This window comes from Chamaea fasciata, unplaced genomic scaffold, assembly GCF_029207755.1.
Source record: "Chamaea fasciata isolate MVZ Bird 193981 ecotype frontalis unplaced genomic scaffold, bChaFas1.0.hap1 SCAF_6, whole genome shotgun sequence".
In the NCBI taxonomy this organism is placed as follows: Eukaryota; Metazoa; Chordata; class Aves; order Passeriformes; family Sylviidae; genus Chamaea; species Chamaea fasciata.
In genome coordinates this window covers 11,328,933-11,816,519 of record NW_027094091.1, presented here as the reverse complement: position 1 = coordinate 11,816,519, position 487,587 = coordinate 11,328,933, and the positions used below count along the sequence as shown (strand labels likewise).

At 39.6% G+C, this 487,587-nt stretch overlaps 7 protein-coding genes and 1 long non-coding RNA gene across 20 annotated transcripts; 6 read left to right on the top strand and 2 right to left on the bottom strand.

Moving 5' to 3' along the window:
• Positions 1 to 8,082: 8,082 nt before the first annotated feature.
• Positions 8,083 to 202,237, bottom strand: PPP2R2C (protein phosphatase 2 regulatory subunit Bgamma). 7 transcript variants are annotated; one of them, XM_066185421.1, is made up of 10 exons: positions 202,139 to 202,237; positions 201,866 to 201,946; positions 63,384 to 63,481; positions 62,624 to 62,789; positions 58,277 to 58,389; positions 56,033 to 56,210; positions 38,059 to 38,223; positions 25,726 to 25,895; positions 21,021 to 21,112; positions 8,083 to 10,949 (listed from the first exon to the last, which is right to left on the bottom strand). In XM_066185421.1, the coding sequence occupies exons 1-10, from the start codon at positions 202,152 to 202,154 to the stop codon at positions 10,658 to 10,660; spliced, it is 1,371 nt and encodes a 456-aa protein (XP_066041518.1). In that variant the 5' UTR covers positions 202,155 to 202,237; the 3' UTR covers positions 8,083 to 10,657. The 7 variants fall into 7 exon arrangements, with proteins under 7 accessions (XP_066041518.1, XP_066041522.1, XP_066041524.1 ...); XM_066185425.1 differs by lacking the exons at positions 201,866 to 201,946; positions 202,139 to 202,237 and adding exons at positions 104,479 to 104,629; positions 106,086 to 106,204; XM_066185427.1 differs by lacking the exons at positions 201,866 to 201,946; positions 202,139 to 202,237 and adding an exon at positions 176,827 to 176,866.
• A 3,139-nt stretch (positions 202,238 to 205,376) lies between these two features.
• MAN2B2 (mannosidase alpha class 2B member 2) lies at positions 205,377 to 234,144 on the top strand. Of its 2 annotated transcripts, none has more exons than XM_066185420.1 (19): positions 205,377 to 205,529; positions 207,912 to 208,058; positions 211,650 to 211,755; positions 214,150 to 214,322; positions 215,571 to 215,686; positions 216,712 to 216,889; positions 218,130 to 218,328; positions 220,793 to 220,983; positions 221,831 to 222,017; positions 222,878 to 223,011; positions 225,064 to 225,320; positions 227,250 to 227,441; positions 229,175 to 229,427; positions 229,533 to 229,643; positions 230,564 to 230,756; positions 231,429 to 231,578; positions 231,945 to 232,057; positions 232,908 to 233,025; positions 233,912 to 234,144. In XM_066185420.1, the coding sequence occupies exons 1-19, from the start codon at positions 205,398 to 205,400 to the stop codon at positions 234,004 to 234,006; spliced, it is 3,045 nt and encodes a 1,014-aa protein (XP_066041517.1). In that variant the 5' UTR covers positions 205,377 to 205,397; the 3' UTR covers positions 234,007 to 234,144. The 2 variants fall into 2 exon arrangements, with proteins under 2 accessions (XP_066041517.1, XP_066041516.1); XM_066185419.1 differs by having other exon boundaries at positions 205,378 to 205,529; positions 231,426 to 231,578.
• A 21,447-nt stretch (positions 234,145 to 255,591) lies between these two features.
• S100P (S100 calcium binding protein P) lies at positions 255,592 to 260,816 on the top strand. The gene is made up of 2 exons (XM_066184931.1): positions 255,592 to 255,799; positions 260,050 to 260,816. Exons 1-2 carry the CDS (start codon positions 255,662 to 255,664, stop codon positions 260,197 to 260,199), a joined length of 288 nt encoding a protein of 95 aa, XP_066041028.1. The 5' UTR covers positions 255,592 to 255,661; the 3' UTR covers positions 260,200 to 260,816.
• A 29,114-nt stretch (positions 260,817 to 289,930) lies between these two features.
• On the top strand, positions 289,931 to 297,353 carry LOC136290534 (uncharacterized). 2 transcript variants are annotated; one of them, XR_010721186.1, is made up of 5 exons: positions 289,931 to 290,054; positions 290,965 to 291,180; positions 295,545 to 295,732; positions 295,817 to 295,930; positions 296,981 to 297,353. It is a non-coding gene; the product is annotated as an uncharacterized lncRNA (long non-coding RNA). The 2 variants fall into 2 exon arrangements; XR_010721185.1 differs by having other exon boundaries at positions 295,545 to 295,930.
• A 29,989-nt stretch (positions 297,354 to 327,342) lies between these two features.
• KIAA0232 (KIAA0232 ortholog) lies at positions 327,343 to 375,791 on the top strand. 5 transcript variants are annotated; one of them, XM_066185418.1, is made up of 9 exons: positions 327,343 to 327,760; positions 342,801 to 342,938; positions 355,940 to 356,006; positions 357,366 to 357,447; positions 358,708 to 362,008; positions 369,673 to 369,754; positions 372,045 to 372,142; positions 373,119 to 373,263; positions 374,065 to 375,791. In XM_066185418.1, the coding sequence occupies exons 1-9, from the start codon at positions 327,530 to 327,532 to the stop codon at positions 374,160 to 374,162; spliced, it is 4,242 nt and encodes a 1,413-aa protein (XP_066041515.1). In that variant the 5' UTR covers positions 327,343 to 327,529; the 3' UTR covers positions 374,163 to 375,791. The 5 variants fall into 5 exon arrangements, with proteins under 5 accessions (XP_066041515.1, XP_066041511.1, XP_066041512.1 ...); XM_066185414.1 differs by lacking the exon at positions 374,065 to 375,791 and having other exon boundaries at positions 373,119 to 374,039; XM_066185415.1 differs by lacking the exons at positions 373,119 to 373,263; positions 374,065 to 375,791 and adding an exon at positions 372,959 to 373,111.
• Positions 375,792 to 382,835: 7,044 nt separating this feature from the next.
• Positions 382,836 to 445,656, top strand: TBC1D14 (TBC1 domain family member 14). Its single transcript, XM_066185412.1, has 14 exons — positions 382,836 to 382,942; positions 388,357 to 389,092; positions 401,832 to 401,952; positions 416,577 to 416,695; positions 419,296 to 419,378; positions 421,389 to 421,506; positions 423,049 to 423,155; positions 424,008 to 424,088; positions 425,526 to 425,620; positions 426,634 to 426,705; positions 427,990 to 428,118; positions 431,064 to 431,173; positions 440,840 to 441,098; positions 442,335 to 445,656. Exons 1-14 carry the CDS (start codon positions 382,900 to 382,902, stop codon positions 442,398 to 442,400), a joined length of 2,139 nt encoding a protein of 712 aa, XP_066041509.1. The 5' UTR covers positions 382,836 to 382,899; the 3' UTR covers positions 442,401 to 445,656.
• Positions 445,657 to 447,364: 1,708 nt separating this feature from the next.
• TADA2B (transcriptional adaptor 2B) lies at positions 447,365 to 452,418 on the top strand. The gene is made up of 2 exons (XM_066185410.1): positions 447,365 to 447,634; positions 448,905 to 452,418. Exons 1-2 carry the CDS (start codon positions 447,365 to 447,367, stop codon positions 449,895 to 449,897), a joined length of 1,263 nt encoding a protein of 420 aa, XP_066041507.1. The 3' UTR covers positions 449,898 to 452,418.
• Positions 452,419 to 454,463: 2,045 nt separating this feature from the next.
• Positions 454,464 to 460,895, bottom strand: GRPEL1 (GrpE like 1, mitochondrial). Its single transcript, XM_066185411.1, has 4 exons — positions 460,786 to 460,895; positions 459,762 to 459,930; positions 458,197 to 458,278; positions 454,464 to 455,688 (listed from the first exon to the last, which is right to left on the bottom strand). The coding sequence occupies exons 1-4, from the start codon at positions 460,854 to 460,856 to the stop codon at positions 455,342 to 455,344; spliced, it is 669 nt and encodes a 222-aa protein (XP_066041508.1). The 5' UTR covers positions 460,857 to 460,895; the 3' UTR covers positions 454,464 to 455,341.
• Between the last annotated feature and the right edge of the window lie 26,692 nt (positions 460,896 to 487,587).

Genomic DNA, 487,587 nt, shown 5'->3' with positions numbered 1-487,587 from the left:
AAGGCACGGGGCAACCGCTCCACAGCTCATGTCATACCCGCTCTATTTCCAGTTGAGTTCCTGTGGTGTTGCCAGCACATTTGATTTTATTCACACTCATGTCAGCTGATATTTCTCTTAACCCTGTTCATGAATCTTATAATTACCTGTTGGCGTACATTTTAGAAAAATTAAGTTTTATGAAAAAATGGTTTGGTATGGGCTAAAATCTAAACTTCACTTAAAATCCTTTCATTTCACTGCCAGGTTTGTAGCTTCATTTGGTTGGCATTTTGTTTGTTATGAGGTTGAATTAGTTGGTGTTAGTGACATCTGCCTTGGCTTTACAGAGACGTCAGAGAATGATGTACAAAGGTAATTACCAATTCACGTTTCTAGTATTAATTATTGGCAGAGATTTAGTTCTCATCTGTAGTTTGATGTCAGGTGCCAGAAGCATCACGGTGCATCACCCAATTGTTGCTGAGTTATACTTCTTCAGTATGTTCTTTAAGAAGCAGGAAAGCCCAGACCGAGGGCACCCAGGAGGTTGTGTCCTCACGCAGGGGCATTAACCTCCAGAGAGAGCACATCTCTGCCTGGAACCTCGCTGTACTGGTTTGCTTCGTCTCTTCAGGACTTTTTGCAAGAAGATGTCGCCGCTAGTTTGGCAGAGGGCAGGCGTCCCCTGGCTGCAGAGAGCAGGTGTCCCCAGCGGGCAGACACCTCACCTGGCGCATTGCCTCCCGTGCCATCAGGTGGCACTCTAGGCTCACGCTGCGCTTTGCTCCCTCTGCCACTGTCTCCAGAGGGCACCGGCAAGGAACAAAAGAATCAGGGTCTGGTTTTACTCCATTTCGAAGAGGAAATGAAGTTAGAAAAAAAAAAAAAAAACCTCTTATGAAAAATAGATAACCATTTGTGAAGCCGATTCTCTGCCGGATACAAGCGAAGTTAAGCAAATGCCAAACAAAGGCATCATTGTGGAGTGTGCCTGCAATCCAAGACTATGAAAAGGAAGGAAAAAGATCTATTTTTCTGTGTGATAAAAAACTGCACAATGATAAATGAATAGCATATGAAACAGTGCATGGGAAACTTATGAAAAGTGCAGCTAGTTGATTTGCAGCTCAGCAGGTTTTGAGAATATTCCTGTCTCTAAGATCTTATAAAATAAGCCTGTCGGAATCAGTCTGCACTGTCTGGTTCTGTAGTAAAGAGAGTAGTGACAAAACACAGCCCTGATGGTGCTGCTGGTGGAAACCTTTTTTTTTCCCTGCATCTTCACGTCTCAGATGCAAAAAAAAACAAACAAACAAACAAAAAAAAACCCACCAAAAAACCACAACCAAACAAACAAAAAAACAACACAAAAACCCACAAAACCAAAAAAAATCACAGTTTATCAGAGCTTAAACCTTTTTATTAACTCTCTGTTATCTGCACAACAAGAAACAGAGAAAATCTGTGGCAGAGTTTAATAAAAACTGAGGTAGATGTCATGCTGATTTAAGGGAAATTCTAACTGCAACTCTTGCTTGACATACCCATGGACTATAGTTAAGACAAGGATTTGGGAATGTAGAAAACTTGTGGCAAGATCACACACCAGGTAAAGGCCAATAAGAAAAACTCTGCAATACTGATTTTTCATCTTTTACAAATCAAATAGATAGGTAACAGCAGGTTGCTAGAGACGTTTTGTTCTGGTTTTGTAGATGGCAGGATTTTTGTTCAATAATAGGAAGTTTGGCAACAGAAAGGGCCCTGTAAACGTTGCTGTTAACCATGGGAGACAGCAGTGCCTGACAGCAGGAGCTGTGTCATGCTAAATTAGAAAGGGCTTGAACCAAGCCCACAGAGCCTGTAATATCCCAGGAATCAGTGTGTGTCGATCTCAGCATGGCCTGTCTTTATCTGAAATAATTTTGTCACTTTAAAGAGCAAGGCATTTCAACAAAGCAACTCCTCTGAAGTTCCTTTCCCGTTCCTCCCTCCCTATTCATCGCTGGTGACAGCAGAGATGTTTCCACGACAACAAGCCATGCTGTTGCCTCAGGTGACAAACTATAACTTCAATAAACAATCACTGAAAATAGCTTCAAACAATTAATTAGGTAATGGTAATGTTGTTTTAATAGGGCTTAGATGCTTTGGAAGCAGTCTACAGACCAAGTTCTGATCAAGAATTTGTCTAGAATCAAAGCCAAATCTGCCATCTGAAGGTCAGGATGGATATCACTGTCTGAATACTCTAAGAACCATCTTTTTAAAAAAATTCTTCAAGATCAAAATACATTCAATCCTGAAGATGCAATGCAAAACATTTCAGGGGTTTTTTGTTTGTTTGTTTTGTTTTTCGTTGGGTTTGGGGTTTTTGCTGGTGTTGTTTCGGTTTGGGTTTTTTGTTTGATTGGTTTTTGTTTGTTTTGTTTTGCTTCTAATTTTAATTTCCTTCAAAACAAGTACTGGCAGGAATTTACCAACTTGCTCACTGAAGGCAGTCCATGGCTGACACACTCCCCATGCGTGCCCTTGCACCAGTGTGACAGACAGATGGTGAGCCCAGCAATTGGTTTTGCAATAAATGGATTTTTCAGTTTTCTCTTTACAGAAGATGCTTTCCTAGAGTTATAAATGGATGATTAATAAATCTCTCCTAATACTGCTTCTAGTAACAGTTCAATTGATCTTTAATGGTTGTTTAAAAAGTGAATCTCCATGGAGTGCTTCAATCCTACAGCCTGAAGTTTCTCTAGCCCAGGGCAGCTCTTCTGTCTAAGCTTAGACGTACACAGTCTTTAAGTGCAGATGGAAACACTGAGTATACGCCTGTGCCTTATATCACAGTCCTCATTAGCATGGGCCCTCTTTGGGGCTGGTAGCTGCCCTGCCAGAATTTCTTTTTTGCTTTATTTAAGATAGTAAGTTTCTCCAGAATAGTGCATCTATGAAGCAAGAGCGAGAAAGACAAGGGCCGCCACCTTTCCCGTCCCATCAAGTTTGTGGGCTGTGCAAAGACCTGCCTTTGCACTGCCAGATGTGCTCCTACTCCCCTCAGAGGCTGATCATGCGTTGTGCTTCTGGGTTAAGTCCAACATTTCTGTGCAAAGTATTTTCAGTTTGCGTGTGAAGGATTCTGCACCGCTCCTACTCTGTCTTCCTCTGAGGCAGCTCCCTTTGGAGGGATTAACAACATCCTTGGAGCTCCCTTGCAGGACCATGGGGTTCATGCCTGTGTGTCATCACACAGCTGGGATTGGGCCATTGAGAACAATGTGGAATGGAACAGAATGTGCCCTAAATACTGGCAAGAAACTTTTTGAGGCAAAAAATGGTGAATTGTCTAAACTGACTTTTGCAGATGCCCTGCTGTTTTTGTTCTAACTATGCCAGGTCAAGGATGAAATCCAGGTTTGCTGGATTAGCAGGCATGGTAAGGAGACCTTGAAACAGCTGTTGTATGAGGTGTCAACATAAAGCAGAGAGAGGCCTGACTCCAGTTGTACAAATCCTTGGAAGAAAAGAACTGAGGCAAACATTTATCCGAGGACTGATAATTAAGGTACTACTCAGCAAGGGAAAAGATGGGAATTCTAAGCAGGGTATTCATCCTGCATCACAGCAACTCTTGTGAAATGATCACAGCCCTATGCCTATTTTCCATTTGTTTTCATTGTGGGACTCCTTTATTTCCCCTTGGAAAGTTTAGAAGATCTTATTTTGGTCCTACGGGCATAAGATCAAGATACAAAACCTCAGGGTTTCTCTGCAAAAAGATGCCCTATTTTTCCTTCCTGCAGGAGAGCAGAGGATTTGGGTGTGGGCCATGACCCGTGGCATGGGAATGCCATGCATTTGTGCAGGGAAGGGAGGAGGTTCAACCAGGTGCCTTTGGCAGGTGGATGTGCATAGGGCAGTTGCGTCCCTCATGGGGAACTGCTGCATAGGCTCTGTGTCTTGTGTGCAACAGCTGCTTCTTTGTGGTGGGTTTTATAATTGAAGGTTTAAACAGTTAAACTGCTTTCTTAATGCATCTGTGGTTGCTAAGATACAACCTCTTCAATTCCGTAGATCTTCCACTTGAAATACAGCACACTGGCAAAAGGGGCTTTCCCCTCTGACAGCCCAGGAGAGGGGGAGCCGGCAGGGCACTTACCCTTGTGCTGGTGAGAAACTGCTCCTGCAGCCACCCGAGGGGGCTGGGTTTGGTCCACTGGTGGGAATAACTGGTGGGTTTTACTGGCTTCTGGACACTGTATGTGGCTGAAGGAGGAGGCTGAAGGGGGAATGTGGGGAGTCACAGGATGTGGTAGAAGAAAAAGCACAGAGAGAACAGGCAGGACAACAGGCTAGGAGAGTGTGTGAGGTAAGACTGGGGACTGACTCTGCAGAGGAAGCAAGGGAAATCTTTCTGTCCCCCTCTTTAGATAGCCTCAGGCTTCAATTGTCCTTCTCAAGCAAGGATCATCTTCTCTGCTCTTTGATAATGAAGAGTAGATCTCAGGAGAGTGTGGTTTTGGGACAGGTTTGACAAGACCTTGGGGGTAAATTGTGCAGGGATAGATTTCTTGCAGTTCTAGAAAGTGATTAGAAGATACAACATTTAAAAGTAGCACTAGACGCCTCAAAATTCATTAGCAATATTACAATATTGCTACAATATAAGCAGCTCAAAATAGCCAAATATTTTAAAAGGAAGCCTTACAAAATATGTGAAGGAAGATGTTATAAGATAGTGCAGCTCATCTCTCATTTCATGCTAAAGTAAGTCTTTACCTGTGAGGGTTGCAGAGAGAATATTTTGAACATATTGACAGAGCTCAATTGATGCAGTAACATCTCTCTGCGTTTGCAGATCAATAGCTGTGAGAAATAGAGAGTGCAGCTGTTCATCCTGGAAAGGTGTCAGCGGAGATGTCAGAGGGTAGTAATTGAACCTGCAATGTTCTCCTCCCCACCTTTTCCACAAGTCCAAGATGTGCAGAAATTTTCTGTGAGCATGACCTCCTGTATTACAACTAGATCACAATTATAGGATCTCTCCTATCTGTGGTAAACTTCTGCTTCTTTCTGCACCTTCCCACTAAAGTGAGGAGGAGCCTGGTCCAGAGCACCATGCAGAGCTGCTAGAGGTGTTCAAGCCTCACCAAAGGGAAATGAGAACCTGCCAGAGCTGGGGTGTTAGCAGGAACTATCGACAGTGGGGTATCACTCTGGGGTCTCGCTTGGGCAGCATTTATATTACAGGTATAGAATGGAGGAATAACAAGCTATTTTCTCCCAGTCTGACACCCAAATCCCAATTTCGGTTACTTTTTTTTTTTTTAATAATTTACAGCTATTTCTCCCCCCCCCCCCCCCCCCCCCGCCCTCAGATTGTTTTTCCTGTTTAACAAATGATGATGAAACCAAAGAAGTGATGGGGTTTCTGGAGTTCTCTGTGCAAAATACTCTTCTCCTTGATGCACAGTCATAGTGCCATATATAGTGCCATATTCACATACCTATTGCCAGCTGAGGAATTTGCTCCTGTATTTAAAGTTGATCTGCTTAGATCAGGCTATTGCATGGGACGTGCATGTTAGTATGATTAGTACAAGTTTTAAAACAAGGAGTGGCTGTCCAGGAAACCATCCTGCATACTTTGATTGAGTCACTGCTGTAGGATTTATTTGTTTGAGCAGCCATGTTAGAGAAACAACGGATAGCGTTGTCATGATACTAGAAATAACTGCTTAATGGAATTGTTGGTTTAAAGATCTTGTCCAACTCAATGGCTGCCTTAATTGGCAAATGAAAAGACAAGTAATCAGCTGTACCCTGCCTGGCAGACCCATACTCATGGTAGTTTTCAGAGCTGAGGGAACTGAGGAGTTTACACAGTCAAGTGCTCCACATAAATTGCTTTGTATCATGGGCCAGAATTGAGATCTACAACTGCCTGAAGAGTTGTGTTCACTTTCACAAGAGTAAAAGTTTGATCCTCATCCAACTTGAGAGAGAAAGAGAATAAAATTTCACCTCTAAGAAATGCTTTTTCGTGGTGCACTCTGAGAACAAGCCTTTTCAGAGCTGGCCTGTACAAAATTTCCAGACCATTTAATGGTTTCACAAAACCTAAGAAACATACCCCAGCCCTATAAAATTCGGCCCATTCCAGTAATCCTGGTTCTGCCACATGAGCGAAGTAAGTGACTTTATGCTCTAATTTTAGACTCAATACAATTTGCTGGCAAGTCTGCAAATGGAAAAAAATTCTTTTGGGAGCGGGAACAAATTGGTAATAACGTTACTGAAAATTGGATATAAAGGCAAACAATCCTTCTACTTGCCCTCTCATTGGGGCAACCAAAGGCTCCAAAAGACAACGCAGGACAACTTCCTGGCTGCAAACAGCAGAAGCAGATGGCTCATGCCAGTACCTCCCCCACGCCAGAAAGGGTTAAATTGCCTTATGTAGCTACTAAGTATACGTGTGAAAATTTCAAAAGCATGCGAGTGAGCCATCTGGCTCCTGCTCCTACTGGGTATTTGGGGATGAAAAGGGAAACTGGAAAGGTAAACAGTGTATTGCTTGATGTGTTGATTTTCAGCTGAGATTTGTCTCTTCAGTGCCTAGCCATATTTGTCCATCTAAATGAGTGGGATTGACTGTGTCTTCCCAAAAAGGGGTGAAAAAAATTAGCATGGAAGCTCTGGGAGAGCTGTGCAAAGCCACACTCTGCCTCATGTAACAGCTGAGGCAAATTTATTCTGGTCTGTATCCAGAAAAAGGCCTCAGCCTCTTTCTCAGTGCCTAACTCACGTGTAAGAATGGCAGGAGGCTTCTCACTCCACCACTCCCTGTGGTGGGAGAAAGCAGGGTGCTGCTCTGCTGGTAGCACTCTGGTTTGTCACCTGGAGCAGTATTTGTCTCATTCGGGAGGCCGGGCTGGCCGCATCCCTGACGCTCTCCTATGGTTGGCAGGTCTCACACCTGGCCAGTGATGACACTGTGAAAAATACACCAAGATTATTTTTTTTTTATTTTATAACTTTAGCCAATTTTTAGAGAATCACAGGATGAACTACGTTGGAAACCTAGTTACCTTTGATATCATCAAGTCCAACCTATGTTCACCTTTGCCGCGGGGGAAGGGAATTAGTTTCTTTTCAGGGCATTGTTTCACCAGGAGAAGGCCTGATGAGGTTAACATCTCAACAGACTGAGAGTTACCCAAAAAATACCCCAAAAGATAACGACCATCAGCAGAACATCAACGGCCACCAGCAAACATCAAAAAAACATCTACCTGAGATGCTGCCCCCAACATGGTTGCAGCCCCCTGGTCCAGAAAAGACTGGTAAGGAAAACAGGGAGTGAGGACCTAATTAACATCAGAGGTGAAGAAATCCAGATCCAGTAGGAAACCAAATACTACGGACTAACTTGGAGCCAATGAACTTTGAACCAATGAATCTCTATGCGTCTTGACTGTATAAAGTCTGTGAAAAACCTGGTAAAATTTATGAATAATGGAATGATTTTCTCTGCACACCTGGGCTATGTGTGAATGAAATGATTTCTGTTGCACATCCTGGCTGGAACATCATCTTGGCCAGAAATAAAGTAATGCCTTGATTTTCTAACACTAAAAACGTTGTTGGAGGGCTTTTGTTTTTCCCACAGTTTTGGTGACAGCACCAATGCCATATTTTTACCTGTGACTTTGTGTGTCAGTTCACACAGCGCATCTCTGATTCCATCTGTAGGAGACGGAGACTCAAGCCTCCTGAAGTCCTGGCTGGGCTATGAGCAAAAGAAAAAGCTGGTCCTGGGACTGAACCTAAAGCATGTCTCCAGCTCTGCTGTTGCTGCCCACACTCTTCATCATAGAACACCCTAATCCCACTCATGGCATGTGGTCCCTCCTCCACCTGCTACAACACTTGAGGTTCCCACAGTAGCTTGCCCTCCGAGTCCTGATCACTGTGACTCTTCCTCCTCTGTAAAAGGAGCTAAAACACTCTTTCTTGCCTAGCTTAAAAATAAGCTGTACCTTGAAGTCATCTATTTATGCCTTTTTTTTGGTTGTTGTAGTTTTATTGAAAAAGCTGGTATTAACATATTTATATTTTTATTCAACAACATTTAGCTAATTTGTGCAACACAAGAAATGCAGCCATGAACAACAGCTTTCAAAACAATCAGATTTACCAACTTTACCACCACTTACTCTACACCACTGAAAGCTCAAACTAAAAAGAGAAAGAAAGTTGGAAACGTTCACAATGACTATGTTAACTTTCCATACATTCAAGAAACCAGGAAACCGATCTGTAACAGAGATGTCAAAGACAGGAACGGAATACTGGTCTTTGAAAGGTTTCTATTTATTTCCTCTGTAATTACTTCATGGTATTTTGGTTGGGTATTTAATTAGTTTTATAAAGCTCCAAAGATATATTTATTTAATTTTAAGATGTCCTTTTTGGTACCCAAAGCTGTAACAGAGTAAGGTACTTCAAATTAAAAACAAAAAATGGTTGCATTAAGATCTGCTTTATAATAAGTTATCTATAGAATCTTACTTGAGAAGGTTAAAAGCTAAATATATGTTTTACAGTATCTCTAGCTGTAAATGCCAATAAGAGCTGATAGCTTTTTTTTTTTCTTTTCTTTTTTTTCTTTTTTTTTTTTTTACTTTTTGAGATGCAAAGATTAATGGAGGGGGCCAAAAGTCAAAGAAATTGTATGACACCCTTGAAGCAGTAGTTTGGCATTAACAAGTTCTCTATACAGTTTACCACACTCTTAAACCTTTTTACAAGGAAAAAGAAAAGGAAAAGGCAATTTTGTTAAATTTCGTTAGAATAAATATGTACATATACTGTCCATGCCTGCTACAGCATACAGTATTTTATAAACAAACATTCTTTGTTCCCTTTAAAATCACCCTACACATTTCATACCGCATGTGTTTAGTGTGGCTGGAAACTGGTGCACATGTGTTTGTGCTTCTACACACAAAATATACAGCATTGATCTAGAAAACTTCAAACAGACGGATTTCAGGTGTGGTGTTGAGATGTCATATAAAAGCTCTAGACTTTGTTTTTTTATTTCCTGTAAGCAGATTTTCACCCACCCTTCCCCCAAACCAAAATACAAAAGCATGCAGATCCCTTCATCAGTACATTCTCCACTTACCAAGAAATCAGTGCATAATGGCTTAAAGACTTTTTTCTCTTTTTTCTGAGGATATTTTATATGGGCAGAATAACAGGTCATGTGAGTTGTGCTCTTTTATTCATGGTTAGAGTAGGAATCCTTTGGGATATTGAATTTTCTGTCAGAGCTATTAAGGGTGCAGCAGGACTTTCTTTTCCTGGATTGAGAGGACTTCCTGCACCATTCCTGTACCCTGCATGCCCTACTTTGTATGTACTTTCCTTTTCCATTTATGTCACTCATCATTACAGAGCAGAGACAGATCTAACAGCATTTCTATGGAGGAAGGTTTTGTTAGGTTTGGATTTTCCAAATTTTCATGTTTCTCCAGGATTAATTTTGTCTCCCAGAAGCGGCCTCATTCAAAAGCGTTAAAATTCACTGAGCGGTGCTGCCTCTCACAGTACCATTCTTTTCACAGTTACAGATACCAGGCACTGCCTGTATTCCCCAAAGTCCAGGATTAACATAACCACTCTGCAAACAACAAACAAGGGACTTTATCAAGTGTCTAGCAGGGATGTAACTTTGTTCCCACTCAAGTTGGTTGCTGCCTTCAAAGAGAGCACTTCTAGCCAAGGTTTCCAGAACTCCAACCCCAAATGGTAGCACGGGTTTATGTGTGAATTGCTAGGCTGTGTCTGATCAGCCAGTCCCTCCAGAGTTGCAATGGCACATGTTTTAATAGTTCTCACACAATGAAGATACTACTTGCTGTTTTAAACAGAGCAAAGAGAACCATGGAATATAAACTTCTTTATATAAGCTGGCTGAGTAACTATACCAGTCTGTCACTTACTCACTTGGGAAGGTGAAGCACAAAGCAATGGGATAAATAAATAAATAAATAAATAAATAAATAAATATGAGGGTTTTGTAAAGAAGGGAATGGGATGGGTGAGCTGGGGCAGCTTTTCACCAGCAGGGATTCTGCTTCCACCTCTAACTCTCATGAGGTCCCTCCAATGCACCACATGCTCTAAAGGGATGCGGCTATTCATTCTTTCAAACAGGCTTGGATTAATTGAAAGACAGAAAAGCAGCACTGGAAAAAAATCAAGAGATTGAGGCAAAAAGCTCTGACAATGTGGTGAATGCTGTGCACTGCAAAAGCAGGAAGGGCACAAGAACACCACAGTCCTGCAAACCACTGACACCCTCGAAAGGATGGACAGGAGTTGAGGAGCCTCAGCCGTCCTCAGGAACACTCCTAAACTGAATAAATACCCCTGTTTGTTTAAAGGAACCGATACAGACCACAGTACTGGATTTGCACTCGTGCCTTTTACTCATACAGTTGCAGTGATGGAAAATAATTGGCTTGCCACCAATAATGATACAGGCTGAGGGATGAAAGGATGCAACCTACAAATCCCACCACAGAAGCCACAATTTTTGTGAAGATCACATCCTTCTACAACTCTCAAGAGGCTGGTTTGTAAATATAGAGGGATATTGATAAATCTAGTGCATTTCTGAGTTCACTTTATCCTGAAATATGTACAGATTGTTTGTCGCTGCTATAGCAATGATGTTCTCGGTTGGGTGCCATGCTGTGTGCAAGATCTTCTTAGTAAAGTCCAAACTGTCAACACTGATGTCATCTTTCCTCCGTTTGCCTCCAACGCAGACTCTCCGGGGCTTAAGAATGGCTCGTGGTTTACTGCTCTCCCGGGAGGCCTCCAAGGTGACATCCCGCTTGGTGTTGCGGTCAAACATTCGAAAAAAGTTGTTATATGCACCTGTCATTATCACACTGCAGAGAGAGAGAGAGCGACAACAAAGGCAGTTGAACAGCAGCTTGTGCAAAGCCTACCGACATGACTGGATCAGGACAGCCGAGTTTGACCTTAGAGTTGGCTGTCTTCTGGTTTCAGATGGGAAAGAGTAAGGAACATAAAGGGGTTTTCCCAGTACTCCCCAGAATGAAGAGTTTTCTTCTACCTCTGCCTTACCCTCCCATATTATTCAATTAAAATTACAGCTATCTCAAATAATGTCTGCTCCCTGAGACATCATGAGAATCACATCACAAGATAATGAAAGCAACATGTTTTAATAAGTTATTTTTCATTACCATCCAGCTTTTTATGAGTGCTTAAGGATCATACATTTCAGGCTCTTTCCCTTTCTCTGGAACTTTACCTTTAATGACAGCTGAGTTTTACCATGATTCCAGAAACAGTCTAAAAGATTCCCACATATTTCAAATATTTTGATACAACAACAGTAAGGTTTAGTACATACTGATATATTTTAAAGAGTATTTTGAAGAAGAGTGTTTTGAAAGGTTCTGAAAAATCACACTGAATTTGCATATGTAAATTCTTTCCAGATGAAACTCTTTTCCTTGCTGAAGCCATAGATCTTGCAAGTCCAGATATCATTAAAATTCGTATCTACTGTGCTTGTTAAAAACAAACACACTAGTGTCAGGATTCTGGCATCTCTTACATGAAGTTTGCATGAAATATCAAGTCAGGATATATTTCTGGGTCTGGGAGGAAGGGACAGAAAATATACCTTGATTTGTATAAAAATTACCTCATTTATCAGCTAGCGGTTTGAAATAATAGATTGCCAGTTGCCTCATTCCCCTAGTCCCTAGGGGAGGATATTTTGTCACTAACTTTAATGAATTCAGGATTTCATCCATGGCCCTCAGGTTATTGGATTAGCATAATCATGGGTTTCAGAGCCTTGTTTGAAAGCCCATCCCCTGTGAACTTTTTCCATATGTGAAACCAGGGCCATTCTCTACTCTCCTATCTCAGCCCCAAACAGCGTGGTTTTGTACTGGATTTCCATTCCGTAAGAGGGTATCCACCCCAAATGGTCACATCTCCACAGAAAAAGCCGTACAGTTTTAAGACTCGGGCAATCAGTAACTATTTGCCTTTCTAATAGAGCCCAAAAGAACATATTTGACATGTGTGGCATTAATAAACAAACCTCCATCTCAAATGACAGCTACTTTCACACTTTGCTGTTATGGGGGGGGGGGTGGAATCTGTGTTGAGCAGCAGACTGGCCAGGGAAACACGGAGCATATGGGAGAATATGGGAGAACTCACAGGCATGAGCCATACTCTCCACCAAACAAACACTCTCCAGCTGATTAGATTAGATGCTCCTGGTTTCAGGAGTGCCTTACAGTGTGTGCACAGCCTCCAGCCAGAGCTGCCTTGATCTCATTTGGGGTCATTAGGAGTGACTGTAATACAAATGAATGATACACTGGAAAAGCACGACTGTGAGCTGTGCCCCTCACTGCTGTGACTACAGCTGGGGGCAGCGCAGGCTCCAGAGCCACTGCAGGGTAACTGGAGTGGGTGAGCTGCATTTGTACACTGAGAATCACCCAGCTCCAGCCTGCTTCCATGTCTGCTGACTGCATACTGCAGTCTGATGGCAGCTGATCCCACACCGAGCTCTGTGCAGCTCCTCAAGTGCCAAAGGGAGCTGCTGCAAACCAGCCAGCATAGCACAGAAAGCCAGCACATGCTGCCCTCGGCAAGAGCTCACCTACAGCCTTCATCTCATGAGATGAGAGGGGCAGCTCCCTGGAGATCTGCAGGGAGCTCGCTGCCGGGGGGATGCACAGGCGCACTTGTCCACACACAGCCCCATCCAGCCCTGGCAGGGAGCTCCTTGCTGCTCTCCAGCCACAGGACCCACCCCTGGGTGCCTGCAGAGCGGTCTCTCCTTCTTTCTACACCCGCAAAAGGCCTGGCGCAATCCTGCCTAGCAAGGCACAAGTTAACAACCTCACAAGCTCAGTGTGACAGCTTGATAAAATGTATCCCAGAAGCTGCAGAAAGCCTATTGATCAAGATTAGTGCCCATTTCAGAAATTGAATCAACAGCAGTAAATCAAACGTTTCATTCCTTCGAAATCACCATGTCTTGTCATTACAGCTCCGGCTGTAATGGGTATTTGCAACATGAAAAAGTCGAGGGTATTTCATATCTCAGCACTAACACACACAATTTGTGATGCAAACAGTCCATCTGTATATTTTCCCCCAGGCAAAATTTTGAAACAGGTTCATAACGCTGGGGCACCCCTGTGCCACGGGCTGCAGAGCTGTGGCTCCCAGGGGAAAGAGGAGCATCCCCCCGATGGCAATGGGAACAGTCAGAGAAGCAGCTTTCATGCTGGCAGAGTACCAGTGCACCAAATGCAGAGAGAGGTGTTTGTTAAGGGTCTTATTTTAGAAGGTTTTGCTTGCAGTAAAACTGCCTTTACAGTCCATTTGCTTTTTAATTTCTTGAACTCTTGCATATTTTTAGAAGTCTGCTTTCTTCAGTTGGATTTACTGCAGTTATTTTTTTAACATATGTAGATGACTACTTTTCATGCTGGCCCTATTTTTCTGCAGTTTAATGGCTCAGTAAAAAACAGCATTATGTAAATGAGAAACTGCCCATTCTTGTTCAAGGTCACAAACACAGATGGATTATAACCTTACCTGCTGCTTAAAGTAATAAAAGAGAGTGAAAACTAGATGTAAGCCTGCAATTTTTTCCTGTTCAGGAAAATACAATGTACAGTAATGGAGTCAATGTGGTAAGGAGATTTTTTTTAAAGTAGTAGAATATAAATTGTAGCTCAATGTAGGAAGAGTCTGTTCTGTACTCCCAGACACTGCTCTGCACAGCAGTGTTATGGCAAGGGCTTGCACAAAACCCTTGCAGGAAAGGCTGGTTCAAGAAACCAAAGTACCTCATTCAAAACAGCCCACACTACTTCACAGGTGTGTATGGCAGCAGCCCAGAAAAGCTCTGTCTAACCACCTCTAATTTTCTTTAAAAGGCAGGCTTACATGTTGTGCTACGTAAGGTCACAGGTACCATTATCTCCACCATGCAGAGGTATTCAGGACGCAGAACACGCTCCAGTGCACCCTGAGGAGCAGTGTACTGATAGCTCAGGCTGGAGCAAAGCTGCAGCCTGACTGCACCAGCTCAAAACACCACAGTTACAGCAGCACGATTACAAAAAAAAAAAAAAAACAACCAAACCAATAAAACAACACCACACCCCACCTCCTCCCAAATAAACCCCCCAAACCAAACAAACAAAAAGCAGGGGAAAACCCCAACGGCTGCAGCACGACTACTACCACGTACACTTCACCCGCATTTCACTCTGCAGCCCAGCCAGGGCTCTGGAAGGAGAGACAACACCCCATACCTGCAGGGCCCTGAATGCATTCACACAACCCCACGTTAACCCTCCTGTGCTGTCCCAGGTAGGGAATGTTGTCCTCTCAGCATGGGGCTGCTCTGCAGAGCACCTGGAGTATTCTCTGCTCCCTCTGTTTGATCTGTTCCAAGCAACGTCCTGGCAATTCTTCAGGTATATGTGTTTGGAGTGACAACACAAAATGCTACAGATTCCTTCTGTGTGCACTGACTGGGCATACTTACTTATCAATGATGCCATCTGAGGCATCTCATTGCCAAACTTCAGTCCTCACTGGGGCCCAGTCTTACCCCTCCATTGTTTTTTTTTTTTGTTTGTTTGGTTGGTTTTTTTAACCAAGAATAACAAATGTATTTTTACAGAATTTAAAAGGGGAAAGGGGAAACTCCACTGCAGAGCAATCCCTACTTTTATTGACTTTTAACTCCCTTCCCTAGTCACCATTCTGTTTTCTTTTTCTCCTTCCTCCCCTCTGATTCTGCCTATACACATTTTCCAGATAGGTCTCCCTTTCCCCCTTTTTTCATTCTCCCCTCTTTCATTTCCATCTATCCTGCTCTATAACTTAATAAAAAGAAAACCCTTATCTGCTTCTGTCTTCCTTTTCCCACCTCTTTCAAATTTTTGTTTCACTTCTGTAAGTCTCATTGCTCATCCTTCCTTGGTTATCTCCCCCTACCCTCCAGTCTTGAAGAAAACTTGCTTGGCTGCCCGGGTGTTTTGACTTGCATCCTTGACTTCTTTGGGCTGAAGGCTGGGGAAACAGCAAATCCCCAAGAACCAAAGCTCATTTGGGCAGGAGCGGTATTTCCCAAATTAGCAGATCATTAACTGTACATCTCCCATTCAGTTCAGGCTTCTTCACCCTGCGCCACGTTGATCTGGTAGACAGCAATAATTCAGGTAGGGCTGTTTTTTCTAAAAGTAAATTTTCAATCTGTAAAATTGTCTGAAATAAAGGATTTGAGAGAAAGAAGTTCTTCTTGTTCGCATTGTATAATACTCAAAAGGAGCAGATGTTTACCTATGGATAATGATTTTATTAAATATGACCCCAGCATTGTACCACTGATGTTTAATTTAGGGCCAGAGTTTTAGGGTCTACAGAAGCAACCTCTCAACTACTGATGGTTTCAGCATCTGTAATTATACTTTTGAGCATCTGAGTCTCGATATTTTGGTTTTGGTAGTGACTTTGTTAAATGAAATGTTTCAGTATGGAATTTTCCTGGCTAAAAAAGTTTTGCTTCTCTTGGGTGGTCAACAAATTCTCTACTCCACCAACTTCAAAGGCATCTGAATAGGATTTTCACCATTTCACCAACCTGCAATGAGATATTCCACAGTATTTTTTAGGCAATGTGATTTCATCAAACTTGTCAGTCACTAAGAATTGGCATATCTCTGTATTTCTCTGATTTGTTATTCCCCTACTTCAAGCCAACCTCTTATATGTTATCCATATTGCAGCCATCCTTGCACACAAGAGCCTTCATCAAAATCATTCCGCTCAGCTTCTTTTCTGGATGTTAGGGATTGCCCTGAAGATTTGGGGTATCAACTGGAATTAAGTTGATACCCCAACTTAAAAACCAAACCATGACTTACTCCACATTGCTTTGTGTTGTTTTTCTTGTTTAGAGTTTTTTGTTTGTTTTTGTGGGGTTTAACTCTTTGATAATTTTTGGGCCAACTCTGCCCCAAATTAGTCTTCCCAGATGCAGAGTAGTTTTTATTCACCTGCAGATTTCTACTGTCTGGAGAAATTCAGCTTGTTTCATAGTTCCCTTCTTTCAATGTTGCTCACGAGGCCATGGAAGCCATGGGATGGTGTGACAGGACTAAGAGCAGGGCTGGGCAGGGCTTCAAGGACCCACACACACCTTGCTTAAGAGTGACAGAAAAACTAAACCAGCCCAGCAGCCCTGCCCCTCAGTGCAGAGGTGGCAGAAGAACATCATTCCCCGGGGCAAGAGGCAGGGCTTGGACTCAGCAGGTGTGAGGGGAGGAGACTCAGAGGGCAGCTTCCACCAGAGCCTGCCTCCACACTTGCAAATCTCAGCAAAGATGTCCCTCAGGCACCCAGCATGAAAAGGAACCTTTTCTTTGACCTGAAACTGTCTCCCAATTATATTTTGAGCCCCTAAATTTTCAGTATTTCATAGCCATGTGTACCAGTGCAGAAGAGAACATCTGCAGCCTCCTAGGATTAACGTGTAAGGTCCACCAGATCTGGTTTCATGACAAGCCCACCCAACAAAAGAAAGGGTTGATTCTGGAAAAACTTTTAAACAACATTTTCCGTAGGAATAAAAAGAGAGATTTATTAGAGCAAAGGGAAAGGAGGAAGCACTGTTGCAAGCAATGAGGAACTCCTGAAACACTGGGAAATTTTCCTGTATGCTGTGCTATGTAAATGCACTGTGCAGTATGTGCTGCACGCACTGACTGCCCATCACAAAAAAGGAATTTATTTAAACCTGGGGAGGAGGATGCTAGAAAAACCTGAGATGTGGGATTCAGGTTTGTGGCACCCTCTTACAGCTGGCTGGCGTAAGACTGGGAATAAGAACAAGGGATCCCCAAGTACTTCCAACCTAATATTTGACATGCCAAGCTTTGAGAACAAAATGATGTCTTCTAGCACGCCAGCATGGAGTGTGCTGCCAGACAGGAATAGACTCTTAACATCTCATCCAATGGGATCTGCCAACTCCTCCCGATTAGAGTGAAGGCTGAAGGATATTCAGGGGGATGAATGACAGCTTAGTAGGAAAGGGCTGACTGAACAGTTGTATGTGACTTCACTCATTTCCTTGCAGCATATCACTTATCATGATGGTATTTAGAAGTCTCCCTGGCAGGGGTCCCATACACCCATTCATCTGAAATCTCAAAAAAAAATAGTTAACTAAGGTATTCACTTCCCATCATGTAGAATTAGGTTTTGTTTGGGGTTTTTTCTGGCTTCTTTACCTCACAAAAAGCTACAAAAGTGCTTATTTTTTAAGGTAAAACTGAAAGCTGTTGACAGTGGGAAGAAAACAGTGTCCTCCAGGTCATTATTAAAAGATTTGACTTTGGATGTGAATGAAAGAGAAGAGTTAAATTAAATTGCTGTATAAGTAGACCTCACCTATTCTATATGGTCATGTAATGATGTATATACTATAAAGATAGCATGATTTTTGTGTAATACACTCAACTACAGATAATACATGTTCATCTGGATGAATTAGTGTGAGACCCCTGCTTGGCTCCCTCCCCTGACCACTGTTGCCAAAGTACATAGTGATTAATGTGCCCTTCAGCAAATGAGATCGGCTCTGTCTGATTGTATTAGTTCCTGTTCACTGGAGTAACTGAGCATCAATCACGTTCTAATCAGAGCTCACGTATGCTGATTATTTTTGTGAACAGCCACACCATCAGGTTCTATCATAGCCTAGATTAGCTTCTTAGTAATGGCAAAATTTAATAAAAAGAATTTTCACCTAAATAATAAACACACTTCCTGTCACGACAAATTGTCATTATAGCTTTGAAGTCTGCAAAAGATAAAAACAATATGTTTAGATCTGCAGTTATTACTGTTATGCAGATGGATTATTAATCTAAGTACTGCAGCATCTCTTTGGAGTACAATTGTCAATATGCAATTTTTACCTTTAGTAATAGTCCTTTTTTAAAAATTGCATACTGAAAGACTCAAATTAAGTGACCTTACTGATCCAAATGATCTGTTTTTTAAGAGGTACTGATACCTAAAAGTTATTTAAATTATGATCCTCCAATAAAAAAATAGTCTGGTAATGTATAGCAACACTTGTCATATTCATAAAGCAAGGAGCTCAGAGGAGTGAATCAAAAGATGAACATCGGTTCTGATACATCTGACTCCTAAAAAGAAATAACTAAATTAAAGAGAGCCCTTTTCTTTTGTCAAATATTTCCAGCTCCTCTACTTGAGAGTTTCCTACAATCAAGAGCAGCACATTGTGTTTAGTGACGGGTTTGGTAATTGTGCATGACTAATAATGCCTCAATGTCTGGGCAGTACAATAAATGAAGCCCTCACAATCTAATGTTCCCACTTAATAATTACTCCCTGCATTGATCTTTCTGATCTGTCAAGTAGGAATGAAAATATTACACTCACTTTAAACCCTGATATTGAACAAGAATTCCATTACTACCAGGCAACTATCCAGAGAGTGGTCTTACCACACTAATTGAGGACAGCAGCACTTCATCTGGCCAGGGGAGAGAGACTCTAGACCTGGGAGTAAGTGGCCACCCATCCTATAAAATACGCTAGGAATTCCCACCAAGGATAAGCAAAACAATTTGAAAATACCTGAAAAGTCCTGGAGCTTTTTGAAAGTTTCCCAAAATCTACATGATTTGAATGCACTGTTGTCCTGCGTCAGACTTAGGCAGGAATCAGCACTGTCTGTTTTCCAATAAATGCTTTAAATTTTGTATTTCTAGTAGGGCCAAACTAAAGCCATAACCACACTGAGAAAACCCTCTGCTAAAACAACCATTCATGCATTGGTTTGGGAGTTTCAGAGAAAAGCCCCAAAACCTGGATCTTCCACTAAACTTTCTGAGAGTCATTCCCAATCTTTGGCCATACCAAAGCCACAACAGCTGTGCCCAAGTTGCAATGACAGCAATCTGGGAAGTATTTTGGTCAGTGTGGACAATCTGTGCAATTTCAAATGGCCAGCAGTTGGTATCACAGAGGATACTCAATGCTGAGCTAATTCTTGTCAAAAAACACATCACTCTGGCATGCAGGCAACAGAGATAATGGAATATATATATGTATTTTCATTTGCACAATGAATGACACAAGGTAAAAGTTTCATTTTTTTTGCAAAGACAGAATCTTTCCATTGGTCAGGTAGAGGAACTGAGCAAAGGAAAGTAGTCCAAAGAGAAGGTGCCCCTTACCCAGTGTACAGCAAAACACTTGATCTGCATTTGTGGAACACAGGACTAGAAGAGACTTTGTACTGCATTTCCAAGTTCAGACTCGTAATTTTAACCAATGTTCCATATAACTGCTTTCACAAATTTCCTGAGCACCACCATCAGAACAGCTGGGTTTCTTGTATCTCCACCACTCAGGATGGGAAGACAGCTTGTCACTGTTTGGACAGGTATGAACTACCTCTAATTTCCAGGTTATAACTACCTGTTGACTCTCAACACCCGCTTGCTATTGTTTCATTATCACTCACATTTATTTTAACTAGAATCTCTTCCTCCCTATGTAGGCCTCCTTGGTATACTTACTACAAGCAATTAAAATCTTGGCTTCTCTTTTGCTAAGCTTATGAAAACGAAAGTCCTGGCCTCTCTTCTTTAGAGCAGCTGTCCATCTGCTTGATTAGTTCATTCACCTTGGAGATGAGGGACAGGAAATGTGTAAATGCAGTTCCAAGGTCTTTGAATAAAAGCCCAACATAATGTCACCACTACTCCCTTCTCTGCTGGACAGCCTAGTCTTGCCCATTTAAGGGTCATATTTGTCTTTCACAGATGTCTCAGACTGCCTGTTTCACAGTCCTTGCCCACTCCAGGGTGGGTAGACCTGCTTCAATACAATGAGACAGACTGTTTTCCCAAATGAGAGGCTGAGCTGAAGGAGAGGTTCTAGGCTCAGTGCCAAACTTCTGCCTCTTGGCTCCTAACTCTGCTGAACCAGGAGTCACTGCGTGTCACTCAGTATTGGTTCCTGTGCTCTCTTCACATGCATTTTGTAGACTGCTAATCCCTTCCAAAGTCACCTAGCATATGAATGACCCTGGGATTTGTTTCCAACTGATAAGATGAAGGTTTGTGCTCTTTTTTTTAACTAAAATCCTCACCTTGCATTATACTCTTGGATTTTAGCCATTTTTATTAACCCAGTCCTTTTGGCTGCTCAGCTATTCCTGTGCCATATTCCTACTCCACAAAGTACTGCCACCATTTGCCAGCATTAGGGCATTAGCCCGCTCCATCCTTGCTCCCACTCTGACTTGTGCCAGTATTTCTCATTAAAATGTTCAACAAATATTATGTCCAAGATAAAAACAAGAACCTCTCCATCAGTGCATAGGGAAAGGGACTGCTCTGATGGAGGGAGGTGTCAGAAGTGCCATTTGGCAGCAGTTTGTAGAGAGTCAGTGGGTGCCTGTGATGGTCCTTCCTCACACCCATTTCCAGTAAGTGAACTGAATTTCTGAGACAGCTCATGTGCAAATACAGGACCATGTAGGTTTCCTTTGTGTGTTGGTGGGATTGTGTGAGTTGGCATCATTCTTTTTAGCTTTTGCAGCCTATGATTTTTTGCAGCTTATTATTTGGGTGAAAATGGATATAATTTGAAGGGTTTCTCCCCTAAGGCACAAACCAAGGTTATTAAGGCATACATCATGTCCAAGGCAGTCAGAAACATAACTGCACAAACATGCAAACATCTTCTATCAACCCAAACACTGGCATGTGATTCTGTACATTGATGTGGAAAATAACCATGTGTAACTACTTTCAGATTGCTCCCCATTATATGGGAGGTCTTCTGCTACATGAGGACAGTGGTGGACAAAAGCATGGATTGATTACCTGTCTGATCCATTCCATGCACATTCAAACTTGTCAAAGATGCAGTCGTTTTCATAGAGGGAACATAACTTGCTTCTAAGGTAATCATGGACCTGTTTTAAAGAAAATAACTGTCATTCTTGAAATCAAAGAAAATATGAAACTCCACAACCCGACCTTCATTTTCTGCATTATCTCCCACATTCACTTTCAAAATAAGCTGCATAGATTGGTAGCTCTGCAGAAGATACCATGTTTAAACTCCAAAGTAGCTAACTGTACTTTTCCACAGCCCAATTAACCAGGTGCTACAGTTACTGTTGCAGGAAGGCAGGAAACATACTTCCCTCAGCAGGCTTCAGACCACCCCTCTTCAACATATTTGTTTCCTGCTTGGGTGATTTTCTCAGTGCTAGCCTAATTCTCAGAGACATTTCACCAGCTGATACCCTAGATGTGCTAATTAATGTGCAAGAAATCTAATTTAAATAGTAACAAAAATGCCATATTCCAAGATAAGTGGACTCTTACTTACGGCAGAATGAACTTGGCTCTATTAAAAGAACCTTTATGGTATTACATTTCTTTTAGTAAGCCATTTTAGAAGCCAAATACAGCACAAGGTTGTAGTTGCACAGGCTGCAAATGAAAACACTAATTTAGCCCAAGGATTTCTCCTATTTGGCTGAGAATTAAAAAAAAATTTGCAAATTCTCACAACCAGAAAAGTGGGACTACCTAGCAGATCTCTCTCCTCTAGGCCACACATCTCTGCTGAACAAGGATTATCATGAAGAGATCTCATGCAAACTGTTTCAGTCTTTTGCTTTATTTGATTACTTTTTCTTCTGGATGATTTGGTTTATTCCATAAGGAAATAATAAGGTAAAAAATCCCTGCCTAGAAAAATTCACTAATGCACTTCCACTCCGATATTTTCTTCTAGCTATTGTACAAAGTGTAAAACAAAGATGTGTAGGTGACCTCCTGGGGAAACACAAATCCAGTGGTCCAGGGGTATAATTTAGCTCTGCCATGCTGAGGTTACAGGTTCTTACAAGTCGAGTGAAATTGTTCTTGCTCATGGATGCTCAGCATCCTCCTCTGGCCTGATGGCACAAACATTTCTTCTAGTAAAATATCTTCTATCAAGACCAGATGAGAGACAATGACCTTTCACTTAAATTTTCTTTAAACTGACACATTTTTGACAGTCAAACTGTACAGTACCCAAAGAATACTTGTAATGTAAAATTATTAAGGATTATAAATTTTAGTTATGGATCAATTTTCATTAATAAATAAACACTGAACTGTTCATTAGAGATAATGTCTTATACAGCAATTAATTGGTAAATGGCAGAGAGAGCATTCCACAATTAAACACATTTACCATCACAGTGAGCAACAGTTCAGGACACTTTCACAACTGATGCAGTTTCCTACACTCTCTGTAATTAAATCTGTTCCCTCTCTCTTTACTCAAGACCTTTTTATGCTAACAGTGTAATTTGTTACAGAATTGGAGTTCTTTCCTTTGTCATGTCTGTGAGTTCCCAATACTTGGAAGAATTTAAAAGGTTGAGTAAGGCAGAAGGAAGTAGATCACATTTGCCTCCCTAAATGTCATTTCTAGGTCTTTCTCTTGTTACCATTTCCAGCAGCCATCTGTCATGACCACTGTCATGTACACACCCTTTGGAAAGTATGTCCAAGTCCACAGCTTGGGGCTGTGCCTTTCTATCAGCTTTGTCAAAAAGGATTTTGCAATTCCTCTCTCAGATGTCTTACCTTGTCAAGACTGTCAGACTCACCCTACTGTCTTGGACAACCACCTTGTTCTTTATGTGGACCTTTTGATCACCACATTTGAGCACATTCAGACCCTCAGAGAGACTGTGAAAAACTAACCGGAAGAAATACTTTCATTGTTTGCATATTCATAGGCCTCTACCATCTGAGGGTAAAATTAGATTTGCCTTGTCTGTTACATCTTGTTCTTACCACAAATCCATAGTACTTGAAAGCAAACCAAATTCATTCCTCACTAATTACCAAGGACCCTTTTTTCACTGCAACGTTTTAGGTCTGACCCTCATGGAATTATCTAACAACTCTGTGCTCCAGACTAACACAGCAACACAGCTACTCAGGGACCTGTTCCATTGGGACTGAATAGACACAACCAAGAATTGTACTGGTAAGTGACACATGGGTCCAAATCCCTATGCTACAGGCCCTGCATAAAGTGGATCAAGCTATTACCAGCTACAAGTGTGCTCACCCAGCTGCTCCTAAGGCTTTTGCTGGGGTAATTCACCTGGCAGCATCAGAAGAGTAACCTGTTAGGCTGCCTTGCATCATTTGAGCACTGGCCATTCCACTGCACTGCTCTTCTAGTGCTGTCCAGTGACCATGCTCTGCCCTTTTTTCTTTTGTGTGAAACAAACAGGAGAAAATGGTGTTGAAACATTGTCAGCAGATAACGTGTTCAGCAGGGCTGCAACACCTGCTCTGTGCAATAGCTTTCTTTGAGCCACAGCATTGACATGAAAAAGAACCGGTATGAGGAATTCATTTTTGATCATTGGGTTTTTAATATTAAAATCGTAAGCTGATAATGAGGCAGTACAGTTATGGACTCTGCTCTTTATTACAACTCTGTGTGAAATCGCCTGTTGTGACCCTCACTATTGCAGCTAGGCAATATATTAAGTGCCTACCATGCAGTGGATGAAATGAGAAATTCAATCTCTCAATGAATTTTAATCCTTTAATGATGTATTGTCATCATAATTAGGTGGATACATAACTAAAAATGTTAGGTTTATTTGTTGCTTTCCAATGATCTACCTCAAACAATATTTTGAGAAATTGCCAAGTTTATATATGAGATTTAGGTTCGTGTGAGAGAGATACCTCTGAGACAAATTATTTAAGGGAGTAATTTAAACCACTTCTTCATAGGACAGAATTCTCTACTCTCTGCAGCTTAAAAACATGAAAGGTTCTCAAAGCAGTTGGATCACATGAATGTGGTACTGGCTTCCCAAGGCTCCTAGCTCTAGATTCTTCTTTATTCAACTGCAATGCCCAGCAACACATCTGTATATTCTTTACACGGCACTGGATAAATATTTGAAAAGAAAAGGCAATCTAAAGATTTAAGAACACTGCTGTATTTTGCTATGTTTTAAAAATATTATATAAGGGGTTTTGTTGTTGTGGGTCTTAGGGTTTTTTTCCTATAAACTTCTGACTGCAATTATCAGTACTCATTTTACCCCATCTCAGCATGAAGAAATACAACTTTTTAATTGGCCCTACTGTTGGGTGCCAGACTGATTTAAAAGTGGCCAGCTTGTTTCACAGCTGTCTACATGAGAAAATAAAAGCAGGTGTCAAAATCAAGACAAACAGGTTGGCTTGACCAGCTATTCCTCCCCAGGGACAAGGTTGCCTACTAAATTAGCATAGGTATAAAGTAATATATTACCTAAGTTCCCAAAAACCGAGATTCTGTTATATAAAACAGTCTCACCCTTACCCTCCCACTCCATTTTCACAGCATATCAACATTTCTAACACATTCAGCATTTAAAGCACTGCCATTTTAAGAGCAAACCCAATTCTGTAGTCCTAAAGATAAACAGGCTCAGACTTTCCAATATTAGCACATTGAGCAGTGAACACTATCCACCAAAATGTAATGGATAAATTGAAAAACACTAGGGCCCACTCTGTCTACTAAATGCTAGCTAAAAAATACTGGAAAATTTTGTTTGTTTTGACAAGAAATGCTACCAAATTCTCATCATATTTTTTTAAAACCAATCTTAATTATAGTTACAATGAACTACTGTATCCCACCTGCCATTATTTAGACACAGAAAAGAAGGGACAGATCCAGCACTGTCACAGGATTGTCTCCCAGTAAGCAGCACAAGACAGATGAATGGCATTTTTCTGACTTTGCATACACTTTTTTTTTTAATGTAAATTAACAGGTTTTTTTCTTACTGCATTTTCATAACAAGCAGTTTCTGTGTCACAGACATACTTTCCTTCTTCAAGCCAGAGTCAAAAAATGTAAGCTCAGCCCTCTATTGCCAAGCATAACAGATGTCAGAGTACGAACTTGGCGCTGGCTGGAGCCACTGGCATTTTGTCTGGATAATAACTCAATGAATTCAGGCAACCAGGTGTGTCTGGCATTTGTGAGCTGCTGTGTCAGTGGTGATGCCAGGGTTTAACATGGAGCACTTCTAGAACTAGGCACAAGGGAGAAACACACAGATCAAGTTGTAAAAAGTAGTTCTGAAATGACAAAGGTGTAAACTCTCAGCAGTCCCACCAGGACCAGAGTGCTAAGCATCACACAAAATCTTTTCCTCCATTCCTTTTAAACGTTAGTAGTGAAATACATCATTTGAAAGCAGATGCCAAAGGGAAGAGATGATTTCTCTTGTCAGAATAATCATTTCTTTCAAGAGCCCAATCCACAGGGAGTGCTACCTTGACTCCCAGGCTTTATACTTCCTTACTAATGCTGCAATTGCCCTTTTCCTGGAATAAGGATGCCACTGTGAGGATTTTAACCACCCTAATTAATTCTCTTAGCCTGCTGCTTCCCAGAGAAGGTTATGAGAAGTTTACAGAAACATCCAGTTTTAGAACACTGAGATCCTTTTATAATGTTGCAATTTAAGATGTAGGAGATTCCTACCTGGTACGTTTCTACAGGCTTTGTTTCCATGTTCAGATCCCAAACCTTGACAGTGAGGTAATCTCTTGTAAGCATGTATCTACCACTGTGACTGAATTTGACATCTGACACTGAAGAGATAATTTCTGAAAAAAATGATCTGTTACTGGGGTCTTCTGGTTCTTCATAAACTGTTCAAAGAAAAAGAAGCAAGAGACAGAAATCAGGATTGTATTAAAAAATGCTCTGTTGAACAATCTGAAGTGTGCATTTCTTGTAAAACATGCTGTTCAATCTACCAAGGAACATGATATAGAATTAACTGTATATCCAGCACTTAATTTATTCTTTTAACTTTATATAAAAATACAAACTGTAAGCTTTAAATATTACAATAATTAATGTAATAGTTATGTCAGAGCATGACTTTGGGAAATTGTGCAAATACACTGGTTAGTTGATGACAGGTACCCATAGCAAGGCATTTCAAGCCTTCATCCTTTCTGGGGTCTGCATACCCAAAATCCAGGTGTCCCTGTCACACGAGAGGCATGTACATGTGATACCACAACAGCCCTGGCATCCCTGGGAGAGGTGGCTACTCAAAGCCTGCCCTGCTTGCCAGAACCAGCTGGCCTGGCTGCAGGCTACTCACTGGTTGAGTCAGAAGGCATCCAAGACTAAGGATGAGAATTTTAAAAAGCTACTGCAAATTGAAATTATCTCTTCCTGAGAGGTGAGCATAAAATAAACAGGGGTTTACCATGTGGATGCATGAACTACGTACTTGGTGTGCAACTGCTGACAGTTCTGGAAAGCACTGAACTCCCTGAAAGTGACGGTCAGCAGTTCTGTGTGATCTGACAAGGCAGCAGGTCATGAAATATTGCTTACACGATGTTCATATGTGAAAATCCAGCTCTTGTACCTACGAGATTGGTCATCCCTGTTCAACTGTACATAAGAATGATACTGGATGACTTTACCCCTACCTTAGGCATGCCTAGAGCAATTCTGCTGCCTTTCTGCAGATACCTGTGGGCCTGTGATCCAACTGACCTCTATGATGGACTTCAGTAGAAAGTCAGGCTTTCAGGGTCTTTTAACTCTCACACAATCGTAGGACCTATTCTTAGAATATTCTTTGAAAACTGGCAAATTAGTGAATTTCATTTTCAAGTTTCAAAAGCAGGTGCAGAAAAGCCATGTGAGGAAACATGAAAGCATGCTGAAAGTAGAAAAACTTTTTACTGTCAGCCAAAATGAAGTTTTTTGAATAGTCCACTGGAACATTTCTTTCACAATTATTTTATCCACGACTATGATTCAGACTGTTGGAAGCAACAAGGTTAGTTTCCATTAAGTGAAATAATGTTCTACTGAAAGTTAAGGGTGAGTACGTGGGTGAAGTATGTGGGGTAATGCAAAAAATGATGGGCAATTTTCTTTGGGGGTGGGCAGTGGAATGCAGCCAGGCATGCACATGAGAATAAGGTCTATATTTAAACATGCACCACACATCTGAATGGTAATGAACTACTTCAAAAAGAGCAAAAAACTTTTCAGATAGACTGTAAATGAACAACTTTAAATAACTCTTCAAAATTTTGCCTAGACATTCTGCAAAGCAGGTATTTTGTAATTATCCTGTCAGATTTTCAAGAGAAGTCTGATGAGCACAAAGCAATTATCATTTCTCATACCTCTTCCCTTTAATCTGTCCAAACTATAGACTTGGTTGGCAGGAATTTCATCCTCCTAATTATGATGCGAAACTGCTATTAAAACCAGGAAAGAAAAAAACAAAACCCACTCTAACTGATCTACACCTTCATTTATAGCTCAGATACATTGTCTCGGCTCTGCGTGGCTCACCCAACTCCCAGCGATTAGGCGTGATATTTGTACCTGAATAATCTGCATTTTGTTAATTGAGGAGATTAAACCACTTCGTTCTTTATCTGCCCCATTTATTACTTTTCTATGCTTACTGTATTAAGTATTAGAAAGACTTGGATTAATTAACTGTGGAAGTAACAGAGGTATGAAAGTCTCATATCACTACAGAAAGAAAGATAGCAGTAGAAATTTTAATCATAGCAATTCTTTGGAGATATTTCTTCTAGTCAGCATAACCAACACAGGAAAATTGTGACAGGAAATTAAGGAGCAGCTCCCAGTGAAAAGAAGAGAAAGCTTAGCAACTACTAGCATCTGCCTGAACAACCAGCACAGGGCATTAGCCTCAGGAAATGAAGGTGAGAGAGAGTGTTCTTGGGACTTGGCTATTTCTGGTTTAGCATCAACATAAGGTTATGCACATACTGCAAAAAAAGCACAATCTTCCTTTGGTTTGCCTAATACAGGTAAAGTAATTGGAGACAGAACAGCCGTGGAGGGATAGCTTTGTGACTTGGACTTCAGTTCAGGCAAGCAATTCAAATTCAGCCCAAGCTGATAGGAAAAAACCACGGGTCTAGCCCATGTTTTCCAAAATACATTTTCTGTTTATTACTGTTAGGATTTATCTTTAGGAGGCTGCTCTTGCTCCCAGGAGCAGTCAGTACCTGAAACATGAGATTTCAAATCTAGCTTACTTCTCTGTATCTAAATCTTGTTAGATCTGAACTTTACTGATATTTGATTACAGGTTCTGTAATATATATTCTTTAATTAATTTCATCATTAATTTCTTAATAACAAACACCTGCCATATAAAAGGGTATTTAACTTTCATTAAATCAAGAACTATTGTTCTTGATAATGGTCACAGTGCTCATTACAAGAAAGAAACAGAGTTACCTGTCTAGCTACCTAATGAACATAGGAGTCACAAATGAAGTGATGTGCTGAGTTCTGATGTGACACTTGCTCAGACTTAAATGTTACTTTGATGACAGGATTCTGGCATAGAGAAATATCATGGGATTACAGAGGAAAGCAGAGCATATCTCTGAGCCTGCCAGGAAGACACTGTTCCTGCCCCTTATGCCACCAGCAGATACATGGGTAAACTGGGAAGTCAGCTTAGGGAAATAAAAATGCTCAATTCCTTTCTGCACAGCTTCCTGCTCACAAGTTCAAACCCACAGTAGCTCCTCATAGAAGCCCAGACTTTGTAGGGAAGGATGGGTTTGTTAAAAGATACTCGCCAGAGCACTGTTTTCCTGAATCTTGAAGAAAATCTGTAGCATGAAAATATGCTGGTTTTTTCTTAAAAGGAAGTGCCATCTGCTGAAAAACAAACTCTTACCCTCATAAAAGTATTCTTGTTTCCTTGTGAATTTCTCCGTCTAATGCAGAATGGAGACTTTCCTTTTCCAGTGGATAGGACAGGCATATCTAATGTGTGCACTTATCATGCAGAAATATATACGGATATCTAAAGTTTAAAAAAATAAACCAGCCAGGAAAAGCAAGAGTGGGTGGAAAGGTCCATGTCACAGCTTCTCTCCCACACACTGGCCAAAAAAAAAGCAGATGCCTTGGGCAGTAGCCAAAAGAAGTGCGGTGCACTAACTAACACCTTGTGGCTGTCATCGGCACTCTGGGGGTCACAGGTGCTGTCACCACAACTTACCATTAATATGGGCCTGCATCCACACACCTGAAACTGCTATTTATTGGAAAAGACACTTCCAACAAAGAAATAAAAATCCAACCCAAAATAATCTTCACGTTCAATTCTAAACAAGTAGCTGGGCAGAGCTTTAATCATTGCAGGGTGCAAATTCTGGCATATGTGAACTTTAAAAAATATTAAAAATAATGCTAAAATTGACTTATATGGTGGGTGCAGTGTCACAATCTGATAGAGTATTCAAAATCTTGTATTCCTCCTGGAATCACCACAGGATGGAATACTTGAAGAAGAACAGAAATCTGCTCCACAGATTTTGTAAAAAATTCCATCAGAGGATAAAATTATAAACAGCTTTAAAGACTCATTCCCTCTAGCAGAAAAAAACACTGTTTTCTTTCTACTTAGGAACAAAAAATAACTTATTAAAGCATTTTAAAAGAGGATACTGTTTATAGTTTTATCTTGTCCTGAAAACAACTGATTTTATAGCCTTTGTTGTTACTTAGATTTGAATAATTGGAAATACAACACCATGAAATAATTCTCTTCCTCCCTCCAAAGACAGCTAATAGATAGAGAAAATCATCCAGGCCCTGTTCAAGGGTCACAGCTACAAAGGGATGAAAACAGCTTTAGCAACAGTGGAAACAGAGGCAGTGTGGTTACTGAGACGGAGATGACCGTGGAGACCAGGGCCAAGAAAGTTGGTGGAACATAATAGGGATTTTTTTTTTTTTTCATTTTTGGTATACAAGCAAATAAAAATTCTGCAGCTAGACTGAATTAAGAATTTATTACAGATAAACCTCTGGGTTACACTGGTACACAAACAACAGGTGAATTTCAACTGGACCTGGAAATACAGGTGATGGATCAGGTAATCGCTCAATGGGCTTTAATTGCACAAATACTGAAAATGGGTTCAGTCCCAGGCCAAATAATTTATCATTCAAACTAAATCCCTATGTAATTCCAGATCCCAAATGAAAATGGCTGCAATACCTGATTAGAACATACTGGAAAGCAGTACTTTAAAATCTATGGGATTTCACTGGTCTTGACAGACTAGCCACAGGAACAAAAGGAGCAAGAACAAATATGCTTTCCTAATAGACAATAAATAAAAGATTTTAACCAAAATAACAAATTATTTAACTATAATCTAATTTAGATGGCAAATCAGCACTATTGCCAGGTCAGCTGTGATTTGCTCCATCACATATAGTTCATCATTTAGCATGAAAAAACTAAATCAAATTTCACTTGAACTTCTATGAAAATACTAATATTGTTTTAGTTTTTTTAAGTACATGACATTTGTTACTAATGTTCAACACAGAAAGCACTTTCTTTTGGTACTGTTTAATTCAAGAAATGCTACATCTTGAGCTAAGCATAATGCTGGGCTTATCTCTAATGTGGCAGAGATCTCAAGAAGACATAAAAACGGGCAATAAAAATGACCAGAGGTACCAAATTACTTCCATGCAAGAAATGGCTAAATAGACTGAGGTCTCTCAACCTAGGAAAGACTGAGGGGGTCGTGATTAGGAGTGGCATGGAAAGGATGAATAGGGAGTGGCAGCTCACTTTGTACACTGTCTCTTCCAATCCACAAGTAGGGGTCACCACTTGAAACTAGGACAGGGTAAGCAGAGAGAAGATGATCCCTCATACAATACCTAATTTAGCTACTAAAGACTTTACTGAAAGATATTGTGAATGGAACAAAATACACACAGGTTCAAAAGCAACTGCACAACTTCAAGGAAATAAAAACCCCCACACATCCATTTCAGTATTATTGAATGTGGTAAGTTCACTTCCACTAAGGTCCCTGAACATCAAGTTTCCAGCTGCAAATTGCAGAGGGTAAAGATTACACATCTGGTGTGTTTCTAAATTTTCTGTTGATATAGCTACTGTCTATATCAAAGCCAGAACACTGGCCTGCAAGGACTTCTGGTCTGCCCAGGTGTGGTCATTTTTATGCACTGTTTAAAGTCCATTTTAGGATTCAGTACAAAAGAGTCCCTGAGTTCATTCTAAGTGAATCAAGCCCAACTGCAAGCTTCCATTGAAATTCATGGTCTCTTTATACCTTTTAGCTTCATTATTCATGATAATAATTTGATTTGCCATTATTATTTACTCTATCTTTCACTATCTCTGAATGCTTTATTGTTTTGTATTACGCCAATCCACTCACACATTCATCTCCCTTGGAAATTCTCTTTCAATAAAATATTCTGCTAATGTGACAATCTTGCCTTCTCGGTCTACACTGATTAATATGGTTATACATGAGAGGGAGTTTTTGAATCTGCTTTCATAAGCATCTGAAATATGATTATTTTGTGAGACACATTTGTTTAACATTTTACATTACCACAGCCTGTAGCTGTTTATTCTGCTTTAAACTAAGAAGAGGTATATTTTTATATTTCAGTTTTCTACTTGCTTTTATATAATTCAGAGGGCACCTCTCTGTGCCCTGGTCACTTACACATCTCATTTTCCTTCTTTTACTCAAAGCAAATTTCTGACCCTACCTCCACACCACGAGGCTGAAATTTCACCTACCATACAGCATTCCTTTATCCAATGACCCAGTATTAAAACCAGGCTTCTCATCAATACCTCTAGAGAGCGTGGCTTTTAAAAGTGGAGCCTCAAATCAATATTTAAGAATCTGTTTTACCATCTGCACTGAGTTGCTGCAGCTTGTGACAAACCCCAAGGGAGGGTGCATTAGTGCTGAAAGGCAAAGCCAGATCAATAGCTAAAGATCAGTGGGTGGGAGCTTCACTACAGAGTTGCTTAGATTAATATAACTTTGCCAGTGAGTTTGTTAATAAAGAGAAATGGTGCTAAAGAGAGAAAAGAAATTGAAAACACACAAAGCCAATCTAGAAGATCAAACCTCTTTAAAGCTCTGTCTCACAAAGACTTATGTGCATGTTTAATGCCATGTGTTGTGAGCAATCCCAAGGAGTTAATGGGACATAAAACTACTACTGCTCTACAGTCAAACTGATGTGTAAGTCTTTCTGATCTTGATATATAAGATTAGTGATAAGTGGGTTCTTTCTCCCTCAGTGAAATAAGATCTTGAAAGCCGGTTTCATGAGACATTAAAAAGCAGTATTTGTTGCTATTAAAAAAATTAAGCAAACAAGACAGGAATTTTAATAGACTGAATAATTAAATCAATCTTACAGCAATTATTTGCTTTTTCTCTGTGTGGTTCGGGGAGAGGGGTTAATGAAACACCTCTTCAATCATAAATCATTCACCATTGCTTCAGGCTTTTCTCTTTCCTCCTAGTATTTGATAGCTAGAAGTATAAAAATCAGGTTTTTTCTTCCTCAGATTTAATATTAACATATCTTGCACAACTGGAGGAAATGCTATATAGACATAATTGTATTTCTGTAGAAACATCTTTGAATTTTCATTAGCCATTTTTTAAATGTCTTTATTATACATTCATCCAAACTGAGCAGAATGGAAGCTTTGGAGCTCATGCTAAAGGCAATCTGTCACCAAATTTCGGTGGGATTCCTGCACAAGGAAGAATCCGTTCCAGGATCAAGTTTAGCATGCATGAAATTGTCGTAAGAGACCTTTAGTGACAGTCATAATTACAAAATTGTCAGGATACAGGCACATTTCTTCATTGGGGATATAAAATCAGCAATGCATATTTGCCTTTGTAGTGTATGCTTAAAAATAAATCCAGAATGAGGATAAGAAGAACAAGCCTTCATTAAGCACGGGGTTGAATCATTTCAGAAGCACAGATAAGTTTCACTCCTGTCACATGAAACCTTGCAGATTTTGCCTGAAGTGGACATCACTTTGACAGGACCCTCTCTGTGCCTAAAGGGAGAGTGATGACTGTCTCTCTCTCACAGATGATACCCTGACATGAGACCAGATGCAGAAATAAAAAGTGTATTTTAGATGCAAAGCTCACACAGAAGAAAAACAAGTTGTCTCTTTTTCAGTCAGACAATAAGCATCATTCATTTGGAAAGGTCAATATTAATTAGCAAATCCAGCAGGGAGAGTCTGTCACAGGCTTTTTTGTGCATCTGGTTGTTCTCTGTTGCAAATGAAAGATAATCCATATTCAGTCAGAGGTCTGAAAGGTGTCTTGTCTCTGAAATTCCAACCTGCCTTAAACAACTGGTAAATATAATTAATTTAATTTTTAAAATTCAACATGTTTAAGTAGATTATCCTTGATTTGTGTCTTGGCTGCTTCCACAATTCTGAATTCTTTAAAATTAAAGGTAATCTCAAAAAAGCCCAGCAGATAACCCAATTGAGTTACATGCCTGACTGACAGGACAGTGGCATTTATCCTTGGGGAAAGGCTGGCATTTCTTTCAGGCCTGGATTTCAAACAAAAATGTGGAACAGAACTCAGCGGAAAAACCACCCCCCTCATCTTTGGGTGGCATCTCTGAGTCACAAACCAAACCTGGAATCCACCCTGCACTGCTCCAAAAACCAGTTTGTACTTCTAAGATCCTGATTGTCCAACCCATGGGATTGGGATGCACCAGCTGTGATGCTTTGCTCCATTCAGGGAGAGTCCAGGGAAGGTTGTTGGGATTGTCTGTCACCTACAAATGCTTCCTTGGTCAAGGGAAGAGGGCTCTAAACAGCTCCTGCTACAGACCCAGAGGACATGAGCAGTCTGTCTGGAGGACAGAAAGCACCAACTCATGGTGACAGAGGCTAATGCTATAAAACCCCCAAATTTATGCTTTTAAGATCACCGTGGCACACAGTGCAACAAACTTGAAACTGCAGCTCCTCTTTCCTTGAAGTATTTTGCTGTAAACTTTGCACCTGGGTAATGGATAATTAGAAATAGGGTTTTGATCTACAAATACATATTGAGAAATGAATACTAAAAAACCCTTAAAGCAACATACAGAATTTAAATAAATTACTACAGCTTCTGAAGCATGCAATGACTTTAAGATGTTAAGGCTATTACGTGAAATATCAATAAGAGTTATACTCTTGAGTGGCTTAAATTTCCATATTGAATAACTATACAATTTATATTTACCATTTAATAATCATTTTAATAATTCTGATGAACTACTGAAAAAACATTTTTTTCTGACTTCACATACTCAAGCTCAGTTTTCTTCAGCTGACTGCTTTATTGTATGATCTGTTGAAACAGCCATATGTATCCATCTAGCCTACAAGCTGTTTGGAAGAATGATATTAACTCCATGCACATTTACAAGGATCTCTGAACATAGTATTAGCAATTAAAAAAACCAAATTAGCAACTACCTGTTAATTGCACAAATGCTGCTGTAAGTATATTTTCAGTCAGGACAAAATTACTGCAATTGTAGCCCTACGCTTGTCTTTCTTGTCACCCTTGCATAAAGATTTATGGAGTTTGAGGTGAGGTTTATTCTTTTATTTCTTCAGTGTTCCCAGCTGACTGCTCTAACAGATACTTTTGCTGCTGACACAGATTTCCATATACTGCCTTTTTTCTACACTGCACTGCCATGCATGTTGCCTGATGACATCTCAAAGGCAATCTTTGGGTGCTTTGACAAGTACACCATTTAGGTGAAAGATTCCATATTATTTAAATTAATTCCCTACTTGTTGCTGCTTGAGTCTGACTTTAATAAATGTTTTTAATCTTTCCATATAACACTGTGGACTGCTAGAACACCTTCCTCAGTCCCACTCCTCCAATATTCTAAACAAGCAGGGACATTCATCTCTTTGGCACCTCCTCTCCAGAACATTTTTGATGACATTCTCTGCCACTACTTGCAAAGTCTGATAATAACATGGAACAGCATTATGAACCTGTCCTATGGTTACAGAGTGGTGTTTCCCTGACACACTTTTGCAATGGCTACATAAGATTTTTCTTGTGATCCTCACTCAGCACCGCACAATCTATTACAGGGCTGTTACAAGAAGCAGCTTCAGATAGTTTATAAGAGACACATCACATTTTATCATAGCTTATCAGTATCTCAATGACCATTTAAAATTCAGCTACTGACCTGATATTCTTCCAATAGCTTATAAATAGATTTGGTGGTCTGAGATAATTTTTCTAAGGGACAGATATCCCCATTACAACTCATCACACAAACTGGCATCTTGCTATTAAATCTCAGCATAGGCATCAAGGATGAGTTCATATGGAAGTAGTCTCATCTTGTCCATGTCAAAGCCATGAGGATTTATAAGGGAAACCTTGTAATGCTGCTGTCACTAATGCTGAGAAGAGAGATTCTGCCACTAAGCTTAGAACACCAGAAATCTTCGCGACATTATAATTTATTAACATCCTGTGTTGGTTAACTTACACTACAGATATTAATATGCAATTTATTTTTACAGTATGGCTCAGTAATTATTCATGGCACTCTCTAAACCTGTGCAAATGGAAGGGCTCTTCCCCCAAGAGCTGCATTGGACTTTATGAGAGCTACAGAGATTTGAATAACTAAGGGCAAACAGAGTAAATGCAAAAGTTCCCAAGGTATGCTCATTATCCAGGTATTTTATACATAAAAATATGTACATCCATTACAATCTTGGAAGAGCATCTGAATTACAGCAGGCAGTGATACTAGACTGTGCCGGGAAATCAGGGATGCATGGCACAACATGCGAGTTTACAGTGACTCCAGTTGTGGTGTTTTGCTTGAAAAGTGAAGTCAGCTATGGGGAAACACTGAAAGACAGGGCAAGCTAGGAGAGCAGGGTACTGATTGTGCATATACACCAGTTTTAAATTTAGCAACTGTAAAGAGAAATCAGATGCACAGTCAAGGTACCAGAGAGACAATCATGCAAATATAACTTGATTTTGCAGACTGTTGTTGATATATCATTTTAGGCTGCTATGGGCTGTACATAATTCACATTGCTTGTTTTTGAGAGCTATACTGAAACCACTCCAAGCAGCAGTACATGGACCTACTCCTTTCAACACTTTGGAAATTCTACCCTTGCTGTATCACTTTTGTACTGTACACACTCAGATTCTCAATGAGCTTGACTTGACTTCAGTGCAGCAATGCTACATTAAATGACTATTTTCTAACTCATAGATCTGGAAAATGGGGTTTAATCAATGACCATTAGACCTTGCGCTCCCTTCTGGCATAAAATGCCTTCTTCCATCCAGCACTGCTGTATTGTGGCTTTAATAAGTTCTGATTGGCATTTGGCATTGAGTTACAGGGGCATGGAGGCCTTATTAGCAGGAAAAAATGGAAGTATTACAGAACAAAACAATTAAGTGGGACAGGATAACTCACGGCATTGTGTCAGACTGTCATGCTTACATTTCACTTCATGGTATTGAATTCTGTCTCCAAGTACAAGGAGATACAACTAATAAAGGCAAAACACTTCTCTGCTTGGGAAGTTGTCCTCGAAGTTTATTTTTTATAATTGGACACCACATCCTAAGGAGTTCTGAGCATGTGCATTTCTCCTTGCAGTCAAAAAGCCTAGTCATAGGCTTTTTACTAAATTCCCTTCAGTTTGAAAAATAGCAAATGTATGAAATCTGTGCAAAACTTATGTCTCATTTAAATCTTCACATGCCTTTTCCTCCCCTCTTGCCCCTATGAATAAGATCAGCCTATCTCAAACAGGTTCAAGTAGGCACTGAATGGCATAAAACCTCTTATGTGCTCTGGTACTAAAAGAATTTTTCCTAAATTTCCTTCCAATGTTTCAGCATCACAAAAGAAACTGATGACCCAATTCTGGGAGATGGAGGTGTCCTGGGAGAGCCCTTGTCCTGAAGGTGACTAAAGCAGAGCCACCACAGTTCATTCATGATGTTCTCAGCTTCTCAGCACGCACCCACATGATGCCTTTGTCCGGGCATTGTCAGTCTCAGAAGATTAGGAACAAACAGGCAGCTTACACAAGGCAAAGTGCCCAGGGTTGCCAGATTACTGGTGGGAAGAACCACGGTCTGTCTCCTCTAGACCATAAAGAGCTCATAGTAAGACAATACAAACATGCATTTTTCTTCAACTTTTACTTTGAGAACAAAGATAATCACATATTTTAAATTTTTACCTCCTTCTTCTTATATACATTTCAGATGTGAACTATCATGATTTGGTGGTTCATCTCAAAATTTCACAGAATACATGGAATCATGTAGGACTGATGACAACTTCTATACCAACACAATTTTCGTTTCTTCCCCTCCTCCCCCCTCACTCGATTACTTATTGCATTTCCTCTGAGTCTGTTCAGACATAATATTGAAAAAATACATTTGGGAAATGCTGGACTACATTTTTAGGAAGGATACTGAGATTTCCTAATCCAGAAAACAGATTCAAAATTTGAAGGCCATCTGACAATCAAAATTTACTTGCTGCAGCATTCAGAACAGTACCTGCGTACTCAAACCAGCATGCTCATCTACTTAAATACTCCCTCATCCTCTTTGATTTGTTAGGAACCCTCTCTCTTTTCACCAGAGTTCTGGGTTCTTCTCTGATCCCTGGAATAAGAACGGTATGGGCAACCGGCCCCAGACACGACTGTTACCAAGTTCATAGCTAATACTTGCACAGGTGAAAAAAAATTCTTCCTTTTGCTGTTTTCTTTTCAAATGTGCCTGCAAGTGAGAAACTAATGCACTGGGGAATGCACCATCTGTGTGCTGTCTGTGAATAGTAAGACTTTAATGACATCTGGGGCTCCATGGAGCAAGGACTTACGCTTGGAATGTTTGTCACAGAGAGCCGATGCCCTCATGTCACAGAGTCTCAGGGATCCTTTGCTGCTGCTGTAGACAAAGAGGTTGCAGTGGTGGGGATGGAACTCAGAGGCTGTAATCACTTCTGTCAGGTCCTCCATATTGGCTGGCTTTATATCTACAATGTCTGAATGGAAGTTTCATCAAGGAAAATGCAGTTGTCAGCAGGTAAACCATGACTCATCCGTGAAGGAAGCATGCAAATGTACACAGATATAATGCCTTTAAAGATATACTCATTTGTTTGTCAGTAGTCAGTTTTAAATCTCCATACCTGGCCCACTTACACCAAACCCAAGGATCAATGTGAAACTCAAAGTCTGCATGGTTTTACTGCAGATGCCATTAGCAGGTCACCATCTATTCATGCTGTGCAAAGACATCAAAGAAACAGTGTTGCAGGGACACAGAATTCTCACTTCAATTCTTCATTGAAATTAACAGAGAGCAGGTAGCTGTATCTCCTGCACTTGCTATTGAAACCACTGCTCTATCCCAGATAATGCTGACTGAGAGGGAACAATGCACAGCTCAGATCTGCTCACTCCACTAACGATCACTGGCTTTTATGATTATGCAACTTGAGCTAAAAATACGTGTAGCATAAGGTAAAAGACTCAAAAAAAAAAAAAAAGGTACCTTTTTCTGCAAAGGCGTATGTGGCAAATACACGAAGAAGTATTTAGGCAAATAATTTTGGGTGAATGTATACAAATGCATTTTCCTTTAAAACAATTGCGCACAGTATAAGGTTTGCTATTTGGATATTACAAAGAAGTAACTGAAATGGCATTCTTAAGTTTTTATGCCCACTATGATGATGCTCACTACTGAAATCAGTGTCAATTTCTGTGACTGAGAATCATTTAAGTGAACATCATCCGGAACAAAAATATATCAAATATCTAGTTTCCCAATCACAAACTTGTCAGCTGGATCACCAAGGATTACCCACATGAAGTGTAACTCACATGGTGACTCTCCAACACTTAGATCTCCACTCGTCCACATTACCTGCCTTAAAACCCAGGACCCACACTGAGCCCGTGTTTGGAGGAGAAGGCCAGTCTGTGAAAGATTGCTTACAAAGAAAAGAATGAAAGTAAGAGTCCCATGAGGGGCTGGAAGAAAGCAATAGATACACAAGCATAAAATGAAAGAAGGATATATATGTAAAGCAGTACATTTAAATAAGATTTTAAATTAAATAGGGCATTTTCACATGGCCCTCAGCAATCTGCTACAGATAAGCCATCCAAATGTTAACAAATCCTTCAAACAAGACGAGTAACATTACCCTATTTTACTGATGAGTTTGTGCGAGAAGGAATAAAGGATTTGCATAAGATCATATGGGAAATGCATGTCAGAACAAACCCAGATCTACTGAGTCCCAGTGCAGTGCCCTAAACACAAACCATCTCAGTGCCTGGATTCCCTGAACATAAAATTTGAATCAGCTGACGTTCAAAATTTAAGCATCTCAGTGGATAAGATAAATGAGGAAATCTGTTTTATTGATGGTGAGAGAAATCATATATCATGGTACTAAGCCAGTTTCTGTTCCCACTGTGACCACTTCCCAAATGGAAGACCAATCAAAGACCTTTGATTGATTTCTGTGGGAATGGGATATAGTCTATCATCACCTTTACACTCCATACTTTGATCTTTCCCAGAAAAATACAGATCTGGAGCACTACAGTGAAATAGTACAAAAGATTCAGAGATAATTATCTTGATGACTGTGCATACATCACACTGTTGCGGCTCTGGGTTTTTTCCTTTTTTTTCCCCACGTGGTTTAGAAAGGAAAATATCAGCAAAACTATTAATATCTTGTGACATTTAGTAACAACTGGGAATGAATTAATGTTGCATTTTAACTGCATTCCTACTTACTTGTACTATCACATTTGCATCCATCTCTAATACTCCATTATGATTAATAAAAGTGCAATAAATGCTAAGATGTAGAAACATTGATTTACCTCTTTTATAAAGCATCACTAGATAAGCATGAAAATCAACAGGAAGAAAAAAACCAAACCTTTATTCAGTTATGTGTATTTGGTGAATTTGTCTCAAGAAACACCTTTAAGTAAAAGCAATTGCTTTCAGGGATTGAATTGCTTTGTGGAGTTCAGAGAAATTACGATTACTCAATAGAAGAATTTCACCTCTCAGCAGAGGGATGAATAATTGCTGAGTGATGAGAAAGATATAAAATATAAATGGAGTATATGAAACAGTCATGGTAAGTATCATTTTTCTGGATGCTGAAGACACTATTGATGAATTTCCTTTCATTGTGTGAAGTGAATAAACCTATGCCGAATAATGAAATTAAATATTCCATCCTCCTGCCAGAAAAGCAGAAAATACTTGAAACATACTGCATTTCCAGACGTGATCTAAATCTCCACTGAGAGAGAACTCATTTGCCTACCTAGGATCATAGCAAAAATGAAAATTCATCATTTCACTAGATTTAGAAAAATTAAACCAGTAACACTGTATTGAAGTAAACAACCAAGGGACTAGAGAGTTGCAGATGAAATTTACCCCAAATGCATTTGTAATAATAAATGGAAAAACAGCCTTTGTTTTGACAGCTACAGAATCCAATATATCAAAAGAAGAATATGTCACACAAAAGAACATTATCCTCCTCTCATGATTTTTGCCATCTATTTGAAAACAATCAAGTACAGCTTGACATGTGATGTGTGGGAACTGTATTTAAACTAGCATGACATGGTAAGGGCAAGCATCTCCCAAGAGACATTTCTCATTTCTATTTTTCTATCTTCCCTTTGTGTCTTTTATGCCTTTTAAGCACAGCATTGCATGGCAGGAAAAAATAATAGAATTTAAAAAACTGGACCAGACAGTGTGCTTCAGAAATAGAGCCTTCGGTGAACTTGAAAAGCACAAAACAGAGGGAATCTGGCAGAAACTGATTAAATGAAAATTCCACTTCTAAAGAGAAAACCATGGTAATGGCACAAATCCATAGTTGTGTCCTACACTACTGCCTTCCTCTGCAATCAGATCTTGTGGAGGGCACTGTCCTTCTCCCCCACTGCACTCACCTCTGAAATACCAGTCACATTTGACTCTTGTTGTACCACATGTGAAATGCTTCATTTTCAGAGTATGGAAAAAACACCTAGGATCAAAGGCATCTAAGACAGAAAGAACAGAGTTCAGTTCACCATTGGCAGTGTACCAGGATATAATTCTTTTGTCCTATAAAAGTCAGTGCTTCTGTGCCTTAACAGGGTAGAAATTTCCCCTACGAAAATGAAAAATATGTTCTTATTGCTTTGACTCCTACACACGCTTGACAAGAACAAGGCCTTTTGATCCCTGGTAGATAGTTGTACCAAGGGAAGGTTGAACATGCACCTTGCCAGTGATGGGCTAGAATACATTGGCAGTCTTTTAATACATTAACAATAAAAGAAGGAATAGAAGATATATTCTTGCTTGCAAAAAATAGAACAGGTCCTTCCCCCTTAACTATTTGCTGTCTTACATACCAGGCCTGTCCTCCACTACTTGGCTCCATGAAAGAGGATAAAGCTATGAAGAGGCCAGCAGACTTTATAGATGCTCTCCACAGCAAAATGGAAATAAAAGGTCGAGTACACTTGGCAACTACAATGGTGAATGATGATGTTCTCACAGTTAGGTTAGTAGAGCTACAAGACCAGGAAAGGCAATTTTGAAAAAGGCAACAAAGATACTCCAAGGCAACATAACCTTAACTTCGGCTGAATATCTACGTTGTCTTCCCCAAATTATTCAAGAACAGAAGAATAACAAAGGAGAGTGAGCAGGGCAGAGCCTGGCTGTGAGGAGGCTTTAGGGAAAGATCTGAGGAAGTGGTGAGGGGGAGAGAAGAAAAATTCTGAGAGGAAAGAGCATAAGGAAAGGCATGATTAACAACCTGCAATGATATGCAGTGTGAGGAATGTGATCTGAGTACACAATTCAGTTACATGGTATGTTTAGCTCTAATCCAATATTGTGTGCTGCTGTTGTGCAGCTGATAGCAAAATGAGGATAACAGGAGGAAGAAAATTTGTTCCATTGCCTCTGGGCCACTGATCTAACAGAAATATTCCCCTCTGGGAGAAGTCACTCTAGAAAGTTCCTTTTATTGCAGGGTACAAAGTTGACCCTCACCTTGATCCAAAATTCATATTAATCAGACTTCTCCTCTTGATCAGCTAGAATATAAATGAGCATGCCTGCTTTATGCTCATGCCAAAACATGTATAATGAGAACGTGGAAAATACACAGGGTTCCTGCTGAGGAAAAAAGGTCCCAGAATAAGTTTCCTTATATGATAATGGAAACACAGCAGCCTCCTCAAAACAGATTGAATGCCCTTTGAAGTGAACAGTATGCATAAAGAAACAGTTGCTTCGTCTTCCTGAAACCATCAAGGAATTCTACAAGAAACTGAATTTTGTAGAGAACAAATTTGTAGCTCACATGCTATGGCATATAAAGGATTGAATCTTCTATCATTATTTTGGAATAATTTTTAAATGACTTGTGGGTTCACTGCAAGAAAGAAATAGTATTTATGGTCAGAAGAAGGCTCGAGAAAAAAAATTACTTGCCCCCTCCCCCCTTTATTCAACTGCAATGGAGGAGGAGGAGAAGAGGCTTTCTTTAGAAAGCCAGACAAAATTTTCCATAGTAACTTCACAAGAAAAATTAAACTCTCATCTTTCTTATTTCAATATATGCTGATATGACACTTCATTTTTATCCCTGCGTGGGACTTTGGTTTTTGCAAATTTAAGCACTTTCAAAAAATAACCTTCAGCATTACATATCTTACCAAACCTGGCTGTTCCCTATGTTTTCCACAGAGGTTTGTTCAGGTTACTAATTTGGTCTGCATCTCACACCTACATTTCAGCCTAGACCTAGAAAGATTCACTGACTAGTAGGTGAAATCAATAGCAATTCATGGAAGCTGCCAGGGCTTCAGTTTAGAGTAATTGATTACTGTGGTCCTGCTGAGGCTCTACAGTTTTAATATACGCATTTCTCTGAGTGGTTTTCCCTGTTAGTCATTTAGTGCACACTATTTTCATTACAAGGAGGGAACTGTGATGCCTACAAACCAAGCTCTACCAGTTTTACACTTCCTACATGATGGTTATATCATTCCTACACCATGTGACGGGTAAGAAAATTAATTCCAAATGGCTTCAGTTTTCATCTAGGCTGGGTACATAAGGCCTCAGTGTGCTTGACAACATCATGATGTGACTACATCAACCTTATTATCAATGAAAGAAGCAAGCCCTAACTTCTCAATAACCTTCAACTCCTTTCCTCCCATTTCTTATATATATATATGAAACTCTATGTTTTCACTTTTGAATGACAATTCTGCAATAGGCATAACTTGACAGTATGGACAGCATTGGACAGGGTCCAGCTTCTCATGATCTGTATTTCAGGCCTGCTGTCCAAGAGTCAAGGGGTCCTGAAATGAACTGTCAATAGGTTAATAGATGTGACCTTTTCTTCAAATTCCAGTGTTTTACCTTAGGCAAAGTGAGTATTTATATTCCAAGTACTCCTAATAGCCACAGTGTCAATGTTTTCTATTGCACAGCATTTGCCCAGTGCTCCACTAAAAGCATGTACTATATGAATTTTATTTGAAGTCCAGAGAGTTGCACTTAAATTTTCTGTATCATTTGACTCTTCTGGGCCACAAAAGCAGGAACTGCGTAAGTGTGTGCTTGTCCCAGCTGCCTTGAACCTAATACCTGTTAATACAAGGTATTGATCCATACTAAGTTGTACAGTGTCTGCCCAAATCTATATTTAACTCCATGGTATTTATAACAGTGATTCTTCAGACATCATACTGGAGTTTGGAACTTTGGCAACAGTCTAACAGTGGTGGTGATTTGCTGAAAATACCAATCTAATTGACTTGATTTTGATTGGAAATAAAATTTCTTTGTCAAAGGCTTTCTGGCAGTGCCATTACAATAGTACAAATGCTTCTGTAGTTTTCCTCGTATCAGGATTATGAGATAGAGTGAAAACCACTATGGGGCCTGTTAGCTCTGTGTGGAAGGCCAAACCATAGCCAATTACATTAGGCGCTATGCAAACACAAAGGAATTGTTCACAATATAAAGAAGACGTACAAAGAGCATACAAAGAAGAGATTAAGTAATGTTAACACAGTTCTGTGGACTTCTGAGGTGTCTTAAGTCAAGGATTACAGGCTAAGATAGATGACAAAGAGCTGTTAGTGGAAGAAGCAAAGTCATGGTCATAGCTAAAAGGCTGCAGTAGCAATAAACTTTCCATCTCTTCAGCTAGAACTAGCCACAAAAGAGAATTTGGCCATGTTGGCCAAACAAGAGGTTGAGATCTAGCCCATTCAGAGACAGAATGATATATTCAGTATATCGTCCTGTATTATTGGCTGTGCACTTTTATACAGTGTGGGTAATAAGGGCTCTGCATGCTGGAATGATGTTCCTTGGGCAATGGCCTTCCATTTATCCTCAGCATACCAGTGTCAGTACAAGCTGGCACAAGTCTCCTCACAGTCCAGTATTTAATGCTCCAGTCACAGTCACGCCTGATTTTGCTCTCTATTTCTTCTAACATCATAACACAACACATGAGGAGCCCAAAGGTGAACACTCAGACCCTTCCTATATGTTTAGGAACCAAGATGTTACTGATTTATCTGGCAATCATAGAAACCAGAGTGCCTCAGTATGATGGAACAAGAGTTGTTCAAGAATGTAACCTAAACATCAAACTTCTGGGCCAAAGCTGAAACTTCTGGAATTTCTGTCTCAAGTTTCATTTGGAACTGGAGATACATGGCAAGAAATTCAAAGTAGTATTAGAAACATTTTCCATTCATTAGGTTTGAAAGCAAAATAGAGTCAGCATCAGTGCTAATGTTTTACAGAAAATGAAACTGAGGCAGGAAGTGGCAAAGGATTGACAAAGGTTAATTTAAGAGCCAGCATGACTGGATTCTGATGTAGTGGCCTCTCTCCTCCCTACCTGCAGCTCTCCAGTCATGGGAGTATTCACTAGGTTCTCTTCTTGATTAATTGGTTTTGAGAAGTTGTTATTACTATTCTCATAATTACATTTGTCTTTTGCAACTTTCTCCCAGAATGCATACTGGTCTAAAGACTCATTCCGAATTTGAGAGATCTCATTCTGATTTTTGCAACATCAGAATTACTTTGCATTCCTATTATCTGGGTGGGATAAAAAGAAACAGCAGCAAGAAAACCCTGAACCTCCATCACACAAATATTACTTGAAAAAAGAATCAACATCTTTTATATGTACTTAGTAAAATTTTAGGAAATTGCTTTCACTGCCATAAATTCAGTAAACATCAGACTTTGCTGTGTGCAAGTTGCAGAAAAACAACTCTTCTATATAAGAGAAACTGCCTATGAAGTAGCTGCAACATTTGACTAAGTGCTGAGAGCAGAGAATTGTAGAGTAGCACTGCTAGGGAGGAAACCATTTTAAATGGTGCAGATCACATCCAAACTTCATCACAGATAGGCCTGCTCAAACACATTGCAATCAATGATTTACTTAGAGAATAATGAATTTAGAAGTAGATACTGGAAAACTTTAATTTATTTAGGAACAGATTGTTTGGCTTGTTTTTTTTTAATGGAATGCCCACATTTTCAGCTGTACACACAGTCACATGCCTGCTTTAGCAACAACTACATGCAAATTCAAATTTTCAAGAGCAAAGGCATCATTATCTGCATACACACAGCTGAAAGAAAAGTTAAGTGGATGAATCAACAGAGGAAGACCTGAATTTGTAAATGTACACCTGGAGTCACTCAGTCATTGAAAGATTGCAAAGTCATATTTAGTTCATATATTTGCATATGAATTGATTATGATTTGTCTGAAACTACTGTGGCACACTTAATGTTACACTTGGAACACAAATACCAGAAAAGCCTCAGGTACACATAAATTATTAATAGAGGAGCCCTATTAAGTCCCCCAGCTGAGCTTCTCTTAGGCAGTGCTGTTCTATGTAGTATTGTTAAGTGGCATCATGTACTACATACTGGCAAAGGTTCCAAGAAAAGAGTGATTCAAAATTAATAAGGCAAGGAAAATTCATAAACAAAAGCAATAAAACCTCTTAGTTGACAAACCTTTCCTAAAATACATTAGATGCTTAACAGAAAACTGAGAGGAATCTATTTAGCTTGCTGAATAGAGTCCCAGGTAATACCGAGAAATATGACATAAAAAATTGCCCAAACTCCACCTTAAAAATAGCCAGGTATTTTTTCCCACATAACTTGGAATTAAGAAATAAAATGTCTTTTTTTTTTCCTTTCTCTTTTTTTCCTCATTTATTTTGTGAATAACCTACATGATAACACATAATTCCTATCAAAAAATTTCTTCCAGGTAATTACTAAAATCCCATGCATATGAGGAAGATCTGTCTCTTAAATAAAAGCAGACAGAAATTCCAGCTGGAGGGTATAGATTCTTTAGAGCATTTTGGTGGCTATTTTTCTTTCACAATATGCAACTTATTCTTTCATATACATTTGAGAAACCCCAAATACAGTAGTATTTGCACTGCACTAGGCTGAGTAATTCCATATTTTTATTGATTTTTCAATTCAAGTCACAAATGATACATTTTTGCAAACTTTAGCTAGCTAGAAGTGTCTTCCAGAGAATAAAGCTCTCCCCCCTCCCTGCATGCTTGTTACGGAATGAGTGAAAGAAAACTATCTTCAAAAATAGCCAGATATTTCTGAAAAATATCTGCTTTAAAACACTAATAAAACTTACATTCAAATCACCTATACATATTACATAAGATACCTGAATAAAATCTAGTGCCAAGACTTACTATCTGGTTGCTTAATTCACTTGAAAGAATTTTGAAAAATGCCTATCAGCATGCAGTGACAACAGTCAAAATAGACGTTCTTAAAACTGGTGCTATAACTCTGTGGAAGTTAATATGGCCTTTATTTACAGAGCATTTGTATTCCAAAGGTGCAAACTACTGCAATTTCACGTGCAGTCCTTACCAGTGTGTATTATGACAACACAAAATAAAGTAATGTGTGCATTAATGAGAGTGTCCCAGCTCTTTTAATAGTGAGAAAAGCTTCCAGGATCTCAGGCTCTGACAGCTCACACAGAACACACAGGTACAGACTTCAAGCTTGACACAATACCTGAGATGACCACGTGAGCATTTTTGTGACATCTGTCTTTGTATGAGTACTTCTCAAGCTAAAGATTTTTTAGCTAATGAGCAAAGCAAGTTATATTTTCTTCTTTTTTTATGTTAATACTCTGAGAAAGATTGTGCTTTGCAAGGTTGATTTCAAGTCCAAACTCGCATGGGAATTAGAATAATTAGACTCATTTAAGAGAATTCTCGCCTCTGGCAGAGTTGATTAAATTATTTATACATTATCTTTTCATATAATTGTACCTAAAACTGTGTAAATGGGGTTTTTTTGTCTAACTTTCAATAAATTCATAATATATCTTTTTCAAGTTGGATACACCGACTGCACCTGTGACAACAGAGAATGGCTCATTTTCAAAATGCTTCAATGAGAAATTAATCCGGAGAGAAACAGAAGCATGCAATTTAAAAGCTTCCACAATGACAACACACTGATTAAAACTCATCAGCTGAAGAAATAAAATTAGTAAGACAATAAATCTTGGACTGAATCCTGTTACCCATTTCCACAGGAATAACTTCATTGACTGCAGTCACATTACTCTAAAATATGAGTGCAGCTTAGATGAGGATCAGTCATGACATGACCCTTTATCTGTAATTTAATATATTCTTTGACATAGTTCCCAAGTCCCTCTCTGCTAAGGATCCCAGATTCTGGATAACACCTGAAATTACTTTGGTGAAAACGGAAATATGGTGGTTGCTGGTAACATTCATTTCAGCTCTATTAAGTGCACTTTCTCTCTTCCATATCAATGAATTTGAGGAAGGTTGAGATAACGATATTTTAAAGGGCACTCCTGATACAAAATAATAACTTGTTTGCTACTGCGACTATTAAATGGGAAAGCAATTGGCTCTATGGAGATACATTTGCACCTATTGTAAAATTTTAACTATGTCCTAGAGCTGCATTGTCTAGATCGCTCTACAAACACATGAATTCAGTGAAATCTCAGTTGTGATCTTTAATGCACTGTTAAGGAATCCTGAAATGGTTTTTACAGGGTCAGGATTTCACACTATTCTTTATCATTTGCTACAATCCCAGTAATTTTTATTTTTTTTTACAATTCACTATACATTTTCAAAAAGCAAGAGTATTTTTATTTTAAAGCCTCAGGCTATGTTTTTCCTTACCTCTGCAAAAATGAAATCATAGGTATGGGTGTCTATCTGGGGACAACTGCGTTAGAGAAGACAGAGGGCCGGATAAAGAAATCCATTAAAAGAATAACGTAATCACATACTTCAAGTAGTGTGTGGACAGGAGTGATAAGTAAGAAAATTATGTATTCTGATTAACAAATTAATATTTCTATTAAACAATAAATCTACAGTGCAGTAATTATCCCAAGGCTATAGCTTCGCTCAAACCACCTTGAATTAACTTCTTTAAAAGTAACTGCAGAAAAAGGAAGAGACTGGTCATTGCCAAGTATACCTCAGCTGTAATTAGTTTTTCACAGCCAAATTCAACTTTTCCAATTTATTTATTTTGGAGGATGACTAGATAGGGAATATTTCCATAACATTATCCCATGCCCTGATGACACTGGTGTCACACTCCAGCCATACACTGTTGGCTTTCGCAGCAATACACATTTCAGCTGCATGGCCAGGAGGATTTCACTCAGAGATTCAATGCCAAGACACTGCTTAACTAGCTCTGATATTGCTCCTTTGGCTATCAGTCATGCTCTGTCATCCAATTCTCTCTGACTGGCTGACAGTCAAATTCCTAAGATAGGAGTCAATTTAAGGTAATCAGAATAGTTAAAAGCAATTGTTTCTGACAGGGATCACAAAGTGTCCTCTGGCAAGAAGCAAAACCAAATGAAGTATTGGAAGACCCCTTCTGCAGGTTTAGTCATGGTTTTCAGAGCTCTCTAAATCTGCATTTATAGATGCTTAAGAGGTCTCCTAAAAGATACTGAGACTTCTCAGTACTTCTTGAAAACAAATAATCTGTAAGGTCTTTATAGTGCCCACTCACACAGCCTTACTGCTGGAATTATTATCTAGTATTTGAATTACACAGCTAGTTATAAAGACTGCAATTTGCACAAGCTCACATACATACAACTGTTCTTACTCTGAAAAGCTTAAAAGCTGTACTCAATTAAGATATTCTAAATAATGATGACCACATCAGAAATAATATTGTATCTGAATTGGATGTAGTTTTACCTAAACAGAAGTGGAAGACAACTCAGTGCTTTTTTTGAGGCTCTATCTATGTTAGTGCCTACTAAAGTCATTTTAGCGGTCCTAGAAATGCAGTTCTCTCTTGGCACTTTGCACTGGGGACACACAGAATTTTTCTTACAAATGAGTCTATGGAGAGTTCATGAAAGGCTCAGTTTACTACTGGGATTCTATGCAGCTCAGAGAAGATGACAACTTACAGTTACACATACTATTTACCTATTACCATTACCTATTTACTAATTTAATCCCTTGACTGACATTAAAAATATTTCTTGTGTGATTTTAATAGAAGAATCCCGACTGCATTTTTCCTAACACGCAGCCAAAAACACACACCAAGGACATGCCTGGAAGGACCTGGACAAGCTCAAGAAGTGGGCCCAAGAGGATCTGATGAGGTTTAACAGTATCAAGTACAAGGTGCTGCACCTGGTTCAGGGCAGGCCCTGGTATGGGCTGGGGGTTATGGGATCAAGAGCAGCCCTGCCCAGAAGGACTTGGGGATGCTGGTGAGTGAGAGACTGGGTTCACTCACAGCCCAGACACCCACCATGCCCTGGACTGCACCCAATGCAGTGTGGGCAGCGGGCCAAGGGAGGGGATTTTGCCCCTCTACTCCACTCTGGTGAGACTCCACCTGGAGTGCTGTGTCTAGTTCTGGAGATGATCTGAATTGCTTATACTTTCTGCTTGCTTAATTAAAAGAATCCTTCCAGAAATAAGGGGCTATTTTTCATGATTTCAAGAATTCCCTTAAGTACCCTTAACACCATCATATCTATACAGCACTTTGCTGTGGTCCCATCAGCAGCACTTTATGGAGCTTTATGTTGGAGTTTGTTCCTATCCTAAGCCTCCATACATGATTTATAGTCTATTACCCCTCATAAATACCTTTCTTGACACAGAAATAATAAACATTAGGAATAAAACCTATATAAGAAGTACAGCACCTGCTGCTAATCTACTAATTACATCTTAGCAAAAGTTATTACCAAACCGCACCAGTGTAAATGATCCTCAAGTTACCAGGTGATTTGGTATCTGTAGTTTCACAGGCAATTTCAAAATGATTTATTTTTAATAAGCTGAAAAGATCTCAAAACCCAAAAGTTAAAAGGCAAAGTGAATGGAACTTGTCTTTTTGCAGAGCTTTGACAATCAAATCACTTTAAAACAACCTGAAATAGATCGTGAATTGTTGCTAAATGGGTAACAATGAATTTCCCTCTACTGAAAAAACATTCCATTGCTTCAGGTAAGAGTAACATGACTGGAAAATTCTTGGGAAAGACAAGGGTCTACAAGGCTTAAGGACTACAAGTCAGATACAAAAATCTTTGGGTTTGCCACTGTCAGCTCTTAGTAGAAGACCCTTTTACTAGACAGACAGTATTCCGTTCTGAAAACGTGGAGTCTAGCAAAGGAATTCCATCAACCTGGAATCTAATCAGCTCATTGAAACAGCTTTTCCCCCCCTCAGTTGTTCACATAGGAGTGTTTTAATGAGAAAGGCAAAGCAAACATGTCTCAAGAGTTAGAATAAAAGAGCTCTCCAAACCATGGGATCAGTGTACATGACACTTCTGCAATCCTCAAATTTACAGACCTGATTTTAGCTTTGCAGGCATCTTCATCCTTCTTTACCAGAGAGACACAAGGCATGTGGGAGAGGGAGAGACTCTAGGAAGTAAAGAACTAAAGAACACAAATTTGAGGAAAAGCTACTCAAATGTTGCTCACAGCAACTCAGCTGGAATATGACTCCATGGTAGAATATTCACCTTTTAAATACCTGGTAGAGATTGACACACTCTTCTTGACAGAATAGGAAATGCTAACATGGATTACACAGAGCTCTCAAAAGAGAAATAAGGTCTGCCATCTCTCAAACAGAAGGTGTGTTCTGTAGGAAAACAGTGCTGTGGGTGGGGGTGGCAGCAGTTTCTCACACAGCACAGACATGCTTTTGAGAGCACAGAAAATGCATCCTTGTGCACACAGCTTGTGCACAGTCACACTGGCCCAGGCACTTTTATACAACAAACAGCCTTATCTCACTCAAGGGTACAAACTTCCTCCACAAATAACAAGACAATACTGCAGATCTGCTTTCAGTTTAGCTTTCACATACTAACACTGAGTATACTGAGCACTCTGTATTTGCTCTATATACGCACTACATACACATGCACAGTGGGCTGCCACAAACTTGGTCTCCATCACTGTACCATGTTATTTTGGATTCTTCCATTTTTTCCCTGTTGTTTATTTCTTAAGTAAATTCATTTTCCCAAGATATGGTGCCTAACAAACTGACTATCCAAGATATGCCTCAAATACCAGAATACATTAGACTACAAGAAGGCCCTATGGTGATTTGCTAATTAGCTTAACCCTTTTGGGACACAGAAGAAGGAATTTTTTATTAAAGCAGGATAACCCTGGACTATATTGATCTGACTGAGAAATGAGTATTTTAGTCAAGATGAGTCTCAAGATGAGCACATGCTGGAAACAGCGATGTTGTTTCCATAGCAATGCCACGACAGCCTCTAGAGTGAAATAGTGTGCTACCAGGAAATGAAGGGAGTTCAAGTGCTATGAGCTACACAGTTCTGTGAGCAATCCAAATACATTCTCATAAAGAATATTTAGTGCAGCTAGATAGTCCAAAGATTGCTGCTAATGGCAAGTAAGCCTTATCAGTATGCTCCTGGCAGTCCTTTTTCCTCATTCACCTCACCCAAGATGACTATCTAAAGGCTTAAACTATGGGCAACACTGCTAAACCATTTCAGACCAAACACTAACAAATACAGCAACCCTTACCTTACTTCTTTTCCAGTGCAGAATATCATCCATAATTAAGGTCACTGACTCTTGCTCTCCAGAACACAACCAACCACATTAAACCTTTAACTGAAAAATCCCACCGTGTGCAACTATTTACCAAGCTAACCTTCCTCCTTCCTTTTCTCTCACCTCCACCTCTCTCCCTTGCCTCCTCCTGCCCAAACAATACTGAGCAGATCTGATTGCAAGTGGGAAGCAATGTATAGAAGTCCTGCATACTCCTCATTAAAATTTACATAGACATAGCATAAACTCACTTGTCTGCTTTTCACCCTAGTTAGTGCTTACACTAATACAAAAGGCAAACCAGAAAAGCACTAGTTGTATTTTATCTGCCTAAGACCTTACCTAAGGTAAATATTCTGGTCAAATTCTGCAAAGCTGATTTAAAATATTTTCCCAAAGACTACAGAAAGAGAATTAATTTAAGATCTCCATTGCTCTGTATTTTCAAAGAAATGAAAAATTATCAGTGATTTGTAAAACTGCTAAAACGATGGTTATAACCAAACTGTTGGAAATTAAATTTTACAGGGCAAAGTACTTGTAAAGTAGGCAAACACACTGCTGCTGATTCAGTCTTTCTCCAGCATTTCCCATGCAGTTTGTAAAGATGTTCAGACATGAAGAGAATGTCCAGAAACTCTACCACTGTATTTGTTGTTTGTGTCAGTGTCACAACCAGCCTCTTGGGTAAACAGATTGTAGGTCATTATATGTAGCAGTGCTGCCTCTGAGGGAAAAGAGAAAGACAAATACTCATCCCTGCCAGATCCCTCATTAATAAAATCCACTTCAAACAAAAATGTTTTCTATTTATTGTTTTAAACATGCATTTCAAGCAATCAACCCTTGAATGTAAAACAGCAAGATGCTTAATTTCCCTTTTGCATTCAGTAAAAAGATGCGAAACAAGCATTTTTAAAACAGCCTCAGCCTCTTCCTGCCTATCCCCATAAATGTGTTACAGAAGGCACCAAGCCCAGCAACATTCATTTATAATTTAAACTGTTTGCTTGGCAGAATTTTTTCACCTTAATATGTCTAGTCTTAATTGCAACTGGCACACACACTGATCTTACCAGAAACTCATCTACTTCCAGGAGATTTTTATGTAAGTTGCTTTTCTGTGGGACAGAAATGCAGTTTCAGGGACAGATGTTTCTACCCAGGGAAAAACACATCCCTGCAATTTTACAAGATGTACAGGGCTTTATATGGACAGAAAGATACCTGTCAGGAGACTGATGCAAGTTTTACTTACTCATCCCCTTCTTTCAGTTATCATGGCCTCCTATTTAATTCCCCAACATGAGCAATATTCTGTAACTATCTCACCTCTTCCTGGAATACCTATGTCAAAATTTCTGTCTATCAAAGAATAGGTAAAAGTAATCTGCCTGATGGCCTGTTTTAGACAGCCGAGTACAGACAGGTACAGGTAATAATGTCTGAAATAGCAGTGGGTATAGCCTCTTTAACTCAGCCTACTCTCCTGAATACATCCAGGTATCCAGCCACAAAAGCCAACCTGCTGCCACCATGGGCACCTTAGCAGGAACGTTTTGCCTCTAGAATTGATTATCCTGTTACCTAGTGTCATCTCCCATCACTGCCTGAACTCTCTCATGACAATGCTCACAGATTTTCATTCAAGTGTAAAAGAAGCAGCAATATCTGTATCCCAATCCAAGACAGAAATCCAAGTATCCCAAAGCCTCTGTCTCAGACACAGGAAAAGCTTCCTAGCCTAAAACTCAGAAACACACTCCTAATTTCCCTCTCACCATCATTCTCAGAACATACTCAGAAAATTAGTGTGTCATTATAAACTTTATCATGATTTAAGAGCTAAATCAATGAATCAAACAGAAACCTTCAAACACATTTTATCAGTAAATACTCCACCACAGGAGTGGGCTAATGCTTAAAACAGAGTCCACACAGCTATTCATTTATGGCTGATATTTCTGTCAGTAAGCTCTTAGTTAGGCAAATGACACTAAAAATTCACGTTGTCCTCATGAACTACAATACCAACTATTTACTTGGTTTTTGAAACTTTTCAGGAACATTTGTCTTGGCAATCCATGGATTATGAAATAGCTTTAATACAATAAAAGGAATTGCCAAAGGCAAAGCCTTATCTTGCATAAGCATTCTGGAATGTGATCTGGTGATCATACACAGGTGTAAAGAGATTGCTGTGCTTGGTCTGACCCACTGGTTTGCCTTAGAAGAGGACAGACAGTAGAGGAGAACAAACAGTAGAGTCACTTGTAAAAGTGTCCAGGACAGAGAGAAGTCCGGAGGGTGAAGCCGCTGTGAGGAAGACACTGTCAGAGTCACACTGCTACTCCAAATAGGTGTGCTGCCAAATAATCTTGATCTATCTTACTAAAGAATGGAAGGTCAGTTGCTTGGATATCAAAGCAGACATTGCTGGAGTTTGAAATACCACATGTAAGTTGTTCCTAAATAAACAGTCATATTAAAGAGGGCCCCTTTTAAGCTTGCTTAACCTACGCAGGTGAAGGACAGAAAAACAGTATGATTTTGGAAACAAATTGAGGAGATATTCACTACAATCCCCAGGGTAAGGGTACTTGTCACTTGGCCCTGCAAAAGTAATTCTTTAAGAACAATAAGTGTTGTTTGATTTAAACATCATTGTTTCCTGCAACATTAGCAAACTTATGGGATAAGTTTCAAAGACGACCTGGCCCACAAAGGAAGAAATACAATCACCAGAGACAGAGAGAACACCCCATCACATTGGTGCCTTCTCTCAGGAAATCTACCCCAACAGGACAACTTCACTTTCACATCTAATAGGCCCTCACATAAACCCACAGAGACATATTCTTCTAACTCCTTTTGATACACTCAAAAAGAAACTGTCAAAGGAACACAACATTCTGACCCCATAACCTATTTCTCTTCTTTCTCTTCTTACCAGTCTATTTATGTTCTGCAAAACACAGAGAATCACTTTTCTTGGCTACATTTTCTTTTGCTCCCCCTTCAAGGCATCCTGTTGTAGTGCAAGGGGCAGCCTCACAGATGGCCAGAGCGACTCCACAATGGAGTTTTCAGGATAAAACCAGCACTTGAAACATCAATGCCTGCATTAATCACAGACACAACGCACCCAAAGCAGCTGAGCCTCACCCCCAAACTGTGCACATCTCAGGCATTATGGTTCTGGGAAGCAGGATGATGGAGAATGAGGAGCAGCGGCAGGGTAAGGACTGACCTTGCAGCAAAACAAGGTATAGTATCTCATCATGAAATGTCTTCAGTATATAACAGTACAGAGTATTCTAGTCAGGTGGATAGTTACCATTCAGCTGGCATCTGTTTCCTATTTAAATGTCTTTAACCAACACCATTATTTTTCAGATAAAATTCCCTGATTTTTCAATCTCTTAGCTGTCACTTACAGTACATCAGCATTTTTGGTAAGTAAAGGTATATTTTAAAACCCGCAGAAAAATATTTCAAAATAGCTCTGTAAAGCCCTACTAATAACATGAACACTGAGCAAGGAATCACAATAAAGGATACTGAAGCTCCTATCTGTGATAGCTAAATGCCAGAGGTTAATCCTGAGATCATCCGCTGACATGTACGTCTCACAGTCACTGTTGACGGATATTGAGTTGACATGATAGGTGTGACCATTAGCAAAGATTCTCCTGGGAGTGACTTCTACCATCAAATCCATGGGTTTCAATACAGGCACCTGCCAAAAAAAAAAACAACCAAAAAAAAACAAAACCAAAAACCACAAACCAGAAGGAGAGTAAGACTTAAATACTGTTTTGCTAGCATGATGAGAATTCCAATAGAGAGAAAGCATTCAAAGATCGTGATATTATAAAACTTCTTGACAGTGTGCACAAGCTGAACATCCCCATGGATTAACTGCTGGGCAAGGCCTCCCTTGCCAAGGAGGAAGGGACAGACAAGAGAGGCAGGCAAAACAGTGGAAAGCCTGGGCTGTGGGAAGGGAGAGACAGTCAGCTGCCACAGAACAGGTCAGTCCCACTGCACAGCTACTGTCCCTCATGTGTGGGAGGCTCTGGCAAGGAGTGAAGCACTCATATTTTGCTTTTGCTAAAGGGTTTGCCATTAGCTGTAAATCACTTCACTGTATTTGTTTTGCTACTTGATGCTTCTCTTTCAAAAAACCCAAGTGGTGAAAAGGCTGTAGTCTCAGAGAAACATAATAAACAAAGGCTTGCAAAACAAAGCCAACATGACATACTGTACATGACATACATACACATGTACCCCTGAAAAGTCAATATCACAGATTATCATTTGTCAATGTGCCCTCATTATTTCCCAGTGTGTCACTTCAAAGTCATGCTTCAATAAATAGACACTCAATTTATACCCTACCAATAAAGCATTAAACACTGCAAAGCTGTGGTCCATGACTGGGACTATTCAATGTTGTTGAACATGCATCAGAAACAATCTATCATACATCAATTTACAAGGTAGTTTAAAGAGGAACACTGAGTAATTAAACATTTGAGTTTCACTTTCTACTAAAGGAACAAAACTCAACCTTTGAATTACAGAATCACAGAATATGTCAAGTGGGAAGGAACCCACAAGGATCACAGAGCTCAACTCCCACCCCGAACAGCACCATCACCAAGAGTCACACCACGTGCCTGAGCGCAGTGTCCAAATGTTTCTTGAACTCTGCCAGAATTCATACAGAATAGATAAATATACCATTAATGTAGTCATATTTACACTGTGGAAGCTTTTTCTCCCAACAGACAATACTGGCTTGCTTTGTTTTCACTAATAAAGACATATAGTGTTTATGCAACACAGCCTTCCAGTTCTAATCTTTAGCCACTGCCTTTGCCAAAACACCTGGAGGGAATTCAGCCAAAAAAGTCATTAACAAACGGACGACAGGTCTGCTCTCCAAGAAAAAAGTGATAGGAGAAAAGGAAATGGCTCTAAATTGCACTGGGAAGGTTTTTATATTATAATTGGATTAAATTGGTTATTATATTATAATTGGATATTAGGAAAGATTTGTTCATCGAAATTTCTGTCAACCACTGGAAGGGGATACCCAGGAAACTGGCTGAGTCAGCACATCTGAAGGTATTTAAAGAATTTAAAGTGGCACCTGGGGACATGGTTTATTGAATATGGCAGTGCTGGATTCATGGTTGGACTTGATGATCTTAATGGTCTTTTCCAAACTAAACAATTCTATGATCACATATGCTTATATGAGCTCCATGACCGCATCTTTTCAGCACTGCAGCATCTCAGGTTTACCAGAGCAGAGAGTACTGCAAATCCCACTCTTAAAATAATTCTTTTATAAAACTGAAAAAGGAATGAAACTGAAATTTGATGTACTGTCTTTAACACAGTTGCTTGGAATGTGGCAAGAACCTGTTCAAAATTAATTACAAGTAAAATGCTTGTAAAAAAGTAAAATTTTCTTATTGTGACTTAATGTGCTTTCATAAAAGGTTCTTTAACCTTTCATGAAAGCACATTAAGTCACAATAAGAAAATTTTATCAGGAAAAATAATACCAACATGAACTCTCAAAAATACTTACTTTGGTCAGTATATCTTAACACGTTTGTGACTTGAAAGTATGTAGCAGATTCAAGTTATACAGTTATTTGTCAGCTACAACTTCAGTTAGAATGATCACAGAAATGCTTAGCATTAGGTACATATTTAAATACTTTACTGACTTAGCACTACCTTTTCCATGCAGAAACAACTGAATTTTGGACATGGACAGAAGCTTACCTGCAGTGATGTTACTGTAGAAAGATCTTTAAGCTTTCCTTCTTCATCTTTTAAGTTGTACCCCTCTGGTCTCTTATCTCTTTCAGTAATTTTCCACAATTTGATTGTTTTATCTTTAAAAGAAAAGACATGCAACTGTCAGGTAAGGAATTCTGAACGCAGTTACTCACCTTTCACAATATATCCCTTAAAGAAATTTTTACACCTTGGATTAGACAAGTCCTGTGCTGAAACAGTCTGGGTCACTTCATTCTGCGCATCCAGAAAATGTTGCCAACAGAAAAAACACTCATAAAGCACATCCCAGATCTTGAGACCAAGTCAGGGGTTCCTGGCAGCTCACAGACTGTGTGGAGCATGTACAGAACATGTTGCTGATGTCTCCAACCTGGCAGTTTGCAGGTGGAACAAACCCAAACTACTCAATGATCACTGCTGAATCTCAGTTTTACAATTTGACTTGGCAAGGAAATGACCTCAGTATTAACACCAGTTTGGCATTAATGCCAGTTTGCTAGGTTACTCATAAGCAGCACAAGAACAGCATGGAATACACAGCCAGACCCATGACCCCTTCCTGGCCCACTGTGGGAATGGGCAGTGGTGCATTGGTGTAACATCAGGAGCTCCTGCAAATGAAAGGCTGTGTAAAAAACAAGGCATCTCTCCCTCCTAATGGGAAGCAGCTGAGAAACAACTGAGGAAAAAGAAAAAAAAAAACCTAACTAAACTAAGAGAAATGTGTTGTGATGACAAGAGAGATGAGTAAGGAGAAAAATGTATTAATCTTGCAAGGAATGGAATAAAATCTGGACCCTTCCTTTCTCATGATGGGTGAAGCACATAATGAGAGAGGAATGAGGTCTCTCAGTTAGCAAAAAGCCTCTGAAACCAACAAACACATTTTAAACATTTCCCACTGCATTTGTCTTCGGGGATTTCTGTACAAGCTGAAGGTCCAGACTTCCTAATGCTGATTGTCCACTCCCACTGGGGTTGTGCTCCTAACCTGCCAACCCTAATGCTTCCTAGACTGAAAAATCAATGCCAACTCCTCTGCAAAAGGTTTGTCCCTGAGATTCTAATGGTTGTTTTACTCATCTGCTTGTGCAAGAGCAAAAGTCTTTCCAAAGCTTCTGCCCTTCAGCTCCAGCACAGATTTATTAACTTCAGTTTCTGCATCACTTCTGATTTCATCCCACTTTCTTCCTTTACCTTGCTTTCCCTGAGTACATAGCCAAGCATAATAATCTCCCCAGTGTGAGTGCTCCAAACACTACTTTCAAATGCTAGTACAAATCACTTTAAAGTCAGGATATACAAAAAAATTTAATTGATTTACATTTCTATAGCAACTTTGAACTTCGAACTTTCTATGTTTCAAAATCAATTCTTCTATTACTCATTTTTTTACTATTACGTATCTCTTAATGATATTGCTATGCTAATACACAAGCAAAAAAAATCACAATACAATTACAGTCAATCTACAGAACAAAAGGTTAGTTCAATCTGTAACTAAAAAGCTCCTTTTAAATATTCAATAAATTTCATTTGTATTGTATATCATGTTAATTAATTACTAGAAATACACATAGGTCATGTCATGCCCTTGGATATTTTATTACATGTAAATAGTGCATTCCTGCTGATCTAGTAAAAAATTAAATACAGCAACTGTAAGATGAATGATAAGAAAAAACCCACAATTTTCCATTGCTATTAACAGATGTACCTACTTCCTGACTGAAAACTGTTTTGTTAGCAGGTAATAATGTATTGTTTTTATTCTCCTTTATCCACCTCTGGACTTTAAATACTCCTTAGAAGTTTTAAGTATGCTTATATTTTGCAAAATATAGAAAAAATAGAAATATCTCTGTGAGGTTAAGCATTCAGCCTCAAGGGTGTTTTGAAGTTAAAATAAATCAGTGTCTGGTAAGCAGTCTGAAATCCTCAGATGAAAGAATCTGTATGGGCCAAATTCTGATCTACTCTATGCAGCTCACACTGAGAGTGGCCCAAATATATTCTGGTACAGAAGATACCCATGAATCATAATAGGTTATTATTATACTACAAAATCAGTTTGCACATTTTACAGTGCAAAACTACAATTTTGTTAACTGCAAGCACTGTAAATCCACAGTGGGATTTGAAAGCCTTGGTGATTTCCTTCTGTCTCCATTAATAAAGATGCCACAATCAAAGCTTAGCTGATAACTTGTTGATAACGTGAACTGGAAAGGAGCCAAGATCACCTCTGAGAGAGGTGACCTGAGCAGAAACAACTTCAGACAAAAGTCCTCCTTAGAATGACAGAAACAGATTTGGGCAGGTGCAGACCTGCCAAACCTCATATACTGAGGGTTAGATTCAGACCAACTCTCCCCTCATGTTCCTGAACAGCAGGACGCTCCCTCCAGCACATTCAGTGGGCACTGTCCACCTGAACACATGAAAAGAATGCTGTTTCACAGTTCTCATTTTTCAGCAAAAAGCCACACATTAGATCCTAAATTACCAGAGAGCAACTATCAAAAACTGCATTAAAATAGCAGGCTCGGAATTTAATAAACAAAAAACAGAACTCAAGATATTTCTACAATCTGTCCAATATTAGCATGTGTGGCAGGTGGTGCCTTCAAGTTAGGAAACATATTATTATCCTTTTTTATAGGCATGGAACTGATATACATTGTCAAAGGCTTCTCTCAGGTAATCTGTGAGACAGTGAATAATTCAATGTGGGCTGTCTGTACCCTGAAGTTAAAACCATCTTTAAGAATATGCCAGGAGGTGAGTCTTGAGACTTCAACCCTGCTGTGCCAGAAGCTAGGAATCCTCCTTGGCACACGCAAAAGTTTTGCAATTCCAAGCCAAAATCCAAAGCTTGTGCCAGTGGAACCATTTCCTCACCCTGAAGAGGTCTGCTGAGATGCTCCAAAACTAAGAGGAAGAAACAGAGGCCAAAGTATTTTTCCAGGTCCTAGGCTTGCTCACTCTTGGTTGAAACTGAATTAACCACAGCAGCACTAGGACTGACTACTTCTTCATTTCTCCTCTCTCATGACAGTATGAACCAGAAAACTCATGTAATGGTCTATTAGCTATAACTGTAAAAGCAGAAAATCTGAGGACTTGGCTGTATTCCTCTGTGTTTCAAAAAACAAACTTCAAAATGAAAAGGGAGAGGTTTACTTTCAATAATCTGCTTTTGTATCACACACCCGGAAGAAGATGTTCTTAGTTTTCTGAAGAAGGTGAGGGATATTTTGACCAAGGGAGAAGAGTAGAAATAAACTCCCAAACTTTATAAAGTGACTAATCATTAAACTAGCATACATCACCTGTCTGCAACAGGTATGTTTCATTTCAAATAAGCAACAGTGACCCAAAAAGTCAAAGGCGACTTTAAGTAAAACAAACTACAAAATACTAAAAAATTACCATCTATTTTGAATTAAGGTAAACATTATTTAATGCTATATATTTTAATGCAAAGCAATCACTTTGTGATTGTGTCAGTTCCCAAAGATGAGATTACCCTATTTTTTATCAGCAACTCCCAATGACACTCAAACTTCTAGAACAAAAAAAAATTATTTTCTGATTACCATTAGATCTAAAATTTAAACCCAGGTATTTTGTCTCATGCATCATCTGCAATAATAAAGTTTGTGGGTGCCTAAATGCTGCCTAAATGACACCTGTGCACGTTAGGTTACATTCAGATTTTTCCCCTTATTTCATATCTGAATATCCCCTCCTGGTAATAACACTGCCTTCCTTCATCCATAGGCCTTAGGCATGTTAGAAATAGGAAGTAACATCAATATCCCAGTAATGGGAAGACCTCCTGTCTTCCTAAAATTTGTGAACCTTTTTAAAACTTAAATAAACTATTCTGATGATAATGAATAAAAATAAAATAAAATAATCTCTCTCACCTACCTTCATTTACACATCTACAAATAATAAAAGTTATGACAAATAAGCAGAAAAAATTCTAAATTTCCCATGAAACACAAGCTGCTGAGCAAGGTGATGCCTTTGTCACAAGATCTGTTTCAGGACAGCACTGCATATTAATAGAAAAACAGACAGCACTTTAAATGTCCATGAATAGTCAACTGGGAAAACCTCATGTTTCCACAAATAAAATGTAATACAAACAACAAATATCAGAGGCAGTATGACAGTTTTGGTAAACTCTGAAAGGGGAAATTACTAAAACAGCAGATTAAAATGAGCAAATATATACCATCATATATACCATCAGTACTAAAACACATAGAGCAAATACTGCAAATCCAGATATGTCCTGCATATTCTCATCAATCTCACCATTTGTTGATAATAGTGAGTGAGCTGCATTTTGCTGTGGTAACCACTTGATCTTGTTTATTTTTTCTTCTATCTCCAAGCTCTTCAAATAATCAAATTCAGGTTCATGGCTCTGGAAAGTGCTGTAAACATTGTACTCCCCCTGATTGTAAGGCTCATTTTTACTCTGTGGAGAATAAGAACAGAAATGTTGTTTGTGATAGCAATATATCTTCATCTCTTAGGAAAGGTGTATAAGCAGCCTTATAAATATAAAAATATTGAAAATTTAATTTAATTTCTTATTTAAAACATGATATTGACAGATTTGTTTCAGCAAGAATGAAATTTCCTGTGAGTATTGAAACACTTAGTATCAGATTTTTAGAAGAAATGTCAGATTTTCAGGAAAGACTTGTACAAAAGACACTGCAGATCGATGGAATTTACAAGTGGAACATAAAGGCAAGTGAAGGTATTGTTTTAAATGGAATGGGATTCCGTAATCAGGCAAAAGCTATAAAACAAGGCAGAGTAAAACAAAAATAACCTGCTTTTTTCTCATATCATAATTTTGGAGCTTGGAAGCATTTGTATTTGAGACAGCAAACACATGAGTTAAAAATCCTTACCCTTTTTCACTTCCTCTCTAAACAGGTGACACTCTGTTTTACTGAATCTTGAGATTATAAACAAGTTCATTAATTCAATTCAAAAAAAGTATTAAAAATTAAGCCAGGTTTTATCAAGCTATTAAGGACTACATAGGTAACCCACATACCTCAGGTTCCCTTTGGAATATAACAACTCGACCCCCCTTGTCACCAGTAGCCAGCAGTTCTCCAGTGTGGTTGAACTCAACTGTTGAAATAATATCAGCTGGAGGAAGAAAGAGAAAAAAGGCAGATTTTAGACTGCTGCTACAACACGAAGTCACTAGAAATATCAGGCACCCCACAAAAAATGCAACAAATGAGGGATTTGAAGGAATACAGATGAATTCACTAATGCAAACGGGCCGCATGCCATTACACTCTAATGAAACAAGTGCAAACATTAAAGAGGCAAATTTGTGTTTCCAGCACATCTGCAGTTTGGGGGAGGATAAGCTCTCTGGAGAGGTTATGCTTCAAGAAGAGCCATCTTGGGTGGCTACAAAGCTTTTTTTCAGTTCTGGCAAAGAACAAAAGTGGCCTCCTGCTATATGCTCTAGCAAGGACCAATATAACATCAGTTCTCTTGCATGTATTATTTATTCTACAATCTTTCTAGTGATTTTAACATAACCCTCTAGCACTAGATTTCTCAAATACGCATTTGAGTCAAAAGTGCAACAAAGTACGTGCAGCCTGTCCTACCACTGAGGAATGAAGGCAAAACCAGAACTGTTCACTGTGCAGTGCTGGCAAGAGCCCATTCTAATCACTGTTTTCAGAAAATCGTTTCAGCACCATAAAAATGTGTCATCAGAAGACAAAAAGAATCTAAGTCTCTCTTTTCCTGATTTTCAACAACTGCCTCTCCCTAAGCAATTTCATCAGTTTAAACAAGAAACCTCATCAAAACCTGAGGCCAGTCTTGAGCACAAATTACTACAGACCAGGATGAGAGGGAGAAAGAGGCTCCAGGAGCTGAAGAACTGGTTCTTCTGCTTGAATGACAGTACACGCTAGAATCATAATCTGCAGTTAATCCTACACTATTAGCATAATTTGAATTAAAATGCCTAGTGCAATAGTAAATTAAGAAACCATCATATATACAATCACAAGCAAATGCAGGGTATTACTCAGAGATTGCATGAGTGAATCCTCTATAATGATCAGTATTCACTCATCAGAAACATGGGCCAGATTTTAGAAGCGTCAGTTGTTAGGACCTCCCCTTTAGGCATAAAAAGCTGCAGTTCCCAAACATGTTCATCATCCATCAGTTTATAGTGAGAACAATGAAGTGACAGTGGGCTAAGCTCTTTTGAAAACCTAGCCCCAAATGAGTTCACAGAAATTCAAAGGAATTGAAATAACAAGTGGATGTACCATTCACTTGATACATTTTATGAATTGAAAACATCTGTTCCTATTATTCTTTTAATAAACTAGCAGTTTGGTGTTAGAAAGCTTCTGTTGCCAGTAGCTCTCATCAGCAACACAGCCACCCAAAAGCCAGATTCTTACTCAAACATTATAAACTATTTACCATCAAAAAAAAGAAAACTTTGCTCCAATCACAGTAAAGAAAAATATCTTTTCATTTTTTAAACAAATTTTCACCACCAAATTCTTCTAAGTCAAAGCAACATATCTCCATTTTTTTCCTCCACTACTCCAAATATAAAGGAGGAAAGGGGAATCATAAATGGATGTGTAGACTTTGAGAAAAATGGCACATGAAGACTTAGAGTACTTTGGGTCTGAACCCAAAGCTACTCAAAGGTAATGGCATTTGATTTTTATGTGGACTTCCACAGACTACACATTTCATAGGTAATAACTACAAAAGCCTGAGACTTACCAAAGTATAGGAAAAGGACAGAGACTCTGGTTATGTTTCATGATGCTCTGGGGTTTGTAATGGGTTGAGTTTGATACCAAAAAAAATTTTTTTTTCTAAAATCTAAAAATCTAATCAAATTTTCTGTCATGTAATGCTCATTCAGACTGCTTTCAATGGAAGAACACTTCTTGGCTATTTTCTCCTTACCCTGCAGAATTCACACTGATAGTAGGTGTGGTCACCTGCTTATAAAATTGATAGCTGCATAATTTTACTCATTCAAAGCTGTATCTCACCCCAATCACACAGGCACAGCTGCAGAAGCCTCATACTGATACACCTTCCAAACTGTGCCTTATCTTAAGTGTACAATGGGCAAGAAGGGCAAATACAAAGGGAGGAATGTAGTATTAAAATATGTGTGTATGTCTGTGTATGGGTCATGCACACGAGACCTTCAGAACAGGTCACAAAAGAATAAGATAAAGTAACTGCAAAAGGAATGAATGGCATTTGGACATATATGTGTGGATACACTTGCTATTGGCCTGGAATAATTCCACAACATCACAAAATACTCTTCTTTACAGTGACAGTGGTCATAAAATAAACCGCACTTTACAGAGGGTACCTGTCATTGCCCAGTGAAGTCCACAGTATTTGCACAGCTTTCAATAATAACTGAACCAGGACAGTAATAAAAGCACCCTGCATTTTCTTATCATATTACATTTGCCATTAAAATATCATGCACAGTTAAATTATTATTGTTCAAAGAAAAGGACTGTGGGCAGTGTGCAAAAATGTTGTTCTGAGGCAAAACTCTCACCCCCTCCCAAGGTGTTTCTTCCAGATACATCTCTCCTTTCTATTCGAAAAACTAATCCTGAGCTGGAAACTACCTATCATTTTTAAATTAACTTGTTCTGAAAAAGAGCTGATCCAATATTATGACCTTACAGGCTATGTAGCCTGTTGGTAAAAAATATCCTTGAATTGGAAAATCAGTTTTATTGATCCTGTAAATAACAGCTGAAAAGAACAGCTATCTGTCCCCTGCACAGACACCACCACCCCACCACCCCCCAAACATATCCAGCATGTCTGTTCAGCAGGTGAACATCAGTCATGCTGTTTTCTTACAAAGGGTTAGCCAGGCTGGCTCTTCCTAAAACAGAGGAGGTAAGGACAGAATCAATTAACAAAGCTCTTCATACTCTTCTGCAGGACATTTCCCCACGTATTTATTAATGTTATAGCAACAACAGCCACTACTGTCCCAACCCTACAGATTCTTCCACTGCAGAGTGGCCCCCTGAGCACACAGAGCAATTAATTCCCAGATTTCAGCCTCTCCAGGATATATAAATGCACCACAATAGAAAAGCTGATGAATTTGCATGTACAGTAAGCCCTTGGCAAGGGATGGCAGAGATGAAAGACTTCTTCCAGCCTTCTCCTCCACTACACCTTCCATATCTCTGCTGGCAGTGCCAAGCTTTGCACTGACGATTAGGATTATCAGAGACAGAGATAATTTACCTATTAAGAATAATTATGGGTAACCTCAATGCCAAACGTTTACAATCAAACTCTAAATCCCATCCTTTAGAGAACATTAATCTTCCTATCCCAATTTTAAATTTTCCATTTTGTCTGTGTAGAAATGTATATAAACTTGGATTTTAAAGTCAAGATATTCAATATTTTTTCTCAATATACAGATGCTGACTGTGAAAAGCAGACCCAAAACTTTCAAAAGATGAAAATACTCCAGGGGCATAAACACCTGATTATCTGATTCACATCCAGCCACTGCAAATTGTCCCAGTGTGTAAAATGCCTTACAGACTTGAATCCTGACACTTATTTTACATATTCACAGAAAGATATCACACTACTTTACAGCTTAAACTGACAACAAGTTTTTCCTGATCGTGCCTGTGAAGTATTTAATTTACTGACTCCTAGTGACCCCTGCCCTTTCATACCTCACTAATTCCTCTGCAGATTCACAATTTATGCTCCTTAAATGTTCTTAATGGCTATGCTGTTAATGGCTGTTGCCTAACTAGATATATTCAGGTTTTGTGAGATCCAAGTCCAGCACTGTACATCTGGCACATCAAGGAAAATCAAGCTGATTGTACTGTTCTTTCCACAACTTCATGAGTATTGTTCCAGCACAGATGCAGGCAAAGGAACCCCCCAGCAGCCCTCCCTCAGGTTGAGTACAGCGATGAAACAAAGGTTGGTACATGTAGCCGAAGTTAATTTTGGCCTTTCTTTCACACCATTACATACTTTCCTATGTTCACCTCCTAGCCTCGCACAGCTTGATTTAAAGGAATAAGCTATTAAAAGCTATACAGAACATTAACAGGTATGAATACCTCTATTATAAATTAGAAAAGCTTTATACATATATATTCAGTCTTCCTATCATTTTGGGGCACTCAAGTATAATAGCATGCAATTTTCCACCTAATATGCACTCAGTGAAGCTAAGTGTGGACATACTTACACATCCTCATACGGTCTCTTGGTCAGGAACTTCAAGCAACTCTAAGAAAACCTCAACTGTAATGTCTTTTCATGGGTTATTTTTACTAAAAATTTCTACCTTTCTGGAACCTTTAATCTGAAGACAGTGTTGTTGGGTTTTTGGGGGTTTTTTGTGGGTTTTTTGTTTGTTTGTTTTTGGGTTTGGGGTTTCTTGTTTGTTTTTGTTTTGGTTTTGGTTTTTTTGCTTCAGAAGATAAGAAAAACAAATAAAATTTTGTAATTATTTCATCCAGCACACAAATGCAGCTTTTTGAACAGCACAGCAAGTTTCGAGGGCAATCATCATGCAGCAGTACAGGGAAAAGAAGATCAGAGAATATAATCTTCAACTGAATTTCAGTGTAATCCTGATAGAGAATTAAAGGATTTGGAATGGGCCAGAACACTGGAATTAACAACAGTACTCTTCTCTAAAAAAAGCTGTGAAATCCTACCAGCTAGAACAGGTCAGAACTTCTCATTAGCATCACACCCACCGCAGTCAGCACAGCAACGCTGCCAGCCTGAGCTGACTGAATCAACATCTGGGTCAGGTTTTTGTTGTGTGTGTTCCCAGTGGCTAGCAGGCAAGCTTGTAGTCTACGTTATTTCACCCAAGTTCTGACCTGGCCTAACCTTGGTTTGTGAAATCCAATAAGATCACAGCACAATCTGGCATGGCTGCAAGCAATGTTCAAGTCATACTGATACAGAAGTCCCTGAGGAGCATAATCTGGAAGAAACAACAAAGAAGCTTGCAACAAAGAGAACCATAAAACAAAAGGACAAATGGCAAATAAAAGAGGAGCAGTATTACAGTATCTCGAATGAAGGGAAGGCCAATACAAAGAGCTGTGCTGTCAGAATTTAATCTAGACTAAGAAAGAAAAAAAGTAGGGAAACTAAAAAGCCTGCTACCTTTTTAAAGCTGTAGTTTCAAAGGTTTTCTTCAACAGCTAGAAAATAAAGTATGCAAAACCTCAAATGAATGAAGGCCTTCTTTTCTGAAATAGCTGGCAGGGAGATCATTGAGAAGTGAAAAATTTCCTGCTTGAAGTAGCAGTCTCTGTAAAGTGCATTCATTCTGGACCACAGCAGTATTATTCACCATCTTGGATCCAGGGATTGTAGGAGATCAGGACATCCTCAAAATTCAAGCAAACAATGCAAACTCTCCCATACCACACCATCCACCTTGCGTGGGTCAGATACTTAACAGCCATAACCAACACAGCAGAAAGCAAACTCCACTCTTGGGCAGACAAGACACACCATCATAGAATCACAATCATCATGGCTGGAAGAGACCTTTAAGATCATCAAATCTAACCATCAACCCAGCACTATCACTGTAACCCCTAAACCACATGACAAGATACAGGTTCCTTGACCTTACACACAAACTGCCTGATCACCTCTCCAAGGCACCAAAACAACAAAAACAACACAGGTTATGTGCACAAGCTGGGTGGCCAGATGAGGAAAATAAGAAAAAGGAGAGCACAACGATGCATGAGATGGCAAGGGAAGGAGAGAGCACACAAATATTAAAAAGAGCATGAGGAAGGCTGCAAAAGAGTGCACCTGAGAAACTACATGAACACATGAGAGCTTGAGAAAGCACGAAAGAGTACAAAGAGATGCTATGACAGAAAAGAAGTAGTTAGAAAAGAAGGATCTATCCTCCCCTTCACCCCTAGGATTGTTTTTCATCTTGGTGAATCTTTAATTTTGCTTTTTCCCCTCATTTATTATGGCTTTAAAGTCTGATGAGTTTGTGCTGAAAAGTGGCAAATGTTTGCTCAATGTTAGATGTAGGGACATTGCAAAACACAACAGGAAGCTGATTTTAGCCAAGGCAAACTTTGAACACAGATGCTGCTATCAGTGGAAAACCTTCAGGGATCACTGAAACCTGGGATCAATTCAAATGAAATCCAGAGATGGGTGTCCACTACACTTCGGGTAGTTATTTCGTTAACTACCACCTTGCCTAGCTTCTTTGCTAACACAGGCAAACACACCAAAGGCAAAAACTAAACAGCCCCATTTAATCTTGTCATGCAAGTACAAGGTTTATCAGGTTAAATATCACCTTTCTTCCTGAACACAACCTCTTCCTGACATGAAATCCAAAACCATACAGCTGAATGCTGAACAGGTCTTGAAAGGCTCCTTGAAACATGACTTCAGCTAGCAATACAAAATAAAACTTTAAAAACCCCAAAGAATGGAAACAACAAATTTTTCTTACTTCAAATCGTGGCAAACACTGTGCTAATCTTTTGCTTTTCTTCATCCTCAAACTCCAACTTTTGGATTTTAGAAATGCTACACATACACACCTTGGTGGCCTGCAGCAGGCTTAGGTGACCATGAGGCCAGTATGAGACTGCTGAGTTTCACAAGTCCATGCATCCCAATCCTCAGGGACCAAGGAAAACACCTTCCCATGCAGAACATCTGAATATATGTTCAATGCTCACTCAAAGAGAAAATTCACTTGAAACAGAACCTAAAAAACCAAGCCCAAAGTCTTTAGCCCCTCTGCGAGTGCTTATGACCAGTGTGATTTACTCTTTCTAGCCTGGAGATTTAATAGAGTTGGGTTTTTCCTCCACTATTTTTGTATGCGTTTATTTTAAGAGCCTAGAAATTTTTTTCAACAGCTTTTTAATCACATGCTAATTTCTAGCTGTATTTCTGAAATTAGAAAAATCAACTATTAGAGCACAGTCAATGTAGAAAAGAACTGCTTACAGGACAAATATGTAAAGTAGATTATCTAGGTTCAGTGTTCTGTGCTAAAACAACACCTTATACTGAATACAAGACACTGAGATTCAGTATTTCATAAACTGACCCTCCCACATATGTATTCTTCATTCAAAAGCTCAAAGCCCTTATTTCAGAGGTTCTGAAAAACCCATCTCCCACCTGCAGAGTTTAAGGCCTCCAGGAAAAGAGGCCCAAGAGACTTGACCTTCTGCCCACTGAGGTAAATGCAAAGTTACCCACCACTCAAGTAGTAAATAAGGTCAAGGAACATTTGTCAGTAGTAGCATAGCTGAAAATTAGGACACATTTCTCAAAAATTTGGCTACAGTTATCACAGGCCTCAGTGTCTTCATGCCCAAGGTGACCTGCTTAGATCAGCAAGGTTGCAAAGGCAGAGTGGCTGATTAACATTATTAATATTATCCTTGCTGAAGTCACCAGGTGCACCACTTTGTGCCTTCCTAATCTGAAACACAGAGTGGACTGATAAAAAGCTTCCCACGATTCCTTTTAACAGCTATTTAGGGCCTCCCAGCAGCGGCAGGCACTGCACCCCTGCAGTCCCTGAGCATCCTCTCGGTGCTGTGAGCCTGCAGCCCTCCCTGAGCACTAGCAGGCGATGCAGGGGCTGCTCCAGCCCTGCTTCCAGCAGGCACCTCAGCCACTGGGGATGGCCAAACAGGGGAACGCCGAGACCTCCATGCTCTTCAGCCTGAAAAAAAAAGGGCTAGAAAGCCTTTCGCTCTCAGTAAATCTAAGCCATTACTGCTTGTATCTATTCTTACAGGCAAAGCTTAAAACTAAGAAAACACTGCAGATCAGTATCTATTTTAGCATAAAGATATGCACAGAGAGCTTCTAAATTTCGCATTCCCTCAAATCTTCTTCACAGCTTACACTGTGTAACACATGCTAGTCATTTACTCTTCTGAGATTTCGGGGGGCGGGGGCAGGTTAAAAAAAAAAGGGAAAAACAAAATTGCAGCCAGATCTTTCCTTCTTTCTTTCTTTCTTTGCTGACAGATGAGACCCTCGTCTAAGCAAAGAAGTCAGTAACAGGCTTGAAACACTCTGCTTGATAAACATGCACATATTTAGAAAATGTGCCAGTCCGCTCCTCTTACCAACCCATGCTGAAGGACAAAAGAGAAAAAATTGCCACGGGCATCACATCATGCATTTATAATTCCTAGAGAGGGCTTCAAACTGGTACCCAGAGAAGGAAGCCTGCCTGAGCTGGGAGCTGCTGCTCAGCTCCATGTTACTTCCCACCGAGGAGCTGCACAGCCTGGCTGCCAGCTACAGACAAATTAGAAATGGTGCTGCCAAGTGTTGGAAATGCTAGGCAACCGGGTTTTATGGAGAGCACAGAAAGACCTTGAACCTCGCCCTTCATTTCAGAGCAGATATAAGCCAAGTATGGAAAGTGCACAAATCACTAATATACACTAATTTAACTTTTATTATCACAAGTGATTATGCTTGTGCATAATAATTGCAATGATCTACAATAAGAAAACATCAAGTTTTGTTAAAAGCCTATTCTAAAACAAGGACCAAAAAAAAAATCCCACACATATTTAGAATTTTAAAGGAGAATAATTAATTTAAAATATATCAAAAACTAATGAAAAATCATCAAAAATTTAAAATATAATTCTCAATAACCAGATTCAATATGAATGTTATTTCCATATATTACATACGAACTTCAATAGAATTTCACTGCCAGCTGGTTCTGAACTTTTCGTCCCTCCCCTCCTTAACTGAGCAATTAAATTCCAGAAGCAAAGCTCTCAGTAATTCTGTCACAGCAGTTCTCATGTTCAAAGCACTTTCTGGGCATTAAACTCCACAGCAACCCAAGGAAGTCAGCAAAGAAATGTCAGCATTCCTATTTTACACAAAAGAAAAAAATGAAACAGATCTTCCAGAGTTTTTATCCAAGATCAGAGAACCAGTTTTGATTATACACATACTAGGGGACAGATAATCCATGCTGTGGCTTAGCAAAACATTTCTGTTTAATAAAGCCCTTAATCACTTGTCTAGAGACTTAAATGTTCCTATATTCAGCTCAAATGAGTGTGCATGTTGCTAAATGAATATACAGATGGAGCCCCAACAAACAAAGCCTCACAACAGCATGCACCCAGGGAGAGAAAGCCCAGTGAGCAGGCTTTTGGGTGAAGTGAGGGGCCTATAATCTTAAAAATCCTGAAGAGCTGGAGCTAGAAACTGGACTAGAGCCAGAGTCTTTAAGCACAGAGTGACAACAAGGGAGGCAGAGACACAACAGCCCTATCTGTGCTAGCAAATGAAGAGTTCTAGGATGTTCCTGGGTTTTGCAGGGCTACGATTCACACTGTCAAACTGATAAAGAGAGGACCTTGAGAGGCTTTTGGCTGTAATAAATTTCTCTCCACCAAACACCACCATGGCGTGGCTCAGAGGCTACAAGGCAGGGCCACTTCCCAACAGGCAGCACACACATGGCCACCATGGTTTGCAAGCTGCAGAATTGTCACCCTCATGGGCAAGGTCCTTCTCTGTGCCAGCTGGTCCCAGGGCTCCCAAACATCCAGTTTGCCCAGGCAGATGTGAGCACAGCTCATGGGAATCAGTGTGGCACAGTAACACACAGTAACATTCACACTCTGTTAGATTATATTATATTAAGATTTCCTACTGCAAATGGCAGAGGCTGGGGTTTCCCAGCATACAGGGGGCTCTGGAGCCTGTAGAACAAGCACAAGGAAAACAAACTGTGTTTGCTTTTCTCAGTCATAACCCAAGGGGGTGGATGGCACTGTTTAAATCTTCTCATCAGAGATTCTGACTACAGCATCCAAATAAACTATATTCAAATACCATGAACAACAGACAGCTCCAACTCACACATCACTAGACATCTCCTCTGTGATTCCCAGCAGTGGACCAGCAAACTAAGGTCACACACAGGGCTTGCTGCCTGTCATGGGAGCTCCATGCCAAGCCATGTAGATACTCATCTAACATTAGCATCTGTTTGCTTGGCAGGCTCCAAAGGCAATTCAGCTGACAACTCTGAATTTGCCTCTGGGTCTGTCACAAGATCATATAACTCTGGGACTTCTGGGAATGCTTAATACTTCTTTGATGAAGATCATGCATATCATAATATATTAGCTCCACTCTAAGCATCCCTTGAAATCAGTGTTTGTGACCTCTCAGAATTATTCAGGTTGTGTGGCTGGTTTAAGTGTGTAAACTAAAGCCAAGTTCAAAACTCATGCAAGTAGCCCTTGTTTGCATCAAGATCTCTTCAGCAAGTTTACATTATGATCCCAAGGAGGTAAAAATCAGATTTTTCAGTGTTAATATGGGTTGCTGTTACTGATGGAACACCAAAGTCTGCCCCCAAGCCTGTCTAAAATGAACAGGATAACTGTATCAGCTTTACTATCACTCTATTGCTTCAAGGTTTGATATGCATGTGAAAATGATACTAAAAAAGCCTTGCACAACTTTACATTGGTCTAAAAGCTTGTTTCATAAGATTCAGCTCATAAAAGGCCAAAGTCTTAACCTTTTACCTATCTACATATACACATAAATACACACACATGTATGTATCCAACTGAATAAATGTGAAGAAAGTAGAAGCATGCTAAATCACCCTATTTTGTCAGGAAACAGATGAACTCTTGGTCCTGAAACACTGAATGCCAGACAGCTGCAGTGTGAAAACCAAATGTTAAATTTGCTCTCAAGTTTAAAGGCATTGTATTTCTATAATTACTCATTAAAAAAAAATTACTTAAAGAGGAGAAGACACTAAAAATCAATGCACCTTTCCCCAGTCTGTGCCTGATAAAGAAACTTCAAAAACCACTAACAGCCTTAGGAAAAAAACATCCTGTTTTGGGATATTCCCAATGGACATCAATTACATTTTAGGACTAGAGCAGCAAATATTATAGATGCTATGGACAATGTCTAAAACAGGAACGACTTGCTGGTCAGGCAGTTTCTGGGGTTTTTTTTTCTTCTGAATGCAGCAGCATGCAGGGAACCCAGTCATTATGAAAAACAGCCCTAAAAGCTCTTTCTAGTCTAATAATGCAATATTACAAGTGGGAAATCAGACCATTCCCACTGTGTTTACAGCTGGGGAATAGAGACTTCAAAGCTTCAAACCTATGTTTTAACAGTAAGCAAAATCAGTCCTTCTTCACCAAAAGGTTAAATGCAAAATGCCATTTTTTCATCCTATTGCTAAAACTGAAAAGTCAGAACCAAAATCATCTGGAAAAATAAACATCACTAATCAGATTTCTGTCTCCTGTACAAAAACAGATCTAGAGGAATTTCCTTAGGAGGCTCCCCAGATCAGGGGGGCATCAAAGCAAATGGTGGTGGTTCACAAATCTGCAGGCACCTTCCCCAAGGCCATGCCTCCTGAGGCCATATTGCTTGAGAATTGCTAATTTGCAGCCCAAACAGATAACATTTACACACCTAAGCCCTTGACAGAAGTTCAAGGCTTCCAAACTCCCCTAATATCCTTGAAGCTGTGCCTTGCAATCATCACTGGTTGTTAAAATGCAGTCCACAGTAATTATTGCTGTGCTCTCAAGGCAGAGCAGCCTTTGCTGCAATACAGCAGTTCTGAGACATGAGGCCAGCTGAAGCCTCAAGTCTATTTTAATCCCACTATAATTATAAATTATGGATATGTAGTTGAGATGCTTCTGAATTTTTGTTTGCATGAGGATGTATTTATGCATTGCAGAGGAACACTGCAGAGGAATATCTGAGCTTGAACTGACTGAACTGGAATCAGAGCCATTGTAACAACAGCACAATGCTGTGCCCAAGACATTGCTGCTGTCAGGACTCACTGCCCTGTTCAGAGCTAACAACAAAACAGACCTTTTCACCATCCTCCATTAAGCAATGTTGACATATCCATTAAATACAGAATGAAGAGAAAAGGTGTTGACAGGTTTCTCCAAGGCAAAACAGAGGAGAAACACACTGGTTAGTTGTTCAAAGGACCGTGATCTGGGAAAAGTACCATTACCCGAGTCAGAACCATAGAGCAGATGCTGGAAAATTTGCCAAAGACTGGTTGAGTGGAGAGAGACATTGTCTTACCCATGCCTGCACCCGCGTGCAGCTGCCATCAGGCCTCATGCTGCAGTGAAGAGGACAGCTGCAGACCCTGGCACCATTGCTTAACCCTGGAAGGAGCTGGCTTTCTACAACAATATTTTTATTTTATGTTGCTATCCCTTAGTGATGCAATATTTATAAGTAACAAAAACTCCTCTTTTTACTTCAGTAAATCAATGCACTTTTCCAGGAATACCACCTCCGATCAAACACCTAATTTTTTTAGTTAAATAGCCTTCTATGCACTTGTATAATTAGCAATTAATTCTTTGGAGAAAGAGGTTTGCCTCTACACATGCTCTGCACTAACTGGAAAGTCCACTGTAAAGCAGTACCATATTGAGTAGCTTGTAGGGATTAAGTACATTTTCCACAAACAATAAGGAGGATTTCTGTAATCGGCCTTGCAGAGGGATCCAGATAGATTGGAGCATTGTGCTATGATGAACGGGATGGAATTTCTAACGTCAAAATGTCAGATTGTGCACGAAGGACAGAGTAACACCAGGCACAATAATAAATGGGGAGAGGAGCAGCTGGAGATCAGCCCCGAGGAAGGATCTGGGGGTGCTGGCCAACAGCATCTCAGTGAGAGCCAGCAGTGTGCCCTGGCACCCCGAGGGCAAACCCCACCCTGGGTGCCTCAAACACAGCACAACCAGCCGCTCAGAACAGGTGACTCTCCTGCTGTGCTCAGCGCTGGGGTGGCCTCAGCCGGAGTGCTGAGTGCTGGGCAGTTTGAGAGGATGTTCAGGTTTCTGAATGCATCCAGAGGAGGGTAACAAAGCTGGTGAAAGGGCTGGAAGGAATGTCCTGTGAGGAGTGCTGAGGACTCTGGATTTCTCTAGTTTGTAGGAAAGAAGGCTGAGGGGTGGCCTCGTTGCTGTCTGCAGCTTCCTGAGAAGTGGAGAGAGAAGTGCTGATCCCTTCTCCCTGGTATCCTGTGACAGGCCATATGGAAATGGATCAAAGCTGCATCTGGGCAGGCTCAGACTGGACAAAAGGGAAAATTTGTTGACTGAGTGGGCAAATTTCAGAACAGGCTTCCCAGAGAGGTGGTAGATGCCGCAAGCAGCTCTTCTCAGTGTTTAAGAGGCAATGCCCTTAACAACATTGTCTAACTTTTGGTCAGCCTGAATCAGTCAGGCAGTTGGACTACATGGTCACTGCGGATCCCTTCCAACTTACGGAGTGTACTCTATTTTAATTATTTCCCTGTGGTCTTCTCCAGATCACAGCTGTCATGTACTTTTATTCCCCAAACACTAAAAAGAACATAGACATGAAGACAGAGATGTATCACATTATCATTCACAGATAAAAAACAAAGATGGAAGAAAGAAAATTATTTCCTCGGGATGCCGTCATTCAGACAGGATCAAGTCACCCTCCTAAATATTAGTCTGATGACTCAGAATACACAACAAATTATTGTCTGTAGCTGTTCAGGAGAGTGTTCTTGAACCTCCTCAATCTTCAAAGTGTGGACTTACATTATGAGAGTGAACTTCAATTGAAATCAACAGGAAATCGTTTAAATAATGCGTCACACCAAATTTTGAATGTGTTTCCTGAACATTCAGAAACGATGTTGACTGCATGCAATGGAAAAATATAAATTTTACCTTAAAAAAATATCATGGGTCCTGCCTCAGAGTCTTATGAAGAGAACTAGCTATTATTTCATTCTTCCATGCTTAGAATGGAGGCCTGAAGAAAGCAGCCAAGGCCTGAAAATTCTATACATCTGTCTCTATTCTTAAGTCCTATAAACTCCCAGATTACTTAGGGAAAAAAATCCTTACAAAAAGACATGAGAAAATACAGGGACACTACTTGAGGCTAAATTAACACATCAGAGGGAAGTACTTACCAGAGTTTTAAAAGCACAATCCAACCCTCCCTAAAAAAGCTGCAGAACCTGACCTGTACCCAAGTACACTCATACAGGGAAGCTGAAACAGGCAGCAGAGCTTCTTTTTCCAGTAATTTTGCACATAATTTTGAGCTCCTTTCAATAAAAGAGACCCTTTTATCTGCCCACTTCCATCGTACTGCTGATTGTGTACCCTAGGAAACTGTCTGCAATAAACATCCAACTATCAAGTAGTCAATAAAATATTCCTTTCTCAGAAACTAGACAAATGACAATCATTATCTTAAAGGCCCTATTATGAGAAAAGAAATTTATTGTTGCACTAATGTTTCTCCTGATGATGTGAGATAAAGAGTCTTTCAAAAGCTGTCAGAGTAGTACCAGGCCTGTTGGAGCTAAAAGCATACTGATAGCTTCAGAAAGTCAGAATCAAATCATACAAAAATCTGTATTTTTCTGGTAAAGGAACGCAGGACACTGTGAAGCACATAGAAAAATTTCCAACTCTGGATTTTTTTTTTCGTAGTAACTGACAAGATTTACTAGCCAGCTGGTAAAATAATGAAAGAAAGAGGCCAGCAAAACTATACAAAGCTAAGAGAAACTGCCATGTACTAATTAGAAGCAATGTGCAGCCTGATGATACTTTATAGACTTCAATTAACATACTCTGCAGGAAGGAGCTTTCAAACATCTGTATGATGATTATTCTCCACTGGGATGTCATTTACAGTGCAAAGTATTAAAAACAGGGCCAAAAAATCAATTATAATCTTTGTAAATGAGCATACTCTTTATCTAAGGGATTTGAACTTGTATGTGGAAATTTGCTTTAAACGGAGAGACAGAATCTGATTTGACAATGAAAAACAGCAAACCGCCCTGCCCTCTGATTTGCACAAAATTAAACTTAAGTATCATTAAGATAACAATTTGTATATAAAGTGCTAGAACAAAATATTATTTGAAGTCAAGCCTAACAAAGCAATGACTAACCCCATGCCAAATTCAAAGGGAGACTTTCATGATAAAAGTTTTTAGGTAAACATCCAGAAATAAAATCCATTGATCAAGATTACTTGGGTGATTAAAAATATGTACACACTAGACAGGAAGACACAAACATGCAAAAGTAATAGGGAGAGTAGAAAGCAACCAATACCCAGTGAAAATGCTGTTTCAACTAGTCCCTATTTAATACATTAGAACTGAGAATTAAGGATTTTGGCCTATAATCAAAGGAAGACGAAATAATGTGGAAAAACATAAATTACCAGACAAAAAAAAAAAAAAAGAAAAAAGATTTACCACAGTAAAATAAAAAGGAAAAAATTCACAAATAAAAAAAGGTTGTTTGAATGGACTGAAGAGTTTTTTTCTCATTTACTGATTTTCAGACATGTTGTTTATCACAGAGAATGTGTTTAGAAGGTATGTGAAAGTAATGCTGAGTTTCATTCAAGAGCAATGACCAACTACAGAAAATGGCCAGAAAATTTACCAGCCATTTTACCAGAGTTTTTAATCATGGTTGAAAATCTGGCAACGTTAACCTGACTTTGCAGATCACTGATGACCAAGCACCGTGAGCATTTTGTACAGGAAGTAAGATGAATATAACTACTCTCTTGGAGGCAAAACTTATTTGTCTTTGTAGGGGCAGATTAATGACCTACAAACATACGGCCATACTTCAAAAATATACGAAAGCATGAACTAATGGAGAGTGCAGACATTTGCTGAGTAATGCCAAAAGCATGCCATCCCTGTGCTCTAAAGATTGTCTCCTCATTATTAAGGAGGTACTAACCTAAGGTGTTTCATCTGACCTTTAAAACCCTAAGCAACCTGCAAATCTAGCCAAGAGACCAGGTTTTCTGTGTTCTTTACCCCTCTTTCCTTTTTCCTTTTGCTTTTACAGCAATGATTAGAGAGAAGCTGTCAGTCCCCCTCAGCCATCGTGTCATTTGGTCAGACAGGACCTGGACCTATTAAACCCTCATTCAAACTTCCCAGCTCATTTCTCCCGGTGGGTACCTGGGGAGAAACTAAAAGGATACCCTGGAAGAGTTGTTTTATGAAGCTACCTCTCTGTTTTGTAGTAGGTTACCTGGCAGATGAGCAATTTTAAAATGCTAGTGGGATTTTTATGGTTAAGGCAGTTCAGAACAGGATGAGATGCCAATCAGCTGTGTATAATCAAAGATAAGAGGATGGAGGATGCTGTCACGATGCCTGGGCCTCTTCATTGACATGGAACATCATGGTTGTCACTGGTGCTCTGGAAAAAGGAACTGCACAACCTATTTAATATTATGTGCTCTGCAGAATTAAAATGAAGTCTGAATTTCACAAGAAAATTCAAGATAACTAGGTTAATGCAAGATGTCTGCAGCAGAATTTCAGCTGCACAGCAGTCTCAAGCTATTTTGAGCAGCAGCAACTACTTAAGTAGAATCAGCAAGAGGCCACATTCCCTATTGTTTGGGAATAACAAAGCTGGAACACCTCTAACAGGCTACCTAGGGATTACTTCAGCTAAATGCAGCTTTGTTATCAAAAAAGAAAAGATTTTTTTTCAGCCTGACAGCACCATAAAAACTCTTGTTCATAGTGAATGACACATGAACAGAGACGGGTGTTTATAATTTTCTGCTGGTTAAAGACTCATTCTTGCTCCCATTGAACTAAATGAGGCAAAACTGCCATTGATTTCAATCAGATTGTCAGTAGACCTTAAAGATACTAACCATCAGCACTTATTAATATGGAATTATCAGCAGAAAACATATTGACTAGTTGATCTAAATACTTTATCTTCATTCATCAAAACACTTAATCCAAATGAACAGAGACAGAAAACTGAACCCAGACCAAAGGTCAGGCTGAACTTACAAATTGCAATGAGTGCTGATGCACACTACCAGCAGCAGCAGCATAATGTGAATTGTATCCAATCAAACCAATGGACAGAATATTAAATGGCAAACACCCAGCACACACACACCCCCACACACCCACCTTGCTTTCCCAGCAGTTCAAATTCTGCCTCAATCACAAACATCCTCCACCTTTTCACATAAAACATGAAAAAAACACATTAAAAATTCATAAAACTGTCTCCTTATTTGCTGAAGCTTTTAATTATAAAAGCCAAAAATCAACTTTCGTCACTATAAATACTACAGTTCTCATAAAAAGCTCTTAAACTCCACTGATATTATTTTAACTATAGAGAAATAATTGATGTACTATAAAGGAGAAAAATAGTGTTAAAAAAATCTGAATTTAATTATATGAATGGTATTCTGTATACACTTAATTGCATAGCAGTAACACAACCACTTTCATTACTCTTTATAGCTTCAGATGCCCATTAGCACAATCCCCAAGGTTCCTTATGAATAATTAGATTAGAAAAGGGGGACTCTGATGAAACGCAATAGGATGCAATGCTTATGAAACAGCACATCTTGAATCCAGATGCTGACATGACAACATCATGAAGAGCTAATTTGCACATCCAAATTAATACCATCATGATGATAATATAAAAGAAAGATATGCATATGAAATGAGCTACAGAAAATAATGTCAAAAAGAATTGAGGTACTTTTATTACAAAAATACATCTTTTTGACATTTTACCTCAGTTGGAAAGGTGTAAATAGATGAAATGTCATATTCGTGAGCTCAGAGATACTTAGACTTACTAGAATGTAATCCACTATTTGGCAACACATGGGCAAGCTGTTTAATAAATAGTTATACCCATCAAACATGTGCAGCACTCACATAAACAGGTGAATAAATTTCATTAAATTCGATAACACATCTGTTTCCATTTGATCCACTGAATGTTTTTGTATTGTTTGGTGCTTCTTAGGTGTATACCATCACCTTAATCAGCAGTGATAAAATTTTGAAGGATCTCTGCATGGGGCCAAAAAGATAGAAACAAAGAGGGTTTAAAAATATTTTAAAGAGAGTCAGATATTTCTGCAGCTGTCCTCAGTTGGATGTCTGTGTGTTTACATGTCCAAATGGTTAAGAAAGATCTCCCTGAAATACACTTAACAGAAAATAATGGCATTTCTGTAGAAAGGCAAATAGGTCCACTTCCACTTCTGTGTCTCTGCTTCATGTACAGATTGAAACACAAGTCCAGGGTACAAGGCAGCCATTTACTACTCAGACACTAATGTCAAAGACAGCTCCTCTCTCCACATTTTACAGCTTGTAATGTACATGGATCCTGTTTGCCCTATGCACTTGAGAATGTGTTCTGGCAAGGCCAGCACACAGCTTTTAAGAAAAGGTCACATCAAGATGATGGGATCTCTTTAGAGTGAAGAAACATTATCGTAAACTTAGAAGAAATTATAACATTGCTGAAAAATATGGCAGAAACGGAGGGATAAAAGTAGATGGATGGGACACAAGTAAGAGGCATAAAACCGGAGACATCACAGGTATGATAAAACAACAATTTGAAACATAATGACTAGAAACTGATGCAAGGGTAAGGAAAACCTCACTAGATCAAAAAACATACACGAGGCTAATAATAACAGTGTTCTTCGCTAAGCATTTAGGAATCTACTACAAAGTATCACTGAAACAAGATCAATAGGATTCAAGTGATATATATACTCGTGCACTTATCCACAAAAAAATACGACACTAATGACAATAACTGAAAATAACTTAAGACAAAACTTTACTAATTGACAGGCATATAAAAGAGAAAGGTATATCAAGAAAAAAAATTAAAAGAACCCAAACCAATCAACAAACCCAAAACAATTCCATAGCTTCACAGCAATCATGTCAACACTGTGGAAAAGTAAACATTTTTCTGGACAAATCGTAGACATTTATAACAGGATAGTAACAGAGGAAGAACAGCAAATCTTTCCACTTTGTATTTGTGTAGTTATGAGGAAGAATGCATTATTTTTGTACATAATATTACACATACTACATGCACAACAAAAATTACAGGTACTTCATTATTCATTCTCACAAAACACTTCCTTTTAAAAGTAATCTGAAGTACCAGCTTCTTCATTACCACATCCCTACAGTGTTTGCTTACTGAGATTGATCCAACACTGTTTAAATCACTAGGAGTTCCTTCCAGGGACTTCAAGGCAAACAGTATCAGGACCAAAATCTATGAGTAGAATACGTTAACGAAACCAAAAATCAAATAACCAGCAAGACAGAGAGGCAACATGCAGTGAGGAAACGTTTGTCAGGCATAAGTGAAAGCTTCTATTGGTATATGAAGGCATTTTCATGAGCTCTTGCCACTGTAACCCTGATACTTCCTGTATTTATCTGCCCTTTTTTGTTACCCCTTGCTGTGCACTGTGTAAGTTACAAAATTCTGATGGCATGTTCATTTTAATCACCTATAAGGCATCATACACTCCTGTGGCACCGAAGTGAATAAATAACATGAGGCCTTTTATTTTGAGAACACACAACTAAGTGCTCTTAGTCACGATGTCTGTTCAACTCATCAAAACAAAACCTCAAATCAATGCAGTCCTTCGTTTGGATGGCAAAACACTAAAAAGTACATATATTTTAAAAACTCCTATGCGTCATCCTAAAGCTGTTGACAGTCTCCAAAAGCATGAATTCACCAAACACCATGTCTAAAGCCAGAGCTGGCATACTGGTTTGTTCCCCTCACAGTGTGCCTGCCACAGTTCGTGCTTTGCGGCAGCACTGAGACCCATCTCTGGACTTACATGGTGCAAATGGATGACATTTTAGTTCCTTTTTTCCCCTCATCTGCTTTCCTATATTTCTGCATTTTCTGCACAAAGGTTGGAAGTTCTGCCCCAAAACATGCTATTCCTGAAACACTGTCAGATGATTTAGGATGGTTTTGGCAGACACTGATTTCTAAGTACATCAGCCTAGGTCTGTGCAGTAATTTATATGCTGCTAAGATCTAATTATGACCATGTACAATTTCATACATGCTTTATTGCTAATTTTTCCTGTGGAATGGCCTATCATGAAATGTATGATACAATATTAGACTTCATTATATCAGGAAATACACACAGTCTATCAAAGACCTAAAGAACACATATACTAACTCAGGATGTCATCTCAAAACAGAACACCAATTCCTGGCATGAGAAAATTTAGGCAGGCAGTTCCTATGAAATATTTTAATATTTACTTTACTAGACATCAAAAAATTATTATAGTTAACAAAGGGTAAAATAGTTCTGGAACCGGCCCTAAGCTTTTCAGTGTTTTCAGACTGCAGTCAGAGAACTGATGACAGATCACAACCACCCTGGCAGCTGCCATGGCTTGGCAGAGCTGGGACACCACATGGCATGGATGTAACATGTATTAAAATAGTAGTTCTAAACATAAATGTTTTAAAGATACTTAAACATATTAGTAGGACAACCATAGGACAACAGAAGGTTGGGTTTACTATTTATTACCTCCACAATATCCCTGCTGTATTCTCTTCTCACATTAGTCCAACAAATTTGCAGAAAAACATTTATGCAGGTTTTTTTTTAATATAAAGAAATTACGTACAGATAAGATTTGCAATAAAGCTCATCATTTATCCCTCCTTGGTAGTCTCTTTATTACCCTCATTAATATTGCTTTTCTGTCTACAGACCTGTGCCTCCAAGTGCTTTCCCAGTTTCTCTCACCTGAATAGGACTGTGGGACTTATCTCAAGGGTAATATTAACTTATGTTCATGCATTTCCGAGATTTTCACGTACTCGTGCAGTCGCTGACTTTCAGAGATCATAACTGGACCTTTAACTCTCCTTCTCTGGGAATCAACTAAGAGCATAATTTGCCTGGACTTGTGATAACACTTCAGTCTATTTAAGTGCATTCACAGTGCTCGGTAGCATAAATTGTTATTAAAAGAAACCCTTGGGAATCTATATGATTAAACTTTCACTGAAGGCCCCATATCTTCACAGCCACCTAGATTTTATACTTGCCTAAACACCATGCACATTAATGAGAGATATGTATTGAAGACTGTATCTTTAGGTTGTCATAATATCCTGCTCTGAAATAAATATGAATGAACTCTAATTTAAAAAGTACCCAAACAAAAAATAAACTACTAGCAGTGGGGAAAGAGAATTACTGTTTCCCCCTGTTTAAAGCAAAAAAACCCCAACAACGACAAAGTAAGAAAAAGCATATAAGAAGAGCCATCTCACAGGTCTTTATCTAGATGTGGAATCTGAGATATAAAAAAGTGCCAGTTGATGAATTACAAGCTTAATTACATCTAGGATAAGACATATTAGAACCCAAAGGAAATATGATTTGCTGAATGTCAGCATGCTCAGATGCCCACCAGTGAGCAGTCCCTCCTCTATTCCAGGGTTTCAGTGAAGACAACATACATGTCAACCACAGCAGAAGAAACACAATCTAATGAAACTGTGTGTAAGCTGTAATTACACTGTCTCAGTGAATGGCACTTGGGGTATTGCGAACAGATTGTACATGTTACTTCACACAGGGCCTAATGAAGCGTTCCCTGTTCTACAAACTTCACCTCTTGATTTAATTAACCTTCATACCTACACATGCACTACCTACCAATCATAAATGTTGGAAACCCCTTAAATCAACTGCGGTGCTTTTGAGCTACATTAGGAAAGTAACAGAGGTTCGGTTTGTGTTCAGTTTGGCAGCTCAAAAGTGAACAGCAAGGAAATTTTAAGGTTCTTGGAAAATAAAAACTCACACGGTGAATTTGGCCCTAAATCACCACTCCTAAACATAACATCTAATCCTTTAAATGAAATTGCAATGAAGCAGAATTGATTCATTCACAACAATAAAAAGCAACTAATATTTTACTACAAGAAAAATAAACATGAAAATAATCTAGGAGAACCAACTTCATAGAAGACCTCTAGTTATTAAAACGTGTTCTGTTTTGCAGAACCAATTAGATGGCTAACTCACATCTTAGGTTTGTAGGCATGAGTTTGCCCAATACAAACACACAAATATATAAAACTACATCATTTTCACCGACCCTTAAAAATGGAAAGAACACTCATCATTTTTGTCCCACATTAAAAAATCATCTCACAGACCACAGCAGTTAATCTTTTAGAAGTTTAGGACAGAGCAGGCTGCCTACAGCCACCCTCCAGGCCTCCCATTAGCCTTCATCTTCCATCTTCATGTTTGCCAGATCAGAATTTTCCTCCTTTACAAATTCCTGCTCAGACTTGAGCACTCAACGACAGATCTCTACAAATGCAAAGGGAAGCACTGTCTGTTCTCCTGGCAGGAACAAACCCAAGGAGGGAAGTCAGCAAAGCCTCATTTTCTCTTCTAACAAAGGGCAGCATTTTCTGCTGCCCTGTATTTTGAAAGAACAAAGAGAAAGAATTGCACCTCAGAGAGGCACCTCAATGACAGAGGAGCTACCAGGGCTGCTCCTGGCAGGCAGGGCTCAGATGAGTTTCCTTCAGGAAGACTTGGTAGCTGTGCAAACGACAAAGAAAAATGGACACACTTTCTCTGCTTCCCTTCCCCCAGGATTAAAGTTTGCATAAGATACTTAATATTTTACTTCATTAAAAAAATCAAGTTGAAATTACTTAATGTACAAATCAGAAAAACACTCAGAATTGATTTAGAAAATAAAGGCTGCATTGGAGAAATATTAGTAAATTCTACACAACAACAAAGAGCAAGTGAAATCTGCAGAGATAATTTATGTGACTCTCCAAAGTCATTTTAATAGTACCTCTCATAAAAAATTAATCTGTGAAAGTTAGCAAGCATGAAGCAGAGGAGGAGAACCAGTGGGCAGGATAGAAGTTGGCTGAAGAATAAAGGAGAAAGTTTGTAAGGCACAGAAAATGAGGACTCGTCTTGTATTTTGAAACTGAATCTTCTGTTTTTATATCCACTTCTTAAGACCTACATTACAAGCAAAAAGAAGCACAAAGACCTCCCTAAAAGCCTATAAAGCAACTGGATTGCTGCTTTAAAAAGAACAAAACCAAAACAACCCACAAGAAAGCAGAAAAAATCTCAACAAAATGCAACAGCATTTATGGTTACATTCGTCACTCCAGAAGAGAGATTTCAAGGAGGGAGCAGAAACCTGTGTAATAGAGGCCATAAAGCAGGGTTTTAAATTAACTGAGAATTCAGCCAACCTTGACAACTTAAACAGAAGGTACCAGCTCTGTCCTTTTCCTTCAGTGGAGCTATGCTATTCATGAGAATATCAACCAATGTCAATTTCATTTTGGCATAAAGGATAATAACTGTATTTATGATATATCCCTCCAAGGCAGCATGTGAGATCACTCAAGAAAGCTAAAATATACCATAATACATGAAAATATTTACTATATTTTAAACCTGTACTTACGACTTTTCACTTCAGTAGAAAATGTGAAGCTCGTGTAAAGTAATATTATGTTTTGCCTTGTACTATTTTATTGAATAACTAAATAAAGAAGTATGTTGCTCAATAATGTAACAAGAGGAGTAGCTAAGCACACTTGCTTCCCCCCTACACTGCAGCTACTTACTCAAAGGCCTTTCTTCACCTCTGTTATTCTCTCCCTGACTCAGTTCTAGGGCCCTGGCTGCATGGTAGTAATTTGAACTTCAAGGTACCAAGATGGAAAAATATTGTAATGCCACACTCCAGTGAGGCGAGTAAAACAGAGCATGACAAACAACTGCAGTTGGTGTGAAATGGTTGGGAGAGCATTTGACAGAGGACAGACTTAGAGCTGCTGTGGTGGTAGCACAGATCCTGTTGGCAGATTGTCCATTACTACCAGGCTGGGGTCTCAGTTGACAGCAGAGATGCTGAAAGTCCCAAGTGAGCTTTGCCTCTCACCTAGTAGAAAGCTAAATTAGAACCAACACCTTCAAACTCCCCTGGTTTAAGCCTGAAACTACAGGCTCTCAGTTTTCAAGGTGCTTCATCACAGGCAGAGTATGCACTTGACTCCTGCCATTTTCTTCCCCTCTTGTACAGCATTACCAAACAAGGCGGACACTCACAAGTCACCTCCTCAGAGAGCTCAGCACAGGTTCAGGAATTCACTAAGAATCTGAACACATCTATAGCTAAGGGTGCTCCACAGGTTCACTCAGAGTCTGAGTCTACAGCAACCAGAATTAAGTCAGAACTGGGTGACTTTAAGCCAAGGTACTTATGACTTGCATACTGAAGCACTCTGTGACACTGTGTTTCAAATCAGAAGCTGTATCACGTGTTTTTAGAAACCTCTACATGCCATGTGGTACAGGCATTCCCTTTTTTTTTTTTTTTTTTTTTTTTTTTTTTTTTTTTTTTTTTGAGGTTTAAACAGCCAACACTGGCCCATTAACTGTGTACACACCAAAGAGGACTAAAAAGCGATACGTTACTGAGGACTTAGCAATACTGGAAATCACAGGGCATCAGGTCAATCTTTTGGGGCTGCCTCCTTGCATTTTTTTATCTTCTTTGTGCAACTGACTCACAAACTCCTCTCACAGTACCTCAGTGAAAGTCACTGCTACCCAAATGAGAAGGCAAGGCTGCTGCTGCTACTGTGCGCACTGAGACTCTTCAGATATTCACAACTCAAAGGGCAGTATGAGCAGCCTGGGTGCCGTGGCAGAGGTTGCCACAGAATCCTTCACTGCTGTAGTCTACACTAACACAACTATGAATAGTCCTGGACGACCTAAAAAAATCAAGGAAACAGAAAACATGGTGAAAAGCATTTTTGTTTAAACTGTTATTTCCAGCATTCAAAAAGTAGCTTTTATAAACCTCAACATGGAGTTTCCTTACAGTGATCCCTCTCCCATCTGGAACAGTGAAAGAGTAACACATAGGGTATAATCCTGGATTTCCATGAATTTTGAATGAAAAGGTAGAGAACTAAGATCATGGCAATTTTAACACCCTCAGATTCTGGTAACTGCAAGGAGCTGTTCAGGGAAGACCATAGTGTTTGTTAACATAAAAGTAGGGAAGTTTTAAGCAGGGACAGTGGCCCTACTTCTTGAAAAACAAAACTCTAGATGCCAGAATTCAGGTAGCACAAAAAAAAAAAAAAAAGAACACAGGCTTCTGGGTTTATAATCAGACTGCTTTTCAAAGTCCAAAGCTGTGAACTAATTTATTGCCCCAGTTCACTTGTACTTCCTGCTATGGCAAAACTTAAAGCCAGTACAGCTGATATCTGGCTTTTCAGGAAGGGCTTTTCACAGACCTAAGTCAAATGCCATTTGGAACCCTAACCAATACTATTACAGATCTTACCCAATAATTAAATCTAGATTCCCCCTTGCTGTTGCTGGCAACAACCAGATGTAATAGAAACAACAGGTGTTTTGGTTTTCCTGGGACTCTAAAAAATTAGGGGTCAGTGAATGAGTCTTCGATTTCTTGTGTACCACAAAAATAAACCTTGATCTGTAAAATCCAAAGCTGTATTATTTACACTGCTTCAGATTGCAGTTGAATGCAGGCTTTTTACTCTGGTCTCTCTGGTCTTCAATTTCAGCATACAGTGCAGAGCAGAATAAAGCCACAGACTTGGAAAAGCTATTTATAGTGCACATGCCCCAAGGGGATATAGCTAATAACTAATTCATTTCACATCGCACATTTGAATGCAATATGAAAACTTCCCAGTTTCTTATCAGCACAGGAGATAAGACCTCACTGTGGCTCTCTTTAAAATAATTAAGGATTCTTTACCAAAACATTTTAATCAAACTACATCTCCACAGCAGTCTTTTTCTTTCGCTTCCTTATAGCTATTGTATTAGGAGGTCCATACCTATTAGGTTTTGATACAAGCACTGATAAAAGTTTTGATAAAATGATGCTCATTTTCCTAGATAACATATTTATTTATCAAATAGTTTTCCACAAGCTGGATTAAAATTCAATATATTACTGGTCATATCAGTAGGAAACAAATGAAAAAATCTGCTGAAGAATTCAGTGAGCTATTTAACTGTCATATCTGCATACGATGAGGTTTTGGATTGGGCTAGTTTTTTGCTGTAGAGAAAACAGATCAGCTAAGTATTATTCCATGGAACAGATTGCTGAATATTTTATTACAAATGATTAAGAATTAAACAACAGACAGGGAAGATAAGGATTTGTAGTACTTGAGAGACATCAATAAGCACATTGAGCTTCTGTTCTGCTGCAAGTGCAGGAGAAACAAAGCAGCAAGCTGACACAATTCTCAGTGTAATGACGGCCTTCTTGTTTCTCCATATCCACAATTTTTGTTTTCTTTTGCTTTTCTTCCACATACTGACACCAGGTGTTAGAACAGCTTGACTCAAGGAGAGTGTCCCAAGAACAGTGTGGTTTCAGCCAGTTCTGGTGCCAAGAAGGTCTCAGAGATAAGCCAGCAGGGGAGGCTGCGAGGAGCCCCAGCTGGTGCTCCACAGGAGCTACTATTGCCATGGGACTCTCATAACTCTCAGAGAAGAGTAAGGGCCCTTGGAAACAAAAAAGAATTTAAAAAGTCCAAAAAAACTCCACGAATACCACAGACTATCCTATGGCTCAGATGCAGCAATGACCCACTATTTAACCTGGGCCTTCTGTTACTTCTTAATTAAAGGCAAGTTCTTATTAACAGGTTTTATGCTTAAATTAGAATTAATGGATATATAGAACAAAGTGAACGAACTCCACCAATTTGTAATTCAGTGCCCCTAAGGCACCTAATTTTTACTGAGGAGGATGACAACATCCCAATTTTACCACAGCAGAAGCAGCATGAAAATTGTTTGGAACTCACAGTAAATAGACTGTAACTAGATATTGCGAGTTTACACAGCCTTTTACTGATGCTGTAGGATCAGTGAAAATGCTGGCAAACAACACTGAGGAATACATGCATAGACATCCTAATGATTTAAACATAACTGCCTTTCTGCTCAGCAGTCTTAACAGAAACAAAAGTAGTTACCTTGCACATGTAATTCTTGTTTGCAAATTTATCAGGCATGAAGGCCAATGGGTAAAACTTAAATAAGCATGTTCTAAATCTCTAATAAAATTTAACAGAAAGAATGCAGATTTCCTTCAACAATCCTTTTAGGGTTGTTTTTTTTTTCCTTTCAGCAGAATATTCTGATAGCATTAGAAAGTACAGCTCAGTGAGCCCTGAACACCCATTTCCAGAATCTGACCTTTTATAGAAAGGATACACTACTTCATCTGTGTGCATTGATTTTATTAGGAAATTGACAGAAGCTGACTTGAGATTTTTTCAATTTTAGATTGAGAGAGGGCTTCTGGTTTGCTGGTTTTTTTATTGTTGTTGTTCTGTTTTCACTTCTGTTCTTTGTTCATTTGACTATGTTTACTTTATTACAAGTTTATTGATCATATGCTTTAGTCTCAATCTCTGTTAATATTCAGAAAAGAAATATGTCCTCATTACAATCAAGCAACAATATATTAACTATGATAAGTAAGCAAGGTAAATTATACTGGCAAATATCCGACACAAAAAGTTGCAAAGTGTAGTTATAAGAGGGCTTAAAAATAGCTGCTATGCAAAATAGCATCAGCTGCTCAGTTTCTCATATTTTAGCCTGAGCTAGGGCATGTTCAGACTACCTGCAACACAAAAAAATGCAGACTCTACACAACTCCAGAAGGCAGAAATCAGCTTAGTTCCTTAGATCTCTAAATATATTAAGGGGACATCAGATTTTGAAACCAATTGTCACTTTAAAAATTTTGCTTATACAGTATTTAAAGCTTTGAAGAGAACAAGTGCTATCTAGTCATCCTGTTAATTCTTTAATTGTGACTTCTCCCATCAAGTAAGTGGCAGATAACTTTTTTATATGCTAATATTTAAACTAATTTTTATAAATTGCTGCCCCAATTTAAGCTTTCTAATGGCTTCATTACATCAATAGGTGAAGAAATGCAACCCTAACAGAAAACACTAAAATAAAATATAATAATATAATTTAATATAAATAATACTGAATTGGATATAAGCTTTTCTGTGTTTTCTTCAAAGGTCAGAATTATCTACTTTCTCTAGGAAATTCCAAGTATTTAACTTCTAATTTATAAAACAAAGGAGCAGTGCAAAGAATGTAAACTGCCAGAAATGTAAATTCATTAGTTATCAAATCTGTACATTTCAATGGCAAAAACCACAGCACTGCAGATAAGAGACATGTGACAGCACATTGGGTTTTTGGAATCTTTAAATGCATAGTATAACACTGAGTCAGCACCTTCTCTGTAACACAGGGAAGTGAAGATGTCTTTCTGAAAGAGCAAGAAGAGAGGGCTCAGCAGTGATCTCCTCCTGAAGTGTATTGATAACCACAGCCCTGCAAGGGAACGTGGTCACCGATCACGCTGATGATCTCCTGGTGATGTGGCAACACAGGATGCTGATGTGCCAGTCCATCACCTTGCCAGGAGCAGCTCGAGCAGCACTGAACAGCAGCACAGGGAGCATGTGCTCAGCGGTATTACTGTGCTGAGTGTATGTAAAGCTCCCATCAGTGAGCTGCTGCTCAAGAACCAGCCCCTGAGCTGCCATCCATGGTTGTTCTGCTTCCACGTGGGCACAGAGGGAGAGAAAATGAACCACTACAAAAGCAAACACCATGAAACACTGTATTATATTCACTGCTTGTACAGAGCAAGGCAGAATAACAGCAACAAAAAATTAAACTCCTTTACACTTTAAGGTCTCGTCTCCATGTGTGCTTATTGCATCAGTACAGCCAATCCTCTCCCAAAGCAACCTAGACATTTCTTCCATCAAACACCTGAAATTTGCATCCTCTCCTGTTTAAATATCTCCCACCATATTTATTGACACTGAAACACTGGAACTAATAACATGATGTGTATATCATCACGTTTTAACTCCAGCTGGAGCATCCTGAGTTTCATTTTAAAAACTCAGTTATATATGAAGATCTTTCAAATAAAGGGAAACCTTATGGATCAAACTCTGAAAAACAATCATAGAATAAACTTGCCATTGATACTTTTCAACACACCTTTCTATAATTAATTCATTTAGCGACTACTGAGCTAACGTAAAATCAGTCTGTGATTATACAGCCAAATGCAGAAGCAGGTGACAAAAAACGAGCAAATTTCCAACTTTTCACTGCTTAACTTAACTTCATTAAACACGTTTTCCATTTAACAGTAGCAATGTCCCTGGGTCTCAGGTATTTCTAAATTTTGCAATTGGTGACTATTAAAACTCTCACTTATTAGTTGGATTTTAAAACCATCTTCAGCATTTCACCACTGCTGTAGTACTACCTAAGCTGACAGAAATTCTTCATGCTCTAGTCTTGGTGCAATGCATGATTAAGGAGAACATAAGCCACCCTCCCTTCTCTCAGTTATCAGGGGCTGGAGGATAGCCTGTCCACATCTGACACATCTAGACCAGGCATTCAACTCCAGAGCCTCATGCCAAAGCATACAGTTAGCTTCCAGTTTCTTGCCAACTCCCAGATATTTCCAATGTAGTGCCCTTTTTCCCTTAAGAAGGAACCTTTCTCAAGGCCTTTTCTGTTCTGAAATTATTTTATTGACAGTCAGAAATTTCCTAAGGATTGCAAATAAAGACAGAAGCATTATATTTTCTAACTTAAACCCACTGTAAAATACCATCAGAATTTCCTAGAACTGAGAAAATTAATTTACCTCACTCATGTTATAATGGAAGGGGTCTCGGCCCACAACAAGAGGGTTGGAACTAGATGATCTTTAGGGTCCCTTCCAATCCATTCTGTGATTCTATGATTCAAATGTTTTGACTGGCCCAGATGTTGAATAGATAGATATAAAATAGATATAAAGACTTATCACAATAACCTGGCAGTGGACAAAATAAGGAAGCATTTGACACAGATGACTACTGCATTTCATCATAGACTGCATCACAACCCAGCAAAAAAAAATCTAGTCATCTTCCTGTCCACTAATGATACACACAGAAAATTTATCAATTATCTGTGTGCCAAAGCATGACCTGTTGCTGTCAGTTGAAAAGATAAGCAGATTCTTCAATTATGTCCTGTATTGTACAAATTAAACAGGAAAACTATTGAAAGCTTTCATTAACCTCCCAGAAAGTACATGCCTTTCAAAACAATTGCAATCAAAAGAAAAATTATCTATAGATCAATTTTGCAAGGCTGAACACCTGAGGCACCCACCCATTCTTTAAATCTAACATTCTTTTGCCAGACAACAGAACACAGACATTATACAGCGAATTCCAAGCCGTATGTAACTCATAACTTCAGTGTGACCTTTCACTGTGATCAGCTGATGGTTCAGTCTGTGGTTGGGAGGGGACCTCCCCCAGCAAGACATAGACAATCACAGTGGGCCAAATGCACCAGCCAATCTGATCAAGGGCTCACTGGAGAATCCAGGCTCTCTCTCAAGTACTTAATGCACTAGGAAGAAGCCACTGGAAGGACTTTATCTCTGGGCAAGATAAGGATAAAGCTCAGCATTCGAAGGTGGAGGCAGTGAACAGCTGCAGCCCAACAAGGAGCACAAAACAACCAGGAAAATACACACAGAAAGCATCCCCCCTGTTTTTGGGCAAAAGCAAAGACAGCTTTGAATTCTCCCAACTCAATATCTAAACTATCTAAAAAATTGAAACTGTAACATGCTGTGCAACTGGATTAATATTCAACCAATGTCATGCTCAGAGAAGACATTTAACACCCTCCCTTAATCAGTCTTAATTTTTAGGTGTTATGGACAATCCAAATAGAGGAATATACTCTATTGGATATCAAAGTCTTAAAATGTGAACTAACAGTACCACCCCCAAACCAGCTTTAAATTGGTAACATTCTATATTATGAAAATCATGTCCCTGTAGTGCAGGAAAGACACAGGTAGGAGATAAGAGTATTTTCCCATTTAAAACAAAAAAGCAAAGAGAAGTTCTGACTTCAGAAAGCAGCCAGTTGGCACTGAGATTTCTTGCTCATTCCAACAGCTAGCCGAGATACCAGAGCAGATATAGAAACCTAATTATTAACTATCATTTAGAGTAGTACTTACTGATTTATTTTTTCCTTTGGATAATACAAATATTATTTTATACTGAAAATTTATGCTTTGTTGGAACACAGTCTGTTTTCATTTTCGACTGTTGAGCATACAAACTAAAATGATACTGTGTGTCAAAAAGGAAATTTTGATTTACGTTTGAACTTTTCCACAGGTAGCAAGCTCAAATAAAGTTGTGCTACCAACAATCCCAATGTTTTGCCACTGAAGGCAAGTTTATGAATCTCAGGAGAGGCTAAGTTTCCCACCAAGCTGCAGACTCGTAAGGAGCTGTCAACATCAAATGCCAGAGCCAGGCCAGAAGTCTCTTTAATTAATTTTTTTTTTAGAGCACTGGTGAAAAGATAGTCCACAAGAGTGGGGACAGATTGTAGTGTCACAACTACCCAAAAAGCAACAGAATCAAGAGTCAAATGACATCAAAAACGGTTAGTATACATGACTGTACCTTGGTCTATCATTTGGAAGATATAATTTATCAGTGCAAGCAGTGCAGCTTGTCTACTATATTTAGGGCTAAACCCAGATGGATTCAGTCAAGGAAATCTGAGGATTCTAGATGCCACCAGAGTCGCCTTGCGCACAAGCTTCCTTATAGCTTTCCCTAAAAAACAAAGAAATTCAAGACAAAAATGGTGAAAACTTTCCTCATCTAATGATAATTTTTCAAGCAGGAACAAAACTGCTGACCCTGTAAGCAAGCAAGCAAGCACCTTGTTCTCCCAATCACGTTCAATAGTAGAAAAGTACTTCCTCAGTGGACATTCCCAGACTTACAAAAGCGAGCTACAAACTGTGGCCCAGATCTTTCAAACTCTTATATTCACCTGCATCAGTGCAATTAGCTGAGATTCAAGAGAGTTTCCTCTCTCATTCTCATAATCCCAAAGAAGTAGAAACCGACTTTAGAATTACCAGCCCTGATCTAAGTCACTGAAATAATTAAGTACCTTGAAAATTCCTTAATGTGAAACCCATTGTACAGCTGTTGAAAGGATTCAACTCAGATTAATCAATTTACCCTCCATCAACAGTTCAACAGAATGCCTGTTGAAGCAGTTTTAAGAAGAATTAGCTGCTTCAGTCAATAAAATTTAAAATGGAGCCCACAAAATCTCTCTACAGGATCCAGAGAACAGGTGCTCTTTCCCTTTTAAAGGCAGGATCTTTCTAATGAGAAAGAAAAAAGTGGTAAGGAAAAAAAAATCACACAAGCATATAAATAAAATGCTCTATTTCATAGAAATAAACTGTATTTCCACCATCTGAATATAAGGAGAGGAAATCAAAGAACTGAATTTTATATTAATATTGGTATTCAAACCAAAGCAGTCTGAAGTAGCAGCTTCATTCCAGGTCTGTATAACATCAAAGAGAAAAACTCTGGACCCATGAAGAAGTATCTTCTCCATTTTAATTTGCATTTTTCATCTTTCAAAAGCCTTTCTTTTCTAGGAGTTACATCAGAAAGGAAATACATGCAAGCACTGAGCAGGAAAAAAAGATTATTTATTATACATTCCAGGTTGATTTCTATGGTTATTTACACATGCTTATATTCAAATTTCCAGATCTCTCAAATTCAGAAAGATGAAGTACTGTATCAAAGCAGTTCTTTTTATTAAGGCATTATGTGAATCTGGTCCAGACAGCAGCAATCCATTCAAGTTAGTTACTCAGGTGTGTATTTGCATGCACCACACTCCCATGAGAGAGTTTTCTTTCTACTTATATTTGCACTTTTCAAAGCAGTACTTTTAATAAATCGTGAATCTGAATCAAGCCCACAGTATCCAAAGTATTTCCTTTGGTGGAAACGAGGCAAGTTCTCTGGGAATGTAGACATCACACCTCTAATACATAATTTCCAAAATTAGTGTAGGTGCAATGCTTACACCAGCAAGGGACTGGTGTCCATGACCACTTGCAGATTCAGTTTCAGCAGTGCAGAACTATCAGCCTGTCTCTGCAACACATGAACTGTCAGCAAAGCAACACGGAGCAAGCCATGGCTTTGGGTTCAGAGCACACAGTATTCTTTATATAACCAAATTTAAGGACACTTCCCATCTCTCACATTGGACGTCCTTTGAAAATCAGAGATCTGCAAAATGAAATCCCACTTCTTATGACTTGCCTCACAAGCAGGGTGGCAAGTGGACATGAGGAATTATTAGCCAAGGGCAATTTCAAAGTGAAGCCATACAGGAATATACATGTACTTTAAGGATGACCCAAAAACCAACCAAAATTAATACCTTGCATAAATGTTCTTGAAAAAGTAATGCAAGGGACACTACAGAAACTGCTTTCAATAGCTTGAATATTCTTGTCTGCGTTCTGGCTTAATAATTTTAGATGCTCAACACTTTTTAAATTATATATTTTTCTTGAATCAAAACCAAATTAAGTTATTTCTAGATCATCTATGCCACCACTGGAGGAACTAATATAACTATTTATTTACAGCAAACAATTATACAAGAACTCTGGCAAGTCATATTCCTATTATTTCTCTGGAAGCCATTTGTTGAGGTTTTCCACATTTAGATTTCAAACCATCATCCCTTAATAAAGCCACTATATCCCTGATACCAAGTAAAAATCCAGACCAGGGACAATAACTGTCACTTAAATATTGGCAGTGTGCTTATGAACATTTTGATTCCATAATCACCTTCAGGACATCTTCCCTGGTGTTTTAACACTCAGAATGATTACAAGCTAGCCTTGCTTTCCATTAGGGCCCTCCATGCATTTTAAATGCATGCCACCAAAAGGCTATGTCCAAGAAAAAATGAACTCTCATTCTTTGCTCTCACTCCTATAACTACAAACTTATTAAAAGCCAAAAAAATCAATATAAATGTCCCTTGTTTATTAGAATGCAAAAGTATCTGCCATATTTTAATGCTATAATGCCATAATGACTGCTGGTCATTTGAATTTTTATTGCAACTTAACATATAGTTCTTTAAAGTAAGTTAAAAATTAATAATAAACCAGAAAAAGCTCACATAACAATGAAAATCTCAACTGAAAATATCAGATGATAAAATATCAGTGAACTCACTCTGTCACTAAAATCACATTTGTAAAAAGAGAGCATGATTAAAAACCATCTCCTGGATGTGTGGTTTTTATGTATTCATGCATCCAATGGCAACAAACAAATGTGAAACACCAAGTGTTAAATTTGAGCACCCAGATCCATAAACTCAAAATACATTTTCTGATCCACCCAGACCTTTCTAGGGTTTTCGCTTCACTCAAAAACCTTAGGAGATTGTCCCAGGAATATTTTTTTTTAAGCACAGACTTGACATAAAGAAAAATAATAACAGACCTAAAAAGACTTTAGCCTATTTAGTTACACAGTCAATGGGAACAATCTATGTTCTACTTATAGGATAGAGGAATCCCAGTGCAATAAATTAATACTTACTCCATATTATAAGAAAAGAAGAGTTTTACTCTTCCTTTTAGTTTGCTGTGACACAATTGGTTTAAGCTCTACTGGTTTTCAGTTTGTTTTGTTTTTTAGTACTGTCTTGGGGAGTTGGATTTTTCATGGTTTATTGAGCTGATGCAAATCTTCATCTTGATCTCTTGCAAAGTCATGTACCACACGCTTACAAACCTGTGTTTCCTGAACATCATTATAGCTTTACCATTCTGGTGGCTGCACAATGAGATTTACCTGGGTGTCCAGTGGCAGTGAGGAATTCAAACACTGAAATTGAGCTATTACAGATGTCTACCAGCTCCTGGTCTCTACCAGCATCATTTAAAGCCTCTCCAAGATTCAATTTCATCAGTTAGTTATTATTCTTGGTCAAACCCCCGGTAACTAGGAGGTGGTTTTGTTCACAGCAAGAGCATAGATATCATTATTCAGTGCCAGCATTTCACTCCACAGTGGGACATTATTACCTGCATACAGAAATGAAGGGGTAGCATGTAAGGCTCTGGGAGAGAAACAAAAGCTCTCATGACACTTCTGGGAGGAAAAGGCAAAGGCCTCTTCAAAATATCCTGCTATCCACAGGGAAAGGACTATGCCCCTCTATTGTACAGAGCACACGGGGGGAAAAAAAAACATTCCTAGAAGAAATATCTTCTGTCTAGTCATTTCCATGTTCAAAACTGTGTTTCCACATACTCATCAGGTCTACTGTCTACATCTTGATGGACTTTTAGTATATAGCACTGTCTTTTGCAAATGTCATTTCTAAACTGAAATCCAAATGTTTCATTTTTGGTATAGGCATGAGTTCAGCACAAAGTTGCTTTGTATAAAACAAGCTCTGTCTTTATTTGTCCTGCTAATACAACAGCAGCCTGGGTGGGCAGGAGAACTACCTTACCTTCAAGCCACGAAGCTTAAAACCTTCAGAAGACCAGCAAAAGTGCACCTTCCTTTTCTGAGTAGTTCAATTATCAGAGTACCTCTCCCTCTAGCTTGTCTTTCTTTTATCCTTGTAGCACTGCCAGCTACATGTCAGCATCATCAGAACTTGAAGATCCTTATAGATTATCTAGCAGTAGTCCAGAATTTTCTGATTAGCCAAACAGCAGCACTAAAATTGAACAGACAAGCAGCAGTCTGGTAATCCTCGATGAGCAAATAATACCCTGTCAGAAACATACTACCATTTAGTAACACAATGAAAAACAATCAAACGTGGATACAGAATTTTAAAAACTAATTTTTTTTAGCTATGAATTACTGATACCCTTGGTGATAAAACAATATAGAGAAATTAGTTCAGTCATTCAGTATTTACCATCATCCTGAAAAAGTGCCTTTTACCACCATACTAGCATTTAGTTACACATGACAATATATACCACACACATAGATTGTGATATTTTCTTCAAATTCAAATTCTGCCATTCTCTCAACCTCTCCAGAGTCTTCAAGCCAAAAATACCTGCTCCTTTGATACAGCTCTAGCCTATGTGACCAATTTCTTATTCTGGGCTGAATCATTACAAAAGCCAGTTGATTGGTTAAAAATAAAAAAAGAATGCTGAATACCATAGCAACTGGCTTGCAGCCTTGCTTACATGCAGGAGGGAATTTTTTACTTGAACAAGAGCTACAAGTGAAAACACCAGGCCAAAATCAGATCTGGCATAATATCAACAATGCAATAGAAACACAGAAATTACTTGAAGCCTCCCCAGTCTCCTCCCTGTAGTATCTTCCGTGCAGCAGCAAATCTTCAGGTTCTTATTAAAATACAGTTCAAACAGAAAATTAAAACATGTGTCATGGTATTGATTCTACATATACATCAATATGTGGCAGAATCTTTGCCAGAACAAATAGGATTAAATGGTGAAAAATCAAGTAATGGAAGCAGAACAATAATAGAGCTTGATCTCCAGTTTTAATTAATGGTCATATCACTCCATACTTTAAAGGATTAAAAGTTTCTGAAGGAACATTTCTAAATACAGATAATTTTAGTGATTTAGGGATCACTTTTAGGAACATATCATAGTCAATGTCAATACCCTCTAAGAATTGCATCAAATCCATAAGGAATACATTTGAAGCAGCATATTGCTCTGGAATTACTGCAAGAGTATGTGTTCAGGGCGAGGTTTTGGCAGGGGGTTGCCTCTGTGGGTAGAGACCAGAAGCTGCCCTATGTTGAACAGACCCACTGCTGTCCCAAGCTGAGCCCACAAGTGACACTGGAGGCACCTCTGTGATAACATATTTAGGAAAGGGTAAAAAACCTGTTTGGCAGCTGTGAGAGAGAAATGAGAAAACATGAGAGAATCAGCCCTGCAGATGCCAAGGTCACTGAAGAAGGAAGGGGCACGGGTTCTGCAGGCACCAGAGCAGAAATCCCACTGCAGCTAATAGAGAAGACCATGACAATGCAGGTTGTCCTCCTGCAGCCAATGGAAGACCACAGTGGAGCAAATATCCACCCTGCAGCACATGGAGAACACCAAACCAGAGCATGAGGAGATGCCCCAAATGAAACAGCAGCCCATGGAGGGCCCAGGTTGGAGCAGGTTCCTGACAGGAGCCATGGCCCATGCAGGAAGCCCACACAGAAGCAGATTTTCAGGCAAAAACTGTAGCCTGTAGGAGCAGTACATTCCTGATGGACTGTACCCCATGGAAAGGATTCATACTAAAGCAGTGGAGAAGGACCTGTGTTGGAAAAGTTAATGAGGGACTGTATGCCTTGAGTGGGATCTCATGGTGGAGCATGGGAAAAGCATAAGGAGAAGGAGCAGCAGAGATGGAATGTCATAGACTGAGAGTAACTCATTCCCCATTCCCGGTGCTCTGTTCAGGAGTGGCGGAGGGTGGCAGGAAATATAGGAAGGAAAGAGGGAAGTAAAGCGTGGGAAAAGAGAGGGGTGAGGGGAAAGTGGGTTTAGGTTTGATTTTCTTTTTTAAATCAGTAAATTTCTGTATTTTTAATTTGTAAAAAATTAATCTTTCTCTAGTCATGTTTTGCCTGTGACAGTAATTGGTGAGGGATGTCCCGTCCTTATCCTTTCATCTGACTTTCTTTCCTTGTGTTGCTGCAGATGGGGAGTGAGAGAGCAGCTTGCTGGGCATCTGGCAGCCAGCCAAGGTCACTCCACTACAGAGTTCTTGCATTTGGGGAAAAGAATAAATTTCTCCTCAGCAACTTAAGCTATGAAGTCTTTGCTTTGAAGTAGAAGTAACCATCTGTTCTAGGTCAGCTCTAATAGGTATTTACTGCATTGTACAGTGAAGAATCACAGCCCTGTTTCTTCTTCAACCACATTTAGGGTGGCTTTACTCAAGAGATTCTATTTGCCAGCATCAAAAGATGCTCACTGAGTTTGGCTTTAGAGGCCAGTGGATATGTCAGCTTGTTCCTCTTTGTGCATCACTTAAGAGATATTCAACACCTCCTATGAAGTATTATCAAGTGAAAAAAAGATACAATACCCACAGCACTGCTTTTAATATTACGGCTAATTTTTAAACCAAGTCAGAGTTAAGTCCATAACTGCACAGTATCAAATTGATTTACTTGCTCTACAAACATAATTTCTGAGCTTTTACTGGCATTATGAAGTGTCACAAGCTAGCCACATCTATGAAAATCCATGTACCTTTCTGCCATTAAAATGAGAGGAAGAGCCTTACTTTGGGTTCCTGAAAACAGTGGCCTTGTTTTCTATCAAGGAAATAATGAACTGTGGGGTATTATACTTCTTAATATGTTTTCTGTACCTGACAATGGCCAAAAAATGTTTAAGGTCTTTTGACCCCCAAACTCATGCAGTCTTACAGGAACTTTATAACTCCTATATACAGGAACTCGATAAACTCCTACATCAGAGACCACAGACCTCAAATTAACAAGATATACTTTGGTTTTGGGAGGTGATTCCATCATACTGGTAAATTGTTTGACATGTTCTGTACATGTTGAAAATGGGCATGTTTCTGTTTTGTCTCAGATCTCTGAAGTATCATAATTCAGCCCAATTTTAAACATACATCTGTGCTTGATATGCACATATCTCTAGACATATATTATAAATGCAGACATATACAGATATATATGTATAAGATGAATATAGGCTTTGTTGAACTCTCTCAGAAAGCATGCATGCCCTTTATCTTCCAAAAGATGCTTACTTTATTTCAAAGTCACACTTTTATTTACTTCACATTCCACAAAACAGTGAAAAAACTGCTCATTTGGCTCCACAAACAGTAGATGTCAAAAGCAGAAATAAGTAAAAACAGGACAAAGAGAGCCCAAGAAACTTAGCACAGCTACATTCAGAGTTTTAGTTTCCCTTGACTTTAAAATGTGTGAGTTTCCAATACCTCCCCTGCTCATCAGATAAGAATGCTTGATGGGCTGATTATCACAAAGTGATCACTCTTTTCATACTTTTAGAACAGGATTTTATTTACCTTTGTTTTGTTTACAAGGGATGAAGCAAGGAATTTTTTTTTTCACTTGAGCTGCTACCCAGGAATTCACCTGCTTTATGAAAAAATATGAAATAGTCCTCTGTGGTTACTATTACTCATGCAAGCACACTTTTTCTATACATAAATGTACAGCTCCTGGAAGTATGGCCCTAGCAAGATTAGATTTTGTTCTCATGCCAGTATTCTATTCAACTTATGTCAATGACAATCTATTCTGTTCCCTCAAACTGTAAATTTCTCTCAAGAGTTTACAATCTTAAGTCAGAATCCAGAATGCAGAGGACAAGCCAGAAGAAAGGTTATTTATTCTGCATACTTAAATGTACATACTCACTCTTATAAGTTACAAAAATGTGGATCAAGGGCAGTAACTTATAAAAAAAAGGTCAAACTCAAGGAGGACTGGAATACAAAACTATCAGTGACGTCAGCTCTGAAACAATTCCTCCATACTCAAATTGGCAGGAAATCCATGACAAAGATGCAGCAGAGCTCCAGTGACTGAAGAACACAATGATAAGGCCTGAACTAGTGCTCAAGAGTAACCATCAGAACAATGGCTCCAGCTGTTTCCAAAACTTTGGGAGAGGGCAGCACAAATGGCTCAGGAAGTCGAAGACAATGCTGAGATTCTGTTACTCTTCATTTGCCTAGCAGAAAGGCATAATTTGAGCCTAAATACTTTCATTGTTCTTATTACAATTTATTATGACAAGATTATTATTATGATGAAATAATTATTTAATGGTATTATCAGAAATTTTAAAGCTAACTTGAACCACCAGTTTCTTTATTTAAAAAAAAAAAAGTAAACTGTTTAGAAATACATATTTGCGTGTCAGGCCAACTGATGGGTGTCTGGAAGCAACTCATTCATGTGAAGGAAACTCGGTGGTAACACTGTGGAAACTGCTCCTCCTATTAAACAGTACTGCTGATTCATCAAGGGCACAGGAAAAAGTTACAGAACTCTTAAACGCAAAAGAAGGCATCTTAGCACAAGCACAGTACACTCATACAAAAAATAATCTCCATGATTACAATTCAGTTACAGAAAAACATCTAAACCATTAAACAGATGTGCAGCATGCCAAGTCTTATGTTATTACAACCTTTTAATGTAGAGTCTCATTCTTTCCTGTAACATTTAGATTTCTGAGTTCAACAGTGAGTTGACCAAGGCAGTTCAAGGTGTTCTGCAAACTAAAGATGTTTGCTTGGTTAGTCTCAGAAGAAGCTGTGTTAAACCAGGAATTTAAAACAGACAAGTCTATCCAAACACCTTGTCAAAGACCCCCTGCATTATACACAAAATCAGCAGCCCTGCAGAAATATGTAATATCACTCTCTCTGATAAGTTTTTCACCCTACTATGAAAATTATAAACCACGGCAATGAAGTGAGATAATCTGCCAAAGGACACCTGTAGAATTAGTAGCTAAATAAGAAAAAAAAGACTATTTTAAATTAGTGAAAAGGTCTACATCTACACATAGGGCACTAGTATAGAAGACAGTTAGTATCACTTCATTCAGTTTTCTGTAGTCCAGTTAAAAAATACAAATGAAACAGTGTGCACAACAGTTAGTGCAGGAGATACAGAAAAAGGAGAAACAAAGAAAGAGAAAAAAGGCTTTACTTTTATTGTAGGTATTTAGGGTTTGTATTATCTCTGGGACATCTCAGACTAAATAACAACACTCACAACAGGCACTGTCTATATGTAGCACTTCCTCAAAGACATAGCTGTTTCCAACAATTTTTATTCAAAGCTTGTAAAGTGAAAAAATACAATCAATGAAATGAAGACATCTTTATCACATTTGCTTTTTGTAAATTCCGAGGTCCATTGTCATGAGGGATTCCTGAAACCAGCCATCTGGGATGAAAACAAAAATAAGTGACAGGCATCCCTACCTCCCAGTCCATCTCCAGAATCAACCTCACAGATGCTCTCCCCTTCCATACTGTCTTTAGGATGCAGCAGAAAGCAAGCTCTTCCTTGAGTGATTTGCTCAGGCTCCAGAAGGAAACTGAATCCACCCACTCTGCAGCCAGCAGGTGATATCTTTCAAATAAAAACATAAAAACAAAGCTATTAAGCCACCTCTGGTATACAACAGATTCATTTAATTTCTCCCTTAAATACGCAACTTTTAAAGACCGCGTGTCTTTAAAGTTAGTTCTACATCCAACATTGCAGCTCCTTAAATCAATACAGTCTCTTCACTGGGTATCTGAGCTCCTTTCCCCTTGTAAATTCCATGGTGACTCACAGTTCAAACTCTCCACCCAATATAAAGAGGTTACATCAGTCCAAACTGCAGGACTCCATTAAGGTGGAATGCTCAGCACAGATTCATGTCCATTCACATGGCCTGACAGGACTAGGAGCTGAATATATGTGGATCTACATGATCAGCTCTTCTCTGGAGCACTGTGAGTATTGTTAAACTCAATTACATGCAGTTTGCAACTAACTACACAGACTGAAAACACACAGTTCATGTGGGTTCTCTTTCTTACAACTCCTAGGGTTATTTTAAGTATAGGTAGAGAGACAGCATCTCAGTTTAGCAATGGATTTGATTTGCAGATAAGCATAAAGAAGGAAAGTGTAAAGATGGGTATAGACAAAAGAATAAACCCACTTCATGTTTCATTTAGGAGAAGGACAATAAGGGAGCAAAATTTATTTCTCTTAAATTGAGCCTAAATAGCTGATTGTTTTGTTATTACTGTTCTGTGTAGCTAGTTTTTACCAGCATCTTCTCTTTCTGAATAAAAGAGAAATAACTGTCAATTAATTGAAATAAGTACTAAGGAGTCAGGAAACATCCTCACACTGGTGCCTTTGAGAGGCAAAAACAGACAAAAAGCTATCAGAACAGCATGGAGTTACTAGATTAGTTTTGCAGCAAGTGGAGAACTGTGTCAGGATGTGTGAGATACTCATGATCTAGACAGAAAAGCAAGAATGAGCTCCAACACTCATCTAAGTGTAAGATTTGCAGTATGATCATTTTTAAAACAAAGGGAAATAGAAACCAGAATGCATCTGAAAAGAGCTGTCTGCCACAAATGAACTCAAGACAGGCCAAGAACATAAAACACAATGAGAGAACAATGATCAAGTATATGAATGATGTGATACATAAAACTGTTCAGGTATCATTAGTAACTTTGAGTTAGCCATGCAGCAATGTATTAGCTGTTTCCGTGCCAGTTTCAAATGAGCAAATGAAAACTAATTTCTATTTGCAAGTCTGTGGACTTCTCTTTTGCTTTTCCGGGTCACTAGGAAAGCATCCAAACTATCCCATGGGACTGTGTCTTATTGAAGGTGCGGAAAAGGGAAAAAAAAAATTCTATTAACATAAATTTCCCTGCATTCCACACGAATTCCCTTCTTCAACTTTCTATCACAAGAAAACAATAAATACTATAAAGAAATCTGTATTCAGACATCAGGTAAAACAAAATCAATTGTTCAAGTCATTTTGGTGATAAAAAGAAGAGCATACCTAAAAGTCTCACACCAGATGAACTCTATTTCTTCAGCTTCTTCAAGAATCTCTCTCAGCATCTGCATGTTTTTGTTGATTTTCCGCTGGTTGAGCCAGTGTAGGTGTATGCCATGTAACAGAACATGCATGGCACTGTAAAACACTGAGCAGAATTCCAATGGAGTGAAAATTGTAGCACAGCCATCTTACGCAGCTGATGCCTCTTCTTAAACTTTAATCAGCAGATGAAAGTGTTCTTCTAAACCCACTTGCATGTTTTCAGAAAGTGGGCTACTGCAGCTTGCCAAAAAGCAGAGACTCAGAAAGGATCCACCATAATTCTGATTTTTAGTGATGAAGTATCCGTTGCAAAAATTTGGTTAAAAAAAATCCTTACATTAGAAATATTTAAATACTTACCAAATAAATAAATGTGATACAAGAGTAATAGTATCAAGCTCTGGCTGAGTATTTACATCTGAAATATGTATGGTCCAAATGCTGATTTAGGATACTCAGAAGAACATTAACAATCATAGTTCCTGTTTATAAAAGCAAATGCCCTCAAGCAATGAATATTGGATTCCCATGATCAAAGTTCTACTGTCAATGTCACAGGATTTTACTACTTTTTCTAGACAAATAGGTCTGATGAACAATTAACCATAATTTTGAAAAGTCAACCACAGCCCTTCAAAAGTAAGAACTTTTCTTGTAAGTTTGCTTTTGGAAAAGTCACCTTATTCTGCTCAGGTCTGGGTTTTTACGATGAATGCTACAGTCCTCCTTCACAGTAATACAGAAACATGTTTGTATAAAACAACTGGCCAAACGACATTGTGCACCACCTAGAAACTAAAAATTACATTTTTACCTCAGCCTTATGCCTGCATATGTGGAGAAAAATAACCTGTGTCCAGCATAAATGCCTACTCCTACAACTACTTAGATACAGCTGTTGCACAACCTAATGTGTTCACTTGTCTGTAAACAAAAATGTGTGTCCTTATGAAAAACCCATCAAGGGTCCTATACTGATTAACTAAATGAAATCCGCATGCCTTTATTAAAACCTGTAGCTGTAGAAAGGACTAAATTTCAAGACAGTCAATACATACGTGTTGATTACTAAAATTAAATATCAGCATTGAAAAATACAAGCATTTCAGTGCAAGATTACTAGGACAGTAACTGGAACCAAAGTCTCTGCTGCCTCGTTAGAGAATTACCATTATTATTCTTATAAACTGAGATTAAAAAAAGATAAACAGAAGAAAACCTGGTTTTAGATCATTTATTATTTTGTATACATTTCATTGTGAAACAAATGAATTGTTCTTTATTACATGCTTGCTGTCTCTTCCCACTTGGCATCTGCACTGATATTGATTTTAATAGCATTTCACTCATAGCTGAACCTTTGGGGGGTCAGGGGGGAGGCACTGTTAGTAGATATGAAACCCCCTATTGTTCTGTTCTCTGGCTATGAAAACTTTTAATTAAAAACTGAAAGCAAAAGCATGCAACAGCACTGAAATCTAGAGCTGCTCAAATGTAATCACAGCAATGGAGTAACCACAGAGGTGAAATTCTTTGTAAAGAACTGCTTCATGCTTGCCTGTGTGTTTATCCCTTATACAACAGAGAGAAAAACCTGAAATGTTTCAAGTCAGCCCTTCCACAAAGGAAAAAATTCCACAGTCGAAAGGCAGAGAAGCACATAAGAATGAGGTATGTGTGAAGTTGTTTTAAAACAGGATACAGCATCAATTTTGATACTTTAAAATTAGAGAGCATTTGAAACCTACGTTACAGGACTCCTTTGGTCACGTAGTTTCATTGTTTGGAAGTTTCTTGATCATCCTGCTCATTCAAGTCCTTCTCCCTACTAAGATCATACACTATGTCCCATTTTCCACCATCAAAACAGAAAAAAGCCACATGCAACCCAACCATCAGTTGGTGCTGTCATCTGGTCCTTGATGAAAATTCTATCATGAGAGGGGAAAAAAAAACCCCAAAAAAAAACCCCAAACAAAACAATGAACATGTTTACTTGAGTCTTAGGGAAGTCTTAGGCAAGATATTTCTGGTGTTGAGTGAACTCAACACAGGAGGGTCAGGAAGTCTCTCCACAAGACCAGTTGCTCATAGCTTCTACCTCAATGTTCTTCAAAACACCATCCAAGTCAGAGCAAGGCAGTGAGTGGCAGAAAGACATAGTCAGGAATGTTTAACTACTTGCATGACTTATATTTTTCTCTCAGAGTGGTTAAAAAAGCCCCAGCGCTGTTTTAAGCCAAGCCAAGGGGTTATGTCGCCAAGCAGATGTCCAGAAGAAAGAGCAATAGATAATTACTGTCATTAGTCCCCTTGTTCAGACCAGAGCCTGGCTCCAAGTGCTGTACAGTGGGGTGCCGAGAAATTGCATATGCATCCAAGAAAGCCCAATCAAATGTAAATGACTGCAGTCCCTTGATCTTTCTGAAATGATGTGGTTTGCCCTCCAGCTGCAGATATTGGATTTTGCAGCATTAATCCCCACTAATGTAACGTAATATTACCACGGGAGTATATGTACATTTTGATAACAACATATGAAGAAGCACAAATTGTGTTACAAAAATCAGAGTATGATAAGAATATTTATATTTGCGCACGTTAAACCTTCAGGGAACTTGACAAGTTTAATTCTCCAATTAAAGCCAGAAAGAGCACAGTTTTCCACATTTCAAATCAAGTGCTGAGATAACAAACATGCCAGAATTAAAATGCAAAGGGAAGACTCAAGTTACAGAATCACAGAATCTTTGAGCGGTATGGATTGGAAGGGACCTTGAAGACCATCTAGTTCCAACTACTTGCCATGGCCAGGGATACCTTCTACTAGACCAGGTTGCTCAGGGCCCTATCCCTGTCTTTGAATGCTTCCAAGGAATAAGGCAACCACAACTTCTAGGGGCAACCTGTTTTAGTGTCTCACTACCCCCACAGAGAATAATTTCTTCCTAATATTCAACCTGAACCTTCCCTCTATCCTTTTAAGGCCATTACCCCTTGTCCTGTCAGTATATAGCATTGCTAGAAGGCCCCCTCCAGCTCCCTTGCAACCCCCTTCATGTACTGGAAGGACACAGTGAGGTTACCCCAGAACCTTCTTTTTTCCAGGCTGCACAACCTCAATTTTCTCAGCCTCTCCTCACAGGAGAGGTGCTCCAGCCCCCTGATCATCTTTGGGTGCCTAAGTCACCACAGTAGCACACTTCCTTGCTAACTCAAAGACCCCGGTAGTCTCAAATACATGTTGAGGTGCACCTTTTCAAACAGAATTTTTTCACAACAGATTCCTACATAAGCCCAAACTTCTAAGCTGCCACTAGACAAATGTTTCTCAGGTGTACACAGTCAACTCCTGCCCACAAAACCCAGAGGGTGGTGACACAGCTGCTTCTGAAAAGGTTATGTTTCTCAAAGTTTACAATCAAATGGATCTACAATGAATTATCAGTGACTTCTCTTTAGTAGCCCTGTGTCTCTGCAGGCAGCCAACCTCACACAAGGAATCCTACTAAGCTAGTTATTTTTGCTTTCTCTTCATTTCACTCATTTGTTGTAGGAATTTATTCAAAGTTAATGAATCAGTCCAAAATTCTTCATACATATTTCAGTGTTTTTTTAAAAAAGAGATCTACATTTTAGAAATAGGCATAAATCTTGTATTCAGTCAGGCACGACCATGCTTGAGTTGTCCTGCAGTAATACACTAACAACAAGCCTCTCTGACTACCAGACTTGATAATCATAATTCCTTCCTAACAAGGCTTTCAGTGAGACTTCATTATTCTGAGAAAGTCTGAGTTGAATTGATTCACAGTATTTCACCACAAACCTGCATTTTTAAGGTATCTCCATATGGAAATCTCAATGAAGTCAAAAGGAAGTTTGTTATAGACATGGGCATTTAAAAAACTGACAAAATCCTCACTTTCCAATACATTAAAATAAGCTGCCACTCAAAATTGTGCAAAATATGGTCAAGTGCTAAGCAGTTTGCTGGGAACAGCCATGAAAGGAGATCTGAGTATTTTAATCCTGCAAAATACAGCTCAGGGAGGGAATCAAGATCATAAGCAACAGATGAATTTCACAACTTCATTCTTCAAAAATATCCATCTGAACTGGCAAGAGGAGTGATTTCTGAGGTACTTCACTTCTACAACATTTTCCTAAATAAAGTTTATATTTCAAATCCTTACCTGTTTTACTCACCAAACTGTTTTATGCTCCCATCACACATTATTTTGCTTTCCAACTACTTTTCTTTACATACACATAGTGACCACTGTGAGAAAGTTACTTCATGCCCTAATGTGCAAAAGGGTTGGCAATTCAGCCATTGTTTTAGCAGAACAGAGTATCACAAAACCTTTGCCACACTACTCCCTTGTGGGTCAGTGCCATAAGGTACAGTGTGGGCTGTGCACTGCAAAACAATTCCCATCAAGCTAAAACAATATTCTCTGTTATCCTAGAAAAATGATCTTGCTCGTATGACACGTGCAGAAACAGCAGAGGCCAAGCTAGTATTTTTCAAAGCCACCTGATGATGTTGATAGTGATGTGGAAACAAACTACACATTATAGTTTCTGTTCTAGGCATACAGATTCAGTAACAGAGGGCAAGATATTGTATCAGAAATACTTTCTTTAAAGATGTGTCTAAGAAGCCAATTTCTCCAACTTGAGATTTACTACATAGTCAGTAGGAATCTATGTATTGCTGCCAAGATTCATGAAAGAGTGAATTTGACATTTACACAAATTGATTTCTGCATACAGTTAAGCTCTACTGCTGTTACCAACACAAAAGCAAAACCCAACGTGACAACCCACAAAGAAAACCATAAAAACACCCCCAGAACACATCTCCTTGATAAGGTAAATTTTCAGTTCAGTTCAGTCTAAATATAGTCTTCAGTTTAAAAAAATCATCTGCTTCACATTAGAGACGATGCTAATAAAACAGCGGGATTTTTCTATTTCTCGTAGGACTGCCTGTTTCCAAAAAAGAGAAGCTATATTTTATTTTGAAACCTACATTCCTACTGCAATTAGCAATGGCTGTAGAGGCATACAGTAAAAAAAGACTAATCAAGATACTGATCAAAACATGATTTGATGGGAACTATACAGGAAATCTGAATTTAAAAAATAAAGTCATAACAAGAAAGAACAAGTGAAATAAAAAATCCACTGTTTTTATTATTAACATAGTTTTACTTAGCAGTTTGCAGCACAAAACCAATTTGCCTTCCTTAAGTTTTAGCTGAAGGTCTAAATGAAGCATGCAATACATGCAGAGTATCTTCTCGTTTGTTTTAACATTAATTTCAAGACAGTGTTGAAAAGCTGAATTTATACGCAGCTGTAGTTTCCATAACCAACCAAGAGAAATTTAGTTTGTATGCTAGAGCAACTGTGGAAATCAATTCTTAATCTATGACCTTGCTTACCACAGCTTGAAGCCTTGCAATAAATAAATGCCTTGAGCCACACATAAGAAACATCTGGTGAATCAGAGACAAATAACACAAATCTATATGTGTATATATAGTATTATAAAGGTCATATAAAATACAATACAGGCTTTTTTTCTTGCTCTAACATAATAATGTGTGAAAGGCAAGACCTGGTAATTGTCTGCATTAATATCCAGGTGGTGAACAGTCACTAGAACCCATTTTCTTTTCAAATTACAATGTTCATCCTTTTAGACAACTTCCTGTAGCCCATTTTTTTTTTTAGTTTGGAAAATGCTAGAAAGCTCAGAAATCTCTCAAAAGATCTATTTTCTTTGTCCTAGCATACGAGAAGTCTTCCTTTAAATCACATTTAAGCTTCCTTGTGAACATTGTGCAGTGTTTCATCACTAACAACAGGAAAACAAATGCCAAAGCCCATGTGTTAACCTGCACTTAGTCGCAATTACCCTCTTTTATAAGCTGAATCTCTCAAATCTTTACTCCATATGTTATTATTTATTTCTCACTGGAATACATGCTAAAAGAAAACAGAACCTACAGGAATGCCTCCTTATAAATATTGCATCATTAAAATCACAAAAAAATCCTGTAAACAAATCTGTACCTCCTTGAAAACACACCTTCCATTCTTGATGTATTTGACTGAATGTAGATTTTAAAATCAAGTAGTACAAAATAGCACTAGTTCAGCTAATTTCTCTCTCTTGATTGTCTCCCTCCTGAAACACTGAAATTCAAATGTGACTGTGACTGACAGTCCTTTTGAGATTAGCATGGCATTATTAGTTTGCACAGCAGGTGACCAAAGTAACTGCTGGAAAGGTTTCCCTTATTTTAACCCTAAAGGATGTAATCTAATATGAAAAGAAAGAATTTGGAGGCTCACAATTACCCTTGAATTGGAATTGTACAAAGAAACCAAAGCATAAAGAAGACATGTTTTCTTTAAGTAAGAGTTGCAGTTAAGGTAGATCATTAGGTGCTTTCTAATGTTACATTTTCACAGATCCTGCAACACTTGATATTCAGAAGAAAAGCTAGGCTTACACTGAAATTACCAGGCTCAGCCGACTTCATTCCACCTGTGAGCAAAGGCACACCTAAATAAGATCCACAAAACAACTCAGGAGACTTTTGAACTTCAATTTATGGACTTATTCCAATCTAAGGCCAAGTTTTACAAATATGATGTCAAGCACATATTGGTCAGAACTGATGCCTGGAAACAGAGAAACTTTTCAGAGGAAAACAATTGTTTTTATACTGAAAAATAAGACGTGATTAACCCTACCCCAGCAGAGACTACTCTTACCAACAGCGAAGAAGAGCAGGAGGAAGTACAATCCCATGCATGCTTTTCTCAAAAGCGCTGATTTTCCCTTGGCAATGACCTTTTTAATACCTAGCTAGACTGAAGCCCCCCAGGTAACAGAGGTATTCTGCAGATATGAAAGCACGTTCAGTTCTCAACTTCCCAAATATTTTGTGCACGACACTAACCAGAGCTCTCCGCAGCGGTGTGTGGGAATGGGCACTGTCAGCAGGGCTGCTGCAGAAGTGGGGAAGCCCACAGAGGCTTCCTGGGCAGCCCCTCACTAAGCTGAGACCCTCAGCACCAGTTACTCCCAATGGTCGACCCCGCTCCACCTGCTGTGTCCTATCAGGCATTTGAAACTAGTTTGCAGGGTACAGTCTTTAAAGGCAGGTTGTTCTAACTGCAGGAGAGTCGCTTGGTGTATTAATTTGCATTGGCAGAAACTACTTTTTCACTAACAAAGCAACAAATTTACATTACAATGTGGAGCTGTTTATAACCAATGACCCTTACACAACAAGTTAAGATTTGATATTTGTGAAACAAAGCAAAGAAATCACTGGTGGCTTTGTATCAGCATAAATGACTAATTACTTTAATCAGGAGGTTCAAAAGATAATGAACTTGATTTATTATAAACATGGGGGCTTGCCCTCATATAAAAATTACTTGCTCTGCAGTTCAGGACACATATTGATTTATGGCACTACTTCCAATTCCCTTATTTTTAAATTTAAATAATAGGTGAAAATGAATTAAAAGCAAACTGGAAAAACACACATTCCCAATATAATTTTACTCAATTCCACAGCAATTTTCATATGTTATGTATACCCCAGTATTTCACGAACAGTAAAAATACAAAACAATTTGGAAAATCATGCAGTGAGTAAAAGATTCATTTGGTCAAGATTACAGAAAGAGTGAATATTTTTGGCTTTCTCCTATATGACCCCTCATTATTTAGTGATACCTGACATCTGTTGCTGAGACCAGCTGAACTCAATTCAAATCTGGTTTAGCTAGGAATAACTGAGAGTCATAAAAAATCTCTGAGGATAGATTATGAATCAATTATGGCTTAGAATTCCATCAGAGAGAGAGAGAGGGAGAGAGATTGAGTCTGCCTGGAATGTGGTAGTAGACAAGAAAATAACATCTTTGCAGAAAAGCCACTTTGGAGAGCACTTTACTCTGTCCTGACCCCTGCATCACCAGTCCTTTACCTCACCAAAGGGCCATTTGTGGACAGAGAGAGCACTTAAGGCATGTCAGGTCCCCATGACAAGGCTTACAGATTTACTGCATTACATCTGAACTACACAACACTGACACATTTTACTGTACATATCAAATAAACAAAGGTGACTGTCATGAATTTTCTCTTTCTGCATATTTATGTTGTAGATTTTTGAGGAACCTTCAGCTGCATTTCTATAGATTTTGCTGAAATGTTTTCACAGCTCACTCGTAACCAGCAAAGTTCTCTGGTTTAAGTTTTTTGGAGTAATCACTGGAGTGCCAAGGTATTCAAGGACACTGTCACACAACTGAGTATGAGTACAGCTCCTCAGTTATTATAGAGATAATTGCATAATAACTATTTGCAGAAAATAATGATGAAGGGCAACATGAGAATATTTTCAGTGTGAAGAATGTTTTCAGAGACTGGGTGATGGGCTCGATCTACGTTCCACTCTGGTGTTCAGCTAAAACAAACCATATTCCTCAGGGCACTGCAACAAATGGATTACCATGAAATAAAGACAGTTGGCAGCCAGGTTCCTATTGCAGCTGCTTCTTGTGCTGACCAGTCGTCATGACCTCATGTTCCCCCTGTTTTAATATATCTCACACTCTTTCTTGTCTCATACTTAACACTACATTCCTCTGGGCAGAAACCATCTCCCTCTGTGTTTAAGGAACCAGCTGCACCTAGTGACTCAGTGCTATCACAGTTTAAATAACAAGAAAGATATGTATCTAATACTGATTTAGAGCAGAGCTGAACAACACATTTAATGAAATCTCTGCATTATCAAAGTCCATGGACATTTTTATTCTTGAGGTTAGGGTTTTTCGTGGTTGATACAAAGAAGGAAGAACCTTTTTCAAAGAAAAAAGCTTTAGTTACCCATCTGTTCTGACACCTTGCAATTATTAACACAACCACATCAAAAGTGAGTAAGAGTAGCATTTTCACTGGCAATTCTGTCAAATAATCTCTTATTTATGCCCAGCATTTCTTCCAAGACTGGTCAGAGAGAGAGGAAGTCCCAGAATTCAGACTGGAATTCTGCCATTTGAAGGATACCCATCACAAGATGACTAAAAGATACCTGCTTTGGTCCATGAGGGGCACACAGGGGACTGAGTTCTGCTATATTCTGTAGCCACTCACTGATGACCAGATACCAAACCACACTTCCACAAAGCTGCAGAAAACCACCTGCTACTGCAGTAATTACAACACAGACCAGAAGGAATGGGATACATACCAACGGAACACATAGTTTCATCAGTCTTGGGCAGCCCAGTTAGGACTGATAGCCTGTGGGAAGTCTGGGAGATGCTTATCCAATGTCACACTACAATCATGGTTGTCTGGAACTGCATACATAATTTTTAAGGACCATTGATTAAGATAATTTATTTTCTTTGTTGGATTTTTAACTCATATAAATGCCTTACAAATAAAAGTGCCCTCATTCTATGAAGTGAACCATCTGGAGTCCTTTTTTCTTTTAATCCACAGCGTTAGAGGTCAGGCGGAGAACAAGTGTTCAGGGGAAGATTTGGAACAACTAAAAAGGAATGAGAAATATGAATTCAAAAAGAATGAATACGAAAGAGGAATTCTCATCTGCAAAATGAAGTTCCATTATTTTACACAAAAAAAAACCCCATTAATTATCAAACGCATATTTGCTTGTTAAACCTGGATTAATGCACTTATTTGGGCAGGGGTAATTTTCTTCACAGTGGCTATTATGGGGCTGTCTTTTGGATTTGTGCTGAACACAGGGTTGACAACATAGAAATGTTTTTGTTATTGCTGAGCAGAGCTTACCAGAGCTAGGGCCTTTTCTGCTTTTGGTATATGGCCAGGCTGGCAAGGACATGGGGGGTGCATGGGAGGAGACACAGCCAGGACAGGTGACCCAAACTGACCAAAGGGATATCCCAGACCCTGTGACATCATGCTCAGTACATAAAGTGGTGGGGGGGGGAAGGAGGAAGGAGGGTACATTGGGAGTGATTATGTTCGTCTTCCCAAATCAGTGTTACACACGATGGGCCCTGCTCTCCTGGAGATGGCTGAACACCTGCCTGCCCATGGGAAGCAGTGAATTAATTCTTTGTTTTGCTTCATTTGTGTGCACAGCTTTTGCTTTCCCTACTAAACTGTCTTTATCTCATCCCATGAGTTTTCCAGCTTTTACTCTTTGAATTCTTTCCCGGATCCTGCCGGTGGGGGAGTGAGCAAGCAGCTGCCTGGGGTTTGGCTGCCAGAGGGGGTGAAACCACAACAGCTCTATTCAGAACTATTATAGCAGTGAGAGTGATGCTATAGAGCAACATTTACTGGCATCCTGAAGATCGTCCCAACCTCCAAAACTGTCTTAATTGTGCTTTTTTCAGAAGGAAAACTTTTGAACAAAAAATTTATGTAAAGCTTATATTTTAAAAGGTACTTCTATGATTGCAGTATTAAGACTGGAAACACTCTCCCAAGCATTTATTTTGTAACAATCATTCAATTTCATATTTGGTTATGTATGACAACTCTCATGGGGAGCTAAACACTCTGCTCTGCCGCTACTGTGATTTCTGAGACAAAAAAGTACGAAATAACTTTGAAAATGATAGATCAGGTTCACTGGCAGGCTTGTTCTGCTGAGCTCAGCAAGAGGGGAAGGCTGCCTGGTATCAGTCACTCCTAGGGGCTATTCTGACTTGCACTTGCTGGCAAAAGTCCTTCAAGGACCATCTGCCAGCAAGAACGGGGGGGCGGGGCAGGGGGGGAATCATTCATGTGCACACTCAGGTACTGCCAAGTCCTTCTCTATCCTCAAAAACTTCAAACAGTAGAAGCTACAACAAGCAATATTTAAGATGTCAGTATGCCAGTTTTTTTCTTCTGTGGAGTCCTCAAAATAGAAGCAATTCACTAGAAGAGACAGAGAGGCTACACAGAAAAAGAAGAAAACTGAACAGATAAAAGAATTTATCTTTTATAAATTTATCTTTTATAAATATCTTCAAAATATTATGCTTGCCATCACAGAACCATGGTCAGCATTATCAAGCACTGCAGGGTAACTATACTGAAAAGATACATCCCAAAAGGCTCATTGGAAAGACGGGGACACATCAAATACACACAACAGATGTTTGCACACTAAGCTCATATCCTCAAAATTGCTGATACAGCTTTATTTATTTAACTTATTACTATAAAAACACATAGCAATCCCAAGGCATTCAAAATAAAAGTGCATAGCAGAGCCGCTTATGTTCCAATAAGAGAACATTCTGTTTCCCTCAATCAGATTTAAAGAGGGAGATCAAAGAGAAAACACTGAAAATTAAATACAAAACCTTATTCTGATTTGAGGAAAAAGAAATCATATACTACAAATACATACATATCCTTTACATATATGTACATATATACATATTGCAAAATTAGAGATTAATTGGCTTAGCCTGTCCTGTTCTGTGTATCCCTTCCACGCTCCCAGTTTTATTTTTCTGTAAATGCACCCTTAAAGGCATCAGCTTGTATAGAAGGCAACAGCTGTTCAGCTCTTGGCATGATTAGGATTTTCTCCCTCTATGGTACTGGACAAAGAGTATGGTGATTGTAAGTGAGCACACTCTACAGTTTTACTTTTAAAACCCTTCTCTTCCTTCCCACCATGCATCTGTCTCTATCCCACTATTCACCACATACTTTTAAGTGACATCTAACACTTAGATTATACTTGGTCTTACACACAGCCCATGGAAACCTTCACTCGAAATTAGCAAAACGAACTTCAGTGAAATGTTTTGTTTCATACCACAGTGCTCTCTGCCCTCTAGCACAGTACCAGATCTTATAAAATAGCGAGCAACAACAGAAGCTTCACCCTATCATCAAATCTTCTGTTCAGGTTATATGTTTACTTAGCTCATGGAACAAAAGAAAGAAAGAAAGAAAAAGACATACTTGGCTGTCCAGATGAAGCACAGTGTAACTGGCGACTCACACTGTCTGTAGACAATGTAAAACAAGTTCCTCTTCTGCAAGGAAAATTCTAAGCTAACCTGTAAGCCCCAGTCAGGCAAGAAGTAGATCTCCTTGCTGACACCTTGTTTATAAATCTCTCCAGGATGGAAGAAGCTTTATGTTTGTTTTACGATGGCTTTTCCTGATTTGTTTGTATCAGACACTCCCACACTCCCATTTCCACGCAGTTCTACAGCCAAGTGCCTGAAACACCACTTCAGCTGTTTCTTTTGCACACCGATACTACAAAACTGATCCTGTGAACAGAGAAGATGTTTTCTGTATCTAACACTAACACAGTAGCATTTTCTTCATTCCTGTCCTGCTCCTGTGAAGGGAAGTCAGGGGCAGGATCAATGTGTGGAATAGATCTCAATGACACAGCCTCATCTCTAGGCAGTTTCAGCACACAGACTCTAAGTAACAAAGCTAATAGCATCAGCAAAATAGTATAAATATTAGAAAGAAAAATACCATCATTAGAAAGGTACTAAAAAATAATGATCTCTATCAGTGTGAAACCAGCAGCACCACAGATTAAAAATGTTATTACTTGCAGGTAAGGCTCAACTCAATTGGCTTCCCAGCTTCCTTTAGTTTGTGAAGTGCTCAGCTCAAAATCAGCATGAGCTCTGCTCAGAACTTGCGTCAGATTCCACTCCAAGTTACAAGAAAACAAACACTTGCACTATCTCCAGCAAAGGATATTACTCCACACAAGAATCCCTATATACTTAATAACAGGTTCAAGAGTAGAAGCAGCAAGTTCACAGTGCACTTGTCACAGTCCCCGCACTGTCAGCTGTAAAACCAGGAAAGGCAGAGCATACAGCATACAGGCCATAACATCAGTTTTCTTCTGCACAAGCACTTAGCCAAGAGGATATTTTTTAGGGAGGGAGATGCAGAAGAAAGCAGGGGAAGGGAAGGAAGCATCAGCATTAATCTAGCAGTACCCACCCTACAGGGCCCCCAAAGGTCCCCCAGCATCGTCTGCACCACTGGGGACCGCACAACAGCCACCAGGCAGGAGTGGGGAAACACTGAATCAATTACTTCCAAGCTGACCTTCAAACGGCTCCCAACCATTCAGAACTTGGCAGTCCAACCTCAATTAAAAGAAACAAAAAACAATAGCTACCCAAAATCCTAAGAGAAACACAACTTCAAAAACCTATTTAAAATTAAAGTTTCCTTTCCAATTACACATCAATTCTTCTGAATGTTTTTTCATAGTTCTGGAGGTTAGAGAATACTGTCCCATTGGGCTCTCCCTGACATAAACAGGCAGCCTTTACTCCAGCATTCTTACAAAATTAAGTATTTTAGAACAGAGACTCCTTCCTCACAAACCAACAATGTTGGTGTAAACACTAGGGAAAAAAAATCTCAGAATTAAAAAAAATATTTTAAAAAAGCAATTGCTATGCAGAATAAACATAATTCTTAAGTTATCTTCACTGCTTCCATCATAAAGAACAAATCAACCTCTCCCAGCCTGGTCACAAACTGCCAGAATACATTTTTTCATTCTCTCCTACTTTATTTTCATATTAAGCTCTTTTTCTTTTGACAAACCACAGAGCAATATAAATGGGACAAGGTCATTCAGAACTTAACACTCAGATAGGATCTGATAGATTGTTACAGCAAAACCTCTAAATTCCAGCTAACAACTCAGCTTGTAAGTTCAAATCAATTTCCTGGGATTTTAATCACTGGGGTTTTTCTCATTACGGATTAATAAAAATTAAGGGATTGATTAAAATGTAAGTGCTATTTAAGATGCATCTGTCCTTTAAAACAAATTAAGTTTGTTATTTCCTGAAGCATGTTCTTAAGTATTTTTCATAAAAGAACACATTTCCTAATTTGCTTCATTTCCCTGTAAGAGCTTAGAGTATTTGATCAAGCAAAAGAAAACACACAAAAATCCACAGCCTCCTGGCACAATAGCCATTAAAGTGCAGGAGAAACTCACTATTAAGTCCAAATGCACAGTAGATGAGCCTAAGAAAGAAACTGCAAACAGTATTTAAGTGCAAGGAAACCTTCCTTTTGCCCCAAAAAATCTCATCATTCTAGAGTCTCAGTATTTATTCTGCTAATTTTTCATTTGCTGCATCCTAAAGTAGAAAAAACTTACAGAAAATTTAGATTTTATCAGCCTCAATGCTCTTGAGCTGTTACGTCTCATCAGGCTTCCTAGAAATTGAAGAATGACAAAAACAAAAACCATGGGGCTTTGTAGCTGATCTCATAGTTTGACTTTGTGAAAACTCTGCTCATTCGTGAGTCATGATTTTATGGAATGCAGAGAATGATGGTTACCTGTGTTGTCATTATGATAATCAGATGGCATTCTCATAAGCTCCTGAAAGAGGATTTACATTCTGTATCACCTTTTCATTTACTGTCTGCATAATCTCATCCTCTGTAAGCGGCATTTTTTTTTTTTGATTGAACTGTTTTCAACATCTGAGTTCAAATATTCTGCTACAAGATTAAAAGTGACACTCTCAAAAGCAATTTCAGTAGGCTTAAATTTTCCAGGCACTCAAAAGAAAATAACTAAATGGGTGAAATAGTTATTGAGGGACTTGGGGCAGTATTTGCTTGTTTTTTCTTTGCACAGAGTCTGCTATAAATACATATTACTGGCATCATTGGAACATCCAAAGACGTACGGAGGGTTGGCTTTATGTGTGCACAGAAAAATTTATTCCCTGCCCTGTAAGAGCTCATGGAAACGGTTTGGCAACGAGTTCCGTGTGTGCAACACTTCAACACTTTTACAGATGCCATAGTATTGCTGTAGAATACTAAACAAATTTAAAACCAAGCATTTTTCATGCACTTTCTTCTACAGCTCGTCATAGCTAATGGTATCTTGCCACAATCTCCTGTATTAAAACTGTGAACCTAAAGACTAATGGATGGTAAAAACTTAGTCTTTCCTGAAACCTAGAGAGACAAGGGACAAATTCCTTCCTACAGCCCCAATAAATCTGAACAGTAACATGATAGAAGCCTAAGATAACTAAGTGATAAGTTTGTGAAACCAGTCGCACAGCCTGATAACTGAGCAATGAGATTTCATTTCTGATAGCTCTGGTACTTTAGTCTCCCTTTTACTTACACATGCCAGTGGCATAAAGCTTTGATTAGAAGACATTTCCTTCTGCTGCATCTCAGTAATTTACTTTTAGATGTCCATTGCTGACACATGGGACATTTCTAGGTGCCTCAAATAAACACTTCCTTTTAACCAATCTAAGATTACACGGCTCCTTCCAGATCATCACAGACAGACCAATGTACCTCACCCTAACTCCAAACCTGCTAGGGAAATGCTTTTCAAAATGTATCTCCAGAAGACTGGGAATAAGCAAACCCTTCTGGATCTATTATAAACACAGATCTGTATTATTTTCACAGACAAAAAGTAAAAAAAAGGAACAACATTTTAGCATGGGGGGTTCCCAACTGTGCAAAGACCACACATCATTCAATGTGAACCTAAAAGTTTTCTTATTCCTTGTTTGCAGCCTCTGTTTCTGATACTTGACCCAAAATTCCGACTAAGTCCCTTAAACTCCGTTTTCTAGTGATTAGTGAAAAAAATGGGTTTCTAAATAGAGCCTGAAGCCTCAAGCCAATTAACTGTATCTTCAGGAAAATATTTATATACACTCTTGAAAGACTGGTTTAATCTTCCTTTACTCCCAGGCCCTGGGCAGAAATTCTGCAAGGCTGTACAATCACTAGGATATAACTGGAGGTAAACACAACTTGATAAAGTGGAAGCTCTTAAGACAGGGATCTGTAACTATGAATGTAATGCAAAGCCTCTTGTCATGTAAGCAGTCACAGTAGAAACAACAGATTTGTATAAGTTAGGGCTCCAGGATCAAGGAGCTCTGGACGCTCTGGGCCATATGCTGGTTCACAAGTGTGCTACTTTAGATCACCACTATTCAATGCAAATATGCAGAAAAAATCAGACTCTGTATTAATTAGTATTCACAGAAAGCAGATGCAGAGACAGAAAGATGAGCGTGGTATGAATAAATACTGTGGGAAGAAAACAATCTCCAGAACCCTTTTTTTGTGTTTGTACTGAAAATGTATTTTTGTATTTGAATTTAAAATAAAGTCTGTTATAAAAAATATTTAATTGTGACAAGGTATATAATTATCTTCAAAGGTTTACATGCAAGAGAAGGAGGTTTGAGCTGAAATTCTGGACTTCGGTGTGTGGGAGGCCAACTCTGGACCTCACTACAGCTTTGTCAAGATCAGAGGGAGACTAGCACTCTGCACTGCATTCAAAAGAGCCGGAAAAAATCAAATCCACATGATTTATTGGCACCATACAAATATTAAATAAGGTGACTTATTAGCAAATGTCCTAATGCTGTGTATTCTCATGACAAGGATTCTCAAAATGCTTTCCATTTTATGGATCAGTCTCAAATGTCTTCTCAACAGGACTTTGTCATTAATTTTAATTATGAACACAAGTCCATAGCCCATGCTACCTGACAAAGTTTTAAAAGAAATTAAAAGTCAGGAACAGTTTTAGCTGTATATCGAATGAATAATATCCTGATTCATATGCGTTAAAGTTAAAAAATTAAGAAATCCCTTCAGGAAGTCTATTTTGACTATGACAATTAACTCTTCTTACTCTATGATCTCATGGAAGGAAACAGGCAGGAACAATGCCCAATTCATACAATTATTGAATTGTACTATGGTCTCTTGTTATCACACCTGTTTAGAAAGACCATAGAAACAGAGATAAACAGACTTAAGGGCCTCAACTACAAATGACAATCAAGGTATTACAAATCCTTCACATAGCATTTGAAACTAGAAAAGTAATTCACCATGACCTAACATTCTTGCTAAGCCTTTGTTTCCCACTTTGTCAGATTTATTTCTTGGTTAAGAGATGTAAATTTGGCTGAAAACAGAATACTTCTCATTGTATTTGAAGTATGTAGGGCTTAAGTAACTCCAGGAATGCATAGGAGAATTAATTTGCCAAACTGGTAAGCACTCTTTATTGTTGCTCTGAAAACTTGTATCAGTCATTAATTCCTCTCACATAATTTATCACATATTTCTGGTTTGGATGACTATTATCTATAGTAACTGCAATACATACTCTTTATTTTCATACAGCGTAGAATGTTGCATGTCTAGCTTTAGATAGGCAGATTTCATTAATTGTAAAATAATCTAAAAAGAACATTAGTTTACCAGCTTAATTGATGTTAATATCTAAATTACATAGTAATTATGAAAAGAGAAATGGTTAAGATATGGCTTTGCAACACAAACCTAATCGTTCATTTAGATACTGGAAACCAACATACACTTTCTTATCAATTTCTGGTGCATTTCAAAGCATGCCTCCTGGTCTAGTGCCCTACAGCTCCTCTTGCACACATGCCTGCCACCAGTAACTGCTTTTCTGTACCACATTTACAACCAGGCTGCATTCAGTTATTCACATGCCATTTTGGAGACGTGTACATAAAGCATTGACAAAGTCTTTAACAACAAAACAGTGCAAAAAGAAAAAAAACGTACAGGTGCCATCCAACCACACAGAAATATCAAAATGTGACAACAGTCAAGCAGAATAATGCAAGTCAATGAATCCAGCCCACGCTGCTTTATGATACATAAACTGATTATCTGTTAAAGACTGGTGGTTCACTCAAGACAAGGAGACAAGGGGCCAGCCTCCATCCAACAGCCTGTCCTGCAGGAACCACTGCCCTGCAGCAGTCTCTGCACAGACAGAGACTCTTCCACCCACTCACCTCCAGAAGTGACTTCTTCAGAACTGGGCTGAGGAACATTGTCAGGACAGTGTGGGGAAGCTTGCATTGCTGCTGCCCTTGCTATACCTGTCCTGTGGAGAAATAGAGCACTTAATTTCCAGGGCTGTCAGACAGCACCTTCCACATTAAAAGTGACGGAAAAAGAAATTAATTTGAAAATGCCTGATTTGAGAGAGTACATTTTGGGGTGTGGTGAAGAACCCCTGGTTCCTACAGAAGTATTTGGATTACTTTCACATCTTCCATGGAGCTCCGTTTGCAGCAAGCTGGATTCTTTGGTTCATGAGCTGATGATGCCCTTGCCAGTTACCTATGTAGAATGCTGAGATATGGTCATTGAGAACCAACATAACGAGACAGCCTAAATAAAATAATTAAGAAAATCATATTTAAAATAAACTCTGACATGAACAAATAATCATCGAGTAGCTCTCTGTTCTACCTCATTTTCAAAATAGCAGTTTTCTGCTCTTTATACATTTCCTTTACAGAAACCATTACTATATTAATTACCTAATAGAGGAACAGTTATTTTGCCTCTCCTGTCCAACCCGTTCCATAGAGGCAGTTTATGTCACTTCCACATAAATCTACATAGGATTACACAAGAATCTATTCTAACTAAGGCCTTTTTCCTTTTTAAAGGAAGAAAGGAAACTTTCCACAGTTCTCCTGGTTTCCAGCTGGGGTAACAGTTTTCAGCCACCAGTTTTTAGTATGACACATTCAAATGATTCGTATATCCCAAAGTGCAGTCCATTAGAGAGACAGAGACAAAAATAACTCTATCTGAAACACATGAATAAATCATTCTTTTGAGCGTGGTGATGAATGCAATGTTTTTCAATTTCCAAACCAACTCTCCAAAGCCCTGCTAAAACAAGTGTGTTTGTTCCAAAAGTGATCTCTGTATCTTTCAGGAGCACCGTGATGGGTGTTTTTGAGGAAATGTCAAGTTTAGACACTGAGGACTGGAAGGTAGCTAATGACCAAACACTTTATTCTGGTACGAGTGTGCACTGAATACTGATGTTCACAGGCAGGAACAATTTCTAATAATTAACTGGAAAAATATCAGCCTTCATTGCATTTGCTTTACTTTGGTCAACAGCAGTGTTAAATCTTGCAAGTCAACTGAAAGACAAGACAAAGCCCATACATGTGAGATTTATACATAATTCAGAACTGCTGAAAAGAATGGAAAGCAAGACAAGAAAAACATGATAATTATACGGCAGAACAACTCTACTAAGGAAAAAAAATCTAACCCAAAAAACCCACACAAACTTGTATTGCATCTATTACCTCAGCTGAAGAGTAAATGCAGGGGTAAACAGAATTGCTCACTTCTTGTTTGGGCAAAACAGACTCATGCATCCATCACTTCCTAAACAAAATGCTGTACAGCTGTTTTCTTCATTTTTTTTTTTTATTTTTTTTTATTTGCAACTGCATATTGTTTTTCTCTAAAGTTCCCAGTTTCCAATATACTAACCCCTTCAAAGCAATGAAATAGTTTGTGTCTCTCAGAATCTATTAATTGGAGTATAATTATAGCTGTCTAGGAGCTATGACTATAAACAGATTTTGCCAAAATGTTTGAAAGAAATCTCCAAGAGAAATAATAACAATTGGTCACATATATAGTAGCATATTTAATAAATCCAGTATATCTAAATATAAAATAAGATACAGCAGGTTGGTTCAAATAAATAGAACTGATTAATTCTGTTCTAAGCACTAGAGATCGATGTCCTGTTCACCTTCTAAAAGAGTGATTGTTCTCAGCATTAACAGAGTGATTATTCTCAGCATTAACAGGAATTTTAGTAAATCTGCTCCTTTTCTTCATGTGACAAAAACAATGAATATCAGAAAGAAGCAAAATGAAAATAAGCTGACAACTTTAGGTTTATGTGTTGCCTAAAGCCCTCTCAGAGTCCCCAAAAGGTCATGACACATGAATAATCTAGATATTACAGTAATAATGCATTGATAGTACTGATCAGATCTCCAGAGGAAAGAATTCATACACTTTGAAATACTTGGCAGTATCTTCTAAGAATCATTGAAAGGACTAGAACTTCTAATACATTTACTCTTACTGAAATGCAAACTGGTGAATGATAAAACTGTGGGGAGGGGAACCTCTACAATCGAAAGCAAGAGCTGAATTGGTCTCAGTGTGGATTTTTGTTTCTTTACCTTAGTAATCTACAAAGATATCCATGCCATAGTTTTCACACTTTGAGGGTACCACACATTTATTTCAAAAACAAACCTTAAGTGTTCAAAAACAAACACCTTATGCATTAAATGCTTCAAAGAGCCTTTCCTTTGCTTACATCATCCTGATTTTCTCTCCACAAATTACTGCTGTCCAGCCTCCTACAGTCTGCATTGACCTATGTACACCAAGCACTTCAAGAGGCACTTGAACCATATGGGCTACTTCTAATCACTTTCACTATCTGGAAGAGTAATACATGGAATAAAAAAAGAAAACAACTTTGTCCCAAGGAAGATACATTACAGAGACTAGTCCAATTCAAACAGAAAGCTCTTCCATAAGAGAAAGCACATGCTATTTTTAGGAGGAATATGCATCCTGCCACCAAATCCAAGCTAGAATACCTCTTCTCCCTCCTCGTTTAAATCTTATGTACAATCTATTGTGCATATAAGAACTCTAATACAACTCCCAGACTGACGTATCATCTCCGCCAGAAACTTTCCTGTGAGTCCTATAGAAATCACTGGTTTTTCTTCAGTTCATCTTCTCTTTGAAAAAAATTTTAAAAAGCCACCTTTAAGTCTTCACGACTTGGAAAAAGAAAAGGTGAGCAGAATGTTGCCTGGGCCTTTACATGAATGAATATATCCATCTATGGCTGCAGCAGTGGAATCCCAAGGGGCGACATTCAGGTGTACTTGAACATAACGTTTTCCATTCCCTGCAGGTGTGAGAGGACTGTAGTCCCACCTGGGCCTCTCCAACCAACCTACAGCTGATGAAGTAAAAAAAAACTTTCTGTGCCTACAGCTGAGTCATGTCAGTCATCACTGTTACAGAGCCCATACTTAAATCCCAGCATCCAGAAATTATACTGCTGGTACCTGAATTTAATCCACAGTCTCCACAGAAAAAGGAAAATGGCAGTTTCAATATACTACATGGTATGATTTTGCTAAGAACCTATGATTTTTTTTTAATGCAAGCTAAAAAGAATATTGATTTTTTTCAAGTCCACTGTGCACTAAATATAATTTTCCACCATTGCTATTTGAGATATCAGATAAAAATGCCATCTTTCTTACTAAGAAAAGAATCAACAAGACTTTCTTGAAGCAGAAATGCCTAAAGCTATTTGGTATATTTCAAACAATCTTGGCAGCTGGTGGTAGACAAAAATGTAATGGTAGCTGAATCATGAAAAAACACACAGAAAATTCACTCTGGTGACAGCCAAGCTGTATGTTCACCGTGCATCGTGGAGTGCAAGACATATAAAACAATCTAAAATATTCACAGTGATAACTAACATTAAAAATTCAGTGCTTCACCTCCAAGTTACAAACTAAGGGAAGGCAAGAAATGGGGAAAAAAAAAATCTATATGGACTCTGAGTAACTTCAGGAGGTTCAGCAAGAAAGGCAAAATTCTGCACTTGGAGCAGAAGAACTCCACATATCTGGCTGAAAAGCAACTGTCAGGAGAGGATCTGTGGTCGCCCTGGACGCTAGGACAAATACAAGCCAACAGTGGCTTGACAGCAGCAAACCACAGGCTGGCCCAGCACTAGGAAGAAAAAGGCCAGAAGAAAGGGGAATCACACTCCACTCACCCTTGATGGGGCTACATGTTGAACAGTGCTACATGTTGATCAGTGAGCAAGAGTTCAATGCTCTTCCACAAGTGACTGAACCAGATTATGACAAAGTTGACCACTTTTTAAAGACTGATTAACTGAAGCCAGTAATTCTGCATGTGGCACACAATTCTTCTTCCAAAAAATGCAACTGTGCAAATTCTTCAGCCACTTTTTTCCTTTACAATGGGTTAATCTTTCAGGTTTGTCCTCAACTAAAGAAAGACTCCTCATCAGCTTAAGTGTTTACCTAAATATTCTGCACACAGCTCAAACCCCCCCCCGTGTCATTCTGACTCTATGAACTTTCTGGAACCTGTATAAGCATAATTTAGGAAGACAATATGAACCTAACAAATTACCACAAACCCAAATGGGCAAATGAAGGGAAAAAATTACTGTTTTCTTACGGCATACATTTTTAAGGTTCTGGTAGACGCAACCCTACAAAGTATCTGTAACAAAGAAAAATTATTTAAGGGCTAAAAGTATGTTACTGACATTCATGAAATATCCAGTAATTTTTTTTCAAGAGATTTAATTATACCTTTCATACTACTCATGCATTAAAAGATCTTCTGGTTAGCATTAATTTGAATTCTATTGCCACATAAATTAATACAAGTTAGACACATTTATCAGCCCTTTAAATAACAAAGTGATGTGTCCAGGCAGCATATTCTTGAAAAGGAGAAAAAGACATACAATTAAAACCTGAACTGCAATTACTTTACATTTCAGAAAGTTAAAAAGTAGCCTGGAGCAAATTACCTCTTAGAGAAAATCTGGAGAGCAGTTTTGCTTCAAGCAAAGACTTAACAGTATTTAAAAGAAAACAATATGCAGCATGAGTAAATCATATAGCAGACAAAAAAGTCAAAGAAAAATAAATGCGTTGTACTCAAGTTAGTATAAATCTGAATGCATTAAGCTCCTAAGGAAACTTGCAAAGACAGTATTAAGGTCACAGTACTCAACCGGGTAATTCTAACCCTGATTTTAACCTTAAATTTAATAAATCATATTATGCATGAGAATTTCCAAGTAGATTTCCTAACTCATTATGCAAATGAACAAAATGATAACTCTAAATAGCTATAGCAGCTACAGAAAATTTGTTCCTTTGGTTCAAGGACAGCATATGGTTTACTGATGAACAGAATTGCAGTAAACCCTAATAAAACTAACAAATCCACATAATTTTAGCTCCCAGAAATTTTTGTGCTAAACTGCAGAATGTAGTTACATTTTCTGACAGTAGTAGGAAAATCTAAGCTTTGTAGATTCTAACAATTCTAAATATGGTAGATGGAGTTCAGCCACATTTTCATCTTTACCTACTGCTGTCCTAAAGAACAAAGACAGCAATGGTATTGAATCTCTGAAGATTTAGCGCACTTGAAATTTCCAGAAAGCTTTTTGGTGAGCACTGAGATAAACTCTTCAAAAGCAGGCTCTTCCAGTACCAGGGGTTATGAACTACATCCCCACACTAAACAATGCAGTAGTGAAGAAAAAAGCAACTAAGGTTACGGTAGAAAGCAGTTAGGACAAATAGATTAAGAGATTAGGATAGATGAATAGACATATAGATGCAGAATGGACGTAGAGGTGAGAGACTGGAGCAGGTTGTCCAGAGCAGCTGTGTATCTTCCTTGAAAGCATTCAAGGCCAGCTTGGATGGGGCTTTGAGCAACCTGGTCTAGCACAAGGTATCTTTAAGGTCTTTTCCAACCCAAGCCATTGTATAATTCTGTAAGATGTAAATCATGACTCAAAGCACAAAAAAATATGTGGTTTGTATACATATTTTTTTTTCTGGACTTACAACATGTACATAGAGAATAGCCATGCACCTGGATCCAATCCTGCTCCAGCCAGTGGCAGGCTCTCAACAGACTTCATTAGATATTACACCACACAAAGGCTGTTAACAACTTGTCAGGATTTAAAAGATGACGTTGTTGCTGTGTAATATAAACATGTACAGTAACCTTGGTGTCCTAACAAACCCTAGGCAGTGCATTTCAGTTTTATAAAACTTACCAGAGTAAAAAAATAAAATGAAACTAAAATAAAAATTTCTTTTATTCAGTCACTACCATTTCTGTAGCAGAATGGCATGAGAGATTGAAGTGTTAATGGTCAGTGACCCAAACAATCAGTCATTGGTGTTAGCAGTGGGTGCTTCGCTGAGGTTGGCTTTGCAAGGTCACAGCCCAGGTGCCGAGGGGCTGAGCACACACCAGCAGAGGCTACAACCTGGGGTTTGAGCCATGTGAGGGAGAAGGCAGGTAAGAATCAGACCCTGCAGAGGTGGGATAGTGCTTTTTATCACCCTTAGAAAACAGGCTCAGTTGTACAATTTCTCCCTGGGGAAGGACAAGGCATTCACACACAGGCCTGAAGGTTTTCATCCCTTCTGATGGGGCACAACCAGCTCAACCACACTGGTATGAGAGGCAGCTGTCATGTCTTAGAAGGTGTCACAAACCATCAAAGACCTTCAGAGTGTCCCCTGACAAATTTTTGGGCCTTCCCAAAATTCCTCACCAGAGGACTGCACACCATCCACAGTGTTACATCAGACAATGTAAAACTGACCCGCCCAGTAAGGGAGAAGGTGCCTGACATAAACCTGAACATTTATTAACATTGAACTCGGTGCTTTGGGGACTTCTCCCACTCTCAACTGATCAAGATGGAGATCATCACTTCCACCAACAGACACCAAATAACATCAATCAAGTCTCCTTTCTAGATGAGTGGTGATATCTTTCCTCTCCATTATCTGTTATCCTTTTCTTCTCATTCTTTCTTTCCCTTATGTATTTTCTGAAGGGGTATCTTTATACTTTTGTACTGTTATATTACTACAGATAGATAAAAACCAAAATTGCTACATGCCTCCTCTTTCCTATTTCTAAAATAATCCCTACATAAATATGTTTTTATATATATAGTCATTCAGTGTCATTTCATTCTAATCTGCCACAAGAGATCTATTAACAAGAACCTCAGCCACCCTCGCCTTCAGGGGTGAGTCAAATACATATATATATATATATATATATATTTAACAAGTAACAAAGAGAAAACTCCATCAGCCTTTCCCCTATGATAACACGGTAGAATCCTGACCCCCATCCTTTAACCAGGTCTGTAGATACCAACATATTTAACTGGGACCTTAACCAAGAAGGCTGTCAGACCTCCCCCAACAACTCCTTTTCAGTAAAATGGTGCAGAAGAAGGGACTCTTCAAATTTAAAAAAGACCTTCCCCCTGCACCTGAGGGTCATCTACAGATCAATTAATCAGGTCCAAGATGATTTTGAGTCACATCTGTGTCCTTTAATGACAGTAAAAGTGGTACCAAGGGACACTTCCAGTCTTGCCCTTACAAGATTCAATGGATATACATACAGATAGGAGAAAGAATTTGGCAAAGAGTGCCAAATGAGTTGTGGTTTTGACTGGACTTCTTTTGTGATTTGTTTTTTGGTTGTTTTTGTTTTTTTAATAAAGATTCCTGGAACTCATTCAGTAGCAAGTACTGGAGATAAAAGCCAAGTATCACTACAATCAATCCAAGCAGCAAATGGAAAGGGAATAATTGTAGTGAAGGAAGGAATTCTGTGTCCCTATTTCTCTCCCCAGCAGTGCTTGGATCTACATATTCTTCATGTCTCTGAAGTCTGAGCAGGGAGTATTACTTCCAGAGAGAGAAATTCTGAGAATTTAAAGCTTTAGGGTCCTGCTTGAACAGAGATGGAACAGTTGCCTTCTGGCAGGAATTAAAGCTGGCATGGAAATTTTACAAAAGGAATTAAAAGATGCTCTGGAAAGTGGCCAAAAGGAAATCAAAGGAACTTTAGCAGTATGAAGACACATACCAGAAGCACATGAAAAGGAACTTCAAGACAGACCATTAGGTTTAAGAGTTAAGGTTACCCATCTGTTCTGGGTAGAAGGCTGTGTAAACCAGGAGAAAATTTTAATTATTCCTGTGAGATATTTAGTCCAAAAGTATTCATTCTCTCTTACATAATTTCCAGTCTTGACCACATGTCAGATGTCTAGGGGAACAGATTTATTTTAGATTCAGCCCAAATTCTGAACTATAAGAACTGATCAACGTAGCCTTCTTCCAGTTCTTCAAGTGCGATATGTTACTGGATCTGAGAACCAGACTGGGGAAAAAAGACTATCTGATAGCCAGTCTGACAGCTATCTGTGAGTTAAAAGACTTAAATACAGATAAACTATAGCTCATGCTTTACATCACATTTATTGTTGTAAATATCTAATACAGGCATGAGCAATCAGTTATTTTACAGAAACACAACATAAAAAGTGGACAGTTTCCATGGAAATCATCTGGGTAGCCCCAGAGCTGAAGAGACAAGCTTTGGGGACTTTGATTTGTAGAAATGTTAAAGGGAACTGTTGGACTACTGCTTTTAAGAACTATTACGATGAACAGGTGTTTCACCCCATGTGCTACTATTGAACTCTGCCAATAAACTCTGTTCATCCTTCCATCAATAGAAGCGGGTTTTGAAAAATAAAACTGAAAAAAGGAAAAACTTTCTGTGCTTCATCAGAAGGCTTCTCAGTAGGACACAAAAAAGGAACAGAAAAAAAAAAACCTCTTTACATAAACTCACAAGAACCACCCCTTACAAGCTAAAACACAAGACTTTAACAGGTTCCTTGTTTAAGATGTTTAAACTAGTGAAGTTAGCGTTTTCATGTGACAAAAATTGTGCTCAAGTTTGCTTGAACTGCGCAGCAGCTTTCCTAGTGTCAGGTTCCACCTGTAATGCCATGTCCTAGTTAAAATGTTTAGGTATCTCTTGCTGTCACATGTAGTCAAATCTCATCTAGCTACTTGTATTTATTTTAAACTTGCAGGTATTAACACTATTTCCCCAATATGTCTTGCCTTGCAAAATCCTGCAGGGTTTCACTTACACAATAAAATCTCAGATTTTGGAGTCACAATTTCTGGACTGCAGTGCAAAACCACCAAAGGCAAAGAATAGGAAACTCTGGTAAGCTCCTTTATTCCTTTCTTCAATTTCAATTATTTTGGATTCTATTATTGTGTTAGAGTATGTCTGTGGCCATATGCACAAATTTCTCAATGAAGATTTTTGGATCAAAGGCGACTTAGCAAGAGGGACATTAAGGGCTTTGAAATATTTGCAACATTTCATAAAAGGAGACTGCCAAACTGAGTAGTTTTTCAAGAAAACTGTGTAAATTCAACTGCTCACAATAAAATGACTGAGTTCCGTCATTAAAATGTAAAATACAGGAATAGCTTCCTGAGCTAACTTCAATATAGCTACATCCATCAAGTCTCATCTGTAATAACCAGGCTGGTGTTTGCTCTGTGGAGTCCAAATTGCTAATTCTTCCCATTTACAACTCCCTGGCTTTCAGGAACAAAAATAATTTTCTGTCTAAATATACTTACACTTAACAATCAGAAATGAATCCCTCTGCAAACAACTCTCCACACTGGCAATCGCCTTTGTTAGTAATTATTTATAGTGCAGAAGCATCAAAGCTTTCTTCTTTCACATTTAACATTACTACTATTGATACCATTTCCCAGGTACATCCAGGATAGCTGTCAGACATTTTTCCAATATACTTACAGTTTGTATTTTCTCCCTTCCTTCGAATGTGCATAAATACTGCAAAAGCCTTATAACAAGGCGGTTTTGAAGGAGCACAGCAGCAAGCTTCATCACCCGGACCAAACTGGTGCACACCGAGCAGGTCACAGGGAGCAGCAATGGGACTCTGATGAGAGGTGACAACTTTGCACCAGCACTGCCCATAGTCCCCTGTGCTCTCAGGAGTGGGCAGCTGCGGTGGTTCCCTCCCTGCCAGCAAGGGACAAATGTAAGCCAGGCCAAGTTTGCTGGCATTTTCTGAAGAAGCCTGTGTTGGTGGGCTAATCAGAGCCTCTTCCACTCCGCTCTGATACTTCCCATGTGATGGGAGTGGCTCCAACACCAATAGGAAAGATGGGCATTCCAGACTACAGATTCCTCTGGAGAATGGGCAATTTGCTGACAATAATGGCATCCATGTCAATTTCAAACCAAATGCCCAATTTTAAACGCCCTGAAATTATTTTGAAGGTATGAAAAAGTAAAATATATTTTCAATATAACAATTTTAAACAAAAAGCTGGGGAAAATAAACACAAGAAAGAGTTGGTTGTTAGCACTCTACACAAATCACATTCAGCAGTAATTTCTGCACCACAGTTCAAAGTTAAGGCAACAAAAACCCTTTACTTGGATGTCATGTGAATTCTTGCAGCTAGGAAATCTTGAAGTTTCAACATAATTGGGTGATTTACAATATCATAACTGCTAGCAGATGCAACTTACTTGTTTTAAAACTAGCACCTGTTGTAACATTTACATAGTAACACAGAAGGCCTGGGCTCTAGTTTCCTCCTTTCTTCTGAAATGCAATTGGAAGCACAGAAATGTCTACTCTATCCAAGTAAGGACATACTTAACCATGGAAAATAAAATCCATGTTCAAGGAAACAGTTTTCCAGAAAGCTGCAGCTCATCACCACCACAGAGGAAAATCAGAAATTCAAGGGTACTGCTTCTCACACCATGGTGTAAGTAAAGTTTTGCTCCAGCCACAGGCAAGTCTCACTCCCCTGACCACTGCTGTCACACATAGATCAAAACAGTCTGTGAATCACATGGGACTCAAAGGACAGTGCCCTACATACCACCTCTTACTGTCTCCCAATGCTGAAACTTCTCTATAGTCATTCCAGGACTTCTAGATTCACATTTCAAGCATAGCAGCTGAGAGGAATACAAACAAACCAGAAACAAGCAGTAGCAGTCATCCACAAAACTTCTCTGAGTGTAGCATACACTTGTGTTACAAGTGCACACAACATGCACAAAACTATATTCATATCGTACCTGAGCAATGAGAATAACCATCATCCATATGACTTTACTTGACTCTTAGTAGGGCATTCCAGGAAATTCTGTAAGATGTAATAATTCACACCTACCTATTTCAAAGAGACTGCATATGTGAATTCTGCTTTGAGCTTCACTGCTGATTAAAGAGAATATACTTGACCTAAATCTTCCATTCAAAAGAAGACTACAGAATACACATCTGACTTCATCTTGTACTGGTTATTCCCATATCACAGATCTGCATGCAGCAATAAAAGATAGCAAATCAAGCAGGGTGTCAAATTAACATGTAGCATGACAAAGAGTCCCATGTGCTACCTTGGCAGACAATTCACGCCTACACTCACCAGTCCACTGTGCCTATTTGTTGACTTTTTCTAATTTATTATTAGTATTGAATTTATTAGTTGAAATTTTCTTTTTATCACAGCACAATGTAGAAATAAAGACATTCAATCAGAAATTATTTATTAAATAATAACAGATCCTGCTTTACAGCTATACACTTGTTAAAAACCTCATGCTAGGTTCTATCATAAATTGAAAATAACATGTTTTGTTGACTGGATGAAAGTTTAGAAATAAATTATTGATAATTGGTGAGCAGCTCATTGCTTGAAAAATATTTTTAGTTTCTATTTGAAATGTTCTTTTAACACCTTCAAATAAGGAGAAATAGTATGGAGTAATTAAAAACTGAGACAAGGAAATAAACAATCATTTACTTTAAATTCAACTCTGATAATCTTTATTTCTACTAGAAACTAGCCCAGAAACTGGTAGAGCATGTTATGGCTGTCTTTAATGCAAACAGTACTACCACAGGCAGCATTAACCTCAGAATTTACACAAATCATGTTATTTTGTAACAGTCACTATTTACAGTCACTGACTATTTGCAACACCTGAGTCACACAAACAACAAAAGCACTGCAAACAGGAAGATGTATGGCAACAGTAACTAAGTTCTAATCAGACATGAGTCAAACTAGAGAATAATAAACCAACTCTCAGTCTTTTACTTTCTTCTGTGTTCTAAGTTAAACACATAAACGTCATTATAACACAGATGTTTGCATCCTTTTTTTCTCTTTTTTTAACGGATGGATCATTGAATATGAAAGAAACAAACACTGCAATATTTAACACTAAAGATCCCAAATCCGGTCATATTAATAATTCACAAAAGTCACTGAACTGCACAGCATGTCGTGCTGAGATTTTATTAGGAACCAAATCTCTTAATGTACATTTTTATTATTTGTCTTTCACTGGCAAAACACAGTCTACTTTTATGTGCATTAAAGCAATAATAAAAACAGGAACAAGACCTTTACAGCAAGGTAAGACTCCTGAGAAAAGGAACTCCTTTACCATATATAGGCTGCTTTGCTCAGTGGGGCTTTTGTTCTTGGTAAAGCATTGGGAAACTTTCACCAGGAACCAGTAAAATAGACCACATTCATGACTAAGGGCAAACTTAGCATTAACCTAAGAACTATGGAAATAGTTGGTCAGGAAGTGCCTCAACACGGCTAGAAGCATATTTAAAACCCTTTCTTGTTTAAAATATCCCAAAAGTCCCCATAATAATTTTATCTAATTTTCTGAGATTATTACCTTTCCCCGGCCACAGGGAAATTACCCTGAAATTACACTGAGATTATCCAGTGAATACTTTGTGTTCTCTTAGCATACCATCCTTGGGACAAAGCCTTGCTATGGTGATTAAATAAATCACCGTGGATGGAAAGTTTCAAGGATACAACTAGTAATGATGTTGTAACACAATGTAAACAGTAAGGATGGACTACCTTTTTATGGCTGTAATAGAAGATAGTCAGCTCTTCTTCATTATAAAACATTCAGTGTTATTGTATAGTGTTTCACATTTTAAACTGATGCAAGAGCAACATCTACCATTCTCTAAATTCACCATTTAAATATATGATGTATTGCTGAAATGCCTGAGGTTTACATGTAAAACATATAGAAAACATACTGCTAAGTACAGTTATCATAATGATACACACACTAAATAAACAGCTCCCATGGTGAACAATGACACTGACTCTACCTGCACAATGTTGTTTAGTTTTATATCATTCAATACTTTTTTTGTCAGTTTCAATTAGAAAAAAATCTGGCAGAGACAGCCAGCTTGCATGGATCATATTTCTATGCCCGTGTTTTATCTTACACACACATTGCACAGTTCATGTCCCGAACTTCTGTTTTTAAGGCTTCTATGTAGCTCAATCTATTACATATCACAGTTATACAGTTAAATATACTATAAACATTTCTGTTTATAATGTTTCTAGTCTGCTGGCACCTGAAAAAGCTCCAGATTGGTACAAGCATGTTCCTTTTCAGCTCCTTGTTGTCACTGCCATGGAAGGAGCTCGGCTTTAGCTAATATTCTCGATGGTTCTTTTATTTTGTTAATACATCTTATTCACTTCTCCAGGACCTCTAGCACTATACAGCAACAAAATACATTCATTATTTAGATAGTGAGTGCAAGATCATCTGCTGATTACATATGCATGCAAAGAGAGCCAAGGTTGCCATCAGTCCCCAAGGGCAACCCACCAAAACCACTGATCCAGCATCAGAGATTTATTCCTCTGCAAACAGGAAGATTGCAGCCCAGCCTAATCACACTTGGTAAAGCTTTAAAGGGTACATGTGACACTGGTGATTAACTGTCATGTGGAGAACATGACATTAAATGAAGATCCAAACCAAGTTAACTCCATGCCTTTGAAACACGTCCTGCAGCTCAGAGTGGCTTGAAGTGCCCTTTAGGATGATCTAACAACCAGTCCTTAAAACTAACCTTGTCCATGAAGAGGCAGGTCTTTTGAGGAGGGGCAGTAACAAGTTAACACTAACATGCTCCTGTTCTTTGGGAATTCTGGGAACAGCAAAATCCAACAGTATTTTGAGCCTTATAAGTGTAGTATAAATGGAATACTTTGAATGTGCAGCTGGTACTGCATCACGACAAACGCTGCTGACAGTGTAATTCACTCTGGCTGTATCTATGCTGCCTTTTCTGGGCCTGTGGGAGTGAATTGCTGGCCCAGGTCACCCGTACAGGCATTGCCTTCAATACCTGTGCTGAGCAGATCCAAGCTTTAAGCAGTACCAATGTTTGATTTTCCTGGATGCTGAACACCACATCCAGCTGCAGGTCTGAGTGAGTGAGCAAACTGCAGCACAAGGCAGTGTGACAGCAACACTCCAGCCCTGCCTCCATGCCTTCACCCAACTAAGCTGCATGAATAAAGATTACAAAGCCAGCAACATCACTTGGATGGAATAAACCTTATTAATCCAAATCTTCAAGGCTACCCACAACACTCATCTGAATATCACTGTGAATAAAAGAACCAAATCCATGCACAGAAAGACACAACTATATCCTGTTTAACAAGGGGCAGAGTTATGCTTTTACAAGGTTTACCCCTATTCACACTCAACTTGAAGAAAAAAATAAATAATACAAGTAACTAGACTAAGAATGAGCAATAATTTCCATGGTAATTCTAAAACTGTTTCTAAATGAGCTGTGTAAAAAGATTTAAATCATCAATATTCACAACATAAATCCTGAATTGCTGGAGGTTGAGAGGAAGAGTTACCTTTAGTACTTTTCTTTAAAAGGAAAAATTAGTGAACTAGACTTACTAATGGTGAGCCTGAGCCAGCAGAGTGGTACTTGTTTGCTATATTCATCCAACTAATACCTCAGGTATTAAGGTCTAATTCAAATTATATTTGAGATTCATATTTTATGAAAGAAAAGCTCATAAATAAATTTCTTTTTGGCAGATGAAAATTGATAATTTTCTCTAATTCTGATTACTGAAGAAGAGAGATACTGACTTCTTTAGTTAAGGCAAAAAAATGCCCCAAAATAAGTTTTTGTTATCTGCAAAGGACTTTTCTTTAAAATCATTAAGAAAAGAAGGGTTCCTTTATCATCTATAATAAACATTTCACATGGTTATGATTCAATATGTTTTACACTGTACTGCTAATTCTCATTATTCTTCAAATATCATATTTGAGGACATTAATACACCATTAACACGATTAACTTTTTCACAGAAGTTAATCCATATGGAACCAAATGGCACAGTTTGGCCATGTAAATGACTAGATAGTGCAGGTCACCTTCTGCCCCACTGCCCCAGTGGAACTCTGCTGGCTCCACTTGCCTTTGTAAGCCTAGTCCAAGGGAAGAACCTGTCTCTCCAGAAACTGGAAGTATAAACAACTTTTTATTCCTTCCCAAAACAAAGATATTCCATAAAAAGGCAGGGATCAATTCATATGCTAGACTTGTCTGCATGCAACCTGCAATATGCCTTCATCTGCCTGAGAAGGATTTCTCCAAATAAATTAGGGATCATGCAGATGAAACACATCCTTTAACACAGTTTGGCAAGAATAGTGAATTTTGTTCATTATTTCTGTTAATTGTGAAATCAGTAAAATACAGAGTAACTGAATTAACCAGGCAGTTAAGTAAGAGAGCGGCACCATTGAGTCCTGCAACTTTTTGTCCCTACCAGGAATACAGCAACCATACCAGGCAATTCACTGTTCCAAATCAGACCTTGTGGGGCTGATCCCAAAGCCCTGAGTGAGCCAAGTGTATCAGCAGACCTGTCAGTTTTACCATTAATCTTAAGCACAGGTAACACCAAGGGAACTCCAGGACTGAAGGACATCCTCTGCCCGCTAAAGCACAGAAGCCTCTTTTATCCCCCTTCCCCCAACCCACAATTTTCTTGCCCTCTCCCCAACAGACTCTGTCTGTACAGTAATGAAGGATCATGTTTCTCCCATCCAACCCATCTTCTCTTCCCGTGCCTCTCCTCTCTCCTCAGTGCTCCTACAGTTGCTGTGGAAATAACACATTTTACTGACCCAACACCTCCTGGGCAGCTGGTTCCCACAGCTGTGGTGCAAAAGGCAATTAAGATAAAACACAGCTCCGCAATGAATCACAAGCCTGAATAGATCTCAGAGGTCATCTAGTCCATTCCTCTGCCCCACGGGAGGCTCAGCTATCCCCATGTCATTTCTTACAGACATCTATGTCACCTGCTTTTAAAAACTTCAGAGATAAAAATTACACAAGCTCCCTAGGCAATATATCCCAGTGTTTCACCACCTTTGCAAAGAAGTTCAATCTTGCCTCACAGCTCACATTTTCTGAGCCTCAGATCTTTTTTCTCTCTTTCTTTACAAGTCTTACCAGACCTTTTCTATTTTCCTCACACAAACAACTCAAAGCAGTTTGCTTCAAAAACTACTTTTGAAAGTGATCATTGAAAAATTTACTGCACATTGCAGCTGGAATTAAATCACCTTTTTCCATTGTGGAACCATAACACAATTTTAAAGACTTTAAATTACAAAATTATTCATGTTCTGCTTGTTTCAATGCCATATTATAGTTGTGTATATGCAACAGGAGAAACCAGGTTGTCACTGTTGTCATATGTGTGTCTCTAATGCCTATTACCAGAAACAAAGTAACAACAAATCAAAAAATTGTTGAGATTTAAAAACCAATTTTCCATATTCAAGGTAAAGCCACATTTGTTACAGATAATCCCAATGTTAGAAAATAATCACCTATCAAAGAGATGAAATTTGACTTTGCTCAAGCAAGCAGTTTTGTTAGGAACACATTCAGTCCACTAGCAAGAGCAGAGCAAATCAGATTTGGTTCACAGCTCCCCTATACCCTGAATTCGTATGTCATCTGACTGTTAGGGCTTCTTTAAATCACTGAAAAAGTAAAACAGGAAGGGAAGTAAAGCCAGGCTACAGTTAACCCACATATTCATGATTTTTGCTGGCTTTACTTTCCTCAGTGAATAGTTAGAGGAAGAAAGTACATATAAGAGTTAGAAATACCTCCTTTAGTAAATCAATTTAGTCTGCTGCATGGAATAGAAAGGACAGAGGACACCACTTACCAAGATTTTAATACTCTGAAAACGAGATAAAATTTTGGTTATTCACAAACAACAATGAATTGGTTACTTCTCTAATACACTGGACACAACATAAAGCATTTCTTCATTTTAAACAATGGATTATGAAAGCCAAAGAAAAACTTGGATTGGACCCCAAGGAAGTATAACAAGGTAACACATTATTGCCTTTCTATTGTTGCTACATACTGCAGTTAACATGTCACAGGACCAAATACAAGGCCTGTGAAAGGAATACAGGCCTTTAGAGATGAGAAAGTTCTTTCATGGACCCAAATCTTTAAACAAAAAAATACAAAATCCCACAGAAGAACAAACAAAGCACACTTTAAGCATCAGTTTAACTAATGTATTCATTATGCATTTTAAACAAAGTGTATCAATGAGAAATTAAAATTTGTGATGCTTCTCTTTGAGCTGAAGGTCTCCTTGGAAAAATTTCACAGATAAATCCATTCCCTCGTGATTTCCAAGATCTTCTAAAAGGTGTGGCAATGTCAGATATAACAGATGTGAAGAATTCTATTACGCCTGACAAACTCTGCATTCCCAACAAGAATTACACTAGTCTGAGATGAAAAACTAACATTTTGCTACTGAAGATTTCAAGAACAGATGCCAACCTATTTCATGATGACTTCTGATCACAGGAAAAATATAATACAGGTCAGCACTGATATTCAAATTGTATTTTGACCCATTTCGGAAAAGCCCCTGCGTGTCCAATGAGAGAAGAACATCCAGTCCTTATGATCCAAGTATCAAGTGAAGATAAAATGTGAGACAAATCTAACACTTGCCCCAGCAGTGTTACAAAAAATACTAAAAATCTCCATCTAATTTTTAGAACACTTATGATACATAAGAGGGGGGAATATGGATTTGCAAAATCCACACGGAATTATTTTCCTCAGATTAGCAAACAGAGAGACTTGAAAATTCAATTTCAACATAGCTGCACATCTGAAATTCACCATGTATCAGGAACACTGCAGTAATTATACTGTGCATTTTGCAGAATCCAAGGCATGAATTTACAAATTCAAACAAAGTTTCTTCAAACAGGTGACCACATTCAAAACATGAATCATCATTCTGAAGAAAAAATTAACCAAAACTTCAAAACAAATTTGAAAATGCACCGAAAGATGAACCAGAGTACAAAGAATGTCCTAGAGGCAAGATCAGCAAGCAATTACACCAGTCACTACCAACAGTTACAGTACACAGCATTTTCAATTTTTCTTCAGAAAAATCTGCCTTGTGATCCCGGTATGACAAAATCATCCCAATGATTTCTCCAATCTGAAACAATTCAAATCATCAACAATCAAGAGAGCATCAGCTGATCACGTTTCAGGATGCAGCACGGGAGGATTAAGTGACTGAGCATTGATCAAATGACGACAGAATCTGGAGACTGTGTCTCAAGGAGTGTTGCTTGACCCTGATGTTAAGTATGTTCATATTATATAAGCCTACACTGAGTTTCTGTTTCTTCTGCTGCAAAGTGCTGTTGAAACTACACACACAAATACATTTGCAAAGTCAAGCACCTACAAATAAATTTCTCACGTTCAATCAATCTTAAAATGGCCTACTCTTAAAACAACTTTCTGGCAAGGAAATACAGACCAGTACCTGACCCAACCATTTCACGATCTCAAGTTAAAGTCTCTCAGCATTTAATGTATGTCACCTGCAGGAAAATTCCTTTTTATGTAAGAACCTGCAAGTCACTGAATGATTTAAAATGAAGGTGCCTTTTCTTTTCTCATGTACCTTGCACAGACACAGGGGATGGAAAGAAGGCAGCAGCATTTCAAAAGATGATGCCTACATATCCCTTCTAAATGCCTTCTAAATGTGTACAGTTCTCTAGGGAGCAATCAACTGAGCAATGTCTGTAATGCTCAGGATATAATTACCAAAATGAGATGCATAACCTTTATTACACCAGCAAACAGTTAACTTTACAGATTATTTCTCTTACTTTGGTGCTCTCAAACCTTTCTCTTTTTTTTTTCTAAGTAATCAAGTGCTTCCAATCCTCTACATTGCAGCTACTGTGCATTCAATGCCAGGTGCTGCACACCTCACAAACAGAAACTCAGCACAATGCCAGACCTTCTCCAGCCCGTGTAGTTTCACATACTGCTGTATCATGACAGAATGTCTTTGGGATTTAGCAAATTCAGACAGATTCTCTTGCTACATCCCACAGAAAAACGCCTTGAAATTCCCCCTGTTAAAAAAAAGACAAAAATGAACAGCCTACATCTCCAAACATGACAGTGCATTCCTGGCACAGACTATGCAATGCAAGTAGAGAAAAATGACAGTATTTATGTTACCTTCAGTCACATAGTTGTGGTCTCGCAGAAAGCTGTGGTTAATTTTCCGTGTGTCCGTGTCCTCGCCCATTTACAGCAGGATTACTCAGCATGCCTATCCGCAGTGGACTGATAGCATCAGCAGAGGTCGTCACAAGAGCACCATCCATGCTGCCACTGCCTAGCAGAGGCGGGGAACACACCGGGCCACTGAGCACAGCATAATGAGAGCTATTGAGGCAGCAGAGACTGGGGGGGGCGGGGGGCGCGAATAACGAGGGGGAAGGAAAAAAAAAGAAAAAGAAAAAAAAAAAAAAAAAAAAAAAAAAAGGAAAAAAAGAGAAGGTAAGAATAGCGGGAGAAAGAAGCCGGAGGGAGAAACGGCTCCGAGAAATTACGGATGCAGAAAGCCAGTAGGGAGCTTGCGTGAAGGGAATAGAGGCACTTCTCCCACAGTTAAAGAATAGCCCGGCGGTGTCGGCAGGTACTCCGGGCAGGGCCGGCGCGGCGGGGCCGGGCTGCGGCGGGAGCCGCCCGGAGCGCAGCGCAGCGCAGCGCAGCGGAGCGGAGCGGGCCGGGCCGCCGCTGCCGCTCGCCTCTGCTGCATCAGCGCTGGCCCCTCCCCGCCCGCCGCCCGCGGCCCAACCGCACCGCATCTGCATGGAGCAAAGTGAAAAATGACACTGCAGGTAATTATTTCAGCTCCTCTGCCGGGGAGATGGGCAAGGAGAAAAACTGAGGGAGGGGATGAGGGAGAAGAAACTTCAAGGTGATTAAACGCGTTTGCATCGACACGTACTGCACACGAACACGCGGCCAGGATTTTGTGCTAGTCGTGGTGTCATCTGCAGCAAAAGCAACAGTCGTTCAATGCCAGCCTCTATAAATATTACCGAAATTGCCAAATGTCTGCCTGTGCAAAAGGATTCGTCAGAGGCAAGGCAACCGTTCAGAGGACGTAAGACAAAATAACTGTTCTTTATCTTTTTTACCCTCGGTTTCGTAGATAAATGTAAAATTACAAAGTATTTAAAAACAACCTCTCTGGTTTCCCTGTACAGGAAAGAAAAGCTGGACAAAGGGAACGTTCGCGGGTCATTGGTTTTCTTAAACCTGCTACTCTTTCAGTTCATTATCCCATCATCTTGGAAAAGTAGTGTTGAAGTATGTATACTCAGAAATATGAAAATAAGTAGAAGAGGAAAATTACTCACTTGCTTTATAAAATAAAGCACTTGCTCTTTAGTCCAAATGCCTAATGATTTATATTACAGCAAAATTCTTTCAACTGAACAGACAAGCAGTTTCCTTTAGCTTTTTGTGTCTATTCAAGAAACCACAAACTGTTTGCTGCAGAAAGTATGTATTCAGAAAAGGTAAGCACTACGGAAAGTCTTAATATTTGAATAGAAAACAAATGGCTGTATACCAAACCACTACTACAGCATGATAAGGGAGTCCACAACCACAGAATCAATTGAGGAGAGAGAATCTTGTGCTTTAGGCCCTGGAATTGAACATGGAAAGTACAATTTGGTTGTCAGCATTACTACAGCATTTTGTGTACCACTGGATGAATTTTTATCAATTTTTTGTGTTTTTCTTTTTTTCTAATGAACTAGGACATACAGTTCTTGAAGGAAAATTCAAGTACCCTGCTATTCCTATGAACTGGCATGGGACTTTGAAAAAAGTAGAGGACTATGTAAAAACCTGCTCAGGGATACATATCTAATTTCAGTATGAAGCAAGGCTGGGAGGGAAAGAAGAACAGCAATAGAATCACCTTCTTCTCATTGATAGAACAAAATAAAACAGAACCATCTCCAGCTTGACAAGTAAATATTGTAAAATTTTCACATTTGAGCAAGTGGGAAAGTAAGAGAAGTTATTCACTACTTGAACCTGCACAGAATACATTTTACATGTATGTGGTTTTTGGGGGTGACTGGAAATGCTATTTCTGCACTGACAGCATCAGTTACTACTGTGGTGGTACTGGCAGCCCTCCAGTATCTGCCCTATTCTCTCTAGAAAACAGTAAGGAGACCTTGCAAATACTGATACTTAGTTTGGATAAAATGGTTCTAATCTGTGTGATGGAGCAGGTTTATTTTGCCCTTCCCTGACATATTATGTTCTCACCTTGGATCTTTCCAGAGACAAAAGGGTCTATGAGCATAACACACTGCACACGAAATCCCAACTCCACCGGAGTCCTTGGCAAAGAGTACCACAAACAGCGAGTTTACTGTCAACTATTTAACACAACAGTTACACCAGTCTGGGTCAAGAAGGCACCTCCCTTCAGCATCCGTGCAAACTGCCTGGCCTTACAAAAGTCTGTCCAGATCTTTGTAAAGCCTTCCTGCCCTCCACCAAATCAAAAACTCCAGTGGCGACCAGCTGCCAGCAAGATATAACTCCATTTACCATCACTCCCTGGGCTCAGTCATCCAGCCACTTTTTACCCAGCTAAGAACACACCCATTCAAGCAAAGAGCTGCCAGTTTCTCCAGGAGAATGTTTTGCAAATTGTGTCAAAGGCTTTACTAAAGTTCATGTAGGCAACATCCACAGCCTTTCCCTCATCCACTAAGAGGGTCACTTCACCACAGAATGAGATGGACTGGGTCATGCAGGAACTGCCTTTTATGAATCTGTGCAGGCTGGGTGTGATCCCCTAATTGTCCTTTATGTGCTGCATGATGTTGCTCAGGATGATCTGCCCCATGACCTTCCTTGGTCACTGGGGTCAACCTGACAGGCCTCTAGTTCCCTGGATCCTCCTTCCAACCCATTTGATAGATGAGCTTCACATTTGCTGACCTCCAGTCAGTTGGGACCCACTCCTCCCTGTTACCCAGGGCTGCTGGGAAATGATGGAAGGTGTCTCAGTGAGCACTTCCACCAGCTCCCTCAGTCCCCTCAGCTGGATCCCATCCAGCCCCATGAACTTGTGTGTGTCCAAGTGGTATAGCAGGTCCCTGATCATTTCCCCATGGATTATGGGGGCTTCATTCTGCTCCCCATCCTTGTCTTCCAGCTCAAGGGACTGGGTACCACAAAACAACTGGCCTTACTATTAAAGACTGAGGCAAAGAAGGCATTAAATACTTCATCTATTTCCTCCTTCTTTGTCACTTGTTTCCCCGTGCATCCAATACAGAATGGAGGTTCTCCTTAGCCTTCCTTTTGTTCCTGATGTATTGGAGAGTGTGGATTCCCCTGTGAAGGTAACACTGAGAAGCTATTACTGTGATGACTTCTAAAACTGAAAGAAATGTCACCTTGCTGGGCATTTGATCCCAAAAACAAGCAGCACATTTGAGTAGGAACAACTACATAGGAACAGCTTCTATCTGCAAATACACAGAAAATGAACATGTGTTCTGTCCTTTCTGAGAAAAAAGATCATATGGAAAACTTATTATTGAAAAGAAATAGATAATAAATTATGCAAATGATGAGTACAATCACAAAAAGTCCCACTGACAGTCTGTAAAAAAACCCACTGGAACCATTTTCTTTGTAAGTACCTCTACATTTATGTGACCAAATTGGTTGTGCAAATTCTGCCCTTCTTATTGTTCCTGCTTTTCCATGTAAACTCACCAATAACTGTCCTTTATTTGTCCTCAATCAGTTCAAACTTTACAATTTTCTATGGTCTCTCATTTAGAGCCTACACTGGTTGGTTATTAGGTGTAATTTAAGCAGTTAGAAATGTTTTCATTTTTCCTAGGAGCAAAGAGGTAATTTTTTTTGTGAAGTCAAAATTTTAACTCCCATCCAGACATAATTTTCTCCACTCACCATTAGAGAGGTTCATGGACAACTTCCGTAGGCATCACATCTGGGTCAAATCACACTTATCCTGTTCTTATGTTTAAGTTAAAAAGAATCTCATAAGAAGGAACAGAATGAGGAGGAAGCCTTTAACAAAAACCCTAGACAATATTCCCAGTGTGCATGCAAATGCTTTCCCTAAGATTATGAGCCAAATCCTTACTGTGTGGCAAATATTAGCACTCCACTGACTTAAGTAGGTCAGTTCACATGAGAAAGATTAGCAAAACTCTGCTCTAAATTTGTAGCACAATGCAAATTTGTGAGCCAACATTTGCAGATAACTAGCTATGCCATTTTAAAATGCTACTTATTATCAATCTCATCTATAACCTACTTAATTTGATCTGGTCAAATACCCAGGGAGAAGATGGTGAGGAAGGAAGCTTTAATCAAAAGTATATCAGTTATTTGGACTTTCATAGTAGTTCACAATCCTACTTATAAAACAACCCTCTAATTGCACTGAATACAATACAAACAGAGAAATGAAAGTGTCCTGTCTTAAAGAATTTACAAGTAAACTATAAAATAGAAGAGCTACATACAGATCAGCAGCGACATTAAGGTAAACAGTGAGTTAGTAATGAGGATGGAGTGCTGGTTTAGAGCTTTCTTCAAAAGAAGGTCATTAGAGACCATGAAGAGAAGAAATAAACTGGATTCAAGAGGTTGAAAATTAACTGCATAAGAAGAATAAAACAAGCTTAGACATAAAAGGAGGAGAACTGGCCAGGAGGTCAAGGAGGAAAGTAAAAGGCAAGAGCAGGCATGACACAGATGCCAATACAGACTGTGGGTGTCAGTAAAAGAAGAGTTAAAAGTAGCAAAACAAACAAAAAATGGATCTGTGCCAGGAGAAGAAAAATCTCATAGGACAGGGAAAGAAAATATTTTAAAAGAGGAATAAAGGAATAAACCTACATTTCCCTTTGTCATAGTTTTGGGCGGAAGAATCAGAGAAAGGGGAAGGTAGAAGAGAAAAACAAAACAAAAAAATCAACAAATCAACCAACCAACCAACCAACCACAAAAAAAAAAAAAAAGAAAAAAAGAAAAAAAAAAAAAAAGCCAGAAATGGAATCCAGAGGCAGCCAGTATCCCAACGAAGGAATCAAAACCTATTTATGATACAAATGGAACTGAAAATGTAAGGATTAGTAACAGTGTAGTCTAACAGTAAGGAATTGAAGAAGATGAGAACAAATCTCTGGCTGAATGACTGTTGATCGTGTTTGCTCATCACATTTACAGCAGGAAGCTCTGCAGCAGAAGAGAGGGAGGAATTACGCATTAGAAAGCAAGTTTGTCTTGAAGGTAACTGTGTAATCCTGTTTATAAACACCTGTTGAATACACGGCCATCCTGTTTTGCTACTGCAGAACATTTATGTTCTTTTCTTAAACACATTTTCCTGAAGAGCCTCTGTTTAGCTGTGTCAGACACTAAAAGCATAGCCTTTAATAATTAAAAACCTCAATATCTGAAATAGGACATGATCAGGTACTTCAAGTCTCCATTTCACCCCCGAATTCATCACTCCATCTGAATTAGAATAATTAAGCTTGAACTGCAATTGAAAGAAAGAGTAGTGGAATACTTAAGTGTTTTCTTTGTCCAACTAAACTTTTCATATACAGATCATCCTATACTTCATTTAGTAAGATACAGTGGCTTTAAATGAAATGAAACTGAATTTTCAATTGGCACAGAACTTTAACTATTTGTAAAGAACAAAAGATTTAAAGACTGTGATGGTAAAAAAAACAAAACCCTTAGAAGTTGCACAAATTTCACCAAAAGCAGACTGTCTTAAAATACTACCTTAATTTAATGTCTGTGACATCAGAGGAGGGTTTTAAGAGCTTTGACAACATTTGTTTCTAACCATATCCTAGTACCAGCAAACTCTGCAAAACAGTGCAAAGTTTCTTCAACTGAAATAAGGTATCACATATGATTAGTCATCTTCAGAAAAAACACAACAAAATATTTAGCCAACCCTTGACAATCATAGCTCATTGCATCTGAATTTGCTTACCAACAAAAAATGTTTATAGGCCAGATATTGTCTCCCTTTTACATATGTAGAGAGATGTAAAATGCCCTGCCACTGATTTCTCCAGTTAATTGGCAAATTAGTTTTGCTGTTCATTTATTTATTCATGATGCCCACAAAAGTAAGATTATATAGTACAGTCATACTTCTGTTCAAAATACTTCCATTTAAAAGGACAAAGCAACAAGAAATTACAATGGGATAAAAAGCTATTGCCCTAGTCTTCCTCCAGCTCTACTCAGTTTGACAGAGAAGGACTCAGAGCTCTCAGCCAGGCATGACAGCAAATTCACTCCCTTGAGTTTGTGTAGTTTTTCTTCACAAGTCCTTCTGAAGTCATTTCTGTATTTGGTTAATAGCCGATACAAAATACATTATATATACTAACATGCAGTTCCTTTTTTGATTATTTCTGACAGCTAAACAAGAGCAAATAGATACTGCCAAAAGCTAACATAAAAAGCAATAGAAGAAAAATTATATCAATCACAGCTCTCAAGTAAAAATTTTTTTGGTCTTATTTTAACACCTCATAAGTAATCATTTAGAATCTTTACATTTACAGCATTTAATTCATATTTTGCTCCAGTCTTCAGTTACATTTAATATTTAAATTATGATGCAGCCCAACAATTTTGAAAAACACTAGTGGCTGCTATCACAATTGGAAAAATATGTCATTATTCAAATAGGGGAAATTTCTTCAACACACTACCTTTTGCTGTGTTAAAACTAAAAATAACACCTGCCCAGAAGAAGTCATTTATTTTCAGCCTACATACTCCAGGCACAGAGTAAAACTAATGCCTCCCAGCAGCTGGTGGTTCTGGAAAGCAAGCAATTAAAAGTTATCATTGAGTAATTGAAATTACAGAAGCCAATTTCTGTTCAATGTCATTCACCCTCTCTGTTCAGGTGAACATTGCATAAGGACCCTGGGCTGAGTCTGTGCCACTTTAAGGTTTGCAGAAAGCCAGAGCGAGGGATGAACTTAATATACGCCACACTCACAGTTTTTCACAGAAGAGCCAGCAGTTTTGCTCTTTTTTTTTTGTGATGTGCTGATGAGAGTGGTGAAACTAATCAATATGAAAAGCTCTGGGCTCGATTTAATGATTTTTACTAAATGAGAGAATGCAACCAGGGTATTTGGACATAAGGGTTCTTGCAAGAAGGCTCCCTGAAGCATGCCCTGAGCTATGACTGCCCTAGTGCCCCCAGGATGCCCCTCTGTTCCTCTCTGGGGTCACTGCATCATTCTGGCTGCCACGGAGGTTTCCCCATCCTACCAGAGCAGCTGCACACCATGACCCTCTCTGTGTTCCATAATGATGTGTTCATCCAGTCTGGCAACCTACACTGGGCACTGCTTTCAGGTGTTCACTATGAAGAAAGGAAGAATTTGGAAACATGAACAGTTCCCTATTGGCTGGCCTGAATCAGGCCAGAGCAAGCCCACTGCCAAAGAGCTGGAGCTGTGCTAGAAACAACAACTTTGCCTGGTCCCTTTGGGGTTTAAAATCACATCTAAAACAAGTCCTGCAACCTATCAGCTAGTGAGCTCAAAGAAGCAGGTAACAAGAGCATGAACAAATTCCATGAGTGAGTTCTGCACACTCTAGGGCCAAGTTTTAATTTGGCAAATTTCAGAATACTGTAACAGATTTCAGTGGGATCTACGTTTAGCAAGAGATGGAAAGCAAGGCTGCAGAATCATAGGGGAAGGAAAAGCAGAAAGAACAGACAAGATGCCAAAAGGAAATGCTGGAAGTTTTCCCAGAACTTACTAATTTGAAGGCTAAGTCTATTTAATGACTGCAGCAGGAATGGGAAGAGTGGTCTAAGGGAAAGAGCACAGGATGAAGAGTAAAAGACCAAGCACTAATTCCATCTGTGAGGCTTTAGCCGCGTCATTTATCTTCCTTATTCTTTCTCACTCTTCTACTGCCTTGCCTATTTAAACCAAAAATTACAAGAGCATAAACACTGTCTTTTCTACTGCAGTCATCACATGGATTCTGATGCAGGACCCTTGGGCAATGCTGATACTTATGAGACACTGTTCCTAGCTAAAGAAGCTCATCTGTTTCTAAAAAAAGCTTCTGTGTCCCCTTAAAGACAATGCAGATTATTTATTCCACTGCAAACAACACCACAGTAAAAGAAAAAGAAAACACATGAGAAGCGTTCAAAATGAGTTTCGCATAGAAAACGTCTCAGTGACAGGGCCTATCACTGTGCCAAGTAAGCCAGGGATCCTGGTGGACAAGGAAAACAGAGCCTGAGGAAGAAAGTAGGCTTGGGGACAAGTGTTGAAACAAATGCTTTCAAATTAGCCTTTAACTTTCTACAGAGGTTACTCTGCTCACAGGTTTCTCAAATTGAAATGCTCATACAAATATAAATATATTCCAAACAAGAAATAATATGTTTAGGTTTGGTATAATTCGGTTACGTGCAATTATACCAAACCTAAAGCCTAATACTAAGTTTGCTAATTTAGTTTTAGAAATACTTTATACAGGTATTAATTAACTCAAATACAGCATCACTTGCACGTTGCCTCGTACCTAATGTATGAGACAGCATATACTTTGGTACTGCTGTTTGGTGTGCATGGGTCACTCTCTCTCTAAGGGCACACCCTATGACAGCATCCTCTCTCCAAATTACCCAACAACTTCAGTAAAGCTCACTACCATGTTCTCCTGCTGTGCAGGGGAGAAAAAGTGTGTAAATATATGTCTCTGCATGCAAGTCTTTAAAATCATGCTGCATATAGTTTATTCAAACTAAAATTTTTGTGTTATACCCTTTCTTCCTCGCAGAAAGCAGAAAATCTACCCACACTACAAAAAAATACCAATTTCTATAGCAGAAGTAGATCCTAAGAAGGATGGTTAAAGTTCTGCTGGAAAGGGCTGGAAATCTTGAAGGAAATGTTTCAGTGGCTGTTCATGATGAACAGATCACAGGCATCAGAGCACACAGCACTAGAGGCTGCTGATGGGGACTGTCACAACAGTGGAGCCTCAGGACAGAGCTTTGTGCTGCCTCCCCAGCAAGTCACCCAGCACACTGTCAGAAATGCTCTCCAGACAAGACCCATCACTGCACAGCTAGGGGAGGCTGCAATTATAAAACTAACTTCATACCCTAAGACAAGATGATCCACATCTCAAATAACTTCTGTAGGTGTCAGGCTCTGGAGTGGGACATAAAGCCTGCTGAGACTGAAAAGCCTGGAAAGAGACTAGATAAGACCTACACATATATACATGGTGCGAAATAATTATAAAGTTGTCATTTGAAGGGATTAGAGAATCCAAAGAAATGTTGCTTAAAACACAGATCAGAAAGAGGCCTGATAAAGGAATTTATAGCAGGGATACAGGCACTGTCAGAACTTCTTTCCACTGTGCAGACATATTTATATGCATATCTGTCCAAGAAAGGACCGGGAAGAGAGGAAGAAAAGCAACTAAGAACAGTTCCAAACCCATGCTAAGGGTCATATTCATCCTTCCTGAATGGCAATGGACCAAAACACACATTTCAGCAGTACCCTGGTGTGGCATCTGGTTGGTCAGGCTCCAACATAGTCACACCACAGAGAAAGGAAAACACTTTCTAACAGAGCTTCCAAAACTCAGCATTCTGAAAGGATTAAGCTGATAAGATACAGAAATCTTGAGAGATGGAGCTTGAACAACTTCAACAGCAAAAATAATCGAGAGGTAAGAGATCAAAGCAAATAGAAAGAAACAAACTTTCCACACAAAATCAAGTGAGGAAACAGGAAATTCTTTTAAAAAATACAGCCTATCATAAAATATCAGAAACTGACTGAGAATTTGTAACACCTCTGAAATATTTGTTAGGAACTATAGTGAAAAGACAAGGAGTAATTGCAGGTGCAATTTGGTGCAAATTGAAAAGGGAGCAAATTGAAAGAGGAGAAATTTAAGTCAGATATTAGAAAGAATTTTTTTACTGTGAGGTTGGTTAAGCATTGGAACAGGTTTCCCAGGGAGACTGTCACTGGCCCACCCCTGGGAGTGTTCAAGGCCAGGTTGGACAAGGCCTTGAGCAACCTGGTCTGGTGGGAGGTGTCCCTGCCCATGGGTGTTTGGACTATGATCTGCAAGGCCCATTCCAACCCCTTAACATTCTATGATTCTATGATTTTTCAGACTTAAAAAAATAATTAAAAATCAAATCAAACTAGCAGATTATATTCACTCTCACATTAAAATGCAAACCACAGGCACTCTTCCTAACATTTTGCTAATTCAGACCTCAAAATGTTTCAGGTAATAATAATTCAGGAACAATTCCTGCACATGGCAAGTCTATTAAGTAAAATCAACATACAGGATCATTTATTACTGGTTTTGAATTCTATACGCAGTAATACAAAGATGTCAGTTTGAAGGGAACTTGGCCCAAAAGACTGTTATTCACAGGACCACAGAATAATGACATGGCAATCTGACAGGACATTCAACTTGACTCCTTCCTTTCACCAGTGTAATGAATTAATTCAGATAGGTATAATGAAAGCAGCTTTTTCTCCAGCATTACCTTACACCACAAAGAGTAGTTGCATATTTCTGTGTTCTCCAATAACTAAGGTGCCATGTAAATCCAGCCATCTGAAGCACCTGCAGATTCCCAGCCATCCTGGGTTTGCCACAGAGGCAAACAAAAAAGCAAAACCAAAAACTGTTCTAGAAAATGATAGAGTGCTGGATTTTTTTATTGTACATAATATTTACTGCTATATTGCTAAAACAGCCTCAAGAGAGAGGGAAAAAAGCTAGTTATGTCAATATAAACAATGATTTTGCTGTTAGCCTTTCCTCCGGATCATCCCAATATTTAAACTACTGTACCATCAGATGTACAATAACAAATGCTGCACCTGCTGTAAGAGCTGAAATAATACTTGGTTGGCAAAACAAAAGCTAAAAATAAATTCAAGCTATTTAAAATGGGAATAAAATACCAACCCACAGGAAACAAACTCATAAGCATTCAATGGTGTGAGAAAAAAAAAAGTCATTTGTATGCAGAAATGTAGAAAGCAAGCTAGTACTGAATGACATTAAAAGTTTGCAAGACACGTTAAACCCAGAATTTTGAGGAGTATGAAATCCCATACTACATTGCAGTAAACAGCAAATGCACCTAAAGGTTCTGTTCCACTTCTGGCCACCCTAATACCAACAGCAGCAACCAAAATTCAGAAAAACAGAGGTGATCTGACATTGGAATTTGAGAATTCGTAAGTAAACAGTGACTGAGTAGACTGCTGCAGGAATCAGTTGAAAGGAATGGAAGCACAAACATCAAATGCACTTATTTTTATTTGGCTCAAGACACAGTAAATGCAAATTAAATTATAGGAAAACTTACAAGGGAGAGTACAAGAGGAAAGCTATTAATTGATTTAGCAACTTAATGAAGGACTAAGCACCTACAAATTAAGTGCTGCAATGAAAACAACAGCAGTGCCTGCCCCCAAGGAGAATTTGGAAACGTGGGGTAAAGTGCTTTGCCTACCCAGTGTGGAAACCTCCCAGTCAGGAGAACCAGCACGCAGGAACACAAATGTTCAAACATTCTTTCCAGAGCTTAGAGATCTCAAATAAGGTCACAAAGGAGACATGCTTGCTGATATAAGATCTAGACCCTGAGTATGAATAAAGTCCTAATAGGGGGTGACACTGAGTATTCTTCCCTGAAAAAAATGGGAGACAGTCCTACCTTATTCTATAATTGTGTACTGCTAACTCATATGGGAATACAGTATCATTTCCTTTAGTACAAGAGAAAAAAAAAAATCTGGGTATGGACATTTACCATATTTCTGGCTTAACTGGCCCCAGACATTAGTAAAAAATTTATTATTTGTAGAACTAGAAATTATCCCAAGTAAAATGAGCACATCTGTGTCTTTGTGATGGAGATGCTCACCCTGGCCTGGAAATCTGAAATTTTTCAGCCAAACCTGAGGTCAGTTTCAAGTTTTTGCACTGACAATTACTTTATCTAACAGGAAAACAGTCACCTGAAGAGGATCCGGAACCACAATCGCATGCATCAGTGTGTAAGAGAAAATTAAAATTGGCAAAGGGGAAAACACGAGCCCTCACCAGAGGCCAAAGTGCCCCAGCATAACCTGCTGTTGGAGAAGAAAGGTCTGCTAGGCAAAACCAAGACCCAGTGCCTCACTAGCCACTTGAACAACAAAGAAGGGGGCGGGGGGTGGCCACTAATAGTACAATTTTTGCTAAACTCTGCAAATTTATATTTAACCTTACTTACAGCTAGACAGGGATTAACACAGTTGCTGAGCAAGCATAAATGCTGGGCCTTAGCACATCTGTAGTCTGTAAGAGAATGAACTAATTTCAACTAATGAACTGCTGAGCCAGCGCAATGCAAAGACCAAAGCATGGGAAAGGTAATGCAATAATGTATGCTTAAGACAATTATAAATCAAAGAAAAGAGAATGATGTCTCTAAGCTTCACGGAGCAACTACCTGGGGAGGCATGAAGAAAACTATCTCTGAGACACAATACCTAAGTGCACAGTGACCAGAGTGGAACAAAAGCAGTAAAACCAGTGAGTAGTCTGGGGAAGTGAGCTGCGGTTATGGCAATTGGGCAGGAATAAAGGCAAATTCAAAAGTCAACATGGTGAGCACAGCAGAAGAGGATAAACACTGCAGACCCCAGCAGCAGAAAACTGACCTTTTGTAGAGATATCAAGGTTTTTCTCTGAACAACCTTGATACACCAGGAGGGATGTCCTCGATCCCTCATCCCTCATGCCATGAGCGCAGGCTGTAAGAGATGGGGGCGTTGGTGTATCTTATGGGCTGGGAGGGCATGAACACCTTAAAGTCAAAGTGTCTACTATAATCACAAAATTAGAGACTCACAGAATGGTTAAGGTTTGAAGGGAGCACTGAAGGTCACCTGGTCCAACTTCCCTACTCAAGCAGCGTCCCCAAGAGCACATTACTTGGGATTGCATCCAGACACTTTTGAGTGTCTCCAGAAGAGATGAAATTACACGTGCTAATGACTATAGGCTGTTCCTCATACCCACTGTCATTTATGTAATCTCTTTAGTTACAGAATCCTCTGTCAACACCCCCACTGCCATTCTTACCTCATCATAACCTGCCTCATGGTCTGATTGCTGACACTGCTTGTGATCCTGACTTGTTCTGATTATCCCATAGCTAAGTGCCACTGATTCTTAGTTCTCATTTCTTTGTTTTGCCCATAAACACTGTCGACCTGTATAGGCTTTTAAAAAATCCTCTCTCGCTGTAAAAAGAGTCTTCTTCCTTGCCAGATAATGCTGCTGCACAGCCCCTCCATCAAAGTTAACCCGCATTAACGCAGTGTCAAAAACATAACAAAAAGGAAATGAAGTTAGATTTTCTGTTAGGCTAAATGTATGCATGCAAGAAATACTCTAAGCTTGGCTTGAGTTTTCAGGGTAATTTCTTAGTTTCAGAAACTTGGTGGAGAAATGGGAACAACATGGTAAATTTAGTCATTTCCACAAAGTGGCACCCTATGAGCTTGACTACATATATTCAAGTATATTTAAACATATAGCTAAGCACTGTTTAGTATCTAACCATAAATCTCATCCTTACATCAGTTAAGTCCTTTTATAAATTTTAACATGCAGCTATATTATCAAAAAATTCTTTCAAATAAGATGTGGCAGAAACATCTGGCAGTATGCAATTTGCATAGTTCTATTTAAAGAAATTTAATCTATAGATTTCCTCAGTAGCACTCTTAGAAGTATAATTTCTCTAACTCCTTGGGACAGTAATTAAGAGTGACTTCTTAATTATTCAATTAATCTATAATAAACCAGGAAGATTTATCTTTTATTTGTGCCAATGATGGGAGCTTTTCAAGTTCACCAGAAAGCACATGAAAAGACCAGTAATTTTATACAGTATCGTTTCACAGGAAGAACAGTAAACTATTTGTTCTATAACAACACTTTGTTAGAGGCAATGCTCAAAAATAAACAAGCAGGTCAATGTATTTCAACAATAGTTGAAATAATAACAAAGGGATAAAAAGATAACAAAAAACCCTGCAATTCTTCATTGCATTTAACCAGCCAATTCTCCCTCTGACGCTCCAACATCTCACACAGCTTTTGTGAATGTGGTAAATTTGCCCCAACCTCCACTGTGCAGCTGAGTTGTCGTACAGCTTGTTGGTGTGAGCAAACATCAGCACTGCTGGGTCCTGTAAGACAGCTCTGGCTAGCACAGGCAGCAGGGCTGGCTCAGGGCTTTCCCACCATCCATTCCCAGCACTGAGGACTCACATGAGCTACTAGAGGATGAACAGTCGCTCTCTTCCCTTCCTCAGCTTTGGGTGTTCCTGAACCAGAACAATTCTTTCAACTTCAAGACAATTTTGCTTGTTTCTCTCTCACAATACCATCAAAACTCTTGGAAACTTTTACAGTCACAAATATGAAAAATACTTGTTGCCACAGCAATTCTTCAAAATTCTGTTCCTGCCACCACTAGTAAAGGTTCTGCCATTAACAAGAGCCTAACTCACCTCTTCTACATTTCATGGCCAAGAGCCAATGCTATTGCATTGCCTATATTCCGTTTGGAAAAAAAAAATCCAATTAGAATGGATTCCTGACAAGCTAGACTCTGACCTTTAGTTTTGACTTTGGCTGCCTTTTGTTTGTTTGTGAGGCCCTATAATTGTTTACACACAATATAAATTGAATCTGTGGCATGTGAAATCCAGCCTTTGCAGCCTCTGTAGGTAACCTAGGGTTAGAGGTTAAAAAACATTGACATTATGACAAATTGCTGTAATTTGAGGAATAATCTGAAATCCTGCTGGGACACAATTGAGCCTACGAGCCTAGTTGTTAATGATAATAAAAGCTGACACAGTAAAAATGATAAAATTAAAGAGAACACCCAGTAATATAAGTACCTCCAGCATATGACATTGACGATCCAGTTAAGGGAGCCAGTAAAAATATCACTGGTAACTTAATGCTCCATTTCCAGTTAGAGAACTCTCCACTCATTTGTGGAAATGATTTTGTATTTTCTGCTTACAAGCTATCTGTTTTTCATAATTTTCAGAACATGCAGTTTTCATAATATCTGCAGTAATGCAAGGTCGTAATTCCACTTTCTGATTAGTTTCTGTCTATGTACAAGCAGATAAAACCTGTATTTTTCATATAGTACACCCATGATACCTTTCTCTGTCTCTCTGTCATATCATAAACCAGCTGGCAACATAAAATATAAATTGGCTAGCTATAAGAACAGATGAATCATTAATTACTTATTCTGTATCAAAATAAGAGAGACCAATTTTACAGTATCAAATGGCAAGCGTAGCTGCTAATTAAAATTATATTTTAAAAAAATCCCCAAAGTCAATGAGTATTATTTAAGATTGGGTTTAAAACAATCTTTAAAGGTCATCTGGTACCTCCTATATCTATATTACTGTTTTAAAATATTACCATTTCTCAAAATTTAGAAACATCAGTACTGAATTTTGCTCTGGCTTTGATTCTGTATTTTCATTCTCCAGAAATACTTATATATTATGAGTGAGTGCATTCCATTACAAGAATCTTAAGGCTTTTATTCTCTCATACTAAATTGTACCTTTCACAGGTCTCACATTTCAGATTATTATTCTCAGCTTCACAAGATAAAGGAATAGTGTCTTCTCACAAATACAACTGACAAGACATAAAATATATGCTGCTAATGTGAAAAACCCACAAAAATCCCAAAACTAAAGCTAACCAGATTCTGACATTGCTTTCTTCTGATTATACAACTGTCTAGGAGTCAAGAGTTTTCCCTGAGAAATTGACTGTATGATGAAGAAAAAAAAGGAATACAAAAATGGACAAGGTAGACTGACAAAACCTGAGGAACCACTTGGATTTGTTTCAGAAGTGCAAGACTGAGATCCATTCTTTGGACTGGATGCTGTGATAAAGTCTAAAACACTGACACTTGGCTTGCTTCCAAACCTCTTCCAGCTTAATCCCTAAAATAAACACTCAAACCTGAAGACTGAAAGGTTAAAAAAATGCTATGTCTTTATTCATAATTAGCTGCCAACTGCCACTCTTTGTTATAATATACAAAATGAATGCAATTAATCTGCCTTTTAATGGCAAAGTGCATTTACAATTATTTTCAGGGGTCTTTTTAACATCACTAAAAGCCATGCATGAGGATCCAAAGCTGCACATACAGCTTTGTAATCTTCATGCAGTGGATTTTGAAGATAACTCCTGTTACACAGAATATCTGGTGCCTTTTGGCACACTTTCATGTTGCCTGGCACGTAGGTGTTCAAAGTTTTATATTGCTGCAAAATAAAACATTCTGAAATTGCTACATTTTTGTAAGCTATTTATCTTTTTCTCATATAACCTTATTTCTCATAAGATACTGTATTTTCTGTACTCCTCTCCATATCCAGCAGCTTCACACTGACACCTGCCAAAGGGAGCACCAGGGACAGGCCAATCAATTTTCTTCTTAGTAGGATTTTCTTTTGTTGGTGTGGGAGCCTTATCAAAGGAAACAGCTTTCAAGAGCCCATCTACAGAACAGAAAGGGGAAATACTGCCCAACTGAAAATAATGTGCAAATTAGGTTTTCATTCAGAGCGCACTATTTAACCACTTCACAACTGATAAGGAAAAACAGCATGAAACCCTTCACTGGTGTGAAGCACATCGAAGCAACAGTTCTAAGACAACTTCAAAAGCCTTGGCCTTGAAGGGTCCCTAGGATAAGTTGACTGACCTGATAATTTCTTCACCCAAAGTGCTGTCACTAATATCTGTGTTGCTTTGTAGGATTCTGTCAAGTTCTGCAGACTCTTCATAAAGGTCTCCAGATCACACAGTTTAAAAGTTACAAATAATGAAGTAATATTCAAAGCAGAGTATTTCCTGTCAAATAAGATTTTCAGAAAAACTTCTACACCTAAATGTTGCAAACATTCAAAGTGTAATCAAACAAACAACTAATTAGTATGAGAACTGAGAGTGCCCTAAACACTCTTGTCTATGGGAAACAGCCCTAATTATTTGGTTTGTCAAAAAAGAATTTTTAAAATTTTGATTTTAATTTTTGGTAAGAATTAAATATTCTAAGTATAAATGTATTTTCAAAGGGTACTATAACAAAGCAACTGTAATTATACAGAACTGATGAGTCCTTCGTCCTACTTTTTACACCAGATTTTTTATCCAGGCTTTTATCCTTTCTTGATCACAACCAAGCAGCATGATCACAAACAAATCAAGGCTCCACACCATGGACTGATCCCTTTACTAATTTCCCAAGGACCTTTTCAGATTTCACAAAGGACTCCCTCTTGAAGCAGGCTGATTTTATAGGAACTTTTGCACGGATTGTGCAAGATTGGGGCCCTTCTTGCTTTGTTCTTGTACAAACAAGCATCCACTTTGGCACACTTGGCATTAACCCCATATTTCTAAAATTCAAGTGTTTTTCTGAGCCCATGCCCAGCCCTAGAAGAGAACAAAAGATGGAATAAAACTACAAAAGCTGCATAGCTTCTTATTTTGACAGTATCATTTTGAAAATTCTTATATATCATAAAGTGTCAAATTTGCAATTTTACTTCCTGAAAAAACAACAGACAAAAACTGCAGTAAACCCTGAAACACCAACTATGCACAATTCGACTATGCTACACATGCTAAAAGAGAATATCGGGTACAAAAATTAAAGAACTTTTCCCAAGATCTTTCTTGTTTAAGAGAAGCCTGGATGTGGCACTTCATGTCATAGTCTAGTTGACAAGGTGGATTTAGGTCATCGGTTGAACTTGATGATCTCAAAGGTCTTTTCAAACCTAGTTAAATCTGTGATTCTTTGATTCTTTTAGGCACTGAATCGCAACCTATGACGAAAGACATAAATTCTAGTAGAGTTGCACAGCATTTCTACAGAGACTTACAGGAACAAGTCTTAAAAATAAGACTAAAAATAGACAACAAAAATATGTAATAAAAGGTCTCATATATATCTTTATATATTTACCATGGACACATTGAGCTATCTAAAGAAGAAGTTGAGCTTTGCCATATGAACAAATGCTCTCAGATAGAGTCTTTCCAGCTTTCAAATACAATTCCAGATACTAGTGATTAGAGAAATATGTACATTGAAGAAAATATATAATATTATAACTTATATAAATACATAAATATATGTATGTCATTATGACAAAAAAATAAAATATATTTTAAAGCTTGTTAAAAGTTGCAGAAGGAACAGCTGACTGTATCTAGTAGTTTCCAAAGACAATTTAGAATGAATAATGGAAACCTCTTTCTTAGTAAGACTACTTAGGTATTCTAGTGTTCATTGCTAGGATAAAGATAAATTTAGATTTTATAACTAACTCAATAACACATTTTAACGGGGATTTAGAGTTTCCCCTGGGAACTTCAAGAATGAAAAAGAAGCCAGAGCAAACCATGACATGGTTGCACAGCTATAAAATGTTAACAGCCAAACAGAAGAAGTAAAGTTTTTTCCCTTCTTAAAGCAAGCACCATAGTTTAAGAAAGTCATTGCCTCTAGGTTTCCCAGTTAGTCTAAGGACTCATGCCTTTGTAAGCAGCTTCTGCAGTTATTAATTTCAGTAAGACACTTTGCATGAAGACATTTTAAAGGGCAAAAGATGCAGAACTTAATATTAAATAAAGATAAAACATAAATTAATATTGCAAGGACAGACAGGACATTGACCTTACTAATACTATTTATATAGCATCTTTAATTAACTGAGTATATTTAGAACACACTCTTTTATCTGTAAAACACGTGTTTCAAATCAGCTACACTTTTGGAAGATTATGGAGAATTCATTAGAACAGCACCAAGAATACTAAACATTAAATGGAATGTTATCTTGAAGTAGCATTTAAGCTAGGTATATAAAATTGCACATTACATAACTGGACATATTGTAGAAAAATCTGAGTATTTACTACATGCACAGATTTGGGAGCTGCCTTTCATGTCACATCAACTAAAAAATAGCTATAGTAATATTACTTGGACATGCTGTTGTCGGGAGAAAGCAGGAAGAACAGAACCTCATTTAACTGTCATGACTAAAAACACTTTCATGCAATTTTTAAATTGACGGTGCAGTTATAGATGTATTTCTCACTTTCATATCAAGTTGGTGAGGCCTTTGTTTCTCATTTTTAAAAATACAGTGAACATCACATAAACTTTTGTTGGGATTACAGGACATGACCTATTTTGAAAATGCACCTTGCTTTCTACTGAAAATGTGTATTATCTAACACAATACAAATAGGTCAGTGCTTCTGTTCTAGTTCTTTTTGTCATAGCTAAAACCAGTACAGACTAAAATTAATACACACAGCAGATAAAGAAAATAGAAGTTATTACCATAGCAATACTCAAGAGATACAATTAGGTCACAAAAACTGTGGGAAAAAGAACAGAAGCACCACTTCAAAATCAATAGGCACTATGAAAGGATGAGTTTAGCAAAAACAATTATGCATTAAGCAAATAACCACTACAAAAAGAAAGGAAAAGGTGTTCAGCAGAGGTTCAAAAATACAAAACCAGTAATTCACATCACCATAATATTACCAAAGCATAAGGTGGTATGCCAGCAAGCCTTGAAATTTTAAGCAGAAAATAATTTCAGCAGAAAATCAGTAACTTATGTTCATAAAATTTCAGTAACAGAAAGGTAAGGGACTGACGAAGTAGTTTACACTTAAATCCGCAAGTGTAACTCAAATCCCATTTCCTTCTAAAGTTACAACATGCTCAGTGTAAGGCACAAAATGTTCTTCATCATATTTATGATGCAGCACAAGTCAAAGAGCAAAGTTTTGCCACAGTTCTCAGTTTTCTTGTAGTCACAACTGATGATCTGAAAAAAAATCAAAAATCAACAATTGCAGTTAGAAGCCAGAATTACTGGTGCTACAATTGGTATCATGTAGAAAGCTAGAACAGGAATGGTGAAAGCCATGGGATGTCCATTCTGTTCCTCACGGAAATTCCTCTGGCTTCTTGTGCTGGCACGTTCCCCCTCCTACCTCCTTCCTCACTTCTCCAGCTCCAGACACACCCTCTGTTTTAAACAGCCAATATATCAAACATATAAATTAACATTATAAAACCTCCTTACCTTACAGTTTTATGTAAAAAACATGCAAAAAGAAGAAAATACCTATACCACTACTTGAATAGAGCCAATATGTGGCAATTATTTAATATGCATTGTATAGGTTACATTCTCATTCCACAGTCATTCTTTGTTTGTGTCTTTCAGAAGATCAGCCCTAAGGGACAAGGGCACAATATTTGTATGCTTTGCACCAACATTTATGCACCACCATTCTCTCACATAAAACTGCTTGGAATGACAAAGTTTCCAGTTCTGTAAGGGCAATGTCAATGAGATGCAGATTCAGAAACTACTTTTCATTTACAGGAGTTTCTTTTTTAAACAGCTGTTGTTCCATTTACGAAAGTGAGACTGAATATATCTGAGCATGAAGAAGAGTGAATATTCAACACTTGCAAAAGCATATATTATTTGGAACTGCAAATAAGAGCATCAAAACAGCAGTTGGTGCTCAAAGATTCCTCTATGTCAGTATCCTGACAGGAACAGCAGTCTCAGGAAGAATATATGGCACAGGGGCAGCATAGAAAAGCCTTTTCTGGGGTCCAGCAATTTCTGAGGTAGGTCAGGGACTACCTCAGAATACAGCTTTTGGATTTCTGCCAGTATCTCCCAGACCTTTCTTCCATGAATGAATCCAATTGTTCTTAAGCATATGAAAACTATGGATGTCCCTGTGGCAGGAATGTTCCACAAAGTGTTGTGTCAGGGCATTTTTAATAGTGTATAGGGATGCTTCTGCATGAGCAATTATAGCCCAACTTACATAAATTTTAATCAGAAAATAGAAAATCTGGGGTTGCATTTTTTTGAAATTAAATGCTTTCTAGCTAGACTATATCAGAGTTTAATGTAGTGCTATTTAAATGCAAGATCAGTTAGGGCTTTTAAGTCTAAATATAATAGCATGTTGCAACTTTTGGTAAGAAATGGCAGCATTTGGAACAGTTGCTGGTGACTAACATGAACAGCTTGCCTCATACAGAAGCATGATATGAACATCAGCATCCTTCCATTGTGCCTGTGGATCAGAAATGGAGACAGTCTAGTGCCTTACTCCAATTAAAGCCGACTGGTTCCCATCCACACTGCTGTGAACGAGCACCTTTCAGATCAGCTCATTTCACGTCCACATTGCACAGCACCTGGCTTGTAACTCTTCTGGGCTCTATATGGTGCCTCAAGATGCAATGGCTGTTGTTCTGCTGGGTTTGGTTTGGGTTTTTTTTCAGTTCAAAGTGATTAAAATTATGGAAAAGCTGTGCTGCACAACCCCAGAATCAGAGCATGATGCCAAAGGCACATGCATAGAAGTAGGTCAGGTTAGGGCATACAAAGATGCAAGTACTGCTGTGGCAGAGCTCAAGCACAGACAAGGTTGGCACAGTTCACGTCTATACTGCCCAGAGCAGATCCTGAATACACTACACCTCTTGTGCCTGGGTTTTCTCAGCAAGGGAACTACTTCAAAAGGAAGCGCAGGAGCTAAATTATCACATCAAGTGAGCAAAGTGTGGGGTCAAGACAAGCTGGCACCATGGAGACAACTGTGGCTTTGTCTACATTGCTAAGCTAGAGACAGAGCATGGGGCTGGGTGCTGGCATGCAATTTATGTCCTATTAAGCTGTTACAAGAGCTCCCTGAACAGCTTTTGTCTCTGTCAGCTAGAGCTCTCCTACAGTGTCTGGGAAAGGATTGAGGACAGCACAGGCCAAGCACCATACCAGTGGGTAGTTCAGATGTATCATGCAACTTTGCTCTGGAGAGGGAAAAAAGTTTAGCCATTAAGATGCAAATTTTTATGTTTCGTGGCTTTAGAGCCAAAGCGGAAATCCTGGTCCCTTTTATTTCCTAGTACTGTCTCTTTATCACAGCTCCATCTGCATTCTTAGCTCAGCATGACCTAGGAGCTCAAGGCAAGATCATTCCACTTCTAACACCTTCTTTCCTTTCACAGAAGTAAGGTCAAAGCATATACACACATTGGTAATAGCTTAGTTAAAAGTAAAGAAACTCAAGACCTTCATTGTCTCTACTAGGTTAATGACTTAATTATATGAGGAAAAACCCCCGTTATGCTTCAGTAGAGAGCACTGTAAAATTCTGCTTTCTCTGGCTTTGAACTCCTGCCCTAAGACACCTCTCAAACTCAGAACACATTTTATTGTACATAAAAAAGGCAACAAGTGAAAAACAAGAAGTTCATACCTTTCGTTATGCATAGATGTCCAGAATATTAAGTTTTCAGTAGTTGCAAAGATCTTGTGAGTAGAGGCTCATTAAGGAAAATGCTGTACCTAACAGAAAGCAGGTCTGGTTTCCCAGTGACAACAAAATTGTAGTAAAGAATGGATTCTACACTACTTGCAGTTAATCAAAAATATCCTGTTTTGAACAAAACTGAATCAGTTATCAGTAAATCAGTGAATAAGTAATCTCTAGATATTAAAGGAACTTTACTTTCCAGGCAAATTCATATAGACTTTGCTTTTAATTAAAAAAAAACCCAAAAAACTCACTGCTTTTAAATTCATCCCTAACCTCTGGTTGGTCTTTGCTTATTTGATTGTTATTATTTTTCTCTTTTTTGCCATGACACTAACCAAAGGCTTGCTCGGATTGATGTTTGAACTTAAATTTTCTGAAGCATAAATAACATTAGCATTTACCAAACCCAGTTATATTCAAAAGTCATAATAAAAGACACAAGAAAAGTAATGATAAAAATAGACAGACCAAAGAATTCAAATGAACAGGCTCAGTATCCTGAAAAAATGTCACACTGGATACTAATCCTGGATTTTGATCAATGCAACATATCAAAACAATACAGAAAATTTACTGTGTGATTAATCTTTGAAGGTATACCACATTATTAAGAAACTTTCTCCTAATAGAGTGGAGAAATAGAAATATGTTTTCTTGTGTTTTAGCACATACAAAAGGCCAAATGAGACCTCTTCTTTCAACAGAGAAATTACCTACTGTGCTATTTGAAACCAAATCCTGAATAGTTTCAGAAAACAACCATCAGATTAAAGTCTGAAAATACAGGCCTGTAAAACTTAAGAATAGAAAAACTTGATGAAGAAGTATCTCTACTTTGAAAACTTACTGTCTTGCAGCACACTTTATTTTGAATTAGTTGTAAAAGTTAAAAAAAATAAAGGAGGCAGGAATACAAGTAAAAAATTAAAACCGTTATAAATCAAAGAAAAGTAGCACAAATATTCATAAAGAAACATATCCAGATCTGGTCCTGACTGTTGAATACCAACAGTATTTGAGAGCTGGCAACTGTTACGTAATCTGGAAAATTCACAAGCTCAGACCAGCTGTTGACTAAACCAGCTTGTAAATCACACACAAATCATCTGAAGAGTGGGTATCTCTCAACTCCACCCAGAGCAGAAAAGCCAGAGACTGAAAGGGTAAGCAGAGCGACTAGGCATGTAAACTGTACAAACCTCCAAAGACACAGCCATATATCTAGTCATATCAACTAAGGAAATCTATACTGTTTTAATTGCAGCTGTTCTGGGCAACCTGTTAATGTAACCTGGTCTCAGGTCAAGCCATTTTCCAGAATTATTTCCCCCACTATAACACATAGGTTGAGGTAAGCAGAATGGCAAAGGACAGTTGCAAGTTCCTGCAAAAAGCTTTAATTGGAGTCTGTTATCTGAGGTGAACTCCTATCCAGCATAGAAATATAGTGGTAAAAATAGCAGTGAACAAGGCAGGAAGCTATTCAACTCTATTACTGAAGATGAAAATCTCCTCTGCTATTACAGAGGAGAAACAAAATCACAAAGACCTCTGTTTTGTTATGCAAAACAACAGACTACTACCTTTGCCTTATTTTTTTATGGTATCTGCAAAACTTACACCATTTCACTATGGTTTTTTAAATACAGATACAATTTCAGGGATGTTTTTATTTTAACCATTTATCAAAACGGAAGTTCATTAACAAATACTTTCCATAATGTCTCCTCTGTATCAGGTACTGTCCAGACATTTACTACTGACTAACTTTTTTAACCATTTTGGTACTGATCTTTTCAACAGGAAGAACTGTGGGGAGCTGGAAGAGGAAGGAGAGAAATGGCTGATGAAAGACTCATTGGGGAAAAAAAGATGATAGAGATGTAAAGGACATGAATTACAATTCCAGAGTTTCAATTTACTAAAAAAATTTTTAAATTAAAGCTCACACAGATAAAGAAAAAAATAATATAAATTGTACCCAGTGCAAACTCTGCAGCTTGGTTCTACAAGCGTAAAAATGTTACAATTGGAATAAAATTAATCACTTCTTAATTTGACTTCTGAAGGCTAAAACTGAAGCTAAGTTCATTTAAAAATTAGTAACAGCAACAAAATGTTTCTGCAGAAAACCTCTCATTTCCTTTGATGCTCCCTGTCCATGACCTCTCCAAAGAACAAGAGCGCGTGAAACACAGGAGCCTCCTGCTTCACTTTGTCTGCCAGTGTTGGTGAAACAAATACCAGGCAGGGAACGGCTCCATTCTCATCAGCCTCAACTCAACATTAGAGAGACTCGTATGTCCATGCACAGGCGGAATACTCAATATCTATTTCCAGTCAGCTCAGCTCTTCAGGTTCAGGCTTGCCTTTAGCAACCTCACTACTTACCCCCTCTCCCACCAGCACCACTCCTTAGGGCTGATGGCACAAATTACTATGCTAATGCTTACAGTAAGAGCAGTGAACATGGCTTCCCTCCAAAACAGCAAGAGGGAAGATTATAAAGTCGTAATTTCTGATTGTCTCATAAAATAACTGCCCAGGCATCCTGTGCTCCATCTGGCCTGTGGTTATCAATCTGTGATACGCCACCCCACAGCAGGGACTCAGGCTGTGAGGGAGGTGCCGTGTCAGATGAAAGCAGGCAGACTGACTTCCTACCTGTGCAGGGCAGTAAGAATGAAACTGTGCTGCTAATGGTTTTGTGAAATTCTTTGAACAGAGACAACTACATCTGAACTAAAAGGAAGAAAATTAATGCAATTTCAGTTACTTAAAATGACTTCAGAATATTTAAAAGCTGTATTCCTTGCAAGATTAACCTGAATTACTTTATATTATTTTGTTGTTCTGATTAAATCTCCATTCAACACTATAGGTGAAGCCAGATCCTGTAATATTAGCTCTCATCATTTTATATCGCTCTCAGCTTTCAAACATGTTGCACACCAACATTTTTGTTTTATAAAGACCTTTTGTGACTCAGTATGTCTCATGTTGCCTTGGTTAAATTCTTCATGCTTCTTTTCAGCTGGCACAGTAGATTCATAGCTGCTGTTTGTTTCATTATACAGGCTGAAGCCCTGCAGTCTGGGCTTTTGTTTTGTAATCACCAAATCAGGAGAATGAGAGGACAGATTTCATTATGAATATCAGAAAAATACTTTAATTTGTGCTTTCAAAGCTAAATAGGCCATAAAAAATAAAGACCCCAGTTAGTCCCCATTTCCTCCAGAACCTTCTAATTAATTTTCCATAATAAAAGGAAGGTTACCGATGGGGTAATTGGCAAAAACTTTACTGCTGAAAGACAGAGTGGTCTATTATGCCCTCAGAAAACACACCTTGCATGACCCCTTATGAAGAAAAAAAAAAAAAAAAGACATCTATGAACAACCAATACTTCCTTTTAATTGGAGTTTTCTATGTAATGCTGCCTTGCTCATCTTGGTTTTGCATTTTTAAGCTTCTGAAAACATCAAGGTTTCTAATAAGCAATATAGAAGCTGGTCAGCGTTTGCCTGAGCTCTGAATTCAATGTTTTCAGCCAGGCATTGAAGCTCATTCACAGCAACACTCACATTTTGTTTCGATTTTTTCCAGAGATTCTAAACTGAGGCCTCAGAAAAAATAAAAATAAGAAGTCTAATTACAGCTTTAAAAATCTTGGCCAAGAGGACTCTGAAAACTAGCTGGACTAGATGTATCTAATATCTGTAATGGGTATGCACATGGAAGGTGCTTCCTAAAAGGGGAACCTTCCTAAAAGGGCACAAGACACTGGAAAATGTGGCTAACCATGGCTAACTGTAATTCTTCAGATTCTGTAAAGATCAGTGGAAGAAAGATACAGACTGATGAGCTTCAGAGGTTCTGAGATTCATAACCAAGCCCCCAGATGACTGGGCCTGACCTCCTGAACACATCACACAATTCCTGGCCGAGTAAACTGAACTGGGCAGGGTGGCAGGTTAATGTGTCCCTTCAGCTTCCAGTGTCTTTACACTGTTCTTCCATTTAATCTTTCAATAAATTGAGTTTTCATTTCCAGTTACTCAAAGAAGCAAACCATCCATCATTCACGTTCCAATTACAAAATACTTTTGTTGTTGTTTCACCATTAAAATTGTCATAGATTAGCTATGTTTAGATTTATGTCTGTGTCAGCTTAGGCACCTGATTCTACTGAAGCTACTTGATAGACAGTCCCTCATTTTTTCATATTTTATGCCCTATCATCACATTTAATTCCATTTTACGAAACTAAAACTCTTCCCCATCCGCACTGATTTAAAGACTTTATTGAAGGTTTTTTGGTCATTTTAAGGAGAGGTAGTTGACCTTGTCTTATTCAGTTAGGCTATTTCTTGAAACCAAATATGTCTGCTAAAACATCATCTTACATTTTTAAAGTTCTATGTCAACTTCTTTCAGCCAGAAATTGTGCAAACCTCTTTATTTTCATATAAATAACTAAAAATTCATTTATTTTAAAATACCATTTTGCTATCTTCATCCTCAAGGTCATGATGCTATTAGCTGCTAGTCCTGTAAGTATTACAACTTAATTTATTGCCTTGCAAATAGTTCCAAAAAGCTTTCATACAGACAATAAAAAATTATGCGAGCAACTTCAACAGAAGAATTTATGATCTTTTCCCATCTGTAAAGGAAAAGGTTTCAAGCAGATAAGGATAATTTGATCATCTTATTTGTACAGGTTTTTTAATCTTTTAAGAGTGCAGGCTGAATCTACATATTGCCAAAAAATCAAATACATTTACAGCACTCTGTGTTGTTATAAAATATTTCAAGGAGCAGGATGAACTTTCAATTCATAATCAGGGAAACATCTTTAGATCTCAACCCAAAACCCATCCTTGAATTCTAAAACCTACATGGTCTCACACTGGGGAGGTTCTGAAAGGTTTCAAGAGGCCCCTAGAACATTGTTGAGAACTCCAATGAATAAAGAAGAGCTGAAACACCTGAAATCTATCCTGTATAATGGTGACTTTTAGCACTGGTATTTTATTAGTGCCTGGAGATTCATGCGACAGACCAGAGCCTTGTGTGATAGGCACCACACAAAAGCAGCTCTGTAAATTCTCCATAAATTTATCCTTTAATCTCATTAAAATGATAGTCCAGTCCAGTCACTATTGCTGAGTAAAGGTTTGAAACGGAAGTTGGTTTTTCCAGTTCTGACAGGGAAACATGCAGTGTCTATGCTGCACCCTGGCAGCTCCAACCTGTCAGCAGACCTAGGAGAAAACTAGTAAATTCCTGGAAAACACAGCTAGATGATAATCAACAGTAAAACAGACCATAAGAGCCTGAGATTGGTTCCACAGGCCAAACTCTGAGAAGGAAATCAAATAGAAGATGAGATGTTTACAGATAAACTGATCTATGCAGAAGATTAGATTAAAGGAATATTCTACTCACAACACAGTGCTCTGCAAACAAACTAGTTTAGATACTGCAAGCAGTACAGAGTAGTCTGCTCCAAACAGTACCTTGATGGAAGAGGAAAACAAAGCCAAAGCAGACTAAAATGGCTCTCTTCTCCTACAGGACTCAGTTCTCCCTGCAGGTCACAGTCCTGCACCACGCAGCCAAACCTTAGATGTGCCCATGCTGTTTTACATTTAACAAATCCTTACCAAAGAAGGGGCACAAGTAACAGCAAATACATTCATGAGTCATCTGCAGTGTTCAGAGGGGGTGTCACCAGGAAGGACTTGGTTTCCTATATCACAGCATCTTGTCTGAGGACAGGAACCACTGCTGGGGAGAGGCAGAACCCACCTAACCTGGACCAGAGAGAACATATTTGCACACAGGCTCACTAAATCCACTGCTTTGCGGTTGGGTTTTTCTCTAGGAAATAGAGACCAAGGCCATGAGCAAGCGAGAAACACCTTTCACTGCTGTGGGTAGGGATGTCCTAATGTCCTACAGATTTCCTGACCAAGGAAGTGGAGGCGTAGCCATGTAGAGTCCTGCTGAAAGGACAACACAGCACTACCCTGGCAGTGCAGGTTGTGGCACTGCATTGGTGACAATTTCCTAACACAAACACTGAAGGGGCTCGCTAGCAGTAATGCTGTGTAAGCTGCCACTCACAAATAGAGATAAACTGGTTGGTGATCCTTCTCCACTGGCCTGGGACTTCAAGATGACTGGCTAGACGACTTGGAAAAAGGCTGGAAAGTTAAGCAGCAGGGTAAGGAGGGATTTTAGAACTGGAGACTGAGGTTTATTCAAGGGAACAGCTGAGTAAAATCCCAGGAGAACAGGCACAGGGAAAGCCTGATTTCTGAGAATTCAAGCAGGAGGAGGGCCCTGTGGAAAGTTCCAGCAGTATGCCCACTTGGCTTAGGAAGAGGCTTTTTGATGAGCTAAAATTTAAAAAGGAAAAGGAAGATGAAAACCAGAACAGGCAAAAAAGAAAGAGTACAAAAACACTGTTCAGAAACTTGGGCACAAAACAAGGGAGACCAGAGTCCACCAGAAGACAGGTTTAGGAAGGGACGTTTCAGGAATGTAGGGAACCCATGAGTGTGACAGCTGTAAAAGGAACTTCAGAAAACATGTGGGTGACAGATGGGGGAGAGAACGCAGTGACAGACAACAAGAGAAAGACTCAATGTCTTTTTTTGTCCCCATCTTTACACAAAAAGCTTCTGCACATAGCAGCACACTACATGTGGGAGGCTGGATCATGTAATGTGTACATCCCTTCAAACTACCTTCATGGGACTAAATCAGTAGTCAAATAACAAAAAATACCGCAGAACTTAGGTTCAAGAAAGGATTTATTGTGTGCCTCCCTGTTTGTCTTATAATGACTCTCCATATTTGAAGCTACATATATCATTTAAAGAAATATTCTTGGGGGATTTGAAATGTAATTTACTTGTTCCAATTACAGCTGCATATTGAGTGGGAGCAGGTCATTCTGAAACAGTTTAGAGTTTGATATTCTCTGCAAATTACAACCAGAGAAACAGAGACTGTCTCATCAATCAAGACAAAACTGAAGAGACATGTTTCCAGTAGATTTTAACTGCTCATAAGTGCTGATAATTTTATCCTGTTGGACTCCTACTGCCCTACAACAGTGCTGTGAAGGACAATCAAGCAAGCTAGAGAGAATGGGGGAAACTAGGTTGATAGAACTGTTTCCGTAATCTGTAGAGGTCATCTACCCTCCCCACCAAAGCATCTGAAACACCTCCCTCTAGTGTGTTTCCAGGTCCTTTGTCATGTCAGGTGATGTTTGCTGTCTTATCCTCTCCCCTGGGTAAGCAATGTTTCAGGAGAAAATTGTTTTTAACACTTACGCAGTTATCTGTGACTGTAAGTATTCTTTATGTAAGGAAAACCAAGCAAAAATAATTTAGGAATAAAAGGTACTTTCATTGTCTTTAGAGAGAATAATACCAATAATAACAACTTTTACTCTGTTTTTTTAAGCGAGAAATCATAAAACATTCTCATGCTACAGAAAACATGAGATTACCTAAAATTATCTTTTTAACTCCTCATGGTTGCCAAGATATCACATGTATAAGAACTTAAGTACAATATACTTGTCTCTGTTCTCACCTAAACTGAACCCTGGAAAAGGCCTCATCCTTTCCCTCAAAATAGTCCTGCAATAGTTGTTTCACATGATCTTGAACAGAATGGTGAGCACCACAGCTGACAACACTGTTCCTTTAGCTTGACAGTTACTTTCTAAAATTAACCTTTCATACTTAGTTACTTAGTCTTCCTACAGTCCAATTATGAAAGCATTTCTTATTGAGCACAGTATTAACCTATAAATATTAATGAAATCATAAGCCTTGTCTATTGAGCATGGTATTGATCTGTTATTCTTCTGATCATCATTTAAATCTATATAAAAAAATATAAACTCTCAGTTAAACAGTCAAAATCATGCAAAAACTCCTGCACCTCTTTTATAAACTGGGGAACATAGGAGCAAGAAAATAAGTAATACGGGATTATATTGGGAAAAATTTCTTCACCAAAGGGTTGTGAAGGACTGGAGCAGGCTGGTTGAGTCACCGTCCCTGGAGGTATTTTAAAGATGAACAGATGTGATGCTGGGGACATGGTTTAGTGGTGGATTTGGAAGTGTTAATATTTGGACTCTATGATCTTAAGGCTCTAGCCTAAATGATTATATAATTTTTTTTTTAATTTACCTTCAAGGGAAAATGTATACCTGCTATAGCTCAGAACTAAATTCTATAAAGAAGAAACCGTTTTGGAGATGGAACTTATTTTTCCACTTGGATTTAGAGTTTTATTTGATATTTCGCACTCCTTTTTTATTTCTTTCAGTTACTAAGCTGGATAAAGTTCTTAACACTGTAATAGTCATTTCAATATTTTCAGTTTCTTAAAGAAGTATGCACACTTAGAATCTCACATTGGACTAAATAAATAAAAGCAAGCAAACATACATAATTAGATCTGTGAATAAATCAAATAAACACAGACAACAGTGAAAACATCTGTTCCCAAGTAGCCAAAATGACCTGGTATCCAAATAAAGATGAGATTTCTGCTTCTATGAACATTATACAAACTCTGAGACAGCTGTGAAAAACAGTCCTACAGAAACCTACATTCAAACTGGCTAAAAATTGACCTTTTTCCCCTCAGAGCAAAAAAAAGAAGAAATCAACCCTCCATGACCCAAAAACCAAGTCTTGGTTGCAAAACCCCGTCCTAGTGAACCTCTGCGAATCTCAGCAGACCATCAGGTCTCAGCTTCCTCTGGACTTTACCACGTAACACTGTGAACGCAGGATACAGCAAACACTGTAAACTGCCAAGGCATATAGTTTTTCATTGTGGAGTAATGAAAATCACATCCTAAAATCAGCAAGAGAACAGGAACATTTGATGACTTACTACTCAAAGGGATACCGTTGTTAATGTGGGAATTTTTTTACTTTTTTGAACTTTGGTGTCAAAAAAACAGAGATAGGTCTTTCAAGTGTTCAAAAAAAATTACATCTCAGCACACTCTAATTCCTCATGAAATTATAAAAGTGCAAAAATCACCGCAGATATAGCTTTAAAGAATGGCTGCAGCAAAATACAGTTATGACCAAAGCATAGATATAAATCAGAGGCAAAATGAGAATAGAGGAGTCTCGTCCTCTTTTCCTTATCCAGCTTCCCAGCATGGCCACACAGCACTAGAGCACCTGAGTAAAAACTGATTCACATGACAGAGGGCAGAACTGATGCAAAAACCTTCTTATGTGGTACCTCAGTTCAGAGCCTCTGTGTGGAAGAAGGCTTCATAACCCCAGAGATCTAATCAGGGACCAACTCAGACAAACAAACAAAGAGAAACATCTAACAACATATTTTCAACAAGCCTTGTTTTTCTCATCCATTGAATTATCTTTCACGTGTTTTGATGCTTAAAAGCCATGAGGCTCTCAGTACAGTGGCTGAGTCAAAGTGAACAGCCAAGAAGCAGCCAAGAGCTCCATGACCACTGAAGGGCACAGAAACAGTCACCACTCCAAAGAATGGAAGCAGAACTACACAAAGCTATGGAAGATTAACAGGATTTTCTCCACAACTAATTAGAAAACATCTAGGACTTCCAGCAACGTGAATGTTTGTCCTTAGTAAATGTCGCTATAGGACACGGAAAGAATGACATGCACACAGTCAGGTCGTCAGGGCAAAAAGAGGGAAGTTTATTTTTTACTTCAATTTATATAGATTTTGGACAATGAGCAGGGATTGGAGGATGAGGTTGCCACCTCTCCAACCCCACTGGTCAAACTAGAAGTCCATCAATTGCCCCTCCTCAAGAGAAGAATGATAAACAAAAAGGACAGTTTACATTAACATCACTTTGTTTACATAAAAATCTGTGAGAAACTCCACTACAAAAATGCAAACATCAGAAGGCTGAAAAAGATCAGGGCGACAAGTAAATACTTAGAGAAGGCCAGGATATGAGGGGACTTTGTTGTGTGCACAGTCTGAGACAGAAAGGCAAAGGGAAGATCAGAGTGAGATCATTCCCCTCATTGACAGCACAGCTGATAGTGCCAGCTTCCCACAGCCCCCTGGAATGGAAGGAGCACAGCATTTGCAGCCAACAAAGCTGATTTTATGGTGTTACACTGCAAGAGTCACAGACAGAACCTGATCAGCACTGAAGTTCTTCCTGGGGCTATCAACTCATGGGCCCAGCACAGAAATATCTTCTAAAGACATTCAGAGTGCAGTACCAATGCCCTGAAATCAACTGCATCTCCTGCCTTTGCTGATAAGGTGATCCACAGTCACTACCTAATTGGGCATAAAGGTTCCTTACATAGGGCATCACTCATCAACAAATTCTCTTGCTACCTGTTTGAATATTAGAAGCTACAGGAAATGTTAGGGCCTTTTCCCTCCTTCCTAGTGCTAAATCCTCATGATTTAAAAAAGCAATCATGACAATATTTCATTTTGATTACACAAAGAGTTCCTGCAGAATGAAGAATTACTGATTATATTTAAATGACATAGAATTGAACAGAGGAATACCAAATAAACACATTAAAAAGAACATATTAACTATTTTCCACCAAATTAGATTTTATTTATAGCTACCAGCTCTTCTTTGACTATTAATAGAATTACAACCATAATGTCACCAGCTGCCAAACTGAAACAGAAATCTCTCTAGTGTCTCTCTGTGTCAGGCCACTTCATCACTGTGATAGTGGATTTTTTCCTTCTTTTGACTTGATAAAAAATTTTTAGTTTGCCATAATTGTTTCAAAACCTATTATTCTTTTATGTTGAAACACACAGGAGCATTTTATCTCTACCATGAAGAATTACTGATAGTTCCTTTAAAACCTTGAATGTATTTCCAAAAAACAGCAGTATCTACGAGAGGACAGACACAGCTGGAAAGTGATTTTTCATATGTCATTTACAACAACTTTGACTTGTGATAAATGCAATATCAATCAAAATATTAATAACCATATTTTATATATAAATCATCTGAATAAAACAGTAAATTTACTTACCATATGTGGCACACAGAGATTTCATTTTCCTTCATAAATAGGTCACAATCTAAATCCTGAAACAAAAAAAGCCTAGCAAAAACACAAAAATCTTTACTTTTTATGTGAAAGAAATTACCAATGCAAACATTTCCTAATGCAAAACAACAAGTGCTCTATATATCTAAATTTTTCCATGATCTATTGGAGAATAACTGAGACTTCCCTTAATATCTACGAGGTCAATTCTTTATCAACTAAAGATTCAACTCAGAGAACAAAGGTCTTGCGAATTCAGTGAAACCACACCCTTAGATGGGAGATCTTAACATTTTTATTTAATACTTGTTCTGAGAGAATAACTCACAGCTTCAACTTGACAACTTAACTAGGCATTGCAGAACATTTTAAGACATATGCTTTCTCCAAAGGGATCATGGTACAAGTTAATTTTAAAGTAGTTTAAAAGCTAAATTAGGGCTTTAGAAAAAGCAGAGGTTTGATGTATTGTATCAATACACTTATCACAAGTCTAAATCCTGCGCTGTATTTAAAAAGACAGCATTTGCACACTTAGCTAAATGGAAAGAACTCATATTATGAAATGCAGCTATAAAAATAACACCTGCTTTACTCATTCTTCCTTGAGGATCTGGTTAGATTAACACATATGTAATACTTATGATTTATTCATTGGTTTCTGAGTAGAAACATAAAGTAGCTAGACTGAACTATAAAAAACAGGTTAGTATAATTTCTCCTTTTATCACACTTGAGGAATAGCAATATGAGCGCTGTCAAATTGTACATGGTTTTTTTGTCTTGTTTTAGAACAGCTAATTTAAGCACATGATTCAGTTATCACAGCACTGATACATTAGGCCAGGAAAATATGGCCAACACTACTTTACAAAATCTCGATTCACAGATTCTAAAATTCAAATGCAGAACTGTAAGGTCTAAATACAAACTAACAAACAATTATAGAAACACAACAGGAAGCTTGATCTTCTCTAAGCACACATTCTTTAAACAGTTAATTTAAAAACAACATTTAGGAGTCTGATGATTAACACCTAATGCACTGAAGTAGTTAATATGAGGAAAACAGCACAGTTCTCTCTTAATACCCTACTGGCTCACTTTATAGCTTTAATATCAGCTAGACCAGGAAAACTTTGATAAATCCTGACAGATGTTTCATTTATGTGGTATTTCTAAAATTTTCATACTATAATGCATGGAATTGGAACCTTAAGTGAAAGGCTTCTGCAATAGTAATGAGACTGGTAAAGGCATTTTCCACGAAATAAGAATCACCCCATACCTCAGTAAGTTGCTTTAAGGCAAGGGCAAAGGGCTTCAGTGCACAGTAATTAAATATCTCATTGATTTAATGAGTATTTGGTAAAGGAAAAAAAAAAAAGTAAATCAGTACTCATTTGTGGAAGCACTCAGGTGGTGGGCAAAAGCCTCCAAGGACTTTTATGACCTTCCTAGCAAAGACATGATGGTTTCAGCAGATAGTCAGAGGTACCTAGCAGAGGCACCAGGGTTGCTTTAGCTTTTTTTGGAAGATGATAATTTGTAGTTCCATGCTCTCTTGACTGAGATCTGACAGATTTTCCAAATAAACATGTATGATCTACAGCCTAGGTTATTTTACAAATTGGCCTCAAACATATTCAAAAATCACATGAAATTCTCCCACAGTCTTCAACGTGAACCTATTTTGTATATGTGTTCCAAATTTCAACTCAATCTCCATGGAACTAAAAATCATTTAAATTAAGTATTACTAGAACAACATTTCAAATAAACTTCATGATCACAACAGAGGTTTTTGAATTACATTTTTAACTTTCCAAGCACATAAGAGCAATGGGATGGAGAAGAGTAGGCAATCATAATGCAGCCAGGCTGTGTCCACAAGGATGTGGTGTGCAATAAATAGAAACTGAGTGTGGCAACTGGGGACTGTCCATCACTATTTACACACTGTACCAGTTGGCATTACAGCAGAAGAAATTTTTAAGAATGGATTTTAAATTCTGCGGTATTCTTAATTTATGAAGCACAAACCTGGGTTTCTCCTTTTATGGATGAAAACTGTTAATTCAAGTAAAAGATCACTGAATGTTAACAACAGGTGTTGAATCAGGCTCAGCCATCCAGGATGTGCAATTATACTGAACAGATGTGCATGGAATAAAAAAAGATAAAAGCATCTTGATACATCAAAAAATATGTCCTTACATCTAGGTATTCAAAGTAAATGAGCCAAATCCTTTAAATTTTTACTCAAGCAAATTACTAGTAAAGCCAACAACAGTTTGCTCATCAAGGTCCTTAGTTATAAAATTTAAAACTTACAGGAGGACTACTGTTCCCCACAGAGGCCCCCTCATAAAATTAAGATCCCTATTTCTTACTGAAAGTAGAAAGTAAAAAGGAGTTAGGGGCATAAAAGCTGTCTTCACAAAGAGATAATTATTCCCCAGTTCTGCCAAAAATTATTCATTTAATGCTGCAATCACTGTGAGGAAATCCACAGTTCATGTTATGAAGCAGGCCAGACTTAATTGTTAAAATCACATTCTTTTCTTGATCATCAGTGTCTAGAGTGCTTGATGCTGTGACATCAAAGCAACAAGTGACCTTTGCCAATAGAAGCTTTCATAAATGAAATAAAAAGAATAAACATCTCAAATATTAAACATTTTTACACAATCTTAATATTGTCTTAATATTAGAGATCAGATAGATCAATTGCACACCATCTCTCATCAAAAAGTCCAGCTATAATCTTTAATTTATCAAAGGTCACTCACTGCACATATCTTAAAAATGTCAGCAAGACTTTATATAGAAGAATCAGAGTAACTGGTATTTCCTAAATATGTGTTTTCTGTAGAACAAAATGGCAACGACAGTGTGTGGGGTTTTTTGTTTTTATTTTATTTTTCTGAAAGTTACTGAATATCTCCCTGCAACAGTGAGTTACTATAATTTCATGCTGTTTTTTCAACTTGTCTAACAAAAAACATCAACTTTCAAGCAGTGACTATTTCCAGGTACACTCAGTACAATGTTTCCAACTCTTTAATTTTATATGCATCTCCCCTAGGTAGACTAACAAGTATTTTCCTAAGTTATATATATGAAATCTAAATTAGACAAAATCAAAATTGTAAAATAGGTTTCTCTTCTTCTCGTACTCTACATTTTTTCTACAGTTATAGCACATTTTCTAAATTTTCCCCATGAATATCCCTATGAAAAAAATGCAATCAATACAGTAAAATACTGCATGTCTAGTCAAACTACAAGAGACAGAACCAAGAGAAAAAAGTAAAAGACTGTACAATTAAATATATATTCAGAAGATTACTATGCTGTATAAAAGGAATGAAAAAAAGCAACAAAAAAGCATTTCACAAATTAGTGTAAGACTTGGGTAATGCCTCCAGAGTTTATTGCTATAAAGACTGTTCGCCCTGAGAGAGGAAGTGCTTTGTCTTCTACATGGGGAAAAATGTACACATCCACAAAGGGCTGGGGTTTTTTTCAACATCTTCATCTGCCTGATCTCTGATGAGTCTGTCAGACATTTCAGTACCAAGGCAAGGCACGGTGAGTGCAATAAACAAGCAGACCTAAAAGACTCTTCAAGCTAGACATAGTTAGAGTTTTCCCTAAAGAATAAAGGGTTCACCTTCTTCTTACCAGCATAAAAGGCATACCCTTTTATTCGGTGGAAAACCAAGAAAAGCTGAAGGCAAATGCCACTTCTTTAAACAAACAAAACGCTGTACAGTTGCAGAGGTGTACAGTAAACATAAAAAAAGCTTTAGGAAGGGCTGTGTTATTTCTTTTTAAAATCAGTTACTGTTTTGAATCTACTAAAGGCTATTCCTGGTAGTCAAAACACCATGATAGTGAATACAGACAATTGCCCTTGAAATCCAGTGTACTCAGAAACATCTTAAGCCCTGAGTTTTTGCATAAAATCTAATGTATTTACATACTATATTTATATATCTCTACTTTATATACAGTACTATATTTACACAGTATCAGGTTGAAAGGGAAAATTTAAATAATATCAGAATATTGCTCATTAAAGTTACAATTAGGCTAGACTTTGCTGCACATGATTCCATCAGGAATTTGAATCACACTGAACAACTGGAGGTGATTGGTGGTGGGTTAGCGCAACTGCTTCACATCTTTGCAGGTCCATGTGCACAAAGCCCACCTCACCTGGCCACAGCTATCACTGACAGACAAGAACTAAACTCTGCCTCTGACTAGATCCAAAGACTGACCGGACTTCACAGAGCTGGATGAATTTTTGTGAGTGTAACCTGCATTTATTACGTATGTTTTTAATCACCGTATCTTCCTGCCAAGAAGTCCTGTCTTCAAAAAAAGTTTAAATATTATTATGGTAAGTTAAAATATATAATAATTTCAGCCTGAGGTCAACAGTTTCCATCTTCTGTAAGACCTGTAGCACTGAAAATGTACTTCCATAGCTCTTGGAATAAAGAAAAGAAACTATGTTGATTGTTGTGCAGAATCAGGCATTCAAGAAAATATAACATACTCTACATGACATCATGGAAAAAAGAAGTGGCTATAGGCACAGTTCTAACTATCTTAAATAAAGAATGAAGAAGATGGAGAAATAAAAAAAATAAAAAGGTAAGGTTCTAGAAAAATATTTACATAATTCAGAAGAGAAATGCCTTGAGGAATACTAAAATGTAACATATGTGAACAAAAAAACAAATGCTGTATCAAAAGGTATTTGTAGAAGATCAAACTTTTTGCTGATGAAGACATTGTAAAAATGACATTTTAATTACCTGTTTATATCTACAGGACTGGAATAATAACTGGTTTAAATCCTGCACATCTGTTGCTGTATTTTCTCGGTATTTCAAGAACACAGACTTTAACCTTACCCCATACTGGCCACTTACCAGTTAGATTTTCCTTCTATACATGGCATATTGTTACTTTGCTAAAAGCCAAATTACTGGACCTGATCTGAGAAAAAAAATCCCACACAAGTTGAGCAACTGCATCAGAGTGGGGTGGCAAAGGGGACCAGCACAACAACACAGTTTGTCCAAGCAAGCATGGCCTGCACTGCAGAACTGCTTGTGCCACATCACGCTCCAGCCATCCCAGCTCTTTTCCCATCAGCACATCTCATAATTAAATACGTTATATGCCTGTCACGTTAGAAATCATCAGAGCTGTAGCAGTCAGAATTCCCGTTTGAGTAACGTAAATCATCATAACGCAACCTAAGCCCCTCTCTACAATCAGCAGCACAAACAGCCCCTCCACAGTGTTCACACACTGACCTCTGAGACTTCAGGCAGTGCTGACTGTCCACTGACAGGTCTGCAAATATGGTATGACAGACTCAACCATAAAATTACGACAAATAACCCTTCTGATTTTATTACTCGTCATCTACTTCATGTATTAAAAAAAAAAAAAAATCCTGAGCAAATCTCCTCTGGGAGGATTTGAGAAGCTGTGATTTAACAGACATTTCAGGATTTTCAGAAAAGAGAGCTATCTATGTTCTATAACCCCAAATCCCACCCGAAAGAGGGGAACAAAGCCAGCAGCTACGACTTCATGGTTTCAAGCAATACTTTACAACTGCTCCCTGTAGAAAAACAGCTATCACCTCGTCAGCAAAAACTGATATGAAAAGTCAGATTTCTGCTCCTCCTGAAGTCAGTGACAGTTTTACTGTAGCATTCTGTAGGTTCTAAATTGAGTCCCATTAGGATAGAATTCATTTTTTAATGATTTTCTCCCATTTTTTCGAAGAGCAAAGTAACTTCATTTTAAAATATTAATTATTGTCACCTGCAGACAATTACAGTAGAACCTTGTGACTTTGTAACAATGATTACTTGATGAGGTTTTCTGAATTAAGCAAGTTAACCAACTGAAAAAATACAACAGGAAAGCAACACAAATTGTCTAAGTTTAGTTAAAATTGTTCATACTACTTCATAATGTATTAGTCAATCTGATACGTTGCATCTTAGTTTTCAGATCCTTCACTTGCATTCCTGGTTGTATTAAGCATCATTACTGCAAAATGATAGCTAATGCTAGGAATACAAAGGAAGAGTGACAACCTTCTGAACCCAGCAATAAGTTTTTATTTCTCATCTAAATCCACAGATTTGTTGCTCACATCATTTTAATTTTGCAGTCAGTTAGAACTCCAAAGCCACAAGGCTGTCACAGCAGCTAAACTTTCACAAATTTGATTTTTAAACTTTAAGTATTACATATAATTATTTTATATATATATTATTATTATCAAATATAGTTTACTAGTGAAATATGGTTTCTGAATTTGACTTTATTTTTCACAACAACTGCTATAAGGCTAATACGCTATAAAATTATTATAGAACATAATTATATTTGAAATCTGTGAAAATTATATACCTTTCATTTATTTTTCTTTTATTGCAACTTGTAAGTATTTATCCAAAACCTCCAGTCCCTTTCATTTTCATTTTCTACGTTCATACAGTTGTTTTTCTACACTTGTACATACCCTTGAAGCAACTAAAGGCAATTGGAAAAAAAGTTAAGATGCTAAAACAGTGTTTTTTTAATTAGCAAGAGACTATGTGAGAAGATGCTGTAATTACTTCAACTTATTTCCTTAAAGTACTCTTTTTCATGCTAAATATTTCTGTAAAACAAGTCATTTTCATCCAAAACTATTTTTTATTTCTATAGTTATGTGAAGTCTTTCTTTCTCCCTCATACACACAATTCTTAAAAAGTAATTTGCCAGCAGCACAAATGCAAATAACCAGAAACTAAAAATGTTTCAGTAGTATGTTGATGATCCAGTATGATGACTGCTACATGCTGGGATCATCAAGCTTTGAACCTTACTTTATGCAAGACACAAAAAGGATATAACTCAGTTAATGTCATACCTGTAGTTGTCTTTGTTTTCTCCATACCACTCATTATGTTGCCCAATTCCCTAGATTTTCTATAGTTTATACTTTTCTGTACAGGATTTTCACTGACTGAGTGTAAGAGTGCCAACTCAGCAATTCAGCATCCCAACCTAAATACCTAAAAACTAAAACCACATGATTCGGGGCAACACATTTTAAAGTGCACTGCTTCTCACCTTGCACAAAAGGTCACTAGAGGGAAAGAGATTCCAGCTCTCCAGAATGCTAACAACATGTCTTCCAATTTTTGCAATAGATCAGGTATGGCTTATAGAAGAGTATTCTGCATTTCACTACGCTGATTCACCTGCTCAACCTGGTGAAAATTAAACCAACATCATAATATAATTATTATACTACAATGCATACATGTCTGGCATTTAAATTAGGCTGCATGGGCAATTGCCCACTTGATATGGCAATTCTGAAGTCTTTCTCAGAAGGTTTTCAAAGGTAAAAAAATTCCAAGTTCTTAAAAAAAGGAAACATATTCCATTAGATGGCAGGAAATCTAACACCTTCAGAGATCTTCTGTAACTTTGCAATCATAAGGGCTACTGGAAAATTCCCTGTTTCTTGAAACAGGCAGGTCACTGTTTGCTTTAGAAACTCATCAGTCTGTGCTTTTAATGAAGAGCTGGTCCAAAAGTACATACCAAGAACTCACCTGGTGGAGCATGGCTTCACTCCCAGTGCCAGCAAAGATGCCATGCAGCCTCCTAGCACCAGAAGTGAAGCAGTTTTCAAGTAAGCTGTGTTACTCTCTAGGCCTTGCAGGAGGCTCATCTCCACGTTTCTCCTCTGCTCCTTGTAATGCCTCTTCCCATGTTTTCACCTCATTCCCAGTCTCTGTTCAGACAGCCTCAGCATGTAAATGTGATGACCAAGTACTACCAGTGTCCTCCACACACTCAGAGTTCTGATTTCCTTTACACCTGTGTTCCACAGTGCCAGTCCATCCCTCCATCCCATCCATCTTGATGGCCAGTACCTGCTCTGTGTCAAATCAAACAGCGATTCTTCCTCTACTCAGCCCCTTTCCAGCAGGCAGAGAGAATGCAATCCAAAGAAGAGAACAGAAAGTTGTAAGACTTCAATACAAAAAAAATCTGTGATTCCAATCAGACCAGAACTGCAATTACAGAAAGGTCAATTCAGTTCTGCATCTGGGAAAATTCCCTGTGTGCTGAGCTGACAGAAGGGGAGGGGGGGGGGAGGGGGGGCGTGTAATTCTATCTACCCACTTCTACCAATACTTACATGAGATTATTTAAACAATCATTCTTCTGAGGCTTATAAATTGGTCAAAGAAAAGTGGGTATACACAGGAACAAAGACACTCCTGAATATAGTCAAATTGATTATATCCACCTTGTCAATTGGAAGTTCCTCCTTCAAAGAATGCAAGTACTAGAGCTTTTTCAAAGGGAGGTTGATGGAATTCTTTCTTTTTTTAATGGGCAAAAGGATACCAAGAATTTTCTTGTGAGGCTTAGGGTGAAAGCTAAGTTGGCAGTCTAAACTAGATTTGTCTGTGAAAAATCAGCCTGTAGCCAATCCAGGAAAAAAATATTGTTAGCCTTAATGGTTAGGAGTTGGTCAAAGTTGGAAACTGGAAATACAATCCTGAAAAAGGGACTTTATTACCTTAAATAACAGAGAATAGTCAACTTCTATCAGAGTTAACAAATATAATTCAAACATCTTTATTAATTTTGACAGGATGTCAAAAGAAAAGTTTGCAGATAAATGTAAAATACTGAAAATTCTTTAAAAATTAAACTGATTTTTTTTTTTAAATTGTCTCTTTCCAGCTCACTGTAATTGACAAAAATACCTATTTTCAAATGAAGAGACAGGACAAAAATCTTTAACATATGAGACTGTATGTTCTACATACCAACCCTCCATCTACTAAGAGTGACTAGCATACTTAACGTCAAATCCTATCTCATACCTAACAGCCTATGATGCATGCAGATGGTTTTAATCCCACCAAGGAAACATTCTCCTCCATTGAGAACTGTGAGGTGACATGGCTATCGACTTTCATCAAAGTCCTATGTTCTACTAGGAAATCCATGTCTCTGGGGACACATGCACACAGAGGCAGTTATATACTGGAGGAAAATACATGCATAAGCAGAGTGTTGGAATGCATTTCCCACACCCAGCAAGTATTTTCCATATAGGGAGAAGTTTAAGACTCACCCCTTAAGGTAAAGAACCCAGAAACTTCGATACCCTTCTGACAGTAATTGGCTCAGGGCCAAGAGGTAAGCATCTTTTGGACCTTGTCACAGTTCTTCAAACCCAGTATCTCTTTCTATTAACTGCAAGCCAGGTTTTCCCTCCTAAAACATTCAGTATTTAGGAAGAAGCACAAAAGAAGTAAAGAGCTTTTTGGAGTGTTGTAGCAGGGTGTCTGAGGTTTTCTCAGATACCTGTGCTTGGCTTATCATTTTTTTTCTGTAACATTTGTTATTTATTAAGCCTTTTGCTTTACAAAACACCTCTGAAAAGCAGTCTCACTGAAATTAATATTGTTCACTTCTCTGCAAAGGCTGGACCCTCAGAGACTGATATATTAACAGGTAGTTAATAAGAGTATGGCCACGTGCTAATCTGTATCAGCAGAGTTACACCAACTTTCTCCCCTGATGGCAGTAAATGTTGAAACTATGACCTTGTTCCCAACACGAGGCACTTTGGCCACTACACAGAAAGCAGTTTCCCATATAGGCATTTTCGTCCCACAGGACCCCCATCACCTCAAAACAAAAAGAGCTTGTCATTATTACCAGCAATCCCTGGCAGTATTGACTGTACATTTCCCTGGGCCTGTCCACACAGTGGTGATTAATTGTATAAAATAACTACATCAAGTCAGCCAGCAACAGTTATTGATCAACTTGTAATGAACACAAATGTAAGCTTAGTGTTTTCTAGACCCTTTGTCTATTTATGTATTTCTATTTACTACAAATAGATCAATTTCAAGTGGAATACTTTGCTGTTTTCCAGTTATCTCCAATCATCCCTTTGCAGTTCTTAGTTTCCACTGAAGTTTGCCATTATTTATTTCATTTCAAATACTAAAACCACAACTACTACATGTAAGAGGACAGAGAGAAGAAAACAAAACCATCCTTGTAACTATTCATTCTTCAGGGAAGTCCCAAAATATTAGCTATATACACTGGAAAAAGAAATGTCGTAAGGGTGTTGATGGAAGCTAATGACCACAACACAATTCTTATCTAAAACCTACAACCAAAGTATTCACACCTTCTTGTTTCAGCAGGACATAGAGCCTTATTAATCAAATTTTATCCAGGACTCCACTCAAACATCAGGACACTACCTGCTCCTTGAAGAATTGCCGTAATTCACAATTCCCAGTCCCCTTTCTCATTTCACAGAATTCAGGCACAGTGAAATGACTGTGGAAAGACTAGACCAGCTCTTGATCAAATGGCAGCCAGAATTTAATTAATCTTCATGTGTTTACCTAGTAAGAAACTGTTGAGCCACTGTGAATGTTCTAACTTTCAGATGGAGTTCAAATTTCAGGCTATAAATTCTTATACAAGAAAACATGCACTTCATATACACTAACAACTTTATTTTAGACAGCTATACAGTAATATGTGTGCAGTTCTTAACCAGCTTTTGAACACAATGAAATGGAACAAAAAAGCTTTGGGAAGGCAGTGGGCTGCAGAATGAATTCCCCCAACCCTGACTTTGAGGTAGGCAGTGATGGTCCCTATAGGACTCTGCCGAGCAGAGATAACAGGCACTGTCAAAACAGGTTTCCTAGAGCAGATTGCCTAACAATCTGGGAAGGGCAGGATCCAAAGATTTCCCAAGGAGAACATTTTCACATCCAATCAGTCTTTCAGCTCTGCCCAGACTGTCCATAAAAAGGCTCATATAGCAGGCTAAGATGTGATGGAGGGATGAAAAAATCAGTCTGGTAGAAATTAGATGAAGTCTAAATTAATTTTTTTGTAGTTTACTGAAGAGAAACTCCTATCATGAACCTTCCTTATCTTATGTCATTTCCCTTTTTTTCTTTTATTTTAAATGACTGTTTTAAATTTTAAATATAGTTATGCTGTGATTTTTTTTTCCAAATAAATTATGAGGTATTAGCATATGCCACAGTCAAAGGGAATTTTTTTTTAAATAATCATGAATACTCAATCCAGCCTACAGATATAATAATCACCCATGGGAATGAGACTTAATATACCAATCTTCAAAAATCATGGTCTCTCTCTCTCCTGACTGAGGCCATATCTGAAAGGCTAAGAAAGTTCATATAGGTATTTCAGCCAATCAACTTCTGGAAATCCTGCAGATGTTATTTACAAACATCTGCTGTGCTCATTAAGTACTATAATTGAAATATTTACATTTTTCTAAATAAAAATATAAATTCAAAACAAGGATATCTCCACCTCTTCAATAAACATGATAATAACTTAACATGTCTAAGATGACCAAATCAGCAGACATAGCTGGCAAACAAAGAAACCAGAAGTACCCTGTGAGGCACTGAAAAGAAATATATTCCATAAGTTTGGGGATATTTTATAATGGAAGCTTAAGTGACGGATGAAGTAGAATACCAAGAAGCATGGCTACATGCAGATAAATATCTGCTTTATTTATCCTTGGTAGGCAAACAAGTAGAGCCCATTAGCTGCAGGTTTAGTAATAGGGATAAACAAAGAGAAAAAACAGAATTAGATAAGGAAGTTTTCAGATTATATTTCACATTCAATATTATTCCTTTAAAAATAAAAGTCAACAGAAAGACAGAGATAGTAATACAATCAATTGTACATTACAAGAAAGCAAAAAGATACACTAATCCAAATGGCCTCTTTTCCATTTTTTCATTCCTGCACTGACTCTAATACTAAGAGATATAAAATGTGAATGTAAATACCTCTAGAAATTTAAATTTATGGCTGTCCTAGCAACCGTGTCTCATAAACTTGCATGCATGCAGTATTCTGCATGGTATTTGGTGTGAGCTTTTGTGCTTTCACAGCAACAAGGTTGAATTATGGTTGCTGTGGGAACTATATCTTTGAATTTCTTGACTTGTGCTCTCGTACCAACTCAAATGTTACATTTACATAGGTAAGCATTTGCTGGCTTTCTCCACGAAAAGGAGCCCACGTGAATGGTTACATACTTAAGTATTCTCACCAAAGAAACAACACAGCTCCATGTCTGGGGAAGTACAGAGCTCCAATCACTGTCACACTGCATTCACAAGAAGTAAAATAGAGGCATGTAAAACCTGGGAGTCAAACGTGGCAAGGTACCTATAGAAACGGTAATATGTGATTATGTCACTGAGAGTTTGGGGTTTGCCATCCTCCTTTATTTGTTCAGCTTTTTAACCATGGGGTTTGAATACATGCTTTCTTTCAACCATTAGATGACACAGAGCGAGAGAAAAAGAGAAAGAGAGATATACAGATGTCAGATGCTTTGGAGCTTCTCTGTGAGTGTGAGCAAGTGTGAGGGGGTCAGTATTGCCAGGTCAGCATTGGCCAACCCCAGTCAGCACAGGCATTGCTCCGGGTACTTTCTGAACTTACAGCAAAAGCAAGCAATGACTGCACAAGTCTACATTGATGTGTAATATAGGTCACAAGCTGCTCTAGAAACTCACCTCAGCATAGGGGGGGAGAGAGGGAGAGACAGATCTTACAGCTGATAGACATATTCTCTAGCAGAGGTGATTTGTCTCCTAGTAGAATCAAGAAGCCTAAACTTTGAGGCCTGTTTTCTTGACATGAAATATTCTATTCCCCATGGATAATACTATTCCCTCCAGAACACATTTTATGATTTGACATCATCATGAAAAGAGAGTCAAGGCCTTCAAGAAAGCTCTGTGCATTTTTGGAATTATCGCTGAATTATGCCTCTAAAATCATCAGCCTAGGAATCAGAAATACTAATTTAATATTGCAATATTCTTAAATTGAAATAAATTTCAATGCACAGTTGTACTTCCAGAAGTCAACACAGGTATCATGCTTTAAGGAAGATTTTTGATTAATATGTAGGAGTATGAGGAGAGGGAGAAATCAAAAAGCAACATAATGTCACAGATCCTGAGGCATGGTGGCACCTTTCTGAAGAAACACCAAAGCACAGCTACACTCCCAATGCACTCAGCAGACTCTCAAGGTCTCTCTAGCTTTCACTTAAGAAAGGTGGATGTGCCACTAGGGCAAGTATTCTTGGGGAGAAAAAACTCAACCCAGAAAAAGCAATCAAAGTGAAATATGGCTGTGACGCCCTGGTTTAGAATAGAGAAATCAGCACACACTGAAAGTAACAGCCTGCCAAGATCAAGGAAAAAAAAAACAAACAAAAAAAACCAAACAAACCAAAAAAAACTACATGAAAAATTTCAAGGGAAAAAATCCACAATTTTAAGATGTAGTGCATGAAAAATAAGAATTCTTCTTACTTTAAATTTATTGTATCTACTTTGTATATCATTACAAAGGACACCAAGTTAGTGCTTCTTGCATATAAATGAAATCTGAAGCGTGGGTTATTCCCACAATAAACAATCAATTTCAAAGCAGAGTTTACAATGTTACCACAGGAACTTATTAGAGAAACTTCAAAAATAAGAGTTATCTGACAAACAAAACCACATATTGAGGAAAACTAGTCTGTATTAAAAACTTCAAATATCATGAAGATTACTCAGTAAGACAGATTTAACAAGAAACTACCAAGTCTTGCAAGGACAACAATTCTGCTTTGCATCTTTGAGTCTAGTCATAACATAGAAGTTTATTCTGGATATAAAGAGAAGGAATATTAAATATAATTTGCATCTCCCAAAGAAATTGTGGGTTGTTTTCATTTCAGGATCTCAAGATCACTAAATATGGTAATTAGTTATAGTAGTTGTGTGAAGTGGAAAGGCACATCACTAACAATGCAACCATGCTGAATAGTTTTACAACTCACTTTTGAATGACACATGCCCTCTCTATGAATAGAATGTCAAATCAACAGCTCCTGTTAGTGTCTAGACATAATTGTCTCTGAATTGAATACATCAGTGTTAACTGCAATGCCAAAATGGTCCCAACTAAAATAATGGAACTGTCTCTTGCACCGTACTCTGCATATTTTGTAAAAATTACACAATACAATAGGTGGAGAAAGATTTATGAGGTTAACATTTTGCATATTCCTGCAATCAGCCCAACTGTCAACTCTATTCACTGTGATGTGAGCCACTATAAAATGTGCTTGCAAATAAACATAAGCAGAACATCTGGGGAATGCATGCATTCTGAGAAGAAACTGTATTTGATGGAAGACTTAAAAACTTACAAATAGGCCATCAGTTTTTTGAACATACAAATATTTTTAATTATTATTGTATATTTCAGTTGTTATAGCCATGTGCAAAATATTATGTATAAAGAAACCCAGTATTTATTTTCTTACTTATTCTGAAGCCTCCTGGAGAAAAAGTCAAACACATCTATACTGATCTCATATAATTTTCTTTTGATTTTTATATGAACCTTGCATAGACATCATAAAAAAGTGTATGCGTGTACATTTGTAAGCATGTAGAAAATATAGGAATTCTAAAACTATTTTGCAAAATAACTAAAATTAAGCCACAGAGTTCTTCATGTTGGCACATTCAGATATTAGAATGTTGTGCACAACTTCACAATGTAATGTCTAAATTGTCTAACAGAGCAGCTTGCGTGTGTAATCTGAAAGCCACATTCATACCACATAGAGGTATGAATGGAATCCAGTGGTACCTTCTACAAAAGCAGTCATATTTATAGATTTACTAATTGGAAATATGAAGTAAATCAACAGCAGGATACTACCACATGCAAGAATATTTGAGGTCAATAACAAATGAAATGCTACATTCTCACCCTTCGCTGGAACCACAAGGGCTTTTACTACCCCATACTTATCCCCAGAAAGAGAATCACAGGCTCGTTTTGGTTGGAAGACACCCTTAAGATCATCCATTCCCACTACTAACACTGCACTGCCAAGTCCTCCACTAAACCACATCTTGACATGGCACATCTAGATATCTTTCAGACATCTTCAGGGATGGTGACTCCACCACTGCCCTTGCAGCCTGTCCCAATGCCTGAACACCCTTTCAGTGAAGAAACTTTTCCTAATATCCAATCTAAACCTCCTCTGGTGCAACTTGAGGCCATTTTGCTTGTCCTGTTACTTGGCAGAAGAGACCAACCCCACCTCTCTACAATCTCCTCTGAGGTGGTTGTAGAGAGCCATAAGGTCCACCCTGAGCCTCCTTTTCTCCGGACTAAACAACTCCTGTTCCCTCAGCCCCCCTCCACAAGACTTGTGCGCCAGATCCTTCATTAGTTTCATTGACCTTCTCTGGACAATGTTCCAGCACCTCAAAATTTGCACAAAATATGTAAGGTGATCACTCTAAAACATATAATCAACACAGTGCTGCATTCACTCTCCTTCATGAGAAACAAATAGAAGCTTCCTAATACTGAGTATCCTCTTAAGCTTTTAATGACAAAAAGACACAAGGAATATATTCGGCAGTTGAAAAAAAGCCTCACGTGTTTCTCAGTACTCCTTACCTCATGAAACAAGGTCACATCACTGTATCAGTTTTGAACACAAAATGACTAACAATGAATCTGAAGGTACAGTAGCTTTGATAAGATCAATCATTACAGCAAGTAGCAATCTAGGGTTCTACCAACCAATATCAGAGCCTAGGTTAAATTATACACTTGAAAATATGCTCAGGAAGGCTGGTCTCCTTCCTGACCATAAGTACAAGCTTTAACAAGTACATGTTTTAATGCCTTCTCCCAGTACCTCATTATTCTTTAGTTTTATAGCCCACAAATTATAGATAGACTCAGTATAAATTGCTCTGGAGTGCTAAAGAAAAAAAAGAATGAGAAAGCACATTAGAAGCACATTGTAGTCTGCACATTAGTTTTGCTATTTTACATATATATAGCTATTTTCAAAACAGCAGCTGTATGTTCTTACTGTGAGAGAAGAGCCACTCCTTACACAGAAAAAAATACTACAATGACTCAGACGCCACCTCTGACTCACATGAAGTTGCACTGAGGAAGGCCAGCCACCACAAAGTTCTTCCTGCATGCTACAGAAAACGTCTATTAAAAATCCACGGTGAGGTAGTCAAAAACATCTACATTTAAAAAGACTCTTTAGATTAAGTAAAAGTGACTGCATTCATCATGTCAACCAAAGGTTTTAGCATGGTAATTAACGCAGACCATTTAAAAACATACACTGAACTGATACCAAAAACTGAAGGAAAATAAAGCACTAAGTCTCTAATGCTATCCTTAGAAATCAGCAAACTATGAACTGAGTGACCAAAAAAGCATCACATGAAACCCCTGGAGTCAGTCTTAAAATTGAAAAAAGAAAAAGAAAGAAATCCCATTGTGCAGTGCCGAAAAGAGACTTTGCTAAGTTCATAACTGCTAGAAATTTATGTGGCAGCTCCCTCTTCTGGAGCACCAAACCCTGACAATTCAGCTGAGATGGCAAGACATAGAATCTGACTAGTAAATAACACCTTTTCACTGTTGTTGGATTTTGTCATGTACCATTAGGCAATCATACACAGACTTCTGAGCTATTGCCCATTATTTTGAATGAGTTTATATTCAAGTAGCATGCTTACGAAGGAAAGGTAGTTGAAAATACCTGAATAGTTTGAAATACCTTTGGAATTTTCTCATCAGACAATAAAAACATGAAAGAAAAAAAACTATATTGACTTCTGCTTTCAATCTCTCAGCATTTTACTAAAAAAATGCGTTTTACAGAAAATAACTGATCAACAAGAATATTACAATTCAACCTGCGTGGCCTGCAATATGACTTCTGAATCCATATTTCCAGAAGTAAAGCTTCTGGGTTGCAATTCTGGGTTGAAACAGAAGAATCTGATCTTGAAATTTCTTTCAGCTGTGACAGGTTCATACAAAAAAAAAAAAATCCTTGCACAGTAGAAAAAACTTCTCTGTGCATCAGCTCTTCAACCACTCTGCAAGACAGCTTGGGCAATTTCTACACATATTTCTACACTGAAATTGGAAAAAACGGAAAATTGGTACTCTCTGTCCCCACATAAAATTAATCTCCATAATGGAACCCTAGCTTTCTGACTTGACCTATAATTGAAGAGGAGGCTTTGTGAAGACCTGGTGATTTTTCTGCATCTCAGCTGGAACCACAGGCAAATCTATACTCTCTAAATTGTCCATCGCTATTCAAGCTGAATGACAATGTTTGACTTAAATATAAAAATTACTCTAAATGGCAAATTTATGGCCCAAATCATTGTTTACTTCATCAGCCTAACTACTGATAATGAAAATCATTACCTGAAATAAATTATTGAGTTTTTAATAAGGAAGAGGGTGCATAAAAGATACCCCTGTTAAATTCTGGACCAGGTAACTCAAAAGCATGATGCTTGACTTGCTTATAATTGCATAATCAGGCCCACAACAGTGTGATTTCATCTTTCACGACATATGTATGCTGAGTGCCTCATAAAGTATATGGCAAACTGAAATACCAAGGAAATTTTGATCATTCAAGCATGGATAAAACTAAAATTGCCAGGAGTTACTTGGACAGAACTGGAAGGATCATATAAAATGGAAAGCCTTATGGATCTGGAAAGAGTGAGAGAGAGGGAAAAGAGCTAAGATTTGCTATGGAGGCACCTGCTGCAAATGGCAGACTTTCACTGACACAGAGGAGAGACATCTTTGTCAAACTGTGCAACAGTCAGTGGACTGAGGCCACCCGCAATACCCTTTGTGGAGGGAAGAGTTACAGAGAACAAAGGAAAAATAAAACCAACAGAAACTAGAAAATCCAACTGAGTATGTAAAGGGGCAGACTGTAAAGCAGTGCCCCACTAGACCCGCTGTTTACAAGCAGAGAAGGGTTGGTGAGAGATTTGGGGGTCAGAGGCCATCTTGGGTACAGTGACCATGAAATGATAAAAAAGTTTTTGATTCTTGGTGAAATAAGGAAGATGATCACCAAACTTCTAGCCAGCAGGACCAGAGCAGTGACTGACTCCCTGTACTCAGGTTGCACCCCTGTACTGGTGAGGCCAGACCTCGAGTTCTGTCTCCCATTCTGGGTCCCTCACTGCAAGAAAGACATTGAGGTGCTGAAGTGAGTCCAGAGAAGAGCAACAGAGCTGGTTAAGCATCTGGAGAGTAAATCTTAGGAGGAGTGGCTGGGGAAGCTGAGTGTGTTTAGTCTGGAGAAAAGGAAGCTCAGGAGGGACCTTACCACTCTCAAAAACTACCTGAAAGGAGGTTGCAGCCAGGTGGGGTCAGTCTCTTCGCCTAGGTAACAAGTGACAGGACAAGAGGAGATGGCCCCAAGATACACCAGGGGAGGTCCAGACTGGACATCAAGAAGAATTTCTTCACTGAAAGAGTGGTATGGGTTCCTCAGAGAAGTGGTGGCATCACCATCACTGCCAGTATTCAAGAAAGGACTGGAAGTGGAATTTAGTGCTATGGTTTAGCTAACATGGTTGTGTTTGGTCAAAGGTTGGATTCAACAATCATAGAGGTCATTTTTAACCTAAATGAGGCTGCAACTCTATGACCTGAAAGCAAGAAGGAAAGTGGCCGAAGACCACATTCTGGTAACTGAGATGATGAAGGCTGCAACTTACAGCATTTAAGATCTAGAGAATTAAAGAAGTACAGAATGTTGGAACAGCATATGAAGTCCTTGAAAAAGGAAAATCTAAAAACCTGGCAAAAAAGAAAAGCTTAGTCTGTTTTTCAAGCTTAATCCAAACAGCAATACCACTTTTCAGGTTACTGGAAAGGAGCTAATGTCTTCAGTCAGACATTTGCAAAATAAAACAATCAGCAAGTATTTATTTCATGGTCAAATAACATTTAATGACTCTTATGAGAAAACACACTCTAGCACTCATATTAAGTTCCAATGGAAATACTATGTAGGCAAGGATTTATGTATCATTGTAATTAAATCATCTTAATGTACTTTGAAAAATTACTGTATTTCATAAATTCAAACCAGCCCTTAATCAAAACACCAAAATAGGAAACAACAAATAAAAAAATGTAAATAAGTCACTCACCTTTTCCTCTTCCTAGCAAGCACATGTACATTCCACTATTTTATTGTCAGTTTTTTATAATAATCTACAGAAATAGCTGAATTAATGATTTTTACAAAACCCATGCCATGTATAAACCACATATAAAATATCACAAATGGACTAGGTAGAAAAGAATCCCTAGAAGTAAAGTTATCATAAATACAATTTCAATATATCCTAACCCTTCCTCTTTGCCTATCACGTTGAACTTTTCATATTGAAACTTAAAGTCAGATTGTGCAGCAACAACTAGAAGTATAATCAAATACCCACATTTTCTTGGAATGAGTCATTTACTGGGTCTGGTCTTACACAAGCACATTCAACATTATAATGAGAGTAAATTATGATGACACCACTTCAAACAGAAGCCCTTTCCCTGTACTGCAGCAGCACTCTGACATCAATGATAGTTAACCAACTAAATACCAATATAAGTCAGTGCAAAATAAAGGATGGATGAAATACAGGGACTTGCTGAATGTATAAAGAGGGATGTGTGAGGTAGGACTGGAAAAACTGTATTGTTCACATACATGGCATCGGAGGGGCTATCAGGATACACACAAGCTCTGCAACATGCTTTACAGGACTGTATGCAAGCTGGCAGCATCCTGAGCTGTTTAAGACTGGACATGGCACTTTGTGCCACATTCTGCTTGACATGGGGATGTTTAGTCATAGGTTGCACTCAATTTCAGAGGTTTTTTCCAACCTAATCGATACTGTGATTCTGTAAATGTGCACTGGGGTGAGGCAAGGGGAGTAAAAATCCCTTCTAAGCATTTTAACTTCCTTTGAAAAAACAGAATTGTTGTGGTCTGCAGAAAAATCACAGTTCACCTCACTACATCTCACAGTCATCAGTCACAGCCAGCAGGGTTTCACAAGAAGGAAATCCTGCTTAGCAAATCTGATTTTCTTTTATGATAAAGTAACCCACCTAGGTGATCAAGGACAGCCAGCTGATGTCTTCTTTTTGGATTTCAGTAAAGCTTTCAATACTGTCTCTCACAGGATCCTTCTGGACAAAATACCCAGCACACACCTGGATAAACACATCACGAGATGGCTGAGCAACTGGCTCATGGGTGGAGCATGATGGGGGGACATCAGACTGGACACCTGTCACTAGTGGGCTTCCACAGGGCTCCATCCTCAGCCTTGTGCTCTTCAACATCTTCATAAATGACTTGGACACGGGACTGGAAGGGATACTGAGCAAGTTTGCAGATGATACAAAACTGGGAAGAGCTGCTGAGTGTGTTGAAGGCAGGGTGGCCCTGTGGAGCCACCTCAACAAATGAGAGGGCTGGGCAATCACCAACCATGTGAAGGGAACAGGGGAAAGTGTCAGACTTTGCACCTGGGATGGGGCAACTCTGAATGTATGGACAGACTGATATGCTGGAGAGCAGCAACATGGAAAGGGACCTCAGGGTCCTGGTCAACAGAAAGCTGAACATGAATCAGCCCTGCCCTGGCAGCCAGGAGGGCCAAGCATGTCCTGTGGGGCATCAGGCACAGAATCACCAGCCAGGCCAGGAATGGGATTGTCCTGCTCTGCTGTGCACTGGAGAGGCCTCACCTCAAGTGCTGGGGGCGGTTTGAGGCACTGCAATGTAAGAAAGCTACTAGAAAGCATCCAAAGGAGGGCGGTGAAGATCGTGAAGGGCCTCTAGGGGAAGCCATATGAGGAGTGGCTGAGGTCATTTGGTCTGTTCAGCCTGGGCAAAAGGAGACTGAGGGAAGACCTCATTGCAATTACAACTTCCTCGTAAGGGGAAGAGGAGAGCAGACACTGATCATTGCTCTGTGGTGACAGTGACAGGACCCAAGGGAATGGCCTGAAGTTGTGTCAGGGGAGGTTTAAGTTGGATATTAGAAAAAGGTTCTTCATCCAGATGGTGTTTGGGCAATCGAACAGGCTCCACAGGACAGTGCTCCAAGCCTGACGGAGTTCAAGAAGAGTTTGGACAACGCTCCCAAGCACATAGTGTGATTCTTGGGGGTGTTGCTGTGCAGGGACAGGAGTTGGACTCAGTGATCCCTGCATGTCCCTTCCTTCCAACTTGGCATATTCTGTGATTCTGTGATCTCCAAACTGGACAACTGGAAGCCCAGTTCTGTAAACTACACTATCCAACTAAGATGGAAATACAACATCCATTCACAGCAATGATCCTTTGAAAGAAATCTTGACAAACTGTGAAGTGCTAAGAAAAGGACTGCTACCATGCCTTTTTGTAAAAGACTAAGGAAAAATGACTTATTTGGTTCCGCCACAAAAGGACTGGGGTGTGAAAGCATCTACAGATGAGACTTACTATTTAATTAGACCTTGCTAATGAACACATGACTCACAAGAACATTACTTTAGTTGTAAGCTTGTGTAATCACATTGCTTTCTATGGAATTGGTGAAATAATGGGAAAGACCATATTGAACCAAATCCAGACTTACTGTCTTTGATTGAAAACTACAGTAAACGAAAAGCTATTGGAGATAAACCTGACAGTGATTAAACTCATATTAATCAGTTCACAAGTCTTCTAGTTCCTTGAAATGGTTCACTGTTCGATTGTACTTTCACAACAAAACAGCAGATTACCCATCTTCTCAATAAATCTCACTTCAAATTACTCATAAATGAAAGAGAAAGTTACAGCAGCATAAGGTAAGTAATAGGACGGTTCGCATTGCAATTCACAAGGCTAACAGATGCTAACGGTGCTTTCAACCATTCAAGAGCACAAAGTTACAAAATAGATGAAAATTTACACTGTAAACCAATCTCAAGTCTTTGATGAGGTAACTTTAAGAGTGAAACCCAAAATTATGATTTTTCACTGAAACTTTTCATCAAACATATATAATCATTCATATCTAGAACAACATAATGCCAGCTTAGAATTCACAGCCTAAAATATTTCAAATATGCTTTAACTTACACAGTTTCCATGAAGTTAAAGTGATTTGGAACGCAAAGCAAAGGCTCTAGATTAAGCAATCCTACAAACAGTTCAATAGATCACTGGACACAGAGCAAATGATTTGACTTTTCAGAAGTCCCATGTTGCTATCTGCTTAATACTTGACATTCACCATCTAAAAAATCACATCCTTAACTTTTAGATTTCATTCTTGAAGCCTGTAAATGGATACACTAACACTGTTCTTCATACAGCTTTTGTGAGACTGCACTTACTGTTAGCAAAGTGCTTTGAGATCTTTAGCATGAATAAAACATATTTTGCACTTAGACGTTAATTATAGAAGTAGCAATATTTGAAATAGGATTTTGTTTCAAGGCAGCAAGACTAAATCAAACATGATTATCTTGGCTTTGATTGTGATAGTTCACTTACTATGCTCTATTTTCCTCGCATTTGAAATATGCAATTTTGCTTTTCTGTTATGTAAATGAATGTTTTTCATCTAACACATCTATTTTTGGAAAAAGAATAATTTTTTTCCTAGGCTAGGACAGAAATATTGCAGAACACAATTCTGAAGTCTAATTGACAGAGTACTGCAAGGTCAATGCAACCATTCAATAGCAAAAGTAGCAAGAGATGCCCAGAAGACTAACCAAACTTATAACACTAATAAGCAAATGTTTATACACACAGATATCTATCTAGATATATAAATCACACTATAATATTTAATATAGGTAAACTAGTCCTTTTGTCCATCAGTTAGGTGATCCTAATCAATGCAGCTGCAATTAAAAGTCGTGGGCTTTCTGAAAAGTAAAAAGAACTGGGGTAAAAAGAGAAAAGAAAGTCTGTGATGCAAGTCATAGAAACAATCCATTTTAATTAAAGATTCTGTCTAGCTCTGTGTAATTTTATTTCCTTTACCTCAGCAAAGGAAAAGGTTTGGACTTTATCCAAAAACACTGTCAAGCGAAAGAGGTCAAGTCACCTGCCACCATGGACTTTTCTTTGAACTATTTATCACTTCTGCAAAGTGCGCTGATTATATTGCTGTGTGTGTTCCTAGATATAAGTGGCATTAATAGCCAGCATGTACTCTGGAAAAGGCATATCACATTTACATACAATATTATTAACATAAACAGGGTTTACCAGCTGCAGATGACTGATTCTACAGTCTGTGTGATCAAATTACATTGCTTCAGCTTGTTTCCTGGTCTCTGAATTTCACATATTTCAATACTGAGTAAAGAGAAAACATGTAAGATTCCTATTTAAGTTGTGGAATAAAATTGGGAATCCAAAAAGTGGCAGCATTAAAGAGAACCGAAGTCAGGGTTAGCAACGTAATTTAATAGAACATGCCCTGTAAAAAGAGATGACCCAATAAATCAAAGCAGTAAAACACCTGTTGAGAAAAAAACATTATCATCTCAAAGCACTGCTGAAGCACTGGTATTTACCCAGACAAATGAGGTTAAGAAGCATATTCTACTCATTCAGATCTTTAAATGACAGTAAATGCCAACCTAAAGCTCATTTTCAGCATTCTGTGATGCCTAAGGAATGCTGTCACTCACTCATTACACTCCCTCACACGGATATAATTTCCACCCCCATCTATCGTCATCACATCTGGTTTGGTATGCAGTTTCACCAAAAAAAATCACGTAGGCAAAAAAATCCCAACATCTTTTGATAAATGCTTTAGTATGCAATTGTGTGTAATTACACACACTATTAAGTACACCTTGAAATACAAACAACCATGGAATAATTGGAAAGAAAAACTTAGTCCAAAACCTTGATCAAGTTATAGCTTATTATTAGTACATTGAGGTTTAAATCATTTCTCCAAACAGCAAAAAACAATACATAACACAAAACTTCAAATCCCAAAGGATCACAGATAACAGCTGAAGAGACACCAAACAGGTAATCTTCCTGCCTGCCCCAAGGCAAGCTCTGTAGCTTTATCTCTTCAATATATGTTTGTGAAACAAACATTAAATATCTCAAATGAGTGGGTTTTCACTATCTACCTAATTCCTATATTCCAGTGCTCCCCTGTTGAAAAGCTTTCCTTAATGTTGAATCTGAAGCCAATCTATTACAGTGTGCCACCTTCTTCAGTATTGGAAAGTTTTTCAGTCTAACTCAACTTCTGATGCATTTTAAATCTTTACAAAGAGTAAACACACTCTTCGTAGAAGTACATAACACCAGCAGACCAAAAACATCCAGATGAGGCCTTAGTTCCACTTAACTCATTGACAACAGATGCTGGAAGGTGCTCATGGGCACTGCATACTACACACCTGGCATCCTGGAAAACACAGGTTCGCACCTAAGTTAAAATACTCTGCATGTTCAAAACCATACAGCATTTGAATACAGTGGACAGACTTTCCTGCCCTGAGACCCAAAGACTTCTGATCACAGAACATTCATAAATGAAACTTTCCAGGTGACTTCTTTCTTTGAAGTTAAGGAGTGAAAAAAGGCCAGAAAACTTTCCAGCCCACCTTGCACCAGCACCCACTGACGCCAAGGCCAAAAGGACTCATGCCACCTAAGCTGCTACAGGCAAACCAAACTTTTCCCCCCAAAAAAAGAAAAAGTCAAAACAAAGCCAGCCAAGACACTTTCACAAGGCCTGGAACATGCAAACCACCAGCAGATACCCCTTTGCCAGCCCACTTCCACACCTGCCCTTGTGCACCGCTGGGGCGGCTGCCAGGGTCTCTCTCCCACCAGCGAGCCCCGTTTCTCCACACGCTCCGGGCTGGGACGGCGGGCGAGGGGATGCGCCTCCTCAGCATTCGTGTACTCACCTTCAGAGACCTCGAACTCGGTTGCTCCATTGAGCTGGTAAAGGCACCAGTCAGCCGCGCTCTCGCCTGGGGGACCGCCGGCTGGGCAGGAGGAAAGGCACAGTCAGGCGGGCACGGGGCCAGCGGGGGCACAGGGCTGAGGAAGGGACAAGGGAAAGTGGCGGCGGCGGGGAGAGGCAGAGAGTGGGGAGGAGAGATGGAGGGGGCTGAGAAGGGAACGGAGGGATGAGAGGGGACAGCGAGCGCCGGGGGAAGGAGAGCGTTTCCAGATACCCTGTTTTTGGGACATGGGTGTTGCCCTCCGGAATGCGCCCACTGCTCTGAACTGGTCTTTGCTTTGCTCCCAGCGCCCGTGGCTCGGGGCGCCTCCTCCTTCTCCCAGCGGAGCGGGCGCCGGCAGCCGCCGCTGCCTCGGGGTGCTCGGGGAGCCGGGGGAGGGAGGACGGGAAGAAGGGAAGGCTCCGCCCGGAGCTCCCGGCGGAGGCGGCGCAGCCTCGCCAGGACCCGCCGCGCCCGGCAGCGCCGGCCCCGCCAGGTGCGAGAGAGCCCGGGTCCCGCAGAGGGGCTGGGCGCCCCGGCCACGGCGGCTTTGGCGGGATGTGACGCCCCAGACTGGCCTTGCCCCGGCCAGGAGAGCCCTCCCTGCTCCGCGTCCCGTGTCCGTGTGAGCTCCCCGTCTGGTGCCGCCTGTGCCTGCGGTTCGGGCAGCCTGGCGAGCATGGGCGCGCACCCCGGCTGCCCCCGAAGCCTGGACGCACGTCCCTGGGGGGGAGAGGGCACTGGCACCCACCGCCAGTGGCCCTAGTGCCGCTCCTGCCTCGCCACGGCTGCGTTCCCCCCACAGCATTCACCTCAGTTCTCTTGCCGTCCCTAGGCTATCCCACTTGGGCTGTCTTACTCATTAAGGCTACAAATGCCACAAAAACTGTGGGGGTATATACGCAAGGCAAGGCTGGAGGGGGGTTTTCATCTGGTCCACGAGCCCCTGTGGACACACAAACCGTCTTTACAGCATCACAAAGAGGTTAGTAAGAAAGCAAAACTGTTACCAAGTAAGTCTGAAGGGCTCTGTGCAGTGACCTTTGCCTTTTCCAGTGGGAAATGGTTAGGGAAATGGCAAATTATAAAACACTGAAACAGTCTGCTAGAGCAAATATATGTTAACAATGCCTTTATTCTTAGAGACTTCCACCTCAAAAAACATGTCAGGAGGGAAATGTAAAGGTACATTAATTGTTCTGTTCACCAGGTGACTTTCTTGAAACCTAATTTAAGACAATTGTGACTGCTTAGCTTGGGGTTGGCAGCATCCTGCCTACAGCTCCTGTCTTATCAAGGTAACAGTGTCAGAGGCCCACGTATGGCACAGTTTGTGTCAAAAAGAACAGCCACACTTTGTATAGGCAAATGAGAAAAGATTAAGAAGGAACAGAGGAAGACTATAATCAAATCATACTATGAGATTAGGAGCCAACAAGAGGATAAAGTACTGACATAGGCACCTGTCATGGCACAATTACACTGGCCCCTCCATTTTTTTTGCTATTTGTGAAATGGTATGTAAATGGCAGGGAAGAATTGTTTTTGGCATAAATTCCCCTGACATTCCTACATTTACCCCTTTCTTGCAACAAGTAGAGACCCTCCTGATACCTTCAGGTGTGTAAACAGTGCACGGTTTGATTAACTTTTTCCTAATAAAAGTATTCTGTTTAAATATTTACATTCTTCTCCATCCAAGACAGTGGCGCTCTGTGGTGTTTGTGAAAGAATAAGGAGGACAATTACAGTTCCTGAAGGAAATAGGTTTAAAATGGGAGTAACATTCAGCAAATGTTCCCAGTTACTTTTAGAAACAAAGCAAAACACTGATACTTAAGCCTTCCTGGGAACTTCACCTAAATATAAAGATAATAATGCCTTCTGAGGTAAAAACACCAGTTTGTTTAGACAGTGTGTGTATATATATCCCCAAGCCATATGTTTGCCGAATGTACACTAGCATTCTTGGAACTGAAAAGGTTTATGCTGCTGATTTGAGGGGGAAAAAAGGTACTGTGTTAAAGTAAAGCTTCATCCAGCTGCCCATAGTGGTACTAACTTCCCCTAAAAATTACCTATAGGCCTTGATTGCTCTTCATGACAATGTATTATCAAAAATAAAACTAATCTTAACATTGCAGTGTTGGCCCCTTCTTTTGCAGAAAACTCTAAACCATATGAATTAGCAAACAAAGGCCCTGTTCTGCGAGAATCTATTCATATTAGATTTAAGTTTTATGGAATGTGGCCATTTTATTGTGTGCAACTCATTACTGATTTACATATAGTATTTTTTCATTCTAGATTTCAATCATTTACACCCTTTATATGTTTAAAAAATCACCAATTTTGATATATAAAGCAGCACTTTTTTTTTTTCTTTCTACAATGAGAAGATCAATACAAATTGTGTTTATGGTTTGTGGTCCTTTTTTACTGGTGTCTTGAATATTGAGGTGGGTTAATTTGCAGCCAGGAGCCAGCTAGTCCAGAATGAATAAATCTTTCACTTTTATGAAAATGTGCAGACGGACACTACTGAGCTATTTGTGATGTCAGTCACAGAGGGGTGACTGGTTTGACTAGGTTCAGGACCTAGTAATGCTAAATCCACACCAAACTTGAAGGTGGGAGCAGTTATCCTCCTTCATGTGATGTTCTTTACTTTTGTACTGTTGGAAATGAGCGAGGACTTTGATATGGTATTTTGTGTCATTTCAGAATTGTAATGTTGTTAAAAGCATGTGATTTGGTCAAACTAAAACTTAAGTAAAGTAGTTGATTTATACTATAATGTATGTCTTTTAAAGAATCAACGTTTTTAGAAATAGTTTAATCTGTTTTGGCTTTCAATATAACAATGATTTAATAGGTAGAAACTGGTGCAGCTGCTTAAAAAAACTTCCGAGGAGACTGGACTATATTATACGATAATATTTTTGAGTTTGGGGTTGGATTTTTTCCCTTTTCACTTGGACTTTATGCAGACAGAAGCGTTTACCTTTTCAGTTCTCAGCACAGAGTGCACCTGTGCCTAGCAGCAATTAAACAAGTGACAAAACCAATTTCAATGGGATCAGAAGGTCAACCACATAAAATTTAATCCTTCTTCAATTTCAAAACTTCAGAGATGCAGACAATAATAGCATACCACAAAATAAAGTACTCGAGCTCAATTCAAAGAAATTTTATACAAACAAAAAATATTTATAGGTGTCCAAGATGCAAAACTCAGCCTCTCCCTGAGCAGCCCAGTGTTATCGGAAAACCAGCTCCGGAACTGCCGGCGAGAGCCACTCGGGGGCTGCGGTTTCCGCCCTTCAGCGGCGATCCGCAGCGCCGCTCGGAGCCGAGGCGGAGTCACCCCTCGGCCCTCGGGGCCCTCCCGCCGGAGGGGAGACTCCCGCCGCTTCTCCGATTTATCATTTCATTCCGCACGGGGAGGCGGTGCCGCGGGACGCGGAAGTGCGGCGGGAGCGCCGCAGCCGCCATGGCTCGGCCGGGCATCATGCTGCTGCAGCTGCTGCCGCTCCTCGCCCTCCTCCCGCGGGCCGGCGGCGAGCTGCGGGCCTTCGTGGTCGCCCACAGCCACATGGACGTCGGCTGGGTGTACACGGTGCAGGTCGGCGGGGGCGCAGCGTGGGTGGGGCGGGCTCGCTGCGGCCGGGGCTGGGCCGCAGGCAGGGCTGAGCCGCAGGCAGGGCTGAGCCGCAGGCAGGGCTGAGCCGCAGGCAGGGCTGAGCCGCAGGCAGGGCTGAGCCGCAGGCAGGGCTGGGCCGCAGGCAGGGCGGCACGGGGCCGGGCGCTGCCGGGGCTGTGGCGGCTCCCGGCCGAACTCCCTGCGGAGAAACGCGCAAAGCCTTGGCCGCTGCAGCTCTTGTCCTGAGTCTGGCCTGGTGTGTCCTCCATGCCCTGGTGTTGGGGATGCTCCTTTGGAGGAGGCATGGTTAGCCTAGGAGCCGTGCCCTTGAACTGTGGGTTTCTGTGTGCCTGTGTTCAGCAGGATGCTCCTGATGGATTTTTTTTGTTTTGTTTTTAAAGGAAAGCCTTAATTCTGTTTGATGGGGCCTTTGAATGTGTGGCAGATTTTCATGGTCTTTATGTTTATCTTGTTACAAAGCCAAAACCCCAGGAAAACCTTCTGTCATTTTTCTTAAGAGAGAAGAGCAGAGCAGGATCCCAGGTTCTCAATGGCTGGAGTGGGGTTGGAGCCTAGTGCCTCTGAAGTATAGTAGCAAACTAATTTTTGCTAAATACATGACATGCAGAGCAAAATAAATCAGGTGGGGCATGCTACCTTTTACATTTGTTAGTCAAAATCCTATATCCTCAATCCTTCTTCATTAGTATGAATTATTTTGATTTGTGTGTGAAAGATGCTGTGGATACTTCACTCACTAGAGTGAAATGGCATTAGGCCTAACTAACTAAAAAGAGCCAGTGGCTCACCCAGTATCTCTGCTGTGCATGTATTTTGTCTCCCCTTTTTAGGAAAGATTAATGAATTTCTCCTTTAATACTTCAAGCTCATACTCAGAAATTGCGTAAGAGAAGGCAAAACTAAAACTTCAAATCCTTAGTTAAAATTTCACGTTGTTTTAAGTATCTAATAGTCTTGGTTTCAAAAAACCCTTATGAACCAATGGGAACATAATTGAGGAAGAAATTAATTAGATAAACCAGCAGTATTTTAAGCCATTGCACCTACACTCAAATGTTTTCATTTTTCTAGTGGCATGAGCATTTTTATAATGGTGGCTGGATTTCTGTTGTGGAAAGCAAGGGGCTAGGAAAAGTTAATTTCTGATTTGGATTACCTCAGCTCCTTCTTTCAAATGGCAATTTTCATGTAGGAAATCTACCTAAACTGAAACTCTGCATTCATGTTTTACATATCAGGCCCATTAGTTTTTCAGTGGGCAGAGATCTTAGTGTCAACCACTTTAAAGTGTACATTTCTTAAAGTGTACACACACTTTAAAGTGGTGTGTGTTCTTAAGTACCAGTAGTTTAGGTAGATAAGTGTTATGGTTAGTGTAAAATAACTGTCTAATAACATGTAGATAACTTTGTTGCAAGGAAAGACAGACATCTCAGGAAATCCTAGGATGTTGGCTGTTGTCTTTAGACATTCTCTATCACTCTAAAATTATGTAAAAGAAGACTGCATCTGGGCAACAAAAGTTGTTCGGGTCGAGGTAAATGTACTAAAACTATCTCTTTGTGTGCACAACTTCAAAATTAACATGGTGTTGTTAATTTGGTACCATATCATAGCCTATAACAGTGTGGTAGATTATTTGATGGGTAAAGCTGTCATATTTGCATTGCTATAGAAGTCCATAGACCTCATATTGGAATAGAGGTGTTTTTAGAAGCAAGAAAGGGGAGGTGCACGAAATCTCACACTTTCACTGATGTTTCTGTGTCAACAGTTGAACTCATTCTAAGATTCTTTTACCAGCCTGGTTTTCCTCTATCCTAAAACATCAAGCAAAATAGAGTTATTTTTCATAATAGTATAATTTTCAGTAGATGTATCACTGCACTGTACTGGTAATGCACAGCAAAAAGTCATACTCCCTCTGAAGAAGCAATTCTGGTAATTCAGGCCATCAAAAGAAGAGCAGGAATGGGAGAATGAAGTGTGCATGCAGGGTCTTTAACTGTGTTGTTGCAAAATATTATCATTCGTGGCATCAGCGATTTAAGGTGAGCAATGAGGAACCAGTTGTTCCCAGTGTGTCTGAGAGAAAGCCTGTATTGGTGCTGCTCTTGGGAGAAGTGCACCTTGATCTAGTCAGGTCCCCAGTCAGGAGGTTGTTTTCTGAAGCAGAAGGGCCAAAGGCTGTATGTAGTCAGAATTCGATCTTTCTGAGGGTACAAAGGAAGTGGGCAACAAATGTAAAGTTTTTAATATCTCTCTCTTCAAGCCCAATGAGTGTTTAAAACAGCCCTTTTATTTTAGGTAAAACAGAGTTTATTTACTTTTTTTTTCTTTCAGGAAAGCATGCACGCTTACGCAGCAAATGTCTACACTACTGTTATAGAAGAGCTAATGAAAGGAAAACAGCGCAAATTTATTGCGGTGGAGCAGGAATTCTTTCGACTCTGGTGGGATATGGTAGCCACAGATACACAGAAGCAGCAGGTAAATTGCACTAGAGCCATGCTTCCTGCTAACAAAGAATTCACATTCTTTTTGGGGACAAACAGGGGCAAAGTACTTCACTATTTGCTTTTTACCCAGGTCTAGTATAAGCTCCCTCTGAATCTAGTACTTAAAGAACTCTAAAGGCAGTTGCAAGAGGTTAAACCGCAGCTATAGATTAGAGCAGTAGGAGGTAGTAACCTTTGCACTGAAGATTTTTTACACTTTACAGTTCTTGTTTCATTGGTAACTGACTTATCTGGGGGCATGCTACTTTAAGATGTGGGTGAACCTGAAACAGGCTGCACCAATATCTGTTAAAACATCTGACACCTAACACTGCTCACAAGAAGGAACTTTTTGTTCTTTCCAGTTAAGTACTGCTCAAAACCATGCCACTTTTAGACAAAGATAATACAGCAAAGCAGTGACTATACGTTCAATGGCAGTGGTGTTTTTTTAGTAACGTCAATGTGAAGTTTTATTTGTCACTTCTTCTTTCCTCTGACATGAAACAAACATGCTGATTCAAAGACTGGACTGATAGGCCAGCAGCTGGTTGTTTATTTTGGATCCTAAAACCAAAGGGTGTACAGGTGTTGCTTCCCATGGGTGGAAATTCTTACTCAGCTCTGAGTTCTTACTCAGAACTCCATGGTCTGTTTTATTACCGGGGTTCAAACAACAGTTCTTTACGTTTCAGTTTGTTGAAAGTTCTAGATGCTTGAGGCATCATGTAGAAAACACACCTCTTGTCTCGTGTTTGGTTTTCTTAGCATAGTCCTTCACTGAATTCTGAATCTTTTGTTATGTTCCGTATCAAATAACAGCCTGTGCACGGCTGATCTTTGCATGAAAGATTTTGCTGGGTTTAGGCAGTTTGCAGTTTTTGTGGGGGCACTCTGCCCATGCTCACCTGTTGTAGGACAATTTTCTGGTAAATTCATTAAATTAGAAAACTGTACTGTAAGTGGGGGAGAAAATAGCATAGGAACTGCTTTGTAGAAGGACAGGAAAGTCCTCCAGCTTTCAAAGGTGAGTTGATCTTATTTCAAATATGTTCTGCTGCTGTAACCCAAACATAAAGTCAAGGCCCATGTTTCTAGTATCTAATCCTGCTATTATGTGGAATCCAGAAGAATACTGTGTATCACATTTGACCTTCATGGGCAAAATTTAGTACCTATGATTCAGGCTTTAGTTTCCTAGCTTAATTATTTGTAATTGTTGCTTTTATAGTTAGTTGCACATATAGTTAGTTCTCTAGTTACTTTATAATTTCTTCTCTCAAAATTAAAATGGTTAAAACTAAATTGCTCTTAAATCTGTGTGTCTAACTTTGAAACTCTAATTTGCAGATAAATGATACGTTTTTAATATTAGCAAATTGCAAATATTGGTCCCTGAAATTAGGTCACTCTGGTTACTGCCCTGCTTTTTCCACTTGAACTCTAGCATTAATGATTTTCTGTGGTATAGGCACTGTGGTTTTAATTTTCCTTTTTTTTTCTTTTTCATCATTTAGTGGTTTACTTAGAATACAGGATTTAATTATTCTAGTTTTTGTTTTGCAGTGTCTTCTTTTATTGGAACTGTAGCATGAAAAACTAGTAAAAAGTACAGCCTGGGTACAGAAGCTGGTTTTTCAGTTCTGACAAGAAAATATGTAAGAGTGAAATGTACTGCAACAGTATTCAGCCAGATGGGAACCTTGTAGTTCTTAGTACATGTTACTTCCACAGAACTTTCTTGTGTGAACCATTTCTACCCCCTTAGCATGGGTTGATGTCTGGATGCTTTAACTAGGGGAAAAAAAAGATGTGTAGCCACTTCTGTCTGGTTTATAGGTGTGAGCTGATGGGTTGTATGGTCTCAAGGATCACAGATCTGTTCTAACACCATAGCATCCTGCTGCTTATAGTACTACTGCATCTGTTTCCTCCATTCCTCCTTCCTTTGCCCCCTTCTGATCAGAAAAAGTGTTTGTCTTTACAGATACTGTTTTCTTTTCTTTTTTGGGGGAGGAGGAAGATTGGCTATTTCTTAAATTACTTGAATTATTTTTCTTGTGTTTCCAGCCTTGCAGTGATTCCACAAAACTTATATAAAAAAAAATCATTTCTGTTGCCCCAAGTTTGGATCAGAGGTATATTTTGGACATCCATCCAAATGGGGAATAATAATCACAGATTCTTTTCATGTAGGTCAGGGCCAGTTCTGTGCTGACACCAGATATCAGTTATCTTGTCTCCCAGCATGCTAATCAGTCACCACAGTCGGCTGGAACTAATTTAGGAATGCTGAGCCCTGAAGCGTTTTCGCAACATTGTGAAGGAGAGAAATGATTATAATCAAAATTGACAATCTGGCATCCTATCTGAGTAGACACTGAAGGTTCCTGGGAAAATAAACATAATAGCTCTAAAAATGGCATCCTACATGACAGATTAAAAAAAAAAAAAGTTGAGGATTAAAATACGCATTTGCATAAACTTTACTTATTGGAAGTTTGAGATATCTCTGAATTTCTGAAGTAACTAAAATAAAACCAGAAGACTCCTAACACTTTTGGAAAGAGACATAGACTATTCCTTCCTCCCTTCAAACACCACCCCGCACTTCATCCAGCATTTGCTGAAGTCTGTACTTGTCAGCGTACCTGTTGTTTCTAGGAGCTGAAATTAAACTCCTTCCCCAACCCAAGGGAAAAAAAAAAAAAAAACAAAAAAACCAACCCTTCCCCCCCAAAAAAGCCACCAAAAGTTGAGCAGGTTGTAATATAGTGACATTTTTTGAACAAGGAAAAAGACCAGAAATTAAGGTTAGCCATGGGTTATTCAGGCAGGCAAACCTGTGGAATAACTATTTCTTAATAAAGCATTCTGTCAGTCACAAGTTGAGCAACTTGTCTGTGCCCCAAAGGCAAGATAGATACATACGGAGTAGAGGAAGATGTTTGTGGCCACGATGTGATGGCGCAGTCTGTCGCTCTCCTGGATCCCACAGATCTAGTTTTCAGCTAAAACCCTGGGAGCCTGAATATTACTGCTTGCCTGGGGCTTCATTGCTGCTTGCAAGGAAATGCATATTGCTCCCTCATCCAGCCACCAAATGCCTTCCCTAAGCCAAGCTGGATGCAGCAGGAGGAAGATTTTGGGAGAAGCATTAATATCTTCTGTTTTAATCCTCCAGCTCTAGCTGCCTTGAGGCAGGATTACAGGCTGCTGCCAGTGCAATGGCTGGTGTTCAGACAGTATAAAAAGGCACATTAACAGCACTACTGAGGAACACCAAAAGGTCAATGTCTACCTGGCAGTGCATCCTTTGTTCCTGTTACCTGGTTTCAGTGCAAGCTGAATAAATCAATGCACTTTGCAGCACATTGAAATACCTTTTTTCGCTGTAATTCTCTTTTAGATAGCCTTGGTACAGTCAGCCTTTTATCTCACTTTTACCTCACTTTTTGTCCTAGGTGCTTTCTTGGCAAATGTCGTGTCTGGGTAGTGTGCTGTGATATCAAATGAATTTGCAGCCTTTTTGGATAAGACTGAAATGATGCTTATGTTCTGTGTCTTAATTTCAATATCATAGGTCCATCAGTTGCTTCAAGAGGGACGACTGGAATTTGTCATTGGAGGGCAAGTGATGCATGATGAAGCTGTGACACTAATTGATGATCAAATTTTACAGTTGACGGGTATGCATATTTGCATTTAACTTCTCTTTTTCATTGTTACGACCTTGGAGGTTTTGTTTGGTTTTCATTTTTCCACCCCAAAATTGCTATTATTTTCTGACTTCTTAAGAACTAATTAAAGCATTTCTTATTTTTCTACTGCTGGTGTGTTATTCATTTAAAAGTCATTGCTTAAAAACACCTGTTAGCTTTGACGTGAGAGTTCTGCAGCAGGCACAAAGGTTGCCAAAAGCTGGTTTGTCAGGTATAAACTTGTTTGGAGCAAAGGCCTTTGGTACACGTGTGTTTGAGAGCTTAAGTTCCTGGGAAGATAGTTATGGTGAAATTGAGGGTATGAAACACTCTTCAAGAAAACACCTGGTAGCAATTCAGAGTTTGGGGAAGTTGTATTGTTTAGGCAAGGTCTTCTGCAGGATGGGGGCCAGTGGATGGCCACTGAGGTCGACTGAAATTAGTTGAAAGACTTCCTTGATGAAGAAACCCCTATTTGTAGTCATTATCGTCTTCTGTTAGAAAGAGGTGCATATTTCCAAGAGATGTGCTACTTGCCATTTTAATCTTCTAACTTTTGCATCTAACATTTGTATGTTACACCTGTCCATCTGGTGGTTTAAAGAGTCTTTTGGTACATAGGGTTTTTTGCATTGGTTAATGCAAACAGAAGCAGGATAGCTGATGCCACCACTGTGCCAGAGATGTTTTATGCCCACGAGGGCACAGCAGGGAGGGGATGTGTCAGCACAGCTGATGGAAACTCTGCCTGTTCCAGGGCTACGCTCTGGGCAGCTTTCTACATGGGACAGTAAAGGGACAGAAAACGATTCTATTATTTCCTGCATCTGACTGCACAGCACCACTGGCCTTGTTTCTTTCTTGTCAGTGTTTGTAGGGAGCACAGGATTAGCAGCTGCTTCTGTACCTCAGTACACTCTTGCCAAGAGGAGGAGAGGACATGAACTTTTTTTTTCTCTCATCCGACTCCTGTGTTTAAAGGTTGCTTTATGGGCTTGGAACACTGAGCCTAGGACTTCCCCAAATAAAACACTAAAATGATTGAAGAATCCTTTTGTTAAACACAAACACAACTTTTCTATTCTTTTGAGTTAACAAAAAAAGACATTATTTCTAATTTATAATTTTGTTCTCTGCAAACATAACCTTTAAAAATAAGAATTTTCAAATTTGGTAATTTATTCATCAGGAACAAAAGTGTTAATGTATTTTAAAATTCTCATTTGTTTTTCCTGAAAGCATGCTGCTCCATTTGAGTACATACGAAGAAAAGGGATTGTGTGGAGTTGAAGTTGAGAAGACAAAGCCAGTGCAGACATTTGGAGTCTAGATTTCATGTCTTCTCTTGTCTGTCCAGAATCCCAGTGTTTTGGAGGAGCCTAGAAAACTCTGCTTCAAATATGCCTCCATCAGAATACTTAAACACGTTGTGAATATTTTAGCTAGGGAAGACATTAACCATGGGAAAGACGAAGTGAAAAGGGGTCTTGCAGCGTCTCTTATTCAAATGTGATACAAAAATTTGAAATGCAGTTGTTCAAACCAGGGAAGATAGGATTGTATTTTCAAATGGTTTGAGCATAATTCTGTAACTATGAAATAATGATCTGCAATTTTCTTTGGTTCCCCCTTTTTTCCCCTTCCCCCCCCCCTTTTCCCCCTTTTTTTTAATGATGACTATCCTAGTGCAATATACCTGATTTCCAAATAAAATCTACTAGTTTCCTGATTGTTTTACTTCATTTCATATGATTTTTCTGGGTTCATGCTATTGTCTGGGCTTTTCTAGTTTGGGGGTTACTTTTTTCAAAGCTCATTTCTGTATTAATAACTTTAGTAACTACATTAGTAACATTAGTTGTTAATAACATCTTGTATCATGTTCACTACTAACCTTTGGTTCTTTTCTTTTCATATGACTGGTAATGATATTCACACTAGTTTTGTTTAGAGGATGGCTTGCTTCCCTGTCCCTTTGTCATTAATATGAGACTGAAATTTTCTGAGAATGGGTTTTATGATTTGAGCGAACTTAAACTAAACCCCAGTTTAGTTTGTTGTTTTCATGCATACTCCAACCTGGCTATTTGCCTTAACCTAATCTGTACCTATACACTTTTTTTGAGACTGATCTCTAATCATAATTCCTTTTTGTTATTTATCTTTTATAATGTTAATAAGTTATACTTGGCATAACAGTATAAACATTGTTAGTATGAAGCTTTTTGCTGTGAATGATTAAATTCCCAAAACTTTGAATGCTTTGGGAAACAGCAACAAGAAGCTATCCTTAAAATACATACCTGTAACACAATATGCCTATTAAACTTATGAAAATAACTTCTAGAAGTGTTCCTAACCTTAACAAATTTTGCTTTGCAGAAGGTCATGGATTTTTGTATGAAACTTTTGGCTTCAGGCCTCAGTTTTCTTGGCATGTTGATCCTTTTGGAGCTTCAGCTACAACACCAACTCTTTTTGCTCTGGCTGGTTTCAATGCTCATCTTATTTCTCGTATTGACTATGATCTGAAGGCTGACATGCAGAAAAACAAGGTAAAAAAAAAACCTTTAGGAATGAAACCATTGCTGGCCTCTACTTACAGTAATCTAAACCATGACATAAAGATAAGAATGTCTGTCATCTGTGCAAGAAAATGTAGCTATTGTTTAAATAGGACATGCTGATTGCATATGGTAATGGTGAAACATATTAAATCTGGGTTATATGGTCAATTAATGTCTTCATGACTTCTGGTCAGTGATAAAATGTAGTCTGGCCTGAAGAAGACACAAAATGTGGGCAAATGAGCAAGTCTAAATGGACACTGAATAAGAGTGTTCAAAGCAGAGACATCTAGGAGTTCCAGCTTTCCCTGAGAAAATCTTGTATCTGTTGGGTTTTATGTGAGTAGTTTTAAAGTCTAACCTTTGGGCACAGTGTTGTCAGACTTGGAACTTTTATTTGTGCCTGTAAAATTAATGATACTAGGTCAGTTAAAGTGGCAGCTAGTCATGGTTTTGCTGAATTCAGGTTTTCTTTCATGTTCTGTCTTCTCTTGCACAGTGTCTCATACACAGTCAATGCTTTTCAATCACTGTGTTGAATCCTGATCTGTCATCAGTTTTACTCACTACATTATGTGAAAATAAGGGGCTTTCAGCACTGTATTCTGGGCACTAGGCAATTCTGCGAATCTTGGGTAAAACTCAAGTGTCTCTGAAGAAAACAGAATTCATGTTGAATTTAGTGAAGCCTGGACCTACCACCTTGTGTTTGCAGTGATTTGCAGTACTTCCTTTCTGTTGAAATCTTTTATGAGCTTTTGAAAATCTTTGCCCAGCTAGTTGGGTTTTTTTTCTGGCCCTTAACAGTCTGAAGTTTTCCAAAACAGTAAAATTTAAACATTAACATCAGTTCAACGTTGATTCCCACTGACTACAGTGCAGTCAGACTACTTCTGGATCTTTTCTAGCTTATACCTGTTCAGCTTCCATTGAAACAACTGAGGTATAATGGCTGTGATAAGCCAGGCTTATCTCTGGATTTTAGTATGCTGGCAGTGTGCTGCCTCCTCTCCTTCTGCATCAGTTCTAATGGAAAGAGGCACTGATGTGGCCCCCTGTATATAGTGTGTGAACTTGCCTGGGGTACCATTGGCATTGGATCTTCAGAAAAAGCACTTAAAAGTATTAAAAGTGGTGGAAGGAAAGATGGGAACTCTGAAGTCTTAAGTTGTTAATGATGTATGTCTGTGAATGTCATCAAGGCTAATGGTTTCTTACCTTTTTTTTGTTTTCCAGAAGCTTCAGTTTGTATGGCAGGGCTCTCCTTCCTTATCTGAAAGACAGGAGATCTTCACCCATGTTATGGATCAGTACAGCTACTGTACTCCATCACAATTACCTTTTTCAAACAGGTCCAAAGATTTCCCAAATATGCAGAGATGTTGTTCACTTCTGACTGTTTATATTACTGAGGTTTAAGCACTTTCTTTGACTGCTTTCATTCAAAAGTATCCTGCTGCTTTCTCCTGACCTGTGGTAGCTCAAGATGTCTAGACTCTGTAGGTCTGAGTAAGGGTTATTAAGGACCCCCAGCTTTCCACCATAACAAATGAAGTTTGCTCAATACCTAACAACTGAATTCTCAAAAGTGACACATAGTACTGACAGTCATTAAAAATACCTCTAAATATTGACAGATTTGTTTTCTTACATCAGAAGGCTTGAAACACAGGTGTGGCTTTCATCTACTGATAATACAGTGATGGACTTAAATGTCAGTCCTTTTTAAAAAAGTAGAATAAAAATGTGAAACAAATTAATTACTGCAAACAGAAAATATCCAAAGCAGGACTGGGTCTTTTTTCTCTGCCTGAAAGTAAAGATTTAAAAGCTTCAGGAAGCTCAGTGGGGACTTGGCTATTGCTAATCGATTTTCTATGGGAAATTTTCAGCATTATCCTGAGCTGAGACTGTGTATATTGTCCTTGTATAAACTAAAGCAACAAAAAATTGCCATTTATTTTGTGAAGAAATTTGAGAACTTTGGAAAACTTTATTTCGCTTACTGGCTTACCCAGTAAAATGCTCTTTGAAAATCAAGTCTACTTGGGGGAACATTCTCATTGTTACAAAGCTTGCTGGTTTGTCCTATGATTTCTTTGTTCTATGCCAGCAAGCAGCCGGGACTTGAAAAATTGCACAGTTGAAAGTGCCCAGTTGAAAAGTGTTGAAAGAAAACTGGAGACTTTTCCCACTACCTCCATCCCCAAATAAATATTTAAACCTAAATACTAGCAATGAATACAAGCAGATTTTTTTTTTTTGCCTCTTATTCTCTGGGTGTGTACATTTCATACCAGCACATTTTGATGTATTTTTCCCTTTTGAGTGAATTCTGTTTACAGCTTACTGCTTTCTGCTTCCTGCTTCTACTTAGGTCAGGATTTTTTTGGAATGGATTTGCAACTTTCCCAGATCCACCAAAAGATGGTGTTTATCCAAACATGAGTCTCCCTGTTACAGATGCTAACCTCCACCTGTATGCACAAACCATGGTGACAAACATTAAGGAGAGAGCAGCCTGGTTCCAGACAGGGGAAGTGTTGTGGCCGTGGGTAAGTGCCTGGTCAGTGTTTGCTTTAGAAGGGACAGGTACACTCCAGAGGGTAAGTGGATGGTACTTGCTGCAGTAGGTGCTGCAGAAATGCTGGTGCAAACCACGTGACATGAAGTGTTTCTCTATAATTGTGGTCCAAATGACTGACTAGTAATGATATTTAAAATTTCCTTGTATAGCCTGCCAGTTGTCTGTCAAGTCTTCCACCCTACTCAATACAGAAAAAGTGACAAAACTTTAAAGATAACTCTTGCATAACCAGGTATTGCAATATTGCTTCCTTTTTTCACCCCTTGTTTTTGTCTATTTAAATGATGTCCTTTTTTAACGGCTTAGCCCAGCATAACTCTGCATTAACAAAAATTACAGCATTATAGGAAAATGTATGACACTTAGGTAGACATGGTCTTTTCTAACAGATGTGTAGTAATTTTCCTACACTGTATTCCTATATTTGTATTTTAGCTAGAACCATAAGCAAGCAGATCCCAGCTTGGTCATCCAAAGACACTCTTCATCAATATGCTGTGTTAATTACATCCTATGTGTACATATCGCACTGATGTGCTCTTGCTGTTTTCAAGTCCCTAGGAAAGAATAATTTTGCCTAAACTGAGTGTACAGTCTGGTTTCTAATTTTGATGGATGCTGTAGGTCTTACAATTACAATATTAAAGGATTATGTGTTTTCTTTATGGGCTATTTCACCACAATTTCTGTTGTTACAAAGAAAAACTTTTTCTGACTAATGCAGCTTTGAGTCACTGATTTGTTTTTCTCCCGGGTTTATGACACTTGCTTATATTGAATTTATTATTTTTGTAAGGAGTGAGAAGATAATATAGAGAATATAACACTCTGTAGTTGTGCTACAGTGAAAATTGTCCTGGAATAGGGGAGAAGTTTTGAATAGTACAAATATATCTAGCATCTAGATCCAAACCCACAGTTTTGCAGTAATGTAAGAAAACTACTGGGTTTCTGTGCTTGTGATAATACTATGTAAAGAAGTAGAATATATGATTCTAAAACTCTGTGCTTTTTCATGTTTTTTTTCATGATTACAGACAATCTCAGCAAGTAACCCTGCCCAGTCTGCATAGTTTTGTAACTAATGTCAGTTATATGAGCAGTCACAATCAAAAGAAATACCCCTGGAACATAGACTAGTGTTAAAAATGATCCTCCTTAATTATGTGACCCGAAGTCATTGGGTTGTTCTGTGTTTGGAATTTCAGGGCTGTGACAAGCAGTTCTTTAATGCATCTGTTCAGTACTCTAACATGGACCTATTGGTGGATTATATTAACAAGCATTCTGCTGAGTTTGGAGTGACTGTCCAGTATGCCACTGTCAGGGATTACTTCCAAGCAGTTTATAGCAGGAATCTTACATGGGAAATTCGGGACTCTCAAGACTTTCTTCCATATTCAACAGGTAAATAAGTTCATAGCTGCCTAATGTCTGCCTGAAATGTACATATGTAAAAATTTAATAAGGGAAACTGAATAATAAAGAAGAAAAATGCCTTCCTATGAGATTTGTTCACTCTATGAGGTGTCATCAACAGACAAGTTGATCTCGACTTAATTGAGTGAAAAAGATGGGTGTGTGGCCAAATAGAAAAATGTCCCAATTTTACTGTTTAAAAGAACTGGATTATGCATGGCTTAAACCAGAGATGGAAAATGTGATGTGATCTCTGAATGTCTGGAGAAGCTACAGGTAACCAAGGGACCAAGGCAGTCTGAGAGCTCTTGGAGTAGTTCTGTGTTACTGCAGTGGAATGGGGGTTCCCAAAGTCAAACAGTCAGTGTTGAGGATTTGGTGTCCACATAAGTAATTGCAGGAAATATATAACCTGGTCGTATAGACTTGAATGCCCATTGATGCTTGTTCCATGCATGAGGAATCCAGTTTGTGAGCTCCAAATCCAATCTTTTATATAAAGCAAAGCATGCTAGGTACGGATGACCTGATCCAAACAAAATACTAATGTAGATGATGCCCTAAAGACTCCTGTAGGAGAAAATCTTGCTTTTTTCATTAAAGAAAACAGTTTGAAATTCTGGGGCTGGAAAGAATTCTCTTACAACTGAAGTCTAAACAAGTAAAAATACCATCAGTATTTCTGAAATTTTGTAATACAGTGTTACCAAAGTTCTTTGCAGCTCTTTCTTATTTGCTTGCATTTTACATGCTGCTCTAACAGCTTTTTAAGCAGAGCTGAAAAGTACTAGAAAAATACCAAAAAATCATGTCATACCCAACATCCCTTTAATTATTTTCCCCAATAAATTTATTCTTTTAGACCTCATATGGAGGTATGCAGAGAGAAGACACAGGCAACTTCTCAGTTTCTAAACTCATTAATTTATTTTGCCTGGTTTATTCTTAAAATACCATTAATTTCATTAAAACACCTTTCTGTATAATTGTAGCTACCACTGCTTCATCACATTTTTTGGCTGTGTACGTACATTTCAGACTATTCTCTAATGTGTCTGTTAACTTTTCAATGAATAAAAATAACCATTTCTTCCTGTGAATCATGGCATGGACTGATCCCTGCCTCCCTCACCTCCCTCTAGGGATCATGTCATACCTAACAACTTGCTGATAAAAGCATTGCCAGTTCTAACTGCTAATATCCTTTTACATCTGGGCTCTTTCCTTTATCTTTTGGCATAATTTACCTGCAGGATTCAATTGCTGTTAGCTTGCATAATAGCAGCACCTTCAGTGTTCCAGGTGGGTGCCCACACAGAGATGTAGTTTTTTCCCCAAATGACTTTCTGTGCCTTGCAATTGCAGTATAGATTTGAGTGCACTTTCTCCCACATGCTGTTTTCCCTCTTGATGATTAATCCTCTCTTATTCTTGCTATGCCCTTTTTTTGTGAGTCACTTATTGGGCTCAGTGTCACTTATGACATATGGAAACTCAAGTTTTAAGTCCCAGATAAGTATTTCCTTCTACTCTGCATTCATTGTACTGGGCTGATATGGATTTGTGGTTCTTCTGCTTGTAAATGGAATGGAATTCCATTGTAAAATGGAATTAATCCTGTTGAAACTTCCAGCACCTTTCAGGTCAAAAATAATTTGTCCTGAAGTTTTTTGAGCAAAAGATCCTGTTTTCTAATCGTTGCCTTGGATCTTGGACTGACAGGAGGTTATTGCAGTTGCATACATGCTCTTTGGAAAACACTTTCTGCAACTTCTTTCTGGAAAACCTATTTATCACTAGTGTATTTTAAAAGAAATTGCCCCCAAACAAAGAAAACACTAAGGAGAGATTTGAAGGTTTTAAAAAGGAGTAGTTGTTTTCCTATTTCACTCTGTGGGATACTAAAACATTAACACAAACAGAATGTTGAAATGCTTTCCAGTAACCACTTGAGGGCATCTTTTGATGTAGTTTGTGCTGCGGTAGTTTGGAGTCATCACTTCACTGTTTCTACTCCATTTTGAAGAAATTAAATTTAAGCCAAATCCCTTTGACTTAGAGGTTGAAATGTAGAGTGTGTGTATCAAGCAATTACCAAAGGTTATAATCTATTGTATTGACAACTAATGATAATATATGCTTCAGTGAAACTTTAAAAATTCTTTTATACAGATCCACAAGGAAGAAATTTCCATAAACACAGGTTGACTTGGTTGGTACTCTCTTTGTAGCAAACTTGCATGTTACTAGGCCTTGTAGGAGAGATGGTAGTTTTTCAAAATGCATGTTCCAGGCTGACTTTCTTTGTAGACTTTGTGACCTTTCTGCTTGATGGCTGCTGTATAAATCCCCAGTAGGATTCATGTAAGAAGCTGAACTGTAGTAGTAGAATAGTAGTAGAATAAATGAAGTGGTATTTTGATTTTGTTTTGATGTGTTCCACTTTAAACAGAGCCATTCCAAGCATGGACTGGGTTTTATACTTCTCGGAGCACATTGAAAGGAATTGCAAGGAGAGCAAGTTCACTGCTTTATGCTGGAGAATCCTTTTTCACACAGTATGTCTGGAAACACCCAGAAGGTTCTATTTGCAAATATAAAGCCTTAAAGCAACTTCAGAGTCTAAGATGGGCAGTTTCAGAGGTAAAGTTTGATATATTTTCTACTTTGAATGAAAATGTTTATTTTCCAAATGAAAAGTTTGCATAAGCATTTCAGCTGGAGTGTCTCAAAGTTGCTTTTATATTTTTGGAAATAACTTTCCCCTTTTACCAAGTCATAAGTAAAAATAAAGCAAATTTTCAAAAAACTGTCCTGAAACACGACTTCAGCCCCTTGACCATGCATTCAAGACATAGTTACTGGAAAATGTTTTCTTCAACAAGTGAAAGAGTATGTGGTTTCAAACTTTGCATATGAAATTCCTTTTCTTAGCATTAGCTTTTTAATTTACAAAATCGTTCCTAAAAATAAATAAAAACCAAACAAAAATGGAAGTAATTGAAAACTGCTGATAATCTCTACTTCTGCAAATTAGAAGAGGAAGGACAGATGTGTTTCTTCAAAGTTCAGCAGCTAAGTGATTAGCCTTGTATCATTAACCATTTGCAGTCCTCAGTGCTTTTGCTGTCAATAATTATTTTGTCTGCTAAGGTAATGACCAGATCTAAGCAGGAAATGGAAAACCTGTCTTGTTTCAGTATATTTACTGCACTCGTGGTTTTGGTAACTTGTTTGGTTTTTTCCTCTAAGGGTGCAACTTTAGTATATTAAAAGAGGAATATGCATGGGGGAAATCTGTATGCATCTTGTCTTTGACCATTTCATGCAGTATGTAAGAATTCACAGTAGGCAAAATGTGAATCTGAATATAGCTGTCATCCCTTATTATTTTAAGTTGTGTGTCAGTTTAGTTGACTGTTATGTTAATACAAATGCAAACCTGAAGTTGTCATCCTGTTGCACCTTTCAAATTATTTTTAATTATAAGGTCCAGCACCATGATGGTATAACAGGCACAGAGTCTCCCAAGGTGAAGGACATGTACCTGAAAAACTTGATGTATGGAATGCTCAACGTAAAGAAGCTAATGGCTTCCATAATCTTTGATATCAACAATGCAAAGAAGAATGGAGAGGTCTATTCTTCTGTTTACACTAAAGGCTCAGGAAAACCAGGTACTTTTTTGCACAGCTTTTCCAATTTTCGAGCTACCTTATGAAAGCTATCAGGTTTTCCTCCAAAACAATCAACATATTATGTGCATCTAAGTTCTGTGAACCATGGGTAGAAAATCCTGTTTGCCTTATGAGACCCTGGATTTCTCAGCTGATGTCAGACAGAACTCTGATTCAGTGCATGTATTAGACCTGGCTGTCAGATTCAGACCTCAAATGTAAAACAAGGCGAGGAAGAGGTACTGATCAGAGTAGTCACTAAACTAACTTCACCCTGCAACAGAGCATTACATGATACGGAGCACAGTCAGAGTCAAGAAATATTCTTGCTACAATGTACTGCCAGCTTATGTAAAAAATGTAAAAGGATTTTAAATAAGTTTATTCTAAAGACTGTACACTCCCTTTTATCTTTACTTTGGAAACTTTTTAAACTGTCAGATGTAAGCAGTGCCGTGGGCTGTGCAACAGACCGATTTGGATTTTCACAGGGCTGTTTTTAAATTGGGCTTCTCATTTCATCTTCTGTATAACTCCGATAAAGTTAATACTGCATGACAATGAGTTGCAAGCAGCTTATCTTCACTAAATGCATTCACATTCAACTCAGGTGTCATTTTCTGAATGCATGGTCTTTTTTGATTGGTCAGAGAATAGAAGAATAAAACAGAAGAGGTTTCTGTGAAGGACTTTAAAATGTTTTCCTTTTTTCTATCATGAAGTTTTACTGCAGGAATTTTTGTTAAAATTTTGTAAGATAGTTGTACCTAGACTGATTTCTTTTTAGATACTTTTTAATACCACATTTTAAAAATACATAATGTAGTGACTGGCAGTTTTGTTTTTTTGCATACCCAAAGGTGCTACAGATGTTGACCTGTATGTTGTTGTCTATAACCCACTGGCATGGAACATCACTACCTTTGTCACAGTTTCTGTCAGCAGTGAGGCAATGAGTGTATATGATGAACTGGGATATTCTGTGCCAGCACAGGTACTTCAACTTTTTTTCTTTCTGTTACTTTTCTCTCACTTGTCAGTTTTCACTGACTGGATTCTACCTCCTGTTGAAGTGGGATTTTCCTGCTTGTCCTTCAAGGATTGTTTTTACTTGCCTGTTATCTCAACAGAGATATTTTTTTTTACTGTCCAAAAGGACTTGCTGCGCTTGTAGTGTGTTTGGTCTGTCCTTTGCATGTCTGCTGTGTGTGACCTGATGCTTCTTACCTTATTTTTCCTTCTCTAGAAAAACAGTTTCAAATAAATCCTTTAATGTTGAAGCACTGCCTTACAATTGACAGCCCTGTTTGTACAATTGAGAGATTGCCTTGGGGAGGGAGAAGAAGAGAATTAAGAAATGTAGGTCTTAGAAACTGGTGTCAGTCAGCTGCCATTTGATGGCCCATTCTGTCTTTGCCATGCTCCAAGACACAGCCAGCTGTTCCCTGGGAGGGAGGAAAGTGTCCTCGAGTGAAAGCTAGCACTAGCCTTTCTCAGGAGCATCTGCTGTACAGAATGCATCATCATCAGTGGCTTGATAAACCCCAGAATGCTTCCTGCACATACGGCCTGAAGAGGCCTGATGCAATTCCAGATGCTCCCTTCTGTTCCTGAGATGCTAGTTAGCTCAGCCAATTCTGCCAGCTGCACAGTTTCTGTGACCTGTGGCTTATGACTGTGACCATGCATGAAGGCACATTGTAGTCAGGTAGTGATGCACAGCAGCTATTCCTTGTTCCTGTTCATGTACATGGGATGGCATAAGATTTATGCCTTTATCTGGATACCATCAGTCTCTTTGGGTTGGCTCATGGTCGTGCTTGTCTGTCAGTCACCTCCCAGAAGCCATTCTGTCTGAATTACTTCAGTCATGTAAGATACAAAGACAAGATTGGCATTTATTCAAGGCATTTATTCAGGATTTAGGATGCCCTAAAGGCAAGCTGCCCTTATTTTAAAAAGGCAAAACTCTCCGTACCAAGTTGATCTGTATTCTCTGTTGCTAGAAGTTACTCTTAATTGCATGTGGATAGTCACTTGAGGTTAAGTAAAATCTCTTTAGTGATTATGACAAGGTGGTTTGGGGTCGTTTAATTCCAGTGTGCACAATTCAAAAGTGCATTCACATTACACACTCCTTCCTTTTGTGAGATACAAAACTTTAGCTCAGGATACTGGTGTGAATATGTGGCTGAGAGGGATTGAAGCTTTGGCAAGCCCTGCTGCCTTCTGCACCACATGCCACGAGTGTCATGAAGGGAGGAAATGGGAGTAGGCTCTGTTGATGCCACTGTTGCTGGATTGTCTGTGGTGTAACTGGACATATGTCAGTCCACAGTGTGAAGGTACAGACAGCTTGCTTGAATTGCTTGTTAGTCATAACTAGCCTCTTTTTCCGTAGAATCTGTTCAGTATCTATCTAGTCCCGTTTTCTTTCTCCAGATCAAAAGTAGTACTAAAGTATGTAACGTTAATGGGCAGGATACATGTAATTGAAAGATGATTAAAAACTGTTGTTTAAGGTGTTTCAGCATTACATAACACTGGTGTTCTGTTTATGGTTCAAAAGGATTTAACATGCTTCTACCTTCTTTCCATGTGCCTTCCCTAAGGTGAAGGGTGCATGTTGGTGCTTCCTCCTATTGTCATGAGTTTTCTTTTTTTGCACTAGTCGTGTCTCCGGTGTTTCAGTCTCTTTTCTGTCATTTGATTGATCAATGTAACATATGATTATATCTGCTCACATAGACACTTTGCAGTGTGATCTTAAATCTAAGATTTCATGTTCACATTAAAATAACCCTTTTAATTTGCTTAGTGACTTTCCTTCACGAGAAAGGCTCAGCTTAATCCAAGTTCACCAGGCTTCCAATTAAAAGCAGCATGGATCTACATTATAATTCATAATTATAAGAATGGCCTGTTTAGAAACTTATTATTAAAGTAGAAGCTAATTTTTATAATTTGGGTCTTACAACACATGAAGGTAATTGCCTTGCTAATTAATTTTCCGTAATGAAGCATTTTTGTGTATGCTAATGTACAGGTTCAAAGCTCTGTGGAATCCCAGTCCACCTATGATCTGTATATTCTAGTTGCAATAAGTGGTCTGAGCTACAGAAAATACAGTATTAAACCCATGGATGGTAAACAGTCTGCATTTATTGGGAGCTCAATCAAGTACAAGCGCAGAGACTTAACTCGTGCAGATCAGCAAAGTCGACGGTTGTTTCCTGTGGTTAACAACTGCTACCAGATCGTGTTTGACCAAAACACAAACCTGATGCACAGCATTACAGACAGGTGAGATTGCCTGCTTGTTTCAATAATGTTTCAGATTTTGTAAAACACCTCATAAAAATGAGTCCAAGGACTGTATTGTGTGTCTTAATTCCAAGACTCAACAGAATGTTCTTTATGGTCTTTGAAATTTTTCACATGCCCTCCTTTTTACAGGACACTTCAACACTAGCACAGGCATGATTCTAGTTCTGTGATGTTGCCCTGTTTAACTTTGCAGTTGGTCTGAGATGACGTATCACAGTAATAACTAATGTATCAGCAGAGTTTTAGTGTACTTTAGAAGGAAAGAGAGTTATGAATGTGCATTTTTATTAAAAGTTACTAAGTAAGCATTGTGGCTACACAGTGAGCCTTAAGTGATAAAGTAAGAGCTTACTTATACGAAGTGGTGTTTTGCAGGTCCCATATCACTCTTTCTGTGGTAGAGAGCAACAAAACTGTTTAAAAGGAAACTTTTAACTAAGGATTTCCATTTAATCAGGTACATAAAATGGATGAACTGTCAAGATTTAGGTGAGATTTGAGGTTTTCAGATGGTCTCTCTCAGCTGATGAGAATTGGCCCTTTCTTCAGCTTCAGTACAGTTGTGCTGCATTTTGCCTGCTCAGGATTCAGATTGTCACCTATTATATACTGATGGAATATTTGACCCCTTTGACACTGGCATGGTGATGGTTAGATCTCTTTCACCTTTGAGATTTTGTTCATAATTCTGCCTTCTAGAGCAAGAACTTGTTATCCAGTATTGTTAAAACCAGCTTTGAAAGTATAGCTGGACCTTAACTAAGAGCTCTTGGATTAAGTATTCTCTCGGAGTGCCTCCAGATCATAACTGTCTCCAGATTCTATGAGAAATGTAGTGCAGAAGAACAAAAATCTAAATTTAGATTCCAGTTTTCTCCATCCTGTTCTGGCAGGCAGCATGAACTGTAATTCAGCATGTAGGGAAAATGAGATACTCATCACTTTCTTCACAAGACTTCAGACAAGCTCAAAATGCTTGAGTTTCAGAAAGTTTGCAGTGGGATAATGGGAAAGAATGAGGCCTCACAGGTGAGAATGGGAGGAAAGATTGAAAAAAAATTGGGGTCTTCAACTGGGAAGCCTTTTACATTCAACTGCAACAGTTAGATCCTGCCCCTGCACTAAAAGTGCCTCATAAGAGAAGTAGTAGAAAACGCTTGGTTATTTTCCTCAGTTATTACAAATTGTGGGTTGCTGTATTAACACAAAATAAAATGTTTGGCAGTATAAATTTATATGCTAGATGAAGTGATTTTTCCTGTTTTCACAGCAAGTTGCTAAAGGCAGAGAGGTAACTGAGAGCAGCATCTTAAATTGCCTTCATATGACTTTCTAAAAACTGATAATAAGTCATGAATAGCTAAACTGTAAGCTTCAGTGGAGAGAGGAGGAGATGCAGTAGGTAGTGAGTGATTGTAAATGTCGCTACCCTGTTGATTTTATTGTTACTGGTGTTAAACATGGAAACTTGCATCATGCTGATTTTACCTAGCTACAAAGTTAAATGAACCTAATTCATTAGCACAGTGCAGTCTACCTCATTCTTGTGAAATGGGTGGTTTTAATCCTGTAACAACTCTGACATCAAAACAATGATATATATGTATATAAATGATGTTTAATCTTAAGATGCTTCTTGTCTACAAAGAAAGGAAATTACATAGAAATTTCATTTGCTTACAAATTGACATATATATTTAATTTAAGGCCTTTAATTTAAAACTTTAATTCAAAACTTTAATTCTTTGCTGTGCTTACTCAGTGTCACAAAATCAATCCACTGTGAAGAAACAGTTTTTTGTCCTTTAATTTCCAGCCTCATTCCTGTTGCTTTCAGCTTTGCATTTGTCATGTAGAAAATGTGTTTGTAAGTTATATAATTTTGGCTCTTCTGTGGATTCTCAGGGAAACTAACCGGACTGTCCAGTTCACCCAGGAGTTCCTTGAGTACCATGTAAATGGAGACACAAAGAAAGGACCCATTTCAGATAACTACTTATTTGCTCCAGATGCTTCAGCTGTTCCAGCATCCAAAGCAGTGGGGTTGGAAGTGATGTCTGGAAGCTTGGTGACTGAGATACGGCAGTATTTCTACAGGTACACCACCACTACAGCTTCACTTCACTGGAATGTGTAGATATGTATGAGGTTACTTCTGTACAGTTATCCTAAACTCTGTGTATTTGTACTGTTTAGGGTTTAGACAGAAGAAGTACCATAATCTGCTGAATGTACTGCTGAGGAAGCATCTCCTGTAAATCATAGAATCATAGAATTGTTGGTGTTAGAAGGACTGTAAAGATCCAGTTCCAAACCCCCTGCAGGGACACCTTCCACTAGACCAGGTTGCTCAAAGCCCCATCCAGCCTTCAGGGCCAGAGCCAGAGCCTTTTGCACCTCCAGGGATGGAGCATCCACAGTTTCTCTGCAACAGTGTCTCACTACCCTCAGAGAAAGGAATTTCTTCCTAACATCTTATCTAAACCTACTCTTTTCTGGTTTAAAGCCATTTCCACTTGTCCTATCAATACATGCCCTTGTCAAAATTACCTCTCCAGCTCTCTTGTAAGTTCTCTTCAGGTACTGGAAGGCTGCTCTAAGGTCTCTCCAGGGCCTTCTCTTTTCCAGGCTGTACAATCTTAAACTGTCTTCATAGGAGAGATGCTTCTTCCCTCTGATCATCTTTGTGGCCCTCCTCTGGACTCCTTCCAACAGGTCCTTGTGCTTCCCATGCTGAGGGCCCCAGAGCTGGATGCAGAGCTGTGGCTGGGGTCACATGAAGGGGAAGCAGAGGGGCAGAATGGCCCCCCTTGACCTGCTGGCTGTGCTGCTCTGGAGGCAGCCCAGGGCATGTTTGGGTTTCTGGGCTGTGAGAGCACATTTGCCAGCTCATGTTGAGTTTCTTCTTAACCAACATCCCCAATTCCTTCTCTTCAGGGCTGCTTTCCAGCCTTTCTCTGCTCAGCCTGTGTTTGTGCTTGGGATTGCCCTGGCACAGGTGCAGGACCTTGCACTTGGTCTTGTTGCACTTCATGAGGTTCACTTCTGAAGCAAATACTGCTGCAGGAGGGAGGGAGGGAGGGACGTGGAGATTGTTTAGGGTGATCCTCTGTGATACATTTTTTAGTGCAACTTTTCTTGAGAAAATGTTTCTATACAACTCAATGAATATTGCAGCTAATATCTTACATGGATGGAAATTGGAAATAATGATACATTTTCTTAACTGTGAATATCTATTTGAAAGAAAATTAGAGAAAGGAGAAATTAGTCTTTTATAAGGTCACGCTGCCCCCTGATGAATTAACTACTTTTCTGTGTTAAAGTTGTATCAGTCTATAAACTCTTCACCCTCTTTTAAATCTGGTTGTTTGGTTGAAGTCTTTTGCTTTACATGGCCTTGCTCAAGGATTGTAGTTGAGAAGGACTTTTGGAAGGTAGTGTAGAATTCTTGCATCAAAGTTCATATCACCCAGATTGAAAAAATGCATGTATTTTGTACAATGTAAATATGTTGCTTAGGGAGTCATAATAATTTTTGTATTTGTTAATTTGTTAATTTTGAGAAAAACAGAACCTTTGTAATCAAATGGAGAATCCTCCTGACACTTGTAATGTGAAGGAAACTTACAGGATATCACTTACTTGGGTTGAATATCTGTATATTTGAAAGTTAAGTTGAAATTAAAAATAATGGTACATGAAATAAACAGGAAATGGTCAAGAAAGCTGTCTGTGTAGGATGGTATCATGAGTACCTTGCAAGTTTTGTCATAACCAGTTGAGTGCTCCACTTCATAAACTCTGCATCCTTCCTCTCATTTTTATAGCAATGTTACTTCTCAGGACTACATATATGCAGTGTACACCAGGCTATATTCAGTACCAGAAGGCTACGATGGGAAGCTGCTTTGCCATAGGATAGAGCAAGAATACAGTGCTGGGCCTTTGGAATTGAACCGTGAAGCAGTTCTAAGAACAAGCACAGATTTGAACACCAAACAACTTCTCTACACTGACAACAATGGATATCAGATGCAGAAAAGACCATTCAAAGCATACGTGAATAACACAGTGGCTCGGGTAGGCACAGAGGTGTAATCGAAAGTCAGTTGTGTCTTACCTTTGTTCTCTGTTACTGTTCCCTGGGTTAACCTTATCTCTGCATGGTTTGCTGTGTGTTTACAGAACTATTACCCTATGGTGCAGACTGCCTACATTGAAGATGATACCACAAGGCTGATGCTGCTTGCAGAAAGAGCTCATGGTGTATCAAGTCAAGGGAATGGACAAGTCGAGGTAAAGTATAAATTTTTATTTCTTTTTCAAAGTGAGCATAACTTCATGACTGCAGATAATACAAGTAAAGCCTGGTGGCTGATTCCTGTTGTGACATTTACCTTTCTGTCTTGGTTTGGGAAGACAGGTGTCTGCCAGGTAATAAAAAAAACCAACTGCAGTTTCCTTTGGGATGGAGAGTGTAAACCCCCCCCCTCCCTCCTCCCCTCTTTTTTTTCTTTTTCAATTATAAATTACAATCAGAGGCTCTTAGGCAAAGATTTGGGAAATAGGAATAGCAGTTCTTTACTAGTATATGTTACAAAGCAAACAAACACAAAAAACCCCCACCAAACAACTACAGCATTAATAACAAACGAAAACAGTACCAAGAACCTTGAGGGCTTTGTTTCACAAAACCCAGGGCAGTTTGGTTTCGGTGTCCCTGCAGGATCCTCAGAGCACCAAGCTGAAACAGTGGAAAGTCCCGGGCTGGTAGCTGGGATGGCAGGGTGTCCCGGCAGGCAGGGGCAGGATGTCCCGGCAGCGCAGGGGGTGCAGGGTCACGCTGCAGCAAGAGGAGCAGCGCCGAAGAAGCAGAAGGCGAGGCAGGGCTGGCCCAGCTCCCGCGGGTGGCAGAGAAAACTCAGGATTCAGGCCGAACTGGTGATAGTAGATTTCCCAGGACTGGATCCCTTTGGCCACAGTGAAACTCTTCCAGCCAGCAACAGCCGTTCTCTCCCGCTGGAAAAAGAAGAGCCCACAGCTGCCTCAAGCTCTGTCTTTTACCTGCATTATTTCTCCCTTCCACCTTTGTCCACCTCTTTGTTTCGGTTAAGTACTCTCAAGTATCCAACACTTGATCTCCTTGGTAACTTATGGGGAAAAAATTCTTTAGAGAAAGAAGGAACAAACCTAACCCCCAACACTTCCCAATACAGGTGATGCTACACAGGAGACTATGGAACAACCTTCAGTGGAACCTGAATAACAATCTCACTTTGAATGACTCTTCAGTGGTTCGCCCTGTAATTTGGCTTATTTTGGGAAGCAAGGCTGTCACCAATACTTTGTATCGGACAAATGGACTGGCATTAGAGCATAGGCCAGTAGTGATGTTTGGAGCATTATCAGGTAATCATTCAGATTCCTATGCTGTCTTTACCATCTGAATGGCTTGTTTATGTTGCTTTGATTTATGCTCCTGAGTTTTTAAACGCAGACTTCAAGCCTCCTGTGGGCCAAAGTTAGTATATAGTGAATTAGGAGGCAGATTTAGAGCCTGCTAATTACTTTGCATTAATTTCGAACACTGATGTTGTCCAAGTATATGAAATGTTCCTCTTGTTATATAATTATCTCTACTTTCAGAGGACAATAAATTTTAAAGCATCTAATGAGACAAAATGTTCACACAGGGAATTAGTGCAAAGTAGGTAGTGCACCATATATCAGCCTCCTGGATGCTGAGTCCTTAATGACCATTTTTGAGTCATCCTTTTAAAAATATTTGTTCACCTTATCAACTAAAACTGAAGCCTGGCAGTGAAATAGCAATTTCAAGCTGCAGTGAAATTACAGTTTTATGGAAAGCTCTGATACACTTTTCTAGCAGTTAAAATCATGCTGCTTTCTGCTTTGTATCTTGGAAGGCCTTGGAGGAGAAAGCAAATCATCTGCTTTGCCTCTGGTTTGGCAGAATAAGCAGAAAGTAAGCAGAAAGCCTTTACCCTTCAACAGTGCCCTGGCCAGGCTTGTGTGTGATGGATGTTTAGTGTTTGTTTTGTTTTATTTTGCATGGAGGAGATAAACCAAAGCTACCCAGAGGACTTCAGCAGAATCCAGTCTGTGATTTGCCTGTTACTGTGCCACCTAATCTTCATCTCCAGACTCTGAGCATTCCAGGGTGGAGGTACAGCTCTGATCATGCAGAGCAGGTCCGCAGCATCCGCATGGGTAGGTGCCTTCAGAAAGGTGGCCGCATGTTGCACTTAAATAAGCTGGTTTTCTTTTCTTCTCTCTTCTGTGGCTAGTACTTTTATTTATTCAAAGCATTAAATTCCTCAGTCAAGGAAGCTAATTGTGCTGTATTATTTCTCTGCCCAAGTGGTAAAGTATTTCTACTGCATGAGTTTGTCATGCCTATTAGTGACATTCCTGACAATGTGGGAGCTGAGTGTTTCCTGATGTCAGTCCTCTTGCAAATTTTAAAAAATAGGAACTAAGTTCAAATGATGAGAGTTTGAAGTTTAAAAAAAAAGCTTAAACCTTGAGTTTAATTTTAAAGTAAGAAAATATATGCATTTCAATTTTTTTTTGAAGGTAAACAGAAGCAAGGTGATGCAGATTTCAGTCGTGTCCTGCTAAGAATTAGACACTTGTATGAAGTTGGAGAGGATCCTGTGCTGTCTCAGCCTGTGATGGTAGATCTACAGGTAAATCTAACCCTTCAAGACAGAATTCCAAGTGATGTATTTTTACTCCAGAGAGAAATGGTTCTGGAATGACACATCCTGTGTACTATAAAGTACACAAAAGATGGATACAGAAGTATTAGTAGAACTTTACTTCAGAGGGAAGTGAGCCTTTTTTTTTACCTGGCTTTGCAACACAGAAGCCATGACTTCAGATGAAGCGGCATAGGCACAGCATGAAGATCTACTAAATATGGGTAGGACTGGTTCTGCTGAGCTCTTGGTAGTGTAACACTTCCTGCAGTACCTTAACCAGTGCAGAGAGTAGGATTCTGTTTTGTTGTTTCTTTAGTTATTGAAAATTGTACCTATACTTAAAGAAATGTGCATAGGATTAAAGGAAAGCATTTTTTTCTCTACAGTTTATTTCTATGAGTTGCTCAAACTTTGTCACTTCCCTCATGTACTCACTTTTTTTCATTTTCATGTTTATTTGATCTTTCCAGTGGCAGTAGATTACTTTAAACTCCATGGCAGGGAGTATATTATTTTGATTGTCATGACAGAAACATGGGGAGCAATGTGTAGGATTCTCTGTTTCCATAAAAAGGGGACTGTGAATTTCAGCCCTTTTAATAGACTGTGAACTACAATGCAGAGGAAGCTTTCAGCACCTCAGCTTCTTAGTTTGAGGCCTGGTGAATCTGTATTTGCCCTTGTGTTGCATGACCTTGCAGATTTTTCAAGTGTCTGCTCTGATTAACAGGCTGGAGTTGAAAATTCTATCTAGCCTTGCTGTGCCCTAGGCTAGTGAGTTGATACTATTGCCTGTAAACTCTTGTTTGATACCTGGTATTCTCTTTACTCACAGTCCTTGCTAAAGGGATTGGGGTCAGTGATGGCAGTGGAAGAGCGATCCCTCACAGGCACCTGGGATGTGAACACTTTGGAGCGGTGGAAATGGAAGACTGCACAATATCCAGGCAAAAGTAAGTGGGATAAGGTGGTTGGTGTCCATATTGTTGTTGATTCTTGAAGCTTGATGATTGGTCTAGTTAAAAATCTTTTTGAAAATTGCAAGATTAGAAATGTATTATTGTTTTGTATGACAGACTTGGTACCTGTCACAGCCTGCAGGTAGGAACTTTTAGCTAAAATTCCCTGCAAGTACCAAGCTGTTGTATTTATCTGATAGCTTGTTTTGCCTAGAAGTGTTAAAAAGCTTGGAATCTTTCTGGAGTTTTCTTTGGCCAGATAAAAGTGGCTACTTTTTGAATTCACACTTGTGAATTCAGATTGATTTTGTCAGATGCTGATGAGTTGTGTTTAAGTTTAAGCCTATGCTGCAGAAAAACACACAGCTGCAGTTAAAAATCTCTGCTGTAATCAGCTTAAAGGACTCTGCGGATATGATTCAAGTTAGGGCTGACACTCAGATCCAATGCTGTGAGTGGCCTCATTTTATTTGATACAGTTAGTTGCTTGGACAATGTCCTTACTGTCACTTACATACACATTGTGCCTTGTAAAAAGTTTGCAGAGGTTTTGGAATGGGCTAGGTGAGAGTTTAGAGCTCTATTTGACCTGCAGTTCAGAGCTTGTTTCCTCTTTATTCATGATGAAGAAAAGGTGCATGACTGGGGAGTCACTGCACGTTTTTTGTGTGAGTCAGTGTGTGAAAAGATGAGAAGTTGATGTATATTTTAATATTATGAATGGGTGCATCTTAGGCTCTATACTGCTTAGAGTTTTAGGGGGGGGAATCTGCTCAAACACTAGCTTTTAGGGAAGGGATGAGTTAAAACTGTGATAGAATAACATGTCCATTTGAGTAGAGATGCTTTCATAAATTGCCAATGCTTTTGTGTTTTACAGGATTCCTCAACAGCACAGAGACCTCAGAAGACTTTATAGTAACTGTTCACCCAAAGGAAATAAGGACTTTCTTTGTATACTTTCAGGTTCAATAATGTTTCATGACTTATTTCAGGTGAATATGTAATATCCTTGAAGTTTTGTTTCAAGATACAAGTGATGATCTTGAAAAATATCCTACTGCTGTTAATGAAAGAAAAATTAATTTTGGAATAAACTTTGAATTTAATTGAGTTCTTGGTCTGAGCTGTGGATGTTCTTCTTGGTTAATTATTTACAACTTTTCTTTTCTGAAACTTGTTCAATACAAGAAAGACCTGTGTTGCAGAGTGAGCATATTGGACATTTTTTTACATGCTATTGATGGTTTTAAAGTGACGCTTCTATGACACTTCACTGTGGACCACTAACAAAATCATATTAATCCTACAGTCTGGAATTGTCTTTCTAATTAATAGTGCTGCCAAGAGTCTTCTCTTATGGTTTTTGTTGTTAGAGGAGATGAGTTCCAAATCACAGAATAGTGATTGGTCTAGTGGTGTTCCGTTCCTGCATGCAAGGAGAGAAATGCCTGCTGTGTTTCAGTTCCTTTGTCTTCTGGGCAACAGCTGCAAGGTTTCTGCTTTGCTATAAACTGAAATGAAATGTACTGTTTGTATTTCTTTGCCCCAAGTTCATTTAAATTGTGTCTCTTTAAGGTTCAGAACTGATGAACTTTGCCTGACAGAATCCTGGTCCTGGATGTGTGTCTTGTGGTCAGGGTAAACTGAAGCCAGTTTACAACAGAATTTGTCTTGTCTCATGGCCAGTAACTGACTCATCATGCAACCTGAAGGAGGAACACTGTTCTTGTGATGCTGTGAACCTTCTTACTTAGGCTCAGAGAATGTGCACAGTGGTGGCAGGAAATGTTCCAATAGCAGCAAGTCGAAGTTAACTATGTGGTACTGTGTGGAGAGGTTAAACTGCAGTGTGGGCAAATTCTAAGCAGATCTGCAGAAGGAAACTTGCATAGTGACTAACTTTCCCAAGAGCTGGAATGGATTTTTGTCAAACAAAAAAGCTGTGTTTTTTCTATTTTTGTTCTTGGCTCTGACAATGTGGACGTGTAGAATCTTACTCTGTTCTCATGCCGTTGGGCATCTCTATTTATTTTGCTTATTCACCAGGAAAATGCCCATAGCTGAGATGAGAATCAAGTTGGTCACTTCACTGCCGTAGTAATAATGAATTTTACTTGGTGCAACACTGTACAAAGCTGTATTTCTGATGAGTGAAACATAAAACTGAAAGAGGAAATAGAGAGGTTTAGAAGAGAATAGGTGCATATTCAGCCTGTTAATAGTCCCAGATCTAGAATCATGTAAAAATGACATTTTACTGTGGTAATTGTTCTAATTTACTTTGGCTGTTTAGCAATAATTTTCTCCACAAGGAGACACTGTTCAAGGGCAAAGGAAAAAGAGTGAAAAAGGCCTTCCAGAATACCTATTGAGAAATGGTTATGCTGAAGACCTGCACTGGTGGTCCAACTTTTCTGTGCAGACAGCCTGTTTTTCATCTCATTGAAATCACTGCAGAAACTGTCACATTCAGTTATTGGATGAAGAAAGGTTGTTTCGTATTTTGTGATGGTTTTTTTTTCATCCTTGGCTGTAAATATTTAGCGATGTGCCAATCAAACCTGTCCTACGAGTGAAAGCCATTTTCCTGCAGCATTAAGCCAGAAGGGGAAGCACATAAACACAGTTACTGTGATGCAGTACAGCATGATGACAGCTGGTTTTCATTTTGTTTTGTGTATGTATTTGGGAAAAGAAATGTGTTCAGCTATGTAATTTTCCTTTCTTCTACATCTTCCTTCATTCCCTGCTTGGTTCTACTGTGGAATATAATGCATGGGTTACACAGGGATATGATTGCAATTCATATTTTTGTGACTGAAGTGGTGCCTGCTAATACAAGTGATGGTAACAGCAAGTCACGTTGATAGATTATAAAAATTGAACTGTCCCTTCAGTGAGCAATTGAAAGTCAGTCCTGGCCAAGCAGCTGCTACCACCGGGCACTGCTTTCCCAGGTGGCAGATCAAACTAGGCCTACAAAAACCGTCTTATACAGGATAATATAAGCAGGAATACCTCATTACCAGCTGATTTATCTGTTTGAGGGGGGTTCTGTTTTGATTAGTGGAAGCTTTCTGATTTAAAGGAAAAAAAATAACATTAAAAGGAATATTTTATCCGGAGTTATTTCAATGCAATTGGCCATCAGGGAATAATTTGCCTGAGTCAAATCTTGTATTGCACCGGAGGCATCCCAGACTGTGGTCTGTAAAAAGCATGGCATTCCTGCTAGAAGAAAATGTCATTCCTTATTTTGTATGTTCTTTTTTCCTGAAAAGTCTCAGCCTAAGCAAATGGAAGCCTGTAGGCATTCAAATCTCAGTAGAGGGACCTGTTTACTAATGATCCTTTTTCTTCCCTCACATATATGAATCTAGTGAGGAGGAATACTGCATTGCTACATAAAAAATTGATAGAAATCAAGCCACTCAAACACGACTTCAAACCATACATCAGACAGGACCTGCAAAAGAAAGAGGGTTGATGTAATGTTACAACCAGAGGACGAAGTCACACGTGGGCAGCATGTTTGTGCTGTGGTAGGCCTTGGTGTTAGTTTCAGTTCCACACACATTCTCCTCTGTGTTGTTATCTATGAGTAAATTTTCCCAGCTGACAGTTACACCTCAAAAAATCTGCTGTCTCATTAATACTTGTATTACAAGCTCTCAAACAAGTCTGACATATAGGTAGGGAGAAGGAAAAAGGTTTAGATCCTCTTCGTTTAAAAGTTTCAGGTAATTTTCAGTGTATCTCAGCTGGTGCTCTTTGAAAGTGAAAGAGAAAAGTTTTGGGAAGAGAGATTTGTGGAAAGTGTTTGGAAGAGACTGACTCTGACTGCACTGAGCAGCTGCTCTGCAATCATCTCCAGCACACAGGTAAATTCACACATTTAGAGAATCCAAATTCATCAATGCAGTTTCCAAGGTTGAGTATGATTGAGTTGCAGAAAGATCCCATTAATATTTAATTTCTTTTTGTTGTAGATGCTTTCCTGACCCACATAGTTATTTTGTGTGCTAAACTTCTCCTGGCAGCAAAGGTCACTTAAAATTTTTTGACACCATATTTTTCCACCCACTCAGTAGTGCTGCGATGAGAGTTTGTGTTGTAAAATGGTACAGAGAAATTACCAGGGCTAAAAATAAACCTTTCAGCCAACCCCTTTTTTTGTGTGCTAGTTCATTTCATCTCTGACAGTAGATGATTTGGACTAGAACCAAAGTATCTCTCAGAGTAAATACAAGCTGCTATGAGCACTATGGAAAAAGCTTCACCTAGTTTCTAGACAAATTATTCTGCATGTTGGAGCTGCCAGCTGCACAACTCCACTAAATTCACAAATGCAGTTATTTAAATGCAAAAAAACCCCTTTTTCTTTTGGATTTACACATGCATCTTTGTGTATGTAAATTTTTTGTGCAATCAACATCTTTGATCAGTATTGCTGAAGCATGAATGCGAGCAGAATCATTTACATAATGAAATAATATCCTTAAATATAAATTATTTGCTTTAATAAATCCTTTTATTCATTTGAATTTAAAGGTATTTGTTACGTCCTCACTAGTTCTAAAAGATGATAAACAAGTCAGCTGGATACTATCAGAAATGGGGCTAGCCTGCAGCATTTCGTGACATTTATCTTTGCTATCTTCTTCCTTTTAATTTTACATGGCAATCTAAATAACACTGAAACTATGTCTGTAAGGTGGATACAGAGAAGCAGATGAGCTGGTGCACTGTGCTTTTGTTACCAATAACTGGAAAGGAACAGTGCCTTAGGCTCTAAATGTGGCTGTCATCATTACAAAATGTTGTTCAGTTGTTTCTGGGCACCTGCCCAGTGCTGCTAAAACTTGATGTTAGTTCTGGGAAAATAGTGACTGACAGATTATTAATCAAGTTCTTAATGTAACTGATTGATATTCTCAGCATGTTCTATTTGATTTTTTTTTTTTTTTTTTTAATTTCTGTCATTGCAATTTTGACATTATCCAACTGAACATGTTTGTGGGACAATTTTTTCTGGCCTGGTAACTTTGCATTTGAAACATGGAATAAGATGGGTAAGTTAAGAAATGCAAATGTTTTGTCTTCCAGGGAATGTCTCTGGCAAGGCCATATAAGTTTTTCTGGTTTGGAGCCAAAAATCAATACTGCAGAATATTAAGCAGCATACAGTTACCTACGTTTGCAGAAATTTTTTTAATAGTTGATGGCAAGTAAGTTTTACCCTTAACTTGATGAGGTAAGCGTAAACCATTTTCTTTTAAGCCATGTTTATAATCTTCCTGAAATAAGCTTTAATTAATGTACGTGACACTGATATTGCATTAATGCAGCTGTACCCATAGAGGTGATGGTTGATGCATTGCATGCACAGCATGCACATGTCCCCTCTGGTGTTGCAGGATGCTGGGGCCACTTTGAGTGTGATCATGGAACTCAGCCTTGCTCTACTGCTCCTGCCAGTGGAGCTCTGCTGCTGTTAAGGCAAAAGTACAAAAGTACTTCTCACAGTAGGGAAAAATTTAGCCAACATTTCAGCAAGGGGGCAATGAAACAAATGATAAAGAAAGATAGGAGCAATACTTGACTTCAGTGTAACCCACGTGCAGTCATTGCCTCTGCCTTTGGATAAGATCCATCTGCTTGGCTGGAAGAGGCTGCTGACAAGCATGTGCACAGCAGCTGAAGAAACCTCACCTTTATAAAGTGCTATTAAATTAAGTATGTTAGAAGGACAATGGCAAATGCAAATGAAACCGCATGAAAAAAACAGATCTTTGTGTCACACCAGAAAAGAGGCTAATCTAGGTTGAACAGCAAGCAGTTACAACACAGTTTAAATTTTAAAGAAGAAATTACTTAATTTCAAATAGGATGGCTGAGTTCTGAAACAGCAATTTCACAGAGTGTAAGGGAAAATTGGGTTGCATCATAACCACATCAGGGGAGAGGATGTTAAGTTGCTAATTTGACATGCTTTCATTTGATGTTTTGCTGATCTTCAGCGAAGGCAGCCTGATGCAAATGCCCATAATTCTCCAGGATGATCATAATTTCAATGAAACTTCTTTTGACCGTGTGTTTTGGCTGCTAAGGTAAGTATTGCTTGTTTTGTTTTGTTTTTAGTTAGTTGCCTGTAATTCTTGAGCTGGATTTTAAAAAAACTTACGGTATTTTCACCTCAAATACACGGAGAATATTGACTATTTTTTCATAATGCTGAAAGCAAGATTAAAAAGCATGAGAAATCAAAAAGCATTTTCACAAAGAAATTGTTGTAGGCAAAGCATAGAGGAACAAGTGGAACACTTCAGCACCCAAAATGATGTTAGGTTAATGGATGCACCATCTTTTTAGGACTTCTGACTTGAATATTTATTTTGACAAATACTGAATGTAGAATTTTAAAATATTAAGGAGGATTTATTCTAGATCATATAGGTACTGAAATACAAAACAGATAAAGATTCATGATTCTTATTCAATACAAATCACAGTGGATAATGCTGAAGGCATTCCACATGAGTTAAAAAATTAGCAAAAGGATTTTTTCAGTTATATTTTTCAGAAAAACAGTGAAGTTATTAGATGGAAATGTAGCAGAGTCAATAGCACAACTGCATTTTAAACAACAAACTGAACAAACTGAAAAACTGAAATTAGTGTTTATTTCTTTAACTTGAACAGCTTCTAGGTTCTACATCAATTTTTCCCTTTTTTTTTCTGCTGCTTATATTACCCCTGTCCTGTCCATATTGTTTTATACAAGTTTTTAAGTGTTGCATTGTAAAGATGGAGGTGCCTGACTCCTTTACATATGATGAACTTGTGGCTTTTGTGGCTTTTTCTATGGACAAAATAGAAAAATTTATTTGCATCTTTTTGATAAAACTGATCAGATGCCATTTTAGGGTGAGATATGAAGAAAAAAGGCCTAATTAGTTATGTCTTGCTGGGAAATGTGCCTGACTGATGAACAGAATAAAATTTAGAAGAAAATCATGCAGTTTGCTCTTATTATTAGTTCTTCAGTTTAATGTTATAAATGATGGAAAAAGGAAATTATAATTCTTCATACAGAATATGAAACTAACTGTCTCAGCAATTATGGGAATAGATTTTATAGGATTAGCACTTTTGTAATGAGCATCAATGCCTTTAGAATGTAAAAAGAGTAATCTGATACCCACACAGTGGTTTCACTAGAAGAAAATATTTTGTGCATATATTGCACAATGTCTCGTGTATCAATCACTTTGCATGCTGAAAGTGAGAGAAAAATGTATTGAAAGCCGGAAGGAATAAAACGTTTGATTTCTTCTGATACCATCTAAGTCAGCCTTTTCTGAAAAGCCAGACAAGAGACCCGATGAGAGAACAGGGATCCGTGTGGCTTCGCTTCTTAAATGAAGGAGGTGAATTTGATGTTATAAACAATTTTTCAGTGAGTACTTAATGGGGAAGTTGAAACCAAATGAAAAAACCCACCTCTAAATTGCTGTACATTTGCCATTCATTAGAAGCAGTGCTGGACAAGAACTCCTACATGGGGACAAAAATTGCAGTGTCTTTTTCTTTAACCTTGATGAGTTTTTCACTATGGACTAATGAATCATCCTGAATTACTCCTTTTGATCATTCTTTATCTGACAGAGAGTGTTTAATATGCTTCAGACTCAATCTCTTTTTATAAAGCTTTTTCTTGAAAATAAAAAATATGTTTATCAGCAAGTATGCAGAAAATCTTCATTTATTGCATACAAACAATGATGGAGGACTTTACCACATCAGATTAAAAGTTTACTTTAGCCAGAAAGCAATTGCCATCATTCAAGAGAAAAGTGACTAGTAAGCTTGAAAATTAATGTCATAATGATTTTACGGTATTAATTGTTATTTTAAATGTTTGTTTTAATATTTAAACACTTCTTTAATGTTTAAATTATTTGTTTTAAATACAGCTTTAATGACATCTCTTTTTTTGCTTTACGTCTTAAATCTATGTGTATTTCTCCATTAGCTACAGGTCCCAATAATTTAAGAGTCATCCAAACACCAACAAATTTAAATCTATCGGTTGGAGACTACACTGAAATCACCTGTATTTGGGAAAAGCTATTGAGAGGCGTAGAACAAGCCTGTATTTTGTTAATAAAGTGAACATCACTAAAAGTATATAGTCAAAACATCTCTATTCATCCAACATCACCCCTGAAAACAAGGATGTGCTGGTCTTCAAATCTGCCAGTGTAAATGGCACTGGATTTCACTACTGTGAGATAATTGTTAAAATGCCTTTCTTTAAGAAACTACATGGAAATGGGACAGCCGTGATTGTTGAAGAGAAAGGTAGGCTAGCATGAACATGTGTGTGCCATTTCACTTGTCATCATAAAGCTTCTTCAGTTTGAACTACGTTATGCATTTCCTGCTTCTCCCACCTTCCTCCCTCAACACTTTGCGTCTCAGTATGAAAAGGACAAACACAAAGAGGGCCTGAAAAACTTTTAATGACAATTGCCTTAAAATCTCTGCCTTAACATCTCCTGTGTAGTGGGGGTTTTTTCCTCCATAAGGATTTGCTAATAGGAATTATTATCTGAGGTTTATAAAAAGGCTGTGCATGAGCTGTGTGTTTCACACATGACCCAACCATGGTTCCTTCTCAGAGGAGGATGGATATGAGACACTGAGTGAGTCTGCTGTGTGGTTACAGGGGGCTGCAGTGATGGTTACTCTGCTCAGTAATCTGTAACCTTTACTAACCATTTTTTATTACAAGTTCTTAATAAAAAGTAAGAAATAAATCAATGTGTATGATAGAGCAGTATGGGCCCTATATGGATTTGTGTCCATGTACCTCTTGCAGCTAATTCTTTTGTAGGTGCTGTGTCTCCCTGTTTTACCAAATTCATATGCTAATTTTTACGGGGGAGCAATTTAAGGTCCCAATTCTGAGTTAAACATTGAAAATCATGAATGCAATTAGTATTCACACAATTAAAATTCTCAGCAATAGTAGTGAGATCTGTTTTATATTAAATGATCAATATTAATTTAATATAATTTATCAAAATTATCAATATAATGTTGAGACACCCAGAAGACAATTTACCTCACTTCTGCTATACAACTAACTCGACATTATGCACCAGTTCTGGGCGATGGTGAGTATCAGCTCTCTTTATACCTCTCAAATGCAGAGAGAGACTAGGAGACTAGCTATGATTAGACCTTTAGCATTTTCAAACATCACTCGCTGACTGATCAAGTCAGGAAGCCTTTCCTATCATACGGTACACTGCAGTTTTGGACAATATTTTATACTATGGGTCAGCTGGTCCAAAGGGAAGCACAAAAATTATCAAAGATTTAGGAAGTATCAGTGCCAGAGAATCAGTGAAGTATTGTTCAAAACGGTGGGAAATGAATGTAGATGATTTTAACTCTTTAACAGTCTTTTAATGTCCTAAAATGAGTTAGGGAATCAGAAAAGACTTGTGTTACATCCTGGGAGGAGGGGGAATGTCAATCTGCAGGAGCTGTAGGAGGTACTGACATTCCTGTTCATCAGGCATGCACCCCTTGGGAATGGGAAAGTGACCTTGCACCTGACTGACTCTTGAAATAATTTTTAATTTTACCTGCCTTTTGTTTTCCTGTGATGTTGTTCTTTTATTTTATTTCTCACCAGTACATCACTTTATTTAAAATACATAATTGCAGAAGCTCACTCACTGGAAAGGGGACATTGAAAACATGGGGAATCCTACCTTTTTTAGTGGCAGTGGGAAGCTTGTATCTTTACTACAAAAATAAACAGCACTCTGCCCTATCTGGTGAGTTACAATATTTCTATTAGCACATGTAAGTTTCATGTTTGGTTTGAGATGGCTGGAGAGGTGCCCTTGAGAGGTATTTCAGTGTATAACTTTGCTCACCTGGTCCTGGTCTGCTGAGGCATCTCGAGCTGACAGGGGGCATCAGAGGCACAGCTTGGAGTTCAGGCGAGTGTTCTTGCAGCCACTTGTTTTCATTATTTATCTTTTAAGGAGAGTCATCACTTGAACTGAAGATCTTGACCTGGCTAGGGTATTCAGGGATGCCAGTTCTGATAATTTCTTCCTGATTTCTGACTGAAAGTGAGGAGCCAGAACTTAGCTCTGCATCATAGTTTCTTACTCCTCGCAGTGACAACTGGAAGTGACATCTGAAAGACTCAGCCTTGAACACAAAGTTCTGGTTTTTTCTAGTTGTGATTTCTTTTTAATTAATTATTAATTTGTGTTGGTAGGGGGTTTTGGAGGGCAGTGTTGTTTGTTCATTTGGGTTTTTGTTGTTGGGTTTGGGTTGTTTTCTCCAAATCTAGAACTTTAAGAGTGGAAGAAGTCATAGAGAATTAATGGTGAGTGACAAGGGTGCAGGACAAATACAAACGTAGGGCAGCTGTGGGCAGAGGGCTCAGATCAGTGAGATAATCTAAAGCAGCTTCTTAAGTAACTGTTTGGGTTATTTTCAACTTATTTCATTTACAGGCATGAGCAGGAGCAGATGCTCAAGGGGGAAGAGCTTCACGGGAGAAATGAATCCACCAGGGAAGTGGCTGAGGAAAACTCAGTGAAATTCTGCTGAATGGTTAAGAGGTTTATCAAAAGACTCTTCATATGAGAGGATTTTCAAAATGAAGCACTGGGGAGTGGACTGTACAGGAAGCACACAACAACCTGCTGCTCCTAGGACAGCATCCTCCTACGCATGAAAAGGGTTTAAAGCACAGAAAACACACTCAGAAACAAGAGGGATATTTCTGTAGTAGCAAAGTATTGAAATCTGTTGTTACATTTAATAACACTCACAAATTGTTTGGAGAAGAGGGCAGCAAGAAGTGGAGAATGTCAATATAGAGATGACTGAGTGAAAGAAAGAAGCAAAGGGTAAGTTTAAAATGGCAATGAAGTCCCTTTCTGTGTAACTGTGTACCAAGCTCAGGGGGCTTGGACCAGCTTCAGCACATAGGGCCTTTAGAGGAGGCAACACTTCCTGAGAGCAGGTAGCAGATTTCTGGGAAGCTCCTTTTTCCTGGCAATTATTCATCTTTTAATTACATTAAAACATAAAGTAGGCAAGGGAAAGAAGCCCTAATTTAACCCTTGCATAGGCAGGCACAGTTTCCATTGCAATCAGCTGCACAGGCTTGGGCAAGTCACACAGAAGTGATGAAAAATGCTCACGCCTGGTCACAACTGCAGTTACTGAGCTTACAGATTACCAGGTTCTCCTGTAAGAGAACCTGGCTGCAACCTGGGTTTGGTCACATTGGTACTGTGGTCATGGCAAAAGAAAATATAAGTATGCAGGTAACAGTAGTATCTATAACAGAAACAGTAATATCAATCTATTATTGAGGAATAGTCATTGCTCTAAGAAAAAGAAAATACCTGGGAAAATTCATTCCCTGTAAGTAGATTGCCACTGAAGCTGAGACTTGCTTTTACTGGAGATACCATGGCAGAAAATTACAAGAATACAAGGTATAATGGGGTCTGGTCATAGTTCTTATTATTAGCTATGAAGGGATTACTCTTCTGCTTGTTAATAGTTAATGAAGATGTAGGAAAACGAGGTTGAGAATGAGAAAACAAGCATCTTTGGGGGTGCTGAGTAAAAAGTTCATTAGTAGCCACTTACTGCTCAGAATTTGTGTGGATAAGACTACTCCAAAGGATGTGTGAATGCAATTATAATCTTTTACAGCTGCTTTATAATTTAGCAGCTACCAGCCACGGTGATGTGTCATGACGTAAGTTTAGTATTTTCCTTCATGTAACAGACCTTTTTGCTTTTTTAGGAACAGCAGAAAGAGTGGTTTCATGTTGTCATCTTTTTAAATGTTCAAGCATAATTGGATGTTATAAATCATTCAAGAGATTCAGTAGGTTAGTAAAGCCAGTACACACAACCTGTATGGACACCATATTTCAGACAACTTAAGCCAGTAGTGATGAGCAAATATTATGGTGTCTCTGGAATTGCACTTGCTGACTTTCAACTGTACTGCAGAATATAATCACCTTAATTTAAATGTTTTTTTCTGGTAGGGAAAAAGTCTCTCCTTACTAGGGAAAAACTAGTCTCACACTGGTTTTTAACATAACTTGCACTTTTCTTTTTAAGTTTGGAATTTTGGTGAATATTCTGGGTGGGTTTGGGCATCATTTCTAGAACAGTGAACGTGAAAGTTCTATCCACCTCTGCAAGGCTATTTACAGTCTCATGCTTTTTTAATAGTTCTTGGCGTTGTAAAGGCTATCCTGTAACACAGAAATTGAATCAAGCCGTGGATTTTATTCTCACCTGCACTATATGTCACAGGAACACTGAGCAATTAGGTCAGGTGAAAACACATAGCTCAAGTACCCAAGGTAACTTAACCTGGGAGTGAACATCCTCGTGGCAAAGCTGTGCTTTTAGTATGTAGCACTTGTCTCTGTCGAATCATCCCGTGTTTCCTCAGCTGAGATGCTCAGGGAGGGTTTCCCAGACAATTCTGCCAGCTGCAGGGGGATTTGGCCTTTGAGGGAATTCCTGGTGCAGTTGATGATTTTTTCATCAAGTTCTGCAGGTTCGAGCCAAAAATCTAAGCATTTTTGGAGCATTAATACAAATTTCAAGCTCATGGTAGCATGCATAATGCTCACTCTTGATTGGGGGGTTCTGGTTGTTCAAATTCACAGAGTAGTGATACAGATTAGTTGGCCATCCTTACCATGTCTCCTGTTTGACATTTGTGTGGCAGGTACCTCTCTGTGCTGAATATGTGCATCAGAACACAGACAGCATCCCCCCCACGCCCCCCCAGCAGAGTGTAAGTAAGAAGACAAAAAGCTACTTCTTCATGAATTCCACTCATTTATTCGTTTATGCCATCTCAGCTTGAGAATTTGATTTTATATGTCTGTGGGAACGTGTCTTTGTGTACATTTCAGGCAGATCTTTAATTCTCATGTTTTGCAAAAGGACTTACCTATGTATGTTGAGGAATAGGATGACTTTAGTACTGTCCAGAAGAGCACCTGAATACCACAGCAGTGTGCTAGTTTACTGCATCAAAAGAGCATTCATCCAGAGGGAAGAGAATGATGAAGTTTTTTGGAAATACTAGAGTTAAAAGATCAGGGGATAAAAAAGTTTTCCATTTCAGATTTCACAGAATCTGATCTACACTGCAACTTCACATCCTTAGTATTCTGAAAAAGTCTTTTGTGCCTGCTGCCTAACTAAGAGAATTGAATCTGAGCATAGGAAGGCTTTGCCTTTCAACATTAGTACTGAGATATTCTTTTCCTTTGTAATTGTAACTTCATGGCCTGTGTTTCTTTGTGTTTCCTGGGCCTGTGCTGTGTCACGGGTAAAAGTTCATTTTATATCTACTTTATGGGTAAAACTCTTGACTGGCATTTTCTTTGCTTTTTAAGGCTGTGTCTACGCTTTATGAATCACTTGAATTTTTTTGCAATGAATCAAGAGGAAAAGATGACAAATCCACTGCGACTATTGTATCCAATGGAGCAGATGAGCAAATCCCACAAACTAGGGCAGCTGAAAAGTCTAGAATGAGACAAGGATCTGCCATCTACTTTGACATTCAGAACTAAACAAAATATGGCTAAATAACTGTGAAACTGAATAATATGATAATTTGCTGCTGCAAGATGGATTACATGTTTCCTGTCAAAAGCTGTCAGTGGGACAATATACAAGAAAAACAGTTGGTTCTAAGCAGTTTTTGAATGTTTTGTCACTAACAAAACATTCTAAGGGGTCTCTGAATTTGGAGGATATGTCGTATGGACGACTATCTTCAGCTCTTCCTCTGGTGTCCAAAAATACTGTGTTACCATGCTTTGAAAAAACCTTCGGGACTGAACAACATTCTCCAACAAAAGCATTTCTTCAGGAAGCCCATATATGAATAGGAGATGGTAGAGGGAAAAATGCATGGAGTCTGCAACTGTCATCAATGCTGACCACATTAAAGACAGAGAGGAATGCCAGTGTTGGGGGTTGGGTTTGTTCCTTCTTTCTCTGGAGAATTTTTTCCCCACGGGTTGCCAAGAGGACCAGGTGTTGGATACTTGAGAGTGCTTGGCTGAAACAAAGAGATAGACAAAAGGTGGAAGGGAAAGATAACGCAAGTAAAAGACACAACTTGAGGCAGCTGCGTGCTTTTCTGCTTCCAGCGTTCGGGAGACACGTGTCGGCCGCTCCTCGAAGATCTCAGCCGCCGCAAAGCCCGCCGAGCAGAAGCTGCGCCGCTTTTCTGCCTCGCCTTCGAGCTGCTTCGACGCTGCTCCTCTTGCTGCAGCGTGACCCTGCACCCCCTGCGCTGCCGGGACATCCTGCCCCTGCCTGCCGGGACACCCTGCCATCCCAGCTACCAGCCCAGAACTTTTCCACTGTTCCAGCTTGGTGCTCTGAAGATCCTGCAAAGACACCGAAACCAAACTGCCCTGGGTTTTGTGAAACAAAGCCCTCAAAGTTCTTAGTACTGTTGTCGTTTGTCATTAATGCTGTAGTTGTTTGGTGGGGGGGGAGTTTTTTTTGTGTTTGTTTGCTTTGTATTACATACTAGTAAAAAACTACTATTCCTATTTCCCAAATCTTTGCCAAAGAGCCTCTGATTGTAATTTTACCTAGCAGATACCTGTCTTCCTAAACCAAGACAGCCAGAAAGGATTATATTCCCATGGAAAAGGAGTGTTAGTGTTAATTCATTCACAAACTAGGAATAGTCTTCTAGAGAAAGAAGTCTCCTATGAACAATGAAATACTAGGTTTAAATGAAGGTATATGTAGAGATAGATAGATAGATAGATAGATAGATAGATAGATAGATAGATATAGATATAAAATATATAATTACTGTCTAACTGGTTGAAGAGGGCTGCTTGGAGGAGATGGGGTGGTAATGCTTCTTCCACTTTTGCCAGCTTTCAAACTTTTTAAAAAATCACTGATGAAAAACCAGAGTTGAAAGAATTAAGGAGAACCTGGTTTCCAAGGTCAGAATAGAGGTGAAGAGATTTGATAGCAAAGCCAATGGCAGTTATCCAAGGGCTGCTGACTGCTAAGAGTGGATATGTGAAATGTGAATGTGTTTATGTACCGGGGTTATGTCATCTTCTGTTAATGTTTTTTTCAGAGCTTAGCTGGAGGTTAGAACATTTTGCCATCAGTGTAGGTAGAAACAACTTCACTGCTCGAGATTTTTGTCCAGCTTGTACCTGGGCAGTGCAATAAACACAAATGAGCTTTCCCAGAGTCCTTAAAAAACTGTTTGTGTAGTCTAACTATGTGACTGGCTTGCTATTAAATAGTGCTAATGAAATCTTTGTGGGCATACAGCACGGCTCATGGTGTGGTTCTGTCTATGCTGTATTGACTGCAGTTCACAAAGCTGCCTCTCAAATTACTGTAACTCAGCTGTGTCTCTGTGCTGTGGATCCTCTTTCCTGGGTTGTTCTGTAACCTGCCCCGAATTCCCTACTGCAATAACTATGCTGCTGTCTCAACTAGACTGTAATCAATGCTCTGTGATTGTCTTGTATGAGAGAAACTATTATAATACATCTCAGGGTATTTATGTGTAAATTTAATAAAGCAAAAGAATATTTATTCTTGAAGTTCAGGTATTTTAAAATCCTGGTGGGCTTTGTCCTGAAACTCACTATTACAGATCCATTTCCTTTACTGAATGGTGAAACTCTGTCATGTGCCACATTCCTTTAAGGAATCAGAGATGGGGCTGCTCTGGATTCCCCCAAAGCCTGTAACTTTGTTTGCTAAACAAGAAAGTCATAATCTGTAAAATGGTGACCTTCAGCCCAAGTCCCTGTTCAAGGAAGCTCTCCGTTATGCATCAGAGCTGTAAGTGGGTGCAGTAAATTTCGGTCTTTCTGTGTACTGCTGCTTACTTCTCTGTTTAATAACAGTGAGATGTACAGTGTTCAGGAAAATGTTTAAGAAAACCACAGCTTAATGGTCTCCAAATCCTATTTTCATTACATTTTGATTAAATGTGGTTCCTAACAGCAAAAAGTGCTGCCTTCTTAACAGCTGCTCGCATTTTGTATGTTAACATGGTCATTTCCAACATCTGGCAGTAGAAGACTACACCCAATTTATCGTGACCTATTTTTATCTGTGGCTGACAGTGATGGCTATGAGCCAGCAGAGTATTTTTAGAGCTCCAGCTTTTGACACCTCGGCCTCAAATATATTAACTTCTCTGTTTCTGTGCCACTTGGGAAGTAATAAATCCTTCTGTGTTTTAATTCTTCTTGGCTGTTTTGTTAGCTTTAAAACAAAAGAACACTCTGTAATTAACCCCAGGTCATGTTCTAACATGCAGTATGATCTCAGTTTTAACTGTCTATTTAACTGATGAGAATATAATGAAGGCATCTGTCTAATAATAGAACTTGAAGAGAGTCCTGGGCTCTTGCTTTTAGCCATTTTATTGGTTATTCCCTTTGCAACAAGCTGCTGAAAAATGATGATTCCATTCCCTTTAATTTATGTCCGAAGTCCTGTGTTAAGCACAGTCTGAAACACGCTGATTTAGGGGCAAGTCTGGCACAATTAATTCAAAAGCCTTGTGTGTGTCTGTGATTTTAATGTTTCACCAATGTACTTGGCTTTGTCATAGGCCTACAAATGAAGCTCCCTCTCTATTTCTGTCACTCTTCTGACCCTGGTTTGGAGAGCTACTACAGTCAGCTTGAGCCTGAACTCTCTCTCTTCCCAATCCATTGCAAAACCATGCAAGGAGTCACATCTTATTTACCTAGCACTTAAATAGCTACTCTCAGTGACTGAGTACGGTCTGGCTTGATCTGCACATTTTCTTCCAAGCCCTGGACTGGGGTTCTTTCCTCCCATGGTATCCATGGAAGAAGACTCTGGAGCAGGTATTCTGGGCCCCACTACACCAAGGACCCCCAGTGGCAGGCAGGATGATGATGTGTCCCAATGAAGGCATTTGCAGAGCAGCCCTGTTTGTGTGTGGTGCTGTGACGGATGTTCCTTTGCCTGCTAACAGGGCTGTCAGAACAGCAACCATGTTGTGGGTTAACCCTGTCTGGCAACTGAGCTCTGCGCAGCCACCCTCACTCCAGCCTCCCCTGCATGGTTACAACAGGGCAGCTGTAAAGGCATTTTTATTATCATTGTTTTTTACTAAGTGCTCTTTTGTCAGTACTTTGTAAACAGGAAACTGCAAATACAACTGACAAACAAATACGCAGATCGAAAGAACGTGAAACAATTTCTCTACCCAAGAGAAAGGGCAGGTGATTGTGTGTCAATGTTTCTTGTTTTCTGCATAACGTGAAATGCTGAGATGGGAGGAAAGACTTTTATGAACATTCAAATAAAACTGCTTTGGTTAAGTTGCTGTGGTCTGGTGCTGCATGCTGATCATTTTTAATTTTCCTATTGTTTCCTATTTCCTATTTGTTGAAAGCCTTCTCTTTTTCTGGTAAGTGAAGCCTGAAGTTAAATGATCTGTTACAAAAGCAGGCTCTAGTTCCATCTCCCACCCCTGCTTCCAGTATTTCTGAGCCCAGCGTTTCTTACCCAGTTAGCCGTGACAGAAAAAGCTCCACTCCTTATCAGTTGCACTCTGTGATTGCTTTCAGGAAACTGAAACCAGCCAGCTCTGTAAAATGTGTGTGCCTGGGGAACTTCCACTCCATCAATTTGCCTTGTAAATCTTCCTGGTGGCATCTATGGATATCACCTCACTTTACACACAGTTCTGGAATAGTAGGTCAGTGCTACCTATATCCTCAGTGTGCACCTAAATTAATATTTCAAAATAAATTTTAAAAAAGGTTTTTTTAAAAAGGGGAATGCATAGGCATTTCTTTGATGTGTTTCCTGCATGGACACTCAACACTAAACAACTTTCTATTAGAGATTCCCTCCTGTCAGAAAATTTTTTTTGTACTATGAAGGAAAAAATGTATTGCTTAATTCATTCTTAAGCATGACAGCTTAACAGAGCTAAAATATTCCTCCCTGCATACAGAAGTCTCTTGAGAGCTTTCTTGGAATTGACTTACTCATTTTTGCATGTTGAACCTCTCTACAACAAATAGGGACTTCTTTTAAAAGTTTTACTCAGTTGTTTTAAGTATTACAAAACAACCATCCCCCCTCATAGCTCTTTCTGACCCTTTCTGATTTTTAATTTCCTTTTTTTTCCCCTTTTTCTTTTCCTCTTTGATCTTCTTTTCCTTTCTCTTTTCTTCTTTTCCCCCTATTTTTTCTGACCATGCCATAGACCAACTTTTTACTATGCTCACCCCAGCTCAGCAGGATTGGCTGCTCGCTGACTGGGATTTTACATAAGTGTTAAAAGTAGAGCAAATGACACTTGGGATGCTGGTGTGAGACTGGCTGAGGAATCATGGATTTAGAAACTACAGCACTTGTGTGGACAACATTCAGTTACCTTAGGGTGTGACCTCTTTTGCTGTCATTGCAACTAAAAATAAAAAGTATTCTTGGAAGACTTAATATCAAGAACCTTAAAACTGAAGTATAAGAGAACCCTGCAAAGGATGGCATCAAGGAAATTATTCAAACAAGGAGTGGAAACTAGATAGAAGTATTTACCCTGCAAATGTTAATTTATTGGCTGTAAATATATTCATTGATTTTACAGTCTAATGTGGGTATGTCTCATGCACTAATAAATGTGTTTGATTAGAGTCAATATGCACTGCTGAAAGTGTGTTTCCCATGGCACAGCTTTGCCAGATGACAGTGTTATTGCTCCAACTCTCAACTCAGGAAATCACAGCCAGTTAGCTGACCCTAATCTTACCCATTTTACCTGCCTTTAAACTTCACTGAAATGGTATGTGAGCTCATGAATTGCATTTTTGAAATACATTTTAAGGATATTCTGAGAAGTAAATTATAGTAAAACAATGAAAACCAGTCTGTCTATAATTAACAGAACCGCACCCTGTGCTTGTACAAACTCCTCTTCTGCCTGTGCCCCATCAGTCCCTGTTTAGTCTGATGGGTTTTTTTTGCAAAGCAATGTAGTAATTCCATTCTTTGCTCAATAGATGTAAATGAATTCACCATGTATTGCAGAAATGAAATGACCTTTAAAAACTGTTAACCAGACTTACAGAAAATTTTGAGTAGCAGTACAAAGTAAAGGAAGTATGTTGATACTTGAAATTCAACAGACTATCCAGGACACTGGAAAATTCAGGGATTTTATCTCAATGTGGAAAATGAAATGTTTGTTTATTGTTCAGATGTTACTCTCTTGCTAAGAGAAAAATAAATTGCTTTTCACACTGCTGCCAAGAAACAAGAAAAATAACAAGTTCATAATTTCAGGTTATGTTTTCTTCCCCCTGTGCTTCTTCCACACAGACATATAACAGATTTGTGGAAATTCTCAAAAAGTCCTTCTCATGTAGCTTCCTTGTATTCCTTTAGGAATACGATAAGCTGTAGGGGATGAAAAGCTCTAGTAGAAGTTTACCATTTCAGCCATCCCATTTCAACTATTCATCTGGCTGTGACACCAATGGACCTTTACAGTAGAACTGATAAATCTATTTCTTCAGACTTTTCCAAAACAGACACTGCTTCAAAGAATATGCAATAAAATTTATTCTCTAAGGGAATATCAGCACACAAATCTCATGTAAGTCTGAATATCTGACCAAATGTCATAAAATTGGGTACACCTGAATGGGTTTTGAAGATTATGCATGTGACAGTCCACATTAGTCTCACATTTATAATTTAAACTTTTGTCCAAGTTAGGGACGGCAAGACCTTATTCTGTATAAACACTCAGTAAATGTTCATCCAAACTGTTGCCTATATCATTCTTCAAGGAAAGAAACCTGAAAGAAGCAACTAATGAAAATTATTTACATTATAATTATGATACAAAATTTAAACAAGCACACAGAAATGTCTTCTCTCACTGGGAAGCTGGACAGATGGGTTGGCACCAAAACGCTGCCAGCTGTCCTAGGTGGGCCTTCTATTTGTACTCTGCTTTGGTTTTGCAAACAACTGTAATAATCCGTGCTGTGTGTACAAAGCTGCTATCTTAAATGACAAACAAATCATAAGAAAATATTTAAACAGTACAGAGAGTGTGAATTGAAAACTCCGAGCAGTGCTGATGTGTGTGCACACGCATGAATACAGATAAAATACACATCAAAAATAAAGAAACCCAGCCAGGCAGCACTACCGTGGTGACCTTTCTGTTAGTAGAAATTCAAGCTCTGTGGTTTATTCTGCTTTTTAGCACTTTTGCAGCCGTATAATCAAAAGCTGTGAGTCACCTATGTTGGCAGAGGAAAATGTGTAGCACCTTTTCTTGGTGTTCTACCACGTTGGGTGGTAGAGTTGTGGACATACTGACACATCCTATTGACTGAAGCTGATCTCTCTCTCCCCCCTTTTGGGAACACTTTTTTCCTTCTGTATAGCTAACACTGATCTTCATGACTCAAAGTCATAAAAATGCATTAAATAAACACTTTTTTTTTTTCCTTTAGAGGGAAGAATAAATTTTTCTTTATTGGCCATGTTTAATATTCATGTTACAGATACATGTCAAAAAAGGACAAAGAAAAGTTCCTGGCACTTGACATACCAGTGACTGCCACAGTGTATGTGTGTGCAAAGACCAGATCATGTTCATAGCTGACAAGGGCCAGTTGTTTGCTCTGTTCTTGTTTATTCTTCTAAAGAAACCCCACAGGTTTTGACACGCACTGTAATGTAAAAATTTCAAACTTTACCTAAAACCCTTATCCCTGTAATGCAAATCAGTCGCAACTATGTCATAAGGTTGAAGTCAAGAACAAATAATTCTCATGAACTCTTTGAATAGAGCATACAGCCTGAGCTGCTGCTGTGATTTTTTGGGAAATGCAAAATCACCTGTTGAAAAATGTAAGATGGAAAACCTTAGAGGTTTTGTTTCAGAACGGTTCTAGATTTCTACATACATGAGATGGGTAGTCTTGCTCTGAGATATTGTCAACGTTAGAAGACAGATTTTGCCTGGGGAACAGTGGCTATAGACCTTTGGAAGAAAGGAGTTTAATTTTTAAAGTTGTGCTAAATTAAAAACCAACCCTTATTAATTTGCCTGTAGCATATTATGAGTGGAAAGTTATCAGCAAGAATCTTCAAGGATGTCCAAAGACATCCAAACACAGATTTAATTTTGGGAATGCATCGTCAGAGTCTTCTACAGAGAACACTGCACCCTGGGGTCCATCAGCATTATTCATGCATGATGCCCCAGTTTTGATAGGTTTCCCCAAACAATTTTCTCAGAGTGTGTCCACTCTGCACACCCTAGATGTCACTCACCTCAAATGAGCTCCTCCAGGTCTGGTGTTGTCATCTGGAGTTGGCAGAGACCAAGTTACCCTGTGCTTGGCCAGAAATCAGAACTTGTTCAAAACTCAGCATGGGTGTACCTGATGAGGTTCCACCAGCTGGGCTCCCACTGTCCAGGTGCCACCCAGCTGCCACCCGGCTCCCAGCACAGACCCTCAAACAGCTCTGCTCTGTGTAGGTGTGAGTCCAGCCAGTTTGGTGATGGGGGACCTCGGTTCACAAGCAAACCACAAAGTTCATCAAAGGCCAGAGAGTGACACAGGACTTGAAAGTGACCTTTTGCTTTCAGCACAAGTCATTTTATTGCAAAATTTGTACCACCTAAAGTAAATAGCGAGTTATTTTACGGCAGATGAAGATGGATTTTGATACTGGCTGCTTGCTCCAGTATCAGATGTATTGCTTCAGATATCTCTACCTGAGCAAGTTCTCTGTGGAGCAGCTCTGCAAGGCTCCCTTTGCCAGCCCTGGACAGATGCAGGGCTTCCTTTGCTGGCCATGGAGAGATGCTGGTTTGTCAGACCTGTTTGAGACATCCACTGTGGACTGAGCACAAGCCCAGGACTATGTTAGCTATCTGCCTCGCAGATCTCTACTCTTGATCCAGAGAATCCCACCTCAAGTGTGTGCCAGTGATTTGTGCTTTGTAACAAGGTCCTCAGTGTGGCAGAGAGCGCAGTCCAAGCTGCTGCCCCTCACAATCCCTAACTATGGTGGTGACGGAGAGGTGATATGCTCGTTTTCCTCCTGAGCAGGCTGATACTGCACCAAAACTGGCCCGCCAAACCTCTGCTCCTACAGGGATATCTGAAAGAACAGATCTTGAGCAAACAGCCAATAACAAAATCTGATTTTGGTTTGTTAGTCACGCTGTGTACCTTGAAGGAGAGGCTGGTTTCTACTGGCAAGCACTGGTTCTACCAGTCACGCCAAGACAATAGATCTTTAGTTTTGAAAAGGTGTTGGCACAGAGGTGTATACTCCAGATGGAGGTGTTTGCTAATGGATAACTGTCCCCTGGGTGTGTAGCCACTGATTGGAGGGGACAAATGCATAAAGAACCCCAGAAGCAGAGCAGGCTCCATCCTCCAAGAGAGCCCTGAGTCTGTGCCTGTCCAGGAGAAAGCCAAGCTCCAGAGGCAGCATGTCTCAGCTGGAAACTGCCATGGGAATGACCATTGCTGTCTTTGACCAGTATGCAAGGACTGATGGCAACAGGCAAACCCTCAGCAAAGCAGAACTAAAGGCTCTGCTGGAAAAGGAACTCCCAAATTTCCTGGCGGTAAGAGAACAGCGCGGCACCGTTTCTGTGTAGCAGGTGCAAGAGCAGCCTGCAGAAACAGTTTTTAGTACATTTTTAGGGAAATTACATCCAAAAATATGCAACGATTTGTAGGAAAATATGAAATTTAAAAAAGGTTTTGCACAAACTGTGTAAAACTGGTTTTAATATGCAGGGCCATTCCCTGTTTGGTAAATTCATCACTTGAGTTATCAGGACAATGGGTTTGAAATAGATTGAGTTTCAACTTCAGAATTCACTTTCTTCTGTTTATCCCTGGATTTATCATCTCATTTCATGTCACAACTTCTGTGAAGGTAGTTGTGCTGTCAGCAATTCAGGATCTTGATTGCAGATGGGGAATCTCTCCAAATATTTATACATTAACCTTCTCTAGGTATTTATACTACATACTCAGTATGCTCATCAAGATGATGCATAAACCAGAACAAAAGATGAATTCAGAGCAAACTGTCTGGCATTTGTCTTTAACAGCAAAAGAAAGACCTGGATATATATTGTACATACATAGATTTGTATGTAATCATAAAGTACATTTCAGTAGGTATTCAAAGTACTTAATATGTTCTAGTAAAAACTTTAACAGCCAGGGAGACAATTTAAATTGTTTTTTGTTTGTTTTTAATTTGTTTCCCTTCACTAAAAATCCAGAAAACATTTTTAAATGCATTGTTCCTTCCAACTGAAGAAATGTTTCCCTATTTACTGTTTTGTTAGTGTTCTTAATGGCAAAAGTCTAGAACCACATGCTCCTTGTGTGGCTCTCATTTTTTGTATCCAGCCTAGTTCAGTTTTATAACAACTATTTCAGGGCAGTGCGGGAAGGGCACTTGATACAATTCAGTATCTTTCCATGCCAGCTATATGAATTGACCATATGAAATCCACGTCTGCTGGAGTTATGTCTCACTAATTAAAAAGATGCAATATTCAGAATAAGGACCTGAGTGGCTCAGGGCGATTATATTCCAATGTTTCTCAGAAATCTGTGTAAGACAGATAAGTGCTGGTGACCTAACAGCATCACAGAAGGGTCCTGCTCCTGGGCATGGAGCTGTGTGGTACCAACACCACTTTCTTGTAAAGAGAAACTGAACCAACAACAAAACCACAATTCTATGACAGCATGGAAATCCCCCAGACACTAAACATCTGGTCTAAAGAAGGCTGGGGAGCCACTGCAGTAGGCAGCTATCAGATGGGATGATGCTCAGAGGTCTGTCCTGACTGTGGCCTGACACCACTTTTTCTAGTTCCCACAGCCGCTCTTAAAGGTTCTACCTATTTCCTGCAACTGGTGGAAAAACTGGAATTTTCCAGGAAGATAATTAGCTAATTGTCCTTTTATATTCCATCTCCATCTCCCTTTCCTGGTTTACCTCTTCTAGGAAAAAACAAACAAACAAAAATCAACACATTTTTTTATGCCACTATTTTAAATAAATTTAACCCAAAGGTTCCTTGTTCCTGTCTTGCCAGACTGATAACTGCAAGAAAAAAAAACTGAGAACATAAGTCTGACTTCGAAAAAAAGTTCTACCTGCATTTTCCTGCCATTTGTATCAGCATATTTTCATTTTCAAGGAATTCTAGGGAACGATGTTTTCTAATTTCTCATGTATACTTTTGGCCTTAGAATTGGTTATAGTTGCCACAGATCACAGCTGCCTGGAAAGGTCTTGAATCAATCAGGCATAAATACCACAGGACTGAAGGATTTGACTCAGTTATAAAGAGTTTCCAAAAAACAACTCCCATTTTTTCATCTCAGAAGTAATTCAGATGCTACAACTAGTTCATATAGTTTACTAAATAATTTGAAATAGTCACTTAAAAAATTAAACCAATGTAATTTACAAAGTGAAAATGAATTAAACCTTCAAGACACATTCATCAGTCAAATCTATGGAAATTGTTCATTTTTTACTGATTTTAAAAGCTCTGCATTTGAAGCAAAACATTAAATTACAGAATGAGAAATTTTGTAAATTAGAACATGATCAAAAATTGCCTTCAGATTTAAATTTAGGTAGTAATCTTTTTAAATTGGTGGACATTTTCCAAAAGTTTCTATAATTTCTTTCGAGTATTGTATCAGATTTTTTTATCTTCTACAAAAGCCACATGCGTGTTTCCTAGATTTAACAGGTCTGTACTGCCATCTCCTGTTTAATGTTAAAATTGCAGCTTTGAAAAATCCCTGTAGATTATCGGAGCCAAAAAAAAGCCCTCCCGTAAGCTTCTTTTCTTTTTAATATATTTTGGCAAAATGAAAAAAAAATCAAACAAATAACCATTTTTAAATTTGATGATGCATGGCTTAAAATCAGCCTTGAGATGTAGTGGTTCACAGAATCAGAGAAGCACAGAATATGCTGTGTTGGAAAGGACTCACAAAGATCATTGAGCGAAACCTCCAGCCCTACACAGAACATCCCCAAAAGTCATACCGTGTGCCCAAGAGCATTGTCCCAATGCTGCTTGAGCTCTGTCAGGTTTGGTGCTGTGACCCCTTCCCTGGGGAGCCTGTTCCAGTGCCCAAACGCACCCTGGGTGAAGAGCCTTTTCCTGATATCCAACCTAAATCTCCCCTGTAACAACTTCAGGCCATTCCCTTGGTTCCTGTCACTGTCACCACAGAGCAGAGACCAGTGTCCGCTCTCGTCTTCCCCTCACGAGGAAGTTACAGACTGCAATGAGGTTTCCCCTCAGTCTCCTCCAGGCTGAACAGACCAAGTGAACTCAGCCTTTCCTCACATGGCTTCCCCTCAAGGCCCTTCACCACCTTCATTGCCCTCCCTTGGACACTCTATAACAGTTCACTATGTTTCTTATATTGTGGTCTCCCAAACTACCCTCAGCACTCGAGGTGAGGGCTCCCCAGGGCAGAGCAGGACAATCCCCTCCCTGGCCTGGCTGGTGATGCTGTTCCTGATGCCCCCCAGGACAGGGCTGGCCCTCCTGGCTGCCAAGGCACTGCTGACTCACGTTCAACTTGTCATTGACCAAGAGCCCCAGGTCCCTTTCCATGATGCTGCTCTCCAGCATCTCACTCCCCAGTATGTCTGTACATCCAGGATTGCCCTATCCCAGGTGCAGAATCCAGCACTTTCCCCTGTTCCCTTCACATGGTTGGTGATTGCCCAGCCCTCTCATTTGTTGAGGTGTCTCCACAGGGCCTCCCTGCCTTCAACACACTCAACAGCTCTTCCCAGTTTTGTATCATCTGCAAACTTGCTCAGTATCCCTTCCAGTCCCGTGTCCAAGTCGTTTATGAAGATGTTGAAGAGCACAAGGCTGAGGATGGAGCCCTGTGGAAGCCCACTAGTGACAGGTGCCCAGTCTGATGTCCCTCTATCATGCTCCACCCATGAGCCAGTTGCTCAGCCATTCCGTGATGTGTTTATCCAGGTGTGTGCTGGATGTTTTGTCCAAAAGAATCCTGTGAGAGACAGTATTGAAAGCTTTACTGAAATCCAAAAAGAAGACATCAGCTGGCTGCCCTTGATCAGCTAGGTGGGTTACTTTGTCATAAAAGGAAATCAGGTTTGATATGCAGGACTTTCCTCTCATGAAGCCATGCTGGCTGTGACTGATGATGACGTTCAGTCATTCCATCAGAATAATGGCAACTTAGAAGAATAATGACAACTTAGAAAAAGATTTGCTGTGTTAACTCAAGCTCAGCATCCCGCAGGCTTCAAGAGCCACTTTCCCAGCCACCAGCTCCTGTGAGCAGCTTCTGCTGAGCCATAAGGCCAGTGGCAGCACTCAAAGCACTTTTGAGGCTGTTTGCTTATTTTCTGGGGTGGAAGTATTCAATGAAGCTTAATTTTGACATTTGCCACAGGAAAGCATCTTGCAAAACTGCAAACTGCCTGAGCTGCAGCTGAGCCTTTCCAGGGGAATGGATGGGGAACTCGCGGCATTTAATTCATCTGGGTAGTACCCTCAGGGCTTTGTGCTACACAGCTTTAATGGTGATAAATGCTGTTTAAATGTAGCAAACATGCCTTTTTGTGACAGTGCATGACTGCAGCTCTCAGGTGTAATAAACCCCAGAGCACATGCTTTTGGTACTCGTTGCTGCTGTGCAGACAGTGGGAACACACAGGACCTTACCAAGTGCCCAGAGCCCAACCAAGGACCTTGTTCAGAGAAGTTGCTGCATTGGGGTTGTGCATCCTCTCACCTCAACCTGCTCTTTTTTTTTTTTTTTTTTTTTGTAGTCTGGGAAGGACAAGAATGCTATTGATAAAGTCTTCAAGAACCTGGATGAAAATGGAGATTCCCAAGTGGACTTCAAAGAATTTGTCATCTTTGTGGCAGCTCTGACTTGCTGCTGTCACAAATATTTTGAGCAGAATGCAGCCAAATAGCTGTCAAATTACTCACATAAGCTGTCTTTGCATGTGCTCCATATGCTAGTGATATGGATCCCTTCACTCCTTCCATGTACTGCCGTGAGTTTGCAAGCATGCTGGACTGTAAAAATAAACCCTACTTACTGAGCTTACTCCCTATCCTGAATGTTAATTTCTTCTCATTTGTGGAACAGCCTGGGTTTAATGACTCCCACTATCTCACACTGAGTAGCTTCTCCCTTTCTCTGGTTTTAAAATTCTTTTCTTAGCCAAAAGGTTCAATATGCATCCCAGTGCAGAAGCTGCACAAGAATAAGGGTTGCTGGAGCCATGAATCAGCTGGAGGCTGTTTTTATACATCAGCATCTCTGGGATGCATCCCAAACCCACACGTGCCATCATAGCTGTACAGGACAGGCTTCACTGGTCCTACCTTTGAGCCTGTTTCATACCCTCAGCTGTGTGGTTGTTGCAGGGCTGCCTAGTAGGTCCTTTCTTCATTAAAACAACAAAACAACCCCAAACAACTTTTCTGGGTTTTTTCAGCATGGAGGATTCTGTGCAGTTTTGTGGGCTAGTGAGCCATCTCATCCAGATCACATAGATTTATTTTCTATGACACCACAAGACTTTTGTACCAATATATTGATATTACTTTAAAATAAATTTGAATATCCTCTCAAATAGTGTGCCATCATATTTTTCCCTAAAGCAAAAATGGCAGCAACTGTTGCTTCCTTACCTGAAAAATGTCTCTGTGGGGAAGTAGAAGAATTTGCTTTCAGAGGAGCAGGCAACAGACATCAGCTGAACTCTGCAACTGAAGCAAGACTGTATACAGAATCAAATCCATATTTCAAAGCACTTTTCCAGTGAGAATCCCAACACAATCTGCAAAAACATTAAATTCAGTTCCTTTATCTACAGAACAGTACTGCTCAGTGATATTCTTATGCCAGAAGCCAAATATTTCCCTGTCCTACTGTATGTGCAAATGTGCTGTGTAGGTAGAGGTGCCACAAGTCCCTCTGGAGCCCCTGAAAGATCATGCAGCACAGCAAAAGCAGGAACAGGGGCTCGGTTTCACTGTGTTTCCTGAGTCTGAAGTTATGCCACAGGTTTGACCTATTCATAACCCTATACAAACATACATTGTTTAGGTGCATTCATGTTTTGGGGAGCTCAGTGGGAAAATTTGGTTTTATTAGATTATTTCAGCATGTTTTAACCATTACAGTTTTTGTTTCATCTAGCTTGCTGTGGTGCTGGGTGGCTGGAGACGAATGCAACACATCCATTACACATGCAGAAGTACCATTACCTGTCTTACTGACAACAGTAATATTTTTCTCCATTACCTGAGCAAGAAAACTATTCATCACCAAAATGCGCAAAAGTCTTCCCAGTCCAGGGATCCCAAATTAGCCTTTTCTTCAGAGACAGCTCCATATTATTGCCATTTTTCAAGATACCTTTACAGCTCTAATCCAGCATGGCTCTGCCCTGTGGCTGCCGTCCGTGCCATTTGCAAGGACCAATTCCACTATCACATCCCTCACTATTTTGTCAAGGCTATAAATGAGTGAAATGTTCTGCTTGTTGCAAAGCAAGCTAATTCTAAATACAGAGTCCAAAAATTTCCCATATTGCACAATTAGCTAGCTGGTGGTATCATTTTCAGACCAGAAATCTTAGTGATACATATCACAAATTGATTGGTATATCCTAATTTTTAAGAACGTGTTTTTACTTTTACAAGTTTAGCATTAACATCTAGTGTTCTGCATTGCTTCAGAATATCCAGCCTCACTGAACTTTTTAATTTTTACCACTATGTGGCACTAAATGCAGCCTTTTTGTTGCTCAATGAACCAACAAATTTTGTTGCTCAAAAGTCCATGTATCGTTATTGAGATAGAATGGAAAGAATTAGTGTTAAGATTAGGGAAAAAATCAGAAGAGCTCATTACGTCTTTTTATGTCAATAAAATGGCAATTTTATGTCTGGACAAATACTGTATGACCCATCAAGGTCATTTTACAGATTGCAGTGGAAGCAGCAGGAGCTGAGGGCCAGGCAGAGGCTCCATCTCTTGAGCTTTTGGAAGGGTCCAGCCCAACCTCACCCTTGTGAATGGGTTTCCCCTTAATTGTAAATTGCAAACCCCCTGTCAATTTCTTGCTGCGTAGTTCTCCATAGCATTGAAATTGCTTTTAAAACATAGCTCTTAAAGAGAATGTTGGTGAAAAAGCTCTACCTCCCTTGAGAGCCAAGGGAGTCACCTTGTTACTCAATTTTATCTATCAGATCTTTAAAAACACATAACTGAGCAGTGACAGCTGTGACATAGTCCACATTTCATTCTTATTTCGCAAACTTCCTTCCCCTAGTCCAACATCTGCACCATTTCACTCACCCATTAATGCCATTTTGTCCATTTTCCTGCAAATCTGTAGGTTTTTTTCACTGCTGGAGGACTGCTCACAGTCCTGGTCACAGCAGCCCAAAGCTGCTTTGTAACTGTTCCACCTCCCAAAGGGGTTCTGGCTGACCATGATGAGCTCAAGCACCTTTGTGTCCTTGAGGGAGCACCAGGGCTGCCCCTCATTGTTCTCATTGTTGCTGCCGCCCTCAACTCCCAAACCTCTTACATTTGTAGTGATCCCTTGGTCCCACATGAGGGGTCACCTGGAGAGCTCAAGGCCCATGCCCAGAAGTACACAGATGCTGTGTGCTGCTTTGCTAGCCCAAGGGAGCTGTGCATGTTCAGAGCTGCATGAAAAGGGGGAAGAAAGGGGTTCAGGGCTTTTTTGTCTTTTTCCCTACAGGTTTTCCAAAAGCTGTAACTCTGTGATGAATATTCATTTCAATGTAGTACTGAAAACTCAACTTGATGACATCTCAGAGAGAAAATGATCCAGGAATAAAAGAAATTAACATATAGCTCCCACCTTACCATAGAACAAAAGTGACTTTTCAGAATATATTATTTAACCTAAAAGCATCTGAACAAAGTCACTTTAGTACCTTTCAATCCACTAATTTTCTTTCCAAGTATTATTAATTTTCACCATGAACCTTCAGTTTACCCAGAATATACTGTGTATTTCCTTCTCTCAGTAAACTTTTGAAACTCTCAAAGTTCAAGCAACAGAGAGGGTAGACCTGGTTTTCTACCTGCCATTTAATTTCAACTTTTAGGCCTCAATGTCTTATGTACGATGAAATCATTTAAGAAACGGTATAGACAGCTGTAGGGGAAAGGAAAAGAACATAAAAGGCAGCTTGGAATATGTAAGCTAACAGTTGTGGCTTGTGCACATTTGACTTAGCTATCTTAAAGGAAATATATATATATATATATATATATATATAAGAAAATATATGACCAGCAAGTGACAATACAGGAAATCATCATTTGTGATGAGTTACAAATTAAGCAAGTCTTAAAGGCAGAGTTGAGATAGCCAGCTAAGCAGCAAATCAGCCAACAGGTATTTTTATAATACAGAAAAAATATAAATTTAAATTAACATCAGATCAATTCTATAGATCAAAATATTCCAGTATCTGTAGTTACCATTTTGAAATCTAGTGGGCTACTGTCAACACTCTTCAATTTTTAAAATGACATACTGAAATCTGATTTCTGAGTGTGTATACAGGAGAAAACAGGCATAATATTACCTAACCCTCAAGTCACTCATGGCCACTTATGCTGCAGTTTTGGCTGGGAATATTCCTTGTTATTTTACCTTTAAGTTCATTGAGGCTCATTGAAAAGAATAATTCACCCACTCCAGTACACTGATTATCTCCCCAGTAATCCCAGCTTGGGGCTGAAAACAGAAAGATTTCTTTCCACAAACCCTCTGAGCATCCTACACTAGCAATGTGCACTTTCAACACTTGACCTGGAGTGTCAAGATCAAGCTTTTTACCAAACACATTTTAGCTGCTGCTTTCCTTACAGAAGGCGGGCAGGGGAGGAGGAGGAGTTGTTACCTGTCTTTTATGTAACAGTCTCACTGTGAAACGCTCCTCTAAGAACTGGGAAATTGTGTTCAAACCTTTCCTGGAGTGAAACCCACCCACGCCAGCTGCGTGCACCAAATAGCAGGAGGCCCAGGGCACCTGATACTGACTCCCTCCATCATGGCAGAGGCTCGTGGGGCTGAGGAGGCCTGAAAAGGGGGGCATGAGAAGCTGCACGTCTCTCTAGCCTGGTAGATGGAGTGGTTTGCCAGTCCTGAAGGTGTCTGTGTCCCAGAGATACAGTAAGGGCACATTCTGTATTTTAGTCATTTAATACAGACTATTTAGTACAAAACACACAGTTGGCATAATTGAAAAGATGTTTCTTGTCAGGTGAGTTCCCAAACCACTGAACAGTAGAAGTTAGAAGTATGGTCACTTCTCTGGTCCCCTCTCTTGGACAACGTTCTCTGCAACAGGCTGAAAAGGTGCCAGCAGAGGATAAGAGGAAGAATCTCCTCCATCCTTTTCTCTTTCCCCTTTTCCTTCTCCTCCTCCTCCTCCTTCCTACCATCATCTTCTTCCCTGAGGGAGCGACTCCTCCTCCTGCCCTGTGAAACAGCAGGTGATGCTCAGCCCACCACCAGCAGAGTGAAAATCCTGCTGGCATATCTCCCCTGCCTTAACCACTCAGCAGCACTCAGAGAAGCTTTTAAATAAATACTTTAAAAAGCTGACTCCTGCTCAGGTACCTGGAGGGAAGGATTGTGGTCTGTATTTTGCTAAAAAAGGTTCACAGCTGCAGCCCAGGAGAGGCTCAGAACCTGCCTGGCCTCCTCTGGGCCATGCCCTATTGACTGTGTCACAAAGCTCCCCAGCAGATGTGCCCATGCTGTTGGGTCCCTTGCTGAGGTACCTCTCCCACGTGCTGGGAGCAGAGCCTTGGGGCTTAACACAGGTTTCTGCTCAGATCCACCCACCTTGAAATTAGTCATTCCAGCAGCTAATCGACTATGCTTCTGTTGAGCTTTTACAGGCCATTTTCTTCCCCAAATTCTATTCTTTTTCCTTTGTAGTCAATAATTTTTTCTCAATCCTGTACCAGCCTCTAAACCTCTGGGTCACAACTCCATTCTGGAAGCTGTTCATTATCTGAAAGGAGAGGAAATTCCATTTTTTAAGGATACAGCTCTGCTACTCTCCAGCAGGTGATCGATAGATGCATACACTATATTATACTGCAGGACTAGACACCAGAATATTTTATAAATGGGTTTCAGTTTGTCTTTTAAACCTTTCCATTGTATCCAAATAAATGTACTGATTTTCTTTTCTTCCTTATTTCATAACTTTCTATTTAGATGCAATTGCCAATAGTATTCTCTTTTGTTTCATGACAAGAAGAAGTAGGTCTCTGTAGTATTAGGTAACTATTGACTGTTGCCTTCAGAAAGAACAAAAGGTTCCTGGAAAGAAAAAGATAAGAAAGCTGACAAAGGTCTGCTGTAAGAGCCAAAAACTTCCTTTCCACGAGGAAAGTACATGAACACAGAGAAGCAACCTGAGGTCCCTCCTACAGTTTTAGCCATGCTACCTAAAAGGGTTTAAACCTGATGAAGGCTTGAAAACACAGGACTGTGGGTTTGTTTAGGAAGCGTTTTAATGTTCAAGTATTTATTTCCCTTAGCCTGCAAAATCCTTGTTGTAGTGATTATAACTCCTTTCCTTCTCCTCATTGCCAAACCCTATTCTGTAATTTAAGTTTGTTCTGCTTAGACCAAGTAGTTTCAGATGGAGATGTTCTGGAAGTCACCAATAAATCACAAAAGTAAATTTTGTGCTCCTGAATTAACTTCCTCACCGGTACTGACCTCAGTCTCCCCATACTCTCTGTGAGATTTCCTATTTGTCAGTGACAAGTTAATACGTTTACAAAACTGAGCAGTAAAATCTGCAGAACAGGCAGAAGGTCTAAGACCCAGTGCCCTCTGTGGCTCTTTCTGCAGGTGCTAAGAGGGCTGTCTGAAATTAATATTTAATTTTCCATGAGAAAACCAACTTCTTCCTTCCTACCACTGACTTCCCAAATGAAAAGGACGAGAAAAAGGGAAAACCCAGAGTTGCAGCTGTAGGGGAAGTGGAAAGGATCTAAAATAAATAAAAGTCACAGATAAGGCAGGGATGATGCTAGGCTTGTCTTGGAGGGCTCTGTAGTTGGAGGTAAACATGAGTGCCTTGCCGAAGGCTCAGCCTGGGACTCAGCCTGAGACTAGGGCCAGGAGAAAGGGGAAGTCCAGGCTGCAGTTTTAGCAGGGTACTGGAAAGCACCTTCCAGAACTAACCCGGGGCTGCTGCTTGAGTACTTGGTCTGAACATGCAGCTGGGCGCCCAGCCATGTGCCACCTTCCAAATTCACAGAGGGGCTGAAAGACGCATTCCTCCGGCCGGTAGTGTCGTCAGCCATCACCTCGGGGGTTGGCTCTTTTTAGTCTGGCTTTGGCAGGGGTAAGTGCAATTCCTGCAAACCCAGGCACCGGATCTTTCGCCGGGAGGTTCTGTGGGCTCTCCCTCGTGCTGAGGCAGCGGCAGGTCCCGGCTGCCAGCCTGTCCCTGCTGACAGACTGCCGGCACATCGCCTCAGCTCCGCCGCCTGGAGAGGCAGGGAGCACCACAACGGGCTGCAGAAAGCCAAGGCAGCAGAGTGGGGTGAGGCAGACCTGCAGGACAGGACACTTCCCCTACATCGTTTATTCATGCTTTCCTTCTTTTTTTGCCTTCCTATTTTCTTCCAGCCCTAATATGAAGGAGCCTTTCAGCAGAAAGCCACTCTGTGGTTTATTCTGTAAATTACAAACCAAAGCATTTCTGTCCTGCAAAGTCCCCCAAAGACAAGTAAATGAGCTGTCCTCTCCTCCACAGAGGCGGCTGCTATTTTGGCTCACAGTCCAGCCTGCACAACGTAGTCCTTTCTGGGGAGTCCCACCCTGCTGCACGGCAGCTCAGTCTTTCAGCCCTCAGAGAATGAGCACATTAGGAGCTGAATATAAGCAATGTGTGATTCCAATTTGCTCAGGCTATGCCCAATTACTTTATTAATGGACTGGTTTGCAGCAGGGTTCAGATAAAACAAAGCTGTGCTTTAGGCTGGGTTTTGCAGCCTTCTCAGTTTTAGAGCAATAAAAGTGAAGCAATGTTAACCTTCTTTCTGGGGGACATTGTCTACGGAAGCATGAGCTAAGGATCTCTATGGGCAGCCTGTCCTCTGCAGAGCTCAGTGCTAATGACAGCAGAAGGACAAATAATTTTTTTTTTCCTGATGCCTTTAATTAAAAAAGGATGGCTCTTCGAGAGACAGTTCAACAGTACCAATTAGCTGTTTAATCTTTATTTTAGGAAGTATGGTGCCAAGCAAGTCCAGGGTCCATTTGGCTCTGTCTCCTCCTGCAATTATGCTTTTGGATAAAGTTCTCCACAGGAATGTTTTAGGTAATCAGGAAAGCTGGGGAAAGGTTTTTAGAGAGATCCAGGGAAGCTCTGGACCAGTTCTCTGAGGATTAGGAAGAGAGTTGCTGACAGCAACATGCAGGTAGTGATAACCACGTGCTTCAGAAAAAGCTGTGAGGCTGCCAGCCCTGGACAGGAAGGGGAGACAAGAATCACCCCCAACACCCACCTCACATACGAGGTCTGAGTCCAGGCAGGATGACAATAAGAGGAGGTAGGTTTACATAGGTTTCTATTATTGCAAAGCATGATTTTGGCCACATTAATACTTTGTCTCTCAGAGATGAGAGCATCTCTGGGCTTTCACATTAACTGGGCTTGGAAATGTTTCCTGGTAGAATCAGCGCAGGCAGAGCCGTCTCCTATGGACCAGTAGGAGACACAGAACTGTAGAGTCACAGACATTCTGGGAGGCTGCTGTCCCGAGAAATGATGTCCAGGGCCTGCTCTAAACTGGCCCCATGCCTGGACTGAGACTCAGCAGTGCTGTCACATCTGGAACTCCAGGAGCTCACCTATAATCCAAAGGTTTTAATAGTAGCTGCTGCACTCTCTAGATGCTGGTATGACTTCACCCTTTCTCCTAAATCTACCTGTTCTTGGAAAGAATAATCTGCAAATTAAAATAAACCAATTATTAGTATATTTTACCATCCTGTGGAGTCTATATTGTATTTTGGAGTTTTTAGAAGTTTTTTTAGATTTCAAATTTTTAAAGATAAAAAAAAAATCAGATTCTTTTAAAGACTTGGGCTTCATATAGTGTTACAAAACAAGTTAAAAATAAAAATTTTTTGAAAACTTTTTTTTTATCTCTGAAAATGTATGTAGTACTGAAGCACATCTAGAAAAGAACATGAAAACGAAAACAGACATCCAGGCCTGGTAAATGTGTCACAATTTATAGCCACATGATCTTTCCAAACAGCATCAAAAGTCAGCTGTACTTGGACCAGAAATGGTGACCCACCTCCTGCCTGGCTACAGGAATGCTGATATCTGGTCATCAAACTTTGGACCTTGGCATAAAGACGTGGGGATTAAGATTTTTGGTTGGAAAAGCCCTTAATGTGATTTGAAAAAAAGAAGTGCTGGATCCCTAAATCCAGTGGATAGCAGAGAGTACTAAGTTTCACAGTTAGTCAACAATATGGGATGATAGAAGACAATTCATGATGACACACAAAAGAGCCTTAAATCCTTTGCTACAGGACATGGTTTGTTCTCTGTTTGCATAGTGCCTTTGTTTCAAAGTACAAGTGAAGGATAGCAGTAGTGAAACAGAAAGCAATACTTGACAATGAAGGCAAACAAGTCATCAGCTCTGGACCTCAAGTGAGAACAATAGATTGGGCTTACAGAGGAAAAGAAAAGATAAAGACAGTGGGAGAAGCAGCATAAAATGAAGGAAATATATTCCTATGACTGTCTTTAGAGTTGAAATTGTGAATGATAAGGAAATATGTTTTTGCTGCATCTCCTTGAGGGAAGAAGCCAAGACTGTGTCTACCTTTCTTTTAAACCTCTTCTAGTGTTCTGCTTTGCTCACAATGGTGCCTAAGTCTGCAATACCCCACTGAAATGGATGCTGCAAGTTTTGAGTTATCTAGAGTCTGCCTACCTTGCACTGATTTATCTGACCTTCTGAGAAGCATTGCAGTTCTTGGAAAAATCATTTTAGCTTTGTTTTTGTCCCTCAAACAGACAAATTGCCCAAGCCCTTTGCCCTCCTTTACCACAAAGAGATTCTGCCTCACGCTTGTCATTATCCACCCTCCACTATGAGAGTTGGAACCCCTGTTCTCCCCTCTGTGCTCTCCCACGTGCCATCTAGTGCTTATCTGCCTCTGCAGGGCTGGGACAGTCTCAGCTGGGCTGGGAATCGCAGCAGCCCCAGGAAGACAGCAGAAGATGATGTGGGAAAACCAAAAAGTACTCTTCTAGAGAGCGTGGGGAAGGGATGGATGTAGCAGGGGGCAGGGAGGGGGCTGTGGAGAAATCACCTCTCAGGGCATTAAACCAAGCCTGAAGTTACTCTTCCAGTGCCGGAAGGATCCAAACACTTCATTGTTATCCAAATAAAACCAGATGTATTAATTTTCATAGGCCATGGGTAAAAAAATGCTGTGAACAGTCAGCAGCTGAAGGACTGCCAGTGGTGGCTGTGTTGTCCTGCAATCATTTCTAGCCTGATGCACTGGACAGGAGCAGACTCTGTCTTCCCAGTCCAGTCTGGGAAATCTTGAAAGTAAACATCTTGGGACACATGGAAAAATTTGAGGCCTGGAGATAAGTGAAGGTTCTGCAAAAGACAGGCAATGTTAGCAGACACATCACAAGAAGGCTTTGACCTTCTAAAAACCTAGGAATTAAAATTATAATTAACAGCTGTGGCAACAGGTTTTGTCTCCACTTAATATGATCCCTTCAACCAAAGCCTGAGCCTTCGTTTTCTTCCCAGACTGGCTTCTGCAAGAGCAAAGACTATTTGATCCAACAGGCTGGCCACTGACCTACATAGAGCAGCAAAGCTCAATGAAATAAAAGGAAAAAGCCAAACTTCCTCTATAAAAATAATCTAAATTTAGAAAAAATTTAGATGCTGATATAGCTGTGTGACTCCAGAGGTTGCAGAGCCTAAAGCTGGTGGTTTAATCTGTACCTGGTTCTTGGTAGATCCTGTTCTGCTGCTGATTTTCCAGCTAAAAAAATCCCTATTTAAGGAGTTACGAGTTCTGAGTGGCACAGACATAGATGGAGGCACAAAGAAACCATATTTCTTAATATGTAACAGTTTCTAAACATAGTATTTTATATTAATTTAAAGAGATTTGCTCTGATTTATGCTTGGTGCCCGGCTCAAAGGAGGTTCAAATTCCTGATCTAGGTCCCGGGGCAGCATGGCAAGATAAGTAAAAACTGTTATAATATCTCTCATTATGTCTCTAGTTGCTTACAAGTCTTCTAACAGTTTTCAGAGCTGGGATTTTCCAAACTTCTCAGTGTTGGTCTAATTCCAACATTGTTGCTTCCAGTGATTGAAGTATTCATTCAAAATAGATCCCAATATGAATATATAATTTGGGATGTGGAAGTAAATTTATTTCTATCCTCATGGAGTAATATTTTGATGCTTAAATCACATTAAGTCAATCTTCTGTCATCCCTCATATAATTTATCCAGGTAGAACCTATGTTCATCTTGCTCTTGTTGAAAGTGATTCAAGTTTGATGACCAAGGCACATAGTTAATTTTATAATTTCTTAATTTGTATCAGGAGATTTTAGAAATGTAACTCATATCTCAGCAAAAAAAAAAGCCCTTACATGTGACATGTTATTGGCCACCCATTTTGTGATCAAACACATACAGCAAGATTAGTTATCATCTGTAGCTCAGCTGTTATTTTTACTGGTTTTTCAAAGCCCTGGGGAGGATTTTGTAAAGCTATTTAGCCTGAAGGAAGGGATTTAAGAGGTTTCTCCCCATGAAACATCTGTTGCAAATGTACTTTCTAATATTTGGAACAGAATGTTAAAATTAATCAGAAAGGGCAGAAGTCTCTTCCCTGACCAGCAGCTGTGCTCTCTGCTGAGCCATGCCACTGATTCTTTCCCAACCCAAACCAGAAGCTGCTGCCAGCACTATGGACCACAGGACTTCATTGAATGCTGTGGCTTCCAGTGCCTTGATGGGATACTCCACCTTTTTCTCAAGCTTTCCTCCCTTTGGTCAATTAACAAGAAGATAGGACTTGAAGAGACTGTTATAGCCAGAAAGTCCAACCACCCACGAGCTCCTTCCCTTCCTGCCCTAATTCCCAGACTCTACACTCATGTGATTTTGGTATATGCACTTGCACACATTGTTTTTTGGGTGGTTTTTTTTGTTTTTTGTTTGTTTGTTTGTTTGTTTGTTTGCTTTTTTGGTGTTTTTTTTCCCAAACACCTGCTGGAACAGTGTGTAGTCATGCCTACTTTGGGCAATAGCTGATTATTTTCCCAAATAGAGCCCATCATCTAGAATCCTCCTGAGTGATGTGTGTGATTTTAAAACCAAAACAAAAGACTAGAGAACTAAACAAACTTGGGTACTAGCAGTTCTGATACTGATGTGGCCCAAAAGCTGTCGTCTGTACATTTCTTCTCCTCACACAGGGCTCTCTCAGGCCCACTTATCTCAGCCCCAGAATAAAGCCTGTACTCCAGGGGCAAGGATTTTTTTTTTCTCTAGTAGTAGATAGGACTAGACTCTGCTGTGCTTTTACTGCTCATAGTACTGCTTTTATAGAAAGCAATGGAGGGGGAAAGGAAATATCTGGTAATAAGCAGGCATATTCACTACAGAGCAGTATATACTGAGCAAACTCCAGTGCTAAAAGAAGTTGGATAAAAACAAATTCTCAGGCATTCTCCTGGTTCATGCAGAGATTTCCAGAGGAATTGAGGATACTCAACTTAGTGCTTTCATTCACTACGCAGTTTAAGAAAGCAGTCTGGGATTTTTTTTTTTTCTGTGTAAGTGGGGAAAGAATTACAAACTCATGTTTATAAATGCTGGGCTTAGTAAACTGTAGCCTCAGGATGGGGGGGGATGGCTTACTGATACCATGACAGCAGTATCCTAGTCAGAGCCATAAGTGACACTGATCACCCTGCATTTCTGTCCTCAGTTCACCCAGACAAGCTATGGACCCCTTAAAAACATGATATCCTGCTGCTGCTGCTGCTGGTGCCTCATCAAACACAAGAACAGGAGGAGCACAGCTATGGAGGCTGCAGAACACTCGGCAGGACATACCTGTCCTTGTCACTCCATGCCCCCAGCTCAGAGGAAAGGCACTGAAGTGTGTCATTCCCTGAGCCAAGCTCACCTGCTGCAGGTGTGCTGCTGCCAAGAGATGGGAGTGCAACAACAGTGTTGAAGCAGTGGGGGTGCACATACAATGCTTGTGGTAAGAAATAACAAAGCAAGGATACTAAGGCAACAAACCCTAAACCTGGATGCTTGGGCACCTCCCAGGAGGACCCTGGACCTACACTCTGTAGTCATCTGGGAATGGAAGAGGTTTATTCTTCCATTCCCAGAGCCAGGTTGTGCTAACAGAAAGCAGAACAGACATTTTTAAAGGACTTGTTTCAGGCTGATGTATGAAAGAGACAGAGAGAGAATTTCCAGCGCTGGGCATGAGGAAGAGTCATAAATAAGGAGGCAAACAGTAAAGCTCCAGCAAATGCCTGTACCTATAACTACAAATACCAACTCAAAGATTAATTGGTATAGGTAGACCAGCCAAGCTTTTCTGCTATGACATGGGCTTTAAAAAGTCCTTAGGCACATCTCCTGTTTGAAGTTGTACCAGAAATCCTGGTGAAGACATCCTGAAATCTGAGAGGATACAATAACCAGGATTTCATTCCAAGACAACGAGGAAGGGACAACCAGTCTTTTCCCATCACTCATAGGCACAGGCCATGCTGTCGAAATTTGGGAGTCCACCTTCAGAGTCTTTTCAGACCTTGTGGTTGACAATAAAAAAATAGTGAAACATGTGAGTTCTAGCCTACTAAAAACTGGAGCAAATCCAGACCAATGTCACAACAGGTCATAACCCATCCTGTAAATAACCACTGAAAACCTGGGCTGCATTAAAACTGGTGATATGTGACTAAAAAAAGCTCTCATTCTCCTCAGACTATGTGCCCACAACCAGGTGACATGCTGCCCCCTCCCTGGGGATGGCTGGGACACAGCAGTTGACTTGGCAACTGCTGCTGTAATAAAATACTTTCCCTCTTGATCAGAAAACAATAAAAACATAGTGACAAAATGCGCATGGCATTTTTTTCTCATGCAATAAATCTGCTTTTATATTTAAAGAATGTGCTTTTTCTCCTGGGAGGACACAACTATGTCATGTTTCTCTCCTCAGAATATGCTATAGCAGCCCAATTTCTGCGTAAAGGGATGATGCAGAAATGCAAAAGAGGGGATTTTTGCAGGTTGCTGCTGTTTGAGGCACAGGATGTGTTCAAGGGACATCCATGGGCTTTGCTGAGGATTCTGCAAGGAACAAGTCTATATAGAGCTTGCAGACTCAGCTGGCTAACGCAGGAGAGAGGTCTGCCCAAGCCTTCCCGACCCTGGGAGGACTGCCGATGTCCCCCACTCTAACACAATTCTGAGCATAGCCCGAGGCAGGTGAAAGCACTTACTGGAGCTGTAAGAACCCTACAGAATATGTACAGCAGTTGTGACCTTCTCTTAGAACCTTTTGACTCAAGACATTCAGATAATAGCTTCTGTTGAGGGGTGGGTGTATGAGAAAGGCGTTAAAGCAATTTCCAGGAACATCCTGCCTTAAAGGGGCCCTGCCTGGCTTTGGGAAACATGGAGCTGTTCCCTGACAGGGTAACTAGAAATAACTGCAATCTTACATGGCATCTGCAGCCAAGTCTCAAACAGAGAAGGCAAATACCTTGCCCCAAATATATTCTTGGCTTTTCTATGTAATAGGGATATCTATTAACTAATTATCAGCCAGGGTTATACAGCCTTCCCAAGTACAGCAGAATCAGGTTATGCTGTGTGCATGGTGGCTGCCTCCTTTTTCTAATTTTTTTTTTGCAAAATAAAGGCATGCTGTGAGGCAAACCTCTGAAACACATTTAATTAGATAAGCTGAATCTGCAGTGTAGAATTTGGAAACTGTCCTGGTTCAGGATGGATAATTCAGTAATCTGGCTGGGTGATAGTGGACTCTGCTGATTTGTGTGTGAATCAGCTTAGTGATTTTTTGGCTTCCCCCTCTTTCCCAGTAATTCATTTGACCACCTCTTCTCCCCTCTACAGGTCGTGGGGTTTTTCATATTGCCATTCCTCTGCCCTGAAACAAACACACACACACACACACACACACACACACACACACACACACACACACACACAGAGGAGCAGAGAAGTGAAGGTGAACAGATGAACCTCCACAATATTATAATATGGAACTCAGGGTGCTTGTGGTCCTTGCCCAGATAACTGCACCCAAACTATGAACTGCTCATAGGTTGAAGTAAATTCACAATGATCCCAGCCACCATTATTTAACATTGTCTGAGAAGTGTTGGGAGTGTGTCAAGTCCACTTCATGCCCATTTTTGGGGCCAGAGGCAAAACCCCATGGGGCAGAGGGCAGTGGGGAAGGGGCAAAGCTCCCAGTAAGTACAGTGGTGCCTTCTGCTGCTGGAGGCAGGAGGGAGACTGGGACCTGGGGGGAATGTCTTCAGTGGAGGACAGAAAGCTTCAATTCTTGAGGCTGCACAGCAAATTAAGAAGAGGAGTCATTGCCTGGCATTTTCTCTCTCAACAGCAAACTGCTGGCCAGCTGCTGTGAAAGGAAACTCATCAATTTGCTTTCAGTGTCATCTGGAGATCTAAAATAATTCTTAGGTAGCTAGAAAATATTTGGACTCAACTGACTGCAGTAGTGCTGGAACCCCATGGAAAAATATGGTGAGGAAGGCGGAGACAGGGCTGAAAATGCAAGAGATATGCTGTGTTTGCACAGCAGGCTCCTGGTCCCTGGGCAGCCTGTCATCACTCCCTGCTGCTCACAGAGCAGGTACTCGATGTGTGCCTGCAGGATACAACAGAACAACACATCTGTGCTCCAGAGGATGCTTCAACTTCACTTCCCTATGAGCAGGGATGGAGGTATGTCTGACAAATGAAGAATTTTTAAATGATAGATCATGTGAAGGTTGATTTCAGAAGGCTTTGTGTGCTTAGCTGGGTTATTATGTGTGTAATAAGGTGCAGGCAGTGGTTGAAACATTTCCTGCAGCCCTCTCCTCCCCTGTGTGAGTTCCCTGGTACTCACCAACACATTTGCTTTCTCAGTATAATCAGCCTTACTGTGAGGAGTGCTTATTTTCATCTGCTTCCCTGATGAAGTTTTGCAAGGCTGTGAAAGCAGACTATCTCTGAGACATCTAAGACTCGATTCCTTTAGGTTGAAAATTTTGGGGTTCCATTTTGGGAAAACAGTTGTGATATAGCTCCATTGCAGATCTTTTTAAAAACTCGAGTCCTGATGTCTCTTTCAATTAATCACACTTTCCAATGAAGATTATTTAATATGTCAGAATTAAACAAAAGTGCTCATATATCATGCAGATGCAAATATATTACCTGTTCAACTTCAATGGCATTCAAATCTCATGAAATTCCTTTGCTGGTAGCTGGATGAATTAGCTGAGAACGTTCTTCATAAGTGTAGCTCTTCAAATTAGAGCTAAACCCATTGTTTTTGGTAACAGGGCAGCAAGTAAGCCTGTGCTTTACCACTTTGAATAAAAGAACAAGAAGTAACAGCATTTTCTTTTTCCAAGATTCCCCATTGAGTGTTTTTCACAACCAATATATTTTCTTCCTTCAAGGTAAATATATTGCTCTTTTTCCGGTTGAAAAATGAAGCCAAAGAATCTATAATAATCTCATAATTTTAAGCTGAAAAAAGCCACCTGTGCTCTAAGAAGCTAACAAGAGTAAATGGCTGACCAGCATCAAGGTTTCCACTCTGATTTGACTCTTGTTGTGTGTCTGCTGTCCAGGAGATTCCTGAACTACAAAGGCCAGAGTCAAAGTGCTGCCTTTATACTGCACAAGAGCACTTCAGCTCGAAGCAGGTTTAGCTGTGGGCACATACCAACTCTGTTTCTTCTAACAAAGATCTCCCCATTTGTCTCCTCAGCACATACCAAGAGCTTTTCTGCAAAACTATCACTGCTGGTCCTGCATTCAATGTTCACATCTGTGCAAGACAAAGAAAGAAACTGAGGAAGTCTCAAGCCAAATTAAATGGCATAGACTCCAGGTACTGTAAGAATATGGTGAGACCGGAATAATCTAATTTACAGTTAACAAACCAAATTCTGGCAAATTTCAATCAAATCTGATACACAGCTCCAGAAGTCAATGAGAACTGAGATAGAGATGAACAAGCAGACAAAAGGTTCCCTACAGAACCAGGAAAAAAATCACCCAAGGACTGCTTTGACCTGTTAGGCCACAGCTTGGAAAACATATACCACTCATACGAAAATTCCCAAAAGGGCAGGAAAGGCTTCTTTAGCAGGTGGAAAGTCATGCTGACACGCTGCCCTATGTGCATGTCTTATTGCATGCACAAATCTTTTCCAAAACACACCTTCCAGCTATGTTCCTGTTTCTTTGTGGGACAGATACTTGGCTAAAGCAGTATCTTTTGCATGAAAGTCCTATTCTCACCCCACTGAACTTACCAAGGCTTAGAATTCCAAAGTGTGTAGGGGTAAAGGCAGCCCAAGACTTGCCATGGAAATTTTTCTCCTTTGGAGACAGCCGACTGTACAGACAAAATGGTCTTGCTACACACAAAAAGTGTGACTTATAAAACAAAAATTTAGGATTTTTACAGGTCATACAAGGCAGGTATTAAAAACAAATGAAATATTATTGAACAGGTTTTTATATTTCTTAAATCCTTCCCACAATCTCTTCTGAACCAAGACCAGTCTAAAAGCATAAGGCCCAAAATATATTTCCCTTTAAGTGCAAAAGAAAATTGTTCTATCACATCTGATGTAAACATGAAATGCAGGGCAGCATGTTGTCCTACAAATATTCAGGCACAAGCATCTCATTTACACTAAGATTCTGCTCAGTGTCTCAAGGCTGCACCTCTAGCAGTGGCGTATTCACTGGGTTGGAATAGTTTAGCAAGATTTTGAGAAATCACAGAGCTTTTAAGGAATATCAGCAAACCTATATAGTGGTAAAGGTTGTGTGGCACAAAGAGGCGACTGTGGAATTCAGTCTTCAGAGGACCATTCTGGCCAGATTTAAAGGACAATCTATAAGAGACCTAAGACCCATCAGAGTGAAATTAAAACATATGTACTTGAAAGGAATGAAGAGCATAGTTAATTTAAAGAAATGCACATTCAAGCCTGATACCTTAAAAAAAAGGATACTAAGTTCTCTGTTAAGAAGTACAAAAAAGCCTTAGTCAGAGGAAGCCCTGATGCCTTGGGATGGCTGACCTGGAACAGAGACTGCACAGAGCTAGAGAATAAAATAGATATTTATTGAAGGCCCTTTAAGGGTACACCCTGGGCAGGACAAGAGTCTGGCCAGGGACACGCCCAAGATGGACTTAAAGTGGTCACAAAATGGATGACCAGTCACGAGGTCTCACACTTTCATAAGTTTTGGTCCATTTGCATATTGGGGTTTAATTGTCCAATTACAGCTTCAGGTTGTGAGGTCTCATCCTTCCTGTTTCTCTCTTCAATCCACTGTTGTTTATGCTGCTGGGCCTGAAAGTTGTGCTTGTTGTCCTTGGTCTTCAGCAGAAAAGGATTTGTTTTGTCTACCTACTCTGTGAAGAGAGCTTATTGGCACTTAATATGAGGCTCAGAACTGCACCCCTAGGCAGCACAGAATCTGAAAAACATGAAAGCTAAAACTTAAGGCATCATTTCCCCCCTTTAGAGGCTTGACAAGGCCTTTTCCTTGTCAAGTCTCTATTCTAAATATCTACTAATAATAGGTACTCAATAACAAATAAGTGTCTAACAATAGTAAACAACTAACAATAGTAAACATCTAACAATAGCTAAATATCTAATAACAGTAAACATCAAATAACAGTAAACATCTGACAACAGCAAATATTTAATAATAGATAAATGTCAAGCAATAATAATAAAAAATAAACAGTAATAAACATCTAACAGTAGTAATGTCTTGTACAGTTGGGGATCATGCAAAGAAGAATGATTACTGTGAACAGTTCTTTAGGTACAGTGGAGAAATCGCTTAAAGCATGTTTTTGTCTGCATCAGTCTCGGTTTTTACAGTTGTTTCAGGAGCAGAAGCTTACTTAACTCTGGAGAAGTGAACCCAGGGTTCTTTGCCAGTAATTTCAACTGTGGTGAAGGTGGTCAGTGGAACTTGGAATGGTCCTCTCCACCTGGCTTGTAGAGGATCAGTGTCCCACCATTTAACATAGACCCAGTCTCCAGGCTGGAAGGGATGTGTGGGTGTGTCCAGTCCTATGGGTCTGGATAGCACAATCTATGCCTGGAACTTCTGCAAAGTGGAACCTAAAGCCATTAGATATCTCTGCAAATCAAGTTTCCCCTTCATGTGAATTTCACCTGGGATCTGATAAGGTCTGCCATACAGTATTTCACAGGGCCTGATGTTATCCCTCTGCCTTGGTTGTATGCAGATTCTCAGTAAAGCTATAGGCAAGGCCTGAACCCATGCCATGGATGCTTGCTGACAAATTTTGCTAATTTGTGTTTTGAGAGTCCCAGTCATACGTTCAACTTTACCACTTGCTTAGGGTCTATAAGGTGTAGGTAGATCCCAAGCAATTCCCAAAATCCAGCTAACTTCTTTAACCACTGTTGCAACAGTGTGGTCCCCTATCTGATGACATCCCCAAGGGAACCCTGAACCTTGGAATTATATGATGGAGCAAAACTTTCACCACTTCCTCGACTGTGTTAGTGCCACAGGGGTAAGCCTCTGGCCATCCACTGAACGTGTTAACTAACACCAGAATGTACCGGTATCCATCTTTGCATGGTAACTCCACAAAATCTATTTGCCAGTAATCTCCAGGAAGATCCCCTGCTTTTGTCACTTCTAATACAACTCTTTTCCGTGTGTCAGGGTTGTTTTCACAGCAGACTTCACATTTGCTCACTACTGATTATATGAAGTCAGTCATTCCCTTTCCTATTACTACCTTTTTTAACTGTTTCAGAAGATTTTCAACCCTGAAATGTGTGTTTTCATGTTCTTTGAGCTAGCTCCTGAAGGATCAGGGGTGGGACTACAGCCTGATTTGCTGGTATAACAGCCCACCCACTTTCTGTGATCTCAGCTGTAAGAAACTTGATTAGTTTGTGATCTGTTGGGTCATTTTGGGGTGTACCCCAAAAAATCACTCTTTTTGTGGAATTATTGTGAATACCTTTTTCTGCAATCCCCCTTGCTGCTTTATCAGCAAAGTGATTTCCCAATTCTGGAGTGGTTTTCCCTTTTTTGGTGACCTCTACAATGCATGATAGCTACTTCTGCAGGTTTTTTAATGCTCTCTAAGAGGGCGAGTATTTGTTCAGCATGTTTAATTAGATTACCTGGAGCGTTCAGAAGTTCTCTCTCCTTCCCGATGGCTCCATGGGCATGGACAACACTAACTGCATATTTAGAGTCAGTTCATATATTTACCTTCATTCCTTTGCTCAGGTCTAGGGCTCTTGTCAGTGCAATCAGTTTGGCTTTCTGTGATGACACATCTGCTTCTGTGATGACCTACAAAGGCAGGGCTTTTGCCTCGGTCACCTTATCCTCCATGGTTACTGCATAGCCTGTCATCCTTTTGCCATTTTTCATAAAGCTGCTCCCATCTGTAAAAAGCTCCCAATCTGGATTTTCCAGGGGCACGTCTTCTGGGTCAGATCAACTGGAATAGACCTCTTCAATTGCCTGTAAACAGTCATGTTCAGGCTCATTGTCAATTAAGGTGGAGCACAAAAACATGGCAGAGTTAACAACAGAAGTTGTTTTCAGGGTGACATCATCCTGTTCTAATAACAATGCTTGATATTTAAGCATTCGGTTACCAGATAGCCAATGTCCCCCCTTTTGTTCCAGTACAGTTGCTATGGCGTGGGGTACATACACTACAATGTGTCGCCCAAGGGTGAATTTTTGAGCTTCCTGGATCAGGAGGACAGTGGCTGTCACAGCCTTCAGGCACCCTGGCCAGCCTTGGGCAACATAGTCTAGCTGTTTGGAAAAGTAGGCCACAGCCCTCTGTTGGTTCCTGAGGTGCTGGGTTAGTACACCCAAAGCCATATTCAGTCTCTCATTATAAAAAGTTCAAAAGTCCCAGTGTTGGAGCTGAAATTAGAGAGTGTTCCAGCTTGTTTAAAAGCTGCTCTAGTGTTTTCAGTCCATATGATAATTCCTTTTTCAGCTCTTTTTAATGCTCCATATAGGGGTTTTACCAGCAGTCCATAATTTGCTATCCACAAACGACACCAACCTACCATTCCCAGGAAAGCTTGCATCTCACTCACAGTATGGGGCTCTGGGAGTTGACAGATGGCTTCTTTCCATTCTTTGCTGAGCTGTAAGTGTCCACGCAAAAAATCTCAAGCCCCAAGTAAACTACTGCTTCTTCGGCAATCTGTGATTTGTCTTTAGAAACTTTGTACCCACTCAGTCCCAAGAGGTTTAATAAACTTATGGAAAGTCATATCCAGTCATGTCTGGTTCTGGCTGCAATCAGGATGTCATCCACGTATTGAAGAATAACTCCTTCTGGCTTCTGTCTTCTCCAGCCCTCTAATTCCTTTGCTAGCTGGTTTCCAAATATTGTTGGGGTGTTCTTAAAACCTTGGGGTAAAACTGTCCAAGTGAGCTGAGTTTTCCCCCCTGTCTCGGGATTTTCCCACTCAAAAGCAAAAAGCTCTTGGCTGTTTTTATGCACAGGAATGCAGAAAAAGGCATCCTTCAGGTCTACAACAGTAAACCACCCTAATTCATCTGTCAGTGCGGTCAAAAGGGTGTAGGGACTGGCTACCACTGGGTGTATGTCCTCCGTAATTTTGTTAATTTCTCTTAAATCTTGTACTAATTGATAACTCTTACCATCTGCTTTCTTAACAGCTAAATTTGGGGTGTTGAATTTGGATTCACACTGCACTAATAAACCATGTTGCAGGAATTTTTCAATTACAGATGCCAATCCCTTACATTTCAAAGAGTATTTCAAAGAGTATTGTTTTTGCCTTACTGGTGTGGCTCCTGGTTTAAGTGCAATACTCACTGGTTCTGCTCATTTGGATCTTCCTGGGATATCACTGGCCCACACTATTGGATTTACCACATTTTCAAGCTCTGCAGGAATTTCACCACATCATTCCTGTATAAAAAGTGCAGCAACTTGGACAAATTTAGATCCAGGAATTACAACTTGTACACTCTTCTCCTTTTAAAATTTAATTTCTGCTTCCAATTTCTCTAGCAAGTTCCTCCCCAGAAATGGTTTAGGGGAGTTAGGCATATAGAGGAATTGATGGGTTACCCAGTGCTTCCCCAGCTTAAGTTTTAAACGTTGGAAGAAAGGCCATGGTTTGGTCACCCCGGTCACCCCAACAGCATCTACAGTATTATGAGTCAGTTTCCCTTCTAAGGTATTTAACACAGAATAAGCAACTCCAATGTCTAACAGAAATCCAATGTCCTGTTTCCCCAGCTTAGCTACAACCAAAGGTTCTGTCAGGGAAGAAACCTTCGGTACCCAACAATCAGAACTTGAGCCACCTTAGGTTTGCTCTACTGGGAGCTGGGGAACTGAGGATTTTTCTTTCAATGCTGGACAGTCATTCTTCCAACGTCCTCACTTCTTGCAGTAGGCACACTGGTCCTTCTCTGTAGGGGAAGTTTTCTTGGAGGACTTTTTTCGAGTTGCTTTCTTACTAGGTTGAGACTGAACTTTTTCAGTTGGGCCTCTGCCTCGAAGCACCTTCCAGGCAACCTCTAGCAGTTTATCTATGTCTCGAACTCCCTCTATCTTTTGCAGCTTTCTCCTTATATCATTTGAAGCTTCACCCATAAACAAAAGTGCTAGATGTGCTTTGCCATCGGTTGATTCTGGATCTAAATCTGTGTATTTGATGGCAGGTTCTCTTAGCCTGTTTAAAAAATCAGTGGGTGATTCATCATAATTTTGCTTTACTTCATAAATCTTTGACCAATTTATAGCCTTAGGGACACCATGTTTTAACCCATATACCACCAGGCTTTGATAACCTCACATGTTTTAACCTCATCATATGTTTTGGTATATTTAGATCCCATCCTGGGTTTTCAAGGGGAAATATCTGTGGGACAGCGCCTTGAAGCAATCCATTTGCAATGCTCGCCTCAGCTGATGTTGTGATGGCCTTATTGACCGTTCTTCTCTCAGTAGGGTCAAGTAATGCGTCTAACATAGAGGTCAAATCAGCCCAGTCAGGGTTTTGTGAATTAATTGCCTGCTCTACTAATGTTGCTACTTTATCTGGGTTCTCTTTATATTTCCCCACAGTAGTTTTCCATTGTTCTAACTCAATTAGGGAGTATGGAACTTTCACATACATTGGCCTCTGGTTGCCAACTGCTTGCTGTAATGGGGCTTGTAAAACTGGTTCTTTTTCTCTTTTTGGCCTGGTACGTTTGGCAATCGGGCTACGTTCCCTGATGGCTCGTCTTGCTATCTTTCCCCTCCTCCGCCTGTTTAGGGTAGCAATGATCTGATCAATCTCATCCTCCTCCTCAGAGCTGTCTGACTCAGTTGTCTCTGTTGTAGCATATAACCTGCTTTGCCTAGTCCTAATCACGGGAAGGGCCATACAGGTCCGCTGGTCCCGGGCAGTGTACCTGTGCACATTGATGACATCATCTGACACAGCTCCCTGGAGTTTGGGGCTGCCATGGAAACTCACAGGCCTGAGAGCAGAGGAAGAATCACAACCCCCATGCTCGGATGGTGGTGGCATTGGCCTAGCTGGGGATGGCACAGGGAGCGGGAGGACCGGCCCAACCGGGGGTGGCAGTGGCCCCACCGCTCTGACCGGGGGCTGTGGTGGGAGCAGGGGGGCCAGCCCGATTGGGGGTGGTGGAGGGGGTTGCCAAAGCCCTCCCCCGCCACCTGCTGCGACAACAGCGGTGATGGTGCCAGTGGTGGCGGGACCTGGGGTGGAGGGGCCAGCAGAGCCACTGGGGGTGGCACCGGCACAGGTGGGACCTGGGGTGGAGGGGCCAGCAGAGCCACTGGGGGTGACACCGGCACAGGTGGGACCTGGGGTGGAGGGGCCAGCAGAGCCACTGAGGGTGGCACCGGCACAGGTGGGACCTGGGGTGGAGGGGCCAGCAGAGCCACTGGGGGTGGCACCGGCACAGGTGGGACCTGGGGTGGAGGGGCCAGCAGAGCCACTGGGGTGGCACCGGCACAGGCGGGACCTGGGGTGGAGGGGCCAGCAGAGCCACTGGGGTGGCACCGGCACAGGTGGGACCTGGGGTGGAGGGGCCAGCAGAGCCACTGGGGGTGGCACCGGCACAAGTGGGACCTGGGGTGGAGGGGCCAGCAGAGCCACTGGGGGTGGCACTGGCACAAGTGGGACCTGGGGTGGAGGGGCCAGCAGAGCCACTGGGGTGGCACCGGCACAGGCGGGACCTGGGGTGGAGGGGCCAGCAGAGCCACTGGGGGTGGCACCGGCACAGGTGGGATCTGGGGTGGAGGGGTGCTGCCCAGACCCAGGCTTGGGCTTGCCTTCAAATCAGGGGCAATGAGGTCTACCTCCTCCTTGTTTTTACATTCACTATCCCATATCAACTTATCCTTTTTACTTTTCCCCTGTTTTTTCTTTAAGATCAGTACATGCTCCTTTTTCTCTTGCTCTTGGCGACAAGCCAACACCATAAAGAGCCTAGTATATTCTAGCTCATCAAAATATTGGTCTTTGCGTATGTGGGAGATTAAACTTGATATTAACTTCTTATCAAGACTCCCAAATTCAGGCCACATCTCATCGTTATCTAGTTCATAAATTGGCCAGATCTTTTCTGAGAGTCTAATAAGTTTGTATTTAGAAAACCACGAATCGCCCCCAGTTAAGTCAGCCCAGTTTTTCAATACTAATGGCAGGGGACTATCTCTCGGGATATTATTATTACAGTATTCACAAGAAAATATACACCCCATATTTCAACAGTTACAAGTAAGAAAGTAACCAGGGAGAGAAAGAGAGAGAGAGCAAGAAAGGGATGGGATTCCAACCCCCACCCTTTGAAGCTGCAGTGCGGGGACTCACTCCCTGCGCCACTGCCGGCCTCAGGCCAACAGCACTGCAGTCTAACCCCACTTTCAGAGTGCTTTCAGTCCTCTCTTACTACCAGCAGGGTGGACAGAGAGCACTCTGCCTGATCCTAGGGCCCTCCCACTCTAACACCTAACTCAGGAGCTAAACAAAATACTCCTTTATTCAATTACTCACACGTATGTCAGGTCCATAGATTTTTGGATTCTTGGGCTCTGATACCTTCTGGGCCACAGCTGGGGCCACTCCACCTCGGAGTGCCAGCAGGAGTGGGGCTGGCAGGAGCTGGGTGTTCCTCTGGTCCAGCGGGGTTTTTCAGATGCCCCACTGTCCCTTCGTGGACACCAGAAACTGATGCCTCGGGAAGGCTGACCTGAAAGAGAGACTGAACAGAGCCAGATAATAAAGCAGATATTTAATGAAGGGCCTTTAAGGGTGCACCCTGGGCAGGATGAGAGCCTGGCCAGGGACAGGCCCAAGGTGGATTTAAATGGATGACCAGTCACGAGGTCTCACACTTTCATAAGTTTTGGTCCATTTGCATAATTGTCCAACTACAGCTTCAGGTTGTGAGGTCTCATCCTTCTTGTTTCTCTCTTCAGCCCACTGTTGTTTATGCTGCTGGGCCTGAAAGTTGTGCTTGTTGTCCTTGGTCTTCAGCAGAAAAGGATTTGTTTTGTCTACCTACTCTGTGAAGAGAGCTTATTGGCACTTAATATGAGGCTCAGAACTACACCCCTAGGCAGCACAGAATCTGAAAAACATGAAAGCTAAAACTTAAGGCATCAGCCCAAAGTAGTGTGTTTTTAGTAGTTGGATGATTACTATGAGCTTCCACAATAGGACATAATGATATTGAAAAGTTTCCAAGTTTTTCCTAATATATTCGGATAGGGTTTAGAAGGAATTATTTATTTTTTAAAGCATCTAATGAAGAAACAGAGCTGCTGGTCAAGGTGACAATCAGCCCCAGGTGTGTGACACTTTGTTTGGGTACTGTACCAATATAACTTTAAGATTACAGCCAAGGTTAAAGTCTACTGTCCAGGCAGACTGTCAGATTAGCCCCATTCCTGAGCAGGTTTGCCTTTCTCTTTTATCTCTCAGGTTTCACTACCTTCTGCCTTTCTCCATCTGCTCAGATGAATTATCAAAGCATATTTTTGCTGAGCAGAAAACCCCATCACAGTGCAGCATGGACAGATTTTCAAAAGAACTCAGTCTTGGTTTTGATGAACAAAGAGGCTGAAGCCTGATAGTCCATGCATAGTCCACCAGATACTCCTGGAGATTCACCAACAGGTTTAATTTCTCTGAAAAGCCTCTGAGGTTTTACTTTCTAAACTCAGGCTCCATCACTGTCCCCTCTCTGTCTCCACACCCTCCTCCGCACCTTCCTGCTGCCTCCTTGCCCTGAGCTTCTTGCTGACATCTGCCACATTGCCTTGTCCCACACCTCTCCCGCCCCCACCGGGATCTCCTGCAGCCAGGGCTGGAGCCAAGCCAGGCAGTCTTGGTGGAGTTTATCAGCTCAGGTTCTGCCAGCAGCACGTCTTGAATCCCTCTGGGGCTGGCGTTCCCTGCCACCAAGGCGTGCTTCTGCTGACTGAAGCAGCGCAGGCACTGAGGGAGAGGCGGCACTGAGGAGCCTTAGTGTCACCCAGAGCCTGCGGGGACCCGCAGCACTGTCCCCTTCAGCCACGCCCTGCTGCACCAGGAGCCTGTGTGCAAATGACTGTCTGTGCATCGCGGAGATCTGCCTGCCCAAAACAATACCTTTGGTTTGCAGTGGGTACGAGGCTGCTGCTGCTCCCGGGCTGATGAGGACTCACCCTCAGCAGGGCCAATTAGTCTGAGGAGGATGGGGGGTTAATTCGGTTGCAGCACTGGCTTGTTTTCTAGTTGTGACCTTGTTTGCCTCTAATTTGGGTACCTTTGCATGATGTCACTCTACATCCTCAGACCTGGCAGCATCCATACTACTTCAGAAATGCCACTTAGTCCTCTAGCTCGCATGAGCTTTGTCATGCTCAACAGAGCTCTACATAAATGCATTTTAAACATCAGGCACAGCACACTTCTCAGGTGTTTCAGGAATCCAGCCCACACAGCCATTTAATGCCAACCTGGGAATGGCTAATTGCTGCTTCATGCAAAACCTGGACTGACATTTTTTGCTGTATCTATCACAAAAGGAAATAAAATGCAGCATAAAATACAATAATCTAATTAAAATTCTAGTGATCACCACACTACTAATTCTCATGAGGAGGGGACAGCTAGAATGGGCATCCAGAAGGCTAAAAATCCAGAGGAAAATCTGAGTTTAGTAACAAGTCCTGAGAACGGATTATATTTATTTGAAGATTGAAATCCTGTTCTGTCTCCCTCACTTGCTCATGAGGGAGGAAACTAACACTTAAAAGTTGTTTATAAAGCCTTCAAGAAAACATTTTAAATGAGGTGACTGTCTCCAGTTTTACTTTCAAAATAAATTCCCTTACACAGAGCTCAAAGTTACAAGGCTCAAGGCAGTGGTATCAAAAGATTTTAGTAGGCCTTTCCCATAAAGACATAACTTAAACCAAGAAAGAGTTAAAATTTCAAGAAATCATGTGAAAATTTCTCTTTATTGCAATAACCTGAATTATTGTACCATACCCATATTTTAATTTTACCTACTCATCGAGGTTGAAATATCATGTTATTGCCATAATTTTCCAAGTAGCAACTGTATTGCTAAAGACATTTAAAAAAAGAAAAAAAAAAGAAAAAAGAAATTTCCTGATTAGTAGAAGCAGTGTAGCAGGAGCAAAAAAAAAAAAAAAAAAAAAAAAAGTTCAGTATCTTTGAGGTACAGACAGAACCAAATTTCTGCAAAATTGTCTCTTTGATCTGCCAGAAAATTGAGCCTGTAATTATGTTTTAGATCTTTGTAGAGACTTGGTATTTATATAGTTGTTATCCAGTTCCTTAGATGTCTGTTAATGTGCCATTTTTTGAGTTTTCATAATTTTCATGTATAGATGATTCATTTTCAGCAGCAGTAAAGGAATCTTGAAAATGTTCATCTCTTTTTTCTGCACATTTTTGCAAATCCGGTCATAGCTCGGCATGGATGGGAGTTTGTAACCAAGCATTTTCAGGCTGCATATTTACAGAAACAGCTCTGCGCCAGCGCGAAGTAACCACGGAAAGCTGTGACAGGCTTCATACTCCAGCAGCACTGTAAGGAGATATTGGAAACAAGCTGCTGTTCGGAATAACTCCGTTAAATAGCAAATACAGATGTCGTGGTTGCGCAGGGTGCGGGGCGGGGGGGCCGGCAGCGTGGGGAGGCGTGATTAGCCAGGGCCCCCGGCAGGGACCGGGTTATCGCCGGCGAGGACTCCTGCCAGGTCACGGGGCAGTATTTCCCTGAAGTGCACAAGCTGCAGGAGTTTAGCCATAATAAAACAGGATAAAGCATGTTTTTGTAAACACGGAAAGGACGCAGGCTAGCGCTGCGAAAACAGCTGCGAAAACTGTCGGTGTTTTGTAGCCTGACTTTATCAGCTTCAACGCTTTAGATATTTAAATCTTCATAGAACATTTGAACAGGGATCAGAGGCCACGAGTAGAAATTTAAGATCTGATTGGGGGGAAAATATTTTCAAGGGAATATGGTGTTTGGGATTTTGTTTACGCAAAATCTGGAACAAACAGAAGGAATTGAGGGGGAAAGAGGAAGTAAACTTTTTTATCAGACACATTTTCCCACAGAATGAGCAGTGAAGCACAGACATTCGTTTCAATTAGTGCAATATCCAGTTTAGGGAAGCACATGAATATCACAGGGGGAGTTTCAGAATTAAATGTCAGGATCTCTCAGACCTGGATTCTGCACAGAGAAACCAAAAGGAAAACCTCAGGCACTGCTGGCACTTCCAAGATTGCATCAATAACTGTGTTGCTTCACTCATCGCGTACTTGCTGCAGGGTGGTATTTTTGTCTAGTTATAATGCTGCAGCACACTGATAACTCACTGGGAAAGTGCGTGGGGCTTCACTGTGTAGTTTCCTCTGTGCTTGGGCTGATCTTCCAGCTTGAGCCCTACCAGGTGCCTTGGCAGGGCTCTGGGTAGCCTGGGTAGCTCTGTTTCAGACTGTGTCAATGCTTTTTTTTTTTTTTTTTTTTTTTTAATGAAAGGGTTTCCCCATTTTATCCTTAATTCCTGCTCAAATTTTAGAGATTTGTCAACAAATAAAAAAGTTGCATGTGGACACCTAAATGTTTAATCCAGCTCTGTGCCTACTGCTAGATGACTTGGGCATTACTCATATACTCTTGTACAGCTCAGAAAACTTGTGCTTGCAGTCCTTGCAGGACTAGGACCATACTTCATGAGTTAAGAACAGCTCTCCATGCTCAGCCATGTTTGGCCTTGGCATGTTGCGTTTGACAAGGCCAGCTGTACTCGTCAGGGTCTGGGTGTCTAATCAAGCAGAAAGAGCAAGTAGCTATCTCTGGCGGCCTCCCCCATTCCCCAGCAGAACACATTTTTCCAGAGCCACTGATATCCTTGCAGCAAATCTTAGAGACTTTACAGTCTTACAGACTGATGACTAGTGCCCCCAGGAGCTACTGCAATGCTCCTACTTAATTTGGTAGTAATAGTTACAGTAGCACAAACTGATAACATTTACAGAGGATCTTTCTGTAAATTACTTGTATTTACAGAAAAAAAAAATCCATTAATATTTCCTTTTTACCCAACATTCCATTCTGTCAATACATGTGCTCCTGCATTTGTATAAAAATATTCTCAAGATACTCATGCCCAAATATAATTTAAAAATGCACAAATATCTTTATAGATGTACAAGTGAGTTACACTCAATATACTCTGTCAGAGAAATGCACTGAATAAATACCTGTTTTAAATTGCCCATTCAGCCCACACACAGTCCAATAACTATGTTGTGCAGTGGGAAGGTCCCCTCCACTACTTTCAGTTGAAGTACACAAAGCTCAATTTAGCAATTAGATAAAAAGGTTCAGCTAGTTTCTAATTTCCACATGTTCGAGCACATGACTCAATTAGCAGAAACATTTTGTGGATTAGCTTTTGCAAGCCCTGCTAGAGGGGCCTCATGTTCTGAGCCTTGCTGGAACTGCCCACAGATGAGCTAATGCACAGGTGAAACCTGCACAGCACCGTGCTGCTCACTGGAAACACTCTGCATGTGGGGGTAGGGTCTCTTCTATTAACTCCAAATGTTTTCAACATCTCAAAATTATTTCTTTGATAGAGGGCAGTAAAAAAGGTAAGAAGGGCTGTCCCTTTGACCCACAGTGTAGTGCTCTACAGCAGCAGGCAGTAGCCTCGGGTGGTTTTTATGCCCAGGATTAACAGGGATTGGGAACGATGCCGAAGCAGCATGCTGAATGAAGGGTTGGAAATCGCTTTGCAGGGCAATTTTTCTGGTAAGATAAAAACAACGATGATTTCCAAATGCAAACAAACATCCTAATGCCCTATTTTCAGAATTTGTTTATTTAATCTTAATTTTTGTGCAGTAAATGGTGCAGCTAAAACTTTGTTTGGGGGATCTGACAATGCTGTGTTTCAAGGCAAAGAGGTTTGGCTGCAAGCGGCAAAATTATCAGAAATTTTGGGAGAAGTGAATGCAAATAAGTTTGTTAGACTTTGACGGCAAATAAGAGAGAAAGGACATATTTTCAATCAGAGACACGATATTATGCCCCTTTTTCCTTGTTAGGGAAAGAGTGAAGCATTTCTGTCTATGTTGAACTTGCTTCTGGTAGCTGTGGATACAGTTACTTTAAAATATGCATTATTTTTAAAAATCTGTACCTTCCAACTATATATTGAACTTCAACAACAACAACAACAAAGAAGAATCTCTTGGACCCATTCTCAGTCAGATGGATTTCTACCTCTGGCTTTATTTTTCCCCTTATGCTCATTTTGGCCATATGAAAAATTCGGTATTAGGGAAGGTGAAACATTTTTTTTGCTGCCAAATCTTTCCCTCATAAAAGCATCATGCCCCCTTTTTCCTCAACCTTGACTCTGTGCTTTTTGTCCATTTCCTCTCCACAGTGTCCACGCATCATAAAAGTGAAAATTCTCTTTCCCCTGGGTTTCTAATAATTATCTCTTATTTGTTTCTACAAATTTTCTTCTAGTCCCTCTTAAGAAAATTGCCAATGCTCTACAAAATGCATACTAAATAATAAAGAATGATTATTGCAGCCATATCTGTAAGCACACTCATGAATTATTATTTAAGTTTGATTGTGAATGAAGATTTACGCTTAAACTTGCCTCAGATATATACATGTATTGAGAATACCAGTATATCTGTTACAGACCAAAATGTCTCCAAGTTTTCTGGGACAAGAGAAAAAAACCCTGCCTTGATTTGCACTATAACAGTCCCAAGAATGTGACTACGGAATAAAAGTGCTTTCTTCTTTTCCTCTAACTGAAGGACAAATTCACATAGTTCATCATGCTGAGCTAATATATTTATGGTCCAAAGAGTTCTCCTCACTCCCAGACTTCAGGCTTACAGTGGAATCCAAGGTATGTAACGATGATATGAACATGATATACTTTACTGTAACCTGTGCTTCAGGCAGCTGTTAGTGCCAGTCTAGCTTTCTGTAGTCTTCAGCCAAAGGAAAGTTGTCTGCAGCATATGCACAGCTCCAGTCCCCAGCAGACACCCTGTGAAGTCAATGGCATGCTGAAGTAGACACCACAGAAGCAAACAGGCATTTGTGGAAACTCAAGTCTCAGATGTTAACATCTATTTGGGATTATTTCCCTGCCTAAGAAAGAAATTAATTTCCTTCCTGCCAAATTATAATTGTGACAGTGTCTCAATTCTCACACAAAGACCCAGAGACACATTCTACTAAACTTCATGGAAATGCTGGGAGAAATGGTCCCACACCAAAGACATAAGAGTCAAAGGCAGCAAAAACATAAAAACACAGAAAGGAGAAACCAAGAACTTCAGTGGGAGGGGAAACAGAGATACACTGACCTCTTCACTCTGCTGAGCAGATCAAGAACAGAAGCATTTGAACTCAGGCTGTTGTCTCCTAGTCTAGTCTTCTATTGTATGCTGCTGTTCCTCACAGTCTTGGTCAGGAGGGACATGCCTTACTGTTTGAATATTGCCCCGAATAATCTCTTTTAAGTTGTTTTTGATATGCAGACCCTTATATACCCCTAGTATTCTAAGTAAGTTTACAGGTGACATTAAATTGGGAAGAGCTGTTGACTCCTTCAAAGGCAGAGAGACCCTGCAGAGAGACCTCAACAAATAAGAGGACTGAGCAATCACCAACCATATGAACAGAACAAGAAAAAGTTCTGGATTCTGCACCTGGGATGGGGCAGCTCTGAATAGACAGACAGCCTGTGGAATGAGAGCCTGCAAAGCAGCACCATGGAAAGGGACCTGGGGGTGCTGGTCAAGAGGAAAAAAGTTGAAGAAAGTTGAACAAGAGTCAGCAGTGCCCTGGCAGCCAGGAAGGACATCCCTATCCTGGGGGGCATCAGGCACAGCATCTCCAACCAGGCCAGGGTGGGAACTCTCTGGCTCTGCTCTGCACTGGGGCAGTCTCACCTCAAGTTCTGGGGGAAGTTTTGGGCGCCACAATAAAAGGAAGACATTAAACTATTATAGAATGTCCAAAGAAGGGCAATGAAGATGGTGGAGGGCCTTGAGGGGAAGCCATGTGAGGAGTGGCTCAGTTCACTTGGTCTGGTCAGCCTGGAGAAGAGAAGCCTGAGGGGAGACCTCATTGCAGTTACAGCTTCTTCTTGAGAGGAAGAGGAGCAGACACTGATCTCTTCTCTATGGTGACAATGACAGGAACCCAGGGAACGGCCTGAAGTTTTGTCAGGGGAGGTTTAGGTTGGATATTAGAAAAAAGTTCATAATTCAGAGCACAGTTGGGCACTGGAATAGGCTTCCCACGGAAGTGGTCACAGCACCAAACCTGACAGAGTTCAAGAAGCTTCTGGAAAACATTCTCAGGCACATGGCGTAACTCCTAGGGAGAGTGCTTTGAAGGGCCAAGAGTTGGACTGGATGATCCTGGTGTGGGACCCTTTCAGTTTGGGATATTCTAGCATTTTATGATCCCAAATTTTCATCCCCAGTTTATGCAAGTCATGTGTTGCTTTATTAAAAGGGAGAACACTATATTTGTGAGTGAAAACGCTTTCAGTAGCATTCAGGTCAACATTATCCTACTCCCTTAGTTTATGAACATACTACGGTTATGTACATGATGTGGACCAAAATTGTGCACAGTGAGCTCTGCAGCATCTGTTAGTGGTTCTGGTCCTGAACTGTCAAGGAAGGGAATCAATCAATCTTGTTGCTTGTTCTTGGACTCCTGCTCTCTTTGATCTGGAAAAAAACAAGAACATGATCAATTCTGAAGTTTAAACATTCAGAAAACTAAGTAGTGTGGAAGGATTGCTTAGTTTTATTTACATACAACATTTCTCCTATGACATCCTCATGGGATGTTTATTTTTGTGCAGCAGAATGACATTGCTCTACCTATATGTGCTCTTTTTCCCTTCTTAAAATATTTTTATACTGAACTACTGTTGGTGAGCAGTTTTCATGTTCAGATTACTAATTTTAATTTAGTAGCATTAAATTATGTTTATCAGTACATAAATGTAACTCAGCTATGAAAATAGCAGGTGAAGTATTATCAAAGGCTTCATTAACCTCATCACATACACTTACAGCTTCTCCCTATACTCTTATTTATGTGCATACATTAGTGAAAATAATGGCAACTTGTATTGATTCTACTGTGGATTAGATTTTAATTATTACAGTTCATAGAACAAAGACATCATTAAGTTCATGCAATGCACAACTGCTGTAGCGTAACTTTACCTTCTTCGCAAAATCTGCAAATCCAGTTCCCTGGAAACGTGACTAGTTTTAATCACAATGCCAAAATATAGAACTGTGATCATAATTCAGGTGCTGAACACCAAATACATCTTCAGTGTGGGGGTCTCAACAACTTTTTGGAGTGGAGGGGCATCAACCGTGCTTGCAAAGAGGTGAACCTGAGGTATGGTTGCAGCTATCACTACATCTGAATTTCTCAATTAGAGAGCCAGCTATTGAGGCTGCATTTGCATGTGCACAGTGACAGGCAGGCTTTGTGGACAAGTGAAGATAAGAAGTAGGTACAAAGTTTACAGCTGATCAATGCGGACAGCACAGACACGCTATTTATCTTCCCAAAGCTCCTTGCAAAGGGCTCAAGGCACCTTCAAGGGCATTTCCTCTTACAAGAGAGAAAGTGAGTTCCTCTGTGGCTAAACTCCTTAGTGATCTACGAAGGATTAGTCATAGGGTGAAACAAGAAGAGCCAAAGTTGAGGAATTGATTTTTGGCTGAGAGAAGCACTCAAAAACACTATAGATTTTGTAGTATCAGGCAAAACTGATTTCTTGGATTCAGTGATGCACTGAAAGGGTGTAGACAGGAAAAGATGACAGCAAGACCACAGAGCAAAAACAGAGAGTAGGAACTGGCTGCATGTTAAGAAGAGATGGAAAAGAAGGCAGAAAAATATTAATGTAAATTTTCTTTCCATAAAATCCACATACTCTACAATTTTTTTCAATTAACCTACAATTTCCATGAAGGGTATCTGTTCATTCCAGTAATAAATCTACTCCACAGTTTCTAGATCCCATTATTTAATGAGATTTTGTAACATTGTAATTTAATTACTTCCACATCTGATCATTTGCATGTTTCTACTGAAGTATTTGTCTGTGTGTCATTCTGACCACTACATCCATCACAAAACACACTTTGGAGTAAATGTAACAGTGGGGGTTTGCTTGCCAAAGCTTTTTAAAAATTGAAATGAAATTCCAAACCAGGACCAACCTGCATGTGTACCATCATAAGACTATTTTAGTATCTTTCAAACATATTTGCAAAGAGCAAAATTAACCATTTGAGCATGCTGATCAAGGCATTGATTCTGCAAATACTTACTACCAGGCTTAATCCCTTTGAAAGCATGGGGACTATTCACGGTCAGAAAAGCTGTGCCTGTGAGTAAACATTTGCCTCTCTCAGCCCTTGAAAGCGATTGTAGGCAGTATTTTTCTTCTGGATGGACAGTACTCTCTTGTTGGCAGCCCACAAGTATGAAATGACATATACTATAATTGTGAAAATTATACAGGACTGCCCCTAATAATAGTGTGCAGACAGCAATTGGCTCGGCAGCGAGAGAGAAGCGCTTAGTCATTCTGTGAGAGGCAGGCAGGAAATGTCGAGATGAACTGTCGTAATTAGACACGTGTTATTAGTATTTATTAAAGCACAACTAGTTACACTGGTTGTGCATATTCTGTAGGCAGACCTTGTGCAAACCCGAGTAATCTAGCCTTAGCTGTGCAATATAGACCTTGTTTACAATAGAGAGTTGTACTGAGCTAACTACATTAGTAGAGTTAGAGCTGTACATCTCCAGTTTAGGAGCTGTATAGGAATAGCTTATTTTTCCTTAGCAGAAGGAAAACCAGTGGCAGTGTAAAACACCTTCATTCCAGTATAAGCATACGTCATTTTAAACAGTGTAATTAAATGGGATGTAAAAATTCATGCAGCTGAGATAACACAATTAATTTGGTATATGATGTATGAAGAGACAAGGCTCTCTATTTCACAAATAAATTTCAATGGATGAATCTCATTCCTCTTGCATGTGAGAAGGAGGAGAAGTGAAAATAGCCAGTGTTTACGATACAACGTTTTTGTCTGAGCAACTTGTGACCTAACCAGCATTTGCAAACTCAGTGAAATGCAATGTATTCATTTGGTGGCTGCCTGTAAAAGTACTTGAATCACTCTAAACTGATTCTTTGCATAGGAATGAAGAGGGAATCGCTACGGCTGATGGAGAGAAGCTGCTCATTTAAGAAAACAGTAGAAGATCACAGAGGGATAAATGTTTCTGGCAGCATAAATTTTACTATAATGTTCCAGTTTCTCATCTTGAAAATCGAAGGGATTTTCCTTCCATTTTTTCTTCCATTTTCATTCTTCCAGTCAGATAAGGTAATGCCTATATATGAACAAGCAAAGTTCTGTGCTACGGCAAAAGCTGGTTAATACTCTCTGAAGAAGATTTCTGTTTCCCAGTGATCACTGATGAGCACCATGGTGCTGGTGGACAGATGGCAGAACCATGCAGCAGAGAATGGGCTTCTGCTTGGGCCCCTGCTTCTGGCCTGCTGTAAAACCTCTCCCTGTAAGGTAAACCACCTTCTCTCTCTGTGTCTCAGTTTTCTCCTTTACAAAATGAGAAAAAGTCAATTTGCAAAGCAATTTGCGAAATAACAATGGCAAACAACTGCTCTGTATTAGTTGGGTGAAATTCTAGCTTCTATACCTTCTTTTCTTGTGCAAGAGCCACCATTATAGACAGAAACTTCAGTTTTGCTTATTAGATAATTTACTAATCATGGATCTAAATCTGAATTGAGATTTCAAGTGAAGCTCAAAGCTTCAAATTATTGAATGTGGTTTTTCAGCTTCATGTTAAATAAATGCAAATTTTCATACAGACTATTTCAATAAAACACATTATGTTCCTATTTCTGATATTGAGTATCAAAATGAAGACAATAAATCTGCTCAGCAATGCTACCTCTTTTTGAAGATTCCCCTCACTATGTATTTACAGAGAAATTGATCCAAACACTACCATTAGGTTGAATCACTGAGTAACCTTGTTTCTGACACTATAACCAGATATATTACATGAAAGTAATGAAATGAATGCATCATGTACTGGGTGTCTCCTAAGAAAGATATACTGAAAGTTAGGACAGCAAAAATATCACACAAATATGGGATCTAACAAACTAAGCAAGGATTTGGAGCCCATTGTTCCTTGCTGTATCTTACTAGTAAACTTACTACAATTACATCGACAACAACAAAAAAGTTTTGATTTGCATAATTACCTGTAATGTGGCACATCTTTTTCATAAACTCTAGAATATGTAAATAAAACTATTTACAAGTCAAAATAGTTTCAGGATGAGAAATTATATACAGTCATGGACTAGTTTGGGTTGGAAGGGACCCTTGAAGTTCATCTAGCCCAACCCTCCTGCAGTGAACAGGGACATCTTACATTAGACCAGCTTGCCCAGAGCCCCATCCAGCCTGACCTTGAATGTTTCCAGGGATGGGGCATCCACTGCATTGCTGAGCAACCTGTCCCAGTGTTTCACCACCCTAACCATAAAAAACTCCTCCCTTACAACTAGTCTGAATCCCTCCTCCTTTAATTTCAAGACAACAGGTCCATGGCTTTCTTCTGCTGACGATCCCAAGCAGGATGCAGTACTTAAGGTGGAGTCTTATCAGAGTGGAGAGTACAGGGGCAGAATCAGCTCCCTTTACTTGTTGCCCACACTGCTCTGGATGCAGCCCAGGATACTTTCTAAGCTCCAAGCACACACTGCCAGCTCATGCCCAAATTTTCATCCCAGCACCCCCAAGTTCTTCTCCACAGGGATTCTCTCAAACCATTCATCCCCCAGCCCATAACGATACCAGGGGTTGCCCCAAAGCAGGTGCAGGACCTTGCACTTGACCATGTTGAACTTCATGAGATTGCCATGTGCCCACTTCTTGAGCTTGTCCAGGTCCCTCTTGCTTAATTGAAATTGTCTCTATTTTGTTTTTACTGTTGTCTCTAATTTGTATATACTGGCTAAATATATGCACATTGATCACACATTTTATATTTGAAATATTTGTTTGGGTTTTTTTTTGTTGATATAGCACAGAAAATAATCTAAAACATTTAGACATTCCTTGTCAATTTATTGAATCTATTTAATAATGGACCACTCTCTTATTTTTTTTCATTTTCTGTGTTCTTGGTAAGTGCAAGAAATTCTCTTTATACGTCATCAAATCTATTCATTATAATAATACATTATTTTCTGTAATATAGAAAGTTGCTTGGTATGGAAGTGGTTCATTACGCAATTCCTGGTAAATGTCTCCAATATTTAAAGGTATGATTCTGAACACTGGTGACCCAGACCCCACTGGCTTTATCAGTATGAATTGTTGTTGAGCTGTTTGCCAGGATGCACAGTGTGAAATAAGTTAATAGCTTTTGTTTTACTAGTAGTCTTTTGGCTATTATCCCAGCATCTTCTGGTCATTCCAAAACGATGGGTTTGAAGCAATTCTCCAATTCTCAGTTCAATTAAAGTCAGAGGCAGGTTCTGATGTACTCCCTTCTCTTATTAAGCCCTAATTCTGCCCAGGTTTGTATGAAAAATGGATTTGTAAACATGCATGTATGGATGACAAGAGCAGTCTAGGAGCTAAACAAGTTGTGTTCTTCCTGTCCTTTAGTTGTAAATTGTCTATATTTCTGCCTCTAACTCAGGAAACCGCTTTAACCTGTGATTAAATCCCAGTGAAATCAAGACTTCGGCACACAGTTAAGGCTCAGCCTACACTTCAGTGCTTAAAGGGGCAGTTTAATAACATGCATTCCTGAAAGAATATTTATCATGGTAAACCATTATTTCCCTGTGATTGGAAAAGACCAAAAGAAATCTTTTGGTGGCAATCCACCAAAAGAAATCTATGAGATCATGAGACACTTGAAAATATATTAACACTGAGACAGCTTAAATATTCAATTTTTGTGAGGTCTGACGTAGTAAGTTTGGTAGCTCCACCCTTTCCATACCCTGCAGGTGACTCCTGGCATTATCTCAGTCCTCCACAACCCCCACTCCCTTATCATGCACCTTCAAGAATTCAGTTGATCTCTTGAAACATGCATGGAAATGATGTACACTTATACTGAGAAATGCAGGGACGTACCATTCACCACTCTTTGCTGAAAAACCTGTATTCATAGACATGAATATATAGTAGTGTGTATATTTATTGTTTTCTGCTTCCACTTTTATGCACCTCTGCAAGAAACTTTGCAACACCTTTAGTATTTTCTTCTTTTTAGGGAAATTAGGACTTTGTGTATATTAACCAAATAAACATAGATTAATCTCTGTGTAGCACCGTATCTGACATCTTTCTGAACTGCAAATTGGCTGCATCAATATTATTCTGTGCTTTCTAGAAGTCCTCAGCTAAGCTGTCAGCATGCTAAAAGTGGGAGACTATTAGAACATTTTATATATATTATATCCTGTCAAAATGTGGCAGAGCTCATATGGTCCTTCCACAGAGACCTTTCAGGTATAGGGATTTACAGGGTGCATTCTGATCTGACAGAACCAAATTTACCACATTGTTTAATGCTACCTAAGTATTTTAATGAATGCTTAATCTTCAGAAGTGGGTTTTCCAATATTATATAAATGGAAATATTCTGTGGTGGATACTTGTGAAGTCCCATATATTGCAGGTGTGCAAATGAGTCTCTTGATTATCTTATGACATAGAAAAGGGACTGAAACTGAAAGAAACAACCCTAGTGCAAGATGAAAGGAGTACTCACAGTTGTGTGTGATAAAACCTTCCCAAAGAGATAAATTATGAAACTTATTTTTTTCATTTGCATTATATTAATGCTATCTTCTTACCAAGACATTCAGCCACTACAAACAGCAACTAATACTGTCTGCAACTATTATACACTACCATGGGTGTTGTTCCAGCCAAATACAGCCCACAAGACAATTCCTGTCACACCACCTTTACCATCTTGTACAATCTTGGACTGGAGATGAAAGGAAATTACTAACTCAGGACGTGCACGAATCTCAGCAGAAGCTGCTGCTCCCACATTAAGGAAAGATTTGCCATCACTTGGCGAGGAGACACTGGCATATTTGTCCAGCAGCCTAAGGGTTTAAAAAGTGGAGAATGCAGGAGCATGAACCTCCATAAATCTTTTCATCTTCTAGGAATGGGTTGCTGCCTCAGTAATATTACCACAAGACCCTGTCTCTAGAGGGTTCTGCCACTGTTCCAGTGAGTGCAGAAATGTTTTGGTACAGCCTCTCTATTCATCCCTGGGTAGTCTGGGAGCCTGGTAAGATCAATGGAAAGACAGAGCTTTTACCAGCAGAACAGCACCATATCGTCCACTGTGCCAATGATGACATACTCCTGACAGGTGGTAAATCATGTCAATCTCTATAGCTGCCATAATGTTTCCATTGTGACTATATCTATGCATCTATTTATGGTGATGGTTTATCTTGCAGATTTTACATATGATGTATTAAAACATGGTTCAGAGTAATCCAAATGCAATTAAGCAAGTAACTGTAAAAGCCAAAATTAGGATACAGAGAACAATGTATTTCAAATTAAGTGGGAACAAGATTACTTGTTAGCTGAAAATAATGGGCACCTTCAGTGCCTTACATGTACACAAATGATAGGTGTGCCAAAGGAATATGATCTCAGCTGACATTACAAAATCTATCACTCTGAAAAATAAGAGCAGTGCACTGGAGAATCTAATCATTATGGAATTAAAAGAAAATCCCCCCTAAATCCACATCACAAGCAAAGAAGAATGTTGATTTAACATACAACTGCATAAACTCAAAACCTGCCTGCCCCCAGTGAGACATGACTCAGGTGAAACCCTGAAATGGGGTAGTAAACAATTAAAATGTTCTCTGTATCTACAGTTAAAAAAAAAAATCATGGAAGCTTGTTATCATCTGTATATCTGTATCATAAGTGTACATAAATCTGTGCAAAGCAGAATAGTTAATGAAAACAATCACACACTCCAAATTCGAGATCAATCTCAGAAAAAATATAAGCACTTACCACTGTCTTTGGACAACACCAACAGCAGCAGTGAAACCGGCAGTTATTAAATTTCAGCTGAGCTATTGCTAGGATTTTCTTTGTAAAACAAACGAGGCAGTACTTTTAATGTACATTGGAAGTACTTTCTACTACTAGCTCATGTAACAGTTTCCAGTACTCCCTTGCCACAAATAATGACAAGCAGTGACTGTCTAGAAAAGTCAGTTAACAAGTTTGCTGAAAAGAAATTGCAGCTGAATACCTCACTTTCACTGCATGATACATTACCAGGCAGTTGGTGGTAAATCTATGAAACAAGGAACATGGTATATAGTATCATATATATGGATAATTTCATTCACAGAAGGCAAACTGCACAAACACACAGAAAATGAATCAAATATCTAAAGGAGTTGAATCCAACCTACAGGAATTTACTCCCTCATTTAAAATTGGGTGATAGTAAGCAGGGAAACTGCCTTCTTTACTTTTCCAAATGTGCATGTATTGAAGATGAGAGGGCAAAAAGCATGTTTCAGTTAAAAAGGGCCTATTTCTGCTCATCGGTCTTCCTGTCAGTTTTGTAATAGCTGCAGTCTGCATGGTGTCTAAAATCCAAGAGAACCATTCAGGTCACCTAATCTCCATGGAAGAGCTTAAAATTTACTAGAGTCTCCATATCAGGCTTCAAAATTTTCTATACAGACCCCCCCCCACCTCGATACTTAAAAGTATCCCAAACTCAACTCTTAAAGCTGTAATTGAGAAAGAAATGCCTAACAGTTCATCCCCAGAGAGGCCATTCCCACACCTAGCATCCATGACTAGCTCTGAATTTAGCACAAATTCTATTTAGTACTCCCAGCTGACATTAGCACTCTTATCCAGCATGTGGAGTGAGCTCTTCCAGAAGACAGCTCTAAGCAGCAGCGTAGAGAATAGCTTGGGATGAGGTTCACATCTCTGTCCTTTCAACTTTCAGTAACTCGCTCATGAGATAGAGACAGTATTCACAGTTTGCACTGCAGAACTGGGTAAACTGCATACATATAAATGGAAACAGAGTTTGAATCCCAAGACTTTAAGACTTGTCATTTCAAAGGAGGATCTTCAGCAACAAGATAAAGGGAGCTGGGGTCTGGTTTTACATTCTTCTTTGTTCTGTCTTTCCTTTCTGAACAATAACCTAGCTGCAACAAGAGGGATGCAGAGTAGCCTGTATCCTTGGGCATTCTACCATTTGCTCATTCCTTGGGAAAATCAGAATCCATGGGTTCAGCTCACTCTAGACTGAAAAGGTCCTGGACCTAGAAAAAACATTTCTGTATTCCAGGATAAATGCCCAAATCAACAGGTAGCTTTGCACAGGACTACATAGTATTTAACTGTTAGCACAACTGGCCAACAACAGCTGCCAAGCATCATCAGGAGGGAGCACAAGCCAAGAACCATCCCTGATAGGAAACCTGGATGGAGCCACACTGGCTTCAAGGAGTGGGAAGAAAGAGCAGTCATGTGGATGTGAAGTGGGAGCCTCTCATGGCTCCCACTTACTTGTAAAAATTGTCTTGGTGTCAAGAGTTCGTTCTGGCAAAGTCAAACCTGCTGACTCTTCAGATGGTTTTCAAAAATGTTTTGCACTGATGAGCTCTAAGCAGTGCTCCGTTTCAGCATGTGGGAGTGCTGGATCAGCTGGCAGACGTAGGCAGTCAGAGCAGAGAAGCTGGTGCCTCACACAGGTGCCCTGAATTCCTTTTTACAGGGCCTCATAGTTTCTCATTGACTATGGAAGAAATGTTGTCCTAATATTTTTTGCCACAGCAATACTTTAGTTCCAAACACAGAAGTCACTTTTATGCACTACAGTGAAGCACGGAATTTTCATCTTGTTTTTCAAGGATATGATTTCCTCCTACCTGGAAAAGTTCAAAGTCAAATACTGTTCACTGTACAGAAGCACATGGATCTATGAAAGTATGCTCCCAGAAATAAAAATCTATGAAATCAAAACATTGCAATAAGCCAGAAAGCAATGCCCTTGGCTATCAATTCTTATTCAACGCCATGAATATTAACCTTTACATTTAGGAGGAAAATATTTATTCTGAGAAATAAACTATTCTCTTATTTAATGTTACTGCATTCATTTTACCCCTTTAACAAGTAATGTTCAAGCAATCCATCTTGTAGGATTATACTTCCATCTGTGATCTGTGCTTGTGGCCCAATCCTGCCATCTAATATTCTCCTCTGATGTACTACCCTGCATAGCTTAATTAGCTCAGTCTTTAGTGCCTCCTCCCTATGTAATGTGAACATAGCATGGCCTGCAGTCAGCCTCAGAGAATAAAAAACTACTTTCTAAGAGGAATGACCCTTACAAATGAATGCTCTACACCTGGAAAATCTGGCTGGGTTTAGGCATTTAAATGTTCCTTTATTTCATGACCTCTTCAACTGCCAAAATATGTGGGGGTGTTCTAACACCAAGACAGCAAATTTTGTTCAGCCAGTTAAAGCTATGCCTGCTTTTTTGTTTCTTCACAGTTGATATTGAAATAGTATCAAACTCAAAAGACAACGCTATTTTAACAACAAAAAAATCCTGATGAAACCAGAAAATAAGTAGTTTTCATCTCAGCAGTGATAACTCTCTTGAGAGAAAACACTTTTTTAGCATAAACACATAAACTGGTCTTAGAAAATGAGGTAATTTTCTTCCCATTAACAAGTTTCAATGAGTAACTCTTTAAATGAGCATCTAATCTAATTCAGTTAGAATTACAAGCCAAAATATCATGAAATATACTTTTGAGAGCATATCAGTCTAGTTGAAAAATATTGAAATATTAGCTTCTTCTTGACAGAAAAAAATACCCGCTTCTTCTCTCGTGCTGCTCAAATGGTTTCTATTTCAGGCTGACAGCCCTGTAGTCAATCACACCAGCTAGAAATCTCTTCCTAGAGCAGCTACAGCTTTGGAAATGCAGATACTAGAGCTCTGCATGTACTGCCAATTTTTATTTTTTTCCCCTAATATCAAAATAGTAGTATAATTGATTGGGATTCAATACCTGTTTTTTAAACGCTGCTTTTGTCAAACTTGACTTTTGCTTCTATTCTATATGGACTCTTTGTAATGGCTACTGGTATCAATCAATCACTCTTAACAGTCCTCTGATATCTATGGAATTCGTTCTTTCTAATGGCAGCACTTTCCAGTCCATCAGTTCTATCAGAAAGCAGCAATGGCCCTTTTGTCTTTTGCTCCCACACAGATAAAACAGTTTACACACATAAAAAAAATCAACATTTTTATTATTAAGAGCAACAACAATAATCTTAATACAGTCTGTAAGTCATGTTTACAGATTCCTTCACTCTCAAGTCCCAGCTTTCAAATCAAGTTTTGAGGGTATTTTTTTGGTTTTTTAGGCATCTGAAAACATGAAAACTTTTGGCCTTGCAGTTTTTTACTACGGGATCAGGTAAGAAAACTTTTTGATCAGTCAAAACATAATGTCAAAGTGCCAGGACAATAAGCCATTAATACAGAAAGGAATACTTTTCTATTACCAGGGTCTGCAACAGAATATCTTGTTAAGAAAATGCTAAGGAAAAGAATAATACCTTCAGTGCAATTGCTTTAAGAACTCAATAAAATTTCAAGTGCTTCTTTCACCTTTCATTTTATATAGATCATTAATAAAGATGGTAGTACATTCATTCCAAAACCTGTGGCCATATCGTCAGCTATGACAATACATTCAACTCTGTTTTCAGCAGTTTTACTGACTGAGAACACAACCAATACCTGAAAAAAAAAAAAAAAAGGTGGAATTAGTGTAGAACAATATTGTATCTCCGATGAGCAATGCAAAGATTGGATGCTGATGCTGCAGGCTACTCAAGGATGCTTAATTGCATTCATGAACTATTTGTAAGACAGTGAGCTGCCAAAACCTCACACATTTCCAACATGGTTATTCTGGAATGGCTGTAGTGTATAGGAAAAAACAGATGTCATAATGTGTTTCATCTAGTTTAAAACTTAACATGTAATTAACTTAATAGCTTGACAATAGCTGATGTGGCAACAAATATAATGCAATTAAATTCATACCTCATTGTGACATCAAATTCTTCTACATATGCATTACAAAAAAAAAAATTTTGAGACATTGGTATATTTAATGGTGACGAACTGTCCTTAAAATGCAATTGCATGTAATACTTGCTTTGTATTTCATCACTTGTGAAAATGATTTCATTTTTGTAACACTGTACTTCCTGTAGTCCTTTCGTTATGCCACAAATGAAAGCTATTCCTTGATGTATGGTTTCAAATACTGTATATAGGTACTTGGACCTTTACATTCATTATGTAGTGTAACGTTTTCATTTTTTAATCTTTTTGTACTGCTTGGCTGTTTTTCTAAACTGTTGCAGACAATTATCAGGGTTCTTTATCATTTTCTCTGAGTATTTTTTACGATAGACCTCAGGTGGTCTGTTTTATGCAGACAGCATCATGTTGAGACAGAGTCCTGTTCATGTATTACTTTGGGCTGCTCAAAGGTTTCTTAAGGTATTATTAGGGTTTCCTCAATCGTTAGTGCTGCAGGATGAAAAAGTGTAAGAGTAACACTGAAGCAGAATAATTAAAAGAAAAAAAAGTAGAGTCCTAAAGAAATACCAACACCGAGCCCAGATACTTGTTACAGAACAGCACTGCCTGACCTGCAGTTTCTGTGACAGTTTCCTCCATGCAGTTTGTGTTCAAAGAAAACAAAAATACATTTTGAGGTTATAGTGATCAAGTAGCATTAAGCAGAAAATAAATTTACTTTGAATTATGTAATTGATTTTTCAAGTGACTCAGATCTTCCAAGCTCACCACGCTAGTGTGTTCTTGTTAAAGAACCTCTTTGAGAGAAGTCTAAAAGGAAAAGGGTTGAACTGTGGCCTAATGAAAGCCCCACTAAAATTTAATGTCACATTCCATTCACTGTAGTAGATGAGGTCCTTGATGCTGACAACAGAGTGGTCCTCTGATCCTGTGGGTATGTAGACCTTGGTTTTTCACTGCACAGGGATATTATTAGGAAAGAGGGATCAGTAAAAAGGAATCTGAAACCTGATCTAGTGCTGAGGAATGCCTTTTGAATGTGTCATTTGAACCGAGTTATTACTTCTGGGAGGTGTGAATGTCTTTGCTCAAAACCTGAAATGGACCCTGAAAAGAAGTAAAAAAAGTTAGGTAACCCTTCATGGAATTAAGAGAAGTAGTTTCAAAGAGATAATTATAATTTTGAATCTGTGCATCAAGATTTCAAATAAAACTCATCATGAGTCTGTTGGATATTCCCTGTTTCAGTTTATATTGACACCAATCCATTTTCTAGATTTTAAGAATACATTATGAATTTATGTGTATATTTAGATCCTGCACGCTTAGGTGATATTTTAAGTTCTTAAACTATACATCCCCTCACGAATTGTACTATATCTCCATTTCTAAAATGCTGAATGGGCAGATTGTTTTTATCAAGCATTTCATTTGAACAGTTTATGAACTGTGAACAAGATGATTGTCTAATGATTGCTTATCATGACTTTCAAAGTTAACTGATACATAATCCCTGCTCAGGGAAAATCAGGGGATTTTTATTGCAGCTACAAGGAAACTTTAGGGAATATTATAAACTGACTGATTTTAAGGAAGTAAGAGGAATGGGTGACAATAAAATGACTACAAGCTGTGGCTACGTAATACTAAACTACTGTGCAATTTCTCGTCAGGAGGTAACTTAAAGGAAAAAATACTATATGATGAAATGGATACATTTTTAGAAGTTTATTAGAGACCTTTTCAGTGGGAATCACAATGAAAAAGGGAAATGGTGCTACTTGCTGAGGCTGACAGCTAAAGGCACAAGCCCATCAGTCACACAGTTGTGGTTTAGCATTCTTTTCAACACACATCATTTAGCCTTCATTTTCCAAACAAGTGCTGTCACCTACAATGCACACCCACATAGTTGTTCTCACAGGGTGCAGGTTGTCACACAGAGGCAATAAACAGGGTCTCCATAGAAAACTTCCATCTTTCATAGCACTTCAGAAAGGAAAAACCACTGATTGCAGTTCATGTGCTCTATCCCTATGGGTTTTTGTAGGAAAAGTTCATTAGCTGCTTTGCATGCCAAGGGACCAGCTGTCCTTCAGCACATGGAGCAACTCTGATTGACCAGGGGGACAAGTGGGAAATAAGCTCACAGCAGTGCCAGCACGGCATATGGTCATGTACCAGCTGTTTCTAAAATGCTTGCCAAATGGAGATCAGAACTGGGTTGGTTGTTAGGAAAATAAAAGCCAACAAAAACCAACAAACAAACAAAAAAGTTCCACTGTCAGGATTCCTGAGATCTGACCATAAAACCAGAACTGTCAATTTGAAATGTCACACAGCAACTACGTGAATATTCAGAATAATCTGTCATTGGCCTCCAAGCTCTGACTTGCTCCATTAGGAGAACACCAGTGTTCTGAGCATCTGTTCGTTCTACAGAGCTTTCAAAGAAAAAGATGTTTAGAAAGGGGGAAATAGAGTAAGTGGATTCCTATCGATGATTTACATTACTAATACATTGAAGATATGTGCAGAAGACTATAGAGATTTAAATAGGTGCCAATTGTTACTACAGACAAATCCCAGGTGCCCCATATTTTAGTATATTTTATTCTACCTTGAAAAGAGGAATTCAAATTCTGAGCTCCTGAACAAAAGGAGATTTGATTGTGATTGGCGCGAGTTGTGTTACAGTGGTGTTGAAATGCTTCTGATAAACCCGGGAATGACTCAGCAGAAAACAGTCAGCAGGATTTTCTCCCCAAAGCTTTTCAGTTTCAGCTTTTCATAACAAGGAAATAAATCGAACAGTAATTAAATGGTTCAGAGAACAATTCTGTTATTTTATCACACAGTTTAAAGCATTACTTTTTCTTTAGATTTTCCCCAAAATACTCCTGCAAGGTTTGGAGAAAGTAACTGATTAACTGTATGTTCATCTGACATCAATTACTGCCTCAGCAGCATTTAAGAGAATGCTGGTAGTTCATGTAGCTACACAGTCCTGCATACTCAACTTTTGGCTAGCCTAAATCAGATTTATGACTAAATTAGGCGCTAAGGATGTTCAAAATTGGCAAACCCCAGCTAAAACAAAAATAAATATAATGTTGCTCTGCATCAGGAAATGAGTATACAGGCTGGGAGGCAGTGTTTGCATTCATGTTTCTTATGAGATGTATTTTTTACATACAGACTTAACTTACTGAAAGGCCTAAATGGGACTACATCCAGTACTGGGGGATCATGTTTTCAAAGGCAATCTTGGTTCCAGCGACTGAAGATGTGCACAAAAGCAGCAGTGTGAGCCAGCATAGATGACATACTGTATTTTGGAACTCTAGGAGCCACACGTTGAGCAGTGAACAAAAGGAAGAAAACCTCAGGATTACACAGACAGAAGACTTACTTTGACATCTTACATAATATTGACTTTCCTTAGGCCCATATGTATTCATGTATTTGAGGAACGTGGGGTGGTAGTGTATACCTGAAAAGGGCATCATTATTTTCCCAATTAAGCAGCTTAGTGAGTACTTTGGTGTGTCTTGTCATATTTTCAGCCTTACAGTGGCCTATTTTCACCCATCTACTATGCTAAAAATGCTGCCCTTTCATTACTCAACGGTTGTGTAAACAGTTGTGATTAAACCGGCATTTAATCAATTGGAACAAAATCTCTGCGGCTCCCGAGGAGCTCACCTACTAGACCCGACTTTCAATGGCAACAATCTTCCAACAGACGACTTCCCTTCCAGACGGGCTTTCATTGCGCAGTAAAATAAACTTTTATTTGCTAACCTTGCCCTCGGAGCCGTTCAGCATTTCAAAAGGACCTCACATGACAAACACCGCTACGCTCCATCATTATCCCCCGCTCCCGCCCTCGCATTCCTGCGCCGGCCCTGCCTGGCCGTTCCCCTGCCGAGGGGCGCGGGTGGCTCCGGCCGCCGGCTCTCCCTGAGCGCCGCTCCCGCCGCCCGCCCGGTGCCTTCCGAGCGCCTCGCCCGCCACCTCCCTCCTCAGGCGGCCAGCGCGGCGCTCTCCGAGCGGGCGGGAGGCTGTACAACCAGGGCAAAGGACACTTCCCCTCCTCCCCCCGCCCTTCCTGCGCCGCGGCCCTGACATGAAGGCGGCTCGCCGGAGCGCGGGCCCTACGGACGACGACAGAGATAGGGAGCGGGATGGGTACGGGACGGAGCGGACCGTTCCCGCCGTCCCTCGTACCCCGCCCACCGGCGCGATGCTCGCAAGCCCCTTCCCACCCGCCCGGCGTAGCCCCACGGCTCCGGGATCAGGGATCCGGGCCGCCCTCTGGGCGGAGGGATACGGGGCGGAGCCGGCGGCGCGGTCCGCCGGGGCGCTGAGTCCCGTTGCCGGGTGACGGAGCGGCCGGCCCGGCCCCCTCCCTCCCTCCTTCCCTCCCCGTGGCGCTGGAACCGCCGCCGCCGCCGGTTTACGTAACGCCTCCCGGGGCAGGTCCCGGCTCCGTCCCGCCCGCCTCACTCGGGGACGGCAGCACCGGGACGGAGTCCGCCGCCTCCTCCGGCTGCCAGAGGCCCCAGGGCCCCGCTCTGCGCCGCCACGGCAGGTAAATGCCCGCCGCGGGCCCGGGGGAGCAGAGGGAGGGGCAGGGCTGAAGGGAGGGAGGGAGACTGGCAGCCGCCCTGCCCGTGGAACGGGAGGACGGAGCCGGGAGGCGGCGGCGGGCGCCCTTCCCCTCCCCCGCTTCCTTCCCGCCGCTGTGTTGGGACAGGCGGGCTGGACCCCCGGCAGCCGCGGGCCGGCGGCGCGGGGCCCGGCCGGGAAGGCCCGCGCATCCCTGTCCTCTCCGCTAACAGCCCGGGAAGAGGAGGAGTTGCGGGGCCGGGCCTGGTCCCTCCGCGAGGACGGTTGCCCGGGACCGCGCGTCCCGCTCCTGTGCTGCGCCTGGCGCAGCGCGGCGGGAGCGTGCCGGGGGGCGCGGGAGGAAGGGGCCGGGGAGGGGGGTGACAGGAGCGCCGGGGGCCGGGCGGGGGGCGGCTGCCGGCCGGCGGCGGGCAGGGCTCGGGGGCGGGGCCGGGGGCCCCGGTCAGAGCGCTGCCCGGGAGGGGGGCTGAGCCCTCCCTGGCTGCCGCCGACTCCGCGCTCTTCCATCCCGGCGGGACCCGGCGCCAGGTGAGCGGCTTGCGCCGCGGCCGGGAGGGAGGCGCCAGCCTGGAGCGGGAGCTGCGGCGCGGTGCCCTCGGGCCGGGTCACGCCCGGGACCAGAGGAGGAGAAGGAGGGAGGGGAAGGCGGCACCCGGCAGCCACCCGCCGCGGGTGCCGGCCCGCGCCGGTGTCACCCGGCGCCAGCAGATGGGAAAGCGGAGGATGCGGCGGTTCGGGTCGGAGTAGGGAGATCCCGATCCGGGCGGCGCCTCGGCTGCCCCGCCTGACCCCGAGGTTGAGGTGACGGGATTGTGCCGCTGCCGGGCCCGGCCCGTGCTCACGCCGTGACCTTTCATCCTGTGCGAACGTTCAGAGCGCAGCAGCGGCCGCGCACCGTGGAGGGGGAGCTGGGGCCCGGCTGGGGCCGATGGAAACCGCTCCGGCTGAGCCGCGGCGTTACAGTGCTGCCCCGGGGGCCGACCTGGCGGGGCTCGCGCTTCTTTTTTTTTTTTTTTTTTTTTTTTTTTTTTTTTTTTTTTTTTTCTCCTTCCCCTTCTCCTTCCAGCAGCATTGTCCTTTAGGGCCTATTGAAGGCAAAAGGCGGATAGGAAGGCTAGGGCTGCTGCTGTTTGAGGAGGCGGAGCTGGGCTGATGGGAGACTGACGGGAGGCGCATCCTATGGGCGCTGGGAGCCGGGCGCCGCTGGGGCGGGACCGCCGGCCGCGGCCTCTCGCGGGCGATGGGCGGGGTGGGGGACAAGGTTTGGCGAAGGTTACAGCTGAATGCAGAAGTGACACAAACTGACACTTCGCTCCGGCAAACTCGTTTCTATCTTCTCCTCGTGTCGTCTCGATTAAAAGTATACACGTATTGAGTCGTCTTATGAAACTTTGAGAAAAGCGAAAGTGCGGTGCTTTTTTTTTCTGTCTTGCCTTTGTTTTAATTACTCATTGCAGTACCTGATACTGATCTGAAGGGTGAAAATAGTATGATTTGCTTGTCCTTCCTTTCAAATAAAACGCATTCCTGTATTCTGATGTTTTCTGTGTGTAAGTGATTTGTAATTTATAAGCTTGGGATCAGAGGCCTCTGTGCTATGTGTAGTTGCTTTTCCTCATTCAAACCCTTTAAAATGGTTATGGTTTCTGTTGTACACCATATATTTCTTCTGTGTTCCTGGAATGAAGTGCGAATCGCTGATCGACTTTGGTTTCTTAGCTGTCAGAAGTGAACTCGTGATGATTCAGTAGATAATTGTGTAAAACTGAGTACTTCACTGCAGTGCTTAAACCCTAGGTATTGCAAGCTCCTCACAATCCATGGGAGTCTGTAACTGACATTTTTCTTCATTATTTAAGACCAAACTCTGCCTTATAAAAGTAAATAACATGGAACTTGATTGTTACTTGACATGTAACTGTACAGATTTTATTTTGTACTAATCCTCCATCTGCTGTTTCTTGTTAGTATGGATATGCTTAAATGGTAGTGTACAATCATTCTCTTCCAGTCAATCAAGCATATCGGATAGGTATCAAAATCTTCTCTTTTCATCTTTGAGATATAAGAGGGGATGAATAAATGAGTTGAATAAAATAGGTGATTTGAATAAAATGAGTTCATAATGTTATTTATTTTCAAAGACTTGACAATTAGAGGGGAGATCCTGAGACAGGCCACTAAAAGCCTCAGCAGCGTATATCCCCTGCATGTTCTGCTTGACAGATATTAACACATGTACAGTAACAGAACTTTATCTGTTTGGGGCACCATTGGGATTAAGATCCTTGTAGTCCACAGACTGTGCAAATTTGGATTGGTTATGTGACCCTCCAGCTTTTCTGCTCGTGAGCAGTGGAATTGGAAGGAAAGTAAGGGTCAAAGAGATCTGTATGTGACCCAAGAAGAAAAAATGGAGGCCTTGAACTTCTCTTACCCTATTATGCCTGTTTCATGGGCATATTCCAGCATTCCCCACTGCTTTTGTTGTTGCTGTTTGCTATTCTTTCAAGTAAGAGAAATTCCATAGGGGTAAAATGATGTCAGCATTTTCCTTTGCTCCTTTGCTGTGCATTCTGGCAGGAATAGGGTCAGAGGAAGATCTAGATACTTCTCAAAATTCATTATTTGTCCATCTTGAACATCTTATTTCTAGGCTAATAGGGGGAATGAAGCAACCAAGAGGTTGAACAGGTGAATTTTCTTGAGGGATTTTACTGGGTTTTAGGCATAGTGTTATAGAGTCAGAATAGACGCTTTATATACTTAGCTAGAATCCTAGCAAAATTGTATCTCAGTTTGCTGCTTCTTTAAGCAATAACTATAAGTAACAATTTAGTACTTTTTAATAGGATAGGCAGCAATGTCTGGTAAAGCAGGAAGTGGTGAAGGCGCTAAGACTTAGAATTCCTGTGGAGTTGGAGAGGTAGCAGGAAATATTCCCATTATCTGCATTGCTAATGGAGATTGGAATACAAATTATCTTGTAGAAGCTATTTAATATGTTCTGTTTATTGGGATAGTCTGTTTTTAGGATATTCTTCTGTCTCGTGAAACAGAGATTGGAATCCTTCATTTTTGTCCAAAAAAAGTGACAGGCTGGTTGGATAATTTGTAAATGTGATTGCAGAAATGAGTTGTGTTGTCCATCCCCATAGTCCCGCCCCAAGAATTTTTCCAACTAGAGTCAATTGCATGATGCAAAATAAAAATGTTCAAATGAGTATTGGTGCGCTTACTTACATTTCAAAACACGGACAAAAGGAAAATTGTCTGATTGGAAGGGAAATGATGTTTTTTTAATTAATTTGGAAGTAATTTACCAGATTTTTCTAGTCAGAAGTACCATGTAACTGTGGGACTGTCAGAATGTTTTAGTAGAAAAAGATCTAGATGAGCTAGTTATAATATTTTTACAAAAAAATCTTGCCCTACTTTCTTGAAAGTTGGTTGGGTACATTTTTAATGGATGTTAAGAGATTGGATGTCTATTTTATTGGCCCCGCAGAGGTGGTTGAGGGTAGGGGGAAGGGTTGAGTAGCTTAAACATTCAGTACAAAGATTATTCTTTTACAGACATCTTACTAGCAGCTATTTCTGTAGCTTTATTAGAAGCTACTGAGTATTTTAAATTTTTAATCATCTACTTCCTTTATAATAGCATGTGCAGGGTGTTTGGATCTACCTGCATAATACGATACATTGTCTTGTTTCTGCATCTAAATTCTGTTCATAACTTTGATACCAAAGAGGACATACGGAACCTGTCTTTCCAAGAGATTTATTTCTGAGGCAGTAGTGTGGAAATTTAAATAATGAAGTATTTAAATTAAATTTTCACTCTTGTGATACTACATGTAATAGTTTAATTATAATAGTGTGGAAATTTAACTTATGAGGTATTTAAATTCATTTTTTTCAGTTCTGATATAACATGTAATAGTTTAATTATATCCTGCTAAGTCTGTGCTCAGACTTGGTGTAGTGATTTTCATTTTTAATATAATTTGGGGAATGTTAAAATTTCTGGGTTCTGCTATATCGAGGAAGAAATTTCAAATATGCAGTCCATGCTAATGTTACTTGTGTCTGTAGCTTTCTAGGCCTTATTCTAGAAAGATTGCATGTGAAAATATATACTCTGTGCAAAAAAGTTTGTTTATAAATAGAAATAAATTGTAACGGGGATTAAATCTGAATAATTTTGTGAGGTGTTTCCATCTTTTAAAAATTTTACTCTAGTTGCTATTAACAAAGGAACAAGGTCTGCTGGATAAAGTGCTGGGCTAGGATTGAGAAAAGAGACCTGCATGCAGTTTTCTATCAGCTGTACCACTGAGTGAATTCAAGTGAAATTTCATTTTCATGTGGTTGTGTTGAAGGTGCTGTATGGAGAGGAGTAGCTGTTATCCCTTTTTTAGGTTGTTAAATTGTATGAGTTTGTTTTTATGGTGTGGTTAGATGGACTAGCTTGGTTGTAGAAAAATTCTGGAGGGAGACATGGTTGTGCTGCCAGTGAGATTTTGCATATATAAACTGTGGAAAGAAGTACAGAGAGAGATAAGGGAGTAAGAGACTGGGAGTAGCTGAAGGCCAGAAAAAATAAAGCAACCTGTCATAAGATGGTACAGCTTTAACATCAGAGCAGCAGAGCGGAGTTGCAAGATCCGTATCGTCTGCAGGGTTATTCCAGGTAGTGTTAGTGTAGTCAGGACTTAGATTGAGATAATAATCATCAACAGTAGAATTGGAAAACATGCTGAAACATACACAGATTGATTCAAGAAGTTATTTTGTTCATTTAGCATGTGTCATATGTACTTTTAAAGAAAACGAAGTGTTTTATTAGCCTAAAGGAAAAGGTCTGCTTGAAGAATCACTAATGAAGAAATCAGTAATGCATATTGCTGTCACTAGATGAGTAATTAATTCTCACTAGATCCTTGTGACACTGTAATATGTTATTGTGAACTTGACACAAATTTGAAGACTGTGGATGTGCAACTTCAAAAAAATTGCATTGTGTTTAGGACACTGGAATATCCTGAAAGACATGGGGCCAGCTTCCAGTTATTTGTTGGGTTCATATAGTTACTTTTAAAAGTACAGGAGAAACTTTTACTGTTTCATTGTATCGATTCTGCTCTTTGAAGATTTTGAGCTACTTACTGTTACTAATTAGCTAAAGGCTGCTGTTCAGTGAATTCCTCTTCTGGTTCTGTTTTCTGGGGTAAAAGTTCACTCCTGTGCATATTCAACTCTTGCATTTGACAGTGAAACTGAATTACCTTTAGCAATTTTTGTTTTATTGATGTTTTTGTAAGAGTTTTGTTGGAAGTCATGTTGAATTGTGTGAGGTGACACAAAAGTTTTAAAATGTCTGTAAGTTCAGATATAGTTTATCAAATGTAGATGATTTTTTCACCATCCTCTCTGAACTGAATATCTTAGTGACTTCAGAGGAGCCTCAGAGTTCCAGTTTTTAGTAACTTTGTTCTTGAATTGTGAAAGAAATGCCTTGGTTAGCAGTATAGTAACTTCCTTGAAGAGAATTAATGTAATGCTGACCTGCTCTTTTTAAAGGGGTTTTCTGGTTGCATTTTAGTAAAATGACCTTTTCAGCTGTTATCTGAAGTATCAAGCAGAAAATATATTATTTTAAGAGCAATGTTAAACTGTCTTACCTATTCAGTTAGTAATTTTTTTTTTAAATAAGTAGTGTTTTTAAACAATATACTTAATCATAAGAGTGAAGATAGGATAGCAAATATCACCACTGTTTTTATGGAAGAAGACAGCCTGGCAGCCTTACAATGTAAACTGAACGATAAATGCCTATGCAAATTCATTCAGATGCTAAAATATAAATTATTTCATGTTGACTTGCTGTTCTCTTCAAAATTGCAGAGTATCCTACTTTGGTTCTCAATTTCATAAATAGATAAAAGTTAATTTAATAATATTTTGGAATAAAAATTAGAGGTGGTAGAGTGGCAGGGGATGAGTATTTGAAACTCTTTCCTTTGTAGGTCTACCATATTTTATATGCTGTGAAGTCAGTATCTTTGCTGGTTAAGTTATAGAGCTTGCAAATTCAGCTTCTCAGAACTCTGTGTTTGCTGAGCCTCCTGTGGCTGACATGTCTTGTAAGTTTTTACACACCTATTAATGAAAAAATTGTCTGTATATGACTTCCAACTTCATTTATAGTAACTCTTTTTTATTAAAATAACGGTTGAAAAGGCTATATAGTTAGGTGAAGTTATATTTGTTTTCAAACTCTTTATGAGGCTATTTAAAGCTTTTCAGCAAGACAGTAATTAACTCCCTGAGCTGCAGACCAAGTGTAGAAAACATCAATAGTAAGTATTCAGAAAAGACCTTCATACAAATTAAAGAAATTAATAAACCAGAGTAAAATATATAGTGTGGTCTTTAACTAGTTAGATGTTTATATACAGCTGGATGATTAACCTTGGAAGTATAAATAGCAGGACAAATACCGTAACCTTTAAATGAACACTGGTGGTGGGATTTTCGGCGTTCATAATTCATTCTCTTCCTTGTCTGACTGAAAGATGCAGTGTATGCCTAAGAGTAACTCATATATTAATTGAAATTAATCTTGTATGGTTGCACTACAAGAGTGCCCACTGGATTCTTGCTGATATGAAGAGCACTGAATATTTTGTCAGGGTGGTCCCACAGGTGGCCTGAGGGATGGTTCCACCTGGTGGCTGCCTTTGCCTGGGAGGAACCTGCAGCACTTGTTGGGGTACATGGGTGGGTCCTGTGTCTACTGACTGAGGTGTTCAGAGCTGGGGGCATGTCTGTTTTAATGCACACACATGTAACTTGGTGCACGGGCCTCCAAGCATTAGCATCCCACTTGGGAATGGGGTTCAAAAAACAGGCAAGTACCTGTTGGTAGCAGATAGTTTGAACTGCTCTAAAAGTTGAGTAAATAAAGGACATCAGGGGGTCAGGAAAGAAAATGATCAAATAGTCAAGAGCATATTACATTACAGTTTTTACATTACTTGACTGCATCCTGTATTGTGTTTTTAAGTCCTTCATATATTCTAGGTGATACTAAGGCCAGTAAATGTAGTGAGACACAAGTAGTAGAGAGCTTACAGAGTTTACCTGCCAAAAATCCTGAAGATAAATCTTTCGGTGAGCTCAAAATATGCGCATCTGTGTGATCACAGTTCTATTTGGTTTTATTGTCTGTTAACTTCGTTTATATTTTCCTAAATCTGAATAAGTGTTATTGAAGTATGATGATGGTAATCAATGATGTGTGGTCTGTTGCTTGCAACATAGTAAAAGATACTGCTTTTGATAAATCGGGTCCATGTGAAGATTCTTAGGGGACTGAACAGAAAAGACTGTAGCTGTCTCCTCCTTGAAGTTGCATCTAGGAAAGTATATCTCCCCTGGATCTCTCAGGCCCAGTAGCAGCCCATCCAGGCAATCCCTGTGTAATAGACTTGAGGTAAACAAGGGAGAGCACGATGTGTGGCTCTGGCATTGCTCTGGTACACTGATACGATCTGCAAGTTTAAACTGAAAAACTTAAATCATACCACTCTCTTCAGTAGTAAAAGAAACGTGGCAGAAAGGTGTGATAGCTGATGTTAGTGGTGCTGAAATTACACTGATGGTTGGAGGGTAAAGTATGAGGTGAGGCAATGCCTCAGTGTTTCTGAAGTCTACACGTGCTGCTTTCTGCACTACCACACGTTCTCCTGGGTTCTCCACACTTGGGTGATCCATCCTATTCTCGGTTAGTTGCAGTGCAACACCTGTCTCTCTTAGCAAATCTAAAGGAACCAGTAATTTCTTTGTCATCACCAGGCTACTGTTTGAGACTGAATCTGCTGAATGTTACAAGTACAGGGTATGGTTGCATGGGTGCCTAGTGAATTTCTGTAAAAATATTGGAAGTAAATATCATACCTGTTGAAGTACCTGGATTGGCTTCCACACTTCATCTTTCTAGGAGTAATCATCTGAAAGACTTGGGTTTGAATTAGCTAAAATATAGCTTCTGCATTCTAGTTTTTAATGTTTCTTGTTATTCTTAAGTGGATCTAATAGTGGGTTGCTGTTGAAAGGGGCAACACACTTCCTCTCTTATGCCACATGTAGAAATTTTGTGGAGAGAGAGCAAGTTGATCACTGATTTGTATTTTTTGAAGACTGGGTTACCAGAAATGAAATCTTTCTATTTGGAACAAAAAATTGATACAGTTCATCTCTGCAGCCGCACAGTAGATGTGTTAGGAGAAAGAACAGGAGGGTGGGAACATGCAGGGGAGGATGAGAGAAACAGTGGAATATCTTGTCCTCTCTTGGTGGTGATGTGCAGTGTGGTGCAGTTCCTGTTACACTAACTCACCTTCAAGTCATCCATAGGTTTCTCTGTCAAAATGCTGCTGCTGTTGTTCTCTTGAAGGTTAGTTACTACTGCTATAAAAACGACCGCTTCTGGTTTTTGCAGACGGGTTCTTGTGCTGGCAGCAGTTGTAATTCTTTTAAGTTTTTATGAGACACTGTTTTAATTAATTTTAATGTGAAAAATATTTACCTAAATTCTTTGTCATTTAATGCTGATTTGTATTTTTAAACTTCTAAACAGTTACCATACATCTGAGTTATGCTACGTGTGTACGTTTTTACTTTTTCAGCTAAGATTAAAAAAAAAAAAAGTAGTCATGTTTAAACAAAGTAAATTTTGGTTCAAACACCAATATAGACAGTAACAAACTAAATTGGAAAAAATTTTCTCACATCAGTTTGTTGTTTTTTAAGAGTAGAATGGAATTATAATTCTATTGGTAATATTACTCTATTGGTAGCTGGATAACTCTTTGGACAAATTCTTAAATAATGTAGTTGTTGCCATTGTTAATGGCAGCTGAGCATTTGATAATAGTGAGGCAGCATTTCACTTCTCTAGATTCAGGCAATTTAGAGTATCTTCCCATTTCTTAAATCTGACCAATCAATATTTTTAACAGTTCTAAGTCCTTCTTAAATAGCAACATTTTTGGACATATAGTTCTTTGGTTTGAGGTGGTTGCAGGTTACAGATGTGCTGTACTTAAATTTATCTGATGCAATTGCATAATCTGCGGTACCAGAGATTGTTTCGTTATGTTTTATTTTGTCACAAATGCTCCAAGCTCTATTCTGTTTATTGAAATAGAAGTGGTATCTATGTGCTGCATAATGAAGTGCTTGCTCTTGGGGTTTTTTAAATGCAGCTTTAATACTGAGTTGACCTCCTGAAACAGTTTCTTGAGCGACGCTATGAAATAAAAATACTTCCATCTTGAAGACAAAATTTGCTTCCCAAATTATCAACTCCCACTGACCCATGATCTGCAAACCTTGCCAACTATTAGGCTTATTAATGAATTTTTTAAGGCATATTAGGTATACTGAAGGACTACTTCATAAGTCTCCACTCTGCAGAGATCTTGCTTTACAAGCCTGTTGTATGTAATGAGAACCTTTCCAAAAAAGTCTTGTTTATGAAGACACATTCAAACCTCACAATTATATGAAATTATGAAGTTTTGGGGTGTACACAGTGTCTGCAGGTTTTGTTGTTAGGTCATGCTTTTCCCCTTTCTCTCTTGCGTTCTTTTCTTAGCTTAAAGTTTTACATTAACCCCCTAGTGCGAGTGTCTCACCTGCTAATACTGCCGTCCATTAACAGTTGTTTCCCAGAGCTCAGTTTTTGCTCCCTGACAGGATGGATGTTTTGACATCTTCTAACAAAGTTTGTGTGTGTTCATAATTTGCAGCTCTGTGAGCGGATCAGCTTGTTGCGCTCCTCCAGCAACTGGTTTTTGAAGTGTTGCTCTTGTATGATGGTAAACATAAATGTTTTATAAGAACAGCTGTACTGGTTCAGACAAAGGCTTTGACAAACCCTGTACTTGTCTGCAACAGCATCTCTAAAGGAGCAGTTAGGGACAAAAAAAGAACAGGGAGAGTGATACCTTTCTTAAATACTCCCTCAGCCATACACTATTTTCAGCCTAGGGGATTTCCTGACCCTGATATGGTTTGTCTAGTTGAAAACTCCCAAGGCATCTCTCTTACTCAATTTCCATTGAAGGCCATCGAGTTTGGTTGGGTGGTTTTTTTTTTTTTTTTTTTTTTTTTTTGTTTTGTTTTTTTTTGTTTTTTTGTTTTGTTTTTTTTTGAGTCTTTGATATCTTTTGCCAGGAATTCTACTAGATGTTGTGTGAAGTTTTGTATGTAGATCTCACTCATCAATACTTTTTAGTGACGAAAACCAGATGTTGAACAGTCAGTCTCTATCCACAGAGAGACATGGATTCACAACTCATTGATTTATGCATGGATAGCATCAGGTGGTTATTGCCCCTCTGCCTCATTGCAAGTTTGCCTATGCTGAATTTTGATTACCTTTTTATGGCCTAGTCCAGTTTCATAATGTCCTGTATTTTTTCAGTTGCTCTGTAGTCACTATCCCTGTTCGCCTGCTGTCCTTTGGTAGCTTCTAAACTGTGTCACCCATCTCATCTTCCAGGCCACTTAGGAATTTATCAGGTAATGCAGGTCCCAGAGCAGAATCTATCAGAACTGTGCTGGTGACTTCCTCTCTTGTCATCTTGGTTATATCTGTTCTTTTTCTTAGCTAACTTAAGTAACTGAGGCTTACATGGTAGCTCTTGAATCCTGTGAGTAATTCCATTAAGCTTTCATACAGGATTAGCAGCTTCAGATTTTCATTTGGATAAGTGTTATGAAAATAAGATTGCAGATTTGCAAGGAAAAAAAATCCTGCAGTAACACCCACACACTGGTTTCTGTCCTCCCCTATGGGTTCTTTGACTTGAGTTACCCTAGAACCATAAACCCAGCCTCGTTAGACATCAGTCTCCTATAAAACAGAAACCCTTTACAAATAAGACTGTATCACTCTTGCACTTCTTGGTAATGCTTCTTAAAAAAGATGGTTCTGTGCATATTTAAAGTTGAGTCACAGAGCTGCTTTTATGCTTCTGACCACTTTTAGTGCTATGATTCCAGCCAGGTGTTTAATCTCTGTTTCTCATGGCAGGACAATATTTCTGTAGTGTTTCAGTGCCTTGGTCATGAATCAAGCGGCTGCTGCTCTTGTTTGTTGTGCAATAACATCAAACATCACCAGCGCATAAAAAAAAACTGTCCCCGCTCTGAAGACTACACAGCCAAATTTCTTAGATTATCAAGGAATGTGGTTAAAAAATAACAACTTCTCTTACTTCTGAATTCCCATGTCTTTTAAATACAATGTGAAATTTATTAAGCACACAGATTCCATTGTTCGCTAGACTTTAAATAGGCTTTGGGTTTGGGCTTTGACAGTGCCTTTCCCAGTGTGTAGCTGCTTGGTTTGTCTGTTAAAGATTTGTTCAGCGTTTTTGTGGAAAGAGACAAAGATCAGGGTAAAATTGCAGATTCTTCTATAATATATAAGAACAATTTGGAATTCTGTTGCCATCATATAATGTGGTCATGCTTTTGACTATCAGTTTTCTGAAGGGGACTGAAATATACTGCACTGTGTATGTGATTTTAGTATGTTGTTGACCAAACTTGACAAAATTTTTACTTTTTTAATACTAATTAGGATTTCTATACTTTTTTCCCTACCTGTAGTTGCCAGAGAGAGAACATACTGTTTGCTTTTAATAAAACCATTCTGGTAAAAAACATTAGTTTGGAAAACATTGTGCTGGTTAAAAAATGTGGATACTTCTATCCACATTTTTTAAAAAAATATACTTATAATCTCTTTTTTTTTTCTCTGTTCATTGAATAAATGTCATGTACTGTCAAAGTGAATAAAAAAATTCTGAAATGAGAGCTGTTAATTTAAACTGTGTAATGCACTGGTGTATTTCAAAGAATAATAGAGGAAACTTTGTTAAAACAGCAGTTTTGACTTAACTATTGTGTGAGAATGTGTTTGGCCTAATTGTTAACATGCAGCAGTAGGCAGCACAAAACACTGAAAGCACAGATGTTTTCCCTTTTGGGAACTGAAGGAAGGAAAAGTAGCATGTATAGATCATCCGAGAGATTGGCTTCTCTGCAGTAACGTATCAAAATGTGTAAAGAGTAAATTTGAGTTTTTAGAGACTCACTTGCAGATAATGCAAATAAACAGCATATTAGTTTTCAAGCTCTTTCAATATGTAATCCAGTAACTTTTTTTTATTTCTGATGATGGTATATACCCCAGCTTAGTGAATTTAAGCCTGCAGACAATTTGCTTCCTTTTCAAGTTTTATGATCTCCAAGACATTGTCAGTAGACCTTCAGTTTACCTATTAGGACAATTGTAAGGGGTATAGTTTTTACTCTCTTATTCCAGTATCTTCTGCTGTTTTAAAAGTTGTTATTTAAGAAAGCTTGAAAGATTGTTTAATTATTGTATTGTTTTGGGGTTTTTTCATTTACAAAAAATGCTGATTTGGGTGCATGGATATACCATTTTCAGAGGCCTCTTGGTGCTGATAAAATAGAGATTAGGTTGCCTTAGATTAATTCAGTGGGTTTTGTGTTTTAGCTTTGGATACTGTTTTCTGACAGTATGAAAGAAGAGTATGAAAGAAAACAGTTAAAGACATGGGATTGTCTTCCTTGGCATGAATTTTTAGTTAATCTTTCTGTTGATAATCCATACATTAGCAGTTTCTTGGTGTGCTTGTATCACTGAAGAGTGATTTAATTGTACCTTCATTTTACTGCACTCTTTGGTAATCTCTGATTTGATGCTGTCATCCTATATCCCATAGACACAACTGCCACAAGTTGTTTGTGTTAGTTTCATTATTGTAGTACCAAGACACTTTAAAAAAATGTTCTGTGTACTTGTTGTATGACAGTACCCGTATTCCAGTTATTTTACAGGGAAGGCTAGATTATGTAGTCTTCAAAAGAGGTTATTTACCATGAAAGAGCAACTATGTTGTAGAGGACAAACCTGGAGAGCTCCAGTGTCACTTCCTGTATCATTGATCCTCCTTTCTGTTGCTTGCTATAGGTTATTTAAAGTTGTTGGTTTGCCATAGCTGGATCTCAGGAGACTAAGGCTGAGTTATTTTCTTCTGCTGTCTACTGTAGATCAAAAGAGTATTTAGTGTCTATCACACGGAACAGAATTTTGAGAAATTCGTGTATTCTAAGACAGCCTAAGTTGAAAAATTGGAGTGTTTATACAGTATTGTGTTCTCACTCCTTGAGAAGACGCTTCATAAATTGGCTCTCGTGCCTCTAGTGGTTAAGCTGCTGACAGTTTATCTAGTGTGACCTTGTTAAGGTCATTGATTAGTATTGCAGAACTGAAGGTTGCTTAAAAGGAAAAAATATACTAAGAAGTGGAGTAAGGAGAAATTATTTTGAAATAATTTTAACACTTTTTTTACTTTGTAATTAAAAAGTAATTTTCACAATGTATTGATAAAGATGTTTAAATTTTTATTTGGTAATTTTTGTTACAAGGCATGTCCATCTGTCATATTTTATAGCTGGAAATGGGGAATTCTTTCTGACTTAGTTAAAATAACTAGCCTTCCACTAATTATTTAGGCTATAATGTGCTCCCTCTGTTCATATTAGCCCTGGCCTTGTGAGGATGGAAAAATTATTTTTAGTGAGACAGTGTGAAATAGATTTAAGAGGGATAATAACTTACTTGTCAGAAAATGTTATCTCTAAAATCTAGCTTCACATCTATCAGCAGAAATGTTTGCTCTTTGAGTGACTTACTAATTTGATGCGGAAAGTCTCTCTAGTACTGGGATGGAAAAATATGAAATTTTGTTTATTCTAAAACATAATGGAAAAGTTTAAGACCATCTGTACGACAAAGTACTTGAGCGTAAAATGAGAACACTTAAATAATATTCAATAAATTTGTTTAGATTTCCAGGTTTTATATCATGTAACTGAATGTTAAAAGAGGTAATAAAATATGATATTCAAAAAAGCTGGAGTGCAAAAGAAATTGCAAAAATTTTTTTGTCTGATTTCATAATAGCTCTTATAATCTGTCTCTCTCTTGCTGTCATTTCCCTCTCCTCCCCATCTAATGAAAGCAAGACACACTTAACTGGTCAGCTGAAGTCAATCAGATTTTGTCAGCCTAGATCTCAAGAACTGAATTTCTCAAATGTCTCAAATAAGTGTTAAGACAGAAAAGAGAGGCCCCATTTTCATCTCATTCAGGGAAAAGCTGAAGAATAACCTCAGTCCTGACTAGGTTTAGCTAAGGAGCTAAGCAGTGTGTCAAAGTTTTGATTGAAGTGACTCAGTATCCAGAAGCTTTGCCGTATAGAATCAGAATGGTTTTAGTTGAAAGGAGTCTTTCAAGATCATCAACACTCACTTGTGTGGTCAGGGACATCCTTCATTAGATAAGGTTGCTCGAAGCCCTTCCCAGCCTGACCTTGGACACTTTGAATAGATCATGCACAACTTCTGTGGACAAGTTGTTTCGTGTCTTACCCCTTCAACGTAACAAATATCTGCCTAATGTCCAATCTAAACCTACCAGTTTTTAGTTTAAAACCCTGTCACTACAGACCCTCATAAAAAGTCTGTCCCCATTTTTCTTTCAAGCACCTTTTAAGTTCCCTCAGTATCTGGGGATGCATTTCATCAGGTTCCATGGACTCATGTACCTTCAGGTTCCTTGGATGGTCACAAATCTGACCTTGTGCTGCAGCAGGCAGTTCTTCATTCTTCCAGTCCCCGTGTTTGCCTCCAGGGAGTGGGGCAGTGTGTCTGGAGCATTTGCTGGTGAAGACCAGGATAAAGAAGTCATTAGATACCTCAGCCTTGTCTGTGTCCTGGGTCTCCTTTGAGACTGAGGCCCTTTTATTACTGATGTACCTATAGAAGCTTTTTCTTGTATAGAAGCTTCATCAGTCTTGATGTCCTTGGCCAGATTTAATTCTATCACAGCTTTAGCTTTCCTAACATGATTCCTGGCTGCTTGGACAATTTCTCTGTATTCCTCCCAAGCTACCTGTCCTTGCTTCCATCTTCTGTAGGCTTCATTTTTCTCCTTGTGTTTGTCAGGTATTCCTTGTTCAACCATGCAGGTAGCTGGTGTTTTACCCGACTTCCTTTGGTAGCCATGTATCACTCCTGAGCCTGGAGGAAGTGATCCTTCAATGTTAACCAGTTTTTCCTGGGCCCCTCTACCAAGCAGACCCCTGAGAAGGCCAAACTGTGCTCTCCTGAAGTCCGGGACAGTGAGCTTGCTGTGCACCCTTGCTGCCCTAAGGATCTTGAACTCCACCGTTTCATGGTCACTGCAGCCTAGGCTACCCTTGAGCTTCACATTCCCCAGCACCCCCAAAATTTTGGTGAGAAGGAGACTCAGCATAGCACCTCTCCTTGTTGGCTTCTCTAACTCAGGGAAGGAGAATATCACCATCATCACGTTCCAGGCACCTCCTGGTCCTGGATTGCTTATGCTCTGCTGTGTTGTCCCTCTAACAGATGTGGAGATGATTGAAGTCCCCCATGAGGATCAGGGTTTGTGAATGTGAGGCTGCTCCTATCTGTCTGAGGACTTCATAGCTCAGTCTTCTGGGTGGCGGGCCTGTAGCAGACCCTCAGTATAACATGGCCGGTCCTTGCCCTCCCTTTCATCCTGACCCATAAACTTCCAGTTGGCTCCTCTTTCATTCTGAGGCAGAGCTCTGTGCACTCCAGGCAATCACTGACATAGAGGGTAACTTTCTTGTTCCCTGTTACCCTTGTCTCCTGTGTCTGTCCTTCCTAAACACTGCGTATCCTTCCATTCCAACACTCCAGTCATAAGAGTCATCCCACCATGTTGTAGTGATGCCAGTAGGATGATAGCCATGCAGGCACATGCACGTCTTTAATTTCTTTTTTTGAATTGTCTTTGCTGTGTGTGTTTCCATAGAGGCATTTTAGCTGGGATCCCAATAGAGCTGACTTACTGGCTGGAGTGGCAGCAGTTCCTTTGTGCTGTTCTTCAGGTGCTCTCCTGCTGACCTATGTTTCCTTTCCGGGCTCTGAGCATCTTTTGCTGGCTCTGGCATCAAACTGGTAGCAATGAGATGGATTGAGGATCCTGTTCCCTTGAACTTTTAGGTAGTTCTGCACCGTGTCTCAAAAAAGATCAATTGAGTGTCAGTTTTCCCATATCTATGAAATGTAGGATTTGGGGGGCTGACAAGGACTGTGGCATTGACTTGGGGAGAGCATTCATCACATGCTGTGCTGTGGCTAACCAACAGGACTAAACACATTTTCTGGAATGTTGTTCTTCAACAATTAAGATAGTATGGATTTCTTAAGAGTGTGAACCTGTGGCTCTTGGATTTGGACTACCTTGGGTCACAATACTAGACTTTACGTATACTTTCTATTCCCTAATTATGTGATGAAGCAGTAACCTCCAGTGCCTTGCAGCATGTTTCTACCTACTGTTATTTGTGCTTACTTAAAAGATTCTGACTAATTGAAACATGTTGCTGAGCAAGATTGAATAATATTTCTCAAAATTGCTCTTGTTCGCTTGTTTCTTGAATGTTTCGCCCTTTCTCAAAATTAACACTGCAATCAGAGCAGTAAGGTCACTTTAGGAGAGGGAAGGGGTTTCATGGACTCGGTAGCAGCTGATCATAATGGGTGTCTTTTTGGTGATGTTACAATTGACTCAGAAAAATCTGGAACATATAGTTGTACCTGGATGGTGGTGTAAAGAAGGCTTCTAGAAACGATCATCTTTTGTTGTGTTGACATGTATCAACTTTCAATTTTGTTTGGCCACAAAATACATGCTGGCCACATGAAATGCTGCCCCCAGTATCTGCCCCAGTATCTAGTTCAGATAGTTGTATTAGGTGATGTCTGTTGTGCGCTGGTTGTCTTGCACTGGGGTTGAAACAAAACAGTAGATTTTGCTTAGTCACTTGAGTCTATTTTGTTTCCTTTCAGTGAAGGGATATTTCCTGCTTGGATTTGAGCTTTGTTTTCTCATGCTAAGAAGCTGGAGAGGAGAAAGGCCTACACAAATGCCAGATTGACATGTGGTTGATAAGTAGACCAATCCAAAAATGCCTTTTTTGGGCTGACATTTTCTGCATTCGAGAGCAGAATGCTGACATGTGTGGTGCTTGCACCTTCTGCCCCTTGCTTATCAAGACTGATTTGTGATTGTGGGTGGTATAAGTCTTAGGGTAGTTTGGCTATTTTAGGGCATGGTTTAGAGTTTAAGCTCTCAGGTAGGACAGGTGTATGCTTTGTGTAAAGAGGGTTAAATGTCAATTTTTGGCACAGATAAATTAGCTTCTGCTCAAATTTTTGAAGTTATTCCAGGGATTTACGTTTTTATAAGGACAGATTTTGGATGATAAAATGCTTTACTGTCCTGGAACAAGGCAAATAATTGAAACTAAGAAAAAAAAACCCTAAAAACCACCACCACCAAAAATCCTGAACCTGAAGGTAGTAGGAGCTATTCAGTAGTAGGATTTATGAAACTCCTGATCAGATGAATTTCATTAATTCAGTGTTTTATAAACAAAACACTTCTATTCCAGGAATGGGTATCCTGCAAAACAGATTATATTGTCTTCTAGTGATGCAAAATATGCAGTCTTTATTCAAACAAACAGGTTTTTTTAATAAAAGTGGGTTTTTTTTCAGCTGATAGTGAAAGTAATAAAATCTCAACTTTGCCATAAAGCTAGGTCAGACATATATTTCAATCGACAGATTAATTGTGAAGTCTTTGATGAAAGAGTATCTTCCTACAGTAAAAAGTATCTTTTAGAAAAGTCACCTTTAAACTTGTAATAATTCCTGTCACTCTTCAAAATGACTGAGTAGATGTACAATATGTTTGGAGTAAGCAGTATGTAAATGACTGCTTTCTACTTTGGGTGCTTTTTTTTCACTGTTTAATATTATTCATGTATGGATACATATTGTCACAACTTATCATTTTTTCCTCTTTATAGGTCCTGCTGGGGACTTGCATCTGGCCTCAATGTGAAATTAAGGTAGAAAAACACATCTACATATGTGTTTGCTATTAGGATTTAGTTTATTCACTGGTCATGCCTGAAGAGTGATGTTCGTCTCTAGTCGGCTATCAGCCAGGAAATATAAATGATTGTCCTAGAAGTCAAGCCTCTCTCCTATTTACTGGAGTGAAAATCACCTCCAGATATCGACGGAAAATCAACTACAGAAAATGCTTCACGTTATAAGGATGCCAACCACCTAGATTCATGCGCCCTTTCTGTACAGTTGTTGTGGATGGTTTGCCATCTGAAAGCTCCTCAAGCTCTTATCCAGGCCCTGTATCTGTTTCTGAAATGTCTCTGCTACATGCTTTGGGTCCAGTGCAGACCTGGCTGGGACAAGAGCTAGAGAAGTGTGGCATTGATGCCATGATTTATACTCGGTATGTCCTCAGTCTTCTGCTGCATGATAGCTATGACTACGACCTGCAGGAACAGGTATTTACATATTTTAGATGTTGTCCAGTGCAAGTGAGTTTTTGTACCAGTTATGTTTTGTGTATTATACCTGGGTATGCCTCAGTTGGGGGGATGGTTGTCTTTAAGTGTGTGGGTGGAAGGAGGGTATAAACCACACAGGAGTCAGATTTCTTGGGTGAGCTGAGGTTAAAGTAGTTAGGTTGCTGTATGGGCAGTTACATTAAACAATGTTTTCACATGGCTACAATTGATGTCAGAATTGTTAACACTGGAATATCTGTGTCCTAAATGGAGACCATCACTACTTGTGATTATAAGCTTAATTTAGTATTAGTACACAAAGTAATTCTTGTAAACTGTGTCAAATTGCCCAGCTCCACAGTAGTTTGTAGACCCCCTCCATCACTTCCCATGGATTTCATGTTATGCTATTATAAGTAAAGAATAAAAAATCCCCAAATATTTTTTAGTTTTCAGATATTTGAAATACATTATTTTACATACATTATTCACCTCTTGTAAAATAATGTTAAGCTGAATGCTGATAAGAAGCATGCAAGAGAGTTGTGACCCTAGAACATACAGTTCTGGTTCAGCACCTTTTTTCTTTTTTTTTTTTTTTTTAATTTCTCTGCATCATGAACCTGTATAGAAATACTTTTAATAGTGGAGTTTTACAAATTCAGGACTCAGGGAAATTACAGTTCTTTCAGAAAAGGCTGATGATGCTGTTAAACATAGATGTTGTCTTAGGAGGTGGCTGTGGTGACAGTGGGAGGGAAGCAAATACCTATTATTTCATAGGTTAATTATTAGTCCCTTTTTCTTACTGTTGTTTTGGTTATACTTCAAACATTGCTACCTAACTGCTTCAGAACTTCCACTGTCACCTAGTTTATCTTTTTAAAAATCCAGCAAGAGCAGAGCAGATTACTGTGAGATAGATGTCAGTGTAACTGAGGCACAAAAAAAATTCAAGTCAGATGCTGCCAGTTTTTGAACTCTTAGCAACCACTACTCTGCCTAAAAGCCTTCATGCTTCCTTTGTGCAAACCAGAAAACTTGTATCTGTAAAAGTTTTTTTGTTTCTTTTTGTTCATAAGTGTATCTGGCAGCAGTAGGTGACATCAGCAACAACCCCATGATTAATAATAATAATTTAAAAAAAACAGTGTAAGCGCTTTCTGAAATGTACCTTAACATGTAGGTCTTGGTAAGACATGGATAGCTGTATATTAGAGGGGGCAGAAAAAGGTTCCAAAAAAGGTTCCAAAACCTGTGTGAAAGGAGTGTGTGGGATGAGGACATTAAAAACAAAACCAATTGAAACCACATGAGAACTTGAGGAGCTTTAGAGATAGGCCAGTGGCCTTGGGGGAAATGAAGATGTGTTTCTTTTCAGTCCATTTCAGACCACAGTCATAACTTTGAAGTTGCTACTGTGATATTTCAAATTACTGAAGTGCCAAAATTAGTTTTCATTTTATCAGGCTTTGCAAGAAGCAGGGTAACTATATTATGAAAATCTCATTCAGTTTATTTCTCGTTTTGATACCTTAACTGGATCCTTTGTGGGTTTGATAACAGAGCTTTAAGGAATGTGTCTGTTCTTTTTCCAAGTTGATTATCTGAACCTAATGAGCCCAAGGGAGAAGAATACCACATGCTGACAGGGTAGCCAAAACCTGTATTGCTGAGCGGGTGCTGTGGTACCCATGTACAGGATGTCTTCTGAACAGCATTGGGCTTTGAAGCTGGAAGATTTTTTTTCCACCTCCTCCAATTTGATCCTGTTTATAATGTACTTTTACTGTAGTTGTTCACTCGACTTCAAATAACCATTTTCTAAGTTTTGGGACCTAATATCAATTTAGTTTTGGGATTATATTCTGCAGTAATGATTAGATGCACCTGTTACAAAACATACTGCTCCCTAATTCCTTTTTCAAGTAGCTTAGTCTGTAAAGCGTGCAAGTACAGATTTCTTACATAGAAAATTGAGGAAATCTTTAGACACATCTGCTTGTTTTGTTATTTATTACCAATTTTAAATTTATTTTTATTTTAGTTCTTGTTTACTGGTTCTTTGTATCACCTGACATTTTAAATTCGTTTCAGTTTAGTGAAGTTACTCAGAACAAGAAAATCTTTACTCTAAAACATGTATTTATGTATAAGTAATTTCAGTCCAATTTTGGTGATGGGTACAATGTTAAGACAAAGGGGAAAAACATATACTAGTGTTGTTTAGAAATAGAACTCAAGGAAGAGAACAGGAATTAAATACCTACATGAGAAGTAATTTAGGAGAAAAATATTTAGAGTTGCTGAGCTTCTTTAACCCACATTAGTTCCCATTGAAGATTTCGTCCTTGACATCTCAGGAATTTTTTCTCCCAGTTCCTTTAATTCTTAATAAAGATAAGGGAATTTCTACGGAAATAACTATTCTCAGTAGTGGGCTTATTGCAATGATTTCTCTCCAACTTAGAGGACAGCTACAAAAAGGACTGAAGCACTCTATTCACATGGAGAAGACAGGGACAATGGGTACATGTTGCACTGGGCACAGTTTCATCTTGATATGAGAATTCTTTTCTTTTTCTTTATTCTTGTAGTGAGAACAGTCATTCACTGGAACAGCCTCCTCAGGGATGTGATAGAATCCCTGTTGCTGGATGTTTTTGAGATGCAGTAGGGGGCTAGATAGTCTTGCCTTGTCTCTTCTTCCCTTGGAAGGGTAGACCACATGAATTTTTGAGGTTCCTTCCAGCCTGAGCTCTAGTGTGATTCTGTGATTCTTTGCTTTTAGAACTCTTGTTTTTGGCAATAGTGAGTAGCCATCCCTTTTTCCTCAAAATACAGCGGTGACTTCTGTTTAGAGTAGTTTACAAGGAATGGTCTCACAATGGGGTTATGCATAGGAACAATCTATTGCAGTTTGCTTTTTTGGGGGGTGGGAGTGAGGAGGAAGTCTTAATAAAGGAAGTCATAATCTTATGGATAGTGTAATCTTCGTTAGAAATGTTACAGACTGAATCTAAGATGGTCATTAAGATCTTTGCACCTCAGAATGTTGATGGTATCACTAGTATTGTTTTAGTTGCTTCAGGGAGCCTCCTTCAGTACTTTCTTTTTAGTGTTCTGGTGTCATCAAGTGTAGCAGGGAAATGGAACTCTGAAGTCTGGACTGAGGTTCTGTCAGGTAAGTACAAAAAGATTTAGTGTCGAAAATAAGTAAAAAACCCCATTCCCAACCATACTAGGCTATTTAAGATATCACTGTTGTCACGTTATCAGTTACTTCTGCTTACAGTTAAAATAAGAATTTTAAAATAATCTGGGGATCTTGATTGATTAGATCTTCAGAGTTATTTTTGAGAATAAGCAGGATGTTCCCTTCTGCTGTGTTAGTAATATTTAATATGTGGGTTTTGGTCTTGATTCTGGTGCAGTCTTCTGTGGGTTTCTCCAGTGTTACTCTGATTTGTGTGGCTTTCTCCAATGTTATCTGTTTTTCTACAGTGAGCTAGTTTGATGTCTGAATAGAAGACTAAGGATGTGTGTGTGGGGAGGGGGGTTGTGTTGGTTTTCCTTCCCCTTTTTTTGTATGTATGTGAGGGTGGTGGTTTTGTGTTTTGTTTGGGTTTGTTACTGATGTTACTTCTATGCCTTGCCCAGTTAGAATGCTCTGTGTTGGGTATCCTTATATGGACTCAGGTTCAGTATCACAAAATGTTAGATTGGTAAGTCATGAGTTTCCAGAGAATTCATAGCGGATTTTTGCAAGCACAGAAAGCATAGGTGAATGTAAAACCCTAATACACTGCAACCAAATTTTACTGGAATGCTTGCAGTTTCTATCCTGGCTCACTGGCTTAAACTGAAATAGCTATTAAAATATTGGGAAAATTTATAAGCCAGTATATTTTGCCCAGCTGTATTTCAAAAGAATAGAGAATTTTCAAGAAAGGAATCTTGTTTATGATAAATTGTACTGTGGTACCAGGATCTTCAGGACTGCTCTGGTTATACATGTGTTATACATACCTGTCACTAATTACTGTAAAATTCTCTAAATATACACATTTTAATTGCATGGTTGGTTGGTTGGTTTTTAAATATCCAAGTACTGAAGGTACCTTAGTTATTGTTGGCACCTAGAGCACAATTCTTATCCAAACATATTTTCTACTTTTAGAAGTGAGTCTAAGAGCTCAAGACGTAAAAGTTCTTACGAAGTCCTTCATTCTTACTATGTACTCTTTTTTTTTCTTTTTTAAATTTCTCTTTCTGCTCAGGTTTTTTTGGCAGCAATGATATTGCTGGTGGGAAGGTTTAAGTGGGTGGAAGTAGGAGACTCTTTGGGATTTTTTTTCCCAGTATTGACTGATGGAGTAGAAAATAAAAAGATGATATGAATTGGGTTTGCACGTTTTCCTTGTTCCTGTGATACAGTTGATAGAAATAGTTTTGGGGGTTTTGTGGCTAGTTGAGGTCTGTCATGCCAGAAGACAAGTAAGGATTTCCGTGGTGGACTTGCCCCGTTTTTTCCCATACAGTCTTTCTAGAGAACAATTCTCAAATTGGTTTGCACATATATTAGATATCTACATGGCCTAAAAGATTACTAAAGAAGTCTCTTGAACTATGCTATATAAGATATTCATTATGTAGGTGTGTTAGGGGGTTTATTTGGTTCAGTTTGGTTTGGGTTTTTTTTAAGATTTGAGGCCTATCAGTGGTCTCTTCAGAACATTTGGAAGTCACTGGTATTTTGTGTTGAGATAGATGACATTTTTGTCACTTTTAGGCCATTAAGGGAAACCTCATAAAATTTGTGTGGACTTCCAGACTGTTTAATGTAAGTAAAGTGCGGAATGTTTCTGCCAAGTATACATGTTTTTGTCATTTGCATTTTATTACTGAATTTACTTACTTTGGAATAAATGGTAAATTAAGCAGAAAATAATGAAATTGTCAAGTTTTTAAATTTTGGGGACCCACAAACTTGCTGTTGATGGAGATCTGAACATTGTGAGACAGCCTTTTCACTTCACACTAGACTGATTTTTAATCAGAATACCTTGCTCTTAGCTTCCTAGTAGCAAACTAACTAGGTGCTTTTAAGATTTGATGTTTAAATTCTAATTAAAAATGTATTTGTAGATGCATGTGTACTCAAACCAATTTGTGATACAGTAAATATTGCATTGAGATAGTATAATCTGTGTGAAGCAGAAGGCACTGCCTTAAAATATACTTTGTGTGAAATATTATTTCATTGATCTTCCTTTGTACAGTATTAAAATCAGTGTTCTATGTTGTATCTTTCACATTCTGTTTGTAAGCCTAGCTGATGTTGAATATAAAAAAAATATGGTTTAGAGCTATAGGCTTGTTCCTGTAGAGTGTTCTCCCTTTTGAAGGCATAGAGCCTTTATTTAAAAAACCCCAAAACCTAACCCCAACAGCTAGACACTCTGTGAGATAAAGGCTTTGTTTGTGAGCCTTTGGTCATGCAGTAGGAAGATTGAAATGCATTTGTTATGCATACTTTCCGTATCAAGTGTCTTCTGTTGCTTTTGATCTACTTCTTTCAACTCGTTTTTGGAAGTTAATAGTTTTTTTTTTCTGAACCTTAAAAGTAGAAATCCTTTTTTTTTTTTTTTTTAAAGATTATGTTTTTCTAACTCTCAGGATTAATTGGCTATTGCACCGCAAACTATGTACTTCTGTGACCAGGTTGAGATTTTTGCTTTTGATTTCTCAATTTTTAACAGGGAGACTTTTTTTGCAGGAAGACTAATTATTTGTAGACTGATTTGAAGTAGTTCCATTCAGTTAATCTTTTATATGGAGGCATAAAAAGTCTTCAGAATGATAGTTACACTTCTGCTGACTCTGATCACAGTTTTTATTCTTGCTTTTTCATAATTTTCACTTACATATATAAAGTCCAAAATGTAATATTCTTTTTTGTATTAAGAGAGGAGAGCAGTGGAAGAGACACCTCAACCCACATGTGATATATTTTAGGGCTTTATTTTGTGGTTTTAAAAATTATTTCGGCCGATCCCTCTGCCCTGGGACGAGGATGTCATTGCCAACTTTAGTCTATGTTTGGCTTGCATGTGCTAATGACACTAGACACTTCAGTGACTGAACTTGGGATGCACTTGCTAGGTTCCCAGATCCAGTGGCAAGTGGGCTATTTGTTCTCCTGCCATCCCATATTAACCCAGTAGAGGGACCTGATGTCTGGATTTATATTCTAGTAGTAGATACTAGTTTTTCCTATGCATTATTTTGGGGAGAAGAGGATGTGGGGTTTTGTATGTGTCTTGTGTTTTTGTATGTCTCATCCATAACCTAAAGAGAGGAGGAGAAATGAGGATTTGGTTCTCTGCACTCCACTAACCATGTGTTAAATGTTAATCTGGCTGGTGTGCTTATTTGACAAAAATAGCAGTGCTGCTTCTAGTATAATTACACCTATTCTTTTATCATCCCTAAGAAATACATTTGGGTCACTCAAACACATTTTTTCATAACACCTTATGAGGACGTCCTACACTATGAGGGCAGGGTTCAGCTACAGTGGGGTAACACTGTGGCTGCTGTATACAAGTGTTAGTAAATTTCAAAGTTCACCAGCAACATGTAGAAATAAATTTCTTGAATGCAAAGCATTTTCCATTTAGTTTGTATTTATGTTACTACTTATTAAGCTGTATAACAATCCTGTAGGAACAATTTTTTTAGATTTTCTGAAGATAGTTTTTTAGTCAGTACCCCAACTAAGTACGTAAATTTCAAGTTGTGGGAATCAGTGTATGAGGAAAAGAATAGGTAGGAGAGGGAATTGTGAGACCAAGACTTTCAGCTGTACTTTTTTACAAGACTAATTTGAAATCCTTAGATAACTCAAATGTATATATTTACAACAATGGGAATAACCCCCTTCTTCTTCCCATACATAAACATGTAAACTGAAGAAAGGACAAATTAATAATATTTAGAAAATGGTGTTATATCTTGAAATTAATATACCCATAAAGCTTATTCATGCAAAAGTTAAACCACTTTCTAAAAGCTCAGATAACTAAGTTCAAAAGTTCATAGAGGAAAACTTAGCTGTGGTCCTGCCCTCCATCCCTTTCTAGGAGGGGGGGGACTGTAGCTGAGAACGATATAATTCAAATTTTGGGAAGTAATTTTTTTTGTGTGTACAGTATTAGTTTTTTGAGAAAAATTAGGTGGATATGGATTCCTCTTCAGTTAAGCAATGAAAGATGGCTGAAATGTCTTTACTGTAAAAGCATGTGGCTCAGGAAACTTATTTATTGATTTTTAGTTGGCATTTGTCTTGTTAATTGTGCAGTAACTGATCTGTTCTGTATTTCTCTGTCTGTGTCTGTTAGATATGGGGCAGGTTTGGAGTATCATGGACTATGAGTTTGTATTCTCTGTTCTGATTTAGGGATGGGAATTGTGGTGGCAGGGATTGGAGCTCAGCAGTAGGCTCGCAGGGGTTTTGTATTTGTGCAAACTGAACGGGTTCCAGGGCAGTCAGCTTCAGCTCGTGTTTTAGTGGAGAAGAAAAGCATTCATTCTCAAGGACTGTGCTTATCTGAGAAACTTTATTTCCATGTTCTCTGCTGCATTAGTATTGGTGTGAATGATCATGTTGAGCTGCTCCTTCCTTTTTTATTAAGTTGTGGCTATTAATGTATTGTCACAAAGGCTTACATAATACAAAGCAGAGATGGAAGCTCGAGTTCCGGGTTGGTGAGTCCTCCTAACAGCCAGGATTTCTTTGCAGCCATCTCTGTGCTGAGACAATTGTACTCTTTGGATTTCTGAGGATAATGGAGATACTTCCTTTGTGTTCTTTGGGTATAGACCATTGTGTGACAGTACACTTGCCACATTTCTCCAAGTATAGATGTGCACTGCCTGTATTCTCTGAAATCAGATGGTTACAGTGGTCTGTGGTATTTGCCACACGACTTTAAATCCAAGAGAGCAACCATAAATGCTATGTAATAACTTCTCCAGTCATGACATGCCCCTTTCAGACACCTTGACTGTGTAGTGACAGTTCTATTGAGTTCCTGGCTTTCTTTTTTGCAGTGTAAGTCAGACATGTAAGTAAAATGATGTCTTTATAGCTCTAGCTATAGCCATGCTAGATTTTCTTCTTTTCTGCTTTTACTTTAATGGGAAAAGTCTAAAAGCAGTCTGCTCAACAAACATAAGATTTTAACAGATGCAGCATTTGCATGTTCCCTCATTCTTTGGAGTGGGTGTGACAAATTTCTTCTCCTTAGTTTTAGCCTAGAAGTAATTTCTAATTAGTGAGCATCACATAGACTGCCCTTTCAAACTGGTAGGATTATGAGCAAGAGTTTATAATTGACAGAAGCTCAGATTACAGGATTTTATACTTGGATTGATTAATTTTGATAAGTAGAATTTCCCTGCCTGCCATCAGTCCCAAACACCCTGAGGTCATAGCAGTGCATGTTGTGATCTGGTACATTATCATCTGTTCTGTTACAGTCAGGCTCCACGGGTTTGTAATGTTCTGGTTGTGACATCTGGGAAAGCGGCGACTATAGTGGCTAGATGGTTCCCTTGTTTGTCACTACAAGTCTAAGATGAATTCTTTCTCTGATAAACACCTGGGTTTGGAGTTACTATCTAACATTAAAGAACATCTCCCAGTCCTCTCTATTCTCTGTTTACCAATTTTTTTTGCCATGGACAAAACTTATGCTGCTCTCTGAAATGTACTCTTCATCCGCATTTCCTTTGGGGCTTGTTAGCCAAGCTTGAGCCAATATTCTTGTGTTTTCTTCACAACTGTCTCACCTATCTTTGTCTCAGTCTGAGGCAGCCTGTAAGGAATGTCTAAGCTGATCCTGGCCCATCAGACCTTTCTCAGTATTTATAATAAATTTAATCATGAAAAACTATCTATCGCTGTGGCCTTAAGCAGTCTATGAGAGTTTTTCCTGAATCTCAGTTTAGTGGAAGCATTTTTTTCAGGCAAGGTCTTCATACATTGCAGAATGATAAATAAAGGTTAAGTACACTTGGATCTGTTGCAATTTTCCCCAAATTCTCAATTGTGAAATCCTCCAAGAGGCAGTGACACTCAATTTTGGATATAATTTGTCATAGAATCGTTGAGTGGTTTGTTTTGGAAGGGACCTTCTAAACGATCTAGTTCCTAGCCCCCTGTCATGGGCAGGGATTCCTTCCGCAAGGCTGGGTTGCTCAGAGCCCCATGAGCTTGGCCCTAGCTTGGCCTTGAATGCCTCCAGGAAACTGGCTGCCACAACTTCTCTGGGTAACCTTCCAAGTATCTTATAACCCTCAGAGTAAAGAATTTCTTTCTAATATCTGATCTGAACCTGCCCTCCTTCCGTTTAAAGACATCCCCCCTTGTGCTGTTACGCCATGCTCTTGTCAGCAGTCCCTCCTGAGCTCTCCTGTCGGCCTTTCATATACTGGAGGGTGCTGTGAGGTCTCCCTGGAGCCTTCTCTTCTGTAGGCTGAACATCCTAGAGAACTGTCAGCCTGTGTTCATAGCAGAGGTGTTCCAGCCCTCTTGTGGCTCTTCTTTGGACTCACTTCTGCAGGTCCATATCCTCTCATGTTGGGAGCAGACCTGGGATGCAGCGCTATGGGTGGGGTCTCACGAGAGTGAGAGGGCCAGGATCACCTTCCTTTGCCTGCTGGCCACACTGCTTTGGATGCAGCCCAGCTCACTGCTGTCCATCTGGGCTGTGACTGCACATTGCCAGCTCATGTTCAACTTCTCGTCAAACAGCCCTAAGTGCTTTTCTTTGGGCTCCTCTTGATCCTTTCTCTGCCCAGCCTGGATTTGTGTTTGGAATTGCCTCAACTTGGGTAGAGTACCTTGCACTTGGCCTTTTTGAACATCATGAAGTTCACACAGGTCCATCTCTCAAGCCTGTCCGGGTCCCTCTGGATGGCATCCTTTCCTTCCAGTGTGCCAATGGCATCACACAGTTTGGTGTCTCTGACAGACTTGCTGAGGGAGCACTTGATCCCACTGTCCATGTCACTGAGAAAGGTCTTAAACAACATCAGTACCAATACAGACCCAGAGAGACACTTGTCACTGGCCTTCACTTGGACATCCAGCCATTGACCACATCTCTTTGAGTGTGACCATCCAACCAATGCCTTATCCACTGAGTGGTCCATCTGTCAAATCCATGTCTTTCCAGAGGCAAGGACAATGTGACAAGCTTTGCACGGATCCAGGCAGTTGACATAATTTACTCTTCCCTTTTCCACCAAAGCTGTTATCCTGTCTGTCTTGGTTTAGGAAGACAGGTATCTGCTAGGTAAAATTACAATCAGAGGCTCTTTGGCAAAGATTTGGGAAATAGGAATAGCAGTTCTTTACTAGTATGTAATACAAAGCAAACAAACACAAAAAAAACTCCCCCCCCCCACCAAACAACTACAGCATTAATGACAAACGACAACAGTACCAAGAACTTTGAGGGCTTTGTTTCACAAAACCTAGAGCAGTTTGGTTTCGGTGTCCTTGCAGGATCTTCAGAGCACTAAGCTGGAACAGTGGAAAAGTCCTGGGCTGGTAGCTGGGATGGCAGGGTGTCCCGGCAGGCAGGGGCAGGATGTCCTGGCAGCGCAGGGAGTGCAGGGTCACGCTGCAGCAAGAGGAGCAGCGCCGAAGCAGCTCGACGGCGAGGCAGAAAAAAAACGGCGGCTGAGATTCTCGAGGAGCGGCCGACACGCGTCTCCCGAACGCCGGAAGCAGAAAAGCACGCAGCTGCCTCAAGCTGTGTCTTTTACCTGCGTTATCTCCCCTTTCCACCTTTTGTCCATCTTTTTGTTTCAGCCAAGCACTCTCAAGTATCCAACACCCGGTCTCCTTGGCAACCCGTGGGGAAAAAATTCCCCAGAGAAAGAAGGAACAAACTCAACCCTCAACACTGTCATAGAAGGCCACCAGATTTGTCAGGCATGATCTGCCCCCAGTGAAGCCATGTTGGTTGTCACCAGTCACCTGCTTATTTTCCATATGCTTTAGTACAGTTTCCAGGAGGATCTGGGCCATGATCTTGGCAGGCACAGAAGTGACACTGACTGGCCTGTAGCTCCCCAAGTCTTCCTTTATTTTCCTTTTTAAAAACAGGTTATGTTTCCCTTTCTAATGTTGCAATTTATCAATTTATGTGAACCGTGAGCTTCATAATGTTTTTATTTCAGTCGTATTGCAAGGTGTCACATTTGTTTTTCTATCGATAGTAGATATTTCTCTTTGCAGCAATTGAAAGGAAAATCGCTATCAAACTTGTGGGGGTTCTTTGGTGGGGTTTTTTTTGTGGGTTTTTTTGAGGGGTTTTGTTTGTTTTGTTTTGGTTTGGTTTGGGTTTTTTCCCAGTTTTTTGGTAGTTTATAGAGGGAAGTGGTGGAATTGCTGCTTTTGCATAGTTGAAGAGAATAAACCATTTCAAAATCATTCTCAAATTTGTGCCTGTACCTTAATTTAAAATTGAATTAAGCACTCAAAATACTGGATTTCTTGAGGTACCATTAGTGTGAAGAATCCAGATACTTCATCAGTGTGTTTTTAGCCATTTTTATAGCTATTAAGTTATTCTTGTCAGGAAACTTTGCACTTTCAGTGTCTTCATGATTGAAAATCTCTAATGAAATTATCTAGTTACATAGTAAGTAGAGGATAGTAGGACTCTGAAGAGTAGATATTTAAATAGCAGTTTAGATATACAATCTTGAGGTTTTTTCAGTATCCAGAGGGCATTGGCTTTCTGTTGATACCTCTTGATTGAATGGTCATCTCTTGAAAATTTAGGTAATGGTAGTCTCCTTTAAATATTTGAACTCTGTAAGCAAAATTTCAGTTTTTCTTCTGTGTGTGTGCACACTTTCAAAATCTGCAAGTTCAGAGTGGCATTGCTTTTGTGGAAAGTTCAGCAACCAGTGTAGCTCTCTTGCATTAAAACGAGCATTGTCTTACGATCTCTGGTTCTGTTACAAGGCAAGTGAAGGCATCCAGTAGGTGAAGAGATCAGAAGTCCTTGGTTATTCTTTCCACATGGAGGAAGTAGTTTAACTGTCTTCATGCATACAGAATGTATTGCTGAGCTGCTTTCTTTCCTGTTTGTTGTGGACTTGATACTTTTAAGTCTAAGGAGTAAACCTGCTGATGGGCTCCTGACTGCTGAGGACAGAGAGGAAACGAGAGGGGAAAAAAATTAAGAGAATAATTTAACTTATTTAAAGCATTGGGAGCTACTGGGTTGTCTGTCTTTCTTTTTTCTTTTTTTCCCTTTTTTCTTTTCTTGTAGATTTAGTCATCATAAAATCACGCTGTTTGTGTCTCACTGTTCAACAAACTCACTCTCTAGAATGTATTACATTTTCTTGTTTCTCAGGCATTTTATTGTAATGTTGGGCTTTGTAAAAACTTTTTGTATTTGATCCAGAATGGTTCTGATACACAAGAATTATGCCTAAGCATTTTCTATTTTCTTCGCTGTTCTGTAGGGTTTTATGGATGCGGTATTTAATTTGTGTACAGAAGGTGCAAGATCTGGAGTAACGTAGGCTATATCAAATACATATATAGTGCTGATAAATACTGGAGTTTAGATGAAGATTTTAAACTGCAAAAGTTAGTGCTGGTAAATACTGAAGTATAGATGAGGATTTTAAACTGCAAAATTTTGCATGGGACAGCTGTAATCCGTGGTCTTTCCTAGTCTTGTAAAATCTGAGGCTATAAAACTTAGAAATCGGCCAGGAAAAAAAATCCAAGCCAAAGTTTTAAACTTGGCAGCCAGGTGTGACTGAAAACCATATGTCTAAAAAAAAAAATTTGTGTGAATTGTGTGAAGAGGTAGAAAGAAAAGAAGAATTCTGTCTGAGCTATGTCCTCAATTGCTGCATCCTGAAAGACAAGCCATGTTGTTCCCAAAGTGCACTGACAACACACTCACTCTGTAAGGAGGAATGAGACCATGATACCACAGCTCTGGGGTGGGGGCCTGAGAGAGAATTCGGTTTAGCTTCCCTTCTCCTATTAAAAAAATTGCATATCTCTTGAAAGATCTTTTTTTCAGTTTTTAAAAGTTGAAAACTGTCAACGTTTGTAGACAAGTGTCAGATATTTTTCAAATTACACGTGTGAAGAACTGAATTAAATGCTTTATAAATTTCTGTGAGCATGAAGGTTCTTGCTGCTCTGCTGACAGATAGTTGGTAAAGCTATGATGTATCAGTGCAAAGCAAATCTTTGTTAGCATAGAGAAAAACAGTAATACATAGCATTTTGGGAATGTTTTCCTACTGCAGATGTTGTCTTTGTGAACATACCATGTAAAATCAGAATAAAGGAAGTTAACACGGTGCAAATTCGCTGGTGTACCTGGATTTTCACCCACACAAATGGGTCTGTATTTACTTATTTGCAGCTGTGCCCATGTGAATGAGCTGGAGGGGTTTTGGGAGCTGGCGGGGGGTAGGTGGTTCTCATCAGTTTGTTTTCTTTCACCTGAATATTGGGAAGAGTGCTCTACAGCCTTGTTGTATAAAAATATACATAAACTGCAATTTTGGAAAAGGCTTTAAAATTGTTTCTTAAAATGAATTGTAAATGTGCACAGTCTTTTAAATCTATTTGCTGATTTTTTTTTCTTATTTTTTTTCTATTATTTATTTTGTGAGTCCTTCTAATAACAGTACAGTAGCCTTTTCTGTTGTTTTGTTTTAAGCGAATCAGTGGCACCTTACACAAGTGCTAGGAAAAACAGAATGACTGATAGCTTTTTGTTCTTTCAGCACTAGATGCAGTTCTCCAGTTTTGGTGCTCAAATAAGACTTTAAGCAGTAAATCCAGCAAATTGTTGTGTTCCTTCATGTGAAGTCACAAATGGGAGCCCTTTGGTGGGTGCTTCTGAAAATAACTGGTCTCTCTTGGCCCCCATTTTTTTCCCATCTTGTTCTTTGATTGCACAGGGACGATTATTTGCACTGACAACTTGTTTTTACTTTGTTTTGAAACCATGGGGAATATGAATTCTTTTAAATGAGTGTAGGCCTTAGCCTGGTTTTCTTTGGAAGCAGTAACAGATACATTGAAAGGGTTGAAACAGGTAGGCTGAAAAGCATCAGATGTCTGTGGATCTCTCTGAACAAGATGATTTTAGACAAGCATACATTGTGAGATGTTAAAGACTATTTTACTGATAGCCAAAATATTTCTTTAATGAGATGAATATGGGAAATTATGTATATATATGTGAACAGACAGTGAAGAGCAAACAAGTCTGGTAATAAATTTTGTAAATTCTGCAAAGCCCATATAAAAGGGATGCTACATATCTTCAGATGATTGCATATAATACAATAGCATTCTACTTTGATTTTATTGTTCTTCATCCTTCTTCCATGTATTAGAAGCCAACCCCACCTTCTCATCCTCACTTCTCAGTTATTTGAGTTTTCTTCAGAAGTAGTTCAGGTTTATTTTATTATAGGTACTGCTATCTCTAGCTGTAATCATGTTCATTTTAACACTGAGTTGAAGGCTTCAGAATCTAACACTGCATTTTCTTCTTCTGGCTTGTTTAACTTTCTCTTAAGTTTGATCTTAACTCAGAACTACATGCTTTTCATTCTTATTATTTCAGAGATCAGTGAAACTAACATTTTTGTGTAAATTACAGTAATACATTCAACCATAAGTTGGCTATAAAATTGCCTTTGTGGATATACTTTGCAATTGGAAAATATTACAGCGAAGTGTGAGTTGCCTCCATGTCCTGTGAAAGATGCATGTGCTTTTCTGAATAGTAAGTGCAAGTTTTCTGTAATCAAACTAATCTTTAATTTGGCAAAAAGTAGTTTTTAGCAGATAGAAAGGGGTTGGTTTCATTTTGCACAGTATGTTATTTGTAGTCCTGTTCTGCTATAGTACTGAGATATTAATGTATTTAAATAATGTGATTTCTTTATTTGAATTTAGGAGAATGACATCTTCCTGGGCTGGGAAAAGGGAGCTTACAAGAAATGGGGAAAGAGTAAGAAGAAGTGCTCTGATCTAACACTAGAGGAAATGAAAAAACAGGCTGCTGTCCAGTGTCTTCGCTCTGCTTCTGATGAAGTAAGTTTGGACTGTTTAATAAATTCTTAAGGCTTTATGTCCTTCTTTGTGCTAGATATATTTGGCTTGTGATGATTATATTTTAATTTGTGGCTTCTTAAAGTGCTAGTTTGCTCCAAGCATTCTTTATTTTTATTTAGGAAATCATGAAAACCACGTACGTTAGACTGATTTCACAAGAGATTCTGTACTATGCAGTGTCATGCTTTCCTTTCTGTAAACCCTTGCCTGTTCTTGTCAGGGGCAGTTGCAATGCGCCAGTTTGAGTTAAAATTACCACAAAGCTTTGCATAAAGGTAATTCTAAAAATTCTAAGTTGACTTTGTGTTGTGTTTGAATAGAAAGGACTGGAATACCTGGGCAGAAAGCCATCTTGGTCTGTGCATGCAGACGACACACATATATGTGTAATCCAGAATTCCTAAATAAAAAGCCATGTATAGTAGGAAATGTTCACTTTCCAGATTACATGACTGAGTGGCAGTGAAGTGCACTGACTGGAGGAGGTGAGGAGAGGTGAAGGCAGCAGGTTGAAGGAAGATAGCAGAGGCAGCAGATTATCGTGTAGTTGAGCAGAAAAGTGGACGAAGGGAGAGACAGTTGAAGGCAATATTTAAAAAGAAAGAATGATCCGTAGCACAAGTCAAAAGAAGCTCTCCTGGGAGATTTTTCAGACAGCAAAAATGAGAAACTGTTTTTTAGTTTACAGAACTATAAATATTCTGATTTGTCACTGCCAAAAGGAGAAGCTACCCCACCTGTGCAGCCTGGTTGCATTATTGCTCTACACACCTTCCTAGTCATAGTTTGTGCTTGCACAAGCGTTTGGGTGGTTATGTGGAGAACTGGTTTGGGACAGTGAATCAGTTTCCTGGGATTAACCTGGTTGGGGCAGAGGAAATGTTAACCCAGAGAGATTTCCTGGTCAGATCTGTGGCACAGACACTTGTGCCAGCAAGGCTGTGGAAGAGTAATCAAGGAAGTGGGGATAATTTGGTGGTTATTCCCACCACCTTCAGCAGCACTGCCATCACATTCTGGCTCACTGTGAACCTACTTGAGTATTTGTTCAGTTACTAAATTGTTTATTGACTTAGCTGGGAGATTTTTGAACTCCCATTTTCCCATTACTTTTTATCCTAACAAAGTGATGCAAAGTACAATTTTGTTGGTAATTTGCTCTGCTCTCATAGTTACAGAATATTGAGGTCAGCGTTGTAACTACCATGGTAGTTAATTTGAATATAAATCAAATACAGAAAAATAAATACAAGAAGTAATGTCTTTCTTGAGGGTATGCTTGTTTTGTATGCCCATTTTATGAACAATAAAATGTAGGACTCATACATAGACTACAGGAATTCTGTTGATGGATTCTTAACTTCAGAAGTTAAGAATGCATTCTTGATGCATCTCTACATAGCTGAAAATCAAGAATCATCACTTAGAACTAAATTTATGTTATGTAGAGAAGTTTAGTTGCAGAGCAAAAGGAAGTAGGTGAATTTATTAATAACCTGTAACAGAGAAGGGAAGAAACTATTCAACTACAGTTTTGAAAGAATAAAAATACTTGGGATCTGAAAGGCTGAAAAATAACTTCACCTTTGACCCTGACACCTTGTCAAATTTTTAGTGTTCAACATTAACCTATAATCTGCAACCTGTAGACTTGAGTTATTTCGGGACTATTTTGACTTCTGTTGCCTTCTCAAACAATTAAGCTTCCACATTTGTTGTCATTAATGAAATTGCAGGTCATAATTTTTATAATGTATGTTCAAACACAGAACTGAACCTTTAAATCTTTTAAAAAACTTTTTACTTAAAGCTTCTTTGTAGGTAGTTGAATACATGCATTGCATGAAAGAATTAAGGGAAAGGGTGATCCTGCTTAAATGCTAGTAATACTTTAAAGTAACCTGTAAGATATCTTTTATTTCTGATTTTTCAAACACATTTCTCATGTTGTTGGGGTTTTGTATTTAAGTTTATGTGCTGATCAGATGGGAATAATGAATAGATTTTGGACTGTAAAAGATAATGTTAAAATAATGTTTCTGCTGAGGCATTCAAGGTACTCCATACAATGTTCATGGTTTTGTCTCTACAGAAAGATAAAACTACTTTGTAAACTGTAGTTGAAGTTGTAGATCAGTTGTGTGTAAGGAGTATTTATAAAAATTGTTGAGAACAAATAAATACTTTTTTTCCAGCACCACTTGAATTTTTAAAAATAGTTTTCTAAATCATCTGAAAAATGTTGCCTTGTGATTTTTTTGTTGTAGACAAAAAATGGTGAGGTAGATGTGTTCATTAGGATGTTCTCTTTTTGCAAGTGCCCTCATAAATTGTCCATATGAGCAGTTATGGAGCTTGTTTATAGTTTTGGTTACCTTCTGTGATCCCTTTTTCAAAGTCAGTGGATGCAGAAATGCCAATCTGCTCACGCAGATGAGGAACACTTGCTCTTCCATCCTAAACTCCTCTTTCAACCTTCGTGTTGGAGCAAAACAAGCAAGTTTGGGCCTCTTTATTGGGAGTAATTGGAAAAAAGTGTTAGTGGATTTTGACCTGAATATATTTAAATAAAACTGTATTTAAGTGAAGTGATTATAGTATTTACCCTCTGTGTGTCTGTAGGGAGGGTGTATATACACACACGTGTATATAGGCACACACATACAAACACACACAAAAGAGCCAAAACAGGGTGACAGTTCAATGAAGACTTTAGGATTTTGCAGCCTGATTGTTTTAGAGAGAAAAGTGTGCAGAGGATGAAAAGGTAATGAGTCAGTAGTAACTTTTCTAACTCTCATAGGAAATTACAGAGATAGAGTAAATGTCATTTTGATTTCTGCATTTAATTATTTAAACCAATAACGTGTTAAGAAATGGCAGACAGTCTGCCTCCTCCCCCTACCAATAACCAAAAGCCTTAAAATTGGGTGATCACTTCTAAAAGGTGCTTGATGGAGAGATGAAGTCATAAAATAGATTACATGAAAATTGGCTTGATAGCAGTAAGTACTTTTTTGTCAGACTTTTCATTCAGTGGTTGAAACAAATATCGTGAAATCACCTTCTGTGGATTTTCATTTCCACAGTATTCGTTCTTAGGGTCTACTTCACTTAGTAGCTTAGTTTTGCTTGAATTCAGTTCTTCCCCTCATATTAAAAAGAGTAATTCTGTAAAACACTAATCTGAGACAGAAATCCAAGGTTCTAGTTTTTATTTCACAGTGCTGAAAACAAACATCTGACTTGAAGAAGCCTAAATTTGGTGTTTATTTCTAAACCATTTCCTACGTTGTGGGGAATGACAGTTTAGAGAAGCTGCTGTGCCTCACTGTGTCTTTGCCATGGCAGAGTCTGTTGTGGTCTAAGTGTGTGTGTGAGGGGAGGCCTGATTTTGACAGACACCTTCTGGTATATGTAAGAATGCAAATTGTTAATGTATGTATGTTCTAAGGACAGTATTTTTTGTGTGACAAGCATTTTGGTGTCTCAAATTGTCTACATTGGTATGAATGAGTCTTTGGCTGCAGATGCTCTTGATGCCGTCAGGAGCAGAGGAAATATAAGTACGTTGCAACTTGCCAGAAAATGGAGACAGAATGGTGGTGAGAAAGACTTTTAAGACAAGTACTTTAATGTAGCAATCAATTGCTATTCTTACTGTAGTTCTAAAATTTATTTTTTTCTGAAACACTTGAATAAATAGCAGTTTAAAGACATACTGAAGAATTGCTCAGATTTTTAAAAGCTTGTTAGTAATATTGACCTTGAGTAGAGATTTTGTCTTAATTTTTATCCTGCTAAAGTATGGAAGAAATTTTAAAATGTTGGTTTGCAACTAACTGGTCAAGTAGGGATATCTATTCTAATGAAATATTGGGTAAAAACCCCTTGTGTTTAGGACTGGGGAATATTTATATAGAAGTCCTTTGATGAAAATAAGAAATATCCTGAAATTACTGCATCAAATTTTGAGTAAAAATAGCTGATCTGTCAGTGTTAAATAACTTGATGGTTAGTTTTGTTGTTATTGTTTGTAATTCCTATCTGAAACGTGGATCAGTTTGTTCATGTGCAAGTGGAGATTCTTTTTTTCTTTTTTTAAACCTTCTAATTCTGAAAGTACATTATTTTGTATTTGAATAATGAAACTTTTCATTACTTGTCTTCTTACTGTAAAAAGACAGAAAGCAGTATCTTTGAGACTCAGAAATTTATTAAATTAATAAGAGTTTAAAAATTCACATGTGTTACTTTTCACAATGTGGTTACTGTGAGCAAGGTTGGAATTAGAGGTTACTTAGGGAGACTGAAACATGTAAGACTTTTCAATAGGTTTATTTCCTAGCAGTATTATTGAAAAACTTATGTGCCTGTCCATTGGTCACAAATCCAAGCTTAATTAGCTCGTACCTGACTACTTTTCTGCTGAAATTGGCATTGCTCAATAGAACGAGCAGGTCTCCAGCTGTGCTGTTGCAGTTCTGTGGAGTGCAGTTAATTCACTGAACATTCGCAGTGTGACACGTGAAGCTGCACCCCAAGATGGTGCCAGAGCTGCAGTTAAAGCAGTCACTGTGTCCTTCTGCTGAAATGTGTGAGGACTTCTTAAGAATGAGCATAGGAGACAACTTCCTGTGGATCTTCCTTTCTGCACTGATGAAACCAGTGCTCCAAGACCCTTTCCTTCTCCCAGTGTAGGGAACCACTTTACCTAAGCTGTTCCACAGCACATCCTGAGACATTCCTAGTGTCCAGTGATGCTTATCTGCCAAGGCCTGTCACAATGGGGTTCAGGCAATGTGGTCCATTTTGAACTAACCAAGCTCTCAAAATCCGCTGCCACATGAAGCAGCGTGCAACATGTTAAAACAGGAGCTAGTCTTGGCTGATAGATTCCGTGATGAGTTTTGAAAGAGAGCTGCTCTAATATATTTGACAAGAACATACAGTGCCTTCCATCCCACTGTTCTAAGAAATTACTGCTTGGGGGTAACATGGAAACATAATTGGTGAAGCTTCATAACAGTAATTTCTTTTAAATGTAGTCAGGTGTGGGCATGCTAACAGCATAGAGCTTTGGTTTTGCTTACTTTGAGTCATGAGGGGGGAATATAACTATTCTGATACTTGTGTTATCATATGGGACCACAGAGAGGAACAAGTGTGGCTCTAGTGAACAATTTTGTTAAAAATTTAAAATTATAATTTTATTCTCAAATGTGCCTTGCTTTCAGCACAAACTTGAGATGTGTCTAAAATAAGATTTTGTTGAAATTTTCTTAGTGTTTGTCATCTTTCATATTTGAAGTACAGAACTGTCAAACTTCGATAGAATCAGAGAATCCTAGAATGGCTTGAGTTGGAAGAAACCTGAAAGATCATCTCATTCCAACCTCCTGCTATGGGCAGGGACACCTCCCAGTAGACCAGTTTGCTTGGAGCCCCATCCAATCTGGCCTTCAACATTTGCAGGGTTGGGGCATCCATGCAGTTACTACAGTTCTGCACTTAAACCTTCTTTGAAGAAATAATCTGCTAATCGGGCCAAATGTTTCAATTGGTTACGATTGCACATCTGAGCATGTTTTTATTGATGGGTTACTCTGGCCAGCTATTGCTGCTACCAGAGATTATGGCATCTGTGTGCCATTTACACCGAGGCACTGTTGCATGATCTGCCTTGCACTTTGCAATAGGGATAGGCAAGAACTGAGGAGAAAGGACTTCTGGAGTTTATAGCAAGGGAAGAGTCTTTCTTTTCCTCTTAAGTAGACTGGCATCTTAACTAGATGAAATCACTGCTTTTTTAATCACTGATTTATTCCTGCTGTTTCCTGCTTCTGTAACATAAGCCAGTATTTAATTAGATAATACACACAGACCACTCCACTGTGATACCAGGGAATCAGGTAAGCATCAGGTGGTTTCCTGAGTAATTTAAATTACACATTTTTATATAACTGGAAGTGACATGAATGAGAGTGTTAATGTAAAGCAAGGATGAATCAAGTTGTATAAAGGCCATCCTAACAAATCAGAAAGGTAAAGCGCAAGTTGAAAATTTGAATTTATTAAAGCAAAAAAATAAAGTTAAGATTCCAGAAGAGCCTTAATGGTTCTTGAAGCATACATCCTGACTAGCTCAGCATAAGCATTTCTGTGTGTCTGAGGATGATCGTTCAGAGTCTTTTACTGGAAAATGCCAAAACAGTTCACAAAGTCAATGAATAGTATCATTCTTTTGGGTTGTATCCAATTGCCCTTACTGAAAGGGATATACTAGCAGTTTCCAGAACACACAGCATTATTTAAGAAAGAATTTTAAAAATAACTTCAGATACCATATAGGAAATGGAAGTCATTTGTCTTGCCAAGGTAACCATCACAGAATAAATTAATTATAATAAATCGATTTCTTTTTCTGTGGCATTAAACAGATATTCATAGTACCACATATCTGATTTGTCATATTACTCAAGCCGCTTTGCTGTCTGTAATAGTAGCATTAATTGAAGTCGACAAAAGTTTTAATTATTCCAATTTTTGTATGTGTTTTCTCCATATAGAAAAGAAACATACTGAACTGGAGAAATTCCTTGTGGGAGTTTAGTCTACACAAAAGTCACTTCATAGCATTAAGTATTTCCAATAGCATAGATGACTGTCTTGGAGGCTAAAAGTAGGTATTCAGTGTGATTGGAAGTTGTTTCACCTTGTACGTGCTTCAAATGAAAATGGGAGCAAACTGGAGCAAGGCAGATCTGTCCTCACAGTAACTTCTCTGATAAGCCTGGGAGAGAAGCGAAGTTGGCCTAGCATTTCTTGCAGGGAGGAGCAGCACAAAGGAGTGGCCAGGAAAATGCCAGGGGAGTTGGTTACAGAGCTCTCCTGGATAATGCCTTGTGTTCCATTACAAAGCAGTGTTATTAGATTATAATTTTCCTTAATGCAAAACAATAATTTTCAAATTTTCACCAAAAATTTGAGTTAGGGGTCCATTATGAATTATTATCATACACACAAGCAAGTTTGAATGAATCTGGCAGAGCACCTGCTGAGGAAAATTCAAGTGTCCTTTCTGCATTTCACTTAATGCAGAAAAAAGCTGTTGCATAATTGATGGGAACACATTTTAAAAGTTTCTCCCATTTCATTGATAATACAGATATGTTTTAGCATGGGCAAGCTGAAGTCCTGTGATTAAGTGAAATCTCACAGCAGCACTGCTTACAAGGATAGCAAGTCTGTTGTGGCTTTGAAGTCAGCATGTTTGTTTATAAGTGATGAATAATGAGCAGGAAGAATAGTTTCTAGAGAGGAATTATCCTTTCTTGGGGGGATAACTTCTATTTCAGTGTAGCCTGCTATGGGAGGGATCTAAAAGAATTAAGTTTTAAATAACAGAAGTCAGATTAGCTGCTCTAGTAACCTACATTTAGGGATAGCATGTTCATTTGAAGTTAATTTGAGCTGGCAGATGATCTCTTTTATCTAGAATTAGTAAATAACATGTGCTATTTATTATCTCTCTCTCTTAGAAGGTGTTGTAAGTGGTGAATCATAGCTCTGAAATCTGAGCCTGATCCTAGCTATGTGCTAGATATGTAATTTACCTCTCCTAATGTGGTTTTAATGCCAAAGACAGAACTAAGAGAGTTGCGAGGAAGTATTTTTATTTCCTTGTTGGAGAGCTATTGCTCTCATGTTTCTTAAAATGGCTTGGATTTTTATGATATTAAGTCAGTTTGCTTGGAAATTGGTATTCTTAGGTCACACATTGATTGAAAATTACTTTGGATGAGGTGTTCATGAGCCCCAAAAGGAGAAGTTAATAAATAGAATCTGTTTTTCTGACTGGTCCAATATCTTTGTTGCAAACCATGACGTATTCAAGTAAACAGATAAAGATTTAATTGTGTTCCTACTTCTAAAGGGTCAAAAAGGTTCTGCAAGTACATACTCTTAAATGGTTCTTAGTGTCATCCACCCTATTATGATGGAGGAAAATTTCGTAATGCAAGTTGGAACCTTATTTTATTGCTTTGAAGTCCACCTGGGTTGAACACCCCAGGGAAGCTGCTGTTTTAATGGATTGATTTGTTTATTCATTTATTCACATAGTGCTGATCTTGGGCCAAGATTTTTTTTTAGTCTTTTTTTCAGTCTGTCTTGAGCACCTCTTTTGAGAGTACTTGTAATCAGATGAATTATACTGTGTCAGAATGTTAAAAAATGAAAACCTAGATTTCTAACTTTCTCTCATCATCCTACAAAATATAGAAATAGATGTGTGGTTGCAGTGAATCACATTTTGTGCCTTACTCAGTTCACGTGGCTTAACAGCTGATTCATATAGAAAAGCTATCTAATCCTGCTCTTGGTGGCAGGAGACATGCCAAGAAAATAGTCCTGGTACAGTTAGAATACCATCTTCTCTGGAGAGCACTTATGGCCTGTTAAATCAATGATTTAAAACCGAATATATTGATTTACTTTAATTTCTAGATTGTTTGAATTTTTATTTTGTGAAAGGAGTGTCAGTGTTCTCTAGTTTATCCTGTTTAAGCAGGGGTTTGGACTAGATGATCTCCAGAGGTACTTTCCAACCTAAACAAATTCTGTATGTTTGGGAAAGGGAAATGAGGATTTGTTTTGAAAGTGTAAGCTAGAAAGCTTTCAAAACCCTAATAGCAAATGAGTGATTATTTTAATTGTTCAAGTAAAAGGAAGTGCAATGCTTTTGCTTTTCAAAGAGATTGAAGAGGGGCAAGGACCTTTCCTGGTACCTTGCAGGCCTGAAGTAACAAGCCATATTTGGTAAATATTTATACTGCACAGTTCAAAGCTTCTGGAGGAAGCTTTTAACTTATGTTAGACAAGAAGCAAAAAACCTGAACCTGCCAAAAACCTAAAGCCAAACATCTCCCTAAAACAACACTTAATCCTTTGAGTTGTACAATCTGACAGCATTTTTCAGTTTCTGTGTATATCTTCATGGTTTGTCAGATGTGGAAAACCTCCTTCTAAGTACTGGCTGTCAGAATTTTGTTTTCCTTTGTTTTGTCCAGAAGGCTATTGCAGATGTGCAGACCTGCAAGACAAAGTATATGTTTGTGTGGCATTTTTTTGTTGGAGATATGAGACCCATAACCAGATATCATTACTGGGTGATGGGAAAAGGTGAAAGCTCAGTGAAAATGAAAAATTTTGTTGAACAATCCCCTTCTCAGTTCTGCAGTATAACTATGTGAAGTAATAGTGGAGCTGTTTGTGATCAAATTCAGGAAAAACTCCTTAAATTTTCTGGATGGTGGCTGTGCTGTGGCAGTTTGCAACATTCAGAAGTAACCTGCTAGCAGAGGTGAGTATCAGTTAAGAATTCAAGAGATTTGGCAAGCAAATGGGGGGAGCTAATGTTTCACCACTTCTTACTCAAAACTATGAAAACATAGAAGCCAGTGCCCACTGTTAACATAGGCAACAGTTTTTAGTGAATTTCAGTTTGGTGCACATAATACACGGTTTCTTCGTGGTTCACAGTTTGACTGAATATTTTAAATTTATAAAAACATTTCAGAAGTAGCTACATTTTGGATTTAATGTCTTCTGGGAACGCTTTCTGCAGCTATTCAGAGGTATGAATATACATACGAAAGCAGTTGGACTGCTTTAGGCTAATGGTTTACCACTTGTCATCTCTGACTGCGCTACTTCCAGAGCCGAGTGTGTTCAAAAGGTCTTTGATTTAATATTTGACATTATATATATGTATATGCTAGGGTGTTTAGGAAAAAAAAAATCCAACCTCAAAAATTGAAAACTACCAAATATATTTACAAATATATAAAAAAATATGTGTGAGCTTTGCTGTTTTGGTTTTGGGGCGGGGTTGTTTGTGTGGTTGTTTGTTTTTTCTCTTTTTTTAATGGGTCTTATTCTTCATTATGCAGAACTGCATTAATTAAGTTCTGAATAGGGTAATGGTGGTCAGTAGGGGAGACAGTGGTTATTGGAGTCCAGTAACTCCAGCAGTCATTGACTGTTGTTGTTGTTCATGCTGGGTGAGTTCAGAAGCTTAATTTATCTGTTAGCATCATCACTGCTATGTCAGTAACATGACACCTATCCTTTATGGAATCCTTTCCTTGCTGCAGCCAGCTGATAAAAAGCCAAAAAGAACAACTTTTGGTGAAACTGGATATACGTTGAAGTAGGGGAAGGAAAGAGAAATACGATAAAAACAGTAGAACAGAATAAAATGTGTTTGGTGAGCAGGAAATATTGTTACGCAAAATGAAAAATATGATTAAAAAATTATGCACTGTCCTTTGTTATTTGAATGAGAGAAGTAGGTTGGTAGAAATCAGAGCCAGACAATTTTAAGATTTCAGCCTTTCATGATGGAATTACAAAAGCAATAATTGGGCACTAAAACTTCCATATTCCACAATTTTTAAAAGGTATCCAGTATTTTATAAGTCTCCTGTATTTGTACTGTATGGGGGCTGTCTTTAAATTTGAACATAAGCAAAGTACTTCAAGCAGATCACCTGGTTTTGTTAGCCATGTCCTATTGAACCAAGCCAGTGCCTGGAATGTGTTACTTTCAAGCCATGGGGTTGTCACAGCTACAAGGCATTAAGGTAAACAATGAAGTAACTAAATCTCATATCCTGAGAACACCAGTGTCATATATGAAAGAACTGCCATGGCATTCGTTGCATTGAGGCTGCAGCACGTTTTCATGTGCTGCAGTAGGAAGTTGAGCAGGGGGACCCCAGAGTCCTGGCGTTCTGCACTGTGGGTCCCACCCCCCTTTTTTTAAAGCGAGCGCTGTCTCCTTCAGCGCCGGGCAGGACAGCGGGCAGGACAGCCGTCAGCTGACTCAAGTATTAGTTTCATGGTACAGGAGGAAATGAAGCCTTGATTCCTAAAGTTTTCACTCCTTCGGTGTAATGGTAAGCATATTGTTGCTGGTTTGGGGCATTTTTTTAGCATGATGTTATATGAAATTAAGGGCAGTGAATCTGTATTCCTTGGAGTGTTTGTTACAGGTGTCTGTTCGATTAGACAGTTCGGGGAGCGAAGGAAAACCAAAGCCAGCTCCTCCTCTGTTGACCTTTTTGAGGGAGGAGGGGGGAGTCAAGAGTGGTATAGGCATAAAGTGACAAATTATTACAACTACATAGCTTTGTCCATATTACTGTCCTGCTTGGTTCTTGCTAAGTGATTAAATTTTTACTGGTAAATTTATTGATACAGAAGATGCCTTCTGGAGTTTGATATTGCTAAGTCATCCTCAGTTAAGTATGTGGCATAAAGGTTTATATTTAGCACTTCAGTGCAGCAATACAATTAGGAACAGAACATTGCTTTCTTTCTCACTTGGCTGCAAATGATTGGAGTTAGCATATAAATCATTGCTTCACTGTATCATTTTTCAAGTGTGTTTTTTTGACAGTGAATTAAACAAACTAGTCTGACTGTATAAATTAGTATTCTCTTTTTCATAATATTTGCTTGTGCTTTAGTAACATATATTCACATTTCTCAACAATTTCTGGACAGCAGTCAGGAGAGACGAGAAACTCTTAGATCTTGGAAAAATGAAATCTTTATACCACCAGGGTGACACAGCAAGTCAAACTCTTCTGTGCATTTCTGTAACTTGATATTTGATCGGCATTACCTTTGAAGAGAAGACATGTCCCATAATTATATGCACAATTAAGATCATGTTAAATTCAGAAAATGAGATAATTTTCTTGGGGGTTTGTGTAAGTTTCTCCAAGCAGAATTTGAACTAGACTTCCAACCATGATGGAGTTGATATTGAGGAAACTGTGCACAGGATACAATAGGCTGCATGGTCCTCCCTCATTACCACTCCCAGCTGTATGGTGATGTGCAGGGGACCTCTTGTATCCTCCTCACTAGTTCCAGATTGCTGTGCTTAGCTCTCATTCCAGCTCTGTTTGTTGTTATGAGAAGTGTGAAGTGCAATCCCCAAGCACAATTCCCGAGCATTGAATAATGACAATACAAATATCCACACAGTCCCCAGCTCACCCAGGTTTCCTTCCAACAGGAATGGTCATTTCAGGCTCTAAGTTGGTGTTTAGGATTTCACTGACTGGAATTCAAATTTTATTCCATTGGAAAGACAGGGGGTTTTCCGCTGTGGATAATATATTGGACTGTTTTGCGTGTGTGTTTATTTTTAGTATTTTGGTATTTATGTAGAGGAATAAAGGAGGAAAATAGAGGCTTATAGGAATATGAAGAAAGTGATTATTTTTCCCTCTGCTGTCCTGTGGTGTTTATAACGCAATGTTTAAAAAGAAAAAAAAAAACCTTGTCATTTTAAATTGGCAAGACTGTGGGATGGGTTTTGCATACAGATACAGTGGAAGCATTTCCTCTCCGTCTCTGCCACATATGTGGGTACACCTTCCTACTGTTCTCTTTTCCATCTTCATGCCTGATTTTCTGTATCCTTTTAACAGTCCCTTTCCCACAGGTATACATTGTGCAGCCAGAAGGGTCAGGCCAAGCTTTTTGAAATGCATCTTAGTGATCAATAGGTCATTGAACTTCTCTCCTGAGACTCCTGGCTAAATCTGCAGCAATACCATGCAGTAAATGTGACATGCTGTGTTTGCAAAGCCTGGGCTATCCAATGGTGCAACAATGTGACCTGTAGTTTGACACCTCTGTGTGAATGTACCTTCATGTTCCAGGGAACCATTTTGACCTCTAACTAATATATTTATAGGATTGGATTTATGCTAGTAATAATTTTTGTGGATTTTTCATATGTAGTTACTGTGCAAAAAGAACAGTGTGTCTACTGAGATATGTTTAGTGTGTGGGCATATTTTTATATTAAAATTTTATTTTACATTAAAATTCTTTTTAGTAAGTTATGTTTTCTATTTTTTTTTCTTTTTTTCCCATGTGGTTTTGTTGTCGTGCAGAGCTCTGGGATTGAAACGTTAGTGGAGGAGCTTTGCTCCAAACTGAAAGACCTTCAGAGTAAGCAAGGTGAGGAAAAAAATGTTTAAACTTCTGAGGCCGCATATTGTATTTATCAACTCTGCAACATTCTGAGACGGGGGTGTGTGTGAGAGAGTAGGCTGTTATTTCAGTAGTGTTTAGTACAGGCCATGCAATTTTAAAATACATTTGAATAATTTCATTCAAATAATTAAAGCAGTTTTGTAATGGTATGCTTTATTTACCTAAGAAATAGCCAGTCACAAATGGAGTTTTCTTCATGAGAAGCTGTAACTATTCATATCCAGCTGTGACTGCTTTTTTAGTAAATATTCCAAATTCAGCATCCCCCTCCCTACCAAAAGTAATGAAAATGAAGTAGGCTTGATTCTATTCCTTTTGTGTAATGATGCTTGCAAAGAGCAAATTTGCCTCAAAATAATTATGTGGAAACTATCTGTGGGAAAAGCGTCCAAATAACCATCGCCACTTAAAATTTCTGGGCTACAGGGGATTGATAATGGGCACTTCATGATGTCAAGCTTAGGGGAGGGAGCATAATCTAAAGTTGTGTTGTCCCCAGTGAAAATTCATTGCACATAAATGTTTGTTCAGGCACACAGCAGCAGTTTTGGACACTTGGGGTAAAATTAATAAGCTTATTATGTAGTATAAGTAGCTGTAAATAGGAGATAAACATTTACCTGCTTAAAGCATGGTTTTAGCCGTTTCCTTTCCCTTTTTTCTTTTTTTTTAACACTAATCATTAGTCGGTTCTTAGTATTTCATAATGCTATGAATTTCTTCCTGAGCCAAAGTGATGTTGAGCATTTATTTTGAAAAACAATAAATTAAAAAAATAGTATGTCTCACTTTATTAATTTTAAAGGTTTTAATATGAAGAATTAGAAAATCTTCAGAGTCCCCCCTCTCACAGGAAATATGCCTTTACATCCACTCAAAGCTCAGCAATTACTGCAAGGATATTTCCTTTTAGCGAAACACATGAGAAGTTAGATGTGGCCAATGATAAAAACATTTAGTTAAATAGTTGGTTTTTTAAGAAATATTTTTTGTGTCTGTAGCAATGCAAGAATGAGATAAGGATTTGGACATGAAACAATTACACATTCAGCAGGATTACTCCCAGTGGGGCATTGCTAGCCATGAGATTGCATGGAGATTCTGGCCAGTTGTATTTGGTCAGATTTGAAGGACTGGACAACTGTGAAAAACTTGAATCTTGGGTGGTCATTCATAATTTCTTAATGTTATTTACAGTGTTGTATGTAAATTTTACTACTATTACAGTTATACATCCTGGTGCTTTTTGTTAAATACTGTTATGAAGTATACTGGCTTTTTTGAATTTTTCTGTTAAGCATTTGGAATTTTCTTCCAAAACAGAGGAGAAGATTCACAAAAAGTTAGAAGGCTCTTTGACTCCTGAGACTGATTTATCTCCCACAGCAAAGGATCAAGTAGAAATGTATGCATTTTTTTATTCTTATTATTATCTGAGATGCTTTTCTCTTTTTATTTCCGTATTTTAACACAGTGAAGTTAACTTAGTGGGGAGTCTGGAGTTTTCTAGGTATTGAGAAATAAATTTCTTTTCACACCATCTTCTTTTGTTAATCTTGTCTATTAAAATATAATCACTTGGTACCATGGGCTAGTTTAATTTCTGTCATTGCCCAGACTGCTTCCATTTGTCTATATACAGAACTCAAACCATACTTAATTTCAGTTTCCTGAAGACTAAGTCAACCAGACAAAAATTTTCAAACAATATTAATTGACATGTAGGTTTGCAAGGAGGGAATAATCAGTTTCCTGGATTCAGATCTCACAGTCTTCTATTGCAGAAATGGCAAACAAAGTCTTTTATAACCTTTAAACTCTTGGTAACCAAAGTGATCTCTTAGTTAACAAGTACCCGAGTCCAGTGTTACTGAACTACCCAGAAGTTTTGTCATTGACCTCTCTTGGAGATACAACTGCTTCTGTATCTCTTAATAGCAGCAACAGCTTAGTAGAAATGTTACTACATGGGTGATCCATCTGTCTTCAGGGAGCTGATTGTGCTAATGTGCGCTTCATTTAACTAACTTCTACAAATTTTTAATAAGTTTTCATTGAAGTATATATGATTCAGTATGAATCTCTCTACCACCAAACACATACTTATATAACTGTTGCAGAAAACCATATTTTAATCTCCTACCTCTTGCATAAAGCTGTTAAGCATCTTAAATTATTCAAAAACTAATCTTTTTTTAATAGCTTTTTCTTAATAACTGGATGATCAAACTACTATCAATGAGATAGTGTCTCATTTCATAAATGAGAATTTTAAAAACTGAAATTCAGGAATTCCTCATTTATAATCTAAATCATACATTTAAAGATTGTAGTGAATTGCCATATTACCTAATAAACCTGGAGCCACTGTTGTAAGCATCCCCAATTTCTCTCACGATGTTTAGTAGTCTCTGAAAAGGAACTTGTTTTACTTGTGTGCAGTATATTTCTAAACATATATTAATACAAGCACTTTCAAAGCTCATGTTGATTTTCCTTTTGATATCATTCAAATAGTGCAATGAATGGCATGTGCATATATAGTGCAAACTAGATTTTTAGCAATTAGACTGGTAGTGTTTTGCTGTGGTTTTAGTAATGCTTCCTAATCTTAATGCTTATCTGAAGCTCTACGATCCAATTGTCCCTTTTGTTTTGCTTTCAGGTACTATGAAGCATTTCCTCCTCTTTCTGAAAAGCCAGTTTGCCTGCAGGAAATTATGACTGTATGGAATAAATCCAAAGTATGCTCTTACTCTAGCTCCTCATCTTCATCCACCGTTCCACCAACTAGCACGGATACATCTTCTCCAAAGGACTGCAATAGTGAAAGTGAAGTAACTAAAGACAGAAGTAATAAAGTATCTGCCACTGTACAGGAAAGAACCCAGCAGAAGAAGAGTAAAAACGAGAAAGAAAACAAGTTTAGTAACAACACTGTTGAAGAGAAGCCTGTTTTGTACAAAAAGCAAGTCCGGCATAAGTCTGAAGGAAAGATGCGTCCCCGCTCCTGGTCATCCGGATCCAGTGAGGCTGGCTCAAGTTCTAGTGGTAATCAAGGTGAATACAAGGCATCAATGAAATGTATTAAAGTAAGACACAAAACAAGAGAGGTTCGGAGTAAAAAAGGGCGTAATGGGCAGAGCAGGCTATCAGTGAAATCTGGTGAAAAGGTTGATAGAAAAGTCCACAGCGGAAGCAGCAGCAGCAGCAGCAGCAGCGGGTCCATCAAACAACTGTGCAAAAGAGGTAAAAGGCCATTAAAAGAAATCGGAAGAAAAGAAGCTGGCGGTGGTGATGGAAAAGATTTGTATTTAGACAGTAGAAATGAAAAGGAATATAAAGAAGAGCCCTTGTGGTATACTGAGCCGATTACGGAGTACTTTGTTCCTCTTAGCAGAAAAAGCAAGCTGGAGACTACGTACCGCAACAGAGAAGATATATGTGGAGTAACATCAGAGGCTGTAGAAGAGTTGTCTGAATCAGTGCATGGTCTTTGTATTAGCAACAATAATACTCATAAAACATACCTCGCAGCAGGTACTTTCATCGATGGTCACTTTGTAGAAATGCCTGCAGTTCTAAATGAGGATATTGACCTCACTGGGACCTCAATATGTTCTCAACCAGAGGACGACAAGTATTTAGATGATGTTCATCTGTCAGAACTAACACACTTCTATGAAGTGGATATTGATCAATCCATGTTGGATCCTGGTGCCTCAGATACGATGCAAGGGGAGAGTCGGATTTTAAATATGATTCGACAGAAGAGTAAAGAAAAAACTGATTTTGAGGCAGAATGTTGCATAGTGTTAGATGGAATGGAGTTGCAAGGGGAAAGTGCAATATGGACTGATTCGACCAGCTCTGTTGGTGCTGAAGGGTGGTTCTTGCAAGATCTTAGTAATTTAGCTCAATTTTGGGAGTGCTGTTCATCTTCTAGTTCTGGTGATGCAGATGGGGAAAGTTTTGGAGGAGATTCTCCGATCAGATTCTCCCCCATCCTAGACAGCACAATGCTTAATTCACACATGCTTGCTGGCAATCAAGAGCTCTTTTCAGATATTAATGAAGGGTCTGGTATAAACTCTTGTTTTTCAGTGTTTGAAGTGCAATGCAGTAACTCTGTTTTACCATTTTCTTTTGAAACACTCAACTTGGGAAATGAAAATGCAGATTCTAGTAGCACTGCTAATATTCTTGGGAAAACACAGTCTAGATTGCTAATATGGACCAAAAATAGTGCCTTTGATGAAAATGAACACTGTTCTAATCTTTCAACAAGAACCTGTAGTCCATGGTCACACTCGGAAGAAACACGTTCAGACAATGAGACTATAAATATTCCGTATGAAGAATCCACGCAATTTAATGCAGAAGATATTAATTATGTAGTTCCTAGAGTGTCTTCGAATTATGTAGATGAAGAAATTCTAGATTTTCTGCCAGAAGAAACCTGCCAGCAACAAGCTAGAAGTTTAGGAGAAATGCCCACTTTGATTTTCAAAAAGAAATCTAAGCTAGAATCTGTCTGTGGTATTCAGCTAGAACAAAAAGCAGAAAGTAAAGACTATGAAACTACACAAGGGTGTAGGGAAAGCAGTCCACATGGAGATGGCTACAGCTCAGGGGTTATTAAAGATATTTGGACAAATATGACAGACAGAAATTCTGCAGCAATGGTAGAAATAGAAGGAATAGAAGATGAATTGTTTTCAACTGATGTAAATAACTATTGCTGCTGTTTGGATACAGAAGCAAAAGTTGAAACCCTTCAGGAACCCAATAAAGCAGTGCAAAGATCAGAGTATCACCTTTGGGAAGGTCAAAAGGAGAATGTAGAGAAGAGAGCCTTTGTCTCAAATGATTTATCAAAAGTAGATGGTGGTGACTATACCACACCATCAAAACCCTGGGATGTTAACCAGGATAAAGAAAACTCATTTATACTTGGTGGTGTATATGGGGAGCTCAAAACATTTAACAGTGATGGAGAATGGGCAGTGGTGCCACCTGGTCACTCAAAGGGGAGCTTACTGCAATGTGCAGCTTCCGATGTGGTGACAATAGCTGGTACAGATGTTTTTATGACTCCAGGTAATAGCTTTGCCCCTGGCCACAGGCAATTATGGAGGCCGTTTGTCTCATTTGAACAGAACGAGCAATCAAAGAGTGGAGATAACGGATTAAATAAGGGTTTTTCTTTCATCTTCCATGAAGACTTACTGGGAGCTTGTGGTAACTTTCAAGTCGAAGAACCAGGGCTTGAATACTCATTCTCTTCCTTTGACCTGAACAATCCATTTTCACAAGTTCTTCATGTAGAGTGTTCGTTTGAGCCAGAAGGAATTGCATCTTTCAGCCCTAGTTTTAAACCTAAGTCTATTCTGTGCTCTGATTCAGACAGTGAGGTTTTACACCCCAGAATATGTGGTGTTGATCGAACGCAGTACAGGGCTATACGGATTTCTCCGAGGACTCACTTTCGCCCGATTTCTGCATCTGAACTTTCTCCAGGTGGTGGAAGCGAGTCAGAATTTGAGTCAGAAAAAGATGAGGGAGGTATTGCTGTCCCTCCTCAAATAGATGTATTTGAGGATCCACAAGCAGATCTCAAACCTCTGGAAGAAGATGCAGAAAAAGAAGGGCATTATTACGGAAAATCGGAGCTTGAATCTGGAAAATTCCTTCCCAGATTAAAAAAGTCTGGAATGGAGAAGAGTGCACAGACATCATTGGATTCCCAAGAAGAGTCGGCTGGGATGTTGCCAGTAGGAAACCAAGATCCCTGTTTAGAATGCAGTATGAAAGAATCTCTAGAAGGGAGAGCGGTGGAGAGCTCTAAAATAAACTGCAGAATAGTGGAGCCACGTGAGGAGACTGGCAGGTTTTGCAGTTGTAAAGCAGGGTGTCATTTCCCCACGTACGAGGATAATCCTGTTTCTTCAGGAGAGCATGAAGAGGTATGTGGATATATAAAATTACAGAATTTGCAGCTAGCAGCTGATAACCAGCAGTTTGTCATGTGACAGTTCAGTTTAAATGTTTGTGATTGTATAGATCTCTAGAAAATACAGTTTTGTAGAGAAACTGGAGGTTCCATCTGAACATAAGAATAAACTTGCTTATTGTAAGGGTGACCGAGTGCTGGCACTGGTTGCCCAGGAAGGCTGTAGAGTCTCCATCCTTGGAGATTTCACAAGACATCTGGACAAGGTCCTGGGCAGCCTGCTCTACTGGGCCCAGCTTGAGCAGGGGGAGTTGGATGTGACAACCTCCAGAGTTCCTTTTGAACCTCAGTCGTTCTGTGATTCTGTGAAAAATTAACCATCTTCAGGTATTTTGGTGTCATCTTGCATACCTTTAGAAATATATGCATGTGTACACTCATGTGACTTTAAAAATCTGTTTACCTTAGGATTTTAGGTTATCTGATTTACATATAAAATGTTAAAATGTGCATAAATTTTGAGTAATGAAATATTACTGATTTTTGATTCGAACGTATTTTAAAATCCTGAAGAAAAAGATCTGAAGCCAGTCTTTTCAATATAGTTTCTTGCAAGTAGAAGAATTTGAAACTGAAATACTGGATGTAAACTTCAGCAAAGAAAGACTTGTAAAGAGGCTTAATTGTCTGGAAATGAAGGTATCCTCTTGTCAGCATAGAGCCAAAAAGAAATAAAATGTGGATGCAACATATCCATCCCTACCACAGTACCATAAGAAAGCCTCAGCGTAGCTGTGGGTTAAGCTCAGAGTTTTCTTTCCGGTAATTGTAGCCATAAGTTAAGTAATAATCAAGATAAAAAATCCTTTCTAGCCAAAAATACCCTGAGTTTTTCTTGCTGTGAGCTCCTTCTGTTCTTGAGTAGAAATATTTAACTATCAAAATAAATTAGATGTGTGGCCAGCTCAGAGATACTGTCTGGATAGGTGTAAGTTACATCTTACATTTTCTTTTCCTTACATCTTACATTTTCTTTTCCTCTTCAGCCTCCCCTTGCACATTCTCAGCAGTTGTAGAATTTACATTTGGAGGAAGTTTTTTCATTTTCAGCTGAAGAGTTGCACCCAGCTTGTGTTGTGCAATTGCGCATTTCTCAATTATAAGTTTGAAACACTAACTCATGCGTAGGCAAGCTAACCTTGCTCTTGCTAAAATTAAAGCTCACCTTTTTGTTGAACAAAATCAGACTTCTTTATTTTCCTTCTTCCTTATTTGTTTCTTCTCTCATCCTCCTTTAAATTGATTGCTTCTTTTCCCAGCATCAGTAAGTTGATATCTGCTGCTTGCACAAGTGAATCAAGTTTGTGACTTTTCCAGACCCTTTCTAGACATCTTGGTTCCTGCTACTCTGTTAACAGGGAAGAAGTGGTTTCAGAAATCTTTACTGGAGTCTGGGAAGTTTCTGTGTTTGTTCAAGGCCTTGCAAAAGGAGTAATCAAAAGAATTAATAGACTGTAAGTCAGAACAGATTCTGGAATTGCCTTTTACCAGGAGTAAGTGAAATCTAACTTCATCATGAAGTAGGGCATAATGAGTGACCAAATGATTATACAGTTATTTGTGACAGCAAGAGCCTGAAGTTCCTTCCAGCCCTTCTCAGATCTTCTTTCTGGATGTGTAGTGCTCTGTGAGGCTGCTTATTCTCATCTTCACTTCAACCACTTATCCATTCAAGAAACTAGTAAGTGGCTGGTATATACAGTGGTACCATAGTTTGTGGTAACTCTGAGGCTTGTAAAAGGTCTTTTGGTAGTGAACAGTGCTCAGAAAGCTGTGGTATTTCATTTTGTTTAAGTTCCTTAGTGCAAGAGGAAAGCTTACTGCTTCCCTTGCTCAGGTCATGTGATTTTGTAACATTTTCATAGCTTCAAAGTGATAAACCACTGAGAAGCACAAAGGGCCAGCAACCCTCTCAGCAGTCTAGACTCCAGTTTGGTTTGCAGTTAAGCTCTTGTGGGGGGCTTGGGGAGCTTGATTCCCCCCTAAGCTCAGACAGCCTGGGTTAACTCATCCCCCTCTATCTACTATGTCTCAAGAAGGTGTGGGCACACTCCAGGCTTTTCTAAGGACCAGTACTTGGAGTCTGAAGGTAATTGGCTTTTTGGCTCAAGAGAATTTATTTAAATTTCTTACTGTGCTTAAATGTCTGTAAAAGATGTGTGTGGACCTTTTTTCTTTTTAAGAGTAATATTATTTATTTTCATGAGCATTAAGCAAAATCAATATAAATTACCTAGAATTAGGACAGTCTGGGAGAAGCTTTTTTCATGAACACCCCACACATACATGCATGGGGGAAAAGCAGGCACTATGGTCTGGACTGATTAGTATAGATCAATATTTGTAAAGATTTTTTTAAATGAAAATTTCAGTGTTTCTGTGCTTGACTTCAGACAGAAATTAAAGTCATTGTTTAACTCAGTCATCTAATGTAAGGTCTGAGTTGTGTTCTGAGGTACCTCCAATATTTTTGCATAAATAACGGATGTGAAAATACTGATATAAACCACAGTGCAATAGTAACACATTCTGTTTTGCATCACTTAAACTTGAGTTATGTATGTGCTGTGGAAACACACATCTCTGAATACCTCCTATTTATAAACAAGACTGTAGGAGAATCTGGTTTAGTTTCCTCCCTCTTACCTTCTATATTAGAACACTTTTTTTAGAATTACAGTGTATTTTGCAGCAGGAATTTGCAAATAGCTCCTGCAAAATTTTTTCAAACATGAATGATATTTATATATCGAGCCATAAGATTTAAAAAAAACCATAAAATTAAACCAATAACAAAGTGAAACCAACAAAGCAATTAAAAGTCCAAACCAAACGACCTCTACAAAAAACCACCAGCACATGCCACCCAAACAACTACATAAAACCCCACAAACACAGCTCCCTTGCCCCCCAAAGTACAGGGGTTTTTTTTTTATTCTGAGTAAATGCTCCTACCATTTAGCTGTGGAGTCATGGGTGAGTACACAGTCTGGACCAGTTAATGGCCTGTGAATGTACCAACACTGCATCTCCTGTCAACAAATTTTACTTGGGCTCCAATCCAGCAGGTGTGCTCATACTGTTGGGTCCTTGAGATAGATAAAAGGACCTGTGGGATTTTAAGGTCTGAGCATGCCTAAGGCACTGATTTTGGTGATGAGGGAATTTTACTGACACTGTGTTTGTGTATCTCATGACTGAATTGGCCTGGAGATTTGATGAGGTTCTGTGCTGGACTGGAGTGATACAGTGGAAGTGCATAACCCCTTTAGAAAGGGCTGTCAAGAGAGGAAGGGAAGAGAGGTGCTTTATAAATATTGGTTCTGAGGTCAGCAGTGTAGAAGGTAAGCTGTCATAAATCCAGGTAGTGATAGGAGGGAGACAGAATTTGGGGGTGACTGCTGTGTGCCATAAATCAGGAAAATCAAGTGGAAAAAGAGCATGTAAGTCATCCTCATACAAAGCAAAGGACTGACTGTAAATAGTGAGTAATTTGGGGGCTGCCTAAGACAGGACTGGTGCAGATAGTCCTTGGTAAATGCTGATCATGGCATGTGATGAAAACACCTACAAAGACTCTTAAACTCTAACCTTCTAATTAAGAAAACATTATTTTGCAGAGATATTGAATGGCTTATGAAGGGGTTTTAAAAAGTTAAGCGTTCACAATAACAGTTTAAAAATCATGAGGGAAAACCCCCAAGGTTTAAACAAAGCAAATACAAAAGATTTGGTATACCTGAAAGTTCTAGAAGTAAATCAGAAACAGAAAGATGACAGAAAGATATTTTATAAACAGAACTAACAAGCTTGTAAAGCTGTGAAAATGTAATGGCCAGGGTATTGATTAGTGTATCTATTGTCATTGTTAATGAAAATACAGATATTACACTGTCTTAGTCACAGCAGTATTCACCTGAGTATCATGAAGAGCAGCAACTAATTTTAGAAAAGCCTACTAGAATACTTGCTTGGGAACATATGGAGGATAGAATATATATATAAAAGCAAATCTTGTTTTTAAAGAGGAAAATGGAACTCAGGGAAAATGGAACCAATGATCCTCTTAAATTGCCCAAACTGTACTTTAAATGGTAAATGGCCCAAATGGGTGAGTAACAGGAAGTTTCCAAGTATTAGTTTAGGAGAAAGATTGAACTCTGAAAATAACAGTCAGTGGCTTACTGGAGGACAACAGAGATGATTATTTTTTACACTGTGTGTCATGTTTATGAAAATCCCTGATAAAAAACAAACTGGGAAGGTCTGCACTGGAAGATAGGATTAGAATAAGAAAGTTTTTAAATCTGAGCATCATCTGAAACATAAAATGCAATCCTAAAGGGGCAACTAAAATTTCTGCAGAAAATAATAGCCCTCTTTACAAACACTATGGGAGGAGTGACAGATGAGGATGTGATGTGAAACAGAAAAGCATCTTCAAATAGATCGTATTGGTGTTTAAATCAGGAATTAAGCACTGCAAAAGACAGCAACATTGAGATCCATGAACAGGAATACCCTCCTGTAAGAGTGGAGTTGCTTTGCTGAAGTACTGGGCTCCTTGTATCAGGAAAGGTGTCTTGAACAGAAAACACGAAGGTCACTACTTACTAAAACAGAGTGAAGGAACTGGTGGTATTTTTTTCTCAAATAAGAGAGACTGGGAGCAGAGGCAGAAGTTTTGCAGAAGCCATGTTCATAGTTAGAGATAAGGGAAAGGCTGTATTCTCTGTAGGCTCTGGTAGACACAAAGGAAATGGATGTGATGACCTTAAATCACACTGAGGGAAATTGAAGAACAAGAATACTAACCAGACAACATACTGTAAGGCTCAATTATTTTTTAGGGAAGCAGTGGAAATTCTGCCTTAATGAGACTGAATGTAAGAATAGTGCATTGTAGTTGATTCCAGCTTTGTGCAAGAGTAGAGGCTACATTATCTCATAGAGTCCCTTGCACATATATTTTCAATGAAGTTCAACAATGAGGTTACTGCCAAGTAAGTTTTAAGAATATAAAGTCTAGACTCAGCTGCCTTTTTTCATTTGTGACTGGCTTCTTGAGCTAAGTGTATTTTCACTGGGTGGCTGATGAACTAAAATTAGGCCCTGATCTTTTGGAATGGACTCAATGGGTTCATTGCTGCTTTGACTTCTGAATTATTCATGTGTTATATTCCACCTGATAGTGAGGGGTTGCACAGCAGATTCAAAGAAATATGTGCTTACAGATGAATATGATTTTTTCTGTCAGTTGTAACACTTCTGATAATATTCATTCAGACCATACTGAGGCTTTAGTGCTTATTCTGTTCACATTCTGCAAGCCTCTTGTCACCCTTGTCAGCTGTGGTTCTTGTCAGCAAGAGTTCTGAAGCAGTCCAACTAGTCAGTGATGGTGTTTCCAAATTAGTATCCAATAGTCTGGGAGAAGTCGCAGTTACCCTACACCTGGCTGTAACACCAGAAAGGAAACCCACCTGTCTTCTCTCTGACCTGCAGCAAAGCTGGGGGTGAAAGAGCATTGCAGCTGGTTTTGCCCTGCTGCCTATGAGTTCAATTTAAGAATAAAGTAAAATAAATATGAATAGTTTCAGTGAGGAGAGACTTCCAGTTGCAATATTTAATATCAGAACCATTCTAAATAATAGCTATTTAGATGGTTAGCTGGAAAATTTAATAAAACTTTTCATAAAACACGAAGTGTAAATATGAGTATGTGTGATAGAGGAGGAGAAGGGGACACAAATTGAAAATCCTGTTTTAAAAGGGAAAGATTGCCAACAAAGGAAGGTAGACTCATGGTGCTATTCTGGAGTTCATATTTTGTATTTACTGATTGGGAGCGTCTCGAATTGACAAAAAAACTCACAGTGTGAGACTGCATTTCTAGGAAACACTTAAGCAACTGCAGGAAAAAAAACCCTTTTCTTCTGCAGATGTATAAAATGGACATTAGAAGTGTCCTGTATCCCCTCCCAAACAAAAATTCAGCACTGAGCTGGGAGCTGTGTGTGACCTGCCCCGGCTCTCAGGTGTTGGGGCTGTGATGGAAGCGCAGGGGGCTGAAGCAGCCAGTGCCAGTTCAGTCACAGAGCCATCCCAGAGCAGGTGCTGAGCTCTGCTGGTGCCTCAGCCCAGGAAGCAAGGCTGCTGCAGCTTGTTGTGCCCTGCCAGACTCAAGCTGGCTTTGCCTGTAGCTGCTGGGGTTCATCCAGCTTATCCCAAGTGCAGGTGTGACAGCAGCAGTGGGAGAGACTTTGAAGTTAATAATGCACTGTGCCTGTGGAGTTTAGATGCCTCAATATCTAATCAGCACAGAGTGAGGCTTTCGTGATTGAATGTATTTGTAAATGCACTTATTTCTTACCATGTCCTGCTTATACCCTTGATCTCCTGCTTCTTTTTTTTTTTTTTTTTTTTTTTTTAATGTTAAAAAAAGACACCATCTGATGGTTTAAGTTCCTAAGAGCCCCCTTTTCTGGAATTAAGTGTTTGAATCTTTGGAGGGTGGTTCCAAAAAGACTGTTCCTGGGTCTTATGACAGGAAACCAGCATGGATAAGTTCAAATAAGTTGAATCTAGGACATATTTCTAAATACAGCACTCTCGAGTTCACTCCTTTGGTTTGAGAGGGTTTTCTCTTTGTGGAATAAGTGTTTGTAAGTTTAAGTTCTATGGGTGTGTAGTTCTATAGCAGGTTAAGGAGGAACAAAAGGATGCTCATTGATCTTCCTTGTTTAAACATTCTCAAGTTTACTAAGGAGAAAGCTGACTAGAAAGTCAGTGTTGAAGATTATTTGGTAATGTTTGTTGTAGGCAGTTGCACTGTTGTTTGTTTTTTGCATCATTCTCATATCTATAGAGGATGTTACAAGGTGGCATAATCTTTTGAAGGCTAATGGGGTTACCTCAGGTGCAGCCATGAAACCAGGGATGTGTCTGTTGTGGCAAGCCCTTGCTATTTTAGCCATGTCCATCAATGTCATAAGGAAAGGCCTATGGTAAAATTATGCTAGCATTAAAATACCGGGAAAGGGAGAGTATTTTGGCAGTCTTAGTGAATGGATTACTTGTAGCATAAAGACAAACCATTGATCATCCTCATAACCTCTTTTTCCTCATGTTGACACATAATTCTCTAATTTTGTGTTCTTTCAATGGTAACAGTGCTGCTAATTCATCCTCCCAAACTTTCAACATGAAATTTTGCCACTTTTTGTTCGCTGTCTTCTCTGTTTTGTTTTACACTGAACTGTTTGTCATGTTGGCTAACATTTCACTGTACTTCCATCTCTTGGGTAGCTCTATCTAGATTATAAAGTGTAGGGCTGGAATTAATTTTTTTTTTCTGGATTTGTTTAACTCTGTGTGGCCAAAGTATGAACTCCAGCATGGAGTTCATATTGGCTGTAATTCAGAGAATGGATATTCCGCTGCAGTTTGACAGTCATTTCCCATTAGTGTTACAAACTGAGCAGTGTGACCTTTAAGACTTAGGAAAATTCATTGTAATACCAGAATTTCCTCCTTTACATATAAGTATATTATTTTTGGCAAAATGAAGTGTGATTATTGTCTAAACACTTTCCTATATTGAATACTAATCTGCAGAGAATGAGTGGCAGCCAGGAAAAGCAGTGCTGGTGGGAAAAGGCGCTCTATTCTCCCCTTTTTCCTGCATCACAGTGTGAAGGTAAGCACCTCTGCCTGTTAGAACTAACTTGCTGTTGCACCCATGTTAGACTGAAATGCTCCTTGTTACGGATTGGAATTGCTGCAGATGAATTGGATTTACTGTCTGTATTTAAAAAACCCACACCAGTAAGCTTCCACAAAATATTCTGTAATCTTAGAAAGAACTGGGATGCTTCAGTTGCACTTAGAGTAGACCTCTGGTGTGATTCTAAATGGGTCTTAAAAGAAAATGGTTTTAAAATAATTGTAACATTTACACAAATTTACGTAATGCCAAAGCTTGAAATTAAATAAACAGAAAATCTCTGATTATGAAAACACTTTATTACATTTTTTAATGTTTCATCCTGAAAAATACTTATTAGGTAGGTAAATCCATAAGAATGTGAAAACATGATGATGACCTTTTATGGGTGTGCGTAAATAACATGCCAGTTATTCAGTGAATGTGTGGAATCTCTGAGACTGGGAAGGAGAGGGATTTGCCACTTGGCCACTTCTTTCATACTGACAGTCTGGGAATTTTTCTGTCCTGTACAGAGAGCAAGTTCAGTCTTAGTAGGCAGGCTGCTCGTGATCAGAAGCAGGTGTGCTTCCAGCACTCCCAGGAATCTGTAGCATCTGGCAACTGACTCAAGCCCAGGTTTTCAGCGGACCAGCAAGAATCCAGGCAGCTTTTTTTGTCTGCATACTAATTCACATTTTCTGGGGAGAAGGCAAGAAGCTAAACAAGATCATTCTGTGTCGTGAATTCACAGGATCTCTGGTGCTTTCTGTTGGTACAGGCCCAGGGTGAGAAAGTTTAGATCAGAGACCTGGTTCCTTAATAGGTTGAAAGTAGGTTAGCCAGTTATTATTTTTAAAGCGCACCTTTAAGTGCAACCGACTAAATTGTGTTCTTGGTTGTGAAACAGCCTTACTTTGGTGGTCAGGGCAGTTTGGGTCACTATCAAGAGCATCTTAGCTTTTACTTCACTCCCACCTATAGAACTGTGCACAGTGCAAGAGCAGATCGGCGCTCGGAGCCTGCCACATTAGCGAGAGCCATCAGTCTTCCCAAAGCGGGGGATTTGGGGTCCCCCTGCAGAGCTGCGGGGCCGCTCCCGGGGCCGGGGCCGTGCTAGTGCCAGGGCTGTGCCCGTGCCGGGGCCGTTCCCGGTGCCGGGGCCGTTCCCGGTGCCGGGGCCGTTCCCGGTGCCGGGGCCATGCCCGTGCTGGGGCCGTTCCCGGTGCCGGGGCCATGCCCGTGCTGGGGCCGTTCCCGGTGCCGGGGCCGTTCCCGGTGCCGGGGCCATGCCCGTGCTGGGGCCGTTCCCAGTGCCGGGGCCGTTCCCGGCGCCGTTCCCGGTGCCGGGGCCATGCCCGTGCTGGGGCCGTTCCCGGTGCCGGGGCCGTTCCCGGCGCCGTTCCCGGTGCTGGGGCCATGCCCGTGCTGGGGCCGTTCCCGGGGCCGGGGCCGTTCCCGGTGCCGGGCCCGTTCCCAGTGCCAGGGCTGTGCCAGTGCCGGGGCCGGTGCTGGCCCCTGGCGGCGAGCGCGCGTCACTGCGGCAGCGCTTCCCCGGCGCGGGGGGAACGCGGCCGAGCCCAGGAGCTGCCGATGCAGAGCCAGGGTGTCTGTCAGGGACAACAGAGCCAGGGTTTGCTCTGTGCCACTCAGTTTTTAAACAAGACCGAGACTTTATTCTCACAGCTGATGTTACTCTTCCACAAACCTTTTTCTGTATCCAGTTTTCAGTATGGGTACTTTTTATATGTGGATGTCGATGCATGTGATCCATGTGTACCTGTCTACATGATAGTTGTTGATATTGCATATGTAAGTTTACTCTGGTAAGTAGAAATCACTGCCATTCACATCAACTGGGGTTTTTGAGCTTCAGTGAGGATCAGGCTACTGTTTCAGTCTATACTGTATGGGTATAGAAATAGGAGTGAAGTGGAACACAATGCAATATCAGAATTGAAAAATGTACTGAACTATTTATCATAAAAAAGTACTTCTTGTTTTTTGGTATTTTAGGTGTTTTCATTAACTAAGTAGTTTCTTCTTTGACTATTAGTTATCCAGGTAGGATTTTAATGAAGCTTCCGTGAGGTATTATGCTGATTTCTTAATGGGTGTCAGACCATAAAAACCCCCACAAGCACAGAATTTACATGGCATAGAGTGTGAATTCCAATAATACTTCTCTGGATGCTTTAATTTATGGTAAATGTAAATAACAGTGTTCCTCAATTCTGTTTTTTCTTCCTTTGCATCTGAAACACCCCCACAAAAACAATAAAAGAATGCTATACAAATGCCAAGGGAGAAAATGGTGTAGGAGAACTTGCAGATGTAAAGGAAGTATCCAATGATGATGAACATCTTTTAGATTTTAATATGGTAAGTTTGTAAATGGTTTCGGGGAGGAAGTTTTTAACTTATTTTCTAAGGGTGGGCTACTGCATCTTTCCTTTCATCACAGTTCTCAGTCTACCCTCAAATGAAATTCCTGCAAAAACCTTCAAAAGCTTCTCTTCTCTTTCTTTGTTTTTAAACCTCCATCTTGAGCATCCTTCTGAAAGTTCCTCAGGGTGTTGTGCTTTGGGGACTACAACCCTTTGTACAAACAGCTGTACTTCTAGTAGATAAGCAAAGCCAGTTTCCTTTGGGAATGCTTGTCATTTGCTTGTCACGAGTGTTAAACATGAATCTTCTTTTCCTTGAACTTCTAATTTCAGTAAGTGTAGAGTGAGCTGAAGTGCACTGTGAGGGCAGAAAGGACCAGTAACTAGAGGGACAGAGATAATATATGCTGAATACTGTCCTCATTACAAGCAAAAAAACCCAGATTTTTTTTTTCTAGGGAAAAAAGTTCATGTACACATGTATTTACTGATATACCTTTAAACTTCATAGTCATGATAGCGCTTAGTTTAACATTGTGACATGCTTGCTATAGCTTTACTCATTCAGATGAAAATATATTTAAAATACATTTGCTTGAAGTTTAGTCAGATCTGTGCTGTGTTTTCTTACTATTTAATACTTACTACCAAGTTTTGGAGATAACTTTTACAGTAATTTTTCTGACATGAACTGTGATAAAGATACATCCTGAGTTCGCTTTTGATTCTCTTGCTGTTTTGTGCAAATCCTAAAATTAAGGAATAGGAAAAAATAATAAAAGCCCCATCTTTTTTCCCTGCTGTTCTGCAGTCCTTTCTACATAGTGGACTAAGTCAGGAAAGAGGAGGACTTGCCCTGTAATCCTGGCATCTCTCTTGGACAACTACAAAACCATATAGCCTCCCAGCCCAGAGAAAAGCAAGCATGTTCTTTATTGTTCCCCATCAACACTGTCAGTTTAAATCCTTAGGTTTCTTCTGTTTATGAAGCAAGATGTGCAGATGATATAAATGCTGAGGCAAAACCAAATGGCTTCAGGAAGAAGATCTACTCCAGTGATAGCTCCAGCTCTGAAGACACAGCTTCAGAAGGTGGAAGCGAATGGGCTGATCCGTGTGAGGAGGAGCTTTTTTCTCGAACTCAACTGTAAAAACTGCAGAGTAGAACAGATGGTTGAAAAGTAACATGAGATGGAAAACTATCTTTCTTGAGGGTCTGTAGCTCTAAAACAACAACTTGAGTTTCCTCTTCAGTTAATGGATTCAGATGTGTATTTATCTTTCTCTTCTTGCTTATTTTATAGATGAGGACACAGCTGTCCTGTTGAAGATTTTTTTTCCCAAAAAATACTGTTAAATTCTTGGCTATTTGAACTAGACTAGATTGTGTTGTCAAATCAAGAATGGATGTGCATGTGCTTGTCTTAGTAGTACCACTGCTTTTTTGCATCTTAATTGCAGTTATTTTCTTTCGTAACTGTAGCCCTACCACTATTACGATCTTCTTAGCATCGCAGTGTCTACAACTACTTCTGCTATTCAGAGACTTCAGCTTTCTGCACATTAGGCTTTGTTCTTTAAGAACTGGGAGATAAATACTTAACACTGTAATCTATCAGTGCCTTTCTGAATGCAGGAGAAAAGCATGAATGACTTGTCCAGTCTTCATTCAGTAAATCTCATAACTTTGAAGTAGGAACAACAGGGTTGTGCTTTAGAGACTTACAGAAACTGTGTTTTCTATCCTATGATTCCCCCCTCCCGCAAACCAACACTGAGGATACCATGGTTTGTATTTTTGCTAACTGGAGAAGCCAAGGATTTTTTGTAGGTATGGAGGCAATGTGGGGTTTTTTTCTTTTTTTTTCTTTTTTTCTTTTTTCTTTTTTTTTTTTTTTTTTTTTTTGTCCTTTTTAGCAATTTGCCAGTGTGGGGCAGAAGTTCAAAAAGTAACACCAAAAATAATAAACCACTGGGGTGATGTGTGGATTGTTGTGAATTTTGTTAATGAGTAATGAGAATGTTGTCTTGTTGCAGATGAAGGCATTCATGTAACCTGCAAAAGCATCCTGTAACTGAACTTGAGCCTGAATGACTGAAACTCTCTAAAATGCTCAGAGTGTTCAATGTTTTAAATGCAAAGGGTCAGTGCTTCACTTGAAAGAAATCCTGTGGCTGCTGCAGTTAGCTGCTGTTGTGGCTGTAATTTAGTAAATCTCGTAGTTCATTTTGTGTTTCTGAGAGAATGTGTGGGGCAAGTTACGTGTGTGGTGGGTGGGGGTAGGGAAGGTGATGACTTAAAACATACATGTGTGATTGCAGTAGTGATTGTTGCTTTATGTGACTTGCTTTTAAATTTTCTTTTGTTAACTTAGAAAGTCAATACATCGTCAAGTTGCATCTGTACAAGACTATCAACTCCTTCTGCTTTTAACACATTATGCAAAATGTATAAGCCAGGAGGAGCAGTATTTGCAAAACTAAACATTCTAAGTTTTTACCAGCTCCTAGTTTTAAAAAATGACAACAACTAACTAGTCTACACGATTGCAGCATGTGTATAACACCAGGAAGTGCAGAAAGTCCAATACTGACTTGAAAAGCTTCACCATTATTTTTGACAGGCAATAAACCTCACAAGAAACATAGCTGTTTGAAATGTGAGCTGAACTGCCTTTGAAATATGTTCTGCGCTAGAAATGCTTTCTGAGTAACTGGGTTTTGTTGCCTTTATTCAATTGACAGTGTAAGAATTTAAATCCATGGTTGGGAAGCCATGCCAGTCTTTGTGCAACGCATTTGGTGAGATCCTTACTAAAACTGGCCTGGTTGCCCTTATCCGAGGACTTTCTTTTGGTCCTCTTCCTCTTAGACTATGTTTTAGGGTTTGTATTCATACAGCAAATCTTTCGACACTTTACAGTTTCTTTTCTTAATTTATTTGCAGACTTTGAATAGATTTTTATATATTTTACTTTCTTCTGGAGCTTCCTTGAGAGGTTGTTTAGCACCTGCACTGAAACTAGTTAACTTTAACATGAAAGGAAAAAAGAACTTTACACACAAATTCTTCAAATCACTACAGTGAAGAATGGAATAGAACTTCATTTGAGAAAAGGAAACGACCAAGGGGACATATTTCAAACACAAACTTCAGCTCAGTTAATTCTGGCTAGAGCTTCTTCATTGGTAAGAAAGGGCTCAAAAGTAACAAAGGTGTTGCTCATAGTTACACTGTGGCATGTAATGATTCCAGCACCTTTGAGGAAAATAAAATCCAATCTTGAGCTTGGGCAATAACAAATTGTCTTTACTTGTTTTCATAGTTTAATGGCTAAAGCTCTAAGGCTTTCAGTGAGAGTTGAAGTGTGGTTTTTAGTTTTTCTATATGGATAGAAACACACACCAACAACAATAACAACAACAACAACAGCATTAAAGTTGGCATACGCTGAACCGCACTGTGGGATGAAGCGCATTGCATATCCATAGCATTGAAGTATCAGTTTTCCATTCCTGGGCTGAAATTTGTTTCTACTTTTTGCTTCAAGTGGTTGTATTGTTCTGATTTCACGTACACCAGAGTAACTGATTTTGTTTTCTTGTGGAGTTACTTAACACCGAATAAAAATATAAAAGGACAATTGGATGGTGTGTGTATGTGTCTTCATTTTCTTCGGCTAACGTGTATAACTTAGATACAACATGCAGTTAAGCATTGAATGTTCTGGAGAAATAGCATGACATACCTAATTTTGGAGTCCTTTTCATTGCTGTAATTTTTTATACTATTTTTAGGATGTAGAAAAATTAAACACATTGCATATGTTCTAAAAAAAAAAAAAAAAAAGAGCTTTGTCCACACCTTATTTCTGTAGAAATTAATTTATAATGACAAATTCATGTTTAGAAAACATGAGACCCTTAAAAAAAATCAAACCCAAGCAAACCCAGACCCACTCTCACATTAGTTACAGAACTTTCATGTAATATGGGATCTAACCCAGGAGATTTCTATTTCTGCTTTCAACTTGTGTTCAGCCATCAAGTAACTAGTATCTTCCTTCTACCTACAGAAAAACTGCATCTATAATAACACAGTGCACTTTCCTCATTCCTTGGCTGCACCTCCTTTCAGAGAAAGAAAAAAAAAGCTCCAACAGCTCACATTCTACTTGGTGGAGCCTTGTGCATTGTGGTGCTGTAAGTCTGCAGCCAAAGTGACCTGGGATTCTGTGCAGGATGATTCCAACCTCTGCTGAATTAGAAGTTCAGTGAAAACAATACAGAAAGACACACTTGGAAATAATGGAAGAGTCCCTCTGTAAGGTCCTTGGGTGAATACTTTTTTAAAAAGTTAAAACTTTTAAAGCCACGCATTATTTTCAATTATTTCTTAAATACACCAGAAGTAGTATATATTCATTGCATTTGTAGAAGATACTTAATAAAACAACTACATTTCATCAGCCAGGTTTTTCAATTTCTGTATCTGAATTAATATTAAATATACATATTGTAAAGAATTAGTTTCCAGTGTAAACAATGCTCCTGCCATGCAAAAACTACCACTGTATAGTTCTAGGCAGCAAGTGCATCTGTCAGTGGTAAGACAGGCTGGCTGTAAATGCATGTCACACTTTGCCCTCGTGGGAGTGTCTGATGTGAAAATTCATGGGAAGGCAGTGAACCTTCTGGAAAGTCAGAATTCCTTCACAGTAACTCATTCTTTCCCTGCCAGGACCAGCATGGTTAAGTATTATCCCCAATGAATTAGTCATTACCTTTCACGTACAGCATCTCACATAATTTTCTTTTATTACCTGTGAAACTAATAGCAAAAAGACTCCAGAGGTTTGGGACAAAGGAGTCTTTACTGATACATTTTAGCTTCCTACTGTAAGACTTCTGTTCCATTGTTCAAGTTCCTCTCAAAATGTAGTATTACATGCAAATGCTTATCAACTTTATGGTCTATCTCTGCTCAAATGGGATGATAATGGAATGAGCAGGAAAAATCAGCTGACAGAGCTGGCAGTGGGCCACCACGCTGCCGAGAAAAAGCCATTGAGTGACTAAACACTGGTGTTCCTGCCCTACTTCATCCGTGTGTAACAACTTCACCTATAAACTGTGAGGACAGAGGCTGAGGTGAGAGGTTGCCATGGACGCTGCCTTCTCCCTGACAGCCTTCTTTCGGGCAAATGATTCTGGAAGGACAGTGTCTGTCATTACTGGATTTGCACCTAATCCAAGGACGAGGGGCTGCAAAAGCAGTACAAAGTCTCTGCGTCCCTCAGTAATGATGCAGGGTGCCTTCTGTTAACAGCAGTACCAGCCATTTAATAGTGCTACAACTGCTTGTCACATAAAGATTTCGGGATTTGCTAATGAAGAGTTAACTGCCAATCATTTCTGCACAGGCCTTCTTTTACTCACTACAAGCAAGCAGAGACACAGGAGAAGCAGCAACTCTCCTTGACTCAAAACTGAGAGCTCTCAAATTCTTGAATTCTAAAACCATTCTAAGCAATCACACCAGTTAAAAATACTGTTAAAATTATAGCATAGATGAGTACATTTTCACATTCATCTCTGCTTTCCTGTTTGTAGCATGGAAATGCTCAAGCCAAGAACAGTACAGTACAGTAGCAGTACTGAAAGCAAATACATAATACAAATACACTGCCTAAAAAATGGGATGCCATTTCCACCATTGGAGATTTTTTAGGAATATATTAGACAAATGTGTCAGAAATTACGTAATGACCCACACAAACTGTGTAGTTTTTTTTTTCCTTTATTGATCCCACGTTTGAAAAAAAACTACAACTTGTGTGTTCTTTAGGCCTATTGTCCAAAGAATAATTTGTCTCATTAATCTCTACCTGCTGGGATGGGCCAGCCTGATCCCTTACAGATACGGGACAGAAACTGGTGTTGAATTTTTCATTTTTGCAGTTACTTCATTTGTACAATAATGAATAATAAGAACATCCTTTATGTTTAATAACCTTTTAGTAGGATTTTGCCTTTTTCCCCTTTTTTCTTACATTTCATAATTTACAATTTTTTGATTGATATTTGGCTTCTAATTGTCCTCACTCTGCAATGGAGTTCTTTCATTTGACTCTGGAGTCCTCATCTATTTGACAACAAAGTCTTCTTCAGGAAGTCTAAGTTGTCATTCATGTCATTCATTAAATACTTTCCCACCATTTTCCTGTAATTGTATTCAGTACAAAAATACTAAATTTTTTGAAGCATTGCAGATCCCTGGAAATATAATAATGGGATGTTACCATCCAAAACTGAATGTTACTTAGTTTCATTCATCCTTACTAGGTCTAGACAACAACTGATTTTTAGTCCAGTACTTTTTTTTTTTCATCCTAGTGAGTTCCAATAGATGTTTCCATGTCAGCAACTACTAGAGAATAGATCTGGATTCTTTGGAAACATAATTTAAATTGTGCTTACTTAAGAAATATGTTACAGAACTCCAGCTTTTCATTATGCAGCTGTGCATAATAACAACCATGTTTCCTTCTCTGGCATGATTTAGTGATGAGTGAAGATCTGTAACAGAGGTACCATGGAGGCTTTGTTAGCAATGATTTACGAGCACTCAGGATTCTGCAATTCTGAGATATTAAACAAAGAGTAATATTTTTAGTTGATATAGTTTTACTGCTTCACACCTCATTACTCGTGTTGTCTTTCCTAAACAGCTTGTAGACAGCGATAGAAACAATCTTGTCACGCATCGTGTTTCAGTGGTATCAGTTCAAACATGCTGGAAAGTCTCACGCTCTTCCCCTGCCTTTCCTGCTCTTTGTTTTCTTGCCACCTCTTGGAAGGGAACCATCTCAGTTTATTCTTACCAAATGGTAACAGAAGGGTTAACAGTGATGGTAGCTATAGACCAAGCTTCCTCATCCTTTTTCAGGTCTCAGTTCCTATAGGAAGAGGCAGCTTTTTGGGATAATCAACTGGCACGTTCTCCAGATGTTCCTGATTCATCCCAAACCTATTAAAATGGCGTGGTGTTCAGATAGTCTACCTCTAGTAGGAATGCCCATGTAGATGGTGGCCATGCTGAAAATGGACTGCTATCAAATACAGGCAAAAATAGTTTTGTGTGAACAAAATTAATTTCTGATGAATCTGAAGTAGAAGAGCGTAATATTCATTTCTCAAAAGCATCACCATTTGCTTCTGAGGTATTGAATTTTTCACAGAAGTATTACCTTTTTCATTGCTACGAGTCAGTAGAAACCTGACTTTATTCACTGTTCCCTTTCCTTGTGCCATATAACATGCACGAGTTATTTCACTGTGCCTACAGGTAATTCTGTAAAGCAAGGAGGAAAAGGAGCAATGTCTCCTGTCTGTGCTAACATTTGCTTTCAAGAGAGAGCTTCTCTGTCGTGGTATGATGGATAATAACTCAGAGTGTCCAGCACTGCCACATTTGGTATCCTTGCCCTCTGGCTTGGGTGACCTAGAACTGCCTTAAATCACAGTGATGGCAAGTGGAGGCGGGAGCTGTTGGTCAGCTCACATTCAGCGATGCACAATGGTTGTACCTTCACAACATGCTAATCTTTGGTTAACTAAAGAAAAAAATTAAATTGTCCTCTAGCTTATGACAGAGAATTACTGACTTTAAAGAGCTGCACAGCAGATTCAAATGAAGTTCAGTTTGGCTGGCTCTGAAAGCTGCCTGCATCACACTTGGCTTGCGATGAATGAAAATTCAATCTAGATGTTCTCATCTAGCTCATAAAAAAGTAAATTTGAAGTTGTATCAATTACAAAATTGCTGAAGCTTCAAAACAGAACTGAAAGCCTAAGCAGAGAATGCTTTCCCACATCTACAGGCATAAGAAGTATGACAGAAACTTGCATTTCTGTTCCTTGGCTCTAATGAAACAGAGGAAGGTCTGGTATTTGGAGTACTTTTATTTTGGAGAAATCACCAAGACAGAACAGAGCACAAACTCTTCATGCTTTCTTGCAGAATAACCATAAAACTGGGATATCGAACTCTGCTGGCATGAATGTGAGTCTGTATGACAGAGCTTTTGAACAGAATGTTTAAAAAAACCTAAATTCTCTAGCACCAGTCTATTATTAGACATGTAGAAGGTTTTTTTGCCCACTAGGTGAACGCCAATTGCCAGTTTGAGGCTGCTCTATGTAACATTTTATTTCTACACAATAGCTGCAGGCAAGACACTCTTAAACAAAACATAATTTTTGAAATTAAGTATTCTACAGGTTTACTTGACCCTGAATCAGTGGCAGAAGATTGATAATAACCATGCTGATTAAGTGCCACAATTAACTTACCACACTTCTGAGGATTTATTGACAACCCTCATGTTTAAACAGGAAGGCTTGATTTCTGTGTGCCCTTCTGTGTGGACTTTAAATTTTGCACAGCTACTGCAAAAGAAAGGTGCTAAAGGTCCCCTCTGCACTGATTCATGCTTTTATACTTCCTGTACCTGGCAGTACCTGTTCTGTTTCCTTTTAGTAATTAGCACATGCCACACTTCAGCAGAGCTAGTGGTGTGACACTACTTAGTCACACTGTGAACCCTTCAGCTTTTCCCCATACAGAGGAGTAACAATACACATTTGCAGACAGAAATTTACCTCATCTGGGATGGAGGGGGCCAGAACAGACTGATACTAACTGCTAATGCAAACCACTTTTTGGTTATAGCTCAGGACCACCAGAAATACTACTTCCCCTTTCCTAGGAGTTATACAGCCATTCATGTGCAATAGAGGGGTGTGGTTTTAATATTGACTAGGCTGCCATTTTCTGAGACTTTCCATATGCTCTGCTACCGCTCAAAGATTTTCTACAGCAGGTTTTTCTAATAGTTTCTTCAGCGTAAATCATATTAAGCTGGGAGAATCATTATTTCCTGTGTGGGCACTCTGCAGAATTAGAGAATTCTTGACTGTTTTCATTCTGTTATTTACCCTGGGAACCAAACAACTGATCTAGGGTACAATGACACATCACGATGACAGTACTCACTTCTGGTTGCTCCAATAAAGGAATTGATTCCCGCTCTCAAAAATAGAAGAAAAAAAAGTTAATACAGAAAAAGGAATTAGTGACAGCATATGCTCCAAAAATCTCTTGCATATAAACAAGTTTATAATTCCTCAAAATTGGTTTGCTTTTATTTACCTTTATTTAAATATGGAAGCTTACAGAGATAGCAGTAATTTTCAAAAGAAGATACGAGAAATTGGTGCCAATCTTAAATCATTTTATGTTGATACCCATCTTAGAAACACAGCAGACTAAGGACTGATCGAGTCACAGAAACAAACTATCTGCAGAAGTATAATTTGTGATTGATGGCAGATTTTTCAGAGCAGTTTCATAATGATCTAATTCCTATCTTTACAGTATGTAATTGGTGTCAACAGGGTCATGGTGGCAAGTACTTCTATACAGGTTTACCTCAGCCTCTCACAATTCATTCAAGTGTAACTTGCCCGTATCAAAGCTTGAATAATCATGGGTTTGCACTGCTTGATAGCGAACCAGTGACACCAACACAAGTTCAGATATTTCTGTGTTTGCTGCCCTCACACTTCCAGCTCCAGTGTAGACAGGAGAGGTGCGAGGTGACGAGAGTGAACTTATACCCTCGGTTCAGATGGGGGACAGCTTTAGCTTACCACCGTAGAGACCTGATCACCGACTCTAGGTGCGAAACATTTGACCTTTGCAGAAAAATAAAGCAGTGCCGAGTTTCACAGATTATGAGGAAGCACGACAGCTCTGCTCCTGTCAGGTGCTGACTGCTCGGAATTTCAGTGTGGGGGTAGAGCAGGGTGTGCACAGCTCCACCATGTGAACGGCAAAAGGGCGCACTTTGAGACGGAAGGTGAAGAGAATGGACACACATACGAAAATGGCAATTACCACCCTAGAGCCTCCACTTTTGGCATTGCAGGGCGTAATGCTAAAGCTCTACAGAGCGAAGGACACACCTGCACATGATGCCTCCGCACCTTCCGTAGCCTACACGTGTAAACCAGTGAATTTTTTTGTTTTCCCCCTAAACGCAGCCCGCCCGCCCGCCTGCTCTCCCCGGGTACGGCAGGGCCGCTCGCTGACCCGGCAGTAACGCGGGACGGGCTGCAGAGCCGGGCAGCCAAAGAGCGGCTCCCGCCGAGCGCAGGGCTCCTCGAACCAGCGCCCCCAGCCACAGCCCCCCCTCCCTCCGTTCCAGGGGCTCCTCAGAACCAGCAGCCACAGCCCCGCTCCCGGGGCGCCTCCGCCGCCGGGGGCCAAGCCGGCACCACCGCCCGCCCCACCGCCCCTCGGCGGGCGCTGAGGCGATTCAAGATGGCGCCCGGCGGCGGCCGCCGCTCGCCCCCCTCCGCGCAGGCGTTCCCTTCCCCGGCGGGCGGCGCTTCCCCCGGCGCGCCGGGCAGGGGGAGCGGGGGCGGGGCGGGAGGAGTCCGGGCTGCGGGGGCCGGAGCATCGGCCGAGGAGCCCGGCACCTGTCCCGCAGCCAGGTGTGCGCCGCCGACGCCATGGGAGGCCCCGCGCCACGCCGAGGGGGCGCTCGGCGAGGGGCGGCTGCTCTGCCTCAGCCGCGCTGAGCCCGGCGCTGCTCCGCGGGGACCGGAGAGCAGCGACATGGAGCGCCCGCCGCAGCCGCCGGCCGCCTCCTAGTCCCGCAGCAGCGGCTGTGGGGCGGGTCGGGCATGGCCCAGCGTGACGAGGGCGACGGAGAGCAGCGCTACCCCGGTGAGGCGTCTGGGCTCCCCGGGGCTTTTCCTGCTCGGGCGGCGGCGCAGCCCTGCCGGGGCTGGGGGTGTTGGTGGTACCTGTTGGTTTGAGGGGCAGAACCCGGGGCAGGCGGGAGCAGCCTCAGCACCGAGGGGCCGCGCTGGCCGCGCCTGCTGACTTGCCCGGCCGTGAGCACGTTAAAAAGTTGAGGAGCAGGTGGGCTGAGCCTTCGGAGCGTTCACTGAGTGGGTTAAAGACCGCAGAGAAGAGTGAGCGCTGCTTCCTCAAGGCTTTGGTTGTAGCTTTTTTTTTTTTTTTTTTTTTTTTTTTTTTTTTTTTTTTTCCTTCTTCTCCTCCTGTTGTTTCAGTTTCTTTGAGTTGTTTTGTAAGCGGAGGCCGCTAGCTCGGAAACCTTTGCAGAGCGAGTCGGGTTTAGCCCGTAAGAAGGAAGGAACCTTCGTCTCTGAGCTGCCGCTCTTCTAAGGCGAAGTCTCCCAGGCAATTCCCAAAGACCAAACAAAACTACGTCTCACAGTAGCTGGAGTTCTCCTGACGTTGCCGCCAATTTAATGCAGTTCGCAGAGTTTTCAGTAATAATGGTGTGGGGACGGTAAAAGCCCTGTAAAGCACTTCTGGAGCAGAGGCTTTAGCAGAGCACTGTAACTTGTTTGTATTGCCTGCCTGACGGAGCAAAAACAGTCGAAAAGCGGTGAATGGCTTACTTATGATTACTCTCCGAGCACTGTGCTCAGAAGCCAGATTTGTAAAGCACACGCTTCTAAAAGGTCACCAGCTGAGCGTTAGATAACAGTCATCTTAATTAAAAAAAACCCCAGCAAACCAACCAAACAACCACAAACCCCCCACAGTTTCTTTTGTTTTTGCCGGTAAAGTTTCGGCGGTCCTTACATAGCCTTAATTGCTGTATCCCATGTTTAGTGTAAAAACAGACTTTCTGTACCTTCAGGAGTTCTTCACTGTTGGCAGTGCCGTGGCTGTTGGAACGTGCACTTAAACAAATGGAAACAAGAAATCTTTACTAAACAAAACTGAGTTTGATGCTCTTGTGCACCGAGGTCACCCAAAGCTACCCTTGATAACAGCAGTGTGTTTCTTGGTACATGGAACAAAAATACTGTTAAACGCATGGAGAATATAAACAGTTATTTTAAAAAAATCCCTTAGGTAGAAAAAAAATTTGCAACTTTGTAATTGAAGAAATTCCTTGTTCTTAAAAACTTTCGAAAAAACGCTGGCAGAAGTGTTGAAGAGATCATGTGTGATGTTAACCCTTTGAGAACTGAGCTGTATAGGCAATCATTCCTCTTCTCATTCCTGCGAGACAAGAAACGATAAAGCCTGTTCAGCAAATTTTTGTCTTACTCTTGTTGTTTGCCTAAATTGCATCATAACTCCCAGCCAACTTGGAATAATGGGCCTTGAGCTGGCGTATTTCTGGTTGTGTTTTACTCAGATGGTTTGGCGTTTGTCTTATCTTTAGCTTTTATATCAAAGTGGGTTAAAAAGCCATTTTATTGTAGATCTTAGAAAATATAATCAAATATTATTTGTTCCCTCTCCATGGCTGAGTGATATGCAAAGCCAAAATCTGTTTTAAAGCCTCTGGTTATTGTCAGAACATGCCTTCTTGCATGCTGCGATCAGAATCTGGGGAATGTGAGGCCACATGGACAGCCCTACTGAGACAGATCAAAACTCCACCTGTCAGAAAAATGTTTATCCAGGGGAGAGTCTGAAAGCAGAACTAATATATATAGATATTTTCATGAAGTTCTGATACTTGCGGTTTAGAGCCTTTCTGAGTTTCTTTTTGTTTAGGAATCAGTGATTTTTTTATTCCCAAGTTTACATGTCAACTTCTGGTATCCACGGTGTTCTGTGACAGAGTTGTGCAGGTTAGCTACCCTTGGTGTGAATAGTTGTGTCCCAATGTTTATTTTGAACCTGGCTACAAAACTGTCTTTATCAGGTGCTCCTTAGCACTTAAGTTGGAAGTGTTAATCAGTAAATGACATCTAGCTACTCTCTCATCACCACTTGTGACTGTGGTTGTATTTTCATATCACTCTTTTCCTTGTTATTTCTTGTGGGATGTTCCCTCTTATGAGATCATGTTCTCTATAGGACATAGGATGTTAAGGCTTTTCAAATATTAATTTTATTTAGATGGTAATATATTTAAATAAACAATGGGGATTATGAATCTTGTGCAAAATTGCATACTATTTCTCAATAGTTTATTGTACAGAGATGATGATGTTTCTATATAGCTATGTTCATAAATGCTTTATGGTAAGAAGTTATCATTGGAGTATGTGACAGAATATTTGACATCAATTGACAGATTTTGCACTTATCAGTGAGGCAGCTAAAACAGATTATAAATATCACTCTATCCCTAAAAACAACCCCACAACAACTTAACTCAAAATGAATCAAGGAGTTCCCATGTGTGTGCTTGACAGCTGATTGCATCTCAGGTTTTCATTTAAAGCCCTTGATGGGTACACTTCAAAGCCTCCCACAGTTTCGCTGAACTGTGTAAAACCTTTGTAACTTGCTGTTGCATAATTTGCTCCAGCAAGCTGTAGTGTTGTATACTTCTGCATTTCCTTGTTGGCAGTTTACAGGATCTCTTCCTGTTAAATTTATTGCTTGAAAAAATACCAAGTCGAGTTAAAATAACTTCAGTACCCGGTGTGGAATTTTATTTTCACTTCTTTTTTTTTTTTTTTTTTTTTTTTTTTTTTTTTTTTAATTCTTTTGTTTACAGTATTTGGCCTCTTGAGCTGCTGTAGTTACTGCTTCTGCCAAGGTCACTTGAATGCTTACCATTTGTAAGCTTGGTTGAGAAGAGCAATGCAATTAGGCTAAGGACTGGCTGCTGCTTGGGAAAATCATTGAGCAGAAGTAAAGGCAGTCATGGGAGGAATTCATTATGGGAACATGTTCTTACTGTTTACACAAACATCATCAAAGCTGTTCCTGACAGATTACATTTCTGTGTTTTGTTGTCTGGGCTGCACTTTCTAGATGCATTTATAAGTTTGAATTCTTATAAGTCAAACTTCTTGGTTACCCCGTTCTGAAGTGTGTGTGTATATATATTTATGCTTTAGAGTACCATTGGGGCTGGGTGGGCTGTGGATTTGAAGAGCAATGTCATGTCTACGAAGGAATAAAGGTGAACACAGGGAGAAGAAAACAGACTTATGTTAGAAAAACAAGTGAATTCAAGAAGAAGGTCTGAGAACAGGAGATTCCAGTGCATACAACAGTAATTATATCTAATGCTCCATGTTATGTCTTATTTGTACACTTGAACTATCACTCTTGACTTCTTGAGTGTAGTTTGTTGCCTGCATTCAAGGATTGCTGTTTAGGGTTGTTTGTTTTTTTTGCTGGCCCTTGCAATTTTACTTTAGTGAATAGAGAATTCATTATGTACACAGTTAGTGTGCCAGCTATTTCAAGACATCTCTTTAATTGCAGGGGATGTAAACTTTTCAAACCATGGTAATATGAAAAAAAAGTTGCTATAGCAACTCTTTAAGGAAAGAGTTCACACATCTTCACAGGCTTTTTAGTCAAAACAACACACTTGAAACCTTGCTTAGGCAGAGGATCAGGCAATTGATTGATTTGGATGGGTAACATATAGTTGGCTGTTACAAAGTTCTGAAGAAGTCTAAAAGATGAAATATCCAGGGCTGTTTCTCCTTGACTTTTTGTCTGTGTTAAGAGTGGCTTGACCTGGAGTTTCGTATCTGCTAGCAAATACCATTTGGGTTGTAAGTTAAAGATTTAGTGTAGCATACAAAGTACAGCTGGATTCCTGAAGTTTCCACATGACTGAAAACTTGTGGGGAAAAAAAATTCTGTTTGGACCAATGAGGTATGTTTGAAATGAGTTTTCTCTCATTCACTGCCTGTTGGTATCATGATGCCAAACTGTCTTGATGTCCTCGGATCTAAGAATGGACTGTGTGTCAAACCCTGTTTTTTTGGCAGGGCTCAGGTGAGGTTAACCAGGGCTTTAGAACTGCTGTGAGACAGCAGTTTTCACTGATGTTTGGAATTGAGGAGCTTGGGGTTTCTTTTGGGGTATGTGTGTGTTTCTTTTTAAAAACAGAATGTGGGGAGGACCTTATAGAGAACAACTGGCACCTTTAATTAAGTGCTCTACTTGAGAGAGAATAGGAGTCCAGAGGCAGGAGACCAGACTTCAGGAACAGAAGAAAAATCTGTCTAGAAGGCAGCCTGTTTGCAAGATGGAAGGACTGTTCACTCATTCACACTTATCCCAGAGTGTTTCAGAGAGAAGAAATTGAAGCAATATGTGCATATTTGTTCTGCCAACTGCTGCAGAGCAATTGCATTGCAAACTTCAGAAGAGCTGTAGATAATTTAACTCCTTATATGGGAAGAGAAGATCTGTGTGATGTCAGATTACTGATTGCATAGTGTTTAAAGGGTCAGCAGCAATGCTGGAAGCCAGGGCAGTATTCCTGCTGCTGTTCCAGGTGTATGAAGGTTGCCATCGAGTTCGGTGCATCCAACCTGTAGCTCCTATTTGACAGCCCTTGCTTTGCAGGTCGTTTAGATTCAGGCTGGAAGTGGGGCACTGAGTGGATTAACTGCCCTGCTGGCAGCCCTGGGGAGACAGCATGGATGGATACTGCAGAGATGAAGGATCACAGTCCCTGAGTGCAGTAAATACAATGTATTTGTAAATGTCATTGTTACTGGATGGGCACTGATGAAGTGCATTGTGTGTATTGTCAAAACATGGATTATATGAATAGCTTTATAGCTGTAGAGATTTTGCATTTCTTGCTTAATGCAACAATGATACATTATGCATTCTCTTCTGTGGCAAATCTATTATCAGTTTCATGGTTTCCAGAAGAATGCTGAGAAATTCTGTTTAAGTGAACGTTTCTGAATCTGGCCTAAGTGTATGGAAACAAGTTTTGTAGCCCTCTGACATCAGTAAATATGAATTTATGACTGTATAAAAAAAATTTCATATGTTTGCCTCGATATTCACAGGGAACATTAAAATACTGCAGGTTTTCTAGTATATAATTTCACTCTCATGTGTAAGATATGTAAGAAGCAAACATGGGAACACAAACTGCTTATGGAAAGCTTTTCATCTTGACATTTTGTAGAAGCCTAAATTAAGTTGCCATTGTCCTGGTTGTTCATGTTGGGGGATGAGACAGTAATCATGTGCAAGAGATGACAAATAATTCTTAATTAAAAGCCTAAATTAGGACAGGACTGAGTGTGTTAAAAAAACAAACCAAGAAACAACCATGAAAAAACCCCAACCATACAAAACAAACAGTAAAGAACAAACCACAGCCTTCCTGCAAACTCGTAATCTTTTCTTTCTTTTTAACCAGTTACCAGCTGGGCCAAGACAGCCGACGCAAATTTATCCAACCCTTTAAATGGTTTGACCTTTGTGGGAATTCTGGATGCAAGAGTGGGCAGCAGTATCCAGGGCCTTCAAAACTTGAACTCTGGGACCCCGAGAGATATCTCATTGCCTGAGTATGGGCCTGGCCTGCTGTCCAGTGCTTTAGAAGATTGTCACAGCCTTAAATCAGTGGATTCTGGTATTCCAACTCTAGAAATAGGAAATCCAGAGCCTGTTCACTGCAGTGTGTTGAACGTGAAGAGAAAGCAGTCAGAGCCTGAGCTGGTGCCTGACAGGGCTTTCCAGAGCGCGTGCACGCTGCCGCCGTATGTGCCTCCGCACTCGCTGCCTGCCGAGCCTGACCACGCCGTGCGGAAATCCTCCACCTTCCCCAGGACTGGCTACGACACTGTCAGGCTGTATAGCCCAACCTCCAAAACTCTGAACCGAAGTGATGACATCTCTGTTTGTAGCGTGTCTAGTCTTAGCACTGAGCTGTCAACAACTTTATCAGTTAGCAATGAAGACATTTTGGACTTCGTGGTCACAAGCAGCTCAAGTGCAATTGTGAATCTGGAGAGTGACGAGGCGCACTTCTCGGATGTCACCCTCAATTCCTCTCGAGACAGCAATGACCAGAACCAGCAGCAGTGTTGTCACCAGACGGACGTGGACAGTAAACGGAAAATACTGGGACCTTTTACAAACTTCTTTGCCAGGTAATGTTTCCATAAAATGTATTTTAATGGATTAGGTAAGATCTTAGGAGGAAGGTAAAGATACAATAGTTTGGTGTTTTAATTTAGATCGGTATTAACGTATTTTTTCTGTTATGAGTAAATAGGCAAGTATTGCTGGGGTCTAAGGCTCTGCATCCTACTCTATATTATGTTTATGGTGTATGGAAACATCTTAAATCTTGCAAGATCCCTTCTATATTACAGTTAAAGGATTTCTGAATGAGGTCTTTTTTCTTCTGAGCAGTGGCTTCTCCAATAGTATCTTTTGTGATTTTGGCCAAGGTCTTTAATCTTTTGTCGCATAAATAGATAAATATAGCTAGGATCTATACCTGTATTAAAGAACTTTGGCATCTGAGGATTCACAAGTAGTTTAGTAGTGATGAAATATTTTATTGATCACTCTACAGGTATAAAGCTTAAAATACAAATATTCCACAAACACTTGGTGTGACTTCTCTGATCTTTCCAAATCTCAGTTACTTTTTTTTTAATATCCTTGTCCTTAATTTTTGTATAGAATGAAAACATTTGACATTGTGTCACCCACTTGTTGAAATGATAGCATTGGCTACCCAAAACACTTTCTAAATGTGACTTTTGTAGGAATGATAAAGTTCGAAATGTGGATACCCCAGGGAAGTGGGGAATGAGGGACTAATCTGCTTTTGGGGGTTGAGCTGTGTGCTGGTGGATTCTTTTTTTTTTTAGTTATATAAGGCCTTCATAATGTCACTTACTTTTAAGTTATATCCTCTGAAATTTGATATATTTTAGATAAACTGTTCTAGAAAGAAACTTAGGCATCAAGTGGAGTTGGCTGTAAATCACCTGTTTTGCACAGGGCTTCAGGACATATTTATTTTTCCTCATGCAATGTGGTGTTTTTTGTTTTTTTGGGGTTTTTTTGTATGAGACGAGTAGGCTTATAAAATACATCAAGGATTGGCAAAAATCATTCTTTGAAAGGCTGCCTTATTTGCAAAGCTTAAGAAAATCAATTTGTTTAGACCTACTAAGCTGGCTGAAGCCTTCGTTGATTTTTATTCTTAGGTTAAAGTACGGGGCAGCAGAACTCCAGTCATCAGTCATGTTTGAGGTGCTGATGCTTTTGTGGACCCTTGTCTGTTTGTTGCCATGGAACCAGACTTAATTCTGAAGCAGGAGGCTTCTCAACACTTCAAAGCATTAACTTTGTTACTCATTCTGGTAACACTACTGTTAACTCAAACAAGGGCTGTCCTTCACCCTGGAGGGAGCACGGTGGAACAGGCACATTTAGACCCCACTCAGAGAGGATGTTTAACCACTTCTCAACTTTTCTTACCCAATACAGCAAAGCCATCTGTCCAAATTCTGTTCTAGTGTAGTCTGTGGTGGTTTTACCAGTGTTGCAGAAGCTATAGTACTCACTGGACTGAGCTTTTGAACCTGAATCTTTGCAGGTACATTGAATGCCAGGAAACAAAGGCTGTCATTACTGCCTTTGAAATGGGGAGCAGATAATCTTGGTCACTAGGTGATGTCATTGTAAGAATATGAGGATTAAGTTCAAACTAGGTGATCAGCTTTGAAGTTCCAGGTGCTCAGTCTGTAACCTGACCTTGAATATCCTTCTCTTTGGCATCCACTTTCTGCTCTGTTTTGGAAACAAGAGTTGCCTACTTTCTGTCTGTACTCGCACACCACACCCCCAGATTTTGTGCATCTGTCTCATGTCATGAGACCTGGTGGTGAGTTTCACGGGTATTGAACAAGCAGGGAGCCTCGGAAGTTGTTCTGTGCCACAGGGAGTACTATTTATATTTATGCTCTCAGCATTGTTAAGGTTCAAAACATGCTGTTGCTAGTTTTTGTTGGTATTTGTACTCTGCCATCCATGGGTTTGAAAACTCCCTTTTCCCTGGAGTTCCTGTGAGCTCCTTGGATTCCCAGGATTTAAACCAATACTGAAGTAAATGAACCTGGGCCTTGCAGTGTTTTGGTTGAAAGTAGCTGCTTTTCTACCCAGCTCACCCTGTGCTCTGCACTGGGGTTTGTGTGCAGTGTGAGATGAAGAGGAGGTATTTTTGAATAGTGTTGTTAAAGACCAGCTTGCTGAGAGGGAGCTTCCTAAAGCAGTTTGTTCCAAGTGCTGCAGTGGTGGGTATAAACCAAGCCCCAGAGAGGAGTGTGTTCTTAGCACTGTACCCTGTGCTGGAAGTTGTGATTCAGTCTTGCAGGTTGAGTGCATAAACTTCACTTTAGAGAACCAAGGGTGAACCATGGCTGGAGAAAGTCAAATTGCCTTGGCTTTGTTCAGTGGCTGGCACATGTGTATACAGCATGGTATAATGAGACCTGAGTGCTTTGTACACAGCCTTCCAGCAGTCTGATGGTCATGAGGTAAGGCTGCAGTGCAGACACTCAGCCTTAATCTGCAGGTTTAGCTCTTTGAGGGCTTCTCTGGGTATTAGGATACAGGTTTGAACCACTGGGAGCAAAGGTGAGTCAGCCTAATTTTTTGCACAGGTTGTTGATATTTGGTAAAAGGGTGAAACCTTGCTTGAAACGACACCTGTGCTTATATTGGACCCCATCTGGCCTCTGAAGATGTGTTAGTTTCTCTGATCTTATCAGGGTAAACTTAGCCTTGACATGTCAGTTAAGATTTGTGGTTGCCTGTAGAGATAATACTGACAATAATTAGATGCCTCCAGTGCTTGATCACATGTGCTTAAGCTACTTACATATCAGGGGTAAGTCTTTTGCAGTATCAAGAAAGTGCTTCGAGAAGTAGTTGCTTTAGAATACCAGGTTATTTTTGGGCACTCTGTACATTTATTTTTCCTTTTGAGACTATATTAATGTGTGCACTGTGCACAAGGTTGCATGTTCCGTGTCAGTTCTGTGGTGTGTTATGAAGTTTTGGTTTGAGACTGCATTTACAAAATGAGTTGTAGAAGAGATCAAAGAAAAAGGGAACCCTGTTGGCTCATTTCCTTCAGTCCTGGCACCTTCAAGCTCACTTGGGAATGGAGTGCTCCTGCCCTGCCTCTTTGAGCACTGTGGTGAAAGTTTCCTGGACTGCTTCTCTGGCTCAGTTTGTGTCTTCGGCAATTTGAGTATCCATAAGGTCTGGTTATTTCCTCAGGCTGCTGGAGGCACCTTTGGGTGTGGGCAGGAAGATCCAAAGAGAGAAAAAGGCTGCTTTTCTTACTCACAGCTTTTCTATTGAAAGTGCTTAAGTTACAGTGCTCTCATTAGGCTCCACGTTGGCATATGAGAATGAATTACTGCTTCTGAAAGCAGCTGTAATGATGACTGTTGACAAAAAAAAAAAAATGACAGGTTGGTTGTTTTCAAGTGTCACTTGTATCAACTTTAAAAGCCCAGAGGTCTTTCACGTAAACAGGAGCTGGAATTAATTTCCTTCATTGGAACATATGCAGGAACTTGGTTTGAAAACTGATGTGAGCAAATAACTGGGTGGGAGACTAAAGAGGCAGTGGCTTGTCTGCTCCTTTGCCTTATTGACCCAGAGTAGTGTGGGTTAATGAGTTTTACCTTTGGACTTTCGTAATGTACTGCTGAAACTTTTAAAATGTGTGGGTCTTAAGCAGCTTTGCTGAATCAGGACTGTAGTGATCTTACTGGAGGAGTTGCCCTTTTCATTTATGATTTTCAAATTTCATTTTGGAAAGTGAGAATGAGGATTTTTGTGCTTACATAGAGAGTGACCATAAAGGGCTTAGGACTGTGTACAGCTAAATAATGTGCAGTTTGTTTCATTTAAATGGATTACAAGCAGCATAAGTCTTTACTTAGTCCACTGCCATGGATATTGTCTGTTTTCCCAAGAATCTGGATCTTCTTTTTTTCAGGCTACTCCTAGAAGTTTTTGATCTGAGTGTTCTAAGTGTTGGGATCTCAGGAAGCTCTAAGGAGCGTAGGGACTACACATGAAATAAAAGGCTTTAAGAAGAAAATTACATTTTACTATTTGCAAAGAATCTGTATTTCCTGGAAGAAAGCTTCTGGAGCAGGATTGGTATCCTGTGCCATACATAGAAGCACATACCTGTGACCTTGTAATCTGATAAGAAATAGGTCTTTAATTTCAAAATAGTAGCTACTGCTTTCAGTGTTAAGTCTGAAATCATGTGAATTTAATATGTTTGTATCACATCTGTACACCCATGTTTTGAGATTACTGGTCATACATAATTTGGAGTTCTGAATTTAGGAATTAGGTCCATTGATGGCAAAAGTCAGTCATCTGTGTTCGTGGATAGGACCCTTTCATAAGGCTTTTTGTTGCTTTTAATGAGAGGACAGCTTATAGTACTTCTCTAATTTTGGTGTTAAAAGGAAGGTAAAACGACAAGGAACATTGTAGTGTTGATTTCCCACTTTCATGTCTCTAAAAATGGGAATTCACTGACCACAGGAGGGAAGAAAAATTATGAAAATAATTGCAATTGACTAATCTGAAATATTAGATAGGATGTTGTCTCCTCTTCCATGCAAGTTTCTGTTCAATGAAGCCTCTGAGAGCATTGTCTGTTCAGGAGGGGGTAGGTGGGCACAGGACTGAAGTGTGTGGCAAGAGGAACAGAGGGAGCTGGATGCACTGTGGGGGCAGATATAAGTTCCCTGCCTCTGACCACGGAAGAACAAAGCCAAGCTGAGCTGCAGGTGGGGTTGTCCAGCAGCTGATGGGAAGGACTCCAGAAACCCAGGCCCCGATGGAGGGACCCTGCACGGCCACCCAGCACAGGCTGCTGCCCTGCCCTGCTGTGCCCTGGGCTCCCCAGTGCTGCCCTTGCCTGGCCCCACAGGATTCACTGCCCTGTTGGAGGGAAGAGAATAATCTAGTGGCAGTTTTGTCCTTCTCTACTACTTTAGCTGGGTGCATTTCTAGCAAATTGTTGTCAACAATAGGTGGCTATAAGGGCTGGGAGGAGAGGAGGGCAAACAAGCTCCTGTTTCAGTGATGTGGGAGGCAGCAGAGGCACTGAGGGTGTGTTTAACACAGGATGCTGGCAGCAGTATTTCGGCAGCCTGTGAGGCAGTCAGGTGTGCTCATCTGAAAGGTGTTTCAGTCTTCACAATGTGGTTTGGATGGGTCTTATTTGAAAACCATTCTGTCTCCTGGAACTGACAGACTAGAATTCCACTCCCACCTGTATTTACTACCACGGCTCTGTGTGAAACGGAAGAAATCAGCAGAAATTTCTGAAATAAACATTCTCTCTCAAAGCAAATCTTCCACAGGTGGAAAGTTGGAATTCTACAAAGGTAACTGCCTTTGCTTTTGAGAAAGGTTGAAAATTGTATGATACAGTTTTCAGAATTCCTGTCTTATTCAGAGAATAAAGTATTGAACTTTGTCATGTGGCCTGTTCTCCACTAGGTGTTGAACTGAAACTGTCGACATTAATTGCAATCCTTATTTTCCCTTTTTGTATGGGATAATGTAACTCTACAATTACAGTTGGGCCCGAGTGTTGGTTTTGGATGACAGTCCTTACTTGCTGAAACTCCAGTTTTTGAGAATTCTTCAGTATTTGCATGGTAGACCAGCACTGAGCATTGTCCATGCACGAAATAGTTCTTGGCTTGCTACAACCAGTCCTAAAGCTCAACTCACAGGGTTACAGCCTGATTTATCTCTGCATGTCTTGGATACTTCAGTGCAGTCAGCACTGCTTTGTTCCTCTGTAAAATGAGGAGAACCTGTAAGAAGAAAGATAAATGCAGAATACTGTAGTTTTGATAAATAGTTTATTAAACCCTGCTCTTTTTCCCAGAAATCTAGAGAAATTTCGAAGTTACCCTATTGCAAGCTATCAGGTATGCTATGCTGCTAACTTATTGTATTACTGTTTCTCAACTGTGGAAGTATTTTTTTTCCAGACCTGCTAGTATCTGTTATGCTGTAACAAAATGTTATTGTTTTTGATTCTTACTGAACATACTGGAATGTTAGTGGTTGGAAAACTTTGTTTATAAAATGTGGTAGGAGTTTATAAAACATAGTTCTGTGATTACTTACATCTTTCATAGTTAAGTCAACTTGTAGGCTGTCTGGCTCTATTTCTGTTGATTTATTTATCCATAAACCAAGCATTGTTCTTCCTTTAGTCTGACCTTTGGCAATCTCCCAGAGACAAAATTCTTCAGACCCTGTTTTTGTATGTAATTTTGGAATCTTAGTCAAAGCATAACTTCTGACTTGTTCATGGAGGTTCTTCGCCATAGCCAAAGTACTTGAACATTTTTTGATGATATTCTGTCTGTTGGCTGTTTTGGTGTATAGGTTGACTGAGAGGTGATCTGGGTTTGAGAGGAGGGAATGTAAGAACTGCTTCTAGTGAATTATTTCTAGAAACCAATGTTACTGGGTTGTGGGTACCAATTGCTGGCTTTTCCTTTTGGAGAATGTAGATTTAGGGTGTTTCAGGAGACTTTGGTGGGTCTCCTGACAACTATACCTTTTCAAGTCCATCAGTTCTCCAGTCATCATGATATACGTGTCAGTCTTGTTCTTTCACTCATCAGGTAACAAAATAGAATATGTTGCTGGTTTTTCAGGATTTATTTTCTCAGTCTCTGGAAATTGTTAAATGAGCAAATTAGAAAGATCTAATGAGAATCTTTCTTCTGTTTGTTAGTAAGTTGCAAAAGTTATGATTAGTACAGAATAGAAAAGGTCATTGGAGGATGAGAAGAAAACAATGTTGTTGTTGGGAATGTTTCCTAGATAGTGTTAATTGAATTAATACCACATCAGAGAAGGTGGCTGGACATTTTTGCTGACAATGCAGCAAATACTTAATAAAATTTATCTTAATATATTTTTTGCTTAATAGGTGCTGTTCATAATTTAAAATGTCTCGCTTCAATGTCGTTTTCTGGATGGCTTGTGGAATAATGTCTGTGGAGGCATCTCTTACAGTGCCTGTGTGCTCAGTGTGGGTTTACCTGGTTCTTATGATTAACATCTGCTTACTTATCTAAAGTCTCTACATGGACTTAGCCTTGGATAGGCCGAGGGGCTCAAGGCCTTGCTGCTCTCTCCTTGTGTAGTTTAGAGTTAGCAGGGTAGTTTCAGGGTCTTCCTTCAGAAGCAGCTGAAACGGACTTTGACTTGCTTCTGTTTCTTTCTTGCTTCTTAAGAACACATGCGAGTCTGATACTCATTTGAAAAATTGTCTTTCAAGATAAAATTGTTCTACAAAACTGAACCTTTTGAACTTTCTCCACTGTCCTTATTTCGCATCTGTTCTGCTCATGAGACTGGTAAGTCCTTCCAGTAGTTAATTTGCATGACTATCCCACTTGTTTTGTCTTCTGAAAATAACCTTAATTGAAAGACTAATTAAAATTTGGAGCATGCATCTTGAGAGCAGGAGATGATGTGTGTATTTCTAAAACTTGTAACAAAAATTTACTTGCATTTGCAAATTAGTGTTGGTTAAATGCAGATAAGAAATTGCATCAGGTTGCATGAGCAGGGTCAGTTTCTAGACAATTTTCATACATGTTTCTGTACACCAACTGTCTTTTATTTAAGAGTAAAGAACCCATTACTTGCAAATGTAGTCTCTATGCTAGGTCAGTGGTAGCCTACAGAGCAACCTATGCCATCTCAGTTTTCTGTTGCTTGCAGTTGTGATTCTGTGCTGCATGCCAGGAGTTCAAGTACTGCAGAACTTCATGTAAGGAGCCCTGACAAAACAGTCACATCAGTAAAGTTTTCTGATTTTCTGAATAACCCAAATGCTCTAGTTGTAAAAACTCCTAAATCCTAAGCTCCCCTACCCTTTTGTTTCAGTAAACTGATATATCTTGGGCATTCTGGTTAAAAAAAAAATGTGTTGCCTGGAAGTCCAAAGGGGTGTGTGTGAGCCCCAACAGGTGTCAGTGGTGTGTTCATGCCTGCCTTGCTCAGCTCCACCCTTTGACAGATCCTGTGGGGGTCCATCCTTTCTTCCTGTTGGTTCAGTGTGTGTCAGAGTAACAGTTCCTTGTCTCTGGTGATACCAAACTTCAGAGATACCTGAATGGGCTCAGTGTTGAGCCTGCTTGGCCTGAGAAGGCTTTGAGACTGTTCAGGAAGGAGCTTTGCAGCTGACTTCAAGACCTGGAGTAAACTGGGAACAGAAACCCTGGCAGTGCTGTCTCTGCTGCCTTAGTGGATAGGTTTGCATACTGAACTGGGGGAGGTGTGGTGGAAAGGAATGACCTCTTAAGAGGTGACTTCACAGAAATTACTAACCTTGCCTGGGACAAAGCACAGCTGAAATGTGGAAAAAAGGAATAGCTGAATGCTTGTGGAGCTGCTGCTCTCCACTCCTCACTGGGCAGTAATTGCTGGTAGTTGTGTTCCTGTCTTTTTGGAAAGAGATTTGGGCAGAACTTGATAAACTTGCTGCTTCAGTGGTGATGCTGGATTTTTTTTAAAAGCAGAAGTTTGAAAATGCTCTAACATATGCAATATGAATAGGCTTGTCTTGATTCCTTGTTTTTGATGTGGTTCTAATATCTTTAGAACCACATTTTTTAAATTTGATTGAGGCTTCAGCCTGACCATGACAGTACACAAGGCTACATAAATAGTGGTAACACACACATGTGCAGTACATATATTAGTAGCTATTTTGTAAGTTTATTTTAGCAGTGCTTAGAGAACCAACATGGAATTGTTTTTGAAGTTTTATCAAAAAATAAGGTTTTCCTGACTCTGCTAAACTTGCCTCTTGGTATTAACTTCCTCTTTTCCCCACAGAAAAGGCAGCTGGGCAGATCAGTATAGAGTGATGATGCAATATCTTTCTGTTCAAGGAAAAGATTGTTCCATCTCTGTCCTCTACCACAGGATGTTTTTTGTATGTAAAAAATAACTCTGGAGTTAGAATTCTCTTCAGGTAGGTAATCCCTCTCCACAGCTCAACTAACAGGGTTAAGCAGTTTTCTTTGGTGCCAAATACTGTTTTTAAGGGACTGTGCAAAAGCAGTTTTCTAATTTAAATTAGATCTCAATTGAACTTCTGTGCTTGGCTTTTGTAAAATAAGCGGTTGCAGATTTAGTGTCAAATAGTGACAGGAGTACAACAGGATAGTACAACAGGAGTGCAGATGTAACCCATGACACTTTAATGGCTCCCCACTAATGAGACTGCAGACATCATGCATCATGTCAGATGTTCTTGTTAATATCCCCATTGTAAATCATCATTATGTGTTCTGATAGTTGTGAAGAGGACAGTGAGACTGAACTAATGATGAGCACATAATCTTTTCTTTCAAGGCACGTCAGTCCTTTTTTACATTCAAGATCTCAAATTTATTTTTGTTATCTTAAAACCCTTATAATGAAGCTTTGACATCTTTTACCCTAGAATTTCTGCACTCATCTTTGGAATAAAGATCTGTTTGTTCAGCGTTTTGTTTTGTTTTTTCAAATAGAGAAACTTTGCTTCTTGTTAACATGTATTTTCTGTTAGTAAGATCTCCTTAAATTACCTTGAGTGTGGAATTTCTCTTGGTGAATTTGCTCAGAGGTGAAACAGCTTTGTGCTTTTCTTGAAAATCCAAGAGAGCTTTATAAGAATAGGAGGAAAGTAATTCCTTTTTGTGCTGTAGCAGCAGAAAAATGAAAGGTTTTGCTATGAGTTATTTGCTCTGACATATATATAGCAGAAACTTCCTCCTAAGGCAGTTGCATATTTTAAGGGTTTACTTTCAGTTCAGGAATCTCAAGTAGTGGCTTTATCAGGACCCTGTGGTGTTGTCCTGATTTATTACAAAACTGTAGAAATTGAAACAGAGAATATTCCATAGTTCTTTTTTGTTTGGTTGGTTGGTTTGTTTGTTTTGTTTTGTTGTTGGGGTTTTTTCCCCTTAAGTTTTTCCAGAATAGGTGCAAATTAGGTGGGATCCCTTCTCCTCCTTCCATGCCACCCTGTCATAGATTACCTTTGGTGTGTTTCAGTCTGGGGGAGATCAGGGTTTCATGCTGTGTACCCTCAGTCCATGCAAGAACAGATTGTAGTTGGCTGTTCTACATCTGATTGTGCTGATTTGTGGCTGCTGATAATGTCAAGCCTTTGGGGAATTTCAAGACTTTTTGGAGTTTGTAAACAGTGTGGACATCAACCACACACTGGGACTTGGGCCCAGACAGAGGCGTGAGGAAAAGGACAGTGCAGGATGAAATTTGTGTATTGACCATGCCTGCTGCCTTCAGTTCAATATACATGTACATTAAAAGTGACCTGGAAATCCCTGACATAGCACAAAGGGAGGAAGAGATGCCTGGTGCCCTAGAATGTGGGGATAGAGAAGAGTGAGCTCATCAAGTGCTGTGCCATCTGCTAGATAAGCTGTAGAACAGATTATTTATTATGACGCTGCCTCTGAAGGGAAAGTAGATAGTTGGGATTGTGGAATTGAATTGAGAGGAAGTGTGAGAGATTGGGTTTTCATATTTAGCTCATCTTATGCCGGCACTTGCAGCAGGGAGCTGTTACAATTTATCATTCCAATTCATCTTTATTTTGCTCTGAGGGTGAAGACCTGCTGCTGTTCTTAAAATCCCTCCGAGGAGACTGAAGGAGTTGTTGCTTGTATATACACTTGTGCTAGCAACCTCTAATGTGGATAGAGACAGAGATAAAATTGCCTTTAATTTTTGTGTTATTGCAGTGCTAATGAAGTGCAGTGAAAAGCTTTTGTTTGCAAAAGGCTTTGAATGTGCACAGAACTATCACAGAGATGTGCCTCCTTACAGGGCTCTTCCAGTCACCCCGATGCTAGAAGTTCTTGTTTTCTCTGAAGATGCTTTGGAGTCTGGAATTAGCTTGCTTCTGAAGGAGTAACAACCTGAAAAAAAACCTTTTGCAAGAACAGCCAGTCTGTCCAGTCTATCCCTATTACATGCAGTAGATTTTATTATGTTATTTCTGTCATGCTTTCCTTTTTATTCTTAGATGTATTTGAGAACTTGCTTGATATTTCTCCAATTTTAATGGACTATATATATAAATGTATAAATATATATGTATATATATATGTATGTATGTATGTATGTATGTATATAAATTATTCTCTTGTCTGTCTGTTTTTATGTTTTATTTCCCAGGTAACTCTCTCAAATGATGATACAGATCCATCCTCTCAGGTTTTAGTTACCTTGCAATCTCTGCATAGCTGAAGGAGTTTGGAGAAATACAGTTACTGCTTAGCTTTGGCATCAGTTGTAATTGACTTGCATGGTTTCTGTACATAAACACTTTGTTCTTATCTTTTAATATGATAATCTGTTCTTGGATTGAATTTCAAGGTAACTGTACCCTTGTGGTACAGAAGCATGTGATAATTTGTATAAATATATGCATATTTAAGGATGGCAGTGCATACTATTAACTTTATAATATATTTCAGCACACTTTGTTATAACCTCAATTGTTTTTCATATATGGAATGTATCTCTTGTTTTCAAGCAATGTTATTTCTGTTGGTATTGCTGTGGTATTGTTCACGGCATCTGATAGAAAGTGACCAGGAAAAAGCAACTTTTTAGTGCCTAGGTTGTTCCTGTTGCAGACATGTGTTCAGATCTTCTAGAATGTGAAACTCAATATAGTTTTATTTCCCAAACTATCACACTTTTTAATGTAAGAGACAGTCTGTACCTGATGGGCCAACATATAGGGCATTAAAGTGGAAACTGTAAGGAAAACCGGTAATGTCAGAATGGAAGCTTCTATGTCTGAAAGGTGTTGGAGTTGCTTGTTGATTGCAGTAGCAAAAAAGCTTTTGTCTCAGTGGATTTTTTTTTTCTTTTAAATGGGGGAGCAAAAAAAGGATAGTCATTTTCCAGAAAAACCTGCCTTGAGGTGGGTGAATAATGGAACTAACCTGAACATATTTGAATATGAGATAAACTTGACAGTGGGACAAAAGAAAATTTGTTGCTTTAATGATGCAGGCATGCCATGGGAGTAGAATATCTGTGCTCTTGGAGGAGCTGAGTGTGATCTAAAGCATGGAGATTGGCCTGTACTGCGTGTCCAGTTTTGGGAAAAAGTAGTTGTGGTGTGAAGATGCAAGTTTGACAAATCACTTTAGGATTAAAAACTAACAATGTCAATTAAAGGAATCCAATTTTCAGTGGCTTTACATCTAGCTTTATAACCGTTCCTACAGTGTTTAAGCTAGTAAATATTAGACATTTCAGAGAGACTTCAAAATTAATGTGTTTTGATAGTTGCTTCTAAGCTTATTTAGAAAAATAATCTTTTATGAAAGCAGATCAAATACAGTAAAAGGGTACTATGTCTCCAAAGTTTCTGTGATTTTTGGTAGTAATGTACTGTTACAGGTGGGTAAGGAATGTGCAGCAAGAGGTTTAGTGTCTTAGTCTTTTTTTAAAGGAGTGAGGCTGAATGATCTCCAGGAACACTTAAAAAAGGTGTCCACATTTAGAAAGTTGGAAAATGAACTCTTTTTTAAATCTATTAAAAGTTATAATTTAACCAAGTCCATTGACTAGTATGGTGATAATACTGCATGATTTACCTTTTGAAGCTGGGAAGCTCAGCACAACCACAAGAGGAGTTAAAATATATGATTAGGATACATAAGTTTAGCAAATGTTCATCCTTCTTTTTATTATAATTAATCAACCTTTTTTCTTAATAAAGCTTTTCTCTTTTTTTTCTTTTTTTAGGAATTTATTTACCAGAAAGCAGAGTGCAAGACTTGAAAAACAAAATGATGTGCGATGGAAGTTGTTTGGAAAAGTGCCTCCTGGAGAAAACTTACAGAAAGACCCAAAGAAAATACAAAAGGTATTTGTTTAATTCTGTGTTAGGATTAATGGTGAATGAAGAAGCCAGTTAAATTTATGATCTGTATATAGGACTGTGCAGCCTGTTTGTTTGAGTTGCACACAATTCCAGTACCAGAAAAGGCTCTTCATTGGAATTTTACTTCTGTTACAACAGTGCTGTTCAGAAGAATGTGTTCTACTTCATCATTACCCTGAGTATGTGAGGCATGAAGAGCCTTCCTTAATGTGTCATAAGAGAATAAAAATCTAAATGAAACTCACTTTTTCCAACACTGTTGAAAGCAGCATTTCAGCGAACTGGTTCTACTACTGGTGAATCCAAGCTCTTGGCTACTGAATCAAATGATTTGCCTTTCCAGTGGGGAAAATCTTGTGAAATCCAGCTGTGTGGTCAGTAGTTCATGAGCTGCTCTTTCAGTGACAAGAAAACAGCCTCTTTCAATCTGTCTGACTTGATGTGGGATTTTTGGATTGAATGTAGCCTTTTTATGTGTTTGGAGGTTTTTCTGTATTTCAGTTGTCACTTCCTTGTTCAGAGCACTGTGGAAATAGTAATGTTTGCATGGAAAGAGACCATGTAGTAAAACTTCAAAACCAGCTGCTGTGTGTGAAATGCAAATGCTGATTTGAAGGATTGTGCTGCTTAATTCAGGGTAGAGTATCCTGGAAATCCATGTGTCATGTGACTGTTCTTAGCTGTAGTTAGGCTGTAAAGGTGAAATTGAGACAGCTTTTTGAAACCGTACTCAACCATTCAGATTTTATCTGCAGCTTGTCTTGACACAATTGATGTTTCTGAAGTGTTCACGAAAGATTTTTGAGGACAAAATTGAAGAGGCATAATAAATACAGTACTCTGACATTTAGCAGTGTATGTTATTGTAGTGCCTGTTCCTTAATAAGTGGGTAAATAATTTATTAACATTTTGTGGTTGGTGGTGGTACTGTGAATATTTTTCCTTTACAGGCAAACTATTTTATATTACATATACTTTGATTGTATGACATTTGTTACAAAACAGTCACCATTAAATTATTGTGTGATATGGCATCCAACCATTAGTGAGTTTCTAGAAAATTGCAGTCTAAAACAATTGTCTCCAATGCCTCTTGGGTAACAATAACTAATCCTTCCTAAATGATTTGGTGCTTTTGTGAAGTTATTTTTGACATGTCGTCGTTGAGTCATAAGTCGTGCTGTAAGTCACTAATTGAGCCTCATCAACATCTAAAAGCACAGCCTGATTTAGGTGACCCCTCACCAAAACAATGGCCAGACAGGCTTTTTGAGCACATGAGCCTTTTCTCAAGCCCTTAAAAACTCTTCTGACAGCACTCACTTGTTCAACAAGTGTACATACAGCATAGCATCATACTGTATTTTGACAATGTGGGAATTGAAATCACTCCACCTAAGATGTTGCTTGTCCTGTTTTTAATGCTGAAAATATATGGGAGTATTCGTCTTCTGAAGAAGAAGCAATATTGTTATATGCTCAGGCTGAGTTGCTTTACTGGGTCACTGAGAGCTTTTGTATATTTTTTATCCAGTTAAATGTTTTAAAGCTTAGAAGCTGTCAGAATGAGTAATCTTGGGGAAGCTGGAAGTGCATTGGCAATGGAGGTTTGCATGATTAATCTTTTATATCAGTTCTTTTCAGGAATTCTGCTTGAGCAGAACTGGTTATGCGAGTTGCTTTTGCAATTGATGTTTGAAAATGCGCTAAGTCAGATGACAGTACCTCACCAAGAATAACCACTGAATTTAAATTCTCATCTCTCCCACTAGACTGTAGAATTGAGATAGGCTTTGCAGCCACTGTTTCTTTTAGAAACTCTTTTCAAGCTTGGCAAGCACAGAAGTATGGGTAAATACCATTTATTTGCAACAACTTCTCTCCCCCAGTTTTGTTAGTGAATGCTCTTCAAAAGAAATTCCTTTAAAGATTCAAGAAGAGGTAACCAGCATCTCATTTCGTTGTCCCTCATGTGATCTCTCTTCACAGAACTTGTTTGCATGTGGACTGTCAAGATTTTGTGTATTAGAAGAATAAGGCATATAGAGGAAAGACTGATTTTGGCTATATCCTAGAGATATGTTACAGCCTTCTTCCCCAGTGAAATTAAATTACTTTTTAAAATAGTGTATTTATTTTAATTTTCTTTTCTATAATAGCAAAATCCATTTTTAATCAGCAAGTTTTGGGTTTTTTTCCCCTTCCAAGTGTGCTTTGACCCTATGAGGGTTGTACAATTTAGCGTTCACTATATGAATTCCAGTCAGAGCTGAATGGAATATTTTAATTTTTTGAAGTTTCAATGTTGGTAAACTTCAGCACATCTAACACTTGAGACCTTTCAATTACAATCTTTACTCAAAAATTCAGGTCTAAATATTTTATGATTTCATTTGCTGACATTCCATGTTGGAATATTTAAAAATTTTAATGGCAGTTCCTTAATAACTAAAAATAACTATGATTTTTAACTTGGGAATTGTAATTTTCCCAGATGATTTTCTGTAATAATTAGAATATGGCTATGTGTGAGGGGTCAACATTCCAGTCAATTAAGGTCAGTTGTACTGAAAAGGCTCACTCTACAGCACATGATAAATTGAAAATGAGCTCTTGAAACAGGAAAATAAATTGCTTGCCTCACAGGTGATGCTTTGTTATGGGATTAGCAGTAATGCTTTTAACATTTCTGTGGGAAAAACCTGGTAGGTTGAATTAGGTTCATTATAATTCAATTTTTACTTGATTTAAGTTATAATCCTAGTTGATGGAGTAAAGTGATTTTATCAAAGTCTGTTTTCTGGCTTGGATCTGTTAGATGGAAAAGAGTTTCAAAGCAACAGCACCCAGCAAGAACTATGGAAAGAATTTACTACAGCCCCTGCTTTAGGCAGTGATAAAATCTCTGGTTACAAGGAGTGTGTTTTCTCCAGGTTAAAAAAAGCCCAAAGCAGAGCAAAGTCCCCAGACTGCTGATGTGTGGCGGTTCTCGTGCAGCTCCATGTGCCCGAGCAGTGCGGGCGGGAGCTGCTGCCTCGTGTTCCGCATCCACACATCTGCAGCCTCTGCTAGTGGCCGGCAGTGCCTAAAAATACCGAGCTTTTGTGAGCATCTGTCTGAGCTGTGCTTTGCTGTATTCACATGGCCCATTCGGGGCCTTTGGGAGGGAAGTGGTTGGTTCAAGCTGGCTGCTGGTTCTGGCAGGAGCTACAGCTACAGCTTTGGATAGAGCGCTGTCTTCTGCTCATATGGAGTTTGTCTTTGGGCAGCCTGGGTAAGTCATTGTGACTGATGGCTACTGCTGCCAATGGGGTGAGTGCACATTGACTTCACTGCCACTTGGAAGCTAGAAACTGTGTAGTGCATTTTTTGTGTTCTCTATGAGAAGTCTAAGGGTGTAAATGAGTCACTTCCTGTGTTCTTCACTGTTGGGTTCATTTCTATTTGTCAGCCTTCAGAAAGGCAGGATTTAGATCTGTGTGGCAGAGTTCCTTTTTTTAACAAGAAGCAAGCGCAGGGTAAGAAGGTATAGTTACTGTGGTTAGTGTAACCTATGCCTATAGTTACATTCTCTGGAAATAAAGGTGTAACTAACTTCCTCGCTTAATTACAACCCAAAGCTTGCAATTTGCCTTAATGCACTGCTGTTTCCTGTCTTTCCTTCTGGATCCAGTTACAAATACCTTTATTGTAATCGCATGTAAAGGGCATCTAACTTTTGTGAAGGTAAATAAAAAAAAGTAAACAAAAGAAACCTATCATATCAATGATGATGTCCTAAAAGGTTTTTTTCTTTCCCCCCCAACAAGAACAGTGCTGAATAGATCATTCAGCAATTCCAGCAGGCTGTATTAATCCACAAAGAGTGTGTTGCCCTTGCCCTGTCTTGAAAATCACCTGCCTCAAACCAAAATGCAATCACATTTAAACAGATAAAGCAAGAGTAGTATCTTCCATTCGCAGTAAATGAAAGGGTGATTTAATACTCTGTCAGGACGATTTTTCCTGAGTATTTTAATAATAAAAGCATTTAATATGACCCAGTCAGGTGTCATAACCTAGTGGAGTGTAGCTGACAAAGTGCTGCTTTTGATGCTGTTGGTACTTCTTCCCATATGTAACGACATGTGAAAGTACAGAATATGTTACAACCATGAATAATAGAAAACAGTAAGCTTTGAGTATTGGTTCAAATAGCTATGACAAGCTACAAAGTGTTTTTGAAAGGAAGTGAGAAGTTTTTTCCTCCTTTTCCAGATTTCAAGCTTTTATTTTAGCTTTCTCCCTCTCTAGAATGCCTAGTAAATTGTGGGGGTCAAAAGCCCTGGAAGCCGGAGGGATCCAAAAGAGGTGTAGCAGGCAGTGTTGGAGTAGAAGTATCTGCTTTCAGGAGTAAAGATACTAAATAGAAGTATAAGCTTGGTTAGTTGGTACTGCAGTTACAATGTCAGCTGCTGGTCTCTGCTGCAGGGTCTGTTTCAATGCTGGTGGTATATTTTGAGGGAAGTGCAGTAATTTTGAAGTAGTTCTCTTTGTCTCAAAAGGGACAGTTACTTTGTAGCCAAGGTTGATACTTAACATTAACTGGAATATGAATGAGGATAGTGCAAGAGTATTTTTAAATGTGGGAAGCCACAAATTCATGGAAAAATGATTGAATTTTGAGTATCAAGTACGCAACTCTTTCTATATCCAAAATTTCAAGGCCAGAGATTATAACTTTTCAGGACATCCGAAACATCAGTGGAAGTTTGTTCTCATTTGTGTTAAATAAGAATTCATCATGCAACTGGTATTTGTGTGTCTTCCAGTGCTAATAGAAAGATACTTAAATATTGACTTATTTGTGTAGTCAATAAGCGTTTTTCCTTGTAGTAACCTTCCACTGGCAACACACAGGAGGCTTTCAGATTACCCCCTCTCCCTTCATGGGTTTTTGAATGAAAATAGATGTCTGTAAAGAGCAAGCCTGGAAATAACACCACGTGCTTTTGGCTGTTGCATTGCACAAACACTTGGCAAAGCATTGCTGTGAAGGAAGGCTGGCAGTAAATTTTTGAAAGCAGAATGTGTAGCCCCTTAGGATTATGGTGGATCTGCCCATTCTAACCAGAGGCTGGAACATTTCCATTGCTGACTTGTAAAATTGAGAAAGCTTTGCTAGACTTCAGTGTGCTAATTGTGTGTTAAGCAGAAGCAAGCTCATAAGAAATTCGACCCAGAGGTTTTCGTTGTCTGTGTTCAAGTTTATACATCTCAAACTTCCTCTGAAATTAAAGAATGGGGGTAAATACAGGTTTTGAAAGGCTAACTCTTACCATGCTCACTTAGGAACAACAAACAAAGCTGATGTTCTTTAGCTGTGTAAAATGAATGGGAGGTACTGTGTGTTACTGAAAACCCTGAAGATATGGATGTAAGGATTTTGAAAAGCCAGACTTGTGCTTTTTCCTGAAATGTCTTTCTGAAGGAAGACTAGCTAATTTTATGTTCTCATTCTCCTTCTCTCCCTGAGGACTCTTAATCCTATTTTTTGCCTTGATTTTATTACAAATTTTTCGTGCCTGTTGGTATTTCCACATAATTTTCTTGTGCTCTATTGAGAAGTTGTCACTTGAGCATGACAAAGTTCTGTGGAAACAGCTTCATGAATATTACAGCCTGAAAACAGTCATCACTTTAAGCCACACTATGAAGGTATGTTGCCCTCCTTCATATGTTATATATATATTTTTGTTTGTAGCTTAAAAAAACCTACAATTTCTTCTTATCAACTGTGAACCTTAAGTTGTGGAGATGGTTGTATTGAGGAATATTTACATTTTGATATGGTTCTTTTTTTGTAAAATTAAACAAAGAGTGCACAAGGATCTGGACAAGTGATGAGAGAGAATATGGCGCACACTATCAGTATGAGTACAAAAGAAGCTTTTGTTAGGCATGGATGAAGCTGGTGCCAATTTCTAAGGAAATTTCAGGGATCAGAGAAGCAAACATGGGTGGAATAAAAACACTCAGAGGTTTTAATGCAGTGGACTTATTTCCTTATTTTTCTGTAATTTCCAAGGGCAGATAAGCATCAAACTTGAAGAGGTCGGAGACCCTTAAAGATACCCAAGTCTTGATGAGGAAGGAGAGAGGCAGTTAGCAGAGAGATTTGGAAACAGGGGAGCACAGAATATGGTTAAAAGTATCAAGTGAAGTATCTTTCCCTACTCTAGTTGGGTGTGCCTGCTGGAGTCATGGAGCTAGATACAAGTGTGCACATACTTACCTACACAGACAACTGTTTGCAAACAGTAACAGTGTGCCAGGAGAGTCTCTGAACACCATAAAATACAAGTTGTTGTGCATTGCAAAGTAGGTGGAATTCCTGGGTGACTTTTGCACTATGTTGAAGATTACAAGTGTTGGTATTTGCAACTGATTTGAGAACTTGCAAGATAAAATGTGATATTCCCGTGACTCCTTCCCTCTATATCCAGGAGTTAACCTGGACCTGGAGTTTTGGCCATTTCAGAGTGGTGTCAGCATCAGGTTGATGTGGCATGGAGAGTCCTCTTATTTTAGTGTCATGTTCTGGCATGACCTTCTGCTGCAGTAAGAGAGTGTTATTTGAGACTAGTTAGGAAAGGTAAGTTTTCTTCTGCAACTTCAGCACTAATGTGAAATGTCAGAAGAAAAACTTGCTGAGAGATTATTTGGAAGGGTATGATGCTGAGACTATACAGATAATTAAGGTGAAGAGATCAGTGAGCAGGCATACAGATTAAACAAAGTTATGTTTTCACATGAAGTCCATATCCAATGGAATTCCAGTCCCTGGAAGTGATGTTTATGGGATATGCTGAAAGCAGGTGTTTATAGCATCTTATTCTGGCAGATGCTCACCAGAAAATAGCAGTAAAATAAAACAACCATTTGGCTTGTATTCTCTTGCTCAGACATTTCCCAGATGCTTGTCCTGCTGGAGGCCTTTCTTGCAGATGTTTCCATTTGATTAACACTGCGGCCTACCATATAGTGTCAGTACCTAGGGAAACTGTGTACACGTTTGTAAGTGCAGATTAAATTGTGTCCTTTGCAGTGTTCTAAGCAGGAGGGTGTTGGTTTTTTGCTGTTACTGTGACTCATGTTGGAGTCACTTGTAACAGTACACTGCACAATCTGATTGAAGATCCCGCTTTTGACAATAAAAAGCTGTTCTTAAGCAAAATGGTTCATGGTGTGCTTTGTCTCTGAGTACTTCAAATATTTTCCTTCCTTTTGTTTTTTTTAATTAAGCATGTCACTCTATATAACCAAAACCCACTTAAATTATTTACATATAGCACAAACGAAATGTGAACCCTAGGAGTGAGAACCATCTGATACACAGCACATTGAATGATTAGAAGCAATAGACTTTGAAACAGCAAACTGTTATTCTTTCTTGGAAGAACTAACCAGGCCTTGTCTATACTTAGGTTTTAAAGGTTCCTTAATCTAATGCTTCCATTGCTCAAAATATGGTGTTATAAAAATATGTATATGGAAAAATTGTTCAAATAGTCCAGTGGTTGGAGCACAGGACTGCAAAACAGAGTATATGGCTTCTTACTCTTTTGCTTTACTCGTAACTTTCTGTAAGATGTATGAATTACTTTATTCATTTAACTTTAGTGTGATTGTGTTGGAATCACATCAGTTGCCAGCCCAGGTTCTGTATCCCCTGTAATCTGAAAGGAAAAGTAGATGCTTTCGAGGGGAAAAGAAGCAAATTTCAGAGCACTTGAAATGATACTTAAAATTAGCGTGAGGTTTTCCTCACAGCCTGGCCTTAGTATCTTATCTTTTACATTGCTTAGGCATTCCTAATTTGTAAAATATGGAACAGGAAAATACTGTGGTACTAAAGATGAGAAAGGTGTCCTGGTGGAAGATAAAACTTCACATATATAATGTTATTACAGTCAAGTTCTGTCATGTCATTGCTATCTTCTGCTCAGGTATCCTTTCTTTAAAGTAAGAGGATTAAATATAAATGCATACATATACAGAGAGAGCTGTGTAAAGCAAGTAGGGCTGATGGTTCTTGAACCATTAATTATTTGTAGAACTTGGCAGATCACTAAAGTGTACAGGTTGAGCGTGCAATTCTGATTTCTCAGGTTGTTAGATCAGTAACTATTAAATTAATTGCATTTCAGAATGGTTCTGTACCAGTTTTAAAGTTGTATAAAAAGCTTCCTAAGAAGTTGTTTGAAAGTATAATATCTGAACTCAGAAGCACATATTCTCTGTTAAGTTTTGAAGGATAGTATCATAATCTGATCTTTGCCTGAGGTTTCAATCTCCTTAAATTCTCTTTGATTACTGTATGTATAAGGGTCTTCATTATAATTATTACTTTATGGCCTGGTGCCATGTGAAGAATCAGATCTTAGTTTCCAACCCAAAGATCATCACAAATTTCGTGATCTGGTAGTCCTGCTGCATATTCCTTTCCTTTTCCTTTCATGTTTACATTGCCCCACAGCAGGCATTGCAGAGTAACCAAACTAATGGAACAGAACAAAAGGTGTGATTTTGGTGGTATCATTTCCCCAGTCCAGAATATTGAAAGTCTCATGGCTGTGTAATGGAGGCACAGAAATGGTGTGAGGGCCAGAAGGGGGGTTGGGGGCAGTGAAGTGCTGAGTGTGCACCAGCTTAAGTTTGTCTGGTAGACTATTTCATGTAGAAAAGGTAAGAGATTTCAGATGGACATGCATTAGACAGTCATGAAACAATGGAAGGGAACATTGAAGCACTGTTGAGGTAGTGGTAAGATTTAAAATCCAGGAAAAAATAGTTTTCTTTTTGCTTCTGCAATTCTGGTCCAGTTCTTATTCCATATGCTGAGTGAGGCCAGTGGAAAAAATAAACTGTCATTAAATCTTGCACATAACCTGTTTAACTAGTCTCAGGTACTGTTGTAAATGCAGCAATCTAAAAATAGTGACTGCTACCAACTGTAATGTGGCCAGCTGTGGTCTGAATTACAGGGAGTACTTCGCTTTCACCCCTTAGTATCTTTCTGTGTCACCAGGCATCCCTCTGTGCCAGGCAGCGCTTTGCAGAAGAGCTGCAATATCATTCTGTTTTCAGTGTGAAAGGACAGACATGTACTGCCGGAATACCACTGCCCACCCAGGGGTGCTCTTCCTCAGGAGCTGCTTTTTGCCTGCTATGTTATAGCTATAACTTTACATGAATGGTTTTTGATATGTGTGATAGCTTAGTTTCAGATAGTTCATGAGATAAAGCATTAGCACTGGAGCCTGTAGTGTTTTGCATGTGAGCTGCGTTGACTTGTGCTCTGACGTGAGGTGTTTGGATGGCAGGTGTCTGTAAGTAATTGGCAGTGGTGGGAATGAAGCTGAGATACTTTTGAACAGTGAGCTGCTCTGTATTTGGAATTGTGTCGCTGCCTCTGTGAAATAGAAATAGTCACAGGTTGAGAACAATAGCTGATATAGCACCTAGCAATTATGAGAAAATGAGTTAACTTCTGTAAAGCCACCCTTGGAAAGAAGAATACTTAAGTGACCAGTTGCTTTCAGGTCAGTCCTTGCTGCTCATTTTGGGGTTGAGGATCAGACTTTGATAAGGATTGTGAGTGATTCACCGTGGCAACCGCAAACCACAGTCAGTCATATTTAGGAATATGAAATCTTTAGTGCAGAACTGAGAAATTGGCAACAGTTGCAGGTCAATAGATAATATTTAAAAATGCAAGTCTACCAAAGATGGAGCCACAATAACTTGGGTGTCTCCAATGACTTAAATAACAGAGCCTTTGGACAAAGAAAAATTAAGGCTGACATTCTATCTGGATTGAGGCAAAATACTTAGCAAAAGGTAACGTGAAAGTTGTCCGAACTGTAGAAGAGGTTTATGTATCTGTCTCTTAGAGCTGTCAGAGGTGGACAAAGCATGAGTGGTACTGAAAAGATGCTTATGCTGTAGGAAGCACAACGCTGCTGCTGTTCCTTTGGCACTGATGTAGGGGTCGGTGAGTTTTAGCTGCTCTTGCACTTCGGGCAGGTACCGAGGCTGTCTCAGCAAGGCACAGCAGCGGGACTCGGTACAAGCAAACGCCTGTCTCGGAGCCAGGGACGCGGGGAGGGGAAGCGTCGGTGTGGGAAACCAGTGGAGAGAGATGACAAAGACTGCGGCTAATGCAGACGAGCTTGTGCGAGGTTTGGGTTGCCCGTCATGGACGCGGATCTGCACCGGGCAGGGCAGGGCGGCCCGGGAGGCGGGAAGCGTGTGCCAGGCGGAGCCGTGCGTGCCCAGGCAGCGCTGGGCGAGGCGGAGAGAAGCGATGGTGTGCGGCGGCTCCGCGGGTGATTAGCGCGGCTGGCGGGGTGGGGCGGCCCGGCCGGACCCACCCGCGGGAGGCGGCCCGGGCGGGGCGGGCGGGCGGCCCGCGAGGCCGTGCGGGCCCGGGCGGCGGGAGCCAGGCCCGCGGTGCGGGGCGGGCAATGGGGCTCCGGCACCGCCGCCCGTGAGGGACCGCAGCGTTCATGGTGAGCGGGGCAGCTGCGGGGCGCGGGGGTCCGGGCCGACCGGGACTCGAAGGCGTGTCGGTGAAGCCGGCCTCGTCCGCTTCTCAGTCGCCTCACCGAGTCCGGGGGAGAACCAGCTGACAGGAAAGGGGATTCTCTTTGTGCGAGGAGAGACTCCGCCGGGATGGAAGGCGGCGGCACAGCCCTGCCGGGTGTTGGGGGTGCCGGAGCGTGGGGGCTGCGGGCTGGAGCCCCGGCTGTGCCGGCCGTCCCTCCTGCCCTGCAGTGCCCCCCGTGCAGCCGGAGTCCCGCAGCCCTGGCTCTGCCGCTCCGGCACCCAGCATGAATATTTCATACTCGGCTTCGTCGGAAAGCGGCTGCCTTTAAACATGCGGGGCCAAAACTAGATGACCTTGATGGAGCAGTTTGTGTTATTGTATGTTCGGTTCTGCCGTGCTGCTGGTGCTTGGGGAGGCTCGGGGCGTGTGGGAAGTCACACAGCGCTCTCCCGGGTAGAGCAGTTGGTCTTTCAGCGCTTGCCGTGTTCTACAGGGTTATTTGCGTCTCTCGGTAGAGATTGTTGAGCAGCCCTTTGTAGGTTGGCTTGTCTTTCTTGAAGAATCGCAGAGGATCAGCACATTTAGAGCTTCTTGCATCTTAACTGCAAAGCTGGCAGGTTCCACCCAGAATTAAACTTGGTTTTGGGAGGAGTGTTTCTGTGGGTTTTCTTTGTTTGGTTTGGATTATTTAAATCAGTGCTTTAATCTACAGTACGCTCTTATAGAACATCTTAAAACCCTAGTTCAGCTCTTGCGAACAGCTAAAGGTGAAACCTGGAAGAAAGCCTAAATGATTCCAATGATAAGGTTGTGTTTTAAATCGTAAACAGTCAGCTCATCCTAAGCTGATCCTAAAATTAACTTGCAACCATATCAGGTTAGTAACCCCTAATTGCAGCATAGCATTTAAACAGATCCTGAATTATTTGTACCTGCAAGAGATCTGAGTCTGGCTTAAAAGAAGAAAGCTTAAAATGAGCTATTGTGTAGCTCAGCCTATTGCAGTGTGCCTGTATGTGCAAATACTTGTACTTGCTCAGTCAGCAGATACTCTTAATATGAGTTTGTGGAGGCTTCAGTGTGCTTCATTGCTGTATAATACATTGTGCTCTGAAATTGCATTCTTTTCTCACTGGAGTAAAAGATAATTTTCATGAGCTTTTGTTTTCTGTAAATTTTGGGGTGTTTGGGTTTTTTGGTTTTTTTTGGTGGGGGGAAACTGGAGTGGGAGGTTTCATTGGGTTGGGGTTTTTTAATTTTCCCTAAGTAAAAACCAGTCTTGTAGATAATATCACCAAGGGACATTTTTATTCTTTTTTGGCTACCACTGAAAAGGATGAAATTGCTACAAAGGAATCATACTTGTAATCTGATCAAATGTGCCACTCCCATTTTTGTGCTGGTCTGGCTTTTTTACTGTAGGGTAGTGCTGAGTAGAACACCAGTGAATACTTGCTGAAATGCAGGGTGGGCTTTGGCTCTTTTGAGAGGTTTGCAAAATTGTACTGATGTGCTGATACTGTAACTAGCCGTCCATATTTAGAAATAAAACGTTTTTTTAATCAAGAAATTCTTGTAAGGACGTGCATAGTGGTGGTCTGGGGAACTTTGTGCTTAGCTGAAAGAGATTTCCAAATCAGAATAAAATTGCAGCCCAGTGTGGACATTTTTTTCTTACTTTCCAAAAGCAATTTTGCTCTCCACTTGGCTTTCAGTGAAAGAAGATCCTGAATATAATTTTCATAAGTCAAAATTAAGCAGTTTTTCTAGAACTTCTACTATAATAAACATTGGGTGCCTCTGTTTTAATGTCAGACTCTGAGATGCTTTAGGAAGTAGGAGAGGTTAATATTTGACTATGTTAATTTGTGAAAAAGAACTCATTAAAAATCAGTCTGCTAATAGAAACTGTGAGAAAGAAAAGCCATTTGCTTCATTCCTGGGAGCACAGTGGATTTACTCCGCAGCTGGTGCAGCTGAAGCCCATTATGATGGTGCACTTACACACTGGTCACTCTCAGTTGTTTGTTTGTGAAAGTGACCAGTGTGAGGTTACTGCCTGTGCTTTCTGAATATGCTCTCTATCTCAATCCCTTTTTTACAGTTGTGGGTTTTTTTTTTTGTTGTTGTTTTGGGTTTTTTTTGTTTGGTTTTTTTTTCCTTATTTTCTTTCTGGAGGTTTTTTTAGTGACTGGCTTTGTCAGCATCAGCACTGTCCCTTTACTTGACAAAGCTAAGCACTAGTCTGTAGTTAAAATGCGTTTTCCTTGGTTCTTTTCCTTGTTTTCAAACTGATGTCATGCATAGCAGTAATAGCTGGTATTAATGAGCCAGACATTCCAAATTCGTGACCATGTTTCCCATTACAGCAATGTAGTCATCATAGGATTGATTGTTGAGGCAGTGCCCAGTTAATAGACAGGGGAAAATAGGGATTTTCTGTGTCCTGAGGGCTGCACAGACATGTACTCATGACTCCCACAGAAGTAGTTTGAACTAGGATTGAACTGTTCAACACGGAGTAGAAGACCAAGGCTGTGTTGGTCCACAGTCACTGCGTCCTGTCTTGTTTTCATCTATCCCCTTTTTAAGGTGTGATTGGAGACAGCATTTCTGGAGGGGATGGATCCCATATTAGTTACTGAATGAACCTCATTGTTTTCAAAACGTTGTGTCTATTGCCCAAGGAAGTTTTGATGAAATGGAGAGGTTGGGTTGAGAGAAAGAAAGCAGTACCATCTGCAGAACTTTGTGCTAGCAGGAAAAGGTCTATGGCTGGAACACTCTTCATAGTGCTCATTGATAGTGTACATTTGTGTTTTTCTAAATTTTATTGTAATGAAATAGTATCAAAAAGCTGTGCATGAAGGCCTTTGAGTTTTGGAAGTGGCAAGAATCATTATAAAGTTGAATGTAGAAGTAACTTTAATGTGGATGCGATTTTTCCATAGGATTGTTTGACCATGTTTGTTGTGTATCACTGATACTTTGCATACTTAATGTTTGATGAAATACTTCAAGTACTGAAGTAGATGGAAGTTGTGTAAAGTTTGTTTTATCCCATTAGGTCACAGTTTCAGTATGCTACTTTTTAATCCAGTGTTTGTAGGAAAAGTAAAAATAAAATGGTACCTGAATGCCAAGTCCTCTCCTATAGATCAAGGTGATGCAGTGATTAAGGGTAGAAGGACCTCTGAGGGGCTAACTCTCCTCTCAGGACAGAGTCTACTTTAACCAGGTTCTCAGGGTTCATCCACTTGAGCTTTGAATGCTTTCAAGCTCGGGAGTTCTGTCACATCTCAGGCAACTTGTCCCTGTGCTCCCTTTTCCTTTGGAGGCTGAGTAAGCCTGGTTCTCTTGGCCTCTCTTCATATGGCACTTGCTGCACACCCTGACATCTCAGTGCCTTTTTGCTTGTCTTGCTCCAGTGTATCAGTGTCTGGTTACAGACACAGGTTAACATGTTATGCTCTATTGTAATTTAAGATCATGCAAGGCGTTGTAACAAGTGTGGACTTTGTGTCTAACACTGATTTTAACCTTTTTTTCTCTCCCCATTGTTGAGCTGTTGTGTATGAAAACAGCTTGCATAGGAAAAATCTTACAATGAGATTTTAAGACATGGAGATTGTCGTAATTTTTGACTTTAATTTCAAAACTGTGTAAATGAAAAAAAAAATTTAAAAGGGCCTATTTTTGTACCTCAGATAGTATCTGCTGTTTGTAAAGTCCTTCTTAGCAATGGTTTGTAAAAGCAGGCTGTCAGCCAGAGGAACTTAAGATGTTTTTACAAATAAGAAGAGTAGAAAAAAGCATCAAGACTTACTCCTGAACATAAATTTTGTCATTGTTTTCCGTTGAGGTTGCTCTAGTTGAAAAGCTTCAAAGCGACTGCAGCAGGGCTGAGTTGTGAAGGCATTATCTTGAAGACTTGTAGATCCCTTTTTAAATTCTCAAGTGCATCATCTTGGTGCTCTCCACTCCTGTAAGTTTCCCTGTCTTTTTCTTCTCTAGGAATATGAAGAAAAAACTGGACGAGCTCAGAGACCACTCTCTCCTAAACAGAATGTGAGGAAGAATCTTGATTTTGAACCACTGTCCACTACAGCACTTATTTTAGAGGACCGACCAGCGTAAGTTTTGGAAATGCCACAGTGGGGGTCTCTTTAAAATTAACCTAGTAAAGATTTTCTAACTCAGTGTATTTGCTTACTCTAACTTCAACAGATTATTTAAAATCTACGGTAGATTTTTTTTTTTTTCAGACTAGTGAATATGAAATTGAATTGATTATGAGAAAAATTATTCAAACAGAGGGAACTTTATAATAAGAGCAATGGCTTTTTGTGAAGGGAGTTAATTAGGATAGTAGAGCCTTAGTTTTGAGTAATTTTACCTCCTAAACATGATTAAGGGATTTTTATTTTCCACGAGAGAACCTAAACATAGAAACAAAGCTGGTAAATGCTGAAGAAATTGAGAAGCAAGAATACAGTGTCCTGTTTGCACAGAGAAAGACCACGCCTCCATAAATAATGAAACAGTATGGTGATTGCTCTGCAGTGAGTTCAGCATCACATTTTAAGGGTTGCCAAGCACTTGATGAGCTGTTTCATACCTTTTACTGCAAGGAGATTTTTGCATATGCAGACTGACTCCAAAGTGACTTACCGGCAGCTGCTTTACCGTGTTTCTCTCTGAATTACACAAATTCAGTCATGCTTAGTCAATTTATGATCATAAATGTGATCTGACTTTATGGGCATGACATCTGCATTTTTAGTATAGCTGCACATTGGTGTGAAGAACTGGCATAACAATGGTCTGTGTTTTCATCAGCAAACCTGTATGAAAAATGCTCATATCAAAGTAGTGTAATTGTAGGGTGACTTAAGTAACTTTCTGGCTTGGCTGATGGACTATGTGGCAATACATTGGGAGATGCAGAAAAATGTAAGAGTGATTATTTGTTATAGCAGGCTTTATTATGTACAACCGGAAAAATACATACTAGCTTATCTATTTAAAACCTGTTTAAAACCTGTCTGTTAAAAATCTCTTTTTTGTGGGATAAACTGAGCAGTACAGTGTTCAGACAGATGGAATTGATGCTACATTACAGGAGAATCTTCAGATTTTGCTTTCTTTCCTACTGTTGATAGAGGGAGGAACTCCTAGCAGAAAGGAATTTTTAAAATTGAAGACAATTGAAGCATCACTTCTTTTGTCTAGTGGGAAAACTACTCTGGACAGCAGTGCTGTCATCTGCCTCTTACTAAGAAATCTTTTTTAATTGTTTACCTATAGTTTGCATACTATTTTTTAATGTTTACCTATTAGGTTTTGAGTAGTTTCTTTTTTAAGACTTTAGACAGAAAATTGGAGTGAGATTATATTTTTCCAAAATACCTGCTCTTGATTTCACGTTCATTTGTAGGGCTTAGGTAAAACTTCATAGTAAAAAAATCAATGAATATGCCATAGTGCCTCTGGCTTCAACTGGAAAAAGTATTAGTTGAATTTTTATAGATACTAAACATTTCACATGTTTGTTGCCAATGTTAAGACATAGGACAAATAGTTTGAGTGGTAGAGTTTAAGATAGCAAAACCTGACTTATTTCATCTGGCTTTCCTTTCCAGACTTCCCCTAATTTAAAAAATTTCTAAAGACTTGGATTAAAAAAACAAGATGCAGATGAAAGTGAAACTGGAAAAAGAGTAGATTGTGGTTAACAAACCAACACTTCACCAATGTGAAAATTTACTTTTGTTTTTCTAGTAAAAATCTTGATTTGGAAAATACTCATAGGCCAGTATCGCATGGTTATGTGTACATTACACGCAGTGTGATTACATAAATAGTAATGCATGCTTTCTGTTAATGGTGTTGGGGGCTGTGAGCTGCCTGATGTGTGACACCTTACAGGAACAGGAAAGTGAATTTTTGCATCGCTTTTCTATTAACTGAAGATACAAACTGTTCTAGGAATAAAATACAATGTTGTACAATACAGACGAACAAAACAGTCATTTCCTGTTTTGATGTTTTGCAGATCCTGTAGCTGTAAGAGATATGTATGGTTACGTTAATTGCAAATGTGATTAGCTGAAAGGTCATATGTTCCAACACAGGAGTACATGCATTTGTATGGCAGAGCCTTAATCACAAATCAAAATATTTTGTTAGTATTAATAAGCGGAGAATATGAGGATGACTCCAGTGCCACTTGTTGCTCTAGAAGAGAGGGGAGGGAGTTAAGTCTTTAAAATAGAGATGGGATTTCAGAGAGCAGAGGGGAAAAGGCTTGGTTAGGGAGTCATTATATGTGGGTAGAGAAAGTTGTGGATGTAGCTCTTAGGCAAGGTGAACAGTAAGAAAGAATACAGTCCTGTATCTTACCAGTTCAAATCAAAAATGGCCAGCTTTGTATATACCAGTGTATTCTCTTTAGGAAGATCAGCCTGTGTGTTCAGTTGGTTTAATAATAAAAATGCTGAAATTACCAAATGTAAGGAAATTACTCAGCGTATTTTGTGTATAAATGTAGTCATAGCTGGTCAGTGTTCTTTCCTTCTGCTGACTCTGGCAAAAAAAGAAGATTATTTCCAAGGATCTGTTGTTCTGCTCTTTGACTGGATATTTTGACAAAAAGCAGAGTGTGCTTTTCATTTATAAGTGTCTAGAATTTTATTTAGACAGTTATGCCAACTGTAAATATTATTTTTTTTAGGAACCTTCCTGCAAAACCAGCAGAAGAAGCTCAGAAACACAGGCAACAGTACGAAGAAATGGTGGTTCAAGCAAAAAAAAGAGGTGATGGAATTTCTTGTCTTCAGAGGAGAAAAGTATAGGGGTATTTGACCTGGAATGCACTTGTGTCAGTCTGTTGCTCTGTAATGTGAGGGATCCCTGCCTCCTCTCAAAAAAGGATCACTCCCAAGAGAGAGGAGCAAAAGTAGTTGTGTTGAAAAGCCCAGCCCCAAGCTGAAAAGAAATGGTCCTAGAATCCAGCAGGAAATTTTTTTTTTTAATCCATAACTCTTAAATGAGTGGCATCTATTTGTGGGTTTAAAAACTTGGTAATATATTGAAGTAGATTGTTGGTAAAATTAGTGAAGACTGCACTTAAAACTGCAGAATATTTGTCTGTTTTATGGTGGAAGCAACCTGTTCAGGCTGTAGTTCATAAACACATAATTTTCCACATAGGAAAATGTATGCAGTTATGTTCATTTGATAATCTCTCACCGAAAATTTACAGCTTTCTCAAGGATTTGCTCATAATTTCTTGCCTGATATTTTTCACAGAGGTGTCTTAGTGACACTGTACCATGAACATGAAGTAGAAGTGATGGTAGTGGTTTCTTTTGGCTGATATTTTTGTCCATCTGGGTTTTCTAATTAAAAACAAGCATTGAAATAATAGGAGATTCAGGCTTGGGTTTTGCATCCAGTGGGACCTGCTGGAAATATTTTTTTCCAGCTGACCAGACCCTTGAACCATATGAAACAGTGAAAAGGGTGGATGAACACAGAACTTACTTGCATTCTGTGGTTGACACACTAACAGAAGTATCGTCTTGTGATTTTGGACATCATAAACCTATCAGTGAAGTTCTAACCTCATGTGATTCCTGTTCAATATATCTACTACTGTATGTGTAGTGTAAATGAGTTTCCCTGTTCTTTCTTTGCATGTAGGGTGGGTGAGTTGGGAAAATGGGATGATTGCTAGGCAATGGACCAGGTTGATGTGACCAGGTCATTGAACTGGAGTATGTCATTCTGTCCAGATAAATACCATGACAAACCCATTTTCTCTAAAGCCACTCCAGATGAACAGCTTTGCAGAGCCATACATTGTCTAGAGGTCAGGAGATCAAAGACTGTAAACACCCTCTTGTTGGTTAGAGAAAAATTGAAAGCCTGCATTTCAGCAGGCTTGCAGAGCTTGTATTGTATCAAGGCTGAAAACGTTACGAGGCAGTTGCTATGGTTCTGCTCAGACACAGCTTCTGTGGGGCTTTAAAGTGGACCCATCAGATAGAAAGTGTCTATTGCAAAGACCTTGTTCATGGTACTGCTGTTCTTCAGTGAGTTCTGCTTGCCAGGGGAGCACCTCCTCATACTGTAGGCAGCATGTGAGTAATACACACCCATGTCCTGCTGTAGAGACTGCCTGCATTTGTCTAACAAATTTGCCAGTGGAAAAAGCAGTAGTTGATAATGCTGGAAGAAATCCTGCGTGATAATTCAGAACTGCAAAATACATCTAAACTAGACATTAAGTATGTTTTCTTGTTAATGAACTGAAGGTTTCCATTTGGGATGTGTAACATTTAGATTATCCATATGCAAAGTAGCATCAAAAATGTGGCTCTTGTGATTTCTTGATAGTACTAGAAGAAAGAGAACAAAATAAAAATTTGTATTCATTTGGCCTTTAGTTTGAGTCTGCCATAAGAAGAATGGGGCTTTCTTAGGGAATGCTCTGACCTGTTCTGCTAGGTGAGGCTGTTGGCTGTCTGAGGTGCCAATTCAAAGTCAATAATGTGGTTAGATTTGTGCATGATTTCTTTGACTCTTCAATCTAATTCCTTTTGTCCCTTCTGTTGAAAATGAAACTTATAGTTCCAGTTTATTCTTTACTCATATTTGCAATCACTGATCAGCTTGCTATGTGCTTGGGAAATTTTCAGAATTTGACAAGACCACTATACTTCAGGGTGAACACAGTGTGCTTTACATGGTTGTGTTGCCATGACTAACTGAATATTTAGTTTCTGGTTTTAATAACTTAACAAGGAAATTCCTTTTTTGCAGAGCTTAAAGAAGCCCAGAAGAGAAAGAAACAACTGGAAGAACGCTGTAAACTGGAAGACAGCATTGGCAATGCTGTTTTAACTTGGAACAATGAAATCTTACCCAACTGGGAAACTATGTAAGACAGTATGTTATATTGAGTTTTAATTAAAAATTGCAGTCTATATCCTGAAGAGAAGTTGCAAAGTTAGGAAGCATGATTTTTAAATGATCTTGGAAGCTTTTGTTAGAAAATCATTCTTGGACAGCTACAAAAGAAATAAGCAACATCTTTATTTCTGCAAGGTGGTTGGAAGTGATGCAGTGCTGAGTCTTATTACTTGTCTTTAATGAAGGCTTAAGATACTCAGAAACTAAAGCACTCAGGAGTGATCTGTGGTAGAAAATGTACAAGCATAAGGCATAGTACCTGAACATAATTCATTTATCAGAAATGAGCTTTCCTTGACTGTTTGAGCTGTTAATGTAATAATAATGTAGATTGAAGTATGTGAATGGTTTATGAAGCCTCTTTACTTCCAGAATGGTATACATGCTGGGATAATCAAATGATGGAAAAGAGAAATAGGGAAAAAGTTATTTATATTAAGTGCTAGAAGATTTCCTCCAAAGGCGTGGCACAGGCAGTTGATGAAGTACCTTGGTGGTCTTTGCTAGTCATCTTAAAAAAACCAGCCCCCAGCGCTCCAAATACAACCACCATGACAACATAAACTACAAACCAACAGCACTCAGAATTGTAATTTGCTTAGCAATGAAATTCACTTATCCTGAGAATATATATTAAAAAAACCAGACAGAATTTGTTGGATAATATGTTTCTGGAGAATCAAAGTAAAATAAACTAAGTCTGAACAAATTTTAGATTTACATGTTTGTCTTCAGTATTTGAAGATGTGTCTGTTATGGTTGCTGTAAAAATTAGGTCACCTTTTCCTTTATTGGTTTATGAATTCGGAAGTTCCCCAATGTATTCACTGTTCTACATTTTAGTTTTCAGAATCTACTGAAATATAAACAGATTGTTTTGGGTTTGCCACTTTTCATTGGTGCTTAGGTGCTATTTTGTTCCTTCTCCTGGGCTCTCAGATTGCTAAACATCAGCTGCATCCATTTCAAAGCCTATTTTCTGTTAAAATGTCTTTCAAGCTCCCACCTAAAAAAGTTGGTCCTTGTCAAATCTTCATGCATTTTTCCAGAGGCACGGAAGTGCAGAGATAGGTGGGAAGCTGTATGTCTGTTTGCACAGCAGGGTGATGACAGAGGGCAGGGGGTAGACTTCCATAACTTGTTCTTGTATTCAGTCTTGTATGGAGCTGTCCAGTCTTTAGCACAGGCAGTGGCATAGCTGTGGACTTCCTTTCCATTTGTTTAGTTTTTCTCTACAATTTTTACTAGTCAACTGTGGCTGCAGATTATGTGTATTGTGATTGACGTGCTTCTGTCAATATAAAGCCATTACATTGGAAGGGAGAAAGATTTCCTTTTGCAGTTCAAAGCAAAATAGTACTAAAGAATGAGTGTATGCAAATTGTATTTGATTTCTTGGGCTGTTGATGTTCATTTTGGTTTGAATCCCATCAGCAGTGGTAGGGTGATATATTTGCAATTCAGCCGGCAGTGAGATATTTCTTAGAATAATGTGTTTTACTTTAAACAGGTGTTGTTCCCGTAAAGTCCGAGAGCTGTGGTGGCAGGGCATCCCACCGAGTGTGAGAGGCAAAGTCTGGAGCTTGGCAATTGGAAACGAGTTAAACATCACCCATGGTGAGGCTGCTGTTCTGTCAACAAGTTTTTACGAAGTGAAATAGCAAGGGCACATTCTTGTATCTGTTGTGGTGTGGGTGTGAGGAAATGTTATCTAGTTATACTTTTTGATGCTGCTTTGATGTGTTTTGTTCAAAAATACAGTGTCTTTTAATCTTGGAGCTGTTCTAGGACTGCTGCTGTAAATTGTTTCTGAGTATTGCTATCATTGTGTCTTGCTTTGATGTTGGATGGAGGTGGTCAGAATTAATGACTCAAGTTTTTTGTTTTTCTTTTCGAAACATAAAATTGTTGTTAATTTCGAAATGCCTGTGAGTATGTGTATAGTGTCCTTCCTTTGATTTCAAGCAAGACAAGAGGTTTGTAAGAGATTAAAAGACTCCTGGCAAAGTTAGTACTTCTATTTATGAAAATAAAAATAATCTATTACTTCTGAGTACAGAAAAATCCCACTCTGAAAGACTAACGTGTGTAATTCCAACATAAAATGTGGTAGACTGCCTCCACTCCTGCTGTATTGTGCTGCTTTTCTGCACTTTGCTTAGTTACCTTGGGTGTAGCTCTTACATGTAATTTGCTAGACATTCCTAATTATCCATTTGGACTGTAATTTTGAACATCAGTGTTCTGCAAGAAAAAGCAAATATTTGAATGTAAAATTCAACTTGGATTGCCTTTCCTTTTTGCTTAATATGAAATTACAGCTGAGTGGAACATGTACTTCAAAACTGTAAACAAATGAGAAGGTCTGCTACTGTTAATGCCTAGGGCAGCATTGGCTGTGTGGTGGATGATTAGTGGACCTGAGCATGTACAAATAGTGGACTTGGTTTTGTGTTTTTCTTTTTCCAGAGCTGTATGATATTTGCCTGGCTCGTGCCAAGGAGAAGTGGCGATCACTTAGTACAGGAGGGGCTGAAGTAGAATGTGAAGGTATGCTTTTTGTAAATGATTTATGCTGTGTCACAGAATAAGACATTTTGTAAACTAGTTCCTTAAAATGAAATCACATATTTTAAACAAAAACAATGAAAAAATGAGCTATAAAGTTGTGTTCTGGTAAAAAGAAAATGTCTTTTTTGCAAAAGCAAGGAATAGCAGTATTTTTCTAAATGAAATTCTGCTGTTGTACAAAACACACTTTTTTGGGTTTTTTTTATAAACAATCTCTGGGTGCAGTTCTTATTTTGATGCAAATTTGTAGGAAAACTACAAATACTAGTTTGGGGATTATCATTTGAATTGCAACTAAAATACTTTTCTGCGTCTCTAGCTTTGGGATTGCAACTGAGGTTAGAGCAGAAAATTGCATTTTAGTCCTTTATTGCAGCTTTGAGCTCAAATCATTGGTGTGTTTCAGAGAGCAGCAGTTTTTGTTGTTGCAGACAAAGTGTTTGAGATTTACTAATTAATTGGAAGAGTTCACTGTTTTTGAGAGATTATGAAACTACATGCAAATGATTGAACTTGCCTTCAGTAAGTGATTATGCTGAGCAGAGAAAAAGAAAGGAGAACACACATACTGGCATTTATAAGCAGAAAAGTATTTTTGATTGGAAATTCCCACTTTGTTCCCTTAAGACTGTTTGTATGTTAAATAAGATAACGTCTTGTTTGTATGTTTAGTAGTATCTCAGTATGTTTCCAGCTTCCTCTTGCACTTTATTTTCTGGAGTGTAGATGCTCGTGTGATTGATACAAGCATTGTCTAGTGACAGCTTGCTCAGTAAACAGCAGTAGTTAATTCCCAACTATGCAGAACAGACAGAATACCAATAAGACACCTTGATACCAGAAAGAAGACTAATGTTATAGAAATATACTTGGGATTAGATCTGTTTCAGTTATGGAGAGTGTATTATAGTGTCAGTAACAAGATCTACAGACTAAATAAACATGAATCTGAAAGGACAGCTTTCACAGTAGTAGAGATAGGTGGCATCCATCACAGGCTGCCACTTTAGGACTTCCCTCTTCCACCACAGCTTTTCCACAGAGGCAGCTACTTCAGGATCCACTGGCAAGCCTTGTTGGAGGTGAGGGGTCACAAGTTAACAGGCTTGTATCTGTTCAGTGATTTGTCAGCAGATACAGGAAGATTGCCTGACCTGCCTTGCCCTGCATCTTTCCCCACTTTGCTTCAAAACATACTGAGGGTCACTGGGCACGGTGGGGTTGCTCTTGGTCAGGACTTACTTTCTGCTTAGCGTGTCTGCTGAATCTGGGGAATTGTTCTCTCTGTAGCCTTATTCCTTAGCATTCACATCAAAATAGATGAGCTGTGCAAAATGTAAACCTTACTGGAAAATAAAAACAAGAGCGAGTGTACACTGACCTTTGTAATAAATGTAGTAACTTTGGCTTTTGCAGATGCTGGGTTTTCTGCAGCTGACAGAGAAGCAAGCTTGGAGTTGATAAAACTGGATATCTCAAGAACTTTTCCTAGTCTCTGTATATTCCAACAAGTAAGCAATGTTAACTTTTGTCTTGACATCTTGGGGAAATTAAATTTGCATAATCTGACCTGTCCCTTGGTTGGAACAGGCTGTTGAGTTCTGAAGGAGCACACATCTTGACAGGATAAAATTCCTAGTGATTTTGGAAAACTAGAAATAATCTAGTGGAGAGTAAGCATCAAGGTGCATACAAAACCCCAAACTGCTTGGTATTCAATATGATTTGTCTAACCTAGTTCATGCTGATTTCTGTCTGATGAAGTGATGCAGGTGAGTGTTCCAAAGTCAGTGAATCAACACTGCTGGTTATAAATACACAGTGAGAGAGAACATCTCAAACAAAGTTGGCCTTTTTTTGGTTTGATGCAAAACTGATTTAACTTGGATGGTTTTGGTGTGCTTTAGTGACTCAGTTTAATCAGATTTTGTCCTTCTATGCACAGATTTCAGCAGCCCTGTAAAAGGTTTAGATTGTGATAAATCAACATTTTTAGGCAAAAAACTTTTCCCTTTGGAAATTCTCAGTCAGTTACAGTACTCAGTGCAAGATACGGCAGCTGTTAATAGCCATGTGAAATACTTTTTAGCTGTACATGTCCTTCTCAATGTGCTCTTTCTGTGTTATAACATATTGCTGTTTTGACTGTTTTCTTCATTGTTGACTTTTGCCTCCAGTCTCAGAGACAATTATGTGGTTTGCATTATTGTTCTACTTCCTTGGCACTATGGCCAGAGGGCTGCTGAGCTGTAAGGAATCTCTTAGGCTTGTATTCCTATTGTATAAGTATTTAATATGTAATCAGTGTATTAGATGAGCTGTATGTATTTATAATAAATGGGGTTTGGAGAGTTGTTTCATTCTGTTAAAGCTAAAATTATTTGGAATTGTTCAGCTGTTCTAAGCTACATTGGGAAAGCGTGTGTCCTTTTTCAGCAGTAATAGACACTATCTGTAGCACTTGAAAGTTTTTTAACATGCTTGTTATAATCAGATGTATTGTGCTGTTTTTGTTTAATTATAGGGTGGTCCTTACCATGACACGTTGCACAGTATTTTAGGAGCCTATACTTGTTACAGACCTGATGTAGGCTATGTAAGTGAAGAATTTATTTTTTCAGGGGTGGGGAGGGAGATATATTTTAGGGGGAGGAAGGATTTTATTAATCAGTCACTTTTAGACCAGTATTAAAGAGTTGTGTGTGCTTTTTTTATATTCCAGTGCACACTTGAGAAGTGTGTATAATGTTTATTTTGCTAGATTTAAGCTTTTTATCGGTTAAGTAATTGGAAAACTCATATTTGTACTGAAAAGTACATAATTTGAAAATTGGACTCAAAGACAAGGTGTAGTTATGTCCTTATTGTTAGTGTCAGTCTTACTGAGGCTGCTGTTGAATTGAAATGATTGGCATTTCCGTGCCTTAGCACTGTGAGTTTCTGGACCAGTCTCTAAAGCAATGCCCATTGAAGCTACATGAGCTCAGCCTTAGTGTTTGAAGTAGTGATTATGAGAGGACTGAGTAGATTTCATTCAGTCTCCGTATGCAGAGCAGGATTATACAGAGAGGCTTATTCTTTATTCAGGAGCAGTTGTAGACAAGGCAGCTGTAGAGAGGGGACGTTCCTACTTCATAGGTAGCACATAATGCTTGGCAAGAGCTGCTGAACATGACTGCTGGGAAATGAGACAAAGGGCAGATCAGCTACTGTGCTTTATATGGCACAGCAACAACCTGTTGTGTTGGGAAGGAGCTCGTTCCTCAGGTTTGCAGGAATGGCAGTCACACCTTGGTCCATGTGACTCGCAGTGGCAGCACTGCACCCTCAGGGTGAGAGACGTTTGCCTGGATTCCACAACACACCTTCTAGAGAAAGGGAAACAGTATCATGAGCTTATGGTAAGTGAAACAAGAGTATAATCTTAAAATGGTTTTGTTTATCAAATGAATCAGTGCAGTTGTCTTTAACTACTGCTAATTTATTGAAAAACAAAAGTACAGGCTTTGTCTCTAGGATTTAAAGTCCAGCTTTCCACAAATAAGAATCTAGATGACCCATCCCTAGGAGAAAAGGGATTACTTCAAAACACCTTATTCTTCAAAAAAGTCTTTGTTCTGTATATTTGAAAATGTTGTCAACCTAGCCTGTCTTAGGAGTTCAACTTGGAGTCTTTGAAAGAAGGCAACATGGGAATTATTAGCTTCCATGCACTGAACATGTGATATCAAGGGGCACATGGGTTAAAAAATCCTACTTTTCTGAACATTTTTCAAGATGCAGCAGCTCAGTGAGTGAATCAAACACTAGTGAACACAAGGACAAAACGAGCTAATATAATACAGTTATTGCTAAAGGGTAACACTTCTCCTTTCTTCAGGTGCAGGGCATGTCATTCATAGCAGCTGTACTGATCTTGAACTTGGATACTGCAGATGCCTTCATTGCTTTTTCTAACCTTTTAAATAAGCCCTGTCAGATGGCGTTTTTCCGTGTGGACCATGGCCTTGTAAGTATGCAAAAAACCTGTAATCAACACGCTGTGGATAGTGTGTAGAAAAAGTTTAAAAAAATAAAAATTGATTATTTCAGCAGCTTGGAAATCAGAATTTATTTTAAACCAACACAGTTTTATAAACAAAAAAACCCCATCCTAACACACATATGCAGAATCCCTCAAAAAAGTCAAACCCAACCAAAGATCACCCCATCAACCTTTTGGAACAAGACATGTGAATGAAATTGTTGAGTAGCTATTCTGTGATGCTCACAGAATAGTTATGAGAATTACTGTAGGTGGTTTTCAACAGCGCTGCACTTGAAAGCTGAAAACACCTTAATGTAAGTGTCTTGAAAGTACTTTTTATCATAGGCTAATAGGTTGCTAAAAACAGACTGTTGCAGGGAGAACCAGGTTTTCCATATCTTCCTGTAGCAGCTGTGGTTGAGTCCTAGAGGCGTCTTTTCAGAGAAAGAAACCTCTGACCCCCTCAAGTTTTTACTGGGAGCCGATTGCCTGATTTTCCCTAGAGTCTCTAAAATTCCATGTCAGCAGGTACACCAGCAGAATAAGACACGTCTCCTCAAATGTGGTTTTAATTTACTTCAAAGGTATTTTTGTGTAAAATATATAGCATTCTGTATTTCTTTCTCACTTACCTCTTAGCACGATGAAAATAGGATCTGCCTCTTAAGAGTTCAAATGCAGAAAATAATGCAAGGGAATGGGTGATGACAACAGTCACTGTTGTTACTTGAAAAGTAGACTCTAGATACACTATCAGTATTCCAGCTGGAAAAGTATTCCTTGTTCAGTCCCTGAATTTCATCAATTGTAAATACCATGGGAAAATGTGCCACAGGGCAGACAGCATTGCTCGGAGCAGTATCAGCTATCTCCATAACAGTACTTGGAAAAAGAGGACATGCTCATGCATTCAGTGTGTAAATACAGTTTTTGTGAAGATGGTTTTGGAATTGAATTGGATAGAATAAGATAAATATTTTTTTAGCTGAGCTAGTGGGGTTTGCAGTTCTTTCAGATAGTGCTGTTCAGTTTTGTTTGCCTGGACAAATAGGGACTATGAGATAAATGTGTGCTTACAGAGGGCAGAGATGGTGATACATGAAATATTAATGTTATGCAAGAAAACCCATGATTTAACATTACAAGGAAAATGTCATCTAATATTTCAAAGGGACTAGTGACACTTGAGTGAGACAGTTTTTGCTTTCTATGGTGAACATACTAGTCTGCAATCTACCCTCATCTTTTTGTGCCAGCTTAATAAGCAAATGCTGATTTGTTGTATAGTAAATTATTTAAAAAATAATACCAGCGTAAGTTAGTTGTGTGAATAATAGTAATTTATACAGGTTTATATTGACTTGTTTTGTTAGTTGATTTTATTAAATGATACTTATTTTTTCATTATCACTAAGGAAATATCTTGTTGAATGTGGATTTCATCAAAATAGCTACTTGTACTGCTGCCCACATTGCTATCAATATAAATGACTGTAGCAGTTGTGTAAGATCCTGCCTCTGCAGTACTTTTGAAAGTAGGAACTTCAGTAGAACTGTCTTACAGTGGTGCCAGCAGGTTATTTTGAAATTAGGACTGTCTGATGCATTACCTGCTTCCTTCTTCATACTCACAGGTCTCATAGGTGCTTGGATTTCATGTGTTTAAAAATCCACATGGGGAGGCTGTTTCAGGGGTACAGTTCTCTAAAGTGGGTTCCTGGATTTCTGGTGTCATGTTTGACATGTACCTGTTTCTCAGGTTCAGAGATTTCAGTAACTTCAGTTATTTTTCTGTCATACACCCATCTCTGACTTAAAGCCTTATACTGGCTACCAGGCTCAGGTGTTTATTTGTCACTGTTAATGAAAGTAGTCCACCATCTGTCACTTCATTCAGAGGACATGGGAAATAGTTCTGTAAGGATATTAAAAAAACCGCTTGGAAATAAACTTTTATCCTTTGTAAGGATTTCACACAGAGGTCTCCAAAAGAATCCCTTCTCTCCAAAACATCACAACAGTAAAGAGAAAAGTATGCTGTTGCAACTCATACTTTGAAGAAATCACAGCCTTTCTTTATTGCTTTTACTGGGATTTGTATTACTGAATCGTTAAAGGACTTTGCTTAACTTTTCTCCCTATAGTATTAGGGAGGGTGATTAAATAACCTTTTGTTTTTAACTCTTACTTGAATTGGAATATTTATTTTTAACATGCTCTCTGTTATGAAATTTGACTAAATATTTGAAGTCTAAAATAGCATAAAAGTCTTTTTGTTAAAAGCAATGAAGTTCAGGGGTTATGATGTCAGAGAGTTACAAACTGTTTCTCTTGCATAGATGTTTTGTCCCAGTCTTTGAATTTTTTGTGTGAAGCTCATGTCTTCCTTTTTGCAAAAGAAATACCTATTATCTAAATGTAGAATGTATGGTATTATGTTGGTATTAGACTCTTAGGATAGCTTTGATATTAGAATGTGACTTATGACTGGACTATACTGGACTCTTCACTGTTGCTGTGGAGTATTAACATTATTTTAATTTTGTATTTCATTTTGTTCCATTGGGTCTTGGATTTTATTCAGTATAGTATTAAATTACTGCCACAAGCATAAAACACCATTCCGTTATAATTATTTTGAGAAATCAGCAAAAAACTTCTCTCCTGCTGGTATTTTTCTTTCCAAAGGAACCTGGCCAAGACCCAAAGCAAATGTTACATTGTTTAGTATGAGAATCCTGTATAGAGTGGGTCTTAAACTCTTAGTGCCTGCAGATGATGCTTTTATGTAAATGCTTAGCTTTTTATAGTGTCATGTAATTCACTGATCCTATTTTTGAAGAGTGTTAATCCTTCAATAGATAATACATTTAAGCTTGTTAATAACACAGCTAACTGCTTGTTTTCTCCCTGTTATATTTTCCCAGATGTTGACTTACTTTGCTGCATTTGAGGTATTCTTTGAAGAAAATCTGCCAAAGTTATTTGCCCACTTCAAAAAAAATAACTTAACTCCAGACATCTATCTAATTGATTGGTAAGACATTGAAAGTGTAATTGCTAGTTTGTGTGACATACAGCTCCGTGTCAGTATTCATGACAGAAACTGGAATGTTCTTACCTGGTTTAATATCCTTCTAAGATAAAGGCTTTATTTTTTGTTCAGTATTTCAGTTGTCAATCCAAATCATTCCTGTGTACTTCTATGAAGTTTAACATTTGCCTAACCTTTATTATTGTACTTGGGTTAAGTTGGAAGTTTATTTTGAAATACTGCTGGATAGCACTGTTTTTCTGTATTTAGTGCCTGTTTGGATTGATTTTCTGAGAAAATTTGTCTGTTGCATGTGCAGGTGTGTACCAGGGTTGTCTATTCAGAAAATATTCCGAGTCTTGCATTTGAAATGTGTACTTTATCCTTCATAGATCAGGAAAAGCATAATTAAAACATTTGTACGACATAAAACTCAAAACTACATAAAAGCTATTCCACTCGGCAGATGAGCAATTAGAGTATTTTTATTAAACTGTCTTCCTTCTAAGTTCTAGTATAATCAGAACATTTTCCTTAGAGGGGAAAAAAACTCAATGATCTTATTTGCACTTCTGCCAAGTTTCAGTGAGGTATTATGCACTCCAGATTGAGTGTTTGCATTTGTGCCTATCAGACCTTGGCTTGGGGCAGTTAAGAAGTCTCTCTTCAGCAAGACTTTGTTGTTAGTTTTGGGATGACATGAAAGATTTTTTGTGAAAAATTGGTCTGTTCTTACATTGTTGACAACTTCTTCTCAGGTATCTGATGGATACCTTAGGTAAAAGAATAAATGTCTGGTGGTAACAGCAGGATTTTTTTCCTGAGATTAATGAGCTGTTCTTTTGGAAAATATTTGTAATGTTAATGTGATTTTACCTGAACATCTCTGGCAGTACCCTGATCTGGAAGACCTAGTTAGTCTAATTGGTAGCACTCAACATGTCGCTGATCTCTTAGACAAAAACACATTTAAAGTAAATTGGTCCAATACAAGCTCGAAGTTTGAATGCATTAATTTCCATAGGATCATTGAATTTCTGAGGTATTGAAACAGTCCTCTGAGCTCATCTTATCTAAACCCACTGCTCAAAGCACAGTCAATTAGAGCAGCTTGCTCAGGACCTCATCCATTTGGGTTTTGAGTATCTTCAAGGAGCAACACTTCACTGTCTCTTCTCAGTTCCAGTGTTTAACCACCCGTCTGGTTAACAAGATTTTTATTTTCTTATGTTTAAAATGGAATTTCCTGTGTTTCATTTTGTGCTTGTTGGCTCTTGTCCTTTCACTGGATACAACCAGGGAAAATCTGGTTCTGTCTTGTTTTCATCCTCCTATCAAGTGTTTTTAGATATTTAGGTCCAAGCCATCTCTTCTCCCAGGTAAACAGTACCAGCCTGCTCAGCCTCTCCCTCTGTGTCACATGTCCCAGCCTTTCATCACATTCATGGTGAGCTGGACTTGCTCCAGTATAACCACGACTCTTGTACTGGGAAGCCCGGAGCTGGCTTGTCAGTGCTGAGTAGAAGGATGACCTGCCTTGGCATCCTTGCAGTGGTGTTTCTTCTGCAGCCAGGAGTTTGTGGACAATCTTTGCTACCAAGGCACATTGCTGGCTTACATTCAGCTTGGTGTCCACCAGAACCTCCCTGTTCTTTTCTGCAAAGCTGCTTTGCAGCCAGTTGACTTCCCAGCTTGTACCTGGGCTTACTTCCTACCCATGTGCAGGACTTGGCATTTCCCTTTTGCTGAACTTCATGGGACTCCTCTTGGCTCATTTCTCCAGTGTCGCAAGGTCGCTGTGGAGTGGTATCAGCCACCTCTCTCAGTTTTATATCACCTGCAAACATGCTGTGGGCACGGTCAAATCCATCATCCACATCCTTAATGAAGACATTTAAAAGTGTTGGATGAGTACCAAGCCCTGGAGTACACTACCAGTGGATTGATTCGAAGCAATACTTCATGCCACTAAATAACAACCTTCTGAGCTTGACAGTTCCAGCCAGTTTTCAGTCCTCCTCACTATCTATCCCATACTTCATTGGATCATCCACAAGGATTTTGTAGGATACAGTGCTGAAAGCCTTGATAACATCAAGATACACAATGTCCATTCTTCTCCCCTCTTCCACCAAGCCAGTCATCCTATTGGATTAGTTATCAAGTCTGGTTGGGCATGATTTTGCTTCCATAAATCCATCCTGACTTCTTGCAATCACCTTTTTGCCCATAATATGCTGTTAAATAATGTCCGGGACTTTTTCTTACATTACTTTCTCAGGGATGGAGATGAAGCTGACCAGCCTGTAGTTCTCTGGATCCTGTCTCTTGAAGATAGGAGTGACATTTGTTTCCTTCAGGTCCTGAGGAACTTTTCCTATCACCGGGGATGATTCAAAGATAATTGAGAGTGGCCTCACAATAACACTAGACAGTTTCCCCACACACTTGTATATGCCAAATTTATTTAAATATTCCCTAATATGATCCTCCTCCAGCTAGGGCAGGGTTTCCTTATACTGTGCTTTTCCACTGGTCTGGAGGACCTGAGATTCCTAAAGGCAAGTCTCAGTAAAGACTGAGATGAAAGTGGCAGTGACTACCCCAGCTGTCTGCCTGTTCTTTCTCACCAGGTTCCTTGCCCTGTTCAGCAGTGGGCTAATGTTTTCCGGAGTCTTTTTTTTTCCCCTGCTGATGCAGGAAAGCCCTTCTTGTTGTCCTTAACATCCATTGGTCAGTTCAGCTCCAAATGGACTTCTCGTGCTGCCTTTGCTTGATTTGCATGGTTTGTATATGCCTGTTGCACAGAGGATGGTTAACGTGGACTTTGTGTGACTTGGCTGTTACACTGGGATTAAATTTTAATGCATCGTGTAGGGGAATTGTTGGGGGTTATAATGAATAGGCTCGTTTCTTCCTATGAGAAGGATTTTATGACTGAAGCCTGAGAATATTAAACAGAAGTAGATCTGTGCACAGAGAATAGAAATAGTACTAGGATAAGGTAAAAGAGAAGATAGAGAGCAGAGGCTGGTGTGTTCAGTGGTAAGAGGAAAGATGTTGAAATTGTATTGCCTCAGTGTTGTGAAAGTCTGTGTGTGGAGAAAGCAATTGAATAAAAGGGACATCAGAATGAGATGACTGTGAACATGTGGGAGAGTAACTGGATAGAGAACAGTGAAATCACCAGGTTATTGTATTTTTTAATGGACAATAATGTCAATAGCAGTCCAGAAATTATATCAGCCTGGAAGATGATGAGGATGGTCACCTTAGCAGCAGGGACACAGACAAGGCAGAGATATTTAATGCTGTCTTCACTTTGGTTTTTAACTGTGATGATGTGCTTTGGGGGTCCCAGAGCCCTGAGCTGGAAGACCAGCTGTGAGGATGATAAACTTCCATCGACCCTGAACTTTGTGTGGGATTTGCTGCTCCAGCCTGATGGTCTATGGGGCCTGATGGGATTCATCCAAGAGCTGGCTGACATCATCATGAGACCTCTCTCAATGATTTTTGAACAGTCTTGGGAATCTGGACAGGTTCCATTTCTCTGGAAGCTGGCAAACATTGTCCTGATTTTCAGGAAAGGGTGTCTCTGGAAACTAAAGGCCTGTCAGAGTCACTACAGTGACTGGTGAAATTATGGAGAAGGTTATTCTGGGGCATACTGAAAGACACCTGGAGGATAGCACAGCCAGCAGAGGTTCATGAGGTGAAAGTCTTGCTTCACAAACTTAATTTCCTTTTATGACAAGGTTACCCAGTTAGCTGGATTGGTGGGATATTTTTAGACTTCAGTAAAGATTTTGATACCATCTCTCACAGTAACCTATCCAGATTTTGTAGATGGCATGAGGAAATCCTGGATGTATGGATAGACTGGGGAATGAGATGCTGGAAAGCAACACCATGGAAAGAAACCTAGGGGTCCTGGGCGGTCAGTGGCAAGTTGAACATGAGCCAGCAGTGCCCTGGCAGCCAGGAGGGCCAGCCCTGTCCTGGGGGGCATCAGGAACAGCATCACCAGCCAGGCCAGGGAGGGGATTGTCCTGCTCTGCCCTGGGGAGCCCTCACCTCGAGTGCTGAGGGTAGTTTTGGGCACCACAGTATAAGAAACATAGTGAACTGTTAGAGAGTGTCCAAAGGAGAATAATAAACATGGTGAAAGGCCTTAAAAGGAAGCTGTTTGAGGAGTAGCTGTGGTCCCTTGGTCTGTTCAGCCTGGAGGAGACTGAGGGGGAGCCTCACTGCAGTTGCAGTTTCCCTGTGAGGGGAGGAGGAGGGGCAGGCACTGATCTCTTCTCTGTGGTAACAGTGCATGAAGCTGTGTCAGGGGAGATTCGAGTTTAATATTAGGAAAAGATTCTTCTTCCCAGAGGGTGGCTGGGCACTGGAACAGGCTCCCCAGGGCAGTGGTCAGAGCACCAAGGCTGGCAGAGTTCAAGAAGCTTTCAGACAATGCTCTCAGGCACATGATGTGATTCTCAGGGTGGTTCCTGTGCAAGACCGGGAATTGGACTCAGTAATCTTTGTGGGTCCTTTCCAGCTCAGGGTATTCTGTGATACTATGGATTACTAGTTGGATATGATGCTGTCATGAATAAGGTGATTGCTATGTAGGAGAAACTAAAATTGAGCATCCTTGTAGTAGAGGTTTGTTAATATGCTGTTTGCTAACTTTACATTGTAAAGAAGAAATCCTGAGAAACAATACTAGAAATTAGATATTTAGAAAAAAAGACTGTTTTGACACAAGGTTGAAGGTTTACATTCCCTTCAGCAATGTTGCTTTAATAAAATACTCTCTATTGTATTTTCTTGAGTAAATATCACGTGGTTAGTTGTTCTCTCTTAGAACACATATAGGGAAAAAACCAAACACAAACCCAAAAGAAAACAAAAAGAAAATATGATGGAATAAAGTGAGTGAAGAACTGAAGTTATGAAGTCTGTGTCGAAGTGTTATTGAATTCTTGAGGCTTGTCAGGTCCCCCTTTTGTTACCTCTGTGGGTGTTAAGAGTACTTGAAAGAGACTTCAGTGAGGAGTGGCTGTGGATGGTGCTTCTCAACGTCTTTGTATCAGTGAACTGACAATTAACATTTCTTGCTGACTACCTGCATCCATATTCAAGCTGTTTATTTTAATTCCAAGGACAATTTACTGTGTTCCTTCCCATCCCTAGAGAGTTACAACACTGGTCCTGCACAGGAATGTAGGCTATTTGAGACAGACCAATACTGTATTAAACTTTTTCACACTTGACTTGAACTACGCAGCTCATACTGCTCTGTCCTCACTTTTGTTAGACAGTGCAGGTTGTATTTATGTAAAACTTACATATTTAACTTAAATATATATGTAAATGTATTCATATGTGTGTGTGTGTGCACACATACACATACTTTCTACTTCAAAATACTTTGATCCTGTAGGAAGCAGATTTAGATGTTTTTTCTTCAAATTGTCACTAAGAGTGTGGCTGCAGTGTATTTAAAGTCAGGGTACAGCATCACTTTGAGTAGGCAGACTTGTTGCTTGTAGGTAAAAATCTCTGTGAAACAACCTTGCTCTAACAGTACTTTTATTTAAATTTACACTTGTTCTGAGCTCCAAAGGGATGCCTGCTGCCATTCCAGTGGCTGGTGTGGTTACTGTGCAGGCATGTCTGCAGTAAATCTCAGCTGGTGCCAGCCTTTGGGAGGCTCCAGTAGCCAGGGCTGCACAGACCAGTTGCTGGGAAACCTTCCTGCTCCTGCCACAATTAGAGTGGAGACAACTAGTCTGCTTTGTGCTTCTTCCTGTAACCCAAGCTGCAGGGAACAGCAGTAAAATTGGTGTGCTTAAATCATTTTTGAAGGGATATGTTCCAAGAAAAAGAAATGCTGTAGGTGGGCCCAGCTGTGCAGGTTTTCTTGGAGCTGGTAGAGGACTTAAGGAGGAGACCCCCTTCTCCAGTTTAGTTCCACTGCTGCCTTCTATGATGAGCTAACTCCAAGGACTGAATAGTTTAATTAAAGGTACTGTGACAAGATTATCAGGGGATACCTGCCACAAGTAAGGCATCTCATTTAAAAAGGACCCATGTGCTTTAAGCCTAAACTCCAACTGAAAAATCTTGTTGAAAGAATTCAAAAACTATACAGGGTTTTACATTTTTTGGTGAGTATAAAGGGGATCAAGTGTGAAAAAAGCATGAAGAGCAATGTGCAGTCAGGTTCACAAAGAACAGAGCGGAAATAGTGTGTCTGACCAGCCCAGTTTTGGCCTCTCACTCTGTCAGCTGATGTTCCACAGGCTCTTGTGAGCAGAGTAGAATGTGGATTTGCCAAGGACACATGCTGTCTATTCATGGCCTGCTGCTGCTGTACAAACACCTCTTTATCCCTACTCAGGAAAATGATTTTGACAATAGTTACAGCCAAGGGCTGTGTTTGTACTGATGGATTGATCAGTGGTTCTTTAGTATGACATGGACTGTGATAGTGCTCCGTGAACACAAAGTTTCTGTTGACACCATGTGCTTGTTAGGATAAAAGTCCAAGCCACTTTGTGGGCACTTCCAGTAAAGTATGGATAAGTTTGCTTTCTGTTACTTTGAGGAAAGCATAGTCCACGCTCCCAGAAAATGCTCGCTTGCAGTCAGCATTTTATATTAAATAATATTTACTTCTCTTTTTTCCAAATAAGAAATGAAGTAAACACTTCTTTTTAGACTGTAATGATTTTAACATTTAGATGTGGGAAAGGAATGTGTAGTGCAAGAATACATAAGATCTGATTTGCATCTGTGTTGTGTGTGAGTTGCCAGTCCAAAATCTGACCTACCTGTTTGCACTGCTCTTGCTAATATCTTCTAAAGACTTTTTAATTAGAAAGAAAAGAGAAAAAGGAGAGGGGGGAAGAAAAAGCAAAGGAAAGAAGCATGGAGCTTATAATTGTCATGGTAGCAGTGCTTTGCTTTCTTGATGACTTTATGGTCATATGCTTTCGCTGTGAGCAGCAAACCAGCCAGGACTTCATGCATCTACCTCAAAGTACACTTTCATCAGAAACAGGGCTGGGGAGCAGCATCTGGTGCTTCTTTTCTTCCTCTTCCAAACAGAAAGAGGCCAAGAGCCTGCACCTGCATTGCTCTGACACTGGACATCTCTGTGTTAGATAGCTGCGTTGTCTCATCTCCAACTTAGAGTGGGTTGGAAGAGAGCTGCAGACAGAAATCACCCCACGGTACAGCGACAGCAGGTCATGTGCAAGGAGTGTGCCAGTGCTGCTGGAAAGACACTGCTGGAACTGCCTCAGTCTGGCAGCTGCTTTATTACTCCAATAAATTGCAGCTGAGCTTCAGACCAGTAGCTCAGATGTCTAATAAAAATGTCTTTCAGTAGGAAATGTTTGAAGGGATGAAATGCTGTTATCTGTTCTAAGCAGTGATTCCTAATGACCTTTCACTGCTTATTCTAGGGGGCCCAGTCTCTGCTGTTAGGGCTTGATGCATCAATTCCATGCAAATATTAATGAAAGTTAATTGCCTTGTTAAGTTCCTGCAAATGGCACTTCCTTCCAAATTATGAAGAGCCCAATGACAAATACCTGACTTGATGTGACAGGGTTTTTTTATGCCAGTAAATCCTTTCATAAAAAAGAAGTATTCTGATTAAATAGTTCTTTCTTTTGACAGTAATTTTCTGCATAGTTGGAGATTTAACACAAATGGGTTGTTCAGGTGAGATCTGAATCATGGCAGAATAATCGCTTTTGTGAATAAAAACAGATCCATAAAGTTGGCATTGTTACTTATCTTTAACCAGGACTTGTTTCTGGCTGGGTGTTTGCCTGCTACTTGGTGACCAGGAAAGGACTTAGTTGAATTGCTTCCTATTACACTGTTCCTTTTAAATTGAAAACCTCTTGCTGTTTCCTGTGTGTGTATGTACAGACAAAAGTCTTATTCTGCCATGTAGGTATTCTGTGGCAGTACAGTTTTATACGGTGTGTGACTGTACAAAAAGATTGAAAGAGTGTATAAAGTAAAGTCTGCAGTGCAGGATCAGCCACTAACCCAAAGAAAGAGTTTGTATCGTGCTCTTTTTACACCTTCGTGTATATGTGATGAACAAATGTGTGAGTTTTTCATCCCAGACCTATACTTTTTGTTAATTTATTTTTATAATTCTGACTTAGCTTTTTGGAGAACAGGATTATTTCCACTTATTTTAAGAAGATTGCGATGAGATGTAAAAGTAGGAAAACCAGTAAAATCCTAAGGATCCTAAACCTGCAATTAGTCAAATTTTGTCGCCTGAATTCGTGCAAATGTTAGCTTCATCAGGATATTAATAAAATTAATATCTTTTCCCTTTTTTCCAAAGTGTGGTGATTCACACAGAAGCCATATACTTAACAACACATCATTCAAATAAATTTTTATATAGTAAAAAGCAGGTAATGCAGAAAACCTTTGATTATTAGACTTTGCTGTGAAAATACATTACTTCATATTCTCTACCTATATATATGTGTGTGTTTATATCTGTTCCATTTTATCTTTTTAATGTGAATCCAGATTTCCCAAATAAAAAATTGGAGGGGATAGAGGGTAGTTTTAAATACATGAAAACTACTGTTCAATTCACCATACTTGAAAAGGAGTTTTTTGTTAAAAGCTGTGGGAAGGTTTGATTGAAACTTGAGCCTTTGCTGACCTCTGCCGGGGAGAGAATTCTTTGCTGTTTTACAGCGATTTTTGTGCAGGGCATCTGTGGAAAAGTTATTTCTGAGTTCTGAAGGAAAAGGCCACTGTAACTCTTTCCCCTTTAATACTGTAAAGCGATTCCAGGAAACTTAATTCTCATTGCTTGCTGTTAGGTCATTGTTGGCGGCAGTGCTCTTGCTCTGCTGTGCAGCAAGATGTTGGATAAAGGAGAGAGGAGGGAGCAAGTTTTTGTTACTGGCTGCAAGGCTGTCAGCATTCTGGTGAAGGAAGAAATGTGCTCATGGTATTTTATGAGAATAGAATTTTAGCAGCTGGGAGGAGGCTGTTGCTTCTGGTATTACCCCAAGAGAGAAAGCTCTTCAGGGATAACATCCCAACAGGCACACTGAGCCACTTATCACCACTGTCTACACCTGCATACACCTGGACATCCTGCCTTGCCTGTTTCTCTCACCTCAAGGGAGTTCAAGCTGATCCTTCCTCCAAAACTCATGCTATTATGACTTATTATTATGGCCAGTCAATCAAGCCTGGAATACAAGAGTTAATGTTACTCATCTCCTTTATCTGAACCACAAAATTCCCACTGCAGTTTGTTCTGCCTTTTGAGTTTTTGCAACTAAAACTGCATCAATTCTCTGCTCCGAATTGATGATTAAATAGGCCTTTGATTATAGCTGTGGTCATTACATGCCCGCTGTAAAACCATGTATATTGTTTCTTCTGTTATGATCCAAGAAAATCAAACTTAGAGACCATGCCTTAATGGTTGTACAATTTTATATTGTTTCATGGATTGGTGTGCTGCAACTAACAGAAGTACTTCTGAAATAGAAAAAGGAATATTCAATTGCATATATTTGAGAAGCCTCAAACTTACTGATGTGTGTGTACTGTGAGTATCCAAGACTTCTTGTCCAGTAAGTCTGAAAATTTTGTTCTGTCTTTCAGGATATTCACATTGTACAGCAAATCTTTGCCGCTGGACTTGGCTTGTCGTGTCTGGGATGTGTTCTGCCGTGATGGAGAAGAGTTCTTATTCCGTACAGCGCTGGGAATACTAAAACTTTTTGAGGATATTTTGACCAAAATGGACTTCATTCATATAGCTCAGTTTTTAACAAAGCTACCAGAGGACTTGCCTTCGGAGGAATTCTTCACATCCATTGCTGCCATTCAGATGCAAAGTAGAAACAAAAAATGGGCTCAGGTAAAAAGGATGTCAGTCTTTGGTAACTGATGATTTTACTGTACTCATGAAAATGGGGTTTGGCAGCATCTGGAAGCATGTTGTATCAGTGCTAGTTTTTGGTTTTATGGGTAGCTAGGACTGTGTAGCTCACTCCATGCTTTTAACATACATTGAGATGAGTGAATTCCCTCAGCTTAATCTCTGGAAAGGGAAAACTCAGACAACATTCAAAATTGAAATATTGAGTGAAATTTATGAAGTAAAAAGTTACACAACTTTTAAAATTTATTAATTGCAAAGGCTGCTGGCAACATTGCAACTTGATACCTAAAAGCAGAAATCCACTCTTTGGGAGAAGATGACACTTTGTCAGGACACACATCATACAGTCATTTTAATCTTGAAGATCTCTACTCCGCCTGATTTTGGGCTCTACAGAAGTGATTGCATCTCTGACTTCTTTATTGGGATTTAGCATGTGATTTCAGAAATTGTTTTATCGTAATTTCAACTAAATTCCATCTTAAAAGAGATGTGTCATCTGAATGTGGAAATCATTAAGTGGCTGTAGAAGCCATTCATGTTGGAGAGTGGAAACTCCCTCTTTTTTTTTCTTCTTTGTTCAAAGCAGCAATACAGTCCACTTTGTGAGTCATTCCATAATAGAGCTCTGCCCATTTTATCCAATTGTTTTCTTGCAGAGGAAGTGAAAGGTGATGTTAGACGTGGTGCTGTTAAATGCAGTGGTTGGGGCAATTCAGCTGCAGCTGTTTCTGGTTCTTTCCTGGGGTAGCAGTGCCTGTAGATGCTGGGGATTGCCAGCTTTCTCTTCGAGATGAGGATTTCTAACCTTCACAGCAGGAGTGGCTGCACAGGTTGTTCAGTTGCCTCACCTTCCTTGAACATGTCATGTGTGCATGAGGATTTCGTTCCAAATAAATTCCTAGCCTGCTGCTGCTTCCCTCCTGGAGAAGGAGAGATAGGGGTCCTATTCTGCCAAGTGCCCCAAATAACAGGCTTCAAAAGGGTGTATTGGGGGGAGATGGAGTTTAAACCTTTGTTAAATCTGTTTCTATCCACCACATCACAAGGACTTATGGGAGAGGTCTCTTGTCAATGGAGAGATAATCTAAATTTAATTACATATGATAGTTAAAATAGTATTGCTCAGACACATGGAAACTCTGGAATGAATTATTGATTAATTTTTTAAATCTAATACTTTTCTTCTCTCACATTTCTTGAAATGTCTAGATACTGGCTGCTCTGCAGAAAGATAACCGGGAAATGGAAAAAGGAAGCCCTTCACTCAAACGTTAACGTTGGGTTTGCCTCCAGTGACTCGCAGGAAAAGAGCAAAAGTGGCAAAAGTATTGATTACTGTTTGACATGTATGAGCCTGCAAATCAAAGTGTTAGTTCAGTTATATTTAGTAGTAGAATAGCCTTAAGGGGGAGAGAAGAAAAATGAGGAGGAGGAGTGGAAGAAAAAAGAAAGCAGAAAGGAAATTAGGGTATAAACCTCTTATAAATTAAACGTAGGCTTAGCCTTAAACTTTTAGTGGTATGAGCATATGCTGTGGAGAGCATTACACATTCTGTACTTCTGATGAGGGCAGTGAAACAAAATAATATCAAGGGTTTGGGGTTTTCTGAATTTTTTTTCTTAGATGTTTTAAAAGACTGGACATTCAGCAATGTTGGTTGCTTTGACAGCTATTCCTGTTTCGTCCTTAGGCAGGTTATATTTCCAATACTTGTAAAAGTAGCTGGATCTGGATTTTAGATAACTGGTGCTGGAATTTTAAGTGATCTAAGGACCATTTCTTTAGAAATGCTTCTGATTTTACAGCCTGTGGGTCCCATTTACCAAAGAAATCATGTAGACATAGAACTACATTCCTTTCTTTAATAAGAAAAAGTTAAGTAGAAAGTAAGCTTGGAAGAGAAGTTAAACTAGCAGTGCAAAACTAATCATTCTTCAAGATGCCTTGGAAATTTATTTTTCCAATCTGGATGCATATGGAGGAAATTCCATCCATCAGACTAGATTCCAAACTCATCAAGAAGGTCCTAGCATTAAGGTGGCATCATTTCCCAATTGTACTCTCTTTCCTCTGTTTAAAGCCAAGGTCACATACTACTAAATGCATGTTTCCATCTGTCCCTCTCCTGGGGCACTGCTGTTTTGGGATGTTCTTACCTACCAGCTACTTACTCATGTGCCATCTGTCCAGTCATGCAGATACAACTGGACCTAGCAGATAAGCTGAAAAATGGTTAAAAGCAATTTTGATGGCTACTTTAAACCAGCTTTGCTCACTGGCAGAACTAAAGAGGAAGGGTGGTAGGGGAGCAGTTAATGTTCACCAGTGTTGCTGCTGAAAAAAAAAAAGGTTTTGTGGAGTCTCTTGAAGCTGCTGCTGCCACAGTGGGAAAGTTATGTAGAGCTGATCCATAGAGTGACAAGTGAAAGAAGTTTATTGGGAATTGTGCCAGACACCATCAGGATAAGTACAAGCTGTCATTTCTGAGCGTTCTCTCCGACCTCTAGTATGTGAGAGCGAGTTACAGCGGCAGCAAACTGCCGTTACGTAAATCCCTCATACGTCTGAGATCTTCCCTGCATTCAGGTGAATGTTGAAAGGCAAATCATGAGTGCCTCTGATTTACAAGAATGTTCATTGCATAGTGTATAGTGTAAAACCTATTTTATACTAATGATGATCACGGAAAAGGGAAATGTAACTGAAGCAATATTTGTGTTAACTGTGAACAGGCATTACTGAATCCTCCAGCTGTATGGTCAGTGGTTTCCCAGTGCTCTTCAGCTGGTTTATGCTGATTATTTTGGCATTGTCTGAATAAAAACAAGAAGAATAGTTGCACACTGCTCAACTCAACATAAAGACTGTGGGACATAATCAAAACACTGTCCTTTGGTACAGACATTATTTCCATGAGGGATAATTTGATTGTAATATTAAGAAGAGTTAGAACAAGATTCCCTGGTGAGACTTTGAAAGATGTGTAATGCAAATGCAGCCTGCAAGTCTGATACCTCATTGACCTCTTCTCCTGTCCACTTTGTGTAGCTGATGTAATGGATGTGGTTTTTTGTTGGTCATCTTAATTCCTCCACAAGGCATCACCTAGGTCATCACTTACTGAAAATAGACTTTAAGATGTGATAGGAAACATGTTCATTCACTGAGAATTTGTACAGAATTTGTCCTCCAATGACTGGTACTTGTATGCTCCATTGCTTTGAAGTGCAATAGAAAGCAGGAAGGTCAGTAAGTGTTTTTTTAACATTACTTTTTCTATTACTACAACAAATATGCCTTTCCATGAAGAATACGAGAGGCCTACCATCTGAAACATTTGCACTATGCTTTTAAATGGTTTATTGAACACAGAGATCACTTTTTTCCTCAATACACATGTTTAGGTGGTACTGTAACTGGCTTTGTGATTTAAGTCTTCATTGCAACTACATTTGTATTTTCTTTTAAAGCAAGTCTACAAGTGTGGCTCATTTGTCTGGTTAAAAATGCATTTTTTAGCTACTAGGTATCTTGGCAGCCATCACAGCCTGTTCTTTTTCTCTTCTCAATAAGATGTTGAATGTAACAGTGACAGTGGGCATAGTTGTGGGGAAAAAGCCTGCTGCAACACTTGTGCACTGTTTGTTACTTGCAAATGTAATTACTTTGTTTTGTGATTTGATCTGTTCTTAGAAGTTGTATATATTTTCTAAATGATTTCTTTGTGTATATAAGGTATGTTCTTTAATGAAGAAACAGCAATGCAATAAGGAGCTTTGCACAGTTTGTTTTCAAACAAAATACATGTGAAAAAAATTCACCTGCCTAAACATGCAATTATTTCAACTTCTCAATAACTTGATTTGAAGGTAATGCTTGAATTTTGATAAAAAAAAGAGCTGAGTAGTAATGGCATAGAATTTCTTGCCACTGAGCTTTTCAAGTTTCTTGCAGTATACCAAATCTCTTAATTAGCTAATACAGAAATTTCCTCAAGAAATTCAGGGAATTGCATTTAAAAAATCGACAATTTTATTGTTCAGGTACTTCAAAGTATCTGTAACAAGATGCATGAGATTTTCTTTCATGAAGCAAATGTCCCCATCAAGCAAACTTTCTTTTCTTCACGCTTTTAAAGAAAAATAAAACTGCTGCAATATATGAAAAGTACCACTGTACACGCAGCAGATCAGAGAAACAAGAAAACTCCAACCAGCTTTGGGATTCTTTACAATCTGCACTTTATAATAAAGCAGTTTTGCAACTTCAATCTGCAGTCAATCATTAATGTTATTTCGTTTTGTAAACAATTTCATTTGGGGAAAAAAGGTACCTTGTAACAGCCTATTTTTGAATGTTTTAAACCAAGAATGGTATATAGAGAAGTGTTGGTACATCTCCTGTACATCATGTTTAAATTGGGTTACGTAGTTACCACATTTGTTTGTTTAGATATGTGTATCAAACTGGAACTTTTTTCAACTGTAAATATATGGTTTTGTTAAATAAAGTCATGTAAAGTTATCCTAATCAACTGTTGTCAGTGTAATTCAGATATTAAAATGCCAGTACTAGTCTTTTTCTTCACAGGTGGCTTTAGGAGTTTTTGTCTGTTCAAAAAGAGGACTTTGGGCCATTTGTGTATTGACAGTAGAGGACTTTTTGCTGATGCTTTCCAAGTTCTCGTGTTAAAATACCCCTTAAATTCCCTGAGACATTCAGAAGATCTGATACTTACTGTGCCTGTGGTTTTATCCCTTTTCACATGACTTTCTCCAGACTAGGCGTGAGGTCTGATAAATGTATTATAAAAAACAGTTGTAAATACATCTTTTGGATGTGCATAGCACTCAGGAATGCTTAAATACCTTATCCTGGCTTTGTTTGAAAAGAAGAAACCAGCTTATTGCAAGTTTCATAATCATAAAGAATTTTTGTGCTCAAGGCAGTATTGTTTTACTTCTGACATAGGCACATCTTCAAACCTTACCGTGGAGAAGCTTCCTGCTGCTGAAGTGAAGAGAGGTTGAAGGATTAAATAAAAGAGGGGAGAGAAGGCAGTACCTGGGCAAAGCCTTGGCTGCCGTGGTTCTGGTTTATCTGTCCCTCTCCCTTTTGCTGAAGTATCTCCTGATGTGCAGAATTAGAATGTGAAATCAGATTTGTTCTCTCTAACACCGATTTGATACTGAAAGAGATTTATATTGTATCTGTTTCAGGAGTTGCACACATTTGTTCAAAACTAGATTTACTTTTCTTTACTTGTTTCCCCACATAATAATTCCAAGTTTCTTTAGCCACGCTCAGCAAGTAAGGAGGAATTTGCTTTCTGGCTTTTTATCTGAATTCCCCTACAAGTAGGGGTCAGCCCAGCATAGTGACATTTCTGCGTTTCCAGCTGCTGCCTCAGCAGCTCTGCAGGATCCACTTTTCCTCCAAGTCCTGAGGTGGTATCTCAGTTCCAAGCCCCCCCGTTTCTGCTGCAGTCTCAGGTTTCTCCACAGGCCGCCTCTGGCCGGCTTTGTTTTGGTCAGGATATCGCTCTCCTCTGACACGTTTCGACGCCCATCAGTTCAGCCTTAATGCCTTGGCTTGCAGTTTTTCCGTGAAGTGGCTGAGGATACGGACTGCATTCCATACCTTCTTTTTGAGCTTCAGGATCTCATCACAGATAGTCGAGCTCTTTCTTCTCGTGCCCACAGTCCTTAGAGCGTTGACCAGTTCTCTCCGAGCAGTCAAGGTGGTCGCAAGTGTTTGAACTTCACGCCTCAGCCTGATGTTTTCTGCGTGGCCCGGGAGGAGTAGAACGAAAAGCAGAATCGTTCTATTTCTTTAATCCCCACCCGCCCGGGGCAGAGGTGCTTCCGTTCGGAATGTCAGGGCAATGACAAGGCCGCTCCTCCCGCGGCACCGGCGGCGGCTCCGGCGGCGGCCCCGCCCCGCTTCCCCCGTTGCCAGGCACCCGCTCGGCCCCGCCCCCTGCCCGTGTGAGACCCCGCCCCTTGAGGGCGGCCCCTGCGCGGCGGCTCCCCTCGGAGCGGCTCCTCCCATTGGCCGCGGGAAGGGCAGACGGGTCCGGCTCGGCCAATCGGAGCCGTCTCCTCGCGCTGACACCCCCCGGGCCCGCCAGTCCCGGTCCCATTGGTCGGTGCTCGCCGCGGCCCCGCCCCCCGAGCGCGCTGCCATTGGCGGCGCGGGCGCCGGGGGCGCGGCCGCGCGCGCGCGCGGGCGGGGTAAGATGGCGGAACTGGGGAAGAAGTACTGCGTGTACTGCCTGGCCGAGGTGAGCCCGCTGCGCTTCCGCTGCACCGAGTGCGCCGACATCGAGCTCTGCCCCGAGTGCTTCTCGGCGGGCGCCGAGATCGGCCCGCACCGGCGATGGCACGGCTACCAGCTGGTGGACGGCGGCCGCTTCACCCTCTGGGGCGCCGAGGCCGAGGGCGGCTGGAGCAGCCGCGAGGAGCAGCTGCTGCTGGACGCCATCGAGCAGTTCGGCTTCGGCAACTGGGTAAGGGGCGAGGGGCGGGGGCGGGGGCGGGGGCGATCCTCCTGCTCGGACCAGCGGCCCTGGCAGCAGCCCCGGGGCGCGTCCTGCGCTGCGGACCCCGCGCTGCGCCGGTCTCTCCGGGCGGGCTCCCCGCTGGTCCGAGGAGTGCACCCGGCAGCTCGGACCTGTCGCTGCTTGAGGTTCTGCTCTTGCCTCCCGTCAGCCCGTCCGTGTCACGGATCTTACCGCTGCCTCTTCCCCGTGCTCCGCCTTTGCCTTCAGTGTGTCCCGGCTGCGGGCTGGCTGCTCCCTTCAGTGTCACTGCACAGCCAGACTTGCTTTTAAAAAGCAGCAGTAAGAAAGCGTCGTTTCACAATCACAGAATGTGTCAGGTTGGAAAGGACTACAGTGGGTCATCCCAGAGCACATTGCGCAGGATTGCATCCAGACGGTTCTCGACTATTTCCAGTGAGGGAGACTCCACAGCCTCTCTGGGCAGTCTGTCCCAGTGCTCCGTCACCTGCACAGTGAAGTTCTTCCTTATGTACATGTGGGACTTCCCATGCACCAATTTCTGCTTGTTGCCTCTTTGTCCTATTGCTTGGCACCACAGAGCGGAGCTTGGCTCCATCCTCTTCAGATACTGATGGACATTGGTGATGTCCCCTCTCAACTGTCCCTTCTTGAGGCAGAACAAGCCCAGCTCCCTCAGCCTGTCCTTGTAAGAGAGACGCTCCAGTCCCCCAGTCATCCTCACTACCCTCCGCTGGACCATTTGATTAATTTTTGATTGATTTGATTTCTTGCTACTTGTGTTTTGCTTCATTAAATATAAAGACTTTTCCAAAACCCTAAAGCGTACAATCATTGCAGCTTGTTTAGTTTTTAAACAACTAGAAAAGAATAAATACAGTAAATAGCGTTTATTTCCATGTTGCTGCCCAGTTAACGTGATATAAACAAGCAAAACCCAAGCTGTACAGTGCTATTGGTGTTGGCTTGGGACTTGGAAAGCTTCCTGGTCATGGTGAGCAGGCTTTGTGGGAGTGCTGCGGGTGCTCAGGAATCACCACGTGGTGCTGTTTTCGTGGCTTACCTGCCTCCATGCACTGTAAACGCGCAGAGCTGAAATCGCAGATCTGATAGAAATATGGCCAGCGTTGCTAGAGAAGTTTAGGTACTGGGAGTTGGCTGTTGAGCAGCATGGAAAAGGTCATGCTCTTTCCTGAGTGCTCATTATGGTCAAGATGTAATGGGAATCATTTTATCCCTCCCCTTTTTTTCTGTTTAGGAGGACATGGCTGCTCACGTGGGAGCATCCCGAACGCCTCAGGAGGTGATGGAACACTACGTGAGCATGTATATCCACGGCAACCTGGGCAAAGCCTGCATCCCTGACACTATTCCCAACAGGGTGACGGACCACACGTGTCCCAGCGGCGGCCCGCTGTCCCCCAGCCTGACGACGCCGCTGCCGCCGCTGGACATCTCGGTGGCGGAGCAGCAGCAGCTGGGGTACATGCCGCTCCGCGACGACTACGAGATCGAGTACGACCAGGACGCCGAGACGCTCATCAGCGGCCTCTCGGTGAACTACGACGACGACGACGTGGAGATCGAGCTGAAAAGAGCTCACGTGGACATGTACGTGAGGAAACTCAAGGAGAGGCAGCGGCGCAAGAACATCGCGCGAGATTATAATTTGGTACCGGCCTTCCTGGGGAAGGATAAAAAAGACAAGGAGAAAGCTCCCAAACGAAAGATCACAAAAGAAGAGAAGGAGCTGAGGCTGAAACTGAGGCCTTTGTACCAGTTCATGTCTTGTAAGGAGTTTGAAGACTTCTTTGAGAACATGCACAAGGAGAGGATACTTCGAGCGAAGATTCGGGAGCTGCAGCGGTATCGGCGAAATGGGATCACCAAAATGGAGGAGTCGGCAGAGTATGAGGCGGCCAGGCACAAACGGGAAAAGAGGAAGGAGAACAAGAACATAGCTAGTTCCAAGAGAGGGAAGGAAGAGGGTAAAGAAGGTGAATTTGCTGCCATTGAAAACCTGCCTGGCTTTGAACTCTTATCGGACAGGGAAAAGGTGCTCTGCAGCTCTCTGAACTTGAGTCCTGCACGTTACGTGACTGTAAAAACTATCATCATTAAAGATCATCTCCAAAAAAGACAAGGAATTCCTTCAAAGAGTCGCCTTCCCAGTTACTTAGATAAGGTACTGAAGAAAAGGATTTTAAACTTTCTGACAGAAAGTGGTTGGATATCCAGGGATGCTTCATGAAATTCAGCTGATCTGAAAAAACACAGCAGAGGCCCATTAGAGCCTCAAGGACTCCGTTATTTTTTCCTTCCCTCCCCAAAGATATGGAAACCATGTTGCTTAAAAACACAAAAGAGCAAATACATAAACCCCCACAGTCATCATGATCCATGGTGGTTCAAATAGACTTTTGCTTTGGATCATGGAAAATACTTGTGAAACTTCTACATTGGATTTCACTGCTTTTGGTACATTATTAGAACAGATTTTTTCATGTGAACTTCCTCAAGTCCGGTAGTCCCAGAGTAGTTGCTTTAGTCCGTACTATTGGATAAATGAATATCAGTGTAATTCTTGCTTTTCTTTGAAGGTAGGAGATAGTTTCATTTGCTGGAAACTTTCTTCACCCTTTGTTTTTTTTTTTGGCATAATGCTGGCAGCAAAGTGAGGCTTACAAAAGCCCTGTGCTCAGGAGCAGGTGAGCGAGGACTTTTGTGACCATTGCTAAGCTTTCAGAACATTGTCCTTAGTAATTACAGCCAAGGCGTGGGGACACCGGGATGAGAATTCCTGTCGGGAATACAGCGGGAGTGAGCCGTGGCAGGGAGTGGAGGGAAGGAAGGAAATGTGGTGGGTGAGATGCCTCCAGGGACTTGTGCTGTGGAGGGGGGTTCTTGAAGAGCTCCCAGCTGATCTGGGCATTGCTTTGACCAGAGTTTCCTGAAGCAGAGCCCTCTGAAGCTTTGCTGTTTCCTGCTTGGCACTGGAGTGTCAGGAATCCCCAGCAGCTGTGGTGCTCTGCTCCAGAGGAGGGGTCAGCTACAGCGAGGTACCTGATTTGGGCAGAAATGGGGTCTCGGAGAAGAGGCAGTGAGCTGTTTGGCAGAAGCTGAGAGCCTCAGGCAGCAAAATCACTGTTTTTCCTTGTTGGGGGAGCCTGCTCCTCCTTCTTTGGGATCTTAACTGCTGAACTCATGTAGGCTGAGGAGGTGTAGCTGCCTCCTGAGCTTTGCTGGGAAGTCAGGGAGAGGGAGTAAGATTCTCAAATGGGGCGTGATTGCTGAGCTTGGTCTTTTAAAACAAAAATAACAATTGATGCAGATTTGGTCAAAATGCACAAGATGTTCCTAAATTTGGAGTGCTTAATCCAGCCACCGTAGGGTTCTAATTGCACATACCTTGAAACATACCGGCCCAGGCACACTGAATCTGAATTTACTGACAGGTAGAGGAACAGTGCACCTTGGGAGGGATCTCCTCCACTTGTGACAGCTGTAGCCTGGAGTGCTGCTGGAGCCAGCCACCAGCTGGGATGTAACACAGCGGGAAACACAAATGCCAGACCCACAGTATCATTCCAGTAAGATCTATTGATTAAGGGAAAGATGTTGATGGAGGATTAGAAAAAGATTTTTATGCCCATTTCATCAATTCCCATGCTGGTATTTAACAAAATGAATAAAACATTGTGGTTGCCACACGGAAGATGGCAGAGTTACTTGTGCCTAAACCTCTCTGCTGGTCTTGTCTGGAGCAGGAAGCTGTGACTGGAGGCAGGCTGGGCAGGTCTTCTAGAGCACAAGTGTACCAAAATTTGGAACTTGACTGGCTTCACTATGAGTGCAAGATCTGGAAATGTCAACTTGCTGTGATGCTTTGGGCTGTAGTCAGTGAGGATACCACAAAATCTTAAAACAGTATTAATTCTGCAGTTTGGCAGAGGTGTTCTGATCAGAACTGGGTTTCATTTAATATATCCAGCATTACCAAACTAGTGTTACCAGTGAGTTTAGAAGGAAAGGGGTACAATTACAAAGCCAGCATTTCTAAGGAAAAAAACCAAAACTCTAGTGCCTTTTTCTTTTGAGCTTATGATGTTATGTCCTTTCAAAAAGGTAAGGGCTATGTCCTCTGGGATGTAATACTTTGTTTGGCTTATCTGTAAGTGGTTTGTTGTGGCATTCTCAAGACAAAACTGTCTCTTCTTGGCAGCAGTAGAGCTAACTGCAATGTGCTGAGTAGCTTTAATGACCACTTCTACCCTATATGCATGTACAAGCAGCACACAAGTTCATACGGTATAAACCCTTGATTATTTTCTCTGTCCTATTCCTGTGGGAAGGAAGCTCAGTCTTTCTTTTCAGCATTCTAGTTTTGCAATTTGGTTCTTCATGTAACTTGTTATCTAACTGCCATAACATGCTGTTATGAAGCCTCAATTCTGCATGTAGCTGGGAGTTTAATAAGAGACTTGTTTTGGTTTTGTTTCTTCTGGGTTGTTTTTTTTCGCTCAAATCTGATTTTCATATTTCAACAGTTTTGGCATATCTGAGTTAAACTGAAGCAATAGCGTAAAGCCCATCTGAACAATAACAGGAAAAAATCTAGGCACCAATGAGTCATTTAAATGTTGAAGTGAATTCTGCATTTACACTTTGTAGTTTCTTAATTCCTCAACCCCTCCAAAATGTTTCTTTGGTGCTAGATGTAACTTATTGAACATCAAAATGAATGTAAAATAAAGTATTTTTAATGTATGCAATATGGATATCAATATTTATTTTGTACTTGCAAGTTAACTCAAGGTGGTGAATGTTTGCTTAGCAAATACTAGTCCCTTGGAAAGGGCTTCCCTAGAAGCAATGTCTCATTGTCAGCTATGCTTTTAATTTTAAAGGTGACTTGCACTAGAGGATGCTGCTGTTCCATATTTCACATGGAACTGATTTAGTCTAAGCATTCCTTTGCTATGAGCTGCTGGTTTTCTGCTTGATTGCTTAGAAGTTGAGATGCAGTTAATGTTAATCCAGCAATTTACTACAGCTATGCTGCTTCTCTTCTGTGGTGAAGGAGCTGAGATGGCAGAGCTCTTTCAGCTTGTATTTTGCGTTGATCTGGAAGTTCTTCCTGTACTGTACAAATAACCCAGCCTTCATGTTGCTAATGCAAGGTGTTTTATATGCTTAATGCTCTTGACTTTTCAAATTAAAGTTATTACTAATGATAGTATCTGTCTTAACAGCATTGATGTAAGCCTATGAAAAAGCAACACTCTCTAAGCTGTTCCAAACCCCGATGCTGTGCTCTGGGTTGGGCTGTGCTGTGTGTCCCATCCCAGCGCTGTGTTGGAGGGAGCCTGCACCGCACTCGGTGTGCACTGCCCAGCGCTGGGCTCGGGAGCTGCCGCGTATTCTGCCTACAGCCCGTCCTGCCCCCTGCTGATGGCAGGCCCAGCACGCAGCGAGAGCAGCGTTTGTAGGTTTGCACGAGTCCGTGACCATGAACTGCCCTGGCAATCACCCCACGGAGCACTCTGCCATTATTCTCTTGGGCAGCCTCTGCATTCGATTCCTTTGCAGCTGGAACCGGCTTCATGAGCCTTCTGGTTTACTCCTCTCACAAAATGTTTTTGTGTGTGCCCCAGTCACTCCTAAGCGATGACACGTTAAAGACTGTGAAGCAAGATACCCCCATGAGCATGTTCAGCTCATCAGCTTCTTTCTTCCTTAAAGGGAATGTTGCATTCATTTGAAGTTTACATTTGTAGCTGTGCCAGACACACGAACGCCTGTGCCGAAGTCACACAAAGCCTAACTGATGTTGTGCACACAGCTTTTTACTAGATTTTTGCATTGTGTATTGGTAAATAAACCTATATTAAAGTTTCTTTCCATGATTGCTTTAACAATAATAACATTGCTTGGGCAATGACGAAAATGGCTTAAGTCTTTGCAGTAACAAGCGGAGATGCATTGTAGCTAAATGTGATGGGTGGAAATGTTGTCTTTGAGATAGCTACTACTGGTGGTAGCTTAGTTGGGCGCTTAAATTTCAGAACCATTTTCCTCTGTTGATTTCTTCAGTGCTCCTTCCTGGGGTGTGGCAGAGTGCACAGGTGGTTGGAGCTCTTCACAGCCTGACCCACTCCATGCCAAAGCCTCTCTGAGGGCAGGCCAGGGAAGGGGAACCACTTAAATGTGAGTCTCATTTGCCAGCTTTAAAGATGAACCCTGTGGTGAAGATTTAATAGGACCTTGTGTTTAAGAACACCCCAAATGAATTGATGTAATCCAAAAATGACAGTTTGTGTGAAGCACCAGGAAGCTCGTTAATGAAGTCTTCATCTGCTAGGGAACAAACACCTTTGTTTTAACTCCCTGTTGGAAAAACTTCGGTACTAGGGATGTTATTACTACATTTAGTTTAGATTCAGAGGAATGGGGAGGGGATAAAACAACACATGACAGTTCTTAAAAGGTATATAAAATGGAACCTGGTCCCTTTTTGACATCAGTCGTGAGAACAGGTCCCAATCAAAGTGCAACAAAACCATTTCTTCAATCCTACTTCACACAACCCAGATGAAGGAATCGTTTGTGTAATTTGCCAGGTTCCACCCACTCCTATCCAGGTGACCACACCAATGTCCTTCAGATAATCCTGTTGTATATTAGCCTGATTCTGCAGGAGTGGGAGCAGCAGGTGGAGTTAGACATGGCAAGAACTGCATGGGGTAAAGTTCTGGTGCAACCTAAGATCCAAGCTGAGTAAATGTAAGAAGTAATGAAAATGAAACTAAGTTCACACTTTTGTTTGAGCCACTTACATGCAATTATTTATGTAAGTCTAAAAGAAATCATATACCAAACTCTCAGCAACTCACTTCTTTGGGTGTTCTGGCTCTCACCAGGACTGTAACTACAGTTTGCGTAACAAACTGAGTGCAAAGCTGGAAATTACAAGACTATAAAAATTGTTTAAACCAATTTATACAACATTAAATTAAAAATCCAGAGATAGGATAAATTCTATTGATTCTTCAATGCCATACAAGTATTAGATGGTTTTCTTGATTCAATGTTAGTACAGGACAAAAAGGTTGAACAATTACAAAATGTATCTAATCTCCATTGCCATTTATTTACAGTTCAGAATTCACACAGGTTTCAGTTATTGAGAGATTATTTTTGAATAGACAAAACAGGGCATTTATCACCTCAGTGTGTAAAAGCTGATGGGTGCTTGCAGAAAGCAGGTTATTTGTACTACATCACCCACTTCTGCAGTGTGAGATTCTGCAAAACCAAAGGAAGTGTTTGAACCACTATCTGCGTTTTCAATCTACACACAGTGATAAACTTGAAATTGCAACATTCTTGTGAGCGTTTCATTCTTTCCAATTTAATTCACCTTTTCAGGAGCAGCAGTTGTAAAAAACATTATCTAATCTAAAGCATTAGAGGGCTTAATGGCGCTTGTAGTTCACACCAAAGAAGAGCTTATGGAACAGTGATGTTGAAGGCCACTAAGCAGAATTTCACCGGTTACTTCATTTTCACTGGGAGACCTCAACCAACTCATTTAAACCTCTCAGGGAGCATAGGAACGAGGGAAGCGTGGTGTGAGGGAAAAACCATCCAGCTGTTTAATAGTTGTATGGCATTTGGAACTCTCAGCTTGAGCAGCTAAGCGTCTTTGACAACACCCACCAGGGCGGGCCGCAGCGTGCGCCCGTGCAGCTTATAGCCGATCTTGGAAACCAGCGCGATGGTGCCGGGCTCCTGCCCCTCCACGGGCGTGTGGAACAGCGCCTCGTGCTCGTAGGGATCGAACTTGGCTCCCACAGGGTTCAGTCTCAGCAGGCCGTGCTTTTTAAACACTTTCTGAATCTGTATTTCTGTCATGACAAGACCTTCGTATAAGCTCTTCAAGTGAGGATTTTCATCCTTTATTTCTTCTTTGGGAACGCTTTCTGTTGCTTTCTCCAAAATGTCTGCCACTTCTAGTAAGTCCTTACAGAAGCTCTGGATCCCTGAAAATGTATAAAGGAGGATAAAATGGGATTAGTCCACTGAGGGAAACAAGTGTTAAAAACCCCCAACCTCACAACCCCAAAAGCTACAGCAATAATCTGCACTCTTAGACTTTTAAGAAGGTATGTGATACTGTAATCATTTGAGGTAAAATATCCTTTCCAGTTTTGGATGATATTAAAGAGCTATTACAGATACCTTGAAATCCACACCATCTCTTCTACTTCTATGGAAAAAAAATGTGATTTCAACTCAAAAGAGTTATGCTTATGACCTAACAATAACAGTTAAAATTTTTACCAAAGTTACCAAAACCTTCAGATGACGTCATGTAATTTCCTCATATCTCTCTCATCACCTAACGTTCAAAGCATTATGTTGCCCTATTCCTACCCTTTAATCTGATGTCATAAAAACATCTGCAGAAGACAAAGCGTGATCAAATCAGACTGATGAGAATTTCAAGAGATGAACAAGGATTCAACTCTTCCTTGAATGGAAAGAACTTGCACCCTCTCCCTTGCACTATAAACCTCTTTTACAGAGTCAGCAGCTGTGCCTTGCAAATACTGAGCAAATTCCAAGTTAATCATAGTCCTTGTCCTGAAGCTGTTCTCTGGCTCACACTAAAGAGAATCTGGACTAATCTCACTTAAGGCATTAGAATCAAGAAAAAATCAAAACAGTTTAATAAAATAACACATTTCAACATAGAAGTGGGCAAAGGACAAACAGCACTGGGTTTTGGTTCAGTTTTTGGTTTGTATTTTTTAAGCCAGAGTCAGCCTTTTTAATTCTAGTTCACATTTTGGATGTTGGTTTTTTTTTCCTTACCAAGAAGTGATATGACCATTACCAGAGGCCAAGTCTTTGGTTTAAACAAAAAGCCCCCACAGTCAGGTAAGCACCTTACAGGATCTGTGGGCATCAGCTGATTCTCAGGGAAGGGTCTCTCTAACAACTGCACAACTCTGTAGAAACTCAAACTCTTTACAGAAGAGTAACTACCAATGTCCAAGTAGTTCCAAAAATCTGAAAAAAACCTGTCATGGTGTTAAATTAAAAACTAGAGCTGTGGTTGGGGCTGAACTGTACCAAATACAGACAAATCAGTTGTCCAGTTATCTGAATCAAACCAAATAACCAAACTCTCCAGAAGGTGGTTTGGTTCAGTTCCTTATTGCGTAGGTTGTATTTGCAAATATCTTTGACTACAACTCAGAATTTACGCAAGAAATGAGTTTCTCTTTCTTCAACAGAACAAGCATAATGCAAAAGCAATGAAACTTGCAGATTCTGTGTAATCTAGTTTTCAAGATAAATTCCTTTCTACTGTAGCATGTCTGAGCTCTACTCCTTTGTCGTAAGTAGAACATTACTGGAACAATGCTTACTGTAAACCAGCCTCAGGATGAAGCACTCAAACATCCATGAAAAACAATGCAAGAGTACTATGTACTTTTTCTTACAGTACACATGAACTGAAGACCCTGTAGTCAGAAATTAGAGCCCGAGTGCTGAGCGTTAAACTATACAGCTGTGTATGGTGCATGGTAAAAAAGAGCAACTCATTTTTTGAGGCAGAGTGGCAGTCAAACACCAGGATAGGACAGCACTGTGCTGCTGCAGCATTTGCATACAATTTCTGTTTCACAGATTTGTGTTGGAAATGTCAAAAAGCTAAGTCAGATGTTACTAGCCTGGCTCTTGAAGGAAGACGTGCTTCTAGCACTCCTCAGAGCCAGTGATTCTGCATTCCTAGCAGTGAAAAGAATCCATTCATTTAGAGGTATTACTTCTATTTGGAAGCTACCACTTTCAACAGAACAGTTATTCAAGTATAAAAAGCTAAAGAACAAAAACCCCACAAAAATATCCCAAAATCAAAAAAGAACCAAATTCAAAATAAACACCAAGAACAAAAAAACAAACAAACAAAAAAACCAAACAAAACCAAGAAACCCCCCAAAAATCCCAAAAAACCCCCCAAAGAATCCAACAAAAAAACCCCCCAAAACCCAACCAACCAACAAACCCTCAACCAACCAAACCAACCCACAAAAAACACCCCCAATCAACCAATATACCACCCCTCCCTCCAAAAAAACCAACCAAAACCACAAATCCAAAGGCAAACCAATATGCCATGCTCTTGGTCAGATCTGACACCAAAATACATGAAAAAAGTAAACTTCAGGCTGCAGAACTTACTAAAAAATCTACTAATGCAGTACACATTGTAGGAAACCAGATACCAAATTTTAAGAAAATGTGAGCTGTTGACTTCAGCAGTTTAAGTCTTGCCCTTGGCTGGGGAGATGGTCACAATTCTGATTCAAGATGAGGAACTGTTCAAACCTCTCTGCTTCAAATGCATTTTTTAAGTAAGCAGTCAGAATCACTGCGAAGTACAACTTGTTAATACTGCAAGGCCAGCCAGCTTAATTCTTCCAGGCTTTGCATTTCCCAGGTCTTACTGAGCAAACACCAGAGGAGCCTCCACTGACCGTATAACTTTGCCTCTTCTACCAGTTTCTGGCTTCTTTGCCTCACGTTTTCTGCATCTGCCAGGGCACGCTTGTACTTCTCCTAAAGAATGAAAACCAGTAACAGAAGTTATTCCTCCTAGTCAGGCAGCTGACAATAACTCACACCAACATATTCAGCATAAAACAGCATTTTAAACAGTTTCATAGCCTAAATTCACCATTTAGGGTAATCTGAAACAACATACCAATTATCACACCATCACTCCTACCAAGACAAAAGTTTGCTTCACTTCACAAGGACAGAAATGAGGGAAAGGAAATCAGATGATTTTCCAAACCCTTAGAAAACTAAGACTCTTAGTCAACAGATTAGCTGGAAAAAAAATTCACTCTGCAGATATATAAAGTTCTATGAACCCAGTATTTCTGCTGTGTGCTCCCATAGATCATCAGTCACGAGGTACATTGACACTACCGCAAATCAGATTCAACCCAGCCATGACTTTCAATCTCTTCCCTCTCCATACAAACCACAGAGTGCCTTCCAGTTTTCTCAGCCTTTACACACTATGAAGCCTAACTCCTCTGTTGCTTATAACAAGTTTTGGTCTGTTCCTAGAAATCTGGCCTTTACCAGCAGATGTACTAAGATGTGAAATACAATAAAATTAATGAAATAAAAAATCACGCTGAGTGCTTCACCAACTAACCCTGAATGGCTTCCACCCTGAATATGCTTGAGCTTTGTATGCCAGTGAAGAATCTCAAAACAGAATAAAAACAGTCAACAAGCTGCCTGAAGAACTGCATTAGGCAACCAACAGCAAAGAAAGACATTAAATGGCATCTTAAATTTTTCCTGTAGAGCTTTGGGAAGAACAACAGAAAGCAACTCAATTCATGTATGATCCACAGATACTGTTCTATAGCAGGTTCTGGGCTACCTCTTGAGGTTTCAAATGCTCCAGAAAGACACTTTATATAAAGCACTCATTAATGTCTTTGCTTAATGCCCACCTCCCACTCCTCAGGACATCCTTCAGCTGCTGGAGTTGTGCATAGGAGAGAATGCAAAATACACGAGGGATGTGACACTTCAGCCTCGAGTCTGAAGGGCTCTCCAACAGACAAGGTTTGAAACTTCCTAACTACAGCCGAAGTATACTATTGTATAAAAGCTAAGCATCATTAACTCTGACCTTTGGAAAGTCAGCAGCTGTTTCCATAGTCTACTCCTAACACACACAAATGCACACACCAGAGACACATTCACACCTTTTCACGGCTTCCAGAAATTACTTCTTCACGGAGCAAAACCCACGTGAAAATCAGTAACAAATTTTCAGGCTGGAAAAGGTCAAATTTCATGAAGAAATTGGAAAGAAATTATCCAAGATCTTAATTTTGGACCAGAGATGCATCCCACATCTTGTAGTACATGTACTCTTAAGTTTAAGTGGATTTTACACAACTAAACAGGAGTCACATAACTGTATCCAGACTGTGCACTGAGAACCCACAGAGCAGGCTCTTGGGGACACAATTTGTAATGTGTGCATCCTAATAAATCCAGAGACACTTACAGTAACTTCTTTTAGTTGTTCTTCCAGTTTGGCCTTTTCTTCAGCTAGCAGTTTCTCAGCAGAGCTGGGTTCCACCTTCTGCTCATTTTGGCTCTGACTCTGGTCCTCTTCCAAGTTCTGGCCAGTATTTTTCTGCTGTGTTGCTGCACAAAGCAGTCGTGGAGATGTTCTAAGGCAAAAAGATGGAAGTTATTATTCTGTTGCTTATTTTGTAAGATATCAGCGTTTTCTAGATGTACCAGACACTTTAACACATAATGTCCACAAAATTCTCACGTCAAAGCACGAATTCACACAATTCTAGGCCTGCGAATACTGCGTGGAGAACCCTCCGTCAGAAGCAGCAGATCTCCGGCCATTTAAACTGTAGCAGGAAATAACTGCTGCCAGGTATCAGCTTGTAAGTGTCCACTACATTCAGTTTACAGTCACAGAACTTTTAACTGGAGTACGCGTTCTCAGCACCGTGCTCTACCAGGAAACAAAATCCGTGATGCAATCGCCGGCAAAAGCCTCCCTGAAAACACGAGCAACACAGGGCTTGGCCGCTGGAGCGGCACCCCCGTGCCGGCTGCACAGCGAGCACGGCGGCGAGCACGGCGGCAAGCACGGCGGCAAGCACGGGCCTGCCCGCATCAGTAATGACTCTCCAGCCCTTCCTGCCGTTCCCAAGGCCGAGCGAGCCGAGCCACCCAAGGACGAGGCTGCGGGATCAGCGCCGCGCTCACACAAGGGCTCGTCTCCCCGCCCGCCGCATGGACACTCCGGGCCCGGAGCCCTCCCCGCTCCCCGCAGTGCCGGGCCGAGCCGGGCCGCTCTCCTGGAGAAGGACAAGGGACAGCGGCGAAGAGAGGAGGGCGGCGGGGGGCGGCCCCGGCCCATCCCGGCTGTCGGACGGGACTCCCCAGGGTTTGGGAGCCCAGCACGGCGGGACCGAGCCTCGCTCTCCTCCCAGCCCGGCGGTGAGCGCGGCCCCGGCCCGAATGCTCGGTGTCGGGCGAGCGGCGCGGCGCGACCCCCTCACCTCAACGCGACGCTCAGTAGCGGGAGGCGCGGGCGCAGCGCACCCCGCACGCACTGGGCCACGGCCGCCATAGCGCCTTCCTGCCCGCCGGCCGCCTCGGCCCGCCCCCCGGGCTCCGCCAATCAGCGAGCGGGCGGGCCCGGAGTGACGCGGCCGGAAGCCAATCAGCAGGGCGGCCGCGCCGCCCCGGCCCGAACGGGCGGCTATTCCGGGGCGCGGCGGAGCGCCCAGAGGGGCGCGCGCGCCTCGCCCCACTGTGACGCGCGGCGGGCGGGGCGCGGGCCGGGCGGCCATTTTGTCTGGTGGCGGGCACCGGGAGGCGCGCTGTCCTCTGGGTGCCGCTCGCGTGGTCTGCATCGGTCTTGTCCCAGCTGTGACTGGAAAAGTTTGAAGATTTTAGCTCATTTTAAGCGGTGGATAACTCCGTTACCAATAACACCTTGTAGCACCCGCCAGCAATCTGCAAACCTCCACAAAGAGGTTTCCACATGCTCACTGTAACTGTTAAACACATAACTGCTGTGTACGCTCTTGCTGGACAATCATTTCATTTAATGAAATCTTGAGCTTTCATTAAATGGGATAATGTTGCTAATCCGCTAGTTCCAGATTTGGCCACCTGCTTGCACAAGCTGTTTGTGCAAGTGTCCTGTGTAACTGGAAGCTGTAGGAGCCTTGCTCCGTGATGCTGGGATAGCTGAACTCCGACAGTTTGTCCAGTTGCTTTGTCAATGTCTTGTTAAAGAGGAGGGAGGGGAAAAAAAACCTAGGGTCACGTATTTATTGTACAGCTGTGAAACCGAGTGCTGGATTATGCACAGAACACCAGCTGTTAGCCTGATTCCTGCATGCGTTTGTTCGCTCTCCAAATGAAATCTGAAGGATAAAGATGCAAATTCTATAATGCAAACTTAGTAGATTTTATATTCAAGTGAATAATAAAACTGTTCGCTGAAAAAGAAAGTGTAGAAGACATTTTTGGTTTGCTATGTGAGAATCCTGTGGGACCTTGCTCAGTGCAGTGGAACTGTGCCAGAGCACCCCCAGGCTCCAGCACGGCCTTCATTCCGCAGGTTGGTTTGCCTGGGATGGGCTGTGCAGAAAGCAGGATAAATGGTACATGAGGTCAGTGGCCTCATCCCATGGCAAGTTTAGATCCCATGGAGTCTTATTTTGCCTATAGCTGTTCCGTGATGTGACAATGGTACAGTCCCAAGGCTTGCCTGTGCAGAACACAGCAAAGAGGAGGGTTGTATGCCATATCCTGTCCACATGGAGTGGTGGTCAGTATCTGCTTTCCAGACGGTTGATGAGCCACAAATTTCAAGCGTCATCCTCAGAATTAATGAAAGAAATAATTGAGGAAATTTGTTAAGATAATGCTGAGAAAGAATCAGAGAGAACAAGGAGAATAAAGTAACAGCCATAAAGAAAGTAACAGCCATAAAAGATGATACCCACAGAAGACCATGAAGAAATGAGACAGAAAAGGCAACTGGATCTTTAGGTCTGACGTTTTTAAAATGTTGCCTGAAAAGATTATTCCTTACAAAACCCAGACAAGCAGTCTGTCTGTCTTGTCTTTCTTGTCTATCGTTTTTCCCCACATCTTTGGTTGTAGATTCCTATTTCAGGTTGTCTCCATTTCCTTGCTGCCCACCATCTTTGGAAGTTGTGCTTGATTAATGATTGATCACAAAATCACGGAATTGATAACAAAAGGTTGGGAAGAACCCACTGCCAACATGTTTCAATACCTGAGGATATATATTAGATTTACTATGTCTGAAACAATATCCTTCTTGAATGAGAAGCCATTTACCCCAAATGACATGCCACTGGCTTTCTGCAGGTAATCTTTCAAGATAATGCACAGTGAAAATGCATTTTGTTGTGAATCATGCAAGCTGAACAGCTGACATGAAAACCTGCAGCTGGCTTAGATGCTGATGGGTCAAGACTAAACAACATCTGCAGCTTCAGAAGAAGAATATGCAAGTTTACTGGAGCTTGTTTGCGTCATGGCTGATGTTGGCTGTAAGTACTATCCCACTCAAGACTTTTTCATGTCTTGTTTTGAATCAGGCTATTGCAGGCTGTTCTGGTTTTATTGCAGTGTCAGCTCATGAGTTGGGTATTTTTAAACTCAGCTACTGAGCATTCAGCATCTGTTGCTGGACCTGGTTGGCTGTCATAGTGTTCAGGAACAAGCACAGTTTTTTCTCATCCAGTTTTCTCCATATCAAGCAGTCTTTAGTTCTTCACATAAATACTAGGTTTTGAATTGAGGATAAGTAATGCTTATTCTGAATTCTAAACAGTCAACCATCATCCCTGTATAGGCCATTCACTTAAGTTGGACTCAATGATTCTTGTGGGTCCTTTCCAACTCAGAACATTCTGTGATCCTATGAACCAGCTGCTACTTTTCAACTTGTGGTTCGAAAGTGACTCTAACCTCTAATTTCTGTGAGCTAGTGATAGAATCAAATAGTCAGGATAGCATTCCCACTTCCTCTAGTGATTAACTTTGTGGTCTTGGGTGGTTACTTAACCTCATTTCTACATTTCTACAACCACAATTGAGGGCAGTAATCTTTCAGTACCTTACAAGAAAGTTGTGTAAGTGAGCATGAGAGAATTTCTATGATATTTTGAAAGTTCAAAATATCAACTGAATAAGTCTCTCATTATTAATGCTGTACTTGCAGTAAAAAAAAAAAAAAAAAAACAAACCCAAAAATAATCTTCAAGATTAACAATGCCACAAATGTAAGATTTGTGATTGAAAATTTAAATGAAAAATAAAGTCATTTCTATTTCTCTAAAAAAAAACCCCCAAACCTTGTTCTGTCTCCTAATGCCAAGATGTAGTTTATTGATATTCAAGCAGCAAACAGAATGTCATTATATTTGTGTTTCATATATGAACTTTATTATTAATGTTTTGAGGGTAAAGGCTATCATTTCTTCTCCAATCAAATTTTATATCCCAGCCAGAACCAAATATTGAGCTCTGGTGGGAGCAAGCTTGGGGTGAGGAGGAACCACCAAAAATATCTCTGTAAATATTCTAGCAGTGACCTTTCAGGCCAGTAACCAGGACACACCTAAATCAAATTAAAAAATATTAATGTAGCTGTAAGACTGATACTGCACTATATAGCAGTGAAGACAAACATTAGCACCTCTGCCCTTTAGAAAAGATCACAGATCAGACCACACAGCCACAGTATCCCATAGTCTGCTCTGGGAAGATGCCTGGTGGCATTAAGGGGCTGATCCTTGTGTATAAAGTAATAGCAATTTTTCTTCTGTAAGGGTTATCAAGACTGAGAATCAGATACTCCATGGGTCCATTTCAGATGGAGGACAATAAAGATTAAATCAGTACTTGAATTCAGAAACTTTTAGTCCTGAAATGCAGGTAGGTGTATCTGTGTGTGTAGGGAGACAACCTTATTTGCTTTTAATTAGAGCAGGACCAAAACAGTTAATCTGTGTATTCAGAATTTATCATTTTTAATGTAAACATTTTAAGAAAACTCTCCCACGAGTGAATGTGTAATACTTACATTCTGCCTGGTTTCTCCTTAGGCTGAAAATACAGAACCATACATCTTGCTCTGATTATAAAGAGTGCTTTGGAGTTCCCATAGCCTTTTGCTAACGGGTTTAAAGAGTGTATTTTGTAACCATCTTGTTGCCTGGAGAATGTTGTCGCTGTGTTGCAAAGCTAATAGCTATAGCCACAGGGCTCTGAAGAGCGCTAATTAGGGCAATTTAGAATAACAAAAGTTCTGTTCCTGGGAGGACAATGAAGTGTTCCTTCCCCAAAGCAGCATGCCGCAATTTCAGAGGCAATTTATTGTAATATAATGCAAAAGTCATCTGGTATCCCAAGGATTTACGAATCTGGCTATCTGTTACAGTTCTCTTAGCCCTCATGTTAATGGGGACCACTCGGGTATGCCTTGTAGCATTTCTGGAGATGTAAAAATGGAAAAACTCTATCAATCAGGCATTGCCTATCTTTATTTATTTACCCGTCAGAACCAAGCTGTTCAAATGCTCAGAAACAACTTATTGTCATGCTGATGTGGCTTTCCACCTTGAGACGAAATTATTGAGCATTGAGAGTTGTCAAATACGTTGTGATTCTCTGAATGTGGTGTCATGGATTTTCTTAAGATTTTTTTCATGAAAATCAATTGTTGCCTCTCAGCTTCCTAGAACAATCGGACAGAAAGGGAGATCAGCTCTCTGGCCACATTCAGATTTGGCAAGAAGACAGCAGTTGTTGGTTTCTATTTCTGCACATAGGCTAACAATGGAATGGTACCTTGACATTCAGATCGACGTTTTCTTCTCTTAATTTTTCTTTAAGGTTTGATGAATTAATTGCTGTGGGCTTGTTTCTGCTGCCCTTGTGATTTGTATTAGTCAAAGGGAGTGCTGTACAGTGAAGGATTGCCAGGCCAGATGCTGGCAAATAGGCTGCTGGTAGCACCATAAAAGCCTGAAGTGGCTGTTTATTGCTCAGGTGTCGCTAGACAGACACGAAAAGAAGGACACTCACACAGTCAGTGTCAGGGCAAAAAAAGAAGAACGTTTCTTTTTTCTTTGGGTTTATATGGTTTTTGGAGTTTGACCAGCGATTGGGCAATGAGGTTGACACCTCTCTGACCCCACTGGTTAAACTAGAAGTCAATCACAGAGAAAAGGCGCAATCACTTTATGTTACAATCCCTGAAAAACTCTAGTACAAAAATATAAACATCAGAAGGCTGAAAAAGATCAGAACGACACTCAGGTGTGACTTTCTCCTTTGCTTGTGAGATAACTTTTGTGATGACTGGCAGGATGTTGAACGGCAGGGTTGGTTGGGCCAGTGCTCGGTGCTCTGTTTTGTCACAATGTTTCAGGGCTCAGAATCCCAGTGCAGTCCCATAGGCTGTTCTCTGAGCTCCCAGCTGGCTGGCAAAGGGGGAATGCTCATTCTGCTGACATTGTGCAGTGGTTTTGAAAAGCTAAGAATGTAAGAAGGTAAAGCAAAAATTTAAAAATACTATCTTCTGCTTTATTCAAATCTAGAAAGCAGCAAGAGCTTTTCATTGTATTTCTATGCCTAATTAATGAGGGGGTCAACACTCCTGTGGGACCACTGCTGTGCTCCATTTGATCCTAATCTGGCTAGTTGGGTCTGACCAGAATGGGAACAAGGAGTTCAGCTAAAAATAGCTGTAGTGGGAGGGAATAAAAAGCTTTCAAAATTTTGCCATATAAAAAAAATCTGCCTAACACATTTTTGGTGCTTTATGTGAAGATCACAGTCTCTGAAGCTGGACTTGAACCTGTCCCTAAAATGAATGCTTCACACTTTGCTTTCCACAAGCATCTCTGAAGGTTCAATTTCAACCATGTTATAGGAGCTCATATCATCTTTAAAGCTAGGCCAATGACATTTAAGGCAAGCTTGTGTTTTTGTCAGATTTCCCTCAAAATCATTTAGGTTCTGTTACTATGGTATATCTCCATGTTTTGCATATAAAATTTGAATGTAAATCTTGTCCCAGGCAGGTACAGACAGAACTGAAGGAAAGCGCTTAATTACATCCACAGTGTTTGCACCTTGTTCAGAAAGCAAGAACATGGCTGCTTTCAGTTTTTAACAGTTGTCACCCAAAGTACTTCCACTGCTCTTTTACAGGTCACCTCAGATTCATGAATCACCTCGGGTTAATGTGTTTTTAATCATCAGAAACTGGATGAAAATTACTGGGTCAGCATTGTGAATGGTCTTGTGCTAGATGTAAATCGAAAAGAAGAGAAGAGAAGAGAAGAGAAGAGAAGAGAAGAGAAGAGAAGAGAAGAGAAGAGAAGAGAAGAGAAGAGAAGAGACCAAGAAGGGAATCTATACTCTAATGATTGGTGTTAAATAAGAATTCTTCTGCTGTAGCTGAAACCATGCAGTCTTCCCTTCTGACTCTATTACCAGCTCCTGCTCTCTGCACTGTTCTCTGATCTGATTGGATGAGCTGATTCTCATTGGCTGTTCAGCACATCACTGGTCCTTGGCTTTTGTCCTTATGTTGTTCTTTCTCCTTCCTCCTCTTTTAACTTGTGCTCTTCACTTTCCATCGCCATATCCTCTGTATTTAGAGTGGAAGAATCTCTTTAACGCACTGCTTCCATCTCTACTTACTCATTCCCAGGTTTTGCTGAAGCTATCCTCCCTTTAGATCTCACTGTGATCAAGATCAATTTCATCTTTTTGATTCTTACTGCTGCTTCAAGACCACTCTGTTCATCCCTAGAGATGGTGTGACCAGCACCTCCTGCTCTGCTCCATGATATTGGTGTTGGGTGGGAATTATGCCTGTGCTGTGGGAAAGCATCGAGGTGGGGAATCCCTGCCCCACCATGTCTTCTCTTTTAGTGCATCATAATTACTGAACAAAGCAGGCTCTTCCATTTCAAAGAAACAGCTTTTCTTACAACTAGTGATATCTGTATTTTTATTAGACTACCTTTCTTTGCTTGTTTAACTTGTATCTTGACACTTTTGAAAAAAAAAAATTCTATTGTGTCTTTTTTCATTTGTGTTTCACTTTTTTATGATTCCTCAAGTGCTTTGGCTGGCAAAGTCTTAATGAATAAAATTACTGGAATTTTACAGCTAAAAAAATCTGCTCCCTCCTTAGAATGGGACATACAAGTTTGAAGATGCTGATGAAAGTAAGAATCATATAATCATAGAATGATTCAAGTAAAATAGGAATACAAAGGGAAAATATTTGTAATATAATCTTGCAGTTATGAGCTGTTGAAGCATTGGTCTTCCTCATTCTGCATTAAGCCCATACACTGAATGGTGTACTTGTGCTATTTTTACACTGTTGTTGGCTCTGCAGGACAGATCCACCCAGACTAACTTGGTATAAATTGAAAGCTGACAGAAGTCAAGAGGTACCGAAGTATTCTGTGCCAGCTAAGCGTCCTGGTACATTGTCATGCTCATTAACTCTGAGCTGGTTGTGCTTTTGGAAAGCTGGAGTACCTGAGGCAACTTTTATCTCATGCAGCTCTACACTGCTCTGCAGCTAAATGAGTAACTGTCTACACATTGATCTGACAGTTTTTCTGTTATTTGGGACAGAAGGAGCTGTTTGGGACTGTTGGTTGTTTTTCAATAACTATTATTAATACTTTGGTACAAACCCAAGTGAATAGAATATGGATAAACAAGCTGAGGATACAGAGATAATTCTGAGAGCTATAAAGTAGATGCTGTACTTTTCTGCCAGAAGACAGCATGACAAACTCAGAGGATCTATTCTCATGGTCCTCTGCATTGCAAATAACTGTGTTTCAGAGCCAAGTTCTTGATAAACTCCAGCTAAACTCTGTAGATTGTGTTAGCAGTTGGCCAGCACAGCTACAGGCAAGGTCAAGCAAGAGCATAGCACAGGAAACGTTTATGCATTAATGGCAATTTCGTTGTTACAACTTATGGTTTGTAAGGAATAATTTCCCAGCTGGGGGTAATTCCAAGGCAGAATTACCCAGCTTTTTACTTTTCAGATATTACCTGCCTTTGTAAGGGCTCTGCAGATCATGAAATGTGTGCAAAATGCTGATAAAAGTCAAGCGGTGACTTAAAGTCGGTCTCAGCTTCTCAGCAGAGCCAGTAAATGGAAGAGACAGGATACATTTGTCTTCCTCTGGTGACACAAAGGGATGGGTTGACCCCAGCCAGCAGCAAAGCACCCACCAGCCCCTCTCTTACATCCTCCCACAGCAGGGACAGGGGAGACAACTGGAAGGGCAAAAGCAGGAAAAAACTTGTGGCTCAAGAAAATGACAGTTTAGTAAATGAAGAAAAAATGAAAAAGGCAATCACCACTGCTCACCTACAGGCTGATGCCCAGGCAGTGTCTGAGCTATGAGTGCATTGGAAAGATTCCCTCCCCAGTTTTATTGCTGAGCAAGGCATATGGCATGGAATAACCTTTTGGATAACTTGGCTCAGCTGTCCCAGCCATGTCTCCTCCCAGCCTCCTGTCTGACCCCAGCCAGTTTGCTTTGGGATAGAGGGAAAACCAGAAGTAACCTTGGCACACTGTGAGCACTGCTCAGCCTTAGCTAAAAATCAGTGTGTTATTAACACTGTTTTAACCATGAATCTAAGACACAACATCTTGCAAGCTGCTGTGAAGAAAATTTACTCCATCCCAGCCAGAGCCAGTACATAAAATAATAGGTAAACCTGACCTTGAATGAGATTAACACCCTGCTAACTCTAAATATCACCTGATTTTATTTTTGTCTTCTTTTAAAAATTTTCTTTAGTCCATGTTAATGACATGTATCCAGTTGTCATAAAGAAATAACAGTATTTAAACTTCTAATAGATTTTATGAAGGCTATAAGCAAAATTTTCAAATAGCTGACTTCTGCGTCTGATCTCTATGCACATAAATATTTTGGTCTTCAGGCATGTTCTTCACTTGTAGTTCCAGGAAATTTGTATTAGGCTTTATTTTACAGTGTTTGTGTATTCATTAGTTTTTGTTTGCTTTTCATGACATATTTTTCATTGTATATTTAGGTGAAATTCTAGTTAAATCTGTAACCTAGATAAATATAAACCTCTGGTTTAGAGAAACTTATTCCTGTAACTGTCATGGTTCCCTTCTAAAAAAGCCTGTGCTCCCCTATGGTGAAATACCACGGTGTTTGGGGACTTTCTGGAATGTAATTTATAGCAATCCTCCATGTGACCTGTAAGCACTCCTACTTTACTTGGACATATGCTTTTATGTGAAATTTGTTACATTTATTTCTGGAATGGAAGACTACTTGAAGCACAGAAGCTAAGATGACATATAATGTGAGATAGAGGTGCTATTAGGCTGGAAACAACAACGTTTTCAAAACCAAGCAGTGTTTTGACATGCAAATGCTAAAAGGATTAGGGAGCGTCAAGTTTCATTTTGTTTGTCCAGTGAGACCACTGTGGAACTTCTGTATCTTTCATTTGGGCTAACTGAGTTTTTTGTCTTTTCTACCGGGTCAGTTCCATAGTAAGTGTTGCAGGTACTAAACCTGTGCAGTCCTGTTGTAGACAACTCACACCCCGCCTGGCCTTCAGCCGCTGTTCCAGAAGTGCACAAGTCTTAGTAAGTCCTGTTCTATTTCCACCAGTTCCATATTAATATCTTTACACATCTGTTTTTAGGCACCCAAAACACTTTTCAAACATTGGTTCTAACAGATAAGTCTTCACAAAGCCTGTAAGCCACAGTTCTACAGGTCCTATAGCAGCCATATGATTGGAGCTGCTGTCCAGGCTCCTCTGTGCATGTCAAAAGAAGGGCCTCTCAAAGATATTCAAGACCCAGCAAGTTGTTCTCTGTCGTACAGTCAGCTTGCAGCTTTGCTTAATTTGGATTTTTCTGCCTGTGCATCCCCTGTGTTTGTGTGTCTGCTTGGCTTTTGGCAAAATTATTTATGCGCTTTCCAGTCTGCCTTTCAGAATCATCCTGAGGTCTTTGGCTCGGTCTTCTGGTCTTCAGTCTGTTTTTCCTGGCTCTGCTCTCATCTGCTTCAGAGCATTTCCTGTGACTCTGACTCTTGTCAGTGGTTTACCCAGCTATTTCAGGAGGTGTTTTGAGTCTTGACTCTTCCATTTTGAGCTCTGTCTTGTGAGTTGCCAGAAATGTGAGGGTCACCATAACCTGGATTTGAGTCATCTGAGTGCATCCTTATGTTAAATTCCTAAATACTTACCAACATGTTCTTCTTGCTTTGAACTCCAAGACAACATCAGAACATGGACTTTTAAACCAAACCATTGGCCTAAGAAGGCATTGGATGATCCTTAAGATCCTCCTGTAGCTTTGGGAAACTCACCCCTTCACGTAACATTTGGTGCTTGGACCATATTGAAAATAAACCCCATTGCATTTCACAAAAAATGCTGCCCCAAGTGCCACAGAGAAGTGGCAGCCAGCTTACAGCAGAGTGGAAAGACCTTCTATTATTTTTCTGAAGTTCTGAAATGAAAAGAACATGCCTGTGAATATATTTAAGCAATATATTCTTTTTATACTGCACTTTGTGTTCTGTAAATGACCCTGGAAATCAATAAAAACAAATTATACCTAATGTATTCTGTGTTTTGCAAAGAGACCAAGCCTTTCCTCCTGATTTATTAATGTTTGGAAAAAAGTCATTGCACATAAAAATCTTATATTAAAAATAGTAATTCATGATGTTTTAATATCTTTTTCCCATAGTTAAAGAATAGTAGGAAGTACAGGAGTATTTCTTGTTGTTGCTCTGAAAATATTTCTATTTTTTGACAGTAACTGGCATCAAGAGCAACAACAAAAATAATAAACCATACTGAGTATTTTTCCCCTGATGTTTTATGTCTGCTCAGAAAAGATAGGATACAGACAATTGTTCAGCTGCAGTAAAGTTCTCATTTTTATTGTGCAGAGCTAAATTTATCCTTGCTGTAATTTTTCTGAAATCAGCAGAGTTATTTCTGCTAGGCAGGAGAGTGACCTGCTCTGATTGTGTTGCTGTTCTGGGAGGGGCCACACTCCAGCAGAGTTTCTTCTCTCTGGTTGAATACACATGTACAGGTAAATTGTGCTTAGCTGTACAACTGCTTGTATGATTGTAACCAGCACAGCCAGGAGAGCACAGGGACTTGAATCTGTGCCTTTCAGGTGCAGAACATGAGCTCCTTTTGTTACAGGGGAAGGATGCTGCTCCTTATCGCGTGCTTCATCTGAAAAGCTTTACCACAGACATGGTTAGGCAGAAGCCTTCTTCAGAAAAAAGCTGGGGTTAGGACTTATGAGATGTCCAGGCTTGATATTTTTTCTGGAGAGTTTCCTGAAATCAAGGTGGGGAAGGCTTTGGTTTTTAAAACAGGCTTCTTGTGTTGTAGCAGAATATTTTATTTATTTAAGATTTTTTAGTAAGAAAAACCAAAACAACAAAACCAAACCAGCAGGTGGGACAAAAAAAAAAAAAAAAAAAAAAAAAAAGCCAAAATAGGAGTTCTTCCACAGCTTCTTTTTTAATAAAATAAGTATGTCAGAAAGAAATAGAGGAATATAAAGTTTAGATAAAAGAAGGATTAAACTGAGATTTTGACATCCAAATTCTATTTTGATGTTATTCATTTTCTCCCTGTTAGAACTGTACAGACCCAAATTGGGAAAATTCCTCACAAACTGAATATTCATAATTCACTCCCAACATTTCATGTTCCAGTCTCCCTTGCATTGATTTGAAAATCCGGATTTTTAGTGGAGCTGGTTAATTTTTTTCACCTTCTTCAGAAGTATCATGTTTCCAGAAATGTGTATGGTTCATTTCTGTGCTTATTTTTATTTATTTTTAATGGTTTCTCTCACTCTCATCAGGAGCATGTGTATGATACAGGTTGCCATGGTAAACAATGAATTTTTTATTAACATTGTAAATATTAATTTAAAACATGAGTAGCTGGTAACTGAGATGTTAACACTGCTTTGGAGATTTTCCTGTTCCTGAGGTGACAGAAATTATGTATGGAGTTAAAAATGTGAAAAGCAACGTATCTTGGGAGGGAGGTTCTTTAGTGATAGTACAGCAGCCTAAGGGCACAGAAATGTAGGATATTTGGACTGTGAAGCAAAGACAATAGAAGATCAGACATAAGCTGCTGAATGTTATTACTAGAGATGACATGGAACCAAGGTTCAAGTTTTAAATTCCTTCCTTACATTTTTGGACCTTTTGCTGTCAGTTCTTTCCATCAGAGTGTGACCAAGTGGCTGAGCTGAATCTAGTAGGAAAAAACCAGGAGTGTGAAGTGGTGTGATCAGCTTCAATGCAGGGATGGGCACAGGGCTGGCTCCCTGCAGTTTCATTTATGATGTTATATCTAACTTGCTGCTCTAATGAAGTAATTTTAGGCACATTTTTGAACACTCCTTGTTACCCAAATTTCACTGGGCTCAATTAGCTATTTGCTAGGACATTCTTGAAAATTCACTTTTCTAGACATAGTCTATCTCTTAAACTCATGTCCTTCATCCATTGTGAGATGAGTGCAGTGCTGCTTTCTGTCTTGGAAGATAAGGAAGTGGAAGTATTTTTGAATAGGAGGTAGTTTTGTCCAATGGCTTCTTTTTGCATAACCTGTGGTTCCTGATGAATTTCTATTCATCCATTAAGTCCTTGGTGACAGTGTTAATTTTTCACTGTACATTTGCTTTTGGAGCAGAAAGTTACAAGGTGGTTGTTGTATTGTCTTGGGACTTTGACTCGTATTTGATGCTGTCACTGAAGAGTGATTTTAGAAGCAGCTACATGATAAGAGGTGCGATCTTTCAGCTGATATGTTAAATTGAGGTCGCTTCTGTCAATGGCCCTCTTAAAAATCACCTCCGTCTTGTCAGACATTCCATTTCCCAGTGAAATTAATTCCAAAAATCAAGGACTGTGTCTGAGATATTACAAAGCCCATAATAGTGGCTCTGTTTGCCCCCATCTTTGGCACTACTGGTATTTCACTTACTATTTTTGTCAAGACTTATATTAGAAAACTCAATTTTACTCCGTTCTGTATCACAAAGCAGCATATGTCACCCTAACTCCACTGAGCAGACTAAGATTACTACATGAAATCTTATATCATCCTGTGATATATATGTACACACAAGATTACTCAGAAAATAACTTGTCACTACTGCAGACACTTCATGGTTGCTGGAAAAAAACACTCCTTACTGAAGGTCACATGTGTATATACACGGATTTAACAGCTCTATTCACCCTTTGTAGAACAGTGCTGCTAGCAGAATGACAAAAGACCAGTAAAGCTTCATACTTCCAAGGAAAACTTTCTGATACCTTCTGTTTAAAGGAATTAAGTTCATTATACTGGAAGGAAATAGAATTTACTCACTACATTGTTTTTTGAAAGTAAAAGCACTTTCAACTCCATTTCACCTTGGACTCTATTATAAGGACTCCAAATGTGTGACACATGTTGCCATACAGAATATCTTATTGATTTTAGCATTAGATTTGACTTTCAGAGTGCTAATTAATTGATTTGAATCATGTTGGGGATTTTTTTTTCAAGTATTGATAAACAGTTTAGGTAGTTCAGTGTCTCTTTTGCCTGAGATGTTATAAGGCACAGTTTCTTTCAGATTCCTTGTAGACTGAAATCTTATAACCCATTCACAAGAACAGGACTTTGGAAAGCTGGTTTTGGTGCATCTCTCTCCTCCGTACGTTCTTTGTTCACTGTCCTGTGTGCTTCTCTCCTTGCCACTCTTCAATAGTGATTTCTAAGGCACGAAGACTTCTTTTCTGCTGATCTCAGGAAAAGCCACTTAGATTTTGCCATATTGTAACATGTTGAAATGTAACATTTGCTATTAGTGTCCTGTGCCTTTGAGTTGGCTCCCAAAAGTCCAGTCTTTCTCTTGGTGTTCTCTTGGTGTTCTAACTTACTGTATATCTAGAACTAAAGTATGTTTTGCCTACGTGACACTGGTTGTCTTAAAACATTTCACAAAACCACTAAGTTTCTTTTATTTCTGTGGAATGTATTGGATAAGAAGCAAAAACATTCGATGTTCTTATTCTGTACACAAAAATTATGTTCTGAGTGATTTATTTGACTTGTAACAGACCCACACTCAGTTTTTCACAAAGTTCTGATCTGACTTTGTGTTAATTGATTTTGTTAATGGTTCCAGCAATATCTTACAACAGAGGAATGTTACATGTGACCCAGTAGTGTTGTGTTCTTTGCAGCCCATGGAAGACACCTGAAAAACTAAGCTCTAAAATCATTAATTATAGTTAAAATTAATATTAGTTAAAATCATTAGGCAAAGGTTGAGATCACTCACTGTCACATTTCTCTTCCTGTTCTATTTCTTAAATAAAGAAATTATAAAGCAGCATAACATTTATGAGGTCTAGTGGCAATGCTTATTTTTATATATAAATTTGACAGTACTTATTCCATTTTGGAAATGCAATGGAAAAATTTCAGTGAGCAAAGTTTTCAACTTGTTTAATAAAAATGGAGGACTCTTTCTGTATTATGGACCAGCAACACCAAATCCAGAAACATGGTTGTGCTCACTGTCAGTATCTCTGTGTGGAATTGCTTCTTGATTGTTAAATGGCAGCAGAGTCTCTCAGCACTTTTACAGCAAGCGAGCTGGAACCTAAATTAATATTCTACCTCTTTCATATAAATTTTAGCAATTATATAAAATAAATAGATAGACACCTTTTGATATTTATTCACATCCTGGATATTGAATTAAAATGTAGAACTTCCTAGTTATGTCAAATGCTGTCAGGAAGAGTTCACTTGAAAGCAATTCAGCCATTACAGAGGCTTAGTCAACTTATTTTTCTTTCACTTAACTTGAATTTTAATGTGAAATTGCTTTAAAAGTTTTGTTTCTTTTTAAAATGTTTTGTGGGCATTCTTTCTCCACGAAATTTTAGTTGTCATATTTAATTCAGGAATCTTTCCTTAATGAAATTTGTATTTATAAAAGTTGGCAACCTTGAAGCCAAAATGGTGTGTTTATTCTCAGGTCAGACGTAGCATAGACAAGAAAGTAGTGCTGTGGCTATCTGGGCATGGTAATTTGGGTCAAGCTGCAAGTTTGGGCACCACCATATAAAAAAGGCATTGAGCTATTAGGTTGTGAGCAAAAGAGGGCCATGAAGATGGTGAAGGGGCTTTTAGGGGAAGGTGTGTGAGGAGTGGCTGAGGGCACTTGGTCCGTTCAGCCTGGGGGAGAGGAGAATGAGGGGAGACCTCATTGCAGTCTGAACTTGCTCGTGAGGGGAAGAGCAGGGGCAGGTACCAATCTCTTCACTTTCGTGAGCAGGGACAGAGCTCAAGGAAATGGCCTGAAGTTGTGTGAGGGAAGGTTTAGGTTGGATAGCAGGAAAAGATTTTTCCCCCAGACAGTGGCTGGGCACTGGAACAGGCTCCCCAGGGAAGGGGTCACAGCACCAGCCTGACAGAGCTCAAGAAGCTTTTGGACAATGCTTTCAGGGACATGGTGTGACTCCCGGGGATGGCCTGTGTGGGGCCAGGAGGTGGACTCAATGATCCCTGTCAACCCCTTCCAACTCAGCATATTCTATATTTCTATTAATTAAACTCATCCCTACAGCCCTTGGTAATGGCAGCACTGTGTCCAATGCTCTGCATTGTGCAGGTGCTCTCAAAGCATCTCCTGGAAAAGTCAGCTGAGACATCAGCTTTGCTTTGAAGGAAAGGAGGAACATTTGCGTGTTTCTTCTACTTGCAAAGATTTGGGGGAAGCAGCCTGTGGCAAGGGATAGGAACAAGCCTCTGTAAATAATTCATAACTCAGACATTCTTCCTGCAACCATGAATGTGAACCATTACCTGAACTTCCATTTCACTTGTTCAGTGAAATGAAGATACTTCAGGTCTTATTTTGAAGTAGAAGAACAACTTCCAGTATTACAGATGTGCTCATTTTGTTCTGCAACTTTGCAGCATGGCTTGTGATGCAGGTTGCCTACACCAGTGTAATGGAAATGAAAAGCACTTTTCCTGTGGATTAATAACACTGAACGCTTCTGCCTTATTTTAAAAAGCTGAAAATTATGCAGAGCTATGATCTATAGGGCTTTGGGATCTTTCCACAATAGGGAAAGGGACTTGTGCTAACTATATGATAACTAACATGTAAAAATTGTAACGGTATATGGTATGTACACAGCCTGCTTTTCTATAGCAGACATACTTTTGTTTGCTTTTAAGGCAGTATTTACAAGTAATTATTATTCTGCTTTTTGAAATGGTTGTTTCTGCATAAGAACTGCTCTACCTGCTTTTTTTTTTCTTTAATTTTAGCATTAAATTTTCTACCAAAATCTGCAATTTTCTTTTGAGCTAAAAGGGCACGGTTGAACTCCTGTTTGATTCTGTGCTGAGCCTGTGTAGATGCTGATGAAGTGTGGGTAGACCTGCTATCCAGAAGGTGGGTAAAGGGACAGACATACTCTTCAGCTGGGGGTTGGCGTGGCTCATGCAGAGCATCAGATTGCGAAGTGTGCAGTGTGGTGCAAAATCAGCCCTGTAGCCCCAGCCAAGACAAGTGTGGTTTAAGGTAAGCTTTGACCTTGTCCTGAGGAAATGAGGACTCACATATTCTCACTCCTTGGCTCTAATGTAAAGGGAGTAATTCCAGCCAAGCAATGGCAACATGCAGCTCTAGGGCAGTGACACTGCCTAAGGCAATGCTAGGGCAGTAACTGCTCCAGACAGCTGCTAAAAATCTAGTTTTCATTTGTTATTTTTGTACCATAAAAATATACATGTAAACTCTCAGAAACTCAGAGAAGCAGATGTAAACTACACAGATGTTAACCAGATTAGATGTAGCACAAGAATGCCATAATATTCATGCATAATACTTCAAAATAGCATTCATTAATGCCATTCAAGTCACAAAGAAATTTGTGGGGAAGAAAGGGTACTACATTACAAAGATTAGGCCCCACTGTCTAAATCAACTTGGGCATTGAAAAGAATAAATGTCATGGAAAGTCAATAGTATTTGGCTCCTGGGTGACCCATGTTATTTTAAATGTCATGCTCTGTACTAAATTGTGACTCCTTTTGTACATGTTACTGATTCTTTTTTTGAAATTACCTACATTAGACTAATGTGAATTAGCCTGTGAAAGGAACAGTCACTCCCTGGCCATCCATTTCTGATTTTTTGATTCTTTAGTATCGATAGCCCTGCAAAGGGTCCAAGAGAAAAAGTGGTTCATATACCAAAGGTGACTGAAATGCTTAGTAAAGATCTGTAGCAAAGAAACCAAAGGTGTCAAATGCTGTGTGAATTCTGAGGCAGAAGTGTTATGTGTAGAAGCAGACACACTTGCAGCTCTTAAGTGTAGTTTGGGTCTGAAAGAGGGTTTTGCATGTACTTCAGATTTTCCAGAAAATATTTCACTGAAGTTGTGTTTATGCTAAAATAAACATCTTTAATTTATTGAGGTGAAAACTATAGTGTTTTCCAGTTATTTCTGTCTCTAAACTGTGCTTAAGTGTCGTCCACGTAATACAGATGGTTTTGATTGTCAAATAGTTGTTAACTTTGAATTCCAGGTTGTTTTTTAGAGGAAAGTTGTTTTTTCTGGCTCTCTCAGAACAACTTCAGATTGAATATATGCTGGTCTCTACTCTTCCTTCGTATTAGTCATGTACTCAGTGCAATCAATGGCTTAGTCTAACACATACTGAAAGCAGTAGGAAGTATTCTGTAGTTTAATAAGAACTGGACTTATGAAAGAAAAAAAAATCATTGTCTGAGATGAGAATCCAGTTTCCTTTCTGCAATTTTGAATATATTTCCTGACTTCTTTTATGAACATGAGAGAGATTTTAGAGAAGCATCTTTAAGTCTTCAAGAAAAGCTGAATAAGCAGAAATATCTTGTCTTATTTCTGTTCTAGACAGATAAATGCTTGATGTCCTCCTATGTGACACCATGGAAAAGATCTGTCAGCTTAATAGCTCTGTTTTGGTAATTGTGTACTTTGGCTTCAGATAGCATTCCATGTGGAAAATCCACACAGCAGGTGTCAGCTCAGGATATTCAGAATCCTTCCTCTGCTGCTGCATCAGACACAGGAAACATTGTAAGGATTTTGTAGTTTCATGTTCTACTGGGCTGTTTTTCATTCTAATTGCTTCTATTTTGCATCCAGTCAATAGTTCCACGGGTTTATTAAATTAATGAGGTTCTACAAAAATGCAAGCAGGGGAACTATGTGAAGTGCAGGCTTGGTAGCATCTCTCAGTCCTTGAAGAGATCATGGAAGAAGTCATGCTGGAAGCTACTTCTCAGCCATTTGAAGAGCAAGAAGATAACTGAGAACAGCCCTGATATGATAGGATAAATGATGCCTGACCAATTCATTGCTTTCTAGAATGAAATGAATGCTTTATTGTAAAGGAATAGCTGTGAATGTTATTTACCTTGACAAGGCTTCTGACGTGATCTCCCACACCATCTTTGTAGCTAAGTTGGTGAGACACGAACTGGGTAGTTTTGAAAAATTGGACTGATTGCTCAAAGAGACTCCTGTGTGGTTTGGAAGAAAACTGGCAGGTAACTGCAAGTGATCTTCCTCAGCAATCAGTATTGGGGCTGATACTGTTCAGCATCTTCATCGGTTTGTAAAATGATAGAATCATTTAGTTTGGGAAAGTCTTTTAAGATCATCTTATCCCACGGTTAAACCAGCACTGCCAAGTCCACCACTAAACCATGTTCCTAAGCACCACTTCTAGATGTCTTTAAATACCTCTAGGGATGGTGACTTAACTCCTTCCCCAGGGCAGCCTGTTCCAATACATCAGTCTAAAGGGGCAACATGCACCCTCAACTAGTTCATGAATAATGCAAAATTGTGTGTGGAATGAGAGCAGTTGAGTCGCTAGACTGTGGCAGAGCTTCAATACAGAGGGACCTCAACAAATGGGAGGAGTGGGCTGGTAGAGCCCTCATGATGTTCACAATACAAAGGCAGTGTCCTGCCAAGACAAATTAGTGCAATCTGGGGGCCAACTGGCTAAAAAGTGCTGCTGCAGAGAGACCTGGGGTGTCCTAGTGGGCAGCAAGGTGATCATGAATCAGCAGGAACATGCTCAGAGCAATGAAAGCCAGTTGCATACTGGACAGCCTTGTCAAGTCTGTAGCCAGCAGGTCAAGTGGTTATTCCCCTCTGCTCATTACTTACAAGACCCCATGTAGAGTACTATGTTCAATTTAGACTTGCTGTGCAGGAGAAGGAGAAATAAACGGGAGCAGTGCAGCAGGGATGGTTAGAGAACTGCAGCATAGGAAAATTGAGGCATTGCAAGCAAAAGTTGAGAGCACTGTGGTTGTTTATGCTGGACAAATTAAGGCTAAGGGAGAATCTAACTGCAGTCTGCCACTACCTCTGGAAGAGATAGAGAATGGAATTAGAAATGCACAGAAGAGGGGCCAGATGTAATGGATACAAGTTTCTGCATAGGAATTCAAAGGCATTAGTGAAATTTCTTAGATATGATGTAGTTTTATTTTACAGGGAGGGGAGGGTACTTAAGTACTGGAACAGATTATCTAGAGAGGTTGTGAAGTCTCCATCCTTGCAGGTACTATATGTAATTTGTTAAGTCCTTGGGAAACCCAGTTTGACTTTGGAAATCACCATGTTTTGAGGAAGAGGCTGATCTTAAGAGGTCTTTTTCAAACTGACTATTCCATAATTAACCCATCCTATAACAAGTCTTTACCTCTGGACATGGCATCCTTCTGAAATGTAGGAGAGGTGTAAAATGGAGATGGGAAAGAAATCTGAGGTTTGGAAGTTGCTCTGTGCATATTCACAGAAGATGTTTTGGATCTTAGGTTAGTCCTTGAGTCATCTCTCCTCCTGATTTCCATGGATGTATCTATCCTTAGAAGTGCCACAGAACTCAGGTAGTGCCTGAAAAACAGCATGGTCCCATGTGGAGGTCTGAGCTGGCTTCTGGTCTTGACTATACTGCTGCCTTGATAATGTATAAAAGTCACTGGTTTATTTTCCTCTGCCATTCTTTCCCTATTTAGACTTCAAACCTTTTGGCTCAGGAAGTGAATTTTAACTAGCTGTTTAGCATACAGCACACTAGGGCCTCATATTGGGTAAGCCTCTAAGTAAAATAGCATCCGAAAGTGAACAATACTGTAAGAATGCAAAATGTTATAGCTGGAATTTCTGTCTGACTACATTGGTTGTTTAACACTGAGAGAAAATGAAAGTCCTCAGTGTTGTACTGCTCCCAGAGAGAGACTTAAATTAAGTTGTATTATAAATGGAAGCGCTAGCAATGGTGACTGGAAACTGGGATTGAATTAGAGTAATGTGGAGGAGAGAGGCTAAAGAGCCCTGTTACAGTTAATGGGGCAAGACAGGGGAGAAGAATCTGTATTTGCTCGTAAGACTCTGCTTGTATCTTGGCTCCCTTCCCTTCTGTCCTCCCAAAATAAGAATAAAACCACAGGGCTTTATTTGAGATTGAAATCCTTATGTTACTTGGTGGAAGACTTTCTGTGGCTTCTGTAGTGTTAATTTCTGGAGGGTACTGTGAACCCTTGACTTCCAATTAATGTTGATGTAAAGTGGTCACAGGATTTATGGGCCATAATTAAGAAAAATAACTGATGTGGACTGCTGCCCTAGTCTGTTGAGATTCTTTTGTAGCCAACTTTGCTGCCACTGGAAGTGTTTTTGGCGAAGTACTGCAGCTTCCTTTGTTTTCTTTACCAAAACAAGGAAATGGCTGATCATGCCGTTTCCCTGCAGCTTCTTACAAAGGCAGCTGGAACAACCCTTGAAACAGAGTTCACAAACCAGTGAATAGTTCTAGTTGTGTTGCCACCCACGAGGCTGTAGCAGAGCAACCACTTCATGAGCAGGGGCAGATGAGCTCACTCGTGGAAAAGCACTGTTAGTGCTTTCTCCTGGTCTGTGCAGCTGTGGACATGCATCAGGACATGATGTGGTGCTTCAGCAGCATTAAATGCCTGAAGAGCCTCTCTTTGGTCCTACACAAAATATCTACCACAGCAATTTCTGACCATTGGGTAAGGGAAGTGAGAACTGCGTTTGCTGATTTCTTCACCTTTCCCAAACTGAAAGCCTACATCTGACACACCTCAGGATGGACTGGAATTTTAAAAAATATTAGCTCCCGGCAATTATTTTTCAGAATTCACCCTTCCCATTAAAACAACAACAACAACAATAGATAAGGATTCTTATCTACTGAGATGGATAAATGGTGTGATTTAAATTACTCTGGAGATGATATTTCTAAAAAAAAGCTCTTTTCAGGTTTATATTAAAGTAGCCTTTGCTCAGTTTTGCTTTGATAGAACTCCTATGAACATACAACAGGTATGTTGAAACTCAGAAAGCTTTAATTTTTATTTTGCTAGTCCCTGCTTGTCTCATTATTCCTTGGGAAGTTCCAGGATGTGATCTATAAGTGATTTGTTATTATATGCCACTAGAAAGGTAATGTTCATCTTGCAGAAAATCACGGGACTTAATGACAGGAGATATGGGGGTTTTTAGCTTTGTGATCTTCGTGGCCTCCAGCAAGTCCTTGGATTTTGGTGTCTCACTGTACCTATCGGTATAAGTGGGCCCTGTCAAGTGCAACAGAGATTCAGTATTTAGGGTGAACTTTGACGGACTGTTGTGTGAAAGTTATTAAATGATTTTATAAGTCTCAACCCAAAATTTAGAGCTCACCCAGGCAGCACATATTTGGTGCAACCATTGCTGTTTTCAGCTCTGTTGTTCAGAAATTGGATTAAAGTGTGTGCAAGGGAAGAGAGCCAGCAAACAATGCCTGAAGTCTGTGAAAGAGACACTGCACAATGCAGCTTCTGCCTTTATGTGCAGCCACATTGCTGTCTGTAGTAACACTGTTTGTATGATAGTCAGTATCAGAGTGGAGCTTCAGAAGAGGAACTTAAATCCTTCTGAAATTAATAGGCTAGAATTTGAGTATCTTGACTAAATACATAGGTGAGGAAAGATCTCTTCCAATAGCAAATTTTCTGACAGAAAATTCTTGATCTGTGATAATCCTGGGAAAACTGATTTATGGTGTAATCCTGCACACAAAATAGATTAAGAGATGGCCAGTAGTAAGCTGATGTCTATCTCAAATATAAAGTCCTGTTAGATTAAGGCTTTTTTTGGATGGCTCATTTTGTTGTAGATTATGATAACGGTTGTGCTTGGTGACACCTGACAAATAGCTAAGTAGAGAGAGACCATTGTAAATTGTAATCTATCATCTTTAATTTTTTGTTGAAACACATTTGTGATAATAGACTTTATTGTTTTGCTTGCTGAAAAGGAAGTACCTATGCACATAATTCTGTAAAATTCAGTTGACTTCTACTACTAGTATATTTTTATGTGATAAAGCGAGGGAGATAAAGTGATAAAAAAGCCAGAAAAACCAGTAGAACCACACTGATCTCAAACTGTGTGCTGGAGTCATGGGTCCATTTAACTGCAGTATGAAGAATTCTGATTCCTGAATACACTTTCTTTGGTCTGATGATTTTTAGGTAAGTCTTTAAAGTTTCTGTATTTTTAAGGATTTAGTTGTTTTCTTTAAATTATGTAGGGCTTATGGATTGACTTGAAGCATAGAGAAGGCTGAGTAAATTTTTTTCCTTAGGCTTATGATTCTGGTACCTAGAAGCCTGTCCTTGCAGCTGATTGAAATTTGCATGGATAAAAAATTAGTTTTGAGAACAGATACTAGCCTTAGTGTCCTTGACATACTCACACTCTACAAGGACAACACCTTACTCCTGTTTTTTTGCAAGTGGTCTAATTAATTTCAGTGGAACTTGTCACAAGAATGAAGAGTTTTTATGGGTTTGGGGACTTTTAAATTGATTCCAAATTAGACAGTTAGACATGAGTACTGTTCCAAGCTTTGACATCCAAAAGCATAGTTCTGTGCTGCTAACCAGCTGCTGTGTTCCACTCCATTGTTTGTGATTCCTTTAATTGTTTGATTAACTGGGAGGTATTATTGGTGTCTGTCTAGGGTTTTGAAATCCACATATTTGTGGTGTAAAAGTGAACAGCCGTTCTTTGTAAATGCCATAAAAAACAGACATTGCTTTGAATGTGGCCCATGGAGTTATCCTCAGTCACTCCCTTATCATTACTTGGCTTTATGAAAAAATAAATAAAACAATGGGGTATGACTGTGCTCGTTAAAAACATATTTTATTATTAGGCATCCTATAAAGAATATACTGTAATATCAATTTTTGGCTTCAGCAGTTTGGGAAAAGGGAGCATCAAAGTGCATGAAAACCAATATGCACCAATGGTGTAGCCATTGATTTTCACAGGATTATGGGAGTCAAAAATGGAAATTGATATTGCAGTGATGACCTGGGTAATTGACCATTTAAGTGATGCAGGAGTAGTCCTGTAGGTAAGGGAAGAGATGCCCTTCTCTGATGCCTGTTCCATATTAATGAGTTTCATACTTAGTCTTTTATGCTTGTTTCATTCAGAGTAGAGCTCTAAGTACCTTATCTTGACTTGAGAGTACTTGGCATCTTGCAGGATCAGGAACTGTGTTTGCTGGAGCTTGCTGCATTTAATTTAATTGTATCATTTTATTCACTGTTACTCACTCCATCTGTCCCAAAGGGAACATAGAGAAAGGAAAAGAGAAAGGAAAGAGTGCCAGTAAACTATAATAGCAGAAAGAAGGAACTAATTTTAAACGGCTTTGAAACATTTTTTTTTCTGTAAGCAGTGTTGTCTTCCCAAGTGGCAAAGTGCTTAATATAGAGGAGAACTGCAATAAACTTTGGTTTTCTTCCAACAGCATAACATAGTGTATTGATAACACCTGCTTATGAGCACTGTCTAAAATGTCTTTTTTTAGCCTAGGGAAATTGTCAAGTGGATAGGATGCAAAAAACCACAGAAATCCATGTTGTGATCATAAGTTATAGTCAGGATCATACAGAGGGTTAATAAAAAACTTCATAGATAGTAGGGTAAAAGGCAAATCAACAATTACAGTCTAGTGCATTGTTTATGAACATTGCCTTTAACTAGAGATTAAATCTTCTAACGATATTGTCAGCCTTAGTATGTAAATCTTATATATAGAAATTTATACCATCTTTATAACATTATACTCATATAACCTTTAAAAAATATTTGTAAGTGGAACCTTATTGTAAGTGCAGCCCATATTTTGTGTCATTGGTTTCCACCCTGCAGCATGCTGCTTGTTGTTCAGATCAATATTGTCTTACTGCTTCTGTGTATTCCCTCATCTACCTATATGTAAGAAAAGAGGATTTTTTTCTTTAGATTAGTATCCCTTAATCTTGTGGAACTGTGCAAATGTATTTAAATACACACACAAATATTATGAAAGGCTTTCAAGAGATCAGTTCAGGAAATCCTAGAATGAAAGTTACCTGTTCCAAAACAGGAACACGCAGCCTCGATGTGAAGGACTCCCATCTCACAGCAGTTGAAATGAGGAGTTAAGGCTCTATGTGGTGTTATACGTGAAGCAGTGTTCCTTCCCTTCTTCCTGTGCCATGACATTCTACATCTGGCAGGACCAGCCTGAAGGTCTGGGCGGAAGGAGGATCCAGACTCCAGTGCATCAATGGTGGATTCACTGTCAGACCAGTTTGAAGCAGAAGAGTATTTTTGAAGCAGATCTCCCAGTTGTCAACACTTACTGTGCATTTCTTTGCATCATAGAGCAGTTGCAGTTTGAATGACCTAAATTGCTTTCAGAGGAAACTAAACCAGAAGATTCGCTGTGGGTATGTACCAAATATGCCCCAACCCTTAATAATGATGACTGAAACCATGAATTGTCCTCAGCACCTTGAAGGTCTCCAGTATGAATCAAATACACACCACGAAAAAGCTCCTGGACATTTGGCGCTTTGTGTGGCAGCCAGAAAGCACTTCCCATATCCTACACATAGTGAACTGATTTTAGCTCAGCTGGCCAGAGCATGGTAGTAAGAATGCCAAGGTTGTGGGATCAATCCCTGTGTGGGGTTCACGTAAGAGATGGACTCAGTGATCCTTGTGGGTCCCATCCAACTCAGAAAATTCTGTGATAAAGGCTCATGAGGCAAGCATGCCTTGATGTTTGACTGCTGTTGACCACCTTGAAATTTGCTCAATTTTTTCTTTTCTGGGACTACTCCTTCTTCAAAATTGCTTTGGTTTTCCTTTATAAGCATTTTCTTGTGTTGCAGTCTGTTTTTGCTGAACCTGGGTCCTTGCACCATATCTCTCTTTTTCCCCAGCTTCTTATTTTGGTCCACTCATGTCTTGCTGCTTCAGACTCCCAGAAGGTCCAACAAGGTACATGCTGAGACCCCATTAATGTGGTCATGTTTATTAGATTACACTGTGTGAAAATGTTTTTCTTCCTCTTTCTTGGCCTGTGTGATAATGAAAAATCAATTTTAATAAGTTATTTATCAAGCTGGCTTGTAATGATAAAGCAGAATAAAACCCAATTAATTTAAAATGATTTAAAAAAATTAAGTTAAAAGTATTTTCTTTTGAAAATACATCTTAAAAACCCCTACATTTAAAACATGAGTATATAAGTTATGATGTTAGTAAAAAATACTTTTAGTCACTTTTTATTTATTTTTATTCCATAGAGGTTTATTATTTTGTCAATATTTTCAATATTTCAATAATGAAATAATTTCAATAATTTCAGTTTCAATATTTCAATACTTTCACTGCAGTCACTGAGTAAGTGTTTTAAACCATTGGTTACTGAGGCTAGAATACAGGTTTGGTTTTTTTTCCTGAAGATACAAAAAAAAATGCTGCCTTATTTTTGACTTTTCCAATAGTTCAGTTAATAATTATTAAATGCCATGCTGAGAAATTGACCTGTGCTGAAAGAGCTGAAAAAGCTGGTTTTCTCTCAAGCTGTTGATAGAATGATCAGATCTACTAATTAAACACTTGGTTACAACAGGAATAAGAGACAATCAGATTAGTTTGCTAATTTTAGATTAGGAAAGCCTTCCTTATCAATTAGGAAGTTTTGCAGAGAAAATATGAGTTTACATTTTTCTTCAGGTGTATAGCAGACTGAAGATTTTTACTTTTCATTAAATAGCTTCAAATGCTATGTTACACATTTGGGATGAATCAGAATTTTAAATCCTAATTCATTTTGACAGAAGTTACAAAGAAGCAGACATTTAACAAACAAGACAGATGCTATTCACAGGAGTCTGACTCTAAGACCCTGAAGAGTCCAAACAATTGTGTATTACTCAAATAAGTTCTTAATGTATTTTTGTCAGTTAAGAGAAAATTACAATGCATGCTAACAATGAAAATTAACTAAGTAGAGAGTACCATTGCAAAACAGAAGTAATGATTATTTAAGGTTTTCTACATGGTAACTCAAATTGTCATTAAAATCTGTGGCAATCAGCATAGCTGCAATTTGTCAGTAGTTCAAAGGCAACAGCATAGCTTTCTTTATTTTTCTGACAGTCTCACTATTCAAAGATAGAAATTCCTGTGACAAGATGGGAAATAGAAGAAAGATTCTGTGGCAGGAGCCTGACAATTATGTAATTCCTTAGTGGCACAAGGCTTACTCAGCAGTTAAAGCTGAATTGAAATGTTCTTCCCTATACTGAAATGCTAGGTTACTCTGCAGGAAATCCCATCCTCTGCAGGTCGTGTCCAGTTACATGGTGGTTAACCATCTGTGACTATGGATGGTCTCTTGCTTGTTTTGGTATTTCTTTCTTCTCATTCCTGGTAACACCTTCTCTGTATTCTTAACTATAAGTGCATAAAAAGAAATTGACCACCATAAGGAAATTTTGCCAACAAAAGCAGCTCACCTTTGGATATGAACAACAATGAAGAAACAACCACAAAAGCCCTCAGAAGACCATTAATTTGGACTGAAAATGCTGAGCTGTGTTTTTAGTCATAACATTTAAATTCTGTGCTGCTACTTTAGGTTGTTTCACAATGGATTTAAATGGTTTGTGATGAATAAAATACTGATTGGTGGTTTTGGATGACAGATGCTTCTAAATCTGAACAAACATAACTAATATGAAATTCAAA

Excerpts from the sequence above, each read along its gene's own strand:
- PPP2R2C (XM_066185421.1), bottom strand. Across the intron at positions 38,224-56,032 it reads TATCACAGATAGGAGCTTCA|ACATTGTAGATATAAAGCCA; the intron begins GTATCCTTTATT and ends ACTTCCATTCAG. Across the intron at positions 21,113-25,725 it reads AGCCTGTAGAAACGTACCAG|GTCCATGATTACCTTAGAAG; the intron begins GTAGGAATCTCC and ends TCTTTAAAACAG.
- MAN2B2 (XM_066185419.1), top strand. The coding sequence starts at position 205,398 with ATGGCTCGGCCGGGCATCATGCTGCTGCAGCTGCTGCCGCTCCTCGCC. Across the intron at positions 211,756-214,149 it reads TCAAATTTTACAGTTGACGG|AAGGTCATGGATTTTTGTAT; the intron begins GTATGCATATTT and ends TTTGCTTTGCAG. Across the intron at positions 229,428-229,532 it reads TGAATAACACAGTGGCTCGG|AACTATTACCCTATGGTGCA; the intron begins GTAGGCACAGAG and ends GTGTGTTTACAG.
- S100P (XM_066184931.1), top strand. The coding sequence starts at position 255,662 with ATGTCTCAGCTGGAAACTGCCATGGGAATGACCATTGCTGTCTTTGAC. Across the intron at positions 255,800-260,049 it reads AACTCCCAAATTTCCTGGCG|TCTGGGAAGGACAAGAATGC; the intron begins GTAAGAGAACAG and ends TTTTTTTTGTAG.
- KIAA0232 (XM_066185418.1), top strand. The coding sequence starts at position 327,530 with ATGCGCCCTTTCTGTACAGTTGTTGTGGATGGTTTGCCATCTGAAAGC. Across the intron at positions 369,755-372,044 it reads TCCTGCATCACAGTGTGAAG|AATGCTATACAAATGCCAAG; the intron begins GTAAGCACCTCT and ends AAACAATAAAAG. Across the intron at positions 372,143-373,118 it reads ATCTTTTAGATTTTAATATG|GTTTCTTCTGTTTATGAAGC; the intron begins GTAAGTTTGTAA and ends TTAAATCCTTAG.
- TBC1D14 (XM_066185412.1), top strand. The coding sequence starts at position 382,900 with ATGGCCCAGCGTGACGAGGGCGACGGAGAGCAGCGCTACCCCG. Across the intron at positions 419,379-421,388 it reads GGTTCAAGCAAAAAAAAGAG|AGCTTAAAGAAGCCCAGAAG; the intron begins GTGATGGAATTT and ends CCTTTTTTGCAG. Across the intron at positions 441,099-442,334 it reads GAAACAAAAAATGGGCTCAG|ATACTGGCTGCTCTGCAGAA; the intron begins GTAAAAAGGATG and ends TGAAATGTCTAG.
- TADA2B (XM_066185410.1), top strand. The coding sequence starts at position 447,365 with ATGGCGGAACTGGGGAAGAAGTACTGCGTGTACTGCCTGGCCGAGGTG. Across the intron at positions 447,635-448,904 it reads AGTTCGGCTTCGGCAACTGG|GAGGACATGGCTGCTCACGT; the intron begins GTAAGGGGCGAG and ends TTTTCTGTTTAG.
- GRPEL1 (XM_066185411.1), bottom strand. The coding sequence starts at position 460,856 with ATGGCGGCCGTGGCCCAGTGCGTGCGGGGTGCGCTGCGCCCGCGCCTC. Across the intron at positions 459,931-460,785 it reads CTACTGAGCGTCGCGTTGAG|AACATCTCCACGACTGCTTT; the intron begins GTGAGGGGGTCG and ends TTTTTGCCTTAG. Across the intron at positions 458,279-459,761 it reads AACAACTAAAAGAAGTTACT|GAGAAGTACAAGCGTGCCCT; the intron begins GTAAGTGTCTCT and ends TTCATTCTTTAG.